Source organism: Salmo salar, chromosome 01 (assembly GCF_965601325.2).
Source record: "Salmo salar chromosome 01, fSalSal1, whole genome shotgun sequence".
NCBI lineage: Eukaryota > Metazoa > Chordata > Actinopteri > Salmoniformes > Salmonidae > Salmo > Salmo salar.
The window spans coordinates 44,287,501-44,715,000 of record NC_138291.1 but is presented as its reverse complement, the minus strand read 5'-3'; the positions used below and the strand labels follow the sequence as shown (position 1 = coordinate 44,715,000).

The 427,500-nt window shown below is 42.1% G+C and overlaps 16 protein-coding genes and 1 non-coding gene across 58 annotated transcripts in view; 5 read left to right on the top strand and 12 right to left on the bottom strand.

The window, feature by feature from the left end:
- LOC106603506 (spectrin repeat containing, nuclear envelope 1b) overlaps window positions 1-5,223 on the bottom strand; it is a 151,808-nt gene extending 146,585 nt beyond the window's left edge. For all 6 annotated transcript variants that reach the window (XM_082974731.1, XM_082974743.1, XM_082974740.1 and 3 more), the window contains exons 1-2: window positions 4,658-5,223; window positions 477-538 (exon numbers count right to left, since the gene is read on the bottom strand). In XM_082974731.1, coding sequence (XP_082830857.1) covers window positions 477-538; window positions 4,658-4,736 — 141 coding nt within the window. In that variant the 5' untranslated portion in view covers window positions 4,737-5,223. The remainder of the gene's footprint in view (window positions 1-476; window positions 539-4,657) is intronic.
- Window positions 5,224-24,119: 18,896 nt separating this feature from the next.
- myct1b (myc target 1b) lies at window positions 24,120-25,905 on the top strand. Its single transcript, NM_001146511.1, has 2 exons — window positions 24,120-24,267; window positions 24,958-25,905. The coding sequence occupies exons 1-2, from the start codon at window positions 24,213-24,215 to the stop codon at window positions 25,533-25,535; spliced, it is 633 nt and encodes a 210-aa protein (NP_001139983.1). The 5' UTR covers window positions 24,120-24,212; the 3' UTR covers window positions 25,536-25,905.
- Window positions 25,906-27,840: 1,935 nt separating this feature from the next.
- tulp4b (TUB like protein 4b) lies at window positions 27,841-43,470 on the top strand. The gene is made up of 16 exons (XM_014195835.3): window positions 27,841-27,966; window positions 28,855-28,952; window positions 29,235-29,504; window positions 29,783-29,911; window positions 30,027-30,188; window positions 32,350-32,530; window positions 32,811-32,918; window positions 32,987-33,150; window positions 33,486-33,710; window positions 33,985-34,219; window positions 34,463-34,607; window positions 34,850-34,994; window positions 35,211-35,304; window positions 35,454-35,597; window positions 35,771-39,393; window positions 39,925-43,470. Exons 2-16 carry the CDS (start codon window positions 28,935-28,937, stop codon window positions 40,039-40,041), a joined length of 5,760 nt encoding a protein of 1,919 aa, XP_014051310.3. The 5' UTR covers window positions 27,841-27,966; window positions 28,855-28,934; the 3' UTR covers window positions 40,042-43,470.
- A 48-nt stretch (window positions 43,471-43,518) lies between these two features.
- Window positions 43,519-51,620, top strand: slc18b1 (solute carrier family 18 member B1). Its single transcript, XM_014198079.3, has 14 exons — window positions 43,519-44,268; window positions 44,615-44,757; window positions 45,663-45,758; window positions 45,956-46,029; window positions 46,154-46,301; window positions 46,614-46,770; window positions 47,668-47,804; window positions 48,006-48,107; window positions 48,224-48,315; window positions 48,416-48,511; window positions 48,724-48,798; window positions 48,902-48,995; window positions 49,255-49,304; window positions 49,431-51,620. Exons 1-14 carry the CDS (start codon window positions 44,226-44,228, stop codon window positions 49,486-49,488), a joined length of 1,365 nt encoding a protein of 454 aa, XP_014053554.1. The 5' UTR covers window positions 43,519-44,225; the 3' UTR covers window positions 49,489-51,620.
- On the bottom strand, window positions 51,071-72,073 carry ahi1 (Abelson helper integration site 1). Of its 7 annotated transcripts, none has more exons than XM_014197421.3 (27): window positions 71,971-72,073; window positions 71,485-71,599; window positions 71,216-71,352; window positions 70,469-71,094; window positions 70,072-70,226; window positions 69,642-69,831; window positions 69,175-69,367; window positions 68,949-69,044; window positions 68,655-68,840; window positions 68,216-68,362; window positions 67,821-67,953; window positions 66,811-66,934; window positions 61,234-61,463; window positions 60,765-60,871; window positions 60,499-60,617; window positions 58,869-58,999; window positions 58,452-58,592; window positions 57,154-57,344; window positions 56,981-57,026; window positions 56,850-56,902; window positions 56,565-56,682; window positions 55,954-56,012; window positions 55,696-55,764; window positions 54,294-54,456; window positions 53,897-54,021; window positions 53,393-53,472; window positions 51,071-52,484 (listed from the first exon to the last, which is right to left on the bottom strand). In XM_014197421.3, the coding sequence occupies exons 2-27, from the start codon at window positions 71,492-71,494 to the stop codon at window positions 52,292-52,294; spliced, it is 3,822 nt and encodes a 1,273-aa protein (XP_014052896.2). In that variant the 5' UTR covers window positions 71,495-71,599; window positions 71,971-72,073; the 3' UTR covers window positions 51,071-52,291. The 7 variants fall into 7 exon arrangements, with proteins under 7 accessions (XP_014052896.2, XP_014052945.2, XP_014052912.2 ...); XM_014197470.3 differs by having other exon boundaries at window positions 56,604-56,682; XM_014197437.3 differs by having other exon boundaries at window positions 71,964-72,069.
- Window positions 72,074-79,415: 7,342 nt separating this feature from the next.
- On the bottom strand, window positions 79,416-91,799 carry map7a (microtubule-associated protein 7a). 4 transcript variants are annotated; one of them, XM_014197501.3, is made up of 17 exons: window positions 91,134-91,799; window positions 89,893-90,015; window positions 89,402-89,476; window positions 89,000-89,158; window positions 86,868-87,031; window positions 84,608-84,710; window positions 84,207-84,335; window positions 83,678-83,916; window positions 83,163-83,335; window positions 82,672-82,964; window positions 82,316-82,469; window positions 81,865-82,057; window positions 81,611-81,715; window positions 81,305-81,340; window positions 80,771-80,982; window positions 80,621-80,673; window positions 79,416-80,301 (listed from the first exon to the last, which is right to left on the bottom strand). In XM_014197501.3, the coding sequence occupies exons 1-17, from the start codon at window positions 91,288-91,290 to the stop codon at window positions 80,291-80,293; spliced, it is 2,379 nt and encodes a 792-aa protein (XP_014052976.3). In that variant the 5' UTR covers window positions 91,291-91,799; the 3' UTR covers window positions 79,416-80,290. The 4 variants fall into 4 exon arrangements, with proteins under 4 accessions (XP_014052976.3, XP_014052958.3, XP_014052989.3 ...); XM_014197483.3 differs by having other exon boundaries at window positions 82,651-82,964; window positions 91,134-91,798; XM_014197514.3 differs by having other exon boundaries at window positions 82,651-82,964; window positions 83,735-83,916; window positions 91,134-91,797.
- A 968-nt stretch (window positions 91,800-92,767) lies between these two features.
- LOC100196682 (Wilms tumor 1 associated protein-like) lies at window positions 92,768-99,034 on the bottom strand. 3 transcript variants are annotated; one of them, XM_014195693.3, is made up of 8 exons: window positions 98,870-99,034; window positions 98,220-98,263; window positions 98,026-98,081; window positions 97,872-97,930; window positions 97,633-97,760; window positions 97,217-97,395; window positions 95,971-96,125; window positions 92,768-93,775 (listed from the first exon to the last, which is right to left on the bottom strand). In XM_014195693.3, exons 2-8 carry the CDS (start codon window positions 98,244-98,246, stop codon window positions 93,201-93,203), a joined length of 1,179 nt encoding a protein of 392 aa, XP_014051168.1. In that variant the 5' UTR covers window positions 98,247-98,263; window positions 98,870-99,034; the 3' UTR covers window positions 92,768-93,200.
- A 21,424-nt stretch (window positions 99,035-120,458) lies between these two features.
- LOC106603637 (otoferlin) lies at window positions 120,459-154,700 on the top strand. Its single transcript, XM_082974710.1, has 40 exons — window positions 120,459-120,559; window positions 120,779-120,833; window positions 120,933-121,064; window positions 121,272-121,334; window positions 125,393-125,477; window positions 125,605-125,764; window positions 127,171-127,357; window positions 131,201-131,387; window positions 131,690-131,913; window positions 133,346-133,454; window positions 133,754-133,940; window positions 134,141-134,261; window positions 134,466-134,566; window positions 134,696-134,786; window positions 135,211-135,327; window positions 135,522-135,674; window positions 135,862-136,051; window positions 136,420-136,544; window positions 136,764-136,898; window positions 138,114-138,275; window positions 140,876-140,995; window positions 141,180-141,341; window positions 141,591-141,753; window positions 141,895-141,965; window positions 142,077-142,109; window positions 142,268-142,396; window positions 142,516-142,591; window positions 143,944-144,032; window positions 144,303-144,440; window positions 144,711-144,848; window positions 149,249-149,376; window positions 149,609-149,779; window positions 150,113-150,273; window positions 150,522-150,664; window positions 151,409-151,497; window positions 151,648-151,746; window positions 151,857-152,098; window positions 152,378-152,556; window positions 152,855-152,955; window positions 153,502-154,700. The coding sequence occupies exons 1-40, from the start codon at window positions 120,468-120,470 to the stop codon at window positions 153,680-153,682; spliced, it is 5,289 nt and encodes a 1,762-aa protein (XP_082830836.1). The 5' UTR covers window positions 120,459-120,467; the 3' UTR covers window positions 153,683-154,700.
- A 1,106-nt stretch (window positions 154,701-155,806) lies between these two features.
- trnaa-agc (transfer RNA alanine (anticodon AGC)) lies at window positions 155,807-155,879 on the bottom strand. Its single transcript has one exon. It is a non-coding gene; the product is annotated as a tRNA-Ala (tRNA).
- Window positions 155,880-156,464: 585 nt separating this feature from the next.
- Window positions 156,465-166,100, bottom strand: LOC106603641 (microtubule-associated protein RP/EB family member 3). 3 transcript variants are annotated; one of them, XR_014392208.1, is made up of 7 exons: window positions 165,954-166,100; window positions 164,129-164,258; window positions 163,277-163,422; window positions 161,261-161,462; window positions 159,990-160,149; window positions 158,613-158,765; window positions 156,465-158,348 (listed from the first exon to the last, which is right to left on the bottom strand). XR_014392208.1 is itself a non-coding variant. In XM_014197546.3 (7 exons), the coding sequence occupies exons 2-7, from the start codon at window positions 164,247-164,249 to the stop codon at window positions 158,280-158,282; spliced, it is 834 nt and encodes a 277-aa protein (XP_014053021.1). In that variant the 5' UTR covers window positions 164,250-164,258; window positions 165,954-166,100; the 3' UTR covers window positions 156,465-158,279. The 3 variants fall into 3 exon arrangements, 2 of the variants coding, with proteins under 2 accessions (XP_014053021.1, XP_014053029.1); XM_014197546.3 differs by having other exon boundaries at window positions 160,007-160,149; XM_014197554.3 differs by having other exon boundaries at window positions 160,007-160,149; window positions 161,306-161,462.
- Window positions 166,101-170,251: 4,151 nt separating this feature from the next.
- On the bottom strand, window positions 170,252-190,743 carry LOC106603645 (dihydropyrimidinase-related protein 5). Of its 2 annotated transcripts, none has more exons than XM_014197568.3 (14): window positions 190,611-190,743; window positions 188,377-188,431; window positions 187,980-188,192; window positions 184,319-184,477; window positions 178,928-179,107; window positions 178,321-178,389; window positions 177,977-178,021; window positions 177,709-177,784; window positions 175,213-175,369; window positions 174,532-174,673; window positions 174,107-174,249; window positions 173,068-173,275; window positions 172,615-172,780; window positions 170,252-172,155 (listed from the first exon to the last, which is right to left on the bottom strand). In XM_014197568.3, the coding sequence occupies exons 2-14, from the start codon at window positions 188,422-188,424 to the stop codon at window positions 172,070-172,072; spliced, it is 1,692 nt and encodes a 563-aa protein (XP_014053043.1). In that variant the 5' UTR covers window positions 188,425-188,431; window positions 190,611-190,743; the 3' UTR covers window positions 170,252-172,069. The 2 variants fall into 2 exon arrangements, with proteins under 2 accessions (XP_014053043.1, XP_014053038.3); XM_014197563.3 differs by lacking the exon at window positions 190,611-190,743 and adding an exon at window positions 188,552-188,575 and having other exon boundaries at window positions 171,834-172,155.
- Window positions 190,744-191,390: 647 nt separating this feature from the next.
- Window positions 191,391-269,146, bottom strand: LOC106603656 (DNA (cytosine-5)-methyltransferase 3A). Of its 4 annotated transcripts, none has more exons than XM_014197582.3 (23): window positions 269,000-269,146; window positions 267,313-267,509; window positions 258,472-258,582; window positions 247,181-247,634; window positions 229,188-229,234; window positions 228,205-228,351; window positions 210,960-211,223; window positions 209,235-209,393; window positions 208,869-208,976; window positions 205,376-205,532; window positions 203,471-203,620; window positions 202,970-203,014; window positions 202,487-202,566; window positions 200,112-200,224; window positions 199,681-199,870; window positions 199,322-199,406; window positions 198,584-198,729; window positions 198,201-198,291; window positions 197,949-198,097; window positions 197,527-197,627; window positions 197,136-197,205; window positions 196,729-196,847; window positions 191,391-194,869 (listed from the first exon to the last, which is right to left on the bottom strand). In XM_014197582.3, exons 2-23 carry the CDS (start codon window positions 267,394-267,396, stop codon window positions 194,728-194,730), a joined length of 3,012 nt encoding a protein of 1,003 aa, XP_014053057.2. In that variant the 5' UTR covers window positions 267,397-267,509; window positions 269,000-269,146; the 3' UTR covers window positions 191,391-194,727. The 4 variants fall into 4 exon arrangements, with proteins under 4 accessions (XP_014053057.2, XP_014053067.2, XP_014053076.2 ...); XM_014197592.3 differs by having other exon boundaries at window positions 197,542-197,627; XM_014197601.3 differs by lacking the exon at window positions 228,205-228,351.
- Window positions 269,147-270,348: 1,202 nt separating this feature from the next.
- dtnbb (dystrobrevin, beta b) lies at window positions 270,349-330,057 on the bottom strand. Of its 16 annotated transcripts, XM_082974625.1 has the most exons (21): window positions 329,834-330,057; window positions 321,651-321,699; window positions 319,613-319,680; window positions 318,103-318,183; window positions 317,676-317,889; window positions 314,421-314,506; window positions 311,979-312,133; window positions 305,870-305,975; window positions 305,429-305,595; window positions 303,151-303,278; window positions 286,451-286,525; window positions 282,630-282,750; window positions 282,131-282,216; window positions 281,391-281,504; window positions 280,334-280,430; window positions 279,851-279,871; window positions 276,594-276,753; window positions 276,159-276,248; window positions 275,999-276,058; window positions 275,755-275,782; window positions 270,349-275,504 (listed from the first exon to the last, which is right to left on the bottom strand). In XM_082974625.1, exons 3-20 carry the CDS (start codon window positions 319,677-319,679, stop codon window positions 275,769-275,771), a joined length of 1,842 nt encoding a protein of 613 aa, XP_082830751.1. In that variant the 5' UTR covers window position 319,680; window positions 321,651-321,699; window positions 329,834-330,057; the 3' UTR covers window positions 270,349-275,504; window positions 275,755-275,768. The 16 variants fall into 16 exon arrangements, with proteins under 16 accessions (XP_082830751.1, XP_082830752.1, XP_082830767.1 ...); XM_082974626.1 differs by lacking the exon at window positions 321,651-321,699 and having other exon boundaries at window positions 329,724-330,057; XM_082974641.1 differs by lacking the exon at window positions 321,651-321,699 and having other exon boundaries at window positions 275,999-276,055.
- A 606-nt stretch (window positions 330,058-330,663) lies between these two features.
- Window positions 330,664-355,132, bottom strand: LOC106603742 (putative Polycomb group protein ASXL2). Of its 2 annotated transcripts, XM_082974621.1 has the most exons (13): window positions 354,962-355,132; window positions 352,877-352,959; window positions 351,944-352,052; window positions 350,982-351,126; window positions 348,793-348,855; window positions 348,269-348,387; window positions 342,839-342,953; window positions 340,309-340,368; window positions 339,598-339,761; window positions 339,213-339,309; window positions 338,887-338,992; window positions 337,597-338,653; window positions 330,664-337,452 (listed from the first exon to the last, which is right to left on the bottom strand). In XM_082974621.1, the coding sequence occupies exons 1-13, from the start codon at window positions 355,016-355,018 to the stop codon at window positions 335,326-335,328; spliced, it is 4,302 nt and encodes a 1,433-aa protein (XP_082830747.1). In that variant the 5' UTR covers window positions 355,019-355,132; the 3' UTR covers window positions 330,664-335,325. The 2 variants fall into 2 exon arrangements, with proteins under 2 accessions (XP_082830747.1, XP_082830750.1); XM_082974624.1 differs by lacking the exon at window positions 348,793-348,855.
- A 370-nt stretch (window positions 355,133-355,502) lies between these two features.
- Window positions 355,503-360,325, bottom strand: LOC106603760 (kinesin-like protein KIF3B). Its single transcript, XM_014197815.3, has 8 exons — window positions 358,381-360,325; window positions 358,122-358,223; window positions 357,629-357,751; window positions 357,317-357,435; window positions 357,063-357,179; window positions 356,636-356,747; window positions 356,139-356,323; window positions 355,503-355,931 (listed from the first exon to the last, which is right to left on the bottom strand). The coding sequence occupies exons 1-8, from the start codon at window positions 359,944-359,946 to the stop codon at window positions 355,775-355,777; spliced, it is 2,481 nt and encodes an 826-aa protein (XP_014053290.2). The 5' UTR covers window positions 359,947-360,325; the 3' UTR covers window positions 355,503-355,774.
- Window positions 360,326-360,904: 579 nt separating this feature from the next.
- LOC106603767 (trifunctional enzyme subunit alpha, mitochondrial) lies at window positions 360,905-380,580 on the bottom strand. Its single transcript, XM_014197829.3, has 20 exons — window positions 380,430-380,580; window positions 379,170-379,211; window positions 378,990-379,060; window positions 378,755-378,888; window positions 375,755-375,893; window positions 374,187-374,306; window positions 373,793-373,895; window positions 373,504-373,626; window positions 371,514-371,632; window positions 371,284-371,340; window positions 371,057-371,166; window positions 369,398-369,532; window positions 367,006-367,177; window positions 366,781-366,867; window positions 365,359-365,499; window positions 365,122-365,190; window positions 363,288-363,483; window positions 362,924-363,038; window positions 362,601-362,746; window positions 360,905-361,973 (listed from the first exon to the last, which is right to left on the bottom strand). The coding sequence occupies exons 1-20, from the start codon at window positions 380,494-380,496 to the stop codon at window positions 361,828-361,830; spliced, it is 2,292 nt and encodes a 763-aa protein (XP_014053304.1). The 5' UTR covers window positions 380,497-380,580; the 3' UTR covers window positions 360,905-361,827.
- A 14,345-nt stretch (window positions 380,581-394,925) lies between these two features.
- Window positions 394,926-427,500, top strand: part of rps6ka5 (ribosomal protein S6 kinase A5) — a 43,212-nt gene continuing 10,637 nt past the window's right edge. Inside the window, exons 1-14 of one of the 4 annotated variants that reach the window (XM_014197862.3) lie at window positions 394,926-395,168; window positions 402,132-402,203; window positions 402,378-402,596; window positions 402,934-403,049; window positions 403,416-403,517; window positions 407,090-407,173; window positions 407,482-407,585; window positions 409,091-409,241; window positions 416,247-416,408; window positions 419,626-419,757; window positions 420,089-420,222; window positions 421,098-421,176; window positions 422,798-422,968; window positions 426,873-427,064. In XM_014197862.3, coding sequence (XP_014053337.2) covers window positions 395,099-395,168; window positions 402,132-402,203; window positions 402,378-402,596; window positions 402,934-403,049; window positions 403,416-403,517; window positions 407,090-407,173; window positions 407,482-407,585; window positions 409,091-409,241; window positions 416,247-416,408; window positions 419,626-419,757; window positions 420,089-420,222; window positions 421,098-421,176; window positions 422,798-422,968; window positions 426,873-427,064 — 1,788 coding nt within the window. In that variant the 5' untranslated portion in view covers window positions 394,926-395,098. Of the gene's footprint in view, window positions 395,169-402,131; window positions 402,204-402,377; window positions 402,597-402,933; window positions 403,050-403,415; window positions 403,518-407,089; window positions 407,174-407,481; window positions 407,586-409,090; window positions 409,242-416,246; window positions 416,409-419,625; window positions 419,758-420,088; window positions 420,223-421,097; window positions 421,192-422,797; window positions 422,969-426,872; window positions 427,065-427,500 lie in introns of those variants that run through there. The other 3 variants (XM_014197852.3, XM_014197872.3, XM_082974616.1) reach the window with 3 other exon arrangements.

Sequence of the window (427,500 nt, the reverse complement as noted above, 5' to 3'; positions counted from 1 at the left end):
ATGTAAACTGTCTATTATGGCCGCAATCAAACTAGTTTTCCACGTGTACAAAATTGACATAAAAACCTCTGACACTTTGTTTGCATAATGTGGTTCCATTACACTATGAGCTGCTTCGCAGAATCATTATGATTGGATGACAACCCTCATCTCACGGTCCAATCTCTGTTCACACACGAAGGGTCACGAGGACTACTGAAATGCCCCTGTCCAGAGAGCAGCTATAAAACTGGGCGGTCAATGACAGCAGTACAATACTACTACAGCCATCTGATAACAAAGGTCAGGATAATATTCAGGATAGCAATATTATCATAGTGATACAATTGCTGTATATCAGTGATTATACCATTGTAATAATGTTATTTCTTCATCTCCGCTCCTATACGGAAATGGAAGCTGCGGGTGGCATGATAGTTATATCTTATCAAGTGTTGTGTTGAAGCACAAAGACATAGTAAAGGATATCTTCTTACCTTTGCCAAGTGGGAGTTTATCCATTTTGTAAAGGTCCTCTTCTGTACGGCCTCTTGTTCATCTGGAATTGAAGTGGTACAGAACATGGTCAATACATGATTGTCGCACAAGATAACTGCCTACAACTGCTGCCTCCCCTGTCTCATGGGTGGTTCGAGCCCTGAATGCTGATTGGCTTACAGTCGTGGTATATCAGACCGTATACCACGGGTATGATGAAACATTTATTTTTACTGCTCTAATTACGCTGGTAACCAGTTATAATAGCAATAAGGCAACTCTGGGGTTTGTGGTATATGGCAAATGTACGACGGCTAATGGCTGTATCCAGGCACTCCGCAACTAAGAACAGCCCTTAGCCGTGATTTATTGGCCATATACCACACTTGCTTAAGTATATTCTCTATTCCCAACGCTTCTTGTAGCCTGTTCAAGTAAGTGCATTCACAAACAGTGTGAATATTTAATTGAGTAGTGAGTAGTATCCATCCTGTTTACGAGTGTAGACCTCTGATCTGCGCAGCCCCTGACCACACAGTAATCTAAGCAGGGATATGGCACAGAGCAGAGTTTCCCAAACCTGGTCATGGGGACCCCACTTTTTTTTTTTTTTTTTACTCTGGCACTACACAGCTGATTCAAATTATCAAAGCTTGATGATTAGTTGATTATTTCAATCAGCTGTGTAGTACTAGGGGAAAAACCTAAACGTGCACCCCTTGGGGTCCCGAGGACCGAGTTTAGGGAAAACCTGGCATAGAGCAAGTGAAAGAGGAAGGAAGTTATGCAGTGGTATGGAAGATCAGAGGAAGAGATGAAGAGATGAAGAGAGGAGAGATACATTGGTGCATCCTGCAACACAATTACAGCTCCTAGAACGCACACATGAAAACATTTAGGTGTACAACAACGGGACATGTGGACATACAGTTGAAGTCGGAAGTTTACATAATCCACATCATCCAGCTCACACTGCATACGCACCTCCAACAGCTGAGAGTCAACAACAAATATGTTATTTCATTTTTGTTGTTGAGTAATTTAGCAGACACTCTTATCCACAGCTATTTACAGTCATAATTAGGGCCCTGTGTTTTGGAGTATCATATCACATGACCTAGAGCTTAACCATTAAAATTAAAGAATTACACCAAAAATGAAAGCAATTGAGGATGGTGCTGGACCATCTGACATAAAAAGAAAAGGGGAAAGTTTGATGAAAATCTTTTAAATAAAGGTTCAAATCCAGGTCACGTGACATTAATGCTCAAAACACAGGGCCCTAGTGATAATATCTAGTCATAAACATGAACACTAATAGCAGGTGAAATGGGAAATCGGGGGGAAATACTGGTTTTGGAAATAGGTTAGGTTCACCGATTTTATGAATGGAGAATGATGTCAGAAAAGCAGGAATTCCAGATTAGTCAGGTAAAAAAAACATCCCTGTAATACAGCCACACATCCTAATATGCAGTTGAAGTCGGAAGTTTACATACACTTAGGTTGGAGTCATTAAAACTCGTTTTTCAATCACTCCACAAATTTCTTGTTAACAAACTATAGTTTTGTCAAGTCAGTTAGGACATCTACTTTGTGCATGACACAAGTAATTTTTCCAACAATTGTATACAGACAGATTATTTCACTTATAACTCACTGTATCACAATTCCAGTGGGTCAGAAGTTTACATACACTAAGTTGATTGTGCCTTCAAATAGCTTGGTAAATTCCAGAAAAATGATGTCATGGCTTTAGAAGCTTCTGATAGGCTAATTGACATCATTTGAGTCAATTGGAGGTGTACCTGTGGATGTATTTCAAGGCCTACCTTCAAACTCAGCGCCTCTTTGCTTGACATCATGGCAAAATCAAAAGAAATCAGCCAAGACCTCCAAAATTGTAGACCTTCACAAGTCTAGTTCATCCTTGAGAGCAATTTCAAAATGGTACACAAGTATAAACACCATGGGACCACGTAGCCATCATACCGCTCAGGAAAGAGACGCATTCTGTCTCCTAGAGATGAATGTACTTTGGTACAAAAAGTGCAAATCAATCCCAGAACAACAGCAAAGGACCTTGTGAAGATGCTGGAGGAAACAGGTACAAAAGTATCTATATCCACAGTAAAACGACCCCTATATCGACATAACCCGAAAGGCCGCTCAGCAAGGAAGAAGCCACTGCTCCAAAACCGCCATAAAAAGCCAGACTACGGTTTTCAACTGCACATCGGGACAAAGATCGCACTTTTTGGAGAAATGTCCTCTGGTCTGATGAAACAAAAATAGAACTATTTGGCCATAATGACCATCGTTATGTTTGGAGGGTAAAGGGGGAGGCTTGCAAGCCGAAGAACACCATCCCAACCGTGAGGCACGGAGGTGGCAGCATCATGTTGTGGAGGTGCTTTGCTGCAGGAGGGACTGGTGCACTTCACAAAATAGATGGCATCATTAGGAAAGATAATTATGTGGATATATTAAAGCAACATCTCAAGACATCAGTCAGGAAGTTAAAGCTTGGTCGCAAATGGGTCTTCCAAATGGACAATGATCCCAAGCATACTTCCAAAGTTGTGGCAAAATGGCTTAAGTCAAGGTATTGGAGTGGCCATCACAAAGCCCTGACCTCAATCTTATATAAAATTTGTGGGCAGAACTGAAAATGCGTGTGCGAGCAAGGAGGCCTACAAACCTGACTCAGTTACACCAGCTCTGTCAGGAGGAATGGGCCAAAATTCACCCAACTTATTGTGGGAAGCTCGTTGAAGGCTACCTGAAACATTTGACCCAAGTTCAACAATTTAAAGGCAATGCTACCAAATACTAATTGAGTGTATGTAAACTTCTGATCCACTGGGAATGTGATGAAAGAAATAAAAGCTGAAATAAATCTTTCTCTCTACTATTATTCTGACATTTCACATTCTTAAAATAAAGTGGCGATCCTAACTGACCTAAGACAGGGAATTTTTACTGGGATTAAATGTCAGGAATTGTGAAAAACTGAGTTTAAATGTATTTGGCTAAGGTGTATGTAAACTTACGACTTCAACTGTACCTAATGACTAAACATTAGAGCCAGGACAATTCCAGTATCACGATACTCGTTAGATTTCAATTCTTTAGGAAAACAGCCCTAATGATGGAAACAAACCTCATCAAACTTACCATTATTTATTTTTCCAAGCTTTAGCTCATAAGTTTTCATTTTTGCCATGTAAAAAATATTGCGATACTGGTATCCTCCCGGCCCTACTAAAGATGCACCTAAACCACCTTTAAAAAACATATATTTATAATACAATCACATATAATGATTAGATGTTGACAGGTGTTTGCTCAAATAAAAGTCCCATCAAAGTAAGAGTCCTAAGTAGATCAGAGTATAAGCAGAGGAGATTTCTGTTCACAGCTTCACACATCTTGCAGACTCACTGCTCAGTGCCCAACCCACCAATAACGGCATGCGTACTCCTTCAGGTCACCCCCAGCCTGCGCTTTTGTAGAGAGGGGGATAATATATGCAGACAGACTCTGAGCCTCATGCATAATACATTTCTGATTTCACACTACACAAAACATCTGTCGCTTCATAGAAGAAAAGAGTGACTTGCATTGCACAGCGTTTGTAGTGCACTGAACACACAGTGACATATTTGCATATGTGTCAGTAGGTTGAGCAATACTGCACATACACAGTGGCCATTTTTAAACATCCGCACTTAAAATATACTCTCTGGTCATGTGATGCTGGAGAACAGGGCTATGCTAACACTAGATAGCCTCCACAGAGAGAAAATAACCTATATTAACTCAAAGGCATATAGTGTAATCTAAAGGAGCATCAGTGATGCACATACAGGGATGCCCAGTGAAGCATACAACATACATAGTGCTGTATCTGGTTTACCTAGCTACACCAAAGCCTCAGTAAACTCCTTGTTATTTTCTGCACTAACTAAATCCTCCACCATATGCCTTACATACATAGTGCTGCTGTGTCAGTATATATCTGGTTCATGCATCTGGTTCACCTCCATATAAACCACAATCCAAGCTTGGTTCCTTGTTATTTTCCATATGCATGAACTCAAACATCCACTAAGGATGAGAGGATGGGATGCAGTGAGAGATGACAATCTATAGAAATCACTGCTGCTGGCCTACTTACCGCGGAGATACTGAAAGAATCCCGTCACCAGGTTGAGAGAAGAGGTCTTTTTGACGGCTACATCCTTATAGTGAGCCATTATCCACACACACTCCTCGCCTTCCTCTCTGTGCCCTTCACATTGCAAGCTTGTCGTGAGCCTCTGTATGTCTGTCTGTCTGTGGGAGTTGATGATGAAAGGCTATCCACAGTGGAAAAAGAAACAGAAGAAAGAGGGGAAAAACAGAGTTGTTCCTTTCCCTTTTATTCCAGGCGGCAGGAAGCAAAACAGGTCTGGGCTGCCTCAGCCTGGTTGGTCGCTTGTTTCCCCGGTGACAACACAGAGCTGAGCTGCTGGGGGCTCAATCCCCTCCTACCCCGACACACACCCCTCACACACACACACACCGACCAAACACACAGAGATCAGTGGAAAGCCCTCTAATAGAGACAGATACATACAATCTTTCCCATCCCATCCTTCCCTCCTCTTCCTGTTATTCTCCCAATATCCAGAAGAGCTATGCTTGTGTTGTGTGGATGTGATGTGTGGTGCATGTGATGTGTGCACTGCCCAGCCCCCGCTGCATTGTCTGCCTCCCTCCCTGCCTCCCAGTAGCCCTGCCTCCCTCCCGCAGCAGCATCCATCTGAGACAGAAGCAGGGGGGATCAGCTTGGAGCACTGCTCAACCAATCAGCACAAGGGACGGCAATGATGTCACAGGCTGCCCTGGCTGCATTATCTCCTATTCAAGCAGGGTGTGTGTGTGTGTGTGTGTGTGTGTGTGTGTGTGTGTGTGTGTGTGTGTGTGTGTGTGTGTGTGTGTGTGTGTGTGTGTGTGTGTGTGTGTGTGTGTGTGTGTGTGTGCGTGTGTGTGTGTGTGTGTGTGTGTGTGTGTGTGTGTGTGCGCGTGCGTGCGTTTGTGTGTGGATACAAGGTTTAGATCTAATCTTAATCTGCTGTAACTGAAACTATAATTCTGTGGGACACTCAAACAAAGGAGTACTGTGTTTTATGCACTATTAATAATGTAATACAATACATAACAATAAATGTATGGCCAGCACAATGCTAGCAGTTCCGTCTTATTAAATTATATACAGTATTACACTAAAGTCTTCTAAGACTGAATTATAGTAATGATATATATTACATTAGTTTCCCTCTCACAAAGACCAGAATAGTATCCTGAACATGCTACAATAGCCCAGCATGGGACAACAGTTCTAAATTATTTATTTCATAGCTGGTAGATGCCATCAGCCACCTGCTCTCTGATTGTCAGGGCTATTGTTGTGAGACCAAACTAGATACAGTACCATAGGATTCCCCTAGGGATTTCCCCACAGGCAATCAAGTAAATGAATGCTCTCTGTTGAATAACTACCACAAAACAAGCCTACAATAGTTATTCTACAATGTGAAGGTGCACAATGAATTTACGTGCGGGGACAATAAAGTTGTAAGGGTATTTGATAGCTCCTGCCTGAATGTATATGAATACAGTTATTGTCTCCCTCTCCCAGACGCCCACTTTATGACATAGTTGGAGAAGTCTCAATCAGCCTATTGTCTGACTGACTGTGGAGAGAGTGAAACATTGGACAAGAAACCAGTTGCAGGACAACACACATCTGAGTCCAGTTAATACTCAATACCTTGTCTGTATACAGTAGCTTCACAATACTAATGACCGTGGTGTTAAAAAGCTTAAAGGGGAATGGAAACACTTTAGATTGACAGTTACAGTTAGCTGGCGTTCTAGTGTTTCCCTTCCCCTTTATAGGCTATAGATTGGATGGAACATGGAAGTGTTAGTGTTAAAATGATAAAGGGATACTTCGGGATTTTATCTACTTCCCCAAGAGTCAGATGAACATGTGGATACCATTTTTATGTCTCTGTGTCCAGTACGAAGGAAGTAAGAGGTCATTTCGCGAGCTAGTAGATACCCATAGACTTCCAGTTGTTGCGCTAACGCTAGTTAGCACTGGCTCGCGAAACTACCTCCAACTTACTTCATACTGAAAACAGAGACGCTCATTTCCAAAATCCCTTTAAAAAACCCTCAACACTGTTAAAAATACTTAATCTATCCTAAAGAGTTAGCAACAATTCACTTTTGTTTGGGGGAAAAAGTCTACATCAACTACCATAACTTGCTCATCCTCTGAGTTGTCACTAATGTCGGACACTACTGTTGGGCGAATAGGCCTGGCTCCCAGTCGGCATTCCAATTCATCCCAAAGGCGTTCGATGGGGTTGAGGTCAGGGCTCTGTGCAGGCCAGTCAAGTTCTTCAACACTGATCTCGATAAACCACGGTGCACGGGGGCATTGTCATGCTGAAACAGGAAAGGGCCTTCCCCAAACTGTTGCTACAAAGTTGGAAGCACAGAATCATTTATAATGTCATTGTATGCTGTAGCGTTAAGATTTCCTTTCACTGGAACTAAGGGGCCTAGCATGAACCATGAAAAACAGCCACAGACCATTATTCCTCATCCACCAAACTTTACAGTTGGCACTATGCATTGGGGCAGGTAGCATTCTCCTGGCATCTGCCAAACCCAGATTCGTCCATCAGACTGCCAGATAGTGAAGCGTGATTCATCACTCCAAAGAACACGTTTCCACTGCTCCAGAGTCCAATGGCGGCAAGCTTTACACCACTCAAGCTGACGCTTGGCATTGTGCATGGTGATCTTAGGCTTGTGTGCCTGATGAACAGTCCTGGTGCTGATGTTGCTTCCAGAGGCAGTTAGGAACTCGGCAGTGAGTTTCTGTGGCCTACCACTTCGCAGCTGAGCCGTTGTTGCTCCTAGATGTTCATTTCATAATAACATCACTTACAGTTGACCGGGGCAGCTCTAGCAGGTCCGAAATTTGATGAACTGACTTGTTGCAAAGGTGGCATCCTATGACGGTGTCACGTTGAAAGTCACTGAACACTTTAGTCAGGCCATTCCACTGCCAATGTTTGTCTACGAGGATTGCATGGCTGTGTGCTCGATTTTACACACATGTAAGCAACGGGTGTGGCTGAAATAGCTGAATCCACTAATTTGAAGGGGTGTCCACATACTTTTGTATATAAAGTGTATCTGGGACCAGGCTATTACAGCACCACCTTCCTGTATAAAACACACAATAGAATGAATATCATTTAGTACTTGGTAGCTTGTCATATGCAGCACAGAAAGCCCTTTATTTTTTCAGGACCACAGCAGCTATTCTTCTAAAAGCTTTTTTCTGACAGACTATATATACACTAGAATAGTGCTCGTCACACCATTTCAGTACTACAGTACAGGACCCTGTTAGTCAGGCAGTTCTGACTGAAAAAGCTTTTAAAGTAAAAATAGAAGAAAAAAAGTACATGCATTGCATGTTGCTGGTATTGAGGGCAGAAAACTCATAAAGTTTCTCTGAATAAGCTGTACATTCATCTAGTGTATGAAGGAGCTGTCCAGTCCTGAACTCAGAGGGAGTTATTGTGCTATTTTAGGGGAATCAGTAAGCTTATCGGGTCGGTAGGTAGCCTAGTGGTTAGAGTGTTGGACTAGTAACCAAAAGGTTGCAAGATCAAATCCCTGAGCTGACAAGGCAAAAATCTGTCATTCTGCTCCTGAACAAGGAAGTTAACCTGCTGTTCCTAGGCCATCATTGAAAATGAGAATTTGTTCTTCACTGACTTGCATAGTTAAATAAAAGTATACTGTATAGGACAATTCTAAACCATGACAATATCTACTGGGCATCTGACATCAGGTCACTTGCAGCTGGTCTCGTTTTCTCCAGTATTATATATTAGACGACTAATTCAATTTAGTTTGCCGTGCGGTAGGTAAGCACTACAATATGGATGTAGCCTAAGTGGCAAACACAAATCCCATCAACCCCGGAGTAGAAGTCATTTACATGAGTGATGTAGTACTTTAAGCGATCTTAAGACATGATGATACCTTTGGCAAGAAACATGCTGTAGTGTAGTCCAGCTCTAAAGGTTTCTGCAGGTCACCGGGGACCACTGTAAAAGCCCACTCACTCTGTTGCTCCATTTACCTGACAGCAACAGTACTTTGTAGTCCTGACAAGCATAGAATAATGATATAGGGCTATAGGGCTTGGACTGATTCTGCACTTGGACTTCAACCAGTCAAGTTTGATAAGGCAACATCTGAACTTGCACAGGAAACAGTGACATCTGGCGCTTGGCTTTACAATGACAGAAAATAAGTAAATATATTCAATGATTTATGCGTGTGGGGGTGAGAGGGAGAGAGAGAGAGAGAGGAGGCGGGGGGTCAGCTGTAAAAGCTTCCGCTAATCTACCTCCCAGAGAGTGTCAGCAGCAGCTGCCAGGTCCTCTCAGGGTAGAGCTCACAGACTCAATGATCTATAGTTTACAGCTTAAAGCTTACAGATTGATATGATCTCATGTATGGAGACTGACAGAATAATCACCACTCTCTCACATCTACAGAAGAGGTTGGTGGGAGGACCTATAGGAGGACGGGTCCATTGTAATGGCTGGGGCTCATTGTAACGGCTGGAATGTAATAATGGAACGGAGTCAAATGCGGTTTCCGTGTGTGATACCGTTCCATTTATTACATTCCAGTCAGTACAATGAGCCTGTCCTACTATAGATCCTCCCACCAGCCTCCTCTGGAGCCTAAATATCCTGCAAATGTATGAATTAATGAAAATGAATGCAACACAAGACATGTCTGGTCAGAAAGGGCAACTGGGCTCTATATAGAGCCATATGACATAGAAAAGTCAGTGGCACTTCACAAATCCTCAGAGCAAACTGCATACAACCTGTTAGTGCTAAGCTGATTGTGAGGGACCAGAATGAACTCCGGTGGGTGGGTTCTCTCCCAATGCTTATCACTGTGGTTCCTGTAAGGGAGGGTAGTGATCCCACACGGAAGGAGATGGCTGCCGTTTTACGGGCCCCTAACCAACTACGCAATTTTGTGTGATTTTTCACATTGTTTGTAACATATTTTGTACATAATGTTGCTGTTACTGTCTTTTATAACCGAAAAGAGCTTCTGGATATCAGAACAGCGATTACTCACCTCGAACTGGACTAAGATTATTTCTTCAATGAGTCCAACGCAAAGGATATACTGCTTCTCCGAGACCAGGCCCAAATTCCTGTCATTCGCATGAAGAAAAGACGTAAATACAGGGAGTGGAGATCAGGGTGCCTTGTGAGAATTTGTCAGCGTGTGGGTAACCCGCCTCTACCATCCGTTCTATTGGCCAACGTGCAATCACAGGAGAATAAACTGGATGATCTCCATTCGAGACGAACCTACCAATGGGACATTAAAAACTGTAATATCTTATGTTTCACCAAGTCGTGGCTGAACGACAACACGGATAATATACAGTTGGCTGGGTTTTCTGTGCATCGGCAGGACAGAACAGCTACATCTGGTAAAAAGAGGGGCAGGGGTGTGTGTCTATTTGTCAATAACAACTGGTGCGCGATGTCTAATGTTAAGGAAGTCTCAATACCTCAAGCGAGCAAGGTATTGCTCACCTGAGGTAGAGTACCTTATGATAAGCTGTAGACCACAATATCTACCACAAACGAATGCTTGCACTATGACCGCACTCAATGAGCTGTATAAGGCCATAAGCAAACAAGAAAATGCTCATCCAGAAGCGCCACTCCTAGTGGCCGGGGACTTTAATGCAAGCAAAATTAAAACCTCCCTCTGTAACTGGAACCTGGCCTTCCTGACGGGCTTCCCCCAGGTGGTAAGGGTAGACAACAACACATCTGCCACATCTGATCCTCAACATGGGGGCCCCTCAGGGTTGCATGCTTAGTCCCCTCCTGTACTCCCTGTTCACCCACGCATGCTTGGCCAAGCACGACTCCAACACCATCATTAAGTTTGCAGACGAACACAACACTGGTCACCGGCAATGATGAAACAGCCTTTAGGGAGAAGGTCAGAGGCCTGGCAGTGTGGTACCAGGACAACAACCTCGCCCTCAACGTAAGCAAGACAAAGGAGCTGATCGTGGACTACAGGAAAAGTAGGGCCGAACACGCCCCCATTCACATCGACAGGGCTGAAGTGGAGCGGATCGAGAGTTTCAAGTTCCTTGGTGTCCACATCACCAACAAACTATCATGGTCCAAACACACCAAGACAGTCATGAAGAGGGCACGACAACACCTTTTCACCCTCAGGAGACTGAAAAGATTTGGCATGGGTCCTGCCATCCAGGACCTATATACTAGGCAGTGTCAGAGGAAGGCCCAAAAAATTGTCAAAGACTCCAGTCACCCAAGTCATGGACTGTTCTCTCTGCTAACGCACAGCAAGCGGTAACGGAGCACCAAGTCTAGGTCCAAAAGCCTCCTTAACAGCTTCTACCCCCAAGCTATAAGACTGCTGAACAATTTACCAAATGGCCACCCCGACTATTTACATTGACCTCCCCCCTCCTCTTTGTTTTTACTCACCGTTTATTATCTATGCATAGTCACTTTACCCCTACCTACATGTACAAATTACCTCAACTAACCTGTACCGCCGCACATTGACTCGGTACCGGTACACCCTGTATATAGCCTCTTTATTGTTATTTTATTGTGTTACTTTTGTTTATTTATTAAATATTTTCTTAACTCTATTTCTTGAACTGCATTGTTGGTTAAGGGCTTGTAAGTAAGCATTTCACGGTAAGGTCAACACCTGTTGTATTCGGCACATGTGACGAATACAATTTGATTTGAAACCCTTCACTGGCAGTGTTTCTTTACATCCTCCTTTAGACCACCATCAGCAGCCATAAAAGCCACAAGGGCTCAGTCAGTCATGTCATTCTGAAAGCAAGAGGGTCTGGGGTGGGCTGGGCTAGTCATACACACCACTCTACTCTCCGGTCTCTCCTGGCAGTAAAAGACACGTCAGTGGTAACCTGAGAGTCCCCATCCATCCGTATGAGGTGGAGGATCTGTTGGACTGGATGGATTCCATGGTGCTCTAGTCTAATGTTATGCAATGGTTCTGCTAAATGTTTGGATAAAATGACATGGACAGCACTGTCTATGAATGTTCAATTTCAATACTTAGTCATTAACCATACGCAAACATGTTTCAGCCAAAAGCAGTGTGTAAATGGTATGTAGAAGGTATGGTTCCCAAGGGCAAGTGACAGAGAATTTATGTTGACTCTCAGGAAGCACAAATTAATTACCAAGCCTGAATTTGGGCAGACTACAGGATAAATCCTGTTATAATTTCACAAGGTTCTGTAGCATAGCGTACTAGACTTGCTTCCAGTCGAAGAGCCCAACCAAAAAACATGTCAGGAAGAGAATTACGTAATTCATCATCAAGATGAGACCATTCAATCCGTCAGTACCCCAACAGCCTGACAGAAGGTGGTAACTTTCTCCACAGGATATCTCCTTTTTGTGACAAGATGTTGTGTTCCCTGTAAGTTCTGGGTTGTGTTCATAAGGCACCAAACGAAAGAAAACAAACAAACAGAGCAGGAGTACCTGGACATTTTCTGTTGCATGCCCTAATGAACTAGCTACTTCAACGTTGGTCTCCACAATGCACGACACTACCCTGGCCTGAAGTCTACCATTATGTTGATCTGTTCCAGATGTGACCTACCTACAGAATACCTCTTTCTTTCAGCCACAAGCTATGGAAACTCAGTAACCTCCGCTACTGGTAGAGCTGGGTACCTTCTGTACATTCGTAGAATGGGGGCCCTTTCCAGCTTTAGGGTGGGGCCCTTTCCAGCTTTAGGATGCGTCCCAAATCGCACCCTATTACCTACGTTTGTAGTGCACTACATTTGACCACGGCCCATGGTGCTCTGGCCAAAAGTAGTGCACTATATAGGAAATAGGGTGCCATTTGGGACACAGCCTTGGTTGTGATTGAGGGAAGAAGAATGTCAGCAATGCAGTAGCTTATTAGAAAGTAGCCAATTAGGTGTTAAAAAAATATATTAGTGGGTAAAATATTGTGAATGGACATTTCAGGGAAAGAGGAAGGATAGAGAACTGCATCTTGTGTAACTTCTGTAAATGTAGCCTACATGAATAGGCTTTTGATCACTGTTGAGTTTACCTGTCAAGCACTCAAACATGCAGGTGGATGTCAAACATATAGGCCAACCCCCTGTTTGGTAAGATGTACACACAATAGATTGTCATTGACTAAGTAAAGGAAGCTTTACCTTACACTGACATTGAGCCAGGTTAGCACATGCCCACCTCAAGCCTGGGCATGCCAAACATGCTGACCACACTGCTCTGTTGCAAAATAAATGTACACATACATGTTATTCAATCATTGCACCCACACAGCTCGCGCACGCCAACGAGCGTCTGCGTTGCCAAGTGCTAAAATAGAAGTCAATTCTATTTGTGACGCTGGACGCGGTGCAAGTCCTGCCTCTCCCATCTCCTCATTGGTTTGTAGAAGCAGATACCCATCTCCTCATTGGTTATACCCACGTGGGTAATTGAAAGATGAACTGAGGTCGGTCGGTCAGTTGTGGTAATACACTTTATTATTAAAGTTAGATGCCAATTGCCATATAAAGTCCAAAGGAGAAAAAGCCTTGAAGGTGGAGAGATGACTATAAACGATTCGGTTGACAGTTTTATGTGTGGATTAATTGTCCGAGTGGAGGACCTTGTGCATTTCAGGTAAAATAACAACTCAACGTTTATATCCCAGGACAAATTAGCTAGCAACAGCAAGCTTGCTAAATATGACAAATTAGCTAGCAACTGCAAGCTAGCTAGCTAAATTGCCATAAATGTTTAATGTTTTTCGACGTGTTTGTTTTGATATTTCAACCTGCGTGAGGTGATCGCGTTTGGTGTGGGGGACAAAATCAATTTACGCACGATGGCGCACGATGGCGCACGCGGACGGACGTGCGCATCCGGTTTGGGCATGGTGTAAGCAAAAGGTTTGAGACTAAGATTTCAAACAAAAACAAAAACACACACAAACACACAAATACACTGGCACTCAAACATGCACGCTGACACACACACACACACACACAGAGGAAAGTTTTAAAACTATAGATAGCCTTTATCGTTCCTATGTTCAGTCAACATCACATCTTTCTCAAAGACTATGATTTATTCACAAAAATGAATTAATAAAAATACCAAGCTTTGCACTTAACATCTCACAACCTATACAATTCAGACACTGTTCTGCTATGTATAGTTTAAGAGATCATCTCCACCTCAAAAACCACATGATGATTAACTCTTGAACGTCATGGCAAAATGTCGATTTCCTCTTAAATAGACATGCCCAAAAATAATTATTATCCACGAGATGGCAATAAACAATAACTAGTAATGCTGCATAGTTCTAGAAAGGTCTGGAACTCACCTTTCTGGTAAAACTGTCTATAAATTGATGAGGTGTACTCACGTTTGGGGACACAAGCTCAAGTACATAGTACAAATATTATGAAAATATCATATGATTTTTTTTTCCTATTCAACAAAAGTTGGGGAATGATGACTGAAATGCTTTCAAAATATAGTAACAATCAAATTATAAATGACTTACTGTAAGAGTTCACCTTTCTTATAACTGTAAAATAAATATGATCATATTTAGGGACTACAAATTTGGCCCCATTTCATATAACTGATGATAGAGCATTTTCTGCCAAGCCTCCTCTGAGCAACGCAGAGACACCATTCAAATGTCTGCAGGCTCGTTACAACTTTAACTTCCCTCTGTGACCAAGATAAAGTGGTCGTGTTTCAATTCTACAAAATTATTTTGTATTTTGTCATGTCGAGAGATCTAAATCTGGCTGAGAATATCACAGTGAGATATCAGGTTGCTAGATTGGTTGCTAGATTGAATCCCTGAGCTGACATGGTAGAAATATGTCATTCTGCCCCTGAACAAGGCGGTTAACCCACTGTTCCTAGGCTGTCATTGTAAATAAGGTGTTCTTAACTGACTTGATAAGTTAAATAAAGGATAAAAAATAACATGACTGCTGGATTTGCTAAACTGTCCTTTAATATGCCGTCTCCCAGGCTGGGCTACGTCACTCCAAGGAAGAGGAAATCTATTCTTTGACTGGATAGGCCAGAAAATTGACATGTCACTTCCTATGCAAATGTGGGGTGTCAAACCTGACACTTCAAGTCAGCTCTGCTCAAATCAGCTCAAATTCGGTCCCAATTTGCCACCTACCCCTTTCCCTTGACCCTAACCCCTTTGATGTTTGCAGACCTGTGAGTTCCAACAATACACTGCTTTTGAACCTTTGGATCTGCAAACATGGACAGGTTGGGGCCAAGAGGAAGGGGTAGGAAGAGAATTGGGACTACAGACACTAGACTCTCAATTTAGGGGTGGATTTAGAATTTCTATGGGCAAAAGTCCCATAGCTGAAGGTTCAAGTTACAAGCTAAAAACCTTGACTCTCAATTCAGGGATGGGCCCTATAAGGGGATGGTGGTGATGACCTGATGCCCTTGTAACAGGAGGGTAACACCAACAGAGAGACTCCCTGTATTGATCTGACGCCTTTCCAAGGACAGACAGGAAAGATATCAGGTTTACCCATGCCCAGCACACTGACCGTGGATTTGTTACAGACTTTGGGTTGGGCCACTGACTTCCATTTCAGGGAACAGATAAATTAATAATTTTAGGACTGGCTATAATACAGGGAGTACACCAATGGTATCGTATGCACCATCCGACACAGCAGGGATGAGTCGAGAGAGTGAAACCAATGCCTTGTTTCCAAGCCTATTCTTAGACTAAATTGGACTTTTAAGCAAGATTGCCTGTGCCTATTTGTAAATCCTCATTTATAATTTTTCCAGTACTAGACTCTGCGGTACAGAAATAGGTCATCCCATTTCTGTGTTTGTGGAATCACACTTTTACTCCTTTTATAAAACTGAATTGGGTCGTTCCACCAAATGAGTACCTTTTGCGGCCCTTTGATAATGAAGTGCCCTTTAATATAGACCACTTGGGAAATTCAATGACTCTTTTTAATATGAATAAATACTTGCTAAAGTGCCATAATTCAGTATTTTCACATGTCCCTTTGTGCCCCTTTTTGAGAGTTCTAGGAAGATTTTAACCGATTTAACCCCAACATTTCTCAAAATTTTCACCATCATGTTTTCTCCATGTTTTCACCATCATGTTTTCTCCATGTTTTAACAATGAAAATGTAAAAAATAATAATAATAATAATTTGACCTCTTGAGATGGGAAAACATGCTTTTTATTAAGTTGAACAGGTGCTATTTATATCAGAATGATAAAAAAAATATATGAAGTTACAATACCCAAAAGGTACTAATTTGGTGGACCCAATTAGGCCTACTCTTGAGTCATGTCATACCTGACATAAAAGCACTAGCACCTAAGCATATGCCAACCACAAAGTAAAAACAAAGCAAACTCCTACAAACTGTGTTTAATGCTGATCATTAAGTTCTGATAGCAAAGACAAACAGATAGCTATGAAGCTTCATTGTAGCAAGCATTGGGCTCCATGACAACCAAAGTGTGAGATGCCTGACGACCGTATCTCTGACACTTCACCAAATAGCATTGCTCTACTTCTAGAAAACAAGACCGTGACTAAGAAGAACATATTTGAATAGATAGTGAGGAAGTGTCATGAACATTTTGTGTGGTTTAGAGCAAACAGGAAATTGTGTTTTATATCAATGGCACCAACCAGAGCTGTGTAGTATATGGCTCAGGCACCAACAGACACATTTACTGTATGAGAATCCATTCTGATTACGCTATTTTAAAATCAAAACGTTTCCCCTTGATACGGTGACCACTCCTGTTGCAGGAATTCTCTAAATTCATCTCATCAGTCACCTTAATTAAATTATCAATGACTTTAGTTAAAGAAAGACTTCAACAACAAGATAACAAAAGAGGTGCCTTATTCCCTGTTATAGGGTGAATGGGTAGGCAATCCTAAGAAGAGGGAGTAATTCTCTCCATAGCCTATCCCTCAGGCAGCACTGCAGTGGCAGTACACACAAGGCTATTACAAACAAAACCTTGTTTTCAGAATCATGCATATCTTCTCTCTGAAAGTACTTCACCTAAATGTAATATCTCAACATGCACCTGGCAAACTCCAGACATGCAGGCACATGGCCAAGGTATTGAATCAGCATAATAGCACAGCAGCACCGAATGGATATTAACAGAAAGGTTTGTCTAAAATGGCATCCTTTATCCTATATAGTAGGCTATATAGGCCAGGAAAACGGGTGCCATTTTGTATGCATCCAAAGTACCAGTACCCCCATAGCACCCAAATGAATGACACCTACTTTGCAGTTTCTGCATCAGGTTGGCAATGTCCTTGGAGGTTCTTCCGGACTGCCATGGTGAGGCCATGTCTTTTTTCTGCTACTGTCTGGACCACAGCAGGTGATACACTGATGCAGACGAGACAACAGGAGATCATCCCACGTTACTTTTGTGAGGAGGGCATCCCCTCACGCCCCTCCTCTCCCCTCCTTTCTCTGACTCTGTCTCTCTCGCTGTCTCCGTCTCTCTCACTTTCTATCTCTGTCTCAAGCCGATTTCAGAGGCTTGATATGGGCTACTGCAGCAAAGGGTCCAATCAAATCTCAGGTTTCAGATAGGGGAACAGCAGTTTTGCTACCCAATGGCAGCCGTCCTTCCATTCATTGTCTAGAGAGGAGAGAGATGATACATGTGCCAGTCAGTGTGTTTCCTTGAAAGTGAGCTATCACTGTCAAATATGTATTTATATATGAATATTAACTAAATAAAAGCATTATTCATAGCTCATAAGTCATTATAAATCTGCTTATAATGCATTATACTGAGGCTAGGTACGCTGTAGGAAGTGTTACCAAACCCCTAGTATGTATGAATGAAATAGGATTGTGAAATCATGAGTCAACAGAAAATGCTCTATGAAAGTGACAGGAAGTTTACAGTACGCCTACAGTGCATGCATCATCTGGATAAAGAAAATATGAATGAGCTGTCAAAAAAAAATGATTTTGAGTCACACTGCAAACAACAAGTCATTGCATATTAATTCGCTATAATGTAGATTCCATTAGGAGTTCTTGTCTTGAGCAATTGCGTCAATTGTCTTGTCTCGAGCTATTGCATCTATTGGCTAGGCGAGAAATGTTCCTTCCCATATGAAATAACTAGAAAAAAACTGAACATATTCAGTAGTAGTATTAGTAACACATTAGTAAAACAAATTGACACAAATTGATTAATCTAGTAAAAGAAATGCAACTAAGAAAGGTTGCACTAAATAGAGCATTCAAACGTTTCTTACCCCTACTGTCAATCCTGCAGCAAGCGCATGAAGCATAAACTTCAGGAAAGAAGTGTATGTGCGTGTGTTACTATGTTGCCAATGGTAACAATCAAACTCTGTAGCAGTCGTCGTATTTTTAATTATATATATTTTTTATGTGAAACATTGTAGCAATATTAAATGCTATTTCAGTTCATTGTAGTTTCTTACTATTAAAAACGAAGAATATGGTCCTTGCGCTAAAGTTATCACGTAGTTATTCGCGCCATGTCAAATTGGAACATTCCTTTCCTGACACTACTTTTTTATGTGCATCTGCCTATCATTTGACTTTCACTGCCATCTTCTGATTTCTTCAAGTAATGCAGGTTATCTAGTTTGTCTGCCCTACTGTATGGACCTACAGTACGCTTATCAGTACACACTACACAGTGCTGCTTAGTAAATCTAGTAATTAGCTACTACAATAGACTTTTATTCGGGAAAGTGTGGGAAACTGTCTATTTATCTAGGCAACCACTTCATACCAGCAATTCAGTGACAGCGTCAATAGATTATTGTAGCCGACATGGGAACCGCAGAGTTGGGTAGGTTACTTTCTAAATGTAATCTGTTACAGTTACTATTTACCTGTCCAAAATTGTAATCAGTAACGTAACAGTCGGATAACCTCAAACTCAGTAACGTAATCTGATTACATTCAGTTACTTTTAGATTACTTTCCCCTTAAGAGGCATTAGAAGAAAACAAAAATGTTTTGGTAAAAGACTGAGGGATGGGCCTGGAGAAATGTAACCACTCTCAGATGAATAGACAGAGCTATGGATGCACTGACCATCCATGATATCAATATTATTGTTTTAACCATGTTATGAGGCTATACAGTGTATGTTTACATTCACAATGTTTACAAAACATTGGAGAAAGACAAGCTTACATTGTGGGTTTTCATGGAGTGTGACAGTTGAAATAAGCTCATGAGGCATTTATACGTTAGGTTCTTCAAGAATCATTGGATATGTATATATATCTATATATATATACTGCTCAAAAAAATAAAGGGAACACTTAAACAACACAATGTAACTCCAAGTCAATCACATTTCTGTGAAATCAAACTGTCCACTTAGGAAGCAACACTGATTGACAATAAATTTCACATGCTGTTGTGCTAATGGAATAGACAACAGGTGGAAATTTTAGGCAATAAGCAAGACACCCCCAATAAAGGAGTGGTTCAGCAGGTGGGGACCACAGACCACTTCTCAGTTCCTATGCTTCCTATGCTATGTTTTGGTCACTTTTGAATGCTGGCGGTGCTTTCACTCTAGTGGTAGCATGAGACGGAGTCTACAACCCACACAAGTGGCTCAGGTAGTGCAGCTCATCCAGGATGGCACATCAATGCGAGCTGTGGCAAGAAGGTTTGCTGTGTCTGTCAGCGTAGTGTCCAGAGCATGGAGGCGCTACCAGGAAACAGGCCAGTACATCAGGAGACGTGGAGGAGGCCGTAGGAGGGCAACAACCCAGCAGCAGGACGCTACCTCCGCCTTTGTGCAAGGAGGAGCAGGAGGAGCACTGCCAGAGCCCTGCAAAATGACCTCCAGCAGGCCACAAATGTGCATGTGTCTGCTCAAACGGTCAGAAACAGACTCCATGAGGGTGGTATGAGGCCCCGACGTCCACAGGTGGGGGTTGTGCTTACAGCCCAACACCGTGCAGGACATTTGGCATTTGCCAGAGAACACCAAGATTGGCAAATTCGCCACTGGCGCCCTGTGCTCTTCACAGATGAAAGCAGGTTCACACTGAGCACGTGACAGACGTGACAGAGTCTGGAGACGCCGTGGAGAACGTTCTGCTGCCTGCGACATCCTTCAGCATGACCGGTTTGGCGGTGGGTCAGTCATGGTGTGGGGTGGCATTTCTTTGGGGGGCCGCACAGCCCTCCATGTGCTCGCCAGAGGTAGCCTGACTGCCATTAGGTACCGAGATGAGATCCTCAGACCCCTTGTGAGACCATATGCTGGTGCGGTTGGCCCTGGGTTCCTCCTAATGCAAGACAATGCTAGACCTCATGTGGCTGGAGTGTGTCAGCAGTTCCTGCAAGAGGAAGGCATTGATGCTATGGACTGGCCCGCCCCGCCCGTTCCCCAGACCTGAATCCAATTGAGCACATCTGGGACATCATGTCTCGCTCCATCCACCAACGCCACGTTGCACCACAGACTGTCCAGGAGTTGGCGGATGCTTTAGTCCAGGTCTGGGAGGAGATCCCTCAGGAGACCATCCGCCACCTCATCAGGAGCATGCCCAGGCGTTGTAGGGAGGTCATACAGGCACGTGGAGGCCACACACACTACTGAGCCTCATTTTGACTTGTTTTAAGGACATTACATCAAAGTTGGGTCAGCCTGTAGTGTGGTTTTCCACTTAAATTTTGAGTGTGACTCCAAATCCAGACCTCCATGGGTTGATAAATTGGATTTCCATTGATTATTTTTGTGTGAATTTGTTGTCAGCACATTCAACTATGTAAAGAAAAAAGTATTTAATAAGATTATTTCTTTCATTCAGATCTAGGATGTGTTGTTTAAGTGTTCCCTTTATTTTTTTGAGCAGTGTATATATATACACACACGACCGGTCAGACATTTTAGAACACCTACTCATTCAAAGGTTTTCTTTATTTGTACTATTTTCTACATTGTAGAATAATAGTGAAGACATCAAAACTATGAAATAACACATATGGAATCATGTAGTAACCAAAAAAGTTGCTAAACAAATCAAAATATATTTTTGATTTTAGATTCTTCAAAAAGCCACCCTTTGCCTTGATGACAGCTTTACACACTCTTGGCATTCTCTCAACCAGCTTCACCTGGAACGCTATTCCAACAGACTTGAAGGAGTTCTCACATATGCTGAGCTCTTGTTGGCTGCTTTTCCTTCACTCTGTGGTCCGACTCATCCCAAACCATCTCAGTTTGGTTGAGGTTTGAGGATTGTGGAGGCCAGGTCATCTGATGCAGCACTCCATCACTCTCCTTCATGGTCAAATAGCCCTCACACAGCCTGGAAGTGTGTTGGGTCATTGTCCTGTTGAAAACAAATGATAGTCCCACTAAGCCCTAACCAGATGGGATGGTGTATCGCTGCAGAATGCTGTGGTAGCCATGCTGGTTAAGCGTGCCTTGAATTGTAAATAAATCACAGACAGTGTCACCAGCAAAGCACCCCCACACCATCACACCTCCTCCTCCATGCTTTACAGTGGGAAACACACGTGGAGATCATCCGTTCACCTACTCTCCGTCTCACAAAGACACGGAGGTTGAATCAAAAATCGCAAATTGTGACTCCAGACCAAAGGACAAATTTCTACTGGTCCAATGTCCATTACTCGTGTTTCTTGGCACAAGCAAGTCTCTTCTTATTATTGGTGTCCTTTAGTAGTGGTTTCTTTGCAGCAATTCAACCATGAAGGCCTGATTCACGCAGTCCCCCCAGTTGATGTTGAGATGTGTCTGTTACTTGAACTCTGTGGAGCATTTACTTGGGCTGCAATTTCTGAGGCTGGTAACTCTAATGAACTTATCCTCTGCAGCAGAGGTAACTCTGGGTCTTCCATTCCTGTGGTGGTCCTCGTGAGAGCCAGTTTCATCATAGTGCTTGATTGTTTTTGCGATTGCACTTGAAGAAACTTTCTTGAAAAGTTCTTGAAATGTTCTGTATTGACTGACCTTCATGTCTTAGAGTAATGATGGACTGTTGTTTCTCTTTGATTATTTGTGCTGTTCTTTCCATAATATGGACATTGTCTTTTACCAAATAGGGCTAACTTCTGTATACCACCCCTACCTTGTCAAAACACAACTGTTATGGACAGACGAATCTAAGTTTGAGGTGTTCGGATCACAAAGAAGAACATTCGTGAGATGCAGAAAAAATGTAAAGATGCAGAAGGAGTGCTTGACGCCATCTGTCAAGCATGGTGGAGGCAATGTGATGGTCTGTGGGTGCTTTGGTGCTGGTAAAGTGGGAGATTTGTACAGGGTAAACTGGATCTAGAAGAAGGAAGGCTATCACTCCATTTTGCAAAGCCATGCCATACCCTGTGGACGGCGCTTAATTGGAGCCAATTTCCTCCTACAACAGGACAATGACCCACAGCTCCAAACTATGCAAGAACTATTTAGGGAAGAAACAGTCAGCTGGTGGCCAGCACAGTCACCAGATCTCAACCCTATTGAGCTGTTGTGGGAGCAGCTTGACCGTATGGTACCTAAGAACGGCCCATCAAGCCAATCCAACTTGTGGGAGGTGCTTCAGGAAGCATGGGGTGAAATCTCTTCAGATTACCTCAACAAATTGACAACTAGAATGCCAAAGGTCTGCAAGGCTGTAATTGCTGCAAATGGAGGATTCTTTGACGAAAGCAAAGTTTGAAGGACAATTATTATTTCAATTAAAAATCATTTCTAACCTTGTCAATGTCTTGACTATATTTCCTATTCATTTTGCAACTCATTTCATGTATGTTTTCATGGAAAACAAGGACATTTCTAAGTGACCCCAAACTTTTGAACAGTAGTGTCCAAAAATGTCAAAAAATGGATGTAGCAGCTACAGGTTGCCCCTTTAAGTCTATCAAAAGTGTGTGAGTTTGAGCATGTGTCCATTAGGCCTATGGATACATTTTTTTTTATCAGCATGAATTAGATTGAGCAATAAAATCGCCACTTTTATTCCATAGGCTGAGTCAGGACAAAACCAGGAGGATGAGGAAAAAGAGAGACTGGGGGAAACCCAGGAGCTGAGAAACCGCTGGTTGACTTGAACAACAAGACGAACTGGCACAGACAGACAGAAAACACAGGTATAAATACCCAGGGGATAAGTGGGGAAGATGGGTGACACCTGGAGGGGGTGGAGAAAAGCACAACGACAGGTGAAACAGATCATTGCGTGACATAGGCAGCTTAAACTTCTTGAATTCAACCATTATTGGGTTCAAATACACATTTAGATTTGTGAACAGCCATCCACAACAACCATAATCCATAATGCGCAAATAGCTAAATGAGAGAGCAGCAGTGTGATTCACATCAATGCGCTATGTAGATAACAATAATAAGTGATATCAGTATCGCCGTAGCCTACACCACTACTGTCATCCTTAACTTCAAGCGTTTATTCAAGTTGGGTAATCTTTGGATGCCGACAGCAGTCGCACCATTGGAAGACATAGCTTGGACTGTAGCATGCTCTTTTACCACCATCCATCAAACACATTTGGTGTGTCATCATAGTGTCTCTGACTTGTGGTCAGACTCGCTCAAGTGGAATAAATTTAAATGTGCACCTTTTTTCTATGCTGATTTGAATGTCATTAAGAAAACAGAGAAGTGTCAACGATATTTTTTTTGCAAACATCCTTTCTGAATTTAAAAGTAATCCTCGAAGTAATCTAGTTTTTCAAAAGTATCTGTAATCTGAATACAATAATTTTGCTGGTAATGTAACGGATTACAGTTAACGTTTTTTGTAATCCCATCCATGTAATCCATTACTCCTCAACCCTGCCACTGCAGTTAACGAAGGTTTAGAGTTTAGGGAGCACAACAATTGAAGGAAATCCCATCAGAGGCTGTATACTTGATAGTGTTCACTGCAGGCGTTCTATTGGACAGTGACGTTTTGTTAGGTTTGCTTATCATACATATCCCTAGTGAAACACTTGCAAGATTATTGTGGGCCACAGAGAGTTGTGTTTATATTTATGTCCTCACTGCCCCTATCACTATACCTTACAAAATATACCCTTAAAACACTCTATATAACATGAAAAGGGCTCCTGATCTAAAAGTCACAACGTTGCCATTCAAGTACATTACAGTATTTAATAATGGAGCCAAGAGGCCATTGTTCAAGAGGAACATTGATTGTTCATTAATCAAGAGGAAATGATGTCAGAGGAAGCAGCCTTGTTTCCCAAAGTTCTGCCCCACGCAGATAAGAAAAGCACAAGCTAATTTTAAAAAGTAGAGAGAGAGGCAGGAAGCATGACAGCAACGTTTCCACTATTGCAAACAAAACAGACAGGAAGAAATGGACCAAGCAGGCAGCCTGTCTTGAAAAGAGTTCAGTTCAATGTGCTGCAGGGTTCTCAGTTTGGATGTGAACTACTTTTCTTTTCGTTATTATAATGGCGTTCAATGAGACAAATCCATTTCTGGATATACTAAAATCATTTAACATTGGTAAGAATTTTAAGCCTGCCTTTTTAATGTGTTTATTTTTCATTAAGGGATATGAGTATTCTATCTTAAAATGACTGCATTCATCTTATATAATACTACTACTACTAATATATGCCACTAAGCAGATGCTTTTATCGCTTTTATCCATACATTTTACGTATGGGTGGTCACGGTAAGCAAACCCACTACCCTGGCGTTACAAGCCCCATGCTCTACCGAAGGACCACTCAACTTTTGTGTAGTTCTGTGTTTACAGTATATGTGTTATTAAAGTTATTGTTTGAATTTGACCTACAGTCCGTCCATTAAGTGATATGAGACCATCTTTGAGTAGTCGATTTACTACTGTCGGTTTTTCATTTATGAAAATGTAAATTGTGGACCATGGAAGCAATCATTTGCAATTTGTCAAGGAATGTATACTGGCATTTTGAATCTGAAAACTCATTTATCCAACAGTTCCTTGCCACTCCATTTTGATCAACCCCAACAGGCAAAACTTGTTGCAATGATGTCATTACAATCAAATATCAACTTAATTGCGCCCTGCTTGTAATGATCTCTTTTTTTCCCCAGCATTCCCCACTACGACAGCATTCAACATTCAATATCAGTTCACCTCAAATAAGGTGACATTAAATTAGGGAAAATCTAAAAAGGTTGTCTAATATCTTCCTCCTTTTCCTCCAGGGAACCTAGTCCTAGCCTTTTGTCTGTCCATGTTGTTGGGCCTCCTGATTGGAGCGCTGATCTACATCCTCCTAACATGGCTGTCGAGACGCAGAGCCTCCACCCGGATTACCAGGCGTCCCAAACAGCAGCACCGCTCAGCCACCTCCCAGCGCTCACACAATCCCATGGCCAACTGCCAAGGCCTCTACCGGAGCACAGTGTTCGACCGGCACAGCGACAACAGCCTCGGAGGAGGTATTCTGAGCCTATATAGACAACCATCGGTGGAGCCGGTTGGTCCACTGGGGAAGAAGACCAGCTCAGGATCATCCACCTTCCGACCAGTGCCCAAGGGCAGCAGGATGGGTCAAGGTGACGGGGCTGAGGGTGACACTAACAACCAGGATACCTTGCCTCTTCATGACACTACTGCCCCCAATTCATCAGCAGCAGATACTGCCTCCCTCATGCCAACTCAACCCAAACGGAACTCTTTTTGGTTGGGAAACAGCAGTCTTAAAGGGTTCCTGCCCACACAGACTCCTCCTCCCACATATGACAGTGTCATCAATGCCTTTCAAGAGACATGCACCTGATGATGTCACCATATGCTGCCAGGGATACATAGGTTGACTGGTTATTACAGTATAGGCTTTACTGCTGGGGGCCTTTGGAAGAGATAGGGGCCATGTCTTATGGAGAACTGTTCAGTTTTGAGTAAGGTGACCTTTGGTCCTTCTTTGGTCCATCGTCCACCCTGTCTTCTTTTCAGTCTACTATCTAAGAAAACTAAATAAATAGATTGTACTCTGACTGACCATAGGTTATGTTTATGTTGAAAAACTGTGTATCTCAATGGAATCTATGTACAAGAAGATGAAGGGTCAAGAGGATTGTCTATTATGGCTCACGTTTCTGTGATATGTTGATGAAGTTGTTGATAAAGTTGTTAATAAAGTTTTAATTATTATCCAGTCTTATGTGCTCTATCTACATTTTATACATCTGAAAGTTTCTGTGATATGTCTGTAGAGAAGAGGGAGGATTTTCCATAAAAGCAACATTACTTTAAAAAATAAACTCAGCAAAAAAAGAAACGTCCCTTTTTCAGGACCCTGTCTTTCAAAGATAATTCGTAAAAATCCAAATAACTTTCCAGATCTTCATTGTAAAGGGTTTAAACACTGTTTCCCATGCTTGTTCAATGAACCATAAACAATTAATGAACATGCACCTGTGGAAAGGTCGTTAAGACACTAACAGCTTACAGACGGTAGGCCATTAAGGTCACAGTTATGAAAACTTAGGACACTAAAGAGGCCGTTCTACGGACTCTGAAAAACACCAAAAGAAAGATGCCCAGGGTCCCTGCTCATCTGCGTGAATGTGCCTTAGGCATGCTGCAAGGAAGCATGAGGACTGTAGATGTGGCCAGGGCAATAAATTGCAATGTCCGTACTGTGAGACGCCTAAGACAGCGCTACAGGGAGACAGGACGGACAGCTGATTGTCCTTGCAGTGGCAGACCACGTGTAACAACACCTGCACAGGACTGGTACATCCGAACATCACACCTGTGGGACAGGTACAGGATGGCAACAACAATTGCCCGAGTTACACCAGGAACGCACAATCCCTCCATCAGTGCTCAGACTGTCCGCAATAGGCTGAGAGAGGCTTTGACTGAGGGCTTGTAGGCCTGTTGCAAGGCAGGTCCTCACCAGACATCACCGGCAACAACGTCGCCTATGGGCACAAACTCACCGTCGCTGGACCAGACAGGACTGGCAAAAAGTGCTCTTCACTGACAAGTCGCGCTTTTGTCTAACCAGGGGTGATGGTCGGATTCACATTTATCGTCGAAGGAATGAGCGTTACACCGAGGCCTGTACTCTGGAGCGGGATTGATTTGGCGGTGGAAGGTCCGTCATGGTCTGGGGCGGTGTGTCACAGCATCATCGGACTGAGCTTTTTGTCATTGCAGGCAATCTCAAAACTGTGCGTTACAGGGAAGACATCCTCCTCCCTTGTGTGGTACCCTTCCTGCAGGCTCATCCTGACATGACCCTCCAGCATGACAATGCCACCAGCCATACTGCTCGTTCTGTGTGTGATTTCCTGCAAGATAGGAATGTCAGTGTTCTGCCATGGCCAGCGAAGAGCCCGGATCTCAATCCCATTGAGCATGTCTGGGACCTGTTGGATCGGAGAGTGAGGGCTAGGGCCATTCCCCCCAGAAATGTCTGGGAACTTGCAGGTGCCTTGGTGGAAGAGTGGAGTAACATCTTGCAGCAAGAACTGGCAAATCTGGTGCAGTCCATGAGGAGGAGATGCACTGCAGTACTTAATGCAGGTGGTGGCCACACCAGATACTGACTGTTACTTTTGATTTTGACACCCCCTTTGCTTCGGGACACATTATTCCACTTCTGTTAGTCACATGTCTGTGGAACTTTTTCAGTTTATGTCTCAGTTGTTGAATCTTGTTATGTTCATACAAATATTTACACATGTTAAGCTTGCAGAAAATAAATGCAGTTGACAGTGAGAGGATGTTTCTTTTTTTGCTGAGTTTCTATATTTCTGTTTTTGTTGCAAAATTATTTCAGATTATTGCTGGAGAAATATCTTCATCTGTTCATCTGTTTACCCACTGAGATCACCATTGATATTTTATTTTCTAATCAACTGATTTTTCTCTGCAAGTAGCATGTCTTTGGGTATTTGTATTGGTATTCACGCTGCGGGTCTCAGAAGATTGCTATATCACACTGACATGCTTTCTGAGATAGTGAACACTTCTCCAGGATTTGTGAGATCTGATGATCGGCGCAGCGTGACTACAATAAAGTCAACCTGGAACGCACCCAATGACGCCTAAGTGGCAATGAAAACTACATGGCAACCTGCATTAAAGGCGCACCGAGCGTCAGCAGAAAGCAGCCTGGCAACGCGACTGCACTTTAACATAAATCTATGGTGGACTGCGCAGATGAAGGATATGGCAGCGACCTTATATTTGATCAAGTGAGTTCTGCATCTTGTTCGTGTAGGTGTCCTGCATATTTTGTCAGTATTGGAATTGGTCAGATAAAGGCAAACGAGCGAAGGATATCATCCTTTTTATACAGGTTCCTCTCCACTGATTCAATCTCAACGAATAGCGGTGGATGAGGGTGATCGATTACGTTCAGTCTAAATGTATTTTCATTCACTATGACAGGGCGATTTGATTGATTCATTGATTATCCATCTTATTGTAAATATGGAAAATATAACCGGTGGATACTGGACATACTGAGGGGTGGTGGGTTATTTATTTCGCGTACTGTCATTTAAGGGATGATTCTTATTCTGTAGATTCATTGAAATCTACAAGTTTTATTGAATTAGTATCGTGTTAATGACGTAACAGACTGACGTTCTCCGTATCTATGGAGACACGAAGGCAAGAGTGTTCGGTTCAGAATGTTCAATGCAGTGTTGCATAGAGACCAGGATTCTAGACATTCCCATGTCATAGCTGAGAGTAAGATACGTTTCAAGGTTGATGCACTGAATGGACAAGGCAGTGCTTTTCCTGTTTAAAGGCTGCACCCTTTCGATGGAATCTATATAGGCTATGGATAACTTGGAATAAAAAAGCCACATTTATTCTTTAGCTTTTTATTAATTTTTTGACACAGAATAGTCATCAAACTGCAAAATCACATACTGTAGCTACAGTATTTCTGACACTTGATTGGAATCACTTCATGAAGACACAGGCCTATTGAATAGACCTGCCATAGGCCACCATGTAATCAGGATGGACATTTCAAGACATGAGGACCAGGTTGTCTCCATGTAGTAAACTGAATGCTGTGTGATGCTCAGAATTTTTTCATTGATAGATTCTCTCTATCTGGGAATTAGGAAATATCTCACTCTTTAGTGCACCCACCATCTGAATGGAAACATGGACACCACCTACAAAGGAGGAATTGTAGTCAACAATGTCCAGGAACTATGAGGTGAGTAACAAGTAGGCTATTATAATTCTATTCTATTCCATGTTACATTACCTGGTCATACATTGCCTAGTAATGTTGAGTTATGACTTGACTGTATTGGATGGTTTGCTAGGCCTACCTCTTGGAGAAACAACCTAAGCACATTAGCCTACCTAATAATCCAGAATAAAGAGTGATATAAAAACACAAATGAAAAACAAACAAATAATCAAGTCAGTCAATGATACCCTTGAAGAAAGACACCAACCTCCACTATATTCTCCTCCTCTGCTTACTTCCAAGCCTGGTCACTCAGTAGGGATGTTGGCTACTGTGGAACATGGTCCCATACTCTGCAGTGACTCCAACATCCTCTGCCTCTCCTGGAAGGGCCGGGTCCCCAAGAGCGAGAAGGACAAGCCTGTGTGCCAGCGGCGCTACTATGAGGAAGGCTGGTTGGCCACTGGGAACGGTAGAGGGGTGGTGGGCGTGACGTTCACATCCAGCCACTGCAGGAGAGACAGGAACACTCCTCAGAGAATCAACTTCAACCTGCGAGGACACAACAGTGAGGTGGGTCTTGTTATTTTCCGAAACTGTGTTTATCTGCAGAATTAATTAAAAAACACCCTCATATAAACACCCAGATTTAATCTGACAATCATCACAAAAGAGCATTTTGTGTTAGTATAAAATAGGCTATGTAGAGTAGGTGGAGGAAGTGGACTGTTTTGTACTTTCTCTCATTCAGCATGTGCATCTCATGTTGAGTATGAATTGTATTCCACTTTCACACCGGGAGCCTCCTGTGTTCGTGGAGTATAATAGCAGTTGCATACTTCCCTTTGCAGGTTGTGTTGGTTCGTTGGAATGAGCCCTTTCAGAAGTTGGCCACGTGTGACATGGAGGGAGGCATCTTCGTCTGGATTCAGTATGAGGGACGGTGGTCTGTAGAGTTAGTGAATGACCGTGGTGCCCAGGTAGGTATAAGATGCCCGGGTACGATATTTTTGATATATTTTTATTGGGAAAGATAATGTATTATGTAATGCTGAAAAGGTAATATAATGGGTGCATTTCCAATCTCTCCATCAGGTGAGTGATTTCACGTGGTCCCATGATGGCACTCAGGCCTTGATCGCCTACAGGGATGGGTTTGTCTTGGTGGGGTCAGTCAGCGGACAGAGACACTGGTCCTCAGAGATCAACCTGGAGAGCCAGATCACCTGTGGCATCTGGACACCTGACGACCAACAGGTAGGTACACCTGAACTAACCTGGTTTCTGGCTGAACCTAAACAAAACATTTTGCATTTATTGCCCTTTTACAAACAAATAAGATACATACAGTGGGGGGAAAAAGTATTTCATCCCCTGCTGATTTTGTACGTTTGCCCACTGACAAAGAAAGGATCAGTCTATAATTTTAATGGTAGGTTTATTTCAACAGTGAGAGACAGAATAACAACAAAAATATCCAGAAAAGCGCTCTACCAACTGTAGCTCAGTTGGTAGAGCATGGCGCTTGCAACGCCAGGGTTGTGGGTTCGATTCCCACGGGGGACCAGTATGTAAAAATGTAATAAAAATGTATGCACTCTACTGTAAGTCGCTCTGGATAAGAGCGTCTGCTAAATGACTAAAATGTAAATGTAATAATGAGGGAAATAAGTATTTGACCCCCTCTCATCAGAAAGATTTCTGGATCCCAGGTGTCTTTTATACAGGTAACGAGCTGAGATTAGGAGCACACTCTTAAAGGGAGTGCTCCTAACCGCAGCTTGTTACCTGTAAAAAAGACACCTGTCCACAGAAGCAATCAATCAATCAGATTCCAAACTCTCCACCATGGCCAAGACCAAAGAGCTCTCCAAGGATGTCAGGGACAAGATTGTAGACCTACACAAGGCTGGAATGGGCTACAAGACCATCGCCAAGCAGCTTGGTGAGAAGGTGACAACATTTGGTGCGATTATTCGCAAATGGAAGAAACACAAAAGAACTGTCAATATCCCTCAGCCTGGGGCTCCATGCAAGATCTCACCTCGTGGAGTTGCAATGATCATGAGAAGGGTGAGGAATCAGCCCAGAACTACACGGGAGGATCTTATCAATGATCTCAAGGCAGCTGGGACCATAGTCACCAAGAAAACAATTGGTAACACACTACGCTGTGAAGGACTGAAATCCTGCAGCGCCCGCAAGGTCCCCCTGCTCAAGAATACATATACATGCCCGTCTGAAGTTTGCCAATGAACATCTGAATGACTCAGAGGACAACTGGTGAAAGTGTTGTGGTCAGATGAGACCAAAATGGAGCTCTTTGACATCAACTCAACTCGCCGTGTTTGAAGGAGGAGGAATGCTGCCTATGACCCCAAGAACACCATCTCCACCGTCAAACATGGAGGTGGCAACATTATGCTTTGGGGGTGTTTTTCTGCTATGGGGACAGGACAACTTCACCGCATCAAAGGGACGATGGACGGGGCCATGTACCGTCAAATCTTGGGTGAGAACCTCCTTCCCTCAGTCAGGGCATTGAAAATGGGTCGTGGATGGGTATTCCAGCATGACAATGATCCAAAACACACGGCCAAGGCAACAAAGGAGTGGCTCAAGAAGAAGCACATTAAGGTCCTGGAGTGGCCTAGCCAGTCTCTAGACCTTAATCCCATAGAAAATCTGTGGAGGGAGCTGAAGGTTCGAGTTGCCAAACATCAGCCTCGAAACCTTAATGACTTGGAGAAGATCTGCAAAGAGGAGTGGGACAAAATCCCTCCTGAGATGTGTGCAAACCTGGTGGCCAACTACAAGAAACGTCTGCCCTCTGTGATTGCTAACAAGGGTTTTGCCACCAAGTACTAAGTCATGTTTTGCAGAGGGGTCAAATACTTATTTCCCTCATTAAAATGCAAATCATTTTATAACATTTTTGACATGCATTTTTCTGGATTTTTTTGTTGTTATTCTGTCTCTCACTGTTCAAATAAACCTACTATTAAAATTATAGACTGATCATTTCTCTGTAAGTGGGCAAACGTACAAAATCAGCAGGGGATCAAATACTTTTTTCCCCCACTGTATTATAGTATTGACCTTTTTGTTACAGGCAACAATATATGAAATAATCTGTTGGTTTCGGGGACACAGATTTAGCCTTGACTAAAAAGCATGTTCATTTGAGATTCTTGCATACTTGTTTGTCTATTGCCTGTCCAGGAGATGTACTTGTACATCAAGCTGCCTCGTGCTGCAGAAAAGTTTGATAGGCTCCTGCCCCTTTGGGCTGTTCTGGCTCGGACAAGGCTTACTTAATCTTTGTCTAGGATTTAGGTTTAATCTTTGTCCAGGAAACCAGCCCCATTTATGTTTTCTCTCAGAAAATAATGATTCCTGCCCACTGCCTTTACTTCAGGTATTGTTTGGTACAGCCGACGGTCAGGTGATAGTGATGGACTGTCATGGTCGCATGCTGGCCCATGTCCTGCTACATGAGTCAGATGGCATCGTCGGCATGTCATGGAACTGCCCCTGCTTCCTAGTGGAGGACAGCACAGAAAGCGACACCGACTCTGATGACAATAACCCACCTCAAGGTAAGATACTGTAATAATGATAATGTAAGATAGTGTGGTTATTTAGATCATTTAGGCACTGATTCTATGGGCACAGAGAGTGACGCTGAGTCTTATGACAATAACCCACCTCAAGGTAACACATTGTAAACGATCAAGCGAGAGAGAGAACATTCCTGTCTTGTACCTCTCTCGAACGTAAAAAAAAAAGAAGATGTGATAACATTTTTTACCTCTACTGTGAACACTATGATCGGGCACATTGGCCATGAGGCTAATGTGTTTATTTCTCTCTCCCAAGTGCGTATCCTGAAGCCCCTTCTGACAGTCAGCTTCATATCAGGAGACATCAGTTTGATGAACAACTACGATGACCTCGCTCCTACCGTCATCCGCTCAGGACTCAAAGGTAATGACCTTTTCAATGTCTATGTGTGGGCGGACCAAATGTGTTGTGACTGAGCTTCTCCTGTTCAGATGTGGAGGTCCAGTGGTGTTCTCAGGGGGACCTCCTGGCGGTAGCTGGAATGGAGAGACATGGGCTCCCTGGAGTCCCCTCGGACTCTATCATGAGGAACGCCCTGGTCAAATTCTACAACATCCAAGGAGAACATATCTACACGTTAGAAACACCTGCCCAGGTGAGCTCTCCTCTCTGATTCACTTTTCTGAAATGTTATAGTATGATATTTACAAACTGGTTGTAATCTGTTTGTGATGGCATAATTTCAACCAGTTTTGCCTTCTGGGTAGGTCCTCTAACACGTATAAGTCAAATTCTATAAGTCATCTGAAATCTTCAATGAATAACTACAATATTAACAGAAAGTATACTTGACATGAAATGTACTGTTGCCACACTTCCAAGTCTTGTTCAGTGGGCTATGGAGAAAGCCAGAAATCAAGGTTCCATAGAATGTGAATACAACAGAACAGGGCTGACTGGGAACCTGCCTTGTCAACCTTTGCCTTGCAGCGCCCCATCACCACTATCTGCTGGGGCCACAGAGACTCTCGTCTGTTCCTGGCGTGTGGCATGGCGCTGTACGTGGTGCGGGTGGAGCACCGGGTGGCCAGCCTGCAGCTGCTGTGCCAACAGGGCATCGCCAGCGCCCTGCGGGAGGAGAGGGACGTGGGCAAACTAAACATGCCCTCCTTACTCTGCTCCTACGTCACAACCGCCTTCATACCCACCATCAAGGTAAAATGAGCTTTATTCATTTGGCTACTGTAGGTTATTATCTGAGCTCAAAGCCATCTGGACTTGTTCATTTCAAAATGACAGGACCCCTTGGTCGTAATCCTTCAATGTTTGTAGATCGGTAAGGTGCAGGGGATATGCTGGAAGCTCCATCACTACCCTGAGTGTACCTATCCAGATCCTAACGATCTAAAGGGGTAAGGGCCAAGGGGAAGGGGTAGGGGTAGGGAGCGGATTGGAACCAACTGTTAATGCTTGTCTCTTGTTTCTCTAGCCTCCTATTCCTGATCCCAACAACATCCGGGACTTTGTCAGCTACCCCACTGCTGGCAACGAGAGGCTGCACTGCACCATGAAGCGAGCGGAGGACAACCCAGAGGCAGGGGGACCCTGTTACACCCTCTACCTGGAACACCTAGGGGGTCTGGTGCCCATCCTCAAAGGCAGACGCATCAGCAAGCTACGGCCAGAGTTCATCATCATAGACCCTAAAACAGACAGCAAAGCAGGTGGGATTGGCACAGAAAAATGTATTATAATGCGCTTTCAAAAATAGTTAGTATGTTACACACAAACAGCTAATTTTAGACCGGTATATCATGATGAGTTGGGCAACCCTACTATTGTGTGTTCACATGTATATTGTATTTTCCTGAAGTTCTACTGTTCTGACCTGTTTATAGAGGTTGAGTCAAATATGATTTTTTATTTGTTATTTGTTTGTTTGTTTATTTGCTTGTTTTATTTTCCAGATGAGGTGTGTGTGAATGCTATGATCTCCTACATGACTGACAGCTGTAACTGTTCGGACTCCAGCGACATTGAGTTGAGTGATGAGTGGGTCGGGAAGAAGTCACCTAAACTATCCAGAGGAAACAGGTCACCCAAGCTTTCCAGGTATCTTTCATTACAATGGTCTGGACTCTGGAAGAATGAGGTTATAAGACTAATGTTTACCATATTCAACCCTAATCTTAACCATTACCTTTAGTAGCCGATCCATGTTATACAAAAGTTCAAGCCTCTTCAATATGTCATACTGATCATTTTATTTGTTTTAAATGTTATTTGTTAATCATTTTAAATTGGTCTATTTTTGCCTTGATTTGCCGTTTTGTTTTGGTTGTTATCTGGCGTAGAAGGAACATGGAATCTAGAAAATCTCCCAAAATGTCCCGGGCTAGTCAAGAAGGCCCACGATCACCCCGGTTACCAACAAAGAAGCCTCTAATTCGATCTCCCAGTTTGACGCGTCGAGAGATGTCAATGGATGGAATCTCTGAGGTATTGTCTGAATATGTGTCGTGTGGAACGTTGGTATAGTGGTTCTTTAGTGGTTAGGGGCTGAAACTGTGGTTTCTGCATGTTTAGATTTAACCACTTCTGTGCTCAGAAGTTAACCGGGTATAGTTAGCTGGCTAGCGCATGCAATATTTGGTTCTGGGTTCTGGATAATTTTTTACATAATAAAAAAATGAATCTATTTGCTTGATTTCACAGCATAATTATCTTGCTCAAGTCACGTCCAATATTTGGGGGACAAAGTTCAAAATCGTTGGACTTGCTTCTTTCCTACCTGCTAATCTTGGTGCAGGTAAGATCACAAACATTTGGAGAGAAAAAAATGTACTGAAATCAAACACGGCCATATTTTCAGTATTTACCTTATTTTATATTATTCCTTTATATTGACCACTCCATTTCATTCCAATTTGATTGTAGAAATGTTTTCCTCTGTTTTAGTTATCTATAAGACCAGTTTGCTCCATCTACAACCAAGGCAGATGACAATCTACCTTCCGGAGGTGCGGAAAATATCACTTGACTTCATGAGCCTGCCTGTCTTTAACCCAAACGTTTTCAGTGAGGATGAGGATGACTTGCCAGGTAAGTCATGAATGAATGAACAATTAAACAAACTAACAATTAATTGATACTGGAATTAAGTATCAAGTGCAAGTTTACATGAATTTCGGTTGGATGTTGACTTCTGTTTAGTAGTGAATGTAGTACATAACAATACCTAAAGTTATTGGAATATTCTTTGCCTTGTCTTTCAGTGATGGGACCATCTGGAGTGACAAGTGACAACCCTCCCTGTACGGTCAACATTCCCATCGCACCCATCCACAGCCCTGCCCAAGCCATGTCCCCCACTCAGAGCATTGGACTGGTCCAGTCCCTGCTGGCCAATCAGAACATCCAGCTGGATGTCTTGACCAATCCCACGGCTACGGCTTCAGCAGCAGCGGCGGTGGCGGCCGCTGCAGCAGCCTCAGCCTCTATTGCAGGGCCTGATCACAGTCAGAATGCAGTAGCAGCACAGTACAGTGGGACTCTAGGAAGGTACTCCAACCCAGGACAGGTGATCTTTAACGGGCTAGAGATGGGTCCCCTCCTAGCTGGAACAATACCTCCACCTCCACCTCCACCCCCACACCACCTCCCTCAACAACCTCAACAACAACGTCCTCAGTCTCAACAGACACACCAACAACAGTCCAAACAACCACAGCAGATACTAACCCAACAGCAGCAGCAGCAACAACAACAGAGAATGCAACAGCATCAACAACTACAGCAACAGCAGATTCAACAACAACATCAACAACTACAACAGCATCATATACAGCAGATCCAACAGCAGCAGCAACAACAGACTCAGCAGCACCAAGCACTGCAACAACAGCACCAACAACAACAGGCGGCACTGCAACAGCAACAACAGCAGATCCAACAGCAGCACCAACACTTGCAACAACAGCAAATCGCTCAGCAGCACCAGCAGATGCAACTGCAGCATGAGCAAATGCATCAGCAGCAGCAACAAATGCAGCAGCAACAACAGCAGATCCGACAGCAGATTATAGAGATGAGGCAGCAACAACAGCAGCTGCAGCAGCAACATCAGCAGATACAACAGCAACACCAACAGATGCAGAGGCAGCACCAACAAATGCAGCAGCAACTGAAGCTGCAGATCACCTTGCCCCCTCCGCCTACTGGCTATCCCACCATCTCTCTGCAGCAGTTCCAGGTACTGCAACAGGTACCCCACCCCAGTGCAGAGTTGGGACCAGAAAGAGGAGAGCAGGGGCATACTCAGAGCCATACTCTGGGCAGGCCAAGTCTACCGCGATCCAGGCCTCCATCATTCATTGATGTAGACAGCTTACGGTTTAGACCTCCTTCCTTCATCGAAGCAGACACATCAAGATCTAGACCACCGTCATTCATCGACATAGACACAATACGGACTAGACCTCCTTCTTTCATTGATGCAGATACAGGTACATTGCGGTCTAGACCCTCGTCGTTCCTCGATGCAGACTCCTCCCGATCCAGACCTCCTTCATTCATAGACACAGACACACTACGGTCTAGACCTCCTTCCTTCCTCGATGCAGAGACTTCCCTTGAGATCCAGATGAGGAAGGTGAACCCTCCACCACCCTACCCAGGCACCGTAGTGTCTGCAGCTACCGCCACAACCTCCAGCGCTCCTCAGACCCTCATCACCAACTGTGACAACCCCAACATACTGGTCACAGCAGACCCGTGTCTGAAGAAAGACGAGTTCTCACTCCACCCAGTTGGTCTCCAGTACCAGATGGGATACGAGAGGATCACAACGTTTGACAGCAGTGGGAATGTAGAGGAGGTGTGTCGCCCTCGCAGAAGACTCATAAGCAACCAGAACACCTACGCTGTTCAAGGCATGGGAGGTTCGGCCACACTTAAAGTCACCTCATCATCTGACGGTAAGAAAGTCCAGCTTCCTTACAGCTCAGCGACTCTAAGCCGCCTCTCTGTGCCACGATACTCCATACCTAGCAGAGACCCACCCCCCTACCCAGATCCAGCCAATCAGGTTAACATTAACACGACGACACTTCCTCCTCCCCAACGCATGGACAGTAGTCACATGATTCACGCCACCTTGCGACCTGACCGGCGAGACGTGGAATCTCGCCTGAAGGTGTCCCAGATGGTTGACGCTTCAAGGACTCTACCAACCAAGTCTAAGATCAACAGTGCTGCCCTAGCGCTCTCTTACCAGCAGAGGGTGCCCACGGCTCTGTATACCTGCACTCAGTGCAGCAGCAACAGCAGCAGCACCAGTGTCAGTGTTAGTGGTGGTGGTAGTAGCAGCAGTGGCATCGCAGGAGGCACTGTAGTGCGACAGGATTTCCCACCAGGAAAAGGTGCTCATCACAGCACCATCATTGTTCACTCCAAAAGCGCTTCGCCTCAAGCTTCTCAGTCATCTTACAATCTGCTGAATCCTGTTGATAACAGCAGGGATAGGACTGTGTATGTGAACTCTGGCTTTACCGAAGACGAGACATTAAGTCAGCAGTGTCGTCACTTGACTCTTGGGGAAGTTAGTTTGACTCTGAAACGTCCTCCACCATACCAGTGGGACCCAAACACTGCAGAGGAGTTCTGGATACCCCCAGAACAGACTATCTTAGCTCCTCCTCCACCACCAACGCACAAACCACCACCCCCGATCATCTTCAGCAATGCTCAGCATCTGGACATGACACGGCTGCCTTTTGTACTCTCAACAAAACCTCCCAGCAGCCCAAGTACTGTTACTTTCCCATCAGGTTACCAGATCTCCATGTCACCTTTCCCTCCAGGGGTAGGTCAGGATGGATCCCCACTCCAGTCCATGCAGAGCCTTCCACCACCCTGCCCTCCCAACGAAGTAGTTGCTCCAGTCCCTCAGTTTGCCCAGCAGGACCCCAACCTGGTCTTGCCACCTGGATACCCTCCCAACCATGCCAACCTAGCTTGCTGCCCTCTGCCCCCTATGTACCCAGGGGCCACCTCCTGCGCTGGGCTTCAGCTGCACCCTGTTAGCCTGCACCCCTGGAACCCATATAGCCTACCCATGCAGGACCTGTCAGGCTCTGCCACCCTCCCCAGCAAGCCTCATCAGGTGTTAGAGAAGCCAGTCCTCTCCCCACCTCCTCCTATTGCTCCCCCCCCACCACCTCTTACACTTCCTCCTCCTCCACCAACCGAGCTGCCGAAACCCAAAAGCCCTCCTACAGAGGAGCTGGCGGAATCTGCCAGTAGCTTCCAGGAGCCGTCTTCTCTAAACGAAAGCCCCATTCCAGACCGACAGGGGTCTGACATGTTCAGCAAGAAAAGTCGTAAACGTCTAGACAGCCGAGCCGAGGCGGCAAACATGACCACCGTCTCAGAGGGCAAATCCAAAAAGGAAGGGCGCGCCCTCTCTGACTTCAACTCCCTCATCTCCAGCCCCAGGCTTGGCGGCAGGGAGAAGAAGAAACTCAAAGGCCAGAGGGAGCAGCTGAACAAAACCAAGAAGCTCAACAGGACCAGTACCACCAACGAGTTCCAGGACAGTTCGGAGAGCGAGCCCGAGCTCTTCATCAGCGGAGACGAACTGATGAACCAGAGCCAGAGCTCCAAGAAGGGTTGGAAGAGTAAGAGAAGCATGAGGATGGCCAGTGAACTGGAGGAGATTAAGTGCAGGAAGGCCAATGAGAGAGAGGACCGCGGGCTGGGCAGCCAGGGATTCATCTATGTCATGGCCAATAAGCAGCCACTCTGGAATGAGGCCACACAGGTCTACCAGTTGGACTTCGGAGGACGGGTCACTCAGGAGTCTGCTAAGAACTTTCAGATTGAGCTGGACGGGAGACAGGTAAAATGTTGCTTCCATTATTTACAGAAACCTAGATACATTGTAAAAAAAGAACCACCTATATATAATTTAGAATGTTAAATCTGTTTGCGGTTGCTTTAAATATAAGTTTAGCCTCCAGTCTCTCTGGAGGCCTGGGTTCAGATCCCACCACTGCCACGAACTGTCACATTGACCTGTTTATGACTGAGATGAGTCAGCACTCAAATTGAACTCCAGGCAGCAGTGGCACAACCAGAAGTTCATTGGTGGGTGGGCCTGCGCAAGTTTGGTTGGGCCAATTATTTTTATTTATTTTGGAATTTTGAGGGGGTTGGGGAAAGCAGCTAACTTCCTGCAATTTTACACATTCTGTCATGGGGCAAAGAGAAAACTTTACCTTTTCACAGCTAATCTCATGCTATTCTACACATTTTGCCAACAGGCCCACCCAGGCCCACCTGTACCTATGCCCCACAGATGTGATGCAAACAGGCCTTCCTTACAGCTTTATTCCTGATTTCCTGTCTCTTTTCCCCTGTTTTTCTACAGGTGATGCAGTTTGGCAGAATCGATGGGAACGCATATATCCTGGATTTCCAGTATCCTTTCTCAGCAGTGCAGGCCTTTGCTGTTGCCTTAGCCAATGTTACTCAAAGGCTGAAGTAAGAGACTGCTCTAACCAGTGGTGTAGTGGAGGATATTTTGTGCAAGTGTTTACCTACCTTTTGCAGAAAAATGCATTGAAAGTATAGGGAGCGTTACATTACTCACCGCAAATGGCGATCAGTGTTTACCCACCTATGTTTTTTTACCACTACATCACTGGCTCTAACCCAACGTCACATATGTGTCGAAAAAAAGGAGGAAGGTAAGCGCTGCTAAGGTACACAATAGTAGATTTTGGGGTAAATGAATATAATTAATTATAATGCCTTTATTGGTATGGCATGTTCAATGGAAACAAAGTTTAAAAACTCTGACATATGTGTCATATACAGTATATGGCTCTGTTACAACGTACTCTGATGCAAAGTGACAGAATAATCCTGGGTCCTGTAACACGGGACTGTCAATGTAGTTCTGTGGTGGAAAAGACGGTTAATAGGGCTATGAAATACACTTTAATAAGCCTCACAACAAAGCTTTTTAGTAGGTAAGTTCCTCTTACTTACCGTACATATGCATTGGATTTAAAAACTGCCCTGTGGAGATGTGCAATTTTAAAAGACTTGACTAAAATTGCAGGTTATAGTGGTCATAAGACAAGTAAAGTGCAATGTTGGACAATGTTGAAATAATGTATTGTGAGAGAGGAGACCATGTTGATTGTGGAAAGACAACAAGATGAGTTTGAAAGTAATAGAGTTTATTTAGATGTTATTTCGAAGATCACTTCTATGAAGTGATCATAGGATTATCCACATTTTCTGTAAATGTTTTTGTAGGACCTAGGAATATCCACATTTCCATTATGTAAATGTTATTGTAGGACTACATACCCTCATATGACATAAATTGTAACACATTCATAACTAAATTGTAACATGTATATTATCAAACCTTTCTGCCCATCATTTCATTTGGTTGAACCTATGAAGAAAAAAAAATGTCATGCATGTGTAAATCATTCACCAAAATCATCAAATGCATGGTTCATGTATCTGGGGAAAAATGCATACAGTAGAAATCCCACCTGCTGTCAGATCCGTCAACTTATGTTAAATCCTGCAAGAAAATGAAAAGCTATCCTTAATTTAATGTTATGGTGTATAGGCTTGGTTGGCTCTGTGTTTTAGTCACTGGGTGTGGTTATGATGCTACTTGAACATTGCATTTGAATGTGAAGTGCTTTGCCTCCTTGGAGATTTTGCTGCTGCTTTTGATAGATATTGTCTGCATTATTGCTAATAGTGTGTCACTTCGTACTGAAGACATTGAAGTTATCATTTTTTACATTTTCAGATTTTAATTGGATTTGATTGACTAATTCATTTGTGAATATGTTATTCAGTAATTAACATTTGTCTTATGCCGCTTTATCTGAAAGTATTGTAACTTCCAAAATAATGGAAACACTAGAGTAAATGAGGGATACGAAGTATATTGAAAACAGGTGCTTCCACATAGGTGTGGTTCCTGAGTTAATTAAGTAATTAACACCCCATCATGCGTAGGGTCTGGCATACAAATGTTAGGCAGGACATTATTTTGGCTTCCAAGGCTGTGTTATGACAATTCCCCGATCCACAGGGCACGAGTGGTCATTGAATGGTTTGATAAGCATGAAAACCATGTAAACCGTATGCCATGGCTGTGTCAGTTACCAGATCTCAACCCAATTGAACACTTAGGGGAGATTCTGGAACGGCGCCTCCCTCCAGCATTTGTCGCGTTTCGCCCACCAAGCAAGGAGTTTTTGTATGGAGGCCAATGAGAGTGTCGAATTTGGTCAACAAAAAATGTATGGCTTATTTGCTACTTGAGGTTTATAGAAGTTTCGTAATGGTTAAGTTGTTACGAGTGTACTGATATAAGTAGGACACGTGACATCTCGCCAACATTGAGAAAAAACACTTTATATCTGAGTTGGCTCGAGTTGGCTATGGATATTCATGGCATGAGGCTAATAGCATAACATCTCTTGCCAATGAATACAGGAGGTTAAAAACGATTACAATAGTGAGATGAATCCACGAATCCAAAGAAAGGATAGGCGGGAGCTAGACAGCCCGCCATGCCGCTTTATGGACAACGACTCCCATTGTTATGGCAGGGATACATGTATCTTGTTAGTATATACATCATTTCTGCCGGGCTTGAAACAGCGTTTTCCACCACAATCAACCAAATTATGGAATTTCTCACAGAAGAATGGTGTCGCATCCCTCCAATAGAGTTCCAGACACTTGTAGAATCTATGCCAAGGTGCATTGAAGCTGTTCTGGATCGTAATGACCCAACACCCTATTAAAATACTTTATTTTGGTGTTTCCCTTCTTTTGGCAGTTACCTGCAGGATTATTTGAAAAATTATTGTAGAAAAGTTATGTGATGATTCAACTATTCAAATCAAATCACATTTATTTCTAAAGCCCTTCTTACATCAGCTGATATCTCAAAGTGCTGTACAGAAACCCAGCCTAAAACCCCAAACAGCAAGCAATGCAGGTGTAGAAGCACGGTGGCTAGGAAAAACTCCTTAGAAAGGCCAGAAACTAGGAAGAAACCTAGAGAGGAACCAGGCTATGAGGGGTGGCCAGTCCTCTTCGGGCTGTGCCGGGTGGAGATTATAACAGAACATGGCCAAAATGTTCAAATGTTCATAGATGACCAGGGTCAAATAATAATGATCACAGTGGTTGTCGAGGGTGCAACAGGTCAGCACCTCAGGAGTAAATGTCAGTTGGCTTTTCATAGCCGATCATTCAGAGTATCTCTACCGCTCCTGCTGTCTCTAGAGAGTTGAAAACAGCAGGTCTGAGACAGGTAGCACGTCCAGTGAACAGGTCAGGGTTCCATAGCCGCAGGCAGAACAGTTGAAACTGGAGCAGCAGCACAGCCAGATGGACTGGGGACAGCAAGGAGTCATCAGGCCAGGTAGTCCCGAGGCATGGTCCTAGGGCTCAGATCCTCCGAGGGAGAGAAAGAAAGAATAAGAGAGAGCATACTTAAATTCACACAGGACACAGGATAAATACTCCAGATATAACAGACTGACCCTAGACCCCCGACATATAAACTACTGCAGCATAAATACTGGAGGCTGAGACAGGAGGGGTCGGGAGACACTGTGGCCCCCGTCCGACTATTCAATGCTTAGCATTGTTATTCTACTGTGTTATACAGCAATACTTCAATGCTTATTATTATCAATACAGACAGTGTGTGTGGTCATTATGAATCAGCATCACCACCTAAAATAATATTATTTTGTTGCCCAGATGGATTTTTATTTTCTTTTAAATCTTATACAATTATTTTGTCCAGTTTATATATCAGAAGATATATCATACGTTATATATCAGAAGATATATCATGCATTAAAAGATAGGCCTACCACCCGATGTCCAAAAACGTAATAAAATGTAGAACACGTATGTCTATGTCTATTCATTGTGTGTGTGTGTGTGTGTTCGCGTGTGTGAGTAGCCAGGTCACCCGTGATACAAGTCAGTGTTCAACATCCAGCCAGGTCTGAGTACGTCGGGGAGATGACGTGAAAACTGGCCACTGGGGGCAACAGTGATAGAAATGTGTTTTTGACATTTCAAAAAATATGTATATATTTAACTAGCCAAGTCAGTTAAGAACAAATTCTCATTTACAATGATGGTCTAGTAACAGTGGGTTAACTGCCTTGTTCAAGGGCAGACCGACAAATGTTTACCTTGTCAGCTCAGGGATTCAATCTAGCAACCTTTCAGTTACTGGCCCACTAGGCTACCTATCCCAAACCTTAACCGTCTCAACCAAGACGTGAGACTGTGAGAGCTTCAGCCAGTGTGTGTGTGCACTCCCTTAAAGGACGGTACTTATCGAACATCAGGAAGACACCCTACCCACTCAACAAGTCAGTTCACAGTCACAACTCTAGATTTAACAGTGCAACTCTCTAAACACACGCGTTTGGGTTCAGTGCTTTTTCTACAGACAACAGCCACGCTGTTTTTGACGAGCGCCAGCGCCGAACTTTAATTGATGGATTGAACCAGCCAAGTTGTGACGCATTTGGTTTCCCTGTTTTGTTAACACGTTATGAAGTCACATCTAGTCGTCTATTTGTGTAACAGGAATTTTAGTCTAGGCATTTGTGACTTGAATAACAATCCGGATCGGGAGTATAATTTAATATGAATGACAACAATATGGATTCTGATCAAGTTCAACAAACAGGTTGGTGACATTATATAGAATAAATGATATAAATTGCCGTTTTTCTAATAATAAAACATTGTTTCTGAGAGTTTATCTCTTTAAATGTCTAGTTCAAATATCATTAAAACGTTTGTAATTCAGGGAATGTAATTCCTACCACTACATATATTGGAAATGAGCTGCATTTTTCATTGAACAGTTGTTACATTGTTAATATGTTTTGTTTTCAGTCGGACTCTGACTGCAATTATGTAGTCTAATATGGCTTTGTGTTATGTTCTAATTAAAGGAGCATAACAGTTTACTGCGTGATTGACTGATTGATTCATTGATTCATTATTTGATCAATTCATTCTTTCTATAGATGGCAGCACATCAGAAGAATCAACAAGTGGTCCTAATCAAAGGATGACAAGATATCAGATCCTCACTTTGATATCAATGGCATCTGTCAACTTCAGCTCAATGATCTGCTACTCTATACTTGGGCCATTCTTCCCCAACGAGGTAATGTTCAATACCAACCATTTTATTTCTTCATTGCTTGTGAAATAGGCTATGCTGCCTGAGCAGTAATGCAGAATTATTATGCAGAATCATCATTTCTTTATTCAGATTATAGAATAAGTTGGCACGTTGCCAATGGGGAAACTAGCCTACAAAACAGAAATGACAAATGTAAAAGTTCACTCTTAATTTTCTTGGTTGGATGGAAGATATCACTATATTATTGTTTAAATGATTGTATGTGTATCATGTGTTGGACTTGAGAAAAGCCCCAGAGGGCAATAATGTGCCATACAATGGACACTCACACATCAACACAGGTCAGGTGATAGCCTGTCCAGTGGACATATGCATTTCAGTGACCAGAGAATAGTCTCTTGTGACTGACTGAAATCTCTGTTATAAGGCCTATGCTATATAATGGTCTCAAAATAATGACATAACCAATGTAATAAAGTCATGACGACTGAAATGATAGCCTATGGTAGGTATAGTAAAAACTCAAGTAATGGCACAAACTTTCATGGGTGACTTTTCCAACAACATCAGATCATCTTTGGCATGAATATCATTGTTTGTCTATTGCCTACCAGTTGACCGATGGTGATCAAATTGCTAGAGCTGATCTTTATGCTTTTGGGAAACTCACCCCAGATTATTAAACTGTGGCTAGTGATAAACTGACCTAAACAACACTTTGAGTCACGACTGTTTCATAAAGTCAGCTGTTATGACTGTTGCCCAATTTTGTTAAGCACATGCCCTTGTCTTCCAAAAGGAAAACCACTTCTTGTACACAATCTTAACTGAAGCTTTTTCAGCAAGGTTTTTGCAGTATTTGTATGTTTGATTATTGTAATGTATCGATAGTACAGGACCATTATGTATGTATTGTCTCTACACAGGCCATGAAAAAAGGAGCCAGTCAGACTGTCATCGGACTTATATTTGGCTGCTATGCTCTGTGCAATCTGATGGGCTCTTTAGTACTGGGTAAATATGTAAGTATTTGGAATTACTAGGCTATGTACCAAATGACACCCTATTCACCCTATGTCGTGCACTACTTTTGACCAGACTCATGGGGAACATGGTGCCATTTGGGAGGCACACATCCTACGTCTAGTCATCAGACTACTCTGCTTGCAACATGACTTGTCACACACATAACACATGCCTCGTCTCTCTGTCCTTTCAGATTGTCCAGATCGGGGCAAAGGTCATGCTAATTTCAGGCTTATTCGTATCATCGGGGTGCACCATTCTCTTTGGGTGAGTGAGTTATCCATCAACAGACACTAGCCAAAGCACATTGCTAAGTGCCCTCCTCAACATTTTACTGAACTTGGACAAATACATATTTTAATCTAAAACTTTTCCTCTTCTTGTTTTGCAGCTTACTCGACAGAGTTCCTGAGGGAGCTACTTTTATTACGTTGTGCTTTATCATAAGGTCTGTTGATGCTCTGGGCTTCAGTGCTGCAATGACTTCTTCTTTTGCAATTTCAGCAAAAGTTTTCCCCAACAACATAGCAACTGTTCTGGTGAGTTTAGTCAACCAACCCTTGTGTAAGGGTCTTGCCTGGTATGTTATGTGTAAGCAATAGACACCATGCTCAAACAAAAAAGCATTATGGTTTAGGTTGTTAAAATGTTTTGTATCCCAAAAGTTTTTCCCTATTCGTGTTGTGGCTGTCTGAAAGCCTCCTTAGCAACAGGCATCGTGACTAGTTCCTCTATTTGGTCGTAATGATATGATGATACAATTGGATTCTGTTTGGAATTGTAAACAAAAGCCTGTGGGTACGAGGTAAAACTGCATGTGGCCGTTTACTATGTTGAATTTGTCTTCACAGGGTAGTTTGGAGATCTTTACAGGGCTGGGTCTGATACTGGGACCACCAATAGGTGGATGGCTGTATCAGTCATTTGGATACGAAGTCCCTTTCATGGCTCTGGGATGCTTTCTATTTCTTATGGTCCCCTTCAACATCTACATCTTACCAAGCTTTGGTAACTGTTTATTCATGAACTTTTAACTAATAGTCGTCTGTCTATAAACTCATTTTTTTTATTTAACTAGGCAAGTCAGTTAAGAACAAATGTTTATTTACAATGACAGCCTACCCCAGACAGCGCTGGGCCAATTGTGCGCCACAGTATGGGACTCCCAATCGCGGCCAGATGTGAAGCAGCCTGGATTCGAACCAGGGACTGCAGTGATGCCTCTTGCACTGAGACCACTGCGCCACTCGGGAGTCCTAGTTACATTCCCCCATTGAAGAATAAAGTGTGTCAATTGTTAACTGAATGTTTAAGTTTTTATTTTTTTATTATTATTTTATTCCTTTTTCTCCCCAATTTCGTTGTATCCAATTGGTAGTAGTTACTGTCTTGTCTCATTGCTGCAACTCCCGTACAGACTCGGGAGAGAGCCATGCGTCCTCCAAAACACAACCCAACCAAGCCGCACTGCTTCTTGACACTACACACATCCTCCGACACACCAATGTGTCGGAGGAAACACCATACACCTAGCGACCTGGTCAGCATGCACTGCGCCCGGCCCGCCACAGGAGTCGCTAGTGCGCGATGAGACAAGGATAACCCTGCCGGCCAAACCCTCCCTAACCCGGACGATGCTGGGCCAATTGTGCGTCGCCCCATGAGCCTCCCGGTCGCGGCCGGCTGCGGCAGAGCCTGGGCTTGAACCCAGAATCTCTGCCTTAGACCACTGCGCCACCCATGTTTACGTTTTCTGATTCGAAAAGAGACCGTCATTTTGAGACCACGTTCTGTTTTTATTTGTCGTTATGACACTATTTTCAATTTTTTTTGGGGGGGGGTTAAATGATTCATGTGACGATATTTTGTGCCAAATTATATTAATCTGTTTGTTCCACTGTTCAGCTGCTGATCCTACCAAGGACTCCTTCTTCAGGCTGTTCACACGTCTGAAGATAGTCCTTATTTGCTTTGCCATATTCACCCTGAGCTCTGGACTTGGCTTTCTGGATGCAACCTTGTCCATATATGCCATTGATAAGGTAAAGCCAGGCATATACCATGGTTGGGTAAAATTCCATTTCAATTCAGTTTACTTAATGAATTGACTGAACTGGCATTTTCCAAACCCTGGTATAATTGAAAGCCTCATATTTGAAAAATGCATTTCCAAATGTGATTGTTTTGTCTAGTAGGATGGACCTCGATACCTTAATATGTTTCTCCTTTGTTTCTACATGTAGTTTGACCTCTCTCCAGGTTATGTGGGTCTTCTCTTGCTTGGCCTGTCGTTGCCTTACTGTCTGGCCTCACCTCTGCTTGGTATCGTTAGTGACCGGTTTCCTGTGAGTACAGTTAACCCAACACTATACCAACCAATGCCAGTGGTGTATCGAAGTCACAACTTCTCTTTTACACACATAAACAATAATGTGATTTTACCTTCTGGTTGTGTTTCCAGTCCACGAGGCCATGGTTGATGGTGCTAGGAGGCTTGTCTACAGCAACTGGTTTCTGGTTCTTAGGTCCTGTCCCCATTCTGCAGATCCAGAGGTCCGAATCTGTTATTATCAGTGTGAAATGCACTATTATTACTATAATTGTACTGCTATTATACTAACAATAAGAATTATACTTTTTTTTGTCTCTGTAGTCAGCTGTGGCTGTTGGTCTTCATGCTGGGTGTCATAGGATTCTCTCTAAGCATGATTGCCATCCCCACCTTCCCTGAAATACTCAACTGTGCATAGTGAGATAAGCATTTACATACACCAGGGCACATACACACACACACACACACACACACACACACACACACACACACACACACACACACACACACACACACACGTATACAAATATACTATATTTACAATGTCCACTTTCACTTAGAAAAACAGGTGTCATCATAGTGCATGAGGTGCAGAACACGGAATAATACTGATAATTTTCCAATGGCAGTGAAAATGGATTTGAGGAGGGGCTGAGCACTCTTGGACTGGTGTCTGGATTGTTTGGAGCAGTGTGGTCCATTGGGTATGTGCTTAAAGTATTTGTCATATTAACACTCTGAGGCATGATTTGAAGGTTCGAGTTTGGAGTTATGAATCCTAAACAAAGGTGTTTTTTATTTGTTCAGAATGTTTTGTGGTCCAACGCTTGGTGGCTTCACCACACAGCAGCTGAGCTTTGAGTGGGCTGCTTCTGTTCAAGGAGGCCTGGCCTTTTTAGCCGTGAGTATGGCTATTTACCTATCCTATTATACACACTTCAATACTGTCAGTCCTGCCTTTGACACTAATGACGCTACGGATGGGTAACTCAAATTTCTGTGCTAAGTTGCTTGCTTTGACATCAACACATTATTTATGCTAGTTAGTGAGAGTAATTGAGGTCACGTATTTTTTTTTTCTCCCCCACATGGGTCTTAGCCCTGGGCCAAGTAAAAAACTGGGATGTCTGAATACAACTAATGTGTCCTCCTCTCCTCAGGCTTTCTTTCTTGGTATATATTTTCTCTGTCAAGGAGCACGAGAAAGAAGGTAATGATTCCATCATATATTTTGTTTATTAACATAAAAAAAAATTGAAAGTCATTTGAAAAAAGTAACCGGTTCGGAGAAATGTAAATTTTTCCCAAATTTGCTTTTATTTGTTTGGATCTAAAGGGCTCCTCAGATCAAGAGGAAAATACCTTCAGATGAACGTACCCGTCTTCTGTCCTGATCAACAATCATCTACCAGGAACATGTAGAGTGAGAGATGGGTACCAAACAATAAACACCACTTATTAAAATATGTGTATGTATTGCTAGAGATTGAGGTGGGCATGCATTGTATTGCTAGAGATTGTGATAACACAGAACAATGAGAAAGATATTTCACCAGATGTATAAATGTGAAGCATCCGGTTGGCGTTTTCACTCATTACCAAATATGGTGGTGAGAGGAAGCCCAGTGGCCAGCAGTGGGAGAAGACATTCTGCAAATTTTCTCTTCGGTGTCACATTTGATCTCAATACAGTTTTCTGTTTCCAAAACTGTTACGAACAGAGTGGACTAAGTTTTGTAGACTTTACCCTTTGCCAAAGTTTTAAAAAATTGCATTATTTAGGAGTGCAAGGGCAAATTTCAGAGTAGACATTCCCTAACAGAAATATGCAAATACATGCTAGAACGCACCAATAGACTCTCGCTAGCTTTTGCTTGGCTATGCCCACCTCGTTTGTTCTGCCCACTATGATTAATTTGCTTACATTGGAAACGACAGGCTGTGGTCTATCTTGGGTTAGTTATAAAATATCTTTGGTGATAATGTACAGAACCCTTTACTTTTTCCACATTTTTGTTACTTTATAGGGTTATTGTAAAATGTATTAAATAAAAAGATTTCCTCATCAATCTACACACAATACCCCATAATGACAAAGCAAAAACAAGGTTTTAGCCATTTTTGCAACAACAAAAAACAACAGATATCATATTTACATAAGTATTCAGACCCTTTACTCAGTACTTTGTAGAAGTACCTTTGGCAGAAATTACAGCCTTGAGTCTTCTTGTGTATGACGCTACAAGCTTGGCACACCTGTATTTGGGGAGTTTCTCCCATTCCTCTCAAGCTTTGTCAGGTTGAATGGGGAGCGTTGCTTCACAGCTATTTTCAGGTTTCTCCAGAGATGCTCTGACTGGGCCACTCAATTCAGAGACTTGTCCCGAAGCCACTCCTGCGTTGTCTTGACTGTGTGCTTAGGGTCGTTGTCCTGTCGGAAAGTGAACCTTTGCCCAAGTCTGAGGTCCTGAGCGCTCTGGAGCAGGTTTTCATCAAGGATCTCTCTGTACTTTGCTCCGTTCATCTTTCCCTCGATCCTGACTAGTCTCCCAATCCCTGCTGTTGAAAAACATCCCCACGACATGATGGTGCCAGATTTAGCAAAAATCTCTAAAAACCTGTTTTCGCTTTGTCATTATAGGGTATTGTTATTTAATCAATTTTAGCATAAGGCTGTGACGTAACAAAATGTGGAAAGATTCAAGCGTCTGAAAACTTTCTGAAGGCACTGTATATAAGCAGCCAGACAGTGAACAATATATCTATATACACTACAGAGGTGCTAAACGTGGACTGTAACTTGTATTAAAATGTAAAACTAAGAGGATGATGCTACACAGTTTGACATCTGATTTGTTGTCATAGAGTAGCACTAGCAATCAAAACAAAAGCAGTTCAGTTTGCATTATGCCAATATAAAAATAAGACCTGTGTATACTTACTTGAACTGTCAATAATCTCAACAAGCTGTTGCAATGCTTTGGAACTTTTTTAATGAGCTTTTAGCAAGTTATTTCAAAACACCATTTACTTAGGAATAGTTGAATGTTTCATAAAATAATGTTTACTTAATGACAATCAATGGGCATTTATCAGTTGGCAATGTAAATATGTACCCATTGAAATGCAGTTCTATGTAAATGCCCCTCATTTCCAACACCACATGACTTGAATTATTTGTCTGAACAGTGGGGTCAGAACACCAATGTGCATAGCTATTGACCTCCTTCATGGTTATGTAGATTGCCCATTGACCAAAATGACTGTATCCACTTGTCAAGTGATCATAACTGTGGTTCATTCAAGTACAACTAATGTCATCTTAGTCCTTTGTTACAGTCTTATAGTTACATGCCTTTGGCGTTATTCCAATGTGTGCTTCTGCTCTCTTAAACTCCTATTTACACTAATGGCATTAGGAGAAATGTAGGTACCTTTTTCCTCACTGACTGCAGAGTTCCAAATGACATTTGTCTGGTCAAATAAAATAGGGAATTCATAATAAAAGAACAGATTTTGTCTACTATCAGTGTTTGAGATTGTTTTGTATCACATTCAAAGAGATCATTCTTTTTTATATGTATTTAGCTATATGTACCATACTTTTCTAACAAAACAGATATTTACATTTTCCTCACTCATAACACATTTCAAAGTTGTTATATTTAACAATCACTGCGGACATATTTAAAGATATGACTAGCAACTGTAATTTTCTGTAATTACAGAAATACATATACAAACAATTCACTTGGCAACTATTTTTAAATGTATTGGTGACACTTTGGTGATCACGACTTTCCTCATCCCTTTAAGCTATAAAAATAAAACTAGTATTAATAAGTATATGCCATAGCTCATAACAAATAGGTTACAGAAGTCAATGAATGCATTACTCCAATAAATAGGATAAAACAGCCTAACATACAAAATCTCTCCAGGATTGATACTACATTATAGGACATAATAGTAAACTTTTAAAAATTCAGATGTTCTAAAATAATTTTTAAAAATTATGATGTCCAATAGTAATTTGGACATCATTTAAAAAATATTTGAAAACCCCCCACAAAAAACAATGTGTGTATGCTTTACAGGATGGTTTCATTATAAACATATTTGTTATCTTCTGTTCAAAAGGGAATTTAGCGTAAAAAAAATAGCTCTTAGTGTACTCTTAACCATAGATCCATGGGTCTAGGCATCTGGCTCCAAGGCTCTGTTAGACTGTCCTCTCCTGGGGGTGGGGGGCAGTGGTCTGCTGCCTGCAGCATTGGCCCTCCTCTTGGTAGATGACGTTCCTGGGGCATCAGGGTCAGAGAATGTGGCCGGTGGTGGTGATGACGGAGCTTCTAACTTCTTCACTAACTTCTTTTTCTTCTTCTTCACTCTTTTGAGAAGCATGGGGGAAAAACACATTGGCCTGACATAAATGTACGTATATATATATATATATATATATATAAAAAATACAAAAAAAACTTTAGGAAGGGGACCTGGCAAGAGGTCAGCAGAAAGTAGTCAGCATGACCATAAAATACAAGACCACATACAAGGACAATACATTCAAAACAATTACAGCGGTCAACAACATTTCAGTCAATCAGAGTTTTAAACTCACTCAGAGATACCCTCTTGCCCAGTTCAAAGTATTTCGTAGCTCACTACAAGACCAAAGAGCATTATGGGAAAATGATTGTTTCAGCTTTTTGGACAAGTTTTCAATATGCTGTCTAAAACTTAGTTCAAATGCCTAGATACTATTTCAAAATCAGTCAATCAATCATAATTTACAGTTCAAATCTGCAAGTGACTCCATTTGTTGAGAAAGTTGTTTGTGAATGTCATCAAATGTTAGTTGTGAATCCAGAAAAGCCTTCTCAATTTCAGAGGCACAAGAGTAAACGATTGTGTCGTCAGCATATTGCTGGAGTTCTGCAGATTTTCCATTTCTTCCTATATCATACAGTGTAATAAGGGCAGGCCTTAAAATGGAACTTTAAGAGACCCCTTTTCTAAGCTGTCAAAAGTCTGATTTCATGCCCTCCAGTGCCACACACTGTTCTGCCAGAGAGTTCGTTTGGGAACCAATCTAATACGTCAGCACTTAAACCAATTGTATGTTATCTAATAATGTATCAGGTATAATGTATAAGCTATAATGTATCTAGTAAGTTCATTCTATTCCCATTTTCTCGCCATGTGGTTAGAACAGTGTGTACAAAATGAACAATCGGGATGATATCAGAGCCACTGCTGTGACTTATGAGGACTGTTGCTGTGAGGAAGAGGACTTACTTGGTGGCAGCAGGCTGCTCAGGGTCTGTGTCCAGCTCAGAGATGAACTTGAGTTCCCCAGAGACAACGGCAGCTGACACCTGTGAGCGGAGGGAGAGTAATCAAAGAAGAGAAGGTACAAGGAAATGAACAGTAATTCATATAACCTTGGTTCCCTGAAGAAGGGGAACAAGATGATCTCTAGGTTGAAGATGACAAAGGTTAAGACAACAGGATTCTAATATCCCATAACTCTTTGTAACAATGGGACTAGCTATGCTAGTTAGCAACGGCGCTAGTAGTTAGCGACATCGCTGGTCCCAGATTTGTGACGACGTTGTCTTAACCTGTCGATTTTCGACCTAGAATGAGCTAAAGACTGTATTGGTGGAGGGGATGTGTGGGTAAATTCTAAAATAAATCATCAATCAATGATTTTATTTGAAGTACCCTTCTCCATCAGAACCAAGAGACACTTTAGCTACATCACACAATGATCGCTGAAACAGAACCCAGTCTCCTTACCTTGGTAGGTGTCAACCTCTCATCTGATTGGTCAGTCCGTTCAAAAGGGGGGACTGATAGGTCGGTCTGTTCAGACAGGGCAGACTGTGCCTTTAGGGCCTGAGACAGCTCCTCGTTGTAATCCCCTGGGGGCAGACGAGAGAAATAGCTCAGCAACAAACAACACATCCATACAGACATGACTTTATAGGCTACATATCCACATGGGTTCTTTTTCATGTAGAAAAGTTGTCCTGTGTGGCTTAGTTGGTAAGAGTATGCTAGCAACACCAAGGTGGGTTTCCCATAAGGATCAATAAAATGTATGCAATCACTGTACTTTAAGTTGCTTTGGAGAACGATGTCTGCTAAGTGCATATATTATATTAATGTGGAAAATATATAAAGCTCTACTTACGCTCTTCCGCAACATATGTAGCTGGGAAGTATCCCTGCTGTCCGTTAGCCAGGCGGCCAAACCACCAGTTGTCGTTGTCTTTGTAGAGCACATGGATGACATCACCACGCTGTACCGTTAACTCATCTGACCGGGTAGCACTGTAGTCATACAAAGAGACAACCTGACAGAGAGAAAGAAATTAAAAGGATTAAAGAATGGTTGACCATGGTGTTAAAATAACGGATTATTTTAAATTGTCATATTTGATTGTTGGGTATAGTATGTTCCAGAGGTGTGGACTCGAGTCACATGACTTGGACTTGAGTCAGACTCGAGTCACAAATATGATGACTTGCAACTCCACTTTGACTTTAACACCAATGACTCGTGACTTAACTTGGACTTTTGACTCGAACTGACTTGATAGCCGAAATATAAAAAAAGATGCTATAAAAAAAAAGTGTGCAGTGCATCAACTCTTCATTTAACGGATTACAGTTTGAATCGGACAGCAGCCAATCAAATTGTGCCAGCTGAGAAAAAGTTGTGCGTGGCAGTGCAGAGGAACGTCGGCGGGAGAATTCAGATGGAGCCCTTGGAAAGATGATACCCAAAATTATTATTTTCAGATATAAAGACTACGCTGTATCAACAAAAACGGATTGCAACTTCCAAAACATGCGGGAAGAAAATTACAAACGGACGTGCAACAACTTCCAACTTTGTTCGACGTTTGAAGCTGCACAAAGAACGGTAAGTCGTGGCTAATATAGCCGACAGCTATATCATTTATAACTATGCTAGTGTAGCATGTAGGCTAACATAACGTTAAATCAATAAGCCTCCACAGTCAGTGTGGGAACGTGATCATTGTACCCAAGATTGAGCTACAACTGGCTAGGCAGTTGGCAGCCTAAATCCTGCCTGATGTTACTGCTGTTCCTAAAACCATTGACATACGTTAGCCTACTGTAACCACACACAGAGAGGGTGTGGGTGTGTGTGTGTTAAGGTTGGGCGATTGTGTACAAGCCTACATCGCCCGATTGCGCCCCCATAGCGATCCCCGATAGTCGATCGTTACGGGGGGCGGGTCTTTCTCATGGCTACCCATGTATTTCCATGGAAATATAGAGTTTATTTGGAAAGTAATAAATATATATATATCATGATTTGCGTAAATGTAATATACTAACTATTACTCTTGTAAAAATATGAAACGGTATTACATTTGGTGAAGAGCACATTATGGCTTGTTTAGGACTCGAAACTTGACTCGGACTTGCCTGTCTTGACTTGGGACTTGAGTGCTAAAACTTGAGACTTACTTGTGACTTGTAAAACAATGACTTGGTCCCAACTCTGGTATGTTCTTATAATGCATACAGTTGTCAATATTAGAACAAAAACAGGAACTTACCGTTTGCTGAACTGGTACCAAGGAATCCGCTTCCATTCTAATGGCTGTAGACAGATGATCTGGGAAGCTCTGAGGGAAGAAAGGGAACGTTCCTAAACTTCAATTCCACATTCAACTTAATGTGTTACGTCGGTTTCTTTCAAATAGATAAAGAAAATATTCAGTCCACAAGACTAAAATAAAGTTACTGATAAAAGTCAATAAAATACATAGAAAAGGAAGCAACGCAAAAAGCATAACATTATAATGGTGCCTTACTGTCTGTCGCCTGAGAGATGGAGCTCTTCCTAGATGCTGGCCCACTGGGCTGAAACCACCTGCAAACAGAGAAGAAAAAGAGAGAAAGGAAATACCAGATGAATATATTAAATCTAAGATAAACCTCAAAGCATACATTATCGTAGAGGTGTGAACACCTACGGACAGCATTAAAGACAAGAGGAGGCCCGTCTTGGTCTTTATGTACAGTGACCATGCTGCTCTGTAAGATCCTTAACAGCTCTAGTGAGTCTGGGAATGTTGCGTTTTGGTAAATCCTTCCTTTGCTTTGTTGTTGAAATGTCTGGCCAAAGCTCTCATTCTGCATGAATGGGTCCTTAAGCTCATTTGGGTAAACGGACCTCAATTCTTACAAATGATTGACGACACAGTGGTTCACAGAGCTGCTTAGATTCATAGGCCTGTAGCAGTAAAAATCTGTCTCCTTCCCTTCATCTGAACTGATAGGGAAAAACTTGACAGTTGGAAGCTCATCTTTAGGCAGGCTTTCACCTGGTCAGTTCTTTTAGAATAAGGATCAGGTTAATGAAGGCCAGGAGGCGAGTGGACCAATTTTTTTTCAGAGAAAGGGCATGTCTAGAGCCACTCACGGTTCTGGGAGGTGAGGGTTGCCTGGGGGATGAACTGACCTCCAAGGGAACTAGACAGCTGCAATTTGGAGTGTGGTGACAGGAGGGACGGAGGAGGCAGGGACGAGTTCAAGCTCATCTGAAAACAGGAGAAGAAGAATACTTCATTTTCTATTATTTCGGGGGAACTGAACTGTGTTCTGCTATATCCCAACCCCTCCAGACTACACACATACACACTGAGGTTGGTGGACAATAAAACGGTTCATTTGAAGGGCTCACATAGTTAATGAGAGTACTACTTACTGGGCCAGCTTCCTGAGAAAGGCTCCTCCCCATCTGATATATGCCCCCTTTATCTACAAACCACAAAAACATGTCAAACAAATGTCAACATATTGTCGCATAAACATACCAATATCATTGTTAAAGCATACCTTGCTCATACAGGTGTTCCACAGCAGAGGAGCTCCGAGATGGTTCCTACAAAAAAATCGTTTGAGAGGGTCATTAGTAAATTGTAGTTAGTTTGCATAATAATTTACCATCAGTTTGAGGTAAAAATATCATTCACGTTTTAAAACTAAATCAAAACAATATTTGTACTCACTAGAACAGAGTCCAGTTTATCTTTGACACGCTGCATCTTCATAGACAGTCTGGCTGCTCTGGCGAAACAGTCCATGGCTGCTCCGGAGGTGTCCTGGAATGTTACTGGGTCGGAAGTGTTCCTGAACATCTTAGTGTCGGCTGATCCAGACCTGCTGTGGCCCTTCAGACTCTCCACCTCCAGCTGGGCCACTGAGGAGAAACAGAGAGAAACATTGTTTTTGTTTTGTCTTTATTGTGTGTATTCCATCAGGGACCACGTTGGAAACAAGTATAATTTCTTTAACGTGTTACTCAGCGCAACTTTTTTCCAATAAATCAAATCAGATTTTCCTCTCAGTCCACAAAACAGAAAAAAATACTCATCCAGTCTACCCAATTTCAAGGCCTACCATTTTCGAACGTCCCAAAACAGACCAAGTTTACACAAAATATTCATAAGTCTATAACCCAGGGGTGTCAAACTCATTCTGCCCCGGGGCCGCATTCAGTCTTCAACGAGGTCCGGAGGGCACCACAAAAAATGTGTTATTTTTCCTCGCTGTCAAAATTACCAAAACATTGTCCTCTATCCATTATTTTGGGAATTTTCAATGCTCCCTGACTGTCTAGTGTTAATTTCTGTGATTAATAGCGAGCTGGAAAGTGTAAGAATGTAGGTCCATTATCATTTCTACACAGTTTCGATTTGGTTTTAGTCATTTGAAAGTATATTGAGTTCAAACCCCCCTCCCCCCATTTAAAAAAAAATATTTATAAACTTTTTTTTATTTTACTCAAACCACCCGCGGGCCAGACACCCCTGCTATAAACAGTCAAATGGCTCCTACACTAATGACTCAAGTTGTGTGGAATCAAGACTTAGTAACACCAGAGACATCCCACTCCCTCATTTATTCTGATCGAGGCGGTGCCACGCTGGTCTACTTATTGCCCCCCGTACCGCGGAGGGGATGCACCAGACCAAGACATCTCACTGGCAAATGTTTTCTGGGTGGGATGAGCAGGGAGGGGACAATAAGTAGACCAGAGCCAGTTGTTACCTCTCTCACGTTGGAAAGCATGCTCACCTACACAGAGAGGGAATGCCCACCTACACAGACAGGAACATTTCAACAATTTTACAATGGTAAATGGCTTGAGTGAACTATCTTAATTTATCCACCATCTTTAGTAACGCCACTGTCCTCTTACAATACAATTATTTGAATGCTCTGAGCAAGGTACTAAGGCACAGCTGAGTGTTCCTAAGATCTTCTCATAGCGTGATCTATCTCAGTACAATAATGAGCTGCTCACCTCTGCGGTCGTACAAGTAGACGTGCACAGGCTGGCTCTGACCGAAGGCACAGAAGGCCACCATGTTCTCATGAGGGTGGAAGGCCACACCACGGAGGGCTGTGGGGTAACACAGCTCCGAGTACACCGCCACCTGGTCACCTGGTAGATGCAGGCACAAAACCAGCAGATATTATTGATCATAACAACAACAAAAAAACAATGCATGCACTTAGCTAGGGACAGTTTCCCCACAGATACAGATTTAAATTAGTCCTGGAACAAAAAACTATTTCAATGGACATTATACATTGAGCAGGCTTTTTAGTCCAGGACTATGCTTAATCTGGATATGGGGAAACTGTCCCTAAGTGGATAGATTATTAGTTTGTGTCTAAATTCATACTGGATGATCAGATGTGGCTGTCTTGTCCTCACCGGTTTCTGCGTTCCACACGTAGGCCATTCCATCCTCGCTGCCTGAGAAGATGAAGCTCCCACAGGGTGTGAACGTGCTGTGGATCCTCTCCCTGTAGTTAGTGGCACCTGTGTATTTCTTCACAGCCAATCTGCAACAACACACACAAACACATTTTAGAAGTCTGTACATTAGATCAATAAAAGGACATGGAAGCTTACTTGAGTTATGGCAATACAGAACTACACTCCCTGGATAGTTTATTAGGTACACCACCCCGTTCACGAAAATGGATCGCTCCTACAGACAGTGAGTCACGTGGCCGTGGCTTGCTATAAAAAGCAGGCAGACAGGCATCGAGGCATTCAGTTACTGTTCAATTGAATGTTAGAATGGGAAAGATGAGTGACATAGGCGACTTTGAGCGTGGTATGATCGTCAGTGGCAGGCGTGCCGGATCCAGTATAGCAGAAACAGCCACCCTCCTGGGATTGTCACGCATGGCAGTATAGGAATATTTTGAAGATAAATACACAACGCAGAGGATGAGAGGACGAGAGTACTAATGGTCAATAGCGAATTGTAAATAGGAGTTGGGTTTCAGTTTAACATCTGTTTAGGATCTGTGGAATGGCACTCCTGAACTCAGAGCGACGTGTGCCACGTTGTCATTGGTCTGTACATTGAGTCAGGGGCAGGATACTTGTTATTACTTTGTTCAGTGGAGAAAAGCTGAGGAGAGGGGAGACTGAACATCTGAACATCTATCTCTCAGCATAACATCTTGATTTGTCCTTCTCAAATAAACCTATTTTTCTCCCCCTGATTTGCTTTGGAGTTTGTGTTATTGAAGAATAACATCAATTGCCAACAGCAATGTCTAGGGTTCACCGAGAATGGCGCGACAAACAAAAAACATCCAGTCAGTGGCAGTACTGTGGGCGAAAACAGCTCGTTGATGAGAGAGGTCGAAGGAGAATGGAAATAATCGTCGTGCAAGCTAACAGGACGGCCACAAACTGACAAATAACGGTGCAGTACAACAGTGGTGTGCAGAACGGCATCTCTGAACACACAACTCATTGATCCTTGTCACGGATGGGTTATTGCAGCAGACAACCACACTGGGTTTCATTCCTATCAGCTAAAAACAAGAAGAAGCGTCTCCAGTGGGCACGCGATCACCAACCCTGGACAAAAGCAGGAGTGGAAAAACATTGCCTGGTCCGACGAATCCCAGTTCCTGTTGTGTCATGCTGTTGGCAGAGTCAGGATTTGGCTTAAGCAGCATGAGTCCATGGACCCATCCTGCCCGGTACAGGCTGGTGGTGGTAGTTTAGTGGTGTGGGGAATGTTTTCCTGGCATATGTTAGGTCCCTTGAGCAATGAATGTTTTTCTGACACCTTGTAGAATCCATTCCCTGAAGAATTCAGGCTGTTCTGGAGGCAAAGGGGGGTCAGACCCGGTACTAAATGGGTGTACCTAATAAACTGGTACACCCATTTAGTACCGGGTCGGACCCCCCTTTGTGTATATCGATCATAACACGTTGGGAACAAGTACAAAGATGGTGAACATTTTTGTACTCAGGGCACCATTGCGAAAGGAGACTCTGGTCTCAATTGGGCTTTAAAAAAATATATATTTACACTCTGAGATCCATCACCCTGACAACACTGTCTTTGGCGTGGATCAGTAGACGGCGACCATTAGGATGGACCTCTAACGTGTTGATGGGAAGGCCATTCAGGTCACTCTCTCCTATCTCCTGCAGGACAAAATAAAATATGAATCCAGCTCTCCAATGTGAATGACTGAATAGACTTCATTGATCCCCAGAGGGGACATTGTCACCAGCATAAGACACATTTTGGGTGAACATTTCATGCAATAAAATGCATTATTGTTCTCAAACCTTCTCAATCTTCCAGTGACGACACGGTCTCTGATGCAGACTGTCATCAACTGACGTCCTCCACACAATGATGAACCCAACGTTGTCCGCAGAGAACATTCGGTTTCCTGAATAAATATACAATAAACACATTACTTTCACATTTCAATTCTCATGCGAAAAGGGCGGTAAGCCATCCACCAAATGCCATGAATAGATACTCTAGGCAGGAACAGAAAACTGTTATTCTCTAATAGAAAGAGACTGCTGAAGTAAAAAGTGCTTTATAAACACACTGGTCCCGTGTGGCTCAGTTGGTAGAGCATGGTGTTTGCAACACCAGGGTTGTGGGTTCGATTCCCACGGGGGACCAGTACGGAAAAAAATGTATGACATGTATGCATTCACTACTGTAAGTCGCTCTGGATAAGAGCGTCTGACTAAAATGTAAAATAAAAAAATGAGATTGATTGATTTACTGATTCCATACCTTCGGAGTCAAAACACAGAGCGTTGATGAAGCTCTTGTGACCCTCGAACTCCTGGAGCAGCAGTCCGTGGACATCTTTGACGTTCACCCTCCAGACCCTCACCAGACAGTCGTACCCAGCTGTCACCACCATGCCCTGGGCCGTCGGGTGGTACTGAGCACAGTAGACAAACGACGGGTGGGGGAGCACCTTCTGGGCGATGGCCTGGAGCCTCTGCACATTCCACACTCTGCAAGAGACAATTGAGAGGGTTGAGAGGGATCTTAGTGTTGAACAATTAGATCAGGATATCAGACATGTTGAAGAAGAGACTGCATGTGCTGATGATGACGGAGTGCTAAGCTTGCTGAGTAAACTTACTCTTACTTATACCCACCGTGTTCTTTTTATTTTATTTCACCTTTATTTAACCAGGTAGGCCAGTTGAGAACAAGTTCTCATTTACAACTGCCAAGATAAAGCAAAGCAGTGCGACAGAAACAACAACACAGAGTTACATGGAATAAACAAGCATACAGTCAACACAATAGAAAAAAAAAGGAAGTCTATATACAGTGTGTGCAAATGGCATGAGGAGGTATGGCAATAAATAGGCCATAGTAGCAAAGTCCGCTAACAACCTGCCCACTTGACCCTATCCCCTCCTCTCTTCTCCAGACCATTTCCGGAGACCTTCTCCCCTTCCTCACCTCGCTCATCAACTCATCCTTGACCGCTGGCTACGTCCCTTCCGTCTTCAAGAGAGCGAGAGTTGCACCCCTTCTGAAAAAACCTACACTCGATCCCTCCGATGTCAACAACTACAGACCAGTATCCCTTCTTTCTTTTCTCTCCAAAACTCTTGAACGTGCCGTCCTTGGCCAGCTCTCCTGCTATCTCTCTCAGAATGACCTTCTTGATCCTAATCAGTCAGGTTTCAAGACTGGGCATTCAACTGAGACTGCTCTTCTCTGTGTCACGGAGGTTCTCCGCACTGCTAAAGCTAACTCTCTCTCCTCTGCTCTCATCCTTCTAGACCTATCTGCTGTCTTTGATACTGTGAACCATCAGATCCTCCTCTCCACCCTCTCCGAGTTGGGCATCTCCGGCGCGGCCCACGCTTGGATTGCGTCCTACCTGACAGGTCGCTCCTACCAGGTGGCGTGGCGAGAATCTGTCTCCGCACCATGTGCTCTCACCACTGGTGTCCCCCAGGGCTCTGTTCTAGGCCCTCTCCTATTCTCGCTATACACCAAGTCACTTGGCTCTGTCATATCCTCACATGGTCTCTCCTATCATTGCTATGCAGACGACACACAATTAATCTTCTCCTTTCCCCCTTCTGATAACCAGGCGGCGAATCGCATCTCTGCATGTCTGTCAGACATATCAGTGTGGATGACGGATCACCAGCTCAAGCTGAACCTCGGCAAGACGGAGCTGCTCTTCCTCCCGGGGAAGGACTGCCCGTTCCATGATCTCGCCATCACGGTTGACAACTCCCTTGTGTCCTCCTCCCAGAGTGCTAAGAACCTTGGCGTGATCCTGGACAACACCCTGTCGTTCTCCACTAACATCAAGGCGGTGACCCGATCCTGTAGGTTCATGCTCTACAACATTCGCAGAGTACGACCCTGCCTCACACAGGAAGCGGCGCAGGTCCTAATCCAGGCACTTGTTATCTCCCGTCTGGATTACTGCAACTCGCTGTTGGCTGGGCTCCCTGCCTGTGCCATTAAACCCCTACAACTCATCCAGAACGCCGCAGCCCGTCTGGTGTTCAACCTTCCCAAGTTCTCTCATGTCACCCCGCTCCTCCGCTCTCTCCACTGGCTTCCAGTTGAAGCTCGCATCCGCTACAAGACCATGGTGATTGCCTATGGAGCTATGAAGGGAACGGCACCTCCATACCTTCAGGCTCTGATCAGGCCCTACACCCATACAAGGGCACTGCGTTCATCCACCTCTGGCCTGCTGGCCCCCCTACCTCTGAGGAAGCACAGTTCCCGCTCAGCCCAGTCAAAACTGTTCGCTGCTCTGGCACCCCAATGGTGGAACAAGCTCCCTCAAGACGCCAGGACAGCGGAGTCAATCACCACCTTCCGGAGACACCTGAAACCCCACCTCTTTAAGGAATACCTAGGATAGGATAAAGTAATCCTTCTAACCCCCCCCCTTAAAAGATTTAGATGCACTATTGTAAAGTGGTTGTTCCACTGGATATCATAAGGTGAATGCACCAATTTGTAAGTCGCTCTGGATAAGAGCGTCTGCTAAATGACTTAAATGTAATGTAAATGTAAAGTAATTACAATTTAGCAGATTAACACTGGAGTGATAGATGAGCAGATGATGGTGTGTAAATAGTGATACTGGTGTGCAAAAGAGCAGCAAAGTAAATAAAAACAATATGGGGATGAGGTAGGTAGATTGGGTGGGCTATTTACAGATGGACTATGTACAGCTGCAGTGATCGGTTAGCTGCTCAGATAGCTGATGTTTAAAGTTAGTGAGGGAAATGTAAGTCTCCAGCTTCAGCTATTTTTGCAACTCGTTCCAGTCACTGGCAGCAGAGAACTGGAAGGAAAGGCGGCCAAATGAGGTGTTGGCTTTGGGGATGACCAGTGAGATATACCTGCTGGAGAGCGTGCTACGGGTGGGTGTTGTTATCGTGACCAGTGAGCTGAGATAAGGCGAAGCTTTACCTAGCATAGACTTGTAGATGACATGGAGCCAGTGGGTCTGGCGACGAATATGTAGCGGGGGCCAGCCGACTAGAGCATACAGGTCGCAGTGGTGGGTGGTATAAGGCGCTTTGGTAACAAAACGGATGGCACTGTGATAGACTGCATCCAATTTGCTGAGTAGAGTATTGGTAGCTATTTTGTAGATGACATCGCCGAAGTCGAGGATCGGTAGGATAGTCAGTTTTACTAGGGTAAGTTTGGCGGCGTGAGTGAAGGAGGCTTTGTTGCGAAATAGAAAGACGATTCTAGATTTGATTTTGGATAGGAGATGTTTGATATAAACAGTTGCATATCGTGGGGACTATTCAATGCTATTGCAGTCCGCCACAGGATGTTTTTGTGCTGGTCAAGGGCAGTCAAGTCTGGAGTTGTACATTTTTTGAAAGGGGCATGCTTATTTAAGATGGTGAGGACATTACTTTTAAAGAACGACCAGGCATCCTCGACTGACAGTCGATTAGAAAGGCCTGCTCGCAGAAGTGTTTTAGGGAGCATTTGACAGTGATGAGGGGTGGTCGTTTGACCGCGGACCCATAGCGGATGCAGGCAATGAGGCAGTGATCGCTGAGATCCTGATTGAAAACAGCAGAGGTGTATTTGAAGGGCAAGTTGGTCAGGATAATATCTATGAAGGTGCCAATGTTTACGGATTTAGGGTTGTACCTGGTGGTTTCCTTGATAATTTGTGTGAGATTGAGGGCATCTAGTTTAGATTGTGGGACTGCTGGGGTGTTAAGCATATCCCAGTTTAGGTCACCTAACAGAACGAACTCTGAAGATAGATGGGGGCAATCAATTCACATATGGTTTCCAGGGCACAGCTTATGTTACTGAGCATACTACACCACACATCATTGACACTGAACAAAAATCTAAACTCAACATGCAACAATTTCAACGATTTTACTGAGTTACAGTTCATATACATAAGAGTAGTAGGGCTGATTACCAACAAAGACGAGACAGCCTACAGGGAGGAGGTGAGGGCCCTGGTAGTATGGTGCCAGCAAAATAAAGGAGTGATCGTGGACTTCAGGAAACAGCAGAGGGAGCACCCCCCCCATCAACATCGACGGGACCGCAATGGAGAAGGTGGAAAGCCTCAAGTTCCTCGGCGTACACATCACTGACAAACTGAAATGCTCCACACAGACAGTGTGGTGAAGAAGGCGCAATAGCGCCTCTTCAACCTCAGGAGGCTGAAGAAATTTGGCTTGGCACCTAAAACCCTCACAAACTTTTACAGATGCACAATTGAGAGCATCCTGTCGGGCTGTATCACCGCCTGGTACAGCAACTACACTGCCCGCAACCGCAAGGCTCTCCAGAGGGTGGTGTCAAAGCTGGGACCGAGAGACTGAAAAACAGCTTCTATCTCAAGGCCATCAGACTATTAAATACTGTTAAATAGCCATCACTAGCACATTAGAGGCTGCTTCCCTATATAGATAGACTTGGAATCACTGGCCACTTTAATAATGGAACACTAGTCACTTTAATATGGTTTACATATATTGAAATACTCATCTAATATGCATATACTGTATTCTATCCTATTCTACTGTATCTTAGCCTCTAACATTGCTCCCGCAAATATTTATATATTCTTAATTCCATTCCTTTAGATTTGTGTGTATTGTTGTGAAATTGTTAGATATTACTGTTAGATATTACTGCACTGTTGGAGCTAGAAACACAAGCATTCCGCTACACCCGCAATAACATCTGCTAAACACGTGTATGTGACAAATACATTTGATTCGATTTTTATAAGGAAATCAGTCAATTGACATGAATTCATTAGGCCCTAATCTATGGATTTCACATGACTCGTCGGGGCGCAGCCATGGGTGGGCATAGGCCCACCCACTGGGGAGCCAGGCTGAGCCAATCCGTTTTTTCTCACAAAAGGGCTTTATTAGACAAAAAATACTCCTCATTTTCATCAGCTGTCCATGTGGCTGGTCTCAGATGATCCCGCAGGTGAAGAAGCCAAGTGGAGGTCCTGGTTACACGTGATCTTCGGTTGTGAGGCCGGTTGGAAGTACTGCCAAATTCTCAAAAATTACGTTGAGGGCGGCTTATGATAGAGAAATGAACGTTAAATTATTTGGCAACACCTCTGGTGGACATTCCTGTAGTCAGCATGCAAATTGCATCCTCCCTCAAAACCTGTGGCATTGTGTTGTGTAACAAAACTGCACATTTCAAAGTGGCCTTTTATTGTCCCCAGCACAAGGTGCACCTGCGTAGCAATAATGCTGTTTAATCAGCTTCTTGATATGCCACACCTGTCAGGTGGATGGATATTCTTGGCAAAGGATTTTGTGCATTTGGAAGATTTCTGGGATATTTTATTTCAGCTCATGAAACATGGCACAACCCTTTACATGTTGAGTTTATATTTTTGTTCAGTATATTATACAGTATATTGTGCATTGGCCTTCCCTGTAGCTCAGTTGGTAGAGCATGGTGTTTGCAACGCCAGGGTTGTGGGTTTGATTCCCACGGGGGGCCAGCACAGGAAAAAAAAAAATAATAAAAAAAAATAATAATAAATGTATGAAATGAAATGTATGCATTCACTACTGTAAGTCGCTCTGGATAAGAGCGTCTGCTAAATGACTAAACTAAAATGTAAATGTAAATGCATGCACCATTAGAGAGGCATTGTGCCTAGTGCACACATGCCCCCTAGAGGAGATATGTGGTATGTGGGTATGACTTCAATACATTATATTAGTGACAACACATACACAAATATATCCTAAGCATCGGCGTAATCTAATCGAGGCTGCATGTTTATCCTTCCCAGGCAGGGTATATTTGACGTACAGGTAGACCATTTACCTGACGGTGCCATCAGAGGAGGAAGACAGGAGGCTCCGGTCGTCTCTGGACCAGCAGAGATCATACACGATACTGAGGTGGCCGTTGAAGGCAGCCAACACCTTGCCTGAAGGAATCTCATACACTGAGAAAAAAATTAAATAATGAGATAACTTCAATAATAAATAAAAAATTCACACCTGTTTGGGAGTAGCACACAGAATTCCTTCCTCAAGTGAATCAATCTCCTTAGCTCAGTGTAAGTGACGTTTTCACACTTGCAACAAGGCACTAAAGTAATACTGCAAAAGATTTGGCAAAGCAATTAAACTTTTTGTCCTGAATACAAAGTGTTATGTTTGGGCCAAATCCAAAACAGTACCACTCTCCATATTTTCAAGCATATGTTATAGATATGCTAGTAATCATTAAGTACTGTGGAGTTTTTACAGGATAAAAAAATAAACAGAATGGAGCTAAGCACAGGCAAAATCCTAGAGGAAAACCTGGTTCAGTCTGCTTTCTACCAGACACCGATGAATTCACCTTTCAGCAGGACAATAACCCCAAACACAAGGCCAAATCTACACTGGAGTTGCTTACCAAGAAGACAGTGACTGTTCCTGAGTGGCCGAGTTACAGTTTGACTTTAATCTATGGCAAGACTTGAAAATTGTTGTCTAGCAATGATCAACAACCAATTTGACAGAGCTTGATGAATTTTTTAAATAATAATGCGCAAATGTTGCACTATCAGGATGTGGAAAGCTCTTAGAGACTTACCCAGAAAGACTACAAAGTATTGACTCAGGGGTGTGAATACTTAAGTAAATGAGACATTTCTGTATTGCATTTCTAAAAACATGTTTTCCCTTTGTCTTATGTGTAGATGGGTGAGAAAAATAATCTATCTAATCCATTTTTAATTCAGGCTGTAACACAACAAAATGTGGAATAAGTCAAGGGGTATAAATACTTTCTGAAGACACTGAGCACTAAGGTAGCTCTGAGTAGGGGTTTACAATTCTTACCTATGATGGGGAAGGCATCTCTGTCAGCACACGCAGCAGCCAGCCTCCTCCCGTCGTGGGAGAATCGTATCGTGAAACAACCCATCTGACCACCACGGAACGACAGCATGGGCTTATTAGGGATCCGGCACACCTGCAACACAAATACAACTTCATCAAATAACACATCTGGGGACAATTGATGGCATTTCTAGATTTCCCAGCAAACGCACAACCATCACAGAACATTGTGTAAATGTTGTCTCAAAGTTGTGTTTCTCAACATGCCATCATGACTTTATAACAACAATTGGACAGCCCTTGAATTGGGTAGCAGTTCGATACTGTTAGACAACAGAACAGAGATAGAACAGAGAGTCGAGATTCTTAGAATAGAAGTTCTTTAGTAAACAGACCTGGCCAGGCATTCTGCTCCAACGGAGCTCAGGTTTGTTGCCTAGAGGTGTTATGGTTTTCCTGGTGATCTCACTCTGCAGCTCGCTAAAGGAAGTGGAGCCTCTCTCCTGCTGCAGGGCCATCATGGAGCGGATACTAGGGTCCACCTACACAACAGACCAGCACAACATATGGTCAAACCTCAACATCATTGGACCAAACCACAACTCACCATTTGGGAAATAAAACAGCCCAAAACAGCAACTCATGGATGAAGATTTGATTTCTACAACTAAACTGCTACTACTACTACTACTAACGTACTAATACATTACTATTATACTATTGCTATTAGTATTATTAGCATTATCATCATAGTGGTGGTAGTGGTAGTTTTGCTAAAGCAGACATACCAGTAACTTGTTTTTGTAGTATGATTTCAAAGCAGTATCGACTTACATGATCAGGTAGTTTGAGGCCTTTCACAGTGATGTAGAGGGTGGATGTGTATCTGCTACGGGGATATCTCCTCCACCAGTCCACCACCTCAATGGTATTTTCTTGTCTCTTGCCCCGGGGAGGGGGACAGAAGAGCTGCAAACGCAGTTTACTGTCGATGTTCAGCACTCCGTTAGTGCCCACAAGCTGCAGGGAGCCGAGATGTAGAAATAAATTGTTACAAATCTTTTTTTTCCTTCAATAATGGATAAACCATTTGTTATTCATAACTGAAAATATTTCTAAATGCATTACCTTTAGAAATGCCCAGGCGATTTTTCGAAACCCTCGTTCATGTCTGTCGACGTCAACATTGGCTCTGGCTTCCTCCATGGTCATAAAATCCAGGACCTGAAATATATTTAAAAGACAATCTTTTCAAAATGGCCTTTAGGAAAAGGTTTGCGTTTACATCTGGTTAATGCTTGACGTGTGTCAAGATATTGGTGTCACAAACCCATCCTCTTTTCATTATTTTTACCTCAAAAAAGAGCATAACTCGAGGGCCTTCATGGTTATCCTGGAGGAAATACCCAAAGCGCTCATTGAAGATGATCTGCTCATCCCACTCTGGAACTGTTGACTTGTTCTTCTTGAAGTCAAAAGGCTGGGTGATGATGGGAAGGATATGCTCCACACTCTCCTGTTCGTAGAATGACGAGACCGGGCGGTGACTGCCAAAAAACGATTTGATCACAATTCTCGTCACCACCAGTTTTTACATTTGTTGTGACGGCAACATTTAACAATTAGCCTGGTTCCAGATTGGTTTGTGCTGCAAACTGCTATGATCATAGTCAGATCGATTTAAGCTGCAAACTGCTATGTTTATTGCCAAACAACAACCATAGGAGTTGAATAACAGCACAAACAGATCTGAACCACCAAGCTAGTAACACCAAAAACCCACGATTAACAAAATCACAAACTAACAAAACCATTTCTCACCTGTCCTCTTTTTTCACGTATTGCCCAGTCATCTCGTCAATAACGTGGATCTTGACCATGGGGTGTGAGACCAGCAGGTCAGTCTTCAGGCGGTCTGTCCTGTGGATGTAGACTCCCAGGACTAGGTTGTCATCAAAGACTGGTCTTCGAGGAGTTTCAACAATCTCTGTATCACTCTCCTCCTTCACCACTATCACCAAGGAAAGAAGTGTTACTCAATGTTATTATCATGTTATTCACCTTTCAAGTAGAGTATTTTGTGCTTCCATATCTTCGTACAATAGTATCACACTAACTACTGTTACTGAAGATAGCAACAAAAACATCACACCAACTTTTCAAGAACAGCTTAGCCACATAATTAATTCCTAACTGTTCATAATGCAAGTTGTATGACCAGCTGAATGTTTTCTTAGCTTTTTATACCCACATTGTTTAGTTTTTTTCTTCTTTTTGCCTTTTGATTTTAAAGATTCTAGTCTGTCCTCCTCGTCCTCCTCTTGGTGGCTATCTTGGCTCTTCTCTTTGGACCTCTGCCTTTCAGTGATGTCGTCAGACTGGCTGTTCTGCAGATCTTCTATCATACTGTAAAACAAAATGGAAAATAAATATGATCATCTATTCTATGGTAATAGTGGGTAATTTAGGTTTATAGCCTGGTCCCAGATCTGTTTTTGCTTTATAGCCAACTTCTATGGACATTGTTATGCCAAGAATATGGCCATAAAGGTTGCCAAGATAGAACAAACAGATCTGGCTAGGTCATTTACAGCTTTCTTCCAGGTTCATGCAAACCTCACTAGTTATCCAGTAAGATGTCTACACACCTCGTCTCCTTCTCCGGATCCAATGACGACCTCAGCTTCTTCTTCTTCTTCTTTGCACCTTCGTTGTTTAATGCTACTACTTCCTGAGCGGCAGCGTTGGTCTTGTCTGTTGTTGACTTCTTGTGTACAGTCTTCTTCACAGTAGCCATCTCCTCTTCCTGTGCCATCTGCTTCTGGTACTCATGAAGTAACTCATCCTCAGTTTCCACCGCAACCTCACTCTGGACCCCGGACACCTCCTCTCCTCCTTTGCTGTTCCCTTTCTTACTCTTTCTCCTCTGTATATTCGCAGGGTCTTCCGACTCTAAGGAGGCCTTGGATTTGGGTGTTTTGGCATTTCCTGCAGTACTATCAGTCTGGTCGATTTGAATGATATAACTGTCCTCCTGCTGCACTGCGGCTGGAGGCAGCTCCCTTTTACTTTTCCTCTTCCCTTTGGTTGGTTGCTCCTCCTCATCCTGGTTCCCATTGTTGTTGTTGTTGACCTTCTCTGTTACCTCCCTCTCCCTACGCTTGTTCTTGGTGAAACGAGGGCTGCCCTGGTCAGCGTGGTAGGTGTTCTGATGAACAGTCTCATCGTCCTCTGTGTCTTTCACAATGTCAAGGTTTTGTTTCAAAGTTTGGAGCTGAACGAGAAGAGTGGGGTCGCAAAGGTAAGAATAGACATTTTACAGAGACCATGCACAACAAATATTGTTAAAGTGATTTCAGCGCCAAACCTTCTTGATCTGACCTATTCCAACGTACCACAATACTCTCCTGCTCTGGCTGATCTGGGCTCTTCTTCTTCTTCACTTTTTTCTTCTCCGATGTAGCCGGGTCAGTGTATTTCTTGAAGACCTCGTCAAATCTGGCCCTGGTTTTAGCTCGGGCTTCACTCTCACCTAGAGAAGAAATATAGTATGTTACTCTGTTTACTTTATTCATAAGGCCAGGTATTAATTTATTAACCATGGTATGGTATGTAGCCACAATACAGTCTATGTTTGGAAAATATTGCAATTGTGTGTACTCACCTGCTGGCATTCTCGAATGCTGAAGTGACACTCATTCTGCATGCAAAGGGCCAAGGGAGATTTTCCTCCTAAAAAATGCAAGGCAGCAGACTAACCAGATAGCTAAATTAGCTATCTAGTTAGCTAACGTTAGGTCACAATACAATGGTATGGGTCTGACTGCAAACAATGGAAGTTTTCTAACTTTTATTTGAACAATATGCAAGCAAGCCTGCCTTGTCAGTCTATTTTGACCACATGGGTTAGGCCTACTCAACTGATGACAACAAACATAGCTAGCTATATAGAGCTGTGGCTAGCTAGCTGACTAGCTATCTTGCCGTTATTGCTAAGTTGCTAACGTTACTGACATTAGCTAATTCTAGCTAATCTGGCTAGCTAGGCTCACCACAATGATGCCAAACTTAGCGGTGTTTTGCAATATTGTTTATTTAAGTGAATGTATATGCTGACTAACATCGACAACCGGAAAAACATACAATTTACCACAATATTTGAGTAAACGATTGGGACCACGCCACTGGCTCCGTTGCGATGGTTTCCATAACAATAACAGCAATGATGGGGTAAAAATATTGTGGATGACGTTTCAGCCATGGTCTTTGATTTCACCAATGAGCATCGCGGAGCGAAGTATCCTCCGCCCATCTAACGTCCAGCTGAATCCAATTTATTTTTGAGGCAATGTGTGTACAATGTAACTTTTATTAATCAGTAGTATTTCCTTGGAGAATATATAGATGAAAATGTATCCAAGACATTGCACTTGAGCCATTTTTTCACCATATCTGAATCTACTCTGCAGAACTCTACTGTTGGATAGCAATTAATTCATAGTCAAACGTATATGCGTTTATCTTTTACGTATTTAGCATTTTAATGAATGTTAAGTCATATTTCGTTGTATGTAATGAACATGCTCAGGATCTTTGGAATGGCAAAGAAACATGCAGTCCCCACATGCTTACAGTTGCGAGTTCAGCAGGACGCAACGTTCAGATAGAAATAGCCTAAGTAGAACAAACATACCTCTCTGACATGTAGAATCACATCAGCTCTAGCCATGGCATTTCTATCTGCAACGTTCGAAAACGTTTAGCAACTGAACTTGGCCCTGGTATAATATTTTAGTAGCCTTTGGCAGGTGCATGTTTTTATTCCATGAAATAAGCAAGAAGGCCGCCCAGTGGTTAGAGCGTTGGGCCAGTAACCGAAAGGTTTCTGGATCGAATCCCTGAGCTGACAAATATCTGTTAACCCACTGTTCCCCGGTAGGCCGTCATTTTTCTTTACTGAGCGTCACTTTACTGAGCGTCATTTTTCTTTACATTTAGAGTCTGCTAAATGACTAAAATGTAAATGTAAATGTAGCTAATTAGCAACTTTTCAACTACTTGCTACTTTGCAACTACTTAGCATGTTAGCTAATCCTTCCTGTAGCTCTAACCTTAACCCTTTCAGCTATCCCTTTAACATAACTCCTAAAGTCAACCCTAACCCCTAGCCTAGCTAACATTAGCCAGCTAGCTAACGTTAGCCACCTAGTTAGAATTCGTGACATATGATACGAAATGAGTGATGGACAACCACAAATGAATACATAACATATGAAATGTAACATATCATACAAAATATCGTAGCTTGAATTGACGTACAGAATAATATGAAATGTTCTGAGACCAGGTTGAATCAATAAAATCAGGTTTCTTTATTTTTCTGCAAACTGATCAACTCAGAACTACTCACGTGGTTAGCATAGTTAGTTATCTACAACACAGTATGTTATACAGGAAACTACTAAAATAATGGAAACACTTGAGTGAGGGATACAAAGTATATTGAAAGCAGTTTTATTTTACCAGGCAAGTCAGTTAAGAACAAATTCTTATTTTCAACGATGGCCTAGGAACAGTGGGTTAACTGCCTTGTTCAGGGGCAGAACGACAGATTTTTACCTTGACAGCTTGGGATTTGATCTTGCAACTCTTTTGGTTACTAGTCCAACGCTCTAACCACTAGGCTACCCTGCCGTCCCTAGGCTACGTGTGGTTCCTGAGGTAATTAAGCAATTAACATACTATCATGCTTAGGGTCATGTATAAAAATGGTCGGTAGGCCAGAATCTTTGCCATTATTTTGGCTACAATGGCTATGACCCCATAGGATGACAATGCCCCCATCCACAGGGCACGAGTGGTCACTGACTGGTTTGATCAGCATGATAACAATGTCATATGCCAACTGAACAGTTATGGGAGATTCTTGAGGGGCGCCTGAGACTGCATTCTTAGGCCTGATACAGCGTTTTCCACCACTTCTGGTGGAAGAATAGTGTCTCTCTAAGGGTTACAGACACTTGTAGAATCTATGCCAATGTGCATTAAATCTGTTCTGGCTCATGGTGGCCCAACGCCCTATTAAGACACTTTCTATGTTGGTTTTTCATTTATTTTGGCAGTTACCTGTACATTCCAACATGTATGAGTTCGCTGCTTGAAGATGTATACAGTTGAAGTCGGAAGTTTACATACACTTAGGTTGGAGTCATTAAAACTCGTTTTTCAACCACTCCACAAATGTATTGTTAACAAACTATAGTTTTGGCTAGTCGATTAGGACATCTACTTTGTGCATGACATAAGTAATTTTTCCAACAATTGTTTACAGAGATTATTTCACTTATAATTCACTGTATCACAATTCCAGTGGGTCAGAAGTTTACATACACTAAGATGACTGCACCTTTAAACATCTTGGAAAATTCCAGAAAATTATGTCATGGCTTTAGAATCTTCTGATAGGCTAATTGACATCATTTGAGTCAATTGGAGGTGTACCTGTGGATGTATTTCAAGGCCTACCTACAAACTCAGTGCCTCTTTGCTTGACATCATGGGAAAATCAAAGTAAAACAGCCAAGGCCTCAGAATTTTTTTTGTAGACCTCCACAAGTCTGGTTCATCCTTGGGAGCAATTTCCAAATGCCTGAAGGTACCACGTTCATCTGTACAAACAATAGTACACAAGTATAAACACCATGGGACCACGCAGCCGTCATACCGCTCATGAAGGTGACTCGTTCTGTCTCTTAGAGATGAACGTACTTTGGTGCGAAAAGTGCAAATCAATCCCAGAAGCACAGCAAAGGACCTTGTGAAGATGCTGGAGGAAACAGGTACAAAAGTATCTATAACCTGAAAGGCCACTGTGCAAGGAAGAAGCCACTGCTCCAAAACCGCCATTAAAAAAAGCAATACTATGGTTTTTCTTCACTACGGTGGGGACAAAGTTCGTACTTTTTGGAGAAATGTCCTCTGGTCTGATGAAACAAAAATAGAACTGTTTGGCCATAATGATCATTGTTATGTTTGGAGGAAAAGGGGGAGGCTTGCAAGCTGAAGAACACCATCCTAACCGTGAAGCACAGGGCTGGCAGCATCATGTTGTGGGGGTGCTTTGCTGCAGGAGGGACTGGTGCACTTCACAAAATAGATGGCATCATGAGGGAGGAAAAATATGTGGATATATTGAAGCAACATCTCAAGACATTAGTCAGAAAGTATATGAAAATTAGAAAATTTGTGGGCAGAACTGAAAAAGCGTGTGCGAGCAAGGAGGCCGACAAACCTGACTCAGTTACACCAGCTCTGTCAGGAGGAATGGGCCAAAATTCACACAACTTTTTGTGTGAATCTTGTGGAAGGCTACCCAAAATGTTTGACCCAAGTTAAGCAATTTAAAGGCAATGCTACCAAATACTAATTGAGTGTATGTAAACTTCTGACCCACTGGGAATGTGATGAAAGAAATAAAAGCTGAAAGAAATCATTCTCTCTGCTATTATTCTGACATTTCACATTCTTAAATTAAAGTGGTGATCATAACTGACCTAAGGAATTTTTTTCAAGGATTAAATCAGGAATTGTGACACTGAGTTTAAATGTATTTGGCTAAGGTGTATGTGAACTTCCAACTTCAACTGTATATGCCTTCATTCTTGCTGGTTAGTGAAAGGTGAAAGTCATGGCACATATGTGGGATGTTGTGTTTTGTCAACATTTTATTTTAACCCAACATGACTCTGTTTTCCAAACTAGATGTAATCTCAATTTGCTTCATTTTTGTTGTAGACTCAAACAGAGAAGATATCGTGTCAGCTGATTGGGTGGTTCCACTACTGGGTTTAGCCAAGTGTTATGATCCTCAAATTCAAAATAATGCAGTTTGGGCCCTTTTAAACCTCACACTGTCTGGTAGGTCTGCACAGGAATATGTCCACCAGTAGATAATATACATATCTCAGGTTGCCGCCACATTCTGGGTTGTTGCTGTGTTAATATGTTCAAAATGGGTGGAGTTTAAATTACACTTTAGTGGGCTATGCTCAGCTTTTGTTGACTTTTCAAAATAAGTGATGTGTGTCACTGTTAACCATAGAGATCAATCAAGAATAGATTGTGTTCCCAACATTAATTATGAACCCTCATAACTCATTCCTAGACATACTCACCGGCCAGTTTATTGGGTAAACCCATCTAGTACCGGGTCGGACCCCCCCCCCCTTTGTCTCCAGAACAGCCTGAATTATTCGGGCCATTTTATAAGATGACGGAAACGTTCTACAGGGATGTGGGTCCATGCTGACGCGATCACACAGTTGCTGCCGATTGGACAGCTGTACATTCATGCTGCGAAACAGCCCATTCCATCTCATCCCAAAAAGCATTTTTGGTGAGGTCAGGGGACTGCACAGGCCACTCAAGTAGACTGAACTCGCTGTCATATTCCAGGCAATATTCTTCCACTCCTCAAATGTCCAGTGTTGGTGATTGCGTGCCCACTGGAGACGCTTGTTGTTGCGATAGCCCATCTGTGACAAGGATCGACGAGTTGTGCGTGCCGAGATGCCATTCTGCACACCACTGTTGTACTGCGCCGTTATTTGTCTGTTTGTGGCCGTCCTGTTAGCTTGCACCATTCTTGCCATTCTTCTTCGACCTCTCTCATCAACGAGCTGTTTTCGCCCACAGGACTGCCGCTGACTGGATGTTTTTTGTTTGTCACACCATTCTTGGTAAACCCTAGACACTGTTGTGCGTGACAAGCCCAGGAGGGCGTCCGTTTCTTAGGTACTGGATCTGGCACGACGATCATACAACACTCAAAGTGGCATAGGTCACTTGTTTTGCCAATTCTAACATTCGATCGAGCAGTAACTGAATGCCTGTCTGCCTGCTTTATATAGCAAGCCACGGCCACGTGACTCACTGTCTGTAGAAGCGATCCATTTTCGTGAACAGGGTGTACTTAATAGACTGGGCAGTGAGTGTATGTCTCCATATCTGGCCAATATGAGGTGTGCCTTCTTTTACCTGTCCATTAATCTTGCATTGCATCAGCCTGCATTAGCCTTGTTCTTTGTTTCTAGAGAGGACGATGAGTGCTATGTCAAGAGGGAGCCATTCCTGTCCTGACACTTCTGTTTCAGTCCTCCAACTGTGAGGTCCAGGTAAAAAAAAAATCAACTGTCACGGTCTCCTGTACATTAACCAAATTTTCCTGCATAAAATAAAACACGTTAAGTATCAGTGTGCTGCAGGTATTTTTGTATTTATGAAACGGTTGGAACAAAATGATGTAGCACAATGGTCAATGTTTGTGCTTCCTTCGTCACGTGGTGAGCTTGTTAATAAATGATCAAATTGACACACATTCTTCCTGAATGTCAGTTCCACAGCTGCTAAGCAACATAGCCACTGTCCCTGAGCATCGTCCCAAAATGTTGGGCATTAGAGACTGTTTTCTGTTGAAGTCTCTGCAGACGCTCATGTCCTCATCAGTGCAAAAGGCCAGTTAAGACCAAACATTACCTTATGTCGAACAAATGTTACACTCTGAACCCAGGTCTGCATGACAGAATACCTTTCAGTGTGACGTACTATTTCAGGTATTTCAATTACTTTTAAATACATTTCAAAACAAGTAGTTGAAGATTGGAATGTTTTTGGAAATACATTTGGAAGGTATTTGAAAATACTCCAATACACTCTCATGCAGTTAACCCGGGCATTTGAAAATAGCATTTGAAAATACTTTCAAATACTATTTGGTTTTTACAAATAACCATTCAAATACTCAAATAAAATTACTTGTTTTGGGCTGTGTATTTGAAAGCACTCAAATACACAGAAAAAAGTACTTTAAATAATAAATACTGAAATACACATGTATTTGAACCCATATCTGCTGCCATGTAATATTTTCTTACACTTGGGGCTCCTGAGTGGCACAGCGGTCTAAGACACTGCATCTCAGTGTTTGAGGTGTCACTATGGACACCCTGGTTCAAATCCAGGCTGTATCACAACCGGCCGTGATTGGGATTCCCATAGTGCGGCGCACAATTGACCCAGCGTTGTCCGGTGTAGGCCGTCATTGTAAATAAAGAATTTGATCTTAACTGACATGCCTAGTGAAATAAAAAATGTGATGATTGTAAAAAATATTGGCAATCATACAAATGTAGCTGCTATTGGGAGCCATGCACTGTCATTAACCTTTGTTGTGTTGTCTAGGACTTGATGGACAGTGTGTGTGTGTAACAGGACTTCTCGAGGCCCTTGTGACCTTAGGAGACTGTTCTGTGTGTTACAAACAGGAAGTATCATCTGACCAGCTGGGGTGAGAGGATTGGGGTCAATTTCAGTTTATTTTATTTAACTAGTCAAGTCAGTTAAGAACAAATTCTTATTTACAATGACAGCCTACACCAGCCAAACCTGGACCAATTGTGCGCCGCCCAATCACGGCCGGTTGTGATACAGCCTGGAATCAAACCTGGGTGTCTTTGTGACGCCTCTAGCACTGAGATGTAATGCCTTAGACCACTGCGCCACACGGGAGCCCAGTTAATTCCGCAATAAACTGAAATTCCAAATGCTATTTTTGTCAATTCTTTTCACTCATTTCGATCGCATTTGCCCACAAAAATGACCCCTGAAGATGTTTCAAATTTGAAAATGCAGCGCTGTCCTATAGGTCTGCTTCCATTATCAGCAAACTAGTGATGAACGGTAATATGCATGTATTTTGTTTGTTTTCTAGTTCCTTGATTTTATCTGTGACTGGTACAATGACTGATAGTGTATTTCTAGCAATAATACATATATTTTCAAATGCTATACTGTGTCTGTAAGCCAGGTTGTTCCATTTGTGCTCTTCTATGTATTTTATTGTTGCTCGTATATCATACAGACCATGTCATCCAACTACTGACACAACACTACGCCGCCATCTCAGAATATATACTGATGTACCTCAAGAATCAGGAAGTGAGTTTCCAGCAGCCGAGCATTATGCAATCTCAAAGGTTTGTCATGGTTTTGTAAAAAGTTTGCCAGTCATGCTGTCTATGCCTAAAATAGCACATTTCTGTAGTTAATATCTCAGTCAACATTAAATTCTAGTCATTTGTCCTGAGCAAGTTAGCACTAGTGGATTAACATAAGGGCAGGTACATGAAGTTATAGTCAAAAGGTGCGTTTTGTCATGTTATTTTTCAGACTAAGAGGTGTCCGTGGTGATGAGTGGTAGTGCGCTGGACGAGCAGCTAAAGAGGGTGCATGCACAGACAAGAGTTAGACGATTCAGAATCCTCTGTCCTCCTGACCTGTCCACTGGAGCCCTCTCTGCCTCAGGAGACAGACTGAGATGTGGGACATGCGTATCACTGTTTGTACTGACTTGCCATTACCTTTGAACGTGACAACGATTGCTGCGGCATGTCATGATTATGATTGGGGTGTGTTATTTTTGAGTGTTTACACTGGTGTGTTCTGAGGGTTTACATCCATATTGCACTGGTGAATATATATATATATATATATATATATATAATATATATATATTATACAGAATTCAAAAGCTTTGTATCAGCGCATTGCTTTATTTGTTTTTACACTTTTGTACATTTTAATAAACAGGCTTACATTTTACACTTTATACTCTTCTTTTTATCATTTGTTTTCGAAAATGATTGCACAATTTCCAAGAAGGGGACTGCCAAAACACTTTGCAAGTGGTCAACCACGAGTGAGTATAATACTATAAACCACACATGTACTGTAACTATGCTGAAAATAAGTACCATAGCAGATTTTTTTTCAATTATATTCCACAAAAAATAGGGAAAGTCAGACAAAGTGGTCTTTATATGAACTCAAAACTAAAGCTTTTAGTCTGAGACTAGCACACAAGTTCCAATACACAAACTATCCTACTATCTCTGCAAGGCAAAGTGCTCAAATAGCAGCACAGTTAGTCAACGCTTAGGGAATAAGCTAAAGCACGTGACTAAAAACATCAGTCATGATTGTGAAACAGAGAGAGAATACATCTTTTCCCAATTGATTGCTGACTCCCACCGAAGCGAACTCATTTTTTATCACAGGTTAAATCTACAGATATGCGGCCTGAGCCCTCATTTAGACTAGATAAGACAGTCATTGCAGAAACACTGAACAAGCAAGCTCCCATGTCTAGTGTTGTAGATAGTGATACCTCATGCAGCTCGTGCCACTTTGGATTAAAGAGAAACGTGACCAGATGGTGATCGACTCCGAGATAGGAAAGTCTTCCAGGGAAAAGGAGTGTGTGTTGGTTTCACATCACATGCACTCTCTCAAAGTGCAGGGCAGGAAAAAGGCTGCAGTTATTCTTTTCATTGCTGATGGAGAGGAAAAAACCACCACAGCTGTGGAAAGATTCTTGGATGGGTTGTCTTCCCCCTCTCTGATCTGTACGATACTCAGATAACTTCTGAGGAATATGTAATAGGAAAAGGGTTAATACGATCAAATCAGTTGATTCACGTCATACTTATCTTAGACTCAGAAGTACATACAGCAAACATTATTGAATGGCCTTAACTATGCAATCAGCTTCATGGTTCAAATCACACACAGTCTCTCAAGATCCAATCATCTCTTGGGGTGTGGGGTGGTGATTTGCTATGGGGGTGCCCCCTGCCCAGCCCACCCTTTCACTCCTGACATTTGAACCATGAGCTCTTTCGTTCAGGACTTGAGTGTAATATCTACATAGCATAAAGATGAGCTGACGGAGGATCAACTCTCACCAGTTCGCTGATGGGACTGGATCTCCTCCATGCCTGTCAGAGTTCTCAGGGACCTGAATGAATGAACCAAAACGTGCTTGTCAACAAATACAGTACATAACTTCTGATGACATGATCAGACAGACAATCATAAATACACTGTGGATATACCTGCGTTCTTTGAAGGCCACAACAGGAACCATGTCTTCCGTGTCACTCAGACCTAGCTTGGACGGCTTGGTCCCTGTCCCGACAACGACCTCTAGGTTGATGACCCCTTCTAAAGTGCCTTTGCTATTCTTAACAGGCTCAGTGTTCTCTTTTGGTTGGGCTTCCTCTGGAGAGGAGGAGTTATCGTTTGAGTTCCCATTCAGGACAGGCTTCTGCATGAAAACAAAACAATAATGTAAATTTGGTCAAGGCAAAGGCAAGTTCTGTTTATTTTTTTAAGTAAAGTATGGTTAATAACGTTGGTATTTGAGGCAGTGTTTTGCTAAAACCACTGTACCTTTGGGATGGAGTTCTGCATGAATGTAATCACATCAGTGTCGTCAAGGGCAAGTTTGGTTAGTTTTTTTTAAATGGTTAACAACTATGCTACTTGTGGCAGGAAAATACAAGTGTTTTTTGTTTCATTTTAAGCCAAAGATGGGTAAAAATTGGTAGGTGTGGCAGAACCCAAGTGCTTCAGGGCAATGTTCTTACTTCTTTCCTAGTTCTCCTCATGATCAACTCCAGTCGCTGAAAACAAAAAAAGGCCTGTTAAAAGACTTGAACACTTTTATGATAAACTATCACCCTTACTTTAGAACAAACGTTTTTTTTTGTGAAGCACAAAACAAGAATAACCGCTAACTTCCCTCCACCCAATGTATTGAAGTTCCCCATAATTGAGCTCCACTGTATAGGGATCATGGTTGCTGCTTGTAGTCAATTGTACACAATATGGATCCCCAGATTATCTTATAAGCATTTCAGGATGATCAGAACATTTCTCTCTGTCTCTTTCACCTTTTTTCTCTCCTGTCGTTGTTCCTCCTCCTCCTGGAAGTGTTTGTCTCTCTCCAGCCTCTGCTGCTCTGCCTTCTCCCTGGCCTGGGTCTCCTCCAACTCTCTCTGGGACACAGAGAGCGGAAGGATCAGAATGGGACAATGTATTATTTAGTGTTTCCATCTATTTAATTTGAAGGTGCATAAATATCTGATGGCAATCTGACCAAAGCACTTTCTAGCACTGTACAGTATTCATAGAGCACATCCCTCACCTGCTTCTGGAGGAGAGCAGCTTCCTGCATGGCTCTGAGGGCTTTCTCTTCTTCTGCACTGGCTCTCTCCTCCTCTGCATGTTTCTGCTCATCTTCCTCCCTCCTCTTCCTCTCCTCTACCAGCCACTTAGCCTCAGCCTCCAGCCGTGCTCGCTGCTCTACCCTCCTGCGCTCCAGCTCCTCTCTGCCTCGCCTGTGATCCCACATAACATAACATTTGCATAACACCACACCATACATCACATTACTATACAAATGAATCTGAACCTCTGAACACACGCTAAATGCCCTCTTAGACTCCCTAAGCTGACAAATAGGTCCACAAGACACAACTGCATACTTGTATTTTACGCGAAAAGATTACTCAACAGATTTTGTTCATACTGGGAAGATTAATGTTGGGTCATTCGAAAGAGAGATGGGAAGATGTAAGGTGGCCCTCCCTCCGTACCTCTCAAACTCCTCCCTGCGCAGGCTTTCCTCCTCCTCTCTCTCTCTCTTCAGGCGGGCCTCTCTCCTCTTCTCGGCCAGGAGACGCGAGGCCTCCTCTGGGTCCATGGTGCCAGCAGAGGGCCTTGGGCTGGGAGTGGCTCCAGGAGGGAGGGCTGAGGAGGTGGACATGTCATAGGAGTCACTCTGAACCAAAACACACTGATCCAAATTTCCTGATTGTTTTTCAAAGAGTAGAACTCGATATTCTTCATTGGAATTGACCCCAACCCCACACTCAAGAATACAATATCTGAAATGTACCTAGAAAATACATAGTAGTTGATGGCACAGTACCTTTCACTTTTAGATGCTCACCCTCATCTGCACTGCCTTCAGTACTAAGTGTGGTTTCTCTCTGAGTCTGATGTTCTGGGGAGTGTAGGAATGGTTGGACCTGGTCCCACGCTGCAGCTGGGGTCCTGATGGGCCGTGAGTTCCCAGGGGACAGGGTAGGGTTGGGGACTGGAGCCCCAGGAGAGATGGTCTGGCTGGCCTGTGAGTTCCCAGGGGAGAGGGTAGGGTTGGGGACTGGAACAGTGTCCTCCTCTGGTACAGGGTCCAGTTCCAGCTCTAACTGCTGTGATAGGGGCTGTCTGATCACAGGTTTACTGAAGAAAAAAAAAGAAGCGGAGAAGACTTTTGTTTAGATAAATAAGTAAACAACGTCAAAAGGTGAGGTTGGGGTTGGTTGCACAATATGCACAATATTCTCAACAGAGTGATATCATTGTATGAAAGAAATTCGGTACAGTAATTTGTGTGAAAACAACATCCAGACACAATAACAGATGGAAGGACAGTCATACCGTTCTGGGGAGGGCACTGCTGCTCTGCACTGTGGGTTTGTGGGTAACGCTTTCACGCCAGCGTTGGGTAGTGGGTTTGTTGGTAATGCTTTCATGGGAGCGTTGGGTATGTGAGGCTGCTGAGTATTCCTCCTGGCCGTCCTCTCATTTTCCTCCTGCTGTGCTGCTTTTAACTTCGTAATAAATCAACAGGCAGGTTACAAGATTATCTTTCTGCAGTCTTTTTAAGACTGCAGAAAGACATGAAAGTGATTGAGGCTTATTGCCAATAAATGGTATGACAATTAATATAATTTACCCAACAACATAGCATAAATATGATAGTAAAATGAGTCAGAAGGAATAGAGTCTGTTTATTGTCTTCCTCCAAGGAAATTATTTCCCACAAGTTCGTACATTACACGGAGACAAACCAACAACACCATCCCACCAACCCAGTCGACCCAGACATTTACAATGGTAGAGATAAAACGATCTATCTCTATGTTTACAATGACATTTCCAGCAGGTATTACCTGTGCCGCATTGATGGATCTATGGCTTGTACGGCTGTGACTGGGGGAGGTGGCTACCTGGTAGTTTGCCTGGATGATAGACCGGTAGTCAGCCCGGTAGTCAGCCCGGTAGTCTGTCTTGAGGTCTGCCTGCGCCAGGTGGTGGTCAGTTGTGCCAGAGCGGCGTGGTGATTTGTGAGAGTTGGTGGCAGTGGCAGGCATGGAGTGGCATGAAACTGAACGGGGACAAATATGGACAACTGAACCAGTGTGTATGTTTGTTTCATTGTTGTGGAGCAATGGAGTGAGGGTTAGCAAGTGATACAGTGAAAGAATGTGTCCAAAAATGGTTGAAAAAAGGAAAAGAAGCAGAGTTAGTAAATTATTTACTTGAGAAGCCTTACCATTTTTGTGGGAATGTAAATATTATGTCCAAATATCCATATATTTTAACAAAAAATACACTATTTATATGTTATTTTTTCTTAGATTTAGATCTGGTTGTCATCATTTCCTATATATAACTGTTATTCTACATTCTGTAGAGTACCTTCTTCTTCTCTTGACTGACAATTATGACTCCTGCTCCTGCTCCTGGCTAGGTAGGAGCAGGTAGGGGTGAGGAGGCGACTGACCAGAGCCCTCTCCCAGGCAGTCAGGGGGGAGCGGCGAGGAGCTACTGCAGTAAAGCCAAGCATAGTGGGGGAAAGCCAATACACAGGGACAGAGATAATGGTAGAAAATACAAAACAGAGATAGAAAATACAAGTAAGAAAGGGTAGGAAATAGGAGGAAAGTGAAGAAAAATGAAGGTTAAAAGATGTTACAGGGTGAAAAATAAGTTCGGTAGCATAAGGGTTAAGAGGATGAAAGTCAAAAAGACACTAAAAAGTAGTACACTATATAGGAGTAGTACACTATATAGGAATAGGGTGACATTTATTAATTTACCGCTCTTGTTGTCGGTCTTCCTTCCTCGAGAGCCCTGGCTGAGTCTCTGCTTAATCCTCTGGCTCTTCTCCAAGGTCTTCTTCACCACAGACTCATAGCGCTCCTTCAGACCACAACACAAACCTCAGTGTCAGTGATATAGTAGTCTCTTCCCACATCCACTGTAGATACTGAGTTTGAGCGCTATGACTAGTGATACAGTAACTTGGTCCCAAGATCCATAACATCATAACTTAAAATCGTTTAGCTTCAGATATGTACACAAAATGTGGAAAACAGCATCTGTACATTTTCTTCTCTGTGGAAAAACTGTTCTTATATGAAAAAGCTGTAAAGCAACACTGATGCCCACAATAGACACCTAAACCGAAGTAACTGTTGATCCATGCCGACCTGGAACCAACAGGACCCTGAGCAGCTACTATCCCTAAGTCATAAGTCTGATAAATATTTAGTTGAATAGTTAACCAAATAGCTACCCGGACTCTCTGCATTGACCCTTTTTGCGCTAACTTTTTTGACTCATTACATACGCTGCTGCTACTGTTTATTATCTGTCACTTTATTCCTAGTTATATGTTCAATACCTGTCAAAAGGTTGGACACACCTACTCATTCAAGGGTTTTTCTTTATTTGTACTATTTTCTACATTTTAGAATAATAGTGAAGACATCAAAACTATGAAATAACACATTTGGAATTATGTAGTAACCAAAAAAGTGTTAAACAAATCAAATATATTTTAGATTTTAGATTCTTCAAAGTAGCCACCCTTTGCCTTGATGACAGCCTTGCACACTCTTGGCATTCTCTCAACCAGCTACATGGGAAATGTTTTTCCAACAGTCTTGAAGGAGTTCCCACATATGCTGAGCACTTGTTGGCTGCTTTTCCTTCACACTGGTCCAAATCATCACAAACCATCTCAATTGGGTTGAGGTTGGGTAATTGCAGAGGCCACCCTCCTTCTTGGTCAAATAGCCCTTACACAGCCTGGAGGTGTGTTTTGGGTCATTGTCCTGTTGAAAAACAAATGATAGTCCCACTATGCGCAAACCAGATGGGATGGCGTATCGCTGCAGAATGCTGTGGTAGCCATGCTGGTTAAGTGTGCTTAGAATTCTAAATAAATCACTGACAGTGTCACCAGCAAAGCACCCCCACACCATCACACCTCCTCCTCCATGCTTCACGGTGGGAACCACACATGTGGAGATCATCCGTTCACCTACTCTGCGTCTCACAAAGACATAGCGGTTGGAAGCTAAAATCCAAAATTTGGACTCATCAGACCAAAGGACACATTTCCACTGGTCTAATGTCCATTGCGCGTGTTTCTTGGCCCAAGCAAGTCTCTTCTTCATATTGGTGTCCTTTAGTAGTGGTTTCTTTGCAGCAGTTCGACCATGAAGGCCTGATTCACACAGTCTCCTCTGAACAGTTGAAGTTGAGATGTGTCTGTTACTTGAAATCTGTGAAGCATTTATTTGGGCTGCAATTTCTGTGAACTTGGGCTGCAACTCTAATGAACTTATCCTCGGAATGTTCTGTATTAACTGACCTTCATGTCTTAAAGTAATGACTGTTGTTTCTCTTTGCTTATTTGAGCTGTTCTTGCCATAATATGGACTTGGTCTTTTACCAAATAGGGCTATCTTCTGTATACCCCCCTACCATGTCACAACACAAATGATTAGCTCAAACGCATTAAGGAAAGAAATTCCCCAAATTAACAAGGCACACCTGTTAATCGAAATGCGTTCCAGGTGAACACCTCATGAAGCTGGTTGAGAGAATGCCAAGAGTGTGCAAAGCTGTCATCAAGGCAAAGGGTGGCTACTTTGAAGAATCTCAAATATAATTTGTTTAACACTTTTTTGGTTACTACAATTGCCATATGTGTTATTTCATAGTTTTTATGTCTTCACTATTATTCTACAATTTAGAAAATAGTAAAAATATACAAAAACCCTGGAATGAGTAGTTGTGTCCAACCTTTTGACTGGTACTGTACACTACATATTTACCTCAATTACCTCGAACCCCTGCACTTCGACTCAGTACTGGTACCCCGTGTATATAGCCAAGTTACACTCATTGTGTATTTATTATTACTTTTCTATTATTTTTCTATTTTCTTTCTCTCTGCATTGTTGGGAAGGGCCCATAAGTAAGAAGTTCACTGTTATTCTACACCTGTTGTTAATGAAGCATGTGACAAATTACATTTGATTTGACCCCCCAGGCACAAGAACTCACTGATTCCTCCTTCATTCTCTGCCTCCTCTTCTCCTCCACGGCAATGCGCCTCCTCGCCTCCTTCTCTCTCTGCTCCTGAAGCCTCCTCTTCCTCTCCTCCATCTGCTGCTCATAGTGACGCATGGCCCGCTCCTCTCGAGCCAACCGGTACAGCTCTCTGGAAACTACAAGTACATTTAGTTGAGTTTGGTTTGTTCAGTGGTTCTCAACGTCCTTTGTTATGGAGCCCTCAATCACATTTTGCTCTGTCCCGAAGTACCCCTTCATATGGGATTGACCGGGGTTGGTTGTCACACTTTTTACTCTTGTGTGTATTTCTCAGCACCAGTATATCTTACAAGACTCTTTAAATATTATGCATTTTATTAGCATTTTATGCCTTGAGAATTTTTATTTATTTCACCTTTATTTAACCAGGTAGGCAAGTTGAGAACAAGTTCTCATTTACAATAGCGACCTGGCCAAGATAAAGCAAAGCCGTTTGACACATACAACAACAGAGTTACACATGGAGTAAAACAAACATACAGTCAATAATATAGTAGAAAAATAAGTCTATATACAAAGTGAGCAAATGAGGTGAGATAAGGGAGGTAAAGGCAAAAAAGGCCATGGTGGCGAGGTAAATACAATATAGCAAGTAAAACACTGGAATGGTAGATTTGCAGTGGAAGAAAGTGCAAAGTAGAAATAGAAATAATGGGGTGCAAAGGAGCAAAATAAATAAATAAATACAGTAGGAGAAGAGGTAGTTGTTTGGGCTAAATTATAGATGGGCTATGTACAGGTGCAGTAATCTGTGAGCTGCTCTGACAGCTGGTGCTTAAAGCTAGTGAGGGAGATAAGTGTTTCCAGTTTTAGAGATTTTTGTAGTTCGTTCCAGTCATTGGCAGCAGAGAACTGGAAGGAGAGGCGGCCGAAGGAGGAATTGGCTTTGGGGGTGTCCAGAGAGATATACCTGCTGGAGCGCGTGCTACAGGTGGGTGCTGCTATGGTGACCAGTGAGCTGAGATAAGGGGGAACTTTACCTAGCAGGGTCTTGTAGATGACCTGGAGCCAGTGGGTTTGGTGACGAGTATGAAGCGAGGGCCAGCCAACGAGAGCGTACAGGTCGCAGTGGTGGGTAGTATATGGGGATTTGGTGACAAAACGGATGGCACTGTGATAGACTGCATCCAATTTATTGAGTAGGGTATTGGAGAATAACATGACATTTTGAGTAAATTTGTGTGTGTCTATATGTTTGCACATACATGTGTGCATGTTTGGATGCGTGACAGAAAAAAATGTGTGTGAGAGAGAGGCAACGAAGGGGGCTCTTTATAGCAACAGCACAAAAGGGCTTGGGATTTATTGTATACTGGCAGTCAAAATGTTGACAATGACAACCAACCCCACATTCCATGTGACGACAACCCCCCTCCCCCCCCAATGCTAATTAGAAGATGCTAGTTACCACATTGGTTGGCCTAGGAACTCGTTTGAAATATGGCTCCCCTTTTCCTCTTTTCAACAAACATAATTGTTCCAGAATGCTTCCAGAATGCTTCCCTGTGGCTCAGTTGGTAGAGCATGGTGTTTGCAACGCCAGCATGGTGTGTGCAACGCCAGGGTTGTGGGTTTCGATTCCCACGGGGGGCCAGTACAAAAAAAATATAAAATAAATGCATGAAATGAAATGTATGCATTCACTACTGTAAGTCGCTCTGGATAAGAGCGTCTGCTAAATGACTAAAATGTAAAAAAAATGATATAATTCAAACATTTAAATATAAAATACAAAGAATCTATTTCTTCACACTCACCTATGAAAAACACAAAATACCCTCACCTCAATGTTTTGAAATGCTGACATGAATTGACCAGGTGGATGAGTTCTTTTAAAGAATTCACACATTTTAACTTCAAAAATATTACACAGTGCCATTTAGATTGGGACTAAATGGCACTGTGACAACCAACACGTGAGAAAAACAACCTCGCTCTCCCCTTCAACTGATCAACAGGCCTATGTTCTTATGAGTCTTCCCAAGTACCCCCTGGGTATAAGGCAAGGTACACCCAGTGGAACTAGTACGTCATATTGAGAACCAGGTTGAGAACCCCCATCATCACGGGTGTTGGCTACATACCAAGCTGTTTCTTATGCTCCTCCCTCCGCTCCAGCGCAGTCCTCCTCTTCTCCTCCTTCTCTCGCTGCTCCTGTAGCCTCCTCTTCCTCTCCTCCAGCTGTTGTTCATAGAGACGCCTGGCCCTCTCCTCTCGAGCCAACCAGCCCAGCTCTCTGGACACTGCAAACACATTGTGGGACTTATTAGCCACAAAAATATCAGTACCCTGGTCCCAGATCACTGTGCTGTATAGCTAACTTCTAATGAACTAATTTGGCATGACAGTTTCCATGGGAGCTGGCAAAAAGACAGCACAAATAGACATGGACCAGGTTACTAAAATACTTTCAAGAAACGACAAAAATAAGTGACAAACAATTGAGTGGTATTAGCTGTAGCGTCATCATGTGTTGTTATACATACCAAGTTGTTTCTCATGCTCCTCCCTCCGCTCTTTCGCTAGTCTCAGTCTCTCATCAACCTTCAGTGCCTGTGGGCCTGGAATATTAGATAATATGTCACATTCACTCTACATCAAGTACATACATTAAACAGTATGCGTTTGGTGACATTACTGATCATGACAGGGAGTTTAAGATGGTTCTGCTGCAGCTGAAGCTTGGTTCAAATGAAGTGTCACTATTTCTTTCAGTCAGAAAATATGTTTACAGTTGGGGGACTTTTTTTTTTTTTAGACTTAAAGTTAAGACATTGGGGGGGGGAAGGACAATGTCAGGTTATACTCAAACTTTTGTAAGGACAAAGCATGACATTGATCATGTCTTGATAACGGTGATGCACGTCAGAGGAAGACCACTCATGACGGATGACCCACAAAGAACAAGCAGTACCCCAGGCACAGAGAGAGAGAGAGAGAGAGAGAGAGAGAAAGAGAGAGAGAACTGATGTATGACCTGCTGGGTTTCCATGGCTGGTTGTGTTGTTACTGATCACAGCTGATTTGAAGGAGGCAGGAACACATATGACTGCTCTCCTCTTCTCTGAATTACAGGGCTTCATGTCGTCATTGCCTTTTTCTAAAACGAAATAAAGAATTGAAGAGAACATCCTGTTTAGGTCTCTCTGACTTTTTCAGCTGACTCAAAAGGACTGTTATTTAGTCAGGATCGTTAATGAGATGAGAATAAGAAACGATAAGTACATGTTTATGACAAGTATAACTGCATCATCATGGTTTATACCTGCTGGAAAAGTACGAGACACATGACTACCTCAGAAAAAGATAACTGTAGTATAAATTGCTTAATACTAGATACAGTGGGTCATATCATTGCAGTTTCCAGAAAATCGACTGGTCGTACTTAATCCAGGCACTAAGCCTCTAGGCTGAATGTTAGCTGTTAATAAAAGAGCTATTATAATATGCCTGTTCCTGTTGTGCCTTGCAGGGGTAAACAAATGCCAGCACCTGACACAAGTCTTCATGGAGATGGCTAAAACAAACAAGCAAATAGAGGCAGAAGAGGATAAGAACAAAGACATGCTTCACAGGAGGTCACTAAATAGTGATGTGAATTTTGGTGCAAGAGACGTACACCAGAAATGATCTTTCTCCTGCAAGAGATGGACACGCAAAAAGGATCTCCCTTGACACTCGACGCTATAACAATGGGCATGAATGTATCTTACTGAATCGGGCCTATGATGAGTGTTGATGTTTACCACAGTGGAGATAGAGGGGATTCAGTAAGCTACATCATTACCTCACTGTTTACAAAACAAAATGGCAGTAGAGAATAGGATGAACGTCTATGTAGAAGTGCGAGGCAATATCAGATCCTCTGATCCATGGACATTTCCAAATTGCCCTGCCGTACATGCTACAAAATAAATCTAAGTTAAAATAATGACTTCATTATCTGGCCTAGATACATGATGGACCATCTCCCCACTGAGGATGGACTAGAAGGGAGAGGTTGATTCTGGCTGATTCTGGTTCGGATAGCCTGTCCTGTATATAAACACAGTAAAGCTACAATACCGACCTCCATGTCATTCTATAAACAGAGTGAACACTCCACAGCAAATCTATCATCCTCACCATATCAAATAAACAGCTACCCACCACCCTGTATGCCTGCTTTTCTATAAGCACAGTAAAAAATATATACAGTATCAAAACCACAGTATTCACCTCCCTGTCTCCCGGCTCTGCTCTCCTTCTGGTTGTCTTGATTATCTCTGGTAGAAAGCCCCTTTCTGTCTTCTTGGGATACTGGCTTCTTGCTGGGGGTCTCCCTCTGCTTCTCCTGTATCACAGCCATGTTACTGCTATGCACAGAGCAGGGCATACCACAGCTCTGCCACACAACAGACTCTCCTCCTCCTCTCCTCCTTTTATATTTCTATTTTAAGATGCCTGTACTGTACCGAAGGTCCTCCTGGTCCCCTGTGCTCACTATGCAGCTGACCGACTGCCTCTTGCTTCAGCTGCTTGCTCATCTGGGCATTTCAAACAAATAGAAGAGAAAAAGGGAGGAAAAAGCCCTTTGGGGTAAACTGATAGAACCAGCTGACTTGCTGGGTTCTGGCTTGCTAGATCCTGCATCCAGGTCCAGTGAAGTGGAAAGCACAGATATGCATGATCCAAATAACACTGAGAAAAATCTGTGAGAATATAAAATATTTTTCTCTCTCCCAGTTCCTATGAGGGTCCTTTACAAGCTATATTAGAGACATGGATGCTATATAGCTTAGTGAAAAGCTCTATCCTCCTTTCTCTGGGGCTGGCTACTGTACTGAAATGGTTACTTCCCTTTTGACTATCTCTCACAGCTCACAGACTCTGGAGTGCTACTCTGATCTCTTTAGCTACTGTCATGTACTGCAGTCCTGTCACTTTAATTCAACCCATCCCACCACCCACTGCTGAGTACAAGCAGCCATAGACCCGCATCCCAAATGGTACCCTATTCCCCATGTAGTGGACTACATTTGACCTGGCCCCACGGTCAAAAGTAGTGCACTACATAGGGAGCAATTTTGGACTGAGCCAGAGCCAGCTAAATAGATAAGAAATATTCAGTGCAGAAGAAATAGGGGAAGGAGGGAGGGAGGCAAAGTCAGTCACTGGCAGGCAAATTAATCCATCTGGCCTTGTTCTGTGAATGGTTGCCACGACAACAGTGGTACAGTGCTGTACTGTGTGTCTCTATCCCAAATGGCATCCTGTTCTCTATATAGTGCCCTGTAGGGCTCTGGTAAAAAGTAGTGCTCTACACAGGGAATAGGGCGCCATTTGAGACATGGACATTAACTCGCCCTGTTGCACCCCACTGTTCTCGTTATGAATCTGAGGCAAGGGATGGAAGGATATTTATACCTTGCAATCCCACAATGCTTCACTCTAGTCTGGGTGAGTCAGCATCATCATCAACCACTAGATGGAAGTCTTTCCCTGTTGGCTGGAGGTGGGCAAGCCTCGACCCTTAATCAAACCATTGTAGAGAAGAATACAGTGAGTGTAATGACTGGCAGCAGAGGGACTCGAGACGGCCTGAATTTACATTTCAGCCTCTAGGAGAGTAGCTTAGCTTTAAGCCTCCTTCCATCTAGGGGGATGTCTCAATACTCTGCATTGTTTTCCTTTCTTAGTCTCTGATGAAGGGACTGGATAAGAGCTCTTCTCATGTCCTGCATGATCCGTCACGGAGGAAAGGACATAGGGAAAGGAATCATACTATTGAGTTATCAATTTATCTTAGTCCATCTGGACACTCCACCTAATGACAATCTACAACTGATTATTCATACAAAGTGAGATGCTCATTACATTAAAAACAATCTTTATTGTACTTCAGTCTGGAACGAACATCTACAAACTCAGGATGTCATATTTTTTGTAAACATTTGTTTTTCACAATAAATGGGAAATCATAATCAAGTTAAAAACGAAAGTATTCAGCACATGAAGACTTGTTACACTTAAAAAAAGTAAAAGTCTGACTTCGCCTTGTTATCATAACACATCATACGTGCACAAACAGACGATGTACTAATAAAAAAATCTGGATGAACGTCTATCACTGAATATCATCACATTCAACAACTACTGGTGAACCTTTTCTAAAGATGGGGCATACATAACATTTCATCAGTAACCTATGCCAGTATTCTGGGCCATGATTTCTATCCATTGAAAGTTGAATCCACGAATAGGCTTACTCTGGGTCCGGGAAACCAGCCATAAATATCTGAGACCCTACCCTGTAACATTCAACCCATTCTGGGTATGGCATGAGCCCACAGTCCTGCCGCCTTTGCTAGAACTAGTCCGTGCCACTATCCTGTCCTCCTGAGGGTCCTGGTTTGAATTTGTCTCTATAAAGTGTTGTGTGACGGAGGTATCACTACCTGTGGGGGAGTCTACAGTCTCATAACCCTCGCTAAGCTGGTTCGTTATGGTCCTAAAGTGGCTAGAGAGCTTGGAGTCTGTGCCTGTGGCGGAGGGAGATGGAGACGGTAGAGACTCCTGATCCTGCTCCGTATTGATGCCTGTCTCTGCCTCTGTGAATGGGGAGGGGCCAGGAGCTGTCTCTGTCCTATCAAAGGGGCTTGGGTTGCCTGGTCCGTTGGCCTTGGCCAATCCTGCCTCGCAGTCTTTGCTAAAGCCAGCCTCTGACTCTGGGTGGTGGTCCAGGGGGGCCGACCCAGGAACAGAGCTCTCTCTCAGGGTTAGCTGCTGGCGGGTCTCCCGGAGCTGCTGCTGGAGGACCAGGATGGTGCTCTGCATGCCCTCCACCTCTTCGTCCAGCTGGATGATGAAGTCGTTCAACTCTGTGTGGAGACCAGAGAGACAGACATCAATATTACAGCAGTGAACACACACCCAATTACCCATAACAAAAATGTATGCATTCACTGACTACACATCACTTTGGATAAAAGAGTCTGCTAAGTGGCTAAATTATATTAGCATGGAAGAATGAGAGTAAATTATATTAGCATGGAAGAATGATAGCGCCACAACATATCAAGGCAGCGGTATAATATACTGTATAACATATTAATCAAATATGTACCACTAGGGCTCTAAAGTGCAACCTGGAGTTATATTTGGGGAAAACCAGTGCGACAAAACGAAAATCCTATAAAAAATTAAATGCGTAACAATTTGCCGCTACACTCTTCTCTACACTGTTCAAACAAGACAGACTGCCTCCCACGGCTGCTTGCTTCCAGTTCCCGGGCCACACACACACACACATCAAGCCCCACCCTCTGCCACTAAAGTAGGCAGCACATAGTTCCTCAGTGCTGTTTGTTTTCTCAACATGTTGTCAATTCATGCACTCAAAGTATTCTTCCAAAACAAGAACAATGCTGCTTTCCACATTGCTTCTAAATATGAATCATCAGGTTCTTTATTTTATTATTATTTTGTGAGTCAGTTAATCATTTTGATTTGCGAGTTAGGATAAAGCTGCTGGCATGTGCCGAAAATTATGGTCATCTAAATGTTGACTGCAAAGTAGGCTTACCTGGCAGAACAAAATCATGATGATATGTGTCAGTCAGAGGGCATTTGTTTTGCAAACTCTACCATCACATATGGCCTTGTATAGTAGAAAAACACTGCTAGCCAAACAATGGTCTCTTGCTAGGCACACAATTGAATTGACGGACAACTACACCCTCCAAATGTTTTTATTTTCACTCAAGTGGTCTCCTGATGTGGTTTAAGCATTGTTGTTAGAAAAAAAAAAGTAGGTTCTATTAAAAAGTGCTTTTGAGAGTGAAAACCTGAAAACTAGGAAAACTCAGAAACCTGGAAAAAATACATCCAGGAAAACGGAATTTACCAAAAGATCAAACTGATTTCATAGGGCCCTACAACTGTATAGTGACGGTGTAAAATCGTTAACAATAACTCCCTTTGAGACTGCACAAAGTTTATTTTCTCCTTCCAAACAATTAATGTAAATATGATAGTCAAGTTCAAATGTAATTATTTGTGTATGGAGGGTAGGTCATTATAGGCTACTTGTTCAACCAACAAATTAAAGATAAAATGTAAATGATATAGCATTATCTGCTTTCCCAGGCCAGTACTCTTTTCATTGCAGATGTGCCACTTGCAAATTAACCTGAATGCCAAGCACTGCAAGCGCATGCTAATTTAAAAGATGGCTAGTCATTATTAGCCTGGTTCTGGATAGAATACAGGTCAATATCGCACGCAGTGGTTTAAAATCGGTGCGACCCAATCATGTGCTGATGCAATCAACTGATAAAAATTGTGTGTAGAAAGTTAGAGCCCTGTGCTAAACACTAACTGGCTAACTAAATGAACTAGCTAGGGCAAAGAAAACATTAGCTCTAATGCAGGCTGCTACCAGCGGTGGTATAGATCAGCATGTTTGTTCAACGGCATGTTCTGAATCAGATAGCCTACTGTAAAATATTTGTCTAAATGCAACATCTATTCAAATGTGATTAGGATCCCCCGGGAAACACCGACCAACAATTTGGTTCCTACACTGTCTTAACTCCTACCTGGCTTTTTAAAATTTTATTTAAATGTTATTTGTTGTAATGCCAAACACCAACCACAGAATTAGAATAGATCATTCTATTTCTATGATTCCAACAGTTTACCCAGGTGTTTTGATCTATCGCAAGCCAAAACACAATATTTGGTTGAAAAAAAAATCACAATTCGTTTTTTTTTGCGCAGCCCTACTAACAACCTGGTAACTTTACCAGTATATGCAAACAGTTGGTGGCACAGAAAGAAAGTTAAAGTGATAACTTCTTCAGAAAATGTGCTTTAAAAGTAAGGATTCATAAAGGCTATATCTCAAACGACTAAAACTGATTTTTCTCATGCTCCTAAATTTGCTGTGGTGGTGCTCCTAACTTCTCAAAGATAGGAGCACCAGTGCTAGCAATTATTTATTTTCATTTAGAGCCCTGTGTACCACACAGAAATAGTGAAATAGCTAAGGATATAGAGAGACTACAGTACTCACCATCCTGGCTGCTCTTGAGCTCCTCGCTGTACTTCTTCTGCAGGGCCAGCTCTGCCTCCAGCTGGGCGATACGACCCTGAGAGATCTGTCTGCCCAGCTCCTGGTTCTCCTGGATCAACATCCTGCACTTAGCCATCAACTTCTTTCCAGTCTGGCTGCAGAGGAAACAGGGGTTAACGTCAACATGACGGACTATACATACAACTATGTATACATGTATGTATACATGCATGTATACATACAACAAAAGACAGTCCCAGCAGCCCTAATGCTAAGTCCCTCAAATATATCATTGTGGGTTATTTAAGATACCAAATCATACAGCAAACAAGTACTATCTGCATTAGCGTGATGGCAACCAAGATTCAAGGCAATATGATCCTATATCATATAATACAATATACATTTTGCCCATTTGACTTACCAAGTGCTTACATTGCTACATGAACCAGTTAGTTTCTAAAAAAGTTCAACATTTCAGTGAAACCATTTAAACACATACATCTGAACTAGACCTTGGTAACACAGGCCTGCTTTTAACAGTGCTGTCAAAACATTGCACAATTCAACTGAACAGAAAAGGTTTGGATTATTGAGCGATTAATAAAATGAAACAGTCATACCTGGGTATCGTTCATATTACTGAAAAAGGTGTTCAAGATGACTCCTTGAAGCAAGCCCAGGATCACTATAACAAATGTCTTTAGTCTTTAACAGTCTCTGGACTGGGCCTTGTGCAAGTCCCTCCATTTTCAACTCTTTAATTTAAATCGATATCTATACTCTATGTGGAATGGGGTCAAGTTAGTTTAAGTTAGCATTTATTGGAGAAAGCATGTACTAAGTAAGGAGACAAGTTGTGTGATGTAGGCCTAAGCCATTCACACTGAAATGTTCCGATCAAACCAAACAAAGTATAGCAATGTTCCTAGCGGGAGAGGGTTTGGAGGTTGAGTGTCAGTGACCATCTCTTCTGAGCAGTCCCGATTCCTTCAAGCCCCTTAACAGGGTCACTCAGAGCTGAAACCAGTTCACCTGACAAAGAGTTTATGACATATGCAGGAGGAGTAGTGGGGCTGATCTGATCTGTCTCTCTTTCCTTTTTAAAAAGTCACAGTCATGTTTGAGCGTATTGCATTTTCCTGCCTTCCTTTCCCTCCATTTTGCATTCTTGCAGAAGAGAGTCAGTTGTCTGGCTGGCACAGTCTTTGGCTGGAGGATCGAGGGTTATTTTGGTTTGGTTTACCTATCAGGTGTAAATTTCCAGGCACTTAGTTCATTTTGGGCTTGCTCCAATTTGTCTTTGTTCTCTTCCAGTTCGCTCTTCATCTTAAGGAAAAACAAGTAGACCGCAGGGTCCACCATAGTAGATCTCAGCTGGGCCACATTGGGTTGCTGGGCTTGCTTCAGGTACTGGATCTGGGTCTGAAAATAGGTGAAAATAATACATTTGTCAACCATGTGTAACCAGAGCACTCAGGTCCCAAAAAATAGCAACAGTAGGTACAGTAAATCAAGTTTCCCCATTAAAACATGTCCATATCACATGTTACTTACCAACTGTCATGTCTTGATTTGTGACAATTTCTGCATTTTCACACAGGGTTTGAAAAACTCAAACCAATGGACTTCAGACACAGAACACCACATGACCATACTCACTGTGCATTCTTGCATCTCCTGCTCCTTTGTGGCCAACCTCATAACAAGGATGTTCTCTCTCCTGGCAGCCTCTTGTTGCTGCTGCTTCAGCTTCTCCTCAGACTCCCTCAGGCCCGTCACATCATTTGCTGCGGAGTCAAAATAGGATACATTTCAGTTGCTTGTGCAGACCTTTGAAGAGACTATTTGTTCAATGGGCATTCATGCATGTTAACATTTAAGAGTCCAGCGTTACTTACAATTCAATTCAGAGTATTTTGTCTCAAGTATCTGCACATAAGCATCCTCCTGCTTCCACCTGAAAGAATATTAAACTATTCATAAAGGTGCATATGAAGAAAAGTAATCTTGCAGACTTGCACACTAGCAAAGTTAGCTAATTTATAGCAATACCTTTCACAGAGCTCCTCTCTGGTCAAAGTCTTCAGATCACCTTCACTGAGGCGAACCTTGATAGGCAAATGGGATAATTGATCAGTATTAATACTGAGACTTTTGACTCTGGTCTTGACCAGGTAGTCATTTGAGGCAAAAGCCAGCTTGAGAAAGATTAATGTAGCCTGGTTAACGTTACTTCTTGAACTCACCTTTTTAGGTAAAGGTTCCTCAGTCATTCTGGCCTTGGGGATACCTTGAAATTATATATAAATCAGAGCTTGATCATTATATAGTTTAGTTAGCTAGCGTTAATTATAATTAAGTGTTGTAGCACTAGCAGCTGCTAGTTAGCGACCTAGTTAGCTCTCTAAAATGTTGCTAGCTGGCCTAACGTTAGCTAGCTAGCAGGCTGGTTAGGTAACCGTAACGTCCGTTAGCCCACATCATAGTTAGTTAGCAGATATTTATCAAATATAGGGAAATCATTTATAATATAGCTAGTTAACTACCTACTAGTGTTGGTAAACGAGCTCATTTCACTTCAATATTGCTAGGTCGGTAGTTTCTAGCTCGGGTCTATGCGCGCATGCGCCTGATCTGCACTACGACGCATGCACATGGACCAGAGCTATTTTTGCTGTAAACAAAGTAGTTCATGTTTTGGATAAATTACAGCTTTATTTTGGCGAGTAACGAGAGTATATTGAAGCCAGTCAATTATCAAAAACGGATTATATGCAGCGTGTTGAAGAAAGCTCAAGCCGCACGTAACGCCCTGGAACAGAGCTAGGTAGATTCTCGCTAACTAGCTGGTTGAGCAAGCTCAGCTACTGTACCTAATATCTGGCAATACACTCACCTGTAAGCTTGAAAGGTGAACTTGGTCAGTTAGGCAAATTATGCATTAACAGTTTAGTCTAACTTGGTATATTATTACAGACTTAGGTTGCTGGCTCCATGTTGTCGCCGCCAAATGATGAAACGCAAGTGCACGAGGAGTGAAAGCGTCACAACAACTTGTGGGATTGTGCGCGTGTCCGAGGCTAGGGATGTCTTCTTTTTCCTTTGTCGTCTTCTTCGAGGAGGTTTAACGGTGGTTGACATCTAATAAATGTTGCATTACCGCCACCTACTAGACTGGAGTAGAACTCCCGTATACTTTGCTCTTAGGGCTAGGCCCCATTTTCTCCATTTCCGCCTAAATTACGTGCCCAAAGTAAACTGCCTGTTGCTCATGCCCTGAAGCCAGGATATGCATATAATTGGTACCATTGGAAAGAAAACACTTTGCATTTTGTAGAAATGTTAAAATCATTTAGGAGAATATAACACAATAGATATGGTTGGAGAAAATCCAAAGAAAAACCAACCATCCTCTTAGAAAGGCAAGTAAAAGGTCATATTGAAAATTAGCTTCCTGGATTCCTATGGCTTCCACAGGGCGTCAGAAGTCTATGTTCAAGGTTTCAGGCTTGTAACTTCAAAAACAGAATAAGAAATATCAGCTTTTGGAAATTCGTGTTTGCGCGCGCCATGAAGACAGGACGCACCTGCTAAAATCGATTTTCTATTGAACATACTTCTTTCCGTAAGAAATATTATAGTTTGATTACATTTTAGGGTATCTGAGGAGTAAATAGAAATGTACTTTCACTTTCACTTGTTGAAACAAACTTTAGGGGTAGATTTTCGGATTCCTTTCTCAGCATGTTGAACGAGTGGATTACTCAAATCGATGGCGGCAATTAAACATACTTTTTGGGATATAAAGAAGGATTTTTTTCTAACAAAACAACACCACATGTTATAGCTGGGACCCTTTGGATGACAAATCAGAGGAAGATTTTCAAAAAGTAAGTGAATATTTTATCGTTATTTGTTAATGTATGAAACCTGTGCCGGTGGATAAATATTTGGATGTGGGGCGCCGTCCTCAACACTAGCATGTTTTCGCTGTAATAGCTACTGTAAATCGGTTAGTTAGATTAACAAGAATTTAAGATTTCAGCCGATATAAGACACTTATATGTACCTAAATGTTTAATATCCATAATTTTTATGATTATTTATTTGAATTGCGCACCCTCCAGTTTCACCGGAAGTTGTCCCGCTAGTGGGACGCCTAGCTCTAACAGGTTTTAATAAAAAAAAAGGGAAATAAATTACCAAATACCCTACTATCTATACTCATTAAAAACCCACCACCATACTCCACTATTTAAATCTATCTACCTCAGGCCAACAGCCTGAAAGGACGAGACACCACCACTCAACACACCCTGTAACTCTTCTGATGTCAAGTCTCGTACACCCAAATACTTCTCTACAGCTGCCAGCACAACCTACATTTTTTGCAACGTTTGTTTTATCCCTGCAGTACAGTTGATAACCATTGCTATAAAAGCTAAAAATCCAATCTTACTGAAGCATATATCACTTGTTGCCCTATCCCTCTGTACTTGCACAGATCTACTAGTCACACCACTCCTCTCAAGATCCCTCCACCTTGACCCATCTTCCTCTACTTTCTTCACTGTCTCAGCATACAATAACTTCTGCACTACTCTAACCCTGTAAATCTCAACCTGCCTCTCTCCCACTGGACATTTATGATCCCCAGCCCCATGGGCACACCTACAATTAACACATTTCCCCAATGCTACACATTCCTTTGTCTCATGCCATTCTGCACACTTCTCACATCTAGGAACCTCCCTCCTACACACTGCTGTCCTCAGCCTCCAGTATTTATGCTGCAGTAGTTTATGTGTCGGGGGGCTAGTCTGTTATATCTGGAGTATTTCTCCTGTCTTATCTGGTGTCCTGTGTGAATTTAAGTATGCTCTCTCTAATTCTCTCTTTCTTTCTCTCTTTCTTTCTTTCTCTCTCTCAGAGGACCTGAGCCCTAGGACCATGGACCATGCCTCAGGACTATCTGGCATGATGACTCCTTGCTGTCCCCAGTCCACCTGGCCGTGCTGCTGCTCCAGTTTCAACTATTCTGCCTGTGGCTATGGAACCCTGACCTGTTCACCGGACGTGCTACCTGTCCCAGACCTGCTGTTTTCAACTCTCTAGAGACAGCAGGAGCGGTAGAGATACTCTCAATGATCGGCTATGAAAAGCCAACTGACATTTACTTTTGAGGTGCTGACTTGTTGCACCCTCGACAACTACTGTGATTATTATTACTTGACCATGCTGGTCATTTATGAACATTTGAACATCTTGGCTATGTTCTGTTATAATCTCCACCCGGCACAGCCAGAAGAGGACTGGCCACCCCTCATAGCCTGGTTCCTCTCTAGGTTTCTTCCTAGGTTTTGGCCTTTCTAGGGAGTTTTTCCTAGCCACCGTGCTTCTACACCTGCATTGCTTGCTGGTTGGGGTTTTAGGCTGGGTTTCTGTACAGCACTTTGAGATATCAGCTGATGTAAGAAGGACTATATAAATACATTTTATATATGGGCCACAGCGGGCGGCCCTGCTGACACCGAACCGTAATGTATTCGGCACAAAAGGTCATACGGGATAACTTATATATCCTAACATCACTTTGTCGGGAAAAGACTTAACATCAAAACTCAAAAGAACAGACAACGACTCTTCTGTTTCACCACTCACGCCACCCTGTCTTTATCGCACCAAACGACGACTATCACAAACACTGGGAATCTTCCCCTTCAGTTGCTCAACTTTCACATTTACCGCTACCCCAGTAGTCACTCCTTTCAATGGCAACCTTTTCTTGAAAGCAAAACAATTCACACCTCTTGTCCCCAGGGGCGAAAATCTGATATCAACTTCGGAGGGGACAATTACATGAAATTTTCTCAAGAGCAATTCCTGAGGGGGACACCAAAAGTAGCGCTGTAACACATAGCCTACATTGTAATATGGTAAATGTATATTGAGGAACCAAACAAATAAGGTGTTTGCCGTACTCCTAACTACCGGTACCCAAAACTACACAACTAATCACAACAGCAATACCATTGCCTTTAACAAATCTTAGTTCAGTCACCAGTTTAAGTTGAGAGTGGGGGGTATCCATGGCATTTTCCAATTATGTTCCTATTTTACAAGTCCAAAAAATTAAGAACCTTTCATAATGTTGCCAAACAAAGACTCAACAAACTTACCTGAGACTCCCTGTCTCTGCCAGTCTGTCCCTGCATATCTGTCCCCAACTCTGCTGTCTGTGTGCCATCTGTTGCCTGCTCTGCCTAATGACATCATTGTGAAACATTTCCATTAGAATTTCATTTCTTTCTTATGAAAATTTTATCAACTAGTCTTTGAGATATTAGGCTACTAGGGTTCTTACTTTGCGTTTTGGTGTACTGAAAAATACTCTGATGTCTGTCTTTTTAATTTTTCTACCATTTTTCTACCTGGCTGGTTGGCTGGCTGGCTGGCTGGCTGGCTGGCTACACACACACACAGTGTGTAGGTTATTTACAGTAGGAGATGGGCTTCTATCATCTTATCTTATATCATTCTATTTGGGCTTCGATCTAAAAGGTAGCTAGCAAATGTGAAACGGATTGCAGTGACAAGAGTTGACAGCTGTATGAGTTCACCATTTACACAACATATGCTGCAACCTTTTGTAATTTTAATAGTTTGTTTCATATTGGCTGGCTTCCAACAATAGCTGAATTTGCAAAGCTAGCGAGCACCAATTCCGTTTCAGTGGTGTTTGCTATAATCTTTGCTACCGGGTTAAATAAAGGTGAAATAAAATAAATAAATAAAAGTTCCCTTGCGACAATTTCGCTTTTGCAACGAGACCATTAAATATATTTAAGACAATGGTAGAAGAGAGTGTAGTTCTGTTCAGTTTGGACTTCAGTTTATCGCTAACCTTATCACAGGGACTTTGAAGCACTAACTTACATCATCTGCATGCTGATCTTGGAATAAATTGACGATAGTAAAGATTCCATCTTTGACGACGCCACATAAATGGAATAGGTACTAGCTAGCTTAATAGTTCATATTTGCGCGCTAGCTCTGCATATTCAGCTAGTGTGTGTGAACCCTGCCAACATAAAACAAAACATTGCATTGGCGCGATTGACTGGATTAACCTCCCGTCAGTTACGTGCATTGAGTGCCTTTCAGACAGTAGACACAAGCCCTCTGTTACCTTGCCAACTAAGGAACTGGCAGTGGATCAAACCATTGTGAGGCAAAGGGTGGGGGGGTCGCAATCTTTTGAAACTTAAAAACGCGCTATTAAGTGTCTATAATCAGCACAATTGCTTTCATTGCTTATTATTAATATTATTTAAATTACATAGTTATGTTTACAGTGATATATTGGGGGGGACAAATCATATTTTTCCCAGGATGGGGGGGTCGTGTCCCCCCCGTCCCCCCCGGGATTTCCGCCCCTGCTTGTCCCTATTCGTTTGAAGCGGAGTACCTGCTCCCTCTGACCAGCGGAAACACAAACAATTATCACAACACCACTTCTGGTTACCTTGACCGATTCCACAGCACCCAATTCTGTTATGACCCTCCCTGAATCCACACTTTTTCCAAAAATGTCACTCCTACCGTCACAGACTCATCTTTATCCTGACCCTCGGTGCAAGCCTCAGGCTCTGAGAACTTCACCACACCAACCACCTCCGATAATTCGCCCTCACTCACTTCCATTTCTCCTCCTGTCTTCGATTCGCTGTACAGCTCACTCTGCTTACAATTTCTACCATTCTTCTTTAACAAACAATCTCCCTTTTTTCCGCCATTCTTAACTGATTCAAGCTCACCCTCTTCCTCCCTCTCTCTCTTTGACCTCCTCTGCCTGTCTTTTTCCCTTCATTCCTCCTCTGTATTCAAAGTATACGTCTCCTTATGATAGTATTGTACTTTCCCTAACATACATCTCATTCTTGCCCTCTCAAATGACACCATTCCCCTTGCTACATGGTGAACCCCCTACGATCTATGGCAAAACTAGCCAACTCACTTCTAGAGCTATGTTCTGCCCTTCCTTCATTGTTATTGGTCAGACCGTTCAGACTCGGCCAGGGACATCTGCTGTTGTGGTACAGTAAATTCTGTTGTGACTCTGCTAGCGTTAATGTAACCGTATAATGTGCATTTAATGTAGGCTATAGTTCAACAGTCGACTCCAGATGACATGACTTTACTCATTATCATATTCACTGTGTGGTGACTGGTGAGACTCTTCAGAAGCTAGCATGTGGTCCATATCAGGCCTAGTAATACCACAGATAAAAGTTACCAGTACCTTTGCTAATACCAATACACCGGTAATTGTTTCGCAGCTGGAGAGGCAAAATCTCGAATCGATTTGTATTAATTTCCCTCAAAGTTGTTAAGGAACATCATGTTCCTAACATGAGGGACCCTTACTAACACCAGGTATTAACATGAAAACATGAAGTCCTATGACAATAGATCTTGTTTCTCTCTATCCCTCTCTAAGCCAGGTAGAAAACATGCACTCCCATTGACAATGCTTCTGCCTCTCTCTCTGCCTTTAATACTCCAGGTTAAAGTCCCCAGGAGACTGTCAGGATGACAGGATGACACATTACACCCCAGTCATCAGATGGCATACCTACAAAGCCACTGGAGCACAAACATATCGCCAGCCGTCACCCGTCTGTCTCACAGTCAAGAAAGGGCTTTGGACAGCGTGGGCTAACATGGATAAGATTGCATGTTTAGTATCAAGTCATTCTGTAGTCACCCTAGACGGCATTGCGAAAGGTGTCGTTTGTGAGGGCTCAGTTGCAACCTCATGCATATTCATTGATGTAACGTAACCTAAGTACTCCTCATCCATGCTCTGACAGTAATACACATAGTGAAGACGTTACAATATGAAAATTACAATGTAATTTTTAAGCAAGTACGGTATTTGAAATTGAAGCTTGACATGCTGTATAACTATATCTATATTTCTATTTCATTAAATTAACCACTGGCTAAAGTACCAACCTATTTATTTAAACCATTAAATCATCCCTTTTTTTAAACTTTTTATTTCACCTTTATTTAACCAGGTAGGCTAGTTGAGAACAAGTTCTCATTTACAACTGCGACCTGGCCAAGATAAAGCAAAGCAGTATGACACAGACAACAACACAGAGTGACACATGGAATAAACAATAAACAATAAACAAGCCAATAACACAATAAACAAGTCAATGACACAGTAGAAAAAAAGAAAGTCTATATACAGTGTGTGCAACAGACACGAGGAGGTAGGCAATAAATAGGCCATAGTAGAGAAGGATTACAATTTAGCAGATTAACACGAGTGATAAATGAGCATATGATGATGTGCAAGTAGAGATACTGGTGTGTAAAAGAGCAGAAAAGTAAATAAAAACAGTATGGGGATGAGGTAGGTAGATTGGGTGGGCTATTTACAGATGGACTATGTACAGCTGCAGTGATCGATTAACTGCTCAGATAGCTGATTTTGAAAGTTGGTGAGGGAAATTTAAGTCTCCACCTTCAGTGATTTTTGCAATTCGTTCCAGTCATTGGCAGCAGAGAACTGGAAGGAAAGGCGGCCAAATGAGGTGTTGGCTTTGGGGATGATCAGTGAGATATACCTGCTGGAACGTGTGCTACGGGTGGGTGTTGTTATCGTGACCAGTGAACTGAGATAAGGCGGAGCTTTACCTAGCATAGACTTATAGATGACCGGGAGCCAGTGGGTCTGGCGACGAATATGTAGCGAGGGCCAGCCGACTAGAGCATACAGGTCGCAGTGGTGGGTGGTATAAGGTGATTTGGTAACAAAACGGATGGCACTATGATATCCCTCGGACTGTCTATGTCTGTGTTCATATAGACTCTGTGGTGGATAAAGTTTATTCACATACTGATGGAAATCATTTCATTCACATTCTTCAGAGAAGTGCAAGAAAGACGAGCATGAAGAGGATAAAACCCACAACAGAGGAGCTGGCTGGCATCATGAGCCTTCAGTGTCAACTCCTGCAGACCAGAATGTCTCCTGGCGTCATCCTTAACCACACATTAGAGAATAAGTTACAGGTGGGTCAGTAATCTGATTGGGTGGGGACCCTGTTACTGGCCATGCAGGAGAGAGAGGGCCCGTCCCAAATGGCATCCCATAGTGCACTATATAGAGAATAAGGTGCCAATTGGGACGCAATAAGAGACTACAGTTCAAATCTCCTCGGCTCTCAGTCCGAGGCCTGGTACTAAATCATGTACTTTAAGGCCCAGTCTCTCAACAAGGACTGGCGTGTAGATGTTAACATGGGTATCACACAGTCACACACCACCTGTTTGTTATTGTTCTCTATTAGAATCCTCTGAAGAGCTTGGCAGAATTAGTTTCCCTTCCAAAGAGCTAGATGGAATGTGCGCACAGTCTGGTCTGCACACAATAAGCTTAGGTAAAGCACTGGATAGAAAAGGCTATGGTAAAATTATTTTAATGATATCCAACTAATAATAACGTATTATGCGCAACAAGACAGTATTGTACTACTGTATATACAGTAACACTCAATATTATACAACAAAGCTTTGGACCTGGAGCTTTCAGTTGAAAGGGAGGCCAGTACGAAATCGTTATCACTCGCATTACACATGTATTGTAGATGCATTCTTTGTATGCAAACCTGAATCCATTTATTTTCTCTTGATGTAGGCGATACCTTTACATAATGAGGATGACACATGCAACACTGGCTGGAACCAAAGCCTAAATAATTGACAGACTTGTTTCATTGGATACAGGCAACGTTAGACATTAGACGTATGGCTTACAGAGTGCATGTGTTATTGATGAGCTGGTGAGATGTACTTTAGTTTTCAGTGGAACTTGTATTGAACACAAGCTGCTAAAGTGTGCTTTAACTGAGTAATACAACCATAATACCACCCACCATTGCGACCTGTATGCTCTAGTCGGCTGGCCCTCGCTACATATTCGTCGCCAGACCCACTGGCTCCAGGTCATCTATAAGTCTATGATAGGTAAAGCGCCGCCTTATCACAGCTCACTGGTCACGATAACAACACCCACCCGTAGCACGCGCTCCAGCAGGTTATGTGAATTAAGTTATCAATGTTCTTAAACCGAACTTCAATTCAACTACTCAGTCTACCCCCCCAAAGTGTGTAAGATTCTGGTGGAATGAAGCAGACGGATAGCCAGCCTACAAGGGTCAAAACGTTTATTTATGAGATCTCTGAAATCCTTACAATAACACACACACACACACACACACACACACACACACACACACACACACACACACACACACACACACACACACACACACACACACACACACACACACACACACACACACACACACACACACACACACACACACACATAAACTTACATCAGTAGAGAACTCCACCCCGCTTTAGGCGGCTGTATTTTTCCACAGTACACATACATTCCTTATCACCCTTGCCACCTGTCTTCTAATCTCCTGCCAACTAAGCCGTTCCCAGGCCGTTGTTTCTCTCCCTAACTTAGGGAGGCTTCTTCTCCTGTTCCTTTCCCAAGGTCGTCTTATCAACTCTGCCCTGCTCATTTTGAAGTGGTAACAGTGTCTTAGTCTTAACCCATCTACTCACACACAGTATTCGATTATAGTTTTTAACATATTATTATAGCCTTATAATTACCTAATAAATTTCAATAGGTTATATGGTTTCTGAGTGAAATCATTTAGTCAAACCTTTAATCATATAATTTCCATTACAATCCACCCGTTTGGCTAAATATTTCACATACACTATAACACATCTAGTTTTATTGGATTCAGAAATTTCACACAAAATCAAACTAATTCAGAAATATCACACAAAATTAAATGCATATACTGTCATCACATACTTATCGATGACTGTTCTAAGCCTATTTCCAATCATAACTCTTCGGATTAGGATTTTTCGTTATGACCTTCATTTAAAGAAACACTCTTCCTAAACGTTAAAGATCAAATCAAATCAAATGTATTTATATAGCCCTTCTTACATCAGCTGATATCTCAAAGTGCTGTACAGAAACCCAGCCTAAAACCCCAACCAGCAAGCAATGCAGGTGTAGAAGCACGGTGGCTAGGAAAAACTCCCTAGAAAGGCCAAAACCTAGGAAGAAACCTAGAGAGGAACCAGGCTATGAGGGGTGGCCAGTCCTCTTCTGGCTGTGCCGGGTGGAGATTATAACAGCACATGGCCTAGATGTTCAAATGTTCATAAATGACCAGCATGGTCAAATAATAATAATCATAGTAGTTGTCGAGGGTGCAACAAGTCAGTAACACAAGAGTAAGTGTCAGTTGGCTTTTTCATAGCCGATCTTTGAGAGTATCTCTACCGCTCCTGCTGTCTCTAGAGATTTGAAAACAGCAGGTCTGGGACAGGTAGCACGTCCGGTGAATAGGTCAGGGTTCCAGCAGGTCTGGGACAGCAGGTCTGGGACAGGTAGCACGTCCGGTGAACAGGTCAGGGTTCCATAGCTGCCGGCAGAACAGTTGGAACTGGAGCAGCAGCACGGACAGGTGGACTGGGGACAGCAAGGAGTCATCAAGCCAGGTAGTCCTGAGGCATGGTCTTAGGGCTCAGGTACTCCGAGAGAGATGGGCTCCTCGTAATTGAATGAATCCTCCACCAGGCCCGGCGGTAGGTATTTGTCGTCCCACTGGTCTGAACTTGGAATCGGTCCGTATCTCACCATCTGCTCCGTTATCGATCTCTCCAGAGCCCTGGAAATGAGACCTCTCGCACACGGGACCAAACAACAACCACACAATACTAACACACTCATACAGGTGAAAGCAGCCCATAATACAGTTCTTACAACACTTTTCCATTTCCCAAACATGAGCTGTGTAATCAGGAATGTACGTGCAGCAATGAACCTAATCATTCTACCTACACCGCCCTCTTCTGCCAATAACATATCAAGAGTCCGTCTGTTCTCCCAGGTCATGAGGGAGGTGGCGGATAATTGGTCAGAGAACCCCTTTACTGCATTCCCGGTTTCATTCATGAATCTCTGTTGGTTATAATAGAAGTCATTAATCCAATCCACTTTTTTATTTATTGTCAACTACCAAAAGAACGTAGTGGTAAAGTCTTCACCTATTTGATTCATAGCTTTGTATTCATCTGGAACTTCCCTGAGGATGCCAATAGCATCCATCTAGACAAAGCTTCTCCCATCCTGGTCAAAACTCCTCCTGTGCCTACTTTAGCCACCTATAACTGGCCTCTGATGACTAACTCGAACTGGTTGGACCAATAACCCCAGGGCGCAAGTTCCTCACCACCCTTTGTGGTAATTTATGTCGTATGCATCCTTTGCTGGTACTAGCCCACCCTACATCAGTTATAGGTGCTGTGAGGCTAAGAGTTTTCTCCTGTACTTTCAAACCTAAGTCAGTCACATTAACGATTGCATTATAGCCATTAAAATCATCTAAGTTCTCGGTGCCATTCTTGTATCTATAACACTGGTACTCATCAGGAATTTAAGTGAACCGAGGTGGGTTGGCTGAGTACTTCAATCTGGCCCACCCAATCCCTGTAAAGTTATTTGCTTTCCTCGGGAATTGTTTAACCTGTTAGGGCTAGGGGGCAGTATTGACACGGCTGGATAAAAAACATACCCGATTTAATCTGGTTACCACTCCTACCCAGTAACTAGAATATGCATATACTTATTACATATGGATAGAAAACACCCTAAAGTTTCTAAAACTGTTTGAATGGTGTCTGTGAGTATAACAGAACTCAAATGGCAGGTCAAAACCTGAGAGATTCCTTTACAGGAAGTGGCCTGTCTGACCATTTCTGGAGCTTCTTTGCCATCTCTATCGTTTACTAAGGATCTCTGCTCTAACGTGACACTTCCTACGTCGTCCATAGGCGCTCAGAGCCCGGGAAAAACCTGAATGTCGTCATCCCAGCCCCAGGCTGAAACACATTATCGCCTTTCTCAAGTGGCCGATCAAAGGACTCTGGGCTTAGGCGCGTGACCCGACTCAAACATATGACTATTTTACACCATTTTAAAGATAAGACTCTCGTTAATCTAACCACACTGTCCGATTTCAAAAAGGCTTTACAACGAAAGCAAAACATTAGATTATGTCAGCAGAGTACCCAGCCAGAAATAATCAGACACCCATTTTTCAAGCTAGCATATAATGTCACAAAAACCCAGAAGACAGCTAAATGCAGCACTAACCTTTGATGATCTTCATCAGATGACACACCTAGGACATTATGTTATACAATACATGCATGTTTTGTTCAATCAAGTTCATATTTATATCAAAAACCAGCTTTTTACATTAGCATGTGACGTTCAGAACTAGCATACCCCCCGCAAACCTCCGGTGAATTTACTAAATTACTCACGATAAACGTTCACAAAAAACATAACAATTATTTAAAGAATTATAGATACAGAACTCCTTTGTGCAATCGAGGTGTCCGATTTTAAAATAGCTTTTCGGTGAAAGCACATTTTGCAATATTCTCAGTAGATAGCCTAGCCATCACGGCTAGCTATTTAGACACCCACCAAGTTTAGCCCTGACCAAAGTCAGATTTACTATTACAAAAGTTTGATTACCTTTGATGTTCTTCGTCAGAATGCACTCCCAGGACTGCTACTTCAATAACAAATGTTGGTTTGGTCCAAAATAATCCATCGTTATATCCAAATAGCGGCGTTTTGTTCGTGCGTTCAAGACACTATCCGAAGTGTAAATAAGGGTCACGAGCATGGCGCAATTCGTGACAAGAAAATTCTAAATATTCCATTACCGTACTTCGAAGCATGTCAACCGCTGTTTAAAATCAATTTTTATGCCATTTTTCTTGTAAAAAAGCGATAATATTCCGACCGGGAATCTGCGTTTAGGTAAACAGAGGAAAGAAAACAAAGCATTCGGTCGACGCGGGCACTCGCCTGAGTCTCACAGTACTGTAACCAGCCACTACCCAAACGCGCTACTTTTTTTCAGCCAGAGCCTGCAAAGCCACGATTCAGCTTTTTGCCGCCTTCTGAGAGCCTATGGGAGCCGTAGGAAGTGTCACGTTATAGCAGAGATCCTCAGTCTTCAATAAACAGAGGCAAGAAGAAGCCCTGCAGCAGGCCCTTCCTGCATGAAATCTTCAGGTTTTTGCCTGCCATATGAGTTCTGTTATACTCACAGACACCATTCAAACAGTTTTAGAAACTTTAGGGTGTTTTCTATCCAAAGTCAATAATTATATGCATATTCTAGTTACTGGGCAGGAGTAGTAACCAGATTAAATCGGGTACGTTTTTTATCCAGCCGTGTCAATACTGCCCCCTAGCCCTAACAGGTTAACCTAAGTCTACCATTATTAAACTTTTCTTGCTAACTCAATAACCCCTCAATAACAAAATATAATAATACTTATTATATCAATTCCACAGCCTTGTTGTGTTAAATCTCTTCCACTGAATACAACAACAGCTGACTATCTAAAGGAAAATACTTATCTAAATAATGTATAAAAATACTACTACAGGTCAAAAGATATTCAAACAACATAATCAGATCAAAATGACTAATCTGAACAATTCCACAAAGAAAAATCATTGTACCCTTATCGTCATTCTGCCTTCTCATTGGTTTAAATTACCAATATGTCTAAGAACTTTAAACTCCATCATCATTATCAGTTATACAAATTTCCTTAAAATTAGTATTACAAATGACCTTAAATTCACTATCCAAATGGCTTTTCAATGAGGCTGATCAGACCACAAAGGGAAGCCATTATAGAGGTCAAGAGTCATACCACCCCTTCACAGAAGTGTTTCTTACTTTATTAGACAAATTAAAGAAAAACCTTCAACATTTTCTACATATTTTATCTCAGGTTCCCAGAACATTTCCCTTATCCAAAGACTTCACGTGTTTAGTTAAAACTCAGAAAACAAAACTTCAACGATTCCGTGTGTGTAACTTCTAAGATTCCATATGTGTGTATACCCCTTAAAGAAATCGTGGCTTCTAGGAAACATTCCCCAGAGAGACAATGAAGCACTCTTTTTCCCAGGAAAAGAAGCATTTCATTATACTACACCGATTCAGAGACCCAAAAGTTGACTACAAACAAAACCTAATAATACTTATAATTCCATTGTACTCCACCCAATCATTAGTTTTAACTTCCTCAATGGTTATGTGATTGAACCTGCGCTACACTTGGATACAATACTGTACCTTAAATCTATGAAACTCCCATACCTAATATACTACTTGACTATTTAGGGCCAAGCTTGCTTTCCAACATTAAAACCCCTTCAGTCTGTCTGCAAACAGGCTCACAAAGTGTTTAATAGGAATACTCTGCCATTAGACACACACAACTGTGATTGATGTGCCCTGTAAAATAAAATTAACTCAACCTGCAATTCACTTTACTGACTTGACATTTTTCCATGCAATGTTCAATTCACTGGTGTTACTAAACAATCAAACCACGAATCAATAACCAGAATTTATCACAAAACTTTCACGATTCCATTATTCAGACCAGAATCGCTTCCAGCCACATACAGTCCAGTGCTCACAACCAACTCTCCTCTTTTAACCCGTAGGTGAAAAACATGACCTCTTTTCAAACAACTTTCTGCCTTACCTCTATCGTAAGATTAAAACCAATGTTACAACTTTATCTCTCTTTTGGCTTCACTCTTATGAAATGTCCAAGACTTTTAAAAATACCATGTATATTGCCAAATTTATAAAACACTTCTTTCAACTCTTTTAGCATAAAAATAAACACCTTTCGGTGGTTACAATTCTATCGCAATTACCTATCCACTCCTTATAATTCATTAGATTTAGGTAACTGTCTCTTCAATTTAAACTAAACAAGCTATCAAAACGTTTGGTTTATACCTTAAACAACCACTAACAACTGTATCTTTCCAGGCAAAACATAACAATAGTTAAATTAACATTTAGTCTCCTGGTGCATGGGCTAGGATACGAACCCGAGCCTCCCACATGGCAGGCAAGAATTCTACCACTGAACCACCGATGCTATTGCTTAGGGCTGCAATTTCAGTGGTTGTGTCCTACTCGGTCACAATGTTTACAGGGAGCCTTACACTCCCAGGCAAAATGTCCTGTCTTATCGCAATTAAAAGGCTTTCTATCATCTGGTTCTATCCTTTTTCTACTCTCCCTGTTTCCCACTTTCTCTTTCTCCTTTTGTCAATCTCGGTTATTATGTCCCGTTTTGTTACAATCTTTACACGGTGCCTCACATTCCCTTGCATAATGCCCCGACTTCTGACAGTTGAAACATGTATTTGTCTTATTCCTATCCATTTTTTCTTTTCTTTTTTTCTTGAACACAGTTAACCCAACAGTTACTGTTAGATGCTCTACCTCAACCGGTTCACTCTTTTTACAGTCTCGGTTATTATGACCTACTTTATTGCAGTGTTTACACGGTACCTCACAATCTCTAGCGAAATGACCCGGTTTGTTACAGTTAAAGCATCTATCTCCCCCTTTCTTTTGACTGTCTCTATCCACTTTTCTCGACTTTCTCCCTTTCTCCTCCTCTCTACCTCCCTCGGCTCCCTGAGGTCCCGCATATGGGAATGGTAGCAGCGGAACGGGCGGCCCCTGGTCGGGCTGCCTCCGTCTCACCACCACCACCTCGTCATCAGGATTCTCTCTCCATGCCTGGTCGGCCAGGGAGAGGTTGTGGGAGTTGCTATCTGTTCTTGGGTCCTTACTTCTAACTTCTTAATAACTTCCTTTTTCTTTTCACCCTTTGCTTGCTTCCTCGCTTCGGCCAACCACACCCTCGCTGTCTCGAACCGCTCTACTCGCTGTTTGTCCACATTCTCTCCACATGCCTTATGAATCTGTCTTACCAATAGTCCCAACTTTTCTACATCCAATCTTCCATCAAATTCATACTTCTTCCTCCACTTTGGACCGAAGTAAATATTTCTCTTATCTTTTAATTCCATGTATCGCTCATCTCCAATTAATTCCTGCACCATCTTTGAGGAATTGCCACCCATGGTTATCCAATAACTATTTGTTATTAGGTTGCACAATCTATGCGTGTGTTTCTATAATCTGTTATTATCCTTAATCTATGTGTGTGTACTTTTACTCTGTTTCAATTTAAACCTTCTATGTGTATCACAATCTATGTGTCTTACAATCTATGTGTTTGTGCTTTTCACTTCTCACAATTTATGTGTGTGTGCTTTTCACTTCTCACAGTCTGTGTGTGTGCTCCCTCCTTCCATAGAATAGTCGGACCAATTTTTGCGCCCTGTTAGATCTCGACTACCCTCCCCGCTAATATACTCTAGATCAGTTATCCGTTAGACCTCAGTGCATTAGCTTGCCGAACTAGCTTACCTGGTTAAATAAAGGGGAACTAAAAATAAAAAATCTATGCTTTTTGCTCAATGCCTATTTTATTTATTGTGGAAGAAGAGCTAGGTCCTTGTTAGATCATGTGGTTAGATGTAGGTTGTTTTCCCACCATCTTCCTACTTAGAAATGTGTGATGGATCACTTGAAACATGTAGTCAGAAACCTTGAAAGTTAAATGCAATGTTAAACCCAGATAAATGCAATAACACAAGATGTCTACCAAGAAATGTACACTGAGCTGGGCTCCTCACAGGAGTATTACCCCATGAATGATTTAAGGAAGATCCTTCTTCTTCCTCCAATATTGAGAAGCTCTGACTTTTTGTTTGGTAGCACGAAAATCTATTGAAATGTGTTGATTAGCTTCCTGTTGTCCCGTACATACGCACACATGGCCTCACTCATATTAACGCATGTCTTTGGTTGCCTACAAAGAAATAGCCTAATTCTGTTCATACCTTTTCGGCCAACCCACATTTAGTCACAATTCCCAAAGCTACTTTTAGTTCCCTTTCCAATGTAAATTGATTTCAGAATTCTGAGTCAGACACATTGCATTACCATCGTTTCTTACATTACCAGACACATTGGATTCATCGAATGTGCTGTATGTGTTTGCATATCTGAACATTAATGTCTTATAAAAAAGTCGCAGTAACTTGGTGGAACAAGTCTTGTTGGCTTGTCTGGCTTGGCAGAGTCCGTTTGCGATGACGTCTCTCTCTCTCACCAACCTATTTAGTTATAGTTACCTGTCTGTCTCGGGTTCAACACTCATACACTATTCATTGACGTATCACATCACTCCAGCCTAACTCCTGCCCTGGACAAGCCATATTCTTTTTAACTTCACTATTGTGACCTTTCTGTTTCTGCAGTGTAAATGTCTAAAATGGCTCTGTAGGATAACTATTTTGTAGCCCTCAGAGTTTGGTTTGTTTCTTTCACCAGGAACCGTTGGGAGTTGGTTTGAAGAAAAGGATAGTGTGCCATTTTCTTGTATGGTATGTATGAACATCATTATATACATTTTCCGATAGAATTCATGGATAGCAATGCTGTTGTGTATAACATAGTCACAGCTTAGTTTAAAGAATCAGCTCACCCCCCCACACACTTATTTTTGCAGGCCCCCTCTTGACAGCGGAGAGAAACAATTTAAGTTTTAGAGTTAATTTCCTGCAATTCTACACATTTTGACATGGGGCGTGGAGAATATAGTTTAGCCGTTTTTAAACAAGTATCCTGCAATTCTACACATTTTGACATGGGGCATAGAGAACATAGTTTAGTAGTCTTTAAACAAGTTTGCTGCAATTCTACACATTATGACATGGGGCGTGGTGAACATAGTTTAGCAGTTTTTAAAGAAGTATGCTTTAATTCTACACATTTTGACATGGGGCGTAGTGAACATAGTTTAGCAGTTTTTAAACAAGTTTGCTGCAATTCTACACATTTTGACATGGGGCGTAGAGAACATAGTTTAGCAGTTTTTAAACAAGTATGCTTTAATTCTACACATTTTGATATGGGGTGTAGAGAACATAGTTTAGCAGTTTTTAAACAAGTTTGCTGCAATTCTACACATTTTGACATGGGGCGTGGAGAACATAGTTTAGCAGTTTTTAAACAAGTATGCTTTAATGCTCCACATTTTGACATGTGACTTAGAGAACATAGTTTAGCGGTTTTTAACCAAGTTTGCTGCAATTCTACACATTTTGACATGGGGCGTAGAGAACATAGTTTATCAGTTTTTAAACGAGTATGCTTTAATTCTACACATTTTGACATGGGGCGTAGAGAACATAGTTTAGCAGTTTTTAAACAAGTATGCTTTAATGCTACACATTTTGACATGGGGCGTAGAGAACATAGTTTAGCAGTTTTTAAACAAGTATGCTTTAATTCTACACATTTTGATATGGGGTGTAGAGAACATAGTTTAGCAGTTTTTAAACAAGTTTGCTGCAATTCTACACATTTTGCCATGGGGTAGAGAGAAGATTTACCAACTTTATAACAAATTTCATGTCATTCTACTCATTTTGCCAAATTAAATCAAAGTTTTTGGTCGCGTACACAGATTTGCAGATGTTATTGCAGGTTCAGTGAAACGCTTGTGTTTCTAGCTCCAACAGTGCAGTAATACCTAGCAATACCTAGCAATACACACATAATCCCCACCCCGCAAAATTAAGCAATAATCACGAAATATCACAACGAGCCATGGGGTGAAGATAAATGTTTGCCGTTTTTAATATGATATCTGAGTGAGAGTGACAAAAAAAATCTATCAATGGGGGCCCCCTGGTCGGTAACTCGACCATGATTACTACAAGTTAGATAGCTTGCTAAACTAATTTACCAATCTAAAATGTTTTAGCTGACATGGGCTAACTGAGTGACTGTCAGTGACTGACATAACAAGAGAAAAACTGCTGCAGCAGAACCAAAGTTCACAACCATGTGTATTCTACTATTCTAACTCTCAACAGTAAATTGAGACCCTGACTGAGTTGATACATTTTTTGGGGTTGGGGGAATTGATCCGCGGGCCTAGAAAACCCGCGAACCGTTGACCATCCCTGTTCTGAATAAAGCAATTGACCATAGCCCTACTGAGACCATGCAATACAGAATCCCTGAAACAAAATATGTAAATTGATGTAGATCACCTGAAAACAGGTAAAAGCAAACTGAATAGAGATCAGTCATGAAATCAATCATGAAATAATTCCACCCAAATTGTACTTTATGTGTTTCTTTTGTAATACTTTTTTGGTTACTTGCAGTTAGTTAAGCTTGCTATCATAGATCCTGAAAGCTACCTCAATGTTATAACAAAATTGATTTTACCAAAGAAAAGCCAGCTACAGTATACACCAGAAAGAAAAGCCCATTGAGAAGAGATCTGTTGGATTCATCATTTACCATTCGAATCTTACAATACAATACATGCTTTTAAAGGTGTTTTATGTACAATAATAATTATTCTGAGTTTTATTTTCAACAAAACATATGAAATGTATCCTGAAATGTATTCATGCCTCCTGACTTTTTCCATATTTTGTTGTGTTATAGTCTGAATGTTAAATTGGCCTATACACAAAACAAGCAGACATTGAATATCCATTTGAGCATTGTGAAATTATTATTTACACTTTGGATGGTGTACCAATACACCCAGCCACCACAAAGATACAGGCGTCCTTCCTAACTCAGTTGCCTGAGAGGAAGTAAACCACTCAGGGATTTCACCATGAGGCCAATGGTGACTTTAAAACCCAGTGGTGGAAAAAATGCCCAATTGTCAGACTTGAGTAAAAGTAAAGATACCATAATAGAAAATGACTAAAGTAAAAGTCACCCGGTAAGAGTCCGCCAGATCAGAGGCAGTAGGGATAACCAGGGATGTTGTCTTGATAAGTGTGTGAGTTGGACCATTTTTCTGTCCTGCTAAGCATTCAAAATGTAACGAGTACTTTTGAGTGTCAGTGGAAATGTATAGAGTAAACAGTACATTATTTTCTTTAGGAATGTGGTAAAGTAAAAGTTGTCAAAAATATAAATAGTAAAATAAAGTACAGATACCACTTAAGTAGTACTTTAAAGTATATTTACTTAAGTACTTTACACACCTGTTAAAACAGTTACAGAGTTTAAAGGCTGTAATAGGAGAAAACTGAGGCTGGATCAACAACATTGTAGATACTCCACAATACTAACCTAAATGACAGAGTGAAAAGAAAGAAGCATGTACAGAGTACAAATGTTTCAAAACATGCATCCTGTTTGCAATAAGGCACTGAAGTAAATCTGCAAAAAATGTGGCAAAGATATGAATTGAATACAAAGCGTTATCTTTTGGGCAAATCCAATACAACACATCACTGAGTACCACTCTTCATATTTTCAAGCATATGGGTGGCTGCATTATGTTATGGGTATGCTTGTCATTGGCAAGGACTAGGGATTTTTTGGGGATAAAAAGAATCAGAATAGAGCTAAGCACAGGCAAAATCCCAGAAGAAAACCTGGTTCAGTCTACCTTCCATCAGACACTGGGAGACAAATTCACCTTTCAGCAATAGCCTAAATCACAAGGCCAAATATACAAAGGAGTTGCTTACCAAGACGGCAGTGAATGTTCCTGACTGGCCTAGTTACAGTTTTTACTTAAATCGGCTTGAAAATCTACAACAAGACTTGAAAATGGCTGTCTAGCAATGATCATCAACGAACTTGACAGAGCTTGAAAAATAAAATTGTTTCAAAAAAGTCCAGGTGTGCAAAGCTCTTAGAGACTTACCCAGAAAGACCCACAGCTTTCATTGCTGCCAAAGGTGATTCTAACATGTATTGACACAGGGGTGTGAATACGTATGTAAATCAGCAATTTATGTATTTCATTTTCAATACATTTGAAAACATTTCTAAAAACATGTTTTCACTTTTTCATTATGGGGTATTGTGTGTAGATGGGTGAGGGGGGAAAAAACTATTGAATCCACTTGGAATTCAGGCTGTAACACAACAAAATGTGGAAAAAGTCAAGAGGTATGAATACTTTCTGAAGGCACTGTGTTAAGGTCATGGGATGTGAATTATTTAAACTCCTCATCGGAGCCAGAAGAGGGTGTGGTGGTAGAGTGGAAACCAGGCTACCTGCCTTAAGAAATACACTGGTTTAGTCTCAAATGGCACCCTATTCACCCATAGAGCTCTGGTCAAAAGTAGTGCACTATATAGGAAATTGGTTGCCATTTGTGACGCATCCACTGACTGTTATACTGTGCCATAAGAGGAGACTGATGTGTGTCTGAAATGGCACCCTATTCCCTACATATTGCACTTGGGCTCTGGTCAAAGTAGTGCACTATATAGGGATCCTAAAAGCTCAAATCCATCGAATCCACAGTGCAGTACTTGTTGATTTATTAACTAAAAAACGCAGTCTATGTCACAATCAAGAACCTCCCACAAAATTACCTGAATTCTATTTACTTCACAGAGCTAGAAAAGGACTCTTCTGAATCATGAAGAAATCACGTGGCCATAAGTCAGACCACGGAAAAGGAGGAAGAGGTACAGAATACTACAACACACACACACACACACACACACACACACACACACACACACACACACACACACACACACACACACACACATACATACATACATACATACCATACATACATACATACATACATACATACATACATACATACATACACGCACACATACACGCACACATACACGCACACATACACACACACACATATGCACACACACACACACACACACATATGCACACACACACACACACACACACACACACACCACACACACACACACACACACACACACACACACACACACACACACACACAAACATATATATACACACACACACACATACACGCACACATATACACACACACACACAGACACACGTACACACACACACACACACACACACACACACACACACACTCACACACACACACACACACACACACACACACACACACACACACACACACACACACACACACACACACACACGCACACAGACACACGTACACAGACACATGTACACACACACACACACGTACACACGTACACACACGTAGACACACGCACACACACACACACCACCATCCACCCCAATTGTTTCTTGTAATAATAATGGAGCTACACCAAATGCTTTCATACAAGCTTTGGTCCTAATCACTCTCTGATACTCTCTGAAAAAAGAGAAGAGTATAGATGAAAATGTTTAACATATCCTATGATAAATTGTAAATAGTAACATTAACCTTGTATTCAAACAAAAATAAAAACAATACAAAAAGTGACACAAACAACCTAAAAGGGTGGTTGTCAAGCTTAGCTATCGTCATCCTGTCAGGCTGTTCTGACAGGTGTGGCCTCCTTGACTGTGATTGTCCAGGCGATGAGGCAGCCGTCTTGGAGACAGAGGACCTGGACTTCATGGGAGGGATGGGAGGGGGAGGGGGTCCTGACCCCGACACCATCTCCCTGGCCTCAGTCACAGCCGTCACCACTAATGTCTCCAACAAGAGGTAAGCACAGAGCACAGTTCTATGTTGCTTGTGGTTTGCCATTCAATTTACACATAATATACAATTCTATAGAGTTAGATAACATAGAAACAAACTTTTGCACTAATGATTCAATTACATTGTTTACAATGTAGTATCTTGTAGTTTACAGAATTCTGACATGAAAGTCTGCATTGATTTAATCACACTGAAACGTTTCTAACATGTCTACAACATCAGATCAAAACCAGACATTAAGATGGAACCTAGTGCCGGGAGACCAATGGATTTCCAAGTAAATTTAAATATATGTTCAATGAATCAAGGAATAATCAGCATCTAAAAAATGTGCTATAATAAAGAGTGTTTATACATGATAACCCTATTTTACCAGGTTAGTGTTACTGTCATAGAGGCCAGGCAGCTAGTTGGGCTGAACATGGATCCAGTGGTCTGTGTGGAGATCGGAGACGATAAGAAGTACACTCAGATGAAGGAGTCGACAAACTGCCCATACTACAATGAGGTAACCAATCTGCCCTGGAATGATGAGTTTGATGATAAGGATGAGGAGGTTGATGAGAAGAATGACGATGATGATAAGGTCTAAAGCGTTGTAATTACATGTATGGTCATCAATAAAGCTACATGTATAATTTCAATAAAGTTACACATTTTAACAGAAAACGTCATGACACTGATACATTTATTTTACGTCACATTTCTCTTTTAGTATTTTGTCTTTGACTTCCACGTCCCACCTGATGTTATGTTTGACAAGATCCTGAAGCTGTCGGTGAGTAGCTTTCCCACAATACAAACAAACAGTTATGAAATAATTCCCTTCCCTATCTAAATGAACGGAGAGCAATGAGCAATGATTTGATTTGATTTGAATAAGAAAGTGGTCAGATGAAGCAGATGTTAAGCTATAGGACTGTTTTGCTAACACAGACTGGAATATGTTCCGGGATTCTTCCGATGGCATTGAGGAGTACACCACATCAGTCACTGGCTTTATCAATAAGTGCATTGAGGATGTCATCCCCACAGTGACTGTACATACATACACCAACTAGAAGCCATGGATTACAGGCAACATTCACACTGAGCTAAAGGATAGAGCTGCCGCTTTCAAGGAGCGGGACTCTAACCTGGAAGCTTATAAGAAATCCCGCTATGCCCTCCGACGAACCATCAAACAGGCAAAGTGTCAATACAGGACTAAGATTGAATAGTACTACACCGACTACGACGCTCGTCGGATGTGGCAGGGCTTGCAAACTCCAATATTACAGAGTACAAAGGGAAGCACAGCTGTGAGCTGCCCAGTGACACGAGCCTACCAGATGAGCTAAATTACTTCTATGCTCGCTTCGGGGCAGTAACACTGAAGCATGCATGAGAGCATCAGCTGTTCTGGATGACTGTGTGATCACTCTCTACGTAGCCTGTGCCTAAGAACACTAAGGTAACCTACCTAAATGACTACCGACCCGTAGGTCTCACGTCTGTAGCCATGAAGTGCTTTGAAAGGCGGGTCGTGGCTCACATCAACACCATTATTCCAGAAACCCTAGACCCACTCCAGTTTGCATACCGCCCCAACAGATCCACAGATGATGCAATCTCTATTGCACTCAACACTGCCCTTTCCCACTTGGACAAAATGAACACCTATGTGAGAATGCTATTCATTGACTACAGCTCAGCATTCAACACCATAGTGCTCTCAAAGCTCATCACTAAGCTAAGGACCCTGGGACTAAACACCTCCCTCTGCAACTAGATCCTAGACTTCCTGATGGGCTGCCCCCAGGTGGTAAGGGTAGGGAACAACACATCTGACATGCTGATCCTTAACACGGGGGCCCCTCAGGGGTGCGTGCTCAGTCCCCTCCTATACTCCCTGTTCACTCATGACTGCATTACATTTACATTACATTTACGTCATTTAACAGACGCTCTTATCCAGAGCGACTTACAAATTGGTGCATTCACCTTATGATATCCAGTGGAACAACCACTTCACAATAGTACATCTATAGCATTTTTTTTGGGGGGGGGGTTAGAAGGATTACTTTATCCTATCCCAGGTATTCCTTAAAGAGGTGGGGTTTCAGGTGTCTCCGGAAGGTGGTGATTGACTCTGCTGTCCTGGCGTCGTGAGGGAGCTTGTTCCACCATTGGGGTGCTAGAGCAGCGAACAGTTTTGACTGGGCTGAGCGGGAACTGTGCTTCCGCAGAGGTAGGGAGGCAAGCAGGCCAGAGGTGGATGAACGCAGTGCCCTTCTTTGGGTGTAGGGACTGATCAGAGCCTGAAGGTATGGAGGTGCCGTTCCCCTCACAGCTCCGTAGGCAAGCACCATGGTCTTGTAGCAGATTCGAGCTTCAACTGGAAGCCAGTGGAGTGTGCGGAGGAGCGGGGTGACGTGAGAGAACTTGGGAAGGTTGAACACCAGACGGGCTGTGGCGTTCTGGATGAGTTGTAGGGGTTTAATGGCACAGGCAGGGAGCCCCTCCAGCAGCGAGTTGCAGTAATCCAGACGGGAGATGACAAGTGCCTGGATTAGGACCTGCGCCGCTTCCTGTGTAAGGCAGGGTCGTACTCTGCGAATGTTGTAGAGCATGAACCTACAGGATCGGGTCACCGCCTTGATGTTAGTGGAGAACGACAGAGTGTTATCCAGGGTCACGCCAAGGCTCTTAGCACTTTGGGAGGAGGACACAATGGAGTTGTCAACCATGATGGCAAGATCATGGAACGGGCAGTCCTTCCCCGGGAGGAAGAGCAGCTCCGTCTTGCTGAGGTTCAGCTTGAGGTGGTGATCCGTCATCCACACTGATATGTCTGCCAGACATGCAGAGATGCGATTCACCACCTGGTTATCAGAAGGGGGAAAGGAGAAGATTAATTGTGTGTCATCTGCGTAGCAATGATAGGAGAGACCATGTGAGGATATGACAGAGCCAAGTGACTTGGTGTATAGCGAGAATAGGAGAGGGCCTAGAACTGAGCCCTGGGGGACACCAGTGGTGAGAGCACATGGTGCGGAGACGGATTCTCACCACGCCACCTAGTAGGAGCAACCAGTCAGGTAGGACGCAATCCAAGAGTGAGTCGCACCGGAGATGCCCAACTCAGAGAGGGTGGAGAGGAGGATCTGATGGTTCACAGTATCAAAGGCAGCAGATAGGTCTAGAAGGATGAGAGCAGAGGCGAGAGAGTTAGTTTTAGCAGTGCGGAGAGCCTCCGTGACACAGAGAAGAGCAGTCTCAGTTGAATGACCAGTCTTGAAACCTGACTGATTTGGATCAAGAAGGTCATTCTGAGAGAGATAGCAAGAGAGCTGGCCAAGGACGGCACGCTCAAGAGTTTTAGAGAGAAAAGAAAGAAGGGATACTGGTCTGTAGTTGTTGACATCAGAGGGATCGAGTGTAGGTTTTTTGAGAAGGGGTGCAACTCTCGCTCTCTTGAAGACGGAAGGGACATAGCCAGCTGTCAAGGATGAGTTGATGAGCGAGGTGAGGTAGGGGAGAAGGTCTCCAGAAATGGTCTGGAGAAGAGAGGAGGGGATAGGGTCAAGCGGGCAGGTTGTTGGGCGGCCGGCCGTCACAAGTCGCAAGATTTCATCTGGAGAGAGAGGGAGAAAGAGGTCAAAGCATAGGGTAGGGCAACGTGAGCAGGACCAGGCCAAGCATGACTCCAACACCATCATCAAGTTTGACGATGACACAACAGTGGTAGGCCTGATCACAAACAACAATGAGACAGCCTATAGAGAGGAGGTCAGAGACCTGGCAGTGTGGTGCCAGGACAACAACCCCTCCCTCAACGTGATCAAGACAAATGAGATGATTGTGGACTATAGGAAAAGGAGGACAGAGCACGCCCCCATTCTCATCGACGGGGCTGTAGTGGAACAGGTTGAGAGCTTTAAGTTCCTTGGTGTCCACATCACCAACAAACTATCATGGTCCAAACACACTAAGACAGTCGTGAAGAGGGCACGACAAAGCCTAGTCCCCCTCAGGAGACTGAAAAGATTTTGCATGGGTTCTCAGATCCTCAAAAGGCTCTACAGCTGCACCATCGAGAGCATCCTGACTGGTTCCATCACTGCCTGGTATGGGAACTGCTCGGCCTCTGACCACAAAGCACTATAGAGGGTAGTGCGTACGGCCAATTCATCACTGGGGCCAAGCCCCCCGCCATCCAGGACCTCTATAGCAGGCGGTGTCAGAGGAAGGCCCTAAAAATTGTCAAAGACTCCAGCCACCCAAGTCATGGACTGTTCTCTCTGCTACCGCACGGCAAGCGGTTCCGGAGCACCAAGTCTAGGTCCAAGAGGCTTCTTAACAGCCTCTATCCCCAAGGCTTAAGAATCCTGAACAGCTAATCAAAGGGCTACCCAGACCCCTCTTTTACGCTGCTGCTACTCTCTGTTTATTATTTATGTATGGTCACTTTAACTCTACCTACATGTACATATTTCTTCAACTACCTCGACTAACCAGTAACATTCACTCTGTAAAGGTACCCCTTTTATATAGCCTCGCTATTGCTATTGTTATTTTTCTGCTGCTGTTTAATTATTTGTTACTTTTATTTTCTATCTTTTTTTTTACTTAACACGTTTTTCTTCTTAACTTCTTAAAACATTGTTGGTTAAGGGCTTGTAAGTAAGCATTTCACTGTAAGGTCTACTACATCTGTTGTATTCTGCGCATGTGACAAATACAATTTGATTTGATCACTGTGTCCATCATTTATACAGTCATTCATAATATTCAACTCAGGTCACATATTATTGATGCACATTGCAATCTTCACTTTTCTCATCCATCCCTCAGGTAATCCACTCCAAGAACCTCCTGCGTAGTGGGACTCTGGTTGGCTCTTTCAAACTGGATGTAGGCACCGTCTACTCGCATCCAGGTCAGGGAGAAATAGTTGGAAACATAGTAGCTACTAGTGACCTATGTCTATACTCAATGACTCTGGTACTGATCAGTATACCTCACATATGAATGTCGCTTATTTTTTTATTTTTTTTGTCTAATAGAACACCAGTTTTTCCACAAATGGGCCCTTCTCTCTGACCCTGATGACATCACTGCCGGTTGCAAAGGTTACATTAAATGTGACATTGCCGTCGTGGGGAAAGGAGACAACATCAAGACTCCACACAAGGCCACCGAAACCGATGAAGATGACATAGAAGGGTAAACGACCAACGTATATTGGGGATATGAGTGTAGTAGTAACAATGTAGTAGTAATACTGTAGTAGTAATTTAGTAATAATAGTGTAGTAATAATGCAGTAATAATACTGTAGTAGTAATGCTGTAGTAATAATACTGCAGTAGTAATAATTTGTCGGTAATACTGTAGTAATAATACTGCAGTAGTAACACTGTAGTAGTAATAATGTAGTAATAATACTGTAGTAGTAATAATTTATCGGTAATAATGTGGTAATACTACTGTAGTGGTAATACTGTAGTAGTAATAATGTAGTAATAATACTGCAGTAGTAACAATTTATCAGTAATAATGTAGTAATAATACTGTTGTAGTAATAACACTGTAGAAGTAATAATGTATCAGTAAGACTGTAGTAATACTGCAGTAGTAATACTAAAGTAGTAATAATGTGGTAATAATACTGTAGTAGTAATAATGTAGTAATAATACTGTAGTAGTAATAATTTATCTGTAATACTGTAGCAATAATACTGCAGTAGTAATACTGTAGTAGTATAATAATGCTGTAATAATACTGTAGTAGTAATAATGTAGTAGTAATAATGTTGTAATAATACTGTAGAAGTAATAAGGTAGTAATAATACTGTAATAGTAATAATTTATCAGTAATACTGTCGTAATAATACTGTAGTAGTAATAATGTAGTAATAATACCGCGTTAGTAATAATGTAGTAATAATACTGTAGCAGTAATACTTGATCAGTAATAATGTAGTAATAATTTATCAGTAGTACTGTAGTAATAATACTGCAGTGGTAACACTGTAGTAATACTACTGTAGTAGTTATACTGTAGTAGTAATAATATAGTAATAATACTGTGGTAGTAATAATGTGGCAATAATACTGTAGTAGTAATAATTTATAATAATACTGTAGCAATACTGCGGTAGTAATACTGTAGTAGTAATAATGCAGTTATAATACTGTAGTAATAATACTGTAGTAGTAATAATGTATACGTAATACTGTAGTAATAATACTGCAGTAGTAGTAATAATGTAGTAATAATACTGCGGTAGTAAAACTGTAGTAGTAACAATGCCGTAATAATACTGCGGCAGTAATACTGCAGGAGTAATAATGTAGTAATAATACTGTGGCGGTAATAATTTATGAGTAATACTGTAGTAATAATTCTGCAGTAGTAATACTGTAGTAGTAATAATGTAGTAATAATACTGTAGTAGTAAAACTGTAGTCGTAATACTGTAGCAATAAAAGCAGCAATAGGCCAAGCTCTAGAGTTCCTGTAACAGCTCTCCCATCTCACAATTCTTGATTACTTACTATTGCTGTTTTAGTCATAGAGATACAGTGCAATGTGTTACAAGTGTTTGTCTTTAATTCTGTGGTTTCAGTAACCTCCTGTTACCTGAGGGGGTTCCCGCGGAGCGTCAGTGGGCTCGCTACTATGTGAAGATCTACAGAGCTGAGGGCCTTCCCAAGATGAACACCAGCATCATGGCTAATGTCAAGAAGGCTTTTATTGGGGAGAACAAGGACCTTGTGGACCCTTATGTACAAATACTCTTCGCTGGCCAGAGGGTAAGTAATAGCACTGTTCTGTTGCTGTGCTGTGTTATGTTATGTTACATTACGTTATGCTATGTTACATTATGTTATTCTATGCTATGTTAAAGTACAATGGTGAGAGAAAGTTTGTGAACCCTTCAGGATTTTCTGTATTTCTGCATACATTTGGCCTAAAATATTATCAGATCTTCATCTAAGTTCTAATAATAGATCAAGTGAACATGATTAAAGAAATAACACTTTTACATTTTTTTATTGAGCAAATTGGTCCAACATTCAACTTCTTTGTTGGAAAAAATATGTGAACCTCTAGATTAATCAGCTCAATTAAGTGATTTAAAGTAGTCAAAAGTGTCGTATTTGGTCCCATATTGGAAAAGATATGTGACTCTAGAAGCTCATTGGATGCATTTGCAGTTTATTCAGGTTATGTTTTGGGTTATGTTTTCCCTAACAGGAACTGAATGGTGAATAATGTCTACCATTTTGGAGTCACTGTTATTGTTATTAAGAATATAATATATATCTGAACATTTCTACATTCATGTGGATGCTACCACGATTATGGATAATCATGAATAGATTATTAATAATGATGAGTGAGAAAGGTTACAGAGGCAAAAAGATCATACCCCCTCCAAAAATGCTAATCTCCCCTGTTATTGGTAATGGTGAGATGTTACATGTTTTGTTGTAGCCTCTGTAACTTTCGCATTCATCATTATTTATGTTTTTTCTTAAATGGCATTATCAGGATTAATATAGAAGTCTTCAGAAGCATCTCATCTACTCACTTATAAAGAAAATGACTCCAGTCATCATTCGCCATTCAGTTACTATTGGGCAAAAGATCTCCCAAAACACTACCAAAACAAGCTTGATGTTGTCATTGTAGCAAGGACAATGGGACCAAATACTAAACGTGTGACTGCTTTACTACACTTAATTGAGCGGATTAATCTAGAGCAGTGGTTCCCAAACTTTTTATAGTCCGGTACCCCTTCAAACATTTAACCTCCAGCTGCGTACCACCTCTAACACCAGGATCTGCGCACTCTCAAATGTAGTTTTTTTTGCCATCATTGTAAGATTGCCACACACACACTATACGATACATTTTTTAAACATAAGAATGAGTGTGAGTTTTTGTCACAACCCGGCTCGTGGGAAGTGACAAAGAGCTCTTCTAGGGCCAGGGCACAAATAATAATATAATAATAATCAATCATTTTGCTCTTTATTTAGCCATCTTACATACAAAACCTTATTTGTTCATCAAAAAATTGTGAATAACTCACCACAGTTTAATGAGAAGGGTGTGCTTGAAAGGATGCACATAACTCTGCAGTGTTGGGTTGTACTGGAGAGAGTCTCAGTCTTAAATCATTTTCCACACACGCCTGTATTTAGTTTCCATGCTAGTGAGGGCGGAGAATCCACTCTCACATATGTACGTGGTTGCAAAGGGCATTTGTGTCTTAACAGCGCGATTTGCTAAGGCAAGAAACTCTGAGCGCAGCCCTATCCAGAAATCTGGCAGTGGCTTCTAATTAAATTACATTTTCACAGAACCGCTTGTTGCAATTTCGAATAGGCTCTCTTGTTCAGATATCGGTAAGTGGACTGGAGGTAGGGAATGAAAGGGATAATGAATCCAGTTGTATGTGTCGTCCGTTTCGGAAAGTACCTGCGTAATTGCTCACCCAACTCACTCAGGTGCTTCGCTATATCAGATTTGACATTGTCTGTAAGCTTGAGTTCATTTGCACACAAAAAATCATACAATGATGGAAAGACCTGTGTGTTGTCCTTGTTAATGCAGACAGAGAAGAGCTCCAACTTCTTAATCATAGCCTCAATTTTGTCCCCCACATTGAATAGGCCAGTCGTGTGAGAAACTCGTCATCATGCAAGCGGTCAGACAAGTGAAAATTATGGTCAGTAATGAAAACTTTAAGCTCGTCTCTCAATTTAAAAAAACATGTCAGTTCTTTGCTCCTTGATAACCATCGCACTTCTGTATGTTGTAAAAGCGTTACATGGTCGCTGCCCATATCATTGCATAATGCAGAAAATACACGAGAGTTTAGGGGCCTTGCTTTAACAAAGTTATCCATTTTCACTGTAGTGTCCAAAACGTCTTTCAAGCTGTCAGGCATTCCTTTGGCAGCAAGAGCCTCGCGGTGGATGCTGCAGTGTACCCAAGTAGCGTTGGGAGCAACTGCTTGCACACACGTTACCACTCCACTATGTCTCCCTGTCATGGCTTTTGCGCCATCAGTAAAGATACCAACACTGTCAGGTGTGTGCGTACTGGTAGCGAAGTCAGGTGCAGGAGAGCAGAGATTTGTGAACAGGCGCACACTTTATTGAGGCAAAACAGTCACAAGAATGATGTTTAACAATGAACATCTTCGTGAAAATACCACAGAAAAAAACAAATCAGTCAACAATAGACACGTAACACAAACAATCTTTCACAAAGACATGATGGGGAACAGAGGAATAAATACATGTAGATTGATTGGGGAATGAAAACCAGGTGTGCAGGGAACAAGACAAAACAAATGGATACGTGAAAAATGGAGCGGCGATGGCTAGAAAGCCGGTGACGTCAACCGCCGAACGCCACCCGAACAAGGAGAGGAGCCGACTTGACCACCAAAGTCCATTTGATGTCACAAAGCTGTCGAGTACATAAAAAATATCCTCTCATGTTGTCCTGGTTTCCAGTGGTTTGCAGAAGAGGATGTCTTCCTTAATTGACTCCCCATAAACGTAACGGACATATACCAGGAGCTGTGCCAGGCCCGCCACGTCTGTTGACTCATTCAGCTGTAACGCATAGAATTCTGGCTTGTATGCGAAGCTGTAATTGTTTCAAAAAATCTCCTGCCATGTCACTGATGCGTCATGAAACAGTGTTGTTTGATGAAGATATTGTCTGTATAGTTTTTTGGGCCTTTTCCCCCAGCATTGTCTCAACCATATCCACGGCAGCTGGAAGAATGATGTCCTCCACAATAGTATGGAGCTTGCCTGTCCTATCCACTCGGTAGCTCACCATATAAGATGCTTCTAGCCCCTTCTTATTAATAGTATCTGTTGCTTTTATACATGTCTTACTACTCAAAAGTCGTCTTTAGTCTCGCTCAAAAAACTCCTGTGGCTTAATTTTGAAATTGTCATGTTTCGTTTGTATATATCTGCGCAAGAGTGAAGGATTCCTGTGAGAGAGTAACGGTTAATGTGATTGGATGTTCATTATTTGACTAGGCTACCTGTATTTGACATTGTGTTGTTATTTCGCTGAACACTAGATGGTTTAATTTTATTTTTGGCAGTGAAACAAGGCTACTCAGACGAGAAAAAAACCTCACCTAAATGTATAGCCCCGTTGGAAAATATAAATGTACTATTTGAAAATGTGAAGATTTTTGTTGTTGTTGTATTTTTATTATTATATATAGATTTTTTAAATGTGAATCCCATTTTTATTTGGTGTACCCCCGACGGCACTGCGCGTACCCCCGTACCCCAGTTTGGGAATACCTGATCTAGAGGTTCACATATTTTTTCCAACAAAGAAATCGAATGTTGGACCAATTTGCACAATAAATAAATGAAAAAGTACAATTGTTTTTGTTATTTGTTTAATCATGTTCACTTTATCTATTATTAGGACTTAGATGAAGATCTAATCACATTTTAGGTCAAATTTATGCAGAAATACAGAAAATCCTAAATGGTTCACAAACTTTCTCTCATCATTGTATACTATGCTATGTTATGTTATATGCAATGGGCACAACTTGTTTTATTGTATTGTTTATGTGGACTGCTTTGTGATCCCAGGGGAAAACATCTATCCAGAAGAGCAGCTACGAGCCAATCTGGAACGAGCAGATCGTCTTCACTGAGATGTTTCCACCGCTCTGCAAACGCATGAAGGTCCAGATCCGAGATTCGGACAAAGTGAACGATGTGGCCCTCGGAACACACTTCATTGACCTGAGAAAGATCGCCAATGATGGAGACAAAGGTTCTTCAGTGTAGAAATGTTTCCCTTAATTCTGAAGATACTGTGTATTGTGTTTCTTTCTTGTGTCTTTTATTTGTTATATTTGGTGTTTGTATGGAGTAAAGGAAAGTACAATAGGTGCCAAGTCCCAGCTGGAGCAAATTGTGGAAGTGTTACCTCATGAAATACTCTGACAAATTGTAACCGACAAGAGAGGTGTTTTGCGGTTTGCCAGTGTGTGATCCGGAGTTGGCTGTGTTACCGCTCCAATCTCCAAAAGCGCTTGCCAAATTGCCATGCTCTTTACACCCATACTCTGCCAGGCTTCCTTCCCACCCTGGGTCCGGCTTGGGTGAACATGTATGGCTCCACTCGTAGCTACACCATCATGGACGAGCACCAGGACTTGAACGAGGGTCTGGGGGAGGGGGTGTCCTTCAGAGCCCGCCTGCTGCTCAGCCTAGGTGTGGAGATCCTGGACACCTCCTCCCCGGATATCATGAGCTCCACCGAGGTGCAGGTGGAGGGGGTGCCTAACATCTCAGAGGTGGGTCTCACACACATGCATGTATGTAAATATTCACACATGCTTGCCCGTACACACGCACACACACACACACACACACACACACACACACACACACACACACACACACACACACACACACACACACACACAGACACACACACACACACACACACACTGTCTCTACCTCTTTCTCTCTCTCTCTCTCTGTGTCTCTCTCTCTCTTTGTGTCTCTCTGTATGTGTGTGTGTCTCTCTCTCTGTCTCTCCCTCCCTCTCATGGGTGACTGCTCATGGGTGACTCACAGCTCACAACAAACAGGTCATCACAGTGCAATCTGACTAAATTATTGATCATCTTTATTTAGCCGATCGCTGATGCTACATTATTAAGTGACTGTTTCCATTAATAGAGGTATTTTTATGTGTTCAGACAATGTAAGTCACACAATAGAGTCGGTCGAGCGAGAGAGCGTCTATGTAAGCGTCTCTGGTCTTTGCCAGAGTCCTGAACTAGAGCTCTGCATGCTCAGTATTTTCATAGTCATCATTTGAAATACTCACCATACTCTTATACACTATATTTTCATATATCAGACACCATATAGTACACGTCACAGCATTATCAAGGCATACATCTCCAGTTAATGCTGATTGGCCGTGGTATATTGGCCCTATACCACACCCCCTCGGGCCTTATTGCTTAATTATAAACTGGGTTGTTCGAGCCCTAAATGCTGATTGGCTGACAGACGTGGTATATCAGACGGTAAACCACGGGTATGACAAAACATTTCTTTTTACTGCTCTAATTACATTGGTAACCAGTTTATAATAGCAATAAGGCACCTCTGGGGTTTGTGGTGGCTAAGAACATCCCTTAGCCGTGGTATATTGGACATAAACTACACCCCTTCATGCCTTATTGCTTAATAATCACATATGATGGTGTCCATATTAAAGGGATACTTCGGGATTTTGGCAATGTACTTGCCCAGAGTCAGATGAACTTTTGGATACAATTATTATCGCTCCGTGCCCAGTATGAAGGAAGCTAGGTAATTTCGCGAGCCAATGCTAACTAGCGTTAGCACAATGACAGAATGACAATGCTGGCATGCTATTAGATACCCATAGACTAACAGTCATTGCACTAACGCTAGTAAGTATTGGCTCGCGAAACTACCGCTAACTCATTAAAATGGTATCCATAAGTTCATCTGGGGAAGTAGATAAAGGGCATCTTTGCCAAAATCCCAAAGTATCCTTTTAATCTTTGTCTCTCCATCCATCCAGGACACCACTGTGAAAGTGGAGGTGTTCTTCCTGATAATGTTTTCCATATGAATATTTATGTCTCTACTCCCTATCCATCCAGAATTCCACTGGGAAGGTGGAAGAATTATTCCTGTTATAATGTATGTCCATGTTAATCTTTGTGTCTCTTCATCTAGAGCGCCACAGGGAAAGTAGAGGAGTTCTTCCTCTTCGGGGTGTTCCTGGAGGCCACCATGATTGACAGGAAGATCGGGGACAAACCAATCAGCTTCGAGGTTACAATAGGTTGGTAGCTTCAATACTCACTCCCCTTGACATCAGTGCATGATCTATGCAAAGTTAAGCCACATAGAACTCAGGTTAGAATTCAGCCCTATTATATCAATAAAACTGACTTCACTTTATACCATAATACTAAGGCAGCAGGTAGCACATGTAGGGCAGGTTTCTTGGATACAGATTAAGCCTAGTCCTGTGTTTTTTAGTCTAGGACTAAGCTTAATCGGTGTCTGGGAAACCAATCCTTGATGATCTGTATATTGTCATGTTCGTCATCATATTTTAAACTTGCGTCTTTTAACTAGGTAACTATGGGAGCGAAATTGACGGCGTGACCAAACCCAAATCGAGTAGCGGGAAGAAGAGTGGGGGAGACGGAGATGAAGAGGAGTCAGAGCTGATCCAAGGATCCAGTGATGAAGAGGAGGGGGATGATAATGACCTGGTCTCAGTATCCTCCACCCCGCCCATGAAACCGGTCATCACCGACAGGTCAGACCCCAACACACACATAAGCAGAGTACTACAGCGGGAAAAGCTGGTTGAAATGATGTTAGTTCTGCTTGTGAACTAGTTCTTATAACAATAATTTCAGCTAGTTTTCCCACTGGGATTGTTGTTCACTGCAACCAGATCGTAGATCTCACTAGGTCAGGTTTCAGTGTCTCTCTTTATGCATTTCAAACTTTCAGAAACTATTTCCACCTGCCTTACTTTGAGAGGAAGCCATGTATTTATATCAAGAGCTGGTGGCAGGACCAGAGAAGACGATTGTACAATGCCAACATCATGGACAACATCGCAGATAAACTGGTGAGTCAGTCAATCACCTTAATACCCATCAAAATGTGTAAAAACAACATAATTACTACATTATTTTCTAGTGTTGGGGGAAAAATCTCATGATAATATTGTATCGTGAGGTCCCTGGCAATTCCCAGCACTGTTATTTTCACTTTCAACAACATTATTAAAGCATCCTAATGTTCTAACATGTTTATAACACTGTGTCAACAGGAGGAGGGTCTGAACGATGTTCAGGAGGTCATTAAGACAGAGAAGGCCTATCCGGAACGCAGACTGAGAGGGGTCCTGGAGGATCTCGGCAACGGATGCAGGTGTCTACTTACCCTTTCCACACTACTGAGCCTAGTCAAGCGATACTTGCTCTCTACTTACTTACACAATTATGGCACCCTATTCCCTATGTAGTGCACTACTTTTGACCAGGTCTCTTATTTCTTCAGTCAATTTCTGACTCTGGCTAACAATGACCAGAATCAGACTGGGAGGACCAAGCTGGACAAGGAGAGACTCAAGTCCTGCATGAGGGAACTGGTACGGCACACATGAGCCAAAGAATATTGTGATGTTTTTATATATTATGTTGGTAACACCACAGAATGACATATATAATTATATACTGTGTATTATCTTTGTGGGTAACACTTTACTCAAAGCCTACAGGTATAATACATTATGATGTGGTTATAATGCATTGTAAGACTTGTTTGTATAGCCCTCCTACTACATTTCACAGACGCTCTTATCTGGAGTGACTTACGAGTACATACGTTTTCATAATGGTTCATACTGGTCCCCCGTGGGAATCAAACCCACAACCCTGGCGTTGCAAGTGCCCTGCTCTACCAACTGAGCCACACGGGACCACCATTACTATTATATCTACTATTTTATCTTATTGATTCATATTGTGTTTTTGTGCTAAAAATGATGATCGTCTCGTTGTGTGTGCTTGTAGGAGAGCATAGGTCAGCAGGCAAAGACCATCAGGACGCAGGTGAAGAAGAACACAGTGAGAGATAAGATCAAGCTGGTTCAGAACTTCCTCCAGAAGCTCAGGTTCCTAGCTGATGAGGTAAGTCAGTAAGGGGTGCATATACCGTATGTACATCATTTGTTAATACATCTAAAACTATTGATAGCATTCTAGAAGTCTTTGTTCATCTTTCTTTTCTTTTATCGTATACGTATATATGTTTGAACTACACATTTTCCAATAAATATTTATTTGATTGGTTGGTTGTTTGGTTCCTCTACGTGTAATTGCAGCCGCAGCACAGCATCCCTGACGTCTACATTTGGATGATGAGTAACAACAAGCGTATTGCCTACGCCCGTGTCCCCTCCAAAGACATCCTGCACTCCGGGGTGGACGAGGAGACTGGGAAGGACTGTGGCAAAGTCAAAACCATCTTCTTCAAGGTCTGTACATAGTTACTCTACATCCGTAACCAAGCCAATGCATGCTTCCTCTTCCAATGTCTGCTTATTGATTTGGCTTGAAATCCATAAGATTGTATTATTTACAGCCATCCCTTTTTCGCTAGTTCTGAATCACTACTGGTCGTCCATCTGATTTTCCATTCATGTATTTGCCTTATCACCCCAGCTGCCTGGTAAGAAGGGCTTTGGTGCAGCTGGCTGGACAGTGCAGGCTAAGACAGAGATCTACCTGTGGCTGGGTCTGAACCGTCAGAGGAAGGACTTCCTGTCTGGGCTGCCCAACGGCTTTGAGGAGAACAAGATGCTGAAAGGACCTGGCTCGCACTCTGCTCCCCCCATCAGCCTCACCTACATGAGTAAGGGAGACCGATGGTGTCCGATGAGCCGCGTATATCACCACGCATAAGGGATAACTAAGGAATCTCATGGATAAGAGCTTACATTATCTGTGGTCTACATGAGTAAGGGAGATGATAATGTCCCGTGCATGTGTACACATCTCCATAGAAATAGAATGATTTGAGTAGACAAATCCCTTGGCCTTACCCCTGTGGTCTTAGGTCTTAGGGACCACCAGGCTGCCCTCAGACCGTCAGGGAACTTTGACTTTGAATCTAAATGTATTTTCTTAAAATTCAAATTTTGTGCACATATTGTATCACTATGAATAAGGGAAACTAGAGTATCTCATTGATAAATGCTTGTGAATCTTCCCCCTCCACAGTGAAGCAGATCTTCCAGCTGAGGGTCCATATGTATCAGGCTCGCAGCCTGTTTGCAGCAGACAGCAGCGGCCTCTCAGACCCCTTCGCCAGGGTCTTCTTCTCCACACACAGCCAGGTCACAGAGGTAGGACAACTAGATTTGATTGTTTGTTTGTTTGTTTGTTCGTTCATTACAAAATACAATGAATCCACGAATATAACTATCGTCTTTGAACAGTGGTAAAGTTTGGGCCAGAATTTAAAGAGTCCGTATAAGAATTACATGGTGCAGAATGTTGAATGAGAGCAACAAGATGGTGAGCGAATTTAATGAATCGATGAATGAATATCACTCTCTGTCCAGGTGCTGAATGAGACACTGTGCCCCACCTGGGACCAGCTGATGGTGTATGACAACGTAGAACTGTTTGGAGAAGTCGGAGAACTGAGGGACGACCCGCCTATCATCGTCATAGAAATCTATGACCAGGACACGGTGGTAAGCATGATGCCTGGTTAGAACTCATGTCAGAACAGATCGATCATAACAGATTCTATCTGAATTTCAATTGATCATCTGACAACACATACAGTCGTTTAGATTTCCAGACCACTCTTTCCTTGCTGCTCAAGTCGTCTAAGTAACATAAATGTCATTCAAATATGAATTAGGCTCTGCATTTGAATGAGATACTGTAGCATGTACTTTGTTAGCGTCATTGTAAAAGAATGTGGCACCTTATATGTTTATCAGATTGGACAGAATTGTTATGAATTATATTTGAAAGAATGTATATGTTGACTCAACTGATGATCATACAATTTATTCCTGAACATAAACACCATTGTTTTGGATGACCTTTACTCTGGATAAGTAGAGTGTGAACTGAATTCTGATTGACAGTTTGTAGTAGCGTTATGCTCCAAGGCAGGGCTCTCCAACTCTGTTCCTGGAGAGCTACCCTCCTGAAGTTTTTTACTCCAGTCCCAGTTGTACCAAGCCTGATTCAGCCACATGGATTCAGTTTATCAACCAGCTAATTATTACAATCAGGTGTGCTAGATTAAGGTTGGAGGGAAACATACAGGACGGTAGCTCTCCAGGAACAGGGTTGGAGAGCCTTGGCCCAAGGCATGCAAGAGGTATAAGATTTAGCTGAAATGACAAATTCACTGGACATCAGCCTTATCCCTCTTGCATTCCTTCAATGAAAGCTTGTTGCTTATGTGGTACAGTGGTTATGTTTGGGTGTCTTGCCATTGTTTTCTAGCCTGGTCCCAGATCTGTTTGTGCGTATAGATAACTCCTATGGTCGAGTTGTCAAAGCATTACAAACAGATCTGGAACCAGGCTAGTTGTTCTTCATTGTTCTGTTGTGTTTTCTTGAGCTTTGAAGCATGTGCATTGTCAAGCCATGCTTCTGTGTTAGGTAAAGCTGATGCCATACTTAACGTATTGATAAATTACGTGCCATAAAGACCCTTTATTGTATTTCTTATGGTACTGTTTTTTAAATGGCACATTTTTCTCTTAAAACGCTTGTAATGTAAACACCGGCCAATTTCCTTGGATTGTAGATTGTACAGTATACCAAAGAGACCATTCTTTCAAATATTTAAACCTTAATATTTGTGGATGTAGTGTGGACCTTGATTTACCACAGATGTTTCAGGGTTATATTTGATTGTATCCCATGTTATGATGTGACTCCAGGTTAAAGCAGAGTTCATGGGCAGGACCTTCGCCAAGCCTATAACCAAGATGGCGGATGAACACTACGGACCTCCACGTTTCCCTCCCCAACTAGAGTACTACCAGATCTATAGGGGGAACTGCACCGCTGGAGAAATGCTGGCGGCCTTCGAACTGCTGCAGGTAAGCCCGGCAATAGGTCAACTTTCCACACTATTTGTCTAAGAGTAGAGGGAAATTGGTTGGTAGAAGTTGAATGTTGACTTTCAAGTTGCCTTTCAAAGTTGATGTATTCAGAGATTTCCTAGGTTAAAGGTCCAATGCAGTCATTTTTATCTCAATATCAAATCATTCTGTGTAACAATTAAGTACCTTACTGTGATTGTTTTCAATTAAAATGGTCAAAGATAAACAAAAATAGCTTCTTAGCAAAGGGCAATTTCTCAAGCAAGAATTTTGAAGGACTATCTGGGAGTGGTCTGAGTGGTCTGACCAACTTCACATATAAATCTGGGTTATAGACCTGTCATTATCATTGAAAGCAAGTCTAAGAAGCGGTAGATCAGTTCTATGTGCGCTATTTCTATGCTTCCCGTTATTAAGTTTCGTTTTTACGTCTTTTACTTTCAGTTTTATACACCAACTTCAAACAGCTGAAAATACAATGTTTTATGGAAAATATATTTCACAGCGGTTTAGATGGTACAATACACTATAGTTATTTGTTTTGTCACATAAACTGCAATTAAGGAAACTATTTGAATTTTTGCAACCAGGAAATGGCAGAGTGATTTCTGCATAGGGCATCTTTAAAAACTACATCCCACCAAACAGGCTGAAATTTCAGGCGGTCTTTTCAAACAGCAAATTTTTATCATAATTTTCACAATTTCACAATATTATTCCAACTTCATTGTGTGGAAATATATATAAAACACAGGAAAATCTGGTGCATTGGGCCTTTAAAATCCCCTGGGCCTTTAATAACAGTCAAACAAAACAAAATGTCTGCCAGACATGTAATTATAAATGCTTTGATTAGACCCAAATTAATCAGTAATGTTGATGTCTGCAGTCTCCTGTACGGCTCAGTTGGTAGAGTATGGCACTTGCAATTCCAGGATTGTGGGTTTGATTCCTAGGGCCACCCAGACTGTATAGTCGCTTTGGATAAAAGCCACTTCTAAATGGCATATTTTATACACTGCTCAAAAAAATAAAGGGAACACTTAAACAACACAATGTAACGCCAAGTCAATCACACTTCTGTGAAATCAAACTGTCCACTTAGGAAGCAACACTGATTGACAATAAATGTCACATGCTTTTGTGCAAATGGAATAGACAACAGGTGGAAATTATAGGCAATTAGCAAGACAGCCCCCAATAAAGGAGTGGTTCTGCAGGTGGGGACCACAGACCACTTCTCAGTTCCTATGCTTCCTGGCTGATGTTTTGGTCACTTTTGAATGCTGGCGGTGCTTTCACTCTAGTGGTAGCATGAGACGGAGTCTACAACCCACACAAGTGGCTCAGGTAGTGCAGCTCATCCAGGATGGCACATCAATGCGAGCTGTGGCAAGATGGTTTGCTGTGTCTGTCAGCGTAGTGTCCAGAGCATGGAGGCGCTACCAGGAGACAGGCCAGTACATCAGGAGACGTGGAGGAGGCCGTAGGAGGGCAACAACCCAGCAGCAGGACCGCTACCTCCGCCTTTGTGCGAGGAGCAGGAGGAGCACTGCCAGAGCCCTGCAAAATGACCTCCAGCAGGCCACAAATGTGCATATGTCTGCTCAAACGGTCAGAAACAGACTCCATGAGGGTGGTATGAGGGCCCGACGTCCACAGGTGGGGGTTGTGCTTACAGCCCAACACCGTGCAGGACGTTTGGCATTTTCCAGAGACTCTGGGCTCTTCACAGATGAAAGCAGGTTCACACTGAGCACATGTGACAGACGAGACAGTCTGGAGACGCCGTGGAGAACGTTCTGCTGCCTGCAACATCCTCCAGCATGACCGGTTTGGCGGTGGGTCAGTCATGGTGTGGGGTGGCATTTCTTTGGGGGGCCGCACAGCCCTCCATGTGCTTGCCAGAGGTAGCCTGACTGCCATTAGGTACCAAGATGAGATCCTCAGACCCCTTGTGAGACCATATGCTGGTGCGATTGGCCCTGGGTTCCTCCTAATGCAAGACAATGCTAGACCTCATGTGGCTGGAGTGTGTCAGTAGTTCCTGCAAGAGGAAGGCATTGATGCTATGGACTGGCCCGCCCGTTCCCCAGACCTGAATCTAATTCAGCACATCTGGGACATCATGTCTCGCTCCATCCACCAACGCCACATTGCACCACAGACTGTCCAGGAGTTGGCGGATGCTTTAGTCCAGGTCTGGGAGGAGATCCCTCAGGAGACCATCCGCCACCTCATCAGAAGCATGCCCAGGCGTTGTAGGGAGGTCATACAGGCACGTGGAGGCCACACACACTACTGAGCCTCATTTTGACTTGTTTTAAGGACATTACATCAAAGTTGGATCAGCCTGTAGTGTGGTTTTCCACATTAATTTTGAGTGTGACTCCAAATCCAGACCTCCATGGGTTGATAAATTGGATTTCCATTGATTATTTTTATGTGATTTTGTTGTCAGCACATTCAACTATGTAAAGAAAAAAGTATTTAATAAGATTATTTATTTCATTCAGATCTAGGATGTGTTGTTTAAGTGTTCCCCTTATTTTTTGGAGCAGTATATTGTTATTATATTATGTCTGTTCATGTTTCAGATTGGTCCTCATGGTAAAGCTGACCTGCCGCCCATCGATGGTCCTACAGACATGGACCGTGGTCCCATCCTACCTGTCCCTCTGGGCATCAGACCAGTCCTCAGCAAGTACAGGATCGAGGTGGGAATTAAACTCCTCTTGGCCTTGAAATACAGGAAGTGTAGCTGTAAATATTGCACTGTAAATGTTGATGTAACATATGAAATCCTTATGTACTGCTTATGAATGTAGTATGTATGGGTTATAAATGTGTTATGAAGTCCTTATGTCGGTACCCTTTAAATAAAGTGTTACTGAAATGTAGGTGCTGTTCTGGGGCCTGAGGGACCTGAAGAGGGTCAACCTAGCCGCGGTGGACAGGCCTCGTGTGGACATAGAATGTGCCGGTAAAGGAGTCCAGTCTTCCCTCATCCAGAACTACAAGAAAAATCCCAACTTCGGCACCCTGGTTAAGATGTTTGAGGTGGTAAGTTCTTTTTAAAAATCATTCCATCGTTCACCTGGTTATCTCACCTGATAACAACCAAAATATAACGACTTTCCCATGACACTGTGACGGCGTCATGAAAACTAAATCTTTACCTTATTGTAACAATTGGTTGTAATCTGGTTATATGACGTCTTCTTAACCAGACAACCATTTTACAAACAGGAAATGACACCGTAAAGGTGCCAAATTTAGCCCATTCATTTCCTGTGAACTTGTGTTCTCCAGGATCTGCCTGAGAACGAGCTGCTCCACCCTCCCCTGAACATCAGAGTGGTGGACTGCAGAGCGTTCGGTCGTTACACCTTGGTGGGGAACCATGCTGTCACGTCCCTACGCAAGTTCATTTACCGGGCAGCAGACAAGCACGCCAACAACTGGAACACTCAAGGTACACACACACACACATACACGCACGCACACAAGTGCACCTACACACACAAACGAACACACACGCACAAACAAACCCACACCTCGCTGTGCCCTTACACTGTGATTTGTACATACTAACGCAGTCTTTGTCCTCTCACAGAGGAGATCATTGTCAACTATGAGCCAGAGCCCACCATCAAGAAGATGGAGACCATGGTCAAGCTGGACTCTGTAAGATCTCACACCATTAAATGAATGTTAACTTTAGTAATAAACTTGAATAAAAACATCCTAACTGAGTTGTAATATGATTGATATCATTTGTTGTGTGGTATTTTCCAGGGGTCTGATGCTGTGGTTAAAATTGAGGTAGGTGTTATGACGTTGATCTGGGAATGTCTCTTTTTCTCATTGTAGGAGCAATGTTAAAAACATTTGTACCTGACAGTTTATTTGAAAAGGTTAGTACAGTAGTTTGGAAACAGTAAACGGCCTATTGCAACCTGCAATCTAACCTTGCATTGATATTTTAGGAGGATGAGAAGGGAGGGAAGAAGAAGAAAAGGAAGAAAGGAGGAGACGAGGTGGAGGAGGAGGAGTTTGATGAGAGCATGTTGGATTGGTGGTCCAAGTATTTTGCCTCGATTGAAACTCTGATGGAGGTGAGGCCACCAGGGAAAATGGCTACATTTGGCTTCATTTTAATACTCATAATTGAATTTAAAAAGTGATCCTGTCAATATGTATTGGATATTATTGGTTTGTGTGTCTTACTCTGTAGATTCTCAAGGCTCAGGAGGCAGCTATGGCGGATGCTGAGGAGAAAGAGGACCAGGATATTGCTGTTGAGGGCGGCGGTAACAAAAACAATCCTAAACTCATGTGGAAAACACAAGAGCAGCAAATCTATTAGATCTAAACCATATCTGTACACATTTCATACAAATATACATCGTATTATGTATCATCAATTTAGGTTGTTTAGGTTGTTGATGTTTGTTAATTTGGTAGAAATTGACAAGTAGATATTATGTCTTGTAGATGGTCCAGCATGATTAGATAGTCCAGCATAATCATGAATCTCTGTATATTGATTGAGACTTTAAAGTAGAATATAATTGTTGCGGTAATAGGGAATGATCATGTTGTGAGGTTGTATTCTATGTCCACTTTCATGTGCCTAATACATGCTGTCCTCTTCAAATCATGACAACCCGTACTACTAACCCTTCACATGACCCCTGACATCTGCTGTAGTTCATCACTGCATACATTTACACAGACATGAATCCATGATTTCCATCACTTCATAACTCAGATAATGACCTCCTCCTACTCTCCTGCTATATATTACCATAGGCCTGCCATGAACGTTGACTAAGAATAATATGACTAATAAAACCACATCTAGTGCGTATACAGTGTTATGTATAGCTTTTACATAACATGATACATCAAATATTTATAGAAAACTAACTTGAACAAATGTTTTGGAATCCAAAATGCACTATTCCAAAATCCAAAATGCACTATTAGTGGCTAGTGTTCATTTCCTTAAAGTGGCCAGTGATTCCTAATCTGTCTATAGGCAGCAGCCTCTGATGTGCAGGAGATGGCTGTTTAACAGTCAGTGATGTAGTATAGAATACAATACAGTATATACATATGAAATGGGTGATGCAATATGTAAACACAATTTAAAAGTGACTAAGATACCGTAGAATAGCGTTGAGTGCAGTTTATACATATGAGATGAGTAATGCTAGATACAGAAACATTATTAAAGTGACTAGTGATCCATTTCTAAAAGTGGTCAGTGATTCCTAATCTATGTCTATAGGCAGCCGCCCCTGATGTGCTGGTGATGGCTGTTTAACAGTCTGATGGCCTTGAGAAAGAAGCTGTTTTTCAGTCTCTCGGTTCTAAGTTTAGTGATAAAGTTTATACTCTTAAGCTAAGCTAATGACCTATTCCTATTGGGTAAATGTTGTCTTAGCTATTCTGACTGTTGCACTGGCATTCACTGTATATACTGTTCATTGTGTATACAGTGGGCAAAATACATTGGTTTGCCAACTTGCATGTTGAATTCATGTCTTGAGTGCCCCACCAACTCTCCTCTCCATCTCTCCACCCTCACCCTCACCCCCCTCATCCCTCACTCCTAACCTATTCTCAGAGATCAAACCTGATAACTCTCTTGTCAAAGGAAAGAGAGGCAAGGGAAAGAAGGAGAAGAAGAGGGCTGGGCCTGGAGACATGCCAGAGAAGAAAAAGCACAACATTGATGAGCTACAGGTATGTGGTTACTCAACAGTGGGCCCTAGTGAGCAAAACTGGTTGATATTATGTTATTACAACCAGAATTGTAATTTCAAACACTTTATCCCAATTTTACCCACTGGAACCTGTCTCTAAGCTTAAACAAGTCTGGGCAATGGGTTGAAGTCTCTGGGCAGTTTTGGGTCAAATACTGTATACTCTTTATTTGTTGTTGATATGTTTAAATACGTTTCTTTAGAAATTATGTTTTTAATGTATAGAGTACTTTTTGTATTTCCTCATTAGGTGTACCCCAAGGAGCTGGAGAATGAGTTTGATAACTTTGAAGACTGGCTTCACACCTTCAACCTGTTCAGAGGGAAGGCCGGAGACGACGACGACCAGAACATGGCGGATGAAGACAGGATTATTGGCAAATTCAAAGTAAAACCCCTTTCACACAGAGGGTGTTCCCTACTTTGTACCTTCTTTTTTGTCGGCGATAGAAGAGAGATGGAACTAGCCCAGCCCCAGATCTTCTTGTGCTGTACAGAGACTGTATAATATATCATATACTGTATAGCCAACTCCTATAGTTCTTGTTCAACGATTATGTCTATACAGCATAAACATATCTGGGACCAGGCTAGAAAGGAACTGGATTGAGTCCGTTATTGTGTTAAATCTCACCACAATTGCCTGTGTATATTTCAGGGTTCTCTGTGCATGTACAAAGTGCCGGTGTCAGATGAGATGCAGAGGGAGATGGGCTTTGACTCCAACATGGGCATGTTCCAGAACATTCCAACTAATGACCCAATCAACGTCCTAGTCCGGGTCTATATCATCAGGGTATGTACACTACTCTCTATTGTGTACCTACAATAGTACTTATATGTCAGACTCTATGTCATCAGGGTAGTTACACAACACTGCACTCAGGTGAGAGTACAGTGCCTATATAAAGTCTACAACCCCCTTGGGATTAAAATTGATTTCATTGTCATTTTTTCTCAATCTACACAATATTTTTTTTAAAGTAGAAGAGAAATTCTACAACAAATGTAAGATTAATGAAACAATAAACACTAATATACCTTGATAGGTATTCACCCACAACATGTTAATCAGTGCATGTTTCAAATACCTTTGGCAGCGATCACAGCTGTGAGTCTTCTTGGGTAAGTCTCATAAGAGCTTTGCACACCCGCATTGTCTGCACCCATTATTCGTTTTTTTAAATTCTTCAAATGCTGTCAAGGTGTTGGGGATCATGGCTAGACAGCAATTTAAGTCTTGCCATAGATTTTCAAGCAGATTTAAGTCAAAACTCTAACTTGGCCCCTCAGGAACATTCACTGTCTTCTTGCTAAGCAACTCCAGTGTAGATTTGGCCTTGTGTTTTTAGGTTATTGTCCTGCTGAAAGGTGAATTCCTCTTCCAGTGTCTGGTGTAAAGCAGACTGAAGCAGATTTTCCTCTAGGATTTTTCTTGTGCTTACAGTAGCTCCATCCTGTTTATTTTCATCCTGAAAAACTCCCCAGTCTTTGCCGATATCAAGCTTACCCATACCATGATGCAGCCACCATTCTTGAAAATAAGGAGGCAGTTACTCAGTGACGTGTTGTGTTGGATTTGCCCCAAACATAAGGCTTTCCATTTAGACCAAAAAGTATATTATTTAGCTGTATTTTTTTGCAGCATTACTTTAGTGCCTTGTTGCATACATATGCATGTTTTTGTAATCTTTTTTATTCTGTATATTTGTATTTTTCTTTTCACTCTGTCATTTTTGTCATTATTGTGGAGTCACTACAATGTTGTTGATCCATCCTCCGTTTTTTCCCAGGTAGTCTCAAGGTTTTGCTCGCCTGAGTTAAAACACCTTATGATAAGCTGTAGACCATACTATTTACCAAGAGAGTTTTCATCTGTTTTTTTTGTAGCTGTATATTTACAAGCACAAACCGATACTGGCACTAACACCACACTCAACAAGGTGTATAGGGCCATAAGCAAACAAGAAAATGCTCATCCCGAGGCGGTGCTCTTAGAGGCCGTGGATTTTAATGCAGGAAAACCGAAATCCGTTTGACTGACCTAATTTCTACCAGTATGTCACCTGTGCAATAAGAGGGAAATAAACTCTAGATCAACTTTACTCCACACACAGAGACGCATACAAAGCTCTCCCCCGTCCATTTGGCAAATGGACCATAACTCTATCCTCCTGATTCCTGCTTACAAGCAAAAACTCTAACAGGAAGTACTCAATACAGAAGTGGTCCAATGAAGCGGACGCTAAGCTACAGGACTGTTTCGCTAGCACAGACTGGAATATGTTCCGGGATTCCACCAATGGCGTTGAGGAGTTTACCACATCAGTTGCAGGCTTCATTAATAAGTGCATCGAGGACGTTGTCCCCACATACATACATATCCCAACTAGAAGCGTTGGATTCCAGGTATCCTCACTGAGCTAAAGCCTAGAGCTGCCCCTTTCTAGGAGCAGGACACTAATCCGGACGCTTATAAGAAATTGCGCTACATCCTCCGACGAACCATCAAACAGGCAAAGCATCAGTATAGGACTAAGATCGAATCCTACTACACCGGCTCTGACGCTCGTCGGATGTGGCAGGGCTTGCAAACTATCACGGATGATAAAGGGAAACCCAGCTGAGAGCTGCCCAGTGACGCGAGCCTACCAGATGAGCTAAATGCCTTCTATGCTCGCTTTGAGGCAAGCAATACTAAAGCATGCGTTAGAGTACCAGCTGTTCCAGAACGACTGTATGATCACGTTCTCCATAGCCAATGTGAGTGAGACCTTTAAACAGGTTAACATTCACAAGGCCGCAGGGCCAGACGGGTTACCAGGACGTGTTCTCAGAGCAACAGATCCACAGATGGCGCAATCTCTATTACACTCCACACTGCCCTTTCCCACCTGGACAAAAGGAACACCTACGTGAGAATGCTGTTCAATGACTACAGCATTCAACACCAGTGTGCCCTCCAAGCACATCACTAGCTAAGGACACTGGGACTGAACACATCCCTCTGCAACTGGACCCTGGACTTCCTGACGGGCCACCTCCAGGTGGTGGTGTTAGGCAACAACACATCTGCCACGCTGACCCTTAACACAGGGGCCCCTCCTGCGTGCGTGCTCAGTCCCCTCCTGTACCCCCTGTTCATCCATGACTGCGTGGCCGTGCACGACTCCAACACCATCATTAAGTTTGCCGACGACACGACTGTGGTAGGCCTGATGAGACAACCTATAGAGAGGAGGTCAGAGACCTGGCAACGTGTGCCAGATAAAGAAGTTTATTGTGGAATACAGCAAACGGAGGGCCGAACACGCCCCCATTCACACCGACGGGGCTGTAGTGGAGCAGGTCAAGAGCTTCAAGTTCCTCGGTGTCCTAATCACCAAGGACCTATCATGGTCCAAACACACCAACACAGTTGTGAACAGGACACGACAACACCTCTTCCCCCTCAGGAGGCTGAAAATATTTGGCATGGTCCTCAGATCCTTAAAAGTTATACAGCTGCACCATTGAGAGCATCTTGACTGGCTGCATCACTGCTCGGTATGGCAACTGCTCGGCATCCGACCGCAAGGCGCTACCGAGGGTCGTGCGTACGGCCCAATAGATCACTGGGGCAAAACTCCCTGCCATCCAGGACCTCTATACCAGGGGAAGGCCCTAAAAATTGTCAGACTCCAGCCACCCAAGTCTTAGATGGTTCTCTCTGCTACCGCACGGCAAGCAGTGCCGGAGTGTCTGGGACAAAAAGGCGCCTTAACAGCTTCCACCCCCAAGCCATAAGACTGCTCAACAGTTAATCAAATGGCTTCCCGGACTATTTACATTGACCCATTTATTATTTATTTCTTTATCTTAATTGTTTTGCACTGACTCTCTTTCACTGGCTCTCTGCACACTCACTCGACTTTACCCACACACTCACACATACTACACTGACACTCCAACACACACACAAACGCACACACATATACACTACATACGCACACACACACACAAAACACACACACATGCATATTGACGCCACACACACACACACACACACACACACACACACACACACACACACACACACACACACACACACACACACACACACACACACACACACACACACACACCACACACACACACACACACACACACACACACACTTTCATACGCTGCTGCTGCTGTGTTTATTATATATCCTGATTGCCTAGTCATTTTTACCCCTACCCACATGTACATACCTCAATTATTGTACTACCTCAATTACCTCAACTACCTCGTACCCCTGCACATTCACTACATCCTGGTGCACCATGTGTATAGCCTTGTTATTATTGTTTAATTATTTCCTTTTTTATTTAGAAAATGTTTCTTACTTTTTAATGCTGGGAATGGGCTTGTAAGTAAGCATTCAACTGTAAAGACTACAGCTGTTGTAATTCAGCGCATGTGACCAATAACATCTGATTTGATTTGATCACAGCCATTGAACTCTGTAGCTGTTTTAAAATCAACAATGGCCTCATGGTGACATGAGCAGTTTCCTTCCTGTCCTGCAGCTCTGTTCAGAAGGACGACTGCATCTTCGATGTGTCTGGGTGGTTTAATACATCATCCACAACATAATTATTATCTTGACCATGCTTAAAGAGATATTCAATGTTTGATTTGTTATTGTTACCCATCTACCAATCACTGCCATTCTTTATGAGGCTTTCCAAAAGCTGCCTGGTCTTTGTAGTTGAGTACTTGTCAGAGAGACCTTACAGATGTTGTATGTATGGGAGACAGGGGAAAAGGTAGCCATTCTATTATTTCACACAGAGTGACTATAACATATAACTTGTGATTTGCTGAGCCAAATTTCACTTCTGAACTAATTTAGGGTTGGCTAAACAAAGGGGGTGAATACTTATGCAATGACTATATTTTATTTATTAAATATGTATTCATTTGTAAAAATGTGTACAATTTTCCTTTCACTTTGATATTACGGAGTATTTTGGGTAGATCAATGACAAAAAAATTACAATTAAATCTATTTCAATCCCACTTTATAAGGCAACAAAATGTGAAAAGTTTCAAGGGGATGTAGACTTTCTATAGGCACTGTAAATAAACTATCCTGTGATTATAAACATGTAATGTCTTGATTGTCAAATAAAACAAAATAAAATCTCTCTACTTGATACTTTCCTGCAGGCTACTGACCTGCATCCAGCGGATATCAATGGAAAAGCAGATCCATACATCGCTATCAAACTGGGCAAGTCAGATATCAAAGACAAAGATAACTACATCTCCAAACAACTCAACCCTATCTTTGGCAAGTGAGTGGAGAAGCTCTAAAAACACAATTTCGTCCATTTCCACTAACATTCATGATGTCGTAATATAGTGAATTTATCTTTAATACGGCCTTAATTCTTAATAGCATACAAGATAGCCAAGTCATTTACTATTGATGATTGGCAAAAATGTAAAACCTGTGGAAAATTATAACCAAAAGTTAACAAAGTCATTTACTTAACTTAACAAAGTCATTTATTTTGATCCCATCAGATCCTTTGACATCGAGGCCACATTTCCCATCGACTCCACACTAACAGTGTCAGTCTATGACTGGGATTTAGTGGGCACTGACGATCTCATCGGAGAAACCAAACTGGATCTGGAGAACCGATACTACAGCAAACACAGAGCAATATGTGGCGTCCCATCTAAATATGCCATGTAAGTGTGGCCTAGCTCTCCGTAACCTGACGCCATTTACAGTACATGTAGTCAATATATACCAACAGCACAGGATACTATGTCAATTCATTTAGCAATATTCTTAATACTTACGACTTCAGTCTGCAGTAACGAGCAACATAAACTTAATAGGATCATACTTTCCTGTATTTAGATATTATTGTTGATTATACCTAGGGATCCCTTGATAAAGAGATTCATTTCTCAATGGGACTCACCTGGATAAATAAAGGATCAATTAATACCATATATTATCTTATAAGAACTGTGAGGGATTTGTGTGTCAGCCATCATTGTTATTCATTCCTGTAGCCATGGCTACAACGTGTGGCGGGACCCCCTGAAGCCGACCCAAATCCTGGCCAAGCTGTGTAAGGAGGGTAAGCTGGATGGGCCACACTACGGCCCTGGAGGACGGGTCAAGGTGGCCAACCGGGTCTTCATGGGCCCAACTGAGATCGAAGATGAAAATGGTACTGTATTTAGCACAACAGAATAACAGTACCTGAAATGCTTCTTTAACCTTCTATGTTGGTTACTGTACCCTGAAATACCCCCAGCCTGGTATTTTACTCTGCCTGAAATACCCCCTCATGTACAACTGATCATATAGGTCTATGATGTTATGAGCTTTCCCAAGTACCCCTTGTGTGTAAGCCAGGTAGCACTAGACTAGTCTGTGCTGTAAGTCTGTCTGGGTTGGTCTGATGATGTTCTTTAGGTCTGAAGAAGCAGACGGATGAGCACCTGGCCCTGACAGTGTTGAAGCACTGGGAGGACATCCCCAGGGTGGGCTGTAAACTGATTCCAGAACATGTGGAGACCAGGCCACTCCTCAACCCTGACAAGCCTGGGATCGAACAGGTAGGACAAGTGTTAAGGTTGTGCTTGCTAACTGCCTGAGTGCCTGCTTCAGTGTCTTTCAAACAATCCAGCTGGTGAAGGTTGTAAAGCAAATCTGAAGTAGAGTAGAGTGAAGTTCACAATCTGATGGGGAAATATGATTATACTCTTAGGTAAAGTATTTATTTTTAAGGCAATCTCGGTAGAAATGGGTCAAATAGAGAGGTTCAAGACCCTTGTGTGACATCACAGTAAAATAGATGGATGTATTGCAAAAGGAAATAGTAAAATGGTAATATACTGGGACAGATGGGTTAGTCTGTTGACATCTGAGGGGTGGAATTAAGATTACAAGGTTAATTTGACGATGCACTTGGAGTCTAGTACAAATAGGTGGAGGCTATATGTATATGCAGTGAATTTTTACATTTTCCAACCAGGGGAGGGGGGTGGTAAAATAAAAATAAAATAAAAAAGGGGATCAGAAATTATGCAACTAATGTTATTTTATAAACTAATCTGTATGCTAGTTTCAAAGCAACAAAAAAAAGAATAAATATATAAAATTAACAAAAGTTCACATCTTTTTCACGTGAAGGTTCTGTAGGCCTTAATATTTAGGGTTGATTTTAGTGTTTTGCGTAGCACAGTTTCGGGGGGCGGGGGGGGGGGGCCCTGCTTTGCAGGGGCTGCAGGGTTGTGTGCCATGACAGTGGTTCAATTGTATCACATCCCAAGTTTGTCTTTGTGTTTCTCTATGTGTAGGGGAGGATTGAGATGTGGGTGGACATGTTCCCCAAGGATATGCCTGCACCTGGACCTGCCATTGATATTTCACCCAGGAAACCAAAGAAGTATGTTCTAGTACAATGTAACGTGCTTTTAAAAACATTTAGTGAGATCATTTGCAAAGTAAATTCCCCATGTTATATGATCAGATATATCACATTACAGACATATCACTTAAATCATTTGTTTTTAATACTTTGTCTGGTGGTCGGCAGGTTTGAACTGAGGGTGATCATCTGGAACACAGACGAGGTCATTCTGGAGGATGATGACATCTTCACTGGAGAAAAGTCCAGTGATATCTTCGTGCGAGGGTTAAGAATGTTTCCTTTGAAATATATGTTTTTCGAACTTCAGGGTGTATCTTGTACTAGATATTTAAACCATGTCTTCTTCTTCTCGTTCCTCTTCTATCATTCAACAGCTGGCTGAAGGGCCAGCAGGAGGACAAGCAGGACACCGATGTCCACTACCACTCCCTGACAGGGGAGGGTCTCTTCAACTGGCGCTTCATCTACCCCTTTGACTACTTACAGGCCGAGGAGAAGATCGTCATCTCTAAGAAGGAGTCCATGTTCGCCTGGGACGAGACTGAGTATAAGATACCTGCTCGTCTCAACTTACAAGTCTGGGATGCTGATCACTTCTCTGCAGATGATTTTTTAGGTGGAGTGATTTGATTTCCCTCTATTAAAAATTCACCATAACGATCTTCTAGGCTGTAGATGTTGGTCTTTCTGTGAATATAACGTTTCAGACTAGGGCTACAGGGAATTGAATTTCCCTTGATATAATATTTTACTTTTTTAAATTTAACTTCAAATTCTGGGACATGGACAATACTGTTGTGGCAGTCATAACACAAAAATCAACATATCAACAACAACAGCTGAGAACCCTTCATGCATATCAAGTAAATATGTATGATATTTATGTCTTTCCTAGGCGCCATTGAGCTAGACCTGAACCGTTTCCCTCGTGGAGCGAAGACAGCCAAGCAGTGCTCCATCAACATGGTGCTGAACGAACAGGATATTCCCATGGTGTCCATCTTCAAACAGAGGAGGATCAAGGGCTGGTGGCCCTTCCTGGCCAGAGATGAGAACGACGAGTTTGAACTCACGGTATGACTCAGAGGGGTTGGGTTTAATGCGGAAGACACATTTTGGTTGAAAGCATTCAGTTGTACAACTGACTAGGTATCCCCTTTTCCCTTTTTCTTATGTAATGTGGACTTGATTAAACACATTCAAGTATACACTTGTCAAAATGGTGTCTTTGATTCAACAAAACGTAACAATTGAGTTACACCCTGAAGAAACTGAGTTAAATATTGAACAGATCAGTCAAAATATAAAGACTTACTTTATATACTGTATGAACCACAGTGTTTAAGTAGATATGTTGTTTGTGTCTTTGCAGGGGAAAGTGGAAGCAGAACTGCAGCTGATGACTGCAGAGGAGGCTGAGAAGAACCCAGTAGGTGAAGGACGCAACGAACCTGAACCCCTGGAGAAACCCAAGTAAGAGCACCATTCACCCGTTATCACTACCACTCTTTAGGGTCCTTACACACTGAGATAACAAATACAGTGGAGCCAACTCAATGTGTTTCAACGGGGAAGGTGCATTGGAGTGGGGAAGGGGCAGTTGCATGATTTTGCGTCATGAGGTTGCCCTAAAACAACGATCTACCATGCGGTCGGAACGCACCCTCGTCGGAACGCACCCTCGTCGGAACGCACCCTCGCCGGAACGCACCCTCGTCGGAACGCACTCGAGCATAGTGGTTCATTTGATTTAAAATACTTACAAATGATGGACTAAAGAAAGGGTATTTTATGAAATTGCTTCGACCAAGTACCGGATTTGACCAGGGATCATCATACTTTGCAAGGTAAGTTACTAAAATACCCTTTATTTTTTCCATAATTTGTATGGATTTTTTCTGTTCACAGGAAACCGGCATTATATCTTATAGTCATATTTGCTAATCCTCTGTTTGTCTGTGTGATGGCCTTAGGGTATCAGTGTGGTCTAACCAACCAACCCTATTTTCTCTCCCCCAGCCGTCCAGACACAGCCTTCCTATGGTTCCTCATGCCTTTCAAAGCCATCAAAAACCTCATCTGCAACCAGTACTTCTGGCTCACGGTCAAGTTAGTGGTGGCCCTGCTGCTGGTGCTCATCCTGGGCCTCTTCATCTACAGCATGCCTGGATACATGGTCAAGAAACTAATGGGCGCTTGAGAAGTGGAAATTATTAAAAGGGATAGTTCAGCGATTTAACATGTATTTAGATATTTGTTTCCTTACCTTGGAAGAAGTCGACAAGGTGTGACTGCAATTCACACTTTGGTTTTGTTTAACTTGCCACTGTAAACAAGGTGAACTATACCTTTAAGAAAAGACTGCTCAACAACTTCTCAACTCCGTGCTACATTCAACGACTTGTTTTCCGGAACAAGCTCTCCTCTTCTTACGGAGTCACATGTTTTTGCCATGTGACAAGACAATCGTACACACACACACCATGTATCGTAAATAAAAGTAACAAAACCACGTCCAAGTAGAAATAAATAATGTAAGAAGTCAGATTGATGATGTATTATATATACACATCCCTTTCCAGGACCAGTTCAACGACATAAAGTAGAAAATGTTTTAATAGTGTGGTGTTGCGGAACACTTCAATGTACAAAGTCAAATGTTTGGTTTGCAATTCAGATTTTGTTCTTGCTTGAAGTCATGATGTATTAGCCTTCGTTTGCATGGAATTACTTTTCTTCGGCTGTTCACATGAACGTGTATTTGAACGTCTTTGTTCAACAGCGTGCAGCAAGTAGTATATTATATATGCTCTGTTGTTCGTGAATAAACTAACAAGAACAATAACTGATACAGTTTTCTTTGACACTCCATACATTTGAATCCAATACATCAGAATCCAATACAATCTCAGTGTTTTCAAATATATCTTAGTAAGAAATGATGCATCAATATTATGTACCAACATTTCAACTAAAAATGTGTTATATTTAGTCAGGATCTTTATTAGATTATTATAAGACATTAAGGTGCCATACATGCTTATGCCAGGTCTTACAATGCGTTATAACCCACTGTACCACAAACTATTCTACTGTCATCAACTTTACTGCAGTCAAATGGTAATAAAGCAACACTATTTTCTCTCCCCCAGCCGTCCAGACACAGCCTTCCTATGGTTCCTCATGCCTTTCAAAGCCATCAAAAACCTCATCTGCAACCAGTACTTCTGGCTCACGGTCAAGTTAGTGGTGGCCCTGCTGCTGGTGCTCATCCTGGGCCTCTTCATCTACAGCATGCCTGGATACATGGCCAAGAAACTAATGGGTGTCTGAGAGAGAGGGTTGTGTCCTTTGTCCAAAATCATAGACAGACGTATGTATAGCCTACCATGTTTTAAATGCACTGCCTACTTTGTCTTCAGTGGAGTACATTTTTTTGGTGTACCTTGATAAGCAAACATTGTACAATGCAGCTCATTGAGACTCAACTTGATGTCTGAGAGGTTGTTCTTGTCTGTTAAGGTCTACGATATCAATAGGCAGTTAGGTTTCAGCCCTACACACCAGACCTGGGTTCAAATACTATTTAAAATCATTTCAAAATGTTGATACTTTATCTTGAAAATGCTTTGCTTGTCTTCAAGGACCAATAAAATAGTCAAACTCTGAATCCCACCCATCTGTTGCTCTAGGTAGTGTTTTAAAGATTTTATATAGTATTTTAACCCAAATCTGCTACACATAGACCTATGTATGTATAACCTACTATGATTTCAGTGGAGTGTATTATTTGGTGTGCCTTGATAGGCAAACACAGTGCTGTGCAGTCCCTTATGGCTACTGGAAAAATGTTTGACTTTCTTCACTAGTCCTATGCTCTGCAGCCAATTTGTGTGTGTTGATGTGAATTTAGGCCTACTTCCAAAAGTTATAGAGTTGACATGATACTGTAGTAACACATAGTTTTAACTTACTGGCCACAGAATATTACACTAGCTACCAGGAGCATATGTATGTCCAATTTACTTCGAAGGATCTTAGCTTTATTTTATTTCAAACATAATTATTTGAATTGACAATACTGTATTCAATTAAGAAGTTTATTAAATTTATTAAATATGTAGTCTATTTACTGATATTTTTATTGTCTGTAGGCCTAACCCACCACACCACCAAAAGAATGGACCTATTGATAAAAACGTTTCGTAGGTTTACAATCTCTCAGTTCTAAAGGTTGATTTAGATATTTTATGTTATTTACATTAAGATAATAGACTGATAATAAGCATGCTTACATTGGCTTCTGTCGAAAATATTTAAAGTTTGGAGGATGCGGGCATCGATCCCGCTACCTCTCGCATGCTAAGCGAGCGCTCTACCATTTGAGCTAATCCCCCGGATGGGTGCACTAGCTCCTGTACAATATAAGACGCCGCTGCTGTTGTGTTATACTTTTGTTACAAGCATTGCCTGTATTGGTGTGAGTAGTACGGTGGTTTGACGTTCATATCAGAAATTGTAGATCCATGTTCTTTCCTCATGGATGTTTCTGGCTGATCTACGAAATAAATATAACAATACAATTCATTTTACCACTGCAACACATTGTGGAACAATACTGCCCTCTACAGTCGTTGAATGGAAACGCATTGTCTTTTCTGGGCCCTACCATTGACAGTCGGCCCATAGTGCAGTGGTTCCCAACTAGGGGTACTAGGACTGCTGGAGGTACTTAGCCTATCCACAGGGGATACTTGAGAAGACTCATGAGACCATAGGCCTACTGGTAAAATCCAAATGAGGGGGTACTTCAGGTGTACTCCGGGCAGAGCAAAATCCAGTTGGTGGTACAGTAAGTAACCAAAAAAGGTTGGGATTCACTGCCATAGAGGGCCAAGTGGGGCCCCACCATAGCCCTTCTAAGGTTTTCTGTGCGCACAATCTTGTAGCCAAACAGAAATAAACAATAATATTATAACAGCTTATTTCACAATAGTTTATTTACTTAATAAAACTCAAAGAGATGAGAGTTATGCAAACAATGGTATACAGTCAACGCGCGAGAGAGAATGCAGGTCAAATTCTATTGCAGATGGCTGTTTGCATTGTAAAGGCAGTAGTACAGGGGAAATGACTTATATTCCTTATGATGCTCATGACGACCAGCATCATTTTGAACTGGTCATAGACCCCTAACTAACTCTGTATGTCCCAAATGGCACCCTATTCCCTATATAGTGCAGTACTTTTGACCAGTAGTGCACGATATACGAAATAGTGTGCCATTTGGGACGTAGCTCTGACTTCACTGTTCACTAAACTCAACCTGCAATTCCTAAGACTACAGATGAGCAATACATTATAGCAAACCAAAAGTACAAACACAGCAAAATTAGCAGCAGAAACGTGATATGGTCAAATCAAAGTAAATCATTTTTTTCAGGCTCTTTTAAAGCTGAAATCCGCATATGGGAAAACAGCACCACTGTTCGCCCCAGCATGTTCATGTTTGTTATTGTTTTAATTATGAAAGGGAGGAGAGGAGCATCCAGCATCGTGAAAAAAAAACAGTGTTCGTTGTTTGAAGTAACTTCTTTTTGGCATTTCTGTTTATATGGCAAACAGACGTGTCAGTTTCACCATTACGGATTCCAGCTTCAAATAACACATTTTTACAGTTAAATTAAAAAAATATTTTACTGCCATTAATGTCAGCCTACATAGTACCTCAGGTATTGTTAATACCAAATTAAGTTCAAACTCATTATACATAATAAATACCATGGCATAAAACCAGATACATCTGACTGAAGACAAAATCTGCACATAAAATAGTTGGCAGATATATTGCCCATTCACTGTCAATTTATAACAATCTCATGCTCAGATACAGCTAATCAAGAATGAGTACAGTCAAAGAGCATTGATCGTATCCTATGCCCTAAATGATCATTTCTTTACCAATTTCCTTTTTTTATGTGTTTTCCCTTGATGTTACTACATGCCATCAACTAAAAGAAAAAGCTTTTTAAGCTGTTACACTGCCATCAGCAAAAAATTACAGTATTGTTTAATTTTCACACATTTTGCATCAATTGTTCTACTATTTCTTAAATCAAATCAATAAATAAGATTGACAAATGAAATATAATTTGTTGTCATAGACCATTTTGTTAGAGTTTAAGTATGACTCTTGTGGTAACGGGTAACCTGTAATACAGTAACATGCACAAGCTGCTTTCTATAGTCTGGAACAAACCCAAAATGAGGTTTCGAAAAAGCACGAGTCAAACCAAAAAACAAACTAACAAATGCATTCTGACAACTACCTTATTTCAAAACCGTTCCTTTTTTAAAATCACATTTACAACTCTGAATGAATTGTGTAGGCCTAACATCCTCATTAATATCACATTGGTTTTGTTCATTTTTCTGTGTTATACTATGTGCCATGCTGGAACGACTAGGATATGTTCTGTTATTGTTGCCTCTACTGTGTCATTGGGGAGGAGGGAGAGAGGAGTAGGTTAGGACACTGAGAAGTAGAGGTGTATGTACAGTAGATAGTCAGGGGGAAGGGGGGGGGGAGACAAACATATATAAATATGAAGAGAGAGGAAGAGAGGAAAAGAGAGAGAGAACAGGAATAGGATAGAGGTATTTATAGTGTGCAAAAAGAGGGACAAAGGAGAGAGAAACAGAGGGACAAAGGAGAGAGGCAGAGAGAGGGTGAATATGGATGGACATAAGGGTTTAGAGGAGGAAGAGGAGGGATATGGACAGAAGGTATAACAGGCTCAGTATTCATCCTGGTCCAAGTGGGCCTGTTCATCAATCTCGTCATCATCTGGAGCAGCAAAGCCGTCCTGAAACACAAAATACAGATATCATCAGATTTACAGCGTATGTTGATGATAGCCCACAACCCCTAATATTTGATACATGAGAGAGGAATAGATCCAATTAAGGATAGCTCAGGGCTGCACGTAGATTAGTAAAATTCTTATTAAAACTGTAGCATCTCTAGTTAAAAAAAAGAAGCCTATTCTTTATTCAGTTTCAGTGTTGTGACCAATGATGTATATGAACACATTGAATTATACTGTATATGTCTGGGTTGTGACAGGTACCTCTGTGGCGTAGAGAATGTCCATGATCCTGGAGAGGTGAGGGTTGGTGTCACTCTCGTGTTCCTGACAGATCAGCTCAATGTCTCTCAGCTTACTGAAGTAGAAATCTCTTTCCTTCTCTAGTCCGTCCACTGTCAACTTCAGCTCCATCAACTACACAGACAAGAAAAGGTTGTTTCAAACACATGGGGAATAAAAAGTTCGATGTACAGTGCCTTCGGAAAGTATTCAGACCCCTTGCCTTTTCCACATTTTGTTACGTTACAGCCTTATTCTAAAATGGATTAAATAAAACATTTTCCTCAGCAATCTACACACATTAGCCCATAATGACAAAGCGAAAACAGGTTTTTAGAATTTTTTGCAAATTTATTAAAAATAAAAAACAGAAATACCTTATGCATGTCAGAGCAAAAACCAAGCCATGAGGTCGAAGGAATTGTCCGTAGAGCTCCGAGACAGGATTGTGTCGAGGCACAGATTTGAGGAAGGGCACCAAAACATTTATGCAGCATTGAAGGTCCGCAAGGACACAGTGGCCGCCTCCATTCTTAAATGGAAGAAGTTTGGAACCACTTAAGTCTCTTCCTAGAGCTGGCCGCCCGGCCAAACTGACCAATTGGGGGAGAAGGGCCTTGGTCAGGTAGGTGAACCCAATCGAACATCTCTGGAGAGATCTGAAAATAGCTGTGCAGCGATGTTCCCCATCCAACCTGACAGAGCTTGAGAGGATCTGCAGAGAAGAATGGGAGAAACTCCCCAAATACAGGTGTGCCAAGCTTGTAGCATCATACACAAGAAGACTTGAGGCTGTAATCAATACCAAAGGTGCTTCAACAAAGTACTGAGTAAAGGGTCTGAATACTGATATTTCAGGGTTTTTTTTAATCAGTTTTCTTTATCATTATGGGGTATTGTGTGTAGATTGATGAGGGGGAAAAAACAATTTAATACATTTTAGAATTAGGCTGTTACGTAACAAAATGTGAAAAAAGTCAAGGGGTCTGAATACTTTCCGAATGCACCGTTGTACTCACTGAGTACTACAAACTTATGTTAGTTACATGCTTACTATACTTGAACTAAAATTACATTTTGTTTCCTAATATGCATGAAATATACCTTTTTATCCTCCTCTTTTTTGGATAAGTCCCAACTGAGTCAAAAATTAGGATACAAACTCTAGTGTGAACTTACACTCACACTTCACATTACAAAGACCAGAGCATGGATGTAGCCTACAGCCAATAAAACCTGATAACTGAGGTGAAACTAATACAGGACACCTTAACTCGTATTGAATACTGTCAATACCACATTAGTACATTAGTATGGCCCAAGAGTTTACTTCTCCAATGTAGAGTAAGGCCTCCTTACCCTCCCTGGGACTCTACCTGTTGATTTAGCTCCATGAGTTCCGCGTCGCTGCCCCCATTCCGCGCCAGGGCCGGGGCCTTCCTCACATGCACGGTGGTGTTCAGCACCCTCTGGGGCGCGGGCATTATCTTGGGCACTGTGGGCGACATCCTCTGGGGGCCTGGAATGATCAGATAGTGTTAGGGCTCTATTCAATTTGTAAAGCTGAAGCGTTACAGATTGTGCGATAGAAATGTAAAGGTCATTTCCGATTGAGCCGACATATGGAGCATATGCAGTTTACCGTGAACGCAGTCTCCGCTAACGCAGAAACATTGCCTTTAAATTGCAACCAGGCTGTAACGCTGAACTTCCGTGGTACTGATTGAATGGAGTCCTTAGTGTTGCAGTGCAGGTTTACTGTTATAACATTTAGGCCGGGATTCAATCCAAGGCGCGTTATTGAGCAGCGCGCTATAACAGACTCTTAAAGTGAATTTACAGTGAACGCGATCTCCGCAAACTTCGGGGGGGAAATGCCTTTAAAGGGCACATTGAGGGCTCTCTAGTGCGCTGCTCTGTAATGCACCTTGGATTGAAACCCAGCCATACTCACAGTAAATGTCAACAAAATACTATTAAACAAATAGTTGTAAAGTAAAAGTAGTAGAAATAGTAGTAAATACTAGTAAACATAGTAAACAAACGCTCATTGTTTGTCACCCCATGCGATCAAAGCCATGGATACTGCTACTACAGTGTTTCAACGAGAACCCATGTTGTAAGCATAATGTTGCGCCAGTGGTGTAACACACACGAGCTATATTACTGATTTTAAGAACCGATGCTGATTTATTTTCAACCTTAATACCATAAGACAATGCACAAAAAAAAGTTTTTTTTTTTACACATTGCATGTCTAAGATCAAGGCTTAAAACATCTCTGTTAGTACAAAGGGTCCCAAAGGGGTGCCCCAATTATTAATTCACTCAATATAAAATAACTGGAACAATTTTATTTATAAATTGAAAATAATGTATTTGTGTTCAAAAAGTCTGCTAAAGGTACTGTGAAGATCACAAGAATACCGACACTGACTCCCAGCGCTACCTTTCCTTGACTGTTTCTAAAACACCAGCCTGTGAAATGACCATCACAGAGCTGTCATCCAGTGGAACATGCACAAACAGACCAGTTGCTTGCATAGCGCTGTGCGTGTTTTGAGCCATCCAAAGCTCAATCAGCGAGCCAATTCCATTCAGAAGAGATATAACCATTATTTTGGGGTTACCTGGAGGACCATGAGTTCTCTTTGGTCTGTGGGAAAAGTGATCACCTGGATTGGGGGCGGGAGCCATGTCTTGCCCCTGTCTGGCTTGTAGAGGGTCGTACTCCTTCCCATCATAGTTGGCGTCGAAGAACTTCTTGAACCACTGCACGAACTCAAAGTTGTCCTGGAACTTTCCTTTTACGAGCTTCTCGACAGGAATTATCTGTAGGAATGAGAATAAACGTTTGAAAGCTTTTTGAGAGATGAAAATCTAGAGGCTGGCTGAAGTCACAGACACTAATTATTTTTGTTATGATGATACATGCCTTCGTAAAGTATTCATACCCCTTGACTTATTCCACATTTTGTTGTGTTACAGCCTGACTTCAAAATCTGCATCGCGGATGTTCAGCTTTACAGCCTGACTGAAATTTAAAGGCATTGTTCCCACTTCAGCAGAGACTGTATTCACGGTAACTGCTGCATATGTCGGCTCAATCGGAAATGACCTTTACAGTTCTATTGTGGAAACTGTAACACTTCAGCTTTACAGATTGAATAGAGCCCTAAATAGATGTATTTTTCACCCATCTACACACAATACCCCATAATGACAAAGTGAAAACATGTTTTTAGAAATGTTAGCACATTTATTGAAAATCAAATACAGAAATATCTAAATGACTTATACATTCACACCCCTGAGTCAATACATGTTAGAATCACCTTCGGCAGTGATTACAGGTGTGAGTCTTTCTGGGTAAGTCTCTAAGAGCTTTGCACAACTGGATTGTACAATATTTGCACATTGTTCTTTTTTAAACTCTTCAAGCTCTGTCAAGTTGGTTGTTGATCGTTGCTAGACAGCCATTTTCAAGTTTGTTATAGATTTTAGGCCACTCAGGAACATTCAATGTCGTCTTGGTAAGCAACTCCAGTGTAGATTTGGCCTTGTGTTTAAGGTTATTGTCCTGCTGAAAGGTGCATTTATCTCCCAGTGTCCATTGGAAAGCAGACTGAGACAAGTTTTCCTCTAGGATTTTGCCTGTGATTAGTTCTATTCTGTTTCTTTTTATCCTTCCAAGTCCTTGCCGATGACAAGCATACCCATAACATGATGCAGCCACCACCATGCTTGGAAATACGAAGAGTGGAACTCGGTGATGTGTTGTGTTGGATATGCCCCAAACATAACGCTTTGTATTCAGAATATAAAGTTAATTTCTTTGACACATTTTTTGCAGTTTCACTTTAGTGCCTTATTGCAAACAGGATGCATGTTTTGGAATATTTGTATTCTGTACAGGCTTCCTTATTTTATTGTGAAGTAACTGCAATGTTATTGATCCATCCTGAGTTTTCTCCTATCACAGCCTTTAAACTCTGTTTTAAAGTCACCATTGGCCTCATGGTGAAACACCTGAGCAGTTTTCTTCCTCTCCGGCAACTGAGTAAGTTTATCTTTGTAGTGACTGGGTGTATAGAAACGCCTTCTAAAGGGTAATTAATATCTTCACCATGCTCAAAGGGGTATTTTTTTATTTTTACCCATCTACTGATATGTACCCTTCTTTGCGAGGCATTGGAAAACCTCCCTGGACTTTATGCTTTAATTTGTGTTTGAAATTCACAGCTTGACTGAGAGACTTTACAGATAATTGTATGTGTGGAGTACAGAGATGAGGTAGTCACTTGAAAATCATGTTAAACACACTATTATTGCAGACAGAGTAAGTCCATGCAACTTACTATGTTTTTAAATTTTTACTCCTGAACTTATTCAGGTTTGCCATAACAAAGGGGTTGAAGACTTATTCACTCAAGACATTTCATTTGTAAAAATGTCTAAAAACATAATTCCACTTTGACATTATGGGGTATTCTGTGTAGGCCAGTGACACAAAATGTCATCCATTTTAAATTCAGGCTGTAACACAACAAAATGTAACACAACAAAATGTGGAAAAAGTCAAGGGGTGTGAATACGTTCTGATTTGTAACATTTTATAGACGATGATAAGTAGATAATAGTCTGACTTTGTCGACTCCCATCCTCTTGAAGGCAGCCTGGAGAACTTTGAAGTTGTGTATGAACTCATGTTCCAACTTGGCCTGGAACTTAACCTTCTTTAGCAGGACACAGCCTGGGAACAGCATGTCCATGAACTGACAGTACGCTGCACCTAGAAGGTAAACAGAAGGAGAAAAGGTGCATACTGGTATAAGACAACACAATTCAAATCTCATCTCATCTCATCAAATGTAATCTCCACTCATTATTTGAATGGGTTTGTTGAGATCTTGAGGTCCATCTCAGCAGGTAAAACTGGTAGAAAGATGTCATGATTATAACCAAATTACAACCAGTGTAATGATGCCATTTCAACCAGATTTTCCCAAAGGGATAATGAAAGGACCCATTCAATTTACATTATTTTGGAGATGATAGAACAACTCGTATGTTCTCTAGGTGGAGATAAGGAACCCGAAAATAGAGAACTTTGGAGGCACAATGCAATCACAAGTGTCAATGGTGTGCGTACTGGGAGCGGAGTCAGGTGCAACCTCCATCCGATATGCCAAAGTGCAAAAACGCGCAAACAGTCACAATAATAAAGTACAAACAAATAAACATACCTCGTGAATATAAAACACGGAAATAACGCACACCAGAAAAAGCGCGTCAAAAATGATACCTAACACGAAACAATCACACACAAAGGCATGAGGGGGAACAGAGGAATAAATACACGTAGTGTGATTGGGGAAGGAAAACCAGGTGTTTTGGGAACAAGACAAAATGAATGGATACATGAAAAATGGAGCGGCGATGGCTAGAAAGCCGGTGACGGCGGAAGTCGTGACAACAAGCCAGGAATGGAGACCTACCCGAGCAGAGCTGTTCTATCTTGGTGTAGGTGAGGTGTAGGGAATCATTGAGCCAGGCCAGCATATCATGTCGGCTCAGGGTATCACAGGACACAGATGTGGCGTGCACATTCACAGCCATCTTCTATACCTAAAGAAAGAAAATACATTACAAGAATTAGACATTCACTGCCACACTTTATACATGAAGAATGAAAAGGACATTACAATTTGACATTCACTGCCAAACATAAAACATTGCAAAGATGTTAAACTGGGTTGTATTTTTAGCAGTGCTGCAAAACATAAAAGGACTTTTGTCGTTAAAAATAGAAGGAATTCAAGGATCTATTGTAAACAATTCAAGGAATTCATACTTTGTTAGAGAGGAGAACATGAGGGTTCCTTACAGGGTCACAAAACATCAGCAAAGAGGGCTTCCAAAACTTGCTCTGACATGGTCTACACTACAGCCTTGACTACAGGTATTTGTTTGTTTCACTACAAAACAGGAATGTAAATAGAAACTAATGCATGCCTACTGTTGAAGTGAACACTACACCTTCTGGGCCAGTTTGATGTTGCAGGAGTGATTTATTTTTAACATTTAATCTTCTGTTGTCACAATAATCCTCTCAGATAAGACAGAAGTTTCTAGTGCTTGAGAAAAGCAGCACAGACAGACAGGACGCATCTCGTAGTCAGTTTAGTTGGTGTCTGCCTTTCTGCTGTTTTAGGAATACAAATGTATTTCCTAGGATACGTTTCTAGCAAAATCTTAAATGCATAAACAACAATCGCTCTTATTACTACGGAGAAATCACTGGCACTGATAATAACCAATCAGATTTTTTTCTCTCGCGGCTATCACCTGACCCAGGATCTGTGGATACGTGCAGAGGAATTGGCCATGTATTGACATATGTATGACCTGATCAAAATAAATAACATAGAGTAATATCATCACCTTTTTGGAAATGAAAAAAGAAAAGGCATTAGCCAACGTAACGAGTTGCATGTAGAAAGGTTAGACTACACTGTACATATTTGTATGACGTTTAAATTATGGGAGTATAATGTATTCATATTAATGAGTGATCAGTCTGTGCCGACAGAGGAGAATGGCCTAGCTCTTTTCTCATTCCTGCCCTTGCCCTCAGAAACAATATAAATGATTGCATAGCGATATACAATACTTGCACCTCAGAGGAGCGTGCATTGAATAGCACTAGCCTGCCTATCTGTCAAAATCCCAGGGGGCCGCACAATTAGGTAGGACATTGTAGCCTATTACGGACAGTAGGACTACTCCACCTACCGCTAACTGTTTTATAGAGGGCTGTATGTAAAGGGTTATTAACACCTGGGTTTATAATACAGTCATGACTATTCTACTGTAATAAAAGACCAATTACAAGCAACCATAAACACCACAGACACTATCGTGGGAGGAGTCAATTTTATTCTCGTCTCTAAACCCTATTCTATTCTAGGCCTTTACAGAACGGTGCGCAATCTCACTCTATATAAGGTTCACAAAATATATTACTTTATTCAGTATTTATACGCAGTAAATTGATCATTTATAGCATGCTCAGAGAACAATACATTTGCCCTATTTGTACTAGGTGTAAAGAAACAAAACCCTGCAATGTTACAGTTGCTATCCAAGGAACCGGGCCCCCTCTGCAGGCCTCTCGGAATAGAGGACTGTCACTGTAAACGAAATATCCTCACTGAATGGATAAGAGGCACCATATTATGCCATAAAAATGCAAAAGGCACGCATAAAATGTCTAATTTGCTAAGGCAAATGCAGTGTTTGGGTAAAAAATGCATTACTCACTGTATTCCGAGAGCTATCTTTCTCTGTTGTTATTTCGCTGGCAGTATTCCTATGCTCCAATCCTCCGCTGTAGCTGTTGCCAGAGCTTCTGCGCGGTGCACTGGTTAGTAACGGCCCGCCCCCACTACTTCATCAGTGCTATCCGGGATATTTGGGACGTCCCTACCGTAAACCTCAGGGGTGAAAGTAAGGCGGTACGGTCCGGTACGGCGTCCCGGCAAAATAAATAGTGAGCCTATCACAATATTGAAAACAAAATGTCAAGAAAAATGTAGGCTGTTACACCCTTATTTATCATTACCGTATGTCAGAGGGCGAATGGATTGAAAACGGGTGGTATGGCTGCAACCCGGTCTCAGCGCATTTCGTATTATTCTGTACGTAAATCCGGGAAACTAATAGTTACTTACATACATAGGCTAGGGGTTAGGGTTACGTTTAAGTTTAGGAGTTAGTATAAGGGTTTTAACCTGTTTAGGATAGGGGGCAGTATTTTCACGTCCGGATAAAAAATGTACCCGATTTAATCTGGTTATTACTCCTGCCCAGAAACTAGAATATGCATATAATTTGATTTGGATAGAAAACATCCTAAAGTTTCTAAAACTGTTTGAATGGTGTCTGTGAGTATAACAGAACTCATATGGCAGGCCAAAACCTGAGAAGATTCTATATGGGAAGTGCCCTCTCTGACCATTTCTTGTCCTTCTATAGCCTCTTTATCGAAAATAGAGGATCTCTGTAACGTGACATTTTCTAAGGCTCCCATAGGCTCTCAGAAGGCGCCAGAACATGGAATGAGATCTCTGCAGTCCCTGGGCGAAAAACAGTAGGGCTTTTGGAAAGTGGTCGTTCTGAGAACAATGACACTGGTGCGCACGTGCATGTGAAGACTCCATTTTCTATTTTCAGTGTTTGAATGAAAACAAGGTCTCCCGGTTGGAATATTATTGCTATTTTAGGAGGAAAATCTCATAGAAATTGATTTTAAACAGTGTTTGACATGCTTCGAAGTACGGTAATGGAATATTTTGAAATTTTTTGTCACGATACGCGCCGGCGCATCACCCTTCGGAAAGTGTCTTGAACGCAAGAACAAAACGCAGCTATTTGGATGTAACTATGGATTATTTGGAACCAAAACAACATTGGGTGTTGAAGTAGAAGTCCTGGGAGTGCATTCTGACGAAGAACAGCAAAGGTAATCCAATTTTTCTTATAGTAAATCTGAGTTTGGTGAGTGCCAAACTTGGTGGGTGTCAAAATAGCTAGCCATGATGGCCGGGCTATCTACTCAGAATATTGCAAAATGTGCTTTCACCGAAAAGCTATTTTAAAATCGGACACCGCGATTGCATAAAGGAGTTCTGTATCTATAATTCTTAAAATAATTGTTATATTTTTTGTGAACGTTTATCGTGAGTAATTTAGTAAATTCACCGGAAGTTTTCGGTGGGTATGCTAGTTCTGAACGTCACATGCTAATGTAAAAAGCTGGTTTTTTATATAAATATGAACTTGATTGAACAAAACTTGCATGTATTGTATAACATAATGTCCTAGGAGTGTCATCTGATGAAGATCATCAAAGGTTAGTGCTGCATTTAGCTGTGGTTTTGGTTTTTGTGACATTATATGCTAGCTTGAAAAATGGGTGTGTGATTATTTCTGGCTGGGTACTCTCCTGACATAATCTAATGTTTTGCTTTCGTTGTAAAGCCTTTTTGAAATCGGACAATGTGGTTAGATAAAGGAGAGTTTTGTCTTTAAAATGGTGTAAAATAGTCATATGTTTGAAAAATTTACGTTTTTGGATTTTTGAGGTGTTTGTATTTCGCGCCACTCTCTATCATTGGATATTGGCGAGGCGTTCCGCTAGCGGAACATCTAGATGTAAGATTAAGGTTAGGGTTAGGGGAAAGGTTTGCTAAAAGGTTTAAGGTTAAGGTTAGGGGAAGGTTTAGCTAACAAGCTTAAAGTTAGGGTTAGGGGAAGGGTTAGCTAACATCCCGGCTAGTGTAACCAGTGTGAAATGGCTAGCTAGTAAGCGGGGTGCGTGCTAGTAGGCTTTTGTGGAGCGATAGGTAACGATGCTTCGTGGGTGTCAGTTGTTGATGTGTTGCAGAGGGTCCCTGGTTCGAGCCCAGGTAGGGACGAGGAGAGGGATGGAAGCAATACTGTTACACTAGCAATGAGGAATCAGCCCAGAAGCGGCACTCTTCCGGGGGGCCGGAACTGATTGAATCGGTCCGGAATTGGGTGTCGGACTCGGCCCGGAATCAAAATGAATGACCGCCCAGAATCAGTCCAAGTACATTGGGCCATTTCCGTCTACCGGAATTCAGCCAACTTTGCCGGCATCTTACCAGAAGCGGTACGATTCAAATTTAAATACATTTATACAAAATTACCCGATTTAGTAATTAAAAATATTACTATTATACATTTTATGCATACAAATTATACCCCTCCACCCCCCAAAAAATTATGTCGGAGGAAACACCATACACCTGGTGACCGTGTCAGCATGCATGCGCCTGGCCCGCCACAAGAGTCACTACAGTGCGATGTGACAAGGTAATGCCGGCCGGCCAAACCCTCCCCTAACTCGGACGATGCTGGGCCAATTGTGCATTGCCTCATGGGTCTCCCGGTCGGGGCCGGCACGGGTATCAAACTAGCATCTGTAGCAATGCAGTTTGCACTGTGATGCAGTGTCTTAAACCACTGTGCCACTCGGGAGGCTCCATCCACAAAGTTTTTAATATTTATCAATTGCCTTGCACAAAGTATCAAAATACAACTTAAACAGGACTCTTAAAGAGTTTTTGTTAAATGTTAATTGTATTTTTTGATCACAGAAACACTGAGAAAATATGGAAAAATAAATCAATAATGAAATGTTAATTATATAAAGCAGCCTGTGTAATCATCTGCTAGAGAGTAGCCCCAATCGGCCTGAGACAAAGGAATACATTTGGGCCAGATAACTCACACCGGAATCGGCCCGAGCTCAATCCCCGCATCCTAGCTATAAGTAATACTGCCTAAGGTGGCCCAGACTCGGGCCACATGACGTCCGCCAAGTCTGACTCTCAGCCGAGTGCTCCGATTCTCAGACGGAATCGGCCCAGATCCACTCTGCTAGCTGGGATGCTAAGTAGTTGCAAAGTAGCTTAAAAGCAGTAAGTAGTTGAAAAGTTGCTAATTAGCTAAAAAGCTAAAGTTGTTCGTGATGAAATTAAAATGGGCAACCTTTGGGCTGCTAGACCTTCACGTTATACTACCACCCATCCACCGCAACAATTTATTTTTTCTCTTAAGTAACCATCTGTCTTATGTAAATACCAAATGTAACATATCATACTAATTTGTACTATGCTACGTCTAGTCAATGAGACCAGGCTGCAACCATACGCTCCAAAATGCTATGTGTTCGAAAAGAACACTGACATCTTGCCAAGGCAGAGATGCACCGAGACTCACTCGGACACAGCACTGGCCGCATAAATTCTAGACTAATGGGAGTGGCCAAATATCATCAGCCCACCACCTTTTGGTGTTTTGTTTAAACGTGCGTGGGTAGCCTAGTGAAGGAGCCCTTTGAAGAGATTGTTTGACAATCAGATTAAAACATCATGACTGGTTGTGTTAAAAAGGTAATGCCCCTATAAAAAGGTAATACATTTTTAAAGTTAAATGACAAATCTTTACGACTAGGCCCACAGAGATCCTATTGAACTAGGCTAATAGAGATTAATCGGCGGTGATTGGGAATCCCATAGGGCATCTCGCACAATTGGCCCAGCGTCGTTTGGGTTTGGTCGGTGTAGGCCGTCATGTAAATAAGAATTTGTTCTTAACTGAATTGCCTAGTTAAATAAAGTTTAAATAAAAATAAATACAAATGGACGTCCCAAGGAATCCCCGATAGCACGGACCCCACCACTACCGACGTTTCGTCTGCAACGATCCAGGAACTAATGCGTCTGCGCGGGACTCCATGCTGTTAGAGGCGAGTCTATGGTAAATATATAAAAGGACTTTGACCTATTATAGTGAGTAGACACTAGCCTACATGTTATTAGGCCTCCATAGAGCTTTGCTAAAGACCGATGTGGTTATTGGGGTCGTTTTATTTACCATAGATAAACGTTATTATATCATGTTATAGGTTATTACATGCTAAAGCGTCACAATTGTACATACATTGCAATGTATTGAACCCCATTTGCCAAATACAGTATAGGCTATAGGGCCTATTATGTTTAGCTTTTTTAAAGAAACACAATTCAAGCTTGAAATTTCCGTGTGGTTTATTTGCACTCAATCATGTGATAAAGAGCTGCAAGAACACATAGGGTAAAACAAAACCAAACCTCAGTGAAAACACAGTAGGCTATTCAGCACCAGTGAGGACCTCTTACACTGCAGTCATATCATGTACAGTGTGGTTTGGACTATGGCAAAACAATAAAGTATATTCTTCACAAACAAAAGTCATATGATATGTTCTCAGTAGCTTACAATGGAACAGTGTCAAGACAATTTGAACCCCCCAAAAAACATCTGTGGTTTTCCGTTGACACAATCTTGAATAAGCATGCCATCCAGTAATATAATGACAGTGCATCGTTGAATGACATTATGACATAAACACATAACAAACCTGAAGAACTTGCATTTGTATATTTCCATTTCCATTATAATACCCAAGATTCAGTCAAATGATAGATGATGCACTTCGCTTACCCAATCGACAGTGGTACAACTTTGGAAATGTCAACCCAAAAGATATACAAAACTGTCAAATACTTTTCAGTGCAAGACCAGAATTCCTCAGTGTTGTAACAAAAAAAAAGAACCCCAAAGACATAAAAAAGTGTTATGTGCTCAGTAGTTAGTTTGCACATCCTTCAAATAATCACAATCATAAACATGCTATCTCTAGTAACTGTATATGTGTTTAATGTGAGACTTCTCTTATGAGAAAAAGGCATTTCAGAGTGAAGCTAGCTAACTTGTCGCTAACAGACAGAGAAAAGTAAAGAAATATCATATCACCATTTACACATAGAATGATGCTAAATCTGAGTCATATCAGTGCCTCACATATAATTGTTCTATGCAACAACATACATACAGTAAACACAGCGTAGGTTCATTCACATTGATGGGAGATGAGATGACCAGGAAGGAAGAGAGTGCTACTATATTCTACTGTAAACAGCAACATAGAAGCTATAACAACTCTGAACTTACTTAGCCTACGTATTTTGATGACTTACATCATCCTTAGTTGTTCAGGACTCATGATTATACGTTTGACAGTGCTGTAAAGGGAAATGACATCTTTTCAAATAACATTGTAAGATAAACATTTTTTTTTAAAGTATCAGCTTGCATTTGAGTTTTCGTCAAAATTAGACAAAGGGAATCGTGAAGGGACCCGAACAGAAAAAAAGGTGTTTCACACAAAAATTATTATATTCACGTTATTTCATGTCAAGTGCTTTGAGATATTGTGTAGTAAATAACTAATCACGTGAATTCATGACTGTTCTGTATTTGTAGAAAAAGTTGTTTTGTTACACATAAAATCATGTAAGGAAAAGGCAGCTAAGTAGTACATGATACAAGTGCAATATTGTAGGTTAAACAGTGAGGTAAACCAATTATCAACTCAACCCCATCCCCCCCTCATCCCCCTAAAACCATTAGTGTATAATGACATTGAGTACTTTCTCTAAAATACATACATTTATCCAAAACAGTCAACTAGCAACTTAGCTACCGTGCAAATTTAGTTTAGATTTGTCAAAAATTTGTTAAGCCCAATATTGTTCAGGGTTTGACCATACAGGCAGATATTCCAACAAATATTAAAATGACATCAATGTCATATAAATGTTACTCAGACCCTGTCATCATATATACACTAAATACATGATTTCGTTTTTTGAAATAACATGTAAGATTTTCTTTTCTTTCTATGCTTTCTGGGTGAACGTAACAAGCAGTTTGTCTTAGTTGGCCCTGAACTTTCTTTCAGGTTTCATTCTAATAGAGAACTACAGTAATTGTTTGGTTCTAGAACTCACTACTCTTCCACACAGTTACCAGATGCCACTGGATCGACCACCTGGGGGGGCCAGAATCCTCGCAGAAGATCTCTTTGGGATTTTATCATCAACCTGGGCACCTGGAGAGATTGATGAAACAAAAAGTGGGAAATAACAATCTCTCAGGTTAACAAAATGTAGCTAATTGTGCTTCTTTCCAGTAGAGATTGAAACACATAGATATAGTAGATACTGCATTAGAGATGGTGATTAATAAAGTTATATAGGCCTTAGAGGGAGAGATGCAAATGATCCAATCCCAACTTGCAAAAAAGTGCTTTTTATAGGCCTATTATGCATTTTGTATAAACAAATAGAATATTCTATAATTGTGGTACATAAATGGTAAACTATTTATAGAATATTCTATAATTGTGGTACATAAATGGTAAACTACTATGCATTTTGTATAAACAAATAGAATATTCTATAATTGTGGTACATAAATGGTAAACTACAAATGGTAAACTACAAATAGAATATTCTATAATTGTAGTACATAAATGGTAACTAAAGCGATGTGTGTGTGTGTGTGTTACCAGAGAGGCTGAAGCTGGACTCATGCAGGTCTCTCTGTCCTCCGTGCTTGGTGTGTGGTCGTGTTGGAGTGTCCCCATCACATGGTCCACAGTCCTTCTTCCCAGAATTCATCAACGCTACGTCTCCTACGTAGGGCTCACGCTCCACGGCCTTCAGGGCCTGACACTGAGGAGAGAGAGACACACATGTGCGCACGAGTAAGCAGAGATGCAAACACAGAAACGCGCACACACACACACACACACACACACACACACACACACATACATAGACACACACAATAATTAGTCTCTGGTTACACACACAGTAATAATACTTCATGACAATCAAGACAATCTGAAGCAGGTATAGGACAGTTTATATGATTCAAAGATCACCTTTCATCTGCTGCAAAATTCATAGGTAAAGGAACATTTTCAAATCCACATCCTGTTGATGGCTTTTTAGAATACCTTCTCCCGCTGCACCATTTTCTTGTAGAGGTAGTCAGGGAAGGTTCTGAGAGGATAGAACTTCCCAGAGCCCTCGGAGCACGTGAACACTCCGTTCTCATAGACCAAACGACCACGGCTAATGGTAACCAGGGGGACACCATGGCAACGAAGACTCTCGTACAGGTTGTAGTCTCCACCCTGCACCTGTGTGTCCACAGAGATGGTCCTGGACACAGAGAAATATATTGTCTTAACACATACAATAGGTTATTGGTCCTGTGTGGCTCAGTTGATAAGAAAAGCATCTGGTAAGTGGCTTATATTATTATTGTTACTCTATACTCTTAGAGGTAAAGGTGCCTGAAAGAACCTTTTGGGTTGCCACACCGGCGTAACCTTTCAAGTTGAAAAAGGTTCCTAGAGGAACCCCTCTGAAAAGGGTATTCGGGGAACCCCTGTGTAAAGGATCAAACCAGAATCTTTTTGTGATACATTTTTTTTCCGTTTTAATAATATATTGTAGAGGTGTCAGCCTATCAGATAGGAGGCGTGGCTTATTGAAGGCGTGGCTTTCAGATAGTTATTTTTGGCCACCCGTTAATGTAAATGTCATTCCTGTTCATCATGTTATGTTAGAATACTGCAAATAAAAAAAGTAATTGAAAATGTTTCTATATTACATACTTTTATATAATATTTACATTACTGATTACACATAGTAATAAAGTTGCATAGGCTCTTGAGGAACCCACCTCTGTTAGCCTCATTAACTCTAAAGGGTGGCCCCCAAAAAATATCTATCTGAAAGCCACATCTCCACTCCAGGGTTCCCCCAGGAACCCATTGCTACATTGAACCATTAAAGATTCCTCCAAGAGCCCCTCAACTAACCAAAGGTGCAAATATGAACCGTTTACTAGCAATGGTTCATCGAGTCACCACTAATTTTAAGAGTGTATAAAAGAAAAACCTTAGCATCCCCCAGAGGGTAAACGGTCGCCGTAGCGGTAGTAGTGAGAAGGGAGGGAGTGAGTGGATAGTGGATACGGTTACATACTTGGTCCCTTCAGGGTCCCAGACCACCACGTCAGCGTCAGCCCCTGGGATGATCCTACCCTTTCTGGGGTACAGGTTGTAGATCTTAGCTGCGTTGGAGCTGGTCACCGCAACAAAACGGTTCTCGTCCATCTTGCCTCCAACCTACAGTAGCAGAGGATTAAAATGATCCATGTCAGATGGAGAGGGCAGAGGGAGCAAATCTGTTATCAAGATGTCAAGCACTAGACTCAAAAAGCATATGTATTTGACAGGGACCATGCACAACATATATTGCAACAGATACATGTCCAACGGCAACAACGTATCATGGCAGTAGTTAGTTACAGCAGTCACAATAGCAGATCTAACCTTTCTGTTGTCATTCTATACAGCCGTAGAGCCTTGCCTACGTACAAACAGTAGAGATACATCATGTTTGCTTACCACTCCTCTCTCCCAGATGACACTCATGCGGTCCTGGATGCCCGGGACTCCGTGGGGGATCTTTGTGAAGTCATCCTTGCCCATAGCCTTCTGTTTGGTGGTGAAGGGACGGTGGTCAGACGCCACTACGTTCAGCGTGTCACTGTAGTGGGTCAGAGAGAAGGAGGAGAGGATAGGTCAGGGGGAAAATATAGAGAACGCAAATATAAATTCTATTAACTTTGATTTGATAACACTACGTTCAGAGTTTCACTGTTAAAGCCTAGAGAGAAGGAGGCGAGTACGGGTCAGGGGGGAAATTTTGTTGACATTTTATAATACCAACAGCAAAAATAATTTCTATATACTAATGAGAGCTACAAGCGCTGTTAAGACTGGTGCCTGGATTCAATCCAACACAGATGTATGATTTGTGCACAGCGGTAGAATTTAAAGGCAATTTCCCAGACATCACATTCGCTGAATAAATCAGCAATAATTCAGCAGGGTACAAAGGAAATGTGCCCCTCTTACTTCCCAAGTAGACTTATCAGGCAGGTGTGTGTGTGTGTGTGTGTGTGTGTGTGTGTGTGTGTGTGTGTGTGTGTGTGTGTGTGTGTGTGTGTGTGTGTGTGTGTCTGTGTGTGTGTGTGTGTGTGTGTGTTTGTGTGTGTGTGTGTGTGTGTGTGTGCGCGCTCTTACTTTCCCAGTAGACTCATCAGGTAGTTGGGTGTGTTTGGGTCCAGGCGAAGAGGAGGAACAGTGACGTAGGCTGCAGCATGGGCCCAGTCCTGATGGTAGTACTGCAGACCGTTCAGCACCGCATGGGCTGTGGTGGTCTCCCCATGGACCACTTTACCTGTAGACAGATTATATAGATGGATTTATACATGTCCATATACAGTGCCTTCGGAAAGTATTCAGACGCCTTGACTTTTCCGCATTTTGTTACGTTACTGTCACGTCCTGACCAGTAAAGGGGTTATTTGTTATTGTAGTTTGGTCGGACGTGGCAGGGGGTGTTTGTTTTATGTGGTTCGGGGTTTGTTGGACTATGTACTTATGTAAGAGGGGTGTTTGTTTTATGTGTTCCAGGGTTTTTTGGTCTATGTTCTATGTTAGTGTATTTCTATGTTCAGTCTAGTCTATCTATTTCTATGTTTAGTTCATTGGATTGACCTTCAATTGGAGGCAGCTGTTCCTCGTTGCCTCTGATTGATGGTCCTATGTATAGGGGTGTTTTTGTCATGGGATTTGTGGGTAGTTGTCTCCTGTTTTGTGTTTGTGCACCTGACGGACTGTTTAGTGTCGTTCGTTGTTTTGTATACGTGATTTGTTTGTTTTTTCCTTCTTTTGATTTAATAAAGAAGATGAGTATACACGTTCCCGCTGCACCTTGGTCTAATCCTTACGATGCCCGTTACAGTTACAGCCTTATTCTAAAAACTATTCAATCGTCCTTTTCCCCCTCATCAATCTACACACAATATCCCATAATGACAAAGCAAAAACTGTTTTTTAGAAATATTAGCTAATTTATAAAAATAAAAAAAACTTTAATATTACATTTACATAAGTATTCAGACCCTTTACTATTTTGTTGAAGCACCTTTGGCAGTGATTACATTATCGAGTCTTCTTGGGTATGATGCTACAAGCTTAGCAGACCTGTATTTGGGGAGTTTTTCCCATTCTTCTCTGCAGATACTCTCAAGCTCTGTCAGGTTGGATGGGGAGTGTTGCAGCACAGCTATTTTCAGGTCTCTCCAGAGGTGTTGGATCGGGTTCAAGTCCAGGCTCTGGCTGGGCAACTCAAGGACATTCAGAGACTTGTCCCCAAGCCATTCCAGCGTTGTCTTGGCTGTGTGCTTAGGGTCATTGTCCTGTAGTAAGGTGAACCACCCCAGTCTGAGGTCTGGAGCAGATTTTCATCAAGGATCTCTCTGTACTTTGCTCCGTTCATCTTTGCCTCGATCCTGACTAGTCTCCCAGTCCCTCCCTGCTGAAAAACATCCCCACAGCATGATTCTGCCACCAAAGAGTTAATCTTGGTTTCATCAGACCAGAGAATCTTGTTTCTCATAGTCTGAGAGTCTTTAGGTGCCTTTTTGCAAACTCCAAGCGGGCTGTCATGTGCCTTTTTCTGAGGAGTGGCTTCCGTCTGGCCACTTTACCATAAAGGCCTGATTGGTGGAGTGCTGCAGAGATGGTTGTCCTTCTGGAAGGTTCTCCCATCTCCACAGAAGAACTCTGGAGCTCTGTCAGAGTGACCATCGGGTTCTTGGTCACCTCCCTGACCAAGGCCCTTCTCCCCCGATTGCTCAGTTTGGCCGGGCGGCCAGCTTTAGCAAGAGTCTTGGTGGTTCCAAACTTCTTCCATTTAAGAATGATGGAGGCCACTGTATTATTGGGGACCTTCAATGCTGCAGATAATCTTTTGGTAACTTTCCCCAGATCTGTGCCTCGACACAATCTACGGACAATTCCTTCGACCTCCTTGGCTTGGTTTTTGCTCTGACATGCACTGTCAACTGTGGGACCTTATATAGACAGGTGTGTGCCTTTCCAAATCATGTCCAATCAATTGAATTTACCACAGGTGGACTCCAATCAAGTTGTAGAAACATCTCAAGGATGATCGATGGAAACAGGATGCACCTGAGCTCAATTTCGAGTGTCATAGCAAAAGGTCTGAATACGTATGTAAATAAGGTATTTCTGTTTTGTTTTTTTATATACATTTTAAAACATTCCTAAAACCTGTTTATCGCTTTGTCATTATGGGGTATTGTGTGTAGATTTCTGAGGAAAATGTTTTAATTAATCAATTTTAGAATATGGCAGTAACATTACAAAATGTGGAAAAAGTCAAGGGGTCTGAATACTTTCTGAAGGCACTGGACTGTGATGTGTAGTGTGTAGTATTGGCCAGTTACTGTACAAGACAGACAGACAGACAGACAGACAGACAGACAGACAGACAGACAGACAGACAGACAGACAGACAGACAGACAGACAGACAGACAGGCAGACAGGCGGGGTTCCAAAAGCACTTGTGGTGAAGATCAGCCCAGACCAAGCCAGCAGAGGGTCGCAAACCACATGAAAAGTAATCTGTGATATGCACAGGACAGGATACGACAGGACAGAACAAGATAGGATACGACAGGACAGGATAACATACGCCTTGGCCTTACCCTGCATCTTGGCTGTGGCAAGCACATCTCCTGCTGACATGCTGGACACGTTGACAAGGTAGATAGGACAGTGGGCCTGAAAGAGAACGACAGAGAGTGAGACAACATGTCTTAGAGAGAGTTTCACTAGAAGAAAGCATGCCAAATATCCATGCCAAATGCAGTACTAGTTCCAGATATTGCAGGGTATTTCGGGGGCAGTTACCATTGTACTGAAGTGCTTGATGATAAAGAAAATGCAACAAATTGACACAGAACACATACTCACCCTATTGGCGATGGTGATCGCCCGATGGGTGGCCTCTGCCTCCAGCTGTGAGAATGAAAAACAACCGGATATTGTGTTGAGTTGGTATAAGACGATCCTCAATGCTAGGGTCATTACAATATTATGAAGGGCTGATATCTATAACATAGGCACTGAAAATGCTTCACTGGAAAAACAATAAGACTATAAAACTGTAATGGCTATGTCTATGACGTCATGAAAGAAAAGATAAGGAGAATGTGTCCATTATGAGCACAGACTGCAACAGTAATATATAATAATATAATGAGAATATATGCCATTTAGCAGATGCTTTTATCCAAAGAGTAAAGAGAACGTCTTACCTCCTCTGGTCTGCTGATCTCAATGCCCTCTGGGCCGCTGATTCCCAGGTCCAATGCCTCTTTGGCTCCCTAGAAAACACACAGGAATCCTGGTGTATGTGCTGTATCACTGATAGAAATAGGATGTGCACTAAATATGGCTGACGGTTCATCCATCACGGAACGTTGGATGTCCTTTCAAGTAATTTTAACTCTATGGCAGGGATGGGCAACTTTGATAGGGGTGGGGGCCACAAAAAAACAGGAACTCATCATGATGGGCCGCAATGGTTCGTGGGTAAGTTACAATGGTCCCCCCCCCAAAAAAATGTTTCTCTATGGGCTCTGTCTCATCTCTGACCTTACCACACAACAGCCCTAGTCTTGTGTGAATAAAACTGCTTACTGTGGTGGCAGTCCCTCTGTCAAACCAGTACCAGTCAGTTTCTCACACTTTTGTAAACTGTTTGTGTCAGCCAATTTATTACAGTTGGATAGATAAGTAAGGGTTTTTAAAAGTAATGAATGCAATTAAGCTGACTTTGTTGTATTTCTTTCTGAGCAAAGACATGATGGAAGAAAAGTCATTGATGTGGGACTACATATTGAACCAGATTCTGAGACTCACCTCGGCCACTAGTTCTCCGTTCTCAGCGTGTACACGGGCCACAGCCCCGATGTCCTTACAGTTCTGTAGGGCCTGGAAAAGCTCTGAGTCCCTCAGCATGAACAGGTCCTTATAGGCCATGAACATCTGGAATGAGTTGATCCCTTTATCTCTCACCAGGCTCTCCATCTCAGCACGCACCTACAGGTCAGGGGTTAGAGGTTAGAGTTTTTATTTTATTTTATGTTTTATTTCACCTTTATTTAACCAGGTAGGCTAGTTGAGAACAAGTTCTCATTTGCAACTGTGACCTGGCCAAGATAAAGCATAGTGTCACTCCCTGACCTGAGAGAGTCGTTTTTCTCTGTTTGGTTAGGTCAGGGTGTGACATGGGGTGGGCATTCTATGTGTTGTATGTCTATGTTGTTTTTATTTATTGGCCGAGTATGGTTTCCAATCAGAGGCAGCTGTCATTCGTTGTCTCTGATTGGGAATCATACTTAGGCAGCCCTTTTTCCCACAGTCAGTTGTGGGATCTTGTCTTTGTGTTGCATGTGTTTGCACGCATAGCTTTTCATTCGTTGTATTGTTTATTGTTTTTTGCTGGTTGACATTTAAAATAAAGTATGATGGACCCAACTCACGCTGCGCCTTGGTCTACCTCTAACGACGGACGTTACACATAGCAATTCGACACATACAACAACACAGGGTTACACATGGAGTAAACAAAACATACAGTCAATAATACAGTAGAACAAAAGTAAACAAAAAGTCTATATACAGTGAGTGCAAATGAGGTAAGTTAAGGGAGTTAACCTGTTTAATGCCATATCGTTTTCTTCACTGCATTGCAGGCATTAGCAGGCAAAAGACCATGTTCATAATCATCATCGTTGCCACTGTCTAATAAAGGATGTAAAAAAAGAACTATAGCAAAAATTAGTTATGTAAAAATGATTTCATACTCCACATTTAGGGGGGCCATGGTGGCGAAGTAATTACAATATAGCAATTAAACACTGGAATGGTAGATGTGCAAAAGATGAATGTGCAAGTAGAGATACTGGGGTGCAAAGGAGCAAGATAAATAAATAAATACAGTATGGGGATGAGGTAGGTAGATAGATGGGCTGTTTACAGATGAACTATGTACAGGTGCAGTGATCTGTGAGCTGCTCTGACAGCTGGTGCTTAAAGCTAGTGAGGGAGATATGAGTCTCCAGCTTCAGAGATTTTTGCAGTTTGTTCCAGTCATTGGCAGCAGAGAACTGGAAGGAAAGACGACCAAAGGAGGAATTGGCTTTGGGGGTGACCAGTGAGATATACCTGCTGGAGCGCGTGCTACGAGTGGGTGCTGCTATGGTGACCAGTGAGCTGAGATAAGGCGGGGCTTTACCTAGCAGAGACTTGTAGATAACCTGTAGCCAGTGGGTTTGGCGACGAGTATGAAGCGAGGGCCAACCAACGAGAGCGTACAGGTCGCAATGGTGGGTAGTGTATGGGGCTTTGGTGACAAAACGGATGGCACTGTAATAGACTGCATCCGTTTTGTTGAGTAGAGTGTTGGAGGCTATTTTATAGATGACATCACCAAAGTCGAGGATCGGTAGGATGGTCAGTTTTACGAGGGTATGTTTGGCAGCATGAGTGAAGGATGCTTTGTTGCGATATAGGAAGCCAATTCTAGATTTAATTTTGGATTGGAGATGCTTAATGTGAGTCTGGAAGGAGAGTTTACAGTCTAACCAGACACCTAGGTATTTGTAGTTGTCCACGTATTCTAAGTCAGAGCCGTCTAGAGTAGTGATGCTGGACGGGCGAGCAGGTGCGGGCAGTGATCGATTGAATAGCATGCATTTAGTTTTACTTGCGTTTAAAAGCAGTTGGAGGCCACGGAATGAGAGTTGTATGGCATTGAAGCTTGTCTGCAGGTTAGTTAACACAGTGTCCAAAGAGGGGCCAGAAGTATACAGAATGGTGTTGTCTGCGTAGAGGTGGATCAGAGAATCACCAGCAGCAAGAGCAACATCATTGATATATACAGAGAAAAGAGTCGGCCCGAGAATTGAACCCTGTGGCACACCCATAAAGACTGCCAGAGGTCCGGACAACAGGCCCTCCGATTTCACACACTGAACTCTATCAGAGAAGTAGTTGGTAAACCAGGCGAGGCAATCATTTGAGAAACCAAGGCTGTCGAGTCTGCCAATAAGAATGTGATGATAGACAGAGTCGAAAGCCTTGGCCAGGTCTATGAATACGGCTGCACAGTAATGTCTCTTATCGATGGCGGTTATGATATCGTTTAGGACCTTGAGCGTGGCTGAGGTGCACCCATGACCAGCTCTGAAACCAGATTGCATAGCGGAGAAGGTATGGTGGGATTCAAAATGGTCGGTTATCTGTTTGTTAACTTGGCTTTCGAAGACCTTAGAAAGACAGGGTAGGATAGATTTAGGTCTGTAGCAGTTTGGGTCTAGAGTGTAACCCCCTTTGAAGAGGGGGATGACCGTGGCAGCTTTCCAATCTTTGGGAATCTTAGACGATATGAAAGAGAGGTTGAACAGGCTAGTAATAGGGGTTGCAACAATTTCGGCAGATAATTTTAGAAAGAGAGGGTCCAGATTGTCAAGCCCGGCTGATTTGTAGGGGTCCAGATTTTGCAGCTCTTTCAGAACATCAGCTATCTGGATTTGGGTGAAGGAGAAATGGTGGGGGCTTTGGCGGGTTGCTGTGGAGGGTGCCGGGCAGTTGACCGGAGTAGGGGTAGATAGGTGGAAAGCATGGCCAGCCGTAGAGAAATGCTTATTGAAATTCTCAATTATAGTGGATTTATCGGTGGTAACAGTGTTTCCTAGCCTCAGAGCAGTGGGCAGCTGGGAGGAGGTGCTCTTATTCCCCATGGACTTTACAGTGTCCCAGAACTTTTTTGAGTTAGTACTACAGGATGCAAATTTCTGTTTGAAAAAGCTAGCCTTAGCTTTCCTAACTGCCTGTGTATATTTGTTCCTAACTTCCCTGAAAAGTTAGGGGCTATTCGATGCTAATGCAGAACGCCACAGGATGTTTCGTGCTGGTCAAGGGCAGACAGGTCTGGAGTGAACCAAGGACTATATCTATTCCTAGTTCTACATTTTTTTAATGGGGCATGCTTATTTAAGATGGTGAGGAAGGCACTTTTAAAGAATAGCCAGGCATCATCTACTGACGGGATGAGGTCAATGTCATTCCAGGATACCCCGGCCAGGTCAATTAGAAAGGCCTGCTCGCAGAAGTGTTTGAGGGAGCGTTTGACAGTGATGAGGGGTGGTCGTTTGGTCGCAGACCCATTACGGATGCAGGCAATGAGGCAGTGATCGCTGAGATCTTGATTGAAAACAGCAGAGGTGTATTTGGAGGGCGAGTTAACAAGATGAACACAGTCAGGAGTAGGGCTGTTACAGTGACAGTATTACAGCCACACCGACAGTCACGAGTCATGACGGCAGTCAAAATGCAAGTGACCGTTTAGTCACGGTAATTAGGCTTCTCCAAGCTCTGATGCTGCTGCTGGTCAATAGTAGCCTACCAAACTTGCTAACTGCCTGGTACTCAGCACTCTATTGTCCCTCTAATCACTCTGACATCAATGCAAATGTAATCAAAAATCGAATCAAACACTTCATGAGAGCCCATGAGCTCATGTTCCTCAACATTTCTATAAGCTATGCAATTGCGTGAGAAAACAGAGTGATGGCCTCTGTTAAAAAGAGGAGGATCCCATCAGCTTTCTGTAGGCTAGACCTATTATATTTTTTTCTCAACTTTCCTAATATTAAGCACATTGCTTCTCTTTATAACAGGTGTATAGTCTACCTGGCTGGCATGAAAATGAGCCACGGGAAACACGTTCTCCATATGCTATTTAAGTGCATAGATGACATGTATTTTTTTCCCCCGCCACTGTTTCGATTACAGGTGCATGATAATGGTCCATTCTAAATCAAAACAAATTTCACACACATATTATTTAGTATATGTAAAGATTAATTCAAGAATAGTCTGATGGGTGACAATATTAGCCTATCACTTATATATTATCACTTGAGAATGATAACCAGTTTAAGGCAAGAAACACTGCATGCTTTTTTTATGTGACTTTTTCAAATCATAGTCCCACACCTCATGTAGCTTAGCCCATAGGGCTATATGTTCTGATAAGGTTTGTATCACAACTAAACTGGCCAAATAATTTCTTAAAATGAAGCACATTAATCCGCTATACAATGTGTATAGAGCCTAAGACTGGCATACATACGCAGTGCGTGAGTTTCGAGCTTGGGGAAGATAATTTGAACCCATAAAAATGCATCTTCATAATAAAAGCATTACACGCATAATCGCATTTGCGGTCACTTTTGATAATGGTGTTTTCCTGCTAATGGAACATTTGCGCTTATAGCATACTACCGTGTGCACATTGCTGCGCGTATAAAGTGAAGAAATAGCCTAATAGTTCATTAACATTTTAAACTAAACGTTCTGATCTGTTGCGTCAGGCTCATTGCTCATTGTCCCAGACTATCCTAAACTATGTGTGGAATATTTATTTCTCGCACAGAATAGAACACGTCAACTTTTGTACAATGGGGGATAGTAGATTGACATAGGCTAGTAGTGCTTTTGCTGTTCGTTAGGCCTACCCATCTTGTTGGCTGACGAAAAGTAAATGTGGACAGTTGTTCCAATATCTTCAATATGCGCCTCGGAATTTGCGCAGTTGCATCCCCGATGTGTCTGTCTTCACTTGATTGTAGCCTGTGAGAAAGACCCGATCACGTGACGGACAGCCAGCAGTTATTTCCTTGACAATCACAGGCTGACAAAATGGCATGACCACCACAGCCTTAGTCAGGAAGCCCTAGCGTTTCTGAGGGGGGGGGGGGGCAGTGCACCTGTGACAACAATTTTGGACCCCCTTGTGGCCCCCCTAAATGTGGAGTATGAAATCATTTTTACATAACTAATTTTTGCTATAGTTCTTTTTTTACATCCTTTATTAGACAGTGGCAACGATGATGATTATGAACATGGTCTTTTGCCTGCTAATGCCTGCAATGCAGTGAAGAAAACGATATGGCAACAATAACGTCTAATGTAACTGGCCCCTCTAACAATACAACTGGCCCCAGCTTGGCCCCCCCAGTTGAAATGGTCTAGAACCGCCACTGGAGAGGAGTCATACCTTTTCATACTATTGTGCCAACCTGAATCATAGTGTGTTGGCATTGATATTTTCCTTTCAGTGACTTTTGCAGCACAGTTCCAGCAACTATGGTGGATGTGTAACCAGGTCAGTGCAGTACAGATCTTAGCTCAGTTAAATGAAAAGGGTATAAACACCAGTTATCAAGGGAGTGTGACAGTTACCTTGGGCCCCCACCAGGTGACTCCCATATGCAGGGCGTAATCGCAGCAGGCTTTATTGTCGGCCTGGGAGCGAGCCTTCTCGTAGGCTTCCAGTAGAGATTCATTCTTCTCTGGTAATACATGTCCTATAACCATGGTGGTACCTCCAGCTAGGGCTGCCTGTTGACAGAACCACCAGTATCTCAGATCAGAGAAGAGACAGACATTACAACTATGGATACCACTTTACATAAAGGTATATTATACTGAACAAAAATAGAAACGTAAAGTGTTGGTCCCATGTTTCATGAGGTGAAATAAAGTATACTTTATTTTCTTCCATACGCACTAAAATAGTATTTCTCTCAAATTTTGCGCACGGCCCACCAACTTGAGGAGTATTTCTGTCCGTAATAAAGTACTTTTGTGGGGAATTACTCATTCTTATTGGCTGGACCTGGTTCCCAAGTGGGTAGGCCTGGCTCCCAAGTGGGTGGACCTATGCCCTCCAAGGCCAGCCCATGGCTGTGCCCCTGACCAGTCATGTGAAATCCATAGATTAGGGCCTAATTCATTTATTTAAATTGACTGATTTCCTTATATGAACTGTAACTCATTATAATTGTTGAAATTGTTGCATGTTGCATTTATATTTTTGTTCAGTATAGGTACTACGTTACATTAAGAAATACTTTATAAAAGTGTTTGTAAATGGTTTATAAGTAGGAGGACATTGAGACACAATACATTTAAGTATCGCTATGCAAAGGCTCCATAATGATGTCTGGTCTGGTTAATTAATGCCAATGACAGTATAGGGTTAATGCATGCATCCATTATCCTCTATAAATTCCGGGGCAAGACATAATTAACATGCCAACATACCTCAGGTTTAAAACCAACAGTAAAATGTGTCAATTACCCCTAATGTTTATTTACTGGATGGGAGGTGAAAAACATCAATCAGTAACTAGATTCGAACACAGGAAGGGGACTGGGAGATAACCCATGGGGTATAATGAAATGATATTACAGAGCATGATGATGGTCAGTGAGCTAATGTATATCAAGGAACTGCGAGTCCTTTCATTGTTTATTACACTATCAATCAGCTATTCATTTAGGGCTGTATATCTGAAGCAAAGGCAGACGTACTAGATCGAAAAGGTAGTGATGAAGAATACATTGTATGGCCATCGAAATAGTAAAACAGATATATATATTCCAGAGGATACATTTCTACTGTATATTCATAGATTCCAAGGTATGAAAGCTTCACTACTGCTCCATTACATATTTGTGAGTGTACTAAATCCTTACAAAACCAGGTTGATACTGATGTAAACAACAAATACATTCTATATGAAATCTTTCCAAATACTTGTAGTCTGTTACTATGTGTAGCTAAGTGAACGCTCCAAAGAGCATCTTTGAGTCAGCTGACCTTAGAGAGAGTGGAGTACTGTCTGGTAAGGACTGGGGGTGTGTCTAGTGTTTTGGAGAACTATTGTCTTCACGCACAATGGCCTGAGTGAAAAGGCTTCGCAGCAGTCTTTGCAGCAACCCGATGGTAGCCATGGAAACAGAAACTGATCTGCATTTGTCTCTGTACTCTAGCCGGGCAGCACGGCAGCAGCTGCCCGGCTAGACAGATCCGCCAACCCCAGTATAGCAGAACGGTAGCATCTCCTTGGCTAGCTTGTCGTTTATGTCTAAAACACAGCTATGTTCTCAGACTCTATGTGTCATCTCTGGGTGGTAGAGCATAGAGAATGATGATTGATGAGTCATGCATGCCCTGAGATGATCTGGGATAGCCCCAGTCTCAGTCTCAGTGTGTGCCCCTCCACCATTTTCTCTCTGTCTCTCTCTCTGTCTGTCTCTATCCCTGTAGCATCTTCTCTCTCTCTGTCTCTCTCTCTCTGTCTCTCTATCTCTGTCTCTCTCTGTCTCTCTCTCTCTGTCTCTATCCCTGTAGCATTCTCTCTCTCTCTCTCTCTCTCTCTCTCTCTCTCTCTCTCTCTCTCTCTCTCTCTCTCCTGTCTGACTGCATCAGGAGTCAGCACACCCTGCTACAGCTTCCATAGCTTTCTGCCACATTATCTATATAAATCATTTATGGGGTAGGTGAGATATGTAATAAAATAAAGATTACTCAGAATAACAGAGAATATTATATAATAAATATCTTGAGTCAGCAGCCTTATGTATCCACTATCTTTGTCTAAATCAAAGAAGCATCTCTGAGTCTGAACCACGCCCAGTTTATTACTGTAGTAGTTCTCTGAATATTTCTTGGTTTCTACCCAAATCCCTAATCAACCCCTAGCTCCTAGCTACTTCTGTAGATCAAAGAGTAATTACTTGGTCATTTGGTAATTACTTCAACGTGCCTTCTGATAGGCTGAGTGGGGTTTTGGCCATAGGCCCTATTGCTTACACCTATCCAAATCTTTCACATCTACAGGACAGGAGTGTCTAGGGATGAGGGGATGAGGGGCTAGGGCAGGGGTGGGCAAACATTTGGCTCGAGGATTTTGAAATTCAACGGAGCGCCGCATTTTTTGGGGGGGACCAATTGTTTGTTAAAATCAATTTGCGGGGGCCTCCCGAGTGGTGCAGCGGTCTAAGGCACTGCATCGCAGTGCTTGAGGCGTCACTACAGACTCGGGATCGAGTTTCCTCTGACATATTGGTGCGGCTGGCTTCCGGGATAAGTGGGCATTGTGTCAAGAAGCAGTGTGGCTTGGCTGGGTCGTGTTTCGGAGGATGCACGGCTCTAAACCTTCGCCTCTCCTGAGTTCGTACGGGAGTTGCAGCGATGGGACAAGACTGTAACTACCAATTGGATACCACGAAATTGGAGAAAGAAAAAAAAAGCTGTCTCGCGGGCTGGATTGAAGTGCCCGGCAGGCCGGATACGGCCAGCGGGCCGTACTTTGCCCCCCCTTGTGGGGTAGGGGTTGACTTGGGATTCAGAGTCTGTCTCCACCTTAAGTCTGAGGTTACTTTCTCACACTCCAAGGCAAGCTGGGAAGATGAGTTTATTTAGTTGCCATGGTACATGGCGGTCCACTGGGTTACCAGGAGAGGAAAATATGTTTGACAGATGGTCGTTTCCCACTAGACTGGGCCAATTATTGTGTATTAAATGGTACATACTAATTATGTATCTGTCTTTCCAGTTCAGTTTAATGACCTACCTTATTAGTATAATGTATTACTAAATTCCCAGAGGGTATTGTAATAATGACGTCATTGCAACCATTTTGCTTCCACTGGGATTTGAAGTGCTGTAACTGAGTATTTGGCATTTCTAGACAAACATTGCCACAGGTTTCTACCAAAATACACACATAGGGAGAGTAATGCCAGAGCTACAGCACCAGATCATTTTATCAATGAACCAACCAAACAAATGTGATTGACACAGCCCTTTTTGCAACCACATATCACAAGGTTTTGTTCAGTAACCCTGCCTTAATCTCCAGAGCATGCGGCAGCACAGTGGCAAAGAAAATCTCCCTAGAAGGAAGAAACCTGGAGAGGAACCAGACTCAGATGGGAGACCCGTCCTGCACTGGCTATACCGGGTTACTGAGGGTAATGCCAGTGTCCTTAAGCATGGTATTTCCCTCTCAACCTCACAGACAGTCGTAGAAAAGCTGTAGATCATTCATACCTTGGTGCCGCTATAGTAGTCATCCACGGTGGTAGCGTTCATGAAACTCTGCTGCAGGTGCACGCTGGTGTCAATCCCCCCGGGGAGGACCAGTTTCCCGGAGGCGTCAATCACCTTGGCCCCTCCTGGGATCATCAGCCCCTCCCCCACCTGCTGGATGATGCCGTTCTCAATGTACACATCCGCCTCCTGCGTGACATCATCGTTCACCACCTGGTGTCAAAAGGGAGAAAGAAAATGCACTAATCTGGTGCTGGAGAGAATCAGGTGTTGGACAGGAGAAAATGCATACATGAAACAGGTAATATCTGCAATTCTGTAATGCTTCACAAGATTTTTTTTTAGATGAACATATAACAGCCCAACAACAACAGTCAACACAACACACCACACCCACCTTGCCACCCTTGATTAGGATCCTGGTTGTCGCTGAACTGGAAGACATGATGGCTCTGGAAGAGAGAGATTAGAAGTGAAGGGTTAACAAAAACACTACCATGCTTTTCTCATTTGTGGTGCAGGGAGTTACAGCCCCAAAATTGATATTGTAGAAGAAAAAATGTTTTTTAGACCTCTGCATATTTTCTCTGGAAGAGACAAGCAGACAAAAAAAAAAAATGTTTCACTCTCATGGAGAACGGTATTAGTTTCTGACCAGTTATACCACCTCAACTACAACTAGGCATACAAGCTCTGGTACCACTAACTGTCATTGGCATTACATTCAGATGTGAGGAGGGAGTGACCCACTGAAGAACACAAATGAATCGCTGTGTTCTAAAACAAGCTATAACACAATAAACATTGTGTTCTCAACTTGGCATGGCCAGGCTGCTGTGACATCAACGAATGGGCCTGAGGCGGTGTCTGTCACTGAGTATGACCACACATCCCTTAGCTTAGCTGTCTGTCTGTCTGTCTGTCTGTCTGTCTGTCTGTCTGCCTGCCTGTCTGTCTGTCTGTCTGTCTGTCTGTCTGCCTGTCTGTCTGCCTGTCTGTCTCTCTGTCTGGACTAAAACTGTTCAACAAGTCACACAATAGTTCACACCTTTCATCCATAACAGAATTCCATATTTTTTTTTCTTCTAAAAACTAAATGTAGCACATTATAAAGTGAACCTGTACATACATATTGTAGAAGTGTACTGTGGTACGAGACATAGAGGAATTTCTTATCGCGTAAGAACGTTAAAATATTTCAATATTCCAATACTATAATCTTTCTTGGATGAATATGATTAACATCCCCCAGGGACTCCTTCTCTTTATGTGTTGTGTGTCTAGGTGGGTGTGGGAGTGGTAATGTATGTGACAGTGTGGGGTGCGGCAGCCAGCAAGTTTACCACATGCCCTCTCTCCTCATGGATCCAGATTTGGAGCTGAGATCATCTATATAAGATGATGACTAGACGACACCTTGCACATGAATGCTCAGACTCAAATCAAGGCCAACTGTAAAGGCAGACAGCCGATGTCTTAAATGTCATATCATGTTCATTTTGAAAGGAAGGGAATATGCACCAACCATTGGTTATCCATCACTTCTACTGACCCACATCTAACTGAGTGTTCTAGGATTAAGGATTAACGAAATAAATGAAGTAAAAAAAACAATATGCCTTTCATGGATAGAATAGAAACAAATAGCCTACAGGCTACTTCAAAAAGAATCGACTAATTTTAGGGTGGAGCACAACTCATTAGTCTATGCGAGCGCATAAATAAATGGCAGGCAGTCTTCTGTAGCTAGCCTAATTGTCAGAGCTAAATCTATTACTATTACAAACGGCGTTTAGGAATTTCACACACAATTGACATGAACCTAGAAATGACAGTAGCCAACGTAGATATTTCTTTGGAAAATTGGTCATGGAGTTTGAAACGTCCCAAATAGATTCCCTCATAAAGTATAGCCATTTCAAGGTTTATAGCCTAAACCTGTTATAGGCTAGTCTGTAACAAATACGGACAGGACACACATTTCATTTACTACGGTTTTAAATCACTATGTAAATAGATCTAAAATGATACATTCCACATCGCACTTGACACAAAGAAACACCGGCCTTCATCACTCAGGATACATAACCGACCCAGAAAACGATTCCCAGAAAACGGTTTCCAAAACACTCCCACCCTCCCCATGATAACGGAACACTCCATAATAATCACCCTCTTCCATCCCACCGCCTAAAGATCATGTTGCACTTGCATCGTAGTAATCGATGGGCCAAATTCATAGCAAGTGTAATTGGATAGTTATAGTATTTAGCCTATGTTCCCAGTCTGAGTCCCATATACCGTCTGCCGGTATGATCATGTAGGTTCTAATTTCGAGTACCCCCCCCCCCCCCCCCCCCCAAAAAAAAAAGCCAATGACATGAAAGGAATCAGGATGGCAAAATCAGATATGAAAAATACGCAGTCAGGACTCCGGGTAGAAAACCCCTTACAGACATTCGGGCGGTCGCCATAAGAAACAAAGTATCCACATAAAGAAAGCATCCGTGTCTAGGGACGATCCAAACACCCGCATAGTCTGGGCCCCCAAGTCAAAGCCTCTTCACATAATTCTTAGTAAACAGCCTATCAGTACGCTAAGGTTGCACATCTCGATCGCGCTCCACATACCTCTCCTAAAGGCCTACGGCTCCACAACGCCTTTTCGGTTACTATATGATAGCCTACAACAGCACCAATCCGTTGAATGAGACGAACACTTGCTGCAGCCAGGGGCAGATGCTTCACTCTGAATCCAGCCTGCTCAACCTCAGGTCGCAGCATCCAAGTCCGTGCGACGTGCAGACGCTCCAATCACCGATAGGAAACGCAGACTCGGTCACCAGATGAACCAATTACTTTGCACTTAAGGCGTGTCCACTTGGAGGGGGATGTACCATTGTGGGAGGAACTGGGTGTGAACTGTGATTACAGGAAAGGAAAGATCATGGATAAAGCAAGGAGGTCATATAATCACTAGCCTATAAATTAAAATACACAGTATTTCTAAATGATTCATTAAGTATACTATTCAGATGTATGGTTTGTGTAATCATTATGAAGACAAGAGAACACACTAGGCTATAATAAACACTACAAAACAGATGATTATTATTAGTAGTAGCAATCATTAAATGTGTGAGCAAATGCAGGGTGATGTGAGCAAAAGCAGAACTAACAAACTATTACCTTTTATACTGTTAAAAGAAAAAGGTCCCTCTGAGATTTTAAAGTCATTTTTAAAGATTTTAAAGCAGTTTAAAAGTAGGATTTAGCTCTAACTTTAGTATAGATGTAGAACAATGGTACCGTAGTATGTTATTATGTTGCCAAGGAACCTGATCAATAGTGATAAGATTTTGTATCGTTCAATTTATTCTTGGTACGGGTGAAGAACAACAGGAGCTATCATATTTTTGCACAAAAACAATACATTTATTCAAGTGTTCTCCAGCACAAATACATAAGGAGCCTTTTCCTTCTTTCTGGGTACTAAAACATAAGTATTGGGTAAAGGGTGGAGAATGACTGCTACATTTGCTGTACGCACTGATCATCTTAAAGAAGAAAAACATAGGCCATAAAACAGTTAATATGACACAAAAGAAGAAGCCAAACACAGACTGAGCGCCAACTAACAGTATCACTGGATTATAGAACTGACCTGTCTGAAACAGTGAAATGTCATGGCGAGCATCCCAAATGGCACCCTATTCACTATATATGGCACCCTATGGGACTTGGCCAAAAGTGGTGCACTATAAAGGGAACAGGGTGCCATTTGGGACAGAACATTTGCCAATAATAACAAAAGCATCAATCAAGAAACGACAATTGAAAACAAGACATGGAAGATAGGATATTATGGCATGGAATGTAGGATTAAGAAGCAATGCAAATGCCAAGTTTTAAGCATACATTATGCATTATGCTACAGTAAAAGTTCTTACCGAAATGTTTATCTTTTTTTTTGTTGTTATTTCCCATTACGGAGTACATGGTTTTCCCCCCACAGATAAGCACCAACCAACTACAGCAATTTCTAGTCTAAAACAATATAGGAAACTCATAATTTATTATTCACAATTTTTTCAAGTACAAAGTTAAAATGCCTTTGTTAATATATGCATCATATGAGAGTGAAATAATAGTGCTCTTTAATCATTACTATAAGGAACTTAAAAACAGTCATTGTCAAGACAAGTTTTATTTCTCTTCCAAACAAATATATTTTTTCTTGATTAGATAAAATTTTTAGCACCGTCAGAAACACCTACAATCCCTCTTTATAGTTCTTTAAAGAAACAAAAGCAACAACAAAAAACAACCAACATTATGTAGGGCTGTGCAGTGAAGTATAGACCGTTCCATCTTAAAGCTGTCATTATTAGGCTACTGTTAAGATCACGTGACACATTTCAACTGGATTCACTCAGAACATTGGAAAACAAAACAAATGAACAGTACTCGAAGGCAAGACTCGGAGTCTACCCACCTCTAAGGCTTCATAGCTTATTTTGATGAAATTTGTTCAATTTTACTTGATTACATTTTTTTGCCCTAATTTTTTCTAATTCCATGATATATATTAGCAAAGAATTATATTTGTACATCTCATAGGTAATAAAAAAAGAGAAAAACAAACCAAAACCAGCAACAGGAAAACTCTATGTACAAAATGTACAAGGGGCTTGGTCATTTGCTATACAGAAGGGGAATTAATGTCAACACAACACACAAGAATTCCTGCGAACCCAATGTGTGAAGTTCAATTAAAACGGTGGCAAGGATACAGTAAGGTCACTTAAGAACTTAATCATGTATGAAACTACATTTATGAAATTAAGTCATATTGAATATTTAGATGGGACATTGGTAAGTCATAATCTCTGCTCTTTTTTTTTGGCCACTGTTCTCTCTTCAATTTTGAGTTCTGACAAACTCATTTCTAAATCTTCCAAATTCAAGGTCATAATAATTCAGATCATCAGAAAATGCAGATTTGGAATGTAATCCAAGTTTGGGTAATAATCGTTTGAATATCTCGCTCTCTTTCGCTCTCTAAACATTCGGGATCTAAATCCTACAATCGTAATAGAAATAGACACATTCTTTTTCATCCAGAGGATGATACTGAATTACTGCTTTGAACAGAAGACAATATGTTAACGGAGCACATGAATCATTTTTCAATCAATTGACTGTACATTGAGTAGCATCAATAATGAAATCGTTTCCATGGATACAACACCATTCTAATAATCCATTAGTTCACTTCTATTGGCACAGCCCTACTGTATAGAAAACATACTGTATTACACAATGGTAGAACAGTTCACCTCATAAAAACAAAACAAACATTTCACAAGAAAAAACAAGAAATGTTTCTATACTAAAGAAAAAAAAGAAGTATACATATAAAAAAAGTGCTTTATAATGTTGGTAAAACAGCACAAAATTGCTATAAAAAGGTAGAAGAACATTGTGAAGCCGCACCATGTTGTTTGAAGACTTGCACCTGACAGTATCTAGTTTGCAGGGGTGAGAAGGGAAGGAGAGTCTTTACTTGGTTGTGGAAACACCAGGGCACCCACACTCCCTCCAGTCCACCGACCATGCTCACTAACAGTTGTACAGTAATGACATTGGTCAGGATGAAACTACAAAAAAGTAGTTCACCACAGACTTTGATCAAGATTTTTTTGTTTTTGTAACTACAGAAAACATCACTGCCCATGTGGCTAGCTTCATTTTCTGTTTGTGCAGAGTCTGACACAAGCAGGCATGGGGGGCCTGAGTTTGCGTGTCGCAAGGCTTGGAAAAATGATTAAAAAGCACCAGTACAATTTCTGTTTAAAAAAGCTGTAAAACATAGGAAAGAGGATATGGCATGCTATTCTGCAGTCTTCTGCCGCCACGCCTTATTTTATCGCCACTTTGAAGTCATTTCAAGTTATTAAGATAGCACAGAACTTCTTTAAGTGTGAAAACATCACACTGAAAAAACAACTTTCCAGGCAATGTTTTTTTATATATTTTTTTAAATTTCCCATCTTGTCTAAAGTGTAGTGCCTGTGCCACATGGACTGTGATGTTTCCTATTGTCTCGAAGCACCATGGTATTGTAACCATTTTACAGTAGTACCTTTACCTTCAGTTAACTGTGTATATAAACTGTAAACAAAGAGGTATATGTGATCTGGTGTTTTGGATTCATTAAGACACAGCTTTCTGTGACACTGAAGAAAATCACCCTTATCCACGTTAGCTCTGCGAGGCTCAGTAGCTGGATTGCTTCGTCCACTTCAGATATAGGCCAAAATCATGCCTACACAGCCAAAATCATTCACATACATACCGTACATACAGTATGATAAACTCTTATCTTTCAGATCTTTTCCAATCACCCAATCCTAGTCTTTATTCAAAAAAAAAAAAAAATCGCACAGATCATAGTTTCTTCTTTCTCAGTGCCTTGAGAAGAAAGCCTTGTCTCAAGTATAGCTTGCACAAATAAATCAATAAAAAAAATACTGGATAACACTGCTAAAAAGGTAAAATGACATATACAAATTAAATAGAATAAGAAGTACACTTCAAAATACAAGAAATAATGTGAAATATCTACTCTGATGATGTTTTGCTTGCCTGAGAAATGATACCAGGAAGTAGTATAATTTCACCACAACTCTTGTTTCTAGTTACAACATCAGTTATATGTTTGTGATGGTTTTTAAGCCAAGTCTTGTTAAACACAGGCAAAGTACTCTTTGAGTGGTGCAAACAAGTGACGGATGACCGGTACACTCCACGACCTTCCCAGAAGCCTTTGCCTGGCCAGCCGACTCATGTTGGACACGTCTGTGTAATGGACAGGGAAGCCAAACACCCTGGGGAAGGAGACAGTAACCAGACAGCCACCAGAGGGAACAAGAGACACACAGACAGAGCAGGAGACAGACCGACAGATACACTTGAGAATTAGTGACATCTAAAATGGCGCTATATTTTGAATGTGAGATTAACTTTTAGGTGCTTCATAGAAGGGTCATTTGGTATTATATCTATGACTTCCTGTAAGAGAATCATTTGAATAATAATGTATCCCATTGGGAAAAACTGCTTATAATGACTAGAGGTCGACCGATTAATCGTAATGGCCGATTAATTAGGGCCGATTTCAAGTTTTCATAACAATCGGTATTTTTGGCCACCGATTTTATTTTTTTATGTAATTATTATATTTTTTTTTTACACCTTTATTTAACTAGGCAAGTCAGATTAAGAACACATTCTTATTTTCAATGACGGCCTAGGAACGGGGGTTAACTGCCTTGTTCAGGGGCAGAACAACAGATTGTTACCTTGTCACCTCGGGGATTCGTTTTTGCAACCTTCCGGTTACTAGTCCAATGCTCTAACCACCTGCCTTACCTTGCACTCCACGAGGAGCCTGCATGGCAGGCTGACTACCTGTTACGCGAGGGCAGCAAGAAGCCAAGGTAAGTTGCTAGCTAGCATTAAACTTATCTTATAAAAAACTATCAATCTTAACATAATCACTAGTTAACTACACATGGTTGATGATATTACTAGTTTATCTAACGTGTCCTGCGTTGCATATAATCTATGTGGTGCCTGTTAATTTCTCATCGAATCACAGCCTACTTCGACAAATGGGTGATGATTAAACAAGCGCATTTGGTGAAATACGGTTCCGTATTTCACTGAAAAAATAAACATTTTGTTTTCGAAATGATAGTTTCCGGATTCTACCATATTAATGACCAAAGGCTCGTATTTCTGTGTGTTATTATGTTATAATTAAGTCTATGATTTGATATTTGATAGAGCAGTCTGACTGAGCGGTGGTAGGCACCAGCACGCTCGTAAGCATTCATTCAAACAGCACCTTCGTTTGTTTACCAGCAGCTCTTCGAATTCTTCAAGCATTGGGCTGTTTATGACTTCAAGCCTATCAACCCCCGAGATTAGGCTGGTGTAACCGATGTGAAATGGCTAGCTAGTTAGCGTTTCAAACGTCACTCGCTCTGAGACTTGGGAGTGGTTGTTCCCCTTGCTCTACATGGGTAACGCTGCTTCGAGGGTGGCTGTTGTCGATGTGTTCCTGGTTCGAGCCCAGGTAGGAGCGAGGAGAGGGACAGAAGCTATACTGTTACACTGGCAATACTAAAGTGCCTAAAAGAACATCCAATAGTCAAAGGTATATGAAATACAAATCGTATAGAGAGAAATAGTCCTATAATTCCTATAATAACTACAACCTAAAACTTCTTACCTGGGAATATTGAAGACTCATGTTAAAAAGGAACCACCAGCTTTCATATGTTCTCATGTTCTGAGCAAGGAACTTAAACGTTAGCTTTTTTACATGGCACATATTGCACTTTTACTTTCTTCTCCAACACTTTGTTTTTGCATTATTTAAACCAAATTGAACATGTTTCATTATTTATGTGAGGCTAAACTGATAGTATTTATGTATTATATTAAGTTAAAATAAGTGTTCATTCAGTATTGTTGTAATTGTCATTATTACAAATAAATACATTTAATAAAGTTTAAAAAAATTAAATAAAAAAATAACAAAATCGGCCGATTAACCGGTATCGGCTTTTTTTGGTCCTCCAATAATCGGTATCAGCGTTGAAAAATCATAATCGGTCGACCTCTAGTAATAACGTAATTTAATTTGCTGTTATGATGAATTCATTTGAAGTGTTCCTACCTCTCCATCTCAGTGCACCAGAGAATGTCCTCCTTCTCGTTCATGAAGACAGGGAAGTGCTGGTCTTTACCCTGCTTAATGGAATTAGAGCGAGTGGTGATGGTCCTCACTTTGCCAAACTGAGGGAAAACCAGAAAGTGCACACAGTAAGTGGCTGGTGCATAAGAACAGGATAATAATAAGTATTGTTTACAGACCAAAAATTGTCCCGATGACCAAACATTTAATTTGAAAGTTCAAAAAAGGTACTCACACTCAAAGTTTGTTTCTACACGGTTTGAGTGCATGTACCTTGAACTAAGTTATTCAAATGAATGAACTACACAATTTACATGTTTGGCCAATTTGGTCAATGCCAGAACAGCAAAAGCAAAGCTCCAATAAGAAGCCAGACATATATAACTGACCTTCGCTGTTCTGCCATGCTCCAAACACTCCTGAAGGTCCAGTCTGTCAGTGCACATGGCAGTCAAGGGTCTGCAGAGGAAAAGAGAGGGAAAGGTAAGGGATGTGTGAAAATAGAGAGCGAGAGAGAGAGATGGAATGAAAGAGAGAGAGAGAGAGATTGGAGTGTGAGAGAGAGAAAGAGAGTATGAGAAAGTGAGTGTGAGAGAGAGAGAGAGAGAGAGAGAGAGAGAGAGAGAGAGAGCACAAGAGAGACAGTGAGCGCGAGAGAGAGAGAGAGACAAGAGTGCGTAAAAGGAGATTAGGATTCTTTCGTTGCGGAGTCTGACTGGCTCAGGAAGTAGCCCAGGTGTGCGTTGCTTTAGGTGACAGGCTGGCTGTTGCTTCCCTCACCGTTCTCTCACCAACCTGTTCATGCCAGGCAGGTTCCCCCAGAAGTAGCGGGCTCGGTGAGCAGCAGACACCTCCTTGGCATCGATCATCACCGGGTTACACTGGCAGGGGGGAGACAGGAGGTTTATTTAACCAGGAAAGTTATTGAGAACATATTCCCTTTCACAAATAATAACCTGAAGGATTTTATTGAAGTAGTGGAGATGAGAGAGAGAATCTCATACAATCTTAAAATTAACTGTTTAAATTGTTCCCTCATAACCTAACCAGTATATTGACAGCATGCACTGTGAATTACCACCACAAGGTGGCATTCAGAAGAAATGTATCCATATTCCAATGGTTAAACATTTACATGACTAATGTACAGTTTGTTCTCCTATGACTCCTAGATGCTAATCAGTCTCTGTAAAGGAACAAACCTCTAGAAAGCGAGAGATGTCCCTCTTGTCGCTGACGCCCATGGCCACCACATTCTCAAAGAGCCAGAAGAACGGCCGGTTGTCGCCCTCTTTGGGCCGAGCCTCGTGCAGCAGACGGTAGAATTCAAAGAACAGCCGACCAGTGCCCTCTACAGGAGAAACAGAGAAGGACAGGCATTTAAAATTCAGCTACAGGAAATAACTCTTCACCGATCACAGAACGAGTGATAAATGTACAGGTTTGTTACCTACCATAAAGACCCTTCCTAGCCGGGTTGACAATAGAGAGGTCGTTACATGGACTTCCACCAATCACTAAGTCAAAGGGGCCCCACTCGTGTAACTGTACCAAGGGAGAGAGAACAGGAAAAACAATTGAAGAAAGGAGGACAGGAGATAAGACAAAATAGACAGATTATCCAACTAAGAGACACTGTTATGATTTAGAGGTTGAAGTAATGTTATATGAAGTGTTTTTGTAATGGCCCTAGGTGATAGGCGCCTTACAATCTTTGTCAATTGGAATATCCTTATTGAGATTGTGGCTGGGCGTTCGTCTTTGAGCCAGGCTATTGGGATTCACAGCCCATGAGTGACCTTGCGTTTACTCCCACGATTCATAACATGACACTCACATGTTTGCGTGTGACGTTCCTCACGTCGCCCACGTACATGATGCGTCCCTGATGCCTGACGATGCCCACCGTGACGGAGTCCTCGCACACCTCCGACGCCACGTAGCGCTCCACCTGGATACCCAGCTCCTTCAGCACCAGTAGACCTAAAGGTCAGAGGTCAAATTGGAAATAGGTCAAACGGTAGCATGTTTTTGTTCTTTTGATGGACTCCATGACTCCCGGGTCAACAGTGGGCAGTTGTTGCTGAGTGGATTTTCCTGGTTAAATAAAGTGGATGATCCTATTTAAATAATGATTAACTTGAACTTGGCGAACTGAACTGAATAACACAATACAGGTGAGACACAATACTGAAGGCCTGGTCGAGCCTGAGGCACACTATTAATCAGCATCGACAGTGGGGGTCTTCTTTTTACAGGAGTGGGAATTCCCACTTCTTCTGTATTTTTGTGTGGTTTAATTGAACAGATAGGGAAGTGAAAGACAGCAAGGAAAGGTATGAGAAGTGCACTGCTAGACAATATGATTAAACAGCATGCTGTGTGGATTAGTTTGCTATCTGTCTATGAATTTTTATAACAATAGACAGTCAGCCTAGTTTTTAGTCATGAGTTAGGAGGACAGTCCCAGTGAAACCTGAGACAGACGGGAAACTTTGTACAGACAAGAGACAGAGAAGTTCAGAGGGTTTGGAAGGGGGGGAGGAGAGAAGAGGAAAGGAGATTCCCTTCTAACCTGTTGCTATGCCATCGAACAGTGACAGGACACGAATGGGTTGTCTCTTCTCTGCCATGACTGGAGGGTAAAGCTTTGGTGGTTCCTGTGATACAACACAGAGAGAGAGAAATTAAGGGGCTAGTATTTACCCAGAGAGAGCCTGGAATGACGTCAACTGTCTACCGTTTGAAGCCCAATTCATAGAGCCCCAGAGCCGTGATAGTCTGCCTGCTCATTATTTACATATTTAGGAAGCTTGTTGGAGCTCATTTGGCTCTTTTAGAGGCGCGGACGTACTGTGTCACGACAGAACACAGATTAATTGTGGCTCTGAACTTTGTAGCGAGCTTGAAACATAGTGCTGAGGTACTACTCACAAAATCTTGGTCATGGTTATTAGCGAAGAAGTGCTGTAGGCGGCAGGGCCAATCAGTGCGACGCTCCAGCAGGCCGAACACTCCCTTCTGTCCCTTCTCACACATGTAGCAGCTCCAGGGATCCTCTTTTATAGCTATCTGTGCCGCACCTGGGCCCACCAGCAGGTCCACACACTCCACACAGAAACACCTGGAGAGGAGAGCTGTGTTACTATCCTGCTAGACGCTAACGCCCGCAGACACATGGGCGCACGTAATCGCATACACGTAAGTACGAACATACGCACGCACAAAGTACACACAGACACACTTATGCGAACAACAATGACCGTAAACCGACATACTCGCACACTTACACACACACAAATACACTTGAGTGAATCCCAACAATAATGAACTTAGTTAGCGTCAGGTGAAAGCACCACCCTCACCTGCAGCAGTTGTTGTTCCCACACATGAGCACCTCTCGTCCCCCGCAGCAAATAGTGCAGTATGACTGGTAACCATCGTCATCATACTGATACGCACATTCTAGAAAGCAGTTCTGGGACACAGCAGTGGAGAAATGATTTGAGCTTTGTTGTGTCGCTCTAGAAAGTTGAATCTACAAGTTAAATCAATCATTTGTCAAATATTATGAACAGAACAACAAGTAACAATTAGAAATGCGCTACTCAATACGTGTTTGTGTTTTGGTAACAGAGAGCTTTAACGCTAGAAAAGAAGGGCGGATCATGTGGACGCCAAACTAATTAACATTTTTTAAAGTCATTTCCCTCCCCCAGTCTTCGACTTGTCCTAAATAAGTGTATATAACACTGTCGTTGTTAGAATCTTAATGAACAGAATTACTGTTATAAGCAGGTTTAGCAGGACATGTCATTTTCCCCCTCATTCACCACAAGTCAGCTTACGCAGCTGATGGCCCATTGAAACTACACCTAAACTATATTGAAACTAATTTTCACACATATAATCATAGAGTTAGCCTAAAGACAAGATTAAATGGACAAAAGTCTGATGGGTGACAATTATTACCAATTGTCAAATTGTACATGAAGAGATGGACCAGCACAGCTTGGAATTGACCCAGAGTCAGGGAAACGGGAGCGCCAAAATGAAATCCTCCAACAGAGTCGCATACAGCTAAAACAATTTGATTTCTATATAGTATCAGAAAGAGCAGATTCTGCAGTTCCTAAAACACTTACCTTTGTCAAGAAACTAAAAACATTTAAGGAGGTGAGTTCCATTTCAATATATCCCTTTTTCCAAGAATAACCGCTGTTCCATGCATTCAACACATGAGCACTCGCGGCAGCATTGCTCAGGCTACTAAGCTAAGACTAGGAACAAAATACCACTTAAAACATGCTATTCTGTGCTTTTGAAATACATTTTCTTATTTCCATAATGTTTCTTAAGACCTGCCAAAAGGAAATAACGAATGTAACTGTTGAATTGTTGTGGTTTTAGTCGTTTTTCATTTTTACATTATAGCCTACAATAACATTAAATCATGAAAATGCTATTGAGCTAACATAGGCTAATGTGATTAGCATGAGGTTGTAAGTAACAAGAACATTTCCCAGGACATAGACATTTCTGATATTGGCAGAAAGCTTAAATTCTTGTTAATCTAACAGCACTGTCCAATTTACAGTAGCTATTACAGTGAAAGAATACCATACTATTGTTTGAGGAGAGTGCACAGTTATGAACTTGAAATTGTATAAATAAACCAATTAGGCACATTTGGGCTGTCTTGAAACAAAATTTTGAACAGAAATGTAATGGTTCATTGGATCAGTCTAAAACTTTGCACATACACTGCTGCCATCTAGCGGCCAACATCTAAATTGCATCTGGGCTGGATTAATACATTATGGCCTTTCTCTTGCATTTCAAAGATGGTACAAAAACAAAACAAAAAAATGCATGTTTTTTTCTTTATATTATCTTTTTCCAGATCTAATGTGTTATATTCGCTTACATTAATTTAACATTTCCACAAACGTCAAAGTGTTTCCTTTTAAATGGTAACAAGAATATGCATATCCTTGCTTCAGGTTAGATTTGGGTATGATTTTGGGTATGTCATTTTAGACGAAAATTGAAAAAAAGGGGGCGGATCCTTAAGAGATTAAAGTTGGGCCTAAAGCAGAGCTGGAGCCTAGAGGGGAGCTAGACCTGGCCCATATATATCAAGGAAAAGGGAATACCTAGTCAGTTGCACAACTGAATGCATTCAACCGAAATGTGTCTTCTGCATTTAACTCAAACCCTCTGAATCAGAGAGGTGCGGCGGGCTGCCTTAATCAGCGTCATTGGCGCCCGGGGAACAGTTGTTGTTGGGGGTTAACTGCCTTGCTCAAGGGCAGAACGACACATTTTTCCACCTTGCCGGCTCGAGAATTCGAAACAGCGAGCTTTCGGTTACTGCCCCAACGCTCTTAACCGCTAGGCTACCTGCTGCCCTCTAGGATCAGGTCCTACCTGTCCATGTAATCATCTCAGAGTAGGAGTGCCGATATAGGATCAGGTCCTACCTGTCCATGTCATCATCTCAGAGTAGGAGTGCCGATATAGGATCAGGTCCTACCTGTCCATGTCATCATCTCAGAGTAGGAGTGCCGATATAGGGTCAGGTCCTACCTGTCCATGTAATCTTATTCATTGTGATCCAAAAGGCTAAACCGATCATCCTGCTTGAGAGGCTTGATACATACACCCCAGAGCTACAGACCTCATGGCCTACAGCTTGCCCTGACTCAATAGCCTTAATGGCCTCCTCTTCCATCCTTACCTTACAGCTTTGGCACATTCCTCCAGCAAATAGAGGGTGTTCACGGGAAACATTCAAACTTCCACAGGAGATGCAGATGTCTGCGGAGAAAGACAGAATGTAATTAGTGCAAGCCAGAGATGCAGTGGTAAGCAAACAAATGGGTAAACCCTGACCGCCGATCAAGATACGCTACTAATAGGTGCACTACGCTACTTTAGCATAATAGGTGCACTACACACAAAAGAAAAAGATGTGTAAACAACATTTAAAAAATTTACCCTCCACTAAACCACTAGGCAAGCTAACAGGAGGTTTAAAAACCGCACTACTTTGAATCAAGCCTCGGATTCAATAGACATATTTGAACAGCTGTGAGAGGAATGTACATTTCATAAGGAAACCTAATATGCTTTGAGGACTCATATAAAATAGCCACGTTCTTTCGTTTGCTGCCTACTGAACATGACCCTGGCTGCCTGAACACAGAGACAGACCACTTACCTTCTATGCTTCTGCATTTCTGTCTCACTTCATACACAAGTCTCTCTGGAAATACAGACAGGAAAAAAAAAACACGGTTTCAGATCAGGATATGATTTGAATGTTTGTTGCTATACATCTTTGCAGATGACATCTTGGAGAGATAAAAAAGCTGCAGGCATACTCCCTCTTACCCCTACTTCACCATTTGCTTTTAAGATATTACATGTGTTTTTTTTTGCCAATATAAAGTGTATTATAACGAGAGTTAGGCTGAGTACATTCATAGAACATACATAAGAGATCCAGTGTTACATAACATTTACCAGATACATAACATATAACACCTACATTTGTTAACAGAATTGACCATGTTAACCCTAGTACTAAGCACCTGCTAACCTGTCTTTCACAAACAGTCTCTCTTTCACTCTCACACACACCCCTGAACTAAACCTCCATGAGGGGGAGCGATATAGAGGTCACAACCCCTATTTAACCTAATAAAAAAAGCAGTCTTACCTCTCGTCCCCTCGTCAATCATCTCCTTGACCTTGGGTTTCTCGGCTGCAGTGCTTTTGCGAGGCTTTTTGGCTGGAGGGGGCGTGTAGGCTGCCGCCTCTGGCTCCACCCACACGTCAGGGTACACCTCCTTATATGGGTTGCGCTCCTCTGGTGGGCGGGACATATCAGTAACACAATAAACAACTCAGATAACCAGACAAAACCAGACTCTTACCAAAAGACTACCAAAGACAGGTAGGGGAATGCTGGATAAAAAGGGTGGAATTGATCTGGCAACTGAAGGGACATTCCCCTACCATTGGGCCCTCGAGCCCCACAACAATACTTTCGTTGTTCGCTATAACATGGATAACAAAATGTCTTTATAATGTGTTTTTTTGTCACATACACCAGATAGGTCTAGGGAAATGTGTTGTTTTACAGGGTAAGCCATAGTAGTATGGCGCCCCTGGAGCAAATTAGGTTTAAGTGCCTTGATCAAGAGCACATTATCAGATGTTTCACCTTGTCGGCTTGGGTATTCAACCAGCAACCTTTTGGTTACTGGCCCAGCGCTCTTAACCGCTAGGCTACCAACCTGTTATAAGCTCCTTATGCCTTTCGGTGACTCTAAGCTTAGGTGATTCCCAATGTATTCCAGTCCCTCCAGGATTCCGCGATTCTGCGATCGCATAATTCAATGCAAAATCAACCAATCAGCGCATATTATGTGAGAGCTGGCAATGTTGACCAATCCCCACACTTTTAGGGCATAAAAGGGTCCAATCGAAAGCGGGTTTGTAATTTTGACCAATTACTGCAGTGTCACTGTGGAAAATGGCCCAAATCCAAACACATGTCAACAAAGTTTTTTCCCCCTGGCCTGTCAGTGTAGTCACATGTGAATATGATGGGTGATTGTTGATGGCTGACAGGCAGTACAATGAACAGAAATCAATCTCATTTGCCAACAAAAATAGCAGCTAAAGACCGTGCAAAACAATTTCCAAATGTTTTTGGAAACGAGTTGAAAGTTGAAATCAGCAAAGCATATGAGAATGTCAGAACAGTTCCCATATCAGCAGCAGATCACCATGACTGAAGTGATAGCAGGGAAGACTGTGGCAAGCACTGAAAGAATCAAGATGAGTGGCGTTTTACTCAAACTTTTACTCCGCTAACCTTGGCTTTAGTAGGGTGGTCGGTACTCTGCTCTCCCCGGTCTGTCTATGGAGAGCGCTGCTCAAAACACTGAGTGCACTTTGTCAGCTTTGCCGTTTTAAACTCTCTGTAAAACTTAATACGGATCACGAAAGCACAATCTTTCTGGATTAAAAAAAATATGGCAATACTGTTTTAAAAGTACATATCAACCGCAATACACTCTTTTTATGTTTTCTGTTCTTTATCTCCCTTACGACCCTTTCAGAAAAAAATCACAATCAAGTATTTTGAAGACAATTTATGTGAAAGAAATATCGATCCTCAAATGGAAAGTGATTGCTCAGCTTTGAATCACTTTTTTTTGAGAGAGAGAGTGTGAGTGCGAATGGGAGGTGCATCTCATGTTGATAGCAAGCCCCAAGCCTGATGGAGAGGAGAGGATGTGGAGTGAATGTGTGAGTGGATTATGACAGAGCTGTTTGTTCAGGAAAATAAACTAAATTGAGCACTTCAGATGTTTCTAATTGTTTTTGTATTATGTATTCTGCTTAAATTCGTCCTAAAACTAGCACATTACTTTTTATTGGTTTATATGAAATTAAGGTGAGAAAAAAAAAACATCGCAAAATGTATCGCAGAATTTCATAAAATTTGCCGCTAAATCAAGCATTTTTGGCCGCAGAAATCACCCCCAAAAATCCTGGAGGGACTGGTATTCATTACAATTAAATGGCAAATAAACATGAAACTTAAACTTACCTTCTGGTGGCTCTAGGCCCTTGGGCCCGGTGGGTTGGAAGCCTGTCTTAGCCCACTCTATCATCTGTTTGCTCTGTAGATCCACTGACTTGGAGGTGTCTGTCTCATCGCTCTCCGGACACGCTATAAAGGCTTTGCCTGCTCGGGTGCTGGCCACCTGCAGAGGAACATGACCAGTCATTGTTGTCATCATTTCATCACCTGTATGTACAATCAACTCCAACATTATTGGCACCTCGATAAAGATGAGCAAAAAAGATTATATAAAATAAATAATAGAAACACTTATCTATATTGTATGCTAATTTTGAAATTATATTATTTTATACTGCTTAACAAGTAATACGTTTTTTCTCTCAAAAAGAACAGGGGTCAAAATTATTGGCACCCCTGTTCTCAATACTCCGGCATTCTCCCCTTGCAAGGATAACGGCACTGAGCCTTGTTCTAAAATGTTTTATGAGTTGGAGAACACATTGGGAGGGATCTTAGACCATTCCTCCATACAGAATCCTTCCACATCCCTTGATATGCCCTTATGGACTGCCCTCTTCAATTCAAACCACAGGTTTTCAATGGAGTTCATCAAAATCCAGAAAGAAATGGTTAATTGACCACAAAATCAATATTTGGCATAGCCATTTCAGTTTCCTGGACTTCAACTCCATTGAAAACCTGTGGTTTGAATTGTAAAGGGTAGTCCATAAGTGCAGACAAATGATATAAAGGATCTGGGAAGATTCTGTTTGGAGGACTGGTCTAAGATCCATCCCAATGCGTTCTCCAATCTCATAACACATTATAGAAAGAAAGCTCAGTGCCGTAATCCTCTCAAGGGGAGGATGAACAAAGTATTGATAACAGGGGTGCCAATAATTTTGACACCTATCCTGCTGAGAAAATACATTATTAAACAAAATCTCTTTCCCTGAGTAATTTTATTAGTATAATAGAACATACTTGTATATATTTTTTGATCATATAATATTCAGTATTTAAATTATACAGTCTTTTTTTGCTCTTTATCAAGGATGCCAATAATTTTGGAGTTGAATGTACGAAAATACACAGTGTACAAACCATTAGGAACACCTTTCTAATATTGAGTTGCACCCTCTTTTTCCATCAGACCCGCCCCAATTCGTTGGGGCATGGGCTTTACGAAAGCGTTCCACAGGGATGCTGTCACATGTTAACTCCATTGCTTCCCACAGTTGTGTCAAGTTGGCTGGATGTCCTTTGGGTGGTGGACCATTCTTGATACAGATGGAAAACGATTGAGCATGAAAAACCCAGCAGCGTTGCTGTTCTTGACACACTCTAACCGGTGCACCTGGCACCTACTACCATATCCCGTTCAAAGGCACTTAAATCTTTTGTCTTTCCCATTCACCCTCTGAATGGCACACATACAGTGGGGCAAAAAAGTATTTAGTCAGCCACCAATTGTGCAAGTTCTCCCACTTAAAAAGATGAGAGAGGCCTGTAATTTTCGTCATAGGTACACGTCAACTATGACAGACAAAATGAGAAAGAAAAATCCAGAAAATCACATTGGAGGATTTTTTATGAATTTATTTGCAAATTATGGTGGAAAATAAGTATTTGGTCACCTACAAACATGCAAGATTTCTGGCTCTCACAGACCTGTAACTTCTTCTTTAAGAGGCTCCTCTGTCCTCCACTCGTTACCTCTATTAATGGCACCTGTTTGAACTTGTTATCAGTATAAAAGACACCTGTCCACAACCTCAAACAGTTACACTCCAAACTCCACTATGGCCAAGACCAAAGAGCTGTCAAAGGACACCAGAAACAAAATTGTAGACCTGCACCAGGCTGGGAAGACTGAATCTGCAATAGCTTGGTTTGAAGAAATCAACTGTGGGAGCAATTATTAGGAAATGGAAGATATACAAGACCACTGATAATCTCCCTCGATCTGGGGTTCCACGCAAGATCTCACCCCGTGGGGTCAAAATGATCACAAGAACGGTGAGCAAAAATCCCAGAACCACACGGGGGGACCTAGTGAATGACCTGCAGAGAGCTGGGACCAAAGTAACAAAGCCTACCATCAGTAACACACTACGCCGCCAGGGACTCAAATCCGGCAGTGCCAGACGTGTCCCCCTGCTTAAGCCAGTACATGTCCAGGCCCGTCTGAAGTTTGCTAGAGAGCATTTGGATGATCCAGAAGAGGATTGGGAGAATGTCATATGGTCAGATGAAACCAAAATAGAACTTTTTGGTAAAAACTCAACTCGTCGTGTTTGGAGGACAAAGAATGCTGAGTTGCATCCAAAGAACACCATACCTACTGTGAAGCATGGGGGTGGAAACATCATGCTTTGGGGCTGTTTTTCTGCAAAGGGGCCAGGACGACTGATCCGTGTAAAGGAAAGAATGAATGGGGCCATGTATCGTGAGATTTTGAGTGAAAACCTCCTTCTATCAGCAAGGGCATTGAAGATGAAACGTGGCTGGGTCTTTCAGCATGACAATGATCCCAAACACACCGCCCGGGCAACGAAGGAGTGACTTCGTAAGAAGCATTTCAAGGTCCTGGAGTGGCCTAGCCAGTCTCCAGATCTCAACCCCATAGAAAATCTTTGGAGGGAGTTGAAAGTCCGTGTTGCCCAGCGACAGCCCCAAAACATCACTGCTCTAGAGGAGATCTGCATGGAGGAATGGGCCAAAATACCAGCAACGGTGTGTGAACCTTGTGAAGACTTACAGAAAACATTTGACCTGTGTCATTGCCAACAAAGGGTATATAACAAAGTATTGAGATAAACTTTTGTTATTGAGCAAATACTTATTTTCCACCATAATTTGCAAATAAATTCATTAAAAATCCTACAATGTGATTTTCTGGATTTTTCTTCCTCATTTTGTCTGTCATAGTTGAAGTGTACATATGATGAAAATTACAGGCCTCTCTCATCTTTTTAGGTGGGAGAACTTGCACAATTGGTGGCTGACTAAATACTTTTTTGCCCCACTGTACATAATCCATGTCTCAAAAGTCTCATGGCTTAAAAATCCTTCTTTAATCTGTCTTCTCCACTTCATATACACAGATTGAAGTGACATCAGTAAGGGATCATAGCTTTCACCTGGATTCCCCTGGTCAGTCTAAGTCATGGAAAGAGCAGGTGTTTGTAATGTTTTGTACACTCAGCAGGTATTATCAGCATCAATCATTACTACAGAGCAGACCTTCTCGGAGCAATTTTAGAGGACTTGAGGCCTTTTTCAACAGTCTATCATTTTGAAAGGTGCTGACTAGCAGTATCTTTCAGCACACAAAGCTGGTTTACATGACATTATCACACTTGAATTACAAGCATTAAAACCAGATTCCAATACAGTTCTAGTTGTGAACTGGTTGTAATGACGTAGTTTCAAACCAGTTTAGCCCGCTGGGATTGAATGGGACTTGACCGAATGCATGTGAATGAGACATAATGAAACTTAGCCCAGTACTGACCTGAAGCACCTCGTAGATGGCTTTCTTATACATGGGCTGCTTGCTGTAGGTGGGCTGGTGGAAGGCGTTGGAGAAGGAACTCAATGGCAACAGTTTCTCTACACACACCTGTAGGAAAAGTGTAGCCACAGATGAACAACTGAACTTAGTAATTTCTCATTTCATTTGTTGAACAGAAAATTCTGTTTTAATGGGTCGTGTTCAGTAGGGCACATGGTAGCAAAATATTTTAAAACGGAAACCAAAAATGACTATTCCTTATTGGACAATTAATCCAGGTAGTCCTTCCCAGTTCCATTCTGTTTTCATATGTTTGGTGCCTACTGAACACAACACTGGTGTGCTGTTTTACAGTTTTTTACTCACCACAGAGAATTTTCCGTCACCGAACCACATGACCCATCGTGTCCCCTCGGCAGCTCGGCTGCGTCCGGTCATCCACCAGGAGACAACACGACCAGGCCACCAGGAGAACCCCCTTAGCTTCCCCCACACCAGCTCCCCAATGCTGAAACCACGCCCATCCTACAAGACAACAACAACAGTAAACAACAACACAAGGAGAACCCCCCCAGCCTCCCTCACACCAGCTCCCCAATGCTGAAACCACACCCCTCCTACAGGGATGATGTCATCACATATACATACTAATACATACCGACTTGCCTAGTTAAATAAAGGTTAAATTAAAACACATTTTTTGATTAAATAAAACATTTTCCTTATCAATCTACACACAATAGCCCATAATGACAAAGATAAAGCAGGTTTTTAGCAAATGTATTACTAATAAAATAATATCTTATTTACATAAGTATTTCAGACCCTTTACTATGAAACTCGAAATTGAGCTCAGGTGCATCCTGTTTCCATTGATCATCCTTGACATGTTTACAACTTGATTAGAGGCCACATGTGGTCAATTCAATTGATTGGATAAAATATGGAAAGGCACACACCTGTCTATATAAGGTCCCACAGTTGACAGTGCATGTCAGAGCAAAAACCAAGCCATGAGGTCCAAGGAATTGTCCATAGAGCACCGAGACAGGATTGTGTCGAGGGACAAATCTGAAGAAGGGTACTAAAACATTTCTACAGCAATGAAGGTCCCCAAGAACACAGTTCTTAAATGGATGAAGTTTGGAAACACCAAGACTCTTCCTAGGAGCTGGCCGCCCAGCCAAGAACCAAATGGTCACTCTGACAGAGCTCCAGAGTTCCTCTGTGGAGATGGGAGAAACTCCCAGAAGGACAGCATTCCACCAATCAGGCCTTTATGGTAGAGTGGACAGACGGAAGCCACTCCTCAGTAAAAGGCACATGACAGCCAGCTTGGAGTTTGCCAAAAGGCACCTAAAGGACTCTCAGACCATGAGAAACAAAATTCTCTGGTCTGAAGAAACCAAGATTGAACTCTTTGGCCTGAATCCCAAGCGTCACGTCTGGAGGAAACCTGGCACCATCCCTACGGTGAAGCATGGTGGTGTCAGAATCATGCTGTAGGGATATTTTTCAGAAGCAGGGACTGGGACACTAATCAGGATCAAAGGAAAGATGAATGGCGCAAAGTACAGAGAAATCCCTGATGAAAACCTACTCCAGAGTGCTCAGGACCTCAGACTGGGGCGAAGGAACACCTTCCAACAGGACAACGCAGGAGTGGCTTCGGGACAAGTCTCTGAATGTCCTTGAGTGGCCCAGCCATAGACCGGACTTGAACCCGATTGAACATCTCTGGAGAGACTTGAAAATAGCTGTGCAGCAATTCTCCCCATCCAACCTGACAGAGCTTGAGAGGATCTGGGAGAAACTCCCCAAATAAAGGTGTGCCAAGCTTGTAGCATCATACCCAAGAATCAAGGCTGTAATCACTGCCAAGGCAGTTCAACAAAGTAGTGAGTAAAGGGTCTGAATACTTATGTAAATGTGATATTTCAGTTTAAATTGTTTTTATAAATTTGCAACAAAAAAAAACAGTTTTTTGCTTTGTCATTATGGGGTATTGTGTGTAGATTGAGGATATATTTTTTAGAATAAGGCTGTGACGTGACAAAATGTGGAAAAAGTAATTGTGTGTCTTGTGTTTACCTCGTACTCGGGCTCAGTATCAGCTGTCTTGGGTGATGTCTTGTCACCTCCTGCCATAGCGACAGGTTCAGGTGTGGTGGCCACCGTCGGGGACGCTGGGTCCGTGGGCTGCTGTTGTTGCTGCTGCTGCTGCTGCTGCTGCTGCTGTTGTTGTTGGTTGTGTGTGACTACTGACACTTCTTCTTTCTGTTGTGGCTCAGGCTCCATCTCCTCATGGTCCTCCATTGAGTTCATCACTGACACCAGCAGGGCCTTTTTCTCTGCCTGAAACACCATAGAGTACAGGAAGAGGTCAGTTCTCTCTGCCTGAAACACCATAGAGTACAGGAAGAGGTCAGTTCTCTCTGCCTGAAACATACTCAGATTGACCCCAGGCAGGGGAGATGTCAATCTAATATAATATGTATTCCATTTAGCAGATACGTTTATCCAAAGTAACTTACAGTACACTCTTAGAAAAAAGGGTTCCAAAATGGTCCTTCGGCTGCCCCATAGTAGAAGCCTTCTTGGTTCCAGGTAGAATCATTTTTGCTTCCAGGTAGAACCCATTTGGGTTCCATGTAGAACACTCTGTGGAAAGGGTTGTACATGGAACGCAAAAGGGTTCTCCTATGGGGACAGTCGAAGAATGTAGTGTAGTTTTTTCAAAAAGTGTAGTGTGGGCACAGAATTACATATAGAAACTACTTTCTAAAATGTGTGTGCATACATTTTTTTGTATGGGTGGCCAAGTGAGAAACGAATCCACAACTCTGACATTGTAAGTGTCATGCTCTACACACTAAGCCATAAAGCGATGATGAGGAAGCTCCATATACATTTAAAATACTCTCGTGGAGTAATGTCAATCAGAAATCTTCTGACAATAAGACATGTAATGAAACACATTTCTTAATGTATTTTATACTGAACAAAAATATAAACCAAACACAACATGTAAAGTGTTGGTCCCATGTTTCATGAGCTGAAATAAAAGATCCCAGAAATGTTCCATACACACAAAAAGCTTATTTTTCTAAAATGTTGTGCACAAATTTGTTTACATCCCTTTTAGAGACTACTTTTCCTTTGCCAAGATAATCCATCCACCTGTCAGATGTGGCATATCAAGAAGCTGATTAAACAGCATGATCATTACACAGGTGCACCTTGTGCTGGGGACTATAAAAGGCCACTCTAAAATGTGAAGTTTTGTCACACAACACAATGCCACAGATGTCTAAATTTGAGGGAGCGTGCAATTGGCATGCTGACTGCAGGAATGTCCACCGGAGCTGTTGCCAGAGAATTTAATGTCCATTTCTCTACCATAAGCCGCCACCAACGTCACTTTAGAGAATTTGGCAGTACATCCAACCAGCCTCAAATCCGCAGACCATGTGTAACCACACCAGCCCAGGACCTCCACATCCCGCTTGTTCACCTGTGGGATCGTCTAAGACCAACCACCCGGACAGCTGATGAAACTGGGTTTGCACAATAAAATAATTTCTGCACAAACTGTCAGAAACCGTCTCAGTGAAGCTCATCTGCGTGCTCGTCATCCTCACCAGGGTCTTGACCTGACTGCAGTTCGGCTCTTCATGGATGAATCCCGGTTTCAAATGTACCCGGCAGATGGCAGAGAGTGTATGGCGTCGTGTGGATGAGCGGTTTGCTAATGTCAACGTTGTGAACAGAGTACCCCATGGTAACGGTGGGGTTATCTTATGGGAAAACAAACTACGGACAACAAACACAATTGCATTTCATTGATGGCAATTTGAAAGCACAGGGATACCGTGACGAGATCCTAAGGCCCATTGTCATGCCATTCATCCGCCACCATCACCTCATGTTTCAGCATGACCCTATGTCGCAAGGATCTGTACACAATTCCTGGAAGCTGAAAATGTCCCAGTTCTTCCATGGCCTGCATACTCACCAGACATGTCACCCATTGAGCATGTTTGGAATGCTCTGGATCTACGTGTACGACAGCGTGTTCCAGTTCCCGCCAATATCCAGCAACTTCGCACAGCCATTGAAGAGGAGTGGGACAACATTCCATAATCAACAGCCTGATCAACTCAATGCGAAGGAGATGTGTCGCGCTGCATGAAGCGAATGGTATTCGCAGCAGATACGGACTGGTTTTCTGATCTGTGACCAACAGATGCATATCTGTATTCCCAGTCATGTGCAATCCATAGATTTGGCCCTAATTTATTTATTTCAATTGACTGATTTCCTTATATGAACTGTAACTCAGTAAAATCTTTTAAATTGTTGCATGCAACGTTTTATATTTTTGTTCAGGGTACATCCTGTGTAAACATAATGCTAACCTGTATGAAGGTAAAAGGAATCTAAAATAGTTCAGTGTCCAGCACTAGTGACTGTTCACACAATACAAAAAACACATAGTGTACTTCCTGTAGTGTAGAGAGCACTGCTATCTGCGCACCAATACCAAAATCAAACGTATCTGTGTAGCTGGTGGCTCCCGGCAGTAGAGGAAGAGTTCATTGGGTTTGTGGTACCTGACACTGAAACATTAGGTCAATCACACAGAGGACGAGCAAGCGGGGCCCAGACATGACTTAAGCCTCTCACACTAAATCCCCAACAGCTGCACTCATCCTACTGCAGTCTGCCTCTCTCTCTCTGTCTCTCCCGGTTTCTCTCTCTCACTCTCATACACACACGTGAATGCCCTTCACAGCTGCACTCATTCCATCGCTCTGGTCCAAAATCTTTCTCAGGTTTCTCTCACACGCATGTGTGTGTGTGTGTGTAGAGGGGTAGGGGCAGAGGAGGGAGAGGAGAGAGAGGGCTGGGAACAAACCCTAAACCCCCATCTCAGCGGCCTCAGTGTGCCTCTCTCCCTCCATACAGTAGGCCCCGAGGGGGAGGGGGCGAGGGTGGGAGGGCACGGGGAGGGCCGGTGGGGCAGAGCAGAAACATGTGGTGTTCAATCAAGAGGCTCTGCTCTAGTTTATAAATATCTTCTGTACAGTAGAAGTAGTGGACGACTGCCCGGTTCAAAGCCCTCCTCAACCATATGTGTTAGAGTTGGCTCAACTCCAGGAATGCAGGAGGCCGGGGATGAGGTGTGTATAGGAGAGAAAAGGTGTTTGTTTGTAAAAACACTGTTTCTTTCTAACTCTATGATATAATTCCCTTTTTTACTATGTTTTGTTGAACACGCGAGTCAGGGGATGAGCCGAGTATAGATGTGGTGTCCTCTTGGATGTGTGTTTGATTCAAACTTCTGAATCGAACACACTGATTCAAACAAACTTCTGAATCGAACACTCTGATTCAAACAAACTGATTCAAACAAAATCTCAACCTGTGATCTTCTTACATTGATACAATTTTACTACATTTTCTTGTGCAGTCAAAGAGTTGCGTTGGTGCCAAGAGCATTCATGCCAAGTCAAATCTGTTAATACAACTGTACTGTGTTTACAGTATGACACAACAAAGGAAACTCTGCTAATCATTGACTGGAAAAAGGAAAAAAATTAAAAAGTAACTGAGTTCAATAGGTTCAGACTCAATGCTAATGTAGCAGGCCATCTGTTGGGACATTAAGTAAGCATACCACCCTGTATCACACTGCTGGCTTGTCTCTGAAGCTACGCAGGGTCGGTCCTGGTCGGGAGACCAGATGCTGCTGGAAATGGTGTTGGAGGTCCAGTAGGGTCACTCTGGTCTAAGGAGATCCCCAGGGCAGTGAAGGGGACATTGCCCTGCGTATGGCGCTGTCTATCGGATGGGATGTTAAAATGGGTGTCCTGACTCTCTGTTGTCGCTCAAGATCCCATGGCACTTGCCGTAAGAGTAGGGGTGTTAACTCCGGTGTCCTGGCTAAATTCCCAATCTGGCCCTCACACCATCATGGCCACCTAATCATCCCCAGCTTCCAATTGGCTCATTCTATCCCCCTGTAATTCTCCCCCATCTTACGAGTAAAATAAGGGTCAATAAGTTCAGGGTGGATTTCAAAGAAAGTGAGGAAAATCCTGTAGCCTAATGTGGTGGCCATTTTGGCAAGTTTGGGGGAGTAACTGCTCTCTCCGGGTTGCTGCTAGTGGGTTATTTATCCTCAGAATCAATGGAAAACTGACTCTACCAAAGGCTGGTGGGGGAGGAGTAGAGTACAGTGGCTATAAGAACCAGATATTTGTCTCTGGCCTTTTTCCCAGTTGTAAATGCCCCCTTTTGAGGGCCTCTCTCTCGTATGAGTGCAGCTACAGCAGGCAGGCAGCCTGCAAGACAGGCTCGCTAGAGCGAAGGAGGTAGTAGAGAGAAGAGACAATGCAGTATTTATCATTGAGACACGCTGCCACTGACAACCTCAGAAATACCAGCTAGCAGCACCTACAGCGACTTCAAGAAGTATTCACACCCCTTGTCTTTTTCCACATTTTGTTGTGTTACCGCCTGAATTTAAAGTGGATTAAATTAAGGTTTTCTTGTCACTGGCCTACACACAATACCCCATAATATCAAAGTGGAATTACGTATTTAGTAATTTTTTACAAATTAATAAAAACCTGGAAAACTGAAACGTATTGAGTCAATAAGTATTCAAATCCTTTGGTATGGCAAGCCTAAAAAACATTTTCTTAACAAGTCACATAATAAGTTGTATGGACTGTGTGCAATAATGGAGTTTAACATGATTTTTTTAATGATTACCTCGTCTCTGTACCCCACACATAAAATTATCTGTAAGGTCCCTCAGTCGAGCACTTATATAGTTTAATGGCTGTGAAAGGAGAACTGAGGATTACATTGTAACATTGTAGTTACTCCACAATACTAACCTAAATGACAGAGTGAAAAGATGATAGCCTGTACAAAATAAAAATATTCCAAAACATGATTCCTGTTTGCAACAAGGCACTAAAATAATATTGCAAAAAATGTGGCAAAGCAACTCACTTTTTGTCCTGAATACAAAGTATTGGGCAAATCCAATATAACTCATTCCTGAGTAGCACGCTGCATATTTTCAAGCAAAGTGGTGGCTGCATCATGATATGGGTATGCTTGTAATTGTTAAGGACTAGGGAGTTTTTTAGGATAAAAAAATTGACGGAATGGAGCAAAGCACAGGCAAAATCCTAGAGGAAAACCTGGTTCAGTCTGCTTTCCACCAGACACTGGGAGATTAATTTGCCATTCAGTAGGGCAACAACCTAAAACACAAGGCCAACTTTACACTGCAGCTGCTACCAAGAAGACAGTGAATGTTCCTGAGTGGCCGAGATACAGTTTTGCCTTACATTTGCTTGAAAATCTATGGCAAGACTTGAAAATGGTTGTCTAGTAATGATCAACAACCAAGTTGACAGAGATTGAGGAAATTTGAAAAGAATACAGCTGTACAAAGCTCCTAGAGACTTACCCAGAAAGACTTACCCAGAAAGACTCCCAGAAAGCTGTAATCACTGCCAAAGGTGATTCTAACATGTACTAACATGTACACCCCTACTTATGTAAATTACATATTTCTGTATTTCATTTTCGATACATTTGCAAACATTTCTAAAAACATGTGTGTGTAGATGGGTGAGAGCAAAACAAATATTTTATACATTTTGAATTCAGGCTGCAACACAACAAAATGTGGAATAAATCAAGGGGTGTGAATACTTTATGAAGGCACTGTATGTGCCATGTCAGAGATAACCACAGAAAATGACACCATGCATGGATACTAAAAATAAAACCACTCTATTTAGTAAATGTAGCTTGCTAGGAAATGGTACATTTGATGTTCAAAAGAAGCTGAGTATGCATATCAAATCAAAACAAATCAAATTGTATTGGTCACATACACATGGTTAGCAGATCTTAATGCGAGTGTAGCGAAATGCTTGTGCTTCTAGTTCCGACAGTGCTGTAATATCTAACAAGTAATCTAACAATTCACCAACTACTACCTAATACACACAAATCTAAAGGAATGGAATAAGAATATGTACATATAAATATATGGATGAGCGATGACCGAGCGGCATAGGCAAGATGCAATAGATGATATAAGATACAGTATATACATATGAGATGAGTAATGTAAGATACGTAAACATTATTAAAGTGGCATTGTTTAAAGTGACTAGTGAGTCTCAATGTAGGCAGCAGCCTCTCTGAGTTAGTGATTGCTGTTTAGCAGTCTGATGGCCTTGAGATAAAAGCTGTTTTTCAGTCTCTCGGTCCCAGCTTTGATGCACCTGTACTGACCTCGCCTTCTGGATGATAGCGGGGTGAACAGGCAGTGGCTCGGGTGGTTGTTGTCCTTGATGATCTTTTTGGCCTTCCTGTGACATCAGGTGCTGTAGGTATCCTGGAGGGCAGGTAGTTTTCCCCCGATGAAGCGTTGTGCAGACCGCACCACCCTCTGGAAAGCCTTGCGGTTGAGGGCGGTGCAGTTGCCGTACCAGGCGGTGATACAGCCCGACAGGATGCTCTCGATTTTGCATCTGTAAAAGTTTGTCAGGGTTTTTGGTGACAAGCCAAATTTCTTCAGCCTCCTGAAGTTGAAGAGGCGCTGTTGCGCCTTCTTCACCACACTGTCTGTGTAGGTGGACCATTTCAGTTTGTCTGTGATGGGTACGCCGAGGAACTTAACTTTCCACCTTCTCCACTGCTGTCCCTTCGATGTGGATAGGGGGGTGCTCCCTCTGCCGTTTCCTGAAGTCCACGATCATCTCCTTTGTTTTGTTGACGTTGAGCGAGAGGTTGTTTTCCTGACACCACACTCCCAGAGCCCTCACCTCCTCCCTGTAGGCTGTCTCATCATTGTTGGTAATCAAGCCCACTACTGTTGTGTCATCTGCAAACTTGATGATTGAGTTGGAGGTGAGCTTGGTCACGCAGTTGTGGGTGAACAGGGAGTACAGGAGGGGGCTGAGCACGCACCCTTGTGGGGCCCCATAATGTACTATACACACTGTACTATACACCGAACGTATCTGAAATATACAGTAGTCTATTTGACAGAAAATAAGGCAAACATAGGCAACAATGGAGAACCTATTAACTATACTGAACAAAAATATAAAACGCAACATGCAACAATTTTAAAGATTTGACCGAGCTACTGTTCATATAAGGAAATCAGTTAATTTAAATGAAGAAATTAGGCCTTAATCTACGGATTTCACGACTGGGAATACAGATTCAAATCAAATTTCAAATCAAATCAAATGTATTTATATAGCCCTTCGTACATCAGCTGATATCTCAAAGTGCTGTACAGAAACCCAGCCTAAAACCCCAAACAGCAAGCAATGCATGTGAAAGAAGCACGGTGGCTAGGAAAAACTCCCTAGGAAACACTCCCTAGAAAGGCCAAAACCTAGGAAGAAACCTAGAGAGATTGTCACCGATCCCTCCAGAACTTTCATTACGCACACCTGTCCCCTATTCCCACTGATTAGTACTTGTATAAGTGTGCCCGTTGGTTCCATTGGGCTGTCGATTATTGTTACTATGTCCGATGGTGCGTGTGAGTACCTGTGCTGTGTGTTTTGGGCTTTCGTGCCCTTGTGGATTGCGCAGATGATTACGGGTCTCGTCCCGTGTCATAATCATTGTGCGCTGGTGTTATTTATTCGAGGTACTCCTCGCTCTTTTGTTTGGGTTTCAACCCTGTGTTTTTGTTACGTGTTTGTTTGGTCTTCGTCCCCGTGCCTTAACACAGGATGCCGTAATTTGGGGTATAATAAATAAATAAAAATACACATTCCTGTGTCTGTCTCCCGAATCTCTCCATGCCAATGTGACACAGATATGCATCTGTTGGTCGCAGATAACTTTTTAATGATAAGGGCATGGATCAGAAAACTAGTCAGTATCTTGTGTGACCACTATTTGCCTCATGTAGCGTGACACATTTTCTTCACATAGAGTTGACCAGGCTCTTGATTGTGGCCTGTGGAACTCCTCTTCAATGGCTGTGCAAAGTTGATGGATATTGGCGGGAACTGGAACACGCTGTCGTACACGTAGATCCAGAGCATGCCAAACATGCTCAATGGGTGACATGTCTGGTGAGTATGCAGGCCATGGAAGAACTGGGACATTTTCAACTTCCAGGAATTGTGTACAGATCCTTGCGACATGGGACCGAGCATTATCATGCCTAAACGTGAGGTGATGGCAGCGGATGAATGGCACGACAATGGGCCTCAGGATCTCGTCACGGTATCTCTGTGCATTCAAATTGCCATCGATAAAATGCAATTGTGTTCGTTCTCCGTAGCTTACGCCTGCCACTACCATAACCCCACACCACCATGCGGCACTCTGTTCATAACGTTGACATCAGCAAACCGCTCAACCACACAACACCATACATGTGGTCTACGGTTGTGAGGCCGGTTGGACGTACTGCCAAATTCTCTAAAAACAACATTGGAGGCAGCTTATGGTAGAGAAATTAATATACAATTTTCTGGCAACAGCTCTGTTGGACATTATTGCAGTCAGCATGGCAATTGCACGATCCCTCAACTTGAGACATCTGTGGCATTCTGATGTGTGACAAAACAGCACATTTTAGAGTGTCCTTTTATTGTCCCCAGCACGAGGTGCACCTGTGTAGTGATCATGCCGTTTAATCAGCTTCTTGATATGCCAAACATGTCAGGTGGATGGATTATCTTGGCAAAGGAGAAATGCTCACTAACAGGGATGAAATACACATTTGTGCACAACACTTCTGGGATCTTTTATTTCAGTTCACGAAACATGGGACCAACACTTTATATTTTTGTTCAGTGTACTATCTGTACCTGGGTGTGATTGCGTTATGAGTTAGTTTAATGGTGAAAAAGCCTTCCATTCCTCTGACTTACTTCCTGACTGTAGACATGTCGAGGACACAATAGAAGGGAAACTTCTCACGTCTTTGTAGTTCTGTACACCATGATACCCCCAGCGCAACTACATGGTGATAGACTGCAAAGTCAGGCAATAAGAACTGCTACTCATTCATAGACTGGCTCTGTTACAGTTTCCATGTATGTGTACTGTACACCAATGGCTATGCTTTTCTTACTTATACCAAGGGCTATGTTATTACTGCAGTAACTACAGTGTTACTACAAAGGTAGCGGAGCAGCTTCATGTCTAGTGTTACCAGCTTAAATAACTAAAGGGCTGACCTAGTCATTTGTCTCACACAACATCCTCCTACACAACTGCACATTTTCTTGGAATGATATCTATCTGTATACTATATGACAGACTAGCTTTGTATTTGCAAAGCTATAGACACAACAATCTTTTTTCCACACATGAAGAAATCAATGGAGTTTCCCAGAGAGATGTGAGGTAGCATTATAGTTCACAGACATTAGGATCATAAGATCCTGAACTGTGATCCAGAAAGCTGCTTTCAGGCTGGAAATGAACCCTTAAAATGCTTCAACACACAGATTAAGAGAGCGGAATCTCGTGTAGCAATGTGGCAATAGAATTCATTAGCTCAGATCTTTGCCATTATGCCCGACAATGGCTGTGTGTTTTTATTACTGACCCGGGGGGGGTCACTCACACACACAATCACATGCGCACACGTAAAGCCCCCCCCCTCCCAACACACAGCGGGTCACACATCCAGAAAGACGCCACCTGGTCCCCATTGTATTAGGTCTTTTTAAGAGACAATTAGGAATATTACAGGGTCAGTCATGAATATATAAACATAGTTCGCTATGAATCCACAAGTGGCATTCTTAAAGCTGCCTCCTGAGGAGCTTGGTTAAATGACTTTAAAAATAACTTGAAAAGCTTTTAATCATCTTAAAAGGCGTTTCCATTAAGACATTTTACCATGTAAATGTAAAGTATTCATGTACGCGATTAATCAGGAAAAAAAAACTTCCATACACAATTCTATAGATCTATAGAATTACAACAGTCTACAACAAATAAGGGGATTAGAAAAGTGTTATTCTGGTGTGTTTTAAGGGTAACTTAACCACTGATAACACATGGGATGGGGGGTGGGGCCTAGTAGTGAACTTTCTCCCAGTTCAACTGGTTCAGTTATTCAATCACCACAATCAAAACTTCCCTGCTGCAAACTATATGTCAGAACATGTATAATGTATGTATAACTATTCAAATCTATAATGGATGTGTGATCGTGTACATACACATGCAATGTATTGTATAAGCATGTAGCTTATCTAAACAGAAAAAAAACCTGACTAACACAAGTGATATAACATGTACAGTAAGAAATAACTCTTACTGCCACTGCTGTTAAACAGAAAAAACTCTTACTGCCATCGGTGTTAAACAGAAATGACAAACTCTTACTGCCACTGCAGTTAAACAGAAATAACTAACTCTTAGTGCCACTGCTGTTAAACAGAAATAACTCTTAGTGCCACTGCAGTTAAACAGAAATAACTAACTCTTACTGCCACTGCTGTTAAACAGAACTAACTCTTACTGCCACTGCTGTTAAACAGAAATAACTAACTCTTACTGCCACTGCTGTTAAACAGAAATAACTAACTCTTAGTGCCACTGCAGTTAAACAGAAATAACTAACTCTTACTGCCACTGCTGTTAAACAGAAATAACTAACTCTTACTGCCACTGCTGTTAAACAGAAATAACTAACTCTTACTGCCACTGCTGTTAAACAGAAATAACTAACTCTTACTGCCACTGCTGTTAAACAGAAATAACTCTTACTGCCACTGCTGTTAAACAGAAATAACTAACTCTTACTGCCACTGCTGTGAAACAGAAATAACTAACTCTTACTGCCACTGCTGTTAAACAGAAATAACCTCTTAGTGCCACTGCAGTTAAACAGAAATAACTAACTCTTACTGCCACTGCTGTTAAACAGAAATAACTAACTCTTACTGCCACTGCTGTTAAACAGAAATAACTCTTAGTGCCACTGCAGTTAAACAGAAATAACTCTTACTGCCACTGCTGTGAAACAGAAATAACTAACTCTTACTGCCACTGCTGTGAAACAGAAATAACTCTTAGTGCCACTGCAGTTAAACAGAAATAACTAACTCTTACTGCCACTGCTGTGAAACAGAAATAACTAACTCTTACTGCCACTGCTGTGAAACAGAAATAACTAACTCTTACTGCCACTGCTGTGAAACAGAAATAACTAACTCTTACTGCCACTGCTGTGAAACAGAAATAACTAACTCTTACTGCCACTGCTGTGAAACAGAAATAACTCTTAGTGCCACTGCAGTTAAACAGAAATAACTAACTCTTACTGCCACTGCTGTGAAACAGAAATAACTAACTCTTACTGCCACTGCTGTTAAACAGAAATAACTAACTCTTACTGCCACTGCTGTTAAACAGAAATAACTCTTAGTGCCACTGCAGTTAAACAGAAATAACTAACTCTTACTGCCACTGCTGTGAAACAGAAATAACTAACTCTTACTGCCACTGCTGTTAAACAGAAATAACTAACTCTTACTGCCACTGCTGTGAAACAGAAATAACTAACTCTTACTGCCACTGCTGTTAAACAGAAATAACTCTTAGTGCCACTGCAGTTAAACAGAAATAACTAACTCTTACTGCCACTGCTGTGAAACAGAAATAACTAACTCTTACTGCCACTGCTGTTAAACAGAAATAACTCTTAGTGCCACTGCTGTGAAACAGGAAACACCTTCTGCACAAACACCGCTCTGGATCACGTTCTTCCCATCTCAAAAAAACTTTCTTCAAGCATGAGCACTTTTTCTCAGCACTTCTGCAAATCACTGTGCTCTCACTTTCCGTTTTTTTAAAGTGACGGTTTCCCTTTAAGCTGCTGAGGGAGAGCAGATGGTCTCTAGTGGAAATACCTTAAATCAGCATATTCCCCTCGCTGTACGCGGGCTAATCTCTCATGCACACTAACCACCACCGTGTTATCGAACAAATAATGCAATGCACATACCCATACACGCCAACACACGACCCTTTAAATCCAATGTAGGGCTGCAATTTTTTACCCCCCACTCGGGGTAGAGGAGATTGCTCAAAAAAAAGAAGAGAACGAAGCATGAACATTTCTTTGTCTGGGAATTCAGGGTCAGGTGACTGCCGACAGGAATTCTGGTTGGCTAGAGAGGACTTGCAAAATGTTGGCGGAGAGCCAAGAGGCTGTCTTGCAAGCAGGGCTGGAAATTTGCAGCAAACCTCATCTTCACAGAGTTCACTTCCATAGCTGGGGCTGGGGGAGGGGTTAGGAGAAGAATGAGGGGTGGGAGGAATGAGAGAAATGTCCACTGTAACACAACGAAAGGCACATAAAAACGAGTGATCGTTTCTCTCGCTCTCTCTCTGCGAAAGCGGAAGAAGAGAGCAGAAAGGGATTCTTCCCCTTTAAGCTAACCCTTTCAGTTAAGAAATCTCCTCTTCCTCTCCTCCTCCTTCCCTCGTCAGCTCTAGCAGCACAGTGAACCTGATGCCCTGTCCCCAGCAGCAACAACACAGTCAAACCAGCAAGCTTCTTTACCTTCTCTGTTAAGTCCTGAGCACAGGGCTGCAATGTCACCACTACAAATGCATCCTTATGGAATTATATCACCAAAAAAAATGTAATGTTCTCAATAATAAAATACTGACTATTTCTTCTTACACATGCGTATTTATGTGCAGTGTCCTCTTATGTCATCTTGTGATTTTTTTAATCCTTTAGGTGAAAGAAAAACACCCTTTGAGTTGCTTAGCCCCAGCAGCCTGTTTCTCTGGTTCTTTACGGCGTTTCACTCGTGAGACCCCAGCATGTCCTGCTAATTTGCCAATATTTCCCCCCACCAGACACTTTTATGGGTTCTCCCCAAGCCTGCTCCAATGGCAGAACTGAGTACTGGAGGGGGGGAGGAGACAGAATGGTAGGCCCCATCTTGTTGCCATGGACACAGCCACTCATTATGTAACAGTGAGTCTCAGTACATGTTCCTGACATGAAGGAGGGAGGGAGGGAGGGAGGGAGGGAGGGAGGGAGGGAGGGAGGTAAAGAGAGAGGAGAAGGGAGGGAGAGAGAGAAAAACAGAGAGACAGAGAGAGCGAGAGAGAGAGAGAAAGAAAATGAGCAAGAGAGAGTGATAGAGAGAGAGTGATTTACAAGGATTTATGACATATTGTTTTTGGAAGGAGATATGAATGATCTGAAATGAAATCACACAATCACTACATGTTCCTGATGTGAAGGAGGAGGGGGGAGGGAGAGAGAGAGAGAGAGTGAAGAACAAACACCATTGTAAATACAACCCATATTTATGTTTATTTATTTTCCCTTTTGTACTTTAAATGTTTGCACATTGGTACAACACCGTATATTGCCAAAATATGACATTTGAAATGTCTCTATTCCTTTGGAACTTTTGTGAGTGCAATGTTTAGTGTTCAGTTTTGATTTTATTTATGATCTATTTCACTTGCTTTGGCAATGTAAACATATGTTTCCCATGCCAATAAAGCCCTGAATTGAATTGAGAGAGAGAGAGAGAGAGAGACATTTACAAGGATTTACGACATATCGTTTTGGGAACGAATTATGAATGATCTGAAACACACAACCTGAACAAGCTGTAGAGTACATTGTCACATCAGGTTAGTAGGGTGCTGTGTAGTCACATTCAGGCGGAGGCATGTTTAAATAAATGCAATAGCCTATTATAGGGGTGTACCATACTACTGCAATATTAACTACACTGAGTGGACAAAACATTAGGAATACCTGCTCTTTCCATGACATTGACTGACCAGGTGAATCCATGTGAAAGCTATGATCCCTTATTGATGTCACCTGTTAAATCCACTTCAATCAGTGTAGATTAGGGTTGAATGGCGGGAACCCGGCTACTGAGACTCACCGGCGTTTACTGCCCAAAACAACTCTCTTCTCCCGAGATAAATAACTGTGAGAAACCGGTCAATTATAATACATTATTTATATGAACAGCATGGCGTAAAATGGAACTGTTTAATGACATGCAATGTCTAAATCTGGCTTGATGAATCAACGCACAGGGTGGGGACAGACCATCTCAGTACGGAGCGCAGTTCACAATGCATGTGGACCAATCATCTCATCATGGTCACTTTTTTTTCTTGTGACAGACAGGCCTACATTTGCTGCAGTACAGCCTATGCTACAGTAATATAAAGACTGAATGCACGTCTAATTTACACAGCTCCATCTGGCTTTTGGGGGTCACCTTGTTTTTGAATTGTAAAGATTATTTCATTGCAGCTGCAGAGTTTTAAAACAGCCTATCGTTGCATGTGCTAGCACTCTCGCAAGTATTTCTATCTCTCCATCAACTCCATTCAAATTCCATTCAACATAGATCATCTTGTTCTAGATTGATATATAGCCCTATATATAGATATCCTAGCCTACCTCTTTCAGGTAATACATTCAAAGCAGTATTATATTAGCCTTATATTTAGCAAACTAATGATGGGTTACGCATAATAAGCGACTAACTTCTAGCCTCTGTCTCTTGCGCAATCCCCTGCGCTCTACAGGCCTCCTTAAAAAAGGCTCCTTAGCTCTTGAAGTCCCATGCAGGAAAAGCTAGACTACAATCGCTTCATACTCGTCACCAAATCCACTGGCTCCAGGTCATCTACAAGTCTCTGCTAGGTAAAGCCCCGCCATTATCTCAGCTCACTGGTCACCATAGCAACACCCACCCGTAGCACACGCTCCAGCAGGTATATCTCACTGGTCACCCCGAAGGCCAATTCTTCCTTTGGCTGCCTTTCCTTCCAGTTCTCTGCTGCCAATGACTGGAACGAACTGCAAAAAATCTCTGAAGCTGGAGACTCATATCTCCCTCACTAGCTTTAAGCACCAGCTGTCAGAGCAGCTCACAGATCGCTGCACCTGTACATAGCCCATCTGTAAATAGCCCATCCAACTACCTCATCCCCATACTGTATTTTTTTTATTTTTTATTGTTCCTTTGCACCCCAGTATCTCTACTTGCACATTCATCTTCTGCACATCTACCATTCCAGTGTTTAATTGCTATATTGTAATTACTTTGCCACCATGGCCTATTTATTGCCTTACCTCCCTTATCCTACCTCATTTGCACATACTGTATATAGCCTTTTCTGCTGTATTATTGACTGTATGTTTGTTTATTCCATGTGTAACTCTGTGTTGTTGTATGTGTCAAACTGCTTTGCTTTATCTTGGCCAGGTCACACTTGCAAATGAGAACTTGTTCTCAACTAGCCTACCTGGTTAAATAAAGGTGAAATAAAATAAATAAAAAGAATAGCTTGCTGAACATGATTTTTTTTGCATTTCTTATACCTATAGACTATTCGAAGAGGAACGCAAGCTCTTGTTTGCTGAATGTTAAATACAGCAGTCAATAGAACTCATGGGTAGTTTGAAAGACGAGCGAACGCGAGATGGCGGTAGACTATTGCAGTTATTTATTCAGACCATAACCACTCAATTATCGTGAAGAGAAGTGAAAGCCTTCTGCATCTAATTCTAGTCCTATATTATTCAAGGGTGTCATTAGAATGAGGAAGATAAGGACAACGAAACTTATATCGTTTAACAGTTGAAAGCGAGGAAGGAATGAAGCAACAAGAGAGAGAAAGAGGAGGTAGGCTAATAACATGAGGGGAAATATTCTGAAAGGTATATATGCGTCAGCCTACTAATTACACAAATAGGTCCTATTATATTTCAACATTAAAATAACATTCGCTAGCCTATACTTTTAACTTTGTAGGCCGCATGTGCTGCACCAGAATCACATGTTCTCTTCTTCCGCTCTATCATGGTTTGAACCATGTGGATAATTCCAGTCCAGTACAATACAACACAGTACAATTCACACTCAAAAAGATTAGCATACTGGAGCTAGTTTCATTTATTTACCCAAGAGAGCATACAGCTAGCTACAGCTAGGGGTTTTTCAGTTTTTCTGTTGTGCGTAATGTGCAGTAGCCTACATCAAATATGTGTTTGAGTGGGTCAAGAACTGCAACGGTACTGGGTTTTTCACACTCAACAGTTTCCCGTGTGGGAAACTGTTGAGTGGTCCACCTCGCAAAGGACATCCAGCCAACTTGACACAACTGTGGGAAGCATTGGAGTCGACATGGGCCAGCATCCCTGTGGAACACTTTCAGCACCTTGTAGAGTCCATGCCCTGACGAATTGAGGCTGTTCTGAGGGCAAAAAGAGGGTGCAACTCAATATTAGGAAGATGTTCCTAATGCTTTGTACACTCAGTGCATATTGAAGTGGTTGTAACAATGGAAGAACTTGCTTTTTAGTCACAATATTTGTTATATTTTTTTATTTATTTAACCTTTATTTAACCAGGTAGGCCAGTTGAGAACAAGTTCTCATTTACAACTGCGACTTCGCCAAGATAAAGCAAAGCAGTGCGGCACAAACAACACAGAGATACACAAACGTACAGTGGATAACACAATAGAAAAAAATCTATATACAGTGTGTGCAAATGTAGTAAGAATGATCTTGTAAATGATCTTAATGGTTTGCTCTCCTTAGTTTAGATTCTTACTGGTGAGTAAGATTTACAATTAGCTTATTACATGTCAAATAAACATAAAATGAGTTTGGATTTAGGTGGAGGCTAGATTAGTCTCTGACCGGTGCAAGTTTATAGCTCGGACCATGACTATAATGTGACTTTGGGCTGTATAGTGGGAACTAAACCGAGGCAACAGAAAACACGAGTGAGCAACAACAATTAGTGGTCATTTATCATTGGTCAACAATGGTGCACTGAAGTAGGCCCTACAAAGACAGGAAGGAAACTCCAGGAGACTCAAACACCCTACAAAGCCAATGAAATAAATGGTACCTCTATGATAAATCAAATGACCCATCAAATACACTTGGCTGTGAAAGCACCCATCAAATATCGGTTCACTTGGCTATGAATGCCCTGTTTATTGGACTCTTGCTAACCCTAACAGACAGGCAGCTCTGAACCATCTGTAGTCCCTGAGACCAGGTTTGAATAACAGGATGGCTAGAGAGGGCTGGGAACCAATCATCCCCATAAGAAATCTTTGTGGTCAGCTCTAGAGCCCACACATAAGCCCCACAATTGTAAAAAAGATCAACATCAGGCACCCCCAAGACACAATGGGCAGTTTGGGCACCCCTAAGAGTCAACGCCTGCCTGAGACAGTGGCGAGACAGCCAGCCGGTGGGTGGCACTGTACTCACCTCCATCTTCCATTTAGCCAGCCACTCCTCCCTGGTCCTCTTGCTAATGTAATATGGGTCACCGGCCTGGAAGGTTACTCTGGGCATGGGCCTCTGACGCAGACTGACGGAGCCACGCAGCCTGCCTGTCCCAGGGCCTCGAACTCCCTGTTTAAAGGGATACAAAGAAGAAAACCAAAATAAAGAAATGAACTAACGTATTAGTTTGATGTTTGTTTGCTCTGCTAAGATTTTGCATGTTTGCAGAGGAGGAAGATGACGCAAGCAAAGTTTCATGCTATCACTGCTGAAACTGCTGGCTAGTACTGTTGCTAGCAAGGCGGAGTAGCAATTCTTTGCTATTTTTCTTTTTTGGGGTGTGGAGGGATGAGGTGTGTGCTCCAGAAAGAGATGATGACTCTTTCACAAAACTGTAGCCCAATGCAGACAATGTGCAATTGGTCAAACAGCAAGGAGCACAAACTGTCTCTTCCAGAGCCGTGGCAACCCGCTTACAGTCTCAACCAATCACAGCCTGGCGTGGCGAGCCTGCTGACGCCGTCGACTAACGCGAGGACCTTCCGTGTCGGACCGGGCACCAAGTGTATTTGATATGTCAGATCTATACTCCATTAGGAACCATTTCTCAAGTCCAAGAGGTCGCGATATTATACAAATCGTCTACTAAAGGAAACCTTCGCCCTAGTCCAGCATCACCATCCTCTAAGATGTGGGCCGTCCTAACGAAGGCCCTGACTGAGGCTACACCCTCTTCCAGCAGCCTCTACTTCGACACTCCCCATTAAGCATAGACTTGATGTAAGCATTGACTGGAGGGAGTTTCCACCATTGTTAAATCCATGCCAGAAGCTAAGAAACGGTACAAGTGCACACTTCACGAGAAAGGTGGAGAATCGACACACCTACAGAGACCGAACCATTGATTGACTGATTGACTGATGATGTGACACAACACAGCAGAATGAAGACCGTGGAGGACTTACCTCGTTCTTGATTGCATCCACTCCATCCTCCTCCTTCTGCTCCACATCTAGAGGGAAACACAGGCGCAATCATTCAATAGTGTACCTTTGGGCTAGCCAATAGTCACAGTAGTCTCGCTGGCCAGCCTCAGCAGCTATGAGAAGACAGAGACTACAGTCACAGTAGCCATAGTCACCTGAGCATCTGGCGAGAAAACACAGCGAATCAGCCACACAGGACCAATGGATCCCCTCAATCATTCACAGGAGTCTACATGTAGGCTAGTCACACCTCAAAGCTAGATAGTCACAGTAGTTTAACCTCTGGAGAAAAACACAGCTAGTCAGCCATACAAGAGCAATGTTCACCTCAATCATTCATAAGAGTTCTACCTGACCTGTAGCTAGTCACCTGTGGGCTAGCTAGTCACAATTGCCTGTCACCTTAGCACCTGATATCAATGTCTGCCGACCAGGTTAGAAGTCTATTCACCCCCCCATGGCCCTATTGTCTCAGGGATGTTAGACGTATCAGAATGACGTAGCTGTCTGGACTCTGGAGACAATGGCCATGGCCCCTGAGGACGACCTTAACTTTCTCTGATTCAGACACTCAGGCCAAACATTAATCCATTAACTGACAGGTAGAAAATAAAACCAGAGGTAACTGAACATCTCTGTTGTAGGCCCTTTCATAACTGAAGCTCAGACACCATACTGTGCTGAATGAGAGAGAATAGACCTATAGACCCAGGCCTGCCGGAAAACGTGTGGCGAGGTGACACTTGCCACAGCACTTTTCAATCAGGTGTGACAACGCCACACCACTTTTGATTTAGTTTTATAAAATATATGGACGCAAAGCTTCAAAAAGCGGCACAAAGTGCTGTTTTTTTAAGACCGATTTGCCTCATCATTCGTCAACTCGCGCACAATTTTTGTCCTTCACATCAGAGTGCTGCAGTAGGCTCTTTGCGTGTCTTGAGCAATCAGATTCACAGAAACCACAGGTCGCACAAAACTCAAGGCGTGCTCTCCACTTTCCTCCGATATTTATTTAGCAAGCACAATAACACATCACTCCCAACAGACACAAGCAAAAACTCTTACATAAATGTAGCAGCCTATATGCCTAAACACAAGCGATCTGACATGCTGTATTGCATGGAAACTAGACTATTTTTCAGTCTGATCAACTGAAAGCTACTAACAATAGCAGTTGCATAGTCTAGCCTACTATGCACCCTGTCCCTCTGGCCAGGGTAAACGAAGCAGTAACGTTGTGTATTTATAGCCCATTTGTTTGTGAGAAAACGTGAATGGGATTAATTTGATTTGTATTCAAACTCCGGCTGACTAATCCACAATTATTAACTAGTATAAATCAATTAACAAAATAGCTGACATAGACTGTGAGTACATTTTTTATCAGACAGTTGCATAGGGCAGGACTACACGATGCAAACCTGCATAAAGCTAGCTCAGCCCTGTGAGTTTTATTGTCCAATCATGTTGCTTTTTGTCTGTGTCTGTGTACAAGAAATTACTCTAGTCCTTCTTTAAAATATAATTAATATGAATAAGTACAAGATTTCTGCAGTTTGACAGGGTTTTCATCCTCCACCTTGACATGAGTTTTTCTAGCTTTTTTTTTAAACCATGTGACCTGATAAGAAAAACTCTGGCCACAACAAATTAATCAAGTCATACCGTATAAGTTCTGGAGTTTTATCTGGTTAGGTTACCAGATCAGGAAAAACTACGGGCCACAGAATTCAGAGACTTAAAGAGCAGCAGTTAGTTTCAGCCACTCCTGCATTGGCTTGGCTGTGTGCTTAGGGTTGGAAGGTGAACCTTCACCCCAGTCTAAGGTCCTGAGTGCACTGTAGCAGGTTTTCATCAAGGATCTCTCTGTACTGGGCCTGCCGAGTGCGCAGCAGTCTAAGGCACTGCATCACATTGCTAGATAGCGTCACTACAGACCCGGGTTCAATCGCATGCTTTATCACAACCGGCCGTGATCGGGAGTCCCATAGGGCTGGCTTCAGGGTTAAGCCGGCGGGTGTTAAGAAGTGCGGTTTGGTGGTCATGTTTCGGAGGACGCATGACTAGACCTTCGCCTCCCGAGGCAGTTGCAGCGATGAGACAAGATAGAAATTGGGGAGAAAAAGGGGGTTAAAAAAAACACAAAAAAAGGATCTCTCTGTACTTTTCTCCGTTCATCTTTCGCTCGATCCTGACTAGTCTTCCAGTCCCTGCCGCTGAAAAACATCCCCACAGCATGATGCTGCCACCACCACGCTTCACTGTAGGGAGGGTGCCAGGTTTCCTCCAGACTTCACACTTTGCATTCAGGTCAAAGAGTTCAATCTTGGTTTCATCAGACCAGAGAATCTTGTTTCTCATGGTCAGAGTCCTTTAGGAGCCTTTTGGCAAACTCCAAGCAGACTGTCATGTGCCTTTTACTGAGGAGTGGCTTCACTGATTGGCAGTGTTGCAGAGATGGTTGTCCTTCTGGAAGGTTCTCCCATCTCCACAGAGGAACTCTGGAGCTTTTTTAGAGTGACCATCGGGTGCTTGGTCACCTCCCCGACCAAGGCCCTTCTCCCCAGATAGCTCAGTTTGGACGAGCGGGGCCAGCTCTAGGAAGAGTCTTGGTGGTTCCAAACTTCTTCCATTTAAGAATGATGGAGGCCACTGTGTTCTTGGGGACCTTCAATGCTGCAGAAATGTTTTGGTAACCTTCCCCAGGTCTGTGCCTCGACACAATCCTGTCTCAGAGCTCTACAGACAATTCTTTCAACCTCATGGCTTGGTTTTTGCTCTGACATGCACTGTCAATTGTGGGACCTTATATAGACAGGTGTGTACCTTCCAAATCATGTCCAATCAATTGAATTTACCACAGGTGGACTCCAATCAATTGTAGAAACATCTCAAGGATGATCAATGGAAACAGGATGCACCTGAGCTCAAGTTCGAGTCTCATAGCAAAGGGTCTGAATACTTATGCGAATAAGTTACATTTAATAAAAACCTGTTTTCTCTTTGTCATTATTGGGTATTGTATGTAAATTGATGAGGGAAAAAAATACACTGCTCAAAAAAATAAAGCGAACACTAAAATAACACATCCTAGATCTGAATGAATGAAATAATCTTATTAATTACTTTTTTCTTTACATAGTTGAATGTGCTGACAACAAAATCACACCAAAATAATCAATGGAAATCCAATTTATCAACCCATGGAGGTCTGGATTTGGAGTCACACTCAAAATTAAAGTGGAAAACCACACTACAGGCTGATCCAACGTTGATGTAATGTCCTTAAAACAAGTCAAAATGAGGCTCAGTAGTGTGTGTGGCCTCCACGTGCCTGTATGACCTCCCTACAACCCCTGGGCATGCTCCTGATGTGGTGGCGGATGGTCTCCTGAGGGATAGCCTCCCAGACCTGGACTAAAGCATCCGCCAACTCCTGGACAGTCTGTGGTGCAACGTGACGTTGGTGGATGGAGCGAGACATGATGTCCCAGATGTGCTCAATTGGATTCAGGTCTGGGGAATGGGCGGGCCAGTCCATAGCATCAATGCCTTCCTCTTGCAGGAACTGCTGACACACTCCAGCCACATGAGGTCTAGCATTGTCTTGCATTAGGAGGAACCCAGGGCCAATCGCACCAGCATATGGTCTCACAAGGGGTCTGAGGATCTCATCTTGGTACCTAATGGCAGTCAGGCTACCTCTGGCGAGCACATGGAGGGCTGCTATAGACCACCAAGTGCTACCATTCAGTATCTGGATAATATGTGCGAAATGCTTGATAATGTATGTGATATCAACAGAGACTTATATTTTCTGGGTGATTTAAATATTGACTGGCTTTCATCAATCTGCCCACTCAAGAAAAAGCTTCAAACTGTAACCAGTACATGCAACCTGGTTCAGGTTATCAGTCAACCTACCAGGGTAGTTACAAACTGCACAATAATGAAATCATCAACATGTATTGATCATATCTTTACTAATGCTGCAGACATTTGCTTTAGAGCAGTATCCAAATCCATCGGATGTAGAGATCACAATATAGTAGCCAATCTAGGAAAACCAAAGTCCCAAAGGCTGGGCCTAATATAGTGTATAAGAGGTCATAAAATAAGTTTTGTTGTGATTCCTATGTTGATGATGTAAAGAATATTTGCTGTTTTGTGGTGTGTAATGAGGAGCAACCAGACGCTGCACTTCACACATTTATGAAATTGCTTATTCCAGTTACTAATAAGCATGCACACATAAAAAAAATGACTGTAAATACTGTTAAATCCCCATGGATTAATGAGTAATTTAAAAATGTTATGGTTGAGAGGGATGAGTCAAGAGGAATGGCAAATAAGTCTGGCTGCACAACCGATTGGCAAACGTACTGCAAATTGAGAAATCATGTGACTAAACTGAATAGAAATAAGAAACTGTACTATGAAACAAAGATAAATTATTTAAAGAATGATAGTAAAAACTTTGGAGCACCTTAACTGAAATGTTGGGCAAAAAGGCAAACTCAGCTCCATTATTAATTGAATCAGATGGCTTATTCATCACAAAACCCACTGATATTGCCAATTACTTTAATGATTTTTTCATTGGCAAGATTAGCAAACTTAGACATGACAACAACAAATACAGACACTACACATCCAAGTATAATTGATAAAATGATGAAAGACAAACATTGTAATTTTGAATTCCGTAAAGTGAGTGTGGAAGAGGTGAAAAAAATATTGTTGTTTATCAACAGTGACAAGCCACCGGGGTCTGACAACTTAGATAGAAAATTACTGAGGATAATAGCAGACGATATTGCCACTCCTATTTGCCATATCTTCAATCTAAGCCGACTAGAAAGTGTGTGCCCTCAGCCCTGGAGGGAAGCAAAAGCAAATCCGCTGCCCAAGAATAGTAAAGCCCCCTTTACTGGCTCCTATAGCCAACCAATCAGTCTGTTTACTTAGTAAACTTTTGGAAAAATTGTGTTTGACCAGATACAATGCTATTTTACTGTAAACAAACTGACAACAGATCACATTCAACAAGCACAGCACTTTCCCAAATGACTGATGACTGGCTGAAAGAAATTGATGATGAAAAGATTGTGGGAACTGTTTTGTTAGACTTCAGTGCGGCTTTTGCCATTATCGATCATTGTCTGCTGCTGGAAAAACGTATGTGTTATGGCTTTACACCCCTTGCTATATTGTGGATAAAGAGTTAAATGTCTAACAGAACACAGAGGGTGTTCTTTAATGGAAGGCTCTCCAACATAATATAGGTAGAATCAGGAATTCCCCAGGGCAGCTGTCTAGGCCTCTTACATTTTCAATCGTTACTAATGACATGCCACTGGTTTTGAGTAAAGCCAGTGTGTCTATGTATGCGGATGACTCAACACTATACGCATCAGCTACTACAGTTAGTGAAATCACTGCAACACTTAACAAAGAGCTGCAGTTAGTTTCAGAAAGGGTGGCAAGGAATAAGTTAGTCCTAAATATTTCAAAAACTAAAAGCACTGTATTTGGGACAATAATGAATAATGTGGTAATTGACCAAGTTGAGGTGACTAAACTGCTCGTGAAGAGGGCATGACAACACCTATTCCCCCTCAAAAGACCGAAAAGATTTGGGTCCTCAGATCCTCAAAAGTTCTACAGCTGCACCATCGAGAGCATCCTGACTGGTTGCATCACCGCCTGGTATGGCAATTGCTCGGCATCTGACCGCAAGGCACTACAGAGGGTAGTGCATACGGCCCAGTACATCACTGGGGCCAAGCTTCCTGCCATCCAGGACCTCTATACCAGGCGGTGTCAGAGGAACGCCCAACAAATTGCCAAGGACTCCAGCCACCCTAGTGATAGACTGTTCTCTCTGCTTCGGCACGGCAAGCGGTACCGGAGCGCCAAGTCTAGGTCCAAAAGGCTTCTTAACAGCTTCTACCCCCAAGCCATAAGACTACTGAACAGTTAATCAAATGGCTACCCAGACTATTTGCATTATCCCCACCCCACCCCCCATTTTTACACTGCTGCTACTCTCTGTTTATTAGCCATGCATAGTCACTTTACCTCTACCTACATGTACATATTACCTGAGTTACCTCGACTAACCGGTGCTCCCGCACATTGACTCTGTACCGGTATCTCCTGTATATAGCCGCGCTACTGTTATTTTATTGTTGCGCCTTAATTATTAGTTATTGAAAAAAAAGGCTTTTTATTTTTTTACTTCTGTTTTTTGGGGGGAAATACTTTCTTAACACTTTTTTTTCTTAAAACTGCATTGTTGCTTAAGGGCTTGTAAGTAAGCATTTCACTGTAAGGTCTACACCTGTTGTATTCGGCGCATGTTACAAATTCGATTTGATTTGGAGTAACACTGGATTGTAAATTGTCATGGTCAAAACGTGTTGATACAATAGTAGCTAAAAGTCTGTCCATAATAAAGTGCTTCTCTGCCTTCTTAAAAACACTATCAACAAGGCAGGTCCTACGACCCTAGTTTTATCACACCTTGACTACTGTTCAGTCGTGTGGTCAGGTGCCAAAAAGAGGGAACTCTGAAAATTACAATTGGCTCAGAATAGGGCAGCACGGCTGCCCCTTAAATGTACACGGAGAGCTAACGTTGATAATACGCAAGTAAATCTTTCCTGGCTCAAAGTGGAGGAGAGATTGACTTCATTACTACTTGTTTTTGTAAGAAGTGTTCACATGCTGAATGCATGAGCTGTCTGTTTAAACTACTAGCACAATGCTCAGACACACATGCATACCCCACAAGACATGCCTCCAGAGGTCTCTCCAAAATCACCAAGTCAAGAACAGCCTATGGGAGGCGCACAGTACTTCATAGAACCAAGACTACATGGAACTCTACTCCACATCAGTAAACTGATGCAAGCAGTAGAATCAGATAAAAAAAGGATAAAAATACATCTTATGGAACAGCGGGGACTGTGAAGAGAGATACATATACACAGGTACAGACAGACGTATACGCACACACACGCTACAACACGCAGTCTACACATACATACGTACATTGTAATATTGTTGTATGGTGGTATTATACATTTTGTATTGTACAGTCGTGGCCAAAAGTTTTGAGAATGACACAAATATTAATTTCCACAAAGTTTGCTGCTTCAGTGTCTTCAGATATTTTTGTCAGATGTTACTATGGAATACTGAAGTATAATTACAAGCATTTCATACGTGTCAGAGGTTTTTATTGACAATTACATGAAGTTGATGCAAAGAGTCAATATTTGCAGTGTTGACCCTTCTTTTTCAAGACCTCTGCAATCCGCCCTGGCATGCTGTCAATTAACTTCTGGGCTACATCCTGACTGATGGCAGCCCATTCTTGCATAATCAATGCTTGGAGTTTGTCAGAATTTGTGGGTTTTTGTTTGTCCACCCGCCTCTTGAGGATTGACCACAAGTTCTCAATGGGATTAAGGTCTGGGGAGTTTCCTGGCCATGGACTCAAAATATCGATGTTTTATTCCCCAAGCCACTTAGTTATCACTTTTGCCTTATGGCAAGGTGCTCCATCATGCTGGAAAAGGCATTGTTCGTCACCAAACTGATGGTTGGGAGGAGTTGCTCTCGGAGGATGTGTTGGTACCATTCTTTATTCATGACTGTGTTCTTAGGCAAAATTGTGAGTGAGCCCACTCCCTTGGCTGAGAAGTAACCCCACACATGAATGGTCTCAGGATGCTTTACTGTTGGCATGACACAGGACTGATGGTAGCGCTTGTCTTCTCCGGTAACCTTGTCTTCTCCGGACAAGCTATTTTCCGGATGCCCCAAACAATCGGAAAGGGGATTCATCAGAGAAAATGACTTTACCCCAGTCCTCAGCAGTCCAATCCCTGTACCTTTTGCAGAATATCAGTCTGTCCCTGATGTTTTTCTTGGAGAGAAGTAGCTTCTTTGCTGCCCTTCTTGACACCAGGCCATCCTCCAAAGGTTTTTGCCTCACTGTGCATGCAGATGCACTCACACCTGCCTGCTGCCATTCCTGAGCAAGCTCTGTACTGGTGGTGCCCCGATCCCGCAGCTGAATCAACTTTAGGAGACGGTCCTGGCGCTTGCTGGACTTTCTTGGGCGCCCTGAAGCCTTCTTCACAACAATTGAACCGCTCTCCTTGACGTTCTTGATGATCCGATAAATGGTTGATTTAGGTGTAATCTTACTGCCAGCAATATCCTTGCCTGTGAAGCCCTTTTTGTGAAAAGCAATGATGACAGCACGTGTTTCCTTGCAGGTAACCATTGTTGACAGAGGAAGAACAATGATTCCAAGCACCACCCTCCTTTTGAAGCTTCCAGTCTGTTATTCGAACTCAATCAGCATGACAGAGTGATCTCCAGCCTTGTCCTCGTCAACACTCACACCTGTGTTAACGAGAGAATCACTGACATGATGTCAGCTGGTCCTTTTGTGGCAGGGCTGAAATGCAGTGGAAATGTTTTTGGGGGATTCAGTTCATTTGCATGGCAAAGAGGGACTTTGCAATTAATTGCAATTCATCTGATCACTCTTCATAACATTCTGGAGTATATGCAAATTGCCATCATACAAAATGAGGCAGCAGACTTTGTGAAAATTAATATTTGTGTCATCTCAAAACTTTTGGCCACGACTGTATATACACAGTGGTGTAATAATGATGTACTGTTTTATCTTTTGTTTTATGTGTGATGTAAGTACCTTAATGTGTTTGGACCTTAGGAAGAGCAGCTGCTGCCTAATAAATTCAAAAATGGATTCTTGAAGAATATAACTTATAAATGCATCAAGTGCTTAGTTAAACTGTCATATCCCATCAGAACCCAAAATATAAGCTGGTTTTACTCCAATGTCTGTAAACAAAGTACATGTAAACAATCACTCTATAGCCCCAAAACATGGTTAAAACTATTTTGATATCATGGATGGTCAGTCCTTGCATCCATAGCTCTGTCTATGAATTTGAGAGTGGTTACATTTAATCAGCCCAATCACTCAGCTTTTAACCGAAACAGGGGTGGGGAAAATGCTTTGTTATTGTTTCTACTGCTGATTACCGCTTAAACGAAGGAGGATCATTAGATTTCCAGTTTTTAAGTAAAACATTTTTCAAAATAATTAACCAACGCATTAGGTATCTCACCGCACATTCATATGACATGTCTTAAAAAATCCAGATAGATGGATTAAAAGTCAACTTAAATTGTAAAACTTCTGACAGCCAACTTTCTACCTCCGACCATAACTTTTGGACTTTATAGCACTCCCAGGTGTGAGTTATTGAGTCTTTGCTTGTTTTACAATTAAGACATGACTCTGTCGTTGTGCTGTAGAATTTGTGAATTTTGTCTCTTGTATAATCAATTCTATACATTTGTTTATACTGGATTATGCATACATTTTCGTTTACTGTAATCTCATTAGTTATGTTCCAACACTCCCTCCATCTTGTGCCAATATCAGTTCTTTTTAGGTCATGGTTCCAATATTTGTTTCTCAGAGATTGTCAGTTGGATAGGCTCTCTGCAATGTTTGCATGTCTTACCTATCATATGAGTATCATGTTCGGACTCAAATAGGATTCCCTAAACATTGCTCTGATGTTCAAAAGATTTCAGATGGACATTTTGTGATATAAAACTTTTAAGTTGCATGTATTTCAAAATCTCTATATTAGTCTGTTCAAATTTGCTTTTTAATTCTGTCATGGAAATCATTTTATTTCCCATTACCAAGTAATTTACGGTTTCTGTGCCTTTAGTTTTCCATGTGGGCAATTTATCAGTGAATTCTGAAAAGATATCCAAGGATTATTCCATAGGGGTGGGTTTTTATATCCTGAGATTTTAGAGTATTCTGAAAATATCAGGTATGTCAAGGTATATCAGGAGATCGTCCGCAAATACATTTAGTTGATATTCATGTTTACCAATACCGATACCTGTTACGTTTGGTCCTGTCTAATTCTTTCTGGAAGCGGTTCAATTGCCAGTGCAAACAGCAGGTTGACATTTATTGTCATGAATCTTGCCCTGGAGGCAGAACTGAGCGATTTCAGCTTGATGGGCCCGCTGAAAAGTCAAAATTGGCTATATTGTAACATTTCATGCAAAGAAAAATGTGCTTTTTGGTCTTATTTTAAGGTTAGGGTTAGGCATTAGGGTTAGCAGTGTGGTTAAGGTTAGGGTTAGAGTTATGACTTTGTGGCTGTACCAGCTAGTGACAACCCTACAGAGCTGCCTCCAGGGCAAGATTCATGACAATAAATGCCAACCTAAGTACAAACAGGAGGGAGGAGAGAAAACATCCCTGTCTTGTGCCCCTTTCTAAAGCAAATTCATCAGATAATGTTTTCTTTGTGTATATTTTTGCTTTAGGATATTTATATAATATCTGTATGCTTTTTTTTACATTTTAGCTGGAAAGTTGAAGGCTTCCAAAGTTTTGAATAGAAAAGGCCATACAAGATGGTCGAAAGCCTTTTCAGCACCAACAGCCAATATTGATGAATCTACATCTTGTTTTTTTGCGTATTGTATTATACTAAAACATGTTGTTGGATTTGTTTCTAACTATCTATTTTTAATGAACCCCATTTGATTAATATGTATCAGGTCTGGCAAGACTTTTTCTATTCTGTTGCTTATGAGTTTTGTTGATATTTTATTCACAATTGATTTAATTTACTGTATAGGTCTGTAATCTGCAGGGGACTCTCCAGATGTTCCTGTTTTAATATAACTGAAATAACTGTTTGATACATGGAACTAGGAAGTACTGAATTGAGTGACGTGTGTTGTCATTTGAGTAAATAGGGCACTACTTTGTCCTAGAATGTTCAATACAATTTTATGGGAAATCCGTCCAGACCTGGTTCTTTTCTCCATGCGAATGTTTTAACAGTGTCTAATGTTTGATTTTGGATGATTTCTATTTTTACACACCGCGACTTTATATCCCCCCCCCCCCCGACATACCATCAGTGGAGGAGAGGAGAGGGGAGGAGAGTGGAGGGAAGAGAGGAGGGGGAGTGGAGAGTGGAGAGGGGGAGGAGAGGAGTGGAGATGAGATGAGAGCCACAGCTGGCTGCTATTACCATAGCTCCTCCCACCTCACAATCCCTTGACACTAAGCAGAAAAAACAACAACCCTGTAACCTACTCACTGCTTCTCTTGTGTGACTGTAGGCCCACATAAAATCTCTACTGCGATCTCCACGCACTTGATGAAATCGGGCTAGTATGGACCTGTGCGCTACACCAACTGGTGGTCAATGGTACATGCCTTTTTGACTACGTTAACGTGAAGATAACTTTATTAGGTAATTGCACACAAGGTCCAACCTAAATTTGACTTCCGCTTTTAACCCAACCCCTTCGAAAGACACACATACATATAGAGGTTTTGGAGAGGTGCGGGGGCTGCCACACTGGGCGCTCGGGGAGCTGTTGTTGTGGGGGTTAAGTAGCGTTACCTTGCTCAAGGGCGAAACGGCAGGCAATGGCACCTATGTGCACTACATTAAGAGTTAAGGTTAGGCACCCATTCCAAATGGTTAAGGTAAAGGTTAAGCTTTGGGATAGGGTTAAAACACTCTGCCTCCTTCATAATGAATCACAACTTTCTGCATGAATTCTGCAACAATGTCAATGCAATGGCCTCATTGGAATAGTAATAGTAGTGATAGTAGCCTCAGCAGTTTTCTTCACTACTTCAACATAAGGGCACTATCAAATGAAGTACACTGGAAACTAATCTCCTAATCACTCCTATATGTATCAACTCCTTGGCCTGACTGAATGTTTCTGTATGTTTCCTATCTACACTTCACCCCAAATAAATATGTATTGCATTTCCTGTTTGAGCACATGGTTTAGTTGAAAATGTCTATCCTGTGTGTGTGTGTGTGTTCATGTGTGTGAGCGTGTGGATAGAAAATAGGGCCCTGAGCCGCAACATATACCTCCAACATTATACCTGGCTTGAAAGTACAAAGCCAAATTGCCGTTGGTAGTGTGATAAAACTGTTCAGAAAAGGAAACTGACACACTTCCTGTAGGCTAAATGCTGCACAAAACATATTTCCTCTAGCCTCCAGTAATAAAATGTAGCTAAGCCTACTCCCTCTCCTCCACTAATACTATAAAATCTAACTTCTGAAACTGTCGGTTTTCCCAAATGGCACCCTATATCTTACATAGTGCACTACTTACTTTTGACCAGAGCCCTATGGGTCCTGGTCAAATGTAGTGAACTACATAGCGAATAGAGTGCAATTTGGGACGCAGCCATGGGGTTTTCCCACATATCTGGTGTTGAATGAAGTGAGTTACTGAGGTCTGTAAGTCAGCCCTGGGTTCAAACACTATTCAAAATATTTCAAATACTTTTGGCACTTGCTCTAGTCTGTCTGGAGTGCCATATGGGCGGGGCTTGTACTTCTGCAACTATTCTATTGGTTACATTATACCGGGCAAGCTCAATCAAGCCCAGATAAAGTATTTGAAATTATTTTGAGTAGTATTTGAACCCAGGTTTGCTGTAACTACAAAGGCGTGTTAGCCATTCCTAAGCAGCATTGTTTTCTTGCCTGCGCTCAGCAGAGCAGAGTAGAGGTTAGCCAAGGAGCATGGATGCTACCCAACTAGAAGACTAGAAGACTCACTAGGCCACTAGGATTCATGATTCATGAAGAGTTTTTAACCACACACATTACAGCAGCAAGAGGCTGAGCGAGGGTCCAAGCGAAAAGCAACTCCCTCACAAACACTCACAACAACAATTACATGTCTTTATAGATGGGTTAGCTGACAACGTCACGAAAATCATGCTCACGCTTAAATGGGGGCAGATGTCTGTGAGTTGTGACAGATAATTACAAAAAATGACAAGAAACTGTATGTGACTCGCTTTTAGTTAGTTTCATGTTGTTCTTGATACCATGTCTTGTTTTGAGGTGTTTTGACTGATTTTATTTCAATGCTAATATGGCCAAAATTAGCTAGCTAGATAACTACCTACTGTAACGAAGTATTTGAGACTAGAGGTCGACCGATTATGATTTTTCAACGCCGATACCGATGATTGGAGGACCAAAAAAAGCCGATGCCGATTTTTATATATATATATATTTGTAATAATGACAATTACAACAATACGGAATGAACAATTAACACTTTTATTTTAACTTAATATAATACATAATAAAATCTATTTAGTCTCAAATAAATAATGGAACATGTTCAATTTGGTTTAAATAGTGCAAAAACACAGTGTTGGAGAAGAAAGTAAATGTGAAATATGTGCCATGTAAAAAAGCTAACATTTAAGTTCCTTGCTCAGAACATCAGAACTTATGAACGCTGGTGGTTCAATATTCCCAGTTCTTCAATATTCCCAGTTAGGAATTATGACGCGTCGACTATTTCTCTCTCTACCATTTGTATTTCATATACCTTTGACTATTGGATGTTCTTATAGGCACTTTAGTATTGCCAGCCTAATCTCGGGAGTTGATAGGCTTGAAGTCATAAACAGCGCTGTGCTTCAAGCATTGCTAAGAGCTGTTGGAAAACGCAGGAAAGTGCTGTTTGAATGAATGCTTACGAGCCTGCTGCTGTCTACCACCGCTCAGTCAGACTGCTCTATCAAATCATAGACTTAATTATAATAAACACAAAGAAATACGAGCCTTTGGTCATTAATATGGTCAAATCCCGGAAACTATCATTTCGAAAACAAAACGTTTTATTCTTTCAGTGAAATACGGTATCGTTACGTATTTTATCTAACGGGTGGCAACCCTAAGTCTAAGTATTTCTGTTACATTGCATAACCTTCAATGTTATGTCATAATTCTGTACAATTCTGGCAAATTAGTTCGCAGTTCGCAACGAGCCAGGCGGCCCAAACTGTTGCATATACCCGGACTCTGCTTGCACTGAACGCAAAAGAAGTGACACAATTACCCTAGTTAATATTGCCTGCTAACATGAACTTCTTTTAACTAAATATGCAGGTTTAAAAAAATATACTTCTGTGTATTGATTTTAAGAAAGGCATTGATGTTTATGGTTAGGTACATTTGTGCAACGAATGTGCTTTTTTCACGAATGCGCTTTTGTTAAATCATCACCCGTTTGGCAAAGTTGAAGTAGGCTGTGATTCGATGATAAATTAACAGGCACCGCATTGATTATATGCAATGCAGGACAAGCTAGTTAACCTAGTAATGTCATCAACCATGTGTAGTTAACTAGTGATTATGTGAAGATTGATTGTTTTTTTTTTATAAGTTTAATGCTAACTAGCAACTTATCTTGACTCATTGCAGCCACAAGGTCCTTTTGACGCTGCACTCACGTAACAGGTGGTCAGCCTGCCACACAGTTTCCACTTGGATTGCAATGTAATCGTCCATAATCGGCGTCCAAAAAGGCCGATTACCGATTGTTATGAAAACTTGAAAGTATAAGCTTGCGTTGTTATATATGGAATAGCTAGCAACTTAAAAACAATTACCCATCGCTATAAGTGTGTACTATTTTAATAGTAATGTTATATAATACACATTGGCTGTTAAGCCAATTATATTATATGACTGTTGCCTCCCGTTTAAGTTTATTGTGATGGTAATGATGTTGGTTTTTGATAATTATTAGGTGGAGGTCGCTAAATACAATGGTATCTTCAACCTAGCCTAGCGTTTAGCTAGCTATCTAGTAACTAAACAAAATATGTTTTATTATCACCTGAAGCAATACATTTATCCTGTCTTGAATGAAAAGGTCATATTTTGCAATCTCTCAAAATAAATGCATCTCTGACGAGACAGGCTCTCCTCAATCTTGTATTACAAACACTACACTTGTCCTTTCAGTAGCGGGGCAAGACTCTGTGAAGATGACATACGGCGTAATGAAATATGTCACGATGTAAACGGGGCATCAGACTCACCATCAGATTCAGGCCATAAGTCCAGTAAAAAAAAAAAGGATCAAATTATTATCCTCACTTAGCCGTGCCTCACAAGTAATGCAACAAATTCTCTATTACCGGTGTGATCATATACCTACTGTAATTTCAACAAAAAATAAACAGAAAAAATGGTCTGAGAAGAACAACATTGGCAGGGCAATTCAAGCATAGCCAATATGCAGTGATAAGGTATTGGGTCTATAGCTTACTGTACAAACCTCATTGCTACAGAAATGTTTTTTATTGGTTAATGTATTCTAAGTCATGTAAAAAAAAGAATAATAATAATTGGTGCTGTAGATCTCAGTTTGCATATTGACTCAGAATTTGATCTTGACTCAGAAAAGGTTGGTGGCCACTGTTCTAACCCAACTCCATCTGTTATTCCCCATAGTTACGCATGTGTTAGTTTTGTTGCTAAACATAGTTGCAATGTTTGCATTTGTGGAACAGGGGTAACAAAAACTATACATTGTTTTCATATCGGCCTTCAATGTCTATTGAAAATGTAAAACAATATTGCATGTAGCTGCTGCACGTAACAGTTTGACACAATGATAAACACAGAATAAAACCATATTATTACTATACCCTAAAAGACTCATTTCGGCCCAGTTTAAACAAACACAGTAGTCTTAAGTGTTGTATCATTCAGCCCCATTACAACACTTGAGCTCTGAGAGGCCTGGGGCAGTGTCCTTATAGCATGGCTTTGGCCCAAATGGGCCCTGGTCAAAAGTAATGCACTATATGATAATAGATGCCATTTGGGAAACAAGCCCATGTTTTCTCCAACTATCCTGGTGTTGTCACTGAAGTACCCTAGACACAATAGACCATGATCCTCTCTCTTTTTTTTTCTCTGTCTCTCTTCAACTTGGTCCCTTGTGTAACTCTCTATTTCTGCCTCCACCTCGCTTTTCCCCCCTCTCTGTTTTTCTCTGTCTCTCTCTCTCTCTATTTTCCTCTCTCCCTTTCCCAGTCCACCTCTCTCTCTCTTCCCCTTGTACTCTCTCCCCCTCCGTCACGCTCTCTCTCTGTGCTTCCTCAATGTGAATAAGTTCCTACATAACCAGTGGGTGAGTTAGGCAGAGTGGGGGTTACTTTACTTTGGGGCTGCTACCAAGATCAGGGAGTTTCTGTTGCGGTGCAAGGAGAGGAGAGAAGGGAGAGTTGGCTGGTGTCACGCACAGGGGATATCTAGTCAGTTGCACAACTAAATGCATCTTCCACATTTGACCCGACCCCTATGAATCAGAGAGGTCGGGGGGGGGGGGGGGGGGGGGGGGGGGGCTACCTTAATCTGCATCCATGTCATTGGTGCCGGGGGAACAGTTGCTGTTGGGGGTTAACTGCCTCGCTCAAGGGCAGAACGGCAGATTTTCCCACCTTGCCGGCTCGGGGATTCGCTCTTAACCACTAGGCTTCCTGCTACTATATCTGTGTCCCAAATGGTACCCTATTCCCTATATAGTGCACTAAATGAGGAACAGTGTGCCATTTGGGAGGTGTTTCAGCTCTCTTATTGCTAGCGCTCATGCACTTCCTCTCTTTCTCCTCTCTAAGCTGCAATCCTTCCTCTGCTGTGCCCTTCAGATGGATGGCAGAACCCCCTCCCCCCATTCAGCCTGTTATCTATCGATCCATCCATCATCCATCCATCCACCATACTCTCTTCCTCTCCTCTTCCTCTGAGATGAATTATGTCATCAATTTATAGCTAATGTATTAATTGAATGTGGAATAATCACACTGAATTATCTACAGCAGTATTATTCACTCCAGTGAAAGTGTGATTTACATTTCAAATGAATGTGCTGTACACACAACCAAATACAATCCCTGTATCATTCATCCAGTACTGATTTTGCAATGCAGTTTTGGAGAGGTACATTTAGATAGGAAGCTGGCTACACAGCATGTAGGGCAGTGTGTGTATCAGGTTATTAGAGTGCAGACTCAGTGTGTAAGTGGCTCTGCTCTGGGCTGTGTGCCATCCACCTGGCGTGCCCCTGACAGAGACACACACACACACACACACACACACACACAGAGCGCAAAGTCCACAACAACACACACCAGACCTGCTCCCTGAGCCTGAGCTCTTCTCTGAGCACGGCCCCTACAGAACAAGGGCACACACACACACACACACACACACACACACACACACACACACACACACACACACACACACACACACACACACACACACACACACACACACACACACACACACACACACACACACACACACACACACACAGCCCCAACAGAACAGAGCAGGGGCAGGAAGGCAGGTTGCCAGGAGACGGAAGCTCTCCTCTCTCTCTCTACCAGGGCTTTATTTACTCTACTCCTCATCAAGGTCACATCCAGGCTGCACCTCTCTGAGAGAGAGGGCGTGTGGGGGGATGGGAGAGAAGAGGGCGAGAGGGGGAGGGATAGTGGGAGAGGAACACTGAGGTCATAGCCTGGCTGCACCTCTGAGAAGAGGGAAGAGAAGGAGAGAGGAGAGAGATAAGAGGGGGGCCACAGAGGTGAACCAGGGTAAAGTTCATTAGGCACCAAACTGAAACACCTGTCCAGTTTTGCTATGGTGTGACCTAATGAACACGACACGGGAGAGGGGAAGCTAGCAAATTGGTTAATCTCTACGTCATGACAGCAGACTGTCAGTGAGCAGGATTCTCTCGCTCTCTCCCTTTCTATTACAAGTTATTTAAAATGCTTTACATTACTGGGTTAAATTCATCCGTACTGAACACGACCAAAGAATAATTCAAAATGGCCACAGCAAGTAACATGAAACCGCTCACATCCATTCAATGCGAATTCATTGTTCATTTTCATTCCTTTGGCATTGGCCAGCAGTGGTGCCAGAGCAGAGCTGGCTGTGCCAAGAAAGTAGTGAGAATGAAGATAATAATATAACCAAGCAGGAGACACGACTCACATTTCGTTGGGCGCTCCAGTTTCCGCCTGCCTCGTTTTTTGCGCGGTGGAGTTGGCAGAGTCTCCTCTTTGTCCTTTTCAGAGTCGTCCTGTTCGTCCCGGTTCGGCTCCCGGCTCAGTAGAAACCCGTTCTCCAGGGAGGGGGGACTCAGGCTCCGGCTCTGACATAGGAGGGTGTGGGGTTCGGGGGGGGCGTCCTCAGACCGGCTGGTAGGGGCACTGGGGGTACCAGGGGCGCCTGGTAACCCGTTCTTCTCTGAAGCTTTCCTGTCCTGCTTGGGGCAGCAGCGGGCACCAGCCTGGTTTCTGTCTCTGTCTGCGTGCCCGCTGCTCACGACTCCATTGTGCACCTGCGCCACAGACACAGACTGTCTCTCTCTCTCCGCTGCCAGCCCGGTGCGACTGTTGTACCCACCTCCGACCACACTCTCCTTCAAAGACACACTGCCCTCCACCTGCAGGCAAAGGAAGAAGATATATCAAGACAATAGGAAGATTATATTTGTGTGTTGATATTATTGCCAATCACTTCACGTTATTAGAAATGTTGGAAAATGTCCCCTTCGGGGATAATAAAGTAATATCTATTCTATTCCACTGCATCGCTTTAACCTTTAGTTGAACGAAAAGCACAATTCAGTATATTTGTATCACTTGCTTCACTAGCCTGAGGTCCTGTTAGCCTCCCTCCCATAACCACTGTAGCTCTACACCGGAGTCGATACAGTAACGCTGCACAAATAACCTTTTGTTGGTTATAGTAATATTCAGCACTGAATGGGTTACCGTCGGAAACACTGTGAACTCAACTGGCTGTGCATTCGTTGAGTGCTGTAACTCATTTGTAGAGTTCTTCAACGCATTACAGCAGCACAGAAATACGAGAGGAATGTTGGCTTTTTGTCAAAGGAAGGAAATCTTTAATTTTGTTTGGATACTACATTGACGTGGGGACTCGCCCCTGGAAATCATTTCAATCTGTAAAGAAAAGTGTTTACTACTCTGTTCCAACAGGAGCACAGAGATTCCCGAACCCAATGACCCCATAGCAGACCCAACAAGATTATCTGGCTGGGATTATCGGGACGTGATTTAACTACATTGTAAATCTATTTCATTGTATATCTATATCATATCTTTACATCAAGCCAGGCACTCCAATACTCTTTTAAGACAAGTACATAAAAAAATAATGTGTTGATCACCTGATTTACATCTCTTCTTAGTGAGGAAATGTATTTATTTCATGTCCAAAATGTTCAAAGTAGAGGACATGGGTCTTACTATAAATAATGGGGCCTATGTGTGACATTGGGATAAACATTTCTAAATTGTTTGAAACTAAAATAAAAATGATTTTCATACAGTTCCACATGTGTACTTGGAGGAATAAAAGTGAATATATGCAAATTGGCCCATAAATCCACCTATACATCAACATAGGTTTAGGACTGTACACTGAGTACACCAAGCATTAGGAACACCTTCCTAATATTGAGTGACATCAAAAGGGATCATAGCTTTCACCTGGATTCACCTGGTCAGTCTATGTCATGGAAAGAACAGATGTTCATAATGTTTTGTATACTCAGTGTACATCCTTTAAGCAGGGTTCATACAGACATTGGCAAGTCAAATTCAAGGACTTTCAGGGACCTTTTCAATAACTTAATTGTAATGTAATGTTATACAATTGTATAATTGATATAATTGTACATTTTAAGGCCTAATATAGAACCCGATTTTTCTGCTGCCTATCTGTGTGGCCGACGCAGGCATCGAGTCAAATCAAATTGTATTTGTCACATGCGCAGAATACAACAGGTGTAGACCTTACCGTGAAATGCTTACTTACTGTACAAGCCTTTAACCAACAAATCAGTTAGTGATGTACTGGTATTCATGTCATAATACAGCCATGAATACCAGTAGCGTTTATCTTAACATTTGATTCTCACCATCACTGTTTTTATAATGAGAAAGTGACCTGGTTCCCTTTTTAATTGAAGGATTTCTATGGAAAGCCAAGTTGAAGCCAGCACCTCACATGGTTTTACCGCAACAGAGTAGCGCAACAACACCCTCCAATTGAAGCGGTGGGAAACAAACGAAAGTGGCCACATCTCTCACAAAAACGGATAAAAAATGAAATCACGGATAATTATAAGGGAGCAGGAGAACTTATAAATAGGGCTTTTCAAGCATCAAATTGAGGAAGTGTCTTATTTTCAAGGTAGGCCTATTCAAGTACTCCAAGTTCATGCAGGCTACTTCAAGCCCCTTGTAATGTTTAAAATTGAAGGTGTAACATGGAAAACAAAATGTATGTCATGTTATTTCATTACCAGATCATATTGTGTAGAAGCCCACTAGGCTATGTCATTTGTTGTCATTATATCCAGAATAATCAATAGGAATAGCGTTGGGTGTTGTGCAATAGTCTATCCTACACAATTGCGCACAGTAGACTCGGTGTCCAATCCGAGGCACGAGAACATATGAAAACGTGAACACATTACCTTGATGCTTTCTCTGTTAAATCTAACGGGATACTGCTGTAAATCAAGCAGACAACAACAGACGATTCAACATCAATTCTCTAGGGATATTAGATCCAACGCTGATCCAGGCACAACTGTCTTCAGCGGCGTAATCAATGACACACCAACATATTCTGGACATTCTTTCACGAACACCTTTTTCCCAGCACCTGGGCTGTTGTTGCATTGCTTCCTGGATCAGATCATGTTTTAAGTATCAAGGGAAGGTGACTTTATCGGTTTAAAGCATTGGATTTTGCAATCACATTTATTACTTGGGATTTGCGTGCCCATGAAAACTGTTTTCACCCAGTTACATAAGGAGATACGAAATGTTACATAGTTACACTGAATATCTGAAATCTCTACACAAAAAAACGGTCCGACAGCTACAGCCAGGATTATTAAAGGGTTCAAGTTCAATGTCTAATTTAACTGATTCATGCTTAATATATGATATAATGACAATTTACACGACCATAAATGCAAGGACAGAAAAGTAATGTTTTATGTCACATGATTTCAGACAAATCCCTCAAGACACCCTTCATGGTAAAGGGTTAAACATAAGTTTTAAATCACCTTGTGAATCTTAACTAATATAGCTATGATCCCCCATATAGCTTAACGTAATGACATGAAAAACATTGGCAGATTATTATCAATGACTTATCAACAGCTGTTACAAGAAATCGTCACACTTACCCTAGTTTATAGACAGACCCACATTTGAGAGAGATGGGGGAGGGGTCTTGTTTCCACAGTGTCTCTGCTAGACCACTGCCTAAAAATAGTGTTCAAATTTGTTACGGAGACAATTACTGGGTCACAGCAGAGGAAAGTAGGGCATGTCTAACGAGATGAGAATGCCTTCTCTGTCTGTCAACACTGTCAACATCATTTTGAAGCAGCCATCGTCTTAGATGGACAGACGGACAGACGGCCAGACAGACAGAGGCAGAGTGTGAGAAACAGACAGAAATACAGACACATACAGGTGTAGGATCAAGTATTTCCTCCTCTTCTTCTTTTGGGGTGCTACTATAGGCCACCAATTGCTAGCAGTCAGTATTTGGATAATATGTGTGCAATGCTTGATAGTGTGTGTGTGATGTTAACAGAGAGGTCTATTTTCTGGGTGACCTGAACATTGACTGGTTAGCGACTAGTTGTCCTCTCAAGAGGAAGCTTCTATCTGTAACTAATGCCTGTAATATGATCCAGATTATCACGCAAATCAAATCAAATGTTGTTTGTCACATGCTTCATAAACAACAGGCATATACTAACAGTAAAATGCTTACTTATGGGCCCTTCCCAAAAATGCTGAGAATTTTTTTTGAACAATTATAACACAAGGAATAAATACACAATGAGTAACGATAACCTTGCTGTATAAACGGGGTACCATTACCGAGTCGGTGTGCAGGGGTATGAGGTAATTGAGGTAGATATGTACACACAGCTAGGGCTAAAGTGACTAGGCAACAGCATAGATAAGAGTAGCAGCAGAGTATGTGTTGAGTCCAAAGAGTTGTGCAAAAAGGGGTCAATGCAGATAGTCTGGCTAACTACAGTATATGGTTAACTATTTATCAGTTTTATGGTTTGGGGTCCTGTTGGTTCCAGACCTGGTGCATCGGTACCGCTAGCTGTGCGGTAGCAGATAGAAGAGTCTATGACTAGGGTGGCTGGAGTCTTTGACAATTTTATGGTCTTCCTCTGACACTGCCTGGTAATTTAGGTAATATGTACATGTAGGTAGAGTTAAAGTGACTATGCATAGATAATAAACAGAGAGTATCAGCAGTGTGAAAGAGGGGTCTGGGTAGCCCTTTGATTAGCTGTTCAGGAGTCTTATGGCTTGGGGGTAGAAGCTGTTAAAAACCCTTTTGGACCTAGACTTGACACTCTGGTACCGCTTGTCATGCAGTAGCAGAGAGAACAGTCTATGACTTGGGTGGCTGGAGTCTTTGCCAATTTTTAGGGCCTTCCTCTGCCACTGCCTGGTATAGAGGTCGTGGATGGCAGGAAGCTTGGCCCCAGTGATGTACTGGGCCGTACACACTACCCTCTGTAGTGTCTTGCGGTCAGAGGCCGAGCAGTTGCCATACCAGGCAGTGATGAAACCAGTCAGGATGCTATCGATGGTGCAGCTGTAGAACCTTCTGAGGATCTGAGGACCCATGCAAAATCTTTTCAGTCTCCTGAGGGGGAATAGGCTTTGTCGTGCACTCTTCACGACTGTCTTAGTGTGTTTGGACCATGATAGTTTGTTAGTGATGTGGACACCAAGGAACTTGAAGCTCTCAACCTGTTCCACTACAGCCCCGACAATGAGAATGGGGCGTGCTCAGTCCTCCTTTTCCTATAGTCCACAATCATCTCCTTTGTCTTGATCACGTTGAGGGAGAGGTTGTTGTCCTGGCACCACACGGCCAGGTCTCTGACCTCCTCCCTATAGGCTGTCTCATCGTTGTCGGTGATCAGGCCTACCACTGTTGTGTCATTGTCAAACTTGATGACAGTGTTGGAGTCGTGCTTGGCCATGCAGTCATGAGTGAACAGGGAGTATAGGAGGGGACTGAGCACGCACCCCTGAGGGGCCCCCGTGTTGAGAATCAGCGTGTTGGATGCATTGTTCCCTACCCTTACCACCTGGGGGCAGCCCGTCAGGAAGTCCAGGATCCAGTTGCAGAGGGAGGTGTTTAGTCCCAGGGTCCTTAGCTTAGTGATGAGCTTTGAGAGCACTATGGTGTTGAACGCTGAGCTGTAGTCAATGAATAGCATTCTCACATAGGTGTTCCTTTTGTCCAGGTGGGAAAGGGCAGTGTTGAGTGCAATAGAGATTGCATCGACTGTGGATCTGTTGGGGCGGTATGCAAATTATAGTGGGTCTAGGGTTTCTGGGATAATGATGTTGATGTGAGCCATGACCAGCCTTTCAAAGCACTTAATGGCTACGGACGTGAGTGCTACGGGTCTGTAGTCATTTAGACAGGTTGCCTTTGGGTTCTTGGGCACAGGGACTATGGTGGCCTGTTTGAAGCATGTAGGTTTTACAGACTCGGTCAGAGACTGGTTGAAAATGTTAGTGAAGACACTTGCCAGTTGGTCAGTACAGGTCCTGGTAATCCGTCTGGCCCTGCGGCCTTGTGAATGTTGACCTGTTTAAAGGTCTTACAACGGCTACGGAGAGCGTGATCACACAGTCGTCCGGAACAGCTGGTGCTCTCATGCATGTTTCAGTGTTACTTGCCTCGAAAGCGAGCATAGAAGTCATTTAGCTCGTCTGGTAGGTTTGTGTCACTGGGCAGCTCGTGGCTGTGCTTCCCTTTATAGTCTGTAATAGTTTGCAAGCCCTGCCACATCCGAAGAGCGTCGGAGCCGGTATAGTACGATTCAATCTTAGTCCTGTATTGACGCTTTGCCTGTTTTATGGTTCGTCGGAGGGTATAGCAGGATTTCTTATAAGCTTCCGTGTTAGAGTGCCGCTCATTGAAAGCGGCAGCTCTACCCTTTAGCTCAGTACGGATGTTGCCTGTAATCCATGGCTTCTGGTTGGGGTATGTACGTATGTTCACTGTGGGGACAAAGTCATCGATGCACTTATTGATGAAGCCAATGACTGATGTGGTATACTCCTCAATGCCATCGGAAGAATCCCGGAACATATTCCAGTCTGTGCTAAGCAAAACAGTCCTGTAGCTTAGCATCTGCTTCATCTGACCACTTTCTAATTGACCGAGTCACTGGTGCTTCCTGCTTTAGTTTTTGCTTGTAAGCAGGCTGGTATGCTGGTAGAGATTAGGTAAAACGGATTTGAGTTTCCCTGCATTAAAGTCCCCGGCCACTAGGAGCGCTGCCTCTGGATGAGCGTTTTCCTTATGGCCGTATACAGATCATTGAATGTGGTCTTAGTGCCAGCATCAGTCTGCGGTGGTATATAGACAGCTATGAAAAATATAGATGTAAACTCTCTTGGTAAATAGTGTGGTCTACAGCTGATTATGAAATACTCTACCTTAGGCAAGCAAAACCTCAAGACTTCCTTAGATTTCGTGCACCAGCTGTTGTTTACATATATACATAGGCTGTCGCCCCTTGTCTTACCAGAGGCTGCTGTTCTATCCTGCCAAAAAATCTTAAAACCCGTCAGCTACAGATGAAGTCAGAAGTTTACATACAGTGGGGGAAAAAAGTATTTAGTCAGCCACCAATTGTGCAAGTTCTCCCACTTAAAAAGACGATAGAGGCCTGTAATTTTCATCATAGGTACACTTCAACTATGACAGACAAAATGAGGGAAAAAAAATCCAGAAAATCACATTGTAGGATTTTTTATGAATTTATTAGCAAATTATGGTGGAAAATAAGTATTTGGTCAATTACAAAAGTTTATCTCAATACTTTGTTATATACCCTTTGCTGGCAATGACACAGGTCAAACGTTTTCTATAAGTCTTCACAAGGTTTTCACACACTGTTGCTGGTATTTTGGCCCATTCCTCCATGCAGATCTCCTCTAGAGCAGTGATGTTTTGGGTCTGTCGCTGGGCAACACGGACTTTCAACTCCCTCCAAAGATTTTCTATGGGGTTGAGATCTGGAGACTGGCTAGGCCACTCCAGGACCTTGAAATGCTTCTAACGAAGCCACTCCTTCGTTGCCCGGGCGGTGTGTTTGGGATCATTGTCATGCTGAAAGACCCAGCCATGTTTCATCTTCAATGACCTTGCTGATGGAAGGAGGTTTTCACTCAAAATCTCACGATACATGGCCCCATTCATTCTTTCCTTTACACGGATCAGTCGTCCTGGTCCCTTTTCAGAAAAACAGCCCCAAAGCATGATGTTTCCACCCCCATGCTTCACAGTAGGTATGGTGTTCTTTGGATGCAACTCAGCATTCTTTGTCCTCCAAACACGACGAGTTGAGTTTTTACCAAAAAGTTCTATTTTGGTTTCATCTGACATTCTCCCAATCCTCTTCTGGATCATCCAAATGCTCTCTAGCAAACTTCAGACGGGCCTGGACATGTACTGGCTTAAGCAGGGGGACACGTCTGGCACTGCAGGATTTGAGTCCCTGGCCGCGTAGTGTGTTACTGATGGTAGGCTTTGTTACTTTGGTCCCAGCTCTCTGCAGGTCATTCACTAGGTCCCCCTGTGTGGTTCTGGGATTTTTGCTCACTGTTCTTGTGATCATTTTGACCCCACGGGGTGAGATCTTGCGTGGAGCCCCAGATCGAGGGAGAATATCAGTGGTCTTGTATGTCTTCCATTTCCTAATAATTGCTCCCACAGTTTATTTCTTCAAACCAAGCTGCTTACCTATTGCAGATTCAGTCTTCCCAGCCTGGTGCAGGTCTACAATTTTGTTTCTGGTGTCCTTTGACAGCTCTTTGGTCTTGGCCATAGTGGAGTTTGGAGTGTGACTGTTTGAGGTTGTGGACAGGTGTCTTTTATACTGATAACAAGTTCAAACAGGTGCCATTAATACAGGTAACGAGTGGAGGACAGAGGAGCCTCTTAAAGTAGAAGTTACAGGTCTGTGAGAGCCAGAAATCTTGCTTATTTGTAGGTGACCAAATACTTATTTTCCACCATAATTTGCAAATAAATTCATAAAAAATCCTACAATGTGATTTTCTGGATTTCTTTTCTCATTTTGTCTGTCATAGTTGACGTGTACCTATGATGAAAATTACAGGCCTCTCTCATCTTTTTAAGTGGGAGAACTTGCACAATTGGTGGTTGACTAAATACTTTTTTCCCCCACTGTACACCTTAGCCAAATACATTTAAACTCAGTGTTTCACAATTCCTGACATTTAATCAGAGTAAAAATTCCCTGTCTAGGTCAATTAGGATCACCACTTTATTTTAAGAATGTGAAATGTCAGAATAATAGTAGAAAGAATGATTTATTTCAGCATTTATTTCTTTCATCACATTCCCAGTGGGTCAGAAGTTTACATACACTCAATTAGTATTTGGTAGCGTTGCCTTTAAATTGTTTAACTTGGGTCAAATTTCTCTCATGGAATAGCCTTCATTTCTCAGAACAAGAATAAACTGACGAGTTTCAGAAGAAAGTTCTTTGTTTCTGGCCATTTTGAGCCTGTAATCGAACCCACAAATGCTGATGCTCCAGATACTCAACTAGTCTAAAGAAGGGCAGTTTTATTGCTTCTGTAATCAGACAACAGTTTTCAGCTGTGCTAACATCATTGCAAAAGGGTTTTCTAATGATCAATTAGTCTTTTAAAATGATAAACTTGGATTAGCTAACACAACGTGCCATTGGAACACAGGAGTGATGGTTGCTGATAATGTGCCTTTGTACGCCTATGTAGATATTCCATTAAAATCAGCCGTTTCCAGCAACAAAAGTCATTTACAACATTAACAATGTCTACACTGTATTTCTGATCAATTTGATGTTATTTTAATGGACAAAACATTTGCTTTTCTTTCAAAAACAAGGACATTTCTATGTGACCCCAACATATGATCGGTAGTGTATATAGAAACGTATGTGGACACCCCTTCAAATTAGTGGATTCGGCTATTTCAGCCACACCCGTTGCTGACAGGTATATAAAATTGAGAACACAGCCATGCAATCCCCATAGACAAACATTGGCAGTAGAATGGCGATACTGAAGAGCTCAGTAACTTTCAACGTGGCACCGTCATAGGATGCCACCTTTCCAACAAGTCAGTTCGTCTAATTTCTGCCCTGCTATAGCTACCCCAGTCAACTGTGAGTGCTGTTACTGTGAAGTGGAAACATCTAGGAGCAACAACGGCTCAGCCGCGAAGTGACAGGCCCCACAAGCTCCACACACATTATTTTATAGTTACATTTGTATGTCGCTGTATTTTACATTTGTGTGACTGTTCCTGTCTATCAGTGTTTTGTTACTTGTCGTGTTTTATGTTTTTGTGTGGACCCCAGGAAGAATAGCTGCTGCTTCGGAAAAAGCTAATGGGGATCTGAATAAACCAATAAAAATACAATAATACATGAGATCTGAGACTTTGGATTGTACAACATCAAATGGAAGATGTTGTGAAAAATGTTTTTATTATATCAGACTAATGACTGCTTATTAATGACTAATGACTGCTTCCTTATTCTCCTTAGAGCAACCAATCTTAATTATACTGCGATGCAGAGTAGAACAAAAACATGTCCACTGCTATTTGTCGAGCTATTTTCAGAAAAGTGTTCTGAAATCAAATTCCACTGATTTCTCACTGACATTTGAAAAAGGGATAGCATTTTACCACAACACGTAGTGTAAGGAAGAGAGAAAGAGTGAGAGAGAGAGTGAGAGACAGTGTGTGTGAGAAATGTAACATTACACTTTCTGTCAGCACAAGGGTGTTACGAAACACAACCCAGTGATCTACAACTGGCCCCCTGCCAAAGGTCACAGAGGTCATAGACAAGACAGACATGGAATGTCAGGACACTCAGCCCAATCATGGTGTTAACTATCACAACACCAAGTATAACACAATTATGCTTAAATCAATCTTGGCCACATATACTGAATTTGTATTTTATTTTTTAACCTTTATTTCACTTATTTACAATGACGGTCTATCCCGGCCAAACCCTAACCCGGACGACGCTGGGCCAATTGTGCGCCGCCCTATGGGACTCCCAATCACGGCCGGTTGTGATCGAACCAGGGTCCGTTTATGATGAACTTCACCAGCACCGTGGCTGGCTTTGTAGAATCTATCTTTGACAACATCGATTTGCCCAAGGTCAATACTTCAAAAAATAATAATTTCGAAACGCCCACCTTGCACCTGTTTGTCCTCTGTAGTTGTTTGCCGAAAATTCAGACTGTTCAATAAACGTTCATCAAAATTAACCACCGATTGCTGGCTGATTGCTGTTGGTCTAAGATGGCAACTCAGCACAAATGCGCATGTGCCCATTGAATCTCAATAAGGAAACAGTCGGTGATGGTGTTTGATTAATGTTTATAGAAAAAAGTATGGATTTCAGCAAACAAAGAGAGGCACGCAACTACAGAGGACAAACATAGGTACTAGGTGGTCATTTCATATATATATATATTTATTTTAAAGTATTGACCTTGGGCAAATCGATGTAGTCAGAGCTAAATTCCACAAAGCCTGGTCTCATCAGAAACTTCCTTCACCATGGTGCGGGGTATAGTCCGCCACACCGACCCCTGCCCATCCCCCGCCCTGCTGCCGAGTTGCACAGGGTGAGCAGCAAACAAGTTTCCAAGTTTAAACAAAGTTACAGAAAAACATGTTTTTTTCACTATCCTGATATCTGAAATAATGTAATGATATTATTCGAATTGTGAAATCCTTTCAAATGCCCAACCCTATTCTCTGGCACAGTGTTTTCCCCTACGACTGCTATCCAAGCATCTCACAGCTGTGAAAACACTGAGGCACAATGTCACTTTGCGTGATGGAGTTTCGTAAGAGATCCCTTTGCAATGACTGTAAACACATATTATATGTTATAGGACCTATGACATATGGCATATGAACGTGATACTTGAAATGTTGTTTACAAACATATCTGGGATCATTTTAATAACCGAATTGTAAATTTAGCTCGTTTTACAATAAACCTACAACGCGTGTAGTCTTCAGGTCCGCACGACAGCGTTTCTTGCTTCTCCACTGATGGTTATGAAAAAAATGGAAAAGCACAATAAGGATATTATTACAAATGATCTACTCACAGGTATCTGCTTGCGTTTCCTCCCAGCAGGCCTGACCACTTTATAGCTGGTGTTGCTTTTAGCTGGCTTCTCCTCTGGTGCCAGCTCCTTGTCCAGTATCGTGCTCTCACTCTGTCAAACAACAACACAATACTATCTCTCTCACTCTGTCAAACAACAACACACAACACAATATTTTCAACCTCATATGAAGAATCAGGTTGAATCACAGTAGAATCAGGTAGAATCATAGTAGAATCAAATAAAATTACAGTAGAATCAGGAAGAATTGCAGAATCAAATAGAATTTCAGTAGAATCACAGAAGAGTCAGGTATAATCAGATATAATTACAGTAGAATCACATAGAATCACAGTAAAATCAAATACAATTACAGTAGAATCAGATAGAATCACAGAAGAGTCAGGTATACTCAGATAGAATTACAGTAGAATCACATAGAATCACAGTAAAATCAGATAGAATTACAGTAGAATCACAGAAGAGTCAGGTATACTCAGATAGAATTACAGTAGAATCACATAGAATCACAGTAAAATCAAATAGAATCACAGTAAAATCAGATAGAATCAGATTAAATCACAGTAGAATCAGGTAGAATCAGATAGAATCACAGTAGCGTCAGGTAGAATCACAAACCAACCATACAAAAAATGTGACATCATTCAACTAGCTATCTGACTACTATCAACTAGCTTATTGAATGTGTCTACTTTGACCCTAAAATTGTACCCTGAATTGACTGATTAGCTCTTATGTAAACAGTATATATTCCAACTCTTAACAAACGCACATTAACAGATTAGAATCACAAGTTCACAGTTAAAACGAAATGCATAGTAAACATCACCCATAGGGTTGAGAGGCAGTATGAATGTGTAATGTGATTCTAATTGTAGTGTAACTGTATACTGTACAGGGTTGGGGTCAATTCCATTTCAATTCCAGTCAATTCAGGAAGTACACTGAAGTTCTAATTCCAATTCCAATTCACTTAATTGTTTTGTAACGACAAAAATGTGGATTTGGAATGTAGTTTACTGTCCGAATTGACTGGAATTGAAATGGAATTGACCTCAACCCTGTCCAGTATGCAGTATACATTACAACTCTTGAACAGTTTAGGGACTCTCTCTCTCAATAGGTCTCTATCCTGTGCCTCTTTGGGATAAAGAGAGACAATGGGACAGATGGGATTTGAATGACATGTCCCTTTGAGTCTGGGTGAAGTGAGAGCTATAGCTATAGCTACTACCACAGAGCCTGACCTCACTGAGATACATTCCCTAATGACACTGTTACAAAGACACTGTGGGAGTGTGTGTGTGTGTGTGTGTGTGTGTGTGTGTGTGTGTGTGTGTGTGTGTGTGGACTAGGACTGTTGCGGTGACCGTATTACCGCCACACTGGTGATCACGAAGGCATTCAAATTCCACATGACCGTTTAGTCACGGTAATTAGGCTTCTCCAAACTCTGATGCTGCTGATGGTCGTTAGTAGCCTACCAAACTTGCTAACTGCCTGGTACTCAGCACTCTATTGTCCCTCTAATCACTCTGACATCAATTCAAATATATTTGAAAATCTAATCAGTGATCTCATGTTGCTCAACATTTTTATAGGCTATGCAATTGGGAGAAAACAGATTGATGGCCTCTACTAAAAAGAGGAGGGTCCCATCAGCTTTCTATAGGCTAGGCCTACTATATTTATTTCTCAACTTTCCTAATTTTAAGCACATTGCTTATATTTACAATAGGAGTATAGCCTACCTGGCTGGCATGAAAATAAACCACAGGGAAAAGCTATTTAATGTATTTAATTCGCTATTTAATGCTCCATTCGCTCCATTTGCTCCATTCGCTATTTAATGCTATGTATTTTTTCCCACTGTCCCTGTTTCGAGACAGGTGTATGATAATGGTCCATTCTAAATCAAAACAAATGTCACCATATAGTTGAAGTCGGAAGTTTACATACACCTTAGCCAAATACATTTAACCTGTCTGGGCTAGGGGGCAGTATTTTCACGGCCGGATGAAAAAACGTACCCAATTTAAACAGGTTACTACTCTGGCCCAGAAACTAGAATATGCATATTATTAGTAGATTTGGATAGAAACCACTCTGAAGTTTCTAAAACTGTTTCAATGGTGTCTGTGAGTATAACAGAACTCATATGGCAGGCAAAAACCTGAGAAAAATACAACCAGGAAATGAAAAATCTGGTGCCTGTAGGTTTTTCAAGTCATTGCCAATCGAACACACAGTGATTCAGGATTAATTTTGCACTTCCTAAGGCTTCCACTAGATGTCAACAGTCTTTAGAAAGTTGTTTGAGGCGTCTATGATGAACAGAGACCGAATGAGAAGGCTGGGAAGTTGGTAACCCAGGGAAGGATGTCAGTTCATTGGCGCGCATTCACGCGAGAGGTAGCTCTGTTCCAAAACGTTTTTCAAGACAATGCATGAGTCCGGTTGGAATATTACTGAATCTTCACGTTCTAAAGGCCCTAAAGATTGATGCTATACAACGTTTGACATGTTTGAACGAACGTAAATAGATTTTTTTTTTTACTTTTCGTCGTGACATTTTCCTCGCGCGTCCTACATTTTGAGTAGCTTACTGAACGCGCAAACAACATGGAGTTATTTGGACATAAATTATGAACTTTATCGAACAAAACAACATTTGTTGTGGACCTGGGATTCCTGGAAGTGCCTTCTGATGAAGATTATTAAAGGTAAGTGAATATTTCTAATGCTATTTATGCATTTAGATGACTCCAAAATGGCGGCTATCTGTATTGCTGACCACATTACTCAGATTATTGCAAAGTGTGCTTTCCCAGTAAAGTTATTTTGAAATCTGTCAATGTGGTTGCATTCAGGAGATGTTAATCTATAATTCTTTGAATAACAGTTTAATATTTTATCAACGTTTATGACGAGTATTTTTGTAAACTGTAGTACTGATTCACCGGAAGTTTTGGGGGAAATACATTTTCTGAACGTCACGCGCCAATGTAAAATGCTGTTTTTGGATATAAATATGAACTTGATTGAACAAAAAATGCATGTATTGTCTAACATAATGTCCTAGGAGTGTCATCTGATGAAGATTGTCAAAGGTTAGTGCATCATTTTAGCTGGTTTTCTGCTTTTGGTGACGCCTGTCCTTGCATTGAAAATGGCGGTGTGTAATTTTTTTGTCTTTGTACTGTCCTAACATAATCTAACTTTATGCTTTCGCCGTAAAGCCTTTTTGAAATCGGACAACGTGGTTGGATTAAGGAGATGTTTATCTTTCAAATGGTGTAAAATAGTTGATTGTTTGAGAAATTGAAATTATTCGATTTTTGCTATCTTGTCAAGCAATCCCGTTACCGGGATGAGAACGGGAAGGGGTCCCATAGAGGTTAAACTCAGTTTTTCACAATTCCAGACATTTAATCCCAGTAAAAATTCCCTGTCTTAGTTCAGTTAGGATCACCACTTTATTTTAAGAATGTGAAATGTCAGAATAATAGTAGAAAGAATGATTTATTTCAGCTTGTATTTCTTTCATCACATTCCCAGTGGGTCAGAAGTTTACATACACTCAATTAGTATTTGGTAGCATTGCCTTTAAATTGTTTAACATGGGTCAAACATTTTGGGTAGCCTTCCACAAGCTTCCCACAATAAATTGGGTGAATTTTGGCCCATTCCTCCTGAAAGAGCTGGTGTAACTGAGTCAGGTTTGTAGGCCTCCTTGCTCACACACGCTTTTTCAGTTCTGCCCACAAATTTTCTATAGGATTGAGGTCAGGGCTTTGTGATGGCCACTCCAGTACCATGACTTTGTTCTCCTTAAGCCATAACTTTGGAAGTATGCTTGGGGTCATTGTCCATTTGGAAGACCCATTTGCGACCAAGCTTTAACTTCCTGACCGATGTCTTGAGATGTTGCTTCAATATATCCACATATTTTTCCTGCCTCATGATGCCATCTATTTTGTGAAGTGCACCAGTCCCTCCTGCAGCAAAGCACCCCCACAACAAGGATGAACCAGACTTGTGGAGGTCTACAATTTTTTTTTCTGATGTCTTGGCTGACTTTAGATTTTCCCATGATATCAAGCAAAGAGGCACTGAATTTTAAGGTAGGCCTTGAAATACATCCACAGGTACACCTCCAATTGACTGAAATTATGTAAATTAGCCTATCAGAAGCTTCTAAAGCCATGACATCATTTTCTGGAATTTTCCAAACTGTTTAAAGGCACAGTCAACTTAGTGTATGTAAACTTCTGTCCCACTGGAATTGTGATACAGTGAGTTATAAGTGAGATAATCTGTCTGTAAACAATTGTTAGAAAAATGACTTGTGTTATGCACAAAGTAGATGTCCTAACCGACTTGCCAAAACTATAGTTTGTTAACAAGAAATTTGTGGAGTGGTTGAAAAACAAGTTTTAATGACTCCAACCTAAGTGTATGTAAACTTCTGACTTCAACTGTATATTATTTAGTATATGTAAAGACAATATTCAATCAAGAATAGTCTGATGGGTTACAATATTAGCCTAAAATTAAGCACATTAATCCGCTTCACAAGGGGTGTAGAGCCCAAGTGGCATACATAAGCAGCGCTTGAGTTTCAAGTTTGGGGAAGATAATTTTCACCATAAAAATGCACCTTTTTAATAAAAGCATTACATGCATAATTGCATTTGCGGTCACTTTTGATAATGGTGTTTTCCGCTAATGGAATATTCACGCTTATATCCTACTACCATGTGCGCATTGCTGCGCTTATAATGTGAAGAAATGGCCTAATAGTTTATCAACATTTTGAGGTAAACATTCTGATCTGTTGCATCAGCCACATTGCATAAAACCTTTTTTTTTATGCTAGTGATTGTATTAATTTGGGATCTATCGCATCCCACAACTGTCCCAGACGATGTGGAATATTTATTTCTCGCACAGAATAGAATAGATCGACTTTTGTACTATGGGGGATAGTAGATATAGGCTCATGCTTTTGCTGTTCGTTAGGCCTACCCGTCTTGTTGGCTGATAAATGTGGACAGTTCTTCCAATATGTTCAATATGCACCTTGGAATTGGATAAGGACGCACGTAGTTGCGTCCCTGATGTGTCTGTCTTCACTTGTAGCCTGTGAGAAAGACCCGATCATGTGACGGAGAGCCGTGTGAGTGAGAGACGCTTCGGATTGCGCAGCACACTCAGGGATAATAGCACAACGCAGCACTCCAGGCCCTAAAGGCATGGATTTATTTAGGGTTCCGCCGTGAAATTCGAGGCATTATCAAGTGCTTGTCAAATTGTGAATGAGTGACTGATGTAGTGTGTACAGCCTGCGCAAAAAAACAAAGCAGAGCTCATGCCTTTCAATATACTTTTTTCAAATCATCATTAGAGTCTCATCATACAGCCTTAAAATGTATTAAAGATCTAAACATATAGCTCAACGTTTGTAGAACAACTAAAGTTACATTAATAACTCTAAATTAAGCATATAGGAATACCTATTTCTTTGTTAACCGCTGAACACAGAATAGCCGCATGTGCGCACTCACTAGCAGTTCGGGGGGGGGGGGGGCAGTGCCCCTGTGACAACAATTTTGGACCCCCTTGTGGCCCCCCTAAATGTGGAGTATGAAATCATTTTTACATCGTTCATTTTTTACATCCGTTATTAGACAGTGGCAACGCGGAACACTAATTTAACCCACACATTTTCTAGAGGGACGGCTTTAGGCGGAACACAACAGTATTGTACCACATGCAAAACGATATGACAACAATAACGTCTAATGTAACTGGCCCCTCTAACAGTACAACTGGCCCCAGCTTGGCCCCCCCAGTAGAAATGGTCTAGAACCGCCACTGTGCGAACTCCCTCAAATCATTTGGAGAAAATATTTATATTTTATTCAGCTTTGTTCAGTTGTATTCTTCATACTATAAAATAATGTAAAATAATGCCACAGAATTATAAGCAAATCTTATCTGCTAAATGAACTAGTGTAGCCCACAGCCATTTGGCATAGCCAGATCAGGACCTAACATAAGGACAACTCAGAGTATCCGAGTATGCTATTATTTTCTTCTGAAATAGAGTACATTTTCTTCATATCTTGCTTCTTTTGACCTGTCTAAAATAAATTATGGATTTATTGTGAAGGTGTAGGCTATATTACATGGATTTATTAGACTTTTTAAAATGGCTTGTAGGCTATGTGTGGAAGCCAGGAGATGCTAAATGTGTTTGTGTTAATTAACGCTCAATTACCGTGAGACCGACAGTTATTTTCTTGACAATCACGTCTGACTAAATTTTATGACCACCACAGCCCTAGTGTGGACCCCTCCTGCACATTCCCTTTGATGAATAAAACTGTCTTCCCCCTAAGAAAAAGCCCTATATCCACCCTGACCCAGCACCCCTGGGGTTGCTCTGGGCCAGGGGACCTGATCCTAGATCAGCACTCCTACTCTGACAGACTCTTTTTGTAAATACAGACCCAGGGCCTCAATATTAACTCAATAATATGTACTGACTGAGTGTCTTAGTGAGTGTGTTGTTTGGGGTAAGAAGGGAGACAAGCTTGAACAATTAATTGAAGTAGACCAAATCCTGCTTAGCAACCAGCTATCAGCATCACGAGGTGGGCGCTACTGGGAGCAGGTGATGAAAAACAGCCTTGGCTTTTTAAAGGGGATGGAGCACAGTGAACAACAAAAAGGCAGCCACATTATCTAGTCACATTATTTGTAGTAAATCTAGTATCTAGTACATGGAAATCGACTGACCTGAAAACCTTGTTTTGTTTTAACATGACTTGGGCCAGACCTGGATTCATATGCTATATTTCATTCATTCACATAATCCTCCAACTTGACATTAGATTGATAAAATTGTGATTTTGCATTTTCATTGTTGTTTATTTCTCCAGCAGTGATTTCCCTCCTCCTCCTACTATCTAGGGCTGCTTCCCAAATGCATCCTATTCCCTACACAGTTCCCTATGGGCCCTGGTCAAAAGTAGTGCACTGTAGAGGGAATAGGGGTGCCATTTGGGACACAGCCCTAGTGCCTGGTTAAGCCTGCCTCCACCAAAGGAGTATTGGCACTGCATGCACTCCTATTGCCGTTCTATAAGGGATTAGCTGTCACCAACCCCCTTGTCACAAAATCACCAAGCGTGGAAAGAAGGTAATCGCACGGGCGTAATTCTAGAATAGGGAATGTCTGTATGCACTAAATGATGCCTCTCTGTCTGATTCCATGGACATGTAGTCTCGTGTTGTGTTGACAAAATCCTGAAAATGTTCAATGAAACACAACACACCATTATGACACATTACTAAAATATGTAAATATGGCAATTCATAAAGCACTACATAGCATAAAATACAATGAACCCTATAACATACTCCGGCACTATTCGATATCTCTGGCACTATTTTCAGTCGGAAGTCGGTTTATTTAAGGCAATGGTTGTTGCTTAGCAACAAGAATACATTGGGCAGGCAGTGTGATGGGAGGAGAGTGTAGTAGAGGAGAGAGGAGAGAGGAAATGCCCCAGTATAACACAGCAGTTGGCTGGCTGGCTCATCGTACAACAGCCAACGCCCCACGTCACAGTAACAAACCAGTGGCATCTTTCTAACAGGCACAATCAGCACATAATACAGAAAACTACCATGGGGGGGGGGGGGGGGTCAAGGATGCTTTAACTACTGTGTACAGTAGGCCTATGTGATCATGTTAGACTCCACTTATAAATGATTTTCTTTTTTCCCCCATATTTTCATCACTAGGGGTCCTATAGCGTCTCCTTACTGATTTTATAGAACTTGGTTAACCACATATATTAGATGACATATAGACAGTGGTTACTGGAAACTAATAGGCTATCTCTATGGCTAAATTCTCTGAGCTCCAACTAATATCGGTGATATTGCTAATTAGTTATATTGACTAATAAGCGTCCAGCATTTAGGAGCGTCTCTTCATTGATTTTCCTAAAAGCTGGTTCACCCTAAGTAGAGGACATGGCAACATACATTAGATAGATGACCGATAGACACTGGTCACCAATATCTATGGGGTTGGTCTGAGCTAAAGAGGTGATTGGTGATATTACGGGTATATTTGTCAATAAAGCATGACCTACACTGATGGATTGAGTCCAGTTATATAAACCACAAAAATGGGTGGAGGGGCTATCGATCAAATGTATTTATCAAGCCCTTTCACATCCTCAGTTGTTCATGTGGGTAATGGGTGGTTAATCACAGTTAACCCAGAACTAAAATCTTGAGTCATTTGGTCAGATGCCATTTATGTTACATATTCTGTTGACGAGAGATCGTGGGTGGCTAACTTACAGTGATCCAGCATGATTTTTTATGATGTGCGTAGTACAACTGTGCAGCGTATAGATTCATTGAACTATATGAAACTTTACCAACAATGGCAAAATATGCTGGGTGTATTTTGTGGTATGTCTATTCTCGTATGGAAATGAAGTGGAAATAATCTGGAAATGACATGTATTCCATCTGGGACCGTGGTGGAAGCAAGAGAATTGCTTTAACGTGTTATCCCCTGGGTTGTATTACATTTATTTTCCCCAATAAATGAATAAAATCAATTACACAGTGGTTCAGGTTAATGATGCAACAACAAAAAATCCATGATAAGACGTCTGATCTCTGATGACATGTTATAATGCATTTGTAATACACACTGTCATAACGCAATAGCATGTTATAGTGCTTTAATGACAGTAGTTTTGCATTACACAGCTGTTTGTTTCTTACCATTCTGTTCCCAGGTTCATCACAGGTGTGGTCAGAGTGTTTGAATGCAGCGGTGTTGGTGGTGGCAACAGTGTTGGACGGCATCGCCAAGGGTGCAAATCGTATGGATGATATTCTTAACGGAAATCAGAAGAAGCTTCAAAATTGGATAAATAAAATAAATGGAACAAAAAAAAATGGTGATCGATGATCCTCCCCTGCAATATGAAGAACAACAAATTGAATCATTCATGCTGAAAAACTGGCAATACATAAGTATTTATTATTATAATATTGTAACTTTATTATTATGCCTTTCGTTTTTGTATTAAGTTGAACATTATTCTAGCCTACACAATGGATTCAATCAATAACAGTCTCCCTACTAATTGCAGTGATCTGATTAGGCAACAGTAGGGCCTGTTAGGGACAAATTATCCACGTCTTTACATTTAGTCTACTACAGTTATGACCTAACAAGTTAAATGTTAAAAGTTACATTTTAAGGATGCTGAGAAGTGTCAAGTTCGCTCTAGTTTCTCCTGTTTCTCTCCATTTTCTCTTACACACAATATAACGCGTGCAATATGCATATTACAGTCTATATGCATATTAGATTTTCATTATAGCCCGTCTTTTCAAACTAGACTTAGTGCTTTGCACAGGCTGCAGGCAAGGCCTAGACCAGCCCACTATAGCCTACTACCTCTTTACCTAACTGAGATCAAAAGCCTAAAATGTGCACTTTCGATCCTATATTTACAGTGTCAATGTTGATTGTAAAAGTAACACTTTTCAGTCATTTTTCCAGAAGGCTTGTGATATAGACCTAGTCTTGTTATAGGCTAAACGTCCTTGGTGTTTTGGTCATTGCCCCCATTTTAACTAGCTGGTCCTACACTACCGATAACTGCCGGCGTTAAAGTGCTCAAGATACACTTTCACCCAAGCGCACACACAGGCAGACTTTCTGACACATTGGCACAAATGTAGCGTGAATTGAAACATTTAGAACAGATTGGAATGATAGTTAATAGACATTTTAACATATTGATAAATGTATCAGTATTGTTAAAGTGTAAATGCACGTTTCGATTTTTTTCGTGATCAGACCAACATTTTGCGGAAAGTGACATTGCATCTCTAAAACGTGTTACTTTTTAAATATACAACATGAGTGTGGATTCAGTGTTACGGCCTACTGTTCCATTGTCAGCACAAAACACAAATCTGATACACTATGACAATTATGATTGAATTAAATACTTTATCAATGCACACATGGTTGGCGGTCACCTGCATTTGTCACTCTTGAAGGCTAAATTACAAAGTTTTACACGTATTTGCAGGGGAAATCAGAATCTGTAAACCGGTGTACTGTAGCCTATCCCGTTCATAGGCCACAACCATTTGAAGGATAAAAAACCCCGTTACGTTCAGACGGGCCGGTATTATGTAGCAACAATCGCCGTTCTGTGTCTACAAATACGCCGTCATCAAGTTCAAGTGCATATCACAATGTCTAATCGTCAGTCTCCACATCTGCAAAAGCACACAACGGCTATCCGTTTCCCTTCACCAGTACAATCGAGTGCAGCCAATCTGCCTTCCGTTCTCAGGGCTCTCATGACTGTGTCTGTTCCGATAAAGGTTAGGCTACCCCTACAGAGGGTTTGGTGATAACGGGCTATGTCACGGTGTTCATTACCCGTTTTGCCAAGTCCCAGGCCTGACCCTTTTTGTTTTCTCTTGCTCCCGGATACTCCTTCTTCTCTCCCCGTCCTCCACCTCCCCAGCCGGCCAGCACTTCGCCAGATGCTCCGCTCACACTGCAGGGGCCAACGGACTGATCGTGTCTCCACCAGGTCCTAAAGGTAGTGGGGTAACGGCTGCTGCTAGCCATTATGCTTATATTCTTATAAAATATATGCTTACATTGTTTCAAAATCTGTGCCAAATATTGAAGACCAATATCCCAATAAATAAAACCCATTAAAGACAGTCTTCATTTTGTCAAGAGTGATTTGACCTAAATTACCTGTTTAGTGGATTGATTAAACAAATATAGTGATAGTAATTCAAATTCTTCATACTTATCATACATTATTTCCATACATGCCCACTAGACGGGGACATACTGTATGTTCTGTCTGTTGCTTCAGAAGGATGTCAGTAGGCTATGTCAGTGTCAGACACATAGTATAGTGGCTGAGGCTCTTACATGCACAAACATAACAAAACCCAGGGGAGGAGCAGACAGCTCTTTAGGAGGGAGGAGGGAGGGAGAGACGGAGAGAGGGGGGGCACAGACAGACAGACAGACAGACAGACAGACAGACAGACAGACAGACAGACAGACAGCAGGTGGATGTGGTTCAGTGAGCTAGAAGCATGGCTGGAGCCAGGAGCTCCTCTCATCACACCGCACGTCTGTAGAGTCGACTGACTTTCTCTAATTCTCATGGACTGGTTCAGTCAAGGACAGCAGAATGATGACACAACCCACAGCAGAGGGAGAGGAGAACAGGAGCTGGGGCTGCTCTCACTGACCGCCTTGCACAGCTAGACAGACACATATGCACATACAACACACAAGCACACAAACACTCCTGCGAATGCATACATGCACGTGCGTACACACCTTACCTGAAACATAGCACTCCTCTACAGACATCCAATTATCTAGTTGACCTCTGTCTTGTTTTCTCTCTCTGTGTGGTCTGGTCTGATGTCTTCTTTGTCTGTTATGATTACAGTTCTTCTGCACATTAAACATCAGGCGATATTGTTTATCATTGGACGTCTTAGAGGATATTACTCCCTGGGACCAATGGTAATCTCATCAGATAGGAGGGAGTTTTTTCCCCCAGGAAGAATTTTGGGGCTTTCAACAACCACTCAATTACTTGAAAAACAGCAAACTATGTATACTGAAACTGTGCTAAGGTTATGACAGTCATATTTTTTTCAAGGCCACATAGACAGTGTAGTACATAGGGCAAATGCTAACAACCAGTAAATACAGTTCTGCAAAAAGGCATCCCATTACAAAGCATATTAAGCGTTTAAATCTTTTAATATATTTCACAATTTATTCATTTTATTTACAAAAGACAGTGGTCATGTGACATAAAACCATGTTTTAAAAATTAACATGAGAAACAAATGTATACCAGAAGCATAACAGTACATAACACAGAGATAGATAAATAACATTTAGGGAAGCTTGTGGTTCATCATCTTGCACATTTTCTCTATGCAAAAAAAAACATGATCACAAAGTGCTGTATGTACCTTTCTATTGCCTCTGTTGGCTAGAAGGAGATCATTCTAGAACTCTTGGTAGCTTAAGAACTCTTGGTAGCTCAGGAATGGTGGGTAGCTCTAGAACGGTTGGTAGCTCTAGAACGGTTGGTGGTTCTAGAACTGTTGATCGCTCTAGAACTTGTAATGATTCTACATTTTAATTAAGGAAGACCATGTAAATGTGGGCGGTCTCGATTATATCATGACAAAATTTGGACATCAACAACAACAACATATAGAATGTAGATATATCTGTATGATGACACACAAAGTCTGCAAACATTTTGGCACAAATGTAAAGGCTGAACAAAAAAGTGTACTACTTTCCCTCCTGAACAACAATACATAAATAAACTTTTTCCACATGGTCACAGACTGAGACTAAAACTCCTACTTAAAAGGCTGACTGATATTCTTTTATCTGCATGAATGGGTTGTACTTTATACAGTACTTTATACAGAACATCTAGGCACAAACTCAAATCATAACACTGCATTCCTATCTGGGACCGGAGTGAAGAGGGAATACAATTATACATTTTCCAAAGGTTCTATCTCAGTACTTCAATTTTCCTTTAGATCTTGACTATACATTGTTGTGTAGAAGAAACAAAATGTCAAACCCTCAGTGTATAAGACTTAATCTGTATTAGTTACAACTTCTATGTTTGTATTTTACAATGTTGTGCTGTACTTTACAGTATATTGGTCACCGTTTCATATAATAACCTCTTCTTAATCATTTAGGCAACTAACTGATGTGCAAGACAAGTGATCACTTGAATGAGATGTGTTTCGATAAATCATTATCAATGATTAAATTCCACAAGCAAACTAGAATAACACCCAGAATGATAACATCATGTCAAATAAATAACCAAATAAAAACATCACATTTAGAACAACGGATACAAAGGAGAAACTCATTTGTTCTTCTATTTCTCGACACAGTGTAATAGGTTGGTAAGACCTTGAACCTAGCTTCTAGGATAGGCTGTCTGTACTATACACATCATATCAATGCAAAATGTAGTTCTCAAGTACAAATTCAGTACAAATTCAGTACAGGTCATTGCTTAACCAGTGTTTGGAACCATATCATTGAATTATTACCATTCTGGTCCAATTATTATCATTCATATGTTATTATCATGTTATATCATGACAAACCAAACTGGACCAAACCCTACTCTTCGCTGTCTGGTCGTTTATTGTTTCAGATTGCTAAGCCTAACATTTGTTATGAAGTTATTCATGTCGGTGATTTGTTTTCGGAGACACATGGAACTCCTGAACAACAGAAAGTTCCATCAACCAGAAGATGTGTGTTTTATTGGACCTAATATTCTCCTGATTCAAGTAAGTCGGTATCCTTTTGCAGTCCACCTCTGTCTCTAAACCTGTAGCTACTATATAGCTTTTCTATTGCCAAATCAGACAATAATTCACAAAAACAACATGCTCAGTCAAACTTAGCACTTCAGCAATAGCCTCCTATTTTTCTATGTTCACCGCCCTTCATATACACCGAGTGCACAAAACCTTAGGAACACCTTCTCTTTCCATGACATAAGACTGACCAGGTGAATCCAGGTGAAAGCTACGATCCCTTATTAATGTCACCTGTTAAATCCACTTCAACCGGTGTAGATGAAGGGGAGGGGACAAGTTAAAATAATGTTTTTTAAGCCTATGAGACAACTGATACATGGATTGTGTATATGTGCCATTCAGATGGTGAATGGGCAAGACAAAATATTTAAGTGCCTTTGAATGGGGTATGGTAGTAGGTGCCAGGTGTAACAGAGTTGGTTATGGTTCCACTTGCCTCTAAAGAAATGTGTATTTAATGTTCAAGCATTCTTATTGGTTGGTTCAGTTCTGATGACAATGTTGTTATTGGCCCCGCTTGCAGATGAGGGGGAGATCGCGAACGTCAGGTCTCCCCAGTATGAAAATGTGATGTAAGGGGTAGGTCACGTTCTGAATACTGTATTCTATTTATATTTTACAATGTGTACAAGTTTGCTGTACATTTCTGATTGTTACATGAGTGGGAATATGGTACCTGTTAGGGATGGGGGGCTTTCCGGGATGTGCTTTGGTATATGATTGCTGTATTAGCTAGCACGCACCGATGTAATGGTCACATAAACTCACTGCTAACACAGTTGTTTTCATGCTACAGATTTAACCATCGACAGCCATCAACATCATTAAGTCCTACACAACTAGCATGCCATTTCCTATTTAACCACAGGTATTTACACGTTATATTTTGTATTGTATTTTGTTAATGCCCAGTATGAAAATGTAATGCAAGGGATTTTACCATCGACAGCAATCAACATCATTAAGCCCTGCACAACTAACGTCCTGTTTCCTATTTAACAACAGATAATAAATAATGCTCAACTGGGACCACTGGCTGGGGTGATTTATTTGGACAAAACACAACGCAAGGAGAGTATGATTAACATCTGTTACACGCTAGGCACACTGGTTTGAGTGTGTCAAGAACCGCATCGCTGCTGGGGGTTTTCACGCTCAACAGTTTCCCATTTGTATCAAGAATGGTCCACCACCAAGGACTTCCAGCCAAATTGACACAACATGGGCCTGCATCCCTGTGGAATGCTTTCGACACCTTGTAGTGTCCATGCCCTGACAAATTGAGGCTGTTCTGAGGGCGAAAGGTGGGGTGGGGGTGGGGGGGGGAATGGGGGGGCGACTCAATGTTAGGAAGGTGTCCCTAATGTTTTGTACACTCAGTTTATTTAAAAGGAATGAACCTATAGAATACATATGGTGGAAATTCTACTTTAGTCTATGCTCACACCAATTCAATGCTTTTGAATGTGTGGGGAAGAGTGCTTGAGTGCACCTTTTTGGAGAAAGTCAGATTATTGAGACACAGGTTTGCTGTCTGCTCCCTTCAGGCTCTTTTATGATCAGTCACTGACCTCTGACCCCTACAGACACAGGTCTGGAACCCATTAGGGCCTAGGCTACTGACTCATAATCGTTAACAGCACAGATTATGCATCCCAAATGGCATCCTATTCCCTATATAGTGCACTACTTTTGACCAGGGCCTATTAGCCCTGGTCAAAAGTAGTGCACTATGTAGGGAATGGGGTGCCATTTGGGACACAGGCAGCCACCACCACATTCCATCTACCTCTACAGTCCCTGAGCACCTATCTATTAACTCTCACATAAACATGTTCCAGTCCTCATTTCTTTTAACTAAATAAAGCTATCAAAGCAACTCTTATCTGTGCATAACTCTGATTTCTGTACCGCCTGTCCTCACCTATGTACAGGTGTATAGGTGGATATGTTGTAACTCAACATATTTGAACGAAAGAGCACACAATGTAATAATATTCATTTAAACTAACGTCCTGAGGTGCTCTCCGTCTCTTTACGTGGACAATAAATACTGTTACTACTGAGTGACTAGTTAGTGGATTAGGGACGAAGAACCATGCAGTTTTAATGCTCTTTAAGATGCATTTACTAGCTTCTCTCGCTTAGTTAATTTTTTATAGAGACAAAACGAGGAGAATAATAAATCTGTTTCTAACAAAGGGACGATTCCCTGATGAAATTAAACATTTAGCATTGACAACAACAGCCCCCATACTAGGCTCCCTTTAACCAAACAAACAAACAGCCCTCATATTTTTGCAAGGGTGTCTCACGACATAGAGTGAGCACGCAGTAGCAGCAGTATGTGACTCAGGCTGTCCTAAATGACACCCTATTCCCTATATAGTGTACTACTTTTGACCAGAGCCCTATAGGCCTTGGTCAAATGTAGTGTACTATATAGGGAATAGGGTGCCATTTGGGGAACGGCCGATGTGAATTCAGAGGAATGACAATATACAGGACTACAGATCCTAGCAGTCATTAGAACCAAGCGTTTCTCTAACTTTTTTGTACCAGGGAACTGCAAGGACCAGCTACGGCCCTTCCTCCAATGAAGACCACTTAGATTAAAACTGGCACTTGAGAACTGACTAAATCAGTTTCAGCTCACTATCTGAGGGACCGATCAGCAACATCATTGGGACCAGTGCTGGCCTGCGGACCACAGGTTGAGAAACACTGATAAACCCACAAAGAGCTGGCATAACATGGTACCTACCTACCTACCTACCTACCTACCTACCTACCTACCTACAGTACACCCAGTCAGACTCAGGACAGTGCAACTTCATGCAAAACCCCTAATGAAAACATACTAGCTAGCCGTCTCTAATGATACAAAAGCAATGAAGGCTAGGGATCATAGCAACATCATGAAAATAGGTTGCTTTCAGGTCGTGGTCAGTGCTGTGTTCCCAAGGTCATGTATAATGTGTACAGTATATACAGATAGATAGACAGCGTTCCAAATGGCACTCTATTCCTTATGTAGTACACTACTTTTGAACAGGGCCTTTAGGGCACTGGTCAAAAGTACTGCACGATATAGGGAATAGGGTGCCATTTGGTATGCACACAGAATGGTCTGTTATTGACAATACAGGTCGAGAGAAAGCACAGCAAGCCACTCCTTAGACCTTTGACCGTTGCAGTCACGATGAGGGGAATCAATCAATACATAATAATTACAGCTTTAAGTTTTTATACAGAACAACATATACACTCGCTAATAGAAGCATCTTGCTTTTTTTCCGCAGCAAGGTGTAATAAACATGTTTGATAGTAGTTCACATAGTGAAATCCTGTTTGATAACAGCATGCATTACTCTACGTGCTTATGCCTGATAGAAGGGTTTGGTTGTTGTGACTGATTCTCATTTGGATTCTTCTTTTCCAGTCATGTCCAGTCTGACATCCGGTATAGATGGAGTGGTTGTTGCTCCCTCGATGCTTTACTTCTCTCACTGTGCCTGAAGACACACAGACAGACAGGGAAGAAGGATAGGTTTTAGACTGGGGTACAAAATAACCATAAAGATAACTATTCACAGAGGAAGTTTGGATTTCGACGATTATGTCGGACTGAAAAAGTTCCTCTGATCTCTGTTTTGTTCATAGGTCCTTGGCAGATTTGTTGTATTACAATATGAATTACTAATGAGTTACTATGTGATGATATTACACGGACAATATCACAGCTATCGGAATATTCATACATACTTTTCCCACTCCTTTCATTCTGCCTCGGCTAGAAAACAGTGAGAAATGATTCGTTATTTGCAGTAACATAAAAGTCTAATACATACGATTTCCACAAATAATGACCTTCTTCCTTTTGGAATGGAGGAGTACAATTAGAATTCTAGACTGACGTTTCAAAGAAATGACATTTCAAAATCTCAAACAGCTTGATACAGGATCTAAGCAATGTTAATAACATAATACTGAGCCAAGACTTATTCACCCCTGTCCCTTAGGCCTCCGTTCCTCATGTTGTTGTCCTCTTCCTCTGCAGCATCATCTACTTTATGACAAAGACCCAAAGAATTCAGAGATGATGTCGTCCGTCCCAGAGTTATAAAACAAACATGGGCAACCAGGAAGTCACGTGCCTTTCAACTAACCTGAGTGGAGTTCCTTGACGAGTGATGACATGGTGTTTGTGATTGAATCTGCAGCGACCAACAGATCATTACGAAGATTTCTAGGTACACCTGAAAGACAGAGGACACAGTCACTGATAGTAGGCAGTGATTTACATGGCATTTAGTTGCTAGCTATTTTTGAAGCATGGTAAAAAAAAAAAAATGCATCCTTAAATCCTCAAATTTGGCACAGCTCAATCACAGGTGTTGTGTTGTGTTCTCCTTGACTCAAACAAGGCAAGAATGGATAACTAACAATAGACATGCACTGGGCCACATTGGATCTAAAGGAGGACATAGTCCAGCGGGAAAAACGGGTTGAAATGATTTCATAATGCCTTTTCAAGCAGAACCTGACGTCCTTTCAACCAGTTTTGCCAAGTTTTGACTGCTAGGCGGAGGTCCAGCACTCACCGTGAGCGAAGGCCTCCAGCACGTCCCCCCCCACCCCGGCAAGGCAGTCCTGGGGTGTGTGGGTGGGGGTGGACCCAGCTGAGGTGGAGCGGATTGGCATGGGCATGGAGCAGCCTGCCCCATGGCTGGGGGAAGAGTGGGGTGAGCCTCCTGTCTGGGCCTGATAACATAACATACCAACATCACCATGGGTTAGGATCCAAATACTATAGAAACATACCAACACCACCATGGGTTAGGATCCAAATACTATAGAAACATACCAACACCACCATGGGTTAGGATCCAAATACTATAGAAACATACCAACACCACCATGGGTTAGGATCCAAATACTATAGAAACATACCAACACCACCATGGGTTAGGATCCAAATACTATAGAAACATACCAACACCACCATGGGTTAGGATCCAAGTACTATAGAAACATACCAACACCACCATGGGTTAGGATCCAAATACTATAGAAACATACCAACACCACCATGGGTTAGGATCCAAATACTATAGAAACATACCAACACCACCATGGGTTAGGATCCAAATACTATAGAAACATACCAACACCACCATGGGTTAGGATCCAAATACAATAGAAACATACCAACACCACCATGGGTTAGGATCCAAATATTATAGAAACATACCAACACCACCATGGGTTAGGATCCAAATACTATAGAAACATACCAACACCACCATGGGTTAGGATCCAAATACTATAGAAACATACCAACACCACCATGGATTAGGATCCAAATACTATAGAAACATACCAACACCACCATGGGTTAGGATCCAAATACTATAGAAACATACCAACACCACCATGGGTTAGGATCCAAATACTATAGAAACATACCAACACCACCATGGGTTAGGATCCAAATACTATAGAAACATACCAACACCACCATGGGTTAGGATCCAAATACTATAGAAACATACCAACACCACCATGGGTTAGGATCCAAATACTATAGAAACATACCAACACCACCATGGGTTAGGATCCAAATACTATAGAAACATACCAACACCACCATGGGTTAGGATCCAAATACTATAGAAACATACCAACACCACCATGGATTAGGATCCAAATACTATAGAAACATACCAACACCACCATGGGTTAGGATCCAAATACTATAGAAACATACCAACACCACCATGGGTTAGGATCCAAATACTATAGAAACATACCAACACCACCATGGGTTAGGATCCAAATACTATAGAAACATACCAACACCACCATGGGTTAGGATCCAAATACTATAGAAACAAACCAACACCACCATGGATTAGGATCCAAATACTATAGAAACATACCAACACCACCATGGGTTAGGATCCAAATACTATAGAAACATACCAACACCACCATGGGTTAGGATCCAAATACTATAGAAACATACCAACACCACCATGGGTTAGGATCCAAATACTATAGAAACATACCAACACCACCATGGGTTAGGATCCAAATACTATAGAAACATACCAACACCACCATAGGGAGGGTTAGGATTAGAGGAGGCCTAGACCACCACTTTTGTAACTTTAGCTTTGCTAAGAAAACACGACACATGCACACCTACACCCCCCGCGACATGACGCACACCTACACCCCCAACGACACACATCTAAACATACACACCCAGTCTATTACAGCACCTTTACTGCTCTGAAAGCTAATGAGAACCATGTGTGAGCCTGCCTGTCTGCAGGGACTAGAGAGGGGACTGTAATGTGCCGCCTGGGTTCTATGCTGCCTGGAGAAAGGGGCACTGTGTCCTTCCCTGGGTTGGGAGGGGGTAAGGAGGGGGTTGGTGCAGGGCCCTTGGCCAGACCTGGGTTCAAACACTATTTGAATCATTTCTAATACTTTATCTGTGCTTGATTAAGCCTGCCTAGCTTAAAATTGACAAATAGGATAGACCCAAAACTACAAACCCAGCCTCAACTGGCACTCCAGGCAGGCTTGAGCAAATACAGAGGTATTGGAAAGATTTCGAGTACTGTTTACTTTGAACCCAAGTCTGCCCTGGTCCAGGACTGTATGGCTCAGAGCCAAGCAGCAGATGGTTAGCCAGGCTGCAGTCACATTAGAGGGAAGGTTGTTAGCTTTGATGAAAGGAACAGGTCTCAGACGTTTGTTTGGCAAAGAAAGGAATACATGGCAGAGTTCTCACCAAATAACCTAGCACACTAAAGGACTTTACCTCAGACGAGAATTGATATATCTCATGAAGCGACATATAACCTAGATATGACATTATTTTAACTTAGTGTAGATTAGAATGTATGCTCTCTCATATAGAAATGACCAACAAGGTAACATTAGACTATAATGTGTAAGGGATAATCAACAAGGGGCTATGCAGCGAAACCAACTTTCCACAGTGTTGTATTTATTTTCCAGAGAACGCATAGAGCCCCCGAGTTGATTATCTCTTTTATACCATGACTATCATTTAACACATTTGCTGCTAGAAATGTGTTCATTTACAGGTCAAAGTGTGTTCAACGTCCACTGAATTAGCTAGGAAGTTTACCAGATAGCTACAGTAGTTGCCTTGGTAACCGAACAAACAGGCTTGCTAGTTCAGCTAACCGAACCATCAGTCCTAGCTTGCTATTATGAATATCGAAATTCAACAAGGCTAATAATGTTTTCAGTACGACTTTTGCTTTGAAAAGCAGCTCAAACATAGAACAGAATTAACTGTAGCCGTTGAATTCTACCGTGCTGATATACCGTGCGTTATAGGGAAATAATGCACGTTCTAGAATGCCCTTCAAGCCAATCAGAAACGAGCATTCAACAATGCCATGTTATAATTTATCAATAAGGCTCGAGGGGGTGTAGTATATGGACAATATACCACAAACCCCTGAGGTGTGTTATTGCTGTTATAAACTGGTTATCAATATAATTAGAGCAGTAATAATACATGTTTTGTCATACCTGTGGTATACGGTCTGATATACCACAGCTGTCAGCCAAATCAGCATTCAGGGCTCAAATCACCCAGTGTATAATAAGGTAGTCTAGTGTATGGTTTACTGTACACATGTACTGTGTCAAATGTACCAAAATAAGGACGATCTGTCTGAGACATATCAACACATGCATTAAGTGTGGAGAGTAGTATGAAACGTAATACTATGGTGGCTGAATGAGCGGGTCTGCTTCTGCATTGTATTAGTGTATTCATGTATAGTTAACTAAATATGGAGACACTTACTGCCTGCTTCTGCTCCTCATCCTATCAGCCAGTGAGGGAGAGGAAAGAAGTGAGAGGGAGATAACGAGAGAGAGCGAGAGACAGGAGAGGAAAAAAGAAAGAAAGAAATTAAGAAAGAAAGAAAGACAGACAGACAGACAGACAGATGGTGGCAAAGGCAAAGAGTCAAAAGCTTTAATATCAGGACAGAACAGACAGGTTTATACTTGTAAGATCCTTTCAAGGTAGCCAATGGACCCTGAGGCAGACTACTGTCAACTACAATCAATGCAGCATTCTAAATGGTTGCATAAAATATAAAACAAATTCACTGTTGATGTTAACGAATACCCGATGACATGAAAAGCAATAATGACATATGTTGATACCGATATACAACTAACACATATTACGGCGATAGTATATGAAAGTCAGAATAACAACAAACAGTGACATAGTGTATCAGATAGTGTATAATACTCTGTAGTCATAGTACCATCCTACCTTGAGTAGCCTCATCAGTCCCTCGAGCTGGACCATCAGTTCCCGTCTGCTCTCCTGTAGGGCTGACATGCGCCTCTCCAGCTCATCCTTCCTGTGCCTGTTGTCCCACAATCACACACAAACACAACACTCGGCCGTCAGTCCCTATTACCTCCTGAAAGGTGTAAGCCTGAGAGGCCTGTCGGTCTCCACACTCTTCCGTCAGGTGGCGTCGTGCTGATGTAAGACAGTGGTTTTCAAACCTCTTCTCTGGGACCATCAGATGTTTCACAATTACCTCAGTCGATGATTAGCTGACGATTGGAATCAGGTAGCTCTGAAATAGTTCAAATACACTGAATGGCTGGGGGGGGGTCCCTGAAGACAGGTTTGAAAACCACTGATGTAAAACTTTGGTCAGTCTTTTGTTCATCTGTCCCTTTCCCAACATCCCACAGACAACATGCTCACAGACAGTCCCTTCTTTGAGCCTGCTGCTTTACACGCCAGGATAACAGAAAGAGACAACAACACACTACTGGCTCAATCCCTTTTTACGTGACGATAATACAATTGAACCATTGGTGTCTGAACACCCTCTGGTGGTCAAATGTGGTAATTATCTTCATTCACATTATGAGATCAACATGTCATTGAGGACTGATAACACAGTCCTGTCCATCGATCTGCTCGTTCCAAAAATCTCACAAACATCTGTTTCCCGGCTGCCTTTCTCCTCCTCTCTACCTCAGGGTCATAGGTCATAATACAGACAGATATCTAACACACACATAGGCCACTGGCTGTTAGTTCTGTTATAGGTCATGCTGTGTTTACTGAGGAATTAAGGCATACTTTACTTTATTAAGGCATACCAATTAGTAATAAAGAGTTAATAAAGGCGTAGTTATGACTTCATAGAGTGTATAAATATGCGATGAGCAGTTATAACATTGGTTGTAGAGGATACAGATGGGCATAGATGTAAATGGATATAGACGGTTATAAGCATACAGTAGATATAGAAGGATATAGCTAAGATATAGGTGGGTAATAGATCTAGGTGTATATGTGGTACCTAAGGAGCCTGAGTTCAGCCAGCAGTGTGGGGTTTTGCTGGGCCTTCTCGGGGGTGGGCTGGGAGGCCTGCTCATGCTCCAGACGCAGTCGCTGGATCTCCTGAAGGATCTCTCTGAGGGACCAGAAGACACAACAAAATGGAGATTTAAAATCTGCCGATGACGTTTTGAAAGCAGGTCCTGATGACCAAGATAGATTTCAGTATATTTACTTATATTTCACAAAATTCTTAAGTTATGAGCATACAATACATATAATTACTGATTTAACTAAATTACCTGATAAACAATCTAAAGTAACTGTCCAGTGTTTCCATATTTCTATGAAATATGACCTATAACTCATTACAATATGAGTGAAATAGTTGTTTTTTTATTAAGTATGTTAAAAAGCAGCTTTTCTGTGTTGGAATGATGTGGGCGTACCCCAACAACAGAATGGTTATTCAAAATATTAATGCAAGTAGACAGCTGATTGGCCAGCTCAGCCAATGAACCAATATGACATCATGTTCTATGAGGAAATAGCTTGCTTAGTTTGAGGTGGGGTTTTGGAAGTGTTTTTTTTTCTCCAATTGATGCTTTGGCCAGTATAGGACGGGTTAACTACGTTATTTGGGTATGAGTGAACAGAATATGAACTTTTAAAAGTTACATTTTCACTGGACAGTTACTTTAAGTAGTGATTATTCCATTTTTTCATGTTTATTCATAAAGTGACAATCAAATACATTCCCACCTGTTCTTGTTCTCTAGTTCTGCTATTAGCTGCCTCTGTTGTTTGTTGGCATCAAAGTTGAAACTCAGATCTGTTGGAGGACATTGCTGAAAGACAGAATTACCATTAAAAACAGAATGAATAAAACTGAGTGGATAAAAGAGAGTAACACATCAAACATGATCTACTGGCCAGAAGTAAAAGCCATGCGTGCTGTGCTTTAGACGTTGAATATCTAATCTAACACCCTGGGCCTTTTCAGCCAACCTGCAATCTAATTTCACCTTTAACATTGATCAACGGACTACACCGTGAGTAATGATCATCTTAGTCTCTGGTAACAGCCTTAACATGATCTGATTAGATTCTGGGTGCAGACATCATTGTTATCTCTTTATGGACATTCTGCAGTTACACAAAGTGTTACATAATAAGAAGAGGCTAAATGCAGGCGGACAGAATCCCACCCTGGGGCGCCCTACTAGTCACACACACACACACACACACCCACACAACTCACTGTGGAGCTACTCACTGTGGAGCTACTCACTGTGGAGTTGCCTGCCTCAGCTGCCAGGCGCGCTGCATAGCGAGCAATCAGACGATGCTCCTCGTCTAGCCTGCTGGGACTCTCCAAGACACTGGAGAGAGAGAGAGAGAGAGAGAGAGAGAGAGAGAGAGAGAGAGGGGGAGGGAGGAGGGAGAGAGGAAGGGGGGGGAGGGAGGGAGGAGGGAGAGAAGGAGTGAGGGATAGAGATCATAGAGCAATAATGTTTCATACATTTTAAATGTGCAATAATAATGGCATGTAAGTGCCATGGAAATAATCATAAATTCATTTGGTGGGTGTTTATATTTGCCCTATTTCATAAGCATGTGTAAATTGGACACCTCTCGGAGAGTGGGGTCACAGCCAGCCATTATCAACAACAACCCTGGAGCAATTAAGTGAAAGGTCTTGCTCAAGGGCACATCAACATATTTTTCATCTTGTCAGCTCAGGGATTTGAACTAACAACCTTTCGGTTACTGACCCACCACTCCAACCGCTAGGCTACCTGCCGCCCCTATAACTTATGCCATCACTGTGGTCTGATGATTAAGAACTTATGTGAAAAAGGTCTGATTATCCTGGGTTTCCATAAGTCTTTATGGGGACAACACGAATCCCAATACAGCAACAGGCCACACATGTCAGATTCCATCACAGCTGCTCATTCCAAAACCATTTACCCGGAAAAGTCAAATATGTGTGTGACTTTGGTTTTCATCGAGGCATATGGTCTGAACAGATGATTGGACATATGCTATCCCCTCTCTATGAGTGGTCTGCAATGATCTTCCTCCCTCCCTCCCTCCCTCCCTCCCTCCCTCCCTCCCTCCCTCCCTCATGAATAAGACCATTAAACAACAATCTGGATGGAAAGAAATTGCATCTGTAAAACCTCAACTACAGTTTAATATCCACTTCAGCTTTTTATCCACTGTCTAACAGTCATAACACAGTCTAGATTGAGTTTGAGAGGTCAGTCCAGTTAAAACCCAGCTTCAAATAAATTGGATGTCGTTTGGTTTTAGCTTGGCTGACGTGCGACCCATGACTACACACCCATGGCTATACCCCCAGTACATTCCACCGTCTCATGGAGTGCATGTTTAAGGACTGTCACTACCAATCTTTTTTTGCGTCCAGGAAAACGGCCCGAGAAGTCTGAGAGGTCAGTCCTGTTAGAAACCAACTATGTCCCAGGATTTAAGTAATACATTTGTGTACATCAGAGTGGAAAAGAGAACGATAACCACACTGGCTCAGTCAGAATTGGGCTGTTAGCCGTTCCCCTCCATTAATCTACAAGACCACTCCGACCAGGTCGTGTCTTACTGCCTCTGCTTCATCAGAGACCGAGTTTCCTTGAACCAGTCAATGCCGACAATAGCCTGGTCCCAGATCTGTTTGTGCTGTACAGCCAACTCCTATGGTCACAGACAACCTTGTCTGCTAGCTTGGCCCCAGATCTGTTTGTGTTGGTTGGTTTCATGGCCTGGTCCCAAATCCACTGTGCTGTCCTGCCAACTCCTATGTCATTTTCATGCTAACTTGGCATGACAATGAGCATTGGAGTTGGCAAGACGGCACCTATACTGTGGATCTGGGAGAAGGCTAGCAGACAAGACTGTGTGTAAACGGCTTGTTGATCCTCTGTGAGCAGCCGGTCACCAATGCCCTTCTGTCTGTACTAGGTTCAAATGAGCTTATGCCATTTGACGCACAACATGCTCAAAAACGGTTTAATGTAGGAACACTGCTCTGTGACTGATTCTGCGCTGCTTTGAGTCTCAGCATACACATTTCCCATTGGACAATAAAATAGTGTTGTTGTTGTTAGGCCCTACCGCATAATAACACGGCTGCTCATATACTGTACACTCAGAACCTGTTTATCAACACAATCACAGGGCTATCCCTCCCTCCCTCCATCTGTCTCTCTTACACATGTTTATGTTATTACAATGCAATCAATGTAACATTTCATGAAGTATTTCAGGTGGAAAATACTGTAAGTAACTGTTCTCGACTTGAGCGTGATGGCAACAATATTGACACCCCTCGTTAATAAGATTCAGTCTGCCTACCAGTTGAGTCTGTGATTTCATATCTGGTGGCGTTTCGGTCAATAGTCAGTTAACTCCAAATTAAAAGTAATCGAACACTCCAACAGCAAATTATTTGTATTTTCTGGTGCGGTGATTCTGCATGAGTATTAGGTCATAAATTGTGGGGTGTCGGTCGGTGGGTTGGTCCTTGGAAGAGCAGCGCTGAGCAATCTGTTTGAGAGGCTGGAGAAGTGAAAAGAGGCTTTGTCAGCAGACAGAGAGGACCAGACCGGTTCCGGTTAAAAACGGGGATACAAGGTCAAGCCTCTACAAACAAAATCTACAATAATACCCATTCTTGATGGAAATTTCAGTAAATTCCCTGGTTTTCCAGAAATCCTGGTTGGAGGATTCCGGATGTCCTGCTTAGTCCTTCCTGATGCCGGGAATCCTCCAAATGGGATTTTGGGAAAACCATGGAATTTATTGAAAGTTCCCAGAATTTTGCAACCCTATGATGCACTAAGCTTACAATAAAACATCTCTGAATAAAAGAAAAAAGACAAGATAACCTCATCAACTGGAATCCGGAATAAAATAAAAATACTACACTGTATAATTTGAGGCACAAAACAGTGGTTGATACTCTACGTACTGTTTTCATCATGCTATTGTTAATGCGAGAGCTGTGGTGAGTAAGATCTTCAATGTATTTATTAAAACATACGGAAAATAAATGTAAAGCTTTTTTGGTGCATTCAGCTAAGCGCCAGTGAGGTAAAGCAGAGTCCTGTTATTCAGCTGTAGTGACATCTTTGACTCCCAGACCCTTCACATCAGAAGAAGCCAAGCAGAACACAGTAATAATTACATGGATTAATATTTAAAAACCAAATGTGACAGTATGTCAGCTCACACAGTCAGACGCCAGGCTACAAGGATTTGAGAGGGAACAGGCTGGCTTGCTCCCTCGTAAACAAGACCTTAGCACACATGCACGCGCGCGCACGCACGCACACACACACACACACACACACACACACACACACACACACACACACACACACACACACACACACACACACACACACACACACACACACACACACACACACACACACACACACACACACACACACACACACACACACACACACACACACACACACACACACACACACACACCTTTCCTCTGATCTGATAATGCGAGAGCAAACTCTCTACCTTAGCCATCTCTTTGCATCCACATTGACGCTTAACTTTGAACAATCTGGAACCAACTTCGCCAAACATCAGAATGGATTTCTCTGTTCTGTTGATATGCAGCTTTTGGCAATATAGTGTGTGAGTGTGTGCTCGTGCGTGTGACCTCCTGGAGGAGAATGTGTTCTGAATCTTGCCTCTCAATCGCCCGGAGCTTCTGCCAATGCCTGATTACATCACAGTACTGCGCACACACGGAAACACACACACACTCATAGCAGACGCGATTGAACACATGTATACATGTCATTTCAATCAAGAGGTTATGATTAGGGCTCCTAAAGTAGCTAACAAATAATGAGTTTTCTCAGGAATGATTCCAAGGGGAAGATGGGGACGGACTTGGCAACATCTTTAAGGGCACAGGACATAAAGGGCTGGAAGCAGTTGGTCAACAATGGTCTATGCTCTGCAAGGAATTCTGGAAATAGGTTAGGCATGATAGGTATTGGAGCATATCAAAGCTAATTCTGAGGAACTTACCTTTTAGTAGGAGTAGGTGCCCCAGACGACATGAGCATTGTGTTGTTCATATTGTTGGCCACTGGCTTCTGCTGACTACAGTAAAACACAAGATTATACCACTTTATTGCTACACTGTGAAATAGACTTATACACTGACTATGGGGTGGGAGAGAGGACATTTGCATTACAATACTGTAGGAATCATGAATATGCAATGGTGACTGTAAGCAATCATCATACAAAACTACTGTACAGTACGTAGAAACATTGCAACAGTAAAACACAAGATTACAGGACTTTATTGCTACACTGTAGGAGAAATATACTTTACGTACGTATATTATTATACACTAAGGAGATCTGAGGATTCTGTCCCTACAGGGGAGGAGAGAGGGCATTTGCATGAACATGTTAATTACTGTAATATTCATGAATAAGCAATCATGAGTGTAGACTACAATCAATGGATGCAACCTTTCGTGTTTGGGGATTATCATTATCATGTAGGGAACAACTGTACTTTATGTAGAAGATTGCTACTGATTGTGCTGTACAGTATATGTGAGTTCATTTGTCATGGTCTGGATGAAAGAATAATAGATTTGGCATTTTGATTAGCTTAAAACTAATTAAAACCGTACAAGAGGAACAAAAGCAGACAGGGAATCTAATTAGACTAGAAGTCTGTGGTTGGTGAGGAACTGGGAAAGGAAAGGTGACATTGCACTACAGAAGGTAATTTGGGAGAGTAAACAAAGACTATTAAGTCCATCTGGCCTTCATATCAGCACCGCAGTCCTGTGCTAGCTTGCTGGCTGGCTGGGGCTCTCTCTGGCCAGATTCTCCTGACTCATTGGCTCACTCTGGGTGTGTCTGAAATGGCATCATATTCACTATATATTTTTTTAACCTTTATTTAACTAGGCAAGTCAGTTAAGAACAAATTCTTATTTTGAACAACGGCCTAGGAACAGTGGGTTAAATGCCTTGTTCAGGGGGAGAACGACAGATTTGTACCTTGTCAGCGCTGGGATTTGAACTTGCAACCTTTTGGTTACTAGTCCAACGCTCTAAACACTAGGCTACGCTGCCACCCTGTGCACTACCTTCGATAGTGCACCACCTTCGATCAGTGCCCAAAGTAGTGTACTATATAGGAAATAGGGTGCCATTTCAGATGCAGACTCTGCTGCTCGGACAAGAGAACTCGTCAAGTTCAGACTCCAGGGCAGCAGGTAGCCTAGTGGTTAAGAGCATTGGGCCAGTCACCGAAAGGTCGTTGGTTTGAATCCCTGAGCTGACTAGGTAAAACATCTGTTGATGTGCCCTTGAGCAAGGCACTTAACCCTAATTGCTCCTGTAAGTCACTAAGAGCTAAAATGCAAGATGTGTAGTCCCATGTATGGAGAAATAACAGTTAGAAAGTAGTGTTGGTCCTGATCTGTCTTTCTCTCATTCCATGTATGGAAAAATAACAGTTGCAAAGTAATTTGCTACCTCTCATGCGTTCTTCCTAAAATACTGTAGTGTAGACTCTCTCTCTTCACACTCCAATGTATAGAAATGATCAAAAAATAACGTTTACTCTCACTCTTTTTATCTCTCTCCATATCACTTTCTCTATCTCTTATCCATTATCTCTACACCTCTCGTTGTAGCTTAGCCATTAATCAGCAGCAAGCCTCCAACAATTTAAACAGCCATGAGTACTGACGTACTGAGAATAATTTAGCATACGTTTCTCCAGAATATGTTCAAAGAATGTTTGACCTTCATGGACGTGAACCATTTCTATAAATAATACTCAGCGAAGTAACACTAGTATGTTTACACAGACAGTTCACTGTTCTTTAACTGATCATTAGTTTGCGTACTCGCACAAATGAAAGGTAGGGAAAATAAGTAACATCTAATCTCTATGAACGCAAGAGAATAACCATTATACTGTATTAGTATTCATCAATATTTCTCATAATAAAGCAACGGAATTCATTATTCAATCACTGTACTACTCATGGGTATGCACTCGAGGGGTCAGCAGCGTATTTGCATTACTATGAAGATCAAATATTAGATTTCCCCAGAGTCAAGCTAATAATACCTTCAAAGCACACCATGGAACATATTTTTAAACTACTATTTTTAAACTGGCTCCACATATACAATCCCAAACAATAAAAATAGAATGTTTGATCACGTTTAGACAAGAAAAAGATGAGCGAAATCACTGATATTTCTGTCTTCATACTCAAATCGGGGAAAATAGACACTGGGCAGAGCTATCTTTTAGAATGTTCTACACTGTCTTAGCATCTGAGCAAGACAGGACACAAACACGTCTTTAGTTAGATGCTGATGACCTAATCAAATATTTCTGAGTAACTCCAACTGTATGAAAAAGCCAGCGTGCACTTTCATGTAGAATCTAATACTATAATAACCGGCTCAGTGAAAACCAAGACAAAGATAAGAGGCTATGAGATCTCACTTACCTCCTTTAGAGGGTAGAAAGCACCTGTCCGGCTAGCGGCTAACCAAATACATCCAACCATCCAAGTGCTGCTGTAGCCAGCTGCATACCCTGGTCCGCTCTGCTCTCAACTGAGCCCGTATCTCATCGAACTACTCTGCTGCTGTCTCCAAGGAGACCCAGCAGTCACATGACTGTATGACAATGCAGAGTCAGACTCTCACTCTCTCTCTCACCATCTCTGTCCCTCTCTGCCTCTATCCCTCTCCCACGCACACGCACACACACACACACACACACACACACACACACACACACACACAGACAGGGGCTTCACGCATCCATTATTTTATAGTCCCCTTACAAAAAAACTAAAATAATCACGTGGAAAATCAAGTGAAATTTCCAAATGATTTTCACATGTGAAATCATGTGTTTTTGGAACACTTCACATGTGACATTTCATGAAGTTTCACATCTGGATTTTCACGTGATCACAATCTTTCACATGTGGATAAAAATGTGACGAGATTTCACAAGCAATGCCCTGCAAACAACAAATGGACATTACGACACACACAGTACTTTTAACATAGCGTTTCCAATGTACATATTTAACACACTTGGAAATACATGACTACATTATGTATGTTTATCTGTACAGTAATTATTATTCAACATGCCCTCACCTGGGATTTGAACTCCTAATCTCTTGGTTCACAGCATTCCAATATTACTGCTACGCCACCATATCTGTCATTTACTGATTCCACCTGTATTGCTACACTTTGGACTTCAAAGTAAATCTCAGCCTTGTGAAAAATACTCTCAAGAAAAACAATTATACGCATCATAGTGATTCAGGAGTAATATTAAAACTGAAAAATATGCCCCACCAACATTAGACAACTACAGAAAACCCACAAATTGCTGAAGTAAATGTCATCAATGATGAGAGAACAGTCAGAATAACTTATTACTAAAATAACAGTGCAGATGGCACTCTTTTGTTAACTGCAGAGCTGTATTATAGCTAATGAATGTGTAGGGAAAGCTGCAGACTTTGTGGCGCAGCAAAAATATCAGGGGACCTTAAGTCCAGAGGTTGTAAGTTCAAAATCACAGATGAGGTCATTTATTTTAAATGCCCCATACCATTTCATTACTTTACTTACAACGGTTTGGGATGGTTTAATCTTATGTGCCGTTAACGTGAGAACATGTGACAACATGTAAAGCAACATTGTGATAATATGAAACTAGACACACAGACAGGCACACTGTTAAAGCTTCAGCCATTCCAAATGATAGTTCACCCAATTACTGATTGGAGGTTTGGCTATAAGAAAACTGTCTCTATGGATACAAAGAACAAAGAGCATAAATATGTCCAACAATGTCACGAATTCCACAGAACATAAGCCTCTGACCATACACTTCAGTCGTCCTCCTATTCTTTTCACTGAGTCAGTTACAAAGACAAACAAGCCTGTTGACATTCTCAGATGATAAAGCTGCTCTCTTCTTCTGTACGATATGCCCAGAGAGTGAAAACAACCTCTCACAAGGTGCTGATGTGGCAGGCGTTGCCAGGTACCTTCGTGCAATGCAGGCCAGCCTGGTGTGTGGCCCTGCATGCTGTGACCACCACTGTAGTGGACAGTCCTCCATGTTGATGCTGGCCTCTGCTTTGTAACGCTCCACACATTTTCTCAATGGACTCCTCCTCTTCGTCAGACTCGGGCGAACTCAACAAGAGGGCAGCTTTTTTCTTTGATGGCTCTGACTCTGTTGCTTTACCAGGTTGCTGTGCAGGCCTCTCTTCCTTCAGCAAGTTGCTGACCAAAGCCCACACCTCACCCCTCTCAGGTCTGGGAAGGCACTTCAGGTCCTTAAACCGATCTTCAGCCATGTGGGGTCGGTGTTTTCCTTGCATTTCTGCAGGTCTGTTGTGAATGTCAGCTTGAATCTTAGCACGTAGGCTGGGTCATCATCGGAGCTCTCCATCACCCAAAAGGAGGTGGCACAAAGCAGGCAACCCCACCAATAGTACTTCTCCCCTCCCAGAAGTTCAGTCAAGTGCCTCCAGTGGAAGATCATATAAAATCACTTCAGTCAATTGTGAGAGACTTGTTATACACACAGACTCTATCTCTCCACTCTCTCTCTCTCACACATACACAGTCGTATTATAACACTAATAGTGCGATAAAGACTGTAGCGCTCCAGTAGTGCCTCCAGCTTCCGCAGTTTCTCCAGTTCAGCTGTGGTCGGCATGGTGATGTTGGTTTTCTGTCGGGACAGCGTATCCCTCAGTGGCTGTTGGTTTCTGTGGACACGCTTTACCATTCCCAGAGTGGAACTCCATCTTGTTGTGACATCTTGTGCAAGTGACTCCTTCTTTTGTCCATTTACAACTTGCTGTGTTTGAAATGCCCAACAGTTCCTCAGTATTTGGCTAGGGCATTGTCGAACCCGCTGTTCCGTAGGGACACTGTGATGGACCTTTGGAGACGGTGCGCGGTGCAGGGCAGGTGTTCCAAAGGCAGACGTCTCGCAGCTGCAATCACGCTCCATGCACCGTCTGTGCTAAGTGTGGTAACTTTTGTTTTCAACGTTCCACTGCTTTGCTACATCCGTGAAATGCCCGGCGCACGTTTCAGCATAGTGCCTCTCTTCTGTCTTCATTACGGCCAGAGCCTGTGAATGCGAGCCTGTGAATGCAGTTTCCAGTTTTTATCGATGTGAAGCGCAGTAACCTCAAGGTACTGCACTTCACTACTTGACTGAGGGACCTTACAGATAATTGTATGTGTGGGGTACGAAGACGAGGTAGTCATTCAACAATCATGTTTAACAGAATGTGGACACTGAGTAATTTGTTATGTGACTTGTTAAGCCAATTTTTACTCCTGAACATATTTAGGCTTGCCATAACAAAGGAGTAGAATACATAGATTCAAGACATTTCATCTTTTCATTTTTTTATTAATTTGTAAAAATGTCTAAAAACAGATGTGAAAATCCAGATGTGAAACTTGTTCCAAAAAGACATGGTTTCACATGTGAAAATCCAGATCATATGTGAAGTATTCCAAAAGTCACATGGTTTCACGTGATTTCACATGTGCAAAACATTTGGACATTTTCCACTTGTGTAAATGTGTTTTTATCATAAGGGGACTTTGTGCACCCTCTAAAATAATGGATGCATGAAGCCCCTGTCTGCGTGTGTGGGCGTGCGAGAGATTTTACTGTAATTGAAATCAGAATGTGTAATTCATGCAGTTTTTCCATAAGTGAGGATGGAGGGGGGGAGGGTGGATAAGAAAAAGATGTTTCAGGTGTTTGAAAAATCCAAAAGTCCTCCAAGGCCCAATACACAACAGGCCTTTCATATCAGAGGAGGCTGCTGAGGGGAGGATGGCTCATAATCATGGCTGGAACAGAGTAAATGGAATGGCATCAAACACATGGAAACCATGTATTTGATGTATACTGAACAAAAATATAAAACGCAACATGCAACAATTTCAAAGATTTCACTGAGTTACAGTTCATACACGGAAATCAGTCAACTGAAATAAATAAATTAGGCCCTAATCTATGGATTTCACATGAATGGGAATACAGATATGAATCTGTTGGTCACAGATGCCTTCCAAAAAAGAACTTCCACTATTTGCCTCATGCAGCACGACACATCTCCTTCACATAGAGTTGATCAGGCTGTTGATTGTGACCTGTGGAATGTTGTTCCACTCCTCCTCAATGGCTGTGTGAAGTTGCTGGATATTGGCGGGAACTGGAACCCGCTTGTCACGTTCCTCGTATTCTCCCTCATCGGAAGATATGTCGAAATCACTCGATGACCAATACGCAGCAGGTTGACTGTTCCACATCATATTTATTTTAGATGGAAACGACAAAACAAAATAAACACGCAAAGGAGAAAGGTGACAGTTTCACAGGTGAAACGAAACACAGTGCAAAATTACAATTACCCACAAAAATCTAACACAAACACACCACACTATATGGGACTCTCAATCAAAGGCAGATAGACAACACCTGCCTTCAACTGAGAGTCCCAACCCCAATTAACCAAACAGACATACACTCACTAAACTCCACATAGAAATACCTAACCTAGAACCTACCCCAACACTCACAACCCCACTATACCATAACCAAACATAACTGCCACGTCCTGACCAAATATAATACAAAAAAACCTAAGTATATGGTCAGGACGTGACATTACCCCCCCCCTAAAGGTGCATACACTGAATGCACAAAACCAACAGAAAAAAACAAAACAAAAAAAAACAACAACACACAATTAACCTCCTAACTAAAGGGAGGGAAGGGAGGGTGGCTGCCGTCAACGACGGCACAGTGCTACACCCCCCCTCCCCAACCCACCTATATTGGAGGTGGCTCCGGTTCTGGCCTACTGTCCAACAGACCGTAGACAGACCTGTTGGGCTTAGGACAGTAGGAAGACTTCTTTGGTTCTGGTTCGTGGGCCGACTCCGTCGGTCCCAGGCTGTAAGCAGACTCCTTCGGTTCTGGGTTGTAGGCAGAATCATCACAGTCATAGTTAATCAACTTTATTTTAGAATTGTGACCAGACTCACCCGGTTCTGGGTCACAGGCAGCTCCCCTCAGTCCCGGGTCGCAAGAGGTTGTCGGATACTCTGGTCCGCACCCCGGTGTCGGATCCTCTGGGCCGCACCCCGGTGTCGGATCCTCTGGGCCGCACCCCGGTGTCGGATCCTCTGGGCCGCACCCCGGTGTCGGGTCCTCCGACGGCCCTGACCCAGGATTCACCAGGCTGGGGAGACATGATGGATGCCTGGCCCTGGGCACAGGCACAGGACTCACCAGGCTGGGGAGACATGACAGAGGCCTGGCCCTAGGCGTAGGCACAGGACTCACCGGGCTGGCGGGCGTCCCTGGCCACTCTGGCAGTTCAGGGCAGTCTGGCCACTCTGGCAGTTCAGGGCAGTCTGGCCACTCTGGCAGTTCAGGGCAGTCTGGCCACTCCGGCAGTTCAGGGCAGTCTGGCCACTCCGGCAGTTCAGGGCAGTCTGGCCACTCCGGCAGTTCAGCGCAGTCTGGCCACTCCGGCAGTTCAGCGCAGTCTGGCCACTCCGGCAGTTCAGCGCAGTCTGGCCACTCCGGCAGTTCAGCGCAGTCTGGCCACTCCGGCAGTTCAGCGCAGTCTGACCTCTCTGGCGACTGTTGACTGGCGGGCAGCTCTGGCGACTGTTGACTGGCGGGCAGCTCTGACGACTGTTGACTGGCGGGCAGCTCCGACGACTGTTGACTGGCGGGCAGCTCCGACGACTGTTGACTGGCGGTGCTGGGCTGACGCACTAGACTCCTGATGCGTGGGGCTGGTACTGGACGTGCCAGCCTGGAGACACGCACCTCCATGCTAGTGCATCTAGCGGGAAACACCGGACCGAAAGGGCGCACTGGCGGTCTTGAGCGCAGGGTTGGCATCACCCCTTCCGGCTCGATGCCTACTTCGCCCTGGCACATGCGGGGCGCTGGTACCTTGCCTACCGGCCTGAAAATCCCAGGCCTCACCACAGCCCCAACCCCAAAGCACGGGACCTGTCCAGTCTGCCCTACAAGGGTATGGGGAGCTGGCCTGGGGCTGTAATCTCGCCCCGCCAAATAGCCCTTGTGCCCCCCCCTAAAAAAATCTTGGGGCTGCCTCTCGGGTTCTACCTGCCTCCCAGGCAGGTTGTCACAGTGGACACCTCGGCCCTATGGATCCTGGCCGTGGAGAGCTCCATAAGTACAATTTTTTTGGGGGGGGCACACGGGGAGATTGGCGGAGTCAGGTGGTGGGTAATTCTGTCACGTTCCTCGTATTCTCCCTCATCGGAAGATATGTCGAAATCACTCGATGACCAATACGCAGCAGGTTGACTGTTCCACATCATATTTATTTTAGATGGAAACGACAAAACAAAATAAACACGCAAAGGAGAAAGGTGACAGTTTCACAGGTGAAACGAAACACAGTGCAAAATTACAATTACCCACAAAAATCAAACACAAACACACCCCACTATATGGGACTCTCAATCAAAGGCAGATAGACAACACCTGCCTTCAACTGAGAGTCCCAACCCTAATTAACCAAACAGACATACACTCACTAAACTCCACATAGAAATACCTAACCTAGAACCTACCCCAACACTCACAACCCCACTATACCATAACCAAACATAACTGCCACGTCCTGACCAAATATAATACAAAAAAACCTAAGTATATGGTCAGGACGTGACACCGCTGTCGTACACGTCGATCCCGAGCATCCCAAACATGCTCAATGGGTGACATGTCTGGTGAGTATGCAGGCAATGGAAGAACTGGGACATTTTCAGCTTCCAGGAATTGTGTACAGATCCTTGCGACCTGGGCCCGTGCATTATCATGCTGAAACATGAGGTGATGTCGGCGAATTAATGGCACGACAATGACCCTCAGGATCTCGTCACGGTATCTCTGTGTAATCCCACTGCCATCGATAAAATGCAATTGTGTTCATTGTGTCTGGCTTATTGCCTGCCCCCACCGCCACCATGGGGCACTCTGTTCACAACATTGACATCAGCAAACCGCAAACCGCCCGCCTATACGACGCCTGTTGGACGTACCAAATTCTCTAAAATGACGTTGGTAGAAAAATGAACATTAAATTCTCTGGCAACAGCTCTGGTGGACATTCCTGCAGTCAGCATACCAATTACACGCTCCCTCAAAACTTGAGACATCTGTGACATTGTGTTGTGTGACAAAACTGCACATTTTATAGTGTCCTTTTATTATCCCCAGCACAACATGCACCTGTGTAATGATCATGCTGTTTAATCAGCTTCTTGATATGCCACACCTGTCAGGTGGATGGATTATCTTGGCAATGGAGAAATGCTCAATAATAGGGACGTAAACAAATGTGAGAGAAATCAGCTTTTTTGTGCATATGGAAAATATACAGGATCTTTTACTTCAGCTCATGAAACATGGGACCAAAGACTTTACATGCTGTGTTTCATATACAGTACTGTACTATCCTCTCAGAAATAATCAAACCTTTTTGCATACAGAGTACAAAAATAGCTCCCATTTCTGGAGAAATACTGTTATTAAGAGTAGTGGTTGAGAAGACTCTTACATAAAAAGGTTTAAGACTGATGTGCTCGGAGTGTTTATAAGGATGTTTTTGCACTGCGACTGAAGCTCTCCCTCCCTCCATCCCTCCCTCCATCCCTCCCTCGCTCCCTCTATAAAATGAATCTACTACTTAATGCACTCTCCCTCATTCTCTCCGTCTGTCAATATCCCTGTCATAAAATCACATTGCGCTCACAGCTAAATTAATTACAGAACTATTTCCTATTGCAATGGCAGTGATAGGATTAGTATTGACTAAGGGGATGTGTGAAGGAATAAAAGAACAGGAGGCATTCTGACATTACAGACAACAGTCAGTCCTTTAACGATGAGTAAAGGTTGGGTGGAAGAAATATTTACAGTTACAGTGAGTATGACCTGGGGCATCATTTATAAACATTGCACCCACACTGTCACGCCCTGAGAGAGACGGTTTATTTCTCTAGGTTGTTAGGTCAGGGTGTGGGGTGGGCATTCTATGGTTTATATTTCTTTGTGTTGAGCCGAGTATGGTTCCTATCGTTGTCTCTGATTAGGAATCATACTTAGGCAGCCCTTTTTTCTTCTACTCCTTTTGACGATCGTGACACACACAAAATATGCCCCCTTGATGTGAGAATGTGCTTGTCTCCCGCAAACTTTAGACCATGCGTACGCACAGTTTCTAGTGGTTGAAGTCTTCCATTACAAGGAGGCAAAAGTAGCCTAGCAGCCTTGTGTAGGAATATATCATGACACACTTATTCATTAAAAAAAAAACAGGCAGATAAATATAATAACATTTGCCATTAGCGAGAAAATGTACGGATTTAATGGATCTGATCCGAAGTGCAGTATAATGGTAGAACAGTCACCTTTTCGTTTGCAGGCCACGTCAGAATACTGTAATGTCAAATTTCTCCAGTAGACAGTATTTCATTTAGAAACAGAATATATCACAACCATTGTGGAATAAATTCCTCACATTGTTTTGGCCATGATAGTTCATATTCCCTAAGTAGCCATACAACAAATTACCAACTGCATCTCTCATTTATATAATTGGGCCTATTAGATAAGCTATTATAATTTCACCTCTTTGCTCTATGCATCCCGAGAGGGAGCGGCGGTTTATAACGTTCAGTAGAATTTAACAGGTAAAACAGACAGTTGATCATTTGCATTAAAGTGTGTAGGTTACCACTGTAAGTAGGCCTACTGTAATTAGATTTTTTTTAAGTTTCAGAATTAGAGGGCAGTGCAGCATATTCAGGATAGGGAAAAGGTAAATGCAAAACATTGTTGAATTCAAACGGTCTGTTTACAGGTTCACAACAATTTGCAACTGTTTTTGTCTTTCAGATACGGTCAAATAGGCTACAGCAAATGTCCCTGCAAAATAAAACATTCTGCCAATGCCGCCAAAGACATTTGATCCAAGTTCACCATTGCTATTTCCTTCAGATACTGTCTTGGCCTAATTCCAATACTTCTAAAGTGTACAGCAAATAAGGGCGTTACTGTCACCAAAAAAACGACAGGCAGAGGAGGTCAAAGACAGGCAGAGGAGGTCAAAGAGAGAGAGGGAGGAAGAGGGTAAGCGGTGTTTTTCAGGCGGAGTTATAATGCTCGTGCACGCGCGCACAGTTTTACGACAGGTCTGATTTATAACAGGAAACGTGTATGTATGGCGTGCACCAAGTTTATAAATATTAATATTTTTGTGCATGCATAGTTTTTCAGAAATGGCACACAGAGATATTTTTGTGTAAAATGTACACAACAGTTATATACTGATCAAAAATATAAACTCAACATGTAAAGTGTTGTTCCCATTTTTCATGAGCTGAAATAAAATATCCCAGAAATGTTTCATGTGGACAAATTTTGTGCACAAATGTGTTTACGGGCCTCACGAGTGTCGCAGCGTTCTAAGGCACTGCATTGCAGTGCGGCTTGACATGGTCGTGTTTTGTAGGACGCACGGTTCTCGAACTTTGGAATAAAGTCCTTTTGTGGGGGAAAAAACTCATTCCGATTGGCTGGGCCTGGCTTCCCAGTGGGTGCGCCCCTGCCCAGTCATGAAATCTATACATTAGGGACTAATGAATATATTTATATTTACTGATTTCCTTCTATGAACTGTAACTCAGTAAAATCTTTGAAATAGTTGCATGTTGCATTTATATTTTTGGTAAGTATCAATGCGGCCCCAGGTCACTACTTCAAACTTATTTCAGTACAGTACAGGCAAGGGTTTAACTTTGTGTTGCATATTGGGGGGGGGGGGGGGGGGGGGTTGGACCCAGGGGCATGCCCCCCCCCCCCCCAAATGAAACAAATTAGTTTTTCTAAACATAAATAATGAGGATGGGTTGCTGCAGCTGGTCTGAGTCTGTGAGACAGGTATGCTGCCTCTGACTTGGGAGAGAAACAGGCTTGCTTGAGCCTACTGCCTGAGGTTCAGAGAAACAGCCCTTCTCTAATTCTGTAGCCTACTAAAAACCAGTTTCAAAGTTTATAATAATACCAAAGTTGTCTTTGAACTCACAAAATTGAGCCCAATATAACCGTTACCAATTATCACTCGTTTTGAGAAATACCACTCACACACGAGACGCGCATGTCGTCACTTTGCAATTGAAACTTTCTCCATTTGAAAAATATCCTTTTCTATATTATTCTAATTCGCGCTTGTGGATTTAGCATGTTAAATGTGACTGTACTTCTTTATTTGTTACAAGTTAGCTCACAGAATGAAGGGTTTGTTAAGAAGAGAGAGAGGAGAGAGAGAGAAAGAGAGGAACTATTGCTCCATTCTTCTTACAAGTCTTGCACAACTTTTTATTATTACCCTTCACAAACCACGGCCTCTGAGGACCGGGCCAAACCAAAAGCATAATTGGTGGCGGGGGGGATCCAAACATAAAATGAGGAATTGAGTAGTACTGTGTAGCGTAAAGCCACAGAAAGCCAGTAGCTACAGTAGGAAAATAATTTCCAATCCATCATGATATATTATTGAGGGAGTCAAATAGTCAGGTGCTAAAAACATGGTCGCCTAAATCAGTTCAAAATGTACAGATCAACAGTGACAGATAGTCCATCACAAAACCATAACTCTGCTGCCCTTCATGTAGTGTATAAATCCACTGGAAACTCACTGTCAGTCAGGGGATCCTAAATTCACAGCTTGCTTATAGCCTGCTGAGGAGCTCAGGCCACACCAAGTATATCATATCCACTGTCTGTCACACAAGGTTCTCATTAGCTCAATGGGTTTAAATCCTGTACATTGACATTAGCCTACACTTCAATCACATATTAATCCTTTACGCTTCAAACCCACCCATTATATCTGCCGATGTCTTAACATTGCAGCCAGAGTTCAATTTAAACTCCATCGTCTTAATTACACTGTTTCATTTCGGTTCAGTCCTCCTAATACAAATTCAGGACATTTTTACGAACCCTCATCCTCTCAGAATACATTTGTCCTCATTAGAAAACAGACGACTATATCTACGTCCTAAACGTAACCCTATCCCTTTTGTAGTGCACTAATTTTGACTCGGGCCGGTAGAGCTCTAGTCTAAAGTAATGCACTTTATAAGGAGTAGAGTGCCACTTAGAACACAACTTAGGTCTTTGAAAATGGTCTTTGAGGAAGAGGATGTATTTTCCCCTACATTTATTCCAGAAGGGTTCCGGGGAATATTGCTGGGGGGAAGAGCAGCATTTAATTGCCTCAGATTTAAAATTGAAATATGAAAAGGAAGAAGCAAAAGCCATATGCAAAACAAACCGACCATTGTGCCCTCTGGTCAGAGCAGATACGGCAAAGATAGAAAAATTATTTTATGAGTTTTATTCAATGCTTAGGTTTTACATTTGATTACTTTTCAGCCCCTCATCATACTTCATTATGATCCATAATACTGTTCTTGGACTCGTTGCCCAACTCATTCCCTGCTGTCACCACAATCGGATAAAAATTGTGTTTGGTTTGGTGGAACCCAGAAAATCCTTTTCAACATCATTCAAGGGCGATATGGAAGGAGATGACAGACAGGAGGGAGGAGCTCTGTGAATAACCCTCATACTGCGTCAGTTTCTACTTTGACTCCCCAGCAGCAACGAAGAGGCACACTAACAGTAGCCTGATCCCAGATCTGTTTGCCTGTCATGCCAAAGAACAACCATAGGAGTATGCAAGAAAGCACAAATAGATGTGGGACCAGGCTACAGTAACAGGTCATGTTTCAGGAGTAAGCAGTAACCTCCATTACCTTGCCTTATAACCTCCTTATTATACACTGTGCTGCTAACCCTGAAACGGCTTCTGAGAGAAAGCATGAGAATGCACATTGCCCATCAACAATCTCCAGACTAAGGTATCCTAAAGAAACATAGGCTTTAGCTAAGATGTAAGACCCTATTCAATGAAATCTGGTTACTAGCGAGGCACATTGTATTTGTCAGATGCGCCGAATACAACAGGTGTAGTAGACCTTACAGTGAAATGCTGAATACAACAGGTGTAGACCTTACAGTGAAATGCTGAATACAACAGGTGTAGTAGACCTTACAGTGAAATGCTGAATACAACAGGTGTAGTAGACCTTACAGTGAAATGCTGAATACAACAGGTGTAGTAGACCTCACAGTGAAATGCTGAATACAACAGGTGTAGGTAGACCTTACAGTGAAATGCTGAATACAACAGGTGTAGTAGACCTCACAGTGAAATGCTGAATACAACAGGTGTAGTAGACCTTACAGTGAAATGCTGAATACAACAGGTGTAGACCTTACAGTGAAATGCTGAATACAACAGGTGTAGTAGACCTTACAGTGAAATGCTGAATACAACAGGTGTAGTAGACCTTACAGTGAAATGCTGAATACAACAGGTGTAGTAGACCTTACAGTGAAATGCTGAATACAACAGGTGTAGACCTTACAGTGAAATGCTTACTTACAAGCCCTTAACCAACAACGCAGTTTCAAAAATACGAATAAGAAATAAAAGTAACAACTAATTAAAGAGCAGCAGTAAAATAACAATAGCGAGGCTATATACAGGGGGTACCGGTACCGAGTCAATGTGCGGGGGCACCGGTTAGTCGAGGTAATTGAGGTGATATGTACATGTAGGTAGAGTTATTAAAGTGACTATGCATGGCTAATAACAGAGAGTAGCAGCGGCATAAAAGGGGGGGTGAGGGAGGGGGGGAATGCAAATAGTCTGGGTAGCCATTTGATTAGATGTTCAGGAGTCTTATGGCTTGGGGGTAGAAGCTGTTTAGAAGCCTCTTGGATCTAGACTTGGCGCTCCGGTACCGCTTGCCATGCGGTAGCAGAGAGAACAGTCTATGACTAGGGAGGCTGGAGTCTTTGACAATTTTTAGGGCCTTTCTCTACACATGTAATGCAATTGTATGCCACTAACGAATCCTATCACTTAACATCTCAAAAGAAAACTCCATATTAGTTTATTTTTACACACGCTTCGTTCTATCTGCTAAATCCATCATCAAATGCACAATTTCTGTGAAATGCAGTGAATACACTAGAGAGCCATAAATCTCTGATATACGCACACACTTTGGTGTTTAGCAGTTAATGATAATTTAAACTATAAATCATTTTTAAAGCTCTTGATACCATTAATACGTCTGTGATCTCACTTAAGCAGTCGGAGGGAGGCCTGCAGAACAACCCTACAGGGTCCCAGTAGGAGTACTGATCTAGGATCAGTTTAGCCTTTTAACTCATAATGAATTAGAGAGGAGACCTGATCCCAGATCAGCACTCCTACTCTGAGCTGCGGACCCAGGAGTGATTCAGAGTCTGGAGATATAGTATTTCTTAGGCAGTAATGCAGGAAACTATGCACATCACACATATTTCCACACGCAGTATGTTTCCTCTTGGCATTTTTCTGATTACTACTTTTTCCTCTGATGGCTCTGAATGTCAGTACTCACTGACATTCAGCCCGGGTCTTAAAATAAATAGAAAACCAGACAGAGAAAGAGATGAATCTGACTCGTAGTCTGCAGTATGGCGGTAGAGCGCAATGGTATCCAAGTAACAAAAAGGGATGTAATTGACAGAAAACTCATTTGCAGCATACTGAACTTGTAAAATCAGCATACTAGAGAAGACATCAACATGAGGAAACGGTAAGTCAACAGCATCTAAACCAGAACAATCTTTCACCCGTATTTGTTTTATTTTGAATCAATATATTTCAAGGAAGTGCCGATCAAATATACTGTATGTTGGTAATAAAAAACGTGAAATGGATTACGGAATAAACACAGTACATATTATTCTGAAAAACAGGACATTTTCTGAAATGTAAATTAGATTGAAGATATACGACAGCCAGTAAGATATACAACAGTTTCTCCCAGCCAGAGTCTTAGAGTTATACCAAACCTCCGGCTTCATGACATAACACACAGCAGACTGATGGTGACCAAGACGCTGTTCAAAGAACCTACAATTTCTTAGACTATAATAGAATTACTTAGACTATAATAGAATTACTTGGACTATAATAGAATTACTTAGACTATAATAGAATATAATAGAGCATTCTATTTCTATGAAAGCACCCTCCTCTCATTAAAACCAACCTGAACCTACACAACACCTCATCTTTCTCACATGTACTGTATAACTAAGTAATCACGGTCCTTCCATTTCAGTGAGAAATGATTGACAATGCACCATCAATTTAGGCTGGCGAACACCTAACTTTCGAAGTCCGCCCTCTCTACGCTGCGAGTCACGTGGGTCGCGTCACCAGGCTACCATCAATTGACAGAGAGCCAATGGTTGCATCATAAGGAATTTGGACAACAGACAGTGCAGAACTTAAAGGGAAAAGGACAAAGATGGGAGTATCTTTGGTGAAGATAGACATACGGGGTCGGTTTCATGGACACAGAATAGGCCTAGACTTTTAATGGAGAATCTCCATTGAACATGCTCTTTAGTCTAGGACTAGGCATAATCTGTGTCCAGCAGAGGTAGAAGTATCCAGAATACTTACACAGTGTGGGCCATGGTGTCCTGCGGTTTCTCTGACTGCTCAGGGAACATTGGGTGAGGTGGCTCTCCAATGGGGACACAGCCTAGAGACTTACTGATGGCGTGGCTCAGCTTTTTAGCCGGAGACTTCTGTGAGAGAGGCAGAAACAAGATGGTGGACATTACATTCACTCTAACTGAAATTCCAGTTTACTTATTGAATTGTTTGAAGTGAAATGGAATTGACCAGAAAATTGTCTGTTATAATGTGGGAATTGCTTATAGAAGTAGTGTAAAGAGATGTATTTGTAATTGACATTAAAATTCTCTAAAATATCCAGTTATGTTGTGTAGTGCACAAAGAAGGGCCGTTGTGGTATCGGCTTGAGGGGGAATATATACGGCTGTGACTATAACCGATGAGAATTCTCGAGAGGTAATAAGGTTAGTATTTGATTGTGAGGTATTCTAGGTTGTGTGAACAGAAGGACTTGAATTCCTGTACGTTATCACAATCACCCCATGAGTCGTTAATCATGAAACATACACCTCCGCCTTTCTTCCTGAGTTCTTTATTCCTGTCTACGCGATGTACTGAGAACCCAGCTGGCTGTATGGACAGGGACAGTATATTCGGAGAGAGCTATGATTCCGTGAAACAGAGTATGTTACAGTCCCTGATGTCTCTCTGGAAGGAGATCCTCGCCCTGAGCTTGTCAACTTTATTGTCCAGGGACTGAACATTAGTGAGTAATATACTCAGAAGCGGTGGATGGTGTGCACACCTGAGTCGGACTAGAAGTCCACTCAGAATACCTCTTCTCTGCCAGTGGCATCTTGGAGCAGCCTCTAGGATAAGATCAATTGCCTTGGGGAGTAAGAACAAAGGATCCAATTTGGGAAAGTTCTATTTCTGGTTAGAATGCTGGTGAGTTACCACCGCTCTGATATCCAAAAGTTATTTCTGGCTGTATGTAATAATGGACTGTCATTCGTCTAGGGCTATCTTCTGTATACCAACCCTACCCTGTCACAACATAACTGATTGGCACAAACACATTAAGAAGGAAAGAAATTGCACAAATCAACTTTTAACAAGGCACACCTATTAATTGAAATGCATTCCAGGTGACTACCTCACGAAGCTGGTTGAGAGAATGCCAAGAGTGTGCAAAGCTTTCATCAAGGTAAAGGGTGGCTACTTTGAAGAATCTCAAATATAAAATAGATTTTGATTTGTTTAACACTTTTTTGGTTACTACTGTGTTTTCATAGTTTTGATATCTTTATTATTATTCTACAATGTAGAAAATAGTCAAAATAAAGAATAACCCTGGAATGAGTAGGTGTGTACAAACTTTTGACTGGTACTGTATATATTTCTTAATTCCATTCTTTTATTTTGAAATGTGTGTCTATTGTTGTGAATTGTTAAATACTACTGCACTGTAGGAGCTAGGAACACAAGCATTTCGCTACACCCACAATAACATCTGCTAAATAAGTGTATGTGACCAATAACATTTGATTTGAAGAATGACAAAATTGGTTCATACAAAATAGGACCAAATACATAGTTCTCTTTGCTTTGTCATAGATTTTTTTTTGCCAAGACCCTTTTCTACAACCAAATATGCTCAGCCATTTAATTCTGGTCATGATGCCCTAAAAACAAACAGTAATCACCATCCTTAGTTCAGTATTGGATTTGGAACCAGTGCAAATCCTTTCCCCAGCTTGAATTAAAATCACACTGATTGAGAATTGGGAGAATGGTGGCATAGCATTAGAAATTCAATTTAATTAGCTGAAATTAGTAAAAAAAATTTTTAAAAAAACATAAAATCCCTTTCAGAATATTTATGGGATCTGATGTGTGATCTGAAAGAACTGACCAGGTGAAAGTCAGCCTAATGATGTGCTTCCACCATACTATTTTCAACTGTCAAGTAGGGCCAGGATGATACCAGTATCGCGATACCCGTTAGTATCTTGGCAAAGAAACAAAACACAAAGCGGATTTCACTTCTTTATCATTATGTTGTCATGCAGAGTCACCTTTATTTATTTTCTAAGCTACAGTACACAATATCTTACATACAGCAGGTTTTTAAAGCACCAAATAGTTTTGCCTGCTTCATGTTTTCATTTTTGTCATGGATTAAATTGCGTGATACTGGTATCGTCACAGCCCTACTGTCAAGTCTTTTTCCAATCAGCGCAGACGAACGGGAGGAGACGAGGAGAGGAGGGATTTTAAAAACCAAGAGAGATAGAGCCTTTGTGGTTGCCATGCCTACCCAAGAGGAGTGCTCCTTCATTTGATGCTGGTTGCTATGGGGACCGTTGGCATGGCCACGCCAGAAGCAGCTCTGACAGAGTTGGTAGCCATGGCACTGTTGGCACCGGTAACGGAACCCCATCATACTTTCACTCCGGCAATAGGAACATTCCACGGGATGGAAGACTAGAAGGAAACCACAGGGAAATGGTTCATAGGTCACTAATGTCAATTGAAATGTTGATACAGGGAGACATAACATATTATAAGATGTATTATAAGGCATGATAAAAAAAAATCACACATATGCTTATAACAGCATTATACCTACAGGTAAAAGTGTTACCACATTTGTCAATAGAAATGCTTAGATAGATTAGAATGACTATTACTGGTGTTCGGTGGCAAATTCACTGTGAAAATAGAGCCAAGAAGAAAAGTAATAACAGGGTAACATTACCATTTTCAACATTAGCGAGCCGGTGCATGAGAGGTAGCCACACGAGGCACTGGGGGGGAGGATCTGCCATCAAAATGTCCAAAAACGTGTTCAGCAAGATCTTCTTCTAGATACAAACACACCAAGATGCATTCAGTTATACAGAGATAGCACACCCCAATGCATTCATTTATAAAGCGGCACAGAGTGGGACAATTAAAATAATTCTCAGCAAGATCTGGATAACAACAGATGTGGATAAGGTTCATTGACAGACAGCAGAGAAGCAAGACCTTGTCAGACAGAATGCAAATAGTAATTCTGCTGGCATCGACTCCATGGGCATAGTACGTCCCAAATGGGAGTCTATTCCCTATGTAGTACACTGCTTTTGACCAGGGCCCATTGGGCTCTGGTCAAAAATAGTGCACTGTATAGGGAATAGGGTGCCATTTAGGACGCAGCCCATAGTGGAAGAAATGGACAGCACTGCAAAAGGTCATCTTCAATAATAGATTAACTATCCCTGCTTATTGAGGATAACCTTTATAATGCTGTCCATACTTTTTTTCTATGGTCTGTGGACTATATTTACAAGGTTGTAGCACCCAACCAGGCTGTCAATCACACTTGGGCTAACCTGGACCACCAAATCAAATAAAATTGTATTGGTCACATACACATGGTTAGCAGATGTTAATGTGAGTGTAGCGAAATGCTTGTGCTTCTAGTTCCGACAGTGCAGTAATATCTAACAAGTATTCTAACAATTCCCCAAAAACTAACAATGACCTAATGCACACAAATCTAAAAGGGGTGAATAAGAATATGTACATATAAATATATGGATGAGAGATGGCAGAGACGCATAGGCAAGGTGCAATAGATGGTATAAAATACAGTACATACATATGAGTAATGTAAGATATGCAAACATTAATAAAGTGACATTATGTAAAGTGGCATTGTTTAAAGTGACTAGTGATCCATTTATTAAAGTGGCCAGTGATTTGGGTCTCAATGTAGGCAGCAGCCTCTCTGAGTTAGGGATTGCTGTTTAGCAGTCTGATGGCCTTGAGATAGAAGCTGTTTTTCAGTCTCTCGGTCCCAGCTTTGATGCACCTGTACTGACCTCGCCTTCTGGATGGTAGCGGTGTGAACAGGCAGTGGCTCGGGTGGTTGATGTCCTTTTTGGCCTTCCTGTGACATCGGGTGCTGTAGGTGTCATGGAGGGCAGGTAGTTTGCCCCCGGTGATGCCTTGTGCAGACCGCATCACCCTCTGGAGAGCCTTGTGGTTGAGGGCGGTGCAGTTGCCATACCAGGCTGTGAAACAGCCCGACAGGATGCTCTCGATTGTGCATCAGTAAAAGTTTGTCAGGGTTGTAGGTGACAAGCCAAATTTCTTCAGCCTTGATGAGGCACTGTTGTGCTTCTTCACCACACACCCTTGTGGGGCCCCAGTGTTGAGGGACAACAAAGTGAAGATGTTGTTTCCTACCTTTGCCACCTGTGGGAGGCCCGTCAGAAAGTCCAGCACCCAATTGCACAGGGCGGGGTTGAGACCCAGGGCCTCCAGCTTGATGATGAGCTTGGAGGGTACTATGCTGTTGAACGCTGAGCTGTAGTCAATGAACAGCATTCTTACATAGGTTCCTCTTGTCCAGATGGGATAGGGCAGTGTGCAGTGTGATGGTGATTGCGTCGTCTGTGGACCTGTTGGTGCGGTATGCAAACTGAAGTGGGTCTAGGGTGGCTGGTAAGGTGGAGGTGATATGATCCTTGAAAAGTCTCTCAAAACACTTCATGATGACAGAAGTGAGTGCTACGGGGCAGTAGGCATTTAGTTCAGTTATCTTTGCCTTCTTGGTTACAGGAACAATGGTAGCCATCTTGAAGCATGTGGGGACAACAGACTGGGATAGGGAGCGATTGAATATGTCCGTAAACACACCAGCCAGCTGGTCTGTGCTCTGAGGACGCGGCTAGGGATGCCGTCTGGGCCAGCAGCTTTGCGAGGGTTAAGACATTTAAATATTTTACTCACGTCAGCCACGGAGAAGGAGAGGGGGTGCAGTCCTTGTTAGCGGGCCGTGACGGTGGCACTGTATTATCCTCAAAGCGGGCAAAGAAGGTGTTTAGTTTGTCTGGAAGCGTGAAGTCAGTGTCTGACGTGGTTGGGGTTTTTTTTGGAGGGGGGGGGTGGATCAGCTTAATATTGCAGAAAGAATATTGCTTCCATCAATGTAATTGTCTGCATCATTTCCAATCCCCCATATATTTTTGGGATAAATATATATATCCATACACGCATGTATGGTGGAACAAGCTCCCTCACGACGCCAGGACAGCGGAGTCAATCACCACCTTCCGGAGACACCTGGAACCCCACCTCTTCAAGGAATACCTGGGATAGGATAAAGTAATCCTTCTAACCCCCCCCTTAAAAGATTTAGATGCACTATTGTAAAGTGGTTGTTCCACTGGATATTATAAGGTGAATGCACCAATTTGTAAGTCGCTCTGGATAAGAGCGTCTGCTAAATGACTTAAATGTAAATGTAAATGTACATATACACATATATACATACACATACCTATATAGACATACATACTTTTTGGAAGAATATACCTTTATTATTATTCCCCGCAAACCCTACCACCGATCCCCCAATTGGAGTAAACTAATAAACACTTCGGCTTTTACCTTCAATTTATTCATCTTATACACCTTTTACAGACACAGTCTATTTTACAATAGTTATATTTTGTTTGTTTTTAGTCCTTCCTCTATTTCTGATGTCCATCCAGTTTGATTTCTATTTGTAACTGTGCTATATCACAAAAGTTCTGAACCTATATACATTTTACAGACCCCGTATGTTTTACATTGTTAATCTTGTTATTAGTCCCACCCTTCAGCTCCATTGAACCCCTCCCATCTATTTCTCAACATCATCCATTTCAGATTTCTATTTGCCATATATTTTTCAACTGTGCTGTGATGATTCACAAAACAATTGAACCTTTCTATTCTCATAGCTTCAACAGATTGTAAATTAAAAATAAACATTTTGGTTAGTTTTCTTTTTGTAGTTCGTGATTTCCTGTAGACCCTGCCACATACATCTCGTGTCTGAGCCGTTCAATTGCGACTCCACCTTGTCCCTGTACTGGCATTTCGCTTGTTAGATTGCCTTGCAGAGGGAATAGCTACACTTATTTTCAGACATATTCCCAGACCTCTTTCCATGGTTAAATGAGGTGGATCATGCTTTCAGTTTTGCGCGAATGCCGCCATCCATCCACGGTTTCTGGTTAGGGTACGTTTTAATAGTCATAGTGGGTACAACATTTCCAATGCACTTCTTTATAAATGCACTCACCGAGTCAGCGTATAGGTTGATGTTGTTCTCGGAGGCTGACCGGAACATATTCCAGTTCGCATGATCAAAACAATCTTGAAGCGTGACTTCTGATTGGTCGGACCAGCATTGAATGGTTCTCGTCACTGGTACATCCTGTTTGAGTTTCTGCCTATAAGACGGAAGGAGCAAGATGGCGTCGTGGTCGGATTTGCTGAAGGGAGGGCTTTGTATGAATCGCAGAAGTTAGAGTAGCAGTGGTTGAGGGTATTGCGCATGCGTGTAGCGCAATCAATATGCTGGTAGAATTTAGGTAGACTTGTTCTCAAATTTCCTTTGTTAAAATCCCTAGCAACAATAAATGCAGCCTCAGGATATATGGTTTCCAGTTTGCATATAGTCCAGTGAAGTTCCTTGATGGCCGTCTTGGTGTCTGCTTCAGGGGAATGTACACAGCTCCGAAGATAACTGACAAGAATTCTCTTGGTAGGTAAAATGACCGGCACTTGATTGTAAGGAATTCTAGATCAGGTGAGCTGAAGGACTTGAGTTCCTCTATGTTCTTATGATTACACCATGAGTTGTTCATCATAAAGCAGACACCCCTGCCTTTCCTTTTCCCAGAGATGTGTTTATCTCTGTCGGTGGCTGAACCGATTCCGACAACATATCCTGAGAGAGCCATGTTTACGCTCTTATATCCAATAGTTCGTCCCGGCTGTATGTAATAAGACTTAAGATTTCCTGGGGTAACAATGTAAGAAATAATACATAAAAAAAACGAAATACTACATAGTTTCCTACGGACTCGAAGCGAGACGACCATCTCTGTTGCCGCCATCACTGTGTTCCCTGGTACGTACAGTTGAAGTTTACATACACCTTAGCCAAATACATTTAAAACTCATTTTTTCACAATTCCTGTCATTTAATCCAAGTAAAAATTCCCTTTCTTAGGTCAGTTAGGATCACCACTTTATTTTAAGAATGTGAAATGTCAGAATAATAGTAGAGAGAATGATTTATTTCAGCTTTTATTTCTTTCATCACATTGCCAGTGGGTCAGAAGTTTACATACACTCAATTAGTATTTGTTAGCATTGCCTTTAAATTGTTGAACTTGGGTCAAACCTTTCAGGTAGCCTTCCACAAGCTTCCCACAATAAGTTGGGTGAATTTTGGCCCATTCCTCCTGACAGAGCTGGTGTAACTGAGTCAGGTTTGTAGGCCTCCTTGCTCGCACATGCTTTTTCAGATTTTCTATAGGATTGAGGTCAGGGCTTTGTGATGGCCACTTCAATACCTTGACTTTGTTGTCCTGAAGCCATTTTGCCACAACTTTGGAAGTATGCTTGAGGTCATTGTCCATTTGGAAGACCCATTTGCGACCAAGCTTTAACTTCCTGACTGATGTCTTGAGATGTTGCTTCAATATATCCACATAATTTTCCTTCCTCATGATGCCATCTATTTTGTGAAGTGCACCAGTCCCTCCTGCAGAAAAGCACCCCCACAACATGATGCTGCCACCTCCGTGCTTCACGGTTGGGATGGTGTTCTTCGGCTTGCAAGCCTCCCCCTTTTTTTTCTCCAAACATAACAATGGTCATTATGGCCAAACAGTTCTATTTTTGTTTCATCAGACCAGAGGACATTTCTCCAAAAAGTACGATATTTGTCCCCATGTGCAGTTGCAAACCGTAGTCTGCATTTTTTATGACGGTTTTGGAGCAGTGGCAACTTGCTTGCTGAGCGGCCTTTCAGGATATGTCGATATAGGATTCGTTTTACTGTGGATATAGATAATTTTGTAGCTGTTTCCTCCAGCATCTTCACAAGTTCCTTTGCTGTTGTTCTGGGATTGATTTGCACTTTTCGCACCAAAGTACATTCATCTCTAAGAGACAGAACATGTCTCCTTCCTAAGCGGTATGACGGCTGCATGGTCCCATGGTGTTTATACTTGCGTACTATTGTTTGTACAGATGGACAGGGTACCTTCAGGCGTTTGGAAATTGCTCCCAAGGATGAACCAGACTTGTGGAGGTCTACAATTTAAAGTTGTTTAAAGGCACAGTCATCTTAGTGTATGTGAATTTCTGACCCACTGGAATTGTGATACAGTGAATTTTAAGTGAAATAATCTGTCTGTAAACAATTGTTGGAAAAATTACTTGTGTCATGCACAAAGTAGATGTCCTAACCGACATGCCAAAAATATAGTTTGTTAACAAGAAATTTGTGGAGTGGTTGAAAAACGAGTTTTAATGGCTCCAACCTAAGTGTATATAAAGTGTATATAAACATCCGACATCAACTGTACATCCTTTGTTAATGTCTCTCTCCAACTCTCTCTCTCTCTCTCTCTCTCTCTCTCTCGCCAACTCTCTCTCCAACTCTCCAACTCTCTCCCCAACTTTCTCCAACTTTCCCTCTCTCGCCAACTTTCCCTCTCTCTCTCACCAACTTTCCCTCTCTCTCTCACCAACTTTCCCTCTCTCTCGCCAACTATCTCACCAACTCTCTCTCCCCAACTCTCTCTCCCCAACTCTCTCTCCCCTCTCTCTCTCTCTCTCTCTCTTTCCAGCGCTCTTTCTCTCCAGCTCTCTTTCTCTCCAGCTCTCTTTCTCTCCAGCTCTCTCTCTCCGCTCTCCTCCCCCCCGCCAACTCTCTCTCGCCAACTCTCTCTCTAGTTTATTATGTGTGAGCAGTGCACTTTTTATTTAATTTCAGTGAGAGAAATCCCCTCCTGGCCAGTCCAACCTACCTGTTGAGGGAAGCATGTCCGTACGGAGTGTTCTGTGTATCCAAACGACGGGCCCTCGAACACAGCTGTGGGCAGCTTTAGAACCTCCCTCAGAAACTGGTCAAACTTAGCAAAGGCCATCACACCATTCGAGTCAGAGATCTGGGAGAAGATATCTAAGAGAGAACCAAGTGTGGTGGTGAGTACATCAGTGCCATATACAGTCGCTAGTGAAAGTCTACACACTCCTTGCACAGTCTTCACATTCTGCTGCCTTAAAACGTAAAAAGGGATTACATTCGATTTCACAAAATGTTCCAATTTACTAAGAAATATAAAATGAGGATGTATTGATTGTGTATGTCTTCACACTCCAAAGTTAATACTTGGTGGAAGCCCCTTTGGCAGCAATTACAGCTGTGAATAATTTTGAATAAGATTCTACCAACCATGCGCTCCTAGGGCAACATACAGGGGTGCAACTTCGGTGCAACTACATAATTATTATAATTTTTATTAAACACTCCAAACAGCCTACCCGACTGCTCGGGGGTGTCTGCATGGTCCTAAAGCACACTGTTGCCTCATTTTGTATCACATTCCAATGATAAAACTGGGGGAGACAAAAATGCAATTTCAGAATGTGTGGGTGGGGGGGAGGGGACATGTTCCCGATCCCCAGTGAAAGTTGCGCCCCCAGGCAACATGTATCCATTGTTTTTGTCAAAATTTCTCAAGCTCAGGCAATCTGGTTGGAAATCATTGATGGACAGCAATATTCAAATGTTGTCTCTGATGTTTTAAGCATATTTAAGTCAGGACGGAGAATCCACCATTCAGGAAAACTCAATACCTCTTGGAAAACCAATCTGGTGTGTCTTTGTCATTAAAATGTGTGTAATTATACTGCGGAAAAATACAACTCTATCCCAGGGTTTTCAGAAGAATGAGGTGGATATCCTCAAATTTTTTACCTGGGCTTTGCTCCCTTCTTATTTATTTTGATCCTAACTAACTTCCCAGTCCCTGCCGGTGAGAAGCTACCCTCTGTATCTTCAAGTATTGTGGTGGCAACATCATGTTATGGGTATGCTTGACATCAGCGGGGACTGGGGAGTTTGTCAGGATCAAAAGAAATACGAAAAGAGCAAACCCAATGTAAAAAGTTAAAGGAATACCCTCATCATTCTTTTGAAAACCTAACCCTGGGATAGAGTTTTATTTTTCAGCGAGACACTAGCAATGTTACCATCCAACTGGCGACAGATGTTCATGCGAATATGCTAAAATCAGCATAAAACCAATATGCGCTTTTTCCCCAACAGAGATGTGTTTCCATCAAATTGACTTGTTGCGGATACTGTGGGTGATTATGTACTGCACATAAAAATACCTTTTGCGGTGTACCGGATAAAAAATACAAGTTAAATGAGTTTCCATCGCATTTTCAACTCTATTGATGATTTTCTCACAAATTGTTTTTGTTATATATAGCGAGTATGTGCCCACCCTGGTATTGGCACGTGCTCTAGCCAACATCTCGCAGATACAGCCTACATGATGAGATTATTATGGACAAAAGAGCAAGATTCTTTTTATTTGTCAAATGGAAGCCAAGCATTGATTATCATGTCACCAGAATACAACCCTCAATATTTATTGGAAAGGAGCATCAAGCTCATCACCTTGCACTTTCACCAACCTGTGAAGTTCATCATAACTTATATATGTTGCCCTTAGAGTTGGTCAAAATTGGTAGAATCTTATTCAAAATGTTTCACAGCTGTAATAGTTGCCAAAGGTGCTTCCCCCAAGTATTAACCCTGTGGTGTGAAGACATATGCAATCAAGACATCCTTGTTTTTAAAAAATATATTTGGAAAATGTTCTAGAACTTTCTTTCACTTTGAAAACCTGTAGTAGGTTGTGTCGATCTGAAGTAAAAAAAATGGAATGTAATAATTTTTTGATTTTATTTTAAGGCAGCAAAATGTGAAGACTGAAAGCGGTGCGTAGACTTTCACTAAGCACTGTATATGCCATTTCTATAATTTATTGAATATGAGGAATGGGTGATAATTCTTCTTGACACTTCCATCGAATAAAATTACAACAATGATGTTTGTGCTGTAATTGACTCAACAACGCCCCCGTGTGTATCCTTTATGCAACCGCAGACAGGGTCAAAAAGCAGATACTGTAGACCAGGGTTTCCTAAACTTGGTCCTGGGGGCCCCCCTTAGTGCACATTTAGGTTTCTGCCCCAGCACTACACAGCTGATTCAAATAACCAACTCATCGTCAAGATTTAATTGGGGGCCCCAGGACCGACTTTGGGAAACCCTGCTGTAAACTAAACCATGGAATTAAAAGTGTGGCTACTGCAAAACAGAGTTAACTTTCCATTTAGTTACATTAACTGTAACTTTTGCCCTTCGGTAAAGTTCAAGGAGATATACTTACAACGTAGTTTGTCCACTATTTTCCCTCCACACATGGTTGCCAACATGGACTTCATCGAGAAAACGGTCAGTTTCCCGTGGCCTTCACTAAACACACACACAAAAAAAAGCATACATTTACGAAAATATGTAACAAATGTATTGAAACACACATTGTTAGCATTCTGATAAAGGTGAAGTTTATTTCCCAAAGCAAATTCCTCTTTTTCCATTATCTGCTTTAGCTTACTGGCCACAATGGAGCACAAATAATTGGCACTTCTGAATCCATCTTGACCTGGACCATGTTGTCTGAAGGACCAAAATCATAATTTCGAGGGGAGAGCTTTGAAGATTTCAGCATACAGATTAGCCCTGGAATGTATAGCGGTCGTTTTATGAGCTCCTGACCAGTTATGCTATTTCGTACGTTTTTTTTCTTCGGAGATCGTAACTTTTTGGATCATAAATGTTTCCCACCATCGTTTTCTATGATCAAAAAGACCTTCTTGACATCAGAACACTGATCGTTAACCTCGATTTAGATGAAGATTTCTACTTAAATGAGTTGGCGCCGCAGGACATACAGTACTGATCACCCCGGAACAAGCCCTAATCCCCAACACTGGGAGAGAAAGAGATGGCGATATATAGAAACCGACATGTGGGCACACTGATTAAACTACGGCGGCATGTAAATAAACTGCTTGTACCCAGCCTACCCAGTGTGGTGCCAGGACAATAACCTCTCCCTAAACGTCAGCAAGACAAAGGAGCTGATCGTGGACTACAGGAAATGGAAGGCCGAGCACGCCCCCATTCACATCGACGGAGCAGTAGTGGAGCGGGTCGAGAGTTTACAGTTTGTTGTCCACATCACTAAGGATCTGTAGTGGTCCAATCACACCAACACAGTCGTGAAGAGGGCACGACCATGCCTCTTTCCACTCAGATCCTCAAAAAGTTCTACAACTGCACAATGACTGGATGTATCACTGCTTGGTATGGCAACTGCTTGGCATCCAACCGCAAGGTGCTACAGAGGGTAGTGCATAAGGCCCAGTACATCACTGGAAACGAGCTCCCTGCCAGGATGTCTATACCAGGACCGAAAAATTGTCAAAGACTCCAGCCATCCAAGTCATAGACTGTTCTCTCTGTGTCACGCCCTGACCTGAGAGAGCCTTTTTATGTCTCTATTTAGGTTTGGTCAGGGTGTGATTTGGGTGGGCATTCTATGTCTGTTGGGGATTGCTTTGTTTCGGCCGGGTATGGCTCCCAATCAGGAACAGCTGTACATCGTTGTTGCTGATTGGGAGTCATACTTAGGCAGCATGTTTTTCCTTTGGGTTTTGTGGGTAGTTAATTTCTGTTTAGTGTGTTAGGATACCTGACAGGACTGTTTGGCTGTCGTCTGTGTTTCTTTGTGAAGTGCCTTTTTTCATCTAAAATAAAAGATGAACAAATTCCACGCTGCACCTTGGTCTACTACTTCAGACAGCCGTTACACTCTGCTACCGCACGGCAAGCAGTACCGATGTACAAAGTCTAGAACCAACAAGACCCTGAACAGCTTCTACCCTCAAGCAATAAGACTACTATATAGTTAGTTAAATAGTTAACCAAATAGCTACCTGGACTATCTGCATTGACCCTTTTTGCACTAACTTTTTTGACTCATCACATTACGCTGCTGCTACTGTTTATTATCTGTCACTTTATTCCTAGTTATATGTACATATATACCTCAATTAACACGAACCCCTGCACATCAACTCTGTACCGGTACCCCTTGTATATAACCAAGTTATACTCATTGTGTATCTATTATTACATTTTTTACTTTTCTATTTGCGCTCTGTATTGTTGGGAAGGGCCAGTAAGTAAGCATTTCACTGTTTGTCCACACCTGTTTACAAAAATTAAAAAATTAAATATCAAATTTCAAAGTATTCAGACCCTTTACTCAGTACTTTGCTGAAGCACCTTTGGCAGCGATTACAACCTCGAGTCTTCCTGGGTATGACGCGCAAAGCTTGGAACACCTGTATTTGGGGAGTTTCTCCCATTCTTCTCTGCAGATCCTCTCAAGCTCTGTCAGGTTGGATGGGGAGCGTCGCTGACCAGCTATTTTCAGCTCTCTCATGAGATATTCGATCGGGTTCAAGTCTGGACTCTGGCTGGGCCACTCAAGGACATTCAGAGACTTGTCCTGAAGCCACTCCTGCGTTGTCTTGGCTGTGTGCTTAGGGTCATTGTCCTGTTGGGAGGTGAACCTTAGCCCGAGTCTGAGGTCCTGAGCGCTCTGGAGCAGGTTTTCATCAAGGATCTCTCTGTACTTTGCTCTGTTCATCTTTCCCTCGATCCTGACTAGTCTCCCAGTCCCTTCCGCTGAAAAACATCCCCACAGCATGATGCTGCCACCACCATGCTTCACCATAGGGATGGTGCCAGGTTTCCTCCAGATGTGACGCTTGGCAATCAGGCCAAAGAGTTCAATCTTGGTTTCATCAGATCAGAGAATCTTGTTTCTCATGGTCTGAGAGTCCTTTAGGTGCCTTTTGGCAAACTCCAAGCGGGCTGTCATGTGCCTTTTACTGAGGAGTGGCTTCCGACTGGCCACTTCTACCATAAAGACCTGATTGGTGGAGTGCTGCAGAGATGGTTGTCCTTCTGGAAGGTTCTTCCATCTCCACAGAGGAACTCTGGAGCTCTGTCAGAGTGACCATCGGGATCTTGGTCACCACCCTAACCAAAGCCCTTCTCCCCCAATTGCTCAGTTTGGCCGGGCGGCCAGATCTAGAAAGAGTCTTGGTGGTTCCGAACTTCTTCCATTTAAGAATGATGGAGGCCACTGTGTTCTTGGAGACCTTCAATGCTGCATACATTTTTTCGTACCCTTCCCCAGATCTGTGCCTCGACACAATCCTGTCTCGGAGCTCTAAGGACAATTCCTTCGACCTCATGGCTTGGTTTTTGCTCTTACATGCGCTGTCAACTGTGGGACCTTAGTGTGGAAGTGCAGTGTGGAAGTTTATCCTGGTAGAGTGTGTTGCCTAACTGTGTGCTAACAATAAATGACCCCCCAATATCATAATAATAGTAAGAAATGATATCTTGTTCTGTAAATAAGGTGTTGCACCATAGACATATCCATGCACAATATGTACAGAATGTGTCATTGTCTGAAAAGTGCTAAACAGCAGTTCAAAGCAAATGTATGCATCTAATATCCTATATCTAATGTACTGTATATCCTGTGTCTAATTTACTGCACCTGTCGTATGTGGCCACCATGAAGTTGAGCAGCAGGCCGATGGACTGCTCTACGTTGATCTGGTGTGTGGTGGGCAGACGCTTATTGAGCTGGTAGTAGATCGAGGACAGGATAGTCTCCAGTCTAGACACGTTGATCTCTGCGTTGTGGTCCAGCGTGTTTAGACCACTATCACGGAACGCCTCAATCATGTTCCACACATCCACCAAGTGAACTGGGATAGGGGGATAGCAGGAGGGGACGAAAGAAGTTTAGAAAATAATAGATTTCTTCAACATCAATTAATTATATTCAAGTGTACCATATTTGAAACAGACACATGTAACACAGTGTAATGTGAACAGTTTGAAAAGTTAAGCGAGTAAGAGGACACTTGCATGTCATTTTCAGTAGAGGAAACAAAACGAGCCAGGCAGGCGGTACTTACGGTTGCATCTCTTCTGCACAAATCTTAGCTTGCAGGCCGTCCTATAGGTTGACAGCCTGATGACGTCAAAGTTTTGTGCCCCTGATAAAAATAAAAAGACGAATCAACAACTCTAACACAACCACACACAAAACCCACTGCATGGGGAGGGGAGTGTACAGTTAATTCGGAAAGTAGTCAGACCCCTTGACTTTTTCCAAATGTTGTTATTTTACAGCCTTATTCAAAAATTCATTATATTATTTTTTTCCCCTCACCAATCTACACACAATACCTCATAATGACAAATAATTTTTTGTTTGTTTGTTTGTTGCAAATGTATAAAAAATAAGAACTTAAATATCAGATTTACACAAGTATTCAGACCCTTTACTCAGTACTTTGTTGAAGCAACTTTGGCAGTGATTACAGCCTCGAGTCTTCTTGGGTATGACGCTACAAGCTTGGCACACCTGTATTTGGCGAGTTTTAACTATTCTTCTATGCAGATCCTCTTAAGCTCTGTCGGGATGGATGGGGAGCGTCGCTGGACAGCAATTTTCAGGTCTCTCCGGAGATGATCGATTGGACTCAAGTCCGGGTTCTGGCTGGGCCACTCAAGGACATTCAGAGACTTGTCCCGAAGCCACTCATAAGTTATCTGGCAGTGTGCTTAAGGTCGTTGTCCTGTTGGAAGGTGAACATTCACGCCAGTCTGAGGTCCTGAGCACTCTGGAGCAGGTTTTCATCAAGGATCTCGCTGTACTTCACTCCATTAATTTTCCCCCTCGACCCTGACTAGTTTCCCAGTCCCTGCCGCTGAAAAACATCCCCACAGCATGATGCTGCCAACACCAGGCTTCACCGTAGGGATGGCATTGGCCAGGTGATGAGCGGTGCCTGGTTGACGCTTGGCGTTCAGACCAAAAAGTTAAATCTTGGTTTCATCAGACCAGATAATCTAGTTTCTCATGGTCTGAGAGTCCTTTAGGTGCCTTTTGGCAAACTTCAAGTGTGCTGTCATGTGCCTTTTACTGAGTAGTGGCTTCTGTCTGGCCGCTCTACAATAAAGGCCTGATTGGTGGAGTGCTGCAGAGATGGTTGCCCTTCTGGAAGGTTTTCCCATCTCCACAGATGGACTCTGGAGCTCTGTCATAGTGACCATCGGGTTCTTGGTCACCTCCCTGACCAAGGCCCTTCTCCCCCGATTGCACAGTTGCGGCCAGCTCTAGAAAGAGTCTTGGTGGTTCCTAACTTCTTTCATTTAAGAATTATGGAGGCCACTGTGTTCTTGGGGACTTTCAATGCTGCAGAAATGTTTCAGTACCCTTCCCCAGACCTGTGCCTCGACACAATCCTGTCTCGGAGCTCTAAGGACAATTCCTTCGACCTCATGGCTTGGTTTTTGGTCTGACATGCACTGTATGCTCTAAAGTGTATGGCTATGAATGGCTTTGCTACGACACAGCAGAGTGTGAATGATTAGTAATGGTTTGGCTCTAGAGATTTCGCTCTCAGTCAGTCTACTCACTCATCTCCATGAAGAGTTGTCTCTTCTCCACCATCGCTTTGCCTCGTTTACTGCCCTCCTCTATCATTCTGAGGGGAAAAACAGAACAGGCAATAAGCACGCATTACCTTCTCAATATTTAATGACAATCATTGTATACAATATACGTTATCAAGCTGTATTATCGGCCTTCACTGCCCTCCTCAATCCTTCTGGGGAAAGAATACAGCAAGCATTACTACCTACTCACTAATTAATGACATAATTATTGCTCACATTATCAGGCTTTTGTATACTGACTATGACGTTTCTTCTTCCCTTTGTATACATTAGGCCTATTACTCATTTTGAGGGAAATAAAACCGGAATCATGCATTACCAGTAATGATTGTATGATTGTACAGTACCAATCGAAAGTTTGGACAGTACTCATTCAAGGGTTTTTCTTTATTTTTACTATTTTCTACATTGTAGAATAATAGTGAAGGCATCAAAACTATGAAATAACACATATGGAATCATCTAGTAACCAAAAAAGTGTTAAACAAATCCAAATATATTTAATATTAAAGATTCTTCAAAGTAGCCACGCTTTACCTTCACGACAGCTTTGCACACTCTTGGCATTCTCTCAACCAGCTTCATGGGGTAGTCACCAGGAAAGCATTTCAATTAACACGTGGGCTTGTTAAAAGTTAATTTGTGGAATTCTTTCCTTCTTAATGTGTTTGAGCTAATCAGTTGTGTTGTGACAAGGTAGGGGTGGTATACAGAAGACAGCCCTATTTGGTAAAAGACCAAGTCCATATTATGGCAAGAACAGCTCAAATAAGCAAAGAGAAACGACAGTCCATCATTACTTTAACCAGCATGGCTACCACAGCATTCTGCAGCGATACGCCATCCCATCTGGTTTGCGCTTAGTGGGACTATAATTTGTTTATCAACAGGACAATGACCCAAAACACACCTCCATGCTGTGTAAAGGCTATTTGACAAAGAAGGAGAGTGATGGAGTGCTGCATCAGATGACCTGGCCTCCACAAATCACCCAACCTCAACCCAATTGAGATGGTTTGTGATGAGTTGGACCAGATTGAAAGAAAAGCAGCCAAAAAGTGCTCAGCATATGTGGGAACTCCTTCAAGACTGTTGGAAAAGCATTCCTCATGAAGCTGGTTGAGAGAATGCCAAGAGTGTGAAAAGCTGTCATCAAGGCAAAGGGTGGCTACTTTGAAGAATCTCAAATATAAAATACATTTTGATTTGTTTAACACTTTTTTGGTTACTACATGATTCCATATGTGATATTTCATAGTTTTGATGTCTTCACTATAATTCTATGATGTAGAAAAAAGAAAAACCCTTGAATGAGTAGGTGTCCAAACTTTTGACTGGTACTGTATATCATTGTAATCATTTTATACATTATCAAGGTCCATTATAGCCACGTGAAAATAAAACATCCTATACATTTTTTACACTAAAGCTGCAATATGTAACTTCTTGGGAGACCTGATCATATTCACATAGAAATGTGTGTTCTATCTATTGTCATTGAAAGCAAGTCTAAGAAGAGGTAGATATGTTCTATGTGAGCCATTTTTATGCTCTGCATTCTTAAGTTTCGTTTTGCGTCTTTTACTTTTGGTTTTGTGCACCAGCTTCAAACAGCTGAAAATACAATATTTTTGGTTATGGAAAAGCTATTTCACAGCTGTTTAGATGGTACAATGATTCTCTACACTATACTTCCTTGTTTTGTCACAAATGGAAATTAAGCAAACCTTTCAAATTTTTGCAACCAGGAAATGGCAGAACCATTTCTGCATCTTTAAAGTTACATGCAGTATATTCATCTAACTGATTCTGTGTACTCTATACATTGATCCCTCTACTGTAAGTGTGTATACATCATATATGGAATGTTCAATAATGTACAACACATACCATACATTTAAACAGACATCGTCTATGCATAAAGCTCAAGAAAAAAGCTCACTAAAATCTACAGATGTTTTTGTCAGATGAAAGATAAGAATCCCAGCGGTATATGTACCTGTCACTGGCTGAATTTTAAACAAAGGGAAGCATTAGCTGCTACTGCCCTGTGAAGAGAAGAAACATCATAGTCAGTTATCGAGTTGGCTCCTTAATTAATGTTCTGTGTCTCGGGTATGCTCTGTAGTAGTTGAAATATGCAGTCCTTCCAGCCAAAATGGGCTTGACTTTTAAATGAGTCATTAACACCCTCCCTTCAAGGACTTGATGAACGCTACAAAACATGAGGTTTTTCTTCCTCTAAAGAGATGTGTGCACTTTCACTGTCTTGCACAAGAGAACACTTGAGTGATTCTGCTCTGTCTCTCTGAATGTGTCCCAAATGGCACCGTATTTCCTTTGCAGAGCACTACTTCTTACCAGGGCAGGGTGCTATTTAGGAAACACACCCTGTATGTACACTACAAATAATAATTCTCCATGACATCGCCACTCAGCTAAGACTGCATCCGGTGGACTAATGACATCGACGGCCAGCAAGGGATGCAGACCGAGGACTTAATGATGATGGACACAAAACACATTACAGCTATTCAATGACTGGTTCCAAAACCCGGGGAATGGCATGATAGGATTGGATGGCACCAGACCTGGGTTCATAGAATGTTACTATTTGACATCTTTCAAATACTTGCCTGGAGTGCCAGGTGGATGGGGCTTGCACTGATGGAACTTTTCTATTGGTTCTATTAAGCCAGGCAAGCTTAATCAAGCCCATATAAAGTATTTGAAATGATTTGGAATAATATTTGAACCCAGGTCTATACAGTACAGTATCACCATCACATGGCAGCCCACTGTGGCTATGAGGTGATGGACAAGCCAGGAAACTGCATCAGCTGACCAGTTGACTGTGAGCAGTCTGCCTGTGTCCCCAATGACCCCTTATTCCCTTCATAGTGCACTACTTTCGACCAGAGCCCTATGGGTCCTGGTCAAAAGTAGTGCATTATAGGGAATAGAGTGCCATTTGGGACGTAGTCATTGAAGCCAGCCAAGGTTGAACCCTCAGGAACTCTGTTGACAGGCCTTTTTATTCCTCCCTCCTCACTCGTGTGGCTGGAGAGCAAGGGTTTGCAGGGCCATATATAAAGATATCCAGTAGCAGTCAAACGTTTGGACACACCTACTCATTCCAGGGTTTTTCTTTATTTGTACTATTTCCACATTGTGAAATAGTAGTGAAGACATCAAAACTATGAAATAACACATATGGAATCATCTAGTAACCAAAAAAGTGTTAATCTTTTAAAAATGTATTTTATTTTTGAGATTCTTCAAAGTAGCCACCCTTTGCCTTGATGACAGCTTGCACACTCTTGGCATTCTCTCAACCAGCTTCATGGAGGTAGTCACCTGGAATGGATTTCAATTAACAGGTGTGTCTTGTTAAAAATTAATGTGTGGAATTTCTTTCCTTCATAATGCGTTTGAGCCAATCAGTTGTGTTGTGACATGGTAGGGTTGGGTATACAGAAGACGAAGACCAAGTCCATTTTATGGCAAGAAAAGCTCAAATAAGCAAAGAGAAACAACAGTACATCATTACTTTAACCTGTTAGGGCTAGGGGGCAGTATTGACACGGCCGGATAAAAAACGTACCCGATTTAATCTGGTTACTACTCCTGCCCAGTAACTAGAATATGCATATAATTATTGGCTTTGGATAGAAAACACCCTAAAGTTTCTAAAACTGTTTGAATGGTGTCTGTGAGTATAACAGAACCTATATGGCAGGCCAAAACCTGAGAAGATTCCATGCAGGAAGTGGCCTGTCTGACAAGTTGTTGTTCATCTTGGCTCTTTTTATTGAAGACTGAGGATCTTTGCTATAACGTGACACTTCCTATGGCTCCCATAGGCTCTCAGAGCCCGGGAAAAAGCTGAACGATATCGAGGCAGCCTCTGGCTGAAACACATTATCGCGTTTGGCAAGTGGCCGATCAGAGTACTATGGGCTTAGGCGCGTGCCCGAGTCGACCCCATGCTTTATTTTCTTTCGTCTGTTTACCTAAACGCAGATTCCCGGTCAGAATATTATCGCTTTTTTATGAGAAAAATGGCATAAAAATTGATTTTAAACAGCGGTTGACATGCTTCGAAGTACGGTAATGGAATATTTAGATTTTTTTTGTCACGAATTGCGCCATGCTCGTCACCCTTATTTACCCTTTCGGATAGTGTCTTGAACGCACGAACAAAACGCCGCTATTTGGATATAACAATGGATTATTTGGGACCAAACCAACATTTGTTATTGAAGTAGAAGTCCTGGGAGTGCATTCTGACGAAGACAGCAAAGGTAATAACATTTTTCTTATAGTAAATCTGACTTTGGTGAGTGCTAAACTTGCTGGGTGTCTAAATAGCTAGCCCTGTGATGCCGGGCTATCTACTGAGAATATTGCAAAATGTGCTTTCACCGAAAAGCTATTTTAAAATCGGACATATCGAGTGCATAGAGGAGTTCTGTATCTATAATTCTTAAAATAATTGTTATCCTTTTTGTGAACGTTTAATCGTGAGTAATTTAGTAAATTCACCGGCAGTGTTCGGTGGGAATGCTAGTCACATGCTAATCACATGCTAATGTAAAAAGCTGGTTTTTGATATAAATATGAACTTGATTGAACAAAACATGCATGTATTGTATAACATAATGTCCTAGGGTTGTCATCTGATGAAGATCATCAAAGGTTAGTGCTGCATTTAGCTGTGGTTTGGGTTTATGTGACATTATATGCTAGCTTGAAAAATGGGTGTCTGATTATTTCTGGCTGGGTACTCTGCTGACATAATCTAATGTTTTGCTTTCGTTGTAAAGCCTTTTTGAAATCGGACAGTGTGGTTAGATTAACGAGAGTCTTGTCTTTAAAATGGTGTAAAATAGTCATATGTTTGAAAAATTGAAGTTTTTGCATTTTTGAGGTATTTGAATAACGCGCCACGGGATTACACTGGCTGTTGAGTAGGTGGGACGCAAGCGTCCCACCTAGCCCATAGAGGTTAAGACATGAAGGTCAGTCAATCTGAAAACTTTCAATTTCAAGAACTGAAAGTTTCTTCAAGTGCAGTCATAAAAACAATCAAGCGCTATGATGAAACTGTCTCTCATGAGGACCGCCACAGGAAAGGAAGACCCAGAGTTACCTCTGCTTCAGAGGATAAGTTAATTAGAGTGACCAGCTTCAGAAATTGCAGCCCAAATAAATGCTTCACAGAGTTCAAGTAACAGACACATCTCAACATCAACTGTTCAGAGGAGACTGCGTGAATCAGGCCTTCATGGTCAAATTGCTGAAGAAAAAAAAAACACTACTACAGGACACCAATAATAAGAAGAGACTTGCTTGGGCCAAGAAACATGAGTAATGGACATTAGACCAGTGGAAATCTGTCCTTTGGTCTGATGAGTCCAAATTTGAAAATGTTTGGTTCCAACCGAGTGTTCTTTTGAGACTCAGTAGGTGAATGGATGATCTCCGCATGTGTGGTTCACACCGTGAAGCATGGAGGAAGAGGTGTGATGGTGTTTTTTGGTGACACTGTCTGTGATTTATTTAGAATTCAAGGCACACTTAATAACCTCTTACATCTAGACGTTCCGCTAGCGGAACACCTGCTCCAATATCCAATGATGGGCGTGGCGCGAAATACAAACTCCTCTAAAATCCGAAAACTTCAATTTTTCAAACATATGACTATTTAACAGCATTTTAAAGACAAGACTCTCCTTTATCTAACCACACTGTCCGATTTCAAAAAGGCTTTACAGCGAAAGCAAAACATTAGATTATGTCAGCAGAGTACCAAGCCAGAAATAATCAGACACCCATTTTTCAAGGTAGCATATAATGTCACAAAAAACAAAACCACAGCTAAATGCAGCACTAACCTTTGATGATCTTCATCAGATGACAACCCTAGGACATTATGTTATACAATACATGCATGTTTTGTTCAATCAAGTTCATATTTATATCAAAAACCAGCTTTTTACATTAGCATGTGACGTTCAGAACTAGCACACCCCCCGCAAACATCCGGTGAATTTACTAAATTACTCAATATAAACGTTCACAAAAAACATAACAATTATTTTAAGAATTATAGATACAGAACTCCTCTATGCACTCGATATGTCCGATTTTAAAATAGCTTTTCGGTGAAAGCACATTTTGCAATATTCTCAGTAGATAGCCCAGCCATCACGGCAAGCCATTTAGACACCGACCAAGTTTAGCCCTGATCAAACTCCGATTTACTATTACAAAAGTTTCATTACCTTTGTTGTCTTCGTCAGAATGCACTCCCAGGACTGCTACTTCAATAACAAATGTTGGTTTGGTCCAAAATAATCCATCGTTATATCCGAATAGCGGCGTTTTGTTCGTGCGTTCCAGACACTATCCGAAATGGTAAAGAAGGGTCGCGCGCATGGCACAATTCGTGACAAAAAAATTCTAAATATTCCATTACCGTACTTCGAAGCATGTCAACCGCTGTTTAAAATCAATTTTTATGCCATTTTTCTCGTAGAAAAGCGATAATATTCCGACCGGGAATCTCCTTTTCGGCAAACAGAGGAAAAAATCACAAAGACGGGGGCGACCAGGTCACGCGCCTAAGCCCAGAGTACCTTGATCGGCCACTTGAGAAAGGCGATAATGTGTTTTAGCCTGGGGCTGGGATGACGACATTCAGGTTTTTCCCGGGCTCTGAGCGCCTATGGACGACGTAGGAAGTGTCACGTTAGAGCAGAGATCCTTAGTAAAAGATAGAGATGGCAAAGAAGTTCCAGAAATGGTCAGACAGGCCACTTCCTGTAAAGGAATCTCTCAGGTTTTGACCTGCCATTTGGGTTCTGTTATACTCACAGACACCATTCAAACAGTTTTAGAAACTTTAGGGTGTTTTCTATCCATATATAATAAGTATATGCATATTCTAGTTACTGGGTAGAATTAGTAACCAGATTAAATCGGGTACGTTTTTTATCCAGCCGTGAAAATACTGCCCCCTAGCCATAAGAGGTTAACCAGCATGGCTACCACAACATTCTGCAGCGATTCACCATCCCATCTGGTTTGCGCTTAGAGGGGCTATCCTTTGTTTTTCAACAGGACAATGACCCAACACACCTCCCGGCTGTGTAAGGGCTATTTGACCAAGAAGGAGGGTGATGGAGTGCTGCATCAGATGACCTGGCCTCCACAATCACCCAACCTCAACCCAATTGAAATGGTCTGGGATGAGTTGGACCGCAGTGCAGGAAAAGCAGCCAACAAGTGCTCAGCATATGTGGGAACTCCTTCAAGACTGTTGGAAAAGCATTCCAGGTGAAGCTGGTTGAGAGAATGCCAAGAGTGTGAAAAGCTGTCATCAAGGCAAAGGGTGGCTACTTTGAAGAATCGCAAATATAAAATATATTTGATTTGTTTAACACTTTTTTGGTTACTACACGATTCCATAGTTTTGATGTCTTCACTATTATTCTACAATGTAGAAAATAGTTTTTAAAAATTAAGAAACATTGTTGAATGAGTAGGTGTGTCCAAACTTTTGACTGGTACTGTATACTAGACAAAAATATAAAACGCAACATGTAAGGTGTTGGTCCCATGTTTCAGGAGCTGAAATAAAATATTCCCGAAATGTTCAATACACCCAAAAAGTGTATTTCTCTCAAATGTTGTGCACAAATCTGTTTTACATCTCTGTTAATTAGCATTTTTACTTTGCCAATATAAGCCTGACAAGTGTGGCATATCAAGAAGCTGATTAAACAGCATGATCATTACACAGGTGCACCTTGTGCTGGGGACAATAATAGGCCACTCTAAAATGTGCAGTTTTGTCACACAACACAATGCCACAGATGTCTCAATGCCACAGATGTCTCTGTTTTGAGAGAGCGTGCAATTGGCATGTTGACTGCAGTAATGTCCACCATAGCTATTGCCAGAGAATTTAATGTTCATTTCTCTACCATAAGCCACCTCCAACGTTATTTTAGAGAATTTGGCAGTACGTCCAACTGACCTCACAACCACAGTCCACGTGTAACCACGCCAGTCCAGGACCTGCACATCTGGCTTCTTCACCTGCGGGATGGTCTGAGACCAGCCACCCGGACAGCTGATGAAACTGAGTTGTATTTCTGTCTGTAATCTAGCCCTTTTGAGGGGAAAAACTCATTTTGATTGGCTGGGCCTGGCTCCCCAGTGGATGGGCCTATGACCTCCCAGGTCCACCCATGGCTGCGCCCCTACCCAGTCATGTGAAATCAATAGATTAGGGCCTAATGAATTTATTTCAATTGACTGATTTCCTTATATGAAATGTAAACTCAGTAAAATCATTGAAATTGTTGCATGTTGCGTTTATATTTTGGTTCAGTATACACACATATACATATATATACATACATACATACATACATACATACATACATACATACATACATATATATACACACATACATACATACATACATACATACATACATACATACATACATACATACATACATAACATACATACATACATACATACATACATACATACATACATACATATAGCTCTGATAGTTTCCCTACTCTTTATTCTAATATTGTTGTGATAATACTATAATGTTGTCCTTATGTGTAATAAAGGGTTATTACATGATATGTAGTAAACAGGATGTAGAATGCTAGAAAACACAAGCTGAGCTCAGGAGGGAAACTAACAGAAGCAAGTCAGAAAAAAATTCTACAATGGCCCTCTGTAACATTCAACTATGAAGTAGGCCTACTGTAAGCTTGCCTGAGCTATTCATTTATGTAGGCAACTAAGGCCGGAAATTAGGAAGTGGTTACCCAAAAGAAATACATTCTATTGATATTGAAGAAAATGTCCATCTTAGATTGCCCACTGTGAAACTGAATGTAACTTAAGAAGATATCAGAGCTTGATTGGTCTCTCGTGGACAGCTGTAACATAATATGCAAGATTTGGTTCTGAGTTGCCGACATTATAGTTTGATAAACCATGGAAAGGCTATTTACATTGGACCTGTAGACATTAAAAGTCAATATGTCTAATGAATTTGAGGTATTATATGGTGGATAATGAATAACTTCTGAGTTCCCTGGTGACAGGCCTGCAGGTGCACGTTCATCAAATACAATTCAATTCCATTTACAGATATGTTGGCTTAAACTACAGTTTACTATAAATAACAACGGGCTACCAAGGCATCATATGGGTAAAGCAGGAACCTAAAATAAGCTGTGGTGATGATTATGATCACCAATCATCATATGCCAAAAGGCCTAAGAAGCTATTTAATCTCCATGATTAGGCCTAAAGGCGTTTTTAATAATAAGGTCAACATAAACAAAATACAAATACAGGGATGATAGTAGGCCTATTGCCAAGCATTATGTCATTCCACGGGTTCCTTTCGGGAATTACTGAACTCGAGAGCATCAGCCTCTATAAGAGCCTCCCCGTACAAACACTAAAATAAGAACTAGCAGCTACATGTAAATTATGTCGTCGAATAACCTAGTGATTCTTCAAGCTATGCAAAAATATATACTGGATGTCTGAATGTGATTTAAATGTTTAAAAGGGCGATTATTAAAGGTGCAGTATTCACCGCACCTTGTCGAGTAGGTAGCTAATAATGACAACATCCTTTTACGTGAGTCAAAAAGAGGACTAGGCCACTGCAGTGGCAGCTTTAGGGCTCGAATGTCTAAACATCACCCACTTCCGTCTCTGTGTAGCTGCTCAAACGCTCTCTGTGACGAACCGTTTAGCTTTACAATACTTTATGCGTCTCAGATCTTGAAGGAACCGCTCGACCGACGTGGCCATTTGCAGCTTTAAGTACCTATTTACCTTGTTTCCGCAATATGAATTTGTGCGTGCGATGTATCTTAAAGGAATATTCATATTGTGACGCTATGTGATCATTTATCCTAAATATCTGCCTTCATAAATGTGTAGTGTCCTAATTTAGATGTGCCTGCTGCATTCTATAGGCTATTTCAATTAGAATGATGCATCTATTAGCCTTACCAGTAGGAAAATCACGCAGGTTGCGTTTATAGCACCATCATCAGCATCAGATGATGAGGATAAGTAGTCAGGATATTTCCTTCGTGAATCATTACTGCGCTCAGTCTCACCTTTGACAAATTGCACACGCTGTATGTCCGCTGTCGTTCGTTATTGCTGTCCGAGCAATGCCAAACGATCGAGATTATCTATCCATCGTTACATTTCCAGTGCGTTTCCTGTTCTGTAGCCTACGACTCTGAATTGCGGTGGACTGTGGTGTCTCATAAAAATGTACGAGCGCCGCGCTCTCTCTCTTCAGCATCATCAACGACCGAACAGCAGAGGACAGCAAAGCGCAGGCATGCAAGAAGATGAGGCTGCGCGTGCATCACCAACGGCCCTACGCGCCTGCGCGCATGCTGGCATAACGTAGCGGCAGGCGCCACTCGGAGGCGCGCACAGTAAAAACCACTAAAGAGTCACGACCAACGTTTGTTGATATTTTACGTGCACGGTATTTATATGATATGCGACGGTCAGCAGGTTTTCCATCATATTCCAAGCAATAGACTAGCATTTTTTCCCTCATGCATAATATGGAAACAACATGCATCTGATTTGGCTGGTGATTGTATCTCTTAGTGGAGTGTAAAAGCCTTAGTAATGTGACGTGTAGTAATGTGATACTGATAGTAGGCCTATAGTGTAAGTTGTACTAGTATTAGAGTAGAGTGGTCACTCACATACATACGTTACTGCCAGAAGAGGATGGTCCACCCCTTTAAGCGGGGTTCCTCTAGGTTTCTTCCTAGGTCCCTTCTTTCCAGTGAGTTTTTCCTGGCCACTATGCTTCTGCTTTAGGCAGGGTATCTGTAAATCACTTTGCAACTACTGTCGATGTAAAAATTGCTTTATAAAATACATTTAATTGACATACAAATGTCACACCCATTCAAAATGTTTTTTCATTGTTATTTATTCATAATATATAGTTTGATAAAATACACTTTGTTTACAAGTGCTGATTACTATATTACATTCACCTGCATTTTAAAATGGAGACTTTCCCATCTAAAAACAGCAAAAAAATGACAGACTGATGGGAACACACCCTTCACAAGACAAACAGACATTTTCAAACCATTATTGGATGACACTTAAGAAACGTTTCCTCCTAACCAAGTCTATCCTCACCCTTTACTTTCTGTCCTTCGGTTTAAAAATGGGATCGAATCAATATATCCCTCTGAATTTAAGCTATTGATGGGTTAAAAAAAGTAAATCATGGTTTGAGAGAAAAGGACAAAGTGGAGTAGGCTACTGAATCAATAATTCAACGCTCTCTTAAACTTTACGAGATGTCAGCTGCCTTTTTTACAAAATGTGGGTAAAAACGACTTTCTCTTTGCAATCCATCACATACACAAGTCAGTTAATAGAACAACATCGAAATTCATAAAAAATATATAATTAATACTAGATGTTGGGGAAACCAAATTAGACTAAAACATGTATTTATTTAAAATAAAATTTATACAATTTTATAGGTGATCAAATGAATTAACAAAGTTTGCAATGATAGGGGTCAAATCATAAATATTGGGTCTCTCATCTTTACAAGAGATGCACCCTTCATATATGAACCATTTGGCTGCTTCCAAATGGCCCCCTATTCCATATATAATGCACTACTTTTGACCACAGCCCATTTTGGATGCAGACTTTGTGAACTTTTTGAGACTATAAAGAATCATGTGACTGTAAATAAAGACGTCAACTAACTTTTAAGCACACACACACACACACCCACACCTGGATCCAATCCACAGACCACTTACAAATGGTGCCATGAAATTGTATTCATTTTCCCCCAAATAAGCACATAATGCTGAAAATATGTGTAAGACAAAACAATGCCCCATATCTTATTAACCAAAGTCGTTACAAGAGCATACAGTTCAGATGGTTACAATATTCCAGGCAGGACTTCAGTGGAAAAGGACATGTAGATTTCCATAAAAATACATGGGTCATATAGAATCAGAAAACTTGGGGATGTTTTTTTTGCTACAAAAGTTATGTTGTGGTCTGTCCACTCTTTCACACAAAAACATAAGAAAAAGGGACAGCCAATATACACTCACCGGCCAGTCAATAAGGTATACCACCCCATTCACGAAAATTGATCACTCCTACAGACAGTGAGTCACGTGGCCGTGGCTTGCTATATAAAGCAGGCAGACAGGCATTCAGTTACTGTTCGATTGAACGTTAGAATGGGCAAAACTAGTGACCTAAGAGACTTTGAGTGTGGTATGATCGTTGTGCCAGGCACACCTGATCCAGTATCTGAGAAACGGACACCCTCCTGGGCTTTTCACGCACGAGTGTTTAGCGTTTACCGAGAATGTTGCGATAGTCCTGTGGGTGAAAACAGCTCATTGATGAGAGTGGTCGAAGGAGAATAGCAAGAATCGTGCAAGCTAACAGGCGGGCCACAAACAGACAAATAAAAGGCGCAGAACAACAGTGGTGTGCAGAACAGCATCTCGGAACGCACAACTCATCAACCCTTGTCACGGATGGGCTATTGCAGTAAACGACCACCATTCCATTCCTATCAGCTAAAAACAAGAAGTGTTTCTAGTGGGCACGTGATCACCAACACTGGATAATTGAGGAGTGCAAAAACATAGCCTGGTCCGACAAATCCTGGTTCCTGTTGCGTCATGCTGATGGCAGAGTCAGTATTTGCCGTAAGCAACATGAGTCCATGGTTCCATCCTGCCTGGTGTCAACGGTACAGGCTGGTGGCGGTGGGGTACCGCCGTCCAATCTGCAGCAACTGTGTGACGCCATCACGTCAGCATGGACCAACATCCCTGTGAAACGTTTCTGACTTGTAGAATCCCCGCCCCGAACAATTCAGGCTGTTCTGGAGGCAAAGAGGGGTCTGACCCGATACTAGATGGGTGTACCTAATAAACTGGCCGTTGTACTGTATATCATTCTAGTAAATACCCTGTTGTTTTTAAAAATGCTTTGTAAATAGATTTTTTTATATTAAAATATATTACTTTGTTTAACTAGTCAGACACTTAAAAACGAGATCTGATCATTTTGTTTCATAAGGTGACTTTGGCATCTTACCATGGAAATTATTTCTATAAAATATACCGTTACACAGCAACTATCTTGAGTTTTAGTCAGATCATTTCAAAAATATGATTGATACATTTAGATTTTATAATTGCAATCACCATGCATACCCATATGATGTTCCTTTGTTTTATATGTAGCTAGTAAATTGTATCTCTACCGCCTATCAACCTGAATACTGTACCTGGAGCCTATACAACTTTGAATGGTTTCATGATAGCACAGCATTTAGCGTTAAAATACACATTTCTGCGTAGTTTCTTTTAGAGATATAAACTCCTTTGCAATTAAAAACAATAAAATGTTGGATATGCTTAATTATGCAAGGAACATAAAGCTAAATTAATTTCTAAATCTAGCTCAACGAAAGCCAATATTTACAAAGCAAAAGAATAATACAAGAACAAATCTTCATTTTTCTCCTTTCTTTCTCTGAGTGTTTTAAATGTACATCACTGCTAATAGTTACTCTGCTATACACAACAAACATATATGAAAACAAATGCGTCATGAGACAGAATATCTACAAGTCGAGGTTTATGGAGTTCATGGAGTCGGGAAAACTTCACACGATGATCTGAAATGGCAAAGACCTCCGTTTGTAGCTTGGTTCCAGATCTGTTTGTGGTGTATTGCTAACTCCTATGGTCATTGCCATAAAACAACACAAACAGATCTGGAATCAGACTATACTCAGCTTGCTCCTTGAAGGGCACTATTTATCAATTTATTTGTGAAATGCTTTTACTTTTCATCACCATGTTAGAGTACAAACGCTGTACACTACATGTACTATACAGTCTCAGTGTCAGTCACCCCTGTTAGTAGAAACGCTAAGTGCAATCGTTATGTGAAATAATGTTTTATAATCTAAATCATTTGAAATATCTATTATCTTTTAACACATCTGTAACTTTGTTTTTAGTACTATATATATATATAAATGATTGACTGCGACCTTTAAAATCTATATAAAATCAGTATTTGTACTCCCCCCACCTACACACAAACCTCAAGGGGTCGATGAATATAACTCCCTTCTTCACCTTTTAAAACATCATAACTTAAACTCCCGAATGAGGAGTGGCAGTCTTTATCATAACATTGTTATTACGTTCTACAAAAATAGCAACATTCATTTTTTTCTTCCTTTTTTAAAATCTAAACTATCTTTACAAAAATATAGCACAATAACATGTCCAAGTGCAAAATATTGCCAAGATTCAACTTTTGTCTCAAGTCTGAAAGGTTAAGATTTGAACTGATCGGTGAATTGTACAAAACAAACTATTTTTCAGATGTAATAGATGAAAGTGGAGGTTGTTGAGGAGAGGACAGCTCATAATAATGGCCGAAACAGAGCAAATGGATGTATTTGATACCATTCCACTTAGTTTCGCTAGGCATGTCCTCCCCAATTAAGGTGCCACCAACCTTGTTGTGTCATCCAGTATAAATGATTTGCCACCCCACTGAAAACCATGTGCTGGGTTGAGTATGGCCACTGTGCATTTTACCCTGGTAACCAGGGTTAGGGTCAATTCCACTTCAATTCAGTCAATTCAGGAAATACACTGACATTCCAATTCGTCATTCTTTTCAAATTAGAATCGGAATTGAAATAAAAACATTTGAATCAGTTTACTTCCAGAATTTAAATGGAACTGACCTTGCTCGTCACCGCTACTTGTTGATGGTGGTAGATGACTTGATGCTGATTTGTTCCTTGGTGCAATAATAAAGAACTGAAACAGATAATTTCTACATTTTATGTAGTGCTGAGCGATTAGTGATTTTTGAAGTCGGTTTGGTTTTGGTTCGATTCCAATTTTTTTTAATCCGTTTTTCGATTTTGATGATCTTTTTAAACATTAAATGCACTATACATTATGTGAATAAATAATAAAACAATTAATAAAAGTCACATGATGGTAATGACTGGCCATTGTTGTGTATCACTGATTAACCATCATTTATTCACATTATTTTATAAAAGTATTTGTTTTATTTTATGACTTTTTTTTACTTCATTCTGAGTCGTCATCTCATTTAGAGCTGCTGCCTATGCTGTACAACAAAAATCACTATTTTGTAGTTCTTCAAAGTAAATAAGGCATACTTTTATGACTGCTAAATACCAACTATCAAACACTTAGATCATGTATTTTCATGCTCGCGAAGCAACTGCATTCGAGCTCTCTCGATCGCGTGCTCTCTCTCCTCCCCATGTCTTGCTCCACACAGACCGCACGTAGTTATTAGCACGTTTTCTGAGCTAAACTATGTAGAACATGGTCCTGTTAGGAACTACAACTCCCTACTACATCACACAGTTTCAGGCTTGATCTGATGTAACTCTACAGAAACTGCATAGAGCTCACAGAAATGCAATTCAAATAATTGAACCGAGGAAAAATAATAGTTATTCGCTCAGCACTACATTATTCCATTATTAGTAGTTTTATCGTACCACTAGACACGAGACACAGAGGTTTGAAGGGCCAATGCAATCGTCATGGCAGAAGGCCCCACACCCTTTACAAATGATCATAGCCTTGAGTCGGCAGTAGCATTTAGACTGAACGTCCTCTATACCAGATCCCTCCATAAACCCCTGCTCTGGAGACCCCTCCCCCTGGCTGCTGTGGTCCAACGGGTGACCGGCAGGTATGGTGGTGACGGTCACTGAGAAAGACATGACACTGCCGGTGCCACTGCCGCTGTCCCCACCACTACCTGACACAGAGGGGGAGGCGCTGGAAGTGGTGCCTGAAGCAGCAGCATTGTGATTCAGAGCATGAGGTACAGACATGCTGATGGTGCCACCGTAGCAGGAACCCACAATGGATTCCTGATTATCGATTGGAGGTCTCTGGGTTTGAAAGGCAGACGAATGCTGGTGAGTACTGGGGTCCATGGTCCCCACGTGGGGAGATACAGATAAACGATATGGCTCGGAATGACCACCCTGTTTAGTATTGCAGAGTTCCGGGTGCCTCCTGTGCTGTGATTGTGATTGGGTGAAAGGTTTGGTTTCTTTGGCTCTTGCAGAAGTGCCACTGTCTCTATCTGTACCGGCTGAACTGTTGTCCTCCTGCTCCGGTATACAGCCCCCCACTGATGGAGACTCAGACATTATTCTGGAGCAGTGTTGAAAGTCATCCATTTTTGTGACTGAGAAGCCCTGCTCTTCCATCTTGACTCCAGCAGGGTTAGAATGAGACTTATTCTCCACTGACTCCTCCCCTTCGTTAGCCAGCCTCTCCCCCCCAATGTGCTCTCTCTTCAGATTGGCCAGTGGGGTCAGTGAGGTGTTAGCCGTGGTCAATGGGTGGAAGCGTTTACTGCTCTCTGAGCCTCGTCCGTACGTGGAGACATTGAGGAGGTAGTGCCCTGACAGGGCAGGCCTGGACATCCTCTTCCGTCCAGGGAACCCTGCGGAGAACCGGGGATGGTCCCCACACTCCTGGTGCCCCAGATTACAAGCTCCGAACTGTGCAGGCTGAGCTCCACCTGAGACCCCAAATGGCTGGTTCTGGTGCTGGTGGGTGGCCCTGTGCAACAGAGCCTGAAGGATCTGTTCCTGGATGTCTTTGTTAGGTGTTTCCCTTTGATGGCACTGGAGCTCTGCCAACATTCCTGCTCTTGTTCCAGGTATGGTGGAAGTGGACTGGCCTATGGATCCTTGCTGTTCAGATCTACTGTAGTCCTCCACACCACCAGCGTGTAGGTATTGGCTCTTATTCTCACCACTGGCTGTTCCAGCATTGCTGTGAGACTTTATCGTCCCTTTGTCATCATGGCATTTGGCCTGGGCCATCTGGACATCGGCCTTGGCCAGAGGCTTGGGGAGGATCTGTTCCAGAGGGACCTCTTTCCCCTGGAGGAGAGATGTGACCAGAGGGTTGTTGGCTGGGATAAAGTGGATAGCCCTAGCTGCCATGGAGCTTCCAGATACACCAGATACATACTGGCTCTTCACACCACACACAGATGAAGTGTAGCTAGAGGTTGACTGGGGACCTGGTGGGTATGACGTATGTTGAATGTTCCCATGTTGAGGTCCCATCAGAGAACCTGGGTTCATCAGACCATCGGAGTAGCCTCTCTGTTGGTCATCAGTGAGAGACGCTCTACCGGTGTTGGAGCTTCTTTGAGACAGGCTAAGGTCAAAGGGCACAGAGGAGCCTGATGATTGGACCGAACTGGAGTGGGCTGGTGTGGTGACTGCATCAGGTGATTGACAGGTAGATTGACCAGTGATGCTACTTACTGACAGCCTGGTGGTTGACTGAGACTGGGTGGAGGAGGGGGGTCTGGAGTGGAGGGTCTGGGCTGAAGCTCTATGCTCTACATTGCCTCCTCCTGGTCCTGGGCCTGGTACTGCACCTTTAGAGGAGGAGCTGGCTGCAGCAGCTGCTGCTGCACGCTGGGCCCGGGCTAGCTGGGCTTTAGCCTTGATGTCAGCCAGAGTGCGAGCACCAGTGCGTCCGGGGCTGGGGCCAGGGCTGAGGGGGACAGGGAGAGGTGTCCTGGGGGACACCTGGGTTGGAGATGCAGGGACCGATAGGATTCGTGACACAGGAATCTGAAAAGGAAAGTGAACAAGAAAGAACACAAGCTTAACATGTGTGGGCCTTCCTGGTGTATGTATTCGTACCTGATGTTTTTAGTCACCACAAATACATTTCAATATACAATATTTAATTGTAAAAAGAATTACAATATTTACCTTAAGCGGAGGCACTCTCTGTGCTGTTGTTATGGTGGCTGCTGGAGAGGTTACCACAGATACTGTCGGTGGAGTGATGCGGGCCCTCTTCTCTGGAGTCAGCTCTACTTCCTGTTCACTGGATGAGGACTTCCTTTTCAACGGCTCTGGGGGTGGGGTGGTGGATATGGGGGTAGATACATGGCTGGATATAGGAGTAGATAGAGGGGTGGATACAGGGGTGGATACGGGGGTGGATACGGGGGTGGATACGGGGGTGGATAGAGGGGTGGATACGGGGGTGGATACGGGAGTGGATAGAGGGGTGGATACGGGGGTGACTGACACTGAGACTGAGGCACCTCTCTCTGGTGCAACATCTTCCCTCCTCTCCCCACTGTGCTCGTCCAAGCCCAGAGGCTCTGGCTTTGAAAGGTCGGTCGGCAGTGATGACCTGAGCTCCTTCTTGCAGCAAACCTCTGGAGGACTCTCCAGGGCAGGGGACTGTGGGATCTCAGGGGAATGGGGGGTCTCCGGCTGAGCTTCTTTCAGCTCCTGTTCCTCTTCCTCCATCTGCTTCTCCCCAAGTGGAGTAACCATTGAGGTTGAGTCCATCACGTCCTGTCTCCTCACAACAGGTGCCTCCACTGCCATTATAGGCAGGGATAAACCTCTGCTACGAGTCCTGTGTCTGGGGTACTCAACCGCCAGTGTCTTCTGTACATTTTTCGGTAATATAACTGGTGGGACAACGGGTGGGACTGGTACTGTTTCTTCGTGAACAGGCTCTGGTTCCGGTCTTGGCTTGGAAGGCTCTATGGGTTTAGATGGAGGTTCTATTGGTTTACATGGAGAATCTATGGGTTTACATGTAGGGTTTATAGGCAGTGATGATGATCGGAGCCTCCTCTCTGAAGAACGAGTATGGCAGCTGTTCTCAGGGACCTTGGGATCTTGCAGTGCTTGGCCAGCAGGACTTGGCTGAGTTGGAGGAGACAACTGGGGTTTGGTGGCTGAGAGCTCCAGACTGAGACCAGACTCAAGCAGCTCTTTGGATTCCTCTAAGCTGAGTCCAGAGCTGGATAGGAAGAGAGGAAGGGAGAGAGAGAAAGCACGAGTGAGAGAGAGAGAGGGAAAGAGAGAGAGAAATTTAGAGAGATAAAGCGCGAGAGAGAGAGGTCAGCCAACTATAAAGAAAGGATACATCTGAGGGATATGCAAACAGAGGCTTGCAGGTTAAAAAAAAAGCTTGAATGACATAACAATAACTACAATGTATTTTACAGATTCCAGCCCTGAAAAATGACTTACTTTTCACCATAGTAGCTCTCAAAGAAACTTTCCTTCCAATACTCCACCTTCTTCTCCTTTTCAATCTCCTGACGCATTCTCAGCTGCAACTCAGGAGTGAACTCACCTTCGTGGTTTGGAAAATATACAAATTTTAAAAAAAGGTTTATGAGACATTTAAAAAACCTTGTGAAAAATGATGTTTAATAAAAAGTTCTATTTTGAAGCAGAAGCACAGTAGCCTGGTCCAAGATCTGTTTACGCAGTCTTGCCAATGGTCATTATCATGCTATTGACAATTAGCGAGACGGCACAAACAGATCCGGGACCAGGCTAGAAGCACTGACCTTCTGCCAGTCGTTCTTTCCAGGACTGAGCTGCTGATGTGAAAAACTCATTGTTCAAGGCAGAACTGGTGACCTTTAACAGACCATCCATACAGGCCTAAAGATACAGACAGAGATAACTTGTGTACATCATCATAAACTGCAGTATCATTATCACTATCACAATCATCGTGACAATCATTATCAGCATTATTGTCATCACCATCTGATTATCGATAGTATCATCATCGTCATTATCATCATCAGTTCATAAAGAGAGATGAGAGAGACTCCCCATGGGATTATTTCCTGCAAATACCTTGTGGATGATTACAGAAATTAATTGCAAGTTGAGTCTCTTGGTTTTAAACCCCTTTGTCGACAGAGACCTTACGGTGTCTAGTACCTGTTGGTCGACCTCAGGCAGCAGTGTGAGTAGCTTCTGTTGGCACTCTGTGGGCAGGACAGAGAAGGTGTGTTTGTTGATCAGGGCACGCAGGTTGGTGTTAACCAGGATAGAGTCTGGTGTCTCAACGTCTATCTCTGCACACTTGGTACGCTTCAGTTGCCCTGGATTAATAAAAACACAGCACAAGAGAAGATAAATCCCCTGTAAATCATAAAAAATAACTAAAAAGGTTTGTTTGTGCTGTAGCCAACTTCTATGGTTGTTGTTGTATTTGGCATGTCAATGATCATGGGAGTTGGCAAGACAGCACAAACAGATCTGGGACCAGGCCAACAGAGACTGGTACATACAGTATAAGCCTACTATATCTAAATGACAAAGACAAGCTGGATGAGTCTACTACAGAGGCGGCAGGTAGCCTAGCGGTTGAGAGCATTGGGCCAGTGAATGAAAGGTCGCTGGATTGAATCCTGGAGCCGACAACGTGAAAAATCGTCTGATGTGCCCTTAAGCATGGCATTTAACCCTAATTGCCCCTATAAGTGTGCTTCAGCTAAATTATTAAAATGTAGGATCTGGTCACGGCAGTAACACGATCTCGCCGAGCCAGTATTTGAATTGGCGATCACGCTGCTGCGGTATATGGAATGCAAATTCTATCATCTGCATTCTGGAATGTCTGAAATACCTGAAATATCTAGTACTTACGTGCACTGAGTCGACTGGACCTCTGAGACATCTTCCTGGTACCAGAAGCAGGACAGGAGTCTGTTCGGATGGAGAGAGGAACATGATTTGATTTGATTTAAACACAACTCAGCCACACAAGTTGATACACTGGGTAAAATATAAATGAGCATAAGACAACTTATTTCCATTGTGGAAGCAGGAAAGGCTTACTGATGTACACGGCAAAACTGGAACTGGATAAGAAAGCTATAACTACAGTGCTTTGTGTAGAAAAGGTAGAGACTAGCGTGAGATGATCATTGACCATAATCGATAATGATTGTTTCCTGTAGGCTTCTACCAATAACGTGCGGTGCATTCAGAAAGTATTCAGACCCCTCAACTTTTTTCACATATTGTTACATTACAGCCTTATTCTAAAATGTATGAAATCGTTTTTTCCCCCCTCATCAATCTACACACAATACCCCGTAATGACTAAGCAAAAACAGTTTAGCCATTTTTGCAATATTCAGATCTCTCTAGAGATGTTCGATCAGGTTTAAGTCCGGGCTCTGGCTGGGCCATTCAATGACATTCAGAGACTTGTCCCGAAGCCATTCCTGCGTTGTCTTGGCTGTGTGCTTAGGGTCGTTGTCCTGTTGGAAGGTCAACCTTCTCCCCAGTCTGAGGTCCTGAGTGCTCTGGAGCAGGTTTTCATCAAGGATCTCTCAGTACTTTGCTCCGTTCATCTTTTCCTCAATCCTAACTAGTCTCCCAGTCCCTGCCACTGAAAAACATCCCAATAGCATGATGCTGCCACCCACATGGTTTCACCGTAGGGATGGTGCCAGGTTTCCTCCAGATGTGACGCTTGGCATTCAGGCCAAAGAGTTCAATCTTGGTTTCATCAGACCAGAGAATCTTGTTTCTCATGGTCTGAGAGTCCTTTAGGGAAACTCCAAGCAGGCTGTCATGTGCCTTTTACTGAGGAGTGGCTTCCATCTGGCCACTCTACTATAAAGGCCTGATTGGTGGAGTGCTGCAGCGATGGTTGTCCTTCTGGGAGGTTCTCCCATCTTCACAGAGGAACTCTAGAGCTCTGTCAGAGTGACCATTGGGTTCTTGGTCACATCCCTGACCTATGCCCTTCTCCCCCGCTTGCTCAGTTTGGCGGCCAGCTCTAGGAAGAGTCTTGGTGGTTCCAAACGTCCTCCATTTAAAAATGATGGAAGCCACGGTGTTCTTGGGGACCTTCAATGCTGCAGACATTTTTTGGTACCCTTCCCCAGATCTGTGCCTCGATCATGTCCAATCAATTTAATTTACCACAGGTGGACTCCAATCAAGTTTTAAAAACATCTCAAGGATGATCAATGGAAACAGGATGCACCTGAGCTCCATTTCAAGACTCATAGCAAAGGGTCTGAATACTTTACTATGTAAATGTGATATTTCCTTTTTTATTTTGTCATTATGGGGTATTGTGTGTAGATTGATGAGGAAATGTTTTTATTTAAACCATTTTAGAATAAGGCTGTAACGTAACAAAATGTGGAAAATGTCAAGGGGTCTGAATACTTTCCGAATGCACTGTAGCTACAGTGAGCTCCAAAAGTATTTTGTTGTTTTGGCTCTGTACTCCAGCACTTTGGATTTGAAACGATACAATGACTATGTGAGGTTAAAGTGCAGACTGTCAGCTTTAATTTGAGGTTATTTTCATCCATATTGGGTAAACCGTTTAGAAATGACGGTACCTTTTGTACACAGTCCCTAAGTGTTATTGTCAACAAGAATATAATATGTTTCTAAACACTTCTACATTAATGTGTATGCTACCATGATTACGGATCATCCTGAATGAATCTTCAATAATGATGCGTGAGAAAGTTCGAGGCATAAATATCATACCCTCCCAGAAATGCTAACCTCCCCTGTTATTGTAATGGTGAGAGGTTAGCATGTCTTGGGGGTATGATATAAAATGCTAACCTCCCCTGTTATTGTAATGGTGAGAGGGTAGCATGTCTTGGGGATATAATATTTTTGAGTCTAACTTTCTCACTCATCATTATTCACGATTCAGTCAGGACTATCCATAGTCCTGGTAGCATCCACATTAATGTAGAAGTGTTTAGAAACATATTATATTCTTATTTACAATAAAAGTAACTCCAAAAATAACGCAATACATTATTTACCATTAATTTCTATTGTGCACAAAATAATCTGAAACACAACCAAGACAAAAGCTTGATGTAGTCCTTGCGTGCTAGGAATATGGGACCAAATACTACTTTATTACACATAAGTGAATTTGTCCCAATACTTTTGGTCCCCTAAAATGGGGGGACTATGTACAATATGTGCTGTAATTTCTAAACGGTTTACCCGATATGTATGAAAATACCCTCAAATTAAATCAGACAGTCTGCACTTAAACCTTGATGTCATTGCATCATTTCAAATACAAAGGGCTAGAGTACAGAGCCAAAACAACATCAAAATTGTCACTGTCCCAAAACTTTTGGAGCTCATATACTGTATGTCTATGTCTGCCACCTACCGGTCTTAGTGGCAATGGTGTCAGCCATGTCCTTCACGTTCTTGATGAGCAGTCTTGGGCTGGAGGTGGTGGGCATGCCCCCCTGTCTCCGCTGGTTCCTCTGCTGCTTCAGGGCCTGTGGGACAGAGAAGAAGGAAAAGAGGAATCGGGAGGGAGAAAAAAAGGAAGGAAAATAGGAAAGAAGAAAGGAAGAGATTAATTACCAGTGCCAAGATGAATGTTCGCTCCTGTCTTAGACTCCCCCCTCAACGTGGCATATTGAGTTACATCATAGCGCTTGATGTTTTTTGCGACTGGACTTGAAGAAACTTTAAAAGTTCTTGAAATTTTCCAGATTGACTGACCTTCATGTCTTAAAGTAATGATGTACTGGCATTTCTCTTTGCTTATTTAAGCTGTTCTTGCCAAAATATGGACTTGGTCTTCTACCAAATAGGGATATCTTCTGTATACCACCCCTACCTTGTCACAACATAACTGATTGCCTCAAACGCATTAAGGAAAGAAATTCCACAAATAAACGTTTAACAAGGCACACTTGTTAATTGAAATGTATTCCAGGTGACTACCTCATGAAGCTGGTTGAGAAAATGCCAAGAGTATGCAAAGCTGTCATCAAGGCAAAGGGTGGCTACTTTGAAGAATGTCAAATATTAAATATATTTTGATTTGTTTAACACTTTTTTGGTTAATAGATGATAATAGTGAAGACATCAAAACTATGATATAACAAATATGGAAATATGTGTTATTTCATAGTTTTTATGTGTTCACTATTAATCCACAATGTAGAAAATAGTAAAAATAAAGAAAAACCCTTGAGACTGGTACTGTATATATTATGTGATTTAGTCTAGAATCAACACCACTTTCAATATAAAACATATATCGTATTGTCTAACAATCCAACAGGCAAGTCAAACACTCCACAAAGAAATAAGTGGCATTAGCCTACATTTTCACTTCATTCTTTCTATTTCCCTGTAAATAGTTTTCAATATACAGTACAAAAGTTAGATGTAAAATACGCCTACTGTCTACTCTGTGTGCCTCACCTTGCAGGCAGATTTTCATTTGAATAGGGTTTATTTCTGCCTAATAAACCGATAAAACAGCTGAAAGTTCCACAGCAGTGCAGATAATTACGATCAAATCAAATCAAATTGTATTAGTCACATGCGCCGAATACAACCGGTATAGACCTTACAGTGAAATGCTTACTTACGAGCCCCTAACCAACAGTGCAGTTTCAAAAAACATGGATAACAATAAGAGATAAAAGTAACAAGTAATTAAAGAGCAGCAGAAAAAAATATATATATACAGGGGGGTGCCGGTACAGAGTCAATGTGCGGGGGCACCGGTTAGTTGAGGTAGTATGTACATGTAGGTAGAGTTAATTAAAGTGACTATGCATAGATGACAACAGAGAGTGGCAGTAGTCTGTGTAGCCATTTGACTAGATTTTCAGGAGTCTTATGGCTTGGAGGTAGAAGCTGTTTAGAAGCCTCTTGGACCTAGACTTGGCGCTCTGGTACCGCTTGCCGTGTGGTCGCAGAGAGAACAGTCTATGACTAGGGTGACTGGAGTCCTTGACAATTTTTAGGGCCTTCCTCTGACACCGCCTGGTATAGATGTCCTGGATGGTAGGAAGCTTGGCCCCAGTGATGTACTGTGCCATTCTTCGCACCACCCTCTGTAGTGCCTTGCGGTTGGAGGCAGAGCAGTTGCCATACCAGTCAGTGATGCAACCAGTCAGGATGCTCTCGATGGTGCAGCTGTAGAACATTTTAGGGAATCTGAGGACCCATGCCAAATCTTTGTCTCCTGAGGGAGAATAGGTTTTGTCGTGCCCGCTTCACGACTGTCTCATTCGCATCCCCAATGTCTTTTAAAATAACTTACACAAGGTGTTTTATTTGTAACAAAGAAGTTATTAAATTCAACAAGCACAGTGAATGTCAAGTGTGCATTTATTCTACAAAACTGGTGTCTTTAGCCAAATTAGAGCAACTAGAGCTACAGTTTATTAGCACAGAGAGCAAGCAGTGTTATCTACTGGCGCCGGCTGTCGGCTAAACAGTTGATTACAGGCTCATTTATTGCCGGCTACTTAAATTAAACTAAGCTACTTTTCAATTGGCTAGTCAGAAAAAAAATTCTGCCAAGCCCTCTTCCACTAGAATGAACGATATGCATCTTCTGATAGGACAGTCACAAAGAGAGCGTTGACAGGGAAACACTGCTGGTTTCATCTAGGTACCTGTGGGCAGTGTGATTTGTGTGCTCTGTTGTTGGTTGCAGTCTCTGTGAGAGAATTTCAGGGCTCTAAAAGAGCGACCATTGTACTCGCATATGCGCCTAAAACAGATGTGTGCAAACTCAAAAAGTAAAGTATAAGAGCGTGCAAGTTTTGATTTATAGCAACACATAAATGCTGCTGTAGCTATTTTCATAGCATTTCTGCCGATTGGTTTTATAGCTGGTAGCTAATCACACAAAGAACCATTGAAATAAGAATGATTTAGGACATACACTACCGTTCAAAAGTTTGGGGTCACTTAGAAATGTCCTTGTTTTTTAAAGAAAAGCCAATTTTTTTGTCCATTAAGATAACATCAAACTGATCAGAAATACAGTGTAGACATTGTTAATGTTGTAAATGACTATTGTAGCAGGAAACAGCTGATTTTTAATGGAATATCTACATAGGGCTACTGAGGCCCATTATCAGCAACCATCACTCCTGTGTTCCAATGGCACGATGTGTTGAACTCACGATGTGTTAGCTAATCTAAGTTTATCATTTAAAAAAGGCTAATTGATCATTATAAAACCCTTTTGCAATTATGTTAGCACAGCTGAAAACTGTTGTCTGATTAAAGAAGCAATAAAACTGGCCTTCTTTAGACTAGTTGACAAGGCCCCCCAACTCAAATCAATTATTGTATGGATGAACCCAGCAACAACAGGTAAATGGAGACAGATGCAAATCCAACAAATAGAAAAAACAATAAGTACAACTATATTTATGAAGACAATCAATACACTCACTAGGAAGATATAAAGGTATTTTCTAAATAACACCATAAAGGTCTGGACAAAGAAAACAAAATGCATCCAAACAGACCTGATCTACAGTATCTAGAAACAAGTCCAAGACAATCAACACTCTACTCTGGAGGAAATACTCCTGGAAAATTCAGTGAAGATTTTTCAACTCCTATAATACAATCAAAGTACAAACGGGACATCACACCAAGCTGCTGGGTAACCGTGGGGAGAGCAGGGCTAACCACACCCATACTCCTGCCCAGTCCTCAATCATTTCTGGACCAAAGTATACAAAGTATTGCATGATACATTTGAAAGCTCACTTTATGTAAATCCAGAACACATACTGCTGGGGAGAACCCCTAATGCGATAAGTACCTCTTCAGAATTCTGATAATAACCTCACTAGATTACTAGAAACTGGAATACAAATACGTAATTGGAAAGAGACAATTCATGAAATCTATACTATGACAATTATAACTCATAGAATATGAAACCAAATGACAATTTTTTAAACAATTATTATTAAAAAAAATGACGTACATTATATTATGAAATATTTATAGGCCCTAACAGGAGATAAAATTGTAATGTTTTAAATGGACGGGTGTGGGTGGTCACGTGTGTGTGCCTGTGGATGCGTCCATCATTACTTTAAGACATGAAGGTCAGTCAATGTGGAAAATGTCAAGAACGTTTCTTCAAGTGCAGTCACAAAAAGCATCAAGCGCTATGATGAAACTGGCTCTCATGAGGACCGCCACAGGAAAGGAAGACCCAGAGTTACCTCTGCTGCAGAGGATAAGTTAATTAGAGTGACCAGCTTCAGAAATTGCAGCCCAAATAAATGCTTCAGAGTTCAAATAACAGACACATCTCAACATCAACTGTTCAGAGGAGACTGCGTGAATCAGGCCTTCATGGTCGAATTGCTGCTGCTGCAAAAAAAAACACTACTACAGGACACCAATAATAAGAAGAGACTTGCTTGGGCCAAGAAACATGAGTAATGGACATTAGACCAGTGAAAATCTGTCCTTTGGTCTGACGAATCCAAATTTGAAAATGTTTGGTTCCAACCGAGTGTTCTTTTGAGACTCAGTGAAGCATGGAGGTGGAGGTGTGATGGTGCTTTGCTGGTGATACTGTCAGTGATTTATTTAGAATTCAAGGCACACTTAACCAGCATTGCAGGTTTGCGCTTAGTGGGAATATAATTTGTTTTTCAACAGGACAATGACCCAACACACCTCCAGGATGTCTAAGGGCTATTTGACCAAGAAGGAGAGTGATGGAGTGCAGCATCAGGTGACCTGGCCTTTACAATCACCCGACCTCAACCCAATTGAGATGGTTTGGGATGAGTTGGACCGCAGAGTAAAGGAAAAGCAGCCAACAAGTGCTCAGAACATGTGGGAACTCCTTCAAGACTGTTGGAAAAGTATTCCAGGTGAAGCTAGTTGAGATAATGCCAAGAGTGTGTAAAGCTGTCATCAATGAAAAGGGTGGCTACTTCGAAGAATCTAAAATGTAAAATATATTTTGATTTGTTTAACACTTTTGGTTAAAAATCTCAGCGTAGAGCCCTGAGTTTGCACTTCTCATGTAATGTAGAATAAGTGGTATTGATGTGTCAAAATCCACTTAGCCTTATCATTATTTTCTGGCACATTCATTTATTTTCTTTTGGGTGTTTCACATAGCAGCCACTTTTCATTCGTTTTTCAAGATAATGTGTGCAGTGGACAATTTTTCTGTTAAAAGAAAATACATAATTTAAAGAACAAACATTGTGGCAATTCAGATATTGCAGTAAAACTGTAAATAAAACTTTGATCTCAAGAGAAGACAGACGAAATGTTAAAAAAGGTTTAACGTTATTTTACTTAGGAGATCGTGCTGATCATAGAAGCCTAGGCCTAGACAATATCCAAAATAACTAACAATACACTGAATTCATACATTCTCAGTGATGTAAATTGTAAAGTCATGTCCAATAACAACAACTTTTTCCAATCTGGGAGGTAAATTTGACAAAGAATTCAATAATTTAGCTGTGTATTTCGGATGGAATCAAGGCATTAGAATGTACCAGAGGCCATCAAAATATAGGTAATTCGGCAACAACAACAAAAATAATGTTGGGGAGGCCTGCCTAGCTAATTTTTCTTTTGGCTGGCTACTCCAGGTACTTGTGGAAAAGACTGAGGGCACATCACTGAGACACTGTCAGGCAGGTTATGAGGCACCAGGTCAGCAGCAGTACTTTATTTAACTTTTACTTACCCAGGTTAGTCTTGTTGAGAAAAGAGAGAACTGGTCTCTATTAACCAGTGAATAAAAGACCGATGGAGAATCAGCCCAGTAGCCTACCTGTTTGAGAGCCTTCTTGCTATGTTTCTGTGAGGGAGAGATGAGCTTGCTACTGGGGACAGAGGGAGATGAACAACGCGGCTGAGGAGACGACGGATCAGAAGACAGCGTGGAGGCCACTGGGAAGGAAACACAGCACAACTTAGACAAAGTCAATAACACATTAATACGCTTAACAACAACCCCAATGTTCACATCCAAAACACTGATAACATTTACATAAATACACAAGTTGTATGCTGATTGAGTGTTTCAGGTCATCTTTAAGATGGATATACCAAAGTAGATATGTTTTGTTTTGCAGTCAGACATAATACAAATCTATGTTGCATCTAAAAGATTGCTGAAAACATACACAGAAAGTTGGCCTGGATGTGCATTGCATTTTTTTTTTTAATCGAAGACTCCTTGACTTTCCAACTGCCAGAAAAAAAACTGTTAGTAGCAAGATTATGTAAAACAACTTTTGTAATGGTTATTTCCTGTTTTTTTAAACAAGGCTTACATCTTTATTTCTCACTCACCGTAGCTGTTATCCTTTGACTTGTGTCTTTTTGGGTCTTTTGATAGCATTTGCTTTGATGGAGCTTTTTGCATTGATATTAAGAACAATAAAAATAGAAAAGAAAAAAGAAAAGAATATATCCCCGGGCTCAGAAGATATGCTGCTACTTTACTTCAACGGTTCCTTAACTTGTTCATTTGTGTATATGAGGAAGTGGTCACAGATCTGACTCAAACAAAAAAAGAATTTCCTGTTGTAACCGTTGCTTAAAATGTTTAAGGGACAGAGAGAATGACAGAAATGGCCTAAACTTCATCTCCTTCTAAAGTGTTACTAAGATGGGCAACAGTCTGATGTATAGTATTAATCAAGAAATGTACAGCTGCACACTCAATACTGAAAATGGAAACACCACAATAACTTGAGTGGGACATTCACCTAAATATAAAGAGCAATGGTTGGCACCGAAATGAGTATCGGAACCTACAGTGCCTTCGGAAAGTATTCAGACCCCTTGAAGTTTTCCACATTTTGTCACGTTACAGCCTTATTCTAAAATGTATAAAATGCATTGTTTTACTCATCAATCTACACATAATACCCCATAACGACAAAGCAAAAAACTGTTTTTTTGAAATGTTTGCTAAAAACAGAAAAACTTTATTTACATAAGTATTCAGACCCTTTGCAATGAGACTCGAAATTGAGCTCAGGTGCATCCTGTTTCCATTGATCATCCTTGAGATGTTTCTACAACTCCATTGGAGTCCACCTGTGGTAAATTCAATTGATTGGACATGATTTGTAAAGGCACATACCTGTCTATATAAGGTCCCACAGTTGACAGTGCATGTCAGAGCAAAAACCAAGCCATGAGGTCCAAGAAATTATCCGTAGAGCTCCGAGACAGGATTGTCTTGATGCAGAGATCTGGGGAAGGGTACCAAAACATTTCTGCAGGATTGAAGGTCCCCAAGAACACAGTGACCTCCATCATTCTTAAATGGAAGAAGTTTGGAACCACCAAGACTCTTCCTAGAGCTGGCCGCCCGGCCAAACTGAGCAAACGGGGGAGAAGGGCTTTGGTCAGGAAGATGACCAAGAACCCGATGGTCACTCTGACAGAGTTCCAGAGTTCAAGAAGGACAACCATCTCTGCAGCACTCCACCAATCAGGCCTTTATGGTAGAATGGCCAGTCGGAAGCCACTCCTCAGTAAAAGGCACATGACAGCCCGCTTGGAGTTTCCAAAAGGAACCTAAAGGACTCTAAGACCATGAGAAACAAGATTCTCTGGTCTGATGAAACCAAGATTGAACTCTTTGGCCTGAACGCCAAGTGTCACATCTAGAGGAAACCTGGCACCATCCCTACGGTGAAGGCTGGTGGTGGCAGCATCATGCTGTGGGGATGTTTTTCAGCGGCAGGGACTGGGAGACTAGTCAGGATTGAGGGAAAGATGAACGAAGCAAAGTACAGCGAGATCCTTGATGAAAACCTGCTCCAGAGTGCTCAGGACCTCCGACTGAGGCGAAGGTACACCTTCCAACAGGACAACGACCTTAAGCACACAGCCAAGACAACGCAGGAGTGGCTTCGGGACAAGTCTCTGAATGTCCTTGAGTGGCCCAGCCAGAGCCCGGAGTTGAACCCGATCTAACATCTCCGGAGGGACCTGAAAATTGCTGTGCAGCGACATTCCCCATCCAACCTGACAGAGCTTGAGAGGATCTGCAGAGAAGAATGGGAGAAACTCCCCAAATACAAGTGTACCAAGCTTGTAGCGTCTTACCCAAGAAGACCTGAGGCTGTAATCACTGCCAAAGATGCTTCAACAAAGTACTGAGTAAAGTGTAATATTTCCATTTTTTTATTTGTAATAAATTGGCAAAAATTCAATAACAAAAAACTGTTTTTGCTTTGTCATTATGGGTTTTGTGTGTAGATTGATGAGGGGAAAAACAATGTTATCCATTTCAGAATAAGGCTGTAACGTAACAAAATGTGGAAAAAGTCAAGGGGTCTGAATACTTTCCAAATGCACTGTATTTCAGTAAATTTCAAGTATTGCAATAATAGCCTAATCATCATGGAAAAAGGTGAAGCTAATAAATGTATAGCGAAATATACCGTATCCTACCTCTCGTTGTCCCTATTTCCTCATTCAAAAGAGTGATGTTATAAATATATTGTGAAGTAGTATCATACCTCTCCTCCTCCACTGTCCCCTCATGCCCTCCTGGTTGTTAGTGTAGTTGTTGTTCTCTGTGCTCTGGGAATCAGACAAATTATCACTATCGTCCTCCTCGGACCCCTCCTCAGACAGCTCCTTCACCGCGTCCCCAATGTCCTTCTACTCACAGACACACAACATACATATATACACAAATTATATAAATACAGCACATTATATACAAACACACAACATACACTGAGTGTACAAAACATTAATCAGTGTAGACGAAGGGGAAGAGACAGGTTAAAGAAGGATTTTTAAGCCTTGAGACATAGCTTGTGTATGTGTGCCATTCAGAGAGTGTATTATATATTTTAAGTGCCTTTAAATGGGGTATGGTTGTAGGTGCCAGGCGCACCGGTTTGTGTGAAGAACTGCAACGCTGCTGGGTTTTTCAAGCTCAACAGTTTCCCATGTGTTTCAAGAATGGTCCAACACCCAAAGAACATCCAGCCAACTTGAAACAACTGTGAGAAGCATTGGAGTCAACATGGGCCAGCATCCCTGTGGAATGCTTTCGACACCTTGTAGAGTCCATGCCCCAACGAATTGAGGCTGTCCTGGGGGCAAAAGGGGGGGCAACTCAATATTAGGAAGGTGGTCTTAATGTTTTGTCCACTCACTGTACACATTCTATAACATACACACCCCCATAACACGAACTGCTTTGAATGACTCCTAACATTCAAAGCAATTAATAATGATTCATGTGAATTTCCAATTGTTTGTCAAGCTCGCTGTGTGAGTCATAAAGTTGCTCTACATTTCATTCTCCTTCCATAGAGAAGCAGTGTCATCATAAATACTTTTAACAGCTCATACTTATTGACAATGTGGAGCTGCCTATTAGTAAAAAAATGGCATGTCAATCTCACAGAGATATGTCGGCGCTTATTGGTTTCATGCTTTAGATTTATACAAATTTGAAACTGACCTTCAGTGTGTAGACCCCCATTCGTCCAGGTACTTTGTAGAAGATCCCTTCTTCACCGCGAGAGTTGGTGTGGAGCATAGCATTGAGACAGGCCAGCGGGGAAGTACCACTAGATAACAGGAGAAGAGGAAAGCACAGCCAGTTACATCCAATGAAGCAGACAGCTGACTGGCCACTACAGAGCCAACTTGAACTGTACTGGCTGTGACATTTCCTTTTGACATTGTCCTTTCCAGCATAGTTTCAGCAACTATTGAGGATGTGTAGCCAGGCCAAGCTGGCCAACCCAGTACACCTCAGCCTGGCCCGGTTTGGCCCTATAGTGTGAATCAGGCGCCAGTGTAGTGTATTCAGAGCTTCAGCTGAAATTATTAGACTGTGCTGCCTGAAATAACAATACCTGACATGCAAGAACAAGTTGTTAATAACATGTTGTAACTTCTTGTTACAAGTACAAGTTGCTAATAACATGTTGTAACAAGTACAAGTTGCTAATAACATGTTGTAACAAGTACAAGTTGCTAATAACATGTTGTAACAAGTACAAGTTGTTAACATGCAATGGGAAAAACAAAGAACATTTTAGTGAGTTTGTTAAGGGAGGGATGGGCAAAACTTGCTTTGTCTTACCTTCTGGATGACAAGAGTGAAAAAAATGAAACAAGAAACAAAATCATTAGAATTATGTGAATGTAATAATTACCACCAAGAAGAAGAAAATAAAAAGGGAAAGAACATGAGCAATCAATCAAACAAGAAGAAATGATGTGTTGCTATTCATAAACAAAACTTGGCCTAGTGTGCTGATCTTGTGTATCAAAAATGAAGTCAAAACTGTGAAGACTGCGACCTAAAGGAACCTTAAAAAGGGATCTAAAAAAGGACCTTTTCTTTGAAAACAAACAGAAGACATATGAGAGACTGTTTATTTACCTAATCTCTTTCAGTCTCTCCCTCTGGATCACCTGTAGGATCTCTTTGTGGCTCATAGGTGTGTTGGGGTACTTTTCTAATACCTGAAAGAATAAAGCACAAAATCGGTCAATGGATTGCAGTGTAATAATGTGTAATACATACCTAAAACCACTTGAGAATGTAAAACAACCTCTAGCCTAAAGACAATAACATGTCAACCTGTCCTAGACTAGTGTTGACATTGCTTATGGTGTTACTACACATTATCAACCCACAATTCTATAGTTGGGCCTAGTGGTATGGAATTAGGACCTAGTTGTATGAAATGAACATGCCAATTGAGTAAGCTTCAACTGAGGTGTTCTATACTTCTGTGATGTCATGTCATAGCTCTTACTTAGAGAAGGTGTACTGATTTAGGATTAGTTTTGGCTTTTAGATCACAATTAATAAAATGACATAGACAGGGAGGACCTGATTCTAGATCAGCACTCCTACGCATACGGTTTTTAGCACATTCATTAGTGGTGTGGTTTGTTAAGACATGAAGTCAACCTCTGGGAATGAGTCTGTCAACAATGATTAAGTGCATGCTTTTACCCATTGTCAAGAGAATATGTGTCTTGCTGGAAATAAGACAGACCTCAATGACCTCACCAAAGCACGATTCACTTCCTTTGCGTATGTGTAAAATGAGAAAGCCTGAACAAGCTCACCACCCACCACCATCATAGCTGATGTAGCTAGCCTAAATTCTAGCCATGATGACGTCACCACAGACAGAACAATGAGACAGATATTTCACTGGAAGTATAAATGTGAAGCATCCGCTTGGCGTTTCCACTCACTACCAAATATGGTAATGAGAGGAAGCTCAGTGGCCAGCAGTGGGAGAAGATGGAAGGAGATGGATTTTGGCCGACATTCTTCAAATTATCTCATGATGAAAGATTTGGTCTCAATACAGTATAGTTACATTACATTCACAATAGTTCCCCAAACTAAAATCTGTTTTTAACAGAGTGGACTAAGTTTTGTAGACCTTACCCTTTGCCAAAGTTTTTAAAAATCGCGTTGTTTAGGAGCGCAAAGGCGAATTGAGTTATTGGACACGCGCACTTCACAGAGTAGGCGTTCCCTAACGGAAATATGCATATGTTTGCTAAAACAGGCAAATAGGATCTCGCTAACTTGTGCTTGGTTCTGCCCACTATGACTAATTTGTTCCCATTGACAGGCTGTGGTCTATCTTGATTTAGTTACACCAATCTTTGATGTCACAAAGGTTTTCATATGAATAGTAGGCGAACTGTCAGCTGTCAACTAACGACTGTTAGCTAGCTGGCTAGCTATGTTATTGCTGTTACTAGTTTTAATTAGCTACACTGTGTAAACAAGACACACTAACATAGCTAATCAAAACTAGTAACAGCAATGGTTTGCTAATACATGTAGCCATAGGTAGCTAAGCATGTTAAAAACCGAATGGCCAATACAGTGACCAGGTAGCTAAAACAACTTTATAAATAGTTTATAAACACTACTGATGTAGCTAGGTAGCTAGCTAGCAAGTTGACTACTACCATGCTAACGTTAGCTGTCGTTCATTGGTCATTACCTAGCGTTATAGCTAATGTCCATCGACATAGGGCGATTAGAACTAGCTGGAGAGCTAGACACTTGACAACGACCATGTTTCAATGTATTTTGTCAGTTCAGAACAAGCTGTCAAACTGAATTTGAGTTAGCATAGCTTGCTAACTGGCTAGCTGTACGCTCGCGCAACACTTCGTGTTTACTTTAAAGCAACACAGACATGTCTGCGGTCGAAACAATCATTCTGTCAATTTCCTATCTACAACTTCAACAACTAAAGCAAACTACATGGAGACATTGATATAGCTGTTTTCTGTAAATGAATCCACAAGACTGTCAAGCCAATCTTGATGGACTCCCAGTGCTTAGCTAGCCGACAAGCAGGCCTTGCGTTGCATACGCAACATTTCGTCTGCACCAGCGGGTCATGAACTCATAAACAGTTGTACAAGTGGGAGCGAAGGGAAAACAAGCACAACAAACGTTGAATAGAACGACAGTAAATACCGTCTTAGCAGCTTCTGCCCATGTCCTCCCCTTCTTTTTCTTCTGTCTCTCCCTCATCGCTGCGGTCTTGTGCTGATTAGTGTTGAATATGACAGTGTGTTAGTTGAAATGTTGCTTTAGTTACCGCGCAAGACCGACCGCTTCTGCCATATTGGGCTTTTACTGCTTTACTGTAAGGAGTGTGTCATGTGACCCAGAGAGAGACGTCATCTTACTGTACAAATGACAGCTGTCACTGGAAAACACGAGTATTTAAACACATTTGTTTTACTTCGTTATAAAAAAAAATACATAGCTATTAAAATAATACCGTGACTGTTATTACTGTCAGAACATGTGACTATTTTTGGGAGATGGCGGTGTTTTAGGCTAGAACAGAATATTAGCCTACCGAGTAAATCCTTTAAAATTAGTCGAATTCATACAAACCTTTAGGCTGGTGCTTTTTTTCTCTTCTCCCTATTTTTGGTCAATGGCAGTTCATTTGACTTGAAAGACAGGTATTTTATATTTTCCCTAAAGAAATGTAGGCTCATACATGTTATTTATAACAGTTTGTACCATTTATTCTGATGTTTCAATACATCTAAAGCTAAACATTACTTTAGTCATCATCTGCATAAGCTATAATAATAGCAAAAAAAAGATCAAATAATGAAAAGCTCAGCTTTACAATATTTTCCACAAAGTCTTATGCAAGTCTTTTGGTTACAGACAAATTGTATTTGGTGAAATAATACACTTTGAAATTGTTGATTGCATAATGTAACACAGCAAATAAGCATATATGATATACATTGGAATGTTCTATAATCAGGGGCTCCCTGGAATGGCACCTTCCAATGGAGTATAGATGGCTGAGGAGGGTCTCTGAGGGTGAGGAGAGCTCTGGGTCTGGGGTCCTTGTGTTATAGAGCTGGATGATGAAGAGGATGAGACGCATGAAGAGGATGAGCGAGGTGCCTGGTACCTGGGAACGAAGAAAAGGGTATACAGCAAAAACGAATGCATATAAAATTCATGCATTATGAAATTCATGGCTCTAAATGCTGCCAATTTTTTGTAAAGTCGTAAAGACTAATCAGATAATAGTTAATCAGCCAATTCTGTAGCAACTCTAATAGAGTCCTCCTCTGCAGGTTAAACTCAACAGGTTACTACAGGTACTGTAACTCACCAGGATCGTGACTTCCGGACCCTTCCTGATGCAGTGGTCCTGTCCCTGAAGGGGACGTTGACTAGCAGGTCTCTCCTGGGGCTACCGGGACCGCCAAAGGCCTGCTCCAGGTGTGCTCCATTAAGGTTGAGATTGTACATGGTGGGTGGGCTCATATCTAGCTCCAGGAGCATTACATTCTCAGCCTATAGGAATAAGGAATGAGAGAGAAAGAGAGAGGAAGTTTAATGTAATGAACAGTGACGATGGAAAGCGTCTGCAATTGATGATTTTTAAAAAATGGGTGGAAATTGTGTTCTGGACATTAATTAGTACAGTATGTCAATGGACCTCAAGTATGAGCAAAGTACATTTTTTTTATCATATACTGTCAAATACAACTGATTAAACATTTTCTATCTAGCACATGTAATACATTTTGCAAAATTACACTACACTAAATTTCAGTCTCAAATATATATATATTTCCATAGATAAAAAACCTAGCACCAACCCACCCGGTATCTAGATTGAGCTCCTGTTGTGACGGCCATCTGTGCATATTGGCTGATAGGTCGCTTGTATCCCACCACAGAAGTGGGCCTTCGTTTCACCTGATGAGCCAATTTACTGCAATAAGATGTGTACGGGAGGAAAGGCTAGTTTAGGAGTTATTTAAGGAGTTAAAAGAAAAGTATGGATAATATCATATTGTGACAAAGTAGTCCCATTTTTTAATACTTTTAATCCAGGTAGAACTCTTTTGGGTTCCATGTGGAACCCTCGGTCTAGAGGGTTCTACATGTAATGCAAAAGGGTTCTACCTGGAACCAGAAAGGGTTCTTCAAAGGGTTCTCCAATGGGGACAGCCAAAGAACCCTTGTAGGTTCCTTTTTTTCCTAAGAGTGTAGTATGGACTAGTGTAGACTGGGTGAACTCACTGACCTTTCTGAAGTAACAGAGGACTTAAACCTCCACTGGTCCTCTTCACTGTCAAAGTGAAGCCTGTTCATAATCTTGTTCTTTTCTTCAGGAGGGATGAAATTCTCAATTAAGAGATACCTGCAGGTAAAACATAAAACATATTGTGAAAAGTGAACCAAATTGGCGCAGTGCGTGCGTGCGCGCACACACGTGTCTGCGTGTGTGTGTGTGTGTCTGCATGCGTGCTTCCATGATTACAGGTTATTAATACTCACTTGAACTTGAGTTCTCTGGTGAGTTCATTCTGTGTCTGCTCCAGCTCCTGTCTGGTTACTACATGCTCATCAATGACGTCCCCAATCTCAGCCTTCACCAACTGCAGCTTGGCATACAACTGGATCAACAAGAGAGGAAACACAATAGGAGAGCACAATAACTCCATTAAATATTAACATCCTTATCCAAATACCAGGAATTAGGAAATAGGATTGTGTCTCAAATCAGTTCAAATGAAACATGTCATAATAATGATCCTACAGTAGATGGACTTTATGTTTATGGAAGGACTGGTTAGTCATCTGTTTTACCCTTTTCAGTTTCTTGGTCTTGAGATCCACCTCCTGCTGCAGGGAGGAGAAGGTCTCTCTCAGCTCTCCTGTCTCCTCATCCTGAGCCAACACCTGCTGCTGGATCTCTCTCTCCCGTCTTATCTAAATACAAATACAATTAACTTTTATTCCAGGGAAATTCCTTTGTGGAGTCATGGTTCATTCATGCAAACCCAATACAGCTAGGCCTTGCTTTACACTCAAATAATATCAGATAAAAAATTTTTTAAAAAAAATCATAGCCATTCTCCATGATGCTGACCAAAATCTAAGATATGTGAACACAGAGAAAAAAAACAATGCATAAACCTGGATGCACATTGAGAAATATTATATAAAATTACCACTTTCAACATGGTCATTACACACAGCAATATTTCCGATATACTGGAGGGATAGTCTAGTTGTTTTGTGCCTTTGCCACGACTCCCCCAATCTATCATAGCCTATTGGTTTGTAGGCGATCTCTCACCTGCTCTGCAATCTCTTGCCTCTTCAATTCCAGCATCTTCTGTTGCTCGTTAGTGTGGTCAATAATGTTCTTTCCCCCAGCCAATATTTTGCTCTCCATAGCCTGGAGGGAAAGACGCGTGGCAATATGGATAACTGATTATTGGAAAGACTGATGCTCTGTATCATGACCAATGAATCATTGCTCATATTAAATATACCAAAATGCACTATTGTCTCATATACAGAAACAGAGTAAATAATAATATATTTATTGTCACCTTATATTTCTCAATAATCTTTTCCATGGATTCCTGTTCCTTCTGCATGTGGTCCATCATCCTTTCATTTTCCATCTGCTCCTTCTCACCAAATGGCTTCCATTTCTCTCTGGCCCCTGGGCTGCTATGGGCGCTGGTGGGAAGAGCCATTTTGGGGCTATCCTCCACAGAGCTAAATCTATGTATCGGTATGGTGGATGTAACAACTTTTTGGGCACGGCCCTCTACAGAGTTATCCATGGATTTGAATCTACTTATCGCTATACTTCTCTCCTCCTCTTTCTTCCTCTTGCTTTCCTGTTCTTCCTTTATATAGTATTTTGCATTCCGCTCCCATTCTGCTTCCAGAGCCTTCCACAGTTCCGCATCCCTTTCTCTGTGGGCTACATCCTCCACAATCATACTTTTAGTCAGTCTTCTGCTATTCCTTCTCCTCCTCCTTTCCTTTGCCAGCATCCCTCGCTCCTCCAGTTGGGCCTTCAGGCGGGTGATCTCCTCCTGAAACTCTCTCAGCAGAGCATCCTTTGGATCCTCATTGATCTTGGGTTTGTTCTTTATATTTTTAGCCCTGTTAGCGTACCTTAGGGTCGTTAGGGACTCTTCATAGTTCTTGGACGCTGGTCCCAGAGTGGCTACCATGACCGTCTTAGCATTGCCACCGAGTGAATCCTGGAGTAGACGGGTCAGTTTAGAGTCCCTGTAAGGGATGTGTGTGCTCTTCCCATCCACCAGAGCTGAGATGACATTACCCAGTGCTGAGAGGGACAGATTGATTTTAGTGGCCTCTTTCAGGCGTTCCCCATTAGCACCTGTCTTTCTCTGGCGTTCGCTGCCAGCCAGGTCAACCATGTTGAGCTTCCCAACCCGTATGTGGTCCTCTCCATCTGCACCTTTCTCACTGCACTCCACCGTGATCATGAAGATGGCATGGGACCGCGAGCTGCGTTCATTCATATTGGTGAACCCCACAGACCTGGACTGGTCTCCTATGTTCATGACATGTTCGATCTCCATGACATTCTTGCTGACAACCGAAGACAGGTCTTTGACATAGACACCTGAATCTGGGTTTTCTTTGAGGTCTAGTTTCTTGTTGTTGTCCTTACATAACAGATCCCTGACCTCCTCCCGATAGATCTCTAGATAGGATGCCCTCACTAAATATTGCTGATTCTGAGACCTGGAGATCTGTGTAAAAATGTGGTTAAATGAATTTGGGATGATCCCTCTCTCATTGTCTGTGGGCATACCTAGCATGGTGAAGGTTTTACCTGTCCCAGTTTGCCCATAAGCTAATATGGTCCCGTTGAATCCTTGCAACACGGAGTCCACAAGGGGTCTGACTGTGTCGTCATAAATATCGCTCTGTTTCGACTCAGAGTCGTAGACTGCATCAAAGGTGAATGATTTCATGAGTTCTTCAGGTGACGCCCTTGGGTTCCTCAATGTGATCTGGCCCAGTTTTGTATTCACCTCCAATATGTTATCGTTGTCCATCGTCTCCTCTCTCCTGTTGAATGGGCGGCATCGCACCACCACCTTCACAGCCTCGCACTGTCTCGACATATTTATTCCTTCGATCCTTGACCGTAAAATGGATTTCACGGCAACACTTCCACCGTATACGTCGCTAATCGCGCATCAAGGAGATTACTCACGTTTTGCACCGCAGCATCCTCCGCGGAGCGGTACTCAGGTCAACCAATTCATGTCATTCGCTGAAAATGATAACATTCTGTAATCGGACACACCTAATAACACGGACATACCCTGCGTAGCCTACATGTCCTTTTTCCAAATCTGAGGAATATCCTCCTTGATCCTGATAATGATAACTGCCTCCACCATTCTCATCAATCGGCATGCACCGCACCAAGGCTTCATGGTACAAAGGATGCTGCGCCACCACCACTGGAAAATACCGCCTTCGGCCAGCGCTGCCCAACCCTGTATACGTCCCCAGTCCCTCGGTACACACCCTACTCTCTGCTGCAGACAATAGGAACAAGGCATGTGACTCACACAACGAATTGGATTCAAGTGGCAAATCAGCAGTTGCTACATACATTTTTGGACTTAAATTGAAGTGTACCCATTGATTCTTCAAGAATATAACTTACATTCCTCATGAGCTTAGTTCAAATGTTCTACCATCTGAACCCAAAACATAAGCTTGTTTTACTCCAATGTCTGTAAACATTGTAAATGTAAACAAACATTATATAACCTCAAAACATGGTTAAAATGATAATTTAATGGATGGCCAGCCATTGCATCATAGCTCTGCCTGTGAAATGGAAAGAGGTTACATTTCTCCAGACCCAGCTCTTTACCCGAAACAGGGGTGGGAAGGACGAGTTGTTTCTACTGCTGATTGCCGCTTTAAATCAAAATCTTGTAACTAAGTGTAGCCTAATGCAATTCTTTAATACATGTGATCAAATAGGCCTAGTAAAGAAATGACCCATTTAGCCCAATCTGATTTTCATTCATTGAAGAACAAAGAATATACATAGGTCACACATTTGACTTCAGCATAATTATTTATTAATTTACCGACTCTAAATATTCATACAATCACTGCCCAAACCATGGAATAAAGACCTTGATAAATGTAAAAAAAATACATATAAAAATGTTTACCTCATTAGTAGATGACAATCAATAAAACATGAACAAGCCAAGAGGAGTAGGACAAGACCAGTCACTTATGAAGGCTGAAATGGCACCCTATTCCCTTTATAGTGCACTCCTAGACCAGGGCCCCATAGGGCTCTGATCAAAAGTTGTGCCCTATATTGGGAATATGGTGCCGTTTGGGATGTAGCCATGGATTTCATTTACATTTGCATTGTGGGAAGACTAAGATTCCCCTTGGGTCTACTCCTGCCTCAGATGGATATTACAGTAGAATATTATCAAAAAAAGGAAACCATCAAAATGTTGAGAAAATACAAAATCCAACCAAACCATAAAAAATGGATTTCTGTTAGTCAAGAATTCTGAAATCTCTGACTACAACTTGAAAACATTTCTTTTGTGATTTGTAAAAACAGGCCACTTTCATGATTTCTCTTCTGCAACACAAACTTTAACTTAAAGGGATAGTTCAGAATTTTGGCAATGAAGCCCTTTATCAATGTTCCCATTGTCAGATGAACTCGTGGATAGAATTTGTATGTCTCTGCGTCCAGAATGAGGGAAGTTAGAGGTAGTTTTGCGAGCCAATGCTAACTAGCGTTAGCTTACGTTCAGTCTTTGCTCTAAGCTAGTTCGCATATGGTTTTCACGAGTTAATCTGACTCTGGGGAAGTAGATAAAGGGTTTCATTGCCGAACCAGCTCTTTAAGCTCAGGGATTATTTATTTAACAGACAAATATACGGCCTAGGCCCATTCTAATGGCAGCCTGCTATTAGGTGGTAGTGATACATGGTGGTGAGGAAAGTCACTTGTGGAATCTCTTGCTGGAGTCCTTGGCGTGATCCAGCAGTAGCTGACAGGGGGTAAAGTGGTTACCGTAAACCTCCTCATACCTCTTCATCTTCTCTACTAGCTTGTTGGCACCAAAGGTATCCACAAACCGGAAAGGACCTGAACAGAGAAGGTTTAAAGAGAAGGTTGAAACATGGTTTGTAGGATTACACTTTTAAAAGCAGCATCCCATGATGAAAGCATTTTATAATAATATAGGCATATCTGATAGCTCAGTATGAAATACTCAAATTGGATAGTGAAATTATTTTAGTCAAGTACGGCTCCACAAACCGGAAAGGACTAAACCGGAAAGGTCAAAGAGAAGATAAAATAACACTCCTAATTGTAGCACAACAAAAAGGCTCTCTGCCTACTGTTAAACCTGAAAAGAGTTCAACACTAAAGCTGTTTATGCTCATGTCATGTAATCATCCTGGGTGTGGCTCAGCTGGTAAAAGCATGGTGCTAGGTAATGTGTTCAATTCCAACAGGGATTAGATACACATACTAAACATGTACACACTCACTGTACTATAGGTGATATATAGCAGGAATATTCAAATCTAGACCTCGAGTCCAGTTCCACTGCTGATTTTCATTCTTGTCCTTTTAGTCAGGGACTGATTTAGACCTGGGACACTAATTGGGGGCAGTTAATTATATCGAACAGAAAACCAGCAGTACTCTGTCCGGACCTCCAGGCTCATAATATATGACTACCCCTGGTATGGAGTGAACACCCACCTCCAAGGCAAGGGGGGAATCCCAGACCAAACACAGCTCCTATGTCTCCCTCCACAGGGCCGTTCAGGATCCCCTCCTGCAGACACATAACTGCTTCGTTGACGAACCGAGATACCAGACGGTACTGGACATCAGAGTCTGAAGACCTGGAGAGAGAAGATACAGACAGGGTTAAGTGGTGGTGTGGTGAGTGTATGATCCCATGTGGCTCCGTTGGTAACAGGGTGGAGCTAGCAAATGCAAAGGTCATTTTTTTTTTATTATGCATGCAATGTACTTTAAGTCGCTTTAGAGGAGACATTTCCCCTGTGGTTACTACTCACACTAAAGGGTTTGGTGTCAGTTTATATTTCTCCAAGACGTCTTCGATATCGGGGTTGACGTCTTTGCTTTTGAGTCCTGGCGTATAGACGTAGCAGCCCTTCCCTGATTTGCGGCCTGTAGATTAAATTAATTGGGTATGAGATATACCAATGATGATGATCATGCATTTCCCACTCTACATTTTTCTTCAATTCCACACGTTCGCTCTCTCCTTGCCTCCTCAAACCTCAATGGACGACAATATTCAAAGTCCCTCCCCAACACATTTTGAGAAAAAGGCAAGGTGAGAGGATGCAAAGAGTCGAGGAAATATTGACTAAGAAAGAGTCTTCGCCTCAACGTCCTACAAACAAGATCATTTACCCTTGAATCCTTTCTCCACCATAGTCTTCAGCACCTCAACGTTTCCACCTCCGAACCTCGATCCGAATGCTTTGCCCAGGTCCTCAGCTACATGGGCAGCCACGTCAATGCCCACCTCGTCAGCCAGTGTTGCAGCGCCCACTGGGAACCCAAAGCCTGTGGTCAGGCCATCTAGCTTCTTGGGGTCAACTCCCTCCTGAGAACACACACACAGCCCAACATACAGGTGAATCTTTTTTTTATTTATTATTGGGACGCATGCAATACCCACACCAATTCAACATTGTATATGACAACAAAGTGTCCGTTTCCGAACACCCATACTTGCGTCTTAAATAATAGGCTGTTTGAGTATGAGGGAAAAAAATTGTGTTTTCACATTGTGATAATCAAGTATACTTTAAAACGCCCGGATGTCATACTCATTTCGACTTTGACAACAGATGATAATCTGATTGGTTAATTTCGGTAGCACATCAACCTAGAACGTGAAACAACGCAATCGCGGATTACAAATTATGCGAAAATGGAACGTTTTATAGTGTGTGAATAAATAAAATAAAAAATTCAATGCACACTTCTACAATGCATTGAAAAAGGTGGGCTTTGAGTGATAGGGTCTAATTCTCTTCAAGTAGCTAAACAAGCAAACTAGGCTACTTAAATTGGGAAGATGCCAAATAGCGAAGCTTCTGCGGTGGTGTTCAAACAGTGGTGGAAAAAGGACCCAATTTTCATACTTGAGTAAAAGACACTTTAAAAGAAAATGAGTCAAGTGAAAGTAACCCAGCAAAATACTAGGAGTAATTTGGTTTGAAATATACTTAAGTATCAAAAGTAAAAATCATTAAACATTTCTTATATTAAGCAAACCAGACGACTCGATTTTCTTTTAACGGATAGCCAGGGGCACAGTTCAACACTCAGACATAATTTACAAACGAAGCATTTGTGTTTAATGAGTCTGCCAGATCAGAGGCAGTAGGGATGTTTTCTTGATACGTGCGTAAATTAGTAAATCTTCCTGTCCTGCTCAACATTCAAAATGTAACAAGTACTTTTGGGTGTCAGGGAAAATGTGAGGAGTAAAAAGTACATTATTTTAAGGAATGTAGTTAACTAAAAGTAGTCAAAAATATAAATAGTAAAGATACCCCCAAAAAAACTACTTAAGTAAAAATACTTTAAAGTACTAAAGTACTTTACGCCACTGTGTTCAAATGAAGACTAAGTTGTTTTTGTGCTCCTTGCGTTGCAGGCTACATCTTTGAAAACAAGTCTTTTTTTTTACCAAAGTGGATTTCTGTTTTCTCATTGAAAAGTGTGTTCTCTTGGCCTTCGTTAGAGCTTTTAGAGTAAATCCTAAACCATCTTTTGATTTCTGAATATGTCGGTACCGGTGACTCGGTATGTGGATACGTTATTGATGTCATGTTAATCAGGCCTCTTGATTTCAACATATGTATTTATCTAGTTTTATAAGCTAGGCTACCTATTTAATTATAGAGCGAATGTGATAGTCTGTCTATAACCAGCCTGAGAAGGTGTATAACCATTGCTATTCTATTCAGAGTTTAGAGATTTTAATCGAATTGCAAATTAGCTGTCATCAGGCTGGTTAATGCGATGCATGTCTGTTGAATTTGGAAAAATCTACCTGCACTCGGCCCCGCCCCTCTACTCAGCCAGTCAGGAGCCGCTACTGCGTGTCGGCCGTGGCATACTGCATACTTTTTACTAAACGGTACACGACGATGAATACATAGTATGCAGATGAAGTATGTTGTACGCTAGCATGGGCATTCGGACACGTCCTGTGTGTAATTACACTAACCTGTAGTAGTCTCACTGCCTCGGCTAACATAGGAGCAAGACACCTGGTGGTGTAGAACCCAGGTCCATCCTGCAAACAACACAAATAATTATGGGCCCATGAAAAGCACTAATTAATTAATTAATAAATAAATATATATATATATATATATATATATTCCATGTATTAGCATCATTATGCTTATCAACACGCTTAGGGAGAATACAGGAAGTAAGCACTAAGCAGAAGCTCACTCACCCCGACAACGATGATAACTTTGCCCTGCTTCAGGCCTACAGCTACAGCAGAGGCAGTGGTGTCTTTAGAGGTCTTATCTGTAGTGATGATCTCCAACAGCTGCATCTTGTCCACTGGAGAGAAGTAGTGCATGCCAATCACCTACACAAATAGAAAATACAACTTGATTTACATGTATCCATTTATACAAAGAACCAACTCAGTGGCCTTGTGGTTAAGAGTTGTCCGCCCTGAGATTGGGAGTTCAATCCCCGGTCGAGTCATACCAAAGACCAAAAAAAAAAATGGGACAGGATGCCTCTCTGCTTGGCACTCAGCCAAGGAGATGGATTAAGGGTAAAGCCCTGTGACAGACTAGCATCCTGCCCAGGGGGTTTACTTGTACATCAAGCTGCCTCACGGTCAGGGCTCTAAAGTGCGACTAAATATTTTGCTGTGCGACCAGGGAGTTTTATTTTGGGAGCACTGTGCGACTATGAAAAAAAAAATCTCCCAGATAATTGTTGTAATAAGGCGTCGCTGTACCGTTGTTTCCGAGTGCCCTACAGAAATAAGCGAGTGCAGATTCATTAGTCATGGTTGCACCATTACTACAGTGAGAACAGCGTTTAGTTTCACCAGGTAAAAGATGTTCCCGCCGGTAATATGGGTGACATTGTTAACTTCCTATACCCCATTTTACATTCATAAACCATGTCGTGGGCAGTTCTAAAACCATTGTTCACACTTTGTTCAGTCATGTTACCTCGTTGGCTAACTAGCTAACAAGCTGCTAACTTCACCAGTATATCCCAACATTTGGGGGCACAGAAAAAAAAAGACACACCTTCTTCAGGAGATCAGTGATCATAACAAAAATTTAATGAGATGACGTTTTTAAAGAGACAGTGTATAATTTAATGTAATGCATCTTAATAGGAAAATAGTGCTTTTAAACAATCTAGAAACCTAAACGTCCACAAATGACTTAGTAATTTCAATGACGGGTATTCGTGTCAACATTTGAGCTTTTATAATAAACAAATGTCTTTACAGTGTTACATATTAGTTTCTAGGGCACAACATGTGCTTCAAAAACAGCTAGAATTCATATAGGCAGTAGTATCTCAGTCAATTTTCATGTGGTGCTCCTAACTTCTGAAGTGCTACCAATAAAATGTTCATTTAAAACCTTGCCTACAATACAGAAACAGGAGACAGGCTCCTGCCTCTATTGGCAGTACTGATTCAGACAAGGCTTACTTGTCCAAGGCTTGCTTACTTATACAGAGACGGCAACAACCATTTTTTTTGTTGCCCTCACAGTACCCAGCCCCAACCACATAACACATGCTGAGAGGTTATTGTAGACAAAGGGATCCATAAGGGACAGCCTTTTGTTAAACAGGAATGTTAACCCCATTGAACTCTTAGTAAACATACCTTTTCTGGCCTAATGCTAGCAGCAGCGATATCTTTGATGGGGAGAGCAGACGTGTTGGTAGCAAATATACAGTGAGGGGGGATCACCTGCGATCAAACACAAAAGTTAATTTAGAACAAACATCTTGTCCAATAAGAAATGCTTATTCATGCTGTGTGAGAAAATGCTTTCTGTTCCGTGCCCTATTGAACACAACGCTGATTTTAACATTCAGTGCTACTTACAGCTTCCACCTCCTTGATGACTCTGTGTTTGATGTTGATGTCCTCAAACACAGCTTCTATGACCATGTCAGCCTTCTCAAAGCTGCTGTAGTCCAACTGACCAGTTAAGCTGGCCAGTGTGAAGTCCCTCTCAAATGATGTGATGGTTTTCTTTTTGGTTTTGTCATTCAGGCTGGTGAGGAAAGTGAGGGCAGGTTTAATCTCGGTACCTAGAATCTCGGTACCCATTTACATTTTATGTTAACAGTCTGTCAAAAGTGATTATGGCAAGTTCAACAGCATTCATTTAGTCCCTTCAACAACTACAACTATGCTTTAAAGGGATAGGGAACCGGGTGACAGGTAGCCTAGCGTTTAAGCGTTTTGGGCCAGTAACAGACTAGGTGAAAAATTTGTTGATGTGCCCAGGAAGGCTAATTGCTCCTGTAAGTAATGTAAACGTAATAGTTCACCCAAATGACACATTGGTTTCCTTACCCTCTAAGCCAGGGGTGTCAAACTCAAATACCCAGTGGACCAAAATGTAAAACCTGAACAAAGTCGTGGGCCAACATTGAACCTTTTAATATGGACCCAAACAAGTTTTGCTTTAACATTGAATATGGAACAAGCATCGCTTATTACCATACAATATATAATTTAATAGTGGAGACATGCAAAATCGAATTTCAAATGAAAAAAAACACATCAATGGCATTCATTTATTAAATAAATAACATTTAAATAAAAATCGTATGCCTCTTTTCTATTTGCAGCCTTCTGATTTAAATACCAAAATAAACTTTTTCCACTGGCTAATAATCTTACAAATAAAATGATAATAAATCAATCAACCATTCAAGCCCATGCCTTGTAGCAAGAAAAAGTGCACAAAGAAAACGTTAATTTTTGCACACTGATCTAATCTGATGTGCCCAAGCCAGATACCTGGCATCTCTTCTTGGATGCTAGTTCATCAATGTCTGGGCTCAGGCTCTGAGCTGAAGAAATCCTCAGTATCGAGCGAAGGTGTTCATCAGTCAGACGTCTCCTGTGAGTTGTTTTGGTCATCTTCATCGAGGAGAAAAGTTGCTCGCATAGATAAGTGCTGCCGAACATGGAGAGCATCTGAGCAGCTTGGGTGCGGAGCTGAGGCATTGTGTCAGGGATGAACCGTGGAAACTGTGCGGCGCCCACAGCATCATACTTTGACTTCAGCGTGTCGTTGCACTGGAGTTCAATCAGCTCCATTTGGATGTTGGTTGGTGCATTTTCCACATCAACTGCGAAGGGATTACTAAGCAGTTCAAACCTACATTTCTGGACATCGAAGTCGGCAAATCGCCGGCTAAACTATTCTGTTGTGAAACCAAACTTCTTTTCATCTCCTCTACTTTCTGGCTCCTTTGAGTCATGTCCAGGTCCTTGTATTTGTCATGGTGTTTCGTTTCATAGTGTCGTCTAATGTTGTACTCCTTACTTACAGCCACGTTGACTCCACAAACAAGACAAACAGGTTTGTCTTTTACATATGTAAACAGATATTCTGCCTCCCACTTGTCCAGAAAGCTCCTGTTTTCTGCCTTTCTTTTCGCCATTTTTGGGAAGGGATAGCGCGCTGACAGTTGTAGCGTCTATGTTGCTATGACTACTGTCACAGAGGAGAGGGCGTTTCTGGGTCCTGTCCTGATTGGCGCGTGAAAACAACAGCAGAGCATTATGGGATTCGTAGTATTAGCGGTGAATGCGCTGTATAATACCGGCGGGCCGGCTCTAATAGTAATTTGGTATTGTCTCGCGGGCCAAATATAATTACCCCGCGGGCCAAATGAGTTTGACACCCATGCTCTAAGCAGTCTATGGACAAGGTATGACAGCATTTCATGCTTTAGTTTAGTTTCCCTGGCACTGTTTACACAGGCTAAACATTTAGCATTTGTGGCACAAATCCCATTCAAGTCATGTGAAGGATATTAGCATTTTTCCACACATGTCCAAATCATCCAAAGTATCTAAAATTGATTGTGAAGCTCAAAGTCAAATTATTTTAACATTATGAGTAAAAAAAAATGTATGCCACAATTACTAAAACGTAAGCATGTGGAAACAGTGCGAGGGAAACTAAACCAAAGCATGGATTGCTGTCATACCTTGTCCATAGACTGCTTTGGGTGAACTATGGCCGGTTCCCCAGACAGATTAAGCCTAGTCCTGTACAAAAAAAAAAGGAGAATCTCCAATAAAAATGCTTCTTAGTCCAAGACCAGACTTAATCTGTAGGAAACCATTCCTATGAGTTTTAACTGCAACCCTCCTCTCTGTGACCCCATATGCCAGACAACCAGGACATTGTGTAGCCGATGTAGAATCGATAGCTAGTTAGCAGTGACCTATAGCTCTCTGGTAAACCCACCCTTTGTAGACCTGCTGCTGTCCCCTGCTCAGGCCCTCCACGGTGGTGTCTTTCAGGATGGTGTGAATGCCCTTGTCCACAGTCACCTGGGCAATGCCTGCACCCATCAGACCTGCTCCCAAGATGGCCAGGTTCCTGGTGGATCAGGGATGAAGAAACACATTGTTAGAATACAATAGATTGAAATGATTGTCCACCAAGGAGGATTTTTTAAATTACCATATTAACTCTTTACTAGGGCTGACCCCAATTAGTCGACTGGTCGATTGTTTGGTCATTAGGCTGTTGGTCGACCGAGATTTATTTATTTAATATACACTACCGTTCAAAAGTTGGGTCATTTAGAAATGTCCTTGTTTTTTAAACAAAACCACATTTTTTGTCCATTAAAAAAAAACATCAAATTGATCTGAAATACAGTGTAGACATTGTTAATGTTGTAAATGACTTTTGTTGCTGGAAATGGCAGATTTTTTATGGAATATGTACATAGGTGTACAGAGGCCCACTATCAGCAACCATCACTCCTGTGTTCCAATGGCACGTTGTGCTAGCTAATCCAAGTTTACTAATTGATCATTAGAAAACCCTTTTGCAATTATGTTAGCACAGCTGGAAACTATTGTTCTGATTAAAGAAGCAATAAAACTGGCCTTCTGTAGACTAGTTGAGTATCTGGAGCATCAACATTTGTGGGTTCGATAGGAATGCTCAAAATGGCCAGAAGCAAAGAACTTTCTACCTGAAACTCGTCAAGCTATTCTTGTTCACATCTCAACATCAACAGTTCAGAGGAGACCGCGTGAATCAGGCCTTCGTGGTCAAATTGCTGCAAAGAAACCACTACTAAAGGACACCAATAACAAGAAGAGACTTGCTTGGGCCAAGAAACACGAGCAATGGACATTAGACCGGTGGAAATCTGTCCTTTGTTCTGATGAGTCCAAATTTGAGATTTTTGCTTCCGACCGCCGTGTCTTTGTAAGACGCAGAGTAGGTGAACAGATGACCTCCACATGTGTGGTTCCCACCGTGAAGCACGGAGGAGGTGTGATGGTGTCAGGGTGCTTTGCTGGTGACACTGATTTATTTAGAATTCAAGGCACACTTAACCAGCATGTCTCCCACAGCATTCTGCAGCGATACCCCATCCCATCTGGTTTGCGCTTAGTGGGACTATCATTTGTTTTTCCAACAGGACAATGACCCAAAACGCACCTCCAGGCTGTGTAAGGGCTATTTGACCAAGAAGGAGAGTGATGGGGGGAGGGGTGTCAATGAAAAGTACAATAAATGTAAAATGCACATAAAAATGGATTCAGTCTTGTGTCAGATTCTCTGTTTTGTCCTCACCTTCAGTCTAATAATTTCCCCATCCTCTCCAAACTGCTCCCTTTTCATTGCTACCATGGTTATGCATTCCATATTTCTTCTGTAAGAAAAACTTCAATTTCGCCCTATCCATATAGTCTAATTCACACAAGTGTAAGGGGTTAAAGGTTAATGGCATGACCTATCAGCATAAATGTTTTGAGCTCCAAAGATCTCAGAGCTGCGTCTGATCAGTATTCTAATATTTGTAATACAATTTGCATTTCTCACTAATTAAAACCAGAATATAGCTACTTAACTAGTTTTGGGTCAAAGGTCATCACTTACTTCACAGGTCTCTCAGGGACTCCAAAGCGGTTCTTCTTGCATGCCACTTGGCCGTGGTAAAGGCCGATCAGCGCATTTGATTCAGAGGTCATTGCCAGTTTGCCAAAGTTCTGTAACAAAATAATAATTGTAAAATGTTTCATACAAAACCATTCAATTTATCGATAAGCACATTATGCATTTTTACAGTATTCATAATCAATCTAACTCAATGTATATTCTCTCACCTGTGCTTCTGCCAAATAGCCAGAATCTGGGCCCTGCTCCAAGCCAGCCTTCACACTCTGACAGGGGAGAAAGGGGAATGAGAAGTCCTTTTAATAAAATCAAGGTGTGAGTGACCCCAATCTGGAGCTCTGCTTCTACTTTCAAAAACAGCTGCCACTTCATATTATTATCTCACTAAAATCATCCTCATCATTATTGAATGAATAAGTAGATGACAACTTCCTCCTACCTCAATGATTTTCAAGGGGGCAGGATACAGTCCCTTGCTCATCTTCATGACTTTGGCTGTGACAGTTTTGTAGATCTGTTGCCGCACAAACTCAATGCCCATTACGTAGTCTTGGACTTCTGCAGAGAGTGAAAAAAACAAGGTGGTATACATGCATAAAAACAAGACAAAGTGTGATGGTAACATATGGCAAGGTTGGAAAACAATCATGAGAGGCCTACATTTAAAAACACCTGCCTTTGTTTAATGTAGATTATATGCACAGGTGTGGCCAAATCCCCCATTTCTTCTAAATTAAGTTAACTTATTGGATTTCCAACATTGCAGAACACATTTTATTTTTGTCAACTTAAAGGCACACTATGCAGAAATTGCTCCGCCATTTGCTAAAATTAGAATAATTCGCCTAACTTCAGTTTGTGACAAAACAAGCAAGTGTAATGTAGAGAATCATTGTACCATCCTAAACCACAGTGAAATATCATTTCCAAAACTATTGCATGTTCAGCTGTTTGAAGCTGGTGTACAAAACCAAAAGATAAAAAAAAAACTTCACTTAAGAACGGGAAGCATAGAAATAGTGCACATAGAAGAGATCAACCGCTTCTTAAACAGATCTAAAAAAAATAAAAATCACATTTCTATGTGAATTTGGTCAGGTTGCCCAAAACATCACATATTGCAGCTTTTAGTTTACAATTTTGATTTAGAAAATAAAGACAAATGGCATGGACAAAATTGTTGGAATTCCAGAGCTAGCACTCGGTTCTACAGCCTTTGGCAAAGATAACCCCCGGACAGGTGCTTCTCACATCCATTATTGAGTTTGCTCCACCCTTCTACTAGCAATTTGACCAATTAAACAAAAGTAGAGCTCTTTGGTAATACAGATCTGCTCTGTGTTTTTCCCGATGACCAAATTAAGCATTCAATGAAAATAACACCCTTTCTACAATCAAACATGGGGAGGTTTGATGCTGTGGGGTTGCTTTGCAGCCTTTGTTACTGGGGGTCTCGAACATGGGCAAGGCATCATGAAATCAGCAGATTATCAAGGTGTTTTGGAGAACGAAAACCGTTTATCCATTGAAGGTTGAATCATCCAGAAGAACAACTACCCCAAACGCATCAAAAAGAACCTAGGAATGGTTCAAGAAGAAACACTTGACAGTTCTGGAGTGCCCAGCAAAGAGTCCAGATCTGAATCACATCTAAAAACCTATGGCAAAATATGAAAACAGCAGCTGGTGGAGGGCACACCTCAAACATTGAAGAATTAGAGCAGTTTACAAGTAGAAAGGTGCAGCAAGCTCATTGATGGCTACAAAAAGCATTTATCTGCAGTTATCTAGCTCAGGGGTGCCAATCATCAGGGGTGCCATTTGCCGAATTATTAACTTAACGCTGCAATGTGTAACTGTTTAAGGGAGCAACCAAATTAACATAGAAATGCAAGTTATAGGTCTGTAATTCTCATTGAAAGCATGTCTAAGAAGCAGTAGACCTGTTCTGCGCGTGCCATTTCTATGCATCCCGTTCACAAGTTCAATTTTTTGCGTCTTTTACTTTTGGTTTTGTACATCAGCTTCAAACAGCTGAAAATACAATATTTTTGGTTATTGAAAAGATATTTCACAGCGGTTTAGATGGTACAATGATTCTCTACACATTGGTTGCTTGTTTTGTCACATACTGAAATTAGGTGAACTATTAGAATTTTAGAAATAAGGAAATGGCAGATCGATTTCTGCAAATTGCACCTTTAAGTTCACATCGGTTGTGCAATGTTGACAATCCAGTAACAAGGTGTGGATTTTTTTTAAACATTTTTCATTTTAATTTATTTTACAAGAAATATAGAATTATTTAAGAAGGGTGCCAATATATTTGCCCACAACTGTATATTAATTCTTCTTGGCATGAGTCTTTGTTTTTGGGCACAATACCAAGTGCCATGTATATCTACATTGTATTTGGGTCTAATACTTACTCTGCATCATGCCTTTCTCCTTGGTGAGAGATATCTTCTTGTTGACGATTCCTTTGGCACACTGTATGGCAACCTCCTCCAGGTACTCAATCGTCCTCTCCTCTGCACTCTTCAATCCAGGTCCTGGAATATCAAAAGGGCATAAATTAGAAGCATTTAGACACCTTACCTGAAAGTACCTGACCTGTAAAAAAATTATTTATTAATCTCAATGAACATTTCATCAATAAAGTTGTATTTATTACAATATTGATTACAATATTGATTAAATGAGTTGAGATTACTATACCTAGTGGGTCCACTAGCTGGTGGACCAGACCCATCTTCTTGGCTTTGTCTGCCCTGATGTTTCTTCCCGTCAGCATCATGTCAAAGGCACCGGGAATACCCACCTGAAGACAACATATATTGATATTTATGATAACATTACATTTTTTTTCTCCATTTTTTTATCTGCTGACAACAAATCAAGAAAATCAAACACTGCTACAACAGGCAAATACAGTGCTGCAAAGCTGATCAACTAATACTGAAGCACTCTGCAGTTTTCAGTGTGCGTACTGTAGCGACTATGATTTGCTGTTGCACTGTACTAATATCACTGAAATATTATTGTTGATCAAAGTTACTGTGCTATTCAGGTACGGTTTATGGATTTATAAAGTATTTCCCCAGATACTGACCATTTTAGGGAGTCTCTGGGTTCCACCAGCTCCAGGTAGAAGACCAAGCATCACCTCAGGAGTACCAAGGACAGTCTTTTTGCTCTTAGTAGCAACTCTATACTGGCAGGCGATGGCAAACTAAACACACAACACATTAAACATTGCATTTAGAAAATAACAACTTGGGAGAAAAGGAACTAAACTCAAATTGGTCTTGTTAATTGAGATTTTTTTTAATTTGTTTTGATACGTAATATTGGAATAAAATGACGTACCTTAGGACTTAAAATGTCTCTACTTTATTGACCTTTGTCCCATTATGTACATTTTGTATTCCTGATGCTCATGGTGATAAATCAATTTCCTTCCTGCCGGAACAGGATCTGGCACCTCTCAGTTTGACTGTTTCCTTCCGGAACCCATTTGCCAGGATCCGGTACCTCTCGTGGTATGATTTTTTTTTTTAAATGTTTGTGTGTTTGCAATGTAAAAATTTAAATAAAAGCAATCACAGTTAATTCAAGTTGACTTCTCTGTAGTTCTCATGCCCCGTAAAAAAACGTAATGTGAAAACGTTCCTGATATTGTAAGAATTGATTTGGGTTGGCCGGACCGGGTTTATGGTTTGCACAACATTGTAGCCTAGAGACTAACTCGTGGCTCTTGCTGTGCTGAGAGAGACGCATGTCTTTCTAGGATCTCTCTCCTTCTCTCAGCTCTGATAACCATAAGCTTGCAACTCTCATCTCTCCAGTGTTGCACTTCATCATTTATTTCATTATAGAATCATAGCCGTGGGAAGGGTGCTGGAGGTGCCGCAGCACCACTGATAAATTGAAATACATTTGCCAAAGATATAGAATTACTGCTGTCTGTTCAGAAAGAAATGTAATAATTCAGAATACTACACCGGGATTAGGCCTATCATTTAGCCACGGAGGATTGAAATATAAGAAAAAAATAATTTGATTAAATAGCTACACATAATCCACAGCTAGACTAAGTCAAAAGGCATGCCTACAGTCGCGAACGTGCGGCAAATCTGTCAGTGAACATCATGCAGCGCAAACAGGCCTTTCGCAATATTTAAAATAGAATCGCGGGGGAAACAGGTCAAAAAGCACATGGATCCTGCTGAAAAGAGAAGACTAATCTGTCTGTAGGCTACTAAGTCATCAACTTCCAAATAGCCTATTGTAAAACAATGCTGATCACTCAAAGTAAAACAAGAGCGATAAGCTTTTGGCACAAGCGCGTCGGCCAATCACCAGTGAGTGAGCTGCACATCATTGGGTGAGTCAGTGAAACTGGAAAGCTTTTTTAGGACTATCATTTCCTCTTCATATTGTACAATATGTGTCTCCATACACCTAGGCCTAGACTATTGATGGATTCAAGACAAGGTTGTTTTTATTGATCTCAGATTGTCAGTGTCAAAGTAGCCTGTCATTCATGCGTTCCGGGACCTCAGAGCCCCCCCCAGGTCACCACCCTCTTAGACTCACTTTTGGTTCCGTCCTCTCCCCATTTCCAAATTAAGCACTGCTATTACGACAAAACAGTGTAATGGTAGCCACTTTGTTCACCTCTAAGCCTCCTCCTAAGCAGGGGCCATTGATGGCTGCAACAATAGGCTTGGGAGACTTTTCAATCCTCTCAAACATCTTCTGTCCCTCCTGAGAAAGCTTTGTGACCTCTTCTGAGGTGTTACAGGCCTGGATCATGCTGCAAAGGAGAGAAGAGTGTGTGTGTGTGGGGGGGATAAGAGTTAGGGTTGCAAAGCTACCGTTAACTTAAAAGTTAGCGGAATCGTCTGTAATTTTGGTAATCTATAGTAACTTGGGTAATAGCGCTATTAATTATATAAATACATCTCATAGCGCTGTGAAGCAAAAATAAAAAATAAAAAAATAGCAATTTAAAAAAACAACAATCATGCGTAGATAGACGGTCAAGAGACTGAAGATTGATAAAGTTCATGGCTTGATTGATGTCAGCAAAGGGAGGTGGTCAAAGGGGAGAGCTGGGAGCAGGCAGGCAGCACCATCCATGCAGTCTGTGGCTTCGTAGTAGAACTATGAAGTTAGAATTCCGTACTAGCAGCTAGCTACTCTTCACTACTGCCAAAATGCAGCACACACTTGGGTGATGCTACAGACTGCTGAGAGGCGCCAGAAAGACACCACACCTCAATAGTAACTCAGGAGTAGCCGTATAACATAGATGTCCATGACTGTATGGATGACTATCATATATATACACAGTACCAGTCAAAAGTTAGGACACACCTACTCATTCAAGGATTTTTATTTTTACTATTTTCTACATTGTAGAATTACATTCTATGAAATAACACAGAATCATGTAGTAACCAAAAAAAATTAGTGTTAAACAAATCAAATAGATTTTAGATTCTGCAAAGTAGCCACACTTTGCTTTTATGACAGCTTTGAACACTTAGCATTCTCTCAACCAGCTTCACCTGGAATGCTTTTCCAACAGTCTTGAAGGAGTTCCCACATCTGATGCAGCACTCAATCACTCTCCTTCTTGGTCAAATAGCCCCTACACAGCCTGGAGGTGTGTTTTGGGTCCTTGTCCTGTTGAAAAACAATTGATAGTTCCACTAAGCGCAAACCAGATGGGATGGCATTTTGCTACAGAATGCTGTGGTAGTCATGCTGGTTAAGTGTGCCTTGAATTCTAAATAAATCACAGACAGTGTCACCAGCAAAGTAACCCCACACCGTCAGACCATCTCCTCCATGCTTCACGGTGGAACCACATATGCGGAGATCATCCATTCATCTACTCTGCGTCTCACAAAGACACGGCGGTTGGAACCAAAAATCTCAGATTTGGACTCATCTGACCAAAGGACAGATTTCCACTAGTCTAACATCCATTGCTCGTGTTTCTTGGCCCAAGCAAGTCTCTTCTTCTTATTGGTGTCCTTTAGTAGTGGTTTCTTTGCAGCAGTTCGACCATGAAGGCCTGATTCACGCAGTCTCCTCTGAACAGTTGATGTTGAGATGTGTCTGTTACTTGAACTCTGTGAAGCATTTATTTAGACTGCAATTTCTGAGGCTGGTAACTGTAATGAACTTATCCTCTGCAGCAGCGGTAACTCTGGGTCTTCCATTCCTGTGGTGGTCCTCATGAGAGTCAGTTTCATCATAGCGCTTGATGGTTTTTGCGACTGCACTTGAAGAAACTTCTTCAAATTTACCGGATTGACTGATCTTCATGTCTTAAAGTAATGGACTGTTGTTTCTCTCTGCTTATTTGAGCCGTTCTTGCCATAATATGGACTCGGTCTTCTACCAAATAGGGCCATCTTCTGTATACCACCCCTACCTTCTCACAACACAACTGATTGGCTTAAACACATTAAGGAAAGAAATTCCACAAATTAACGAGGCACACCTGTTAATTGAAATGCATTCCAGGTGACTACCTCATGAAGCTGGTTGAGAGAATGCCAAGAGTGTGCAAAGCTGTCATCAAGGCAAAGGGTGGCTACTTTGAAGAAACTCAAATATAAAATATATAAATTTTTTGGTTAGTACATGATTCCATGTGTTATTTCATAGTTTTTGTTCTCACTATTACTCTACAATGTAGAAATTAGTAAAAGTAAAAAGCCTAGAATGAGTAGGTGTCCAAACTTTTGACTGGTACTAATATATACATACACACATATATTACACTGCGTGTACAAAATATTATGAACACCTCTTTCCATGACCGACTGACCAGGTGAAGTGAGGTGAAAGCTATGATCCCTTATTGATGTCACTTGTTAAATCCCCTTCAAATCAGTGTAGATGAAGGGGAGGAGACGGGTTAAAGGATTTATAAGCATTGAGACATGGATTGTGTATGTGTGCCATTCAGAAGGTGAATGGACAAGACAAAATATTTAAGTGCCTTTGAACGGGGTATGGTAGTAGGTGCCAGGCTCACCAGTTTGTGTCAAGAACTGCAACACTGCTGGGTTTTTCACACTCAACAGTTTCCCCATGTGTATCAAGAATGGTCCACCACCCAAAGGACATCCAGCCAACTTGACAACTGTGGGAAGCATTGGAGTCAACATGGGCCAGCATCCCTGTGGAATGCTTGACATCTTGTTGAGTCCATGCCCCGACAAATTGAGGCTGTTCTGAGGGGGGGAAAAAAGGTGGGGTGAACTTGCAACTTACCATTAGGAAAGTGTTCTTAATAACAGACACCTGTGATAATCTGAAGTACTCAAAAAGGCCAATTGATGTCATCTGATGAAAATAAAAGGTACGCTAACCAAAATTCTTAGTTACCTGGAAAACTGACAGTTTCAAGTAATATACCGTTCCTTAGCAACCCTAATCACAACACTTAGAACCTAGTGCCCAATAACCTTGCATAGTGCTGAAATACTTTATGCTAGACTAAAATGCAACATTTTCAATATTGTTCTGATACCTAGGCCTACACATCTAACAAGAATGAGTTCAGCATTTTGAGTACACAGCATGTAGGCCTAGGTGGCACCAAAGCCAATATTTTAATATTTTCTGTAAAATAATGTGAAAGGTGTGACTGACTTGATGTCAGCTCCTGCAATGAAGCAACCAGGCTTGGAGGAGATGAGGACAGCACTCTGGACTGCATCGTTGGCCAAGACCTCATTAAATACTTCTATCATCTCATTCTGCATTTGGACCGACAGAGTGTTGACCTGCAGACACATGGATACACAAAAGACAGATTCAGACTTCAGTCTCATGCATGAATTGAAAAATGTACAAAGGAAGATGCAATCATCTTTATGTAAATTACTTTGGAAGTTGGGTCATTCATCCGAATAACTGCCACATCCTCTTTGACTTCATAGTTGACATGGGTTCGGGCTGTGCAAAGAGAGCAAATATCTCACATAAAAATATATCAAATGAACAAACTCTACACTTTTATTAGGCTAATCTAGTTAATATCCCACTAACCAGTCTTTCAACTTACCTGACATAGCAGGTGCAACTGAAAAGGTACGACATGAGATATCTAGAAATATAAAACAAGGGTTACATTTAATTCAGCTAGTTACAAAAGATAACATACAGCGATCTATCTTAGGTGATACATGTGTCTCTGTATGGGAAGTCAAATAAGGCAAAACTTTATTTGTTCTCAGCCTGGGGGTGTGATAACTCACATCTAGTGTTGATGACATTTCCCTCTCACCATGAGTCTGTCTCTATGACAGGGTTCCTTCCCTAACTGGTGGCCCGTGAGTGATTTTATTTGCCCCCCCCCCCCCCAAAGTTCTGAGCAACATTTATTTATATTTTTTATTGATGGACATAAGACTAAAAACACAAAGTCAGCTCCAATCAATTTTTATTTTGAAAATCTGTTCCAAAATATTACTACCTATAATAGAGATACATAATCATATACAAATGTAAGCAAGGTTTTAAATTGTTACATTTTAGTCAAATATTATCTCTGTTTGGGCTTCTTGCAGTCAATTTGCAGTCTACAATTTATTTGTAATTTCTTCCTTGGAGGGCATAGGCCCACCCTATTGGCAGCCAGGCCCACCCACTGGAGAGCCAGCCCCAGCCAATCAGAATTCGTTTTTTTATTTCAGCTGATGAAATATGGGACCAACACTATACATGTTGCTTTTATAAATATATATACACTTTTTTTTCAGTGTAGATGCCTGCCTGCTCTATGGTTTGACCTCAAAGACACTGACCTCTCACCTAGATTCCCTAGCTACCACTCCATCAGTCAGGGACACGTTGATATTTTGTTAAACAATGAATGACACATGGAAGCGTTTATTGTAAAGTGTAGATGTGTTTAGACAACAAAATTGCAGGAAAAGTTTGACTTGACGATGAGTGATCATAGTTAACTAGCCAACTAGGCTAACGTTAGCCAGCTAACGTTAGCCAGTGAACTTTATTCAAGCTATCTAGCAAACTAATTTGCTCAGGTGGTGAAAGTTTACTCAAGTGAACTTGTTATCTTCATCTAAATGAATAACAAATAGGTATCTAAATCTAGAGGTGTCTAGTAACGTTTTGTTGCTAGCACGCTAAATGAATTAGCTAAGGTTAACTAGCTGTCAGAAGTATACCAGTGGTAGCTAGCTAGCCAGCCAAGTTAGCTGCATCTCCAGTAGAGACGCGTCGGCTCCCAAAACGTGGCTAAACCGTTGAAAGACAGTTGACTTTGGAATCAATTCCACACATTTCAACACAATTTTACCTGAGAGGACGTTGTATCTCCTTGCTGTAATTCTGGAGAGTGCACCCAGGGCTCGAACACCAGCCATCTTGGAAGATCAAGAACACCGAAACAAACGAACTGCTGACAACCGGAAGACACATACTCAAGTGAGACATAAAAGTATTTATATTGTCAAAAATATTCATATAATTTTTACACTTATTGTTGATATGTGCAACAAAACATGAACGGTTCTGACAAATGGGACGTTCATCAGCTTCACATAATGTCAGTTGTTTTGGTGAGAATTATAGGTCAGGATGCTCTCACTATTCTCACTGCCGTTTTTTAATTTAGAGCGTCTCTCTCTCTCTCTCTCTTTAAAGGGGCACGTTGGACCTACGGTATGCTTATAATAATGGCTCTTTTCTAATGGAGTGCTATGGAAGACAATAGATATGGGTGGATTTGTACAAAGGGCTCAGTGTTGTCTTTATACTCAGTGGGCCACTATTGTGGTTTTGTCAAATTGTGAATCTTGAGCCTAGACGCACATTCCTACTCACAGATAGAAACAGGTGAAATTTGTACACAACAGAGTTTAATATTTTACAAACGATTGCTTAGCAAGTGTCAAAGTGATAACAGTATAAAGAAAAGGAGGAATTTGGTCCTTGCCTCTTGGACTGTGAGTGGGTGTGTTCCAGACCCTGAGAACAGAATCCTAATACAGCTAAGAATGGTCTCTGTTTGTTTGTATTGTTTATTTTAGTTTATTTTTAAATTTAACCTTTATTTAACCAGGTAGGCCAGTTGAGAACAAGTTCTCATTTACAACTGCGAGCTGGCCAAGATTAAGCAAAGCAGTGTGACACAAACAACAACACAGAGTTACACATGGAATAAACAAACGTACAGTCTTTGTAACAGTATTTTTATTGGAATTTCACAATTTTCACCCATATTAAGAGGTACAACAACAAAGACAAAGCAAAAAACAGCACTCACTTACACATACCTGCATATTTATATACATACACACATACATATACATACCCATACACACATTCATACATATACATATATATATATATATATATATATATATATATATATATATATATATACACACACATATATACACATACATACACATATACACATACATACACACATACATACACCATCTTCCTCTCCCCGCTCGGCGCTTCTCTCACCCCATCATTGCGTCTCTCAATACATACATTTTAAACAAACATACAAACAAAAATGAAACAAAAAAGCTCAGTTTAAACCAAGTTAGGTTCCACACATGGAACATACAGTGTAATTCTGAAATACATAGATCACCACCATTCTAAGAGAATCCTTGCACCATAATAGCTGATACCTCAGGTTCTAGATAATTTAGATAAGGTTCCCATACTTTATGGAACTGATCTGTTTTAGAATGCAATGTACATGTCAGATATTCCAGTGGCACCCATTCAAATAGTATCTTATGCCAATCTTTAATAGAAGGAATCTTATCGCTAATGTTTTTCCTCACTGCAAAGGTTAAGGATGTTGTAAAGCCTCCTACATTCACATTTTAGTCATTTAGCAGACACTCTTATCCAGAGCGACTTACAGTAATGAATGCATACATTTATTTTCTCCGTACTGGTCCCCCGTGGGAATCGAACCCACAACCCTGGCGTTGCAAACACCATGCTCTACTAACTGAGCCACACGGGACCTCCTCTTACCCACAGAAGTAACATGCCTACTAGGGAGACCTAACAGTAAAGGAACTGGGTCCAATTCTAGATCAACCCCTAGGATCTTTTCAATTTCTTGCAGAACACCAGACCAGTATCTTTGTATTTTGGTACATGACCATAAACAATGTGTTAGGGTGCTTGTATCAGTTTTACATTTGAGACACTGAGAAGAAGAGGAAGAGGTGCTGAAAGCATGTCTGTGATTTGGGGATATATGCAATCTGTGTATTATTCTGAACTGGATTGCTCTAGTACGATTACATATAAATATTGTTTTTGCATATCTCCAAATGTCCTCCCACATCTCTTCGTCAATAGTAACAGACAATTCTTTCTCCCACACTTGTTTCACACTGTGTGTTGACAGCCGAAAAGGACCTTAAAGCATCATAAAACAGACTTACAGACATTTTCCTTTGTGGGGGAAAAAAAGCATTCTTTCAATGACAGACTCATCAGGGTTGCCAATTAAGGTGGTGCTCTTCAAAATATAATGTCTTACTTGTAGGAAGCGGAAAAAGTCCTGCTTTGGGAGTCGATAATTCTCAACCATCTGCTCAAATGTCAATAAAATCTTATCAGCAAATAATTTAGTCTGCATATGCCCTTATTAAGCCAAAAGTTAAGGCCAGCATCCAGCAATCCTGGGCCAAAATCTGGGTTGTTAAGAATTGGGGTAAGAGCAGAGGTTAGTTTGGACCTTCCCAAAAAACGTTGAACTGACCTCCATACATTGAGCATGTTAAGTGTAATGGGATTATTACAGTGCTCTTTTACAGACTTGAAACTTCTGAAAAATGAAAGATCCTATAAGGGGTATTTTGAAAAAGAAGTCTCAATGTCTAACCAAATAGAGGAGTCATCATTTGTGATCCAGTCAGAAATATAACATAGGTGGGCACACCACTGATAGAACCTGATATTGGGCAGATCCAAGCCACCCATAGAACTAGGCAGCTGCAATATTGCCATGTTAAGTCTTGGCTTGCATTTACTCCATATAAAGGAAGTTAGCCATCCATTTACATCCTTTATTACCTTATTGGAGAGTGATACTGGGATCATTTGGATTGGGTAAAGTAGTCTAGGTAAAATGTTCATTTTCAAGAGGGATATTCTACCCAACCATGAAATCGGAAGAGAGTTCCAGCGCTCCAGATCCTGTCTTATTGTATCAAACAAGGGAACAAAATTGGCTTTGTACATTTGCTGGAATTTAGGAGTTACAAATATACCCAGATACGTAAAAGCTGAGGGCGACCATTTAAAAGGGAAGGGGGGAGAAGTATTAGGTACAGAGTGAAGGTTACCAAGTGGCATAGCCTCTGATTTAGTTAAGTTAATCTTGTAGCCTGAGAATTCGCTGAATAATTCAATAATATTAACAAGAGATGTAATAACACAATAGGAAAAAATCTATATACAAGTGTGCAAATCAGGTAAGATTAATTGGGGAGGTAAGGCAATAAATAGGCCGTAGTGGCGAAGTAATTACAATTTAGCAATTAAACACTGGAGTGACAGATGTGCAGAATATGAATGTGCAAGTAGAGATACTGGGGTGCAAAGGAGCAAAATAAATAAATAACAATATGGGGATGAGGTAGTTGGATGGGCTATTTACAGATGGGCTATGTACAGGTGCAGTGATCTGTGAGCTGCTCTGACAGTGTAATGAGGTCTGTGTGTAGCTTGTGTAGAGGAGTCAGGCACAGGACAGCAGATATGAGTAAATAAACGTAATTTACTCAAACTAGGCAAATACAATACAATAACCCCCAGACGTTCCATGAACCCCCTCCATACTCTGGATGTGAACTGGGGACCCCGATCAGAGACTATGTCCTCAGGCACCCCGTAGTGCCGGAAGACGTGAGTGAACAGGGCCTCCGCAGTCTGTAGGGCCGTAGGGAGACCGGGCAAAGGGAGGAGACGGCAGGACTTAGAAAACCGATCCACAACGACCAGGATCGTGATGTTTCCCTGTGAGGGAGGAAGATCCGTCAGTAAGTCCACCGACAGGTGCGACCACGGCCGTTGTGGAACGGGGAGGGGTTGTAACTTCCCTCTGGGCAGGTGCCTGGGAGCCTTGCACTGGGCGCACACCGAGCAGGAGGAAACATAAACCCTCACGTCCTTGGCCAAGGTGGACCACCAGTACTTCCCACTAAGGCAACGCAACGTCCAACCGATGCCAGGATGACCAGAGGAGGGTGACGTGTGGGCCCAAAAGATCAAACGGTCGCAGACAGCAGACGGAACGTACAGACGCCCAGCTGGACACTGGGGAGGAGTGGGCTCTGTGCGTAACGCCCGCTCGATGTCCGCGTCCAACTCCCACACCACCGGTACCACCAGGCAAGAGGCCGGAAGTACCGCTCCTCTGTGTCATACATCCGGGACAGTGCGTCTGCCTTAGCGTTCTGGGAACCTGGTCGGTAGGACAGAGTGAAAACAAAATGGGTAAAGAACATGGCCCACCTTGCCTGGCGAGGGTTCAGTCTCCTCGCTGCCCGGATGTACTCCAGATTGCAGTGGTCAGTCCAGATGAGAAAAGGATGTCTAACCCCCTCAAGCCAATGTATCCACGCCTTCAGAGCCTTGACAACAGCCAACAGCTCCCGGTCCCCCACATCATAGTTTCGCTCCGCCGGGCTGAGCTTCTTCGAAAAGAAAGCACAGGGGCGGAGCTTCGGTGGCGTGCCCGAGCGCTGAGAGAGCATGGCTCCGATCCCAGCCTCGGACGCGTCCACCTCCACTATGAACACCAAAGAGGGATCCGGATGAGCCAGCACGGGAGCCGAGGTAAACAGAGCCTTCAGGTGACCAAAAGCCCTGTCCGCCTCAGCCGACCACTGCAGTCGCACCGGTCCCCCCTTCAGCAGTGAGGTAATGGGAGCCGCTACCTGACCAAAACCCCGGCTAAACCTCCGGTAGTAGTTGGCAAACCCTAGAAACTGCTGCACTTCCTTTACCGTGGTGGGAGTCGGCCAATTACGCACGGCTGAAATGCAGCCACTCTCCATCTCCACCCCTGAAGTGGAAATGCGGTACCCTAGGAAGGAGACGGACTGTTGGAAGAACAGACATTTCTCAGCCTTGATGTACAGGTCATGCTCCAACAGTCTACCTGTGCACCAGGAACACACGCTCGGCGCGTGTAGCGGAGTATATCAGAATGTTGTCAATATACACCACTACACCCTGCCCGTGCCGGTCCCGGAAAATCTCGTCAACAAAGGCCTGGAAGACTGATGGAGCATTCATCAACCCGTATGGCATGACGAGGTACTCATAGTGCACCCTGCGCACCAGGGACACATGCTCGGCGCGTGTAGTGGAGTATATCAGAATGTCGTCGATATACACCACTACACCCTGCCCGTGCCGGTCCCGGAAAATCTCGTCAACAAAGGCCTGGAAGACTGATGGAGCATTCATCAACCCGTACGGCAGGACGAGGTACTCATAGTGCCCTGAGGTGGTACTAAATGCCGTCTTCCACTCGTCCCCCTCCTGGATACGCACCAGGTTGTAAGCGCTCCTGAGATCCAATTTTGTGAAGAAGCGCGCCCCGTGCATTGACTCGATCGCACTGGCGATAAGAGGCAGCGATTAGCTGTACCTCACAGTGATCTGATTGATACCCCGATAGTCAATACACGGGCGCAGACCTCCATCCTTCTTCTTCACAAAAAATAAACTCGAGGAGGCAGGTGAAGTGGAGGGCCGAATGTATCCCTGCCCCAGGGATTCGGAGACATATGTTTCCATAGCCGCCGTCTCCTCCTGTGACAGAGGATACACGTGACTCCTGGGAAGTGCTGCGTCTACCAGGAGATTTATCGCACAATCCCCCCGTCGATGGGGTGGTAATTGAGTCGCCTTCTTCTTACAGAAGGCGAGAGACAAATCGGCATATTCTGAGGGGATGCGCACGGTGGAGACCTGGTCTGGACTTTCCACCGTAGTCGCACCGATGGAAACACCTACACACCTCCCTGAGCACTCTCGTGACCACCCCTTGAGAGCCCTCTGTTGCCATGAAATAGTGGGGTCGTGACAGACAGCTGATGCTTAAAGTTAGTGAGCGAGAAATGAGCCTCCAGCTTCAGTGATTTTTGCAATTTGTTCCAGTCATTGGCTGCAGAGAACTGGAAGGAAAGGCGGCCAAAGAAGGAATAGGCTTTGACCAGTGAAATATACCTGCTGGAGCACGTGCTGCTATGGAGACCAGTGAAATATACCTGCTGGAGCACGTGCTGCTATGGAGACCAGTGAGCTGAGATAAGACAGGGCTTTACCTGACTTATAGATGACCTGGAGCCAGTGGGTTTGGCGACAAATATGAAGTGAGGGCCAGCCAACAAGAGCATACAGTTCACAGTGGTGGGTAGTATATTTACTCTTTATTTATCTAGGCAAGTCAGTTAAGAACAAATTCTTATTTTCAATGACAGCCTAGGAACAGTGGGTTAACTGCCTTGTTCAGGGGCAGAATGACAGATTTGGATTGTCAGCACTGGGATTTGATCTTGTAACCTTTCTGTTGTTAGTCCAACGCTCTAACCACTAGGCTACGCTGCCGCCCCATGTCTTTGGTGACAAAACGGATGGCACTGTGATAGACTGCATCCAATTTGCTGAGTAGTGTTGGAGGCTATTTTGTAAATGACATCGCCGAAGTCAAGGATCGGTAGGATGGTCAGATTTACGAGGGTATGTTTGGCAGCATGAGTGAAGGATGGTTTGTTGCGAAATAGGAAGCCGATTCTAGATTTATTTTTGGATTGTAGATGCTTAATGTGAGTCTGGAAGGAGAGTTTACAGTTTAACCAGACACCTAGGTATTTGTAATTGTCCACATATTCTAAGTCAGAACCGTCCAGAGTAGTGATGCTGGACGGGCGGGCAGGTGCGGGCAGCGATCGGTAGAAGAGCATGCATTTAGTTTTACTTGCATTTAAGAGCAGTTGGAGGCCACGGAAGGAGAGTTGTATGGCATTGAAGCTCGTCTGGAGGTTAGTTAACACAGTGTCCGAAGAAGGGCCAGAAGTATACAGAATGGTGTCGTCTGCGTAGAGGTGGATCAGAGAATCACCAGCAGCAAGAGCGACATCGTTGATGTATACAGAGAAAAGAGTCGGCCCGAGAATTGAACTCTGTGGCACCCCCATAGAGACTGCCAGAGGTCCGGACAACAGGCCATCCGATTTGACACACTGAACTCTGTCTGAGAAGTAGTTGGTGAACCAGGCGAGGCAGTCATTTGAGAAACCAGGGCTGTTGAGTCTGCCGATAAGAATGTGGTGATTGACAGAGTCGAAAGCCTTGGCCAGGTCGATGAATACGGCTGCACAGTATTGTTGTAAATACAGTGACCTAATTACTGCCACGATTATAAGAGTTGCATTCTCAAGTTGTCTGCAAAGCCTATAGACACAATTGTGACTTACTATTCAATGACAAAGGCAACTAAAGAGAACATAAAGCCATGGCCGAGGCTGTAATAGTACTTGTTTTCTTAGCCTACACCAACTGAATCACATAGACACAGTAGGCAGTAGGCAGCCTCCTGCTGTGGCATACAGTGTGCTATAAAGTTAAATTAAACCTCTCGACAAACCTCTCGACAAGTTCCCAATATATAAATACATTCATTATTACAGTGAGGATTCTGCCTCTGTATAAATGGCAGGCTTGGGGCTCTGCGTGGCTGTTAGCTTGACGGTAGCTGTAAAGGGTGACTGTTGAATTGAGGTTGACTGGTGTTGTATTGTGTGATACTGAGGGGAAACAACCTCTTCTCCAGCCGGTCCTCTTAGCGCTGTTCTGTCAAAGCTTCCACAGCACAGCTTTGGGCCACACTGTGTCCGACAGGAGAGCTCACACATGTAAATACACTGAACAAAAAAATGAACACAACATGAACATTTCTAAGATTTTACTGAGTTACAGTGCATATAGGGAAATCAGTCAATTTAATGAAATTCATTAGGGCCCTAATTTATGGATTTCACATGACTGGGAATACAGATATGCATCTGTTGGTCACAGATACCTTTTTAAAAAAGGTAGGGGCGTGGATCAGAAAACCAGTCAGTATTTGGTGTGACCACCATTTGCCTCATGCAGTGTGAATCATCTCCTTCACATAGAGTTGATCAGGCTGTTGATTCTGACCTGTGGAATGTTGTCCCACTCTTCTTCAATGGCTGTGCGAAGTTGCTGGATATTGGCGGGAACTGGAACACGCTGTCGTACACATTGATCCAGAGCATCCCAAACATGCTCAATGGGTGACATGTCTGGTGAGTATGCAGGCCATGGATGAAGTGGGATATTTTCAGCTTCCGGGAATTGTGTACACATCCTTGCAACATGGGGCTGTGCATTATTATAGTGAAACATGAAGTGATGGTGGTGGATGAATTGCACGACATTGGGCCTCAGGATCTCGTCACGGTATCTCTGTGTATTCAAATTACCATCAATAAAATGCAATTGTGTTTGTTGTTCGTAGCTTATGCCTGCCCATACCATAACCCCACTGCCACCATGGGGCACTCTGTTCACAACGTTGACATCAGCAAACTGCTCGCCCACACAACACCATACATGCTGTCTGCCATCTGCCCGGTACAGTTAAAACCGGGATTCATCCATGAAGAGCACAGTTTTACAGCGTGCCAGTGGCCATTGAAGGTGAGCATTTGCCCACTGAAGTCAGTAATGATAATGAACTGCAGTCAGGTCAAGACCCTGGACAACAAGCACACAGATGAGCTTCCCTGAGACGGCTTCTGACAGTTTGTGCAGAAATTCTTTGGTTGTGCAAACCCACAGTTTCATCAGCTGTCTGGTTAGCTGGTCTCAGATGATCCCGCAGGTGAAGAAGCCGGGTATGGAGGTCCTGGGCTCAAATCTCTAGCCATTTTAATAATAAAAAATTGGATGTAATAAATGTATCACTAGTCACTTTAAACAATTCCACTTAATATAATGTTTACATACCCTACATTACTCATCTCATATGTATATACTGTACTCTATACCATCTACTGCATCTTGCCTATGCAGCTCGGCCATCGCTCATCCATATATTTGTATGTACATATTCTTATTCATTCCTTTCCACTTGTGTGTATTAGGTACTTGTTGTGAAATTGTTAGATTACTTGTTAGATATTACTGCACGGTCAGAACTAGAAGCACAAGCATTTCGCATTAACATCTGCTAACCATGTGTATGTGACCAATAAAATTTGATTTGATTTGATTCTCGATGGCACGGTTACACGTGGTCTGTGGTTGTGAGGCTGGTTGGACGTACTGCCAAATCCTCTTAGACAACGTTGGAGGCAACTTTTGGTAAAGAAATGAACATTCAATTATCTGGCAACAGCTCTGGTGGACATTCCTGCAGTCAGCATGCCAATTGCATGCTCCCTCAAAACTTGAGACATCTGTGACATTGTGTTGTGTGACAAAACTGCACATTTTAGAGTGTCCTTTTATTGTCCCCAGCACAACATGCACCTGTGTAATGATCATGCTGTTTAATCAGCTTCTTGACATGCCAGACCTGTCAGGTGGATGGAATATCTTGGCAAAGGAATAATGATCAATGTACAACATTTTTGTGAAATAAGATTTTTGTGTGTACAGGCATAGAGCAATATGGCCAACATGATGATGCAGAGTATGGGGTCAAGGTAGAGCCGCCAGCAAGGCCCAGCGAGGTGCACTGTAGTCTGGGTACTACCACCAAGCATGGTGACCAGCGTAGCATTGACATGTTGTTGTTGGTGGTTAGTGTAGTCATGGCTGTTGTAGCATGGGTTGACACAGGTCTCTCCAGCATGACAAGGCTGCCACATGTAGGTGAAGATGAGAGCGTTGACCACAATGATGACAGAGCCGAGGGCATCACCTTGGATGTTGAGCTGTGAAGTGGAGTCATGATGGCTCCCATTCAACTCCTCCAGGGAGATTTCCTTCCTGTGGACCTCAAGGTTGTCCTTATTGGGGATTTCTGTATGGAAAATAAGACCTGATTTGTGCTTTCATTCTACTCTTGTGTAATCTGTGCCATATATTTGGCATATGACATGGAGTACAAGTAGTGGAATGTTAGCACAAACAGGTATCCAGACTAAATGTAAGAATCCTGAATGATGAGTATAATACAGGCCTTGTATAAATACCCTTCTATATTTTAAAATTCATATACAGTGTCTTCGGAAAGTATTCAGACCCCTTGACTTTTTCCACATTTTGTTATGTTACAGCCTTATTCTGAAATTGATTAAATAAAAAGAAAATCCTCAGCAATCTACACACAGTTTGCAAATGTATTAAAAAAATACCTTATTTACATAAGTATTCAGACCCTTTGCTATAAGACTCGAAATTGAGCTCAGGTGCATCCTGTTTCCATTGATCATCCTTGAGATGTTTCTACAACTTGATTGGAGTCCACCTGTGGTATAGTCAATTGATTGGACATAATTTAGAAAGGCACACACCTGTCTATATAAGGTCCCACAGTTGACAGTGCATGTCAGAGCAAAAACCAAGCCATGAGGTCGAAGGAATTGTCCGTAGACCGTCGAGACAGGATTGTGTCGAGCCACAAATCTGGGGGAGGGTACCAAAAAAATTCTACAGGATTGAAGGTCCTCAAGAACACAGTAGCCTACATCATTCTTAAATGGAAGAAGTTTGTAACCACCAAGACTTTTCCTAGAGCTGGCCGCCCGGCCAAACTGAGCAATCGGGGGAGAAGGGCCTTGGTAAGGGAGGTGACCAAGAATCCAATTGTCACTCTGACAGAGCTCTAGAATTCCTCTGTGGAGATGGTTGTCCTTCTGGAAGGTTCACCCATCTCTGCAGCACTCCACCAATCAGGCCTTTAAGGTAGAGTGGCCAGACGGAAGCCACTCCTCAGTAAAAGGCACATGACAGCCCATTTGGAGTTTGCCAAAAGGCACCTAAAGCCTGAATGCCAAGAGTCACGGCAGGAGGAAACCTGGCACCATCCCTACGGTGAAGCATGGTGGTGGCAGCATCATGCTGTGGGGTTGTTTTCAACGGCAGGGACCGGAAGACTAGTCAAGATTGAGGCAAAGATGAGCGAAGAAAAGTACAGAGAGCTCCTTGATGAAAACCTGCTCCAGAGCTCTCAGGACCTCAGACTGTTGCGAAGGTTCACCTTCCGACAGGACAACGACCCTAAGCACACAGCCACGACACCGCAGGAGAGGCTTCGGGACTCTGAAGTCTCTGAATGTCCTTGAGTGGTCCAGCCAGAGCCTGGACTTAAACCTGATTGAATATCTCTGGAGAGACCTGAAAATAGCTGTGCAGTAACTCTCCCCATCCAACCTGACAGAGCTTGAGAGGATCTACAGAGAAGAATGGGAGAAACTCCCCAAATGCAGGTGTGCCAAGTTTGTAGCGTCATACCCAAGAAGTCTTAAGTTGCCATTGGTGCTGCAACAAAGTACTGAGTAAAGGGTCTGAATACTTATGTAAAGGTAATATTTCAGTTCGCAAACCTGTTTTTGCTTTGTCATTAAGGGGTATTGTGTGTAGATTGATGAGGGAAAAAAACAATGTAATTCATTTCAGAATAAGCCTGCAACGTAACAAAATGTGGAAAAAGTCGAGGGGTCTGAATAGTTTCCGAAGGCCTACCCCCATTTCCCCTCTAACTATTACCATTTGTTCATTAATAAAATATATTTGCAGGTTTTTGTTCTTTGTTGTCAGTTATATTTCAAACTGCTTAAACAGTGGTACATTCATTTTCTTTCACTAAACTTTGTTTTAATGATAATCAGAAAATTACTAACATAGCCTGTAATTATTAAGAAAGGTAAATTCAACAGACAGACCATGATCTCCTCCAGGACCTGCTCTGAGATTCCTTGTCTTCAGAATGCAATCAAACAGCATAGGTCTACTGGTCTCATCTTCAATGGATTCTCTCCCTAATACTCTCTCGTACATGTGAAGTTTGTTAATTCCATGAGTGCCTCCATGCGAGTGACTGTGTCCACTGTGATTGTGCTCAGTTTGCCTGGAAACCTGACGTTGAATTGCATTGAATTCTATGTTGGGCAGAAATGAGCTCTACAAGCTAGAATGTTGAATAAAATTATATTTTAATGTACTTTACCAGTTGTCTGTGTAGTTGGTCCTTTTGGCAGTAGTGAGACAATACATCCACAGAAAAGTATATTTACATCACAAAAAATTCAGACACCGAATACAACAGCTTAGATCTTACCGTGAAATGCTACTTACAAGCCCTTAACCAAAAATGCAGCATTTTGTTTGTAAGAAAATATTTCCTAAAAAAAGACAAACATTTTTAAGTAAGAAATAGTAACACAGTAACATAACAATGACGAGGCCATATAAAGGAGGATGTCAATATGCGGGGGTAGAGGTTAGTTGAGGTAATATGTACTACATGTAGGTAGGGGTAAAGTGACTATGCATGGTTAATAAAAAGTGAGTAGCAGCAGCGTAAAAAAGACTGGGCTTTTGAAGAGTGCCTGTGTTAAACACTACAACCTCACCAATACCCACAGCACAGACACCCTTCAACGCAGTGTCCCCGCCTTCCATGCTTTCCCTCTATCCCTCTGTGGACATCGATGCACATATACTGTATGTCACACTCACACCACATAGCTATATTGTTATGTACATTTTTGAGGGAACTTGATCATTTGTGTCTAGAAGTGGGACTCTGTATCTATGTGTCTGGTGTTGGAGAGTAATCTGTCTGTTCCCAGGTTTCTCTCCTCTAATCCTGGCTGCTACATCGGGTTTGTCTTTATTTTTACTATTTTCAACATTGTAGAATAATAGTGAAGACATCGAAACTATGAAATAACACATATGGAATCATATAGTAATCAAAAAAGTGTTAAAAGTAGCCACCCTTTGCCTTGATGACCACTTTGCACACTCTTGGCATTCTCTCAACCAGCTTCACCTGGAATGTTTTTACAACAGTCTTGAAGGAGTTCCCACATATGCTGAGCACTTGTTGCCTACGTTTCCTTCACTCTGGTCCAACTCATCCCAAACCATCTCAATTGGGTTGAGGTCAGGTGATATTGGAGGCCAGGTAATCTCATGTGGAACTCCATCACTCTCCTCCTTGGTCAAATAGCCCTTACACAGACTGGAGGTGTGTTTTGGGTCATTGTCCTGTTGAAAAATAAATGATAGTCCCACTAACTGCAACCAGATGGGATGGTGTATCGCTGCAGAATGCTGTGGTAGCCATGATGGTTAAGTGTGCCTAAAATTCTACATAAATCACAAACAGACTGGAGGTGTGTTGGGTCATTGTCCTGTTCAAAAACAAATGATAGTCCCAGGACCAATTGGGTGACTCTTATTTTGAAATCTGAAATTGCAGGACTTTTATTTTAGCATGACAAATTGAGGGACTATTGTTTTGAAATTGGAAATGGAATCACTTTTATTTTGGCATGACAAATTGGGGGACTCTTATTTTAAAGTGTGTTGGCTCCAGCTCATAGTTAAATCCTCCTGGATGCTGGATGTACGGTAACTCTGAGCCAGATGCTGGCTGTAACTCTGAGCCGGCTGCTGGACAGTTGGTAGAGCATGGTGTTAGCAATGCCAGGGTTGTGGGTTTGATTCCCAGGGCAACCAGTATGAGGGGTGGCAGGATGCCTAGTGGTTAGAGTGTTGTGCCAGTAACCGAAAGGTTGCTGGATCAAATCCCTGAGCTGACAAGGTAAAAATCTGTCGTTGTGCCCCTGAACAAGGCAGTTAACCCACTGTTCCCTGGTAGGCAGTCATTGTAAAAAAAAGAAATTGTTCTTAACTAACTAGCCTAGTTGAAAAAGTATGCACTCACTAAGTCTGCTAAAATGTAAATGGTTGTAACTCTGAGCTGGATGCTATACTGGATGTACAGTAGCATTCACATCAGTGTTACAACTCCTAACCTAGTGTAAATGGGCCAAGTTGTATCAGATTGTCATTTTTTATTAACATCATTTATTTTCATTTCATCACCACAAGGTGGTGGCAAAAGGCAACCCTTTCACAGTATGGCAACAGTGACAGTTTATATTCTGAGAGTTTGAGCTGAGTGTTTTGCATAGGCCTAATATAAAACAAATATCATAGCCTAATCTTGATGCTGATTATTCATTCCATGTGTCTTAGGCCTGACATATGTGGCATAAGGGAGTGGCATATTAAGTTTCTGGTTTCATGGCAGACATTTTCTTTCTACAGATCTACTGGAAATGTTTGTGTTCAATGGTATAGTGGTACAAAAAAAATTGTGGGTAAACCCTGAAAGCAGGTCATGGTGAAAAAAAATCACGCTCCCTATACTTATAGTGCATTTTTCTGCAAAAGGTGGGTAAACTTTTAGGACAAAAAAATAACTCTCCACTACACCATTGTATGTGATGCTGTTGCTGTTCTCTGTTCCTCTATATTTCATAAAGAAAAAAAATCTAAATGCTCAATCATTTTGTTAGATCAGCCTGCAGACCCTCAGCCGGCAGACCCTCAGCCCTGGTCTTGTGAGTAGGAGGACCCTGATTTCAGCTGTCAGTATCTGACCAATAAGAGGGCGGGAAGGAGGGCCTCCCTGTCATGGATAGCAAAATGGACCAATCAGATGTTAAAACTCCACATAGCAACACCAATCACAGCTGCAGGAGGACTTGGTCGTGAAGGTAGTAGTGGTTACCCGCCCCCCACGCTATCTTGTAGACACATTTTTGTCTTGCTTGGCAAGCTAACCAGACCTTTTCCCTCAATGCAATCAGATATAGCTAGCTAACGTTACATGTGATTCTGTAATTTCAAACTATCTTAGCTATGTTGATGGTTTGCTAAGCAAGTTTATATTTTGGGCACATTTGGAATACAATGCCATCTTCGATGGAAGGATCTTCTAGAGAAAGTGACCTGTTTACTGTGAAACATGAACTGAAAAATGGTAAGTTGGCTAGCTAGCTAATAGTGATTAGCTAAAGAACCGGTTAGCTAACTTACCCTGCCGCTGGGGTTTGCAAGTGCAGCCGGTCAAGTCCAAAAAAGGCAGGGAAAAGTGCTTGCTAACCTAGCTAGCCAAAGCTAACTTGACCATCGTCACGCAGGGTGGGCATAATTTGTGCAACGTTCCAACGGGAATCTGTTCCAACAACTTCGTAAATAACAAGGTTGCCAACAAACAACGCATACAAAGTTGTATAACTGCAGAATAAGATACCGGTTAGGGAGTGGGCTATTTCATTGTTTTTCACCCACCACGTTTGTTCCCGAAAAATGACTACTCACTCTGGTAGCCTATGGACAAACATTAAGAATAAGCTACGTGGTGAGTTGCTGCCTGGTGAATTGATCATGCTACTTTGTGTTCGTTGATTCTTGGCAATCTTGTAACGTTACTTTACGAAGTTTTTGTTACAGATTCCTGTTGGAACGTGACACAAATTATACCCACCATCGTCATGCATGCTTTTGGCGGCTATTTAAAATGGCTCAGGTTTTTAAACGGTGATATTAGCTATCATTCAAACAAATGGACAAAAATAACATCAAACCCTCTGTAACGTTAGCTAACGTTTGAAGTATAACACCGAAGAGCGCTTGACAGGAGGGTTGGCTAATGGCTAGCTGTTTGTGTCGGGCGTTTTAAAAGCCTGTTTTCTATTTGTGGTGGCTTGTACAAGTTACAACAGTAGGTAATATTCCCATCCGCATCGTGTGTGTGTTAAATCATAGTGGTTATTTTGTGCTGCGGTCAGACATTAGCTATGCCATGGCTTTCAGACTCGAGAACCTTGAGTGATAGCTGTCAGCGTTCAGTTTCAGTTGAACACTGCACTGTCTGTATTTCAAGTTTGTATTGTCCCACCCCATCAATCATTTTTTTGGAGGATGTTGCAATGTAGCCTAATCATTCATTGCAAGTGTAATTTCCTATTTTTTTCTGTACTAAGGATTTTGTGATCTTTATTTACTTCAAATGTTGACCAATTATGTTGACCTTCCCATTTTTCCTCTAGAAGGGAGGGTGGCCCTATAGAGTACCACAGTATGAGTCATAATACCCATAAAACCTAGCGGTTAAACACGGAAATGGTTCCAATTGTTTCCCACCTAATTCATTCAAAGATTTGTATAACTAACTCAAGCTAGACCAGAGCCTGTCGTTTCCTATGGGAGCAAAGTAATCATAGTGGGCAGAACAAGCAAATAGATGGGCAGAGCCAAGCAGAGCTAGCGAGATCCTATTGGCACATTCTAGCATGTACAGTGCATTTGGATAGTATTGACTCCTTTTTTTCAACATTTTATTACGTTACTGCCTTATTCTAAAATCAATTAAATAAATAAAAATGTTTATCAATATACGCACAATACCCCACAATGACGAAGCGAAAACAGGTTTTCAGAAATGTTGAATGCCAAGAGTCACGTCTGGAGGAAACCTGGCACCATCCCTACGGCGAAGCGTGGTGGCAGCATCATGCTGTGGGGATGTTTTTCAGGGACTGGGAGACCAGTCACTGTTGAGGGAAAGATGAGCAGAACAAAGTACAGAGAGATCCTTGATGAAAACCTTCTCCAGAGCGCTCAGGACCTCAGACTGGGGCGAAGGTTCACCTTCCAACAGGACAACGATCCTAAGTACACAGCCAAGACAACACAGGAGTGGCTTCGGGACAAGTCTCTGAATGTCCTTGAGTGGCCCAGCCAGAGCCCAGACTTGAACCCGATTGAACATCTCTGGATGACCTGAATTTAGCTGTGCACCGACACTCTCCATCCAACCTGACAGAGCTTGAGAGGATCTGCAGAGAAGAATGGGAGGAACACCCTAAATACAGGTGTGCCATGCTTGTAGGGTCACACCCAAAAAAAGACTTGAGGCTGTAATTGCTGCCAAAGGTGTTTCAACAAAGCACAGGGTCTGAATACTTATGTAAATGTTGTATTTCACTTTTTGATTTGTTATAAATTTGCAAACATTTCTAAACTTTGCTTTGTGATATTATGTGTAGATTGATGAGTGGGGAAAAAAGCAATTGAATCCATTTTAGATTAAGGCTGTAACATAACAAAATGTGGAGAAAGTCAAGGGGTCTGAATACCTTCCGAATGCACTGTATCTGAGCAGTTCCTTAGCAGAGTAGCAGCCCATACTGTGTGAGAGTGAAGACATGGGCTTGTTTAGCCTCCCTCTCTCGCTTATCTTTTCTGTCTGTGTTTCTCTGTCCCTGTCTCTCTCCCTCACTCTCCCCCCTCCGCCCATCCACACTGCACAAGACAAAAAATTATGGCTACGAATGTATCTGTATATAAAGTGAAGTGATATATTCCAAGCTGTGCCTTAATATAATATGCACCTGTTCTTGATTAGAAGACAGTTTGGTTGATTGTGATGCCATAGCCAGCTGTGAAACACAGAAACAAGTTGTCATGCAGGAAGCCAGGCAGTGGTGTAAAGTACTTAAGTAAAAATTCTTTAAAGTACTACTTAAGTGTTTTTTTGGGGTTATCTGTACTTTATTTACTATTTCTATTTTTGACAACTTTTACTTCACTACATTCCTAATGAAAATTATGTACTTTTTACTCCATACATTTTCCCTGAAACCCAAAAGAACTCGTTACATTTTGAATGCTTAGCAGGACAGGAAAATTGTCTAATTCACACACCTATCAAGAGAACATCCCTGGTCATCCCTACTGCCTCTGATATGGCGGACTCACTAAACAGAGAACATCCCTGGTCATCCCTACTGCCTCTGATCTGGCGGACTCACTAAACAGAGAACATCCCTGGTCATCCCTACTGCCTCTGATCTGGCGGACTCACTAAACAGAGAACATCCCTGGTCATCCCTACTGCCTCTGATCTGGCGGACTCACTAAACAGAGAACATCCCTGGTCATCCCTACTGCCTCTGATCTGGAGGACTCACTAAACAGAGAACATCCCTGGTCATCCCTACTGCCTCTGATCTGGAGGACTCACTAAACAGAGAACATCCCTGGTCATCCCTACTGCCTCTGATCTGGCGGACTCACTAAACAGTGTGAGCGTTGGAGCGTGCCCCTGGCTATCCGTAAATATATAAAAACAAGAACAAGAACAAGGAATTTAAAATAATTTATACTTTTAAAATGTAAGTATATTTTAGTGATTACATTTACTTTTGATACTTAAGTCTTTTTAAAACTAAGTACTTTTAGCCTTTTACTCAAGAAGGATTTTACTGAGTGACTTTTACTAAAGTCATTTTCTGTTAAGGTATTACTTTTATTTAACTATGACAATTGGGAACTTTTTCCACCACTGAAGCCAGGAGTAATAAATAAAGTGGGTCTTTAAAAACAGGGGTCATGAAGAGAGAGAAAAAAATTGGATGGCTGAAAATAGTCTGGTTTTTGCTCAAGGCTCTGTCTGTTCTGCTTTAGATAGGAAGGACTGCTGTAGGGCAGGCTACTTATTAGCCTATTTTGTTACAATGTGCCCTGTCCTTGTATGTTGTTTTTAGACATTATGTTTTAATGGGGGAAGTTGTGTAACGTTTGCTCTCTTCTCATACTGGGCATTTCCATGTAAAAAGCCCCATGAGCACTAACGTTATTCAGAGCACATCAAATTTTGTATAAAATGAAGGCGAAAAGTCTATATTCTTGTAAACTTAAGGCATATATGGGTGATTCCACGCCAGTGAGAGCAGAAAATATTTTTGGGTGTCTCCGATTTTTCTGTCAATTCTCACATAGAAATATAATTGAGGGTGGACATGCATTGAGGGTGGACATGCATTGAGGGTGGACATGCATTATATATATATATATATATATCTCATCATCATCATGATGATGAAAGTGGCCATTTTAGACCCTTTGTAGACCTATACACTCCGTCTCTAAGACCCCGCGCCCCTCTGATTCAGAGGGGTTGGGTTAAATGCGGAAGACATGTCAGTTGAATGCATTCAGTTGTACAACTGACTAGATATCCACTTTCCCTTATGATCCGTGAACTGTACATGTCATTACAGGCCTACTCCTTATAGTGTGCTCTAACATGGAGTATGTTTAGATTCTGAAATGCACATTTTCACATTTATTCCACATTAAAAATATTGAGATATTTATATTAACTACCCTTTTTGATTTTGTTCATTTTTAGACAACATATTTTTTTGAAACAATATACTCTTTAAACATCAGATTTCCAGAGTGGACTCTGGTACTTTTAATGATATGACCGACCCATTTTATACATAAACATTGACACGTCAACTCATTATTAACCAATCACATTCCTCCTTTTTGGATTGCGTATTCATCCAATCACCAGCAGAGGGAGTTCCCTTTGAATCTATTTACCATTCACTGTGCTGGTGGTCACAACATTTATCAGAACTTCTGAATTACTGGAGTCCACTGGAAATGTTATTTACTTGTAGATTATATTGTTCCAAACTATGTCTGAAACTGAACAAAATCAAAAAAGGGTAGTTTTGAGATTTCATGTTTTTTTGTTGTTTAACCTGTTGGGGGTAGGGGGCAGTATTGACACGGCCGGATAAAAAACGTACCCGATTTTAATCTGGTTACTACTCCTGCCCAGTAACTAGAATATGCATATAATTATTGGCTTTGGATAGAAAACACCCTAAAGTTTCTAAAACTGTTTGAATGGTGTCTGTGAGTATAACAGAACTCATATGGCAGGCCAAAACCTGAGAAGATTCTCTGACAAGATCTTGTTCTTCTTGTCTCTGTTTATTGAAGACCTGAGGATCTTTGCTGTAACGTGACACTTCCTACGGCTCCCATAGGCTCTCAGAGCCCGGGAAAAAACTGAATGATATCGAGGCAGCCCCAGGCTGAAACACATTTACGCTTTTGGCAAGTGGCCGATCAGAGGACAATGGGCTTAGGCGCGTGCACGAGTCGACCCCCCCCCCCCCCCCCCCCCCCCCGTGCTGGCGCTGCTCTCCTTTCACTCGCTCACTCAGCTGCCTGAAGCGGTCTCTCGGAACACACATACCCCTCAGGCCCTCTACATTCCTCCCTTCCACTCACTCAACAACAGCCTGCCTCACTGCCTGGTGGTCAGCAGCAGCAGGTAAAAGTGCATTGGTGGTTCAGTGTTAGAATTCTCGCATGCTACGCGGGAGGCCCGGGTTTTATTACAGGCCAATGTGTAGATCCTTTGGCGTCAGGTAGCCTCGAGGTTAGAGCTTTGGGCCAGTAACCGAAAGGTCGCTGGTTCAAATAATGGAGCCAACAAGGTAACAAAATCTGTCGCTGTGCCATTGAGCAAGGCACTTAACCATAATCGCTCTAAGGGTACTGTACAGTGTTGGCCCTGCAGGTGTCTCAGGGGACGTTGGGATATGAAACAAAACACATTTCCATTACACACTTGTGTGTAACAGGACAAATATAAGCACCCTCCAAAATTATTATTATTATAAAAAAATGTATAGATTTTCTTTTTTAAGAGAAATGCCATTGCGGCTGTGGTGCAATTTTAAAAGTAGCCCATTTTGGCCGGAAAACCGCGGACATAGCAACCCTGGGGGCTGTGCGCACTGAAACTTGAAGTGCTGAATTGTTCGTTTTTAGAAGCCCACAGCACCGGCATAGAAGTCGGTCGAAGTTACTCAGAAGTGTTTCTAAATCCCAGATGGGAAAAATGAATGGTGGAGAAACAATTGGAACCATTTCCCTGTTTGACCGCAAGGTTTCATGGGTATTATGACACCTCCCCTGTGGTGCTCTATGCCGTTTTATTTTCTGCATCATCTCGCTGAGTCCACCTTTTAATGCCAATCCCTGGTATGATCAGACCTCTGAGGTGGCCACTTTGATGTGGACAAAACTGTCCCAGTTCACAATAATATCAAGAAAAGTTGCCATAAGTGATTTTAGATGGCATTTACCAGATCCTGCACATGATGAGCCTCCAGGCCTGAGATGAGACGAGGGTCTGGCTGGAAAGAATACCCAACCCACTCAAAATCTAGGGCCTTGAATGGATGCCTGGCTGGGCTGTCAGTCATTGGTGTTATGCAGTCTGAACCTCTTTACCTCCATGTTGTCAGTGGCAGACAGCCTGACATGCAGGGCTCTGGGGCTTACGGCCAGCCAGTCAGTCAGTCAGTCAGTCAATCAGCCAGTCACAGTCAGTCAGTCTCAGTCAATCAGCCAGCCAGTCAATCAGTCGGTGAGTGTCTACCGAGGTGGTGACTGAGAGAGTGCGACGGTGAAATTGATATACACGTTGTGCAATGGTGAACTCTCTTTTTGTGTTGCACTTCCGCAGTGAGTGAGCGAGAAAAGACTCTGTCTCTCTCTGTCTTGTCTGAGAGACAGCAGGAATGTGTTCGCTACAATACACACGCACATCTTAAAAGAGCATGCCCGGACTGCTCTGCTCTGTGTGCTTAGAGACATGTGCACAGATGTGCGTTCACGCCAGCATAACACACGCAAGCGTTCCCATGCTACCCGACATCGAACATCGTTTACAAGGCTACCAGCACACCCTCAAACTCACAGATTACCTTCACTCTTGCTTGCGTACTTGCTATGCGCTCTTCTCCTTCTCACGCATGCCATGCATGCACACATGTCAGCTGAGGGTTAGCCTAGATACTCTACCCTTAACAGCTGCTCACTCTGCTTTCAGAGTTGTGTTCACTCCAGTGACACATTAGGCTAACGTGATTTGGATAACAACATTGAATAATGCAGAAGTCATCAGTTTCGGCATTGAGATACATTTGAAAAAAAAATCTTTTTTTTTGTTATTGGTCCAGGCCAATGTTCTAGGCCTGGTGTGTATTGTTAAGCATTTGTGATACTTTCTTGTTTGTAAGCTAAGGATCTTACCATCTTTGTCATCTTTGTCTTGCCACAGCCAACCTGACCGGCCACGTAGAGAGGGTGGGCATCGAGAACTTTGAGCTGCTAAAGGTGCTGGGAACTGGAGGTGAGTGACAGGTCTAAAAGCCAATCCAGTGCTGGAAATTTTGTCACAGTTTTTGAGAAGGTGCATTCATTTTGTCTCGCACCATCCGGTGCTCCAGGTGAGCTACACATGCACTCAATTCTTTTGGCTGCTGAGTAAAAAAAAAAAAACATGTTTTTCTTTCTTCTCTCTCAGCCTATGGCAAGGTGTTCCTGGTGCGCAAAGTGAGCGGTCACAATGCAGGGCAACTATACGCCATGAAGGTGTTGAAGAAGGCCACAATAATACAGAAGGCCAAGACAGCAGAGCACACACGCACAGAGAGACAGGTTCTGGAGCACATTAGACAGTCACCGTTCCTCGTCACCCTCCACTATGCCTTCCAGACGGACACCAAGCTGCACCTCATACTAGGTCTGGATCGCTCTCCTTCTCTTTCGCTCTCTCTTTCTCGGTCTCTCTCTGTCCCTTTCTCCTCTTCTCGTTCTATCTCTCTCGTTCTGTCTTTTCCAGAAAGTTGTTCTTTTACAATGAAGACATGAGTATGAAGTACGAATGTCAAGTAGCAGAACGTAAGATTGTTACGAAAGGAATTCAGCGTTTTTCAGTGATACTTTTCACCTGTCTTACAGGGAACTGAACTGACCCGTTGAATTCTGGAAGTATACCGGCAATGTTGAAATGTAATATCACGGAGTTAAGACAACCTGGCTCGCTCATACCCGTTTCATTGTTATTGTTATTATGACAGATTATGTGAATGGTGGGGAGCTCTTCACACACCTGGTGCAGAGGGTTCGGTTCAAGGAGCAGGAGGTAGCCTTGTACAGTGGAGAGATAGTGCTGGCACTGGAGCACCTACACCAGGTGAGTGTGGGGTACCTGTAGACCTGCACTTCATTGTTTCGTCATTCTCGAACTTCATTAAGGTACAATAGCTTTGGAGTTGTAGCCTAAAATGCAGCTGCAAATGGTGCCGTTTCCTCAGTCATTCATCACACTGTGTTATCACAACTGTCATACTTTCAGGTCCGGTTTCCCGGACACGGATTAAGCGTAATCCTGGACTAAAAAGCTATTTCACTGGAGATTCACCATGCTTTTTAGTCCAGGACTATGCTTAATTTGTGTCTGGGGAAACCGCCCCGTGAAATACTTTCTGGATGAATTTCTGGCTGCTGATTCTACATTGTTGTCATAGTCGAGCCTTGTAATCGCCTGACTGTTTTCTAGCTGGGGATAGTCTACAGAGACCTGAAGCTGGAGAACATCCTCATGGACTCCAGCGGGCACATAGTGCTCACAGACTTTGGCCTGAGCAAAGAGTTTGATGAGGTATGTATTACAGATGTTTGGAGCAACGGGGCCTACCCCATACATCCATGTGAACGTTAAGACACAGAGGAGAGTTGTACTTTAAAATGGTTAGACTACTTACAGTATTAGGGTGTATTCACACTCGTGATGCATCCCTCTCAGAGTCAATGGATGAGTAGGGCCGGGCAATGTACTGTATTTGACTATACCGGTATTGATGCACGGACCGGTTTGGGTTTTTACTCGGGCTGGGAATTGCCAGGGATCTCACAATACGATATTCTCACGATACTTAGGCGCCGATACGATGTGTATTGCGATTCCATACTGTGATTTTCTTGCGATTCGATGTTCTAAACCTATTGCTTACCCATATCTCTGCTGCGGAGGGACAAGAGGGAGCCATGACAAAACACGTTTTGATCAGTCACGGAAAGTGTGCTATGGGCGGAGTTAATGTACTTTTAATCTGTCTGTCTACATATTTCAAGTCATGGTAAATGAGTGTGCAGTGAGATACCCGGTGGGTTGGATGATACTTTTCTCATCAATCACCTTGAAAAAAGATAGGCTTGAACTGGTAATCAACCAACACTCAATCGTTAACAAAACACAATGGAAAGGCCAAATGCTATCTAAATGTTGAATGTGCGTAGGCGACGGAGAGAAACAAAATGGCTGCAGTTTGAGGCAATGTGGCGGAGAGTGATGAGGGTGCTGGGGGGGGGGGGTGAGCAGGTGGGTCTGGGCAGGTGTGATGTCGTTGATGGTTGTGTGCGTTTCTATGCTGTCATTTGTATGTGTATTTTTTTGTATTGAAAAAATATAGAAATGCTGAAAACAATTGTGCTCCCTGTTTAAAAAGAAGATGGAGAACAAACTATGAAGGAAAAATACTGAAGTTTTGGTGCAGGTACAGCCAACTAGCGTGAAAATATATTGCGACATTGTCAAAATGATATGATATATTGTCAAAAATAATATCCCGATATGTAACTGTATCGATTTATTTTATTTCCTCCCATGACTAGTTTTCACTTTACCTTCTATAACAGTATTTCAATGTTTTGGTATGTTAAGTGTGATAAGCAACTATGCTGCGTGTAATGTCCATTTTTATAGTTTACTCCGTTTGTTACTTGGTAGTCCTCTCTCTCCCTCTCCTCCCTCTTACCACACCAAGCCCTGCTTGCCCCGTCACTCCAAAGAGAGCAGTTGTTGCTCGACCATGGAGTCACGAGCACTTCACTTCCCCTTCACTCTGCCGTCTGCATGGTCAGACGCGACAAGATGTTGGTGACAGCAATGCTGCTTTCAAACCGTGCTTTAATTAATTACACTATTAGTTTGTGTATCTGTCTGCAAACACCTCGTTTTTCTTATCAAGTTTTGGCTAAAATCAATGTTCTCCGCGAATGCTAATCACTAGTTACCTAGCTAAATGTAATCAGTCAGACCAAACGTAGCTACGCTGTAGTTAATATACCGCCTGATACCAGTTCTGATGTAGGCCTAGATCACTATGTTGCTTGTGCAATGGTATCTTCTAAATCAGAGAGGAATAAGCGAAGCATGAATATGTTAGCTAGCTAGCTAGCTACATAAAGTAAGAGAATACACATTTAATGTAACATCGAATATGGTCCCCTAGGGAACACTTACCAACACTTTGGATCTTACCCTGTCACAATAATTCCTCTCTGGCTTATTTATTTGTTGTCATGTCAAACAACGATCTATTCAACATGCTGCCCACTGTTAGAGACTATCTGACTTGAGCCCGTTTTAATTACATAATGAGCCTGTTTATAACGGCATAATCAGCTTATTAGTAGTAATAACTTGTTATCGGTTAGGATGTTGGCGCTTGTGTGTTATTGCAGTGACAAGGGGAAGGAAGTACAGAAAGTTTCTGTCTGTCCAGACATCTTGCTAACGAAGTAGGTAAAAGGTAACAGTCAAGTCTCAGTTCCTGATAAGCTAGGCTAGTCTCTATGGAAATAGGGTAAGGAGAGATGTGAAACTCAACGTCAAGGTGAGGACAACAGAGACTGAACCGCTGAGAGGGGGCCCATAGGGGCCCACCAAACAACACTCTAACTGAAGCCTTATCTCTCACACACACACACACACACACACACACACACACACATCCCCGCCCATGAAGGTTTTGGGCTCAGTCTGGGCCACGACAATACCATAAGGAGCAGACTCGGTTCCTGCCCAGTAACAGAGAATGACTGTTTATCTTAGACATACAAGGAGAAGACTCCACCTAGTCGGAAGATTGAAATATGTGCTTGTGTGTCTTGTATGTTGTGTTGTGCAGCTACGACATCCTGTTGGCTGTAATAAATCTAGTTTGAGCTTCCTTTTGGGGTCCGTCTGGATTTGTACCAGAACTTAGAACCTAACACCACTTTTTTTCCAACTATTGAATTACAATAATCATTCTATCATTCTACTGCTTTCAACAGTTCACTAATAAACTACTTTAGACCTAGATTTTGTCGCCCGTATCGATCAAGCAGCCCTACGTGACAGTGTGGGAATGTTAAAAGTGCAGGAAATGCAGATGTTGATCAATTGTTTTGGGTTGGATTGAACAGTATAAATCAGAATGGATTCCCCATAAACATCACTTATATTTTCTATGTTGCCACCCTAGGGTTCTTATATTATTAAAAAACAGTCATACTGTTATACCGTAAAAAATATGTTCTGATAATATACTTTGGCCATATCGCCCAGCCCTACGGAGGGGTATGCGCTCTGTGTTTTGAGGCCGTGTTTGGAGTGAGTTGTTTAACGCAATTTAAGCTCATGCAACCTGTCACGCCTACCTTCTAACACGCCTTCCCCATTTACGTACTTTGTCTCTGTCATTTTACGCTGCGTTGCTCCGTGTGAATGCACTCTTGGTTAAAAAAGTTACGCAATGCCAAGCCCCTTGACAGACATGTCTTCTCTCTTTTACTTATGGATGAGTATTTATGCTAGCACAGACACCAGACCACCCAGTATCTGCATGTTTATGTCTGTCTGGATGTTTTGAGGCAGTGGTTCTGATTTATGTCCAGCCCACTTGAGAAGATGTTTTGCAGCCTGTTGTTACACCGTGTGTGTGTCCCAAATGGCACCCTGTTCCCTAGGTAGTGCGCTACGTTTGGCCAGGGCCCATTGGGCTCTTGTCAAAAGTAATGCACTATATAGGGAATGTGGTGCCATTTGGGACGCACAAATTCTGTATGAACGTTTTGGCAGTCTATTATACACATTCTGTGTGATGGTTATGGAGTGTAAATATGTGATGGTTATGTAGTGTAAATAACCTCTGTATGGGCGTCATTATAAGTGCACAGTTAGATGTCCCGTTCTGTTGTGCTTGGTAGGTTTTTCAAAACAACAGTGACTTATTTTCTACCTGAACTGATCAAATGTGTCCTAGTCCCAAGCTTCCTTCCTATCAATCCTAGTGTGTCTGCAAAATGGCAGTGATTAGAGAACAAGAGCTAAAGAGGGGGGGGGGGGGGGGAAATCTCATCTTTTTATGTTATTTCAATGTTTCGACTGTGTTTGTTGTTCCCCAGTTGGAGAGGGCTTACTCTGTCTGTGGCACCATTGAGTACATGGCCCCAGAGATCGCAGAGGGAGGAGAGGCTGGACATGACATGGTAAATGATCATTTAGAACGTGTTCTACTACCTGTTCTACTGTTCCTGACCCAAATGCACATGGTACACAGGTAATCACAAGTCTAGCTCACTAATAACTGGGTGTAGTCTGCTGCACACCTGTAAGAGCTGCCCTCTGGTGTCTGGTGTGGTTCCACGCTGCCTATGTTGAATCGTTTGCACAACGCGTCTGCAGTGTTGGCAGCCTGGAACGCCACCGTTGTCACGTGGTATGTATATCATGAGCTTGTATATAATCTTAATAATACAAACTTTATTCATCCATGGACTATCTACCCGTGTTCCAGGCAGTAGACTGGTGGAGCCTTGGGGTATTGATGTATGAACTTATGACAGGCGGATCACCATTCACCGTCGATGGAGACGAGAACTCTCACACAGATATCGCCAAGTAAGCATTCCCCTAGATCTATCTCCTAACACAGTGGTCACCAACCGGGTCGATTTGTCGATCTCCAAACATTTCTGGAAACGCAGTTGGTGGTAGGTGCACTTGATTCCGCAGCCCTAGCGCCGGAAAGGCAAAGTGTTTCCATTTTGAACCAATTCATGTGTCTGAGGGTAGAATTCCGCCTACCCGGAAGGCCCAGTGAACAAATAAAGTGCACCTATAGGCCTACCGCTGGCCAATCAGATAGCTCAGATCGCCAGTTCTGCAGTTTCCTAGAGCCGTAGACTGTAAAAAGAAGCCTTGAGCGCACAACGTTTAAAAAAACGTTTCAAACAATGACTAAAGCGACTCAATGAATACAGCAAAGAGCTGCTGTTTTTATGACTAAGTTCGTGTTTAAGTTGTTACACAGCACTGTCAACACTTTGTTTAACACGTTTATAAGCCATAAAATGTGCGTTCTCCCTACTTTCACTCACGCTACAACCACCACTGCAGCAGCAATGAATGAGTATAGCAAAGTGTTTCGATAAGCTTGCGATTTCATTATTTGTTGCTTCTCTTTTTTAATATTGAGGTATATTTCACTTTCTCTGGTCATAGGAGTAACAACATTAATTGGTGCACGAGGCAAAAAAAATGCAGTGTAACTTAAGATTCACTATCCCCTTTTCTCAGCGGAGGGATGGCGAGTCCGGTGAGAGGCAGCCGAAATGCAGTAATACTATATTGGGCATATTGCATAAACTTCATTGCTACAGAACTGTTTTTAATAGGTTAATGGTGCATAGGCTTATGTTTTTTTGTCATGTTTTAAATAAAAATCTTATCGGTAGATCTCAGCTTGCATTTTGACTCAGTGATCTTAACTCAGAAAAGGTTGGTGACCACTGTCATATCTCCTAACCCCAGGAAGAGTAGCTGCTGCATTAGCTAAGGGGGATCCTAATCAACTCAACTACCCATCCATTTGATTTCCTGGTTCTCTGGGAAACAAAAATGTTTCACTTGTCCTTTTTACTCAGTAATAAGTAGTTGGTACCCAGCCAGCCAGTCTGTGTGTCTGTGTCTAATCAAGTTGGGCTGTTCAAGGAAAAAAAGATGAATTTATTCTTCTATATCTGGCCTCTCATTGTATAAAACTTTCTGGATTGTTGTTTTCCATATCTCTCTCTCTCTCTCTCTGGACTGTATGTCAACCACTTTGGAAATGTGTTTTCGTTCATGTTTTCATGTGTTATTCTCTGGGATCAAATACACTTGTTACTGTATGTCAGTCAGGGGTATTCAAATCTGATCCTGGAGGCCCAGAGTACTGCTGGTTTTCTGTTCTACCTGGTGTCTCTGGTCTAAATTAGTCCTTGATTACAGGGGGAAAATGAACAATCAGCAGTGGAACTGGCTTCAAGGTCCAGAGTTGAATTTGTCTGATGTACAGTATGTATTATAATTTTTTACAAGTAAAACCAAAATTCTATCCAACCCTGACCTCTGTCACCTGTCAGGAGGATCTCAAAGAAGGACCCTCCGTTCCCCAAAGACATGGGCCCTCTGGCCAAAGACCTCATCCAGGGCCTCCTCATCAAAGACCCAAAGAAGAGACTGGGCTCTGGGCCTGACGGCGCAGAAAACGTTAAGAAACATCCATTCTACCAGGTAAGAGAGCGAGGCAGCCACTTAACTTCGTACCAGAGCTATTTCCATAGGCTGGCCGGATATGCTGTATGGCCAACTCCTATGGTCATTGTCATTACTAATGACAAAAGTAGTTAGCTATACAGCACAAACAGATCTGAGACCAGGTTAGCATCTCCTCGCTAACATATTGAGAACATCTTGTCCATCTTAGGTATTTTGTGTGGCATTTAGACAAATTGGTACGTCGTAGGTTAATTTGTAGAGTAAGTGTATTGGAAGGCCTACATGCCGTACAGTACCTTCAGAAAGTATTCCACATTTTGTTGTTACAAAGTGGGATTAAAACTGATTTAATTGTACATTTTTGTCAAAGATCTACACAAAATGATCTAATGTAAAAAGGGAAAAAAATATATATACAGTACCAGTCAAAAGTTTGGACACCTACTCATTCCAGGGTTTTTATTTTTTCTATTTTTTACTTTGTAGAATACAGTTACATTTTAGTAATTTAGCAGATGCTCTTATCCAGAGCGACTTACAGTAGTGAATGCATACATTTCATACATTTTTTTCTCCGTACTGGTCCCCCGTGGGAATCGAACCCACAACCCTGGCGTTGCAAACACCATGCTCTACCAACCACATCAAAACTATGAAATAACACATGGAATCATGTAGTAACCAAAAAAGTGTTAAACAAATAAAAATATATTTGAGATTCTTCCAAGTAGCCACCCTTTGCCTTGATGACCACTTTGCACACTCTTGGCAGTCTCTCAACCAGCTTCACCTGGAATGCTTTTCCAACAGTCTTGAAGGAGTTCCCACATATGCAAAGCACTTGTTGGCTGCTTTTCCTTCACTCTGGTCCAACTCATCCCAAACCATTTGTTGGGTTGAGGTCAGGTGATATTGGAGACCAGGTCATGTTCTCATGCGGAACTCCATCACTCTCCTCCTTGGTAAAATAGCCCTTACACAGCCTGGTGGTGTGTTTTACGTCATTGTCCTGTTAATAAATGATAAATGATAGTCCCACTAAGTGCAAACCAGATGGGATGGCGTATCACTGCGGAATGCTGTGGTAGCCATGCTGGTTAAGTGTGCCTAAAATTCTACATAAATCACACAGTGTCACCAGCAAAGCACCGTCACACCACCACCTCCATGCTTCACGGTGGAAACCACACATGCGGAGATCTTCCGTTCAACTACTCTGCGTCTCACCAAGATGCGGCGGTTGGAACCAAAAATCTCAAATGTGGACAGATTTACACCGGTCTAATGTCCATTGCTTGTGTTTCTTGTCCCAAGCAATTATCTTCTTATTGGTGTCCTTTAGTAGTGGTTTCTTTGCAGCAATCCAACCATGAAGGCCTGATTTCACGCGGTCTCCTCTGAACAGTGGATGTTGAGATGTCTGTTACTTGAACTCTGTGAAGCATTTATTTGGGCTGCAATTTATGAGGCTGGTAACTCTAATGAACTTATTAGCCTTGATGGTTTTTGCGACTGCACTTTAAGAAACTTCTTCAAATTTACTGGATTGACTGACCTTCATGCCTTAAAGTAATGATGGACTGTCGTTTCTCTTTGCTTATTTGAGCTGTTCTTGCTATAATATGGACTTGGTCTTTTACCAAATAGGGCTATCTTCTGTATACCACCCCTACCTTGTCACAACACAACTGATTGGCTTAAACACATTAAGGAAAGAAATTCCACAAATTTAACAAGGCAAACCTGTTAATTGAAATGCATTCCAGTTGACTACCTCATGAAGCTGGTTGAGAGAATGCCAAGAGTGTGCAAAGCTGTCATCAAGGCAAAGGGTGGCTACTTTGAAGAATATAAAATATATTTAGATTTGTTTAACACTTTTTTTTTGGTTACTACATGATTCCATATGTATTATTTCATACAATGTAGAAAATAGTAAAAATAAAGAACCTTTTGAATGAGTCTATGTTAACTTTTGACTGGTAGTGTGTGTGTGTGTGTGTGTGTGTGTGTGTGTGTGTGTGTGTGTGTGTGTGTGTGTGTGTGTGTGTGTATATATACATACATGCATGCATGCATGCATGCCTGCCTGCCTGCATTCGGAAAGTATTCAGACCCCTTGACTATTATGTGTAGATTGAGGGAAAAACACTTTAATACATTTTAGAGTAAGGCTGTAACGTAACAAAATGTTGAAAAAGTCAAGGGATCTGAATACTTTCCGAAGGAACTGTATATACTTTCTGAAGGCGCTGTATATGCAGTGCCTTTGGAAAGTATTCAGACTCCTTGACTTTTTGGCAGCAATTACAGCCTCGGGTCTTCTTGGGTATGACGCTACAAACTTGGCACACCTGTATTTGGGGAGTTTCTCCCATTCTTCTCTGCAGATCCTCTCAAGCTCTGCCAGGTTGGATGGGGAGCATCGCTGCACAGCTATTTTCAGGTCTCTCCAGAGATGTTCGATTGGGTTCAAGTCCGGGCTCTGGCTGTGCAACTCAAGGACTTTCAGAGACTTGTCCCCAAGCCACTCCTGCATTGTCTTGGCTGTGTGCTTAAGGTCGCTGTCCTTTTGGATGGTGAACCTTCGCCACAGTCTGAGGTCCTGAGCGCTCTGGAGCAGGTCTTCATCAAGGATCTCTCAGTACTTTGCATCGTTCATCTTTGCCTTGATCCTGACTAGTCTCTCATTCCCTGCTGCTAAAAAACATCCCCACAGCATGATGCTGTCACCACCATGCTTCAACTTAGGGATGGTGCAGGTTTCCTCCAGACGTGACACCTGGCATTCAATCTTGGTTTCATCAGACCAGAGAATCTTGTTTCTCATGGTCTGAGAGTCCTTTTGCCTTTTTGGCAAACTCCAAGCGGGCTGTCATGTGCCTTTTACTGAGTAGTGGCTTCTGTCTGGCCACTCTACCATAAAGGCCTGATTGGTCGAGCGCTGCCGAGATGGTTGTCCTTCTGCAAGGTTCTCCCATCTCCACAGAGGAACTTTAGAGCTCTGTCAGAGTGACCATCAGGTTCTTGGTCACCTCCCTGACCAAGGCTCTTCTCCCTCGATTGCTCAGTTTGGCCGGGGCGGTCAGCTCTTGGAAGAGTCTTGGTGGTTCCGAACAGGCCATTGAGGCCATTGTGTTCTTGGGGACCTTTAAATGCTGCAGAAATGTTTTGGTACCCTTCCCCAGATCTGTGCCTCGACACAATCCTGTCTCGGAGCTCTATGGACAATTCCTTTGCACTTGTTTTTTTTTTTTTTGGCTTGGTTTTTGGTCTGACATGCACTGTCAACTGTGGGACCTTTTTATATAGACAGGTATGTGCCTTTCCAAATCATGTCCAATCAGTTGAATTTACCACAGGTGGACTCCAATCAAGTTGTAGAAACATCTCAAGGATGATCAATGGAAACAGGACGCAAGTGAGCTCAATTTCGAGTCACATAGCAAAGGGGCTGAATACTTATATAAATAATGTATTTCTGTTTATTTTTAATAAACTTGCAAACATTTCAAAACACCTGTTTTCGTTTTGTCATTATGGGGTATTGTGTGTAGATTACTGAGGATTTATGATTTTTTTTAAAATACATTTTAGAATAAGGCTGTAACGTAACAACGTGGAATAAGTCAATTGGTCTAAATACTTTTCGAAGGCACTGTATATAACTCTAATATACAAAACATTAGGAACACCTCTTTCCATGAGACTGACCAGGTGAATCCAGGTGAAGGCTATGATCCCTTATTGATGTCACCTGTTAAATCCACTTCAATCAGTGTAGATGAAGGGCAGGAGACCGGTTCAGTAATTGTTTTTAAGCCTGGAGACAATTGCGATATGGATTGTGTATATGTGCCATTCAGAGAGTGAATGGGCAAGACAAAAGATTGAAGTGCCTTTGAACAGGGTATGTTAATAACTGCAGCGCTGCTGGGTTTTGTCACACACAACAGTTTCCCGTGTGCATCAAAAATGGTCCACCACCCAAAGGACATCCAGCCAACAGCAGGCCAGTGGTCGAATACGGGTCATTGATGAAAGAGGACAAAGGAGGCTGACATGAATTGTGCAGAGTAACAGACGGGCTACAGTTAGTCAACTGACAGTCCAGTACAACATTGGTGCCCAAAGACCAATAAAAGAAGGCACAACTCGTCGTACCTTGACTTGAATGGGGTTTGGCAGCTGACAACCTTAGAGTTCAACTTCTTTCAGCATAAAAACAAGAAAGTGCGGTTGCAGTGGGCTAAGGAACAAAAACACTGGACACTGGAGAATGTGAAAAACATTGCCTTGTCTGATGAATCCTGGTTCCTGCTGTTTCACACTGATGGGAGGACTAGGGTATGGAGAAAACCACATGAGTACATCCATCCATCATGCCTCATCTCAACATTGCAGGCTGGTGGTGTGGGGTGTGTTTTCATGGCACACATTGCTCCACTTTTATCAAGAGGCCCAGCCTTTTGAATGCTACAGAATATCTGAACATCATTGCCAATTAGGTGCATCCTTTCATGGTGGCATTGTATCCATCTGCGAATAGATTTTTTTCAGCAGGATAATAGAGACCCACAGTGGAGGTGTCATAATACCCATAAAACCTAGCGGTCTAACAGGGAAATTATTCTAATTGTTTTTCTACCATTCGTTTTTCCCGTAGGGGATTTTAGAAACACTCCAAATAAGTGTTTCCTGTAGGCTTACCCTAGCGTGACGTTTTGATAACTGTCAATCTCTCTGACAAGGTGAGTTTCATCAATATATGCGGGTCTATTTACTCTCAGATTCTAAAATGCTAAATACCATCAAAGTAGACATGCAAAATGACCAATCCCTGCAAGATCCTGGATGTCATATCTAGCAGACCCCTTTGCTAACAGGTATTGTGTCAATTTTTACAACTTGCACAAGACATTTCACAGAATTCTCAATTTAAGACATTTTGCCAATTTATTCATTACTACATTTAGCTAACATTAAATTGTTCATCCAGAGATTATTACCTTTGCCTTGATTTGGCAGTCTCGTCCAGATCATCATGCCATTTGAAGTTTTCGGTCACGTTAGGAGCTAATTAGTATATCATTTTTGGAGGGTAAATGCAGGCGAATATATTGATAAAAGTCACCTTGTCTGAGAGTTACACGGTTATCAAAACGTCACACCAGGGTAAGCCTACACGAAACACAGCCCTTATGTTAAGTGTTTCTAAAATCCCCTATGGGGAAAAAAGAATATTAACAACAATTGGAACCATTTCACTAGGTTTTAAGGGTATTATGACTCATACTGTAGTACTCTATGCCCCATGACACAAGGCTAGGATTGTCCAGGAATGGTTCCACGAACATGACAGTGAATTCAGCTTACTGTAGTGGCCTGCCCAGTTACGAGATCTCAATCCAATTTTAGCATCTGTTGGATGAGATGGAACGAGGTATTCGGAGTACAGATCTACTACCAGCCAACTTGACACAACTGACAGAACCGTTGGAGTGGACATGGGCCAGCATCCCTGTGGAACGCTTTCGACACCTTGTCGAGTACATGCCCCGAGGAAATTAAGACTGTTCTGAGGGCAAAAAGGGGTGCAACTCAATATTAGGATTGTGTTCCTAATGTTTTGTACACTGAGTATCTTGATTAGATAAGTATTCAACCCCCTGAGACAGTACATGTTAGAATCACCTTTGGCAGTGATTACAGCTGAGTGTCTTTCTGGGTAAGTCTTTAAGAGCTTTCCACACCCAGATAGTGCAACATTTGCCCATTTATTATTTTCAAAATTCTTCAAGCTCTGTCAAATTGGTTGTTGATCTTTGCTAGACAACCGTTTTCAGGTCTTTCCATCGATTTTCAGCCACTCAGGAACATTCACTGTCGTCTTGGTAAGCAACTCGAGTTTTGATTTGTCCTTGTTTTAGGTTATTGTCCTGCTCAAAGGTGAATTCATCGGTGTCTGGTAGAAAGCAGACTGAACCAGGTTTTCCTCTAGGATTTTGCCTGCGCTTAGCTCCATTCCGTTTCTCTTTTTTATCCAAAACTCTCCAGTCCTTAACGATTACAAGCATACCCATAACACCACTATGCTTGAAAATATGGAGTGTTACTGTGTATTGGATTTGCCCCTAACATAACAACACTTTGTATTCAGGACATAAATGGCTTTGCCACATTTTTTTACACTTACTTTAGTGCCTTGTTGCAAACAGGATGCATGTTTTGGAATATTTTTTATTCTGTACAGGCTTCCTTCTTTTCACTGTGAATTAGGTTAGTATTGTGTAGTAATAACTACAATGTTCATCCATACTCAGTTTTCTCCTATTTCAGCCGTTAAACTCTGAAACTGTTTTTTAAAGTCACCATTGGCCTCATGGTGAAATCCCTGAGCGGTTTCTTTCTTCTCCGACAGCTGAGTCTGGAAGGACCCCTGTATCTTTCTAGTGACTGGGTGTATTGATACACCATCCAAAGTGTAATTAATAACTTCACCACGCTCAAAGGGATATTCAATGTCTACCAATGGGTGCCCTTTGCGAGGCATTGGAACACCTCCCTGGTCTTTGTGGTTGAATCTGTGTTTGAAATTCACTGCTCGAATGAGGGACCTTACAATGATCTGTACGTGTGGGGTAGAGAGAGGTAGTCATTCAAAAGTCATGTCAAACACTATTATTCCATTCAAGTTATGTGACTTGTTAAGCACAGTTCTGCCATAAGAAAGGGGTTGAATACTTGACTCAAGACATTTCAGCTTTTCATTTTCAATTAATTTATTTTAAAAATGACATCATTCCACTTTAACATTATGGGGTATAATGTGTAGGCCAGTGCCCAAAAAACTAAATTTAATCCATTTTAAATTTAGTCTGTTGCATAACAGAATGTGGAAAAAGGGGATGAATACTTTCTGAAGACACTTTATTTGCCTTGTGTTGATAAAATGGTCTTAGAGTAGAAATGGTTGCTGACTAAAGCTTTTTGTTGTGCTTCATCTCCTCAATATTTTAGAAGATTAACTGGGAGGACTTAGCTGCTAAGAGGGTGCCTGCCCCGTTCAAGCCGGTGATCAGGGATGAGCTAGATGTCAGCAACTTTGCGGAGGAGTTCACTGAAATGGACCCCACCTACTCCCCTGCAGCTCTGCCTCAGAACTGTGACCGCATCTTTCAGGTGTGTCACTGTGTGTCTCTGTATGTGTGTGTGATGGACCCCACCTACTCCCCTGCAGCTCTGCCTCAGAACTGTGACCTTAACTTCTCTGGTTGGTCAGAGGTTTTTGACAATGCATCTTTCAGATGGGATGGGAAGTGGTTGATTATGCTTCTTAAAACAGTCGGTCTGTGTTAAAATGCCTTGCCCAAATTGTCAAATGGTGTTTAATTTAGTTAAACTTCAACATTATTTTGTTTACATTCATTGTAAACTCTTGACGTGTGGTAGATGGTGTCACAGATGACGCTGTTTGTACGTACAGTACCAGTCAAAAGTTTCCAGGGTTTTTCTTTATTTTACTATTTTCTACATTGTAGGATAATAGTGAAGGTATCAAAACTATGAAATAACACATATGGAATCATCTAGTAACCAAAAAAGTGTTAAACAAATCAAAATATATTTGAGATTTTTCAAAGTAGCCACCCTTTGCCTTGGTGACAGCTTTGCACACTCTTGGCATTCTCTCAACCAGATTCACGAGGTAGTCAGCTGGAATGCATTTCAATTAACAGGTGTGCCTTGTTAAGTTATTTTGTGGAATTTATTTTCTTAATGTGTTTGAGCTAATCAGTTGTGTTGTGACAAGGTAGGGGTGGTATACAGAAGATGGCCCTGTTTGGTAAAAGACCAAGTCCATATTATGGCAAGAACAGCTTAAATAAGCAAAGAGAAACAACAGTCCATCATTACTTTAAGACATAAAGGTCAGTCAATCTGGAAAATTTCAAGAACTTTGAAAGTTTCTTCAAGTGCAGTCGCAAAAACCATCAAGTGCTATGATGAAACTGGCTCTCATGAGGAAGACCCAGAGTTACCTCTGCTGCAGAGGATAAGTTCATTAGAGTTACCAGCCTCAGAAATTGTGGCCCAAATAAATGCTTCAGAGTTCAAGTAACAGACACATCTCAACATCAACTGTTCAGAGGAGACCGCGTGAATCAGGCCTTCATGATCGAATTGCTGCAAAGAAACCACTACTAAAGGACACCAATAATAAGAAGAGACTGCTTGGGCCAAGAAACATGAGCAATGGACATTAGACTGGTGGAAATCTGTCCTTTGATCAGATGAGTCCAAATTTGAGATTTTTGGTTCCAACCACCGTGTCTTGGTGAGACACAGAGTAGGTGAACAGATGATCTCTGCATGTGTGGTTACAACCATGAAGCATGGAGGAGGAGGTGTGACGGTGCTTTGTTGGTGACACTGTCAGTGATTATATTTAGAATTCAAGGCACACTTAACCAGCATGGCTTCCGCAGCGATACGCCATCCCATATGGTTTGCGCTTAGTGGGACTATCATTTGTGTTTCAACAGGACAATGACCCTACACACCTCCAGGCTGTGTAAGGGCTATATTACCAAGAAGGAGGGTGATGGCATGCTGCATCAGGTGACCTGGCCTCCACAATCACCTGACCTCAACCCAATTCAGATGGTTTGGGATGAGTTGGACCGCAGAGTGAAGGAAAAGCAGCCAACAAGTGCTCAGCTTATGTGGAAACTCCTTCAAGACTGTTGGAAAAGCATTCCAGGTGAAGCTGGTTGAGAGAATACCAAGATTGTGCAAAGCTGTCAAGACAAAGGGTGGCTACTTTGAAGAATATAAATATATTTTGTTTAGCACTTTTTTGGGTTACTACATGATTCCATATGTGTTATTTCATAGTGTTGATGTATTCACTATTATTCAACAATGTAAAAATAAAAACCCTTGAATGAGTAGGTGTGTCCATACTTTTGACTGGTACTGTATGGATTTGACTCCTCAGCTATTGACGTTGTTTAGAAAATCCTCAATAGCTTTCTTTAGTCAGTGCCTGCCCGTCTGTGTGTACATTGGTATTCAAATTGACTAAAGGGCTTTTCATTTAAGGCGTATAATTATAGTCATATGCAGTTCTGATGGACCTGACAGATGTGAAGGACTATTTATGCTATAGTTTTCAACCATAATGTGTCCCAGAGCCCCTATTCATAAAGCATCTCAGAGCATGAGTGCAGATCGAGGATCCATTTTTGCCTTTTTAGATCATAATTATATGGACGGAGAGACCTGATCCTAGATCTGCACTCCTACACTGAGACACTTTGTGAATACAGCTGTATGCCAGCTTTTGGTTGAGTGTCTGATTGATGTAGGCTATTGAGCAAAATCTCAGCTGTGATTGCCATGCCTTCTGGCTCCTCGAGCCTGGCTGATCAATAGGCCCATTATAAGGGCTTCTCTCTTTTTCTCTGCTGGAATAAAAGGTTACGGTTCCAGAGAATCACCATGTCTGCCTCAATTACGCCTTAAACCTATGATTGCCAACTTCATCTTGGCTTGTTTTATTTCATGCACGCAGCCCGAATTTCACATAATACTAGAATTTGTGGGCTAGTCTTTATAATTTGAAGCCAGGCCTGAGAAATTGCGTTAGAGAGAACTGCTGCTATCACAACTTTTAACTCTGGGGTCTGCTCTCCCGCCTCGCCTCACAAAACAAAATTAAATTGCATTAGAGCCCCGACGAGATGTAATTTCACAGCAGCGCAATCAGATATTGATGCCTGGCAATTAGGGTATTCTCATGCATCCATCCCCATTCATCCATCCATCTGTCCATCCATAGCTCTTACTCTGCATGCATTCCACGCAGCTGTGTGTGTGTGTGTGTGTGTGTGTGTGTGCTAGCTAGCTCTGGGCCCTTCATAGCTGGAACCAGGCATCACATCCCAATCCCATCATAGATGACAGTTCTAACAATGAGCGCAGGTGGACCACCGATGAATGGCAGCCATTGTCATGCTCACGCCACAGTTGTTACAGGATTGACAGGTTATAATGTAGTTATTGAGTGAAATAAACGCTGCGTGTCTTTTCAGTAAAATGAAAAACAAAGTTTTGAAATTCAGAGTTGAACACAACCTAGTCTACTTTGGTGTCGATGGCCTTCTTTCACATCCACCATTGTTGCTGCAACGATGGTGAAATGGACGTCTCGGGTAAGCTCTATAATCTGAAGGGTATACCGTTCTCTTTCCTGTGCTTCATATGACCTTATATTAAACCCCCCTCTTGTTATATGTGTCCTTTTGTACTTGTTCATGGCCACCTCTCGCTTCACATTTATGCTTCATGTAATACCCCCTCTCTCTGTCTCTCTCTGTCTCTGTCCTGGTTACAGGGCTACTCGTTCATGGCCCCCTCCATCCTGTTCAAGTGGAACGCTGTAATGGACGACACACTCCAGCTGTGTGGAGGATCAGAGTCGCAGAGGCCGGGGTCTGCTGCTGTGGCCCGCAGCGCCATGATGAAGGTACACCCCTGTCTGTGTGTAGTACAGTTAGGTGGATAGGGTTGTATTTATTCCCTCCACCTGAACACACTTAGCTTAATAGCTTAGCTGCAGCCACTAAGAAAGAGGAGTTTTCTCCCTAGAGCAACGCTTACTTTCAGGTATGAGGTTTTTGCATTCGTCTTTTCAGGTTTCAGTCCTTCCAGTAGTGAATAATTTAGCTACTGTATTTTTTTAAATTCTATTTTCAGTTTCACCTTTGGCTCAGGTGTGGCGTTGACTAATTAGCGACCGATAATGGTGTTGTGAAAACAGCGTTCTTTGTGATTTGGTAAGACAATCTTCTCTTTAGGACTCTCCGTTCTATATGAACTATGAGATGGACCTGAAGGACAATGCTCTGGGCGAGGGCAGCTTCTCCATCTGTAGGCAGTGCACCCACAAGAAGACTGGCCAGAAGTACGCTGTGAAAATCGTCAGCAAGAGGTACTGTGCCATAGGCTAGCCTGGTCCCAGATCTGTTTGTGCTGTATGGCCAGCTCATACACTATTGTGATTGTCATGACAAACTGTACCAGGATCAGACCGGCCCTGCCCGGAGTTCACTGATGTGTGTTTATTGGGAGTTGGCTAGCTAACTAGATAAGACGTTGTAGTATTACATTTTTTTAAAGAAGAAGAAAAAAGTAGAACCTCGTTGTTCAAATACTACATCCAACTTTAGTTTAACAACTAGCGACCTAATCATGAGATTTTTGCCTCTTAGGGAGGCTAAAAGAGGCATAGTTGAGCCATAATCCAAGAGGAAGTTATGTCACTTTACTGGAAACTTGAGGACATTACTTTTTGCTATAATATCCCATTGATGCCCTTCCACTGAACATACATGTACACTGCCTTTCCAGCCCAAACTGCCTCAGTTTTATCCCAAGCCGACTTTGAATCGCCATCATTTATTTTTATTTTTTTGAATGGTTTTACTTTTTATACGATTTGAGATTCTTTGAAAAGCGCTATACAAGTTCAAAAATGTATTATTGTGCCATTTTTTTCAGTGCAACTTTTCAATTTTGCTGATTTTGAAATAAAACGATTATTTTGGAGAAGAATGTAGCGCGACATCCGTTAAACATTTTAATTCAATTTGTTTGGTCTCACTGGATGTGATGTAAATTCCAGGCCACCAGACCTTGCAGGAGACTGCTCTGCACCTGTTGGCTGCTGGAAGATGAAGTGTGCCAACACTTCCCTGACAGGAATAGGCTTCAGTGGTGACACTGAACTTACGAGGGTGACACTGTGTGACAGGTGACCCCTTCTGATGACACTTTGCGTCTGGTCTCTTCTATGTCCCCCTCAAGGATGGAGGCCCAGACACAGAAAGAGATTGCGGCTCTGAAACTCTGCGACGGCCACCCCAACATCGTCAAGACTCATGAGGTATACCATGACCAGGTAAGGTTAAATAAAAAAAACTATTTTGTAAGAAGCGCCTGTTATCTTTGCTGTCTTTGCTATTCTGGTTAGAAGTGCGTGCTATAGAGTCAGTGGAAACATTGCATTACATTATATTTCAGTCATTCGGCAGACACTCGCTGGATTCACTGAAGTTGGCAAAACGACCACGTAATTTCATTGAACTTTAATTTATTACAGTTTCTTCTCATTGAGATAAAATCTATTTTACAAGAGAGACCTGATATCACAAGCATTGCCGGTAAAAGCCCATCTTCAGAAATGGCCATTTTCTAACCGAACTAGTGATCGTAAGACGAGACTAACGGCAGACGGCCTTATTAAGTCAGAAGTGGAACAGAGCAGATGAATGTGGAAGCTAGATTCCTCCTGGGACATTCTCCATCTCCCTCTTCTCTCCTTCATATCGTCCTATAATAAACACTACACTATGCCCCCATATTTCAGATTGTATATACTGTATTTTACTGCCGTACAGCAGCTGCGCCAGATATGGGCACATCCACTATAGGTATAGATGAATTAAACCTACATGGAACATATTTCAGGTCTGTATGTGGGCCTTTAGATCTCATGAAGGATTTGAGCTTGATGAGAGAAAAAAAAAAAAAAATTCTCCAAATTGGGTCAAACAAGTGTGTGTGTGGCTGATATTGGCCATGTTCATTATCTGGGGCCCTTCAGGCCTAGGAGCAGCATTGTAGCTCTGATGAGCTCTGCTGGGTTGTTACTGTACTGTACCTCAGAGAGGGCTGGGCCTAAATGGCACCACATTTCCTTTTTAAAGTACACTACTTTTGACCACAGCCCTGGTCCACTATAGGAGCCCTGGTCAAAAGTAGTGCACTATAAAGGGAGCCATTTAGAATTCAGGCAGACCGAGGGCTGTTAAATAGATCAAAGCAGAGCCGCCTTGCTGCGGCTCCCCTCTACCATTCTGCGTTCCAATTCTACACCTTTCTCCCAAAGTGTGCACTTGCACACTCCCTGTCAATTGGGACACATACCACCTGCATGGAGAATTGGGACATAGCCAATGGTGTCCAAGTGCGTACTTTGGGACAAGGGTGGAGAATTGGGATGCAGGCCACCTCCCCCGCCCCTTCCCTCTCTCGGTCTTTGTTCCCCTGTTCGAGCACTAATGAGAAAGCCTACTCTACCCGGCTGCAGTGCCAGACAGACGCAGGTACATTATTCTCTAGCCTCTTTATCGGGGTCCTTTCACTTCAGCCACTCTGTTCCGGTTTCATCTCTCCATCACCGTGAGAGCTGTATTGTTTATTAGGACATGTTTCATACAAAATAGAAATGTGGATTCAGGGTTTCTACCGTTTTTGAATTCTCCAAACAATTTCCACTGTTGTATAACCGCCGCCTTGGCTCAGAGCAATCGATCACAGCATGACGTTTCCTACCTCGAATCACCTCAATCTTTCTTTAAGTTACAAAACACACTTTTATAGGGATATTTACATTCCTATAGGAACTATGAATAGTTGGTCGACATGACTGTAAGGCTCTCTGGAGACCCTATGGATAATTGTGTGTGTGTAACTTGCTGTGTCTCTCTCTTTCTCCCCTCCAGCTGCATACGTACCTGGTGTTGGAGCTGCTGCGTGGTGGGGAGCTGCTGGAGAGGATCCGGAGGAAGCAGCACTTCAGTGAGACGGAGGCCAGCCGCATCATGAGGAGACTGGTGTCAGCCGTCAGCCACATGCACGATGTAGGAGTGGTGCACAGGGACCTCAAGCCAGAGGTACTACTATTGAGAGAATGACTGCCCCCTCTCATTGAAGCTATGGAAGTTCAAAGCCGACAGCGGGACTGAAGGCATTGTTAGCGGAAAACGGGATCCCCCATTATAGGGAATGGAAAAAATCTTTGTGGCCAATCTTTGTGTAAATACAATACAAATTTGAAGACAATCATGTTACCATTAATTGCTTCTAATAAACCAGATGTATGTCCTTGAACCGGTTATTTGAAAATCGCACACTGAAGAAGTTATAAGGATATTTTAGTTGCTAATGGCGGCCTGCAGCACCCTGGTCGGCCTTCAACTTGACTTACTCACTGAGGGGGCATAACTGAGCTAGCCTGTAACATCACTTCCTGGAGTAGCTCAAACTGCGCATGTTACGTCTCCATGAGACGCCATCTTAACTGACTTCATTTGGCTTCAATGCGCTACTGAGTCTTCACGTAGGAATGAAGGGTGTCAAGTAATCGATGGCTTTCTCCATTTATACACGCTGTCATTGGTAGTACTCAACCTCCTAGGCTGCCCCCTGACCTGTGGTCCTCTGTAGCTCATAGAGCATGACACTTGCTACACCAGGATAGTGGGTTTGATTCCACCGACCACCTGTACGTAAACTGTATGCATGAGTTTAGTTGCATTGGACGAATGCATCTGCTAAATGGCATATAAACTCAGCAAAAAAAGAAACGTCCTCTCACTGTCAACTGCGTTTATTTTCAGCAAACTTAACATGTGTAAATATTTGTATGAACGTAACAAGATTCCAACAACTGAGACATAAACTGAACAAGTTCCACAGACATGTGACTAACAGACATGGAATAATGTGTCCCTGAACAAAGGTGGGGGGTCAAAAGTAAGTCCGTTTCTGGTGTGGCCACCAGCTGCATTAAGTACTGCAGTGCATCTCCTCATGGACTGCACCAGATTTGCCAGTTCTTGTTGTGAGATGTTACCCCACTCTTCCACCAAGGCACCTGCAAGTTCCCGGACATTTCTGGGGGGAATGGCCCTAGCCCGCACCCTCCGATCCAACAGGTCTCAGACGTGCTCAATGGGATTGAGATCCGGGCTCTTCGCTGGCCATTGTCATGCTGGAGGGTCATGTCAGGATGAGCCTGCAGGAAGGGTACCACATGATGGAGGAGGATGTCTTCCCTGTAACGCACAGCGTTGACATTGCCTACAATGACAACAAGCTCAGTCCGATGATGCTTTGACACACCGCCCCAAACCATGACGGACCCTCCAAATCGATCCCGTTCCAGAGTACAGGCCTCGGTGCTCATTCTTCGACGATAAACACGAATCCGACCATCACCCCTGGTGAGACAAAACCGCAACTCGTCAGTGACCTTTTGCCAGTCCTGTCTGGTCCAGCGATGGTGGGTTTGTGCCCATAGGCGACGTTGATGCCGGTGATGTCTGGTGAGGACCTGCCTTACAACTGGCCTACAAGCCCTCAGTCCAGCCTCTCTCAGCCTATTGCGGACAGTCTGAGCACTGATGGAGGGATTGTGCGTTCCTGGTGTAACTCGGGCAGTTGTTGTTGCCATCCTGTACCGGTCCCGCAGGTGTGATGTTCGGATGTACCGATCCTGTGCAGGTGTTGTTACACGTGATCTGCCACTGCAAGGATGATCAGCTGTCCGTCCTGTCTCCCTGTAGCGCTGTCTTAGGCGTCTCACAGTACGGACGTTGCAATTTATTTCCCTGGCCACATCTGCAGTCCTCATGCCTTCTTGCAGCATGCCTAAGGCACGTTCACCCAGATGAGCAGGGACCCTGGGCATCTTTTTTTTGGTGTTTTTCAGAGTCAGTAGAAAGGCCTCTTTAATGTCCTAAGTTTTCATAACTGTGACCTTAATTGCCTACCGTCTGTAAGCTGTTAGTGTCTTAATGACCGTTCTACATGTGCATGTTCATTAATTGTTTATGGTTCATTGAACAAGCATGGGAAACGGTGTTTAAACCCTTTACAATGAAGATCTGTGAAGTTATTTGGATTTTTACGAATTATCTTTGAAAGACAGGGTCCTGAAAAGGGGATGATTATTTTTTTTGTTGCTGAGTTTATTATCTTTATGGGCTGGCTATACTGTGCAAACAGATCTGGGATCAGGCTGTTGAACCCCTGGAAGTAAAGAACTTGAGGGACACTCCCAACTTTTCCTGATGATCTGTATGTATGGTCTAGCTATATACAGTGCATTCAGAAAGTATTCAGACCCCTTGACTTTTTCCACATTTTGTTACATTACAGCCTTACGTTTTTTTCCCCTGCCTCAATCTACACACAATACCTCATAATGACAAGGCAAAAACAGGTTTTTAGACTTTATTACGAATAAAAAACAACTTTTACATCAATATTCAGACCCTTTACTCAGTACTTTGTTAAAGCACCTTTGGCAGCGATTACAGCCTTGAGTCTTCTTAGGTATGACGCTACAAACTTGGCACACCTGTATTTGGGGAGTTTCTCCCGTTCTTCTCTGCAGATTCTCTCAAGCTCTGTCAGGTTGGATGGGGAGCGTCGCTGCACAGCTATTTTCAGGTCTCTCCAGAGATGTTCGATTGGGTTCAAGTCCGGGCTCTGGCTGGGCCACTCAAGGACATTCAGAGACTTGTCCTGAAGCCACTCCTGTGTTGTCTTGGCTGTGTGCTTAGGGTCGTTGTTCTGTTGGAAGGTGAACCTTCGCCCCAGTCCGAGGCCCTGAGTGCTCTGGAGCAGGTCTTCATCAAGGATCTCTCTGTACTTTGCTCTGTTCATCTTGCCCTCAACCCTGACTAGTCTCCCAGTCCCTGAAAAACATCTCCACAGCATGATGCTGCCACCACCACCATGCTTCACTGTAGGGATGGGGCCAGGTTTCCTCCAGACGTGACGCTTGGCATTCAGGCCACCAAAGAGTTCAATCATGGTTTCATCAGACCAGAGAATCTTGTTTATCATGGTCTGAGAGTCCTTTAGGTGCGTTTTAGCAAGCTCCAAGCGGGCAGTCATGTGTTTTTTTACTGAGTAATGGCTTCCGTCTGGCCACTCTACCATAAAGGCCTGATTGGTGGAGTGCTGCAGAGATGGTTGTCCTTCTGAAAGGTTCTCCCATCTCCACAGATTGACCATCGGGTTCTTGGTCACCTCCCTGACCAAGGCCCTTCTCCCCAGATTGCTCAGTTTGGCTGGGCTGCCCTTCCCCAGATCTGTTCCTCAACACAATCCTTTCTCGGAGCTCTAAGGACAATTCCTTCGAATTCATGGCTTGGTTTTTGCTCTGACATGCGCTGTCAAGTGTGGGACATTATATAGACAGGTGTGTGTGCCTTTCCAAATCAATTGAATTTACCACAGGTGGACTCCCAAGTTGTAGAAACATCAAGGATGATCAATGGAAACGGGATACACCTGAGCTCCATTTCGTGTCTCATAGCAAAGGGTCTGAATACTTATGTAAATAAGGTATTTCTGTTTTTTTATTTGTAATACATTTGCATAACAAAATGACCTGTTTTTGCTTTGTTATTATGGGGTATTGTGTGTAGATTTAGAAATGCTTATTTAATCCATGTTGGAATAAGGCTGTAACGAGACGTGGAGAAAAGGAAAGGGACTGAATACTTTCCAAATGTGCTGTACATGTTAATTGCATATGAATAGAGAATAACGATCAAAGGCTTGAATGAAGCATGATATCTTTTTTTTTTTTTTTACGTCTATTTTCTCCATCTGGCCAAATAGAACTGAAGCTGGCACTTTTTAAAAGTGATGCATCTCATCCTTCCTGTCATTAATGGACTAGAAATGGTAACGGGTGTGCCATTGAGATTGCAATGATGCATTCAAATAGACTCTGGAGAAATAACGGAAAACGTGTTTCTCTCTTGAAACCCTGTTCAGAACTTGCTGTTCACAGATGAGAGCGAGAACTCGGAGATAAAGATCATAGACTTTGGGTTCGCCCGGCTGAAGCCCCCAGACAACCAGCTGCTGAAGACGCCGTGTTTCACCCTGGCCTACGCCGCGCCGGAGATCCTCAAATACGACGGCTACGACGAGTCATGTGACCTCTGGAGCCTGGGCGTCATCCTGGTGAGTGGAGGTGGTACGGAGAAGGTGTGAATCCTTATACACTTAAAATACATTGGAGGAGAAGATCCAAGGTTTCTTCCCTTAGAACGTCTCCTCCGATTTGGGTTTTGAGAAGGATGTCGGGGTGTTCCAAATCCAACCTGAGCCTCTATCTGTGCCAATAGCTGCACTTCTGCTAGATCTGGTATTTAATTGATTTGATACAGCTACACACATTCTAGCTTGATTCAGCAGTTTTATGTTGGAGTTTTGTCAAGGCCATTCACAGGGGAAGCTGTTCCAGTGTTTTCTGTTTCCTGTGTTACGTGGTTAGGGCCTGTCTGATACCCATCTCTATGTTTTATTCAGTACAGCTAACATGCTGCTGTTCTGTTGTGTCCGGTGGTGTATTGTGCTGTGCTGCAGACACACATCAATATTCACCACTAAACGAAGA

Excerpts from the sequence above, each read along its gene's own strand:
- LOC106603767 (XM_014197829.3), bottom strand. The coding sequence starts at position 380,496 with ATGGCTGGTGTTCGAGCCCTGGGTGCACTCTCCAGAATTACAGCAAGG. Across the intron at positions 375,894-378,754 it reads ATTGCAGGAGCTGACATCAA|CATGATCCAGGCCTGTAACA; the intron begins GTCAGTCACACC and ends TCTCCTTTGCAG. Across the intron at positions 373,627-373,792 it reads CCAGCTAGTGGACCCACTAG|GACCTGGATTGAAGAGTGCA; the intron begins GTATAGTAATCT and ends TTGATATTCCAG.
- LOC106603645 (XM_014197563.3), bottom strand. Across the intron at positions 179,108-184,318 it reads TCACCTGGTGGGGGCCCAAG|GTGCGTGCTGAGATGGAGAG; the intron begins GTAACTGTCACA and ends CCTGACCTGTAG. Across the intron at positions 172,156-172,614 it reads GTCCAGCTTCAGCCTCTCTG|GTGCCCAGGTTGATGATAAA; the intron begins GTAACACACACA and ends CAATCTCTCCAG.
- LOC106603742 (XM_082974621.1), bottom strand. The coding sequence starts at position 355,018 with ATGAGGGAGAGACAGAAGAAAAAGAAGGGGAGGACATGGGCAGAAGCT. Across the intron at positions 351,127-351,943 it reads TGGGGGTCTACACACTGAAG|AAGGACATTGGGGACGCGGT; the intron begins GTCAGTTTCAAA and ends GTCTGTGAGTAG. Across the intron at positions 339,310-339,597 it reads TGCCTGAGGTCGACCAACAG|GCCTGTATGGATGGTCTGTT; the intron begins GTACTAGACACC and ends CTGTATCTTTAG.
- LOC106603641 (XM_014197546.3), bottom strand. The coding sequence starts at position 164,249 with ATGGCTGTGAATGTGCACGCCACATCTGTGTCCTGTGATACCCTGAGC. Across the intron at positions 160,150-161,260 it reads GAGAACTCATGGTCCTCCAG|GCCCCCAGAGGATGTCGCCC; the intron begins GTAACCCCAAAA and ends TGATCATTCCAG. Across the intron at positions 158,766-160,006 it reads TCATGGAGCTAAATCAACAG|TTGATGGAGCTGAAGTTGAC; the intron begins GTAGAGTCCCAG and ends TTGTCTGTGTAG.
- LOC106603656 (XM_014197582.3), bottom strand. The coding sequence starts at position 267,396 with ATGCCGTCCAACACTGTTGCCACCACCAACACCGCTGCATTCAAACAC. Across the intron at positions 209,394-210,959 it reads ATACTGAGCCCGAGTACGAG|GATGGGCGTGGTTTCAGCAT; the intron begins GTAAACACAAGA and ends GTTGTCTTGTAG. Across the intron at positions 197,628-197,948 it reads ACATCTCTCGCTTTCTAGAG|TGTAACCCGGTGATGATCGA; the intron begins GTTTGTTCCTTT and ends CCCCCCTGCCAG.
- LOC106603637 (XM_082974710.1), top strand. The coding sequence starts at position 120,468 with ATGGGAGGGATGGGAGGGGGAGGGGGTCCTGACCCCGACACCATCTCC. Across the intron at positions 121,065-121,271 it reads ACTGCCCATACTACAATGAG|TATTTTGTCTTTGACTTCCA; the intron begins GTAACCAATCTG and ends TTTCTCTTTTAG. Across the intron at positions 134,567-134,695 it reads GATCTCGGCAACGGATGCAG|TCAATTTCTGACTCTGGCTA; the intron begins GTGTCTACTTAC and ends TTATTTCTTCAG.
- slc18b1 (XM_014198079.3), top strand. The coding sequence starts at position 44,226 with ATGAATGACAACAATATGGATTCTGATCAAGTTCAACAAACAG. Across the intron at positions 47,805-48,005 it reads CCATATATGCCATTGATAAG|TTTGACCTCTCTCCAGGTTA; the intron begins GTAAAGCCAGGC and ends TTCTACATGTAG. Across the intron at positions 48,316-48,415 it reads CCCATTCTGCAGATCCAGAG|TCAGCTGTGGCTGTTGGTCT; the intron begins GTCCGAATCTGT and ends TTGTCTCTGTAG.
- map7a (XM_014197483.3), bottom strand. The coding sequence starts at position 91,290 with ATGCCCTGCTCTGTGCATAGCAGTAACATGGCTGTGATACAGGAGAAG. Across the intron at positions 83,917-84,206 it reads TCAGTCAAGAGAAGAAGAAG|TTGTCCATATTTGTCCCCGT; the intron begins GTACTCTACAGA and ends ACACTGGTTCAG. Across the intron at positions 81,341-81,610 it reads AACGACAGGAGAGAAAAAAG|CGACTGGAGTTGATCATGAG; the intron begins GTGAAAGAGACA and ends TTTTGTTTTCAG.
- dtnbb (XM_082974626.1), bottom strand. The coding sequence starts at position 319,679 with ATGATAGAGGAGGGCAGTAAACGAGGCAAAGCGATGGTGGAGAAGAGA. Across the intron at positions 281,505-282,130 it reads GAACTAGAGAACAAGAACAG|AGAGATCCTTCAGGAGATCC; the intron begins GTGGGAATGTAT and ends CTGGTCCCTCAG. Across the intron at positions 276,059-276,158 it reads CGTCAAGGAACTCCACTCAG|TAGATGATGCTGCAGAGGAA; the intron begins GTTAGTTGAAAG and ends TTTGTCATAAAG.
- myct1b (NM_001146511.1), top strand. The coding sequence starts at position 24,213 with ATGGCGTTCAATGAGACAAATCCATTTCTGGATATACTAAAATCATTT. Across the intron at positions 24,268-24,957 it reads ACTAAAATCATTTAACATTG|GGAACCTAGTCCTAGCCTTT; the intron begins GTAAGAATTTTA and ends CTTTTCCTCCAG.
- ahi1 (XM_014197421.3), bottom strand. Across the intron at positions 69,368-69,641 it reads TACGTGAAAAAAGAGGACAG|TCACCGCCCGGTCTCGTCAT; the intron begins GTGAGAAATGGT and ends GTTTTTTGGCAG. Across the intron at positions 59,000-60,498 it reads AGGGTGATGGATCTCAGAGT|ATTGGCTGTGAAGAAATACA; the intron begins GTAAATATATAT and ends GTGTTGTTGCAG.
- LOC100196682 (XM_014195693.3), bottom strand. The coding sequence starts at position 98,246 with ATGACTGAGGAACCTTTACCTAAAAAG. Across the intron at positions 97,761-97,871 it reads AAAATACTCTGAATTGAATT|CAAATGATGTGACGGGCCTG; the intron begins GTAAGTAACGCT and ends TTGACTCCGCAG. Across the intron at positions 93,776-95,970 it reads GCTCAAGAGCAGCCAGGATG|AGTTGAACGACTTCATCATC; the intron begins GTGAGTACTGTA and ends GTCTCCACACAG.
- tulp4b (XM_014195835.3), top strand. Across the intron at positions 29,505-29,782 it reads TGCGAGGACACAACAGTGAG|GTTGTGTTGGTTCGTTGGAA; the intron begins GTGGGTCTTGTT and ends TTCCCTTTGCAG. Across the intron at positions 29,912-30,026 it reads TGAATGACCGTGGTGCCCAG|GTGAGTGATTTCACGTGGTC; the intron begins GTAGGTATAAGA and ends TCTCTCCATCAG.
- LOC106603760 (XM_014197815.3), bottom strand. The coding sequence starts at position 359,946 with ATGTCGAGACAGTGCGAGGCTGTGAAGGTGGTGGTGCGATGCCGCCCA. Across the intron at positions 357,436-357,628 it reads AGACCAAGAAACTGAAAAGG|TTGTATGCCAAGCTGCAGTT; the intron begins GTAAAACAGATG and ends TTGTTGATCCAG. Across the intron at positions 357,180-357,316 it reads ACCAGAGAACTCAAGTTCAA|GTATCTCTTAATTGAGAATT; the intron begins GTGAGTATTAAT and ends TTTTACCTGCAG.